The sequence below is a fragment of the Carcharhinus amblyrhynchos genome, chromosome 6 (genome assembly GCF_965287045.1).
Source record: "Carcharhinus amblyrhynchos chromosome 6, sCarAmb.v2.hapA, whole genome shotgun sequence".
Taxonomy (NCBI): domain Eukaryota; kingdom Metazoa; phylum Chordata; class Chondrichthyes; order Carcharhiniformes; family Carcharhinidae; genus Carcharhinus; species Carcharhinus amblyrhynchos.
The window spans coordinates 15,944,912-16,521,627 of record NC_137329.1 but is presented as its reverse complement, the minus strand read 5'-3'; the positions used below and the strand labels follow the sequence as shown (position 1 = coordinate 16,521,627).

The following is a 576,716-nucleotide window of genomic DNA, read 5'->3' as shown; positions in this document are numbered from 1 at the left end:
GAAGCCTTTAGCTTTGATCTTTGGGTCCTCACTGTCCACAGGGATGGTGCCAGAGGACTGGAGAGTGGCAAATGCTGTTCCTCACTTCAAGAAAGGAAATAGGAATGACCCTGGTAATTATAGGCCAGTTAGTCTTACTTCCGTGGGCAGTAAGTTAATGGAAAGGGTCCCGAGGGATAGGATTATGACCATTTGGAAAGATGCAGCTTAATCTGGAATAGTCAGCATGGTTTCGTGAGGGCTAAGTCTTGCCTCACAAATTTGATTGAATTCTTTGGGGTGGCAACTAAGTGTATTGACGAAGGTAGAGCAGTTGATCTCGTATACATGGATTTTAGTAAGGTGTTTGATAAGGTTACCCAGTAGGCTCATGAAAAAAGGAGATGTGGGATAGAAGGAAATTTAACCGATTGGATAAGTGACTGGCTGTATCATAGAAGGCAGAGGGTGGTGGTGGAGGGAAAATTTTCAGATTGGAGGCCGGTTACCAGCAGTGTGCCACAGGGATCAGTGCTGGGTCCTCTGCTATTTGTGACTTTTATCAATGACTTGGAAGAAGGGGCTTGGGTAGGTGGGTTTTTAGTAAATTTGCTAACGACACCAAGATTGCTGGAGTAGTGGATGAGGTGGAGGGCTCTTGTAGACTGCAAAGAAACGTTGATAGGATGCAGAGCTGGGCCGAAAAGTGGCAGATGGAGTTTAACCCTAATAAATACGAGGTGATTCATTTTGGTAGGACAAACTTGAATGCGGATTACAGGGTCAACGGCAGGGTTCTGAAAAATGTGGAGGAGCAGAGAGATTTTGTGGTTCATATCCACAGATATCTGAAGGTTGCCACTCAAATGGATAGAGCCGTGAAGGCGGCTTATAGTGTGTTAGCATTTATTAACAGGGGTTTGAGTTTAAGAGATGTGGGGTTATGCTGCAACTATATAGGACCTTGGTGGGACCATATTTGGAATACTGCACGCAGTTCTGGTCACCTCACTATAAGAAGGATATGAAAGCATTGGAGAGAGTGCAGAGGAGATTTACCAGGATGCTGCCTGGTTTGGAGGGTAGGTCTTATGAGGAAAGGTTGAGGGAGCTGGGTCTTTTCTCTTTAGAGCGGAGGAGGATGAGAGCTGAATTAATAGAAGTTTATAAGATGATAAGAGGGACAGATAGAGTGGACAGAGACTATTTCCTCGGGTGGATGTAGCTGTTACTAGGGGGCATAACTGTAAGGTTCATGGTGGGAAATATAGGAGGGATGTCCAAGGTAGATTCTTCACTCAGAGGTTGGGGGGTGGAATGCACTGCCTGCTGTGATAGTGGAGTCAGACACTTCAGGAACTTTCAAGCGGTTATTGGATAGGCACATGGAACACACCAGAATGAAAGGGAATGGGATAGCTTGCTCTTGGGTTTGGACGTAGCTCGGCACAACATGGAGGGCCGAAGGGCCACATTTTAAATGTAAACCTTATCCCCGTATTCCAAGGAAGCAAATCTAGGATTGCATTCAAATGGATTGTTCGGTATCTTAATCTGAAAATTACCGATTCAGAAATTGTAAAATTACATCGTAACGCCATTACTGCTGATCTGCTTGCCAAACAAAAACATTTAAAGTATAATTTTTCAAGTTTGATGCATGTAATAAGTAGAAAATTAACTGAAGGGGTGTTTTATTGTTCCTGGACAAAGAGAAAACGAGAAATGAATGAAAATGCATGTTCAAAGCATTGACAGCATAGTGGCAGAGCATTTAGCAATGCTGCCTCACAGCGCCAGGGACCCTGGTTCAATACCAACCTTGGGTGACTGTGTGGAGTTTGCACATTCTCCCCGTGTCTGCATGGGTTTCCTCCAGGTGCTCCGGTTTTTCTCCCACATTTCAAAGATGTTCAGGTAAGGTGGATTGGCCATGCTAAGTTTTCATTTAGTGTCCCGAGATGTATAGGTTAGGAGGATTAGCAGAGCAAATGTGTGGGAATACAGGGATCAGGCCTAGGTAGGATGCTCTGTCAGAGAGTCAGTGCAGACTTGATGGGCCAAATGGCTTTCTTCTGCACTGAAGGTTTTCTTCAACATCACAAAAATAATGGTGGATGAAGAATTAGGGGTGGTGGTAACTGGTGTAAGACTTTATAGAGTGAAAGAGATAGCAAGACAAATAAGTCAAAGGAGAGCATTCCAGGGCGAGGAAGAGAGATTGCGGAAAGATCTGTCACTAAAGATTACCAAGGGCAGGTCGGCAGAGGTGGGCCCAATTTATAGGAGCAGAGCATATACCTGCTGGCAGAGAGAACTGAAGATGGTTGAATGGGTAGACTGGAGTGAAGCCTGAAAGAACTTGTGCACGAGGGCAAGAATTCTGAAGTCAGTGCATTGAAGAATGACAAGCCAAGGATATAGATCAAAAACATTAAGAACATTATGGCCTGAATCTTCCAAAGAGTGGCAATCACCATCCAAGTGCCACTCTGCTACCACTTTTCGGTGCCACACCAGTTATGCATTTCTGGCTGGAATTTACGATCCTGGTTTCTCCGAAGTGGGGAGCGTGCCAGAAATGGAATTGCTTCTTGGTAGTGCTGGATCGTCCAGGCAAGACAAGACACGTCCCTCTTTTTATGACACGAGCTAATATATTCTAGTGGAGTTTAGATGTCCCAAGCCTTCTTTGAAAAGCTATGGAGTGAAGGCAAGGGTGACAGGTGGCAGGCTGGGTAAGGTGGCAGGCTGGGTGCAGTCAGTCAGTGGCTATCAGGCCACCAGAGAGGGTGGTGTAGTTGAATGGTGGGGGCTAGTCAAGTCAGGCGGTCAGTGAGTCTGTATGGGGTGGGGGGTAATTGTATAGTGACCCAGAAGTCAGACTATGATTTTTCAGTCTAATATTCCCCAACTAATCAGATAAGTGAGACGGAACCATCCAAATTTTCTGACTAACTTCGAGTTGGACTCTTTTTCTGAAGGCACCAGGGTTACTCATATTGCACATTGCACGTTTTGTCTAAGAAATAATTCATGGAATGTGGGCTTTGCAGGCTAGGCTAGCATTTATCGCCCATCTCCAATTTCTGAGGGTGGTGCTGAGCTGCCTTCCTGAACCGTGCATGTGGTATAGATAGTGATCCAATAACACTGAAGGAATGGCAATATATTTCCAAGTCATGATGGTGTGTGGCTTGGAGGGGACCTCCAGATTGTGGTGTTCCTACCTGTCTGCTATTCTTGCCCTTCTAGGTGGTAGTGGTTGTGGCTTTGGCATTATCTAAGGAGCCTTGGTGAGTTCCTGCAGTGCAACGTGTAAATGGTACACGCTGCTGCCACTGTATGAGAATTAAATGGGTGGGAGTTTGCAGATGGGCTGCCAATGAAGCTGGCTGCTTTGTTTGGATATTGTTGGAACTGCACTCATCCAGACAAGTGGTCAGGACTCAAATCACAATCCTGACTTGTTTCTGTAGATGGTGGACAGAAGAGTCAGGATAAGTGTGATCTGGTGCAGGATTCCTATCCTTACTGGACTAGCTCAGAATCCGAGTAACTCCAGGATGTTGATAGTGAGACTTCATCGATGGCAATGCAGCTGAATGTCAAGAGACAATGGTAATTGCCTAGCACTTGCGTGGAGCAAATGCTACACCATTTGTCAGCTCAAGCCTGGATCGTATCCAGGTCTTGCTGCATTTGGAAGTGGACTGCTCCACATCTGAGGAGTCATGAATGGTGCTAAACATTGAGCAAACATCAGCAAACATCCCCACTTCTGACCTTATGATGAAAGGAAGGTCTTCGATGAAGGAGCCAAAGATATTTGGGCCTAGGAAGCTACCCTGAGGACTCCTGCAAAGATGCCCAAGGACTGTGGTGATTGACTTACAACAAACACAACCATCTTCCTTTGTCCCAGGCATGACGGCAATCAATGGAGTGTTGTCCCAATTCCCTCTGACTTCAGTTTTGCCAAGGATCCTAGACACCACTCACAGTTCAGTGTTGCTTTGATGTCAAGGACAGTCACTTTCACCTCACCTTGGGAGTTCAGCTCATTTGTTCATGTTTGAACCAAGGTTGTAATGAGGTCAGGGGCTGAGTGATCCTGGCAGAACCCAAATTAAGCAGTTAGCAGATTACTGCTAACAAGTGCTGCTTGATAGCACTGTTGAGGACCACTGCCATCACTTTACCAACGGTCAAGAATAGACTGACGGGCAGTAATTGACCAGTTTTGATTTGTCACGCTTGTGTACATTACATACCTGGGCAAATTTCCAGGTACATGCCAGCACTGTACCTGATTTGGAACCGCTTGACTAGAGGCACAAATCTTCAGTACTATTGTTGGAATGTTGTCAGGGCTCATTTTGGGGAATAAGGTAAGTATTATTGCCGCAGTTCAAACTTCCCAGGCAATTTCCCTGGAGGCAGTGTATTAGTTCAGGTGAATTCCACGGCATACATCCAGTTCCATGGCACACATAGGGGTATGGAACGCGCTACCAAGTAAGGTGGTGGAGGCAGGCACGTTGGACTTGTTTAAGGTTTACTTAGATAGACACATGAGCGAAACAGGGATGGAGGGTTATAGAAGACGGTATTAAAAACGGTCAGAGCCTCGGGACAACACTGGAAATGTCGTATTACATGTTAATGTTTTGTCTCTTTTAATCCACAGGTGTCGGTCCACCTTGTTGTCAAACGAGGGGCATGCACACGGTGGGTCGTGCGTGGGCTGCTCCTGGAGGTTTCGAGAGTGGCCTAGTACTTCGTGTCGTTGTGTGTGCTTAATCCTGGATCAGCAGACGGGCACCACAACAACTCAGTGACTATCACTGCTAGCTGTGCAGATACATGGATTTGGGCCTGTGTCTGAGGGAGTTTGCGCATTCTCCCTGTGGTTGCGTGGGTTTCCTCCGGGTGCTCTGGTTTCCTCCCAAAGATGTGCTCTTAGGCTGACTGGTGTACCAAATTGACCCTACACTATTCTCCCCTGAATCTGGCTACATTAGGGGTACCATTCACATACACACAGGGCAGGGTAGGTGTAGGAAAATGCTTTGTTGAAATGGCGGCGCGGGCTCATTGGGCCGAAGGGCCTGTTTCCCATGCTGGGTTGTTCTTTGTATTCAGTCCCATGGGACTTTAGGGATCTGAGGAAAGTCCAGCTGGGAGGTAGTGGAATGGAGAAACAATTTGGGTTTGTACAGTAGTTATCTGGAAGATAGGAGTGCTTTTCATTCTTCTCACATTTTCTGATTAACAATGCAAACCATCCAAAGATCACAACTGAAACCACAGTTTTCGGATGATTCCCAGTTCAGAACAATTGTCCATGGAAAGTTTGTACTTCTGTGTAAGCCTTAGCTGGGAACTTCTGGCAGCAGCAGGAGGGTCCAAGCAAACCTCTGGGATACCTCCGCCTTTCTAGATGCAACCTTCTTGGATCTCAGAAGTTAAGGCCCATTATTTCTGCACTGCTCAGATCAAAAGAACGAGCTGAGGTATAAAATGAAAAAAAAAGTACAAACTATGGAACAAAGATACCACTAACCATTTTTGTGCAAACTGATGAATAGAATAGCATTTTTTGTATAATACCTATGATGCAGAGGGTCTCCAAAAGTAGCAGCTTTCACTCTCCACTGATCATTCTCAGCTCGCGAGTTTTCAATCTCAACCAATAATTTATCCTAAAATATTCAAACATGATTTTAAAAATGCAGTATTGACAACATTTAGAAAAAAAATGTAACCATAGTGGAATTTCTAGAGCAATCAATTGACAGTCCCAACACAATCAAAAATTGACTATTTAACGTTATATACCTGAAATACAATCTTAAAAACATACTGTAGTTCAGCTTTTTGTATAATTGAAGTCTAAATGGGCTATTAAGTATCATATTTACAAATCAACTACTGCATAAGTGCAGTGATATTCCATGAAATCATTAGCTTTCTGACCTATTTGCAGAAATTTGGGGAAAGCTGCACCAGGTACAGTAAGAAGACGACCCAATCTTGAAATACATTTTGAACATGCTAACGGCATGTTAAAGAAATGGGTAAAAAGTCTGACAACACCAGGTTTAAGTCCAACCGATTTATTTGATAGTACACTCACTAGCTTTCGGGTTAGTCCCTTCGTCAGGTGAATGGAGACTTCTGGCCTCAGACACAGCATATAAAGCACAGACAGTTTACAGATTACTGGTTAGAACGCAAATCTTTACACCTAACCTGCTGTTCAAGTCTTAAAGTGGCCAACGTGTGTGGAAGGAGCACTGATCGCAGGTTAAAGAGATGTGTATTGTCTCCAGACAGTACAGTAAGTGAGGATTTGCAAACCCAGACAAACCCATGATCTTGGGTTCATGTCGCACTATCTGTAACCCCCGCGACTTGCCTGGGTTTGCAAAACCTCACTTACTGTACTGTCTGGAGACAATACACATCTCTTTAACCTGTGATCAGTGCTCCTTCCACACATTGTTGGCCACTTTAAGACTTGAACAGCAGGTTAGGTGTAAAGATTTGCATTCTAATCAATAATCTGTAAACTGTCTGCACTTTATATGCTCTGAGGCCAGAACTCTCCATTCACCTGACGAAGGGACTAACCCGAAAGCTAGTGAGAGTGTACTATCAAATAAAATCGGTTGGACTTAAACCTGTTGTCAGACTTTTTACTGTGTTTACCCCAGTCCAACGCCGACATATCCACATCATGTTAAAGAACTGGACAGAAGGTGTAAAGTACAGGAACTGGTTTTGAAATAAAAGCTCCCCTATTGTTAAAATGCTGAATCATGGACAACATTGAACTTTTAATTAACAGTGCGGCTTATTTACATTTCAAAATGCGCTTCAAGACAATGAGTAGGCAAAGAGCTGAAACAAATCAAATGCTATGAATACAACAAATCATGAGAAATACTTTTACATCGAAACCTACCTTTTCATGATGTGTTTCTTCAATTAGCTGCTTTGTGTTTTCAAGTTCTCGAATAAGGGAATTCTGAAATAATATTTTGCAGGACAGGTTATAGAAGATAGTTCTGCATTACTGCACAAAATTCAAAATTGGTAAGTCAATTTGAAAGTAAAATTAACTTTTTACATAATGCCAAATAGGTGACATTGCTAGAAGAGGAGGATTTTTTCCTAGTTCTCTGCCTCCCTCTCCAAATCAATCATTTTACCTGATAAATTGTCCACGTTTTTCTGCTTGTTCATCAGTCAAAAGACAAAATAAGTTTGAGTAACAGGTTTCATCACAGCTGTTAGTGGATGCAGTAAGATAGTCCTTTATGCCAATTTTCCTCTCTTGGTCATTAAGAATATCTCTAATGAAGGATTTGATGATGTGTACTCATCCCGAAGGCTGGCTCATTGCAGTGTACGCCTGTCTTTATATCCTCTGTTAGTGTTTTCATTTACCAATAACTCCCTTCAATTTTCAAGCCATCTAGCATTGATACTCCATTCTTTTCTTCATTTTCTTTCATTTTAATCTTCCCTCTTTAGCATCTCTTTAAAAAGTTCACTTCAAGATGTGCCCTACTCACACAGTGTTCCTAATTATATTCAGCAAGTATCTTTGTTCTTTTATGCTCCGCAGCATTTCATTATTTGTTATTTTTTTCTATCCAACTGATCCTTTCCTATTCTCCTCCAAACACACATTTCAAAGCTATTTTCCTCTTTCCGTAGGGCGTGATCCAACTGGTTGTTCACGCCATGCTCCTGTTGTGGTGAGATCGGAGAATTCGGCGCCCAGCCAAATGTTAGTTCACTGCCGCAAGATGGGAAAATCCCATTGGCGTGAACAGCCATAACATTCTGACCATAAGATTCAAATTTCATTCATATAAAGCAACACACCAAATCAGAGTCTTTAAAAGTTGCTTCTTGCATTGTTTATGCAGCCACCCATTCAGCGACTGTCGCTCCTTACCAAATATGGCCTTTCCCACTGCTATCCTTCTTTCTTTGTTACACCTGCCATCTGCAAATATTTTAAATACTTGAATTCTTGCACCTGTTCTAGTTCTCTTCCTTCTATGAATATATGAATACTTCTTGATGAGTTTCAGAAATGCAACACTGTGGTTTTGTCAATGTCATAATAGAATCATACTACAGAATCCTCAAAACATGTAATCAAGAGGAGCCGATGTATTTCAAGGCTAGTTGGTATCTGAACAACAGCCCCTTAACTGAAGTCAAACTTTGCTAAAATCAAGCAAGGCATACCATCTAAGAGGATGTAATAATTTGGATCTTTTATAAAATGGACTACCTTTTCTTCTAATGCAGCCATCCTTTCCTTTAGATGAAGCTGAAGTCTTTCATTGGACTCTGAAAGGAGTTTATCTACTGTGTCTGACAAACGCTTATTGTGTTCTTCATTCATCTTTTCCCTCTGTCGAGCCTTTTAAATAAATAGATGGGCCGATTAAAAAAGGCATACCAAAACTAAAATAACGACTGCCCAAATGGCTCTTAGATACTACTAAGAAGATACAAAAATATTTTTAAATAAAACGCACACTTACTTATATTTTAAAATATATACTCATCCATTGAATACAAATTTCACACTACCTGGTAACATTAAGCACACTTGTAGTGTGCCACACCCAAAGGTTTTATAACAAATAGATAACCGGCACATATATAGAAAAGAATCAAGTTTAGTGAAAAGCTAATAAAATATTACAAGTCTAGGATGTTTACAAGTATATAGTCCAATGAAAAGGTTCCCAGCGGGGCCATTTTTATGAAAAACCCAAAGTTTGTGAAACTTGTCAAGTTTGATTAAAAGTTGAAATTACTGTTATTAAAGAGATATTAATTCTTAAGATTTAATGGCTCCTAGCATGGAAATGAGTACTAGGAAAGTATCTGATGAGGGACAAATAGTGGTTTCATTAAAAACGTCCTTGGTTTTGGTGGTTGAACAACAAATATTGGCATTCGACCAATAATTTGAAAATAAAGCCACAAACGTTTCATCGGACAGAAACAAAGTAATGATTAAAAAGAAAAACTGAGCAGGTCAAAACAGAGCATTCCTGGCACCCTATAGCCAGAGCCACCTCCGCAAAAGGCATTCTGTTTGCGAGATTCAAGAGGCTTATTACCACTTTCAGTCATGACAAATGACTGGCAGACAGGCATGGGTTGTTTGGAGAGTGGGGGCAAAAACAGACAGAGAAAGATAGAGTTTATAAACATTATTCTTTAAATTTTACCATGGGTAGCATGAGAATGAGGGGCACATTAAATTTGTGTTTGAAAAATTAGAAGTATGCAAGTTCATTTCAAATTTGGAGGGGTTTTGGGAACACAGCCAACACAATATAATAAAGTCACAAGGTCAGCACTGTGACATGGCCACACCTTGTTTGGAGGATTAATTTGCAGTCATTTCAAAAGATGAAGTAGCAGATTTTACATTTCCTTTAAAATTGAAAGTTTACAATGTATTTCTTGATTTATATCCAAGATGATGCAACGGAATCCATACACTATATTACAAACTGCACAAGATTCAGTATTTGGAGTTTCAGTAATTTATAATTTTAGTTTCTATAAATCATAACGTGGAAACCCCAATCAACATACTCGTTGCAATTCTTGATTCTTTTCTTCAAGCTGTGCCTCCAACTGCCGTAACCTTTCTTCAATGTTTCCATGCCTTTCTTCAGCCTGACAAATAAATAAAAACTGTTAAAAATTGCGAAGATTGAGCTCTGAAGTTGTAAATTATGAAAAAAAATTGCAAGTTTTTCGAAAAGCTCAGATCCATTTAGTGTTACGCTTCAGCCAGTGGTCTCACAAAAGCCTGGTGTAAGCGGCACTTTATGAAAGATATGACGGATGCTGAATGGTGCTTTAAATTGCTGTGTGCACATTTGAAGCTTTGATGCTCAGCAAGCTCAGCCTATGGAATCAAGGCTTCAATTGCCACTGTTTGCAAAAGGCAATAAGTAGCAAGCATAGCACAGTACTGGAACATTGCATATTCTACCTTCCTAAGCATGGAGCTCAGTTCCACCAGTTTAGCTTCCATAAGAGTAGAATCTTCAGAAGAAAGGGAAGGATCAGACTAAGAAAGGCAAAAAGGTACAGGAAACAGCAGAAAGGTTACTATTGTTAAGACTATGACATGAGTAGGGAGAAATAGATGCAGATGAAACCTGACATAAAAAGTCACAATTAGTTTATCCAAAAATGCCTTGCTGTACGGAATGGAGTAGTAATTGGACGCAAGTATATACATATCAAGAAGAAGAATATATGGAAATAATCTTGGAAAGGAAAGATACATGAGCATTAACAGGCTGACTCAAATTTTTAAAAAATTAATGTTCTGATTTGACAAATTTTATATACACATATCAGGGCAATTTCCCACTTAAAGATTTTGTTGCACAGTATATGATTACATAAGAATAATTAAACATAAATCATTGTGAACTCCAACCAAAAGATATTCAAAACAGAATTTTATATTCTGTAATGATAGCAAACCTTTAAATTGCAGACAAAAACTTTGGACTTCAATACAAAAGGAAATCTTGCTCATGTCTATCTGTCACATTTTAGATTGTCCACCCTCCTCCAAATCAGGTCAGCCTTCAAGCACCAAATGAACGCTCCCCCAAAAGTCACATGACCATGCCAAAATTTGGTCCTTGGGCCTCATCTAAGTGCTTGCAGCAAACTGCAGGCACCTGTTGGCTTCACTGGCAGTTTACTTGACTTAAGAATAGAAGTTCAGGTCCCACATTGGAGGGCTATGGAAAGAGGTGACAACAACATGGAAGCAGATTGCGGCCAGCAATGGTCATCATGAGTGCTATAGAGCCTGCAGTATGCTTGCTGATTCAAACCAATTTGCAGTTTTTCAATATTATAAAGTTACCTACCTAGGCACTTCAAAACTAGCAAAACTGACCATAGCAATCCCAAAACTGTTTTATTTGTTTCATTGAGGGATCCTTGGATATGTCATTAAGGAACCTAATGCCTATTTTTCGCATCTATCCTAACTTCCAAAAGCTGCCTGATCCAATTTCATGAATTTTACCAACACGAGGCCAACAAAGAATGCTGTTCTCCGAGCCTCGCCTACTCCAGAATTGGGTCAGGCATGCCAATAAAATTCTGGCCAAAGTCTCTTTGCATTAATTTTGTGCGCAGAGACCAAATTCTATTGCTGTTATGCTTCTGTGCCCTCTTTTATTCTACACAAAAAAAATCATCTCCCTGTTTTCTGTAAACAAAGTTTGGCCAACTGAAATAAAAACAAATGCAGGAAAAACTCAATAGGTCTGGCAGTCTCTTGTAGAGAAAGAAACAGTGAACATCTCAAGTATGGATGACTTCAGAGCATCTACAGTATTTTGCTCCTGCTCAGTTTTTCCAGCACTTTGATTTTACTTCAGATTTTCAGCATCTGCAGCAGCTTTCTTTTAGTTTAGTCAACTGAATTGCCTATTAAGAACATAAGAAATAGGAGGAGTAGGCCATCTAGCCCCCCGAGCCTGCCCCGCCATTCAATAAGATCATGGCTGATCTGTCGCTGCTCAGTTCCACTTTCCCGCCCTCTCCCCATAACCCTTAATCCCCTCTCTTATCAAAAACCCATCAACCCGCGTCTTAAAAATATTTAGCGAGGCAGCCTCTACCACTTCAACGGGCAGAGAATTCCAGAGATTCACCACCCTTTGAGTGAAGAAGTTCCTCCTCCCGTTCTAAACCGCCCCCCTTTTATCTTGAGGCTGTGCCCCCTAGTCCTACTGTCTTTTTTGAGCGGGAAGAGTCTTTCCACCTCTATCCTATCCATCCCATTCATCATCTTATACGTCTCAATGAGATCTCCCCTCATTCTTCTAAACTCTAACGAGTACAAGCCCAGTTTATTCAGCCTCTCCTCATAGCTCAACTCCCTCAACTCCGGTATCAGCCTGGTAAACCTCTTCTGCACTCCCTCCAAGGCCAAAATATCTTTGCGCAGGTGCGGCGCCCAAAACTGCACACAGTACTCCAGCTGCGGCCTCACCAATACCCTATACAGCTGCAGCAAGGACCTCCCTACTTTTATATTCAATCCCCCTCGCTATGAAGGCCAGCATCCCATTCGCCTTCCTGACCACCTGCTGCACCTGCAAGCTGGGTTTTTGCGACTCATGCACAAGGACCCTGAGGTCCCTCTGCACCGTCGCCTGCTGCAGTTTTTCGCCCCGTAAGTAAGAACATAAGAAATAGGAGCAGGAGTAGGCCATCTAGCCCTTCGAGCCTGCACCGCCATTCAATAAGATCATGGCTGATCTGTTGTGGCTCAGTTCCACTTTCCCGCCCTCTCCCCATAACCCTTAATCCCCTCTCTTATCGAGAACCCATCAACCCGCTTCTTAAAAATATTTAGCGAGGCAGCCTCCACCACTTCAACGGGCAGAGAATTCCAGAGATTCACCACCCTTTGAGTGAAGAAGTTCGTCCTCAACTCCGTTCTAAACCGCCTCCCCTTTATCTTGAGGCTGTGCCCCCTAGTCCTACTGTATTTTTTGAGCGGGAAGAGTCTCTCCACCTCTATCCTATCCATCCCATTCATCATCTTATACGTCTCAATGAGATCTCCCCTCATTCTTCTAAACTCTAACGAGTACAAGCCTAGTTTATTCAGCCTCTCCTCATAGCTCAATCCCCTCAACTCCGGTATCAGCCTAGTAAACCTCCTCTGCACTCCCTCCAGGGCCAAAATATCCTTGCGCAGGTGCGGCGCCCAAAAATGCACACAGTACTCCAGCTGCGGCCTCACCAATGCCCTATACAGCTGCAGCAAGACCTCCCTACTTTTATATTCAATCCCCCTCGCTATGAAGGCCAGCATCCCATTCGCCTTCCTGACCACCTGCTGCACCTGCAAGCTGGGTTTTTGCGACTCATGCACAAGGACCCCGAGGTCCCTCTGCACCGTCGCCTGCTGCAGTTTTTCGCCACGTAAGTAATAGTCCTTCCTACCATTCTTCCTACCAAAGTGGACCACCTCACACTTGCCAACATTAAATTCCATTTGCCATTTCCTGGCCCATTCGCCCAGCCTATCTAGATCCTTCTGCAGACTCTCCACACCCTCCGCACAATTTGCCTTTCCCCCAATCTTGGTGTCATCAGCAAATTTCGACACCCTGCACTCGGTTCCCTCCTCCAGATCATCTATATAAATGGTAAATAGCTGAGGCCCCAGCACCGACCCCTGGGGCACTCCACTAGTCACCAACCGCCAATCCGAATAGCACCCATTGACCCCCACTCTCTGCCTCCTATTTGACAACCAATCCTCTATCCACGCTAACACCCTACCCCCAACTCCACGTCCCCTGACCTTCTGCAATAACCTCTTGTGAGGTACCTTGTCAAATGCCTTCTGAAAATCCAGAAAGACCACATCCACCGGCTCTCCTCTATCCACCGCCCTAGACACATCCTCATAGAACTCCAGTAAATTTGTCAGACACGATTTCCCTTTAATGAATCCGTGCTGCGTCCGCTCTATCAAGCAATTCCCTTCAAGATGCCTCGCAATTTCCTCCTTAATGACGGATTCTAACATTTTACCTACCACAGACGTTAAACTAACCGGCCTATAATTCCCCGCCTTTTGCCTGGCACCCTTCTTAAACAACGGCGTAACATTAGCCGTTTTCCAATCATCCGGCACTTCCCCGGAATCCAGCGGCGTCTGGAAAATAACCACCAAGGCATCCACTATCACCTCCGCCATTTCTTTCAGAACCCTCGGATGCATTCCATCCAGTCCTGGGGACTTGTCCACAATCAGCCCCTCCAGTCTGTCGAGTACCGCCTCTCTAGTAACAGTAATGTCATTAAGACCCTCCAGTCCTACCACCTTTCCATCGCTAACACCCGGCAAATTATTCACGACCTCCTCCGTGAAGACAGAAACAAAAAAGTTATTCAATACCTTAGCCATATCCCCATCCCCTACCACTAGGTCCCCTTTCTCATCCTCTAAAGGACCAACGTTCACCCTACCCAGCCTCTTCCTTTTTATATATTTATAAAAACTCTTGCTATCCTTTTTTATATTAAGCACTAGCCCAGCTTCATAGTTTCTCCTACCCTTCTTTATCAACTTCTTTGTCAATCTTTGTTGACATTTAAACCTCTCCCAATCCTCTTCTCGCCCACTACTCTTAGCTACTCTAAATTCCTCCGCTTTTAGTTTAACACTTTCCTTCACCTCCTTCGTTATCCACGGCTTATTACCTCTCCTCCTACTATCCTTTTTGACCATCGGAATAAATTTCTGCTGAGCACCAAGAAAGATCTTATTAAACCAGCTATATTCATTAGCCTCCCGGCAACTAACCTTACTTTTTGCAAAATTAATTTGTCTATCCTAACCATGATTGCAAACATTTAGACAAGACCATGTAAGTGTTGTCTTAAGTTCAAATACCTCCCCCACCCTTTCTGGATGTACATTTGATCTGAACTCTGACCTGCATTCCCTTAAATTAGCTTCTGATTTAAGCTAATTGGTTTTCCAAGAAGCTTCTTGGAAAACCAATTTATCGTAATGTTTTTATGCAGGACATCAAAACACTTCATAGCCCAAGAGTTGGAAATGCTGAAATGTGTCAATTTATGGAAGTTCATAATTTAGTTCCCATTGGACTGTGGCATCAGTTCACTGGATTTGAAAGATTTAGATTTTCCAATATATAGTAGCTCAGTCCCACGTACATTAAAATAAAGAATCTTCTTTCTTGAAAATACATGATTGATTTATCTTGTTTAATGTTATCATTTCAACAAATTGTTGCTCACCACTATCACCTTCTAAAGGGCAATTTAGGATGAACAATGTTAGCCTAAGCAGCGATGTTCACATCCCATGAAATCAAAACCATATTTGGCAGAAACATAGAACGAAGGTTTGTTTTGCTGTCCCAATGTAGTAGCAAGATAAGTCATTAACCTACCCTTAGGCCAAGAGCACAAGTACAATCAGTTCCAGGTCAATAATTTTAAGAGAGATCATTATCGGTTAGGGATGGATAATTGGGGAAGATAATGGAAAAGACTATATTCATGTTCAGCCATGTCATTCCCTAAATCCATCTGTTCTTTCGCTACATCACTCAGCACCTTGAAAAGACAGCTCCCTTAAACTTATTTGTGATCAAGTCCTTTGTTAAAGATATATAAATGAATGATGTTGATGTTGGGATTGCTTTTCCCATCTTCATTCTAGGGCGGACAGATAGTGATGCTTGTGGTGACTAGCCCTCAGAACCACTTGCAAAAGAGTCTAAGTAAATCTTTCTGCACTGACTTGTATCAAATTTGTACACTTTCAGCTTTGAAGTTCAATAACCAAGTTCAACACTTTAGACAGAGCATTTTACAAATCTCAAAAATGAGAATATCCTTTGGTATCTGCATGTAAAGCAGTTAACATCTTTTATTTACCATATTATAATTGATGCTCCCATCAGCAGTGAATTAGAAGTCACACACCTTAGAACAAGTTAGGTTGGTTGTAATTTTAGAAATGTCACCATTTCCATCACAGTTATTTTTATTGAAACACGGTTCCTAGATTTTGCATTTTCAAATTTCATTACTCATCATTAATTGTATATAACAGGTTGAAAACAGTATTTAAAAAATGATCATCCTGTTCTTATAACATGACATTTCCTTTTAGAAACTATTGTGCTTTTATGATTCACACCAATTCTATGAGCTAACTACGGTCTATTAGCATAAAGACCACTGGAAATTTAATGTCCTACCTTTGTAAGAGCTGCCACCCTCTGTGCCAGCTCTGCTTCTACTTCTGGTAGTGTTTCTGCCTTTCTCAGAGTTTGCTGTAACTTTTGTTCAGCTAATTCCAGCCGTTCTTGCAACTGACGATTCTTCTCTTCACTCTACATTTTTAAAGTATTAACATTTAACCATCTCAACTCCAGAATAACTTCATTTTTTGTCGTTTAGCAATTTGTTAGGTCACTTCAATAACGATCGGAAAAAGTCTAAATGCTGATAAAAACAGAGCTTGGGGTCTGCAGTTGACCAGGTAATAGCATTTCAACATATCTTAGAATCCCTACAGTGCGGAAAAAGGCCATTTGGCCCACCAAGTCTGCACTGACCACAGTCCCACCCAGCTCCTATCCCCCCACATATTTACTCTGCCAGTCCTTGACAGTGAGACACAATTTAGCATGGCCAATCAATCTAACCCGCACATCTTCGAGAGGAAACCAGAGCACCCGAAGAAAACCCACGCAGACGCAAGGAGAAAACTCCACACAGCGACCCAAGCCAGTAATCGAACTCGGGTCCTTGGCACTGTGAGGCAGCAGTGCTAACTACTGTGTCACCACGTCTCAGCTTTGTTCAGTGGTAGCATTCTCATCTGAGTTAGGAGATTGGGGTTTCAAGTTCCATGTCAGGATTTAGGCACATAATCAAGGCTGGAATTTCAGCAGTACAGAAAGGTTGCCACATCAAGGTATTAAACCAAAGCCCCATTACCTACTCTGGCGGACGTAAAAACATTCCCTGTCACTATTCAAAGAACCTCCTGAACCCACGCCAACTCACTGTGTTAGCATGCATCTGCTGTTTCCCCCTACCTTTATATCCCCTTGCTGAGATGCAGAATTATCTGCTCCCAAATTATAAAATGGGCCTTATCAGATTGAGTACAGTTAACTCCTCTACTGTACCATCAATCTTTATTCAAAGCACGAAGAAAGCGTATGATAAATGAGTTAAGCATTTGTTGCTGTATCTTCGGCTCAACTAAGAAACATTGAATTAGATTGCAACCATAAATATACAGCATTATGAATTGTTTCATTTCAGAAATGTTCAGATCTTTCAAGAGTTAAACCTCTACTGGAATATTAACAGGAAGTGACTTTATGGCTAATTCCGCATGTCAAGCAGTAAAACTGCAAACGTGCCAGAGATCAGAGTTGCAGTTTGCTATTTCTGGGCACAACTACAATTTCTAAACATAGAAACTGCTGAACAGCTTCTGAAAAGGAAGAAAATATTAGCATTTCAGGTATGCATCCTTTTAGAACCCCATAAAGGAAATAAACCTGAAACACTGAAGACCTTTTTTATTTTTATTGATGCTGACAGGTTAGCTGTGAATGTCCATTTGTGTTTTTTAATATTGATCCTATGCTTAAAGGAAAGGAAATTTGTACAGCCAGTCGTGCTTCAATTTGATACTGCAGTATCACTTTTGCCTATAATTTGATTCAGTTTTAAATGACTATTAAATTTGTATGCATTCAAGTAATCCTATAATAAAGTAAAATTCTCCAAGATAATCACAAAAGCACAAGACAGTGAAAGAAGCATTTAGTAGGGGACAAATATATTTGAACTTCAAAAACTCAAACTCATCAACTTCAGCCTTCAATTATTATTTTTAACATATAAAGCCATATTTTTAAAAGAAACATGTGGCATCCCCATTACTGACACCATTCCTTATAATTTTGTCTTCCCTCAATGTTTTATTCTGAATAGGTAGATACAAGCACAGCAGTACAATCTGACAGCATTTCATTTCTGACTTATACAAATACCTGTATGTACAACGCATCTTTATTGGCCAGTTCATTTTCAAGTTTATCATTGAGATCATGTACAGATGTGGATTCACGTTGTGCGTTGAGGTAGCGTTTTTCAAGAGTTGTTATTCTTTCCTCCATATCATCTTTCTGGGCCATGGCCTATTAGGAACGGAACATGAGGAACGGTCAATGCTTGTTCAATACCCTTATTATTCCCCATCTCAGGCAAAAACAATCTGTGTCTAAATTAAATGTCATGTTCCTAAAAAGAAACCTTAAAAAAAAAACTTTGATTTTGTTTAAAGTTCAGATCTACTAAACCTGCCATGGATATGTCAATGATAGCGCTCACTGGTTTTGCTCAGTTCGTGAGAGCCCAATGCGCTCACCTCTCACCTTTTCCCCCTCTAGCCAAATATGGGCCCCATAAACTGTGGAGTGAACTGTCAGTGAATCGTGGAGTATTCCATGGATGGTCAAAACAATTTGATTATCCACTTTGGCTTTTTAACTTGCATTCATCTTTACTACACACTATAACATGCTGTTCATCCAGTAGATTAAAAAATTAACTACTATTCCTTCCAATGGCAAGAGGCCAAAACCAACAATGGCTGGATGAGCAAGTGTGTTGGATTTTCAGTTTGTTAAATAGATACAAAAGATGGAATTTATAACAACTAGTTATTTGCTATAATTTTAGTTTGTAAATATAGCAGTGCTTTTTTTTTTAAATCATGTTCAACTTTTGCAAACATATTACCAGAAATCCATACAAACGTATCATGTTTGAGCTGACTTTACCTTAGAATTCTTACCTCACGCAAATCCCGCTGAAGTTTAGTGTTCATTTCCTCAGACTTAATTAAGTCTTTGCGGGCTGTATCCAGATCCTCTTCAAGTTCTGACACCCTACCAGAGAGAGCAGCCAGTCGATCCTTTAACTGTCCTTGCTCCTTGTTTTGTTTTTCTATCGTCTCCTGAAGCTCTATTACTTTAATCGAATCTTCATCATGGCTTATGGAACAATTAGAAAATCTCTGCTAAAACAACGGCACAGAAATGTAACCTTTTAAACAAGAAAACTGATGTGAATTCCCCACCTATGAAAATGCAAACATGTAGAAATAATACAAAATTAACTGCTGAGTGAGACTGTGGAATGTCTATGTTCTTGGTCATGTAAAGCATCTCAAGGACGTTTGATTCAAATCTTAAATTGTCTTGCAGGTGGTGTCATAAATATGACTGCTGTCAAGAGGATCCAAATGAAAAACTGTCTGAATATATCTCTCTATCTGCATGGAGAGTTTTTCAAGCTGCATAGTCTTGACACAAACTTAGTGACAGTTAATATGTATGCAAGAAATACAAATATTTGAAGAACACACCACATACCAGCTTTTTACTCTCACCCCCATTCTGCCCTATCAATCTGCTTACATTTTATTTGATTTTATCTGGTAGACACATGAACATATTTTTGCACATCACCAACCACAAGCCCCTTTGCACACCAGAAGCATTACTCACATGTACATCATTATTCCACGATGCTGGGCAAACCTATAATATAACCTCAGACTGTGAGCCGTAGTTATAAACTATCCACTTCACTCCTGCAGTACAAGAGGTAATTCCTTTGTACCCAATAAATCACAACTTTCACGTCAATTCCATGTATCTATTATTTCATGATATGATTAACAAAAGGACGTAAATACAAAGTGCAGCATAAAAATTGATGTTTAAAGACTTGTACCATGCCATTTGTGCTTGGTATATTTTCACCGTCACGATTTCCATCCTCTAGTGGATCTGTTGCTTTCTTCAGAGGTGTGTTTTGCTCTTTAAATAGGGATATCTGAAACAAATTATAAAGTAAAATTAGTTATGCAAAACAGGCAGCTTTCCAAAAGTTAATAATGTCAAAATAAAGCTGTTATGAATACATTAGTTGTCATGGCAGTGGTTGAAAAGCTCAGCAACTGTGTATCTTGCTTGGAGGGTGATATAGCCGAAGATTTTATTCTCAAGTGCCAGGTTCAAGATCTTACAGCATTTCCGGCAGTTCCAAGTACTGAATTTGAAAACAGAAATGAGCTAATTGCAATGATCACCCCAATACATGGACGAGCCAGTGCTGAAATTAGAATTGAATGCACCCAATAGAGAGAAACTGAAACCTCAGTAACCACTCACAAATACCTTCCCACTGCATAACACATTTTTCATATTGATTCTTGGGGTGTGGGTATAGCTGGCAAGGCTAGCATTTATTGCCCATCCCTGGCAGCTATTGCCTTGGTGGTGCTTAACCACTTAAACCGCTGCAATCCGGGTGGTGTTGGATATACACACACCATACCATTAGTAGGGTGCTCCAGGATTTTGACCCTCAGGTTAGGATTGAGAGAGACTTGGAGAGGAACTTGCAGGTAGTAGTGTTCTCACGTGTCAGCTATTCTCATCCTTCCAGATGACTATTGCTGTACGTTTCCACAAATTTGTACACTTTACAGTTATATTTTAAACTGCAATGCAAAGAAATTATCGCCAATATATTATGAATTTGGCATTGTTATAGTTCATTAGATAACTTCAAGAAAACACAACATAAATACCTACCTCTTTCTCTCTAACTACTATTTCTTCTTCTAAAGCACTAACTCTTTCTAGTGCTACTCGTAACCGCTCTCGTACCTAGAAAACAGCAACAAAATTACATTGGACAAGTCAGCACTCAACATACGCCAATATGGTTTAAAACATTAATTGGATTACTCATACATCAATAATGTTGGTTTCCTGACTTAGGTTGGGCAAGAGGTGTGGGAGTAATTAAACCACTACTATGTAACATAGACATTTACCAAGTTCACAGAGAAATTCAATTATATGATAGACCATTTACTATAATGGTTTTGCCATGTTAATCTGATTTATAACCTTCAAGTTAGACCTGCCTAAAACTCTTGCACTACCAATGTTTATATTATAAATCTCCACCTTGTCATCAAATCCCTTCAGATAGAATACTCCATTCCTCTATTTCTGGGCTTTGATTGATTTTCTGCATTTGTTCACTCTATAGCCAGCAACAGAAACTTTCGATGAAACAGTTGCATTGCATATTTATGGTTGCACCAATGTGCAATATCGTAATTGAAATAATAATGCACTGCCCATTTCTGCTTCTTTAAATCTTAAAAATCTTTTAAAACTCATCTCTCTTTGGCTAATCTTTTGGTGGCTTGTTAACCTCCCACTTGTTCGGTATCCGTTTTGCTGCAGAGTACGTAAGGATGTTCTTTCTATTAAAGACCATTTGTTTGTAAATGCAAGTTGCTATTGAATACCCTACACAACTTTTAGAAGTTAATAATAACTGCTTCAACTACTAACCAAATATTTTGATAAACACATACAAAAATGAAGTCAAAACATGCCAGCAGTCTTGCAATTTTGTAACAAGTTTTGTTGCTGGATGATAAAATTACTTATTAAAGGCGCATAACGAACTTCTAATGCATTTGAAATCCTTTGGGTTGAAGGCATTTTCTAACAGACATGCACAAGTTTACACAATTCATCCATCATCTTTCCTAAATTCTCCCAAATTTATAAAACTGGGGAAGGTGAGGGGGAAAAAGAGAAAAAGTCGGAAAATACATGCAATTCCCAATTACCTCTTTCCTCTCTAGACAGACCGTAAATGCTATTTATCAAATTTGTATTTATACAAGAAAAGGAGTAGGCTACACAGCACTCAAGCACACTTTGCCCATCAGCAAGTTCACGGTTGATCAATTGCATCTTCATTCTCCTGTCCAATGCGTGGGCCAATTCCCTTCCATGTCCAAGGGTCAATCTTAGGTGATGAAAATACTGAATGACTGAGTAGTTCCAGCTCTTTAGGGTAAAGAATTCCAAAGATTCACAACTTCATGTGAAGAAATATGGCATCTCAATCCCGTTATTATTCTTTCATGGAATGTGGACACTGCTGGCAACGCCAGCATCTTCTGACTATCCTTAATGACAGTGAGAAGTCTCACACCACCAGTTTAAAGTCCAATAGGTTTATTTGGTAGCACAAGCTTTCTGAGCGTTGCTCTTTCTTCAGGCGAGTGAAGACTTCTGTTCACAAACAGGGCATACATAGACCCAGACTCAATTTACAAAATAATGGTTGGAATGTGAGTCTTTACAGGTAAAGACAATGCGAGTGGGGAGAGGGTTAAGCACAGGTTAAAGAGCTGTGAGTTGTCTCAAGCGACGACAGTTAACAAGATTTTGCAAGTCCAGGCAAGTCGTGGGAGTTGCAGATCGTGTGGCACGAACCCAAGATCCCAGTTGAGGTCATCCCTGACAGGAAGGGGACACAGGAAGTGTCCCCTTCCTGTCAGGGATCACTTCAGCAGTCAAGGGCATTGAGCCTCTGATCTTCGGGTAAGCGTTCTCCAAGGCATCCTTCACGACACAGAATCACCAAGCAAAAACTGATAGCCAAGTTCCGCACACGAGGACGGTCTCAACCAGGATCTTGAGTTCGTGCCACACTATCTGCAATCCCCATGACTTGCCTGGGCTTGCAAAATCTCTAACTGTCCTGGCTTGAGACAATTTACAGCTCTTTAACCTATGCTTAACCTCACTCCACTCGCATTGTCTGCGCCTGTAAAGATCTGATTACCTGTAAAGACTCACACTTCAACCATTATCTTGTAAACTGAATCTAAATCTATGTATGCCCTGTTTGTGAACACAACTCTTGACTCACCTGAAGGAGCAATGCTTTGAAAGCTTGTGCTACCAAATGAAGCTCCTGGACTTTAACCTGGTGTTGAGACTTCTTACTGTGCTTACCACAATCCAATGCCGGCATCTCCATATCATGGCTATCCTTAATGACTCTTAAGGTGGGGGTAAGCTGCCTTTTCATACCACTGCAGTCCATCTCGTGTAGGTACACTGCTGTTAGGAAAGGTGTTGCAGGGTTTTGATCCAGCAACATTGAACTGCAATATAGTTACAAGTCAGAATGATGTTGGGCTTGGAGGGAAACCTACAAGCGATGTTAGTTTTATCCTTTGCAGTGGGAGAGGACAAGGGTTTGGAAGATACTGCTGAAGGAGGTTTGGTGAATTGCATCTTGTAGATGGTACACACTTCTGATACTTTGCTTCAATGGTGTTGGAAGTGGAAGTTTAAAGTCATGCATAATGGAATGCTTCAGTATCCGGGGAGTTAAGAGTGGTATGGACATCAGCATTTATGCACATCTCTTCTTATAATGGAGGGAGGATCTTTGGTGAAGATGAAGTCGACTGGACTAGGAATCTGCCTGGAGGATCTTCTGCAGTGATATCTGGGTGCCAAGATGATTGGTATCCAACAAGGACGCCATCTTCCGTTGTGCTAGGTAATGACTCCAAGTCAGTGGCTAGCTTTTAACTAAGCATCATCGAACAGCCTTACTGCTGTGTGGGTGCCGCATGAGAGAGCTCTTGATGACATCTTCCATCACTTTGCTGATGATCAAGAGTACGCTTATGGAATGGTAATTGTTTGAATTGGATTTGAACATTCCGGGTCATTTTTTCATTATGCAGAGATACTTTACACACAGAAAAAAACATTGATATGCTCCCATGGATCCGTCAGTTGCTCACTGAAAAAAGGAAATTTTATATGGGGCAGCCCTCCCTAACAGCACTGTGGGCGTTCCTACGTCACGTTGACTGCAGCGGTTCAAGGCGGCAACTCACTGCCACCTCTGATGATAAATCGGTATGGGCAATAAATGCTGGCCTAGTCAGCTCTGCACATTGAAACCCTTCTCAAAAGGGGAGATCATGGAGAAGTAGAAATATTTAGAAAAGGAATGCCAAAACAAGAACCAGAGGCCAATTTCGGATGAAGTGCATCTGGGAATAGAGAAGGGGTTGCAGGTAGTCTGTGGGGCTAGAAGAAGTTATATTTGGAGAGACAAGGCCATGTAAGGATTTGAACACAAGGATTAGGAACAATGGGCAAATTTACCTTCACTTTGTAATCTTTAAAAAAGTAACCAAATTACCATCCATTTCAGGACCACAAATTGTTATGATGATCAAACTCACTTATGACCAGAGGCTAAATCTCAGGTGCATGCAATCCATCCATTATAAAACTAGTGTTCTTCAACTCCTGCTCTCAATGGCAAAACTAAAGAACAAAAGCCTGTACACAGATTGAATGAAAGTAAATTTGACTTACTTCCCCGCACCCCCTGAAAGCTTTATAAGCCCAAGTGCAAATGACAATACTGCAGTGCTGTTAATATCTAATAACAACTTGCATTTAAACAGCACCTAAACAGCAGTACTAAAGCATCCCAAGGCTTTTCACAGGAATAGACAGACAAAAAATGGAACTGAATCAAATAAATTTTAAGGTTAGTTGTCTAAAAGCTGGTCAAAGGGATTGGTTTTGAGCCACATTTTAAAGAAGCAGAGAAAAGACAGATGCAAAAGAGATTAGGGAGAGAAATCCAATGTTTGAAACTTAGACTGCCAAAGGTACAGCCAACAAAAGTAGGCAAAGGAAGCAGGAGATGCACAAGAGGACAGAATTGGAGGAAGACATAACCCATGAGGAGATGTAGGGCTGGAGGTTACAGAAATAGAGAGCAAGGCCACGGGTGGATTAGAGCACATGGATAAGAATTTTAAAAAATCTCTGGTGGACCAGGAGCAAATATAAGTATGGGGTAATTGGTGAATTTGACCTGGTGAGAGTTAGGATATGGGCAGTAAAGTGAGCTTAAGCTAATGGAGAATGTAAGTTGTAAAGTCAGTCACAAGATGAATCTTTCAACTTTTTCAGGTAGTGAGAAGAGGTGGTAGACGGAAATTCTAATTCTTAGCTCTCGCCCCTCTTACATCCCTCAGTACCTGACTGAACAACATTTGGCTAATTGATAAAAGAACAGGTTCCTGAGGTTAAATTGCTGTCCTTTTCCCATCTCCCTACACTCTTCCAGGTTTGTAAATTGCACCCCCATAGACTAAAATATTTGACTGAAGATTTAGAGTCGCACTTTCAGGTCCGTTGTAGTAAAGATGACATTGTCTGATCATTTTCTTTACATATCACAATATGAGATACTGGAGAAGCCAAACTCCTCATGGTGAAATTTACTGTCTGGAACAATTTGATGTGCAGAAATACAATACCTTTTCATCTAATGCTTTGTGGTGTTCAAATAATGATTTGAGTGCTTTGAGAACTTCTACTTCACTGGATACGCCTGCTGGTGACTGAGCTTGCCTCTTTACTACTGTCATTCTGAGTGACCGCTCATGTCTGGAAACAAGGCATTCGAGATGTTCTAAAAGCAGCTACAAAAGAAATAACAAAAATTGGAATGATACAATACTTCAACACTTTCAAAATATGCTACTCGTGTTACAGTATAACTACTGAAACCACAGAATCCATTTGTCACAATGAATCATTCCCCTATTATAATTATCTAATTTTGTAGACTCCCCCTAGCAGCAATTAAATGAAGAAAGTGCATTCGCATGGTAGATTTTGTACTCAAGCAGTCAGGGTTCTTCACTACTGGCTAATCGATTGACAGCAATTAGGAAAAAGAACTGATAGCAGCAGGAACATACTCGTGACAGTTTTCCCTCCAGCCTGAAAGCAGTTCCACGGATCCAAAAAGTCTTTTAACACCTTGTATAAATAGCTATTAGTGTTCACCATGGTGATGAATAGAGGGAAAAATTCAACAATATACAATTTACAGCAAGACTCAAGGGATCAGGGAAGTCACCAGCTCCTTCCAGCTCCCAGAAAAGTCACTCACCTCCACTGATCTCTGTTTCATTATGCAGCAGCCAAAAATAGTCCTCACTGCAGTATCTGCTTAGATCAGTTCAATCAGCACAAAACAGACATAGGGTTTTTCTGATCGGTGTGACTGAATATCACTTAAACACTAAGTTATGGTTATCAATGGTCATTAGCAGCTAGATAGAAAGTTTGAAAGTAATACAGTTAAATTCCTCATCAATTACTCTATTTGACACACTAAAATTGCATAACTAGTTCAATTAGTCAACAAACTTGAAACAAATCTAGCAGAATCCTCAGCTAATAAATATTTGTGCAGTTTGAGCCTTGAAAATCCATAACAATACATCTCTATAAATGAAAGTATTTTAAAACTTGCAACATGTTTGGTTTGGCCTCTTCCCAAGGAGTAGCACCACTATGTCAGTTAACAAGACCAAATACAAACATCCTGTATCATTTAATCTTACTTTTAGAATCAGAGACAGTTTGCCAAGTAAAATGTTGGTAGCTATGGTTATCCAACAACTAATGTTCCATTTTTAGTCTTGGAATACAAAAATAAGGAATCTACCATCTTTTGACAAATTAGAACAAAAGAATGCCTTCTTTTAAAATAATTGCCTAGTATGCTAGTGTACTGTAAGATCTACAAATAGCAGCTGCATTAACATCCTCAAGGCTAATTGTAAATTAAACAAACTAATGATATATTCAGAGTTACCCGTGTGTTATTTCTTTCCGCTTTCAGTTCAGAAATTTCTTCTTCTCGTTCCAGTAGATGCTCTCTGCATACGTTCAATTCTTTTGTAAGTGCTGCAAACTCCTGGAAAATATATAACCAGATTGGTTTAAATTTAGACATTTGTTGCTTAAACTACTATATAAAACAGAAAAATCTAGCTCTCTTTCTGTTCTGCACCAAGTATCAGAAGGTAAAGTGTGTCTAGTTACTAGAGATTGGTGACAAACCCTAGCAAATGCAAACTTCAGATCAAATAGATGGAGTCAACTGTAAGCAATAACTACTGTAAATGGCACCAAATTGATGGCTGTACTCAGAATTTAATCATTAGTTTGAAGGTAGGTCCATTTTGTTTCTCCTTCCTTGAATTTTCTATTCTCCTGCCCTAAAAATGTTCATGCCTTTCTTGCAGGTAATTCGAGCTGTCAGCAGCACTTCAGTATATCAACCCAAGTGGTCACCTTTCAGTGAGGTGCATAAATAGTAAAACATCAACACGCTATCACTGCAAGCTAAACATTCGCTCACCTGACGTGGACAATATGAACATCCCAGCAAAGCATCAGAAACTAACCAGGGGCCATAACTTCAATCCAGGGAATTGCATTTTCTTCTTCCCACCCCCCCCACTTGAGATCAGCTTCTAGCACCAGCAAAAAAAACAAAATGCAACGGCCTTTAAATTATTTTAGAAAATAAGTGCTTTTAATGGAGTGATCTTAAATTCCAGTCTCCACTATTTATCTCATACTGTAATTTCAGCAGCAATGCATTTTAGGCAGTGATGTTTTATGAACTACAGCTAAAGTTTCAAAACTACAAATGGAAAAAGGCTTGAACATCAAGTAATACATAGCAAAATCCATCAGATGATTGGTCTTGCATGGCAGAAATTCAGAAAGGAGAGAGCCCTACGTCGTAGAAGCTGACCCATTTCATTCATGTGATAACAGTGCACATCCTGCTGGATAGTAAGACAAAAACGCACCATTGACTTTTGCCCGTTCAGCATGAGTTGTCGAACTATGAGTTGAGCACAGTACTGCAAGATGCTTGTATATTTTCAGAAGCTAAACTGAAAAAGTCAAAGAACAAAGAACATCACAGCACAGGAACAGGCCCTTCGACCCTCCAAGCCTGCACCGACAATGCTGCCTGACTTAACTAAAACCCCTTACCCTTCTGGGGACCATATCCCTCTATTCCCATCCTTTTCATGTATTGTCAAGATGCCCCTTAAAAGTCACTACCATATTCGCTTCCACTACCTCCCCCAGCAACGAGTTCTAGGCACCCACTACTTCAAAAATCTACTTCATACATTTTCTTTAAACCTTGCCCCTCACACTTTAACCTGTGCCCCCTTCTAACTGACTCTTCCACCTTGGGAAAAAGCTTCTGACTAACCACCCTGTCCAATGCCTCTCAATCTTGTAGACTTCTATAGGTCGCCCCTCAACCTCCGCCATTCTAGTGAGAACAAAAAGTTTCTCCAACCTCTCCTCATAACGAATGCCCTCCATAATCAGACAACATTCTGGTAAATCTTTTCTATACCTTCTCCAAAGTCTCCACATCCTTCTGATAGTGTGGCAGCCAGAATTGAACACTATATTCCAAGTGCTGCCTAACTATGATTCTATAAAACTGCAGAATGACTTGCCAATTTTTAAACTCAATGCCCCAGCCAATGAAGGCAAGCATGCCATATTCCTTCTTGTCTGTCTTCTCCATCTGCATTGCCACTTTCAGTGATCTGTGTACCTGCATACCCAGATCCCTTTGCCTATCAATACCCTTAAGGGTTCTACCATTTACTATATATTTCCTATCTGTATTAGACCTTCCAAAATGCATTACCTCAAGTCCCTCAATATTCCCTGGCATATGAGCATGTATTCTGGGTTAACTCTCAGAGCTGTCTGAAAGTGTGCTGATTTTTGGAAATGACTTCGAAGCATAAATACCCTATATTTGTATAGCACTTTTATGTAGTAAAACATCTCATGTGCTTAGGAACGTTACACAAAAGCTTGGACAAAAAGGGATTGTTTTAAAGGAAGATAGGTAGAGATACGGAAAGATTCAGAGATTAAATTCCAGAGTTAAGGACGTGGGCTGCAAGGCTGGAGGAGGTGAGAGATAGGTGACGTATCAACCATGACTCAAGTGGCTGCATTCTCACTCAAGTTAGACCAAACCCGAATCCAGAATTTTAACACAACAATCAAGGTTGACACTCCGGTGTAGTACTGAGGAGATATTATGCCAAGGCCCTGTCTGCCCAAGCAAAAATGATCGCATGGCATTTTTCAAACAACAAGGAAGTTATCCCCAATGTCCTAACAATATTTTTCCTTCAATCAACATTATAAAACCAGATCATCACCACACTGCAGTTTGTGGGAATTTGCTGGGTGCAAACTAGCTGCCATGTTGCCCATGGTATCACAATGACAATACAATGAAGTGCTCTGGACATTATGGTTATGAAATAATTCAAGTCTTTCTAGTTTGAGATATGGAAGTTAGTTAAATCGAACTAATGAAATGAGTCATTGTGGTTTCCTAAATTGACTTCAATTGCCTTTCAGGATCTGGGAGGAAATAGCTACAGTTGGAATTTCCCCCTTGTAGTTGGCAGTAATTTTCAGGGGGAAAAAAGTGACACCTTACGCACAAGTTCTACAACAGAGCTGATCATCGATTTCAAGTCACAACTTAATACTGCCCAAAGCTGGAAGCCCTCTAATTTGACAATGGAAATTGGAGGAAGTAAATAGCAGATTGTAGTTCACTAAGATCAGAGGGCTTCATTTGTGTGCGGCTCTTCTGGGCATAACGTGATATGGTATAAGAGCATATATGGTAATACTAAAACTACAGTTATCCCAAAGATTGAACTTGTCCAGGTGTATTGGCTTATTACTCACTTCTTTTAATAGAAAACACACTCACTGCAAACTTCTCAATGGAAGAAAATTATTCCTTATGCAATGATATCATAGATCAGTTTCCATGCTGAATATTTAATACAGTACAAGTAAATTATTCACTTCTCAAAGCACAGGTGAATCACAACATATCCATATAAACAGCATCCTCTGCATCTAGGTGAAGGACAGCAAAGGTGAAGGAAAACTAGATGGAAAGGAAAATGGAAGCAACCTAGTTATGTCTTCATCTACCAGTAGGAGGCTCAGCATAGACACAAAGTTTATTAGCAAGTACTTAATTACACCACAAAATAAGATTGTGCAGTTCATTCAGGAAACCATAAGAAAACAACACAGGACTTGAAAGTGAAAGATCTTGTTATATCTTTCACTTACAAAGTGCTATACCCCATTTTGTTTCTGAATTGTGGGTTTGAAGCCACTGCTGTAAACAAATTTATTCCACTTTTGGTGCAAGAAATTACAAGTACATTTCAAAATGAGACTCTGGAAAATCATAGTTCATAAGTGATTACTAATGCAGACTTGAGGTTGATTAAAAAATGATGAGAATTTGTAGTTAGTCTATATTACAGTTTTGAAAAAGGAGATGAAGCCATCCTATAGCCATATCTTGAAGAAATTTTTAATTAAAAACTGAAATTGCTATTATGATTCACTGGAATATGAAACCAGCCAACAGTTATATAGCATAAGTAAACTGACTCAGGCATTTCATAACATTTGTAAACGTATAGTGAACTGTAATCATTGCAATAGAGGCTACTACACATGACTTTCACTCAGCAAATCTGTCCTTCTGTTACCTAAAGCAATACAAAGTCACGTGACAAAGTGACACTCTGGGTAATTTCTATTTTTGTATTAAAACCACAAAACTACAGGCCATGTACAGCTGCTGAGTTATAAGCAGCCAGAGATTTGACCCTTAAGCCAATTAAATGCATGTTTAACGTCAGATTAAAGTTCAAGCTACATTTCCATCATTAAAAAAAAAGACCAGTTATCTGCTATTTGCACATTAACCTGATCCATTTCAACCGACTGTCAACTCTTAGGGAGTCGGGCATTTTCAATGTAAATGAATGCCGTCATACAATTGTTAAATTTCTATAGATTCTTTCCCATTGGATTTTCTCAATATGAAATTCAGCACATAAATTGCACCATTACTTCGACAGTACATTAAAAATAAAAGCTATTTACAAATCCCAGGTCCTTTGGCAGCTGAAATATGACCATGAAAGGAAAAGGAAGTCAACCATGAGTGGGAAATTAGTCTCCCCCTCTTCCTACAATTAGTATCATGCAAATAAAGATTTCATTAGCTACAGAATCTACTATTCCTTGTACATCAGCGATGAAATGACAATTTGGCTAAAATGTCAAATGACAACAGGAACTTTATTTGGGTAATCAAACTACTCAGGCCTTGAAGAAAAACACTCCTACGCTTGTTTATTACAAGAGAAGGTGGGATGTAATAATTGTGCAATATTCGCAACCCAGTGAAGTAACTATGTAAATCTTCCCATCTTCATAAGGTGAGAATTGGGGATGTTTGTTGGTGATTATATAGTACTCAGTACTATTTGTATTTCAACAGATACTGAAGTAGTCCCTGCCTGGAAGCAGCAAGATCTGGACAGCATAAACATTAGGGCTACAGTCAGGAGTAAGATAAAATACTCCCCCGCTTGCCCAGCTGACTCCAGTTCCACCAAAACTTAAGAAGCTCAACATCATTTGGCACAAAGCAGCCCATTACATTGGCATTCTGTCCACTACTTTAGTCATTCACTCCATCAGCCACATGTAATGGCAGCAGTGTATGCAATCTACAAGATGCATTGCAGAAACTCACCAAAGCTCTTCAGACCTCCCAAACCCACAACCTCTACCATCTGAAAGAACAAGGACAGCAAGTGCATGGAAACACCACCAACCCCATGGTTCACTCAAAGCCACTTGGAACTATGTCACTATTTATTCATTGTCACCGGGTTAAAAATCTTGCACTCTTCAAAAAGGGTCACTTCATTACACGGCTAGGAATGATTCAAGATGGCAGCTCACACCATCTTTGAAAGAGCAATTAGGGATGGGCAATAAATGCTGCCCTGCCAGCAGTACTACTGTACTATTGAACAAGCTTTTTTTAAAACAACAGAATCAAAGTGCAAAGTCAGTCACACCACACATTAGCAGAAATAATGTTGCAAGAGAAATACTGCAATATTACAAAATAATATACCCATTCAAGAGGTAAAAATCCAAATAATAAAAAGGATACTTGAAACAGAGTGCATTATCGCAAGATATGTGGCTACATTGTATACAACTGTGAGATTCAAAATAACCTCTAATTACAAGGATATAAAAATCAAGAGGAGAGTGGGTCACAAATGACAGAACAAACACAGGAAACATCTTAAAAATTCTGAGATCAATGTGATTCTAAACCTGACCAAATTTGCACCTCACTTAAGAATACACTGAAAACCAATAGTAAAACCTACCTCTGATCAAACTTTTGACCATCCATTCTACATAATAGAGGTAGATCATACATCCCCTTGAGCCGACTCTATCAAGGCACATCAGCTGCTTCAATGCCACTTTCTCATATGCTCCTTGTATCCCTCGATTCCAAGGCACCAAATATCCAACCTTCTGTCTTAAATATAATCAACGACAGAGCATCCGCAACCCAAAGTTCAAGATTTACAACCCTTTAAGTGAAGAAATGTCTCATTTCAATCCTAAATGACAATCTCTTCCCAACCAGGGAAAACACTCATGCTGTCAAACCCCTTCAAGATCTTGTACGCTTGAATGAGATCACTTAGTATTCTTCTAAATAGGCCTCTAATCATAGATCAACCTATTCATCCTAGGAACCAATCTTCGCTGAATTCCCTTCAAGGCAAATGTACACTTCCTGAAAGAGACCAAAATTGCTCACAGTACTCCAGCTATCGTTTCAGCAAAGTCCAATACAATTGTACTAAGAATTCTTCATTTTTGTACTCCAATCCTCTTGCAATAAAAGCCAACTTGCTTTCTTAACTGTTTGCTGTACTCCAGTACTAATTTTGCATTCCATATACAAACACACCGAGCCACTTTCAACATGAGAAAGTTTCATGTCTTTAAAAAATATTCTGCTATTCTGTTCTTATTACTAATATGAATAACTTCATAATTCCCACATTATAATGCCACCATGTTACCCACTAACCTCACTTGACCATAGCTACTTGCTGATTGAGTTTTCTATCACATTACGTTCCACATCCTTATTATCCCCTTGGCTACTCTATTCGCAGTTTACAATTTGTGCCTTTTACTTGAAAACAGAAATATTTGTTCTGTATCTATCATTTCTTTGTTCCCCACGATTTTTTCTCTGTCTCTGCTTTTTAAGGGACCAGCAGTTACTTTAGCTATATCCTTTTTAAACATGTAAAAGTTCTTACAATCTCGATACCCCGGTTCAATGTCAAATTGTTTGATAACGCTCCTGTGAAGTACGTTGAGGTGTTTTAGTATGTTAAACGTGCTATATAAATGAAAATTGTAAATCTCAGCTGATCACTTTTTATACAGCATTACCAAACAAAACAAAACACTGATATGATAAAGATCAGGTCTACTTCATTCTCAGTCTAAGTTCAAGTTGTTTTCTGCAACCCACTATCAGTAGATGCCCTTCAGCTGTACTTAGAAGGATTTCTTACCTAACCCTCTGCATCCTGTTACATTTAGGTCAAAGGAAGCACTGTCAACTCAAGAATCAGGAGATTATGGGTTCAAGATCTGCTCCAGGGCTCAGACTAAATTAGAGAGCTACTTTTTAGAAAAGATATTAAAATGAAGTCCTGTCTGCCTGCTCCGGAGGATATGAAAGAACCTGGCACTTTAGCATGTCTGCAGAATATAAAGGCACTATACACGTATCTAATGTGTACATGTATGCATGTAAATGTGCAAGTTTCTTCTTGCCTGTCTCCCTAACTTTAATGTTTCCGTCTGCACTTTCTCCTACTATGGCTTAGTTATCATAGCAAATCATGGTAAGCTTACTTCCAAATTGCAAGTGGTTGCGAGGAAACAATGGTAAAAAATCTCTAGTATAAAAATAGCTCACATACACAATACTGAGGAACACTGCAGTTCAAGGCCTAGGTACAGACTGTTAACTATTCTTTCAATTCTTAGCAGTACAAGACCCAAGAGAAAATAGCAAAAAAAGGAAAGCAGGAAAATGAAATAATGTATTTTTGTTGGTCAAAAACAAAGCTCTAAAAGTACCATAGAAACTTTCTAGCAGCAGAATTTACATTTAGCATAAGTTTCTTTCCCCCAAATGTAGTTCAATATTTAAACAAAATTAATTGGAATAATCTTGATTGTCTTCCTGTCCTGCCTAAAACCCAACTCAAGAACAGTACACCACACTTTGGCAACAAGTTTCCTTCACTCAACTGTTGCATGAGAGATAGAGTCATAGTGGTATATGACATCAAAAAGGCCCTTCATCCCATCACATTTGTGCCAGTGAAAGAGAAACTACCTAACTAATGTAATCCCATTTTCCAGCATGTGGCCCATAGCCTTGTATGCCTTGGCATTGCAAGTGCATATCTAAATGCATCTTAAATGTCACGAGAGTCTCTCTGCCTCCACAACCCTTTCAGGCAGTGGGTTCCAGACCCCCACAACTTTTTCAGCCCAATGACATGTGCAGCATGCCTGTGAAAAGGAAAATGGCACCAAAACCTGAACATATAACCAAGAGGGGCACTCCATTGCAGACAAGTGTCTCAGAGAACAGACAGAAAGTGGGAGCAGTCCCAAAAGAGGAATCCCAAACTGGTGACAAAGGGCCCTGGTCAAAGAAAGACATGATGTGGGTATGCCGGCGTTGGACTGGCGTAAACACAGTAAAAAGTCTGACAACACCAGGTTTTAGTCCAACCTATTTATTTGATAATATACTCACAAGCTTTCGGGGTTAGTCCCTTCGTCAGGTGAATGGAGAGTTCTGGCCTCAGACAGAGCATATAAAGCACAGACAGTTTAGAGATTACTGATTAGAATACGCATTCTAATCAGTAATCTCTAAACTGTCTGTGCTTTATATGCTCTGTCTGAGGCCAGAACTCTCCATTCACCTGACGAAGGGACTAACCCCGAAAGCTTGTGAGTATATTATCAAATAAATAGGTTGGACTAAAACCTGGTGTTGTCAGACTTTTTACAAAGAAAGACAAGCAGAGCAAGAGGCTCCAAACAGAAACAGGACTGCTGTTGCTAGACTCAGCGGTGAGTGCTCAGAAGAAACCTTGGTGATTAAAGAGTGCTTGGGAAAAGGCTTAGTGATCAAAAGGAGGTGGTAGAAGTTGGTAAATCAATGCTGCGGGCCATTTAGGTAAAGATGCTCCTTTGGAGCAGTATTATTCTGCTCAGCATGACCGAAGAGATGTCACTGTGCTTGTGAGATAGCACTCAAGAATCCAAGCAAACATAAGAACATAAAGAACATAAGAAATAGGAGCAGGAGTAGGCCATCTAGCCCTTCGAGCCTGCCCCGCCATTCAATAAGATCATGGCTGATCTGTCGCTGCTCAGTACCACTTTCCCGCTTTCTCCCCATAACCCTTAATCCCCTCTCTTATCAAAAACCCATCAACCCGCATCTTAAAAATATTTAGCGAGGCAGCCTCCACCACTTCAACGGGCAGAGAATTCCAGAGATTCACCACCCTTTGAGTGAAGAAGTTCCTCCTCAACTCCGTTCTAAACCGCCCCCCTTTTATCTTGAGGCTGTGCCCCCTAGTCCTACTGTCCTTTCTGAGCGGGAAGAGTCTCTCCACCTCTATCCTATCCATCCCATTCATCATCTTATACGTCTCAATGAGATCTCCCCTCATTCTTCTAAACTCTAACGAGTACAAGCCCAGTTTATTCAGCCTCTCCTCATAGCTCAACCCCCTCAACTCCGGTATCAGCCTAGTAAACCTCCTCTGCACTCCCTCCACAGAATCTGAAGAGATGAAATTCCTGCAAAGATTATCAATAGGTGGGTCACTAAAGCAACTCTGGAGATCTAGCCTTGAAATTCTATCAAAGGTGAAGACTGGAAACCCTCGTGAGAGATACAGAGTTTCAATGAGATTGGTGGATTCAGTTTACAGGGATCTAGGTGGGGTATTTCAGTAATCGGTAGAATCTGCCTTGGTTACATCTGCCATTTATTGTGCAGTGTGGTATATTCAATCACAGTTTGCCTGTTAATTCACATGTAGCGCATATTAACTTGAATAAGCATACAAAATACTGTAAAATAGTTTATTTTTTCACCTTGCAAAGTTTATTTTAATTTGTTCAAAATCTGCAGAATCTTGAGGCTTCATTCTCTTCGTAAGTCTCTTAAATCTCAAAGTTTGTCTATTTTAAACGAAAGATCCCCAGTCAGATAGTATCAAAAACTAGGAAGTCTGGTCTGGAATCATAACATGTACTCACTGAAGATTAGAAGAATAAGAGGTGATCTTATTGAAACAAGATACTAAGGGACCTGACTGGGTAGATGCTGACAGAAGTAGTCTTGGATGAGGGGAGGGTTCAGTTTCACAATAAGGGCACTTCCCATTTAAGGCAGAAGTTTGGAGAAATTTTTTGTGTGTGTGTCATTTATGCCTGGAACTCTCTTCCCCAGAGAGCAGTGGAAACTGCATCATTGAATATATTCAAGACTGAGTTAGACATATTATGGCAAGCAGGAAAATGGAGTGACGGTTACAATCCTATCAGCCAAGGTTTTATTGAATGGTGAAGCAGGCTTGAGGGGCTGAAAGGCCTACTCCTAGGGAGGTTATAACAGCAATGGAATTAGATGAGGTGACTCAATTGGTGAAAAATACTGAGTTAGACTTGATACACCAACTGGCCTAATTCAGCGTTAAATTAGTTTAGGATTCAAAGCATTCAATTGCGGCACGTATTTTAAGCATGTAGAATTTGGTTTAGAACATTTTTTGTTGTAAGGTTCGAAACCAGAACAAAAAATAATTATTATGCTTGAATTGTTCCCAAGTTTCCAAATATCAATTACAGGAATCACCGATTAAACACAAAGCCAGTTTTCTCTCTTTTATTTGTTTATGGAACATGGGCAGCCCCAACAATTCCAGCATTTATTACCCATTTTGAACAGCCCTTGAGAAGCTGGTGTTGAGCCACCCTCTTTGACCGCCATGTAGTGTAGATACACCCACAGTGCCATTAGGGATTTTGACCCAATGACAGCAAAAGAGTGATCTGTTTCCAAAGCAAAATGGGTTTTGATTTGGAGAGGCAGTTGGTGGTGTTCCCATGTCTCTGCTGCTGTTGTTCTAGAAGTTGCAATTTTGGAAGGTGCTAAGAATCTTTGAAAATTTATTGCAGTTGACTGGTAGATAGTGTACATAGCTGTCACGTACATCAGAGATGGAGGGGGTGGTAATCAAGTAGGCTACTTTTGGATGATGTTGAGCTTTGAGTGTTGTGTATTTGAGTTTTGCTCATCCAGACAAATGGGCACTCTTCTATTACACTCCTGACTTGCGCTTGTGGACGATGGACAGGCTTTGAAGAGCCAGATAAGTTAGGGTCACTGCAAAATTCACAGCCTCTGGCCTGTTCTTGTAGCCATAGCAGAGATGTAGCTGGTCCAATTAAGTCAACTTGGGCAAACCAAGTACACTGATAAAGAAATTCTGGTGTGAGAGTATGGTCAGTGGTAAATCATGCTGCATACGGGACACGGGCAGCTTCTTTACCTGTGAGTTACACATGAATACTATGCAATCAGCAGCAAGTGATACTTCTGACATGCATCAGTTGAAAGTGGGTGGACCGAGGACGCTGCCCTGAGAAACTCCTGCATCAATGCTATTGGGTTGAAACGTTTAGCCTCCAACCATCACAACGATTTTCTTTTGTGAGAGATATGACTCCACATTAGAGTTAAACCACATCCCCACCCCCTCAAGTCCCATTGACTGCAATTTTACTAAGGTTCCCTAATATGGCACTTGATCAAATAGTGCCTTGATGTCAAAGCAATCATTCTCACTCTGGAATTCAACTCTTTTGTCCATATTTTGATCAAGGCTGTCATGAGATTTGGAGTCATGTGGTCCTAATGAAACCCAAACTAAGCATCTGTGAGCAGGTTATTAATGAGTGATGTTTAATGGCACAATTGATAACACTGCCTCTCATTTGGCTGATGACAGTAGATTTATGGGATGGTGACTGGCTGGACCAGATTAATCCTCCTTATCTGGGCAATTTTCCACACTGTCAATTAGATGCCAATGCTACATGGTACAGGAACAGCTTGGCAAGGGATGCAGCTAGTTTGAGAGCATAATATTGTAGCACTAGAGCTGAGTAGTCACCAAGGCCCTTGTACTGTATCCAGTGTTCTCAGCCAAATATTGATATCACGAGGAATCAATTGACTTGAAGACCCATGCCTGTGATGCTGGGGATCTCAGCAGGAGGTCAAGACGAATCGCCCACTAGGCAGTTAAATGCTGAATACTAACCAGCAAAGAACATAAGAAATAGGAGCATGAGTAGGCCATCTAGCCCTTCGAGCCTGCCCCGCCATTCAATAAGATCATGGCTGATCTGAAGTGGCTCAGTTCCACTTTCCCGCTTTCTCCCCATAACCCTTAATTCCCTTGCCTACCAAAAACCTATCTACCCGCGTCTTAAATATATTTAGCGAAGTAGCTTCCACCACTTCAATGGGCAGAGAATTCCAGAGATTCACCACCCTTTGAGTGAAGAAGTTCCTCCTCAACTCCGTTCTAAACTGCTCCCCCCTTATCTTGAGGCTGTGCCCTCTAGTCCTGCTGTCCTTTCTGAGCGGGAAGAACCTCTCCACCTCTACCCTATCCATCCCTTTCATCATCTTATATGTCTCAATGAGATCTCCCCTCATCCTTCTAAACTCTAACGAGTACAAGCCCAGTCTATTCAGCCTCTCTTCATAGCTCAACCCCCTCAACTCTGGTATCAGCCTAGTCAACTTCCTCTGCACTCCCTCCAAGGCCAAAATATCCTTGCGCAAGTGCGGCGACCAAAACTGCACACAGTACTCCAGCTGCGGCCTCACCAGTGCCCTGTACAGTTGCAGCAAGACCTCCCTACTTTTATATTCAATCCCCCTCGCTATGAAGGCCAGCATCCCATTCGCCTTCCTGACCACCTGCTGCACCTGCAGGCTGGGTTTTTGCGACTCATGCACAAGGACCCCCCCAGGTCCCTCTGCACTGTAGCATGCTGCAGCTTTTCGCCCTGTAAGTAGTAGTCCTTCCTACTATTATTCCTACCAAAGTGGACAACCTCACACTTGCCAACATTGTATTCCATCTGCCAGGTCCTCGCCCACTCGCTCAGCCTATCTAGATCCCTCTGCAGACTTTCTACACCCTCCGCACAATTTGCTGTTCCACTTATCTTTGTGTCATCAGCAAATTTTGACACCTTACACTCGGCTCCCTCCTCCAGATCATCTATATAAATGGTAAATAGCAAATAGCTGAGGCCCCAGCACCGATCCCTGGGGCACTCCACTAGTCACCAACCGCCAATCTGAATAGCACCCATTGACACCCACTCTCTGCCTCCTATTTGACAGCCTATCCACGCTAACACCTTACCCACAACTCCATGCCCCCTAACCTTCTGAAGCAACCTTTCGCACGGCACCTTATCAAACGCCTTCTGAAAATCGAGAAACACCACATCCACCGGTTCCCCTCTATCCACCGCACTAGACACATCCTCATAGAATTCCAATAAATTCGTCAGACACGACTTCCCCTTAACGAATCCGTGCTGCGTCTGCTCTATCAAACAATTCTTCTCAAGATGCCTCATTATTTCCTCTTTGATGACGGATTCAAGCATTTTTCCTACAACAGACGTTAAACCAACTGGCCTATAATTCCCTGCTTTTTGCCCGCTACCCTTTTTAAACAGCGGTGTAACATTAGCCGTTTTCCAATCTTCTGGCACTTCCCCGGAATCCAGCGAGGTTTGGAAAATAATCACTAAGGCATCCACTATCACCTCCGCCATTTCCTTCAGAACCCTGGGATGCATTCCATCCGGTCCTGGGGACTTGTCCACCATCAGTCCCACTAGTCTGTCGAGCACTACCTCTCTAGTAACAATGATCTCATTCAGGCCCTCCACTCCTACCACCTTTCCATTGTTAACACCCGGCAAACTATTTGCGTCCTCCTCCGTGAAGACCAAAGCAAAAAACTTATTCAAGGCCTCAGCCATTTCCTCATCCCCCACCACTAAATCCCCCCTCTCATCCTCTAAGGGCTCAACATTCACCCTAGCCAGCCTCCTCCTCTTTATATATTTATAAAAACTCTTACTATCCTTTTTTATATTTAGCGCCAGCCTAGATTCATAGTCTAAAGGCAACACAACTGTGAAATAATCTTGCCTTTTGTTCAGCCAAGTCAAAATTTCAATTGCATGCACTTCAACATGCTTCCAGTTCCCACTACCTTCAGTATGTTTTCAGAAAGAGACAACCTGCAATTTGATTTAATTTGTCACATGTATTGGGATACAGTGAAAAGTATTGTTTCTTGCATGCAACATAGACAAAACACTGTTCATAGAGTACATAGGGAGAAGTAAAGGAGAGAGTGCAGAATATAGTATAACAGTCATAGCTAGGGTGTAGAGATAGATCAGCATAATATATGGTAGGTTGATTCAAAAGTCTGGTGGCAGCGGGTAAGGTGCTGTTCTTGAGTCGGCTGGTACGTGATCTCAGACTTTCGTATCATTTTCCCCCGATGGAAGAAACGCCCGTGATGTGTGGAGTCCTTGATTATGCTGGCTGCTTTTCCAAGGCAGCAGGAAGTGTACACAGTAAATGTAGATGCCAAGTGTATACTGACTTTCGAGCTTAGGTCTTCATGGAGTGCATCAAGTACAAAAAGGAATGCATTATTTCTGCCCCCACCGCCACCCCCCGCCAAAATACCAACATAAACAGTTCATCATCATCCAGGACAAAGCAGCCTGCTTGAACAATACTCAAGCATCAATCTAAATTTTTACTCTTGCCACCATCGATGCATAGTAGGAACAATGTGTACTAGATACAAGGTGCATTGCAGCAACTCACTATTCAGGGCCTCTGCCATCTTAAAAACTAAAAGGCAGCAGATGCATGGCAACGCCACCATCTGCCAAATATCCCTCCAAGCCCCACACACAGACTTGGAACTGTATCACTGTTCCGTCACTGTCACTACACCTTTTTTAACACCATTAAGAGTTTATCCAAACCCCCTGAACTGCAGCATACAAAAAGGCTGGAAATCATGATCTTTTCAAGGTCAATTAGAGATGGGCAACAAATCCTTACACCCTCAACTTTATTTATTCATGTCTCAAGTAGGCTTTCATTAACAATAAAGTTACTGTGAAAATCCCCTAGTTGCCACACTCCAGGGTCTATTTAGGTATAAAAGGGGGGAATTTAACAAGGCCAATGCATCAAACCAGCATGGCTGTCGGACTGTGGGAGGAATCTGGAGTGCTCAGGGGAAACCCACACAGGGAGAGCGTGCAGGATTGTGACCCTCCAGTAAAGGAATACATTTAAAACAAATTCCATTGTTACATTGGAAATATTCAATTTCATCTGATTTTTCACTGTACAATCATACTGATGTATATTCACTCTGATCACTTCAAGTATATTGTATGGAGGAAAAATAAATAAAATTTAAACTTTTGAAGCATACATGTTGCTTATACAAAAGGTGAACCAACAACCATGTATACTTCTTCTGATTGTTAAACAATACAAAATACTCTCCAGAAAGCCTAATTTTGAAAGAATTAAGTCCATGCCAATATCACTGGTTGGCATCACATTGTGCCCTGTTTAGGTAAAATTTTTAACAGGCAGTTTTTCGAAAATTGACTTGGAAGATCCTGAAGCTTTCAGTATTTGGCAACAACTAAACATTTTATATCAGAATTCAGAGTCACAGCAGTTTTATAATAAATTTTAGCTCATGTTTAAGTAACTTCTTCTTATGATGGGTGTCCTAATTTAGTGTCATGAATTAGTAAATACTTAATAGTTAACTCTACTTCATTACAAATTCCAGTAAGACAGTCCATTCTCTATTAGAACCATCAGCCAAGACTTTGCTGGCTTCCCCAAATATATAATTCATGCACTTAAATTGCAATGCGCTGGCTGTTTAGAAATTCATGCTTCTTTTTTCAGCTATTTGTAAATTGCAAATCACGTGCCTTTCCAAAACTGTACGTCAAATCACGGGAAACTTTAAATGATCCTTATTGAAGGTTAATTTACTCAAGAAGATGCATCCTGCAAATTCACTTGGTTTCAAGGGGGAAAAATAGGATTCACATTTATTTCACCTCTTCAGGATTTCCCAATGCATTTCACAGAAAATAATTAATTTACAAGTATAATCACCATTATCTAAACAAATGTAAGCAGCCGATTTCCAGAGCAAAGTCTCACACACACAGAGATAAACTGCCAACTACTTGCTTTTGGAGTTATTGGAGGAGTTGTAAATTGGTCTGAAAAACCATCACTTTACTTTGATTTATGCATGGGTTCTTTACATATTTTACATAAACATCAACAGTCAAATGGAGCTCTGACACCAGACATGAGAATCTTTGAAAATGTTCTGCTGAGATATCAGTATAGATTATGTGCTGAAGTTATGGATCACAGCTGAAATGCATAATATTTTGACTCGAGGTTAAAAACAGCCTTACAGTCAACTTGTTTCTACAACAATAATTTTATCCAGCAAGTAATTGAGTTATGCAGATTAAGAAGATCTCCATTCTTGGTCAAATTTATATGGTCTTGTTGGAGCATCAGTGGAAACACTATGGTTACCTTTACAAACTTCATCTCGGAAAAAACTCCCAGCCTACGCTTCCTTTCCTCTTCAGGATCCCATGGTAATAAAAGTACTCACAAGTACACCACCTAAGGGCCAGGTTAGGCTAAACAGATGCCTTCATAGTAGAATAATTTGCCAATATTCACTATTAAGCCTTGTGTATGAATGATGACCAAATTCTAATTGACTGTCCATTGGAGTATGGATACATAGGGCCCCTTCTCTGTGGTACAAAGGGAGGATGGAAATGGAAAACAAGCTGTAGGGATAATTGACCAGAATAGAAAAAAAATTATCAATTTATATTTTAATCAAAAAGCACAGGAACACCATGACATATCCTGCCATATTTCCTGAGCAGCTATTTGAAGTTTGTTAATCAGTGTGAAATGTGTTACCAAATGTGAAAAATGTTATTTTTCCCCCAGACTGAAATTAAAGGCCAAACAGGTGAATTCAGAACAAGACAGATTGTATTTTTAATGTTGCTGTGGATCAGGACGTTTTATTTCTCAAGATTAGATTGATGGATAGCTCACAGTCCAGCTAATTTTCAAATCACCTCATGAAGCAACAGGCTTAATGGCTGAAAATAGTGCATGCTGCTTACACTATAGCCATAATGGAATGGAAAAGGAAATGGCAGGGGTCTGTGCCAAACAATCTGGATAGGGTACAGGGAGGCTGGTCAGGTTTCCTACTCTTAGTTCCTACCCATGATTCCACATTGAAGATATATATCCATTCACAAATCAGGTAAGCAAAGTACCCTATAGTCAAGCTGTCTGTCATGCACCATTTTGGCTCATAATTAAGGATCAATATATGGGCAATGCTGCTGTGAAACAACCTTTACAAAAAACCCCTGCATTTAGGATGGAGGGACTATACAATTGCGGCGACAATGTTATTGGATGAGTTATCTAGAGGCTGGACCAATGATCCAGGTCGCATCAGAGCAACTGTGGGAATTTAACTTCAATTAACTAAATCTGGAATTAAAAATTTACTCTCTGTAATAATTATGAAACTACGAGCTTGTTATAAAACCTCATCTGGTCTGCTGTTCTTATTAGTGGCATTGACTGACGCACCAGGCACAATCAACACATCCTCTCCGGTCAAGTCTGCAAAGTCCTCCTCACCAACATCTAAGAACTTATGTCAAAACTGGAAAAGCTGTCCCATAGACTAGTCAGACACAAATTTGATAGTGATACTAACCGAGTCATATCATATTGCCAACATGCCAGACTTCATTATCGTATCAGGCTGTCTCTTGCCCCATTGGCACAGACTGTCAGCACAAGGGTATACAATGAGGCAGGAGTGTCCTTGGCAGTCCTCATCATCAACTCCAGGCCCAATGAAATTCCATGGCAGGTCAAACATGGACAAGGAAATCACCTAATTACCACCTTCCCTCAGTCAACCAGTGCTCTTCCATGATGCATAACCTGAAGCAGCAATGAGTTACTAGAGCACAGGATGTATTTTGGGAGGGGGTACTTCAATTTGCATCACCGAGAATGGTTTGGTAGCATCGCTACTGATCAAGTTGGTCAAATCCTGAAAGACACTTGCCAGACTGGAGACGTGGGAGGTGATAAGAATACCAAGAGGGAGAAACACGCTTGACCTCACTCACCAATCATCCAACGGCAGATGCATGTCCACAATAGCTTGGATAGTGTTCAGACAAACACCCTTATATAGATGAAGTCTCGTCTTCACATTGAGGATACCCTCCACTGTTTTGTGCGGTGCTAAGTGGAATGGATTCACAACAGATTTTGCATTTCATAATTGAGCATTTATGATTGTGGGCCATTAGCATCCACAAAATTGCAGTTTAATACAATCTTAGTTTAAGATCTAACTGGGCAAAGAAGTGGAATTACAGAGGTGAGGTGGAAGTAACTGCCCTCAACAACAAGGGAGCATTTGATCAAATCTGGCACCACAGTGCCCTAGCAAAATTTCATTCGGGTTTTGAATCAGGGTAAACTGTCCTATGGTCACAATCGTACCAAACAAAAGATGGCTGTGATTGTTGGAGGTCAATCATCTCAGTCCCACGTCATCACTGCAGGAATTCCTAGACAGTCTCCTTGACCCAACCATCTCCAGCTGCTTCACCAATTTCCTTCCCACCAATACAGAGCCAGAATTAAGGACATTCGCTGCTGATTGCACAGTGTTCAGCACTATTCCCAAATACTCAGTGAAGCAGTCTGTGCCCACATGCAGCAAGGTCTGGGCAACATTCAGGTTGGGCTGATAAGTGGGAAGTAACATTCATGCCACACAAGTGCCAAACAATGACTATCACAAGCAAGAGAGAATCTAATCATCATCCCTCAACATTCAATGGCTCCACCTTCATTGAATCAGACGCATTAACATCCTTAGCTTTCCGATGGCCAGAAACTGAACTAGACCAGTCATACAAATATGTGGATACAATAGCACATTGTAGGCTGAGAATTTTGTGGTAATTCACCTTCCAACTCTTCAAAGCCTATCCACCACCTACAAAGGTACAAGAGTGAGATGGAATAATCTCCACTTGTACAAATGAATGCAGCTCAAAAATCACAAGGATGTTGACACCAAAGATAAAGCAGCCCACTTGATCGGTATGTCATTCGCCACCTTAAACATTCATTCTCTGCACCACTGATGTTATGGCTGCAGTACGTGCAACTTGTGAAGTGCACTGCAGAAACTCGTCATGATTCCTTTGACAATATTTTCCAATCCTACATCTTCTACCACCTGGACAAGCATGGGAAACCAACAGATGGGAACACATCACCTGCAAGTTCCCTTCCAAGACACACAATCCTGGCTTCAAAATACTTTGCCATTCCTTCACTGTCATTGGGACAAAATCCCAGAACACACTTTCTAGCAGCACTGTGGATGTATCTATATCCACATGGACTGCAGCAGTTCAAGGCAATGATTCACCACCATCTTCTCATGGGCAATTGCGATCACCAGTAAATGCTGACCTTACCAGTGATACTCACCCTATGAACAGATTTAAAAAGGGAGGAAAACAAAGGGTAAAAATCTGGCAGAGTTCAGGAACAGTGTGTACTTCTGAAGTCTCTGGTCTTCCAGAAACAAGATAAACTGCTAATTTATGAACCACAGCAAAATTAGGGCAAGTACAACAAGTTACCATGGTAAAGGGCTCATTCAAAAGCAATTTCTATACTACTTGCATTTGAGGTGGTAAAAGAAATATATAGGCATCATGCTCTTAGTATTCACTGTACAGCAAAGAACAGTCAATTATTTTTGAATGTTTGCATTTGACAGAAATCCTGACTGGAAGCAGTAAATGATCCAGACAGTTCATTGGCACACTGTCAAAATTACAGAGCTGCTCAAACAGCGAAGGTTAACGATGTTGATTTATCATACAACGTTACAGTTTTTGACTGACGAGGAATTACGAGAGAGACAGACAGAGGCTGGAAAATGGAGTTAAGGCCACATTCAGATCAGCTATATTCAGATATACTGAGTGGCAGTGGAGGCTTCAGGGACCAAATCGCTTATTCCTACACCCATTTTCTATGTTTTTCTGCTAACTCTGATAATATAATCCGGTTCCTACAAGTTAAAAGTGAGAAATAAAATTACAGCCACTTCAGCCATTAAGTAATGTGCTAACTGCCACAAGAGGATAAAGCACTTGAACTTCAGTCTGAAATGAGAGAATGATCTTTGCTACTACACCAACTGCCTATATACACTACACAAAAGGACAATCATGCACAGCAGCACTTTACAATTATTTCTGCCATACATTCAGAAAATGAAACACCAGAAATTAAATAAAGTAGTTTCAAATAAATGCTATCAGATTAATGTTGCATCCAAGGAGCGCTTTACAGTTGCAGTCATTTTTCCCTCTTAAATGTCATGTTGTAAAATTTTAGATGAAAACCCATCTAGGACAAGTAGAACATGTCTTGAGGTTAATTTGATGCATTATAGGCTTCCAGCCAGTAGTCACTCTCTTGAAATTCTCCTTCGTACAGACGAACGAATTGATTTATTCCATCATCCCGAGCTAAAAGGCCACAGTAGTCACTGTTCAAAGAGCAAAAGTCTAATTTGGTTCCGAGTTCAACTACTGATCTTTAAGCAATAAATACACATGGAACTGAAGTAACAATTGGGAGTGTTTTCCCTAAATTTTGTTACAATGTAACAGAATCAAAACTTTGATACTGACTCAGATGTAGGAGTGGATGGCAACCAATTTCAGACAGAGGGTGCCATGAATTTATCCTTCAGGGAATTTTCAAATAAAAGCAACAAAATACTTGTCTTTTAATTATACCCTATTCTCTGCAACATAAAAATGGATTACCTAAAAAGAGTTTCTCAAACTTTTTCAGCCACAGAATCCTTCTGACCTCCCAAGAAACATTCTGATTGTGTTGAAGAGCCAAACCACAAAAAAAATGATTGTTCTTGCATTATGAGCACAAAACACACAAAAATCTAATTCATAGAAGTCTTTTCCATTTCTTAAATGTGTATATAATTAAAAAGTTCTCATTCAAAAACATACTTGGGTCTTACCTTCCTCACTTAATTAGGGCGGGGGGGGGGAGGCAGGGGGAAGTTTCTGCTGCTCCTATGATTCAAATGGGAAGAGTGCTGCTGAAATGCTGGATTTTCATATTGGACATACACACAGTACAGCTGACACTGGCATCTACCCAGCAGTGTGGATAATTGCCCAGGTACATCCAGTACACAAGAAACAGGACAAATTTATAACCCAGCAATTACCATCCCATCAGTAAAGTGGTGGAAGGGGTCATCAATAGTGCTATCAAGGAGCACTTACTTAGCAATAATCTGCTCACAGGCATTCAATTTGGCTTCTACCAGGGTCATCAGCTCCTGACCTCATTACAGCCTAGGTTCAAACATGGACAAAACAGCTCAGTGCCAGAGGTGAGGTGAGTGTAACTGCCCTCGACATCAAGGCAGCATTTAACTGAATATGGTATTAAGGAGTCCTAGCAAAACTGGAATCAGTGGGTATCAGGAGTAAAAACCCTCCACTGGCTGGAGTCATGCCTGGGACAAAGGAAGATGGGTGTGGTGGTTGAAGGTCAATCAATCATTCAGCCCCAGGACATTACTGCAGGAGTTCCTCAGAGCAGTGTCCTTGGCCCAACCATCTTCAGCTGTTTCATTAATGACCTTTTTTCCATTATCAGGTCAGCTTACTACACAACGTTCAGCATCATTCACGACTCTTCAGATACAGAAGCAGTCAATGTCCAAATGCAGCAAAACCTGTCCAATATCCAGGCTTGGGTTGACAAGTGGAAAGTAACATTCTAGGCAATGACCATCACCAACAAGAAAGGATCTAACCACCAGCCCTTGACATTTGATAGCATTATCATTGCCAAATTCCCTCACTGTCAACATCCTGGGGGTTATCACTGACCAGAAATTGAACTGGACTAGCCATATCAATACGATAAATAAACAGCAGGTTAAAGGCTAGAAATCACGTGGTATTAAGGAAAATGTAGTTATACGGCAAGTTGGTTAACAGATGAAGCCAAGGTTGATTTTTTGGACAATAAGTGATGTCCTCCAAGGTTAGATTCCTAGCCCTAGTCAGAAAATAGGTATAAAATCTTTAAACATGGAAGGACAATTTAATCATGGTGCAATTAAGAAAGTTTAGGATTAACAACTTATTTATGTAGTGTCTTTAAAGTAGCAACAAGTCCCAAGGTGCTCTGGGTGCTATTAATACAAGCCATTTTTTTTGAGTCCGAGGCAAAGGAAATTTCAGGGCAGATGACTAAAAACCAGGCAAAAGGTTGGGTTTTAAGAACCATCTTTGAAGGGGATAAAAACTTGCATTTATACACAATCACCAAACATTACAAAATGCTTTATAGCCAATGAAATACTTGCTAAAGTGCAGTCATTGTCAAACAATAAAGAAGTTTCACAACACCAGGTTAAAGTCAAACTTCTTACTGTGCCCACGCCAGTCCAACGCTAGCATCTCCACCTCAAACACTAAAGTGTGAGTGACCTCAATTGTTTTTCCTGATGTTAATTGAGGAATAAATATTACCCAGGCAACTAGGGATAACCCCCGTGCTTTCTGAAATCAGTGCCATGGAATATTTTACACCCACCCGCACAGGTGGATGGGACCTCGATTTAACATTTCGTCCAAAACACAACACCTCCAATAGTGTTGTACTCTCTTGGTAGTACACTGGACAGTGAGCCTTGATTTGTGCGCTCAAGTCTTGGAGTGAGACTTGAACCTGGAACCTTGGGACTTAGAAGTTAGGGTGCTGACAACTGAATGCAACAGACAAAGTGAGGTGGAGAAATGGGGGGGGGGGGGGAAGGAGGAGGAGGAGGAGGAATGAGGATGAGGATGAGGAAAGAAGAAAGAGAGAGAGAGAGAGAGAGAGAGAGAGAGAGAGAGAGAGAGAATTACATTAGGGGCCCTGAGAATAAAAGCACAGTTGCCAGTAGTGGAGAAATTAAAATCAGGGATCTTAGTCTGAATTGTGTAGAATCTCAAAGGCTGGTAGGTCTGGAACAGATGAGGTCATGCAAAGATTTTCAAACAAGGACAGGAATTTTAAAAATTGAGGCATTGCTCAACTAGAAATCAGCACAGGTCAGCAAGCATGGGGTGATGGGTAAATGAGCTTTGTATCAATAAACAGTAGATTTTTGGATGAATACAAGTTTATGCAGGGTTATGGTTGGGAGGCAGCCTTGGACAATATTGGCACAGTTGAGTCTAGAGGTAACAACGGCATTGTGAAGGGTTTCAGCAACAGACAAAATGAGGCAGTGTCCTAGTCAGGCACTTTCCAGACATAATGGATAATTTTACAATTTGCTCCATAGAATATAAAAACAAGCAACCGGAGGCATGGTTAGAGGTGGGGCAGGACTGGGAGTTTAACATTCCAGGATATCGATGTTTTAGAGAGAACAGAGGAGGAAACAAAAAAAGAGGTGGGGGAGTTTCATTGCTGATTAGGGAGCAAATCATAGCTACGTTGAGGAAGAACATACTGGAGGGATCTTGTAGCGAGGCATTACACGTGTAGCTCAGGAATAAAAAGGATGAAACCTCAATGTTGGGACTGTACTATAGACCTCCAAACAACCCGCAGAAGACAGAGAAGCAGTTGTGTAGTCAGATACAGAAAAGATGTGAAAAAAGCAGGGTAATTGTGATGGGTGATTTTAACTTCCCCAATATTGGTCTGGTGATCCCTTACAGCCAGGGAATCGGATGGAGAGAAATTTGTTAGATGTGTCCAGGTGGGTTTTTTTGATACAGTATGTTGACAGTCCAACCAGGGAGGGAGCCATATGAGATTTGGTATTGGGAACGTGCCCAGCCAGATGATCAGTGTTTCAGTGGACTGGAAGCAGCTATGAGGGCAAACCACGCAAGAGGTTTTTAAAAGCCAGTTAATTGAGGTGCCAGACAAACACATGCCTGCAAAAACGAAGGGTAGAAATGGCAGGATTCCGGAACCATGGATGATAAGGGAAATTGTAAGCTTAGTCAAAAGGGAAAAGTAAGCATATGATAGGTCTAGGCATGTAAAAATCAATGAAGTGCTACAGGAGTACAACGAAAGTAGGAACGAACTTAAACGTGGAATTAGGAGGGCTAAAAGGAGCCATGAAAAGTCTTTAGCAAACAGGGTCAGAAAATATATTAGGAGCAAGAGGGTAGCAAGAGAAAGTGTAGGCTCACTCAAAGACAATGGAGGGAAGTTATGCATGGATGAAGTGAGTGGAACTCAATGAGTGCTTTGTATCTGTATTCACTAGTGAAGACATGACAGATGTTGGAAGTCAGGGATAGGTGTGTACACTCTTGAGAACAAAGGAGGAAGTGTTGAGTATCCTAAATTGCATTAATGTAGACATGTCCCCAGGGCCAGGTGCCAGGTGGGATCCATCCCAAGAGCCTGCTGGTGGCAAGGGGAGTAGTAGTGTGGCCTTAACAGATATCGTCACATCCTTTTTGACGAGAGGCGAGTTTTCAGACTGAAGAATAGCCAATGTTGTTCCCTTGTTTAAGGAAGGAAGGAAGGAAGCAGGGATAATCCAGCAAAGTATAGGCCGGTGAGCCTAACATCAGTGGTGGGGAAACTTTTGGAGAAAATACTCAGACAGGAAAAATGCACATTTGGAGGAAAATGGGCTAGTTAGTGACGGGTCGTACGGTTTTGTATGGGTAAAATCATGTCTCACCAATTTGACTGAGGTATTTGAAGACGTGACAAATAAAATTAATGAAGGATGGGCTGTGGATATAGTTTATATAGACTTTAAGGCATTTGACAAGGCCCCACATGGCAGACTGGTATAAAAACTAAAATCATATGGGATTCAGGGTGGGCTGGCTGGATGGATACAGAACTGGTTTTGTTATAGAAGATAAGGTAGCAGTGGAAGGGTGTTTTTCAGAACGGAGATTTATAGCTAGTGGAGTTCCACAGGAATCAGTGCTGTGAATCTGGTGTTTGCAGCGTACATAAATAATGTGGAGGAAAATGTGGGTGATTTGTTAGCAAGTTTGCAGATGCCATGAAGATTGCTGATTGATTATCAGAGGATACAACAGGACAGATAGATAGATACAGATTGGAGTCTTGGGCTCAGAAATGGCAGGTGGAGTTTAATCGGGACAAATGTGAAGTGATGCATTTTGAAGGATCAAGTTTAGGTATGAATTATACTGTAAATAGCAGAACCCTTTAGGAACAGTAGCAAACAGAGGGATCTGGGCGTGCAGATCCATAGTTCCCTAAAAGTGGCAACATAGGTGGCCAAGGTGACTAAGAAGGTACATGGCATGCTTGCCTTCATCAGCCAGGGTACTGAGTACAGGAGTTGGGAAATCATGCTGCAGCTATATAAAACCTTGGTTAGGTCGCATTTGAATATTGAGTGCAGTTCCGGTGACCACATTATCAGAAGGACGTGGAAGCTTTGCAACACGCAATCAGTGATTAGCACTGCTGCCTCACAGCACCAGGGGCCTGGGTTCGATTCTTGGCTTGGGCCACTGTCTGTGTGGAGTTTGTAATTCTCCATGTCGGTGTGGGTTTCCTCTAGATGATTTGGCTTCCTCCCACACTCCAAAAGATGTGTGGGTTAGGTGCACTGGCTATGCTAAATTGCCCTTTAGTGTGCCTGAACAGGTGCCAGAATGTGGCAACTAGGGAATTTTCACAGTAACTTCATTGCAGTGTGAATGTAAGCTTACTTGTGACTAATAAATAAACTTTACTTTACTGTACAAAGAAGAATGACCAGGATGTTGCAGGGAAGTTTTTCACGCAGAGAGGGTGAGTGCCTGGAACGCACTGCCAGAGGATATGGTGGAAGCAGGCACATTAGCAACATTTGAGAAATCTAGATGTGTACATGAATAGAGAGGGAATAAAAGGATATGGACTCAATAAAGGCAGAAGGATTTTTTAGTTTAGTTAGAACATAATGATTGGCACAGATCTGGGGGGCCCTAAGGGCCTGTTCTTATACTGTACTTTTCTTTGTTCAAGGAGGGCAACTCGATACCCATAGAAATTATTGATTGGGCAACAAGAAGAATCTGTATAAAAGGCCGTTGTGCTGGAGATTTGAAATGAAAATAAAGTGCCGGGAAAACTCAGCAGGTGGAATCTCATCTGTGGAAAGACAGAAATGGAACGTAAAAAGAGAAAAACAGAGAAATGTAAACGGTGTTCCTCTCTCCTCAGATGCTGCTAAGCATGCTTGGTTGTTCCAGCTCTGTTTTGATAAACAGAACTTTGTGCCTAGTTTTTGGCACCTTACTTTATGCATGATGTTAAAATCAGATGGAGGATTTGTAATAAGGAACTTCACATGGCATATGCTGATAGGATGTTTCCCCTGACGGGAGAAATCAAGAACGAGGGATCAGTTTAAAAATATGGTGTCTTCCGTTTATTTTCTCTGAAGGTTGTTAGTCTTTGGAATCCCCTTCCATAGAGTGCGCAGCGGAGACCGGATCATTGAATATAATCACGGACGAGTGAGGCAGATTTTGATCTACAAGGATTACAAGAGTCAGGCTGGAAAGTGGCATCAAAGGCCACAAACAGAACAACCATGATCTTATTGAAACTCAGAGGAGGAATCCTGCTCTGATTTGAACAAGGCTTATGAGGCCTTAGCTAGGAGGGCAAATCAGAGGAACTGGAATTTTTTTCATTAGAATGAACAAGACTCCATGAAGGGTTCTGATAAGAGGTGTTCAAAATTATGATGAACTTTGCTAAGAGTGAAAAACTAATTCCACGGTTAGATGAGCCTGTAACTAGAGGTCAGAAATTGATCACCCTCAAAGAAACAAAGGCTGAGACTAAGAGAACGTTGAACTGATGACATGGTGGAACGATAATTCATAATTTCTTTAAAAAGAATTAGATGAATGTTTTTAACATTGATACTGCGCTGTTGCTAAATCCTGGGCAGAGAACCGACATTTTTATGCTACAAGAATTGGCTGAGCATGCTGAAAATTTTGACCTCTATGTTTATCCTTAATTCTCGGCACCTTGGCCTGGCGTTTCTGCTCAATTATGCTATTTTTCAGTGCAATTAACTTGTTATATGTAAACAGTACCTAAGTTCCCCAAAATTTAAGCACAAATTGCTTTCAGCTTTGAACTTGAGTTTCTGCTACCTTTTGTACTTGTTTTAAAAAAACATTGCGTGAGAATCAAACCCCAGCCACATAACCGGTCATTCCGAAAATGAATCAATCACCACTGGCAGTTTCCACTAATGCAGACCTTTGATAAGGCTCCAAATATTAAGTTGGATCTTTTGAAATCAAGGACACTAACAGGTATGTTTTGAAAGGTTTAGAATTTTTAAACAATTATCAAAAGGAACTGATTACTGCAACCAGCATAAAAAGTAGGGCAAAAAATTGAAGTAATTTTTAGTTCATCAGTTAGAATGGCACTAATTTGATGATAAATTAATGAAGTTATCAGCTGTATTAATCATGCATGTCAAAGATTTTTCTCCTGAAGTAATTTTTTTTAAGTTATGTTTTAAAAACGGTGCCCGAGTGCACTGGTTCATGGCAGATTTTGCATTTAGCAAAATGTATATGATTTGAGCAGGAGCTGGGGCTGGGATGCAGAAAGACACTTTACATGTGCAATTCTGGCCACTTGACTCAGAATTACCTACTTGGCCCAAAAGGAAAAAAACTTACTTCATTCGAGGCTCCTAGAATTTGGCAAAATGTGGACTCTGACTGAATAATTTATCAGACTGCGCTAGTGAGCATGAATGTTTGGAATTCAAAGTCATTTCATTCCATATCATACACATGTGCACAAAAATAGACATTTGAGGATATACTAGAAGCAAGAAACCAGCTTTCAATTGAAGCCAAAGTTAAAGGAAACTGGGTTACCAACAGGTTATTGTTCATTTTGTACCACCACTGAAGATCCATTTCACCTTTGTTACATTAATCCTGGCAGTACTTGATTTTGATAGTTTTAAAGTCTAGCATAGTATTATATTCAAATGATACAATAACCTCCCTATCTACCACTAGCAATCTAAACTATCAGAGAATATTACATACACTTGTTTAGTTCACGCATTCACAGCTTTCATTTTGTACATTTCTCCACTTGCGAAAGGCCATTTAGAATGTGATCAACATAACATTTCAAGGCCATACTTCACTTTCAAATTATAGCTAGTAACACATGCATACCTATATATTTATCATAATGGAGGTTTTCCCAGTCTCATTCATTCATGCGAGGCAGCATCACTTTAATCTCCTTCATCACTTCACGTTCCATCTCGGCAGAGAAAATACACACAATACTATGTTTTAATGCACAAAATTACAAACAACCAAAATATGTTGAAAGGTAACCATGTAAACTGGTACATGCAGAGACCATTTTACCAACATAAACATAACGTTCTTACTTAAATCTAATCTTACATAACAAAAACTGCACTTCAAAAACAATTCATTGTACTGAAGCAACTGAAGTTGCCTGAGGGTGTGGTGAAGTCTTATATAAATGCAAGTTCACTCTTCCACATTATGCCTACAAATTTCATGGACAGTTTAACACAGTCAGTAGTAGTGGATACTAGCCACTTACTCCTTTTTGTACCTGAACTATATTTTCCAAATTTTCCTTGTCCCTACATCCAGCCTGGCACATGTACATTCCTTCAGAGTGAAAGTTTTCTTGCACCCATTATCCCAACTTTATGTTGCAAAGTATCATCCACTTCCAATAATAAGGCATCTTTCCAAATTACGCAGCAAAATCTTGCATTTATATAGCACTGGTGGCAAAAGAGGGCAGCACAGTGAGCAGGAAAAGGACACACCAAGACCAGGGAAAAGGAATAGAAATTTCTCATTTTATGTGAAGAGTGGAAGATGCTACAGTAGGGATTCAGAGGGCAGGAGAACATTGGTTGAATGGCTTATAAACATCAGGTACAGTTCCAAAACTAACAGCTTGTGATTTAATGATTACAAAAGGTTATTTGGCCCCAAAATTCATCCTTTTAGCAGATTGGCCTGACAATCCATTCTGTATACATGGGTGAGAAGAGTGCCATCATTCTGCTCAGTAGATGGATATTTGATGAGGTCAGAGCATACACACTAACATTGAAGTCAGGTTTCACTCTACTTTGCACTACAGCAACAACTTGCATTTATTTCGCTTCTTTACACAGAAACTAGAACTTACGAGCAGGAGTAAGCCCTTTGAGCTTGCTCTGCCATTCAATAGGCAGATAGTGCAACATGATCTTGGGTTCATGTTGCACTATCTGTAACCCCCGTGACTTGCCTGGGTTTGCAAAACCTCACTTACTGTACTGTCTGGAGACAATACACATCTCTTTAAACTGTGATCAGTGCTCCTTCCACTCACATTATCAGCCACTTCAGGTCTTGAACAGCAGGTTAGGTGTAAAGATTCGCATTCTAATCAGTAATCTCTAAACTGTCTGTGCTTTATATGCTCTGTCTGAGGCCAGAACTCTCCATTCACCTGACGAAGAGGGTGTCCCTCGAAAGCTTGAGTATATTATCAAATAAATAGGTTGGACTAAAACCTGGTGTTGTCAGACTTTTTACTCTTCTAACTCCAACAGGTATATGCCCAACCTGTTCAACCTTTCTTTATAAGATAAGCACTTCATCCCAAAAGTGAGTCCAGTGAACCTTCTCTGCACTGCTTCAGATGCAATCATATCCTTTTTCAAATAAAAGTACCAGCTCACAATATTCCATATGTGATCTCACCAAGCATAGGTAAAGTAAAACCCCGCTGCTTTTTTTTATTCAATTGCCCTTGCAACAAACACCAATACTGCATTCCATAAACACCTCAAGGCGCTTCATAGGTCACTCAGTGGGCGATATGATCATCTTTCACGTTATAAATTTTCTGTTTTGCTGTGTAAAATTTATCAAGAGCTACCTATGGATGGACATAAGTCAAGTGATCAAAAATTCCCTCACTAAATTGGTTTTAAGCAACTCTTCAACTGAGAAAAATAGATACACAGAACAATAAGGCAGACAATTCCAAAAAGTTTAAGACCAAGGCAGCTGAAGGCACAGCAGGCAACGGTAGAGTCAATTAAAAATCAAGGATGTGCAAGAGGTCAGAATTGAAGGAACATACCGATCTCCAAGGATTGCAAGACTTGACGTGGTGGCAAGAGAACCAGAGGAGCAAGGCCATGAAGGGCTCCACAAAAAAAGATGAGAATTTTAAAATCAAAGCATTGCTAGACAAGCAGCCAAGTAGACTAGCAGAGGATTGACTGGTAAATGGACTTGATGCAAATTAGCATGTGGTCAGAGTTTCAGATGAATTTAAGTATATTTTAAACAGTGCAGGGGGATAATTTCAGTACCAGAAGGTTCCATCTCCACTTGCTCCAAATGAAAAGATCAGCTACATCTTGAATTAAGAGTGTGGAGATGTGAAAAATCAGAATATTGCTTTATAACAGGTCAGAACTAAATCTGACAATTGAGGGGGAATAAACTAATTGGGAAGATGGGTGCAGAATTTCAGACAATAAACTAGGAAAATAAATACCTGACGGATTTCATGCAGAGCGATGTAGTAATGTAAACTGAGAAGAATGTAGGGGACAACAATTGTAAAACTTTAGAAAGGAGAAAATAGGATGATCAAGTGGTAAAGCTGAAAAAAGCGATCCCAAGTTTCATAACTATAAGAACAGTCTGCAAAAGCAAATTAAATGTTAAATGCAAATCATTGTTTAGGCAATAATTGCGGGTAGGCTATCAAAGTCAAGGAGAAGATACCAAAAGGATTTGAATGGGATGAGAGGCTTCACTTGGAGAGGCCAGAGAACATAAGGACATAAGAAACAGGAGCAAAAGTAGGCCATCCAGCCCTTCGAGCCTGCCCCGCCATTTAACAAGATCATGGCTGATCTGAAGTGTATCAGTTCCACTTTCCCGCTTTCTCCCCATAACCCTTAATTCCCTTGTCTATCAGAAACATATCTACCTGTGACTTAAATATATTCAGCGAGGTAGCCTCCACCACTTCAACGGGCAGAGAATTCCAGAGACTCACCACTCTGAGTGAAGAACTTACTCCTCAACGATCTAAACTGAACCCCCCCACCTTATTTTGAGGCTGTGCCCTCTAGTTCTGCTATCCTTTCTAAGCAGGAAGAATCTCTCTACCTCTACCCTATCTAGCCCCTTCATTATCTTATATGTCTCTATAAGATCCCCCCTCAGCCTTCTAAACTCCAACGAGTACAGATCCAGTCTATTCAATCTCTCCTCATAGGCTAGCCCCCTCATCTCCAGTATCAGCCTGGTGAACCTTCTCTGCACTCCCTCTAAGGCCAATATATCCTTGCGCAAATGCGGGGACCAAAACTGCACACAGTACTCCAGTTGTGGCCTCACCAGTGCCCTGTACAGTTGCAGCAAGACCTCCTTGCTTTTATATTCTATCCTCCTCACCGTGAAGGCCAACATTCTATTCACCTTCTTGATCACCTACAGACTGGGTTTTTGCGACTCGTACCCAAGAGCCCCCAAGGTCCCTCTGCACTGTACCATGCTGCAGCTTTTCGCCCTTTAAATAATAATCCCTCCTACTATTATTTCTACCAAAGTGGATAACCTCACATTTGCTAACATTATACTCCATCTGCCAGGTCCTCGCCCACTCAGCCTATCCAGATCTCTCTGCAGACTTTCTGCACCTTCCACTCAATTTGCTTTTCCACTCATCTTCGTGCCATCAGCAAATTTTGTTACCTACACTCAGCCCCCTCCTCCAGATCGTCTATGTAAATGGTAAACAGTTGAGGCCCCAGCACCGATCCCTGCAGCAGTCCACTAGTCACCAACTGCCAACCAGAATAGCACCCACTGATTCCAACTCTCTGCTTCCTATTAGGCAACCAATCCTCTAAACCACTCCTTTTATTTTGGATTAATTAAGATAAGAGCAGATCAAAATTGTGATGTGAAAAAGAAATGAGAAATATTTTATTGGATTGTTAGAACATGAAATTTTCTTGTAAAACATTCATGGAAATAGAATGCACACAGTTTAAGGGGAAATAGATAATATTTGGGGAAAACAGGTGAAACAAATTTACAGTGAAACAATGTCAATCATGATTAGGTGGATAGGTCTTCTAAAGAGTTGGCATGGATGCAAAGGTCCAAATGGCTGCCCTGTGTGCTGTCAATTGCTATGGTTAGCTATTTTCAACAAAAATTTACAACATTCATTCAGGAAAATCTTCCACATCATAGCTGACAAATTGAACTTCACTTTCTCCTCTTTCAATCTTAATTTCCCAAATCTTTTTTCTAACTGATAGGGCAACGTAAATTAAGCCAGCTTAGTCCATGACTCTTGCACTTCATGAATCTACTGCAGCCACATGCGACTTATTACTGTCACTGGTGCCTGATGCTCAGCCACTTTTCCAGTTAAGCTAAATGTGGATTAGACCTTAGTCAACTGACAAAGTGGTTTTATTGGAACAGGAATAACTGACAGCTGAAACATATAACAACACACACTTAAATTAAGTTACCTAATATTCACCTTTTAAAATGCTAAATTACCATTTGTGTGTTATGTTCTTAATCCATTTTAATACCGTTAACAACATTGAATTCTCAGAATTATACTGTACTGCTGATAGATACAAACGTCTACTAACAATTCTTTCTAGTATACAAGAGTGTAGGTGCAGTATGATATCAGCATTCAAACACAGAACTGCAGAGTAAACAAGTAAAGGCACAGTACATTTGTGAAAAGCAGTAATATGCAAATTGAGTCAAGACAAGTCCATCTGTGCAAAAAAATTCAGATGGACTCCCCCAACTCAATTTTATTTCCCAGTTAAGTCAATATTGCAGCAATATTTTAGCATATGACTGTACTGAACCACAACAGAACATAAAATGTTTAGTAAACCAGAAAACTTTGTTTTGATAAATTATCTACTATTCACACAAAAATCAGATTTTTAGAAATTAATTTGAGGTCCTGAAGATAAAATAATGAGGCATTATATAAAGAACACTTTTTCCAGTTATATAGAATCCAAGAATGCAGATCCTATTCTGCACAGTAAACATTTTTGCCTAAATTGATTTAAAATATTTATATAACCGCATTTATGGCTAGAATGTGTGGGGGGTGCAGGAAGACAAACTTAATTGAAAGCACATTTTAAGTACTAAACATTCTTTCAACTGATTTTTGTTTCTAAAATTATATCCATATACTACCTCCCACACACATGCAAATTTCTCTTAATTAAAAAAAAATCAAGGGACTATATCATCTCTTCCTGCATACTATTCACAAGTATCCACTCATGATCCCTGCATTCAGGTCTTCTTGTACATAAGAACATAAGAAATAGGAGGAGTCGGCCATCTAGCCCTTCGAGCACACAGCCTCATAGTAGGTTCACATAGAAGATGATGGATCAGGAAAAGGCTAAGGGTATCAATGTCCAGAGCAAACACAGCCTAATTTAACCATTATATATCAATAGTCTTATTTAGTTGTGTCATGCATTTTTATTTTGTTATTTCATTTATTTTGGATGTTTATACACCATTCATAACACGGGCATAAAGAGGTTCTCCTTCACACTTACGTGCGCGCGCATGCATGCATGGCATTCTACTTATCATTCAAGTCAATTTAAGTCCTTTCTTCAGATTTCGACAATTTTTTTGACATTACTAAAAAACACTGCCCTCACAGAAACACTGCAGTTGTAGATTCAATGCACTCCTGATCACTCTCCCAGTACATAAGCTATTGCACAGCAGTCTCAAAATATCCCATTTCCACTTCTCTCAAACACTAGCTTCATACACTTGTGACCGCTCTCTCCTTCAGAGATTTCCATGGACAACCAAATAAAATTCCACAACAATATATCCCTTCTCCCGGCATACAAGTTCATCCATTACTTCCATCACTGTCACGACCTTCATTCTTTTATTCACTATGATATAGATCTATGGAAGCTTCCGTCTGCACCATCTCCTTAGCTAATATGCTGGTACCAAGATCAATGGCAATATCAATGTTTATATTGCAGGTATTTTAAGCTCTGAAACACTAACACATTCGCCTTCTATTTCTATTCCCACTGACTGTTTTACATAAACATAAGAACATAAGAAATAGGAGCAGGAGTAGGCCATCTGGCCCCTCGAGCCTGTCCCGCCATTCAATAAGATCATGGCTGAGCTGCCGTGGCTCAGTTCCACATTCCTGCCCTCTCCCCATAACCCTTAATCCCCTATCAAAAACCCATCAACCCGCGTCTTAAAAATATTTAGCGAGGTAGCCTCCACCACTTCAACGGGCAGAGAATTCCAGGGATTCACCATCCTTTGAGTGAAGAAGTTCCTCCTCAACTCCGTTCTAAACCGCGCCTTTACCTTGAGGCTGTGCCCCCTAGTCCTACTGTCCTTTCTGAGCGGGAGGAGTCTCTCCACCTCTATCCTATCCATCCCATTCATCATCTTATACGTCTCAATGAGATCTCCCCTCATTCTTCTAAACTCTAACGAGTACAAGCCTAGTTTATTCAGCCTCTCCTCATAGATCAACCCCCTCAACTCCAGCATCAGCCTAGTAAACCTCCTCTGCACTCCCTCCAAGGCCAAAATATCCTTGCGTAAGTACGGCGAGAGTGTCTCTTACAATACAGAATATGGTGGGTGACAATACACAGATCTTAATACCTTCACAAATATTTGATTTTTTTTTGTTTCAATCCTCAACATCTTTCTACATCTCGTATAGCAATCTGGTAACTTTTCCAGATGTTTTATTGGCCTGCAAAAACTTCTGTGCATAATTTCTCCACAGATGAGTCACATATCAGCTTCAATCTATGAAACATTCAAAAACATTTTCATACGCCCAACACTTCTGAATTACTTATTTCAGCAGAAAGAGCCATCTGTTTTTTTCTCTCAGTCTTTCATTTAATTGTCTGCACCCTATTCCGTATAGTAGAAAAATGTGTTCTGTAAAACGTTAAAACAGATAAATGCCTTCATGATTCTTATATTTCTTCCCATCTCCTACATGTTACAGAATTATTGCTGCCAGCTTCCAAACCTTCTCCAGACATTCCCAATCCAAAGATGTGCAGGTTATTGGCCATGCTTAATTGCCCCTTAGTGGTCATGGTAAATGTGCAGGGTTACAGGGACAGGGCAGAGGAGTAGGTGGAGGTAGAATGCTCTTTTGGTTAGTCAGTGCAGACTCTTGGGCTGAATGGCTGCCTCCTACACTGTAGGGCTTCTATGATTTGAATGAAAAATTAACTATTGGAAGGGTGAATCAGTGGAAGAGTTTATCAGCATTTTAAGAATTCCTCTCCATGACAATGCCTGTTCTAAATTTTACACTATAATTTCTTCTGCTAACTCATGTTGCTCTCCTGTTCTTGTCTGCACTCTTCCATCATCTGTTTCAAGACGATGTTTCCATAAGAAAATAGGTACCCAGCTCAAACAATGTCTGCGTGTTCTACTTGGTGATGGGCCTATCCTTCCCTGCAGCAAATACGCAAAACATCGGTGTTATTGGCAACCTGCCGGTCATTGACTTGTGTCCTACAGCAGACTTGATGCTTGTGTGTGTGTGTGTGTGTGTGTGTGTGTGTGTGTGTGTGTGTGTGTGTGGGGGGGGGGGGGGGGGGGGGGGGGGGCAGGTAAAGAAAAAGATCAAGCCAGGTTTCAATGTTCGTTTTGACTCAATTTCTCGCTCTCCACAAGAGGCGGTAAGGGAATAATTTCATTCAGCAGGAGAGTAATTAAAAGAATTGAGGCATACATTTCTCCCCTCTCTCTCTTCCTGCAAGAAAGCATTGACTTTACTTAATGTTAGATCACACCATTTGTTGGCACACAACTGCAGACAGTACTCCTGGCATGCATTTAACACCAAACCTTTAAATGTCTGAAGTATCTTCATAGAGATCCCAAAGTCAGTCTACATTGTCAAGCCAGTACTATGCATGAATTATGCTGCTCACACCCTCCCCGTTCCCTATGCAAACTGAAGATCACATTCCTATATCTTAATGTTTCTCTTTGCACTCTTTCCAAATTCCACCCACATTCCAACAAGATAATAGGCACATTTAGCTGCTGCTATTCTGTACATATCCAACCTAAACACAAAAAATCTACATGTCTACTTCTAATTAATCAGCAATCACAATAAAATTGCATCAAAAATTTTAAATCAAAATTGTTAAAGTTTGCATCAATATCTACCATTCTGGCCAATAAAGTATAAAAACTTCCATGACCAAGAAAAACTTTCCAACGCACAAATATAGGTAAACAATTAACACCATACAAGTAATTTGTTCAAGGAAAGAAATGCAGTATGAACGCCTCACTGTTATCACAGTTGCCAAGGTTGAACACTCAAGTGGACAGTTATTGCCCAACATTACTGAAAACTTTATTAGCTAGAACAAGTAAATTTATTTTCGTACAATTGTTGGCTACACAGCAGAAATTATAGTCAGAATGACACAGCACAGAAGGAGACCACTTGGCCCATTGTGTCAGTGCTCTGAAAGAGTTGTCCAATTAGTCCCATTCCCAATTCTTTTCCCCATAGACATGCATTAAGTATACATCAATTAATCTGTGAAAGGTACAGCTGAATCTGCTTTCATCACACTTGCAGACAATCCATTGCAGGTTGTCAAAACTCAGTAAAAAAAAAACATTCTTCTCACTACTAGCTCTTTTGCTAATTACTGAACTCTGTCCTTTGGTTACAAACCCTCTGCCAACAGAAACAGTTTCTCCTCATCTATTCCATCAAGAGTAAGGAATTGTCTCATTACGGTCAAAATAACACAAGTCCAGCAAGTTAAGAACCACTACATATGGATTAAATTGGGCCTGCAATTCAGATGCTTGTCATTTATGATGCAATACTACAAAAAGGAAACCTCAAAAGTTCTCCTACAATGCAGTTATGATTCCAGTGAACATTGGGCGTGTTTTGTTCACAATTCTTTTTATTGTCATGAGACCAGATTCTACCTGGTTAACAGGAATCACTTTATAATTGGTATAATTAACTGCCCAACACACATTTAGAACCAACGGTAACAATGGGGGGCACAAGTAATACCACAACCTGGAGTTGAAGGTTTTAGCTGCACTTAACAGGCTCAAAATAAGGAAAGAAGATTCAGAAATAAATTAGAAATTAAGTCATCAAATTGGAATTTTTATTCTTTAATTACTTAAATTTAGACAGTCCAATGGAAAATGCAAATGCCAAAAATAAAAGTTAATTTGCTCTTTCTCCTCCACAACCAATCAAATCATCCAATCATCTAATTTTGCAGACTAAAACGAGGTGCTAGATTTCATTGCCTAGTCTGTTTACAGGTAGGGGTTGAAAAAGCCCCTTTAATTTGCTTCAGACTCAGAGAGACCTATTTGGCAGGTTTTCCACTTCAGCTTGAAGTGCATACGTATGGGACGTATTATGCCCCATATGTATTAGATGGGGCCTGGCTATACCTTCTGAATACACCCTTCATTAATATATTCTCACTGCAGAACACTTCAGTACCTATAGGATTTAGAGCAAGGATGGGGAATCCATAGGGATGTAGAGCAAAAGATTGGCACCTCATGTACAGGTTAACTATCAATGGCAGGATAAGCTCAAGGTATGAAAGGGCTAGTCTGTTGCTAAAATTCACAAACTTCAAAGAAAATTGAAGTTAGGAGAATGGCACCAGGTGAATTGTTCAGAGACTTGTCTTAGAAACAAGACTATGATTATTTTTCACCACAGCAGTTATGCAAAATAAATAGAAAGCTTACAATGAATCAGTCCATAAATAAGTCAATAGAAAAATGCTGGAAAAACTCAAGTCTGGCAGCATCTGTGGAGAAAAGAGGGGTAACATTGAGTCCATCTGACTCTTAGAATCATACGTACTCAAACATTATTTTCTCTCACTGTAGATACTGCCAGATCTGCTAAATTTTCCCAGCATCTTTATTTTTGTTCCAAAATCCACAGTATTTTGCTTTTCTTATATAAATGTGTCAAGACATCCCAAGATGCTTTAGCTTTAATCAGGTACTGCTGCATACACAAACATGGCAGCCACAATGACTGAGCAAGCAGACATTGTCTCATCCAAAAAATGGTTCCTCAGATAATTCAGTACTCCCTGGGTACTCAATTAGTCTCGATGTATTCAGATTAGTGCATGACATGGTGCAAACTGTACATGGTCTATTGAACAAATAGGAATTATTTCAAGTTATGTTAAGACAGGAAAAGAAGCACGTATTTCACTCAACTGTGATTCATCAGCTGATCGCACATTTAGCCAAGAACTTTATCAATACAATAATCAAACGAACCCACCCTGAAAGCACAAAAGATTACCAGAATAAAACAAAGGCCTGGGTTTGCAATAGAATTAATAGCAAGGCCAACAGCACTCATCATTACGGAGAAAATCAAAGAGCAACTTTTGGATCCACATAAGGAAACCCAGAGGTTGCTGTTCAGTTTTGCTTTACTCCTCTGCTTACTGATAAATTCAGCACTGAAATCCGTGCAAGATCATGAAGTTGTTGGACTTCTAGTTAACCACTCAGCACACCAGAAAAAACCACCTCGCTGCGCCAGTTAATTGAAAAAGAACACCTATTAGCTAACTCACCTCATTCTTTCAGTTAGATGATCATACTGAATCACCAAGTTTGCAGTTGGAAAATTATTTTCTCCAGCATATGAAGGAAGAACAGAGTGATGGGAAAGTTCTGATTGACATCAATTGACAAATCTGCCTATTTACTACATATGTATTTCAGTAGATAACAAAGCTGTATCGTCATAGAATCATACAATCCCTACAGTGCAGGAGGCCACCATTCAGCTCATCGAGCCTGCATCAACTCTCCAGCAGAGCATCTTACCCAGGGCCTATCTGCTTAACCCAACAATAGTTACTCCGTTAATCCTGCTACCTATACATCTTGGGATGCTGAGAGGCAACTTGGCACGGCCAATCAAACCAACATGGGCTTTGGGAGCAAAGCATCCAGAGGAAACCCATGTAGAAATGACTGTGGGCACAAACTCCACAGTCATCCAAGGCTGGAATTGAACCCAGGTCCCTGGCACTGTGAGGCAGCAGTGCTAAGGGGTTGAAGATCCATCATCATGATAGTCAAATTAAATTCTGTTCAGTTGTAAGTTTAGCAATGTAGATGGCTTTCCGGAGGCAATTCACTCAAGCTTCTGGATTTAGATCAATGTCTCTCTCTTAAGCTCCATTTGCAATGCAGTTGAAGACAGGCAGCTGCAGTTCAGAAGAAAGCCAAGTCTGGCTGAAACTTCAGCAACAGTCCCATTTAAAAGAAAATTCTGTGAAGGCCTAGAATCATGCAGAGTGTTCTTCCAACAGTTTGAAATTTAAGTGCTTTGAGAGACAGGAAAAGAGAATTTCTGCTTGCTAAACATTTAATATTGGGTAGGTTTACAAAGTGCTATGGCTGGATTTACAGGTCATATGTCATCAAATTGAAGTCATGAGAGACTACTTCCTCAAGGGAATTCCACTACATTTGCACCAAGTTCATTTCAGGTTCAGTCTACGAGTCTAAGGCTCAAACCATTTCACAGCATGTTAATCTCAGTATTCCCTTCTACTAAGTCTCTTACGTACCTCTCCGTTGTCTTCCTTTAATATTTCTTAAAAGTTACCTCTTGGACTAAACTTTTACAAACAAAAATTAAGATCAGCAGTAAGCCATTCAGCTCTGCCATGCAATAAGATCATGGCTGAGCTGATCTGATTGTCGTCTCAACTCCACATTCCGCCTACCCCGGTAATCTTGTTAGTCAAGAATCTATCTCAGTCTTAAAAAATATTAATGGACCTTGTCTCTGGGGAAGAGACTTCTGAAGTTTCACAACAAATAAACTCCCCCCCCACCTCATCTCAGTCTTAAATGAGAGACCCTTTATATTTAAAACTGTGCCCCATTGTTCTAATCTCTTCCACAACAGCAACATCCTTTCAGCATCCAAACTCCCCTCAGGATCTTGTGCTTCAATAAGATCAACTCTCAAATTTTCTTAACTAAAATGGATAAAGGCACCTGGTCCATTTTTCCTTATAAGATAACCCCCACATCCAAGATCTCCTTTGAACTACTTCTAACACATTCAAATCCTTCCTTAAATAGGGGGATCAAACCTGTTCACTGTATTCTAGATATGATCTCCAAAAACTGTTGGTCACCTGTTATATTGGCTTATGTCAACCTTGCATGATAATGTTCCTATGAAATGTCTTAAGAAGTTTTACTATTTTATAGAAGCCACACAAATTGAAATTGCAGTTATATAAATGTAGACGGGCTTACTTGATACCTAGTTCACCTAATTCATTAGCAGACATTATTTTCCCCATGTAATTAATTTCAGTTTATTTTGTTCTCCTTTAATCAATCATCTAAAGCTCAAATGGACTAATTTTAATGATTGATTTCCTATCAATTACTCAATATTGGACATTTAGTCATATTCCACTTGCATATATGCATGTACTCGTAAGGTGGGTTTGTGTATCTACCAACTTAATTATATTTAAATTGTCTGGAAATCTGAATGCCCAAGAATTGCTTCAGCAATGAAATGCGCCTGATTAACGTATTTCATGTGGTATTTTAATACATATCAAATTATCAAAAGTGGGAGAAGAGGAGTGCTTAGTTTGTTTTACAAATAGTCAGGATGTCCCTTCTCCAAAGCTAAATTACAATTTCAGACCTTCAAAACCAGTCCTCAATGAGTAACAAAATTTTTATCTTTGGCCCGATATAGTTGTTGCATTGTTGAAGGTAACATCCAAGTGGTGAGATATTAAACCACATGTCTGTCCATTCAGACAGAAGATTAAAAATTCCCAACATTACTTGAGAAGCAGCCTGGTACCCTGGCTAAAATTCATCCCTCTATTAATACTATTCACCTCATTGATATAAGTGGTACAATTGGTGTAGAATGACAACATAATATTCACCCCATTCCAAAAAGTAATTCATTATATGAAACACTCAAATGATACATGGAGAAATGTAAGAATTTTATATTGTGTGATTAACACTTTACCAAATGCCTTGGCTGTACATCTATTCTTGACCATGAATATATGATGGCTATATTCTGTGAAAACTGTGATGTGTATATAATATCCTCCATTCCAAAATGAGTATTAGAGTAGCACGAGATGCTTAATCCAATAATCAGATTACTAGGAGTAAAGGCAATTATTAACTCTTGAGGCACACAACTCTGGTTACATAAAAATTCCTGTTTTTGGATTTCGAGGGATAAATTCTACTCATGAGAATTTTGCCAGATCTTGGGCAGGGTGGTGGTGTAATAAGTTCCAAAAATCAAAATATTTCTTTTTAACCAATTATTATTTTGCAAAAAAAAAAATTTTGGCTGGACTCAAAGAAAGATCTCAGAGGTACATTTCTCCCCCTCCCCTCAAAAAGATCCAATAGAGACTTAGTAAAATCTCATAATCTTTTCTTAATTAGGATGGTGCATGTAGCTATGGCACCAGAGTGCAAAGCGATTAAGTAGTGGAAACAAGCTTTCAAAAAGCAATTAGCATTCATAATTCCATTTTTAATCAAAATACTATTGTTCAATTTAAAATATTGGAAAGATAAAACATATATCCTTGTGCATATTCTGCTGTGTGCAACATTGTTAAGGGGACATCATCATTCCTGCATACTGAAATGGATAGAACCAATAAAATACTGTTTGTAATTATACCAACAAAGAAATACTTTAAGATGCACTGAACATTTAGAACTCTTTGAAAGGAATTAAAGATTAAATCAAGTGCTGCTAACCTTCTAATTGCCCATTGCAAAATACTACTGAGAGGTTAAGTGGTTGCGGATAATAAAAATATGATGATTATTTTACAAACGCTCTCACTAGAAATTAAAATTTACAAATTACCCACTGTACTGATATGAATAGTCACATTTCAACATTCCGCATAGGTTTACTTAATTTTAACACAAAGTGTGGAGTCTTTTAATACATATGTACATACCTACACCACTGTAAACACTTGTTTTTGCACCAGTAGACTACCATCTTCATGGATTGGTGTATGAAATGCACTTGCTGGCTTAAAAAGATTACTATAATCCATCAAACGTATACTTGACTAGTTAAAAATCCAAATTCACCAATCAATCTCCACATTCGCAATTACAAAACACAGAATCCAGATTTTCTACAACAAACATGACATTTATTTAATTGCGCTTTAAAGAGATTGTCTTCATTGCAAATTTAAAGTCTCAACTTGGTAAGACACTAGTACCAAATATAACACTTTAAAGCTCAATAGATCAAATTGGTTTTAACCATTTTTAAACAAATGCTCAAGGCAAAAGACTACCCAGTGAGGCAAGGGGCATTTAGCTCATTAGAATTCATGAACTTAACAGTTCTTCAACCAGTAAAAAGACTGCACAGCCTCCTATATATTCATACAAAACTGATTATTTTCTAGTCAGCAGCTATACAAATGCCCAAAAAGCTGTGTAGCAACTAAGTCACATGGAATAAAGCACTTACCAATAACTTCCTTCACATGTGGAAATTTAAACAGAAATTTACAGAGGATGATGGGTGCCTGGAACTCTTTGCCAGGGAGGTACTAGAAGCCAATACGGTAGCGACTTTGAAGGGACATCTTGACCAGTACGTGAATAGGATGGGAATAGAGGGATATGGTCCCCAGAAGGGTCGGGAGTTTTAGATAAAATCAGGCAGCATGATCAGTGCAGGCTCAGAGGGCCAAAGGGCTTGTTCCTGTACTGTAATTTTCTTTGTTCTTTGAATTTCTTTGAATTTCCCACCACTAGTACCTGGAATTTAACCTTGCTGCTATTCAAATTAAAGTAGACTCACCTAACAAAGGAGCAGTGCTCCGAAAGCTAGTAGCATTTACCGCCAAATAAACCTGTTGGACTTTAACCTGGTGACGTGAGACGTCTTATTGTTTACACCCCGGTCCAACGCCAGCAACTCCACATCATTCAAATGAAATGCAAAGGTGTTTAATAGGGCACTAAGCAACGACAACTGTGACAATACTCAAAAAATACATAACAATAAGGTATCAACCGTGGCAATATTTATGCCTCAATTAACATCACAAAACAATGTACTCCATTGGTTGTGAAGTGCTTGAGACATCCAATGATTATGAAAGATGTTACATGAATGGAAGACCTTTTTTTTATTTAGTAGTGCTGATGAGGAAAGTATTTAATGCCCATCTCCAACTGTCCTCCAGAAGATGGCAAGGAACTACATTTCTGAACTCTTGTGGTGTAAGTGCTCCCAGTGCTGTCAGGGAGGTAGGTCCAGAATTTTATCCCACCCACAGTGAAGAAATGACAATATAGTTACAAATCAGGATAGTTTGTGGATTGAAGAGGAATTTGCAGGTAAGGGTGCCACTGCGCAGCACAGATGGTGGTGGGAGTGAATGTTTAAGGTGGTGGATGGGGTGCCAATTAAGCAGGCTTCATTGTTCCAGATGGGTCATGGTTCACCTTGCGCACTATTTTTAATTTCAGAGTTCCAAGCAGGCACACAACTGAGAAACAAAGCTACAAATAACCATCTTGCTCATCAACATCACAAGACTAACTGACAAAAGGAACTTTGTATTGCTATAAGCAGTGAGCTTCTGAGGCTACTATCGAGCAGAAAACAATATTTTCTGAGCAATAATACATCTAACCTGTGCTTCACGCAGAATGCCAAGTGGAATTTTTTTCATTATCCAGCACTAACACTTCTCCAATTTAAAATCCCTGCTTTAAGGCTATCCAAATATACATTTTCCAGCCTACATGCAGGTGTGCCAAACACACACCAATTGGAACACCCAAATTCTTCTATATTTTGCTTGTTCCATTATTTCATGGAACTGGACAGGCTACTTATCTCATTTCAAGCCAGCAATTAATGAAAAGAAAATTAAACTAAGGTTCAAAAAGGTGATTTATTTTGCTTAATCGTTCATTCTTCTTTCATTAGACAGTTAGAATTCTCATCAGATAAGACTACTTAACATTATTCAGAATCTTTAATTTGACTTTTCCACAAAAACATCACAACAGACTTGTTTCATCAGTCAGGCATACTGGTGGGCATAAATCTGCAGTTCCTCCCGCCAAGGCCCAGAGTAAATTAATACTTGTATATATTTGCAGAGTTCCCTTTGTTCAAGTACGTTTTGTAGTCAGTTAAAACTTGCAGTGCTTTGATATGAAATGTTAAAATAACTTCGGTTTAAGAACAAGAACTATATTTAAATATATTTTTCTATGTTCAGATACTGGGTCATCCTGCAAGTGCAAATCTGCAATTCAGCCTTTGTGTACAGAACACAAAACCAAATGGGAACAAGGCCAAATTTAAATTGGAAAAAAAATACAGCAGTGCAAGGATCAGTTCCATTTGAATTGGGCTATTGTGCTATTTAGAGGAGGTTTGCATACTTTTGCTAGATATACATACTGGGCTAATTTTCCCAAATCCCCAACAGGACAGCAGCTACAGTGTCCACTTTACTGTAAATACTTCCAACTGTAAAATGGACCCATGTCTAAGTTATTGATTTTTCAAAACAAGCTTTCAAAAATTGCTTAAAAGCATGAATGGAACAGTCAACTAAACAAAGGTCAGTTTTTTAAAAAAAATATGCTTCATCTTTTTATTAAATGCTCCAAAACACCCACGGTCTGCACTGAACAAGCCACAGACGTTTTACTCAATCAACTCCTGGATTCACTCCCTCTCCAAACTTGGACATCTCTAGCCGTAAACCACTCCCTCACATCCACTTTATACCAAATGAAACCTTTACTCCCTTCCAGTCTCATTATTTCCACTGGTATCGTTCAAACTCCCTCATCACTCCTTCAAGCCCAAGGAGCTTGGACTACGTGTTACACAACTGGTTTAGCCATCCATCAGCAGATCCAGGCAGAACACATTCTCTTCTACTAGAACAGACCATTCACTACATGATTATCCAAGATAGCAAGGATAACCATTGACTCCTTCCTCCCCCACCCTCACAATTATCGACCATCTCTTTCAGCCCTCTCTGCTAACCCCTCCAACAGTGTGAGAACTTACTTGGACATGTCACTGAGCTCAGCACACTAAGTCCCTGATTTTTAAGCTGCCAGGTTAAATTATTCTGCTTTAACGTGTCAGTTAATTGGGTACACATTCACAGATGTCCAGAGTTTGGTTTTGAAGTTGTTTCACACCGGGTCTGGCGAAGGACCCTGTAGCCTGATCGATGCTTGTACCACTCCCCATTTCTCCCCTCCCACTTCACACTGGCCTCTGGTTTACAGCCTCTGCCACTCCCTGTGGTCCTTCTGGCTTACTAGTTACCTTCTGCAACTTGAAGCTGCTCTTCCTGCTTCTTGCCACTCAGCTCCAATGCTCTCACTCAAGGTTTCAAAAGAGGAAATTGGCTAGCAGGAGTGAGAGGTTCAGCAAGACAAACGTTTCACAGTAACTGAGGAAGTCAGGAGTGGCAGAAGCCATAAACTGGAAAGTCAGCAGCAAGAGGAGGGTCAGACAACAGAACAGGATTCAAGCCAGAGGTTCGGTTAGGGGAGGTAACAAGCAGAAGGCTTGGTGAGCAGAAGCAAGACAGGCAAGTAGAAATTCAGTATATTTCTTTTATATTTTTTATTTTTAAATATTTCATTTCTCAATATAGGAATTCAGCAGTGTATTCCACTTACAGGGCTTAAAGTTGTAATATTTGTCTTTTGCTGAGAAAAAGATGGGAGGCAAGTGCAGCATGAACACCAGTGCGGACTGGTTGACTGAATGACCTGTTTTTTTTTAAATCATATTTGAAATCCGATATCAATTTCAGAAATACCAAAATATACCTCCCCATCACCATGCTATTGGAGTTTTTGTGTGATATCCTCTCTGGATGAGCTATAATTTCCTCCAGTTACACATAAGGAACACAAAGCAATCATTTTCAGTGCCAAAAGCTCTCTGCCCTCCTCCCAATTTCATCATTTTATTCAGCTACTGTCTTGGGTTGAACTGCATTGCTAGATGCAAGAATCCTAAGCAATCTTGAGATAAATTTCCAACTCCATACCCTGTGTTACAAACAGCATCTATTTCAACACTGCCTTACCTCTATCTTCTTCTGAAAATGTAATCCATGTTTCTATCAACTCTAGACTAGATCGGAAAGCCTCCCATTCTCTATGCTCTATTAAATTTAAAACTGTCTATTCTACTGACCTATCACCCATCTTTGCTAACCTACACTGGCTTCACATCCTTCAAAGTCTCAAATATAAAATCATCTCAACGGTTGAATTTCTTTATTGTTTTGGCCCTATTTAGCTATGTCCACTAGCCCATAACACCACCCCAACACCATAAGAATATTTGTTCTCTGACTCTTGACTTTGTACATCCAACCTTCCCTCTGCTCTACGCCAGTCATGCCTTCAATCCAAGGCCCATGTTCCAGAAATCAAAGGACTTGAGGATAAGAGAAAGGTCTGTATGTGATAAGGTGGAAGGCAGAAGAGGGAACAGCATACATGCTTTAGGCACATCTTTTGTTTCTTTGTTCTTTTACTTGCCCCCCCATCACTATTCGCTTTGGCCCTGGAAGACTAATTTATAGGTCATTCAATCTATCCTGTCTTCCACCCTATTACAGATCTTCCTTTACCCAGTTATGATTAAAGATCACAGACTTGAAACATTATCTCTGTTTTTCTCCACAAACACTGCGTAACACCCTGCGCATTTCCAGAATTTTCTATTTTTGTTTCAGGTTTCCAGCATTCACAATATTCTCAAGCAGCTTTAGCTCACTTCATTAATAAAATATAAACAGTTAACTTACAGATCTTAACATTTCAATTTTTAAAAAGGCACCAAATTCAGCTTTTGATGCATTTTATTAAAACTATGGAAAGGGAATGTAAACGCTTTTATACTGCTTTCATCAGCTCTGATTGGCAGAGATCCAGAACACCACAAAAAGAGTGCAAGTCAGTTTCACTTTTGAAACCACAGCACACCTACTAAATTAAATTTGCAATCACGCATGTTACATGACACCATGCTTCACCATTCAAATCCCAAATACAGTACATCTGATAGCACCAAAAGTAACAGAAAACAAGGGAACCCTTCAAGCCTAACTCCATTTAATTTTAAACAGATGACAAAACTCAAACTATCAATGTTCTGATGCTTCCATCTAAACAAATGCGCAGATAACAGCATTGAACTATGCTTCATAAAAAATGCACGAGGATCAAAAAGAGGAGGAAACAGTTCTGGGATATTCACTGCCTGATGCAGTGGCATAATATATATATCAATATTGCAAGCATTTCTTGTGCATATCTGAACAAGCTTTAGCAACAGCAACAAATTATGCCATTAACTGATCACATAGCAAGTCAGCTTTTCTTTGACAATTATATTTGAGATATGAATGCTGGAAGCAAATGCCAGGTAATGAAACTGGAAGAATGAAACAGGAAGGTGGACTGATCTGCTGCTTCCAATAGTTGGGAGGATGAAAATTGTGCTTCCATCTCCAATTTGGGTTCAAGTCCAGCCAAACTGAAGGAATGAAAGCTTTCTTTTTCCTCCTGAAGCTAAAGGAAGCCAACTGAAATAGGGTTGAGCAATTAAATTCCAGTTTCTAATGGGTATATGCCCAGAGCACAAAACGATATTCTATGTAGCACCTGAGGCCAAAACCACGAACAAAATCATTGTGAGGACAAGCCACGGCTGGCACCAGTGACCATTTCTAAAGCTTAGTAGAGTGAAATTATTGAAATAGAATGACAAAATCTTTAGTTTCTTCCGACATTTACACAAATGCTGCAACATTAGAGATTAGCGGATGATAAAATTATATTCAGAAAAATCTGAACAACTAATGTTACCTTTCATAGAGAAGACCTTCAATCAAAGCACTTCCCAAAAATTCAAACATACTTTTCAAAAGAGACTCTGGAACCTTGAGGTAAATAAATGAACGCAACAGTCACATACTGCTTTTGGTGACACTACATTGCAAATGCAGTAATGTATTGTCAAAACTGTCTTACAAAATGAAATTTCCTCTGGGTACTTGGTAAACCCACCTAACTTTAATTTTAAATGTTTAGAGAGAAGAGGTTCTCTCCTCCATTCTAAATGTTTAAATATACTAATTGTTGAGAGCACTTTTTCCAAAACCTATGTCTAAGCATACACGTGGCTCTTCGCTTTGGTAGGTTCACCAGGCTGATACCAGAGATGAGGGGGTTAGCTTGTGAGGAGAGATTAAATAGACTGGGCCTGGGCTCGGAGTTTAGAAGGCTGAGGGGGGATCTTATAGAGACTTACAAGATAACGAAGGGGCTAGAGAGAGTAGAAGTAGAGAGATGCTTTCTGCTTAGAAAGGAAACCAGTACTAGAGGATACAGCCTAGAAAGGGGGGGGGGGAAATTGGAGGAACTTCTTCACTCAAAGGGTGGTGAATCTCTGGAATTCTCTGCCCATTGAAGTGGAGGAGGCTACCTCGTTGAATATATTTAAGTCACGGGTAGATAGATTTCTGATAGACAAGGGAATTAAGGATTATGGGGGGAAGGTGGGAAAGTGGAACTGATCCACTTCAGATCAGCCATGATCTTATTGAATGGCAGGGCAGGCTCAAAGGGCTAGATGGCCTACTCCTGCTCCTACTTACTATGTTCTTGGGCAAGGCAGTTAAAATTCCAACCAGGCAGGAGCCAGACAACACACGTGTAGCTCTGCTCAACTAAAACTGAAAATAAAACTACTGGCATTGAGCAAGCAGCTGCACTTTAAACAAATATTTCATAGTTCTTCCAGCCAAGGAATATAAGCAAGCAGAGGTGGTTAAAAACAGAAGTAACGCTCATGTCTTTTTCTTTATGGAAATTTCTCTCCTGTTTGATTCAGAGATGTCTTCATCAACACTGAACATCTACTTTAGACGGTCCAATAAATACCAGTAACCCCAGAAATAGAATGACCAGAGTCTTCATACAGAAGGAGACCGTTCTTGCCACAATTAATACTAAGCCAACATGACGACTCATTTCATGCAGTCCATTTTCCTCACTTCCACAAACTCATTTATCCTCCAAGTAATTATCTAGTATCTATTTTAAAGTTGTAATCGACTTAGTATTAATCATTTGTGATAAAGCCATTCCACTAATTTTGTGAAATAAATTTTTCCAATTTCCTCCTTTAAGCTGCTTGCTTAATGCCAGTATTGTTTACTTTAATGGCTTATTGTCTTTAACTTATCAATGGAAATGTCTATGCATACTTTTTCTACTTCTTGTCTTAAATATCTCTATTTCCCTCTCAGAACAAATGCAATTTAATTGTATATTTCTTTTGTAATTTGCAAGTCTCACCGCAGTTCGGTAGGTATTGCATTAATTCAAGATATTTGTGACAGCTCAAAACTGCACAATATTCTGATGTGATTTAATCACCTTTTTTTGCAGTCATTCTAAGTTCAAGGAAGTTGATAGTCAGTTATTACAATCTGGAGCGCACAGCCTGAAAAGGTGGTTGAGGTACATTCCTACAGCATGAAACAATAATTAAGCACATTCATTACTAACTTCCAAAAGGAATTGGATAAATAATTAAAGGGCACAGATTGCAGGGCCACGAGGAAGGAGCAAGGGAATGGAACAACTGAATAGGTCTTCCAAAGGACTGAATGGACTACTGTGCTATATGATTCTAGATTTGTTTTAAGCTGGTCAACCCAATTATAAGGAATTATACGTCTGCATAACCAGATCCCTTTGCCTCTTCACTGAAGAGAAAATTATTGCACAGTTCAGTTTTTATTTGGGGGGGGGGGGGGGGGGGTGTTGTTGTTGTTGAAACCGGGATATTAAATATGATCAGCCATGATCAAAATGAATGGCAGAGCAGGCTTGAAGGGCCAAATGGCCTAACTTCTGCTTCTATTTTCTATGTTTCTCAAAATATACTATCATGGGTTCTTCTGTATTAAAATTTCGTTTGTCACTTAACTGCTCATACCATATTTATGCCCCCCTTGCATTCTAATATCTCTACCCGTTTGGTATCAACAGATACATTCAAGTTCAGACAACTCTAAAAGAGGAAAGGGGTCCCAGTATAGATTTCTTGATCATCCCTTTAACATCACCTACCATTTTGGAAACATTCACAACAGCACAGAAACAGGTCCTTGGCCCACCATGACCTTTCACTGTTTACCTTTCAGCCATTTCTTAAGTCTGTTAACATGGATTTATGCAAGGGATATCATGTTTTAGGGCATGCAGAATCGAAACATTAGCTCCATTCTCACCACAGATGCTGTCAGAGATGCTGAAATTTTCAAGAATTTGCGATTTTTGTGTCGGAATAAATGGATCTTTTTCAAAGTGACAGGTAATGACTGGGGGGGGTCCCAAAGGAATCAATGCTTGGGCTCCAACTAATCACATTATTGATTATTTGGATGAGGGAACCAAAAGTAATATTTCCAAGTTTGCTCATGACACAAAACTTGGTGGAAATGCAAGTGATGAGGAGGATGCCAAGAGGCTGCAAGGTGATTTAGACAAGTTGAGCGAGTGGACAAATACTGACAGATGCAGTATAATGTGAATAAATGTGAAGTTATCCACATCGGATGGAGAAACAGAATGGCCAAGTATTATTTAAATGGTGATAGATTGGGAAACATTGGCATATAAAGCGGCCTGGGTGTCCAAGTATGTCAGTCACTGAAAGCAAGCATGTAGATACAGTAATCAGCTAGGAAGTAAATGGTATGTTAGTCTTCAATACAAGGGAACTTGACTTCGCGAACAAGGATGTCTTACTACAGCTGAACAGGGCTTTGGTAAAACTACACCTGTAGTGTGCGTAGTTTGGTCTCCTTATCTTAGAAAGGATATACTTGCCATAGAAGTGCAGCAAAGAATCGCCAGACTCATTCTGACAGGTTATTCCTTCCGGTATCAAAAGTTATGGGAAGAGTGTAGGAGTATGATGTTGAGATAGAGGATCATCCATGATCATTCTGAATGGCGGAGCAGGCTCAAAGAGCCGAATGGCCTACTCCTGCTTCTATTTCACATGAGATCGGAAGATTGTAGGTTAAAGCCCTACTCCATAAACTGGAGTACAAAATGAATTGAACACTCCTGATAAAACCAATGACATTTAAAACAAATTTGTGAAGTTAGAGTAGCTATCTGCTGATGCACAGATGCGAATTGGACTACATTTAGTGATTTAGTACAACAAAATTACTGTGGTACAATGATTCTTCACAACATTATCTTAGCTGCACGTGATGGCAAACATTGCACCGTCACACCAATGCAGCAAATTTACAATCTCCAGAAATATAACCACTACATTAGCAGAGATATGCTGATTCAGACTTACTTGACAAACCTACCACCAGGGCATTGCAAATCCTGGTGATCATTTTGGGCCACTGCCGAAGTCCTTCAGCAATCTGCCTGAAGCAAATGGTGTAATGCTTGGAAGAACTGCAACATTTCAAATGAATTCCTTACATTGAGGACTCCACCTAAAGGGCTAAACTTGCCTCACAATGGATAAACATAAAGCACCTCAAAACTGGTCATGGTAGATGCTGCCACATTCTCTACTGTTGGAAGACTGAAGCACTCGTGACACAACTGTAGAGCTCTTAATCAGATTGCGAAGCATGTCAAACACTGCCCTCAGAGGAAATTCACAGGCAGCCTACAAAACATCCACACTGCTACACCGGAAGTTTTGGTCTGGATATCAGACTTAGATATTTCAAAACCAAGTTCATTACAACCAAAACATTAATTTGGTCATGCTGTTTTCAAAGTTTAGGAATCTCAAATTACTGTAGTTTTAGATATTACATACACGTTTAGGAGCCTCAAATTACTGTAGTTTTAGATATTACATACACGTTTAGGAGCCTCAAATTACTGTAGTTTTAGATATTGCATACACGTTTAGAAGCCTCAAATTACTGTAGTTTTAGATATTACATATACGCACACACAAGTTATTAGAAAGCACAAATGTAAAATGTGGTGTACTACCCTAAAATCTTTAGCCATCTTTCTACTTCAAAAGTTCTTTCATCATTTAAGTTAGTCTGACCCACACAGCACCAATTTAAGGAACTAAGGGTCTAATTATCAAAATCTAAAATGATGAAAAACACGTGATCATGGAAAAACAAGGTAATTAATTATTTACGCAAAATGAAAAACACATTGGCTGTAAGGAGATTTCTGTGGAAGCAGTTTCTTGTATATCCAAAATGTTGCAATGTAAAATTGATATTTAAAATTATATTGTCTGCCATTGTAGGACTAAACTTCAAACTCAATGCAAACCATATTGGTTTTTGAACACTACTATAATATGAGTGTGTTTAGAACAAATAAAACCTGCACAGAGAATGTAAAGAAAGCCTTTCACATTGTTTATCATAGTTATGTTTCACTAAATATCAAAATTTATTTTAAAAGACGCACTAGTAAAACTTTCTTGACATCTGACAAACACTTCAAATGCAGTAGCCAAAAGATGAGCACTTGAGATATTATTCCAAATAAAAATTGCAATGTAGTTACAGGTCTCATCTTTTTGATAGACATTCCATACATAATTTGCACAGTAAAAAAGTTGAAATTCCTTTTTTAATAACTGTAATTAACCTTGAACTATTTCAAAGTCACAACTATCTGTGATTTTGTTAATGGGTAAATTGCTCAGAAATAAAAGACACGTTCATTTTTCATTGCAAGAAAATTCAAATCCAGAATATGCTGTTGCACTGTTTTACTTGAACTCTTAATTTTGTTCTTAAAATCTAATCTAGTCTGTCTACAGCAGTGACTGGAAAGCACTGCCCAAGTAGACTATTTTGCTTTCCTGGGGCAGCATGGTGGTACACTGGTTAGCACTGCTGCCTCAGCACCAGGGATCTGGGATCAATTCCTGGCTTAGGCGACTATGTGGAATTTACACATTCGCCCCATATCTGTGTGGGTTTCCACCAGGTGTTCTGGTTTCCTCCCAGAGTCCAAAAGACATGCTGGATAAGTGTATTAGCCACACTAAATTCTCCCTCAGTGTACGTGAACAGGCGCTGGAGTGTGGCGACTAGGGGTTTTTCACAGCAACTTCACTGTAATGTTAGTGTCACAAGTAGGGTTATATTAGTAAATAAATTTTAAACTTTACTGCAGTTTAAACAAGGTATACATTCTCTTGCTGTGAGAGCTGAGTAGCTAATTAGATAACTGGTTAAATCTGGTTTCTATAGTCCCAGTTCGGTTGGCTACAAATTCAGGGTTCTTTAGTGCAGTCTTGGCAAATCGAATTTAGAAGAGTGAGGGGTGACTTGACTGAAGAGTATCAGATCCTGAGTGGGCTTGACCAGGTGGATGTAGAAAGGATGTTTCCCTCTTGTAGGCAAATTCAAGACTAAAAGGGCACTTTTTAAAATTAGGGATCACTCTTATAGGACAGAGATGAGAATTTTGGAAAACTCTGCCTTAGAAGGTGTTGGAAGTGGGTATATGAATATTTTTAAGGGTGAGGTAAATAGATTGTTAGGCACAATAATCAAAGGGCTTAAGGGGTAAATGGGAATGTGGAACTCGAAACACAAACAGATCACCCATGACCTTATTGAATGGCGGAGCAGGCTCGAACAGTCAAATGACCTACTTTTGCTTCATTTTTGTATGTTCGTACTTGAAAGGATTCTTAAATCTGATCAGAAAGTCATTTGTCTCAGGGCAATAGCAATATCATATTGGCACAATTCCCTTCAACAGAGCTAAAATACTGACAACCAGAGCAAAGGAAGTTTGATAAACTATAATAGCAGCTCCATAGTGACATTCTCAATTGGCTATTTTAAGTGCTTACCATGAATACTTGCATTGCTTTTGAATCACAAGTTAAAGATGACCAAATTTAGCCAGAGTTAAAAACCATAACTATTTTGGTTTTAAGGAAGGTGCTGTGCTTCAAGCACTGTTAAACCCTATTCTAATTAAAATAGTCACATTTTTGTCAATCAGCAATAAATATGTTCAAAGGGCTTGAACTATTAAATACAATACTTGAACTGTATCATACTTGTGCTCTCCTTCCTTCTTAAAATCACAAAATGAAGATGCTTGCAGAAGCATCCATAATGTCATCCAAGAGGACAGAGTACATCAAGAAAAGGGAGTCATATCACGGATAAACTTGGACAAATTTTCAAAGTTCTGAAGAGACGTATGACTGTGAAAACATTAGGGGAGAAGTTGTGAAAGCTGCTAGGTTATTCATGAAACTCAACTGGCTAATGGCCTTCAACTGAAGGACCTTTTGCACCTGTCCAAGCTGGCCTACACATGATTCTCATCCTATACAACCTGATAGCCTTAGATAACAGTTCACTCTCAGAATACTACAGTGTAGAAGAGGCCCTTTGGCCCTCTGCACTGATGGATGAAATGCCCTGACCTGCCCGTCTAATCCCACTTGCCAGCACTTGGCTCATAGCTTTGAATGTTACGACGTGCCAAGTACTCATCCAGGTACTTTTTAAAAGGATTCAGGCAACCTGCCTCAACCACCCTCCCAGGCAGTGCATTCTAGACTGTCATCACCCTTGAGTCAAAAATTTTTCCTCAAATCCCCCCTAAAGCTCTCCTCACTTTTAACTTGAATCCCCTCATAGCTGACCCTTCAACTAAGGGGAACAGCTGCTCCCTATCCACACCCCTCATAATCTTGAGCACCTCAATAAGGTCACCCCTCAGTCTTCTCTGCTCCAATGAAAACAACCCAAGCCTCTCTTTATAACTTAAATGTTCCATCCCAAGTAGCAACCTGATGAATTTCCTCTGCACCTTCTCCTTCACATCCTTCCCACAATGTGACCAGAACCGCACACAGTACTCCAGCTGTGGTCTCACCAAAGTTCTATACAACTGCATCATGACCTCTCTGCTTTTGTAATCTATATCCTGATTGTTCAAAGTGAGTATGCCATATGCCTTTTTCACTCGTACCGCCAGAACAAATTTTTAAAAGCATATTTTTTGGGGAGGTGGGAGTTGGAAAGGTACAGGGTGCCCACTCTATTTAAAAGTGCAGGCATTGAAGGGTGCAATCAAACCAATTACACAGTCCAACGCTTTGTACTGTCCAGAATTACATCCAAAATCAGCAAAGGCACCATAAATCAGTGGCGAAGTCAGAGCAGAATACTTAGGTACCATTTCTTTTGGATCAATACTGCAAAATTTGGACTATCCAAAATAATTCCTTTCTTTTTGCTCATTATGGTTACACATTCTTGAGCAATTACTTTGTTTCGAAATAAAGCAGACATTTTCCCCAACTTCTCAAACACAAATAAGGGGTCAGAAAGAAGGGAGTCAGAAAGGAAAAAAGTGAGCAGCAGTTTACTTCCCCTTAAGGAACTTTTCCATGTTTGTATCTGATTCTCTATTCCATTGCTACATTCACTTGCAGTTTTGAGAGATACTATTGAATGGCATCAATAGTATTTGATACTACAATTTGGGTGGGCCATTTAATTGGCTTTCAAGTACAAAGCACATCAGCATTCAATTAACTCTGCATCTGTGATGGTGTTACTACCCAGGGTCAAGTGTAATGTTTCCATCACCCTGAATATTCCTTTTTCTCAACATAGATTAGGAGATTCAAGAATTATGCAGGCCACAGTGCATTCTTTCGGCTCTAAGTTTATGCAGAAAGTATCTTTTGAGGTCATTCATTTTGATCCTTGACAAGGACTCGAGACTTTTTTTGACCCATTTCTGCTGCAATGAACTGCATTAGGGCGATCTTAACAACAGGATGAGATGATCACAAATCTTTTTGCTGAATAGTGGACAAGCTTGTAATGCAGGAAACTGTGCCACAACAAATTGTAGCAGTAACAGACATTTTGGCTGTCATTAGCTGGAAAAGAGCTACAATGTTCAATAAAAATGTTGAAACTATTTCAACACTGATTGATGTTAACTCGATCAAGATGATAACTCAAGGTCAAGTTTTGTTCACCTGTAGTATAAGAGCATAATGTAAATATATACCATATGTCAACATTGTTAATGAGCAAACTGATTTAAATATTTCAACTTTCTAACCAGTGTGAGCCTCCTGTTACTATATGTCAAAGAATACCTGCTGATTGAAGACAGAGGTGCACTGAGGGTTGCTGACAAAAGGAAAGTGGCTAAGGATGAAATTCAAAGTGAACGAAGGAAGATAGTGAGGATTACCTGATAAAACCATGGCAAAAGTTATTAAACTACTAATATCCTGATATTTCCTTCCATCTCGTGGTTCCGCATTGGTATATCAAATGGCCCATTGCACTATTCTTTCAAAAAGGGAAAAAAAAGACTGCGAAAAGGGTATTTTCTAATGAGGTATTCCACTATATGTATTTACTTTCAAGTCTGAGCCTGGGACTTGTGACCAGCTATCTTGAGATTTTTGTCACATATCTTCATTTATGGAGAGATGCCACTTCAGGCATGCTCATACACCTGCATGTGTTCAAATTAGAGGGTTTACCACAGAACCCAATCTGAGTTACAGAAAGTTACAGACATTAATTTACACAGAAGCCTCCATTTTGAATAGACTGAATACCCTATTACTGCCTATCCTTCTGCATCCAGGTAGTTCTCAACACAAATATTTATCTATAAATTCCTAATGTGCTATTATGCATTTGGCATTGTAAGAGTAATTTTTTGAAACTGCAAAATTATTCTGATCCTATTGTTTCGTGACCCACCCTATACCCAAGGCAAATTCTCTGGGCAAAATTCCTCTCCTGCAGGGTAAAACTGCACAAAGCATGTTCTTACTATTTCGTTTGTGCGGACAAATTGAATTCACAGCTCAGCAATTTAAAGAAATATTTCAGCACCAAGTTAAAATGCCACTTGATTTTTGTTCCTCTAGAATCCTTAGAGCAACTTTGGAGAACCATCACATAGATTAAATCAAAGAATCAAAGCATCATAGAATCCTGCAATGCAGGAGGCGGCCATCTGGCCCATCAAGTCTGCACCGACCACAATTCCACCAGGCCCATCATTCTGGAGCATTCATTTATTTAAATCTGAAATATCGGGTTACATACTTAAGTTTCAAGCTATTGCATTGAATTTAAAGAGCTGATGTATCAAATTATGGGGATACACAAATGGGACAAGACAATGTAAAAAATCTATAATCCTAATGAAAATGAAATTCATGTAATAGTTATGTTACAGTACAGTAATCCAAGAGCCTAGTCTAATAATCCAGGAGAATTTAATGGACAGCTTGGGTGTCCACACTGGAGCTTTGTGAGCCATCTACAAGTGATACAATGCAGAGTAACAGGAGTTTTCAAATAAAACATGATGTTTCTATTTTCAGTAACGAGACAATAGGAGCAGCTCACTCCTAATCGCTAGATCCAAAACATTCAAATCAGTTGGGAAATGAATCCAACTACAAATGTGCTTAGCTGATTTCCAAGGTCACAGACTACATGGGGGTAAACTTGTGATCTATAAGGCTTCACATGTGCACCTAAATTGCTCAAAAGGACAACTGTACATTGTCCTAAGTTTTACTTGTGTTACAAGTAGGCTTACATTAGCACAGCAATTAAGTTAGTGTGAAAATCCCCTAGTCACCACACTCTGGCACCTGCTTGGGTACACAAATAGAATTTAGCATGGCCAATGCATCTAACACCATGTCTTTCAGACTAAGAGAGGAAACCAGAGTGCCTGGAAGAAATCCATGAAGATTCAGGGGTAACGTGCAGACTCAGCAAAGAATGGCTCAAGCCAGAAATCGAACCTGACTCCCTGGCGCTGTGAGGAAACAGTGTTAACCACTGTGCCACCATGCTACTCACTAATTTGACTGAACCCCACACTTCTGGGCAGTGCCTTCTGAACCACTGTGAAAAGGTTTTTCCACCACATTTGTTTCTTTGCAAATCACTTTAACTAAAGCCCAAGATATTTACTGTATGGTTTACTAACTGCTCTCTCCACCTGTCCTACATTCAGTGATATATATATATATATATATGGTCCCTCTGTTCCTGCTCCACCTTATGAATTGTATTTCACATACACAATTTTAAAATATGGGCAAAGTCATCTGCAGACAAAATTGTTTATTCAAGAGGGTTATGAAATTTTGGAATTCTCCACTTGAGGGCTGTGGAAGCAGAGTCATTGAGTACGTTTGACAGAGAACAACCAATTTCTAAATACCAGTGACAATGGGCTATGGAGATTGAGGGGAGGGCATTGAAGTGGATAATCAGCCATGGTATCTTTATTGGCAGAATAGGTTTGATTGGCTGAATGGCCAACCCCTGTTCCTATGAAAAACATTATTTTGAAATGGATCTGTTTCAGCTAAAAATAAATTTGGCACATTTCAGCAGCATTCCCCCCCCCATGCATACAAATTACCTGTTTTTCCAGTTACTGCCATCCATGTCAAATATGACCGATTTTTACTGAATCCAGCTTTCTCTCATTGTTGAATAAACATGATTGGTTACTGTCACTAAAGCTGTCCACATGCACAGCTCAATCAGTGGGATTTCCCATTTGAGAATTCCACTGACTCTTAGTTCAGACACAAAATATTGTTAACCATATCCCAACATGAAATAATTGATAGCATCGTTTCAGTTGCTGCCATGGAAAAAAGAGTTGTTCTTGGGATGTATGTGGAATCGAGAATTTCAGCATGTCATTTACCAATTAAATTGCACTTACATATCCTGTTCTGGAAAAGTGAAAAATGTTAATTAAACATAGCAAACTTGCCATACTTGCCAGGCAGGTGCAGGAAGTTTCCCTTGGTTGGGACAGAGCGCTTAGGGAGTTAATGTCTCAGAAGTTAATATTGCAGAATAAGAGTTAGGCCATTTAGGACTAAGGTGAGAGGAATTCCTTCACTCAGAGGGTTCTATGTAATTCTCTACCCACTGAACATATACAAGACAGGTCAATAGATTTCTAGTGAATCAAGATAACAAGGGATGTGGGGACAGTGCAGGAAAATGGTGTTGAAGTAGATCAGCAGCATGATCTATAGTGGAACAGGCTCAAAAGATCAAATGGGCCACTCCTGCTCCTACTTTGTATGTGCTGCACCTACAACAAGGCACTGATGGCACAGTAACTAAAGTCACCACCAGGCATGAAGATTTGCAGTCCTGAATTGTTCCTGCTCAACTGTACCTGTATACCAAATCAACTGGGAAGGGAGAGAGAACACAGGGATGTGTAAGGAGAGAACGTGTGCGCGGGTATGTGAGAGAGAGAGAGAGAGAGAGAGAGAGAGAGAGAGAGAGAGAGAGAGAGAGAGATGAGCTTGTAATACCAATGCAGCATATTTCTGATTATCACATCACATGTGAAATTTCACAATTTCTATGAATTTAGAGGACTGAGGGGAAAAGGGTATTTAGAAAGGGAAAATTTCACTTGGTGCTGGCAATTGAATTGCTACTAATGATACGATTCTGACTGGCATACAATCAATTAAAATCCAATCTTAAGTGCAATGCAGCTTGCAATTTGTGCTAGGTAATCTGGGTAACATTTTAAAAGTTAGCTCAGATAACCTGTTACAACCCTACAATTAAACCCAATGTTAACCAACGAATGTGGTTCACACTCATCACTGGAGACAAAGGATTGCCCAGATCAAGAATTAACTCAGTCTAAAGACTCACAACATGCAACTCAAAACTAGGGACCCATGGGGCACTACAGACCATCAGACTGTGGTTGAATACAATTCTGTAATCTCATGGCCCTGCGTAACCCACCCTACTACTAGCAAACTGTGGATCAACCCTTGTTCAAATGAAAAACTTAGGAGGGAACACCAGGAACAACACCCGGCATACCTAAAAAATGAGGTGTCAACCTGGTGAAGCTACAACACCAGACTAGCTGCATGACAAACAGCAAAAACATCAAGTGATTGTCGGAGCACAACAATCCCACAACCAACAGATCAGGTTCAAGCTCTGCAGTTCTGCCACATCCAGTCACATATGATACTGGACAATTAAATAATAGAAAGAGGAGACTTCACAAATTTCCAATTTTTAATGAAGATGTGGAGTCCAGCATATCAGCACAAAAGACAATGCTGAAGCATTTGCAGCCATCTTCAGCCAAAAGTGCTGAGTGGATGACCAAACTTGGCCTCCGAAATCCCCAGCATTACAGATGCCAGTTTTCAGCTAATTTGATTCACTCCACATGGGCTCAAGAAATGGCTGAAGACACTGGATATTACAAAGCTATGGGCCCTGAAAATACTTCAGAATTGGTACTGAAAATTTGTGCTCCAGAATTAGCCGTGTCCCTGGTCATGCTGCTCCAGTACAGATACAACACTGGCATCTACCCAGCAACGTTGAAAATTGTCCAGTTATGTTTTGCCCACAAAAGCAGGACAAATTACCACCCCATCACTCTATTCTTGATTACCAAAGTGATGAATGTGTTGTTGACAGTACTTTCAAGTGGCACTTACTCAGCAATGACTTGCTGACTGGCACTCAGTTCGGGCTCTGCTAGGGCCACACCAAACCTCATTACAGTCCAAGTCCAAACATGGATAAAGAAGCTCAACTCCAAGGTGAGATGATATTGACTGCCCTTGACATCGAGGCAGCATTTGACAGAATAAGACATCAAGGAACCCTAGCAAAACTGGAATCTATTGGAACAGGGGCTCCTGCACCATCACTGGGTCAAAATCCTGGAACTCCCTTCCAAACAGCACTGTGGATGTAGCTGTACCACATGGACTCCAATGGTTCAAGGAGGTAGCTCAAAACCACCTCCTAAAGACAATTTGAGATGAATAATAATTGCTCACCAAGACGGCAAGGTCCACATCCGTAAAAAAAATAAATTTTTAAAATTAAAACACGGTTCATGAATCAAATTAGATGTGATAATCTGCCTTCTCAATTTTTTTTTACTGCTGGACACCTCCCAACTTTCATCAGTACTGTATCAAAAAGAACCTGCACAAGGAAAAAAAACTGTTAAACATCACACAGCCAAATTTATTCCTATCAATAGGAATAAATCTAGGAATAGCATCTGTTGACTTGAATATAACAGAAGGTTTTTAGAAAGTCATTCACATTCTCTTTCTAACCTCGTGAGAGAAATAAGATTGAGAATCAATGTTTCCCAGCATCTTATAATAGTACTGGTGAGAAACATGTAACACAAAAGGGAGGTAACCTCAAAACTCAACTGATGCAAAACGACTACTTCAGCCAGATTACATTATCAGGCAAATATGTTTTGTCAAGCTAAAGACAAGGATTTCTAATGGTTTAGTCTGCTAGGAGATTGCCAAAGAAGAAAGAGAAAATCATAACCAAAAAAACTATACTTGCACTAACAATCTAACTATCCAATGAATTTGTCGAATGAAAGATGGTTGAAAGAAAAAAGTCCGACCTTATAGAACATATACGGAACGAAATTTGAGTTGCAAGTTATAATCCAGACAGGAGACAGATGTGGCTTCATGTATACAGCACGCTACAAATTAGATCGCTCTAGATTTGAAATGTTTCCTATTTCAAACTAACAACTGGTGTTAATTTATACCATTATGCACCTTCAAGTTAAGAAAGCCAAGTTTATAAACTTTGTATAAAATAGTTTTAAGCAGATTTAAACAAATATGATGTAAACACCTTTCCTATCAAGGCTACATATTCAGTGGGAAAGTAAGCATGCTTTTGGATAAGTGTTGCATTACTGCTGTCAGTTCAACTGTTTTTAACTGGGTTTTCTTAGTTACAGGGAGTCTGGTAGGTTTGCTCTATTATCAGTGGCACTAAGTTAGCAGCATGGCATAAGGCAAGTTGCATTGAAACTGACTGAACTGAAAAATATTTAGCCAATGATTTAGCCTGAAATCAGCATTACCCAGGTTGTATCTAATCCACAGAGTAAACAGATGATTTGGCTTTCTAACACAGAAAGACTTTTACTATCAACAATCAATTCTGTACTCAACCTCACTTCCCAGTAACTTGGGAGTTTTTCAGATACAATGCAAGCTTTCTGCTCAGCACTGAACACCTTTTGCAAAAAAAAACAAAATAAAAAAATTTTGAATAAATACTTTATGCACAGATGGGGTTGTCTTTCAATTTCAGCAGAACAGAATACAGGGGGTTCTGAATAGACTGCTACATACCTTTGTCTGCCCTTTCTTCCTGCAGAATTCAGATTCATCCCCCAGCCCCCAACCATAACTAATATCACACAGGAAGTCCTACCTTCCAACTAATCCATAATTTAAAACTATTATATGTTCCTGCAAGTCACAGTTAAAATACAAAGCTTCTTGCATCCTACCATTCCCACACTTTTTCACTGCTGCATTAGCTAACAACTCTTTAAAAATGACCATGGCTTTCATAATAATCCTGAAAGCACAGTCTAAATTCAAAATACTTTTCTTAATACGCAATGTTCAAAAGCCTTTTTAACAGGATGATACAAAACTAATAATATAAAATCCCATATATGCTGGAAAACTGAAATAAAAATAAATTGTTGAAAATATATAGCAGGTTTTCCAGAACTGAAACTCACTCTCTCCACAGATGCTGCCTGAACTTGGAATAACATTTCCAACTTTTTTTTAAAGAAACAGGTTTATTGTAGTAAGTGCTGCCGAAGCATGCAGAAAACAACACATTGAAAAATTAAGTCAGTTTAGGAAGGAATGTACATGGAGGAATTATTTGGTTCAGAGATTTTGACAATCATAAAGCAGTACATAAAAGTTAATCTTTGATATCTTCAAGTAACCTTCCAAAAATTTGCCAACCCAGTTAAGTAGGATCTGAACATTCCCCACAGTAGTAAGCCACATTCTTTGTATAGGCCACTGGGGCAGCTATTTCACAAATTATCTATCTGCAACATCACTCTCCCCTCATGCATCCAGCTGTTGCCATGGGCATGCACAAAATGAAATTTGGCATAGTTTTACACTGGAAAATTACCATAAGCTTTAATTTCATTGTCAGTCATGCCTGTTCATACCATCTCATCTTCTCACGTGAGATGATTTACGTTAGAACTATTCTTGAACCTTCCCACTCCACAGTTCAGCTACTGGACATATTGAAATTCATTGGCATTTCTTCTGTTGCCGATGTGACATAACGGGTATTCATGTTTTTGCCTGCACATGATAAATCATCAGAAACTGGCAATCTCAACAACAAGGTTTCTTGGTACTCAGTGATTATTAGTCTCCTGCTGCAACATTAGACATTTTTGTTCTATGAAGCAATTAAGCCAACTCACCATTTCTCCAAAATCTTTGTTGGATTCAATGTTTGATTCAGGCTGTTTAAGACTGCATACACGCACTGCATTTCTAGTGACAATGTAACAATTCTGATGATTTTCCAGCACCCATTCTAAAACATTCTTTTAAGGTCACGCCAGTGTTTGGTCCTTTTTCTCATGGCCTTGGACATCTTCTTCACGGCTCCTCCTTCCATTCTCACACTATTTAATCTCACAACCACTGAATTGCCTCACCGAAGCAGTTACCTCTTCAGTTAGCAAATATTACGACTTTTAGCTTGAAATCAGCTTCAATCTTCACAGTCCAAAAGACACGCTGGATAGGTGCAGACCATGCTAAGTTCTCCCCCAGTGTATCCAAACAGGTGCTGGAGCGTTGCTACTAGGAGATTTTCACACTAATTTCATTGCAGTGTTAACGTAAGCCTACTAGTGACACTATTAAATAAAACTCAAACTTGCTGGAAGACTCATTTCTCTGTTGTCTGTTCTTCATGGTCTTAAACTCACACTCATCTTCACAACAGTCTGCATCACCTGCTTGATCCCAGTTATACGGTAATGGTATTTGTGGGGTGAAAAACTAAGGCTGACAGCTAATGAATAAAACACGTCATGGTTGAAGAAGTCAACTTGTATGCTGAATACATAAATAACATGACTTTTTTAGACCGATAAAAGAGAGTTGTTTCATCCACCAGGTCAACCTTACACCACAATTTACTATTCTTTTATATTAAAAATAACTGTCTTTTTCAGGTAACAGAACTGCAGATCCAGATTTTCTACATTTTATGATTCTACTGCTGCAAAACGAGCTGGAATGTACTGGTATAAACCAAGTTTTCTTTCATTCCAAAACTGCTGTTAAAGCACTAATGTACTCTGAATCTTGGCAGAATCTGACATCAGAACAAAGCAGGGCAAGATTCTGTAAAGGAATGTGACTCTCATAAGCAAAATACACACAAAAAATCTAGAATCAATCCAAAACTGATACTGCTTTGCGCCAGTAGAAAATTTGTATGAATGCATTGCTAATGGGCAGTGATTAACACTGCTGTCTCAACGCCAGAGACCCAGGGTCAATTCCTGCCTTGGGTCACTGTATATGCAGAGTTTGCACCTTCTCCCTGTGCCTGCGCGAGTTAAGCACGCATTCCAAAACATTCTAAAATCAGGCCAGCATTTGGTCTTTTTTCTCATGGCACAGTGGTTAGCACTGCTGTCTCAGTACCAGGGATCTGGGTTTGATTGCCAGCTTGGGTTGGTGTTTATGTGGCGTTTGCATGTTCTCCGTGTCTGGGTGAGTTTCCTTCAGGTGCTCCGATTTCCTCCCACAGTCTGAAAGATCTGCTGGTTAGATACATTGACCGAACAGGTGCCAGACTGTGGTGACTAGGGGAATTTCACAGTAATTTAATTGCAGTATTACTGTAAGCCTTACTTGTGACTAATAAATAAACTTTAAACATTTGAGCTTGGGGACATTCTTCAGGGCAGATTCCTCCTTCCATTCTCACACCAGGTAATTTCACAAACACTGAATTCCCTCACCAAAGCAGTTATCTCTCAAGTTAGCAAATATTATGACTTGAAATCAGCTTCATACGTCACCTCTCCCACATCAACAAGGATGAAGTAGAAAGGGTCGAGAGCTTCATGTTTTTAGGTGTCCAGATCACCAAGAACCTGTCCTGATCCCCCCATGCCAATACTATAGTTAAAAAAGCCCACTAACACCTCTACTTTCTCAGAAGACCAAGGAAATTTGGCATGTCAGTTATGACTCTTACAGATGCAGAACAGAAAACATTCTCTCTGGTTATATCACAGCTTTGTATGGCTCCTGCTCTGCCCAAGTCCTCAAGAAACTACAAAAGGTTGTGAATGTAGCCCAAACCATCACAGAAACTAGTCTCCCATCCATTATCTCTGTCTACACTTCCCACTGCCTTGGAAAAGCAGCCAGCATAATTGAGGACCCATTCTCTCTTCCACCTTCTTCTGTTGGGAAAAAGATACAAAAGTCTGAGGTCATGTATCAATTGACTCAAGAACAGCTGATGTTAGACTTTTGAATGGACTTACCTTGCACCCTAGCCATGACTGTAACACTACATTCTGCACTCTCTTCTTTCCTTCTTTATGAACAGTACGCTTTGTCTGTATGGTGTGCAAGAAGCAATACTTTTCACTGTATGTTAATACATGTGACAATAATAAATCAAATCAGTCTGAAAGACACGCTGGTTTAGATGCATTGGTCATGCTAAATACTCCTTCAGTGCATCCAAACAGGCACAACTAGGGGATTTTCACAGTAACTTCATTGCCACATGAACACAAACCTGCCTGAGGCAATAATAACTAAACATAATAACTTCCTTCCACACAGCACATAGGGCATGGGAACACCACCAGTTGCTTTAATGAATCAAACAGTTGCCTTAGATATACGAATTTGCCAGTTGCACAGATTTTCATGTTACCATTCAAAAACAAAAGGACATCAATTCTGTAATGCAACTGCAACAGGACATTACATCAACACTCAAATGTAGAATGCACACTGCATAATATTCTCATAGAAGAGTACAAGGAAGTTCATCAAATTTGTTTTTTGCAGTTAAACAAGATAGCTAAAAGAAAATTTGCTCATTGCAACCTTACATTTTATCATTCAAAAAGATGCCATCCTACTTGGCATATCTGTGCTCTATAAAGTTCACCTGTCGCACTGATAAACAGAGGTCAAACTGCAGACAATTATGCAAAAGTGAACTTTAATTTTAATCAGCAGAGAATGCCTCGAGCCATTTATCTAACAAGATGAATGCAAGAGTATGCATCTTCAAAGATTTGCAACTCTCCAATCATCTCATTATTGGTGTATAACAGTTAACAGAACCTCAACTACATCACACCTAAATAACAATGCCGAGCACTGGCACTGAATGCAGAATAGGCTTCATGCATCACGACAATTGTGACTCATATGTGCTGTCCGTAAACAACATATTACTATTCTGCCAGCTTTGGCGTAAACTGGCAGTTCCAAACTTGTGTCTCTATGCAAACAATTAACTACCATTAACAAACGCTTCCATACACGGACAATCTTGTTTTCCTTGCCCTCTTGTCCTTTCACTGGCTTAAAAACCTAAACATTTCTATCTTTCTTCAGTTCACTAACCAAAAACTTTAACTCTATTTCCCTCCATTGATGCTGCTCGACTTGCTGAGTTTCTCCAACTTACTTTGTTGTTATTACAGTGACTGATAACCTCAGGCAGAACATCACACTTTAAAGGCTGTCACAATTGAAAAAGAGATGCAATTACAAAGGACGTGCAATTCCATGGACACTAATCATGTGTGATTCAGTCAGAATGATCTTTGGAAATTGTGTCTTAATTTTCACTTCATCCATCATTTTTTTCCTGCAGTTTACAGAAAATATCTGCCATGTTTTCTCTTAGAGTGATAGAGGTTTACAGCACTGAAACAGACCCTCCGACCCAACTTGTCCACGCCGCCCAGCTTTTACCATTAAGCTATTCCCAATTACCAGCGTTTGGCCAATATCCCTCCAGACCAATCTTACCCATGTAACTGTCGAAATGCATTTTAAGACAAAACTGTACCCATCTCTACTACTACCTCTGGCAACTTGTTCCAGAAACTCACCACCTTGTGTGTGAAATAAGTGTCCCTCTGAACTCTTTTGTACCTCTCCCCTCTCACCTTAAACCTATGCCTTTAGTTTTAGGCTCGCCAACCACTTGGAAAAGATGTTGACCATCTACCTCATCTATGCCCCTCATTAATTTATAGATCTCAGGAACATCACCCTTCAGCCCTCTACGCTCCAGGCTAGGCTGCTGAATGTCTGGTGAAAAGCTGAATTGCTTGCCTTTTGATATATTGAGGAAGAGGAATGTAGAGAAGGATAAATGAATATCAGCAAATTGGAATGATCTCAAACAGCAGCTTTTGACAAGAAAATGACAGTACCAACTGATACAGAAACCAGCAACATATCCCTAAGCGCACAGGAGATGAGAACAAAAGCCACTAACATCTTGGTTATGTAATGACAGATAGGAACAGCTTAATGCAAGGAAACGCAGAGATTTTTTAATTTGATTTAAAACTGAGATGAGGAGGAACTATTTCTTGCAGAGTGGTAAATTTGTGGAACTCGCTACCCCATAGTGTGGAGTCTGAATCATTAAATGGTTTAAAGAAGGAAACAGACATATTCCTGCTTTAAAGAAGGGTTAAACGGATATGGAGAACAGGTAGGTGGATTTGAGACAAGGGAGAGATCGGCCATGATTTGATTGAGTGGCTCGAAGAGTTAAATTGTCTACTTCTGCTCCTTATTCCCCAGGTTCCGTGTGTATTATTACCCAAAACCTTGGAAAGTCTAAAGGTGAAATGGTCACAGATCCATTGTGATAGTTATATTATGATAGAGTGTTAATACACTTTAATTGTAACTCAGTGTTAATCATACTACGTTTAACGTAACAAATAAAAAGAGGCAAAACTGGACACGTAACAGCAATAAAGCAGAAAATGTCACTGCAGGAACTGTGATCAAAGACAGAGGAAAGATACAATAAAGAGTAAAACTCAAAACAAGAATGCACCCTGGTATGTAGGTTGCAGGGGGAGGCATAGACAGAGCCATAACTACTTGTGCAGTACATGAAGACAAAGATTCAAATTTGATACATCAAGATGTTATAATCACAAGGACAGCAGTAGTATGAGAACCCTGTACTTTACATAGGTAATGACAAAGATTTCATTTTGGATAAACTATATGCCAAATAAAATAACGAAGGTATCAAGAGATATCAATTATGGTTCAGAGACAGTCAGCACACAATAGTGCAGGCAATGATATTCAACTGAAAGTAGGTGAACTGTTGTAAACAATATGGTGCAGCCTGAGCAAACAGCTGGTGAGAAAGATGAAATCAGGGACTAGGCTGAACATCTGTTGAAAAGCTGAATTGTTTGTCTTTTGATACATTGAGGACATGTAGAAAAGGTACAAATGAATATCAGCAAATAAATGGGAATGATCTCCAACAGCAGCTTTTGACAAGGAAACAGCAACACCAACTGATAAAAACCAGTAACATCGCACTAAGCACACAGGAGATGAGAGCAAAAGTCACCAACACCCTGCTTGTGTAGTGACAGGTAGGAACAGCTTAATGCAAGAACTTTGCAGAGATGAACTACAAAGAGATGAGAAAGATGATAAGTTGGAGGAATCCAATGCAAACTGGTCAAGGGAGACCAGGACAGCTAGCAGCAATTTCAAATCAGTCCAGCTTTTCATTTGACATACAGCATGGTAAACAACTGTTGCAGTATTACTGTGGACAACTTTTAACTGTGGTTGAAGTCTTTAGTGTTACTTGCCTCTGGATGCCCCACACAAGGTCCACAACTTAGAGGAAATGAAACTATATCCCAATGTGCAAAAAAAGTTGAATCCATGTACACAAATGTTTGCCCTTTTTAAAAATGAAATGCATCACATCAAAGGCCATGCTGTCATTTTATCATCGCCTGCATAAATCATGGCACCAAAAACAACACTTCCTAATAACATGTTGCTTTAGCAGAACTGTGCAGTCCATCCATGTAAGCAGTTAAATCTGGTACTAATACCAGCTGTCTGTAAAATACTTCTCACAATATTAAAGTGCAATCTTTCAGGTTATAAACTTACAAAATAATGAACTTTTCAGAGATTTTAAAACATGCCTTTCACACAAGTAAAAACCATTTAGGCCTGAAGAATCTGTAGATTCCATAACCTGAACCCTGTACACAAAACAAATAGAAAAAGGCAGCACTTTTAAGCCAATAATCCTCAAAATACAATTCATGGTTACAACCAGTATTAAGGGCAGAATCGCAGTGTTGCAATTCTTCAGATTACTTCATATTTTCATATCTCTTTATTCCCAAGATATGATGTTACATACAAGTGACGGATAATTTTTTTTATTTTTATTGACTCAGCATCAGCAGTTTGTAAATAAACTTGTTCAAAGCATTGAAATGGTCTAGACGAATTGTAAAACACAATAAAAGTAGAAGCTCTGTCCTTATGCAAATATGTGCAGCGTTATCTGTTTAGGACCAAATAATTAATCAAAGATCTACAAAACAATCAGTTGTTTCGAAAAAGTAAAGTTTGTGCAACACTTCCTATGCTGATCTATTTAAAACCAAAACTGCTTTTGTTCAAAGTCTAACAATACAAGTTATAACTGTAACAGACATTATGCTAATTTAGTTCTACTAATCATAACACAAATGCCTACAATAATCAAATGCAGACAATCACATATTACAATTAGAACTCAAACACTTGCATAAACTAAAGAACAATGTACTATTTTAGGCTTTGGGAAGGGTTTGCGTAGTGTACTAGTTTTATCCAGCATTTAAATTTAACATCTTCCATTAGAAACCACGGCAACAACTTTTCCAATCAGATTACAGAGACCATAGATGACAGTCTGGATATAACCCATGCAGTCCAACTCTCCGAAGGATAACCACCTTCACACAATGCAAGAATAACAGCCACATTCAAACAAGAACTGGGAACACAGTGCACAAATTAGGGAAGTGCATGAACAACAGCACAGACGACTTGATGTAAATGTCAAATCACTTTGCAACAGGTAGCAAAATCATCAATGCATCTTTAATAGTAAACAACTAGCTTGTCCAAAGTTTAGATCATTTTATGTTTATACCCTCTGTATCAGAGGTGAGCATGCCTTATCGCTAACAATAACTGCGAGACTGGCGTCTGCCATTTGAAATCACCTCGTCACCCAAAAATGTGTGCTTAAACGAACACATTTCTGTCCCTAAAGGCGATTGTGTTCAGAAGCAGACCATGTCCTAAAAAAAGCAGCATTGGGGGGCGGGGGTGGGGAGACGCAACGGGTGGGGTTTTATAATGAAATAATTACATTCCTCTCCATCCCAAGTAAATTGCTTCCTCCTTTACAACAACAGCATGGGTTGAATCGAGCTGAATGTGTCACATTCTTGCACAAAGCATGGTTGTGCGTGGGGGACCTTAACTCTTGGATGAGAGAGAGACAACAAAAAGATCTGCCACTAGAAGAACCCTCCTTTAAAACAGAAGTTTGTCTTTTTTAAAAAAGAGGATCTGGTTTTATTAAAGTCCCTGCAGCTTGTTGCTAATGGGGGGGGGGGGGGGGGAGAGAAGAAGAGGTAAGGGTCTGGACACTGAGTTTGGGGGGCTGTTGAGAGGGGCTTCCTCCCACCCCCGCGGCCCTAACTCTTACCTGAGGTAAGGCGGTGTTGAGCTGCCGCTGCAGAGAGTCCCTCTCGTGGAAAGCCTCCTGCATCTTGGCCTGACACAGGGCCAGCGACTCCTGGCTCTCCCGCAGGCTTTCCAGCAGCTTGTCGCGCTCGTCCAGCATGTTCACCATCAGCTGCTCGAAGTTGGCCTCGGTCTCGGCACCGTACTGCGAGCCCCGCGGGCTCAGCGTGTCCTCGCTGATGGTCGGCATCACCTCGCACATCATCTTCGGCAGGAGGCCGGGAGGAGGAGAAGAGGGGGTGGAGGCCGAGGGGGGAGAGAGACAGAGAGGGGTCGGTGTGCGGCCTAGACTCAAACCCCCCTCCCCGGGGGAGGGGTCGGTGAGTCTAGTAAATGTTTATAATGATTATAAAACAACACCCGGGGCTCAGAGCGGCGACAGGCCGAGCCCCCGGCTCATCCCGGCCGGCAAAACACCGAGAGAGAAATTTAAATAATAAATAAATACACCCTCCCTTTTTCTCCTCCTCCTCCCCCGCTGTTTCCTCTTCCTCCTCCTCCTCCTCCTCCGGCCTGCTGAATGCCCCCGGACCCGCTCACACCGAGCTTTCTTTCCCTCACATCCCTTTCTCTGCCTCTCCCGCTTTCTCCCTGGAGGGCGTCCGCGATCCCGACAAAATGTCCGCGCCTGCCCCCTGCGCGCCCGCGTACCCACAATCCCTCCCGCCGCCGAGGGGGCGCGCGCCCACGCCGGCTACCCTCCCAGCGCGCGCACACTACACAGACCGCCGGAGGGCTGGGCCGGCGAGCGCATACACGCATGCGTAGGCAACTCTCCCTCACCTCCCCCGCGCAGGCGTCCCTCCCTTCCAGCCCCACCTCCCCTCCAGCCCCCATTTCGCGTTGACCGTCGGCCCCGCCCCCTCCCACCACTGCACGCGCTCACACCGTTAAGACCAGAAAGGCAAAACAAAAACAAACGGTTAACCCTGGGTCAGCTATGAGCAAGGATCAGCTATGAGCAAGGGTCATCCAGACTCCACACGTTGTAAAGCTTATTTATTAGTGTCACAAGCAGGTTTACATCAACAATGCAATGAAGCTACTGCGAAAATCCCCACGTCTGTCACACTCCGGTGCCTGTTTGGGTACATGATGTGGCGATGCTGGTGTTGGACTGGGGTAAACACAGTAAGAAGTCTCACAACACCAGGTTAAAGTCCAACAGGTTTATTTGGTAGCAAACACCACTAGCTTTCAGGGCTCTGCCCCTTCGTCAGAACTCCCCACTCACCTGATGAAGGAGCAGAGCCCCGAAAGCTAGTGGTGTTTGCTACCAAATAAAGGAAACCGGAGCATCTGGAGGAAACCCACGCCAACATGGGAAGATCATGCAGATTCCACGCAGACAGTGAACCAAGCCAGGAATTGAACGCAGATCTCTGGCGCTGTGAGGCAGCAGTGCTAACCACTGTGCCACTCTACCTCTGGCTCTATTCTCCCTACAGATGTTGTCAGACCGGCTGAAATTTTCTGGTAATTTCTGTTTCTGTCTTTAAAAGTTTAATTTATTAGAGTCACAAGTTTTAAAGTTTATTTATTAGTGTCACAAGAAGGCTTACATTTGCACTGCAGGGAAGTTACTGTGAAAATCCCTTAGTTGCCGCCACAATCTGGCGCCTGTTTGGGTACACTGAGAGGGGCATGGCCAATGCATCTAACCAGCATGTCTTTTGGACTGTGGGATCAAACCAGAGCACCCAGAGGAAACCAACACAGACACGGGCAGAATGTGCAAACTCTGCACAGTGACCCAAGCTGGGAATCAAACCCAGGTCCCTAGCGTGTGAGGCAGCAGTGCTAACCACTATGCCACTGTGCTACCTGCACTGCAATGAAGTTACTGTGAAAATCCCCTAATTGCCACAGACCGGCGCCTGTTCAGGTGCATTGAGGGAGAATTTAGCATGGCCAATGCACCTAACCAGCATGTTTTTTGAACTGTGGGAGGAAACTGGAGCATCCAAAGGAAACCCTTGTAGACACGGGCTGAATATGCAGACTCCGCATTGACAGTGACCCAAGCCGGGGATCAAATCCATGTCCCTGGCATTGTCAGGCAGCAGCGCTAACCACTGTGCCATGGTGCAACTCAAACTTTTCTCAAGTTTGGAATGTCTTACTGTCTGTGAAACAAATTTTAAAGTTAAAGTTTATTTATTAGTGTCACAAGTAGGCTGGCATTAACGCTGCAATGAATTTACTGTGAAAATCCCCTCGTCGTCACACTTCGCCTGTTCGGATAGATTGAGGGAGAATTTAGCATGGCCAATGTGCTGAATCAGCACGTCTTTCGGACTGTGGGAGGAAATCGGACCCACCCAAGGAATCCCATGCAGACACAGCGAGAACGTGCAGACTCTGAACAGACAGTGACTCAAGCCGGGAATCAGATTCCAGCATCCACGTATTGTGCCTTAAACTTGGGTGGGTTTTGGGTATTGGTCATAAAATGGTCTCATACATCAAGTTGCCAGTCATTTCCCAAGTTTCATTGTTTTTCCCCCCTCACTCCTGTTTCACTGAGGATGTGGGATAGAAACACAAGTGTGAGTAGAAATAGTAAAGGCACTAGCCATTGTTTTCCAGCCTTGCTTAGACTTACGAGTGGCATCAGAGAACTAGAGAATTATTTAAGATTCTTCTGTGTAATGTGGCCGTCACTCGCAAGGAATTTGTTCCTCATAGGATAGGGGTAAGGCAGTAGATGTGGTATATATGGATTTTAGTAAGGCGTTTGATAAGGTTCACCATGGTATGCTTCTGCAGAAAATGCAGATGTATGGGATTGGTGGTAATTTAGGTACTTGGATCAGGAATTGGTTAGCAGATAGGAGACAGAGGGTGGTGGTTGATGGTAATTATTCATCATGGAGTTCGGTTACGAGTGGTGTGCCTCAGGGATCTGTTTTGGGGCCACTGCTGTTCGTAATCTTTATTAATGATCTGGATGAGGGTATAGTTGGGTGGATTAGTAAGTTTGCTGATGACACCAAAGTCGGAGGTGTGGTAGATTGTGAGGAAGGGTGTCGAAGTTTGCAGGGTGACTTGGACAGGTTGCAGAGCTGGGCTGCGAGGTGGCGGATGGAGTTTAATGCGGAGAAGTGTGAGGTAATCCATTTCGGTAGGAATAACAGATGTGTTGAGTATAGGGCTAACGGGAGGACTTTGAATAGAGTGGAGGAGCAGAGGGATCTAGGTGTATGTGTACATAGATCCCTGAAAGTTGGGAATCAAGTAGATAAGGTTGTTAAGAAGGCGTACGGTGTCTTGGCGTTTATTGGTAGGGGGATTGAATTTAGGAGTCGCAGCGTCATGTTGCAACTGTACACAACTCTGGTGCGGCCGCACTTGGAGTACTGTGTGCAGTTCTGGTCCCCACATTACAGGAAGGATGTGGAGGCTTTGGAGAGGGTGCAGAGGAGGTTTACCAGGATGTTGCCTGGTATGCAGGGGAGGTCCTATGAGGAGAGACTGAGGAATTTGGGGTTGTTTTCACTGGAAAGAAGGCGGCTAAGAGGGGATCTTATAGAGACATATAAGATGATTAGAGGTTTAGATAGGGTGGATGGTGATAGCCTGTTTCCTCGGATGGAGAAATCTAGCACGAGGGGGCATGGCTTTAAATTAAGGGGGGGGTAGTTATAGGACGGATGTCAGGGGCAGGTTCTTTACCCAGAGGGTGGTGAGGGACTGGAATGCCCTGCCTGCTGCAGTTGTAAATGCGCCTAGTTTGGGGGCGTTTAAGAGATTGGTGGATAGGTTTATGGACGAAAAGGGATTGGTTTAGATTAGTGGGTCAATGTTTTTTTTTAAAAATAAGACTGGTCGGCGCAACATTGTGGGCCGAAGGGCCTGTTCCGCGCTGTAATGTTCTATGTTCTATGTTCATCTCTATCTGTCCTTGAACTGAGTGGCTTGCTTGACCATTTCAGAGGGCAATTAAGAGTAGAATTTTTCAAAAGGTGAGCAATCAGCTCTCGCCATCCTGAGAATCAACGCCCAATGTGTAATTGCTGGCTTCTGAACTCCCACAGTCATTTAATGCTCACATGAGCATTGCTTAGCAGTGGATGGGATTTCCATCCACCTTTGGAAGGAAGTTGGCCAATCTGACAACCTTTCAACCCAGTGCAGGCATACCTCTGCAGTGGCTGGAAGTCCTGGGACCTTCAAAAACTTAAGTCATTAGGTCACGGATGCAATAAGATAGGGAACGCTGGGGTTGTGGGGGGGGGGGGGGGGTTGTCAATTATATTGTCAATGTTGCAGGGGGGTCGAGAGGCGGCAATTGTGTCATCAGTGTTAGGCCGGTGGGAGGGGTCCCAGAGCTCCAATATCCCAGTGAGGTGAGTTTCCCAACTCTGGGCGAGGGGGGGAGAGTCTTCAAAGTGAACATAAGAACATGTGAAGTGCCACCGATCTCCCCTTCCCACCCAGGATGGGAAACAGTGCAAATGTCAGTTTCCCACCATATCCACATCCACTTCAACCAGCCTAAAAATTGAGGCCGGTCAGGATAAGGCCTTTAAGCGTCCACTAAGTGACCATTTGGGGTGGGTTTCCTGTCAAAGGTCCTGTCCACCCAAGTATGAAATTGTGTTTGGATTTTGGGTGGAAAGGTTCCCAGGGAGAGTCTTGTCCATTCAATTTTATGCTCCACCTCACTATGCCTTAGATCTGTATTTCATGCAAGGAATATACTTTCCACGGTATCCCAATACATGTGACAATAATAAATGAAATCAAAGTAGATTTCCATTGTCACAGGCAGTTTGGATTTCCTGTTTTCAGTTGATCCAATGTTTATTTGCACAGTATCTTCCTTTTTAGCTGTTAAGTTTATGTTCTCCATCAGGTTTTGTTTTTGCATCAATGACTGATTTCATATTAGCTGAATATATCTCAAACCAGGCCTTGTTGCAAATTCCACTTTTATCAAATAATAGTGCTTAATAAATGATTGACCTTAGTAACTTCCAAACTTCACTGATACCAGCATTGGCATTTCCTGGTAAACATTTGTGGGTAGCAATCATTCTAGCAAAAGTGCACCTTTGGTATTTGACATAATTTCTTGTGCAAGGGATGTTGATGTGTGGCAAGCTATCATGTTTGGAACTGTGAAACTATCAGGGGTGCACCTTCACTCTGCTGCTAACAAGGCAGTGGTACGTGTTGCAGTCTGTACTGTGCTGGATGTAGAACATTGGGCAGATAACACCTTAAGACAATAATCTCTCCCTCAGTAAAATGAAGGAGATAGTCATCGACTTCAGAAAACATAGTGGAGAAGATGTCCCTGTCTACATCAGTAAGAAGTCTCACAACGCCAGGTTAAAGTCCAACAGGTTTATTTGGTAGCACAAGCTACAAGCTTTCAGAGTGCTGCTCCTTCATCAGGTGAGTGGGAGTTCTGTTCACAAACAGGGCATATAAAGACACAAACTCAATTTACAAAATAATAGGTGGAATGCGAATCTTTACAGGTAATCTTGCTCCAGCATCTCCACATCCTGTCTACATCAACAGGGATGAAGTGGAAATGGTCAAAAGCTCCAAGTTTGTAGGTGTCCAGATCACCAACAACCTGTTCTGTTCCCTCAATTCTAATGCTATAGTTAAGAAAACCCACCAATGCCTCTATTTTCTCAGGAGGCTAAGTAGATTCAGCATATCCATTACGACTCTCATCAATTTTTACAGATACACCACAGAAAGCATCTTTTCCAGATGTATCACAACTTGGTATAGTTCCTGCTCCAATCAAGACTGCAACAAACTACAAAGGGTTGTGAACAAAGCCCAGTCCATCACTGGGCTAGTTTCACCTGACGAAGGTGGCTTGTGATTTCAAGCAAACCTGTTGAACTATAATCTGGTGTCGTGTGACTTCTCATCATGACTGTGTGGCTAAATTCCTCTCCAATTCGATTTTCAAGTTCACTGATGACATCACTGTAATGGGTTGGATCTCATAAAATGACGAGACAGAGTACAGGAATGAGATAGAGAATCTGGTAAACTGGTGCAGCAACAATAATTTCTCCTTCAATGTCAACAAAACAAAAGAGATTGTCATTGACTTCAGGAAGCGTAAAGGAGAACATGCCCCTGTCTACATCAATGGGGACGAAGTAGAAAGGGTCAAGAGCTTCAAGTGTTTAGGTGTCCAGATCACCAACAACCTGTCCTGGTCCCCCCATGCCAACACTATAGTTAAGAAAGCCCACCAACACCTCTACTTTCTCAGAAGACTAAGGAAATTTGGCATGTCAGCTACCACTCTCACCAACTTTCACAGATGCACCATAGAAAGCATTCCTTCTGGTTGTATCACAGCAAGACCACAAAGAACTACAAAAAGTCATGAATGCAGCCCAATCCATCATGCAAACCAGCCTCCCATCCATTGACTCTGTCTACACTTCCCACTGCCTCGGCAAAACAGGCAGCATAATTAAGGAACCTCCCTGGACATTCTCTCTTCCACCTTCTTCTTTCAGGAAAAAGATACAAAAGCCTGAAGTCATGTACCAACCAACTCAAGAACAGCTTCTTCCCTGCTGCTGTCAGACTTTTGAACGGACGTACCTTGCATGAAGTTGGTCTTTCTCTATACCCTCGCTATGACTGTAACAATACATTCTGCACTCTCTCGTTTCCTTCTCTATGAACGGTATGTTTTGTTTGTATAGCATGCAAGAAACAATATTTTTCACTGTATATTAATACATGTGACAGTAATAAATCAAATCAAATCATCTTGTTTGCTGTTAGCTACTAGGTAAAACCTGCCTAGCAAATGCATGCCATGTTTAGACATTTTCAAGTGATGTTTCTTCTCATCGTTATTATAGCATTATATATTTAAATTTAAAGACAGAAGCCAAAATACATGTTTGCCCAGGGTGCCATATCCTTAAGGTTGCTTATGGGTATATTGATGGATTATCCAAAATACACAAGCACGTCCATGGAGCAACGATGCAGAAATGCAACATTAAACTGCCAAAAATAGAACAATGGCTAATAGTGTACATTTTCCCACAACTGGTGACCTTCACTTACCATAGTGCATACTTGATATATTGTTTTCAATTGATTGGGTTACTTCTTGTAATAAAAAAAGTTTTATGTGAATACATCATCCTATCTCTGTACACTGTAGATGTATACACTGGGGAATATTCAGGGTCATTAACAGTGCTATGAAGCAGCATTTCATAGACTCCCCACAGTGCAGAAAGAGGCTGTTTGGCCCACTGAGTCTATACCAACTCTCTCTGACAGAGTACATCACCTAGGCTCTTTTCCCCACCATATCCTCATAACTCTACACATTTACCATGGCTAATCCATCTAACCTACACATCTTGGCAAACTAAGGGGCATTTTAGCATGGCCAAGCCACCTAACCTGCGTATCTTTGCTTAGCAATAACTAGCTCAGTGACTCTCAGTTTGGTATGACCAGGGCCATTCATTATAGTTTTGGTTTAAATATGGATGAAAGAGCTAAACTATAGAGGTGAGGTGAGAGTTACTGTTCTTGACATCTAGGCACCTTTCGATCAAGTGGGCATCAAGGAGGCCTAGCAAAACTGGAGTCAATGGGAATTAGGGAAGAACTCTCCACTAGTTGGAGTCACATCTAGCACAAAGGCAGATCAGTATGAATGTTGGAGGTCAATCAGCTCAGCTGTAGGACATCACTGCCTTAGGGTACTACCCTAGATCCAACCATTTTTAACTGCTTCATCAATGAACTTCCTTCCACTGTAATGTCAGAAGTGCGGATGTTTGCAGGTGGTTGCACAAAGTTCAGAACTATTTGCCCACCTCAGATACTGAACGAGCTATGTCCAAATGCAGCAAGACCTGGACAATATTTAGGCTTGGGCAAGTAACATTCATGCCACACCAGTGCCATGCAATGACCATCTCCAATAAGAGTGAATCAAACCATCACCCCATGGCATTCAATGGCATTACCTTTGCTGAATCTCCTACTATTAACATTGTAGGGGTTACCATTCACCAGAAACAGAACTGGACAAACCATATAAATACATTTCAAAAATGATTTTTTCTAAAATAAAACAATTGTTAAAAAGTTTCCTCTTTGAGAAAGGCTCAGTAAAAATCTGTGCACTAAATGCAGAGGCATAAACCAATATACGTCTCCATATTGTTTTTTGAGACAATATTGTCCAAAACAAGCCTGTGGTGAATTGATGCTATTCATTTTTAGAGCCACACAATACTGACCTATGTTAAAGTTGTTGCAGTGGGAATAAATACGAGTGTCATTTATGGGAATGAATATGAGTGTCATTTACTACACCTTATTTGTCATCCATCCTTAATTGAGCAAGGAAGAATCAACACGTTCCTGTTAGATAGGAGTCACACATTGATCAGATTGCAACTATTGGAATATAGTTCAGTCATCAGGTTTCTAGTGAATCGGAAGCAGAAGAGCCACTTGCTCAATGAAACAAAAAAGATGGTCCACCATTTGATATCTCCTTTGTTCCTGTTCTCTATCAATGCCTCCAAAAGCCAACATATTTAGATCTGCAGGACTCTTCTGTGAAGTGCTAAAAAAGCAGAGCCAGTTTGCTGAAAGACAGTGGTCTGATTGCTCTTAAAATTTTGTGGGAAATTGAATGACACACTGGACATGGTAACTGAAGAACGTGGTTTTGTTTAGCTGGTGGTTTTCGCAAAACTGCTGGTTGCATGAGTGACAGGCAGGACTGCACGTCTTCCAATGAGGGTTGAAATGTGCAATTTTGGCAAGCTGAAGCAATGCAGCAGTGTCCAAAGTGTTATGCCTTGATCTTAATACAACTGCTGTAATGAGAAATTGAAAGAAATGTGGCACTATTGGTATAGAAAGACTCACCTGCTAATGCTCTTGCCTCTGAGTCATAAGGTTCCAGATTCAAATCCCACTCTAGGGCTTGAGCATAAAACTCAAACATTGACACTCCCATGAAGTACCAACGGAGTGCTGCACCATTGGAGGTGCCATTTTTCAGATGAGATGTTAAACTGAGATCCTGTCTGCCTGCTCAGGTAGATGTAAAAGATGGAAATTGATGTGAGAAAAAAACTTTTCACACAGCGAATGGTTTCAATCTGGAATGCTCTGCCTGGAAGTGGGATGGTGGCAGGCTCAATCAAAGCATTCAAGAGGGCATTGAATGATTATTTGAATATAAACGATTTGCAAAAGTACATGGAAAAGGCTGGAGAATGGCAATAAGTTATAAAGTTAATTTGGAGAACCTATGTAGACTGAATGGGCTGAATGGTTTCCATCTGAATTGTAACAATTCTGTGATGACACTATTTCAAAGATGAGCAGGGGAGTTATCCCTGATGTCCTGACTAATACTTATTCCTCAATCAACCTCATTATGACAGATCATATAGTCATTACTAGTTTGATGTTTATGAAAGCTTGTGTGAATATTGGCTATTGTGTTTCCTATATTACAGAAGTCACTACACTTAAAAAAGTACTATATTGACTGTAAAGTGCTTTGAGACATCCAGTGGTCAGGCAAAACACTTTGGGCTTTAACGTCCAAACTTCCCAGCATGAATTAGGGGGGTAACCCAAAAATCACCGGGGAACCCTTCTTGGAGCTTCACAGGTAATGATTGCATGGCAATTGCCCCAAAGTGCAAACTTCGCCAACCAATTGTCCTTCACTAGGAACCACCCAAAAATACGATTTGAGTTGCAAACTTCAGATAGTTTAAACAGGATTAGAGCAATATTTACCCAGAAAAGGGAAGAAGAATTAACACCTTTTCTAATATCAGTAACCATTGTCCAGACCCAGACCAAACCCACAGAGGACTCCCTCACCTTCCTGCTAATATTAAATGTTAGTATATGATGGAGGAATAATACAGCAACTTGTCTTTAGTTTATTATGAATCCAACTTGGCAGAGATGTAAACTCGATATAAAATCTCCAGTATAACTATTCCAGCTGTGACCATTTATACTCTTTCAGAGGTTGAACCAAGAACTAACACTGGTCCCCAACAAAGTAAGTAGCTTAAAAATGCAGTTTGCTAAATCATGCACTTGCAGATACTTTGACACCCCTACCAACTCCTTGTCCCCCGCCACAGAATTCCTCCACCCTCAAGAGACTCCCCTCCACCGCCTCCCAGACCTGACCAGATTAACCCAAGATTAACACATTCAACCCGTTCCCTGACCTGACCCCACCCATTCCCTGATATGACCCCTCACCCAGACCCGAACCCCTCCATGCATATGCCTGACCAAACCTGACCCCCTTGCATACCCACCCCGCAATCCCTGCCCACCCCATTGCAAGCCCAGGCCAACACCCACTCCCTGAAGGCCTAATCCAACATCCCTTCTGTAGGCCTGACCTAACACATCTCTATGCTCCCCTCGCACCGAGGGCCTGGCCTGCCAACATCAATTTACATACAAACAAGAAGCAGGAGTAAGCCATTCAGCCCCTCAAGTCTGCTCTATCATTTAATAAGATTGTGGCTCATCTGATTATAACCTCAAATCTGTATTCTCCCTATCCCTGAAAGCCTACCACCCTCTTGTTTACCAAGAAGCTAATCTATTTACCAAGATTATAATTTTCCTGAAGTCCTCCTTCTCTTCCATTTCCTGATTTGAAGATGCTTCTGGATTGTTATCTGTGTCCTCTCTAGTGAAAACTTATGCAAAATACCTTTCAATTCATCTGCCATCTCCTTGTTTTCCATTATTAATTCTCCAAACTCACTTTCTATAGGACAAATGCTCACTTTGTTAACTCATTTCTTTTAAAAATATTTATGGAAACTCTTACTGTCTGTTGTATTATTTTTCTAGCTAGCTTTCCTTCATACTTTAATTTTTCCCTCCTTAATAATATTTTAGTCACCCTTTGTTATTTCTTATATTCTGTCCAATTTTTGAACCTGTTTGCCACTGCATTTCTATTGACCTATCTCTGAACCTATTTTCCCAATTCACTTTAATCAGTTCAACTTTCATGCCCTCATAATTGTCTATGTTTAAGTTTAAAAATATAGTCTCAGACCCACTTCTCTCTCTCTTAAACTGAATGTAAAATTCAATCATACTATGCTTGCTATTGCCTAGCTGTGTCTTCACTTTGAGGTCATTAATTAATCCCACCTTGTTGTCCAATACCAGGTCTAGTGTCACCTGCTGTTCTGAGAAACTATCCTGAAAACATTTTATGAGCTCCTCATCTAAGCTACATTTGCCATCTGACTTTTCCAGTCTATATATAGATTAAAATCTTCTATGGCCATCACAATGCCTTTCTGACAAGCTTCCATTATTTCTTTCTTTTGCTCCATCCTACCATATGGTTACTGTTAAGGTGGTCTGTACATAACTCCCATCAGTGACTTTTTGCCTTTGCCATTGCTCATCACTACCCAAATCACTTCTACATCCTGGTTTCCTGAACTTAGGTCATCCATCTCTCAGACCATTCAATATCAATGGAACCTTTAACCTATCTACTTTACAGCAGCTGGTATCATAAAAAAGGGATCATGATCTCCATCATTTCAATAGAGCTGAACTTTGATACTGAGCCTCAAGGATGAGCTACACTGCCTAGATCAGAATGTTGTGCAGGATAGGACTAGAAGAAAAAGATCGAGTAGATAATTGGGCACATAATGACAACCTGACACTAATTGCCACTCCAAGGGAGTTATAAATGCAAGTCTTTTTTTTCCTTTTTATTACAGGAGATTGTCCATGAGTCAAAGAATTATTAAATGCCCAGACACTGGTGCTATAATCGCTTCAACCAACAAATATAAATAAATGAATCTGTCATTCACTTCCTTATATTTCTCAGATGCTGCTGGGAGAGAAACGCCTACTGTGTTTGTCTCTGTATCAGCTTCTGTTTCAAGAGTTATTCATTGTGTGCAGCTCTTTGAGAAACAAATCATTTGTCAAAATAATAAGGCACTAATTAAGTACACATATTTCTTCTTCTTTCTATTAATTCTTAGCTGGCTATCTGAAACTATTACCATGATCTGGCATCACCATGAGGATACAAGAGTTCCTCTTTTACGAGGAAGATCTGCAATGCTTTTATTGATGCAATTGATCCACAGTAAATCAAAAGTAGAAAGGGTGCAATTTTTTGTGATGACGAGGAATGCATGCATGGGACACAGCAGCTGCAGAGCTAAGTCAAAAAACTAATGTGATTGCTTCCTCATGTCAAGTAACAGCATCCTGTTTTCTTTAAGATTCATCTAACTTATACGGGTGGACGGGTTGGGGGGGTCAAATTTAAGGTAGAAATTGCTGTTAACCCACAAGTCCTGTTTTGAATGACTTCCAAGATGTGATGTAGATTACATGGTCAATGCTTTTTAGATCTTTGTTAGATTAGGAGACTGCAGGTAAAATCAGATCACCTGCATGACAGTATCATAACAATGTTTGATTTGAGATTACCTTTGATTCCTTTTGTTCAGCACGAGTCAGATTCTTTGACTCTTTCTATTGTCCATGACCCGTACAGCACTGTAACATTGTATTTATTAAATAAGCAGCAAGACGAGAATCTTTCAGACAATGACTCAATTTGTTTAATCGTCAAATACTGCTGGCCCTTGTGTTTTGTCAAAAAGGCAAACCCTGTTGCCTCTGCATCAGTTCCTCTGCAGAGAGGCTTGTGCTGGTGTAACTCATGAGGAAGCAATTGTTCTGGAGCTGAGGAAGCATAAATCTCATGTCTGCATATAATACTGCTAGTCAGACTGCATTACTCAGTCTCCACATCCAATGTGCAGAATGTTTATATGGTTCTTATTTCACAGTTCCCACTTGGAATAACAAAGTCTGCCTTTGTGATACTCTTTCCTCCTTTGTGACTTTTCAGATTTTAGTAGAAATAAATGTGTATTTTCATTTTTTTTACATTTACAAATGCCTTTGAGGAGGAAGGAACAGAGGGAAATGGGAAATGATAGAATAAGAAGTCAAAGAAGGGAAAAAAAAGAAAAAACAAGCATTTTAACTTAAGATGTGTTCATCTTGGATAACTTATGCAGACAGCTCTTTTCACTCAATGAATTTTGAAAAGAGCTTTTTTATACATTGGATGTGGACACCATTGGCTGAGACAGTACTTATTGCCCATCCCTAATTGCCCTTGTTGGATCATTTCAGGGGCATGTAAGAGTCAACCACATTGCTGTGGATTTGGGGCCACATATAGGCCACACCAAGTAAAAATGGCAGATTTTCTTCCATAAATGATCCAGATTGGTTTTTACAACAGTGGTTTTATAGTCATTATTAGACTTTTAATTATGGAATTCAAATTTCACATCTGCTGTGGTGGGATTCAAACCTGGGTCCCCAAAGCATTACCCTCAGTGTCTGGATTACAAGTCCAGTGACAATATCACTACGCACTACCTCACTTCAATAAATTTAGGAAGCAAATTTACCATTTCAGGGTGCCCTCCACCCCATCACAGACCTCCCCTTCTGTTGTGTATTTCCTGTACTCTTTTCCTGTCTGTACTTATAAACTGTTTCAACTGCAACTTTTCCATTTCCGATGAAAGGTCATCAAACTGAAACATTCAACTCTGTTTTCACTCTCCACAAATACTGCCTGACCTGCTGAGTATTTGTTGCATTTTGTGTTCATATTTCAAATTTCCAGCATCTGCAGTATTTTGTTTGGTGAATCATGTAATACATTTAGTGTTCAAGCAGTAGAACCATTTGTGCTATGAAGACCAATTATTGCTTCCATCTGATTCTCATTATCCCTCTTATTCAGGCAATAGTTTCTAATAATAAAGGCAGGGCTGGATTTTATGAGACTCTGCAGTCCCCAAGCACCTGGCTAAAAGGTAGGGTGGGGGGAGCCCAACTATAATTCCACCAACTGCCCAGCATCAATTTAACACTGGCAGAACAAAACCAGGAATTTCAGACTCCCTGAAAATATGTTCCTTCTTCAGGGCAAAAATATTCAACCTCGTTTTGTGGTTGAAAGAGAGAGCGTTGTAACTCCAAAAGTTGCTTTTTTAGTTTGTTTTTATGCCCCGCACCTTTTATTAATTTAATATTTGACCTCCTTTTGGAACCCCTAGACCAGACACTCATTTGGCATGAAGAAGGTTTTCTGCAGTCAGCTTATGGTGGCCCATGCAGGCAACCCAGAGTGATCAGTTGATCATTTTTCTTCATCACACTAACAAACGGGGATAGGTGAAGGATAGGTTAGGGAAGCCGGCTGTGAGCTCTAGTGCAGCATTGTGCAGACACTCTGATCACCCAGGGTACTGGGAGATCTGTTGTTCCCCCGCCCCCCATAACTCACCACCATCCATAGACATTGAGACATTGTCCCCATGCGCATCAGGACTCCCCCACAGCCATCAGGACCCCCACTCATTCCAACCGATCGCCCCCCCCCGGCAGAGTTTCCTATCTCGATTGCCACCCCTTCCATACAGTTCTCTCTCTCCCATCCCCACCAATCATTCCCCCCACCCTCACCCCCTCCCTGGCAGAGTTTCCACTTTCCTTTTATAGTTAAATTAGCTTCCTGTGCATGAAACTGATCCCACTGGCAAAACAGGGCCAGTACGATCAGGGGAGGCAAGAAACTGGGCATGTTTCTTGTTTTTCACCTCTTGCCCAATGTGACCCTCACAGCTAAAGGGATCAGGGGATAAAATGGGAGTGGTATACTGAAGTGCATGATCAGCCATGATAGAATTTAATGATGCTGCAGGCTCGAAGGGCCAAATGGCCTACTCCTGCATCTATTTTCTACGTTTTTCACCTCACCTCACTGAAACTCAGTGGGTCGAGGTCATAAGATCACACTCTGAGACCTAGGCTCTGGAATTCCCTCCCTAAATCTCTTTGCCTTTCTACTTCTCTTTACTCCTTAAGATGCTCCTTATAACCTGGTTCTTTGGCCAAGCTTTTGGTCACCTGTTATAATATCTCCTTATGGGCTTTGTGTCAAATGTTTCTGATAATATTCCTGTGTAGCACCTTGGAATGGTTTACAACATTAATAGGTATATAAATGTAACAGTGATGTTTTAACTAATGAGATATATATATTTTTAAACTACATATATAAATGCAAATTGTTGGAAACAACATTATTGAAAGGAATAAATTTTCTACAGTGTATCTTCTGTTTATATATTCAGTTTTGAGCAAGTTAAAATAAGATTTTTTTAAAACAAATTTTAAACTAATCAGTGCGAGTGACTGAGCAGATGAATCTGTTGATTTATTTTTAACATGTCACTCTCAAATTCCCATTAATAACTGTAAGAAAGCACATTTTCATAAATAAGAACTTGCCAAAAACGGGCTGGTTGCTTAATATACTGTAGGTTCCACATGAGTGCAATTCCTCACATACTTTGCATTCCTTTGCAGTACTTGCAAAAGTATATCCGGCAGTATTCTCTGATTACCTGTACAATCTAGCCAAGTAAGAAGTCTCACAACACCAGGTTAAAGTCCAACAGGTTTATTTGGTAGCAAACGCCACTAGCTTTCGGAGTGCTGCTCCTTCATCGGGTAAACCTGTTGGACTTTAACCTGGTGTTGTGAGACTTCTTACTGTGTTTACCCCAGCCCAACGCCGGCATCTCAACATCAATCTAGCCAACACAGACTCTTTCCAGCTCCACCTTGCAACATAGAACAAGAGTACTGCTGCCTGCTTTATGAAGTGGAAAGCTGTATCCCTCAGTGTGTGTGTCTCTTGTCCTAACCCATTGTCACTCACCATGAAGCGTTTCCATCAGTATAATTCACTGTCGACTTAAATCACTGTGCATGGTTCTCAGAGCTAAGGGAGAATTGCCCTGCAGAATCTCACAAATCAAGAGGATGCTCTTGACAAAAAAAAATCTATGGTGCAATGTTTAATGTGGAAATAATAAATTCTAAACACTTGAATGTTCCTGTCTTTGTTTTGTTGCAGTACTAGTTTAGCCCTTTCAAACAAAAGTACCAAGGTACAGTAGTTATGCAACTTGATTAGTAATCTAAAGATCTGAAGATCAAACATGCAAAATATAAATTCAAATCCGATCACTGCAGATTCAGAATTTAAATTCAGTCTTGCATAAATCTAGAAATAACAAACTATTATAAATACAAACAACCATAAAGTTGTTAGATGAAGACAAAATGCAGATGCTGGAATCCGAAACAAAAATAGAAATTGCTGGGAATTCAGCTGAGATTTTTCAGCATTTTCTGTTTTTCCATTTCCCTCCTGATGTTTGACAAAATATTTAGCAAAACTTGCTTTCACAGCCATATTTTCTTCCTCAGCCACTGCCTCCATCTCTGACATATCCTAAATGGACAGAGCCCTGACAAAGGGTCATCCAGACTCAAACAATGACTCCAATCCCTTTCCACAGATGCTGTCAGATCTGCTGAGATTTTTCAGCATTTTCTGTTTTTGACAGAAGTTGTTATATTTTGGTAAAAACCCAACATATGATTTGTGACCCACGAGGTTGACTCTTGGTTGCCATTGAAATCATTCAGTTGCATTCAACCTTCACCCATGATTTTAGAAGGCCCATCACTATTTTCTTTGGGTAGTTAAGGTTGAGCATTAAATGCCAATTTTGCCAGCAATGTCCACATTCCATGGATGGACAAATAAGAGTTATTGGAACCAGCCATTTTTCTGGGCTTCATTTGAAATTAAAGCAAAGTTTGAAGGCCACCAGTGATTGAGGTAAGCAATGAGATTTGCTGGTATTTCTTTAATTGCTATTGATGTTCAGATACAACAGTGCAGTAAAATAAATATTTAATCATGATTTTTCTGCAGTTCTAAAATCTAATTCTGCATTAACTCCTTCTCCTCATGGTTGAGTGTCTTAACCAATCACAAAATTAATTATACCTTTTACTGGGATTCTTAACCCAATGGGGAAAACACTCATCCCTCTCAACATAACAGAGACTAGAATAGAACATAGATTGGAAATAGGAAAACCAATTGAATGTCCATCTTTACAGCAAGGTGAATGGAATGTAGAAGCGAAGCAGCCTTGCTGCAACTGTACAGGGCATTGGTGATACCACAGCCAGAGTCCAGCATCCAGTTTTGGTCTCTTTATGAGGAATAGTTGAGCAATTTAGCCTGTCTTAGTTTTAGGTGAGAAGAATGAGAGATGACCTTTAGGAACATGTAAGATTCTCAGGGGGTGAGTGGGGGGGTGTTTGGGGCCCGAGCGGGAGGTAACAGGGGCTTAACAGGGTAAAGGCCAAGAGAACATTTTCCTTCCTCTAGAACAAGGGAGTTTAAAATAGATATTAAATATTTTAACTGTTTTAGAATATGGTTATTTAAGACGGAGATGAGGAGTTTATTTTTACAAAACTTAATTTTTACAGAAAGGAGGCATTGCTGAACTAGGCTAGAATTTATTGCCCATCTCCAATTGCCCTTGAGACAGCGTTTAAGAGCCAATAACATTGCTGTGGGTCTGGAGTAAGCCAAACAAGGACTGGCAGATTTTCTTCCCTAAAGGACACTCATGAAATGAATGAATTTTTAAACAATCAGTAGTAGTTTCTGATCCTTAATAGTTTGTAATTCCATATTCCTTTTGTTGTTGAACTCAACTGCCACTAGCTGCCATGGTAGGATTCGAAATCCAGTGCCCAGAGCATTTGCCTGAGTCTCTGGGTTACTAATCCAGCAATAATACACTACACCATTACTTCCCTGTTTCTTCTCTCAGAGGGTTATTAATCTTTGGAATTCCTTACCCCAGAGAATCTGGGTCATTGAATCTATTCCAGGCTGATATCGACAGATTGATAGATAAAGAAGTCAAAGGTTATGGGAGGAGCAGATGGGAACATTGAAATTGAGACCACAATTAGACCAACCATGATCTTACTGAATGGCAGAGTAGGCTTGCAGGGCCAAACTATCTACTCCTTTTTCTTACATTCTTTAGTTACAAAATTTGGAAATAAACTGTGGCAATAGTTTAAATTCTGTAAGTTACAGGAAGCATTTCAGCCTAAAATGGGCACAAAGTCAGGACACTGGCCTGAACCAATTTCACGTTCAAACATTATTGAATTTCACCAGCAGGCTCCTGTGAGAGAAGGGTGAGATTTTTGAGTTGCTGGGGGTTTGAGCATGTGACACTTGGACATGCAACAATCTTATCATGTGACACTTGAGATGAATGGGCATTTCAGAGGATCAAGCTGCCTCATCTCCATTGTGAACAAAAGGTGGTGGAAACATATGGTAGATTGTTGGAGACAGCATTTCTCAGGAACCACTGAATGATATTAATGGAAAGATATGAAGTGAAGAAGGGATCAACTTCAGGACGTCCCAAAAAACACATCATCAATTATACACTTTTGGAAGTATATTCACTGCACCACTCAAATTGCATACAGCAAGGTCCCACAAATAGGTAGAAAATGCATTGAATTCCAACCAGCCTGGATTTTATCGTTGACCTCAGGCAGGAGCTAATTCAATTTTCTACAAGAATTGAGGCAAGAAAAATTAAGATTCCAAATAATAATAAAATTCCTGGAAAATATTTCTGATATGAATAGAAATTCCACATTTTCATTGAATACAGTGGTACAACTGTCCACTTGCTGGTTTTCTTGGCTTTGTTCCTTATCTCCAGAATACAGTAGCTGAAAACATTTAGAGCAACAGCCTCCTGCTAAACATTTATCAACAGTTCCCTTTGTAAATGAATCTTTATATTGTTATCAATTAAACTCTTAAGGATCATCCCTGTAAATACAAATGCTGTTTCCTACAAAAAAAGTCTCATTGGAGCAAACCTTCGGAAATACCAAGGATCCAAAAATATCAGAATCATTGCGTCTCATTAATATTCTCTTCAAATTCTGCCAAGTAATATGTACAGCTGCATATGAAAGAAGAGGTTTGTCTATTATGTTCTGCTGAATTCCCAAGCCACAAGATTTAACGTTATGCTTCTGTCATGAATTACTCCAAAATAATTTGGCATAATTTGTTTTCTTAATGTGGCTTGTAATTATATCCTTTAGGAGATGGATGGAGCACAATATTTACCTGCCAAATTTGACCCAAGCTATTTTCTCCATTTTATGGGTGCTTCAGTTTGATTTGCTCTGTTAACTACAGTCTTTTGTTTAATAGCGTATAGTGGGTGGTGTGGGGGGAAGAAGGGGCTGGAGATGGAGGATACCTTGAAATAATTACATAGAAGCCTTGTTTTTGGACTCTAACAGTAAATTGAAAGGCGACAATGTGCCCTGTGTTTGACTGCTGTGGGTTTGCAGAAAAATCTACAGTTGCGCATTTTCTCTTGAAAACGTTAAAGACATAAATTTCACAGTAACTAAAGAAATGTAGACTCCTTTGGGCATGACAGAAGAACTCGCATATTTGTTTACATAAGGATCTGTTCTTGTTGCCATTTTAATTTCCCAAAGCATCTTGCAACATGCCCATTTGTTAGATAGCTCCTCCCACCCGCTCCCCCCCCCCCACCCCCGCACTCGCCCTCCCCTCAACCCTTCAGTTTGAATCACTTTAAGCAATAAATCACTTAAAGTATGAATTGTTATGGGGGGAAGTGGGGGGCGGGGGGGGGCGGGGGGAGGTGGTGGAAAGTGGAACAGACAGGAAAGTGGAGTTGAAGCCACAATCAATGACCCTATTCAATGGCAGAGCAGATTTGGGGTGGCCAAATGGCATAAGTCTGCTCATTGTTCTTGCGTTCATCTTTATATGTTCACTGTGTAGTGATGGCCAATGAGACACCTGGGAAATTGGTGAACGACAGGACTAACCAACAATTCCTTAACCACTTAAACTTGAGGGTTGAGAAATGATGAAAGGGGAAACAGTAAATGTGGGAATGGGTAAATGTGTAGCAGGATTTTGAATTGCATCTAGTTTACAGAGTGTGGAATATGAAAGGCCAGACAGGAATACATTGGAATAGTCAAGTCCATAAATAGCAAGGCAATGCATGAGACTTTCAGCAATAATTGAGCTGAAGCAGGAGCGAAGATGGGTGCAATTAGGTAGTCTTTATTTATGACACAGATGTACCTAATCCTGTTCCTAATTTGTATGTTTGTATGTAAGGTCAGAAATTTATACTGGATTCAAATATGACAGCCTCAGACATTTGCCAGGAAGAACAATGGTGTGAGTAGCTACCAAATGGAATTCGTAGTGTATTTGTAGCAGCACCTCCAAGTTCCCCTTCATTTTCCATACTGTCTTGGAAATATGTCACCATTCTTTTACTGTGGCTGGGTCAAATTCCTGGAACTCCCTTTCAAACGACACCTTAGCTGTACCTACAACAAATGGACTGCAGCAAATCAAGGTGGTGGCTCACCCACTCAGAGGCAATAAAAAGGGCAACAAATGCTGAATTTGCTATCATGAGACGCTCCTCAAACAAAGAAAATATCTGGAATAAATTGCTCAGAATTCTATCTGTGATTCGATGAAACAAGTACTTACTCTTAATTATGTTCCAAGGAACAATATTTATTATTTCAACAGAATGAAACATAATTTCCATTCTACTGTCGAAGATAAACGTTTTCTGGGAACTAACAATACAGCATTCAAGAGAAAGAATATACAAAATGAATCAATGTGTCTTCATTAAAACATTCTAAATAAACTGGAAGTAAATGTGACATATGTCTATTTGGAGTTAAGATTAGTTTGTTCTCAAAGAATTGCCACTCTTTAGTAAGGTTTATAAGCTCAGAAATGACGAACAGCAATGTTCTTGTATCAGATTCCCCTTGCTACTATTTCACTAGAGGTGTCAATTCATTAGTATGAGCAGGTCAACCTCTTCATTAAATACCAGTGAGAGAAAAAAAGACCTGCATTTATAACCAAAAGAGAAAATGCTGGAAAATCTCAGCTGGTCTGGCAGCATCTGTAAGGAGAAAAAAGAGCTGACATTTCGAGTCCAGATGACCCTTTATCAAAACCTTTTACCTTCATTTATAAAGTGTTTTTCATGGACTCAAGATGTCCCAGGACACTATACTTTATGTAAATGTAGTAATTTTTATAATGTGAAATCATTGTGCACACTGCAAGCTCTCACAAACAGCAATGCGATAATAATCAGTTAATTAATTTTGCTGATGTTGATTGAAGAACAAATATTGACCAAAGACTGACACTGGGATAACTCCCCTGATCTTCAAAATCATGCCATGGGTATCTTCACCTCCGCCTATAAAGGAAAACAGGACCTCCATTTAATGTCTTACCTGAAAGAAGGCTCTTGGATAGTGCAGCTCATCATCAGTACTGTACTGGAGTGTCAGCCTACATTTCTATACTTTTAATTTCTGGATTGGGATTTGAACCCACAATCTTTTACTCAGAAGCAAGAATGTTACCAACTGAGTGGTAACTAAATACAGGACTATCTGTGGGAATTAGCTGTATGGGCTTCCAGAAGCAATACACGGTGCACACAAGCAACTTAGAAAAAAAAATAAAGAGTATGGAATTGGCGGCAAGTTACTGACATGGATAAAGAATTGGTTAACAAACAGGAGACTGCCAAATAGTTCATTAGTATGTACTTAAATTGACAAAATGTATCCACTGGTGTCCACCAAGGATGTGTACTGAGGCTATAACTTTTCACTTTATTTCTAAAGGACTGAGAAGAATAAATGAGTATATCCAAATTTATTGACAATGCTAAATCTGGTGGTGCAGTGGGTGGAAACTTGCTGAGACATCAGGGACCTTGTCTGCTGGCTTGAGAGCCAGCAAGAGGCTATGCTGTCTTTTTTCAGGAACCACATGTCAACCAGGTAGTGGTGAGGCCAGTGGTGGATCTGGAATCAAGACCTTGGGGACTGAAGTCTTGCCTGCCAAAATCTCCCAGCCAATCAGCTCCTGGCAGCTCTTCTTGTCTGGGGGAGGCAGTGCCTGCTGCGAGAATGACAGGCACTGATTCCCCAGCATTGCAGAGTGACAAAGGCCATAGGTAAATGGTGTGGGGATTTGTGGGAAAGGGCTAGTAAGGAGAGGTGTGCAGGGGGATAGGCAGCAAGGGCAAGCTGGTGACTCTCAGCAGATCCCACACTAAAAGATGTGAAGATACCCATGGCTCTAATCTTAACTCCAAATAGACATATGTCACATTTACTTCCAGTTTATTTAGAATGTTTTAATGAAGATACATTGATTTATTTTGTATATTCTTTCTCTTGAATGCTGTATTGTTAGTTCCCAGAGATTTTCCGAATTTCCGACCCTCTAATCTGGCTCTGAATGCCTTTGATCAAAGCATCCCCTCCCCTAAACTACCAGAAAGTGACAAGTTGGCCGCACACCATTATGCTGCATGGCAACAGATGTGTCTGGGTTAATACCAGTTGAGGCAGGCTGAGGACCTTAATTAGTCATTAATTGGACATGTGAGGGTCTTCATTGGCGGAGGAGTGATAAGGTCGGCCATTAGAGTTCCCTCCATACAGCTTAATTCTGATGGAGGCCGGAAAGCAACGATAGCCTGGTAAACCACCAATCTGCCTTCCCGCATCCAAGTTCACTACCAGAGAAAGCACCAAATTCCAGCCAGTAAGTAATGTAGATGTAAGTGAAAAGTTGCAAAGGGGTATTTATTAATTGAGTAGGTAAAACCATGGCAGATGAAGTTCAGGGGGGAGAAATGGAAGCTCGCTGAGTAGAATTTTTTGGTCCCACCAGCAGTGGGACTGGGTGGCAGGGGCACTTTGTTTGCCAACAGGCAAAAAAATGTTTACCAGCAGCAAGATATACTCAAATTTTTGTCTCCTGACTGTGAAGGCAGGAGAAAGGTGGGGTAAGATTTCCAGCAATGTTGGGAACTCAATTTGCATTTATTAGCATCTCACACATGTTGATTAAGAGAGCACCTCACTAGAATTAAATTCACCCTCCAAGTTATGTTCCCTGCCAGCAAGAATTTAGAACATTCAGTTTTGCAGGGTGCACCTGCTGAACTTCATTCCTTCCATGACTCTGAGGTCTGTAAAACTCTGAGGTCTGTAAATCTTGCTTTGTCTTTCTTGAGGATCTCGCATAATTTCACTAAGTGCTGTTAGCAAATGCTGCACCAAGGCTCGACGAGAGAGACAAGTGAAGGCGGGAATTTGGTAAGGGTAGGGAGGGAGCGTGGAGTGAAGGCAGAACAGGAGAGGCTGCCTCATGGGGAAGGGTGGAGTGACAGTGACTGGTGACAATTTTCTGGGGGACTGTGTTTGGGGTAATGGGGAAGGGAATGTCCAAGGAATTGGGATAGGATTGGAGGTGGCGGTGGTGGGACCCTGGAGGAAGAATCCAGGGTAATAAGAGGTAACAATCAGAATCAGAATGGGGTGTGGGATGTGGCAGCTCCAAGGTAAGAGTCTGGTAGGTGAAAATTTCATCCGGTGGGCCACAGAGGGGGACTGGACAGGTGGTTTGAATAACAGGAGAGGCAGGATCAGGGTGGGCATGGGGATAATAACGGGTGTCAGTTTTGAGGGGAGGAAAGACATATGGATGTGATAGGGTCCAGGGTAATGAGGGGAGATTCTAGAGTGACAATGGGGAAAAGAATGGTGATATTGGATGGTCAAGGGTGATGACTCATGGGTCTTATAACACTGAGATCCTAGCAAGGTTACAGTTACTGTTCATTCTACATCATTTGCCATTGGCTATAGTCAGAGGCAAAGTTAAAGAGAAGTGAATGCCTCCAAGGGGAAAGCTGATGGTGGGCAGCCAACTTGTAACTCCAAACCTTAATCCTCCCTGGTTATGCCTGACAAGGCTCATGTGATTAGTCTTTCTATGTTTCTAAGGAAATGGTCTCTCTATCGAGTTTTGAGGGTAGCGGAGACAAGCAGAAAGGTGTCTTTGTGAGGCTTCTTGCACGTGGCTCTCTTCACATTGGTCAAAGTGCAATGTCTCCATGGCACTTATATATATGAGTGGGAGGGACAACCATCTCTGATCCTCCACGAAGTCTTTTATCTGGAAGGGATGGGGTGAGGATGCCATGTCTAGACACAGGCCAGGTGAAGGGTTTAGCACTGGCTTGCTGGCTTTGAGATGACCTGTAAACGACATGCCATGTTAATTTATCACTTCAATTCATTGATACATTAACTGAGGCATCAATGGCATAGGCTGCATGTAATTCTGCCTTAGTAAAATAAAATGGGTAACATATTAGTATGAATAGAAAATTGGCTTGCTAAAAGGCATAAATAGTCTTTTTCAAGTTGGAAAAATGTAATGAGTGATGTGCCACAGATCAGTGCCGGGACTTCAACTGCTTACAGTTTATATAAGTTAATTGGCTGAAAGGATGGTTGTCAAATTTGCTGATGACCCAGAGATAGGTAGGAAAGTAACTTGTGAAAAGGATATAAGGAGGCTACAAAACAATATTGATAAGTGAGTGAAGTAGTTATAGTTAGTGAATAGGCAAATATCTGATAAATTAAGTATACTGTGGGCAAATGTGAAATTTGCATTTTGGGAGAAAGGATAAAAAAGCATATAATCAAAATAGTGAGAGATTGCAGAGCTCTAAAATGCAGAGATCTGGGTGCATGAATCAAAAATGGCTAGTATGTAGGTACAATGAGTAATTAGGAAAGATAACAGGATGTTATCATTTATTGTGAGGAAAATTGAATAGAAAACTAGGGAAGTTATGCTTCAGTTGTACAGGGCACTAGTGAGACCACATTTGGAATTCTTGCCACTTCGTGTCAGGAAAGAATAGTGTCTTTGGAGTTCACCACAATGCTACTGGGGTTAAAAGGGTATGAGGAGAGTTTGCATAGTCTTTGTCTATTATATTCCCTTGAGTATGCAATAGTAGATTAAAGGGTGATCTAATTGAAGTATTTAAGATGATTGAAGGATTTAATAGGTCTTGTGGCGCAGTGGGTAGCATCCCTATCTATGAGCCTGAAGCTTCAGGTTCAAGTCCCACTCCAGGACTTGAAAGCCAAGGAAGGTGCATTCATAACCCAGCCAACAGGTTGAGTGTCAGCCTACAAGTCCTTACAAACACACTAATAGCTGGCGGTAAGAGCGAGAGAGACTTATGGTCAGCCATGCTTGATGTGGCGTGGCGCCCCTCAAGCATTAAGCCCCTGATAACAGATTAATGATCTGTTCTGGGAATTAACAGTGATGGAAACAGACAAACGTCTGCCTTGGTGCACCACTAGGTACAGGAAGAGAATTGGAACGGAATGGAAAAGATTCTAAAGAGTAGATGGAGAGAAGTTATTTTCTTTGGTAGGATAGTCCAGAACAAAAGAGCCTAACCTATCTTTAAATTAAGCTAAGCTGTTCGGGAGTAATGTTAGGAAAGTCTCCTTCACATAAAGGATAGTGTTAATCTGGAACATTCTGGCCTATCTCATCCCACAAAGAAAGTCTCTTGGGATTGAGGATCAGGTGAAAATTTCCAAACTGAGATTGATAGATCTTTACTATTAAGCGATAGAAAACTGAGGTGGATAGATGGATCTAAGGTCAGTCATGATCACGGAAGAGGCTTGATGGCCCCCTCTTGTTCCTATGCTTTAAAGGGATTCAGATAGTTTCTTTAAAGAAGGGAATGGTAAAGGGTGTGAGGAATGAACATGGGAAATAGAACAAGTAGAGGTGGCTCATTTAGAGAAATGCACCAGCTGGATGGGTCAGATGGCCTTTTATTTTACAAGAACATTCCATAATTCTGCATTAATAATCAAATCACTTTCATCTCCCCACATATTGAACATTTTCACTATTGCTTCCAAGCAATGGGAAAATCTCACTTAACCTTTCAATTAATTCTGTGCTTCTGTGATTCTGATCTAATGTAAGGCAAAAAAAATCAGGCATGATAAATGGTGAAATCTGGATTTTCTTTCATTAAAATAATAACCATAACTCACTGTCTTCATTTAAGAAGTCAGGCATGGATTGAATCACATTGGTGATTTTCTTGTACAGATTTGACAGGGAAATATATTACATATATATGTACAAAACTCTGGTGCGGCCGCACTTGGAGTATTGCGTACTGTTCTGGTCGCCGCATTATAAGAAGGATGTGGAGGCATTGGAAAGGGTGTAGAGGCGGTTTACCAGGATGTTGCCTGGTATGGTGGGAAGGTCTTATGCAGAAAGGCTGAGGGACTTGAGGTTGTTTTTGTCAGAAAGAAGAAGGTTGAGAGGTGACCTAATTGAGGCATACAAGATGATCAGAGGGTTAGATAGGGGGGATAGTGAGAGCGTTTTTCCTCGGTGACGGCTAACACGAGGGGACATAGCTTTAAATTAAGGGATGGTAATTATAGGACGGATGTCAGAGGTAGGTTCTCTACTCAGAGGGTAGTAAGGGCGTGGAATGCCCTGCCTGCAGCAGTTGTGGACTCGCCAGCTTGAAGGGCGTTCAAATGGTCAGTGGATAGGCATATGGATAACGTTGAAATAGTTTAGGTTAGAGGGTCATTAGATTGGTTCCACTGGTCGGTGCAACATCGAGGGCCGAAGGGCCTGTACTGCGCTGTAATGTTCTATGTTCTATAAATGCTTGATTTTGGGGCACAGAAGCATCTCAGAAACTCTTACAAATGGGTATTCAAGAGACTTTTGTACTGTAAAAATAGCAATGTACCACACTTGCCTCACAAAGCAGTGATAACTCATTCATTTGTGTTCTGTAACACCAGAAGTAATAAGACACACACATCACAATCAGTCTCAGGCACAGTTAAATAAAGAAGCAATGTCAGCTTGAAGCACTTATTCACTTTTCATTGCCCTTGCTTGAATGTCAAAGTTGCTGGTATCTGACAAAAAAAGAGGTCATTGATTCACCTCTTATCATAATCATGGGCAAATTGATAAAAGCCTTAACTGTATTCATTGAGCAGGAGAGCCTTCATTTGACTTTAGAACAAGATGATTCATTTAGTTTTTACACCCTGACGGTACCAGGAAATTGTGCAACTTGAAATCTGTGAAGATGTTTGGGAGTCAGATTTTCTGACATGAATATTTTAACATGTTAACACTTCCTTTTCATCATTTTTTTGTGCGAAAAGTAGGGAATGATATCATGCTTTACTGAGGCTGTTGTCAGAAGCTGGCAGTTTGGTTGTCTCAGGAGGTTCTTTGAATTTGCCTGTGTTGAGGTTCAATACAAAGTCTGGCATGATGGATCACAGGATCAGGTTGCATAGGAAATTGATTAGTTTAAAGGAACTTAGTCCTTTAGCGGTAAATTAGGACTTGTCTTTCATTTTTTATGTAACTACCTCTAACCCTATGATCCTCTGAGATTTCTGCACTCCTCTTTTGCAACACTGATTTTAAGGTGACCTTATTGAAACGTTAAGTTCCTGAGGGGTCTTGACAGGGTGGATATGGTAGGATGTTTCCTCTTGTGGAAGAATCTAGAACTAGGGGTCACTGTTTAAAAGTAAGCGAGTGCCCAATCTAGACAGAGATGACAAGAATTTTTTTCTCTCAGAAGGCTGCGTGACTTTGGAACTCCCTTTCTCAAAACACAATGGAAACAGAGGCCGAAATTCTCCGGCCATACACACCAGTGGGATTTTCTGGTCTAGGCAGCATACACCTTCCTGCGGAATTCCCTTTGGCCTATGGTATCAATGGAATTTCCATGGACAGTGGTGGGACCAGCTAACCCCGTCACTAGCAAACAGTGCACCACCTCCTGCCAGTGGGAAACACACAGCTAGTAGGCTGGGGAACCTCATAAGAACATAAGAAATAGGAGCAGGAGTAGGCCATCCAGCCCTTCGAGCCTGCCCCGCCATTCAATAAGATCATGGCTGATCTGTCGTGTCTCAGTTCCACATTCCCGCCCTCTCCCCATAACCCTTAATCCCCTTGCTTATCAAAAACCCATCAACCCGCGTCTTAAAAATATTTAGCGAGGTAGCCTCCACCACCTCAATGGGCAGAGAATTCCAGAGATTCACCACCCTTTGAGTGAAGAAGTTCCTCCTCAACTCCGTTCTAAACCACCCCCCCTTTATCTTGAGGCTGTGCCCCCTTGTCCTACTGTCCTTTCTGAGTGGGAAGAGCCTCTCCACCTCTATCCTATCCATCCCATTCATCATCTTATACGTCTCAATGAGATCTCCCCTCATTCTTCTAAACTCTAACGAGTACAAGCCTAGTTTATTCAGCCTCTCCTCATAGCTCAACCCCCTCAACTCTGGTATCAGCCTAGTAAACCTCCTCTGCACTCCCTCCAAGGCCAAAATATCCTTGCGTAAGTACGGCGCCCAAAACTGCACACAGTACTCCAGCTGCGGCCTCACCAATGCCCTATACAGCTGCAGCAAGACCTCCCTACTTTCATATTCAATCCCCCTTGCTATGAAGGCCAGCATCCCATTAGCCTTCCTGACCACCTGCTGCACCTGCAGGCTGGGTTTTTGCGACTCATGAACAAGGACCCCGAGGTCCCTCTGCACCGTCGCCTGCTGCAGTTTTTCACCCTGTAAGTAATAATCCTTCCTACCATTATTCCTACCAAAGTGGACCACCTCGCACTTGCCAACATTAAATTCCATTTGCCATTTCCTGGCCCATTCGCCCAACCTATCTAGATCCTTCTCGCCCACAGTCTTTGAATATTGTTCAGTCCAAGGTAGATTGATAAACAAGAGAGTGAAAGATTATCGTGGATAAGTGGGAGATTACTATTCGATCAGCAATGATCTTATTAAATGGTGGAGTAGGGTCGAGGGGCCAAGTGGCCTACTCCTGCTCTAATTCATATATTTGTATGTTCATTCTATAGGCAGCTGTGCCTTCAGCTACCTATGCCCTAAAGTCTGGAATTGTATTCCCAAATACTTCTTTATCTGACGCTCCTTAACATGTACTCTTTTGATGAAGCTTTTGGTCACCTGCCTCACTATCTCCTTATGTTGTTCAGTATTAAATCCCATTTGATAATAGCTCCTGTGAAGTGCCTTGAGGTGTTTTGTTATGTTAAAGGTGCTATATAAATGCTGTTGTTTATTGTTGAAGGTGAAGATGTTGTACGATATAGAGTTGCAATTTGTTTTGTGAATTTTACTTCGAGACTTCATCAGCATATTATTCAAAATCATGATAATATTTGTCTTTTCATTTTGTGCGCTGCTCATACATTTTCTCAGGAGGTGACTTGACACAAATCACATTCAAAAATACTAATCTAAAAATACATGCAGGAAATGCGTGAAGGCATTAGAGATAGTGTAGAAAAGATTCACGAAAATGGTTCTAGGGATGAGGAACTTCAGTTTCACAGATTGGAGATGTTGGGACTGTTTTCCCTTGAAGAGAGGAGGTTGAAAGGTGATTTGATAGCAAGAGAGCACAGATTTAAAGTAATTGGCAAAAGAAGAAATGAAGACGTGAGGAGAAGCGTTATTACACAGCAAGTGATTGGATTCTGCAATGCACTAACTCACAGTGTGGTGGAGGCAGGTTTATTCGAGATTTTTAACAGGGAATTGGATCATTGCCGAGAGGAAAGAACATGCAGGACTACATGGAGAAGGCTGGGGACTGGCACAAGGTACATGGCTCGCTTAGGCAGCCTGAGCAGATATGATGGGCCAATATCTTATTGAACATATCTGTGATATGTACAATAAGTAAATATGTACTTATAATAAGTAATATGTACATATCTGTGATATGTAGAATAAGTTTTTTTTTCATCTATATGTTCAGTAGCATGAAGAGATGCCTGGTCAGGTCCAATGATGTTGTGGGAGGGATGGAGATATCGGCACCTGTAATTTGGTTCTGGCTCTGGTGGGCATCATGCAGAACTCATTGGTGCCCTTAATGCTATGCCCTGAATTAACTGGCACATAAATCCTTTGTCTAATGTTTATAGCAGAGGCAAGTCCATCCAATGATATTGTCAATGTGGCATAGACTTCCCTCCATTTTAAGCTTATTTAGGTAGAAGACAGCCACATCTAAAGTAATGGTTGGCCAATACAGCTTGCAGTCATTATAAATATTGGAATGTCAATGCACAGATAATTGGAGCACACATGTATGATAAAGAGTTCACAGCAAATCCCAAAATGCTGCCATAATCCAGGTAAAGCTCATACAATATTCACTGACACCCATTTTTATTTGTTTTGATCACTGGGCAATAGTCATTTTCTCACTCTGTTTTATTTGTAATAACATTAACTAAGTTCACCTTTTTTTCTTAACTAAAGCTGCCAGAATCATTGCATTATTTAACAAAATGAAAAGAAAGTAATATTAAAATTTAAAAAATTATAGTTTTATAATCTACAATGTCAAGTTGTGGCTCAATGGATAGACTTCTCGCCTGTGGTAGAGGAAGTTGTGGGCAATTAGTCTCACTCCAGATAACTGAGAACAAAAAAAAATCCAGGCTGATGCTTCAATGCAGTATTGAGGGAGTGTTAAACTGTTAAAGATACTGCTTTTCAGATGAGATGTTAAGCCTTAGCCCTCTTTGCCATCTCAGGACATTAATGATCCCTTGACATTATTCAAAGAAGAACAATGGAGCTATCTCTGATGTCCTGGCCAATAATTATCCCTCAATCAACCTCACAAAACCAGATTATTTGATCATATGACTTTGCTGGTTGTGGAAGCTTGACGTACACAACTTGATTGCTGTGTTTTCTGCATTGCAATAGCAACTTCACTTCCTAGCTGTTTCATTAGCTGTAAAGCATTTTGGGACAGGATGTGGTTGTAGTAAGCACTTTATAAATGTAAGTCTTTTTTTCTTTATGAATGGATTTTTGCCTCACCAGAGCTCTTATCAAAGTAATTTTCTGATTGTATTTTACAGAATGTAAGATCGCCCTTATTTAGCACATCCATTTACCTTCAGTTCAGCACTTCTCTTCATTCCCTGTGGTTTGTTCACATGGAAATAAATGATAAAATTTTAATTTCTCCCTTGGTCACTAGCCAAGTTATCCATTCCATACTCATATAATGTACATCATCTACAAATTGCCTTCCTGTCTCTTTTATCTGTTTTTTATCTTTTCAATGCCTTCCTATGTTGCCTTCTCACCTTATCTTTTGGATATGCTGTGTGCCATTTTGTGTGAGTGTCCAACATTAGAACCACTGTTGAGTGACTGGGTGAGTCATGTTTCTTCTTATTACAGGAAAAGTGGCATTTTATGTTTGGAATCATCCCTGGTGATCCCACATATTTTTTTCTCTGCTAAGTACAATTTCTGGCCTTCATTGTTTCTGCTCTTGTGTCCTTTTCTTTCTTTCCCCCTTAAGGTGGGATCAATGTGACCAGGACATCTTCCACCCTTAATCAATTTGTAGCCCATTTACCCCATATATAGACATCCTTCCATTTAGCTTCTTTCTGGTTTTTTACAGCAACTTTACAGCAGACACAATTTGAAATTCAGTCAAGACTATTAAGGATTACACATATGGTGGCCTGAGCCTAATGAAATGAGGGGATTTGTAAATAGACAACGATGATGGGGGAAAAACCTGTGTTTATGTTGCACCTTTCATAACCGTACGATGTCCCATTGTGATTTACAGGTAACAAAGTATCTTTCCAAATGTTGTAATATAGGAAACAAAGCAGTTAGGGGGAAGCGGTAGTAATATCACTGAACTAATAATTCAGAGGCCCAAGCTAATGTGCTGGATACTTGAGTTCAAATCCCACCACAGCAGTTGGTGGAATTGAAATTCAATTAATAAAACTGTACATATACAACCAAACTGTATGTATAAAGCCAAATGTAATATTTCCAAGTTTGCTGATGACATAAAACTGAGCTGAATTGTGAGTTGTGAGGAGAATGCAAGAAGCAATTCCAAATGACTTAAACAAGTTGAGTGAGTGGGAAATACATGGCAGATTCAGTACAACGATGCTAAATGTGAAATTATACGCTTTGGTGTGAAAAACACAAAGGAAAAATATTATTAAATAGTGATATATTGGGGAGTGTGAATGTACAAAGGAACCTGAAAGTCTTCACGCTAGTCAATGAAAGTGGAGAGGTAGGTGCAGCAAGCAATTAGGAAAACAAATGCTATGGTGGCCTTCATTCCAAGAGGATTTGAACACATAAGAACATAAGAACATAAGAAATAGGAGCAGGAGTAGGCCATCTAGCCCTTCAAGCCTGCCCCGCCATTCAATAAGATCATGGCTGATCTGTCGCTGCTCAGTTCCACTTTCCCGCTTTCTCCCCATAACCCTTAATCCCCTCTCTTATCAAAAACCCATCAACCCGCGTCTTAAAAATATTTAGCGAGGCAGCCTCCACCACTTCAACGGGCAGAGAATTCCAGAGATTCACCACCCTTTGAGTGAAGAAGTTCCTCCTCAACTCCGTTCTAAACCTTTTATCTTGAGGCTGTGCCCCCTAGTCCTACTGTCTTTTTTGAGCGGGAAGAGTCTCTCCACCTCTATCCTATTCATCCCATTCATCATCTTATAAGTCTCAATGAGATCTCCCCTCATTCTTCTAAACTCTAACGAGTACAAGCCCAGTTTATTCAGCCTCTCCTCATAGCTCAACCCCCTCAACTCTGGTATCAGCCTAGTAAACCTCCTCTGCACTCCCTCCAAGGCCAAAATATCTTTGCGCAGGTGCGGTGCCCAAAACTGCACACAGTACTCCAGCTGCGGCCTCACCAATGCCCTATACAGCCGCAGCAAGACCTCCCTACTTTTATATTCAATCCCCCTCGCTATGAAGGCCAGCATCCCATTCGCCTTCCTGACCACCTGCTGCACCTGCAAGCTGGGTTTTTGCGACTCATGCACAAGGACCCCGAGGTCCCTCTGCACCGTCGCCTGCTGCAGTTTTTCGCCCCGTAAGTAATAGTCCTTCCTACCATTCTTCCTACCAAAGTGGACCACCTCACACTTGCCAACATTAAATTCCATTTGCCATTTCCTGGCCCATTCGCCCACAGATGTAGAAATGTCATTCAGCAGCTATATAGGGCCTTGGTGAGACTACAACTGGAGCATTGTGTGCAGTTTTGGTCTCCCTACCTAAGAAAGGATATACTTCTCACAAAGGCAGTGAAGCAGAGGATCACTAAGCTGATATTGGGGTTGATAGAATTGCTATGTGAGGAGAAATTAGTTTGACTGGTCACGTATTCACTAGCATTTAGAAGGATGAGACGCGATCTGATTGAAACCTATAAAATTCTAACATGACTGGACAGACTTGATGCAGGGAGGATGGTCGGGGAATCTAGAACTAGGGGACACAGTCTCAGATATGGGGTAGATAGACCATTTAGGACTGAGGTGAGGAAACATTTCTTCACGCAAAAGTAATGAACCTATGGAATTCTTCATCACTGAAGCTGTGGAGGCCAAATCATTAAATGTATTCAAGAAAGATCATTTTTAGATTTTAGGGGGGATAAAGTGGGAATGTGGCATTGAGATTGAGGATCAGCCGTGGTCATATTGAATGGTGGAGTTGGCTCAAAGGACTGAATGGCCTACTTCTGCTCCTAGTTTCTATGTTTCTGTGTAATTAAAAAGCTAGTCTCAGTAATTCTGACCATAAAACCATTATCATAAATATTCATCTGATTCACTACTGTCCAGCCATTCTCGGCCCCCACAGCCTCTCAGCAACATAGCCCCACATTCCCCCCCACTAGCCCCAGCAGCACAGCACTGCCACTGCAAAGAGTTTTCAGCACATCCCCCACCTGCAACAGTGCTTCCTGCTTCCTGTACTAGGACTCAGAAGCATCCCTACGACCTGAGGTCAGCGCTCAGACCCGGGTCTGAGCTGAGAGTCCGAGATTGGACTTTGTGATGTCCAAGGTTGGACTAGAATGTCAAGCCATCGATGTGGGGAGGTGCAGGGTGGGGGTGAGGGGTGGGAAACAGGAAAGACTGCAGCCCCCCAATCCTCTACACACTCACAGGCCCCCCGACCCGAAACACAACATGTCTGCCATGAAACAACCCCCTCTGAGCAACATGGAGAAGTTTGAACACAGCGACTTACCTCCTTGCTCATCTTCACTGATTAAGTGCCAGAATCTGGTTTTAGAGTGGAGATGTTTTCCAGACCAATGCGCTACAGCGAGCGAGGTCATAAAGGCAAGTGAGCTGGAACAGTTGGGTGTGAAGGTTGCTAAAACATGTAAATTGATGTTTACATGTTTTAAACCCACCCATTTTGGGTGGGTTCCCAATTGTGCCAATTTCTTTTCCATGATAAGATGGGAACAGGTGCGAAAACAGACACCATTCCCACTAGTCGCTTTACACCTAATTTTACAGCATTTTCCAGTGGCAAAACAGGTGCAATGAGGTTGTAAAATTCCACCCACTCTCTTCCATCTTCTTCTGTCAGGAAAAAGATACAAAAGTCTGAGGACACTTACCAACTGACTCAAGAACAGTTTCTTCCCTGCTGCCATCAGACTTTTGAATGGAACTACCTCACATTAAGTTGATCTTTCTCTACATTCTAGCTATGACTAACACTACATTCTGCACTCTCTCCTTTCTTCCTCTATGTATGGTATGCTTTGTCTATATAGCCCACAAGAAGCAATACTTTTCACTGTATATTAATAATGTGAGAATAATAACTAAAAATCAAACATTATTACAGCCTTGATCCAAACATGGACAGAAATACTGAACTCAAGTGGTGCAGTGAGAGTGACTTGAAATCTAGGCAGCATTAGATTAAGTGTGACATCAAAGAACCCTGGTAAAACTAAAATCAATTCAAATCAGGAGGAGAACTCTCCAATGGTTGGAACCTTACCTGGCGCAAAGGAAGATAGTTGTGGTTGTTGGAGGTTTATCATTTCAGCCCCAGGCATCAGTGCAGGAATTCCTCAGAGTAGTGTCATAGGCCCAATCATCTTCAGCTGCTTTTTCAATTACCTTTCTTCCATTGTAAGCTTAGAAGTGGGAATGTTCGCTGGTGATTGCTCAATGTTCAGCAGCAATCACAACTCTTAATATATTGAAGCAGTACGTATCCATTTGTGGCAAGCTCTAGACAATATTCAGGCTTTTGCTTATAAGTGACAAGTAACATTCACGTCACACAAGTGTCAGGCAATGACCATTGCCAACAAGAAAGAATATAACCATTGCCCTTTGACATTCATTGCGATTACCATTGCTGAATCCCCCACTATCAATATCTGGGAGTTACCATTTCTGGGAGAAACTGAACTAGACAAGCCATATAAATACTATGGTTGAAAGAGCAGTACAGAGGCTCAGCATTTTGCAGTGAGTGACTCACCTCCTGACTCCCCAAAGCTTGTCCATAATCTATAAGACACAAATTAGGAGTGTGATGGAATATTCTCCACTTGCCTGAATGAGCGCAATTCTAACAACACTCAAGAAGTTCAAAATCATCCAGGACAAAACAGTTTGCTTGATTGATACCCCGTCCACCACCTTGATGTTCATTACCTCCACCACTGACTCAAAGTGGCAGTATTGTAAACCATCAGCAAGATGCAGTGCAGCAACTCACCCAGGCTTCTTTGACTGTACCTTCCGAACCTATGACCTGTACTACATTGAAAGGCAAGGGCAATAGATGCATGGGAACACCCCCAAGTGCAAGTTTCCCTGCAGTCCACACATGATCCTGACATGGAAATATATCATCGTTCCTTTACTGTCGTTGGGTCAAAATCCTGTAACTCCCTTCCTAACAGCACTATGGGTGTACCTACACCATTTGGACAGCAGCAGTTCAAGAAGGCAGCTCACCACCACTTTCTCAAGGGTGATTAAGGATGGGAAATAAATATTGGCTTTGCCAGCGATGCCCAAGTCAATTGAATGAATAAAAAAAGTCAGTGTGTAGACAGCAATCTCCTAATTATTTGATTTATCATTGCTAATTGATTGCGAAATGCTGGCAGTATATAGGAAGATCTTCTTCGAATTCTGCTGGGGGATATGTTACGTCTGCCTCATGTGCAGTTGGCGTTGCAGTTTAAAATCTAATCTGAAAGGTACACTGACAGTGTAGTCATCTCTCAGTAATACACTGGGAATGTGAACCTAGATTTTATGTTTTTGTCTTGAAGTAGGTTTGAAACTTTTTGACTCAAGGACAGATGTCCTACCCAGATGAGCTAGGTACAGCTGAAACTGAGCATGACAAAATCTGGTTGTTTAAAAACATTTTAAAGTGATACCATAAAATCTTTATTATCTGGCATGTGCAGGGATTGAGTGTGACGGTTAATCTAAATGCCGGTTAACAGAGATTCCAATTACCATTGGAATGCAGAGCAATATTTTAGCTAATATGCAAGTGTTCAGGAAGTAAAGAACAGAATTATTTTCACTCCTAATCTTCAATAGTACGTAAAAACAAAATAAAAATATTATACAGTACAGGTTCCAGATGACTTCATAATTGCTTCCGGTTGATACAGTGATGGTTCATATTAGGGGAACATCAGAAATTCCAATTAGCAGAGAATTCTGGTTCAGAGAGTGCCAAATGAAATAAAGCTTTCCTTATTTGGGGCTGAATTTTCATTCAGTAAAGGTGATAGGTTTTGAGGTAGACATGCTAACAATTTTGCAGAACAGTACTGCTGGCATGTTTCTGTTTTTGGCTTATTTTCATTAAGGCTGTTCCTAGGGAGCATTGGCTACCTGTCTGACAGTGGTGGGTAGCCATCAAAGCTAGTGTGGGCACACTTCACAGATTGCCCTTGTTGAGGCAGAAGCCTGGTAGATGGATGAAGGTGGCCTCCTTGTGGCAGGCTGGTTGGTGGTGGTGGAGGGCCTGCAATTAATTCCAACCCATTTGCACCATGGCTGCCAGAAGGTTATACAGTTATACTTGTGATTGCAGTCTTTCCTGTCCACCCCCGCTAACCCCGCACCTCCCCACATCGATGGCCTGACATCTCTAGTCACTTTTTATTTTTAATTTTGTAAGTCTTCAGAGGGAGCTTCCATCTTGAGGTGCCCTCTTTTTCTCCAACCTATGATAGTAGCAGTCATCACTCCTGGTGGGGGGAGAGGGGGTTGCCAGCCGCCCAGAGCCTCAGGTACTTTATCTCTCTCAGATGCAGAGCCTGCCACCATTTCTCATTGGACGTGGCTCCTGGAGGCAGCCCAGGATTATGAAGCTGTCATGTTCAGGTTCCTGACTTGCATTTCAACTCAACAACGGGATCAGGAGCCAGGAACAAAAACCCAGCCCTTGATTTCTGTACTGGGTGTTTGTGTTAATGTGATGTATGCAAATGGTGTCTTCACCTGGTTTGGCCTACATGTCACTCCAGAGCCACAGCAATATGTTTGACTATCAAATGACATGGATAGTTTGGTATAGGCAATAAATGCTGGCTCAGCCAGTGATGCCCGCAACTCATAAAAATTAATAATAAAAAAAAGACAGGAGCAATCGTTCAAAGTACAAGAATACCAAATTAGTTCAAAATTAGGTTGGAAGTCTATTTGTCCAGTTTAGTTTCGCTGACAGAACAGGAACATAACAATTACTACATGAAGCATAGCCCAAGGTCCATCTGATTCACCTTCTAACATCAGGCTAGTCACATGATGCAGTAAAAATTGAGCTGTTGGCTGACCGTAACAATCAAACTCTATCGATTAATCTACAGCAGACGCAGGCACGATACATGGAAAGCCCCAGGTGGGGAGCTTTGAGAACCGTCAGTGCAAAGTCACCTTTTTTCCTCTCAAATATATTATACTCACCCTCTTTTCTCAAATAACTGGAACATGAGCTGTAAAGGAATAAAATACAGCATTAAGTAGTGGTGGGAGTGAGGGGCGTGGGAGGTGGAAGGGTGAGGATAGTAGCGAATGAATAATTCTGACCTAATATCCGCAATCTTGTGCTTTGGTGGCACAGTAGACAGGCTTGACTAAATGGAACTGAGAGATTCAGTAACAGGTAGGACAGACTGCAAGCTGTGTTCTTTTAAAGTGAGTTCCAGTTAGGTTACATTTTTGAACAGTGATTTCTCAGAATCTGATATCTGAACAAACTCTTTCAATCATAAGCATGTTGGCTTGAACTCAAATACTTCATTGCCCTCCCTCCACCCCGGTGTAACGTGATTTGAGAGGTAGAATAATACTGGCAAGAAAACATTTCTGTAAATAAAATGGAAACAGCGAGCAGGCCAAGGAGCCTCCATTGGACAGAATGGATGAAATGTTGCTTCAGATATGGACTCTCCACCCATCCACCCCACCACCCCCCCTGCCAAACTACCTTTGTCAGATGTACAGTTTGTGTTTCAGACTTCCATGTTTTTCACAGTAACTTCATTGCAGTATTAATGTTAGCCTACTTGTGATACTAAGAAATAAACATTAAAAGCAGTCTCTACAGTTTTCTGTTTTCCAATACATTTTTGGAGCCTGAATTTTATGTAAAGTGACTTCAATTTTATGATGCTGTTAACCAGATAAAAGTCTCTGCGTGCTTATAGCAGCAGCAGGGCAACTTTAGTCTCATTATCTGCAGCTAAATTCTGTGATCTGCCTATGACCAGGCAGGAACTGTCCTTTGTTTTTGATACCTGTGTGCCAATAATTAATTTTCTCTCTGGCATTCTGAAACTATTCTTGTGTGGCAGTGGAAGCATATACTGGGAACACATTCAGATTGTGAGGAAGGAGGACTGGTGCAGAGCTTAGCTCCATCAGTGGGAAGCAATTAGATGTTTCTGATTAAAGCATTCAAATTGTGCTGAGGGCCAACTATAAGAAAACAACAGATAGAGAAATGTAAATAAGGAAAAATGACATAGTAATGAAATTACTTAATTTTTTATACACATGCATATCATAATTTAAATTGAAAAAGCAACGAAACATGCTATGGCATTTGTAATGGTGCCTTTCTTAATCTAATGATCTAATGTGGTACCACACTCATTAGCCTTGCTGATTGCTGCTTAGTAATGACCAAACATATGAAGGTGATCACTTCCAGATTGCTTTTGACCTTTTCAACTCCTTCAACCTTGTCTAAGTAACTGTGTCTCGCACTTTTTCCAATGTACATAACCTCACACTTATATCTGTATTGAGTTTATTTGCCACAGGCCTTCCTACATGTGCAGGTTTCAACTATTTGCTATGCCATCACCTGACCACAGCCATAATTAAAGTGAAGATTGCTAAAAGTCAAGCAAACTTAATGACAGAAGGTCGAGAGCTCATTCCAAGAGTTACTTTCCACGAGTGATTCACGGTTGGTACAGACATTTCAGTGAAAACCTTGCGCCCTGAAAATTGAGGCTGGGATATTGCAATAATAAATTACTAATAAATGAGGTGAGATATGCAACAGCATAAAGCAGGCTGAATGGTCAAAATCATTATTGGAATTTTTTGCTGAGTGTCCCAATATAGAACTTCTGTAAGAGATTGATAAGTTCCTCTTTTGAGAGTGATGATGTTACTTCAATGGAATCAAATACGTAAGACCTGTTAAAAGTAAGGTGAAATGGAATGTGTACATTGCCCCCGAAACCACCAGAACAGGATGGACTATTTAAGATGCAATCTGATTAGATCAATACAAAATTCAATCACCTATCTCCCCTTTCTTGTATTTTGCAAATTTGTTTTTTTTTCTGTTTTAGCTATGTAACAAGGAAGATAAAATTAAGATTTGCATTTATAAAGCACCTTTCATGACTTCAGAATGTCCAAAAACATTTTACAGCAAATGAAGTAGTTTTGAATTCTTTCTGTTTCACTCTTTCCAGCAGATCTTCAGCAGACACAACTCAAAACCATCTGCAGACCCAACAGCCATTTGTGGCAGGTGAAAACCTGAGCCAAATGTGCAAGTAGGCAGTGGCAATAAAGGAATGAAAGGCCTGCATTTCTAAATAATCTTTATGACCTCTGCACATTTACAGTCAATGGAATACTTTTAAAGTGTAGTCTTGATTGTAATGTGACAACCAATTTGTGCACAGGCAAGTCCCATCAACAGCGATGTGATAATCACCTGATAATCTATTTCTGTGATGTTGGTTCAAAGTGCTTTTGTGGTAATGACTTCAAAGAGGACTCTTGGAGTATGAGCTCCCTGGTTGAGGTAACTGCCTGTTCAATCAGGGAGTCTTGCCTGTGTATATATAGGGGAATATCAGGGCTACTGTGACTTTGGATTCTGACTTGGTACCTGAAGCACTCTTTGGAGTGGAATTGAGTTTGTAAATAAAGGGAAGAGACACTGACCTCTAAAGAACTATTTCAGTTGGGTTGGTTGACTTTGCATTGATTAGACATGGTGAGCCTCAAGTCTACTAAGACCCCTAGATTTCTTTCACGTTCATCCATAACTGTTTCAACAATATTCATGAAATAATATGTTTTTCCTTATGTGTAGCATTTTATATTCACCTGCATGAACTTCCACCTAATTGCATTTAGAATAGCTTTGTATGAGCAGGGCATGTTGTTCTGGTCTTCCCATGTGAGTACATGGAGGAAATATTCAGAATATTCACTATATTATACTCATCCTGACTTTTGAACATTATGCATCTTTTATGGTTCAACTCTGCTGATAATGCGAGGAATGAAGAATATCAGTCATATGGTAGGACATAAGGAAAGTCATACCAAGCCATTATAAGTTACTGGTTAGTCTCAGCTGGAGTATTATATCCATCTTTACGTCCAATGAAGTCCAACATTTTAGGAAGGATATCAAGATGTTGTGTAACAGCGTGGAGAGGATTTATGAGATTGGTATCAGGAATGAAGGACTTCAGTTACATGGGATTTTTCTCCTTAGAGCAGAGAAGTTTAAGGAAAGATTTAATAGAGTTGTTTGAAACTGTGGGCAGGATTTTCCGGTTGCGTTCGCCTCAAAACTGGAAAATTCCACCCGACGTCAACAGATCTTTGTATGGTCCATGTTCTGCCTACTATGATTGCCGTGGTGGTGGGACAGGAAAATTCCACCCTATGTGTGGTTTTGATAGAATAAATAAGGGAATAATTTATCCCAATAGTGAGAAACAGGGAGGTACTGATATAAGAAAATTGATATAGGAACCAGATGAGTGATTAAAAGATATTGACTGGAAGCTTATCACTGTTCATTATTTTCTCATCCCGCTGCAGTGAACAGAAATTTGGCTGCCTGCCAAATTATCCAACTTCACTGCAGCAGGAGCATGGTGTAAATGACAGGTAAGATCATGACCCATTTGTTTTTTTTACAAATCAAGTTGTCATATTCTGGAATGCAATTCCTGGTAGAAGCAGCTAGGGACTTCACTGGTGCATTCTGGGAAGTTGGCCCAGCAACATCTACTAAAAAATGGGAAGTGGAAGATCTGGTGTCAAGGAGCGGTAAGCCCGAAACACTACATTAGTGTTTCCGTCTCTCCCTCCTCCTCCTCGAACCAAAAAAAAGGCCACTGTGAAAGTGAAGGTAAGAGTTTTATAAATTTTCTTAAATAATTTAATTGGTGCTATAAATGTCAGTCAGTGGGGTTAAATGCCTTGCTTATGACATGTGGGAGATCGGTGATGCTTCCAGCATCTTGGACAACTACATCTGCAGGAAGTGCACCCAATTACAGCTCCTTATAGACCACATGAATAGGTTGGAGCAGCATTTGGATGCATTTTGGAGCATGAAGATGGCAGAAAGCATCATAGATAGAAGCTTTAGAGATGCGGTCATACCCAAGGTGTAGGTAGATAGATGAGTGAATGCTAGAAGGGGCAGGCAATCAGTGCAGGAATCCCCTGTGGTCATCCCCCTCTCTAACAAGTATGTCATTTTGGTTACTGCTGGGGGATGGCCTATCAGGGGATAACAGCAGCAGCAGCCAGAGCAGTGGCACCATGGCTGGCTCTGTTGTTAAGCAGGGAGGGACAAAGACCACTAGATCAATCATTATTGGGGACTCTATAGTTAAGGGTGCAGAAAGGTGCTTCTGTGGATATGAAAGAGACTCCAGGATGGTATGTTGCCTCCCTGGTACCACGGTCCAGAATATTTCTGAATGGGCAGAAAGCATTCTGAAGGGAGAGGGTGAACAGACAGAGGTACATATTGATAGTAAAGGGTGAACAGTCAGTGGTACATATTGGTACTAAAGACATAGGTAGGAAGAGTGACATGATCCTGCAGCAGCAGTTTAGGGAGTTAGGTAGAAAGTTAAAAAGCAGGACTTCTAGGGTTGCAATCTCAGGATTACTCCCTGTGCTACATGCCACTGAGGCTAGAAGTAGGAAGACAGTGTAGCTAACACTTGGCTTAACAGCTGGTGTAGGAGAGACGGAACTAACTTGGCGGAAAGATTGGCTAAGGCTACTGGGGGGACTTTAAACTAGAAAGCTTGGGGGGAGGGAATCGAGATGAGGTGACTATAAGTGAGGAGGTTAGCTTGCAAATAGAAAAGGATTGTAGACTGTGTAAGAGGGAGGATAGATGGGTAATGGAGAAGGGGAGTGCTCAGACCAAAGGTCTGAGATGTATCTATTTTAACGCCAGGAGTGTAGTGAATAAAGTGGATGAGCTTAGAGCGTGGATTGCTGCTTGGAATGTGATGTGGTGGCCATTACAGAGACTTGGGTGTCTCAGGGACAGGACTGGGTACTTCAGGTGCCGGGATTCAGATGTTTCAGGAAGCACAGGGAGTGAGGCGAAAGAGTGGGGAGTGGCACTGTTGATCAGGCATAGTGTCACAGCTGTAGAGAAGGTGGACACCATGGACGGATTGTCTACGGAGTCTTTGTGGGTGGAAATTAGGAACAGCAAGGGGTCAGTAACTTTGCTGGGTGTTTTCTATCGGCTGCCCAATAGTAACAGGGATGTTGAAGTGCAGAAAGGGAAACAGATCCTGGAGAGATGTAGTAATAATGTAGAGTTGTAGATGTAGAGTTGTCGTGATGGGAGACTTTAATTTCCCAAACATCGATTGGAATATCCCTAGGGTAAGGGGTTTGGATGAGGAGGAGTTTGTTAGGTGTGTTCAGGAGGGTTTCCTGACACAGTATGTGGATAAGCCTATGAGAGGAGAGGCTGTAATTGATCTGGTACTGGCTAATGAACCTGGACAGGTGTTGGATCTCTTGGTGGGAGAGCATCTTGGGGGTAGCGGTCATAATTCTATCTCCTTCACGACAGCATTGGGAAGAGATAGGATCAGGCAGGCTAGGAAAGTGTTTATCTGGAGTAAGGGGAAATATGAAGCCATCAGGCACGAAATTAGAAGAGTAAATTGGAAAGAGGTATTCTTGGGGAGAAGTACCGAAGGAAGGTGGTGGATTTTCAAGGAATGTTTGTCTGGAGCTCTGCATGACAATGTTCCGATGAGACAGGGAGGTTTTGGTAGGTTATGGGAACCATGGTGCACAAAGGTTGTAATGAACTTAGTCAAAAAGAAACGAAAGGCGTACAGAAGATTCAGAGAGCTATGCGGTGTTAAGTATCTAGAGGAGTATTTGGGTTGTAGGAAGGAGCTTAAAAAGGAAATTAGGAGTGCCAGAAGGGGTCATGAGAAGGCCTTGGCGGGTAAGATTAAGGAGAACCCCAAGACGTTCTACAAATATGTGAAGAGTAAAAGGATGAGATGGGAAGGAATAGGACCGATAAAAAGTGAAGGGGGAAAAGTTTGTGTGGAACTGGTAGAAATGGCAGAGGTACTTAATGAATACTTTACCTCGGTATTCATGGTGGAAAATGGTGAAGGGGGAAAAGTTTGTGCGGACCCGGTAGAAATGGCAGAGGTGCTTAATGAATACTTTACCTCAGTATTCATGGTGGAAAATGATCTGGTTGGTTGTACTACATGTTTGCGGCGGACTGAAAAGATTGAGTATGTGGACATTAAGAAAGAGGATGTGTTGGAAATTTTGAATAGCATCAAGATAGATAAGTCACCAGGGACCGGATGGGATATACCCCAGGTTACTGTGGGAGGCGAGGGAAGAGATTGCAGAGCCTCTGGTGATGATCTTTGCGTTGTCAATGGAGACGGGAGAGGGTCCGGAAGATTGGAGGATTGCGGATGTGGTTCCTATATTCAAGAAAGGGAACAGGGATAGCCCAGGAAATTACCGACAGGTGAGTCTAACCTCAGAGGTTGGTAAGTTGAAGGAGAGGATCCTGAGGGACAGGATTTATGAACATTTAGAGGAGTTTAGTATGATCAAAAGTAGTCAGCACGGCTTTGTCAAGGGCAGGTCGTGCCTTATAAGCCCGGTTGAGTTCTTTGAAAATGTGACTAAACATATTGATGAAGGAAGAGCGGTGGATGTGGTTTATATGGACTTCAGCAAGGCGTTCGATAAGGTCCCCCATGCAAGACTTCTTGAGAAAGTGAGAGGGCATGGGATCCAAGGGGCTTTGGCCTTGTGGATCCAGAACTGGCTTGCCTGCAGAAGGCAGGTGGTTGTCGATGGGTCTTTTTCTATATGGAGGTCGGTCACCAGTGGAGTGCCCCAGGGATCTGTTCTGGGACCCTTGCTGTTTGTAATTTTCATAAGTGACCTGGATGAGGAAGTGGAGGGATGGGTTGGTAAGTTTGCCGACAACACGAAGGTTGGTGGTGTTGTGGATAGTCTGGAGGGATGTCAGAAGTTGCAGCGTGACATAGATAGGATGCAAGACTGGGTGAAGTGGCAGATGGACTTCAACCTGGATAAATGTGTAGTGGTCCATTTTGGCAGATCCAATGGGATGAAGGAGTATAATATCAAGGGTAAGACTCTTAGCAGTGTAGAGGATCAGAAGGACCTTGAGGTCCGGGTCCATAGGACTCTTAAATTGGCATTGCAGGTGGAGGATGGCAAGAAAGCATATGGTGTACTAGCCTTCGTTAATCGAGTGATTGAGTTTAGGAGTCGGGAGATAATGCTGCAACTTTATAAGACCCTTGTCAGACCCCACATGGAGTACTGTGCGCAGTTCTGGTCGCCTCAATACAAGAAGGATGTGGAAGCTATTAAGAGGGTGAAGAGGAGATTTACAAAGATGGATTGGGTGGCATGCCTTATGAGGATAGGTTGAGGGAGCTAGTTCTTTTCTCCCTGGAGAGACGAAGGATGAGAGGTGATTGGTAGAGGTTTATAAGATGTTAAGTGTAGATCGGGTGGATTCTCAGAGGCTATTTCCCAGGGCTGAAATGGTCGCTACGAGAGGACACAGGTTTAAGGTGTTGGGGAGTAGATACAGAGGAGATGTCAGGGGTAAGTTTTTCACTCAGAGGGTGGTGGGTGAGTGGAATTGGCTTCCGTCGGTGGTGGTGGAGGCGAACTCGTTGGGGCCTTTCAAGAGACTTCTGGATGAGTATATGGGATTTAATGGGATTGAGTGTTATAGATAGGCCTAGCAGGTAGGGATATGATCAGTGCAACTTGTGGGCCGAAGGGCCTGTTTGTGCTGTAGTTTTCTATGTTATATGTTCTAAGTCATGTAGCAGCTTGATAGAACCTTAGTTAGGCCACACTTGGAATATAGTGTTCAAAACTGGTCATCACACTATCAGAAAGATGTGGAGGCTTTGGAGAGGATATAGAAAAGATTTACTAGGATATTGCCTGGTATGGACAGCATTAGCTATGAGGTGAGGTTGGTTTGTTTTCACTGGAATGATGGAGATTGAGGGGTGACTTGATAGAAGTCTACAAGATTATGAGGGGCATGGACAGGGACAAGGAGATGTACAAGGCAAGTTTTTTTACACAGAGGGTGATGGGTGCCTGGAACTCGTTGCCGGGGAGCTAGTGGAAGTAAAAACGATAGTGATTTTTAAGGGGCGTCGGGACAAATACGTGAATAGGATTGGGAATGGAAGTATATGATCCCCGGAAGAGTAGGAGGTTTTAGTTCAGTCGCGCAGCATGGTCAGTGCAGGCTTAGAGGGCCAAAGAGCCTGTTCCTGTGCTGTAATTTTCTTTGTTCTTTGTAAAACATGGTGAAAGAAGGTTCAACATGTAGGGATCTTGACTCTATTAACTCAACAAGAAGAAAATTCTTCTTGAGAAATAACTTTAGAGGCATAATCTAGAATTCGACCTAAGAAGGTCTATTGGAAAAACAAAAATTAACACTTATTCTTGCGCTATTCAAGGCATGGCATCATTCACAAGACCAATGCCTATCAGTCTGTTGTTTTTTCGATCCTGGGACTTCTGGGATCTTCTCTCCTTTGTTATTTGCACCTAGTCTCTTGATTCATGATGCCTTTCAAGATTTTAACTTAGTTAACTTTACTCCAACAGGCAGATGCATCCCTTCACTTAAAATGTACACTCTAATGGATCCCTTTCTCTCTGTCTGGTGGAGACAGATTTCTATCAAAGACTCTTCACTTTCCCCTAAGACCACATACCTTTAGCCCATATACTGGATTTTAACACTGATCTGGGTTCTTACAACAACCTCCAAAATAAGGCAGTTATTTTACCCTGCAATGTTCCATGCAAATGTTAACTTCCTAATGAGAGGGACTAAGATTTTGTTTGTATATCTTTTTATTAAAAATATCTTATTGTTATTTCTAAATATTTTGAACTGGACTAAAACTTAAAATGGCTGAATCTTTGTTGGTCCATGAGCCTAAACTAACAAAGCAACTGGCAGTATCTGAGAAACTTACGCATTTTTATCCCTGAAGAGATATAAATGACCCTTCGTGGGTGGCACAGACCAATTTCAAAGAGAACTACAAAAAGGCCATCTGCATTTCATATCTCAGGGTAACCAACAGCTCATCCGCGAAGACAAAGGGCCTGTGACTTTCCTTTCAATTCTTAATGGTTGAGACATTCAACAATCTTGCGGACCCAAATGAAGGATACATATCTTTTGTCAAACACTGTATGGAGAGGTGGGAGCCATGTGACATGAGACTCAAGTTTGTGGAACCAGCAATATTGCCTTGCTGAACTGCAAAATTGCAGTCTGTGGTTTACCATCTCACTAGCAGTCACACAATCGAGGGGTTCTAACCTAGGTTAAATTTCTGGTCCCATCTACTCTGCTTCCACAAGAAAGTCTGTACCATTGCCTTCAAGACTGGTTTATCACCACATGTCTTCCTCAACACCACTGGAAAAGTGAATTATCCGGCACTGCTATGCAGCCCATCCACCTCCATGATGAAATACCTCATTGGAGAATGATCCTGGACTCTGGGATCCATGTGAAATGAATGACAGAATCTTCTGCTCTTACTAAATACAACCTTCCACAGTGGCTTCCCTGATGGTGAGGCGGGTGAGCCATACAAAATGCCATAGTCTTTGTGGAACTGGCAGATCTCACACTAGTGGCCAGTTGGCAAGCCACTTCTGCAGGGTGTGTGTGTGTTAAATCTTGACCAACGTTTCTTTTCTCTGTAGTCTAACCACTTTTTAATTGTATTAATATCAGAGGTGGGGGGGGGGAACGTAGGAGGGGCAACATAATGGGCTTCCTCCTGTATTTTGAGTGTGGACAAATAAACTAACCCTTTGGCCAGAATTTTACTGGCATGCCCACCCTGATTTCAAGTGGGCGAGGATCGGAGAACGGCATTCTCCATTGGTCTCAGGTGGGATCGTATGAAATTCAGAAGGTTGTGCCTAAAATTCTGCCCTTTGAGGTTATCCTGTCTCAAGTTTGCTGTGGGATCACACGAAAACACAGCGGTTGGTGTGAGAAACGCAGCTCACAGTTTAGTCAAGTCAAGTTCTGAAGGAGCAAGATATTTTATTTAACGTTCTTGCAAGACCGGGTGTCCAATAAAATAGGCACACCTTACATCGATTTGCAGCACATTTTTATACTTTTTTACAAGCATTGTAATAGCTTTGCAATGTGTTGTTCTCCCCTAATTGGTGGTCCCTGTCCCATCTATGTGTTGTCATTCCCCTATTGGCTCGAGGTGCCCCAAGTTTCCATCCCCTCTACTCCCCATCTAACAATGTCTTCTGTTATCACAAGAGTGCATTAGTAAACTCATCCATCTTATCCAACACTGTTACATGTCCAGTTCAGATTGGCGGTAATCAATCCTTTGCCAACTCAATCACTGCTGTCCCGACTATCTCAGTGACCTTTTTCCTCCTTTTATGCTTAGTTGTAGAAACAACACATCTTGTATACCATTTGCTTTTTATAACTTGGACCCACACATCTGGTGTTATTCCTACACCACAGGCAGTCTTTTTATTGTCCCTGACTATTGGTTAGCAGCAGCGAATTTTATGCCCTATGTTTGTGACTAAAATCACAGTTGTTTCCATAATGTGGGTTATCAATGTGCCTGACTATATCCAGTCTACCTAACTTTATGCTATTTTTCTATGGTGTACAGATATATGTGTTAACAGCATCTTTACCTGTTCCTCACAGTTGGGAAACATGCTGATGCTAAAAAAGAGGAAAACAAAACACTTTTCTGTTTATCTGGAATTAAGAATCAACTGGTGACCATGAAACCATTGTCACTTGTCAGAAAAACTAATCTGATTCACTAATGTCCTTTAGGGAAGGAAATCTGCCATCCTTACCTGGTCAGGTCTACATGTGATCCCAGAGCCACAGCAATGTGGTTGATTCTCAACTGGCCATGAGAAAGCGACACCCATGTCTCATGAATGAATAAAAAAAATTACGGACAGGTTGTGGGAGAAAAAATTGGTGGTTGGTAAGTTAAATTAACCCCCTCTTGTCTGCAACACTCACAAGTACTCTACTACTAGCCCTTAACTTTGTCTTCTGACAAATGTGCTTACTAAATGTCCTGAGATGAATGCAATCCCTTGGCAAGTGTAAAAACCTCTGCAATGCCTCCTTATCTTCATACACTTTTTGTATGCAGTTTTGGCAAAATCCATCCCAAGTTTGTGCACCTGTGTCAATGCAACTAACAACTTCTAACCAAATATTTGCAATTTTTGACTAATGGGAAGAATGCTCCTGGCTTTTTGACAACTTGTTTCTTTTGACTGGAGGTCATCTCAGGTCATTGTTTTAGCCAATCGGCATTAGAGCCTTAGCTTCTGTTTACTGATAATTCTAGACTCACTGGAGTCCCAATATGTAAATGTGCCCCAACTACTGCCTCAGTTCATTCCTTTTTTCCATTAAAGTTACAAAGTGCAGTGGAGAAAGAACAGGGTAGGGGATCAATTAAATAGGTCATTCAAAGAGCCAGTGTTGGCATGATGGGCAGAAAAGCCTTTAGTGTTGTAAGATTCTTTAATCCTCGTAGAATGTGGAATGCTAGAATTTTTCTGTTTTGTACATCCCATAAAAAGAACAAATGAGACACTGTTACTTAACTGACAGAGGTGGAATTAGGTGGATACTTAGCAATCAATCAGTTTAAAACATATTATTGTAAAAGAATAAGCCTTTTTTTGGAGAATGGAATTTGCTCCTTTAATCAGCAAGAATATTCATGTTGGTGTGAACTGTGCAATTAAGCAGACTTAAGGATTCCTGCAAAGCTCCTTATGCAACTCTGTGTTAACCAACCAATCTCTTTGCAATGACTGGCCAGTTCGTGTCAGAGAGCCCTGCCTCACAATACAAACTAATTCTAGAATCTAATCATCAATATTTCAACATTTTAAAATAAGCACAAACATCCTCCGCAAACATTTGAAATATTCAGATTTGTGGTCTTCAGAAGCATGCAGTGATAAGCTTCATCCCTTGCACATTTAGGTGGACATCCATGAAAAGTTTGAAAGTCAGTCATTGGGCCACTCAAAGACCTTTGAGAAATTCAGCATTACATTTGATTTTACATCATGCCTGGAACTATAAAATATATGCAAACAACTGAATATTATCTTCTGGAGTTTATCAAGAGCACTATCAAAGGGAAAAGAATGAAATCTGACTTCTGAGTTCAAGTGTTGGAGCACCCTTCTGTTAATGATCTGAACCGGATATTAAAATTACAGCAGCCCAAAGACATCTGCATGCATTTTTCATGCTCTGCATTTTCAGGAAAAATGTCGTGCCTGTCCTCTTGTTTAGTCTCTGTGAAATGAACTTAATATATCCTTGGGTATATAACCCTTACAGTTTCCATCTAATTGTTGTAATTCTATATTTCACACCATGCTTTAAAGCGTGGTTGGCAGGCATAAAAGCTTGAGCACATCATCACAAGACAACTGAAGAAATGAATAATACAATATTTTGTTAGTGTATAGTTTTGTGAAAGCTTGAGGTAGTCCTAACTGTTAATTGTTGTGATAGAGAAAAAGATATATACAATGTTTTATTAAATCTTAGATGCCTTGCAGAAAGTATTAACCATTAAGTGGAGAGTGCCAATGACAATGAGTTGATAAATCCCCACATAAACAAAACTGATTGCAGCTAAATACTCAATGCGTCCCTTTCAATATAGTGTATTATGAAGGATATAAGGCACAGGAAATGGCCATTTGGCCCAACCAGCCATGCCACCCACTTGCGCCTTCTCTTTTCTTTTCCCATTTAAATCTACCACCGTAACCATTTATTTTCTTTCCTCTCAAATGCTTTTCTATCTTATTCACTTCAATCATTTGCAGTGAAAGTAAGTGGGTGGCATTATGGCATAGTGTTAGCACTGCTGCCTCACAGTGCCAGGGACCTGGGTTCGATTCCTGGCTTAGGTCACTGTCTGTGTGGAGTTAGCATGTTCTCCCTGTGTCTGCATGCACTTAGAACATAAGAAATAGGAGCAGGAATAGACCATCTAGCCCCTGGCACCTGCCCTGCCATTCAATAAGATCATGGCTGATCTGATAGTGGTTCAGTTCCACTTACCATTTGGTCCCCATAACCCTTTATTCCCTTATTGGTCAGAAATCTATCTACCTGTGACTTAAACAAATCCTTTGGGTGGTTTGATATCTTAGATATATTTGTTAATGGTTATACATTATTGTGGTTGTGTAATGCTATTTTTCTTTCTATACATGTTAACTATATTCTTAAATAAACTTAGCTTGACAAAAGCTCTCTAGTGGATAATTTGAATCAGGTCTGAGGTGAACCATATGATGCTTATCCTAGCCAAATACAAGGTGCAAAACTTATAATCCAGGCAAGCTTCATAAAAAATTATAGAGCTGTTGACCTGAACCATAACAGTGGAAAACCATGAACAGAAAGATCACAGTGGGAGCAAGGTGGAGAATTAAAATGTCAGGTGACTGGAATCTCAGAAAAACGTTTACAGACTGAATGGAGGTATTCTGAAAAGCTGTAACCTAGTCTGTTTGGGGAGGAGACCATATCGCGAGCAGCAAATACAATATGATAAATTGAAAGAACTATGCAATTATTATTGTTATATTATTATTATAGGGGCAGCACGGTACCACAGTAGTTAGCACGGCTGCTTCACAGCTCCAGGGACCTGGGTTCGATTCCCGGCTTGGGTCACTGTCTGTGTGGAGTTTGCACATTGTTCCTGTGTCTGCATGGGTTTCCTCCATGTGCTCAAGTTTCCTCCCACAGTCCAAATATGTGTGGGTTAGGTTAATTGGCCATGCTAAATTGCCCCTTAGTCTCCCAGAATGCGTAGGTTAGAGGGATTAGTGGTAAAAATATGTGGGGACATGGGGATAGGGCCTGGGTGGGATTGTGGTTGGTGCAGACTTGATGGGCCGAATGGCGTCTTTCTGCACTATAAGGTTTCTATGATTTCTATGATTATGGTTTCACCTGGACACTTTGGGCTCGTGAGAAGGGAGGAGATGAAAGGACAGGTTTTGCATCTCCTGCACTTGTATGACAAGGTGCTGTGGGAAAGGTAAGGGGTGTTGACCACAGGATCATGGAGGGAATGGTCTGGCTGGGATGCTGAAAGAGGAGGGGAAGTAGTGTCAAAAATAGTGGAGGAAGATCCGTTGAATATGGAAGCTGTTGGGGGTGGAAGGTATACAGAAACCCAATCATGATTCTAGGGGAGAGGAAAAGGTGTTAAAGCAGAAGTCCGTGAAGTAGAATGAACATGAATGAGGGCCCCATCAAGTACAGATCAAAATAAAGCCATCACTTCCATTGACATTGATCTGGTATGACCATCTATTTTCTCTTATTTAAACAATGTGAGTCTCAAATCAAACTTTCCTGGCAGTAGTAAGTTTGTTATAAATACATTGTAAAGACATTCAAAAGTGCATAAATGATGCATAAATAATGAGATTCACAAAATTATTATCTGTGATAGCTGATTTAAAAAATGACATTAATTTTGAGTGAATATGTACAGAACACAACATGATTTTTCTCACTCATAATTTTAATCAATGTCCTGGTGCTACTTATTATCCAACGCATGCAAACATAATCCTAGTTCAAATTCTGTAGAATGGGAACAGCTGCTGAAATCATTCACTTTGATTTGAAACAGAACACAGATCATTGCTTTTGAGGGCTGCATAATTGCTGCTTAGACAGGAACCTGGGTTCATTGGGCACCTCATATAGCCACACTAGATCTAGGAACATTTTCCATACATTCCTTTCTCCCTTGTGACTGCTGCGTTCACAAAGGATTTCTCTTTTACAAATTTGAAGTGAAATGAAACTTTCTTTGTCTTTATTCCCCACGGCTGTTTTTGCAAACCTTCTCAACATTTGGGCTGATAAAACTCCTGTGCTCAGTTTAGAAATGTCAAGTTCTTTTAAAACTGCTGTTGTTACCGGGCTATGGAAAGAATGAGCTAAAATTGGTTAAGCGTTGCTCGGAAACAGCAAGTGGCAGAAAGACATTTGTGAATTTAAGCAAGCTGTGCAGTATTTATTTAGCTGCAGTATATTTCCCAGCATAACCCCCAGGCAATCTAGAAATACCATTCCCCCCTCCATTTCCCCTGTCTCTGACTTCCTCAGTTGTCGCCTGTCTCGTTACATAAGTTGAACCATGTTTTGCAGCTTAGAGGGGGGTCAAATTTTCCCTAAAGGGCAATGGTGCACATATCATATACCCTGGGGAAAAGGGAAAGTATGTTCTTGCACGAACATCTCTTCACCCCATATGCCTCTTACTAGTCTCTCATTCATTCTTTTACTCAATATAATCTAAAGTCAATAAATTGAACCCCATTCAATCCTGATTATTTTCTTCCTATACTTTTTTTATTGTTGAAAGTTTTAAAATGTATTTTAAAATGAAGGTTGGTGGTTTTGTGGATAGTCTAGAGGGATGTCAGAAGTTGCAGTGTGATATAGATAGGATGCAAGGCTGGGTGGAGGAGTGGCAGATGGACTTCAACGCGGATAAACGTGTAGTGGTCCATTTTGGCAGGACCAATGGGATGAAGGAGTACAATATCAAGGGTAGGAGTCTTAGCAGTATTGAGGAGCAGAAGGATCTTGGAGTCTGGGTCCATAGAACTCTTAAATCGGCCTCGCAAGTGGAGGATGTGGTCAAGAAGGCATATGGTGTACTGGCCTTCATTAATCGAGGGATTGAGTTTAGGAGTCGGGAGGTAATGCTGCAGCTTTATAAGACCCTTGTCAGACCCGACTTGGAGTACTGCGCGCAGTTCTGGTCACCTCACTACAGGAAGGATGTGGAAGCTATTGAGAGGGTGCAGAGGAGATTTACAAGGATGTTGCCTGGATTGGGAGGCATGCCTCACAAAGATAGGTTGAGGGAGCTAGGCCTCTTCTCCCTGGAGAGACGAAGGTTGAGAGGCGACCTGATAGAGGTTTATAAAATGTTGAGAGGAATAGATAGGGTGGATTCTCGGAGGCTATTTCCCAGGGCTGAAATGGTCGCTATGAGGACACAGGTTTAAGGTGCTGGGAAGCAAGTACAGAGGAGATGTTAGGAGTAAGATTTCACTCAGAGGGTGGTGAGTGAGTGGAATCGGCTGCCATCGGTGGTGATAGAGGCGAACTCACTGGGGTCTTTTAAAAGACTTCTGGATGAGTATATGGGATTTAATGGGATTGGGAGTTACAGATAGTTCTATGGCCTGGTAGGTATGGATGTGATCGGCGCAACTTGTGGGCCGAAGGGCCTGTTTGTGCTGTAGTGTTCTATGTATTTATTAGTGTCACACGCAGGCTTACATTAACAATGCATTGAAGTTACAGGGAAAATCCTCTAGCCGCCACACTCCAGTGCCTGTTCAGGTACAATGAGGGAGAATTTAGTATGGCCAATGCACCTAAACAGCACATCTTTCAGACTACGGGAGGAAAGCAGACCACCCAGAGGAATCCAATGCAGACACAGGGAGAATGTGTAGACTCCGCACAGACAGTGACCCAATCTAGGAGTCAAATCTGGGTCCCTGGCATTGTGAGGCAGCAGTGCTAACCACTATGCCACCATGCCACCCATGTTCGTTAACGTGAAGAAGATAAATAAACTTTCCATTCTGGTCAACATCAGGCACGGTATGGTTAGATGTAGAGCAAAAGTTATGTTTACAGCTTTCAGGATATGCATTGGAGACTGCAAAAACACACAAGCTGATAGATCCTAACCTCAAGGCATTCAGCCTATCTGTTTCTGAAAGTAAGCTCAATTGCTATTGGGCCTCAGGCCTCAGCACAATTACACTAACAAGCTGTGGATATTCCTCAACTCAAGTTTGTTTCAGGCATGGTTCCTGAATGCCTGTGATTTTGCCATTACACTAACATGGAGGGTGCATACTTCAGGCTCACAGTGAGTGTGTACTTCCTGTCTGCAATTCTGGAGGCTGAGGAGGCTGCTTAGTGCTTTAAAAAGAGGGGTGCCCTACAGCCAAATATTTAGCGCCTTATCAGCCTTGTTGTTAAAAGAATCCTGTGCCAACTGAACTTGGGTAGTTTCAATCTATTTGCTCCTAATTTATCTCAATACCTTGCCTCAGAGCCCCAACCTCAGAAGTACAGAGCTCTGCTTTCCTTTCCACACCAGTTATACGGTCATCCTGAGGGAAATTGGCAATTTTCCACCAATTAGTAACACATTTGGACAGTTTTATGCCAGACACCTGATTGACTTGCAAATAGGTAAATAGTAGACAATATGCGCCTTTACAAATATTTGCATCCAATTTGAATAATATTATAGTATTAATATTATACTCTTTATTCTCTTCTTTTCAGACCTCCACTAGCTTTGCGTGTCACACAATTATGCCAAAGGGGAAGAAATTGATCCTTGTGGTGCTGATTTTCTGGGTAGAAAACGAAGGATAAATGATCAATTATTGGACGCAATGTCCAATGTGTGATCCATACCAGCTTCAGGTGCTCCTCCCAATAGGAACAGGAGTATTCCGCAGCACTACCACAGATTTGGGCACCTCACCCTCTAGCAATCTGTTTTCCTCGCTCCCGTTTCCAAGACTAAATTAAGGATTGCTACCAGTGGAACAACAGGCTCAAAACAGGTTGGCTAGTGAGCAGCCTCTGGGATCATCAGTTCACCACAATTGGCCTCCTCACATGTTGAGTGTTCTTCATCCAGAAGCTGGTAGGCACCCAGTTTTTACTCAAGTATTTTGTACAGTCCTGTGTTCATTTCAACAGGTTCCTGTGTTCATTTCAACAGGAGGGAAATCTACTGGTATCTTTAAACAAAATATGTAGGACTTGTACACTTGGGGTGTGATCCATAACTGGCAGCATGCACCTGCAAATGGCTCTTTTGGGATGCTGTAAGGCAGAAGATGCATTTAAAGGGAAGCTGGATAAAGACTTGAGGGAGAAAGAAATATAAGGAATATGCAGGTTGGCTAAGAACTCATGTGGAGTATAAATGGCAGCATGCACTGATTGGGTCAAATGGCCTATTCCTGGTCTGTAAATGAAATGGATCTCAAATAGCACTTCTTACATCTCCAGGATATCCCAAAATGCTTCCCCATCAATATGGAATTCATTTGGAAGTGTAGTCATTGTGGTTTGTCCAGGTAAAGGAGAATGTGGCAAGAACAAGTGGAATTTGAAACTGGGCATTTATTTTAATACAGCCCAGGAAGTTGTTTGTTGTATTATAAAGTTCAGCTGTAAATGCTCCCAAACTTTAATTACTCAACAACAGCTTTTCCTCATGCATATCTGATAATATCCGGTCACAAGCCAACTTAAAATGGACAATCTAAGTTCATGAAAACATTTTGATCTTCGAATAGAGAATGAGGATTGTGTTTTGTCACAGGCTTTATTTTTTATGAATTTCACCATTCTGAATGATGTCAGCATTGTAAGTTTAGATTGCTAAAGGCCATGAAGAGAAGTGACACCTCCTGAAAGCTGCCCATGATAAATTAATTTAGAAACAGCGGATATAGTACTCTGCTGGACCCCCAATAAAAGCTTTCAATCAAAATTTGATCTGGAAGACTTACAGTGTAAAAGAAATTAGGGTTTAATTCAAACTGTCTGTCAGACCACTACCATGGAATACACTTTGCAGGCTACAGCCATGTCGGTAGACTGCTTGATGCACAGTGTTTGAGCCTTAACTTCCTCCAGCTAACCACTGCAAAGACCAAAGTGGCCACAAGCCCCACATGTCTGTGACCAACTTCAACTTCCTACGCATCCACTTACTCAGATTGTTCACAATCTTATCCTTCTGTTTGACTTTGAGCTGAGTTTTTCCCCCATAATAACAAAGGTGGCCTGCCACCATCTCTTTATTCTCAAATGCCCCCTAGTTACTGAATTCTTCACCCATGCCTGTGCACTTCCCCACTTGATTGCTCCAATGTTCCTGTAACTGGTTTCCCATTCTGCATAAACGTCAGCTCTATGGGCAGAATTCAGATGTCTGATGCATTCTGGTGGGAAGAATGAGAGCCAATCCAACCTAAAGAATACAATTTTAAAAGGATGCAGTATTGCCATGGCAGCAATAACACAAATACATCTGCCACTGCATGTTATTTGAATATATTTGCTTGCAGTCAATAGCCACCTGGGAACTCCAGTTGGGAGGAAACCAATCAAAAGTGCTCCCAGCACCACTTTCTACTCTTGCCCAATAGAATTTAAGCAGAAAAGGAAATTTATCATTTTGTTTCTGCAGTCTGCTCCAGCCACATATTACATCCGGAATTCTTCCTATTGCTGAATCTGGCCCCTTATGTACAACTGTCTGCCTTTGTCTTTCCCAGTATTGATGACAGTATCTTTTTCCACCTCATTCCCATTCAACATCTTGCTTTCATCATAGAAACCCAACAGTGCAGAAGGAGGCCATTTGGCCCATCGAGTCTGCACCGACCACAATCCCATCCAGGCCCTACACCATTTCCCTACATATTTACTCACTAATCCCTCTAACCTACACATCTCAGGACACTAAGGGGCAATTTTAGCATAGCCAATCAACCTAACCTGCACATCTTTGGACTGTGGGAGGAAATTGGAGCACCAGTGGAAGCCTACGCAGACACGAGGAGAATGTGCAAACTTAACACAGACAGTGACCCAAGTCAAGAATCAAACCCAGGTCGCAGGAGCTGTGAAGCAGCAGTGCTGACCACTGTGCTACCGTGTCGCCCACTTGTGCCCTAGTTTGAGATCACCTCTATGGTACATATTGACATAGCAATAAAATATAATTCTCTTCAATTATTGCCTTCTGAGAGTTGACACCTGAATCTAGAGCCTCCAGTATGGCCTACACATGGAGAACAGATTTCTACACTGCATGTGCAGCTATTACACTTGATCATATTAATAATTAGTAGCATCATTTAACAACATGTAGTGAAATAAATAATTTCTTGCATTGGGTACGTAACTATAAGTAAGCAATTATGATTTACTCATATACGCTTAGAAATATAATAGTGAATATTATAATTTCATGACAGATATGTGTAAGCAAATATTATTATTCTACATTGAAAGTATTTATAAACAAAATAGTAATAGAAATGTACACCATGTAGACAATATTTAAAATGCCTGACAGTATTAAATACAAACTTTATGCTTAGTCTGCACTGCATGCTGTTAAATTAACAGCCCAGCCAAATTAACAGTGACAAGTTAATCCTCAATGAACAATTTGTGCTAACATTTGAACATGTTATTATACTTCACAGATAATCAAAGGGTGTTACTGTACTGCAAGGCTTAATTATTAATTTGCTCAGGTCTATGTAAACACTGCAAATTGATTAGTTGATAAGGCTGATTCAAACTTTGAAATGACCTTGTTTTTCATACTCCAGAAAGCTGATTATTTCTTAAATTGCATTTGCAGCTGTTGAAGGTGGGTTGAATAAGAATGTTCTTCAGCATGTTGAATTTGCTTCATATATCCAAATTTAAATCTGATGGTGTCCAATGTGTTTTCTCACACTGGCTTTGGTGATCAATTATGTATATGTTTCTTGGTGGGTGGTTGCATGAGAAGTAAACCATGAGTTGTATCGGAACTAAGAGTTTGAAATTGAAGCATGCACGCATGGATTATAGGCTCAAATCACAAAGTACGTTTATTACTTCAGAAACCGCTGAGTCATCTGTGTTATTTTAAGCACGTTCACAGTTTTTTAAACTATATTTACTCCACTTCTCAGGTGAAGAACTGGAGACAAATTGGCAATGTGGCCGGGATAAGTCGTTTGATCTGTAAGTTAGCCAGAATGTGGAGACTTAGATACAAACTACTGGAGATGTTGGGAAATCTGAATTATTAACTGAAAATGTTGGTAATACTCAACAGTTCGGGCAGCACCTGTAGAGAAAGTAACAGAGTTAGTAGGGATGGAACATTCTCATATTCTGCCCATAGACCCGTGTCGGAGGTCTCAGCTCCTTCGCCCTGGTGACCTTTCCACCTGCCCTGTGGTGAGGCCATGTGTCTGCAGAGAAGGCATCGGGAGCCTCTGCTGGTCTCGTTTTTGCCACTGCTGGAACTGATGCTAGTGGTATGGACTTCGCTCTTGTCCCAAGAAGGGTGGAAAGTGGAGCTGCATAAACTTCTCCCATGCCACGGTGAATGAAGGCAGTCAGCAGGGAAATGTAGCTGAGGGCGAGTGAAACAGGTGAAGTGTCTTTGAAGAAGTTGGTAATCATCACCTGTCAAGCAGTGGAAGTACTCTCTAAGAAAAATACTTTAAATAGCAGGCTCCATGACTGGCTGGCTGGAACTCTTCAGTTCCAGTCCCAGGCTGGGAATTCTCAGCCACCTGACAAAAGGACAGCCTGTTTCAAAAACTTGTAGCTTTTGCTACAAATAAACTTGTTGGACTCTAAGCTAGTGTGGGATTTCTTTCTGAATCTGGGAGAAACAGCAGTGTTTTACCTCCCCTCTGGAGTTGCAGTTTTTTGTTGTTTAAGTGTTGCTGTGTTGGAAGCTGCCAGAGACTGTGTTTATCTCTCTGAGGTTTTGCTGTTTTGAGGGTATATCCTTCACTTAAAACTGCTGGCTTGGGCTTCTGTCCATAGATGTTAGAAAGCTGAAAATCCAGCATCATATCAGCATACTTATTTTTGTGCTAATTCTGAAGAAGAGTGTATCTCTGTGGGATGTTGCTTTATCTTGGAACAACAGAGATAGCTAACTGTTAAAAGTTATACAAGTCTTCTAATTGATTAAAGTAACGCTAATTCTTTTTGTTTCATTCTAGCTGTGTTACTAAATAAACACTGTTTGATGAAAGTTTCCTAGTGGCTCACTTAAATTATACCTAGAGTGAAACATGCTCACCAATGCCAAAAACAAATGTAAAACTTAGGGTCTAGGCTTTCGGCCTGGGTCATAACACAGCATTTTCTGTTATTATTGCAGAATCTTTGTTGGAGATGATAATCTAATTATAGAAGTCTAAAGATTAGTAGACAAGCAAGACTCCGACAAAGAGTGACTTATTATGTGATTCACTGCACAGGATAACTTACTCAATTTGAATGGGTTCTTTACTCTGGTACCTTTGGAATGGAATATATACTGAGGAATCACCAAGTTACAAGTGGAGTGGAAGCAATAAAAAAAGTTAGTATTTACATGGTGCTTTCAATAGAAGTTAACATCACCAAATACTTTCCAAATGCAAACAGGCAAGCAGTCATTGAGCATGCAAGAGAATTGATCAAAAACCTTGACAAAAATATAGCTTCTGAGAATGTTTTTACTTGGAGACAGGAGTTCCTGATTTTGGAATGAGATCCAGAAATTGTGCTCTTGAAAACATTGAGGATGCAGAAAGGATTGGAGGACTGAAGAGTATGGGTGGGGAAATATAAGGCTGGAGGATGTTGCAGAAATATAGAGGGACAAGCTTACAGAATCATAGAATAACACAGTGCTAAAGTACACCATTTGACACAGCAAATCTGTGTCAGAGATTCTTTTGAGGAGCAAATCAAGTTAGTCCCATTCACTTGTCATTTTCCCATTTCCCTGCAATTTTTTTCCAAGTATTTATCAATCTTCCTTTTGAAGGTTACTACTGAATTTGCATCCAGCAGGCAGCACACTCCAAATGCTAACCTCTCATTGCATAAAAAGATTTCTCCTCACATTGGCAAAACAACATGAGACAACCACCTTACATTGTGCCCTCTGATCCTCCAGTCATGGAAAGTTTTGCTGTTTGGTCTTTCTAAAATTCCTTTATCAAATCTTTTACCCTATCTTTCCTGCATGGAGAACCTGTTTCTCTGGCCAATCCATGTAACAGTAATTCCTCCTCCCTGGAGCTATTCTGGTAAATCCCTTTCATACCCTCTTCAAAAACTTCATCTCGTTCCTAAAGTGTAGTGCCAAGAATTGGACACAATATTACAGCTACAACTGAACCAATGTTCTATAGAAATTTAGCATATAAAGTGTGAAAGAATTTGAATGCTTTAATGTGTAGATGGTTGGGGAGTGATGGGCATGAAGGGCAGGATGCAAACAGTCACATATTACATATTGGTTTCAACTGTCAAGGCACTGGTCAAATCTTGTGTAATAAAAATGAAGCATGTGTTTATCTTAGGCTGTAATTTAGTCAGAAGGACCTCAGTTTTGCAACTGTAATGCCAAAGGTAACACTCACTCTTGGTTCTTACATTTCATGAAAAGTACTTATTTGGCTGTAAAGCCCTCTGAAACATCCAGAGACTGTGAAAAGCACAATATAAATTCTAGCCTTAGTTACGGTTTCTGTTATGATCAGAAAAATCTAGGCCAGAGTTTATTTGGAATGCAAATGTATTTATTGTCTCCCTCCAAAGCTTGCAGAGGACCCCGGCCACATTCTAACAAACACATGATGTGTGATTTGCCTGTGTATGTGACTGGCTGCTGAAGTCCACAGAGACCAGGCAACTGTTTTCACAGATATTTAATTAATCTAACCAATTTAGTTGCATCAAATCAGTAGAAAAGTGCAGGAAACTCAGTGTGATCACTTTAGCTTGGGAGGATACCAAGTAACGAATACTGTATTTATAAAATATTATGCTCAGTAAAGGCATATCATATTCATAACTGTAAACAGGGACTGCATTTAATACAGCATTTTCTAAAACTGCTTCTTCTTTTAAGAAATTAACATTAGCATAAGAACATAAGAAATAGGAGCAGGAGTAGGCCATCTAGCCCTTTGAGCCTGCCCTGCCATTCAATAAGATCATGGCTGATCCGAAGTGGATCAGTTCCACTTTCCCGCTTTCTTCCCATAACCCTTAATTTCCTTGTCTATTAGAAACCTATCTACCCGTGACTTAAATATATTCAGCGAGGCAGCCTCCACCACTTCAATCGGCAGAGAACTCCAGAGATTCACCACCTTTGAGTGAAGAAGTTCCTCCTCAACTCTGTTCTAAAGTGTGCCCCCCCCGCCTTTATTTTGAGGCTGTGCCCTCTAGTTCTGCTATCCTTTCTAAGTGGGAAGAATCTCTCTACCTCTACCCTATCTAGCCCCTTCATTATCTTGTAAGTCCCTGTAAGATCCCCCCTCAGCCTTCTAAACTCTTAACGAGTACAGACCCAGTCTATTCAATCTCCCTTCATAAGCTAACCCCCTCATCTCTGGTATCAGCCTGGTGAACCTTCTCTGTACTCCCTCCAAGGCCAATATATCCTTTCGCAAATGTGGGGATCAAAACTGCACACAGTACTCCAGTTGCGGCCTCCCCAGTGCCCTGTACAGTTGCAGCAAGACCTCCCTGCTTTTATATTCTATCCCCCTCGCTATAAAGGCCAACATTCCATTCACCTTCTCGATCACCTGCTGCACCTGCAGACTGGGTTTTTGCCATTCGTGCACAAGGACTCCCACGTCCCTCTGCATTAAAAAGCAGTTAAGATGGCTGCTGATGATCAGGTGACTCTTGCAATTTCTGCCTGGGCTAGTTCAAGTCATTGAAAAGTTCCTAATTGAATGTCTATGCATGTAGAGCCTCTGCCTTTACTGCACATACCAAAACAAAAAAAAACTTGTGGAATTTAAACTTGCTATTGTTTGTGGACTTACCCAAAACTCGAAAATCCAACTGAGCTTGATATTTAACAAAAGAAAGCTGTACAAACCAGTCCATTATAGGTAGGTACGAACAGATCCCCATCTACATCCCATTGTTTAGCAATGATCCAAGCTTTAAATCATTCTAGGTGGAAAAAACAAATATTGATCATGTGACTGAGATCCAGACCCCACCCAGGATCCAGATAGTCAGTTCTCCACAAAGAACATCAACTGCAGAAACAGCAGCAGCAGAAAAAGGCAGGAATGGCAACACCTTTAAAGAAATCTGAAGTACAATATCTTGTAGTCTCGCAGGCTGTTTCATGTTCAAGTCTACCAATTCAGAAACTTGGCTTCCTGGTAAGAATACTTTAACTAACTCTGAGACCAGCTAACAATTAATCTCTTTGAGGCAATCTTGCAATAATCCTGATACACAACTCCAGATATCTGAATCCATCTAAACTACCCTTTTAGAGCAAAACCACTTCAACTGACCTGCAATGTATACTTCCTTCCTAAGAAGAATCAAACCCGTGAAATGCGAATTGCCCTATGTTTACAACTGGTAAAATTGAACTATCCTCTTTAAGTATATTTTCCTTGTGTCTATGTGTGTGTGTGAATGACATCCTATTAGACTCTCAGGATGAAGGTGTGAATAATCTTCTTCATACAGACCCTCAGAAAGTTAGTTACTCATATTGGCCATTTGGCCAGGGGTTAACAAAGATACTGATTACGGACAGCCAGGGGAGAAATCAAGGGTTCCAGCGATGTTCTCTCATTCAAGCCCAAAAGACTAATTTAACGAGATGTGATTTAACTAAGAAGAATTTAGGTTACAATGGAAGCTCAAGGAAGTTGAACTTGGTATCCTTGGAAAAGATTTCAAGGTAACTTACGTAAACTGAAGTTTTCAAAATCATGAACAGTAATAAGAACATAAGAACATAATAAGAAATAGGAGCAGGAGTAGGCCATCCAGCCCTTTGAGCCTGCCCCGCCATTCAATAAGATCATGGCTGATCTGTCGCTGCTCAGTTCCACTTTCCCGCCCTCTCCCCATAACCCTTAATCCCCTCTCTTATCAAAAACCCATCAACCCGCGTCTTAAAAATATTTAGCGAGGCAGCCTCCACCACTTCAACGGGCAGAGAATTCCAGAGATTCACCACCCTTTGAGTGAAGAAGTTCCTCCTCAACTCTGTTCTAAACCGCCCCCCTTTTATCTTGAGGCTGTGCCCCCTAGTCCTACTGTCTTTTTTGAGCGGGAAGAGTCTTTCCACCTCTATCTTATCCATCCCATTCATCATCTTATACGTCTCAATGAGATCTCCCCTCATTCTTCTAAACTCTAATGAGTACAAGCCCAGTTTATTCAGCCTCTCCTCATAGCTCAACCCCCTCAACTCCGGTATCAGCCTAGTAAACCTCCTCTGCACTCCCTCCAAGGCCAAAATATCTTTGCGCAGGTGCGGCGCCCAAAACTGCACACAGTACTCCAGCTGCGGCCTCACCAATGCCCTATATAGCCGCAGCAAGACCTCCCTACTTTTATATTCAATCCCCCTCGCTATGAAGGCCAGCATCCCATTCGCCTTCCTGATCACCTGCTGCACCTGCAAGCTGGGTTTTTGCGACTCATGCACAAGGACCCCGAGGTCCCTCTGCACCGTCGCCTGCTGCAGTTTTTCGCCCCGTAAGTAATAGTCCTTCCTACCAAAGTGGACCACCTCACACTTGCCAACATTAAATTCCATTTGCCATTTCCTGGCCCATTCGCCCAGCCTATCTAGATCCTTCTGCAGACTCTCCACACCCTCCGCACAATTTGCCGTTCCCCCAATCTTGGTGTCATCAACAAATTTCGACACTCTACACTCGGTTCCCTCCTCCAGATCATCTATATAAATGGTAAAAAGCTGAGGCCCCAGCACCGACCCCTGGGGCACTCCACTAGTCACCATCCGCCAATCCAAATAGCACCCGTTGACCCCCACTCTCTGCCTCCTATTTGACAACCAATCCTCTATCCACGCTAACACCCTACCCCCAACTCCATGTCCCTCGACCTTCTGCAATAACCTCTTGTGAGGCACTTTGTCAAACGCCTTCTGAAAATCTAGAAAGACCACATCCACCGGCTCTCCTCTATCCACCGCCCTAGACACATCCTCATAGAACTCCAGTAAATTTGTCAGACACGACTTTAATGAAACCGTGCTGCGTCTGCTCTATCAAGCAATTCCCTTCAAGATGCCTCGCAATTTCCTCCTTAATGACAGATTCTAACATTTTACCTACCACAGACGTTAAACTAACCGGCCTATAATTCCCCGCCTTTTGCCTGGCACCCTTCTTAAACAACGGCGTAACATTAGCCGTTTTCCAATCATCCGGCACTTCCCCGGAATCCAGCGATGTCTGGAAAATAACCACCAAGGCATCCACTATCACCTCCGCCATTTCTTTCACACCCTCGGATGCATTCCATCCGGTCCTGGGGACTTGTCCACAATCAGCCCCTCCAGTCTGTCGAGCACCGCCTCTCTAGTAACAGTAATGTCATTAAGACCCTCCAGTCCTACCACCTTTCCATCGCTAACACCCGGCAAATTATTCACGTCCTCCTCCGTGAAGACAGAAACAAAAAAGTTATTCAATGCCTTAGCCATATCCCCATCCCCTACCACTAGGTCCCCTTTCTCATCCTCTAAAGGACCAACATTCACCCTAGCCAGCCTCTTCCTTTTTATATATTTATAAAAACTCTTGCTATCCTTTTTTATATTAAGCGCTAGCCCAGCTTCATAGTTTCTCCTACCCTTCTTTATCAACTTCTTTGTCAATCTTTGTTGACATTTAAACCTCTCCCAATCCTCTTCTCGCCCACTACTCTTAGCTACTCTAAACGCCTCCGCTTTTAATTTAACACTTTCCTTCACCTCCTTCGTTATCTACGGCTTATTACCTCTCCTCCTACAGTCCTTTTTGACCATCGGAATAAATTTCCGCTGAGCACCAAGAAAGATCTCCTTAAAGATCCTCCACTGCTCCTCAACAGACCCTCCCTCCAACGCGCTCCCCCAGTCCACATTCGCCAATTCTTCTCTCATCCTACTGTACTCCCCTCTATTCAAACAAAGGACGCGTGTCCGGGAACCCACTTTCTCCTCCTCCATCTGCACCAGAAACTCCACCATACAATGATCACTCTCCCCAAGAGGATCCTTCACCACAAGGTCCCTAATTCTACCCGCTTCATTACATAGCACCAGATCCAAGATAGCTCGCTCCCTCGTCGGCTCCAACACACACTGTTCGAGGAAACTATCCCGGCAGCATTCCAAGAACTCTTCCTCGAGCCCCCCACGTCCAACATGGGTCGACCAATCAATATGCAGATTGAAATCCCCCATAACTACGGCCGTCCCATTCCTGCACGCCGCACTTATTTGCGCGTTAACAGCCCGCCCCACCTCCAGATCATTATTTGGGGGCCTATAGACAGTAGTTAACAAAAACAAATTATTTGTTGTGGAGGATCTGAATACCAGAGGGACATTTAAAAAAAATCAAACAATTACATGCCTGGAGAGAAACTAGGCAGCAACTTTTCACCCATTTCACTAATAGATTTCAGGAATAGCCTACTGGGGAAGTCCTCTGCAGCAGCTAACGTAAGTTCAAGAGAAATTCAAGAAGCAACCAAGTAGATTGTCAATGACTTCAGGAAGCTTAAAGAAGAACATGCCCTTGTCTTCATCAATGGAGATGAAATAGAAAGCATCGAGGCTTCAAGTTTTTAGGTGTCCAGATCACCAACAGCCTGTCCTGGTCCCTCCATGCCGACGCTATAGTTAAGAAAGCTCATCAACACCTCTACTTTCTCAGACTATGAAAATTTGGCATGTCAGCTACAACTCTCACAACTTTTACAGATGCACCATAGAAAGCATTATTTCTGGTTGTATCACAGCTTGGTATGATTCCTGCTCTACCCAAGACTGCAAGGATCTACAAAAGGTCACGAACGTAACCCAATCCATCATGCGAACCAGCCTCCCATCCATTAACACCGTCTACATTTCCCGCTGCTTTGCTGAAGCAGCCAGCATAATTAAGGACCTCATGCAACCCGGACGTTCTCTCTTCTGCCTTCTTCCGTCGGGAAAAAGATGCAAAGAAGTTACATGCCAACCAATTCAAGAACAGCTTCTTCCCTGCTGCTGTCAGACTTTTGAATGGACTTACCTTGCATTAAGTTGGTCTTTCTCTACACTCTATGACTGTAACACTGCACTCCCTCATTTCCTTCTCTATGAACGGTACGTTTTGTCTGTATAGCATGCAAGAAACTATACTCCATTCATTGTATGGTAATACATGTGACAATAATAAATCAAGTCATTTAAAATGAATTGAAGAGTATATGAGAGTGTAAATAGATAAGTCAAGCGTTCAATAATGGTCAGGTTAGGTCTGGGGGATCTTTTCCTGAGAGTTATGCTCTGGAATTAAAGACAAAATGACTATTCAAAATTAGAAAATCATGCAGAGCTCACCATTCCAGGATCATCACATCACGTATTATATATTTGAACTTGGCCAAAAAATCAGAGTCTCTTTTGTTCATGCATGGCAAACTATATCACACTTCAGAACACATCCATCAGAAGGTCCTTAAACTCAGTCATCCTGTGTAGCAAGCAGACAGAAAATAAACACTGAAGGGAAGGGCCCCATGATCAGTTCCTTAACAATGAAGAAACAGGTGCCTTGCACATACACATGCAATGCAGAAAGTCACTTGCTTTAAAATAGCTAAGCAGCAGAAATGCATTCAATGTTTGCTCTCAGCCAGGTGGTCATGCAGCAGCCCGAAACTTCATATGCAGTCTGTGCACCAGTCAGCCATTTACTGTAAATGCATGGCATCCCAAAAGTATAATGGATCTGTGTGCTACAAAACGAAAATGAGAATACAGAGGTGGATTAGCCTCGACTTAGTGGTTATGTTCTCATCTGAGTTAAAAGATCAGTTCACCTTGCTGCAAAACCTGAGCATATTCTATCATAACCACTACCACCATTTGTTTCCAGATAGCAGGTGTTGATGACAGTTGTGCTGTTGCCATTTACATCTCCTCTGCATTTCAGTTTTGTTTCTTTACCTGTCCTTTTCCATCAGATGAATACTACGTATATTAAATGTTATGCTCAATAAAGCCACACTATATTCAAAATTTTAAACAGGGACTGTATCAGTAAAGAGTTTCCTGGATTGCTTCCTCTTTCTTTAAGATATTAACATTAATAGGTGACCTCAGTCTCTGCCAAAGGTCAATTTCTGCCCAGGCTACCTTAAGTCTTTGAAAAAGTTCCTAATGGAACATGTGTGTGGGGTGCCAATGGACATACCAAGACAAAAGCTAGCGGTGGAATTTATACCTGCTATTGATTATAGACTCCATCTCTGAATTTGATATTTACCAAAAGAAAGCCAGTCCATTATAAATTGGTGTGACTTGTCTGATTATCCCTTTTGACATTTCATTGCACTTGCCTTCTACCTGATGACAGATCTTCTCTTTTATTCTTCCCTTTTCCTTGCTTCTGTACTTACCTAAAAACCAGTAACACCTACAACATTTTCCAGATCTGATTGAAGGTCATCAATCTGAAATTTTTCTCTCCACAGATGGTGCTCTGACCTACTGAGTATTTCTAGTTTAAATAATCTAGACTGTATTATCTGAAATACGTCTTTTGGATGACGTAAATGTTCTTCTGACTTTTGTGCTCTCACAGAAATTTGAAAACACCTGCGCCACTTTTTGAAAAAATGGTGAGTTCTCCAAATGTCTTGGCCAATATTTATTTCTTAATTACCGCTCCGAATCAGATTAGTTGGATGTCTTACCTCAGTGGTTTGCAAAAACTTGCCATATACAAATCAGCTGTTGCATTTGCCTATATAAAAGTAGGGACTATGTTTCAAAAGTAACTCAAACGCTGTAAAGCAGTTATGACGCCTTGAAATCATGAGAACTGTTACGTACACAAATTTCCTCCTGTCTGCAAAAACAACACGTTTTTTGGAATTCACTGTACACTCCCCTCCACGTTACTTGGGGATCAGCAGAGAAAGGATGAATGCAAAGCTTTTCAATAGAAACAGCCATGCTCAGACCCACATCTGCAGGTCAATCCTGACTGGAAAGGAACGCAGGCAGATCAGGTGAAATGGAGAGAAAAGAAAGCAGTTGAGTACTTGTGCGTCTGATATTGGAGAGCCATAGTCCTGGAAGAGAAGTGGTGTGTGGGGGACGGACAATCAATATCATTTTTGGAGTCATCTGAAAGTGGCAAGGCACAGGCAACACAGAATTCACCTTGAATTCGCTGGCAATTTGTACCAGACTCTGTTTAAGAGATCTTGCAGTCAACAACTGCTAAAACCACGATGCCTCATGATTCAACCCTTTCAATTCATTCTGTAAGTAATCTGCTACAAATAATTTGTTGTATCAGTTTATCTTCATGGAGTCATATGGCTCTAGTCAGCAGGGATAAGAACAAATTTAAATAGTTCATGTTTTATAGTTGGTGATTTATCAAGGACATAAAATCTTCTGTGATTTATTTAAAAATGTGATTAATAATTTGGTTTGAAAAAGATAAATTGTGAAGGATGTTAAGACAATCTCGAAGTTTTTCAATGCTATTTTTGTCCACAATATTCCAAAACAGCTTAAGAAACATTGGTCCAAGTATAGTTTAAAACCCAACAGAGTTGAAGTGGCTTTGTCTTTCACCAATCTCGCTGTTACAGTGGTGCTCAAGCCTGAATATGCAGGTGAGAGCATGGCCTGGAGAAGGCAGGCACTTCGATTTGCACCAGAGTCACTTTGGGTCCTATTCGTATTCCACTGTGTTAACACTGGTGTCAAGTCCAAACCACTGCAACATGGCTAGAGTGAATGCACCTCTCTTCAGATGAATACACAGCAATCTGAATGCCATTGGCAATGCAAAATATTCAATCATTTTCAATGAAATGCTGACACTCTGAAGCCTGATGGCTGACAAAAGCTCAACACTGATTACAGAATTCAGAAAAGGTCGCCAAAAAGAAACAGCAACTTTACATTTCAAAAAGGGACCAAAATATTTGCTGTGGAATTTTGTGACATACAATGAGATAATAGTCTGTGTTCTCAGATTGAAAGTCAACCAATTTTCTACATCCTATCTTCCACAGAATCTGCTACCAAGTTAAGTTTGCAGTTTCTCAGGGCTGTTATCAATGTGTCCACATTAGCTTCTTTTCCTTTCATTTTCTGCCAATCTATCAAAGCCTGCATGATCTGCTCCCGCATGTTGCGTGGATGTTTATATTCAATCTGCTGAAGCAGTGCATCGTTGTGCCCGAGCTTCCTTGCAAGCATCCGCCAATCTCTTCCAATCCCATTACAAATGATGTCGAAAGCAATGCCCAAACGCCCTAGAAAAAAAAGCGAAAATGAAGTTAAAATAAAGCTCAGCTTTGAATGAAAATTCATGAATTCAAACTCAGCACCAGGTGACAGCTTCTTATTCATCTGCAAGATTAAACTGGTGCAAAACAATAGAAATTGACAGCAAGACCCAACCAAATGCGATCAGAATCCTTCCTCATAGAATGACAACATGTATAGAAGGAGGCCATTTGGCCCATCTGGTCTATACCAACAATCCCAACCAGGCCCTATTCCTGGAATCTCACATTGCCCGCAATGCTCCTGACACGAGGGTCAATTTAGCATGGCCGATCAACCTAACCCGCACATCTTTGGGCTGGGATAGGAAATCAGAGCACCCCAAGGAAACCCACGCAGACACAGGGAGAATGTGCAAACTCCACACAGTGACCCGAGGCCAGTATTAAACCCGGATCCCTGGTGCTATGAGGCAGCACTACTAACTACTGAATCACCGTGCTGCCCTCTTAAAAGGCTCATCCTGTTCACCACTACAACTTGCAGTTATACATTAGTAAAATGCCCAAAGTTGCTTCACAGGATGTCAATGAACAAAATAATGACGACAAATGATAAAGAAAAAGAAATTTGCATTTATGTAGTGCTTTCCATAACCACTGGGTGTCTCGAGCATTTTACAGTCAATGAAGTGCAGTCACTGCTATAACGTAGGAAATGCAACAGTCAATTTACTCACAGCAAACTTCCACAAATAGCAATTCGATAATGATCAGATAATCTCTGTTTGAGATGTTGATTGAAGGATAATTATTAGCCAGGACACCGGGGGGGGGTAACTTTCCTGACCCTTCTTCAAAACAGCACCATAGCTTTTTTTTTTACATGGACGCAAGCAAGCAACACCATGAGATGTTGGTTTAATATCTCATCCAGAAGATGGCACCTCCTAAGTGCAGCACTCCCTCTGCACTGTACTGGAGAATGTCAGCCTCGATTTTTGTGCTTAAACCCCGGAATGAGACTTGAACTCCGAATGTTATGATTGAGAGCTGACATATGCTCCAAATGAGTGACTTACTCATCTCGTTTCCTTTGGAAAGCATTTAAACTACAGCCAAATCCTGCAGTGGTATGCTCCATATTCTAACCACTCCCTGAATAAGGGCATATATCGTTATTTCCCTGTTGGATTTATTAATAACTCTTATTAGTAACTGAATTTTTGATTCTCCCATAAATGGAAACTTTCTCTCCCAAATCATCCTGTCCAACCCATTCATATTCTGACACCTCTACTGAAATTTCTGTAGAATAAAAGCTCCAATCTGCTCAATCTTTCTGTACTTGGAAAAACATGGTAAGACTGGAGGAGGTTACAAGGACGGTCAAGGCCTTGGAGGGTTTTGCAATGAAGGTTGAGAATTTTAAGAGACATTCTACACCAAGAGCTAATGTATGTCACTAAGCACGTAGCGTGATGATGTGGCTATTCTGGATTCACATTGTAAAGAAACTCCAGCAAAGCTGTTTGTAACAAAGCTACAGTTAGTTAAATTGTAAATACACCCAGAATTACTCCCCACCCCCTCGAATCTGCACCAACCAGGCCCTATTACCCGTAACCGCACATATTTACCTTGTTAATCTCCCTGACTCGAGGGTCTATTTAGCATGGCCAATCAGCCTAACCCACCCATCTTTGGACTGTGGGAGGAAATCGGAGCACCCAGAAGAAATCCATGCAGACATAGGGAGAATGTGCAAACTCAACACATCACCCGGGTCCCTGGCGATGTGAGGCAGCAGCGCTAACCACTGTGCCACCATGTCGCCCGTCAAACCTTTGTCCCATCGATTGATTCCACCTTGCTCATCTAACCTTCAGAGACCTGGCCATTTACTACCTTGTTTCAAAAGACAAATCAAACTACCATTCTGTAGCCTGATAGGTATCTGTGAAGATATCAGCAAAGCCTATTAGTTGAAAGACAAATTCAGTATCAGTGAAACTGTTGTGATCTGCAGCAAAAAACAGGATGTGTAGGGTTGGAGCGAGTGCAGTAGCTGATTGCACAGTCACCTGTTCCAAGACATGGCTGTTGGTATGCCTTGGCTGGACAGTGACTGAACACAGACCACTCTGAGTGAAGTGCTCAGAAACATGACCTCCTGAGATAAACACAACTTCCTGAGCAGTCATGACCTAGAGACAGTGACCGATCAGTACCTGTCCTGTGAATATTTAGCGGGGAGCATGATCAGTATCAGATGAAAAGCAGAGACCAAAGAACATCAGGAGTGACAACCTGCAAGAACAACCATCATAAAGGAGCAGCATTCTAGGTCTGGGACACAGAGAGGACATCGGCACCCACGAAAAGAGACACTGATCACCTCGCCTCTTAAAGGGTGGCGCTTAGGTCCAAGCTGTGAGTTTTAATACTTTTTATAGAACAGAGTTTTAATATTTTCTGTAATAGAGCTTTTGATTATCTTTATAGTGGAATTTTGATGCTTTTGTGGAGACTTGCTAAGGTACAATAAGAAAGATTGTTGTATGATAACTTAAGAGTTTGCTTGTTTTTGTCTGGAATGTCAATTGATCCTCTATCTGTGGTGCAATAAACCTAACATCTGTGTATTGGATAGGTACCATCCATGGATGACATTTTGAATCCAACTAACATGGAGAAATACTCTCTGCCTGTATCATATCCTATAATGGTCAAATTTTTGCCACATCGGATTTCTATCCAATCCTTTTACTTTTGAAAGTATTAAAAAAAGCACTGCAGTTATCACTTCTGCAGGTAATCTGATCCACAACTCTGAGAGACAAACTGGCTGGAATTAATTCATTTATTATTGTCATTTCTTATTTGTGCACCAAATTATGTACTTTACTTACATAAACATTATCAATGCTTCTCTGAATTGACAAGGTTTGAATTGTTTATACTTTTCCCTGACACCCAATCACCAATCTTGTATTCAGCTTTTGGCTCAAGAAACTGTATCTTTTAGAACAACGCAAAGTGGTTTATGGCCAATAAAATATTCCTAGAATTTAGGAAATTGCAATAGCTCATTTGCAGACAACAAGGTATTATAAATAACAATGAAAAAATACTCAGATAATGTGTCTTAGTGGTCAGTTGTGGGATAAATATTGAAACATTTCCTGGGAGAACTCCCCTGCTCTCCTTTGACAGAATCATGGAAATCTCACACTGAAGGCAGGCAAGCTTAATGTCCTGTCCAAAAATGAAAGTGCCAGTGTAATGTGTCTCTGGGTGAGATCTGAACTCACAACATTCTGACCTTGGCATGTACGAGTTCCAAATCCCAAAACTATACAATCTGGCCTGTCCAAAGCCTCTCTACTTGCAATTAGCAGAATCATTCAATGTTACATTCTTTGGAGGAGAGTTGGTTTAGCTTAGTTAATCAGGTAGCTGATGAGTGATGCAGAATGACACCAACAGCACAGGTTCAATTCCTATACCAGCTGAGATTATTCATGAACACCTTGCCTTCTCAACCTTGTCCCTCACCTGATTTACTCTCAGGTTAAATCACCACCACTCCGCTCTCTCCCTCAATAGCAACTTTAACCTAAATGTTACAGCGCAGAAGGAGACCGTTCAGTCCATTGCGTCTTTGTCAGTTCTCTAAAAAGTCTTTAATAAAACACTTAGGAAAACATTCCAAGGTACTTCACAGGGACAATTCCATGATGGTCTTTTGAATGTAGGATGCCCCAAACACAGTCATTGAAAATGAGGCCTTAGCATGATTCAACTAGCTTGACCTGGCCAATAGATGCATATCTTTGCTTGATCAACCTTGTCAATAAGTTGTCTCGTAGCATCTTTTTCGCAATTCTGTGAAACAGGGTTTGGCAGTGTTTTATTATGGTGATGTTCCACACCCCCCCCCCCCCCGGTTGCCCCCACCCCTTCCAAAGTTAGGTCAAACCCCCTTTACCTGTGTCAGCTCCCACTTCAGACACAGGTAGCTGAGGGTTTCCATTCTCCTCCTCCTGGAAAACAGAGAGTTTATTCCGGAGGTCAGGCCGTTGGATCTTCTCCAAGAGCACGGCCAGGGTGCTGGTGTCTTCAGGGGAGAGCAGATTCAGCTCCTCCAGCTGCTGGAACAGCTTGATCCCGCTGTCAATGTTTTCCAGCTTCCTCTTCCCAATCTGGTCCTTACAGAAAAACTTCAGGGACTCCAGGTTGTCCCTGGACAGATTCCGAGCGATGTCGTTGAGCAGAAAGTTGAATTTCATCCTCACATCAGCCATCATATCATGTCTCCCCGAGCCGGAGGAACCTTCCGGATCACAGCTCCCAGATGCCGTGGAAACAGCGAATGCTCAGCACTTTCCTCGGCCAAACCCTCAAAGGGCCCGATTCCCAAATCTGTAAAGAAATGGCTGCCAGTCACCTCTTCCAGCTCCTCCACATTCACTTCCGGTGGCCGTCGCTCCCGAGGGCGCCCCACCTAGCGACCGGGAAGTCACATTGCAATCAACCAGACTTATTGCCCCCTACCAGTTGGGAGGTCACATTGCCCCCTACCGGCCAAGAGATCACGTTGCTCCCCACAGACTGGGAGTAACATTTCCACCTAGCGGCCGGGAGGTCCCATTGTCCGAGCCGCCAGCCAGTCTCCTTGCCCGCATCGTACTGACTGGCAGGTCACATTGCCCCCTACTGGCCGGCAGGTCACATTTCTTCCTGCTGACCGGAAATTTCCACCTCGTGCCCGGGAGGTCACATTGTCCCCAGCAATCTACCGGCCGGGAGGTTACATTGCTCATCACACGTGTCTGCGTGGGTTTCTTCCTAATGTGGATGTGCCGGCGTTGGACTGGGGTAAACACAGTAAAAAGTCTGACAACGCCAGGTTTCAGTCCAACCGACAGGCCAACTGTGGGTTTCCTCCCACAGTCTGAAAGGAATGTGGGTTAAGTGAATTGTAAAAAGTCTGACAACACCAGATTTTAGTCCAACCGATTTATTTGATAGTAAACGCACAAGCTTTCGGGTTAGTCCCTTCGTCAGGTGAATGGAGAGTGGGAGGGTTTCCTCCCACATTCCTTTCAGACTGTGGGAGGAAACCCACAGTTGGACTGTCGGTTGGACTGAAACCTGGTGTTGTCAGACTTTTTACTGTGTTTACCCCAGTCCAACGCCGGCACAGCCACATCATAAGTGAATTGGCCATGCCAAATTGACCCTTAGTGTCAGGGAATTAGCAGTGTAAGTATTGGGGTTACAGGAGTAGGGCCTGGATGGGATTGTGGTTGGTGCAGACTCAATGGGCCAAATGGACACCTTCTGTACTGTAGGGATTCAGTGATCTACGGTTATATTCCTGCTTCCTTCCTAAACCCCTTGATGCAATTAAAATCTAAAGAATTATCTGTCTCTTTCTTAAATACATTAAATGAATTGGCCTTTAAAGCCTTCTGTGGTAGTGAATTCCACAGGTTGACCACCTTTTGAGTGAAGAAAATTTTCCTCATCTCATTTTTTTATGCTGAGACTGTGTCCCCTGGTTCTAGATTTCCCAATCATCCTTCCTGCATCTAGTTTGTCCAGCCTTGTTAGAATTTTATACATAAGAACATAAGAAATAGGAGCAGGAGTAGGCCATCTAGCCCCTCGAGCCTGCCCCGCCATTCAATAAGATCATGGCTGATCTGTCGCTGCTCGGTTCCACTTTCCCGCTTTCTCCCCATAATCCTTAATCCCCTCTCTTATCAAAAACCCATCAACCCGCGTCTTAAAAATATTTAGCGAGGCAGCCTCCACCACTTCAACGGGCAGAGAATTCCAGAGATTCACCACCCTTTGAGTGAAGAAGTTCCTCCTCAACTCCGTTCTAAACCGCCCCCCTTTTATCTTGAGGCTGTGCCCCCTAGTCCTACTGTCTTTTTTGAGCGGGAAGAGTCTCTCCACCTCTATCCTATCCATCCCATTCATCATCTTATACATCTCAATGAGATCTCCCCTCATTCTTCTAAACTCTAACGAGTACAAGCCCAGTTCACTCAGCCTCTCCTCATAGCTCAACCCCCTCAACTCCGGTATCAGCCTAGTAAACCTCGTCTGCACTCCCTCCAAGGCCAAAATATCTTTGCGCAGGTGCGGCGCCCAAAACTGCACACACTACTCCAGCTGCGGCCTCACCAATGCCCTATACAGCTGCAGCAAGACCTCCCTACTTTTATATTCAATCCCCCTCGCTATGAAGGCCAGCATCCCATTTGCCTTCCTGACCACCTGCTGCACCTGCAAGCTGGGTTTTTGCGACTCATGCACAAGGACCCCGAGGTCCCTCTGCACCGCCGCCTGCTGCAGTTTTTCGCCCCGTAAGTAATAGTCCTTCCTACCATTCTTCCTACCAAAGTGGACCACCTCACACTTGCCAACATTAAATTCCATTTGTCATTTCCTGGCCCATTTGCCCAGCCTATCTAGATCCTTCTGCAGACTCTCCACACCCTCCGCACAATTTGCCGTTCCCCCAATCTTGGTGTCATCAGCAAATTTCGACACCCTACACTCGGTTCCCTCCTCCAGATCATCTATATAAATGGTAAAAAGCTGAGGCCCCAGCACCGACCCCTGGGGCACTCCACTAGTCACCATCCGCCAATCCGAATAGCACCCGTTGACCCCCACTCTCTGCCCCTATTTGCTTAGCCTTCTAAATTCTCGTGAATATAGGTGTAGTCGAATCAATCTCTACTCATAGGACTCTTCTGCCAATTCAGGTATCAGCCTAGTGAACCTCTGCTGCACCCCCCTCTATGGCAAATTTCTTGATAGGGAGACCAAAACTGTACACAATACTACAGTTGTGTTCTCACCAAAGTCCTATATAACTGCTGTAAGACATCCCTACTTCTGAATTCAAATCCTATTTGTAATGAGGACCAGCACACCATTTGCCTTCCTAATTGTTTGCTGCACCTGCCTCTCCAGCTTTATTGACTGGTGTACAGGACACCCTTGGTATATCCATATCTCCCAACGTATCACCATTTAAATAACACTCTTCCTGTCTGTTTTTCACACTAAAGTGTGTAACTTCACATCCATGTACTTTGTAATGCATCTGACATGTGTTTGCCCACTCACTCAATTTGTCTAAATCACCTTGATGACTCCTTGCCTCAGCTCATAATTTCACCCAGTTTTGTGTTGTTAGCAAACTTAGAAATGTTACATTTGGTTCCCTCATCCAGGTTATTTATATATGTATTGTGAACAGCTGAGGCCCAAGTACTGATCCCTGCAGTACCCCACTGCCATTTAAAAAAATGGTTGTTCCCACACTCTGTTTCCTGTCTGTTAACTAATTCTCGATCTATGCTAATACATTAGCTCTATCCCATATACTTTAATTTTGCTCACTAAACTCTTATGAAATACCTTATCAAAAGCCTTCTGAAAGTTAAATACATCACACCCACTGGTTCTCCCTTATTTATTTCTACTAGTTACATCCTTGTAAAACTCCAATGGATTTGTTAAGTTTGATTTACCCTTCATAAACCCATGGTGACTTTGTCTAATCCTGTTAATGTTTTCCATCTGTCAATCTTTGAAAGTTATCACTTATTTCCCCTCAATGTTATGCACGTGAAAAAATACATCACACTTCAGGCTTCATTCTCTCTGTATTTAGCTTTTCACCCTGGTCAGCAGCAAATTTAATCTCTCACTTTGTCAAAGTGCGTAACAGAAGAGTCCTCCCTAGTTCCCTGGTTTTCTCTAATCCACATCACAAAAACAGATTATTTGATCATTATCATGTTCCAGTTTGGGGGAGCTTGCTGTATACATATTGGCTGATGTGTTTCCTCACACTACATTCGTATAGGTGGGACATCCTGTGGTCATGTAAGGTGCTACATGAATGCAAGTTTTTTAAATATTTTGTTAATAAGAACATCCCTTTGAATTTGGTTCATCATTCAGATTGATTGTGGCCAATGTGTATTATAATTCCATTTACGCACTTAAACTCCCAACAAGCCTTACCTGACAAAAATCTATTGATCTCAATGCTGAAATTTTCAGTTGATCTTGCTGCAACAGTTTTTCGGGGGCAGAAAGTTTCATTGCTCTTTAAGTGAAGAAATGCTTCCTGGGTATCATGTGATCCCTTATGGCATCACACTCCCAATTCCTGTAACATTCTTCAGCCCAAATCCCTGTGAGATATCAGCTCTTCTCCAAATCTGGTCTCTTGTACATCCTTGAATTTGATCGCTATGTATTCTGTTGGCCATGCCAATGAGGACTTTGTGGCTACAAACAGCCAAAGACAGGCCAGTGTTAAAGTGCATAAGGAACGTGGATCCTTTTATTAAAATAGCTTCTTCAGATTCCTGCTTCAGTTAACAGACTTCCTCTGCTGGTACAATTCTAAAAAAAACTATATAGCTAAAGAACAAAAAAACTAAATTGCACTTTTCAAAGCACTAATACATTACATCCCTCCCTTTCTTAATAAATGTGACACAGCATTTTTCAATAATTCTCTTTCAAAGTCTATACAATAAACATGAATGTAACTTGAACATTCGGTCTAATACATATTCTAACTTTTGTATTAATTTAACTATGCACTCAATTATGTACACTTAGAGGAAAAGATTTGTTCACCAACCGTAAATAGTTTGCATCTTGGTATAATCACTTAAGTATAGTGGATTCTTCTCTCACCAATAGGATATTGTCTAATCTCAGGTGACATGTTCTTCATCTAAGCTACTGATGTTGGAATTGGATTCAGTGCCTACAATTGTTACCTTGAGTGCTTTGCAGGACAATATATTCCATATGATGATTTGTGAACTATGCTTAGCAGTGACCATTTAAGCTTTTGCGTTAGTCACAACAAATATTTCAACATGACCATCATTTTCAAAAGAACTCTAACTCCTGCTTCGGTGGTTTAGCTCACTTATGTCCTTTAGGGAAGGAAATCTGCCATTCTTATCTGGTCTGGCTTATAGCAATGTGGTTGTCTCTCAACTGTCCTCTGAAATGGCTTAGCAAGTCACTCAATTCAAGAGCGACTAAGGATGGGCAATAAATGCTTGCCAGCCAGCAGCGCCCATATCCTACGAATGAATTAAAAAAGAATTACATGTTTTGCTCTGTATTAACTTTCATGTAATTGTTCTGTTCTCAATTGCACTTGTATACATGTTGATCATTAGTTCCGCAAGGGTGCTCAGGAGGATATGTAAGCAAAGAATGGGCAAAGGTGAGTGTGGTTGGAGCATTTCCAGTATCAAGTGAGGAGTCATTCTGTAATTGCAAAGAAAGCCACACTGTTCCTGTTTCCTGTTTGTTCTCAGCTGGAGCTGTACGTATCACTTTTTAAAAGAAAAATACGAATTCTACATTAGCTCATGGAGAATTGGGTATAGTTTTTCAAAAGTGAAGTCTAGATAATCTGCAAATTCACTGACTTCAGTCCATTGAAAGGAGTCCATTGTCACTTCTCAACATTTGTGAGGTTCCAAACAAAGCAGAACTCTGGTTATGTTCTCAGCTGACTCCTTTCACTGAAGTCAATGTGACTTTAAGGTCAGGAATGAGGTGAAGACAGTATGTGAAAAGTCCTAGCAATCTCTGGACTTCCTGCACATTTGTAAGAGCCACAGAGTTTGCAATGGATTCAACTTTCCATGGAACACCACTGAACATATGACCAAAGAATCTGATTCTGTTATAACAAGTTCTTGTCTTTGTTCAAGATGAGGTTACATTGTCTAAGATATTGTTTACATGTCTCAAGTTTACTTTCAGTGTGGCTATCACTGACAATCAGTGTGTGACTGAAGCCTAGAAGCACAGACTGGATTATGTGCTGAAATATCTCAGCTATTGAATTGACTCCAAAGTTAAGCCACTGAATGGGGCGGGCGGGGGGGTGGCAGTGTGGAGAAAACCTTAATTCTTCTGCAAGTTCGATTTGGTGGTAGCCTGCATTGAGGTCAAGTTTAGCAGAGTGTTTAGCACCATTCACTTTCTCTTTGGTATTATCAATTGTTGGTCTCGAGTGTCTTTCCTATTGTATGGCTTATCTTGGTGATTGCAGATCAGCGCAGATTCTAATCTGGTTCTTGCCCTTGGGGTTTTTTGACAACTTGTAAAGGTGGGATTCAAGAGGTAGGTTCACGCCTAACTTTCTCAATAACGTTGGTCAAGCAGACACTAATGTTTCTTCTCAGTTTGATTTCTGAAGTGAAACAGCAATTGCCACCATTGATGTGTGACTGGGGGCACGTTAGGGTCTAAGTGCAACTTTCAGTTCGCTGATACCAGTGAAGCAGTCAGCACATGATTCAAGAATGTTGTTGGGATATGTAGCAATCACATATATGACAGCAATCAAGATCTGTTGCTGCGAGCGTTCTGATAAGCATGTCACATCATCCATACGTGACTTGAAATACAGCCTTTATTCTGTGAATGTGATCGGTGTTTCCAAAGTCCAGGGAATTTTCAATGATTCATCACTGTTGTAAGGGAAACTTTTCTTATTCCCTGGTTTGCAGAGAGAGGGGCAATCCTGGAATTTCTTAAACATTTTGGATGGGATTATCCATCCGCCCCAAAACCGAAAAAAACCTGCCCGAGGTCAATGGACCTTTGCATGTTTCCCACCCCCGGTCTTCTCTGCCCACCTGCTATGATTTCTGTGGCAGGCTGGACGGAAAGACTCCCCCCTCCTTTGTCTCCCATGACATTGACCAATGTCTGAGAACATTTCTGTCAGAGCAGCCAATGGTCAAGTTTTCAAGTAGTAGGTAGCTCTGTCTGAAAGAAGGCACAAAATTATGTTCAGAGTCACCTGCCTCTACTTTTTTGGCTACATTCAGTTGCTCTTTTTTGTTGTGGTATGCATATGCTTCTGCTGGTAATGGTTTGAGTACTTGACTTTGCTGATGTATCACAAACACAAGCAAAGTGCTTAGGTTTTCCACAAGCTGTACACAGTGGAAACCCATAGCTGGCCATTCTGTCCACTGTGGGTAAGTATCAACACAGTGGAGGAATTGTTTGGGTGCATTCGGACTCTGAGAGACCACAGTGTCCGGATATGAGAACAGTCTTTGCAGGAGTTGAACTTAGAGTATGATTTCTGGCATTTTTCTATAACTCTGGACTCAGAAAGCAATAGTAACCTCATTAGCTCCAACTGTCCTGACAGCTTTCTGCCACTCTTGGTCTAGTTGACTGAAAGGACAACATAAGAACATAAGAAATAGGAGCAGGAGTAGGCCATCTAGCTCTTCAAGCCTGCCCCGCCATTCAATAAGATCATGGCTGATCTGAAGTGGCTCAGTTCCACTTTCCCGCTTTTTCCCCATAACCCTTAATTCCCTTGTCTGTCAAAAACCTATCTACCCGTGTCTTAAATATATTTAGTGAGGTAGTCTCCAACACTTCAACGGGCAGAGAGTTCCAGAGATTCACCACCCTTTGAGTGAAGAAGTTCCTCCTCAACTCTGTTCTAAACTGCCCCCTTATGAGGCTGTGCCCTCTAGTCCTGCTGTCCTTTCTGAGCAGGAAGAATCTCTCTACCTCTACCCTATCCATCCCTTTCATTATCTTATACGTCTCTATAAGATCCCCCCTCATCCTTCTAAACTCCAACGAGTACAGACCCAGTCTATTTAGTCTCTCTTCATAGTCTAACCCCCTCATCTCCGGTATCAGCCTAGTGAACCTCCTCTGCACTCCCTCCAAGGCCAAAATATCCTTGTGCAAGTGCGGTGACCAAAACTGCAAACAGTACTCCAGCTGTGGCCTCACCAGTGCCCTGTACACTTGCAGCAAGACCTCCCTGCTTTTATATTCTATCCCCCTCGCTCTAAAGGCCAGCATCCCATTCGCCTTCTTGATCACCTGCTGCACCTGCAGACTGGGTTTTTGCAACTCATGCACAAGGACCCCCAGGCCCCTCTGCACTGTAGCATGCTGCAGCTTTTTGCCCTTTAAATAGTAGTCCCTTCTACTATTATTCCTGCCAAAGTGGATAACCGCACACTTGCTAACATTGTACTCCATCTGCCAGGTCCTCGCCCACTCGCTCAGCCTATCCAGATTCCTCTGCAGACTTTCCACACCCTCTGCACAATTTGCTTTTCCGCTCATCTTCGTGTCATCAGCAAATTTCGTCACCCTACACTCAGCCCCGTCCTCCAGATCATCTATATAAATGGTAAACAGTTGAGGCCCCAGCACCGATCCCTGCGGCACTCCACTAGTCACCAACTGCCAATCAGAATAGCACCCATTGATACCAACTCTCTGCCTCCTATTAGACAACCAATCCTCTATCCACGCTAACCCCCAACACCATGCCCCCTAACCTTCTGAAGCAACCTTTTGTGCGGCACCTTATCAAACGCCTTTTGAAAATCGAGAAACACCACATCTACCGGTTCCCCTCTGTCTACTGCACTCGTCACATCCTCATAGAAATCCAATAAATTCGTCAAACACGACTTCCCCTTAACGAATCCGTGCTGCGTCTGCTCTATCAACCCATTCCTTTCCAAGTGCCTCGCTATTTCTTCTTTGATGACGAATTCAAGCATTTTTCCAACAACAGACATTTAAACTAACCGGCCTATAATTCCCTGCCTTTTGCCTACTACCTTTTTTAAACAGCGGCGTAGCATTAGCCGTTTTCCAAGCTTCCGGCACTTCCCCGGAATCCAGCGAAGTTTGGTAAATAATCAGTAAGGCATCTACTATCACCTCTGCCATTTCCTTCAGAAACCTGGGGTGCATTCCATCCAGTCCTGGGGACTTGTCCACCATCAGTCCTGCTAGTCGATCAAGCACTACCTCTCTAGTGACAGTAATCGCATTCAGGCCCTCAACTCGTACCATCCTTCTATCTTTAATATCCGGCAAACTATTCGCGTCCTCCTCCGTGAAGACCGAGGCAAAAAACTTACTTAAGGCCTCAGCCATTTCCTCATCTCCTACTACTAAATCCTCCCTCTCATCCTCTAAGGGTCCAACATTCACTTTAGCCAGCCTCCTCCTCTTTATATATTTGTAAAAACTCTTACTGCCCTTTTTTATATTTAGTGCTAGTTTAGCTTCATAGTCTATCCCTCCTTTGTTTATCAACTTCTGAGTCATTCTTTGTTGATTTTTGAACCTCTCCCAATCTTCTACTCGCCCACTACTTTTAGCCACTCTAAATGCATCAGCTTTTAATTTAATACTCTCCTTTATTTCCTTCGATAACCATGGCTGATTATCCCTTCTCCTACATTCCTTCTTTGCCATTGGAATATATTTCTGCTGAGCACCGAAGAAGATCTCCTTAAAGATCCTCCACTGTTCCTCAGTCGTCCTACCAACCAATCTGCATCCCCAGTCGACATTCGCCAATTCCTTTCTCATCCTATCGTACTCCCCTTTGTTCAAACAGAGGACACAGGTTCGGGACCCTACTTTCTCATCCTCCATCTGCATCAAAAACTCAACCATACCATGATTGCTCGTCCCAAGAGGATCCCTCACAACAAGATCCCTAATTCTTCCTGCCTCGTTACACAACAGTTACAGGGATCTTGGGTTCATGTCGCACTATCTGTAACCCTCGTGACTTGCCTGGGTTTGCAAAACCTCACTTACTGTACTGTCTGGAGACAATACACATCTCTTTAACCTGTGATCAGTGCTCCTTCCACTCACATTGTCAACCACTTCAGGTCTTGAACAGCAGGTTAGGTGTAAGGATTCGCATTCTAATCAGTAATCTCTAAACAGTCTGTGCTTTATATGCTCTGTCTGAGGCCAGAACTCTCCATTCACCTGACAAAGGGACTAACCCCGAAAGCTTGTGCGTTTACTATCAAATAAATCGGTTGGATTAAAACCTGGTGTTGTCAGACTTTTTATTGTCGTTACACAACACCAGATCTAAGATAGCTCGCTCCCTCGTTGGTTCTGTCACACACTGTTCAAGGAAACTATCTCTACTGCATTCCAAGAACTCTTCCTCAAGCCCACCGCGTCCAACTTGAGTCAACCAATCAATATGCAGATTGAAATCCCCCATAATTATCACTGTTCCATTTCTGCATGCATCATTTATTTGCTTGTTTATAGCCCGCCCCACCTTTAAGTTATTATTTGGGTGCCTATAGACCACACCCACCAGCGTCTTCTTCCCCTTACTGTTCCTTACTTCCACCCACAACGATTCCACGTTCTGCTGTTTGGAGCCTATATCTTCCCTTACTACCGCCCTGATATTATCCTTAATCAGCAGAGCTACCCCCCGCCCTCCCCTTTTCCTCTCTTCTATCCTTCCTAAACACTTGATACCCCTGGACGTTCAGCTCCCAGTCCCTGTCACCCTGCAACCACGTTTCCATAATGGCCACCAGATCATATCCATTTGTGCTGATCTGCGCCACCAGCTCATTCACTTTGTTCCGAATACTACGTGCATTCAGGTAAAGTGTCTTTATCCCAGCCTTTGTCTGTACCCTATTTGAAGGAACGCTACCAACCTTTCTCATGCCCCCACTCCCTTTATTATTGGGTCATCCTCAACATTTTCCCACGCCTGTACCCTCTCTTTTACTTTAGATATTGTAATTTTCCCCACCCCTCCACTCTCCCCCCCCCAATTAGTTTAAAGCCCTATCTACAGTCCTAGATATACAATTCGTCAGGACTCTGGTCCCAGCATGGTTCAGACAAAGACCATCTCATCTGAACAGGTCCCACCTGCCCCAATACTGGTGCCAATGCCCCATAAATTCAAACCCATTCCTCCCACACCAATCCCTGAGCCATCCATTCATCTCTTTAATCCTATTTACCCTACGCCCATCTACACGCAGTTCAGGTAGTAATCCAGAGATAACCACCTTGTCGGTCCTGCTTTTTAATTTGATTCCCAGCTTTTTGTACTCCCTCTGCAGATCCTTAGTTCCCATTTTGCCTATGTCATTGGCACCCACATGTACCACAACAACCGGCTTCTCACCCTCGCACTCCAGGTTCCTCTGCAGCCCAGATGAGACATCCTGGACCCGAGCACCAGGCAGACAACACACTCTTCTGTATTCTTTATCATTGTGACAAACGACAGTGTCAATACCCTAACCACTCTATCCCCAATAACCACTACATTCCTCTTTACTTCTTCCTCTTTGTCCTGTGTCTGCACCATTGTACAATGGGCAGTTTGCTCATCAACCTTACAGCCCTCATTCTTGTCCACACTGGGAGCAAGAACCTCAAACCTGTTGTGCAGATTGAGAGGCTGAGGCCTTTGGGTCACCCCCTCATTCCTCCCCACTCCCCCCTCCTTTCTTTCACCCTTCCTCCCCACCTCCTCCTTCCTCTCACCCTTCATCCCCACTCTCCCCTCCTTCCTCTCACCCTTCCTCCCCACTCCCCCCTCCTTCCTCCCCTCAACAGCACCCTCTTGTTCCTGACCCTCAGAGTTAGCCAGACTAGGGGGTGTGAATATCCCTTGTACCCCATTATCCAGGTTACACTCCCTCTCCCTGATGAGCCTCAGTGTCTGAAGCTCAGAGTTCAGCGCATCTACTTTGAGCTGGAGCTCTTCAAGCAACCAGCACTTACTGCAGACATGGTCACTTGGAAGGACCTTGAAGTCCACCAGCTCCCACATCATACAGAAACAGCACATCACATACCCCTCCATCACAGTTTCTTACTGATTACTAAATACAGTTAAGAATTTAAACTTACCTTGCCCTTTTCTGCCAAGCCCTGTGATCCAAAGCCCTTACTGCTCACTCTGCTTCCCTCTCACTCCGCTGTCCGCTCCCGACACTGCCCGCTGTCTACAGCAATCCTCCTTTTAAATTTTACGTGGTAAAAAAAATCCCTTTCCACAAAGCCCCGCGGCCCGCTTCCTGTCTGATTTTTAAAGTGGAAAAACTGTTACAAAGCCCGCGAAAATCTTTAAAAAGGTAATCGCTTACCTTTACTCCGTGCAACCTTCACTCCGCTCGCTCCAGCGAACAATTTGTCTTTTAATTTCCATTCCTGCCGGTTCAGTATCACAAATGTCACATTTGGTCACCAGTTGCCTCATGCATGTGCAATTGTCTTGTTTGCTTTTTGATTTGTGTACTCAAAGATGATTCCATACGTTGTAGTCTTCTTGGGTGCAAAATAGGATGCAGGTGAATTGCAGCAATTTTGCTCAGGTGTAAGTATTTCGAAAAGATGTTCTAATTCTTCAGCACTGTAATGGTTTTTACTTTTGTCCTTTGGCAAAACCTGCCATTGTCCCTATGAAATGTCACAGTTCATTTTACAAAAACAGAGATTCAGAAATGACTCCAAATGGACTGCAAAAGGTGGTATGTTGGGTGTGAACCATGATATTTTCATATGAAATAGAGATGAAACCTGCCTATTAAAGCTTTCCTGCTTGGTTGATCCAAGCTTGTCTGCTTTTGAAACAGTCTAAGTCTTTCTCTGCAACTTTCTACAACATAAAATACTGTTTTCTCTGCAGAGAGTTGGCAGAGTCCTCTAAAAAGATTCATTACATCTTATTTTGCATCATCCTTGCTGTCAGTATGAGGTTCTTGACATTAGAGATAGCCAGAGGAGGACTAGAATTAAAAATGCATGAGCAGCATGACTCCTTTCATTAAACAGCTTCTTCAGACACTGGCTTCTGCTTGAAGACTCACTCTGCTGGTACAATTCTGTATAGAATCATAGAATTTCTACAGTGCAGATATGCATTGTACTTTCAAAGCGCTATTACTCTACAATGCCTTTAATTGTCTGGGGTCCTATGTTCTGAAACACTCTCCTAAACTCTTTTACCTTTCTAATATGCTTTCTTCCTTTTTTCTTTTCTTCCAACCTCTTTGACAAAATTTTGGCCATCTGACCTAATAACACCTCATGTGAGTCAGAGTCATATTTTGTCTTGTGATGCTCCAACGAAGTGCCTTGGAACACTATTATGTTAAGGGCTCCATATAAATATAAGTTGTTGCTGTTAAACAATGAAATTTCACTGAACACGGCAAAGTATCATATAATATGGTCTGAATGATCTTCTGAATTGTGTATCTGAGGACGGGAGTAAAGGAAATTTCAGCTTTGAATATGGTGGTGCACAGCTTGTCACTCAGGATTATTCCTGTGCATGCACCAGTGGTCAGTGATAGAAAGGAATTGATGCCTAAGGGCAGGCTGTCTCCACAAGTGGGATATATGCTGCACAACAAAGGAAAGAACAAAAGAAGGAAAGAATATAAACTCTGTCTCATACAGGAGATCACACAGCAACTACCAGCCAGATTCACGCAAATATAAGAGTGGGACTTAACATGATAGCAATTTCCCAGAGAACAAAAGAAAGGAGGTTATGGTTAATATTCACATTCCACCAACATTTAACTGGGTAGCTCCAGCTAAACCAGGACCGCTGAAATGGTGGGTCATGAAAATGAGAACTTTTAAGTGGAAGATTTTGAGTGTTGGGGCTGTGACTGTGTGACCACAGCCCCATTCAACACAGCATCCACAGAACTTTGGCAAGATTCTCTGGAATCCCAGCCGTGCACTTCCCGCCAGCAGGATTCTCTGGTCCCGCCACTGTCAGTGGGAATTCCCATTGACGCCACCCCATGCCAGCAGAAAACCCACAGGCGGGGTTGCACTGGCAGTGGGACTGGAGAATCTCACTGGTGTGAATGGCAGGAGAATTCTGACCCTTGTCTTTGTTGGTTCAGGATAAGGGCAGTAGTTTTCACAAGGGCCACGATCAGGCTATGGTGGGGGGAAGGGGGGTGGTTGGAGGGGCAGCACTGTAGGAGACTGGCCAGTGATTGAGCTAGCTAGGAAACGGGGAGAGTGACAGATTGGGGCCACTGCACATGCACAGAGTCCCAGAACTGTCAGACTCCGACGCGAATAGGCCCCACTCCCCTGGTTTTTAATGAGAATGGTTTCCAGGTGAAGTATTAATATTTTTAATAATATATTGTTATTTCTCAATATGCGGAGGAAAATTTCATTACCCTCACTACCCAGCTGTTCTTTTCCATCAATCGTGACAAGTACCACAGCACAAGTGCCACAGCAACAACAATTTGTTGTACAGTTGTAACTTCCCTGGAGTGCCAATCACAGTTGGATTGCCACTTTGTTTCTCGTTATTTACCCTGAAATGCAGTCGCACCTTTCTCTCGCAACCTTCCGACTCAGGCCAGGTGAGAAAGGTGCAGTGCAACTGATCCCCAAAGCCTCTGTCAAAATGCTGAATCATAGGTCAGGCAGACAGCTTTTTACAACGCTGGCTGCCATAAAGCAGATCCAGCCACTTTGAGAAATCTGGGAGAAGGTAAGTGTATAAGATAACTGAGCATCAAGGCTCCTTTGACAGCACCTTCCAGACTTATTGGTTGGGCGGGGGGAGGGGCGATGTGCTGAATTGGTGGAAAAACTGGTCTAGCTCACGACTGTTTTTCTCAGTGCCACTTCAGATCTGAATCTCCGCACTCTATGCAGTGCAGAGATCCCAGTGCTGAATCTCATTAAAAACTAGGGGAGTGGGGCCTATTCGCGCCAGAGTCTGACAGTTCTGGGACTCTGCGTATGTGCAGTGGCCCCAATCTGTCACTCTCCCCGTTTGCTAGCTAGCTCAATCACTGGCCAGCCCCCCACAGTGCTACCTCTCCAACCACCCCCCTTCCCTCCACCACGGCTTGATCGTGGCCCCCACAACAATTCCTGGGCCAGTCCTGACCCCTCCCTCCCGGATTGCCCCAATGTCCAGCACCCCCCCCCCCCCCCCCCCCCCCCACCCCGGGCAGCAGTGGCGATCTCCACGTCCCCAATCCCGGCAGGCCCCCTCCCCCTGCGGACCCCAACTGGACTCAAACCTGCCTCCGGGAGGCACACCCTCCTGACAGACCACCAACCCCCAGCCCTCCACCCCCAACCAATCACCCCTAGGTCCTGCCCACAATAGGCCCTGCCCATTTGGCACTGCCCAATGCTCGGTGGGCCAAGGTTCCCCCTTGGACACCGGGGCACAGGCTGGCACTGCCAGGGTGCCCATGCCTGGGGCCCCACCCTCCCACTGCCCAACCCCTTGAGGGGCCCCGATTGCCCCCCCCTCCACTCCAGCAGGGTCCCTGAATGTTGGGAACTACTCTAAACCCCACTGGAATGAAGCACTCCTGGCGGTGTGGGAGATGCTACCGGGCCTGGCAAGTTCTGTGCCAGGCCCAATAATTACATGTAAACTACATTTAAAATACATTAAAAACAGATTAAAATCACTTACCTCTCTTCCTGCCGGTTTCCAGCGTGGTCCAGATTGTGATTGTTCCCTGATTCTGGGAGACGTGCATGCATGAAATGGGCGACACGCGATTCTCCTGATTGGACCCGCAATAGAAACGCCACTCCACCCCGCCCCCCCCTCCCCCAAGATCTCTACCACCTAAAGGACAAAAACATCAGATACAACAGAACACTGCCACCTGCAAGTTCCCCTCCCAGCCACATGCCACCCTGACTTGGGACTATCTCACTATTCCTTCTTAAGGACAATTAGAAATGGGTAATAAGTGCTGGTCTAGCCAGCGAAGTCCGTATGCTGCGAACCAATGAATAAAAAAAACTAGTGGTGAGAGATAGGTCACTGTAGATCTAACTATATGATGAAACAGGTTTGAGGTGCACATTTCTCTGTTTCTCTCCTATCCACTGTCCTTCCCTCTACCCTCTGATTTGGTCCACTCTGTAGATGTAGTTCTCATGTCCCTGGTCAACCCTGAAGGCAAAAGTTTCAACCATGAGATACTAAGGTTTATTTATCCTACTTTATTAGCTGCTGCGGGTTTATTGATGCAAACTTGTAAAAGTTTTAAAACTCTCCAGCAGATGGTGGAGATGGCCCAGAAATGCAGAAGGAGATTTGCAAATTTATAATTCACTACTGATGCACTTGGCAAGTCTAGTGCTTCCTTGTTGGATGCTCCCTGTGTCATCCCAAGAATTAGAGCTAATTTTCAGATCATCCTGGATCTGTGCTTTGGAAAATGAATTCTGCAGACACCAGAAATTGTGAAGCAGAGTTTTATTTCCCCTGAGCCAAACATGCTTCCAATTCCAGCTGTCTATGACAGCTGACAAGAGTGTGTTAGGTCAAATTTGGTAAAGGCTGTTTAAAGCCACTATATTCTACATTACACACAGTTCTGCTCACACTCTATTTCATTAATATAATTTATGGTATAAACATGACAAGCTAAATCACCTCCTTCTGTGTTGTATACATTCTACTACTCTGTGACATCAATGATTTATATTTATTTGAACAGAATGGACAACAACATTTAGCAACATATTGTTGCATTAAAATGTACATTTGCTGATTGTGTGATTTACATCTTTAACAGCTGTGTATATATTTTTATTCCTTCCAGATTTTCCTCTTCACCTTGGAAATTGTTAATTCCTAGCTGGAGCGCAGATACCAGTTACTCCTTTTGTACGTTATTCGAATGGCTATCATTCACACCTGAGTCAGATAATGTCCATAGGTGAGTATGATAATGAAAAGTTGTGCATTTGTAATTTTGCAATGCTTGTTTATTTTCCAAATATTCAGTGATTGGAGGTGATATAGAACTGGATTTTCAACTACCCATGGGGTTGAAGTTGTACTCTGAAAACAGAAATGTCAGCCTTTTAATGTCTCTGTTACATGCTTTTTGAAGATGCGATTTCTAATTTTTATTTTTCTGGCAGGAGTTTAAATCACTGAGGCTGTATCCACACAATGACAAAACTGCCCAGACTACTGCAATGGACACAATTTGACATTCCATCAAGTGATGTGAAGACAGGCATTCAACCCCTTGGAAGCGTGAAAGACTCCCATCCCATCCTGAGACTTTTCAAATGTTTCTGAGATGAGACATCAAAATATGTCATGAAACTGCAGCAGGTATGAACAAATAGACTTATAGTATTTTGCTGGAATGTACAACCAGTGAGGTACATCAAGGGCCTTACCAAGCAGGAGAGGAGAGTGAAACAGGGATTACTAAACTGAACACAGCCTGACTAAAGCTGTGCACTCTCACTCTCTCTCTCTATTTAATGTGCCGTGCCCAGTTTGCAAAGTAATCAACCTGAGAAGAAGAATTGTCAGTCAACCACAATTGTTTATAGAAAACATATAAATCCGCTCCCAGGAGGACAGTTGAATAAAACTGCTGCAAAATGGAATCTCCACGGTAATACTATATTCGTGTGTGTGTGCGTGCGTGCTACTAGGAAAGTTCAAGATGTCAGGAGGAGGCCCACATACATTATCCGCTTGGTACTTCTGGCTGAAGGTGTTTGCAAATGCAGCAGTCTTTTGTACTGACATGCTGAGTTCCACTCTCATGGAGAATTTGGAAGTTTTGTGAAGCTTTCATCTCTGAACAATTGTTTAATTATCCACCACATTTCACGAATGGATTTGGCAGCACTGTAGAGCTTTGATCTGATCAGTTGGCTCTGGGATTGCTTAACTCTCTCTATTGCATATTGCTTCCACTGTTTTATATATTTGTAGCCTTATGCTGTAGTTCACCACATTGGCACCTCATTGTTAGGTATACCTGGTGCTGCACCTATCACACTTTCTTGCATTGGGATTGTTCCCCTGCCTTGTTGAAAATGATGGCGAGAGGGATATCAGGTTACAGACTGTGGTTGAATACAATTCTGCTCTCTCAGTCCCTCATGGATGTTGAGTTTTGATGTTAGATCTGTTCTGAATCTATCCTAACAACAGCTCATAAGGACTGTGTGGGGTTCCTACCAACATGATTATGGCATATGCAATAGTTTAGCCAATGAGAATAAGGTCAGGTAGGTTTGCCCCTATTGTTGATTCTCCCATAGGCCCAGCCTGTCAGATATGTCCTTTAGGGATTGGCTAACTTGGTCATTGGTGGTACCACCAAGCCACTCCTGGTGATGGATATGGAGTACCCCACCAAGAGTATTGTGGTAGCGTGGTCCCTTTAAGGGGTGGTTGTTTATGGGTCATATGACCTTCCTAGGGCCAAGTAGGAAGCAGCATATGAACTGTTACCTATTGGGTGTTAGGGTGCACATATCCCCATTGTGGGCCTGGGAGTCGATGGGATTAGAGGTGTACGTGTTTGAATAGCTTTTCAATTATCCTTCCATAAATCACTACTATGAGCCTTGCGCTGTAATAAATAAACCTTGTACTCGTGCTACCCTCAATGCTTCTTCCAAGTAATGTTCAACATGGAGGAGCAGGGACTCATCAGCTGAGGAGGGTGGTAATCGGCAGAAGGTTTCCTTGCCTGTGATGACCCTGTTGCCTTGAAATTTCATTGCGTCTGCCAGAGTCAATGTGTACTCCCAGGACCATTGCTTCCAGAGTACATCTCTGGTGGTTATGTCCAGGCATGGTCAAGGAGGAATCTGGAGTATTGGTTGTAAGGTATGATTCAGTGAGTCTGAATCTATCAGACTGTTGCTTAGCTCATATGTGGGACATGGACTAGGAAGTTTGTTCCTCTGGAATAGAGCAGGAGTTTTGGACCTTGGGAACAGAATGGGGGCTTCAGGCCTCAGAAATGGAGGGTGTGGTGGAGGGGTGTTCATTTTCGGAGCGTGTGTGCGTACGTGTGCGAGAATGTGCGTGTATAAGAGAGAGAGACATGACGTGTCCAATATTAGAATCAGCTTTCCAGCATCATTGCTTTGGATAAAAATGACAAAACCTATAGATTTTTTAATTAGGTAACTTACTAATTGTTGCCAAATTAATATATATGTAGATATGGCTAAAAAAAAACTTGTTTATGTTTATTTTCTGTGTTTGCACATTTCACAACAGAAAATATGGTGTCGTTATCAGGAGAATATTTAGGGTTTCTGATGCCCTTGGAAGGTCACAAGGGGTTCCATAGTTCAGAAAGTTTAGAGAACGCTGATATCCAAGATGCTTTGCAGGAACTCACCAAGGCTCCTTAAGCAACACGATCAAACACATGATTGCTATCATCTAGAAGGACAAGGGAATGCAGACACATGTGACGCCATCACTTGAAGTTTCCCTCCCAAGTCACTCACCGTCCTGACTTGGAAATATAATTATTGCTCTTTCACTGTCGTTGGGTTAAAATCCTGGAAGTTCCTTCCTAATAGCACTTCAGGAACCGCAATGGTTCAAGAAAACAGCTCAGTACTATCTTCAAGGGCAACCAAGAATGGGCAATAAATGCTGGCCTTGCCAGCGATGCCCACATCCCATAAACAAATTTAATAAAATATTCATGAGGAGGACTTTACACGATCATCTGGGCAAGGTGTGTCTCCATCATTTCTGGCCGTAGGTCAATAGTCCATTCAGCTTATTCTAACTGAGGTAATCAATCACACTCAAATTCAACCAGCATCATAAGTATTTGGACAAAGTGACATCCAAATGTACACTTTATTATTTGCCTTAGATATTGGCTGTTATTCATGAAATATCTTTAATGAACAGGATACTGGGTACTATTGAACAATAATCATTACAACAGATGTAGAATTTCTTTGACTCTGGTATTATCCATGCAGAAAGTGAAAGAAAGTGTTACAAAACATAAATTTAGTCCCTTCTCTTTATATTGTTTTAAAGAAACTTCATCAGGCGCCAGAGTTGACAATGAATAAGGAGTCTGAAACACATTAGGTACAAGTATTATTGTTCGATCAAGACAGATCTTTGATGGAATTCAAATTATCAGCGACTCTGTGAGACTTCAGAGGGCTCTGCGTAATGTTACTCGTCAACTTGCTATTGTACTGTAAATTTTAGCTCAACTTGTTCTAAATATGTAATGACAAAGAGCACACATATTGTGGGAGGAGATAGGCAAACGCCAGGATCTGCCAGAAGTAACTGTAATGTTATTAAAAAGTCTTGTTTCTTAGACTATGGCAGCTTCAAAGCACTGACTTCAAAAGCGGAAGCTGATTCAAAACTACTATACAAAAGATGAATTATTATAAACAAGAAGGAAATCTGAGACAGCAAAAGAAATTGCCCTGCAGAATTTTGTTCTGTTACAGTGCTGGTTTATTTCATAAACCCTTAGGTATGTTTTAATTTGGGTTGGCCTGGTGGCTCGTTGTTAGATACACCACCCTGTGTAGACCAATTGTTCTGACCAAATTTTACAGCACAAGTTTTACAGAAGCAGGCCATTTGGCCCGGCTGGCTTATGCCAGTATTTGTATCCTGTACTGGGTTAGGTGAAAAAGAGTGGAAGAAGTCTATCAGCATTTCCTTTGATTCTTTCCACTCATGTTCTTGTTTAGGTTCCTTTTAAATGTATTTAATGCCATATATCTCAATTACTACTTCATAAAAATGATATAAAGCCTCCAGTGCAGAAAGAGGTCATTCAGCCCAATCAAGTCTACATCAACTGTCCCAAAGAGCATCTTACCCATGCTGTGTCAGTAACCCCACACATTTACCTTGCTAATCCCCCTAACCTATACATCTTGGGACATTAAGAGGTAATTTAGCATGACCAATTCACCTAACCTGCACATCTTTGGACTGTGGGAGATAACTGGGGCACCTGGAGGAAACCTGCAGACACGGAGAATGTGCAAACTCAATTACAGACTGTCACCCCAGATGGAATCAAAGCTTGGTCCCTGGCACTGTAAGGCAGCAGTGCTAACCACTGTGCTACCATGCTGTCTGTAGTTCTGGGACCAAGTTTCACATTTTAATCTTCCTTTTGGTATAGACAGTTGTCCTGAATTCCTATTTGACTTATCAGTGCAATCTTATTTTTATGACCCCTAGTTTTGGATTTCCCAACAATTGGAAATATTTTTGTGTTGGCCCTCTCAAATTCCTTCATTATTTAAAAGTATTCCAGCAGATTATCTGCTGAATTGTATTTCTCCAAAGAAAAGAGTTACAAGCGGTTTAATCTTTCCTGAGAGTTATAACCTCTCAAAACTGGAATGATCCTTCCAAATAGTTTTTATATCTTCTCTGATCTTTTATATCCTTCTTGTGAAATGGAGACCAGGACAGTGCATAATTCTCCAGGTTTGAATCCTAGCCTGTGTTGAGCTGTCTGCATGTCAACTGGGAACATTGTCAGAGGTACTGCATTCAGGCTTAGAGGCTTTTAGCCAGAAAGAAAAGAAACTCAGAAATAATGGATTTAGAATTACATTGAATATAGTGCAGATAGGTAGGCCATTTGGTCCACTGTGCCTGTGTTGAGGTTTATACTTAACATAAGTCTCCTCCTTTTCTACCTCATTGTAGTCTTTCAATTCGGTTTTCACACGTGATCACAGAATCTCTACAGTGCAGAAGGAGGCTATTCAGCCCATCAAGCCTGCATTGACAACAATCCCAACCAGGCCCTGTCCCCATAATCTTGTTACTCTCCCTGACAGATTAATTAGCTATTTAAATTGCCCCTTACTAAGTTCACATCTTTGGACTGAAAGGGGAAATTGGAGCACCCGAGGAAACCCACACAGACACAGGGAGAACGTGCAAACTCTATATTGACAGTGACCTGAGGCCGGAATTGAACCTGGATGTCTGGAGCTGAGGTAGCAGCACTAACCACTGTGCCACCGTGCTGCCTGCTTTTGAAGGCATCTGAGCTTTTTACTTCAACCTTATGCTGTGGAAGCGAGCTCCACATTCTAACCACACCTCCTTATTTCCCTATTGGATTTATTAGTGACTACCCTGTATGTATGGTCCTGAGTTTTGGATTCTCCCACAAACGGACATCACATCCACCCTGTCCAGAACCTGAGACCTCAAAAAGGTCACCTTTAAGTCTGTCCTCCAAGCAAAAAGTTCTAATCTGTCCTATAGTTTCCCCATAGATATAATCTGTCAGTTGCCAGCTCCTGTTTCTTTTTAATTCTCGATAAAATAAATAAGCTCCTGTCTGAACTGAGCAAAAGCTGTGCAGGGAGTTCCATGTATGAATTTGTGTCCTAGGATTGGTAGGACAGGCTTGGGGGGGTTGGTAACCACAGTGCATTATTGTTTGAAACTCGAATTCTCTGAATGCCCAATGTCAAAGCTGGTTTGCCTCCATATACATTATCATAAAACACATGTGTATTATTTTCAGAATCAAAATAAAACAGGAGAAACAGAAAAGAAAAATGAAGTAGTTGACTATAGCTTCAGGGAATTATACTGGCTCCGAATAAATGTTGTTAGGGGCTGTTGCAATGGTTTTCCTGTTGCATTTAAAACTTTGGCTCTCCTTAAAGTAGTCAAAGTAATGGAATGGTTTCAAGGTGTACTTTACTAAAGCTATAGGATCCTGAGTGACCATTCAGAGCAAAAAATTCAGAAATGCAAAGGCAATTAAGGTCTTAGCTTCAATTACAAGTTATTAGCATATCCCAATAAAAAGAATAGGAGCTATTTCCAGTCATAAATGGTTACATCACATAAAAGCACAGTGTTTAAAACACAATCACAATCACCTTACACTTGCTTAATTATAATATCCAATTGACATAAGGTTTTGTTTCATCTGAGTGTTGTTTTCCCTTTAGGCTTTCGAATTGTCCCGGTTATTAGAACATGGATCACTTCCTTGTCCAATGCAGAGATCTGATTAGTGATCTATGCCCAGACCAATGACCTTGTTGCCTGTCTGTGAAGGCTGTTATAAGATTTTTGTTTTCATTGTGTGATTCTTAAACTTGTGTGACTATTAACCCCATCAAATGTGCTCCAAGTTTTCTGCTTGCCTGATCCAAGTCTCTTAATGTTTATAAATATATTGTGGTAATGGATGCACTTTCAGAGACTCTGGGTGGGATTCTCCCCAAAGGGTAGAATTTGCATTAAATCCTGCTGGTTTTTAAGTAGGATTTTCAAAAGGAATCCCTCACTTGCATCACTGCGCCTCCGAACCCCTCCTCCCCCCTCCCCAAATCGCTGGCCTCCCAGGTGTGTCTAGGCCAGCCTCGACCCCACCCCGCCTCAATTTCCTGCCCCCTCCACCCGCCAGCACTCTGGACCTTCTGCCCCCCCGACAGATCCACCTCTCCCCTCCCCCCACTCATCATCCCAATCGCTGGCCTCCCCCCATCATCGCCAACTGCAGAGTGGTAGCAGGACCCCCTATGCCCACCGATTACTCCCAGAAGCCTGACTCCCTTTGGCCTTGCCCACTTGGCATTGCCTGTTGCACAGTGGGCAATGCTGATGCCCCCTGGATATCGTCACTTTGTCCCTTGGGCAGTGCCAGAAGTCCAGGCTGGCACTAAGCTTACAATGCCTAGGGACACCACAATTACCCTAATCTCCTAGGGGGCCTTGATGACCCCCCTTCACTCCAGCAGGGTCAGGCCATCAGCTCCCCACTAGTAGGGAGCCACTGTAATCCACGCTGGAGTGAAATACTCATCTGCATACTTTTTTCAGCTCCGTGCCAATTTATGGCAGGGAGGAGATGATGGTGCTGGAAATCCAGTGGCCAGAGACTGTGGAGGCCGTGGCGCCCAATGAGGAGCCCGTAAAATGGCCTCCATTTGAGTCTCCTGGCCTAGGCGGGAGAATAACCTCCTTCATTAGTAAACAATAAAAGATTTATTAATAAGAATCTATAGGAGCAGCAGCATGTTGGTAGTTCGTTTGAGAATGACTCCTGCCGAAGAGAAGTTCTCCCCTGGGGTGATACCCTGTTCTGAGTCCCGATTGGAAACCCAGGTCATATGACCTATACTCTGCTGTGTTGTCCTTAAAAGAGACAATCACTATAGCTATATTCTGAGGCAATTCACTGCCATCTTGACAGAATGGCTGCCCACCATATTGGAAGGGCAAAAATAGAAATGAAATGAATACTTGATCTCAAGGCACTGATGTCTCAGTAGTCAACTAAAGAACAGTGAGATGCATGTGGACTACCTTCCTGCAGTTTGAGGCAAAGTAACACTGGATGCAAGAATCCTGCTGAATGTCCAACCAGGATGTGGAGCTGGAAATCTGGTCTCTGGTCACTAGAACTGCCCGAAGGTTTCGAATCCTACAGCTTTTGAATCAGATGTGGCAATATACACCTCCCAACCAAAGGAAAGGTGCACTCCTTTGCTTATTTTAAATCAGTTATGGCTGCAATGATATACTATTACTCTACAGTTCACCTGAACTTCATGGAATATGTTACAATTTAAGGAGATCTGAATACTCTAAACAGATAACATCCTAAAATTACAGTAATTTTCCTCTGTATGTTGGTAGATGGGTTTAGCCAACTTTGAAAGAAATCAGCATCATCTTCTCAAAGGACAATTATGGATAGCCTCACCAGCGACCTGTACGTCCCATAAATGAATTTAAAAAAAACCTCTCTCATTACAGTTTCCCCCCTTGATTTAACTCGAATTGAAATAAATAATTTGCTAATTATGAAGTAGAATAGATACAGGATTTTCAGCATTAGATAAAAGATGTGCAAGTATTTTCACAACAGAATATTGAAATAAGTACCATTGCTTAGTAAAAATTACAGAATATATGCATTTTTGAGGCATGGTGGCACAATGGTTAGCACTGCTGCCTCACAGAGCCAGGTTCAATTCCAGCCTTTGGTGACTACATGGAATTTGCTCATTCTCCCCATGGCTACATGGGTTTCCTCCAGTACTCGTGGAGGACGTGGAGACCCTGGAGAGTGCAGAGGAGGTTTACCAGGATGCTGCCTGGTATGGAAGGACTGATTTATAAGGAAAGATTGGAAAACCTGGGGCTCTTCTCCTTAGAAAGACAGAGATTGGGGGGGGGGGGGGGGGGGGGGCGGGGGGGGGGGATCTGATAGAGGTGTATAAAATAATGAAGGGAATAGATGGAGTCAACAGTTTTCCCTAGATTGGGGACAACTGTTACAAGAGGTCATGATCTAAGGGTGATGGGGGAGAAATATAATTTGGATACTAGAGGAAGGTTTTTCCACGCAGAGGGTCATGGGGGTATGGAATGTGCTACCAAGTAAGGTGGTCGAGGCAGGCACGCTGGACTTGTTTAAGGTATACTTAGATAGGCACATGAGTGAAACAGGGATGGAGGGTTATAGAAGACGATATTAAAAAGGGTCAGAGCCTCAGGACGACACTGGAAACGTGATATTACATGTTAATGTTTTGTCTCTTTTAATCCACAGGTGTCAGTCCACCTTGTTGTCAAACAAGGGGCATGTACACAATGGGTCGTGCGTGGGCTGCTCTTGGAGGTTGAGAGTGGCCTAGTACTACGTGTCGTTGTGTGCTTAATCCTGGACCAGCAGACGGGCACCACAACAGCTCAGTGACTATCACTGCTAGCTGTGCAGATACATGGATTTGGGCCTGTGTCTGTGGGAGTTTGCGCATTCTCCCTGTGGTTGTGTGGGTTTCCTCCAGGTGCTCTGGTTTCCTCCCACACCCCAAAGATGTGCTCTTAGGCTGATTGGTGTACCAAATTGACCCTACGCTATTCTCCCCTGAATCTGGCTACATTAGGGGTACCATTCACATACACACGGGGCAGGGTAGGTGTAGGAAAATGCTTTGTTGAAATGGCGGCGCGGGCTCATTGGGCTGAAGGGCCTATTTCCCGTGCTGGGTTGTTCTTTGTTGTACTCCAGTTTCCTCCCACAAAGATGTGCGGGTTAGGTGGATGGGCCATGCTAAATTGTCCCTCAGCGTCCCAAGGTGTGTAGGTCAAGGTGATTAGTGGGGTAAATACATATGTTAGGGGGAATAAGGCGAGATGGTTTCAGAGACAGTGTAGACTCGATGAGCTGAAAAAATCCCAACAGTGCAGAAGGGAGCCAGTGATCCCAAGTAACATGTTGGGCTGTTCCCAGGTCAGATTAAAAAAGCAGGAACTGATTGACTATTCAAAATATCCCTCTAGATTGTTTTGATCCCGAGTAATCTGTAGGAAAATGCATTAACATAAAGCTTTAGCACACCTGCTCTGTTCTATAATATTACATATTACAGAAGGTAAAATGGCTAACATTATAAATGCAATTCCCCAGTGTACGTACAAGCACTGGCAACATAAAAAAGAACAGATCAAGTTTAATTTATAGCACAGGAAATAGAAAAGTAAAATAAAAATGTGACTGCACAGCCAAGGAGAGATTGTGAGAAAGAAAGTCAGACAAATGTCATGTGAGCAGTCTTAACAAAATAAATTCAGGCAAAGTGTTTAGGTAATGTAAACCTTCTAACCACGGTATCGCATCTCCCACACAGTCTATTAATCAGGGCACAGATCTAACCCACTCTTGTTCAGTGAAGCACATTTATTAGATGTTCTGTGAAATTTAAATAAACAGCTAACTCTAGAAGGAATCAGAAATCATCCAATTCTCCTCATTTGATTCAACTATAATTTAAATTACTTGCTAATTGGAACACATTATTAATTTTGAAAAGATGTTTAATTAATTACATTGAGGGACAATTCAAGACAGATAATTGTCACAGGAAATACTGCTTAGGAAATTTTAAAATGCATGTGCACAGTTGTATGTGTTCTGGGGAGATAACCATGAAGTCAAAGTGATCAAGACAGATTTCAGAATTAACTTCCAATAGACATTCTTCTCTCAGGCACCTTTGTAGCAATGCCAGGAGAGCAAAGTGGGGTTGATGTTGCTAGAATACAAGTGCCAGACATCTAAATGTAGCCATTACTTTTGCTCCATAAACTCAGATGCGTGGCTTTGATGTTAATTCAAACTATCTGAGATCTAACATCCCTGTCCTGGAGGCAAGGGAGAATCCACCCAGGCTGCAACTTTAGATCAACACTTCCCAAGAATTTTCATATTGGTTGCATTTCTCTACTTTTCCTTTTCTTCCTCCTCTCCTCAGAATACTGACTTCTTGCTGGGCTTTGATTCGGTGCCTTTTTGTTACTTCTTCATAGATCAATGCTTGGATCTGCGGGCAATAAGTACCAGTGTCAATCGTCTGTGCACATGTGCACACATCACATATGTCCAGCAGGGGTCATTGGAGATCAATCAGCTGTGGGAATCCTGCTGGCTTTTACTGGTGAAAGAAGGTAATGCAGTGTCCCAAGCCCAGAGAACTGACAAAATCATCAGCATGCTTTAGTTGGTAACTCTTATGAGTACTGAGAAAACAGGCAAATTTCCCAGTAGATTGTGTTGCAAAGGTTTGTTTTGCCTCTATGAAGTTGAGACTTGTACGTTTAAAAAATAAACCATTGATTGTTAAGCCATAATTACGTACATATCCCAGGTTCTGCCATGCATGGTGCTGCTTCCTTCTAGACTCTGCTCCCCAAGTCAACCATCATGTGACTCTATACATAACCATTGGTGATACTATGCGCCAGTCCCACATTAACCCTTATTTGCCAATAACCTTTATATTACATGGCACGTGGCTACCATATGCAACATATTGCAGGTGTGCATGTCTCGATATTTGTGACTGATGATCTTCTTACCTTAACTTTGAATGTAGTCTCAATCACCTTGAGGTCAATCACTGGCTCCAGATCTCCCCCAAAGTCCAGATTTGCTGTAAAATGTGCCTTTTGCCCAACATAGCTGGTGGTGGGTAGAATTCCATTTTAACTGTAACATTTGCATGCTGCAAGTTCTCCACATGGAGTATTATCTGATTGAAATTTCATAATGAACAATCAGAAAGAAAACCTTTTTTCTGTTGAGCATGGCCTTCACTTGGTCACTAACAGGTAGAAATCTGTTCTCAAAATCATTGCTTCATTGGTTTTAATATATGACAAGCACAAATTTTTAAAGAACTGCTCTATACAAAATACTCCTGTGGCTTGCGAAAGGTTAACACTTAACCTTTGTAAAGGAAAGAGTCCGAGGCTGTGGCCATAGCTGGTTGCCAAATGTGTCTAAATTGGTAAACCAGAAGATGGAAACAAAGATTATTTGTGAAGAAACATTTCTTCTTCTTTTCTGAAGGTGAAGCAGTCATATCAGACTCAAAACGTTAACTCTGTTTCTCTCTCCATAGCCACTGCCAGAACTGCTGTGTTTTCCAGCACTTTGTTGTTATTCCAGATAACAACATTGATGGTTACTTAGCCATCATCTCTACCTGTGCAGGAAGAAACCATTTTATGGGTTGCCCTCATTATTTGATTGGAAGCAATTTAGTACATTGGGGAAAAGTCATGTGTGATTACAAATGCGATTTCAAACAGATCTCTTTTTCCTATTACTCTTTGTGACAATTACGATGAGGATTTTTCAAATCAAGTGGAGGAACGAATGCTGGTCTATAAACTATTGAATCCTGTAGCTGGACAGGGAACAAAATATGCATCTTGGAATACAGTGAGAAAGCCATTTTGATTAGGATTAAGCTTGGCTCAGCCGTAGCATGCTACTGGGTCCTGTGTTCAAACTCCAGGATTGGAGGTCATAATCTAGGCTGAAGCTTGAGTGCAATACTGGGAGGGTGCTATATAGTCAGACGAGGCTTATTTACCCTCTCGTAGATGAAATAATGTGATACCACTAGTGGAATAGCAACACAGGAGATGCCCTGATCAACATTCATCCCATAACCAGCACTGCTGGAACAACCACAAATTATTGATCATTTATCTCATTCCTGTTTGATGGACCTTACTTGCCTGGATTACAACAGAATCCACACTTAAGTGCTTCAATACCTTTTAAATGGTAGCATGCAGAGCAAGTGAAAAGACCTCTCAGAATTAAATATATGACCGACTTGGAAGATCAGATGCACCTTAGAATTCAATTTCTTTTGTGTTGAGACTATTGAAACATCAACTGTAAAAAGCAGCCTGATTGTGTTGAATAACAGATCAAAAGGTTAAGTCATACTGTTCAGATCAAGCAAGACAATGAAGAACTTACTTACCGAGCTTAAGTAAATGAAATAAATGATAAGTATCTGTGCGATGTAATAAAACATCAAAAGATGCTCCACAGCAATGATCTAAAACAGAAGTTCACACCAAGCAACTGAAAGTCCTTGAGACAGCAGTGATTAGCCCTGTTACCTCACACCACCAGGGACTTGGGTTTGATTCCTAGCTTGGGTCATAGCCTGTGTGGGTTTCCTCCCACAGTCTGAAAGATGTGCTAGTTCAATGCACTGGCTATGCTAAATTCCCTCTCAGTGTACTCGAGCAGGCGACTAGGAGATATTCACAGCAACTTCATTGCAGTGTTAATGTAAACCTACTTGTGACACTAATAAATAAACTTGAACAGGGTAGATGACAAATGTCTTAAAAATGAAATGTCTTAAATGGAGGAAAGGTGGAGAGGTTGAGGGAGGGAATTCCAGAGCTTAAGGCCGAAGACCATGAATTTCCACTCCTCCCTCAGCTCATCTGCTGCTGGAGTCCTTATCCATTCTTTGTTACTTTGAGGTCTGACTACTCCAATACTATTTTGACCCTTTGTAAATTAATATCTTTGGATGTCATCAATGGTGGATGATTTAAAGTTGGGGATGCTCAGAGGCTAGAATTAGATGAACACGGATCTCTCAGATACTTATGAGGCTGCAGGAGATTACAGACTAGGGAGGAATGAGGCTAAGGAGGGATTTGAAAACAAAGGTTAGAATCAGGGCATAGCTTTACTGGAAGCCAATGAGTAGAGGTGATGAGCATACAGGTGTGAGGTAGTACAAGGGCAGCAGTATTTGGATGACATCCAAACATATTAGTTTACAAAGGACAGAATATGGGAGGGCTGTTCAAACTAGCATTGAAATAGTCTCAAAGTGACAAAAGAATGGATAAGGATTTCAGCAGATGAGCTGAGGGGTGGAAATACATGGTCTTAATAATGGCACAAACATGGTCAGAAATGTATCTGTCATTAAAATGTGATCCCAAAGTTGTGATCAGTTTAGTTCAGCTTTGGTCAGTGGACAAGATGAAAGATAGAATTGAGTCAGTAATTAGGGAGCAGAGTGTGACAGAGACTAAAAAAAAAAATGGTTCCAGTCTTCCCAATATTTAGTGAGGGGGATGTTTCTGCTCATCTAGTACTGGATGCTGACAAAGCAAAGCAATCTGATGACTTTAAAACACTGAAGAGGTTGAGAGAAGTGGTGATGAGGTAAAGCTGGTTGCCTGTCCTCAGTATTCGTGCTGTAGTGAATGTTGTGTTTTTCGATGATATCATCGAGGGCAGATGAGAACTAAAAGACGGCAAAGGAAAGTCTTTGGGGATACTGGAGATAATTGCAGAAATGGAAGGGAGTCTATGGATGGTGATTCTATAGCTACAGTTAGGTAGATAAGAATGGAACTGAGCAACCTGTAGTTCCATCTGACTGGATGATGCTGGAGAAGTGTTGGGGAAGGATTGTGTAGTCAACTGACGAAGATTATAGCCAGGTCAAGTACAATGAGGAGGGATAGTTTCACAATTGTGATTAAAAGCCTGTTGTTAGAATATTTGTTGTTAGGTTAATAACTTCATGATGGTTTTTTGTTATAGTGGTGTGACCTCACATGACACTCCATTTATAACTAGTTATTAGTAATACTGTGAAAGTTGTATTATCTTGTTTTCTTTTTCCATTTAATTATTGGAATGTAGATATCACTGGCAATGCCAGCTTTTACTATCCATCACTGCCTTTGGGAAAGTGGTGATAGTCCTTCTTCATAAACTAAAGCAATTTAATTCCATTTCAGGGAGCAATAGAAAACCAGCCACATTTGTATTGGGCTAAAGTCACAGAGACCAGACCAGGTAAGGATAATTTTTCCCCCCCTAAAGGGCAATTAGCGAACTAATCACATTCCAACGGTTTCATGGTCATTTTTATTTGTTGCCGATATCCAGTTTAAAGACAAGGAATTCAAATTCTCAAATTGAAGATGTTTGAATGTGCATTCTCTGGCTTGTTAGAGTAGGCCTCAATTTTTGCCAATTTATCACCACTATTCTATCATATGATGTAATGTTGCATGTTCATCGTTTTTATAAAAACGATTTGCACTTGCTGAATGTTGATGCTGTATGAAATAAAGCAGCTTAATTATCTTTCAAACTTGTTGCACTATGGGTGGAATTTGTCAGTCCTGCGAACCATGAAAATCATAGTGGGCAGGACAGGAAATTCAGTAACCATGGAAAAGGTCCATTGACCTCAGGTGGGATTTTCCAGCCTGGGGTGAGTGCGGCAGGAAAATCCCACCCCATTGTGTTGGCCAGCTCCATTCGGAGGAAATGTTTCCATTTTGAAGTGATTGGGTGGGATTTTCCAGCCGCACTCACCCTGAAACTAGAAAATCCTGCCAAGGTCATCTCACACCTTTCCATGGTCAGCCCTTGCCCACTCCGATTCCCATGGCAGGATGAACATCTATTTCACAACACAACCAAGAGCCCCTGGGTAATGGTACTATGCAGTTTTCTATTAGGCAGCACAGAGTATTTCTGACATGTCCAATGCTGATGGGAGTGTCTGATACAGTTGTATGAAAACCTCAGCAAAATAGAAGCTTATTATATGTAATGCAGGTAATCCACTATCCTTAACCACTCTGTGCCTCTTTCAATTGTTATTGTCCATTCAAGTCAAAATCAATGTCAAATAAGACAATTTACAACTTGAGATGAAGCTCCACTTCAATGTTTACCTTTTTAGTCACACACCACCCTGAGCAACTTGGAACAATAACTTCCATTTCTTCATTGTCATTGGATCAAAATTCTGGAAACTCCTTCCATTATTGAATGGTGTTGTAGCTATAGCAGCAGCCACCACCATCTTCAAGGAAAAGTGCTGTGGAATAGCATATTGCTTAGACACTGGCACCAAAGGGACTGCAAGTCTGTCAAGTCCTATATTATCAATATTGACCAAAAGAAAAATTTGCCCTGGCGGAGGTAGCACCACTATCAGCACTATTCAAAGAGTTGAGCACATCAGTAGGTACATCAAGTGTTGTCATCCAATTTTGTAGTGGTGATAGAAGGATGCAACCCAGAGGATTCTCGCACAAATGAGAAGACAAAAGGAGAATCTAAAGAGCTTCTACAAATATATAAAAAGGACAAAAAAAGTAACTGGAGTAGGGCCTTTTAAAGATCAACAAGGTCACTTACGTGCAGATGCACAAGAGATGGGTCAGATCCTGAATGAATATTTTGCATCAGCATTTACTGTTAAGAAAAGCATGGATGTTAGGCAACTTGGAGAAATAAATAGCGATGACTTGAGGAGTGTATATATTACAGAGAAGGTGGTGCTAGAAATCTTAAAGCGCATCAAGGTACATAAATCCTGAGGACCTGTGGTCATCCTGGGCCATTGTGGGAGGCTGAGGAGGAAATTGCAGGTCCCCTAGCAGAGATATTTGAATCATTGACAGCCACAAGTGAGGTGCCTGAAGATTGGAGTGTGGCAAGTGTTGTGTCCTTGTTTGAAAAGGGCTGCCGGGAAAAGCCTGGTGAACCTCACGTCTGTAGTGGGTAAGTTGTTAGAAGGTATTCTTTGAGACAGGATCCACAGGCATTTAGAGATGCAAGGAAGATTAGAGATGGTCAGCATAGCTTTGAGAGTGGAAAATTGTCTCAAGTTTGATTGAGTTTTTTGAAGGGGAAACCAAGAAGATAGATGAGGGCAGTGGATCTGATGTTGTCTACATGGGCTTTAGCAAGGCCTTTGACAAGGTGCCACATGGTAGGTTGTTGCATAAAAGGTTAAATCTCATGGGATCCAGGGTAAGATAGCCAAATAGATACAAAATTGGCTTGATGGTGGAAGACAATGGTTAGAGAGGGTTGTTTTTCCAAACTGGAGGCCTGTGACCAGCAGTGTGCCTTAGGGATCGATGCTGGACCCACTATTACTTTTCTTAAATGAATGATTTGGATCAGAACTTGGGAGTATGGTTAGTAAGTTTGCCAATGACAACAGGATCTTGATCAATTGGGCCAGTGGGCTGATGACAGATGGAGTTTAATTTAGGTAAATGCGATGTGATGCATTTTGGTAGATCGAACCAGAGCAAGACATACTCAGTTAATGGTCGAGCAAAAGGAAAAGTTATAGAACAGAGATCTAGGGCTACAGGTTCATAGCTCCTTGAAAGTAGAGTCACAGGTAGACAGAATGGTGACAAAGGCATTTGGCATGCTTGGTTTTGTTGGTCAAAACATTGACTACGAGTAGGGACGTCTTGAAGTTGTACAAGACATGGATAAGGCCACACTTGGAATACTGTGTATAGTTCTAGTCATCCCATTATCGAAAATGGGATTATTAAACTAGAAAAAGAGTGCACAGAAGATTTACTAGGCTGCTACTGGAACTTGATGGTTTGAGTTAAGGAGATGCTGGATAGACTGGGACCTTTTTTTTCCTGGAGCCTGGGAGGCTGAGGGGTGATCTTAGAGGTCTACAAAATAAATGAGGGGCAGAGATCAGATAGTCAATATCTTTTCCTAAATTAGGGGAGTCTAAAACTAGAGAGCATAGGTTTAAGATGAGAGGGGCGAGATACAAAAGAATCCAGAGGGTGGAGAGTTTCTGGAACAAGTTGCCAGAGGTAGTAGAAGAGGCAGGTACAATTTTGTCTTTTAAAAAGTGTTTAGATAGTTACATGGGTAAGATGGGTGTAGAGGGATATAGGTCAAACATGGGCAATTGGGACTAGCTTAGTGGTTAAACAAAAAGGGGCAGCATGAACAAGTTGGGCCAAAGAGCCTGTTTCCATGCTGTAAACCTCTATGACTAAGTTGCAGTCAGTCAGTACTCCTAATGCAATGGAAAACACTCAACCTTTTAAATGTGGAATGTCAGATTGGTCAGTGGGGGGACAGACCCATGCAGACTTCAGTTGAAGCAACATTGCTCTTCCTGGAAAGCTTTGTAGTAAAAATCATCTTTTCAGAAAATCTATTCATCACATCACACATTTATTTTGCTGTAAACTTCACACCAAGGGTGAAAAAAGAGACATCCATTCCTTGATCATTCATTGGTTATGATATTGATCAATCTTTGAAAGGGAGAGCCAGCATTAAGTGAGGGAAAGAACTAGCTAATTGAAGCAGATCAGCATTTCTCAAGACTCCATAAACATTGCCCACAGCAAAGAGAAAGGTTTTGTGAAGCTTTCATTACTGGCCCCTCCCAAATATTGAGGAGAAAGTAAGACTACCTGGACACCACAAGAATATTACCAAATAAAGTTCAATCTTAAATCAGGACTGTGCTGAAAAGGAGAGAACTGCAAGAATGTGACCAGAAAAACCTTCTGATTGACAATGAAATGGAGAAGGGCCATTCACAAAAATTAAATCCTTGAAGGTACAATGATTTTCTTTTGCTGTAACAAGGTTGATTCTATTTGTAGGTGAAGATTGACAGGCAGAGACAGATAGACATTTAATGATTAATGAATTATAACTGGAGAATAAGTCAAGACATCTTTGGTGGAATTTAACATGTGGGATACTGGTGTCATGTCTGTGGGCCAAGATCCACTTAACTGAGGTTTCTACCTCTGAAAGTTGCTGGCAGCTCACCCCATTGTCCTCCACTCGTGGGAATGGTGGCTGTTGCTGGCAGTACACCAAGGATCGCTGCTGGTTCCCTACACTTAGACATGCAAGGGTGGGATGGTTGTTTGGGGAAGGGGGGTTTGCTAAGAGAAAATAATGTTACAGAAAAGGGTTTGCAGCAGAGGTGTGCAGCTAGGTCAGAGGCAAGTTGACAAGGGTGACTTTCAGTGGTCACCTCCACTGCCCCCACCCTTGATCAGACACCAATATCTTTGAAAGAGGAATCCTACCTAGAAGGCCACAGGTAAGCCTTCCAAAACAGGCACAGAAAAGCCAGAGTATTCTCATTTAATTCCTAAACTAACAAAATTACAGCAGGTGCTGTGATAACTAGTGTTAATTGGCTGAATAATAAGCCTGGACATTCAGAGGGCAAGTTCCCATAATGGCCTGTTCCAACCTTTAACTTAATCCTGGGAGATCGTCCCACCACTGGGATTCTGACATGCGGTCTTTTCCATGATTAAATAGGCCTAGCTGCCATATTTCCAGCTGTGATGGCTGGAATACATTGTCACGTTGTTAAGCACATGTCCTATTGAAGGGACAAAGTTTTTTTTAATTCATTCATGGGATATGGGAAATGGACATTGCTAGCTGGTCAGCATTTATTGCTCATCCTTCGTCTCCCTTGGAGGCAGTTGAGATTCAGCCGCATTGGTGTGGCTCTGGAGTTGCATGTAGGCCAGACCAGGTAAGGACGGCAAATTTCCTTCCCTAGAAAGGGCATTAGAGAACCAGATGGGTTTTTTCCGACAATTAATAATTGTTTCATGGTCACCAGTAGATTCTTAATTCCAGATATTTTTAATTGAATTCAAATTCCACCATCTGCCGTGGCGGGATTCAAACTCTGGTCCCCAGAATATCAGCTGATTTTCTAGATTAATAGTCTAGTAATAACCCCACTAGGCAATGACCTAATGGTACTATCACTGGACTATTAACCTAGAATACAGAATGTTTGTATAAGATGTACACAATACAGAATAGGATCAAGGACATCTTGGATTAAAAACCCTAAAACTGAACTTTATTTGTTCTAGCATATTTTCATTATTCATATTATTGTTTTTATAGCTGTATAAAGATAAAATTATATGTCAACATCATTAGAGTACCACTACAGTGGAATCCTGCCAAATAGTACGGACCAGGATCAGAGAATATTTGCTCATAAGCAGACTGCCTTACAATAGAATTAGTTACATCATGAGTACATTGATTATGTAAGGAACAATTTTGGGACATGGTGACAAGATGAACACAATATTGCCAAGTATCAGTGTATATTGGATGAACTGATGTATATTTGTGCTTTTGCAACAGGATATTATTTCAATCCATCAGATTTAGGATTACTATTAAGCTGCAAAAGAAAGTGCTAAATAAGCTTTTCAGGACCACAAATGTTTTACACAAAAATATTTGAACAGAATGAGAGACGTTCAGAACTCTGATGTTAGCTGGTCCCCTCCATTTCTACAAATTTGCTATGTGCATTTGTACAGGCTGTACAGCTGACATGTGCAAACTGGATACAAAATTTCAATACACAAATTGTTTAGATTTTTGTTTAAAGAATGACAAGATTTATTTCTTTTCCCTCAAGTCTGTTGTGGGTATGGAGGAAAGAATTCAAATTGTATGCAAAAGAGTAACTTTGTATGAGCAAAATATGAAAGGCCATGTCCCAACTATAGTCCTTAATAAACAAATGTGTTAGAACAAAACATGACTGATAACAACTTCACTTTCAGAAGGATGGTCTAGAAATTAACAAGGAAGGACTCTCTGGTCTCAGTCCTGTGTTTTATGAACTATAGAAGAGTTTACAAGGGAATATGTTCCAGCAGAACGTAAATCAGAATCTACAGCCTGTATCAGAACAGTGAACTGGCATCCAAACTTCTTGTTCCAAGTTATAAACTTAATGCGCGGTTACTGTGCTCAGTACATTCATCCTCCCCTTTTACAGTTCTCAGCAGAACCTTTGAAGTCCCCCCCTTTTTTAACAATGTGCGTCAGAATATTGCTTAAAAAAAGAACTTAAATCTATTTTAAAAACAATAAATTGTTAACCATTTACTTGCAAACAGTCCTTCAAACTGTGAACCAAAATGCAGAAGAGAAATGCTGCTTGTAATATCACTTACACAGTACACGTTCGAACAGATCTCAACCTCCAGTTGACTTGTCACATTGAACTTCTTGGATTGTAGTTTGGCAATTTCAATCAAAAAAACAAAATTAAAGGGAATTTCTTTTTCTAGAATAGAAATTATGCCAATTGCTAGATTTCACTGTTTTGAACACTGTTCATCATTCACTTTGGACTTAGTGGTGTGAGGGGGAGGAGAGAAAAAAAGCAAATTGTCAAAGTTGTGTAATTAGACAAAATAATACACTGATGAACAGATCAAATAGAGAGGAACAGTAAATGAAAAGTTAAAAGACGGCTCAATTTTCTGACGTAGCGACATTCAAGGCACGTTTGTAGTTTTGTTCAAAATGTCTGCAACAATACAAAATAAATGGATCTTCTGTCATTGTTAGATGTCATTGTTAAAGTGGGCAGCAGGCAGGTTGCATCTACATTGTACCCAACAGTATGCAATAAAAGCTGATGCCATGGCAAACATTCAGATGGGCAAAGCCAAAGTAGATGGTCTTGGACAGCAAAGGCTATCTGGCAAGAAACAAACTGCTAATAACAGTTGCACGATGCATAAGTTGTCTCAGTCTATTTTGCATGGCTGCCAGCTAAACTCAAAACCAAAGCTGTTGTTCCTCAGCTTCCACTTTTATTTCAATTTTCAGCCTGCCCGCGATAGGTCATGTCTTGTGCTTGAATCTCCATTGATTTCCAATCACTTTACTGGGACAACTGAAATGAATGCATTGCAAACAGATCAATGACAGATGGAGATGTGATTTATAACTTGCAGGTTTGAAGTACGTGCTCTGGGACATACAAAAAGGAAGCCACAGTTTCCAACCATTTCCTCTCTTGTCTAGTTCTGTGTAAAATCTGTTAACCCTAATCCTTAAGGCTGGTTTGATCCAAGAGAATATATTCCAATAATCCAGAGAGCACTCCTGTGAAGTCTTCCATGACCCATTCCCTTTTGTGGTGGGAAAATTGAATTCTATACCAGAAGTTCTTCCCAAAAGATGAGCTGAGAAGCTACAAGAGTTATGGAAGCAGTCAATCTATTTGGTGCAAATCTGATTTTTATGCTGAATTCCATCTCACCTTTTTTGACTATATGTATATATCATTTTACCTATTACTTTTAAAATCTGGATCTAGTAGAGAATTATTTGTACATCCATTATGGAAAGATGCAATGAGCTATTTACCACATTTCTAGATCTGGGCTAGCCTGATACATTAATAATTATGATTCATAAGGGACTCTCTGCTTGTGAAAATCTCAGAATCTGAGCAGGAGAAAGGCATTGGAAAAGACCAAATTGAGCATTCATTTAGAATGATTCTTATTAATTTCAACCTGGTGTTTATCTGGAAGGAAAAGCAGGGGTGTTAAATGTTGCAATGTACCTCTAGTGGTTGGCATTGTGAGGAACTCAATATGGTGGCTACATCACCAGGATTTACATTGGTAAAATGTAATTGGTTATGTTAATAACCAATTAGAAATTACCTCTATAGAAGTGGATAATAGAGACACCAAATCAGCAAACCTCTGCATTAGACTCCAGATGAAAAAGACATACAAACATGGAAAATAAGAGTTGGCGTAAAACATCTGTAGACTATACAGGACACCATTCTGGGTGATTACTCAGCTGGAATTAAATGAACATACAGCTCGGGTACACTGTTACAACTGGCAATCCTCTACATAGTGAAAGTCACTCTAAGATGAATAATGTTCTGCTTTGAAGCCATATTTTTACTTTCTATCCAATTACGAGACGAGAGTTAAAACAAAGTGTTTGATACTTCGAAGTTGTTAACTTTCTAAATTAAAACATGAAACGTGTGTTGAATTCAAACAGACAATAAAGCAGCTTTTATGGGATTCAAAATTACTGAACTAATTTGGTGCCTACAGCATTACCTTACAATGATGGGAGGCAGGGAAGCAACAGCACTGTCAATGGTACCATCCTAAACATAATAACTAAGAGAAAGAATTGCAACTATAATGCGTTCTATATTAGTAATCTGCAGAAGCGAGAAAGGCAGGCTGAAGCAAAGAAAGACAAAATTGAGGGAAAAGGGAAAGATAGACCTTCCATCATTTTGTCTGTTAAAGGAAGCATTTTGCTTTAAACAGTTAAGTTTCCTGCATCAGAACAGCAACATCCAGGAAATCTACTGGATGAAGTTCTGTCTCAGTTTGAAATGGGATCCTAAAACGTGTCCCCACTATTTTTTTTTGAAGAAACAATTCCTAGAATTTGAGGCTCCACCAGGAATTAATCCCCTTTATTCAGCCAATCACATCATTAAATGCTAGTAACCTATCTACTCGTACATCAATCAGGCATTTATAAAAGTTAAGGTGCATCATTTGAAGCTAACTACGTAACTGAATTATCCCAACCCTACGCAAAAATCAGATGGAAAGTTTCATTACACAAAGTAAACTTTCTAAAATATCCTGACATTGGTGAGCACAACCACCAAACTGGCTCCTCTGTACAACTCGCTAGAGTGGGGCTGCTTCCATATGCCCTGTTTAAGGTGCTCAAGTAGGTGAAGCCTAAAGGACAAGTGTTGTTGTGGAAAGTATTCCAGGATTTTCCATTAATTACAGAAATGCTCAAACTACCAGTAGAATAATGTGTACATATTAGCAAAGCTGATATTGCAAGTGTATGGCTGCTGTTTTGGATCAATGCAATCCGCTGCTACATTGAAAGTTTACAAATTCCTGATTGCTATTGCTTTGCCCACATTTGCTTCCCTTGAAACCACATTATCCTAAACAGATATCCCTTTCATAATGCAAGCGGTGTGTTCTTAACTGATGGCAACCTTGGGTCTGAATTCAATTTGTTTTCCTTGTTCAAATTTTAAGTAGAACATAACAGACTAAAACATTTTAAATTGCATTGGTAGCGGAGGGTGGTTGGGCGGGGTGGGGGGGGGGGGGCAGAGTGGGGTTAAAGGGTAAAATCTGCCTTTACCCAAATAGCTAAGAAAATAAAAAAGGGAGACCCAGATATTTACTACACTATGAATATTTATAATTTAAAAAAAGTTCATTCAAATTGTGGCAAAAAAGCTCAAAAAAAGGAAACAGTTGCCATCATCACAATGAATTATTCCCCAAGCTAACAACTAAGTTTGCTTGTACTATCACTTCAGAAATGGAAGTGATCTGAAAAAAGCATTCCTGTGGAATACAAAACAGTGACACTCCCTGCATTACGCTGTGTAAAAATATAACTATCAAATCATGGTCCACCTCATCTGTAAAGGAAGTAGTTCTTGCATCAACATTTTCAAAATGGCAACATGAACAGCAGCAAAACTGGAGCTGTCCACCAAAGGTGCTACTAGTACAGATCAGATATTTGCTGCTCCTTCTATGTGACACCTTGCCATATTGTGGAATGCCCCAACTAAAGAAACTTAAGCATCAGTTCCTAAATAACTTCTGGCCCTGAATTTATAAGCTGGGAGCGGGAAGAATCTGCGCCGTCCGTGCAGTTTGCCACTGGCTCCTCATCATTCTCCTTGGGGTTTTCATCAATGTTTTCCTCTGTCCTCTCTTTCTCTTGGGAGGAAAGTACCTCCACTATGTGCAGTTTGGTCTGCTCTTCTTTCAGGAAGTGATCCACCAACAATGACTTTTCTTTAGACATGCGCTCACTGATTTCCTTTGGAATGTCTGGGATCATCCAGTCCACAAAGTCACTCATAAACATAACTAGATTCTGTAAAGACATGAGAGGCTTGGTTAGTGAATCTGTGCAAGAGAGAGTTAACACCAAGTTGAGGAATGTTAAGCAGCTTGAGGAGACCAAAGAGATTGGAAAATAGGCTCATATATCTCCCTTAATTTCAGCTGAAAAATGGAGAGCTTGCAGCAAAGACCATGGCACCAATATTCGAAAATGATGATAAAGGGCTATAGGTAGAGAGTAGGGTTAGTTTTGGATTACTCTGGCAGTGTCAGCAGAAGGGCAAACACATCTTTTGCTTCATTCTAAAATTTCAAAAACTCTTTCCCTCTGTGGCTCATCTCCAGCTGGAATCTTCATACTAGCCCTATCCATCACCACATTACTCAAGATCACAGAACTGTTACAGTGAGAACAAAGCAAGTTTCTCCAACTTCTCCTCATAGCCAATGCCCTCCATACCGTGCAACATCCTAGTAAATCTTTTTGTACCCCCTACAAAGCCTTCTGGTAGTGTGGTGACCCAGAATTGAACACTATATTCCAAGTGCAGCCTAACTAAGGTTCTATAATTTGAATAAAACAAATGTTCTATTATTTGAATAGAAACCATGTGCAGGGGTATGGGAAAAAGGCAAGGGAATGGCATTAAGTGATGATACTTGTTTGGAGATGTGATGGGCCAAATGGCCACCTTCTGCACTGTAACAGTTCTGTGATTTTGAGTAATGTGGTGATGGATAGGCTAGTCAAGGGGCAACCTGATTGAAGTCTATGAGAGGCATGGACAGAGTGGATAGTCAGAAGCTTTTCCCTCCCAAGGTGGAAGATTCAATTACTAGGGGGCATAGGTTTAAGGTTGAGGGGCAAGGTTTAAAGCAGATGTACAAGACTGTTTTAAAACAGAGTGTTTTCCAATCTATTCAACAATTCCTCTTTGTCAATGATGAACCCAAGGACAGAATTGCCTAGTCTGTCACCATCTCCTGGGGGCATCTCCTTGGTAAAAGTGGATGCAAAGTATTCATTTAATACCTCACTTATGCCCCAGCCTCCATTTGTAAATCCCATTTTAGTTCCTTAATCAGCCCTAGTCCTCACTTTACAATTCATTCTGTTAAACACAGATTCCTCAGCTTGAATGTGGGTATTGCCAGCCTTAGAACCATAGAACAAGGTCTTTTGGCCCTTCTTGGTTGTGCCGTACCATTTTTCTGCCAAATCCCACTGACCTGCACCTGAACCATATCCCTCCACACCACTCTCATCTACGCACCTGTCCAAGTTTCTTAAAATGTTAAGTGAGCCTGCTTTCACCACTTCATCTGGCAGCTCATTCCACACTCCCACCACTGTGTGTAAAAGCCCCCCCAATATTCCCTTAAAAACTTTTCCCCTTCACCCTTAACCCCATGTCCCCTAGTTTTTTTTTCCTCCCCTAGCTTCAGTGGAAAAAGCCTGCTTGCATTCACTCTCTATACCCATCATAATTTTATACACCTATCAAATCTCCCCTTATTCTTTTACGCTCCAGGGAATGAAGTCCTAACCTATTCAACCTTTCTCTGTAACTCAGCTTCAAGTCCTGGCAACATCCGTGTAAACTTTCTCTGCACTCTTTCAACCTTATTAATGTCCTTCCTGTAATTAGGTGACCAAAACTGCACACAATACTCTAAATTTGGCCTCACCAATGTCTTATACAACCTCACCATAACATTCCAACTCTTGTACTCAATACTTTGATTTATAAAGGCCAACGTACCAAAAGCACTCTTTGCAACCCTATCTACTTGTGACGCCACTTTTAGGGAATTATGTATCTGTATTCCCAGATCCCTCTGTTCTACTGAGCACCAGTGTCCTACCATTTACCTTGTATGTTTTACCTTCATTTGTCCTTCCAAAGTGCAATACTTAAATGGACAAAATGCACAATGAAATTTTAGACACATGATATCTCTCCACTCCTTCGTAAATGAAAGGCATAACTCATTTCAATGGCTTGTTACCGAAAATGCAAACTGGACCTAGCTTCTTTCTTTTCGTTACGGAAGGAAAAGTACAGGCCCTTCTTTTAGGAATTGAGCACTGATAGCCATCAGCCAATAGGGACCATGTTTCAAAAGCACTTACCTGGAAAATGATGACAAAAGCCAGTCTAGCTGCCAAGACAGACCAGAATGCCTTTGACAGATCATATGGTTGAGAAGACCATGGAGGTTCTCTGTAGTCTTTGTACCTATGAAGATGTGATTTTAGATGTTAATTACTGAACAGCAAGGTGATATGTTGAGAACATTCCTTAACTACACTCTTGATAGCAGTACAAGTCTAAGTTAACTGTTTAAAGAACAGATTGGCATCTTATTAATAAAGGAACTCATTTACATGCAAGTCTTCCAGTATGTATTCTCTTAGAATACATTGCAAAATTGAGGTTGGAGAGGAAGGATAAAAAGTGATTTAGGAAAAATCAATTTGTCATTCACTTTCTTTGAACTTCACACCCAAGCCTTAAACTAGGACGAGTTGGAACATGCATTTTTTCAAATTAGACAGAATGCATTAGCTCACCAATATCAAACAGACAATTGGATTGGTCTCTTTTGATTCAGTGCTTTGGATTAAAAGGTCAAATGGGACTAAACAACTGGAAATCTGTATAACAGTGACAAAACTGTCCATCCCAGTTGCTTGAGATGGCAGTGAGCAATTGCCTGGCTTGATAGATCACATTAACAAAATCAAGAGACATTCACTTAAAATATATGACACTGTATAGATAGGAGTCACAAGTAGGCTAGATGTGCCAGATGCCCTTAAAGACCATTGGTGAACCAGTTTTCAAACTGGGCTGCAGCAGATTTATCATCAATTTCACAGATTGAGAATTACTAGTGAAGTATCATAAATCAGTATTCTCAATTGTTTCATAACATGTTGTACATTCCATGGAAATAGCCAAAGCTGTGAACCAAGTTACAATAAAATAAAATTTCAGCTGTTTTAATTGCATATACCCAGGAAGAAATCCCACAACCCCAGGTTAAAGTCCAACAGGTTTATTTGGAATCACAAGGATGAAGGTGCAGCACTTTAACCTGGCATTGAGACTTTGTGCCCACCCCAGTCCAACACCAGCATCCTACAACATATATACCCAGCACACAGCTAATAGTCAAAAACAAGTGCCCTTGACCATAAAACCAAAAGGATGGTTCAGATGGACTCAACTTAATGCATATTGCTTTAAGTTTGCTTTATTATATTTAGTATTAAGATCTGTTTCAAGATGCAAATTGCAAAAAGAAAATTTTGCTCTGAAGCAGTTCAAGTAACGAGAAATTCTACCTGCAGATCTCAACCTTGTATCCAAGTGCCATTGGTTCAAGTGGTTCTGATCCTGGCTCGAAGTGGCTGACATTGAAGTAGGACAATGTGTTATTGGTGAACCCGTGCAATGTGTTGTCTGGGCTGTACAAGTACATGAAGACGAGACGTGGAATGAAGCCAGAGGTGAAAGAGATCACAAATGCCTGCACAATGAAAATGAACAGTTGACTGCTTTGTTTTGTGATGATCAAATAAAAAATGCAAATGAAAACTGAAGGAAATGAAGATAGACTGAAGAAAAACTTTCAAATTAATGAACTAGGTATATATGGAAATAACAAAATGACAATACTTAAACATAAGTTGTCAATCCAGACTCCAGATACTACAGGTAAACTACATGTGAAATTTAGAACATGATGGCATACTCTCATGAGAAGAGGTGGTTAATCATTTAGGACTGAGATGGAGAATCTTCTACACTCAGTTGTGAATCCTCTCCACCTCTGTTGTGAATGCACCTTTTGTGAGCACATTCAAGGTTGAAGTACATTGATGGTTGGCCCCTCAGGGAGGCCAGGGATATAATGGAATGGGTGGGAGAAGTGGAATCAAGGCAAAATATCAGCCACAATAATATTAAATTGCAGAGCAAGTTTAATAAAACCACATGCTCCACTTCTGTTCCTATTCCTTATAGTTTGCTCGCGTGTGGCTAGAAATTGCGCAAACAACTTGGCACAGAGGCTATCAAATCAAAAAGGAAGAATAAACTAATAGCACTGTGGATGTACCTACACTATATGGAATGCAATGGTTCAAGGCAGCTCACCACCACCTTCTCAAGGTTGCTATCCTGGTCAAAGTCAAACACCCTTGACTGAATAAAAGTGAATTTAAACTGAACATTCAGCCAGATTTAGATATCTTTGCGTGACCAAAAACCAGCATATTCAGGTAATCAAAAGGTTTAACTTTACCAGAAATATCAGAGCATTTATAGAACAGTCCCATCAGAAGAAAATACACAGAGCCCATACCCAAAAGATACCACTGGTGAATAATCAAAGACTTTGGTTGGGATTTAAAAAAACCTAAGAGCACAACAAGCAGGAAAAACAGGAGAATTTCCTGCCCATTTTTAGGGTGTGCTTAGTGGAATGAATCTCTGGCACTCTGTGCTCCAGAGTGCCTCAGGAGATTCACGTCAGAAAGTGGGGGATGGGGCTTTATCCCACTGGAAAGGCTGTCAAAATAGTGCTCAGCAGTTACCGCACATGTGGTGATCTGTCAGTGGGGAGAGCAACATGTGCATTGGCCAACCTGCCCCAATGGCTTCCCAACACCCCTCCCCACACTGACTGTTGGTCCCCCATGCAGTCCTGATTCCCCCGCCCATCCATCACATGCAGTCCTGATCACCACCGATCCTGAAGAGTGCACAACACATTACCCCCTCCCCCCGCTCTACAAAAAGGATAAAATATTTTACAGTATGTCTTGTACTCCAACTTTCAAAGTAGGAGGCACATGTGAAATAACTGTGGTCAAAACACATCACACTGCACAATAAATGGCAGATTGTACCATGACAGTCTACAAGATTCTCAACAATTCTGTACACAGTCAGCCAATCTCACAAACTATTGCTAGAGATTCCAGTCTTGACCTTCAAAAATCTGACTTTGGAATTCTCCCCAAAAGTCACTCCAGCTTGCACGACATCAACAATAGCCCACCCATGTTGTCTCTTGAGATTCTGTCTCTTGGACTCCCAAGTATACACAAACACCAACTCAATCACAACTTTAACACATTGACTTTGCTGAGTAAAACCCTTTTGCCCCAGAAGGGTAGTTTTGCCCAAACAGCACTCAGCATGGAGTCACCAACTTTTGGATGCTGCGAGTCTTCAGGCCTTCTTCTGGGCTTGCTTCATTTAAAATCTACTACCCACAGCCCTTTTATTGTTTAGAACTCATTTCTTGGCTCCTCTCCTGACTGAATTGGGATCTTTTGGAACCTCTCCCTTACCTACCTGGGTCATTTGAAGTGCTATAGCACTCTGCATGATCCAGTTTTTTTTACATTTTCTCTTCCTGCACAGGGGTGCTATAAAAATTGTAGAACTGCACACGTGCAGTGCATTCCTAGTCTGGACATACAAAAGCTCCAGAGGTCCATCAGGATTTCCTCCAATCTCAATAAAGCAATTATGGTTTTCATTACAACGCATCACTGGCCGTCTCTCAGCAATGTCTACTCTGCCATGGGTCTTCATGTGGGGTGAGGATGAGCTCCAATTAACAATTGAGAGGAGGGAGCAGAGCTCTGAAGGTTTCTTTTCATTAGTCAAAAGCTGTCATTTCATGGACCACAGCTGCTTTCCTCTGTGCCAGTGCTTCTGTTCCTGAGGAGCTGTCTGCTCTACTGAGTGAGGTGATGGCAGGCATGGTGGCACAGTGGTTAACACTGCTGCCTCACAGCACAAGGGACCCAGTTTCAATTCTGCTCGCTGTTTGTGTAGAGTTTGCACATTCTCCCCATATTTGCATGGGTTTCCTCCCACACTTCAAAGATGTGCAGGTTAGATTGATTGGCTATGCTCAATTGTTCCTTCGTATCATGAGGGACTAGCAGTGTAACTATGTGGGGTGACAGGGATAGAGCCTGGGTGGGATTGTTGTCAGCGCAGACCCGAAGGGCCGAATGGCCACCTTCTGCTCTGTAGGGATTCTATGTTCATGGCTGCTGCCTGCCTTTGCTGGTGGCACCAAGCAGGCAGCTCCTTCTTCCTGGAGAAATAACATAGAACCCTACAGTGCAGAAAGTGCCAAGTTTGCTTCCTGCCCCAATTAGGACATTCACATTTCAAAACGTGAACGAGTGACAGTGGAATTGAGTTGGGACTCCAGAATTCAGATTTCTTTTTCCCCCCAACCTTGCTCTGAAAACCCTGCCCAACATCTCATCCTGAACTTGGCAAAGAACACCACAGCACAGGAAACAGGCCCTTCAGCCCAATGAGCCCGTGCCACCATCTTAATGTGTTTTTCCTTCTCCACCCTTGACCCATGTCTATGCTTATGGTACCCCCATTGGAAACCAGATTAAGGGGAGGATAATTTAGGAACAATTTGTTACACCAATCAGCCTAAGAGCACATCTTTGGTGTGCGGGAGGAAACCGGAGCACCCAGAGGAAACCCACGCAACCACAGGGAGAATGCACAAACTCCCACAGACACTGGCCCAAATCCATATATCTGCACAGCTAACACTGATAGTCACTGAGCTGTTGTGGTGCCCATCTGCTAGTCCAGTTTTAAGCATACACAAACGATGCGAAGTACTCAGCTACTCTTGAAACATCCAAGAGCAGCCCACGCATGACCCACCGTGCGCATGCCCCTCGTTAGACAACAAGGTGGACTGACACATCTGTGGAATAAAAGAGAAAAACATCAACACATGTAACAGTTGATTTCCAGGAACGTCCCGAGGCTCTGGTCCTTATTTAAAGCAGTCTCTAACTCTCCATCCCTGTTTTCGCTCATGTCTAAGTAAACGTTAAACAAGTCCAGCATGCCTGCCTCCACCACCTTACTTGGCAGTGCATTCCATACCCCTACGACCCTCTGAAAAACCTCCCTCCAGCATCCAAATTATACCTCTCCCCCCTCACCTTAAGCCTGTGGCCCCTTGTGATATTTGTCTCCAATCTAGGAAAAAGCCTGCCACTGTTTACTCTATCTATACCCTTCATTATTTTATACACCTCCATCAGATCCCCCCTTACTCTCCGTCTTTAAGGAAAAGAGCCCCAGTTTACCCAATCTTTCCTCATAATCCAGTCCTTCCATACCAGGCAGCATCCTGGTAAACCTCCTCAGCACTCTCCAGGGTCGCCACGTCCTTCCAGTAGTAAGGTGACCAGAACTGGACACTACTCCAAATGCGGTCTAACCAACGTTCTGTACAACTGTAGCATTAGACGCCAGCTCTTGTACTCTATACCCCTTCCTATAAAGGCTAGCATACCATAAGCTTTCTTTGCAACCTTCTCCACCTGTGTTGCCACCTTCAGAGACTTGTGCACTTGCACTCCCAGGTCCCTCTGCATTTCTATACTCTTAATAAGTCTACCCTTTATCATGTAACTTCCCTCTACATTATTCCTTCCAAAATGCATCACCTCGCATTTACTAGGATTAAATTCCATCTGCCATTTATCTGCCCAATACACCAGCCTATATCCTGCTGCGTCACCTGACATTCCTCCTCACTACTCACCAATCCTGCCATCTTTGTGTCATCTGCAAACTTGATCACACCACGTATGCCCTCTTCCAAGTCATTTATATATTACGAATAGAAGAGGTCCCAGTACTAAGCCCTGCGTCACACCACTGGTGACAGACCTCCAGCTAGAAAGGACCCTTCCACTGTCTCCTGTTACCTAGCCAGTTTTCAATCCATCTAGATACCTGTTCCTGTATCCCATGAGCCTTAACCTTTTCAACCAACCTACCATGAGGGACTTTGTCAAACGCCTTACTGAAATCCATATAGATGACATCAATGGCTCGTCCTTTGTCGACCATTTGTCACCTCCTCAAAAAATTCTACCAGATTCGTAAGGCAAGACCTCCCCTTAAAGCCATGCTGCGTATCCCTAATCAGACTGCAACAATCCAAATGAGTATACATCTTATCCCTAGGAATTTTTTCCAACAACTTTCCTACCACTGACGTCAAACTCACCTGCCTATAATTACCAGGGTTATCTCTACTGCCCTTTTTAAACAGCAGTACCACATTAGCTATCCTCCAGCCCTCTGGGACCTCACCTGTGTCCAAAGAAGAGACAAAGATTTGCGTCAGAGGCCCAGCAATTTCATCTCTCACCTCCCTAAGCAGCCTGGGATAAATGCCATCAGGCCCCAGAGCTTTATCAGTTTTTATGCTGCCTAAAAAGCCTAACTTCCTACCTCGTAATGGATATTTCCTTCAACTGGTCTACAGCTCCCTCCAAGACATTACAAGACACCAAGCCCCTCTCCTTCGTGAATACCAACACAAAGTATTCATTCAGGATCTCCCCCATTCCCTCAGGGACAAAGGGGGGAAACTGTGCATAGAGTTTAAGAGGACCGATTTTCCCTCTAACCATCCTTTTGTTCCTAATATGCCTTTGGATTTTCCTTAATCCTATCTGCCAAAGCCATTTCATGCCCCCTTTTCATCCTAACTCCCCTGTTGAGCTCCCTCCTTCTCTATATTCCTCCAGTGCTCTCTCCGTTCCCAGTTCCTTAGACCTAACATATGCCTCTCTCTTCTTCCTGAAGTAGTCCTCAACATCCCCTGTAATCCATGGCTCTCTAATCCTGCCTTTCCCAGCATGTCTTTCCTGCAACTTTTTCAGTTTTCCAAAGTGTCAGAGCAGTGCATTCTCAGTAACAGATGAACGCACCCGACTAGATTGTGCTTTAAGGCTCTGGAGTGGGATTTGAACCAACCTTTCAACTCAAGAGTTGAGAACTGAAGAGGCTGGCACCTTTTCTTGTAGCCACGAAGCAAAGGTACATTGAGTAGCCTAGTTTCCAGCTTAATTAACAGATATTATTCAGAAACATACACTTATGTCTTTATAATTAGGCTGCTGAGGCTTGCTGTGCCAGTATGGGCTGTCAAATAGGAGGCAGAGAGTGGGGGTCAATGGGTGCTATTCGGATTGGCGGTTGGTGACTAGTGGAGTGCCCCAGGGGTCGGTGCTGGGGCCTCAGCTATTTACCATTTATGTAGATGATCTGGAGGAGGGAACCGAGTGTATGGTGTTGAAATTTGCTGATGACACCAAGATTGGTGGAACAGCAAATTGCGCGGAGGGTGTGGAGAGTCTGCAGAAGGATCTAGATAGGCTGGGCGAATGGGCCAGGAAATGGCAAATGGAATTTAATGTTGGCAAGTGCGAGGTGGTCCACTTTGGTAGGAATAATGGTAGGAAGGACTATACTTACGTGGCAAAAAACTGCAGCAGGTGACGGTGCAGAGGGACCTCGGGGTCCTTGTGCATGAGTTGCAAAAACCCAGCCTGCAGGTGGTCAGGAAGGCTAATGGGATGCTGGCCTTCATAGCGAGGGGGATTGAATGTAAAAGTAGGGAGCTCTTGCTGCAGCTGTATAGGGCATTGGTGAGGCCGCAGCTGGAGTACTGTGTGCAGTTTTGGTTGCTGCACTTACGCAAGGATATTTTGGCCTTGGAGGGAGTGCAGAGGAGGTTTACTAGGCTGATGCCGGAGTTGAGGGGGTTGAGCTATGAGGAGAGGCTGAATAAACTAGGCTTGTACTTGTTAGAGTTTAGAAGAATGAGGGGAGATCTCATTGAGACATAAGATGATGAATGGGATGGATAGGATAGAGGTGGAGAGACTCTTCCTGCTCAGAAAGGACAGTAGGACTAGGGGGCACAGCCTCAAGATAAAGGGGGGGGCGGTTTAGAACAGAGTTGAGGATGAACTTCTTCACTCAAAGAGTGGTGAATCTCTGGAATTCTCTGCCCGTTGAAGTGGTGGAGGCTGCCTCGCTAAATATTTTTAAGACGCGGGTTGATGGGTTTTTGATAAGCGAGGGGATTAAGGGTTATGGGGAGAGGGCGGGAATGTGGAACTGAGACACGACAGATCAGCCATGATCTTATTGAATGGCAAGGCAGGCTCAAAGGGCTAGATGGCCTACTCCTGCTCCTATTTCTTATGTTCTTATGTATGATGTTGTGACTAGATGCACATTCTTTCACAGCCCGAATTAAAAGCACTCCTATTTAACATCTGAGGCGTGCACGTCAGGCTGTTGAGAATCAAAGAATCACATGATATTTGAGCAAAGGGGTAGATCATTTTTCATGCTCGTTTGAATGACAGGAGGGGCCGTATCTTCAGGAGAGCTTCTGACAGCTGAATGGAACATTAGCAAGAAATTCAATCACATGCCCAAGGCATCGGAACTACAGGGCAAGGAACAGGCCCAGCAAGGACACTCGTTTATCTTCTACTATCCTGGCAGTCGCGCAAAACAGCAATACTGGAGTCGCTGACTAAAAAGCAATGAATGTCTGCTGATTAGTTTGCAACAGATCTAGAAATGGAAAAGAAAACTCCCAGTTGTGAAGAGCTTTGACAACCACAGATCCAAAGTCACTTGCTCCTCCCAAATGTGCTGCACTCACCACATACCAGTTTCAAATTACTCATACACAGCACCCCAAAATATTCTATCCCAAAATAAATCTACCTAATTTAGTTCTAACCTGATTAGCTCAAATGTACTAGTGAAGGCCTCAATTTTAGATGAGGCTCAAGCCCAGCAATGCATCCAGCACATTTCAACATAGGTGACAAAAGCAGAGAATTGGAAGCTGGTGCCCACTAACGGTTGTGCATTAAACTGTCACTGGCTTGCCTGTAATTTGGGAAGGCAGCCAGTAGTGCAACTGAATTAACCAAGCAGTCTCCAGCTACATAGAGTCCATTTTGAACTAGGCAATGAAGGGGATGCTACCAGTTTTTTCTGGATTAGAAAACTCCCTGGCACATAACCAGCAGGCACAGTCTAATACAGACTTACGTGCAATACCCACCAACTAATGGACATTGTTCCAAGTGCATCATGCACTCAACTCGTGGTACCTGATGTGGATTTGTTTGTGCTCCAGCATGCTGTTAGAGTAGGGCATATTACCTCCCCCTATCAGAAACTGGCTGTTTCACTTGTAACATTGGAAGAATTTTCCAGATATTCTCAGTTTTGTTTTCCTACTTCTTCCAGATAAAAGGTTTTTAAGTGAGATTAGGTCATATTAATTATGAGGATGTACTGAGTTACCAGTACCATTTTGTAGATTGGCCAGAGCTCCTTTTCCAGTCTGCTATTTATACTCATCTTCCAATAGCTTCCCATTCAAACTATTCAACTGAGCCGTTTGTCCAAGGGATATGCATGTTGCTGGCAAGATCAGCATTTGTTGCCCATTCTCAAATTTTCTTTTTGTAGTGTTAATGAGCTACCTGCTTCAGCCCACATGGAGTAAGTACACCCACAAAGCAGTGTGGGACTGAGTTGTAAGATTTTAACTTAGAGACAGTGAAGGAAGAACAATATAGATACGTAGAAAATAGTTCAGTCAGGATGGTGTGGGATTTGGGCGAGAGCGCTATTGAAAACTTATAGGCAGTGGTGTTCCTATGAATGTGTCATCCTTGTTCTGCTTGGTGGCAGAGGTCATGGTCTTGGATTGCTTGCACCTATCAACTGCCACATCCAAGCTTATAGTTCAGTGTGGATTGACAACTGCATATTGTAAAGGGTGGCATTCCCTTACTCACTGTCACTATTTCATGTGCTCTCTGTCCTGTCACATGGTCCCACTGAGGTCAGTTGGGTTGACGGTCTGGAGATAGGCACTCTTGAGGTTTAATGTCTTATGAATGCATTGTTAAATACAATTGTGTAACAACTTTTTTTCAGTCTTGGAAGTGCAACAGGTCAAATCATTTCTGCTTAAAAATGGGGTCTAAATTTAAGGGTGATCAAAATAACCTTGACATGTGCTGTCTTTATTCAATTCTCTGAAACCTAGGCACAGGACAAACTTACTCAGCTTCTTCCTGTAAAGGCTAGGAGTGAACTGATAAGGGGAGTTTTGTAGGATCGGTCAAAGATTGGTCTGATTAACATAACTCTTCCACCTTTTGTCGTGAAAAATACAAAAGTTTGAGATCATGTACCAACTGACTCAAGACAACTTCTTCCCTGCTGCCATCAGACCTTTGAATGGATCTACCTCCTATTAAGTTGATTTTTTTCTCCACCCTAGCTGTTACACTACATTCTGCACCCTATCCTTTCCTTCTCCCCTATGTTTTGTCTGCATAGCACAGAAAGAAACAATACTTTTCACTGTATCCCAATACATGTGACAATAATAAAATCAAAAACTGTGTGGCCATGGACTGCCAGTTGGAGAGCGACAACCTTTCATTAAAGCTGCTAAAAAATGGATATTTAATACAACCCAGAATTCTAGACTTCCCATATTGAATGCAAATAAAGACTGACTCTGCATTGAAAGTTATTTTGAATAAGTCCATGACAAAAAGCCAATATGTTTGCAGCACTGTTTCCTTTCATCTTTTATCTCTTATTCTTGGATTCTTAAATGTAATTGAATACTACATTGTTTTGCCAATTTTTTTTTCCATTTAATGAAAATAAATGCAGCGTAACATTGTACAACAGATACATGGCCCACAACAGGCCATTTGATCCATGCCAGTGTTTATATTCCATTTGGGCCTCCTTCTGTATTTCATCATCTAACACTATTTCCTCTGTTCTCAGATGCTGATCTAGCCTCCATTTAAATGCCTCTACACTATTTGCCTTAATCTCTCACAATGGTCTTGAGTTTCATGTTCTTATCACTCTAGGTAAAGATGTTTCTCCCAGTTGAAATTTTGCGTGACCATCTTACATTGATAGCTTCTTCTTTCTTTCAAGTGGAAGCAGACTCCATCTCCTCTGTCAAAACCTTTCATAATTTTGATAGCCTCTATTAGGTCATACTCAGCCTTCCCTTTCCAAGAGACCCAGGCTTACCCTCTCCTGATTAGAGAGAGATCCTTTAGGTAGGAGTGATTATAATATGATGTAACAGATTCATTTGGAAGGTAATAAATGTAGATAATTACAAAGATATGAATAATGAGTTGGCTAAAGTTGACTGGGAAAAGAGGCAAGATGATAGAAAAGCAGTGAAGGCAGTTAAGGAGATATTTCACAACAAGTGAAAGACTCTAAGAAAAGGATGTACCATCTGTGGTTAACTATGGAAGGTAAGGGTGCGCAAGAAGAGTTGTTTAATGTTGCAAAAGGTGAGTGATAGCCCAGACGAAAAAGTGAACATTTTAGAAATCAGCAAAGAAGAAGGGAGAAATTGGAGTTGAGAAAATAAGCATGGAATAGAAAAACAGTGCACTAGTAAAAATATCACCCATATCACTACCCCCCAGTGCAAGCAATGGAATATTAGGAAAGTGGCTGCAACTCTAATAAGGTCCTATCTTCGCTGCATTTTTAGTGTAATTACTTGCCTCCACATGCAGGTCCTATTTTGGAGTCTTCAGCTTTATTTTGTGTATGTGTATGCGTGAGCGAGTGCATGTGTGGTATGCATGGGGGCAGTGACTGGGTTGGGGGGGGTGGGTAGGAGGGGAGGAAGGGAGGGGGACGCGCTGTGCCAGGTTTTGTAGGTTGCATTCACTTGGTATGCAGGGACTGATTAAGCAGATCGCAAATTGCTACCAGGATGACTTGAAAAGTTATTAAAACAACTGCTTGCACTTGATCGTGATCCCTTCAAGTGATTTTGTACAATTTAACTGTTTAGCTGACTCAAACTCAAAAATCAACCAACAATGTTTTGCTCACAATATAAGCAAGATAAACAGTTATCCATTTCTTAGTCACCTAATCAAATGCACAAGTGTTTCCCATGATAACTATTGCTCAGGGTTCAATTAGTAACCAGACCTACCAGGGAATGTTGGGGACAGCGTTTTTAAAAATTTGTTTATGGGATGTGGACATTGCTGGCTGGACCAGCATTTGTGCATCCCTAACTGCCCTCCATTTCAGGAGGCATTTGAGAGTCAACCACAGTGCTGTGTTTCTGAACATAAGAACATAAGAAATAGGAGCAGGAGTAGGCCATCTGGCCCTTCGAGCCTGCCCCGCCATTCAATAAGATCATGGCTGATCTGTCGTGTCTCAGTTCCATATTCCCGCCCTCTCCCCATAACCCTTAATCCCCTCGCTTATCAAAAACCCATCAACCCGTGTCTTAAAAATATTTAGCGAGGCAGCCTCCACCACTTCAACGGGCAGAGAATTCCAGAGATTCACCACCCTTTGAGTGAAGAAGTTCCTCCTCAACTCCGTTCTAAACCGCACCCCCTTTATCTTGAGGCTGTGCCCCCTAGTCCTACTGTCCTTTGGGCGGGAAGAGTCTCTCCACCTCTATCCTATCCATCCCATTCATCATCTTATATGTCTCAATCAGATCTCCCCTCATTCTTCTAAACTCTAACGAGTACAAGCCTAGTTTATTCAGCCTCATAGCTCAACTCCGGTATCAGCCTAGTAAACCTCCTCTGCACTCCCTCCAAGGCCAAAATATCCTTGCGTAAGTGTGGTGACCAAAACTGCACACAGTACTCCAGCTGCGGCCTCACCAATGCCCTATACAGCTGCAGCAAGACCTCCTTACTTTTATATTCAATCCCCCTCGCTATGAAGGCCAGCATCCCATTAGCCTTCCTGACCACCTGCTGCACCTGCAGGCTGGGTTTTTGCAACTCATGCACAAGGACCCCGAGGTCCCTCTGCACCGTCGCCTGCTGCAGTTTTTCGCCACGTAAGTAATAGTCCTTCCTGCCATTATTCCTACCAAAGTGGACCACCTCGCACTTGCCAACATTAAATTCCATTTGCCAGTTCCTGGCTCATTCGCCCAGCCTATCTAGATCCTTCTGCAGACTCTCCACACCCTCCGCGCAATTTGCCGTTCCACCAATCTTGGTGTCATCAGCAAATTTCGACACCATACACTCGGTTCCCTCCTCCAGATCATCTATATAAATGGTAAATAGCTGAGGCCCCAGCACCGACCCCTGGGGCACTCCACTAGTCACCAACCGCCAATCCGAATAGCACCCATTGACCCCCACTCTCTGCCTCCTATCTGACAACCAATCCTCTACCCACGCTAACACCCTACCCCCAACTCCATGCCCCCTTACCTTCTGCAATAACCTCTTGAGGTACCTTGTCAAACGCCTTCTGAAAATCAAGACAGACCACATCCACCGGCTCTCCTCTATCCACTGCCCTAGACATCCTCATAGAACTCCAATAAATTTGTCAGACACGACTTCCCTTTAACGAAACCGTGCTGCGTCTGCTCTATCAAGCAATTCCCCTCAAGATGCCTCGCTATTTCCTCCTTGATGACGGATTCTAACATTTTACCTGCAACAGAGGTTAAACTAACCAGCCTATAATTCCCTGCCTTTTGCCTGCCACCCTTCTTAAACAACGGCATAACATTAGCTGTTTTCCAGTCTTCTGGCACTTCCCCGGAATCCAGCAACGTTTGGAAAATAACCAAGGCATCCACTATCAGCTCCGCCATTTCTTTCAGAACCCTCGGATGCATTCCATCCGGTCCTAGGGACTTGTCCACAATCAGTCCCTCCAGTCTGTCAAGCACTGCCTCTCTAGTAACAGTAATGTCATTGAGACCCTCCAGTCCTACCACCTTTCCATCGCTAACACACGGAATTTCTGGAATTACATGTAGGCCACACCAGGTAAGGATGATAGATGTCCTTTTACAAAAAGGACATTAGTGAATCAGATGGGTCTTTATGACAAACAATGGTTTCATTATTATAATTAGACTTTTAATTCTAATTTTTTTTGTTGAATTCACATTTCACCATCTGCTGTGGTGGGATTTGAATGCAGGTCCCAGGTCTTGCCTTGGGTCTCTGGATTACTAATTATTATAACTATCTAAATCCCCTAAAATCTCCCTCAAAAATCAAGCAATCAGTATCTTTGGTACTGTGTGGAAAAAGGTGAATCAAAATTGAGGAAAGGAACAGAGAGGAGATGACGACAAAGAAATGTTAACAGGAAGATTTTAATTTTCCATACTTGAGCTACTCCTGCCCTTAAAGAAGCTTCTTTCCTGGGCCCCTGATCATTGCTGTTTTTGATCTGTGGCTGCCCTGGCTTGGCTCTGATCTAATGATTGAGACAGCAAGCAGAGACAGATACAAAACAAGAAAGGAACTAACAATATTCCAAAAGTTTTGGCACTTTTCCCAAAGGAAGGGAAAAAGATCAGAAAGCCACCTTTGTTCTGTTCCCAGTAGAAAGCTTGATTCAGGAGAAAAATGATACAACTGTACAAAGCTAATTTCCTTGGAAACATTTCCCTTGTCCATGAGTATTTTGCGGCTAAGAATTATACAGTGAATCATTACAGTTCCAGGACAACAAACATCGAATGATCATCCAAGCACTGAAGCTTTAAAGGAAAGAATCAGGTACAAGCGTTGTACACATGCTGTCCTCTATCCCTGTTCCAAATTCTCCATAATGAGCTTTCATTACAATTTTAACCATTGCCATTCCTCACAGAAATGACTCAGTTCTTGTTTCTAAACTTGTTTTTCCTCACCTGTCTTAAATGGGATATTTTGCCAGAATGAGGTGACTTCTCGAAATGTGCCACTTGCAAGCTGGCTAATAACAAAAATATCTTGCCTGCAATGCAGTTAGGTTGAGGTGGGCTGCTGGTGCCCAAGATATTGAACTGTTCAAGATTGTAAACTGGCTGCAACTCCAAATCAACAATAACACCAGCTCAAAGTGTCTCATTATGAGACAGCTCTCCACCATCCTTAGCTCATCACATGTCCAGTTTCACATTCTCCTATAATACACAACCCCAGAAAATTCAGAAGAATTGCTTCAGTGAGCTTTACTATGTTGAACATTTAAATATAAAAACAAAGCCAACAGCAATGCTTTCAGGTGCTAACTTTTACGTACAAGATACAAATTTAGTCTGACACACAACTTACAAGCAGGTTCATACTGGATGTGGTTTCAAAACCTACCACCAGCAACTGATGCCCCTTGTGTCTGCCATGCCTACAGGCCGTGAAGACCCAACTGACATGAAGCTAGCAGTTATGTGCAATAATATTTTACTTATGAACACTAATATAAGGCAGACTCTCAATTTTACCGAACCATCCAGTCAGGTAACTGTCCGTTGAATGACCAGATGACCACATAGAACATTACAGTGCAGAACAGGCCCTTCGGCCCACGATGTTGCGCCAACCAGTTTTTTTTTAAAAAACACTGACCCACTAATCTAAACCAATCCCTTTTCGTCCATAAACCTATCCACAGATCTCTTAAACGCCCCCAAACTAGGCGCATTTACAACTGCAGCAGGCAGGGCATTCCAGTCCCTCACCACCCTCTGGGTAAAGAACCAACCCCTAACATCTGTCCTATAACTACGCCCCCTTAATTTAAAGCCATGCCCCCTCGTGCTAGCTTTCTCCATCCGAGGAAAAAGGCTATCACTATCCACCCTGTCTAAACCTGTAATCATCTTATACGTTTCAATAAATCCCCTCTTAGCCTCCTTCTTTCCAGCGAAAACAACCCCAAATCCCTCAGTCTCTCCTCATAGGACCTCCCCTGCATACCAGGCAACATCCTGGTAAACCTCCTCTGCACCCTCTCCAAAGCCTCCACGTCCTTCCTGTAACGTGGGGACCAGAACTGCACACAGTACTCCAAGTGCGGCCGCACCAGAGTTGTGTACAGTTGCAACATGATGCTGTGACTCCTAAATTCAATCCCCCTACCAATAAACGCCAAGACACCGTATGCCTTCTTAACAACCTTATCTACTTGATTCCCAACTTTCAGGGATCTACGAACACATACACCTAGATCCCTCTGCTCCTCCACACTATTCAAAGTCCTCCCGTTAGCCCTATACTCACACATCTGTTACTCCTACCGAAATGAATTACCTCACACTTCTCCGCATTAAACTCCATCCGCCACCTCGCGGCCCAGCTCTGCAACCTAAGTCACCCTTCCTCACAATCTACCACACCTCCGACTTTGGTGTCATCAGCAAACTTACTAATCCACCCAACTATACCCTCATCCAGATCATTAATAAAAATTACAAACAGCAGTGGCCCCAAAACAGATCCCTGAGGCACACCACTCGTAACCGAACTCCATGACGAATATTTACCAACCACCACCCTCTGTCTCCTATCTGCTAGCCAATTCCTGATCCAAGTACCTAGATTACCCCCAATCCCATACATCTGCATTTTCTGCAGAAGCCTACCATGGTGAACCTTATCAAACGCCTTACTAAAATCCATATATACCACATCAACTGCCTTACCCCCATCCACCTCTTTGGTCACTTTCTCAAAGAACTCAATAAGGTTAGTAAGGCACGACCTACCTGCTACAAAACCATGCTGACTGTCTCTAATCAATTCATTACTCTCCAAATAACTATAAATCCTATCCCTAATAATTCTTTCTAAAACCTTGCCCACCACAGAAGTAAGACTCACCGGTCTATAATTCCCGGGGAAGTCTCTGTTCCCCTTCTTAAACAATGGGACAACATTTGCTGTCCTCCAATCTTCCGGTACTATACCAGAGACCAACATGGCCTGCTCTACATATTTATACAATCTTTGTATCCATTCATTCACATAACACAAGTTGTGCTGTTGGACCCATTATTTTTCAATCACACCAGATCGTGGTCTACTTCCAATGTAAACATTGCTCCCATCTTCAAACTACATTCAAGAACTGCCTAGGAGAGTAAAATTGACTTGACTTTGACCAGCTATAAAAAGGTACTCGCTGTACATATAGGTGATAACAAGAACTACAGGGTGGAATTGGAAACTGACCATAGGTCAGAATATCATTCAACTGGGGAAAGGGGAAAGGAATATCCTGATAGGGAACTGTGTTCAGTGGATAGATATGTCTCTGCATTCTTAACCAGGCATTCTGAACGTTGCATTGCTTGTCCAGTGCCAGGGTTAAGGACACCCCCTTGCAGCTGGAGATGAATTTGGACAGGGAAGGGAAGGATCCAGTTGTCCAATGGACCATGCAGAAACCAATGACAAGGGGTAGAACTAGGAATCATATTTCCCTGAGAGAGATTGAGGGGTTAAAGCACAGAATCTCAAAAATCATCTTTGGATTGTTAACTAGACCAGTTGACAAGAGTCATAGATGAGAGAATTAAACATGTGACTCGAGTGGTGGTGGGAGAAAGTGTTTTGATTCATGGGGCATTGGCATCAGAACCAGGGAAAGAGGAAACTGTTTGTTGGGATATGTTCCACCTCAATAGGCCTGGGATCAACATCTTAAACTGTAAAACAAGAGGATGTCAGTTAGGCTTTAAACTAACAGTGGGAAGGGTGGGACAGGAGAGGGTTCAGTTGAAGATAGATTTATAAATTTAAAGAGTATTGAGTAGTGTAATGGCTCTCTGGATGTGTAAAGTATTCACGAGTTGGACAATTTAGTGGCACAAATAAAATTTAATGGTTTAGATCTGATTATCATTGCAGAGGCATGGTTACAAGGTGACCAAGATTGCAAAATGATTCCACGACATACAGCATTTCAAAAAGGCATACAGAATGGAAAAGAGATGGAGTAGCACTGATAAGATGACAAAGATATTACTGAGAAATGATCTTAACTCAAGATCTTAGACGATCAAGTAGAATCAGTAAAAGGTGCAAATAGAGATAGATGAGGGTTGCAGTGATGGTTTAGAGGTCAACAGCAGCTACTATTGGATAAAATATTAAGAAATAATTGGAGCTTGTAACAAAGGTATTATAAGAATGATTGAAATTTCTTCATGCAATGCAGAGGGATCTAGGTGCACAATTCACAAAAAGCTAATAGGTCCAACAATTAGTTAAGGCAGCAAATAGCACTTTGGCCTTAATTGCAAAGGGGTTAGTGTTTAAAAATAGGGAGGTTTTGTTGCAATTGTACAGGGTGATGTTGAGGCCTCAACCAGAATAGTATGTACAGTTCTGGTCCTCTTACCCTAAAAGAGGATAAAAACATTGGAGGCAGTCCAAAAGAAGATTCACCAGACTAATTCCTGGGGTGAGAGGGTTGTCCTGTCAAGAGGGACTAAATAGTCTGGGTCTGTATTCCTTGGAGTTTAAAAAGAGTGAGGGGTGACCTTATTCAAACATAAAAAGGTCCTGAGGGGGCTTGACAGGGTAGATGAGAAGTTTTCACGAGTGGGAGAGTCTCAAACAAGGGGATATAGCTACAAGATAAAAGGCCAGTCATTTAAAACTGAGGCATGTAGAAATTTCTGAGGGTGGTGAATCTCTGGAATTCTTTACCCCAAAGCATAATGGAGGCTGCATCATTAGAAGCATTTAAAGTGGAGTTGAATAAATAAGTGATAGATCATGGAATACAGGGCTATGGGGAAATGGCACAGAAAAAAAAGAGTGGAGACCAGCATAGATCAGCCATGACCTTAGGATTATTTTCACTGGAAAGACAGAAGTTGAGGGGTGACTTGATAGAGGTCTACAGAATTATCAGGGGCATAGACAGGGTGGATAGTCTGAAGCATTATCCAAGGGTGGAACTGTCAATTACATGAGGCACAGGTTCAATTGAAAAGGGGAAAGTTTAAGGGGGATGCACAACCTATGTTTTTCAAGCAGCAAGTCGTAGGTACCTGGAAGGTGGTGCAAGAAAGCACATTAGCAACATTTAAGAGGCAGCAGGATGGGTACGTCAGTAGGAAGGGAATGGAGAGATGCATACAGGAGTAAGGGCAGAAGTTTTTTTTTAAAAGTTTATGTTTAGTTAGGGCATCATGATCAACACAGGCTTGGAGGGCCAAAGGGCCTGTTCCTGTACTGTACTTTTCTTTGTATTGAATGGCAGGGCAGGATAAGGGCCTGATGGCCTACTCCTCCTTCTATTTCTCATGTTTGTGTGCTCATATTGATAAGACCAAATTGGTAAAGGTGTCTATAATGTTCTAAAATGCATGAAAACAATACATTGGAAAACCAACTAGGAATTAAATCAATTTAAATCTACAGTCAGGCAGTGATATTGAAACCTGGAATAAGTGGGTTGTCTTGAGGATGGAATGGACAGGCTGGGTTTGTTTCCACTGGAGTTTAATAGAGAGAAGGGTGACTTGTTTGAAGTATAGAAAATCCTGAATGGTCTTAGCAAGGTGCATGTGGAAAGGAAGTTTCCTCTTGTGGAATGATTCATCTAGTTCAAAATGCTGTTTTAAAGTGGGGGTCACTTATTTTTAAGGACAGAGATGAGGAAACACTTTAATCCAAGAGTTGAGACACTTTGGAACTGTCTCAGCAGGCAGTGAGGCTGGGATCATTGAATTTTTAAAGGTGGAGGTGGATTTTTGCTCTGCTCCTATTATCTTAGGTTATGAAAACATACTCAAATCACAGAACTGTTAAGGTGCAGAAGGCCAGTCAGTCATGTTGGCACCAGCTCTTGAAATGAGCATCATGACTTGGCGCCTTTCTCCTGCCTTTTCCCCATAACCCCTGCACATCGTTTATTTAATCCCTTCCTGAATGCCTCAATTAAACTTGCCTCCAGCACACTCCCAGGCAGTAAATTCTAGATCTAAACCACTCGCTGTGGAAAAAAAAAGTCCTCATCAGGTTTGCATCTTGTGCAAATCACTTTAAATCTGTGCCGACTCATTGATTGTTTTAAGCGAGAACAGTTTCTCCCCAACTACTTTGTCCAGGCCCCTCACAATTTTGAGCATCTCTATCAAATCTCCTCTCAGCATTCTTCACTCCAAGGAAATCTGTTCCAACCTCTCCTTTCTATTTCTATAACTGAAGTCTCTCATCCATGGAACCACTTGTAATTCTCTTCTGCACTCTTCCCAATACATTCACAAGTTTGACTGTGTGGGGTAACAGAAGCAGCAAGGGCATGAGCAATCTTGAATGGATGAACATGGCAGGACAGATGATAATATAATTAACTGTAAGATATAAGATGGCATTTATTTTGAATTAAACATTTAAATAAAAAAGGGTGATAAAGTGGTACAGTGGTGAGCACTGCTGCCTAACAGCTCCAGGGACCTAAGTTCAATTCCAGCCTTGGGTGACTGTGTGGACTCCACACAAATCTCCCAGTATCTGCATGTGTTTCCTCCAGGTGGTCTAGTTTCCTCCCATAATCCAAAGATGTACAGCCTTGCTAAATTGTCCCTTAGTGTCCCATGATGTGTAGATTAGGGGGAAGAGTTTGAGCAAGATACTGTTGAGAGTTGGTGCTAACTTGATGGGCTGAATGGCCTGCTTCTGTACTGTAGGGATTCCATGATATTAGTTCTATCCCAAATAAATTGTTTCTAGAAGCTTCCTCTCCCACTGAAATTAACCTGTCCGTAATTACTGGGCTCATCCTTATAACCTTTTTTGAACAAGAGGTGCAATGGTTGCAATTTTGCAGTCTTCCAGCACCTCTCCTGGGAGATGGAAAAACTGCAAGATTATGGCTTCTGCCCCTGCAATTTCCACTCACTCCCATCAATATTCTTGGATGCATCACAGCAGATTCCAGTACTTTGTCAGCTTTCAATACCAACAGTTTATCCAGTACCACATCTTCCTTTTTTTTTTGCACTCATCTAGTCAGATTTTTCCTCTTACTATTTATGTCATCATCCTTTTATTTATGTACCTGTGGAAGACATTGGGATTGCCCTTTATGTTGGGAGCCAGTCTTTTCTTATAGTCCCTCTTTGCTTCTTGTATTTGCTTTATCACCTCCCTTCTGTATTCAGCCTAGTCCTCAATTATATTTGCATCGGATACCTGTCAAAAGCACACTTTTCAGCTTCATTCTTAAAAGTTTCATGGGATGTGGGTGTCGTTGGCTGGCCCAGCATTTATTCCCCATTCCCAATTGTCCTTGTGGCATTTAACCACATTGCTGTGGCTCTGAAGTCACATGGGGGTCAGACCAGTTAAGTTCAGCAGGTTTCCTTCCTTAGAGCATATTAGTGAACGAGATGTGTTTTTATGATAAATCGGTAATGATTTCATAATCATTAGACTTAATTCCAGATTTTTATTGAATTCAAATGTCACCATCTGCCATGGTGAGATTCAAACCTGTATCCCCACACCATTACCCTGAGTATTTGGAATACTAGTCCAGCGATAATAGCACTACACCATTGCCTCATTTTTGCATCCAGGAAACTCTGAATGGGGCCCATGGATTGAATGGGGAGACAACAGGAACGTAGGACAAATTAAATTCAAATGATCCTTCGACAACTTCAAATGAAAACACAAGCAAAGTCATAAACTTGCTACACAAGAGGCATGAGCATGGATCCCACCAACATGCTGGGGCATCAATGGCCTGTGCCAATGATGTTTTTCGTAATACAACTACAGTGAACTAACTTCCCCTAGACCCAACAGCCAAAGATGCATTTTTTAATTAGACTCATGTATTGTTTCCAAGGTAAAACTATCACTTTCAAACCAGTCAAACCCAAGCTAAAGTTGGATCATAAAGATACATGAACTGACTGGCTCCAGTTCATAAATCTAATTTAACAAAAGCACCATCAGTCTTGGTTGTGTATACAAAGTGCCATTATTTATACAAAAAAGGTATTTTTTCTTCTGCATAAATCAAGTTGAAAACTTTAAAATAAAAGTCTAAAAAGGCAATAAGACATGTGGTGACCATCCCTTTACCTTTGGAACAATAGAATGAACCATGCACAAACTTGGGTCAATAAGCTGGTTTCAAATCTCACACAGATCTGCTTTGCACAAGTGGAACCGATGTGGAGTTAGAGCTGATATATTTTAGCTCATTTTCTCTTGAATGTTTTATCGGGTGTTATTTGAACAGGCTGCTGATTGCAGTTGAACGATTCTTCATAGTTTAGCAAGCATTGGACTGCCCATGAGCTCTGAGGAGTAAGGAAGAGAGTTTGGACATCCACTCTATTGAGCACTCAATCTCAGCCATATTTTTCCCCTCGGAAAGCATCGCACTTGGAACATTGCGTGCAATTCTGGTTGCCGTGCTACCAGAAGAATGTGGAAGATTTGGAGAACGTGCAAAGATTCCCCAGAATGTTGCCTGGTCTCAGGGTATTGAATACAAGGAGAGGTTGAATAAACTATGATTGTTTTCATTGCAAAGACAGAGGTTGATGGGAGACCTGATTAAGGTCTACCAAATTATGAGGGGCAAAGATAGGGTGGATACTCAGAGGCTTTTTCTCAGGGCAGAAGTGTCAATTACAAAAGGGCACAGGTTCAAGGTGAGAGGGGCAAGTTTAAGGGAGATGTGTAGGCAAGTTTTTCCACATAGAATGTGAAGGGTACCTGAAATACACTACTAGATGATGTGGTGGAAGCAGGCACATTAGCAACAGTTAAGAATCATCTGAATGGGTACATACATAGGGAGGGAATAGAGGGATGAGTAAGGAAAGAAGTTTTTTTTTAAGTTAACACATCATGATCGACAGGTGTTTGGAGGGCCAAAGGACCCGTTCCTGTGCTGTAAGTCTTTGTTCTTGAGCCCAGATTGCTCTTCACTGGAGATGAATTTGGAAATGCACTTGAATGCTTTTTAGAAGCCAGTACAGGATGGCCACAAATGGAGGCCAGTGCCAGCTACTATGCCATTATTAATGTTGCACTATGACCTCATGTCATCAGTCATTGGTAGTATTTGATTTTGCACAAACAGAATTGCTGGAGGCAATTTTCATGTAGTAATAGTCATTGCAGTTCTTGACTCTGTGGCAGGGTTATAAAAACACAGCTTGCCAAAAGCTGAACAGCTTTCAGTTTTACTGGGAAAGTTCACTGTGCTAGTTTCTGTCCATCCACAAAATCCTCTTGGGAAAAGTTACTCCAGAAAGTTGAGAAAAGTTAACTGAGTGATAGACACATTGCGCTCTCATTGTCAGTTTTATAGGTCATCAGCAATTAATTTTCACTCAAAACTTCATCTGCTCATTTCTCTCATTTTTGGGCATTATCTTGCTCCAGTTTTGTCATCAATTCTGCAAATAGTATTCTCAGGAATGCTTTGAAGTTTTTTTGTGTAAAAAAGGTAACCAAATGTGTTAAGGCATTTAGATCAAATGCACACATTCATAATTAGTTGTTTCCATATTATGTACTGAATATGGTGGGATGAAAATTCTTGAAGGGACACTTCCTTTAAATAAAGGAGATATACTTACATTAATAATGACTGCCAACTTCCCAATCCCTCGCAGGATGTCATACCAGATTCCTAAATGCAACAGGAAAACCATTACTCTCTTTTGTACCATTTTGGGTATTGTCAAACTAGCTCCATGTTACTCACCTATATAGCTGCTATATCTTCAAATTATTTACAAGGACAAATCCAACCCACACTGAATTTCTCTCAAGTTTTTCATTCAGACGTAGTTACAAACACTGAAAATTGACTCAGTGGGATCAGGGGAGGCGATGGCCTAGTTGTATTATTGCTAGACTATTAATTCAGAAACTCAGCTAATGTTCTGGGGTCCTGGGTTCAAACCACACTATGGCAAATGGTGGAATTTGAATTAAATAAAAAAAGTATCTGAATGAAAAATCCACTGATGACCATGAAACCATTGCCGATTGTCAGAATAACCCAACCGGTTCACTAATGTCCTTTAGGGAAGGAAATCAGTCGTTCTACGTGGTCTAGCCTACATGTGACTCCAAAGACACAGCAATGTCAGTGACAATCAATTGCCCTCTGAAATGGCCTAGCAAGCCATGCATTTTCTAGGGTGGCTAGGGATGGGCGAAAAATGCTGGCCAGCCAGTGACACCCATGTCCCATGAATGAATAAAAAAAACGAAGAGACAAAACTATAACTACCAATAGAACTGCAACAGAAAGACAACTGAAACATCACTGCTGCATCATCTATTTGGAAGGATTCCAATTCAATGGAATAGGTACATAGAGTTGTACAATGATGCATAGGTGTTGTCATGTGAATACTTTACATAAAAAGCTAAAGACCAGTCTTAGGGCTTCCTCCATTTCGGTGACACAATGAAGGTCAGATGTCACAGCATTGGACACCGATAGGGTTGAAAAACTATTCTGACTTCCGCACAGTAGAAAGTTTGTTTGTTGCCCAAAGTATTCCTCAGCAGCACCCACGTTGCGAGTAATGGTGGACTCTGCTTAAACATTTGAGTCAGCACAGAGGGGATATCACTGACATTGTTAGCAGCTGCATTTGATGCAGAAACATGTGAATTGATATGGAATGTGGGAGGTCTCACAACAGCTAGTATATCCCAAAAAAGCGATACAAAAAAGGTGGAAGTCCAGCTGAAGAGCAAGTACTTACATAGAGTCGTTTCAGTCCCACTGCTGCGCAGGATTAATAGACTGCCGCAGTCCAATAGTGAAAAAGATTGACCATTATAAACGAGGGGGTGTGGATGAGAACGCACGGTGAGAAAAAGGGCGTGGGGATGCGGGTGAGCGGAGACAGAGTGGGAGAGAGAGTGGAAGGAAGTATGAAAAAGTGTGCGTAAATTTAAATTTGGAGCGGTGTCAAGCAGGGTTACTGGGAAGTGCTTTCTCCAAAGCGATTGTGTAAATCTGATATCCACGTCATCAAAAAACTTAATTTGATCATTTTAAAACTGACTGATAGATTCAGTACCCTGAAAGTATCAAAATCTAAAGTGGCGAGATGGGAGTTAAGATGGAGATCAGCTGTGGTTTAACAGTAGAACGGTCTTTGGGCATGCGGGGTCGGGGTGCAAAATTGCATTGTCCTTTTAATGTGTTCTTTGGCCTAACTCAAGACATGATTTTCTATTTTATGAACTGAACCAGCATTGCTAATACTGGTAACTAATCTATGGACCCCTTAAATTAAAAGGATTTATTTCCCCCCCCATGAAGATTTTTCATCTAACAATTCACAGATTTTGTCAACACTATAGTTGGTTTAAGTAAGAACACTATAATGATTCTAGCCAAGTTAGATAAGAGTTAATGTTTTGTTGACCAACCTTGGAATATTGGCTATTTCTGGAACTTCCCAACATATGGTGTGTATATAAATGAAGCCAGAAAACCTGATGGTTACTATCTCCCACAAAATAAAATCTGGGAATTAGCTTAATGACTAGTTTCCATGATTTTACAGATGCTACTGAAAATTTAAAAAGCTACTTCCTATTTTTAAATATGTTAACTCATTGTTTACCATGGAGTGCATCCCAGCTTCAAAACTTGAGGATTTCAGTGGTGCAAACTCAAATAAAACCTAGAACAAATGCTGCCAATGCCTCTCATTCAAGTATTGATTTTGTAGGAATATTTCTTGAACATCATTGTTCTCCTTTCCCCCTCCCCTGTTCCCTTGTGTGTTATTTATATTTTTTTTTACTAACTTTCTTTACCATATAACTAACAAATTTGAAGAATGGGGTGGTCAGATCAACTCTCTTCCTGACACAATCTTAAATGAGCCGTGCATGAATGTCCACTCCATAATGATACATTTTAATTGCAGAGAATCCTGGTAAAATTGTCCCTTCATGCTTATGGTTCCCTTTCACCTGACAGGGGGTACGCAAAGATATTTTGTGTATTATTCCAGTCAGATTAACATTAAAAAATTTGTTCACAGGATGTAAGCATTGCTGGCCAGGCCAGCATTAAAATGCCCTCAGGAATGGACCATAAAAAAAAGTCAACCACATTGTTGTGGTTCTGAAGTCACATGAAGCCCAGACTAAGGACAGCAGATTTCCTTCTCTAAAGAGACATTAAAGTTAATTTATTAGTCACAAGTAAGGCTTACATTAACATTGCTGTGAAATTCCCCTAGTTGCACACTGTGGCGTCAGTTCAGGTCAATGCACCTAAGAACATAAGAAATAGGAGCAGGAGTAGGCCATCTAGCCCTTCGAGCCTGCCCCGCCATTCAATAAGATCATGGCTGATCTGTCATGGCTCAGTTCCACATTCCCGCCCTCTCCCCATAACCCTTAATCCCCTCTCTTATCAAAAACCCATCAACCCGCGTCTTAAAAATATTTAGCGAGGCAGCCTCCACCACTTCAACGGGCAGAGAATTCCAGAGATTCACCACCCTTTGAGTGAAGAAGTTTCTCCTCAACTCCATTCTAAACCGCCCCCCCCTTTATCTTGAGGCTGTGCCCCTTAGTCCTACTGTCTTTTTTGAGTGGGAAGAGTCTCTCCACCTCTATCCTATCCATCCCATTCATCATCTTATACGTCTCAATGAGATCTCCCCTCATTCTTCTAACTAGCATGTCTTTGAGAACATGGGAGGAAACTGAGCACCCAGAGGAAACCCACACAGACACAGGGAGAACATACAAACTCCACACAGTCAGTGATTCAAGCTGGGAATCGAACCCAGATCCCTTGCACTGTGAAGCAGCAGTGCTAACCACTGTGCCATCCCCAGTAAACCAGATGGGTTTTTTTTTAAATGACAAAAAATGGTTTTGTGTCCATTAGACTTTTAATTCCACTTATTTTTTAAAGCCTCAATTCAAATTTCACCATCTGCCATAATGGGATTTGAACCTCAGTCCCCAGAGAATTATCCTGGGGATCTAGATTACCAGTTTAGCGACAATACCACTGCACCACCACCTCCCTTCACATCAAAGGCTCAAATATTTAAGCAAAAGAAAGAAAGTCACCTTTATTCAAGTTACATAATTCACTATGCCACAGTCCGGATTAGTTTAGTTAGCAGCGACTTGGCCACAAATATCTCTTAACTGAACAGCAACTACAACAAACAGTGAAATTCTAAAAGTGAAGTAGTGCTGGAAATAAAAGTAAAATCGCACTTTTCAGAACTTCATTATTAAGACTGATCATTTGCACTTTTTGAAGGGACTTCCTCCCCCAAACTTTGAACTGTGCACAAGGAGTTAGATTTTTATTTAGCCTCCAGAATGAATTTTCCTCAGGAAAAAAAACGTGGGCCGGAAGTCTGGTGACCTTGCCCATGGCTGGGATTCTCCAGTCCCGTTACTATGAATAGAAACTGGGCTGAGCACCAAATTCTCCACTCTCTGGCAATGCAAGCAGAGCAGGTGAGATCAGAGAACCCCAGCCCTAATTCCTAGACAGTTCTGAACAAAAAGGAATGTCTTCAAAGCACTGTCCATGTAACATTCCAGGTTGCATGGTGATAGGATTCATAAGTACAACATGACCAATACATGGGCAAGAACAGTATGATTATGAGTTCATAAGAACATGTTGGTAAACATAAGTGGAAGAAAAAGTGTTCTTGCAGAGTGAATGCTGATGAGTTGAAAGTAAAGTGGAGGTTTTGCTGAGCATTTGACAGTCAGTGTGCTGAAGGGGCACCAGACATGAATCAAACTTGATTGCGAATATAAATGATTGCAATTACATCTGTTCATCTCACATGGGAGGCATGGCACTATAATTCCAGTTTGTAAAACCAAATATCCTGTTAGCAGACTACTTGCATTGAAATTGAGTGAACATGAACAATGGCTTAACAGGATAAAATGTCCAGTATAACTGGAATTCTTTGACTGATTAAAGAAGGGATGTTAAACACAAATATTTTAGTTGGAGTGTATAGTAGGGACTGGTTTGTTTGTGAACTTGGGACAGCATGGTGGCAGTGGTTTAGCACTGCTGCCTCACAGCACAAAGGAATCAGGTTTGATTCCCAGCTTAGGTCACTGGAGTTTGCATGTTCTCCCCTTGTCTGTATGCATTTCTCTGGGTGCTCTGGTTTCCTCCTGCAGTCTGCAAGACATGTTGGTTAGGTGGTTTGACCATGCTAAATTCTCCCTCTGTGTACCCAAACAGGCACCGGAATGTGGTGACTAGGGGATTATCACAGTAACTTCATTGACACTGCAATGTAGGCTTACTTGTGTCACTAATAAATAAATGTTAAAAGTAACTGATGTATAAAGTCCTTGTCATTTCACAGCTCATGAAGAATTTAACAGGTTAAAATTTACAGGGCAGATGGATGCAATTTAACCATCATGAGACACATGCACACTAACTGTTGTGCCAAAACATCTCCTTGTAATAAATACAAAGCGCCAAACTGTCCATTAATAGAGATCTCCTGAAGTGCATCATTTTAGAAGCCAAAGTCTCTGATTTGCTTACTCAAAATTAATAATTTTAAATTTAAAAAAAAAGAACGATAAGTGAGATTTACTGACCGATATCCTTTGCTTTTGTTGCATCAGGTCTTCGGAGCTCACTGGTAAACTTCTTAGCATCCAGACGGATCTCAATGACATTGTTCAGTAGTGCAAATAGTGGAGCGAGCGGGAAGGAGGCCACAAATAGGGTTACAAATCCAAACTGGATTACTGCAGAAACAAATCATTTACTTGCAGTCAATAACAGAGTCACACCAGAGGCTGTAACACACAAAAATGGCTGTCATTAGTTCTGCACATTGCTATGTAAATTTTGGCCTGTATTTCATGGCCGTAGCAAAGCAATGGTACTTGTTGCCAAGCTCAAATAAATCTGCTGACAATTATCTAGTGGGGCAGATTCACCTTTTCCACATCACTTTGGTGCTGGTGCCAAGTCAAGGTCACTACTTGTTTGGGAACAATGACATCAAAGTAGGATAAGCAGCCAGAGTGAAGAATCTAGAGTGTTGTACTAGCTAGATCAATTTGAAATAGTCCATTGAGTCTAATGTGGCTCAATTACACTTGTTCAGAAGCAACAGTCATTTGCTGGGATCCATTCTCTGCAAAAAGGAAAAGGTTCAAGCCTAGCATCCTTCTGAATTACCCACGAGCTTGGGAAGACAACAATTCCCAGTTGTTTACTCAATGGTTGATAAATCAGCTCTGATTTGCCAAGATGTTGCCAATCAGCTCCCTTTGCTTCTGTACTATAAATTATTGAGACTGTTTGAAATTTGGCATTTGTCCTAATGAGTGCAAGATAAGAAGCTTTGGCAAGATGTGTCTCTTTTCAGCAATATTAAAGCTACTGCCAGCTTCAGAGGGGTAATGATGGGGAACACCAATTTTACCATCAAAGCGACTGCAAAAAATGGACCTTTAAAAACAAATGGCACTACATGGTAGTAAACAAAAACAAAACCTCCTTTGTATTTTATAATGCACAGTTAAACCCTTGATTCCCATGTGATTCAGTGCAAATAACCTATATAAATTCCCAGATCAATCCAAGGCACCTTTCTAAAATTTTTGATATATGATTTACTCATTGAATATTCAGGCATGTTGATAATTACTAGTATCTTTATGCCTGAAGTGGAGGTTGATTAATATCCTGCTAGAGCCACTCAGGAGGTTTTAAAATAAGTTTGGTAGGCAGGTGGAACCCAAAGAAGAGAAAGTTGAGAACACATTAAACAGTGTCAGTAATCTGAGTACTAGACAACTCAGGCAACAGCAGGGCAGAGAGCAAGGGAAGTCTAAATTAAACTGCATTTATTTCAACGCAAGAGGCCTGATGGGCAAGGCAGATGAACTCAGTATGGATAGGTAGATGGGACTGGGATATTGTAGCTACTAAAACATGGCTGATGGTGGACTGGCAGTTCAATGTTCCGGGGTACAGATGCTATAGGAAAGCTAGAATAGGGAGGTGAGGGGGGTGGGGGAGTTGTGTTTTTGATTAGGGAGATCATGGAGGTACTGGGGGGGGGGGGGGGGGGTGACATTTGAGGGTTTGCCCACTGAGGCTACATGGATCGAATGCAGAAAAAGGGGGCGATCACTTTGATAGGATCATACTACAGGTCCTAAAATAGTCAGTAGCAAATTGAGGAGCAAATACGCAAGCACATTACACATAGCACCAAGAAAATAATAACAATTATTAGGGATTTTAACTTTCCCAACATTGACTGGGCCAGCCATAGCATTAGGAGCCTGGATGGAGAGCAATTTGAGTGTAGTCAGGAGGAATTTCTCATTTCAGTATGTGGATGGCCCAAAGGGGCAAAACTTGACCTTCTCTTGGGAAGTAAGGAAGGGCAAGTGACAAAGGTGTTAGTGATGGACCACTTTGGGACCAGTGACCATAATGCTATTAGTTTTAAAGATAGCTATGGAGAATGATAGAGCAGGCCAAAAAGTTAAAATTCTAAACTGGGGCAAGGCAAATTTTGGTGGTATTTGACAGGAACTTTCAACAGTTGCTTGAAGAAGTCTGTTGGCAGGCAAAAGGGATTTCTGGTAAGCGGTGGGCTTTCAAAAGTGTGTTAACCAGGATTCAGGGTAAGCACTTATTTTTAAAAACAAAAAGAGTGAAGGGCAAGGCTGGTAGAAGTAGAGAACCCGAGATGACTTGGGATATTGAGACCCTCGTCAAAAAGGAGAAGGAGCACAAGACACACAGAGCCAGCTGGGATCAAGTGGATCCCTTGGCACGTAGGGCGTGTTGGAGTAGAGTTGAGAGAAATCAGGAGGGCAAAAAGGGCGCACAAGATTGCTTTGGCAGATGAGGCAAAAGAGAATCCAAATAAATAAAAAGGTACAAAAAAAGAGTAGGGAGAAAATAGGGCCTCTTAAGGATCAACAAGATCATCTACATGCAGATCCATAAGAGATGGGCGACATCCTAAATTAGTACTTCTCATCAGTATTTACTATTGAGAAGGCCGTGGATGTTAGTGAACTTGGGGAAATAAATGATGATCCTTGAAGAGTGTACATATTACAGAGACAGTGGTGCTGGAAGGCTTAAAGTGCATCAAGGTAGCTAAATCCCCAGGACATGAGGGGCACAGCGGTTAGCACTGCTGCCTCAGATCCAGGGTACTGGGTTTGACTCCCAACTTGGTTGACTGTCTGTGTTGAGTTCTCTCATTCTCCTCGTATCTGTGGGTTTCCTCTGGGTGCTCTGGTTTTCTCCCACAGTCCAAAAGATATGTGGAGTAGGTGTACGGGCCATGTTAAATCAGGGGGATGGGCTAGGATAAATGTGTGGGGTTATGGGAATAGGGCCTGGGGAGGGTGGTGGAGGGGAAGATTGTGGGTCGGTGCAGAGTCGATGGGCCAAATGGCCTCCTTCTGGACTGTAGGATTCTATGAAGTGTATCCCAGAAAATTGAGGGGTAGGGAAGGAAATTGCAGGTCTCTACCAGAGATATTTGAATTGACAGCCACAGGTGAGATGCCTGAAGATGGGAAGGTGGCAAATATTGCGTCTTTATTTCAAAAGGGCTGCAGGGAAAAGCCTAGGAATTGCAGGCCAGTGAGCCTGACATCTGCAGTGGCAAGTTGTTAGAAGATAGTCTGAGACACAAGCTGGAATTTTTTCATCTTGCCTGCCATGGGAATAGTTGTGGAAAGGTGTGGGGGAGGAGAAGAGGAAGGGTAGGGCCATGGAAGATCAGAATTCTCCAGTTAGGAGATGAGTGTGGCTGGAGAATCCTGCCCAGAATTTGCAAGCATTTGCAGAGGCGAGGGTTGATTAGGGACAGTCAGCATTGCTGAGTGTGGAAAATCATGCCTCATGAATCTGAGTTTTCATGAAAGGGTAACCAAGAAGGTAGATGAGGGCAGTGCAGTTGATGTTATCTACATGGGCTTGAGCAAGACCTTTGACAAGGTACCACATTAGTAGGTTGTTGCACAATGTTAAATCTCAAGATCCAGGGTGAGTTGCCAATTGGATACAAAATTGATGACAGAAGATACAGGGTGGTTGTAGAGGTTGTTTTTCAAACTGGAGGCATGTGACCAGCTGTGTGCCTCAGGGGTCGGTGCTGGGCCCACTGTTTTGTCATTTATTAATGATTTGGATGAGAATTTAGGAGGCATGGTTAGTAAGTTTGCAGATGATAAAGGTTTTTAGCATAGTGGAGAGTGAAGGTGGTTATCCAGGGTTGCAATGGGATCTTGATCAATTGAGCCAGTGGGCTGAAGTTTGATCTAGATAAATGCAAGATGATACATTTTGGTAGATCAAACCAAGGCAGAGCTTAATTTATGGTAGGGCATTGGGGAGAGTTTTAGAACAAAGATCTCAGGTACAACTTCATAACCCCTTGAAAGTAGAGTCACAGGTGGACAGAGTGGTGAAGGTGGCATTCTGCATACTTGGTTTCATTGGTCAGAACATTGAATACAGGAGTTGGGATGCCTTGTTGAAGTTGTATAGACATTGGTAAGGCCACATTTGGAATACTGTGTACAGTTCTGGTCACCCTATTATGGAAAGTATATTATTAAACTAGAAAGAGTGCAGAAAAGATTTACTAGGATGCTACCGGGACTTGATGGTTTGAGTTATAAGGAGAGGCTGGATAGACAGACTTCTTTTTTCTCTTGAACCATTGGAGACTTGGGGTGATCTTTCAGACATCTATAAAATAATGAGGGGCATAGATGAGGTAGATAGTCAACAACTTTTCTCAAAGATAGGGGAGTCTAAAACTAGAGGGCATAGGTGTAAGATGAGAGGGGAGAGATACAAAAGGGTCCAAAGGGGTAATTCTTTCACAGAGGGTGCAGTATGTCTGGAACAAGTTGCCAGAAATAGTAGTAGAGGTGTGTGCCATTTTGTCTTTTAAAAAGCATTTAGACAGTTAACATGAGTAAGATTGGTATAGAGGGATATGGGCCAAAATGCAGGCAATTGGGACTAGCTTAATAGTCAAAACTGTGCAGCATGGACAAATTGGGCCAAATGGCCTGTATCCATGCTGTAAATCCCTATGACAGTGACACTGTACAATATAGGTCACACCATCATATGACATGTCTGAAGCAGGCAAAGTAATGACTTGCACAACTTACAAAAAAGTTGAAACTTGAGAGAAGCGGGATGAACTAGGATTCTAAATTAGTCTGATAATTTGTACTGAGTTTGACAAAAAAGTGCACAATTTAATGCTTTGGAGGATTGAAAATCTTGGTTTTACATTTAAAAAAATCTCATGTAGAAGGAACATTTAAATTATTTTACAAGACAGCAACAAGTGGAAAGACTCACCTCAACAATAGCTGAGCCAAAATAGAAAACACTCTGAAGGAAACCAATGATTAGTTTGGGATTTTAACTTCTGTTGCTCTTAATTCTCCCTCATTTTCAAAACAACATCTGGACAAAGCCCACAGGATTAGTATCCCTGCTGCACTTTTCAAAAGTGAGCATCACTCAGGTTGGATGGACATTGAATAAATATTTGGTTGGAAACTCTGGAGAATGTATTCTTGTCAGCAACTTGGATGAGACAAGGAAGTTTCACAGTTTCTGTTAGTGGGAAAGGCTTTTGTGAATGGGCCATCATTAAAATCAGCAACAACCTGTGAAACATCGCAGTTTACGATTACTGCGAGCCAGTCAGCAGAACGCAGCTCACGGCAGACTTTATAACTGTCCGTGGGCAAGGAACTTTCGATACACAAAAGAATGTTGCACTTATATACATAGTGCCTTTCATGTAGCCCGTGAAGTCCCAAAGCACTGCTAATTAATTAATTTTAGAAGTGCTGTCACTTCTGTTTGTTTGAAATAAAGTGGCCAATTTGCAACCAGTAAAGTCCCACAAACAATGTGGCAAAGCAGCAATCAAAATCCTGCTCTTCTTTTATGACTACTAAAACTTGGTTCAACATCCCACCAGAAACACAGCCCCAACCAAAATTCTAGAGTTCCTCAGCTCCACACTCACGGATCAACCTAGATAACATGCCCAGGTGTGGGACAAGATGGGCTGAAGCATCTCTGTGCTGTAAACTTCCATGATAATGGCTCTAAATTACAACTGAGATAAAAAATACGACCAATCTGAAAGGCTTGGTAAAATGCATTTGGATATTTGATTTACATTGCTCCAGATTAGTGTTGGCATAAAGATGAACTTGCAATGGGAATACACATTTATGTAATGGGTAATTTTGCTCTGAAATCATGCCAGTGCAGAGGAACTTCAGCCTTCAGGAGAACAGTGACCACAATACCACACAACCCTGCCACAGCAACCTCTGCAAGACATGCCGGATCATCGACATGGATACCATCATCACACGTGAGAATACCATCCACCAGGTACATGGTAAATACTCTTGCAACTCGGCCAACATTGTCTACCTGATACATTGCAAGAAAGGATGTCCCGAAGCATGGTACATTGGGGAGACCATGCAGACGCTACAACGGATGAATGAACATCGCTCGACAGTCACCAGGCAAGACTGTTCCCTTCCTGTTGGCGAACACTTCAGTGGTCACGGGCATTCAGCCTCTGACCTTCGGGTAAGCGTTCTCCAAGGCGGCCTTCACGACACACGACAGCGCAGAGTCGCTGAACAGAGACTGATAGCCAAGTTCCGCACACATGAGGACGGTCTCAACAGGGATCTTGGGTTCATGTCGCACTATCTGTAAGCCCCGTGACTTGCCTGGGTTTGCAAAACCTCACTTACTGTACTGTCTGGAGACAATACACATCTCTTTAAACTGTGATCAGTGCTCCTTCCACTCACATTATCAGCCACTTCAGGTCTTGAACAGCAGGTTAGGTGTAAGGATTCGCATTCTAATCAGTAATCTCTAAACTGTCTGTGCTTTATATGCTCTGTCTGAGGCCAGAACTCTCCATTCACCTGACGAAGGGGCTAACCCGAAAGCTTGCGAGTATATTATCAAATAAATAGGTTGGACTAAAACCTGGTGTTGTCAGACTTTTTACAGTGCAGAGGAACAACAGACAACTTTCCACACGCAACTGAAAACAAGATGTGTAAAACTGTGTTAAACTATTGAAAAGCAGCTAGCTGTTGATATTGGAAGTATTAACTTTTCAGCATGATCCTCTAGACTGCAGAGCTCATCATCTATCAGAAATTTCAGAAGCATTTGAAAAGATATCACTTGGGAAGAATTTTTAAAGGCGTGGTATTAATAAACTGCCAGCATGAGATTCTACATGTATGCATCAAGCTTCACCCCTCAGTTATTTTCCAACGCTGGAACAGTGTGGATGTTGATGTCCATGTCTCAATACTGTCTGAGAAATAGGCTGTCACACTAATTGACTGGAATGTATGAGAGATTCAGGCACAAGGCACAATTCAAAAACATATGTCATTGCGTTTGTGTTTAGATAGATCAGAAAATGTGGCTTTGGAAGAGGATCTACAGAGCAGTGAACAGCTATTCCATCTACAGTAAAAGTCATAGCCTTTTAATATGGGCAAAAGAACAAATTTCAGGAAAGATTTAATATCACTGGAAAGCAAGTCAAACTCATATGGTGAATGTACAAATTTGAGACACTTTCAAGGGGCGTCTTGACAAATACATGAATAGGTTGGCAATGGAGGGATATGGTCCCCAGAAGAATAGGGTTTTTCGTTCAGTTCAGCAGCATGGTCAGTGCAGGGTTGGACGGCCTAAGGACCTGTTCCTGTGCTGTAATTTTCTTTATTCTTTGTACAGGATGCAAATGATTTCAAAAATTCGACAAATGCTTGCTATTTTTCATTCAGGTCCTTTCTTTCTCATTATTTAATCAAATAGGCAATAGGAGGATCAACTAATTGGATGTTTTTCCCTTAGTCAAGTGAATTAGATCATAGACATGCAAGGTCAAAAACTTCTTTCCCCACATGTGGTGGCTCTGGATTAACATCTGGATATTCCAAGCAAGATTCCAGCAAGCTGAAAACTGCACCAAAAATAGTCCATATTGTGGTTAAAATTTACATGCTCAATTTCAGCCCAAATTAAAAAATGTTGTGGATGTAGATATATTATGCAGGGAAGCTGATGTGCTTTTAAGGGCATAGAGTAATTAAGGTGAAACTGCCCCCCCCCCACCCCCACCGTGGCCACAACACAAATGTTGACAGCCAGAGGATATGGATTGAAGATAATTGACACAGAGCCAGAAGCAAAGTTAGGGATTTTTTTCTCAGACAGTGAGTAATGATGATCTGGGGTGCACTGAAGTGAAGGAAAAGCAGGTCCAATATTTAACTTGAGGGGATTGAATAAATACTTGGAAGTAGGAAAAATAGGAAGCATTTTGTCAAATCATTTGCAGCCTATAAAGTTCACCATATGCTAGTTTGATTCACTTTCCAGTGATATTAGATTTTTCCTCAGAGACTCGTCAGTGAAATTCACTCTTGCCCAAGTTAAAAGGCCACAGCTCGTGTGGATGGAATAGCTGAGCACAGCCGCATAAATCCTCCTCCAATGCACCAGTTTAAACCCAAATACAGTGAAATGAGAGAGTGGATGTCCAATCAATTCCAAGAGCTGGCACAGGCATGACAGGCCAAGAGATCCCCTGAGCTGATTCGCATTCTATTATAACCACATGACTAATACTATGTGGTCATAACTACTCAAGTTCATTATAAATATAATTATGAAATGGATATAGTGAATCTGATGTGAAATTTGCTCGATAAGTGGGCAGGACAGAAGCACTTGTTAAATTAACCAACACTTACTGAAAAAGGAATGAAATGCAGACATTATATCAGTGTAATGTTATTTAGCAATACCTCTGGGAAAATGAATCTATTCATAAACTAAGCAGCCTTTTCAATCAAGGCATCCTAACAGGAGTTCTATTTAAAGAGTGAAACCCATCTGAAATGGCTGCAATATTGGCAAGACATTGTCATCACATAGTAACATCAGCTCATCATACTCTTCACAGCAGGTTTTCTTAAAAAGAACGAACGGGAATATATTTCTGGGGCCATTCCACACACTATCTACTCTGCAGTTTAGGGAGTGTGGGAAATTAGGTCAAAGAAATCAGAGACCCACATGCAGAAATTTGGCAAAGCCCTTTTCCATCCACAAATGATGGTGCTAGCTTTCAAGGGGCCAAGCTGCTGCACTGAGCAGTTTTATGCCGGCAAAAGGCAGTGGGCATCAAAGTCTTAGGCATAGCTCAGAAGTACACAAGTTTGACATTCTTTAGTCTTGAGGCAACTATATACCCTTAAGACAAGCAATTTAAAAACAATGAGGAGGTCCCTGTTGCAGTCTCAAATAGAAAGAAATATGGCTGAATTTTCCAGGCCTTCCCACCAGTGGGATTTTCCAGTCTCACCAATGGTGACACCCCCCCACAGCGAATTTACTGGTGGCAGGGCTAGCAGCAATGTAAAGCACTGTCATCAACAGAAATATAAGATCCCATCGCCAGCCAATGGTGAGCCGCTTCTGCCACTGGAGAAAACTATTTCCCCGTTGTGTGCATAAATTAAGATCAAGGACATAAGAACATAAATAGGAGCAGGAATAGGCCTGCCCCCACCATTCAACAAGATTATGGCTGATCTGAAGTGGATCAGTTCCACTTTCCCGCTTTCTCCCCATAACCCTTAATTCCCCTGTCTATCAGAAACCTATCTACCCGTGACTTAAATATATTCAGCAAGGTAGCCTCCACCACTTTAATGGGCAGAGAATTCCAGAGACTCACCACCTTTTGAGTGAAGAAGTTCCTCCTCAACTCTGATCTAAACTGGCCCCCCCTCTCCCTTACTTTGAGGCTGCGTCCTCTAATTCTGCTAGCCTTTCTAAGCAGGTAGAATCTCTCTACCTCTACCCTATCTATCCCCTTCATTATCTTATACATCTCTATAAGATCCCCCCTCATCCTTCTAAACTCCAAGTACAGACCCAGTCTATTCAATCTCTCCTCATAGGCTAGCCCCCTCATCTCCAGTATCAGCCTAATGAACCTTCTCTGCACTCCAAGGCCAGTATATCCTTCCACAAATGCAGCAACCAAAACTGCACATGGCAGATCTGACATCTGCCAAATCTGACAGATTATTGCCCAAGTTGGATGGGCCAGTGATGTTCTTCAGCTGTGGTTCTGCCTCTCAGCCATTTCTATTCAAGTATCAAGTAGCCAATTAGGCCAACTAAGGGTCTATTAAGGCCATTCTCCACAGTTCCACTAGAATTTTCTCACTGTCAAGTGGGCCAGTTGACAGAGTGATGGGGATAACCTTCCAGTGGCAGACTGACACTGAGGAAGCACTCTGTTCTGCTCAAAACCAACATCTCCTCCTACTTTGCCCAATCTCTCTATAGGGCTGCTGTCGATAGTCCCTCCATGACAACAATCATGCAGTTGTGAAATTGTGTGTTTCAAAATTTAGAAAAGCACTTCAGACAGTTTCTCCATCATTACTTAGATGGTGAGCATGCATCCTGGTCATCAATTGACCTGCTCACCAAAAATCACATCAGATGTCAAGCAGCAACACTGGGTTGCAACTTAGAAATGCATGAGATGTTCTCATGGTGCAGTCACCAGAATTAAAATCCTGCCCATACTCTGTAGGTTAGAACTAGGCAATTCAAAACAACGTCAAGGAACAATTTTTCACAAAAAGGCTAGCAGAAATCTGAAATTTGCTCCTCAAAAAAACATGGATGCTAGGCAATTGGAGATTTCAGAATTGTGGATGATGTGTCTGCTTAGGTAATGGTCAAGGGATATGGAGCAAAAGATACAAAATAGCATTGATGCAGATCAATGAACTGAGAATATTGGAATAGGCTCAAGGTGTTGAGTGTTCTTGTACAAATTTCTAATCTGAGAGATTGGTCAGATCCTGAAAAAAGCGGACAGATGCACAGCACAAAAAAGTGCAATCAGGTTAGAACAACTTGCTGAGATAACCCCAAAACAGGATCAGATCAATAAAGCAGGACACCTTTAAACTGAAGACAGATCTAAGAGTCCTGTTTAAATGTAAAAACTAAATGTTTATAGATTATAAAAGGGAGGTAGAAAAGAGATTGTGCAAGTCAAAGAGATTAGTTGCTCCACAGTTATGAAGGCACAAGTTAGACATTCTCTTACCCAAAGAGCCTCCTGACCTCTGTTGAATTTAGCATTGTTTGAGAGTCAAGTCTAAGATCATTATTCTACTCACCCAGAATGACAAATTCTCATCATACCCACTATTTTAGTGACATTAACATAACGACTCATGCAAATGAAAGTAAGGGGAGAGTGGATCCCAAGCAGGATACTAAGGAAAGTGAAGGACAGAATGGAGGAACTTATTTTAAAAAAGGCAAAAAAAGAGTGCAAGTTGAAGGAGTTTTGAAAGGAATTCCCAAGGACGTGGGCACAAAACATTACAGCAGAGCAAGCACTGAATGGTATCATTACCGAAGAAAGTAACACATTCATGGAAAATTTTTCAAACTTACAAGATAGAAAATGGTGACATTGACTATGTCGAGCAAACACCTGATCATCTTTTTGTGGCTCACCCAGAAAAAAGTACATAGATACATTACAGTGCAATTTGAAGAAACATACTCACTCATTTCCATGTATTCTGGAGTTAGACCTGCAAATGGCTCCAAATTGTAATCAATTTCGTATTGCCGAGGTATCTTGGAGTTCTTATCAGTTTCCAATTTGGCCTCTCTTTTTGCCTTTATATATCGTATAAGCTTCTTCAGCTTCCTGAAATAACAGGAAATACAGATCTAATATTAAAACTGGCACATATCCACTGAAAACAGCTCCAAGTCTCAACAGCATGGCACACTGGCGTATCAAGGACATAACTTCTTGCCCATCACTTCCTATTGTTGGAGACATTTGTACACATAAAATACCATCAGGATGCAGGTTAAGATTGCATTCATCCCTAGTTGCTTGCTGAGCCACTTGAGGGATAGAGTGTGAACCCAGAAGTTATTTGGAGTTCAGAGATGGTAGGTGTGACCATTTCTTTTCCCTGGCTCATTAGTGAGCCAGGTAAACCTTTATGACAAAAGATTTTGCATTTTTTTCCTCCCACACCAAATAATGCCAACATACGTTTATGAGTGGCACAGCAGTTAGCACTGCTGCCTCATTGCCAGGGACTCAGATTCAATACCAGCTTGGGTGACCATCTGTGTGGAGTTTGCACATTTTCCCTGTGTCTGCATGGTTTCCACTGGGTGCTCCGGTTTTCTTCCGCAGTCCAGAGATGTGCAGGTTGGGTGGATTAGTCACAGGAAATGTTCAGGATTACGGGAATAGGGTGATGCGGTGGGCCTGGGTAAGCTACTTTTTTGGGATTCTGTGTAGACTTGATGGGCCCTTCTGCACTGTGGGGATTTTATGATTGTTATATGTGTCTGTGTGTAAGGTTTGGGGGTGGGGGGGTGGTGGTGGGAAATGAAGAAACAGCAAGTTCAACTTACACCTCATGAGAGTTGACTAAAAGTTGTATTAAAAAAAGAGCTTGACCATTGATTTGGTAGAGGAAGTGGGAAGATCACCAAATTGATCATATTGTTTGTATTCAATAAACAAAATGCATAACACAAATGCAATGAAATTATACTTTATAAACGGATATCTGTAAAATGCTCCTCAGCAGAAGCCAACCAGAAATCCCATTGGGAAATGTTAGACTAAAAGATCAATTCAGGATATGACTGGTGTCACAGAACAAAACTTGCTTTATCTTAGAAGTCTTAATTGATGTCTAATCAGTCTTTTATGACAGAGTGACTGAGTTGAGGAAGAGTATTCCTGCCTGAAATGATTATCTAAAATGCAGCAGGATATCGACCTACTCAGCATCCTCTGGATAGGGGGTGGTAACTGTAAGCTGATGAGGGGGACAAAAAAATTGTTTGAGCCTTTAAAATGTATATTCTTGACATTTCATTTTGTACAAAAATTAATAGAAGGTAAATCAATGAATTTATCAAGGCAACAGAAAACTATGTACATCTGAATCTAGCCTTTAGAAGCAGCTGAATGGATTGCAGCCAAACTAAACAATTTGGGAACTGCAATCTCAAATTACTGAACACTCACATGAACACTATAACAAAGGATCTTCTTAACCTGCATGTGTTTGTCAAACTCTCTGCTCATTGCTCCTGGGAGCTGCATTGAATGTAAATTTAGCTTCTTGATTTACGATGTTGTAACTCTTTTCTTGGTCAGAGAATCTGGTTCATTTTCCTCCATTAACAATCCATATTCAAATATGTAAATAATATTGATGATTTATAGATGCTCAAATACTTCAAGTTACTTTTGTCTCAAGTGCTGGAGGCAATGCTGGAAAGTTCATTCAGGTATCTACACTTGAATAATAATATTATCTGCTCTCATTCTCTTGGTGGGGTGGCAGGGGAGCACAGCGGGAAGAAAAGACAACGAACTTGGAGTAACAAGCGAACATTCAGCCATATTTTAGTGAGCGACGTGTAGTTACAAAGGAAACTGCACTAGGCAATCAGCCTGGTTTAAAATGATGATTGAGATTACCAGATAAAGGTACACGCCTGATTTTAACCCTTGCTACTAAGATTGTTAGATCAAATCTGCTTCTTTAATTTAGGGTAAGATGAAGTGGGTTGTGAAACCTGTTTTGTAGTCTGCCCAATGACAGGCAAGGGTGAGGAGGCTGAAGATTAAGGGACAGCCAGGTTGTTTTGCTGCTGCCGTGTTTAGGACAGGACAGTCATAAGCTTTCAGTCAATTCTGCTAAAAAAGGACACAAGTGCCATGTCAATATAACTGTCACAATTTATGTCACTTTATGCATTTTGGGTACAGACAGTTATCAAGTTTCTGGCTAATACTCAAGTAAACACAGACATAGGTGAGGGACCTCACAGCTGTTTGTGGGACTCACATTTCATTTAAGAATGGACCAATACCTAAAGAAGTTCAAGGAGTTTCCAGACAGCCTGTTTTTGTTTCTTACTGGAGAAAAAGGGAAGATCAAAACTCAAATGGCTGCTATCAACTTCCGTTGAATCAGAATGGCCTCCACCATACAAACTACACTGTGTGCATATCAGAACTGTCAACACAGCAATCACATGATTGAAACTGGTGTCAGGCACTGCACCCTCATTATCCCAGCACTCAGGAGACCCACCAGAACCATGAGTTGTCAGCCAGCCTGAGAACCAGATTCTCAAACTAGTTTCAAGGCGTCAAACTGCCAAAAGAATGTAAAATTATTCTAGTTTTGAAGTTCACCCAAGAACCAGCCAATAGTTACACAAAACCTCAGAAGCTGCTGCAAATACTTCACTTTAAAAGATCCTCACCAACATTAAACCATCAAATCCATTCAAGAAACCAAACATTTGCCATGAGACCAGAAATTGAGGATGAATTAACAGTGATTTGTAAAAAGCTTAGTATCCTCATTTGCTGTCAGTACATGACATGAGTTAATTTGGAGTATATGTAAGAATAATCTTTGCTTTAAACTCAATGTTTGCTGCTGAATTATTAATTGGAATATACACTCCAACAGTAAGGAGACAACGCTATTTAAATCAATGATTTTGGGCAGCTAGAGAAAATACATTTTGCCTGTGACACTGGAGAACATTCAAGGTTTTCACTTCACACAGACAATAGCAGGGGCATCTGTGATTAGTGGTTAGACTGAGGGGGCAACTTTGAACCTGTGTTCGCCATGAGCTTAAATGGTGTAGCCAAACAGGCCATCTAAATGGCGTTTTGTAAAGCACTCTGGGACTACTGGGCAAGAAACTAAACTGACAGGCTGCAGTTTAAAGACAGACAAACAGGCTACAACCCTGATGAGTGAATACATAGGATATGGGCCATCTCCAGGATGAAAAAGACTTTCTGGTCACACTGGGTTGTGTGCCAGACGTAAAGGCATCATGAATCCTTTAGGAGGAAGGTATGTGACCCATGTGCCTACAACACCTACAGGCATGGCCGCCAGGGACACACCCAGAGATCGATGTGGTAGCACCTGATTGGACTCTTATCGATCAGGATGATCAAGTCCTGATCGATTGATTGGCAATGGCCAAAAAAAAAGGGCGTGAAACCAAACAGGGTATAAAGGATGCTGCACAACCCGGAATCTCTCTCTCTGACCCCACAAACAAGCTACAACAATGGTGAACATCACCAGCAAGAGGAGAGCCACTACACCCGAGGAAGGAAGGAAGAAAGACTACAGCCAGAATGCCAGACCAGACCAAACCAAAGGACCAAACTACACAGACAACTACCAAGACCAGCACACAGATAAAGGCCAGTATCTGTTTGGGTATTTGTCAGTCACACAAAGTCAAGGTCTTGTACTGTACCTGAATTCTAGTATTTTCTGTAAGATAACTTATTGTTGGTCGGGTGGGTGATTATTGATTGTGTGGGTTTAAATAAATATTGTTTGTACTAATAAGACGTCTACTCAGTTATTTGTTCATCGTATAAGGGTTAAAACAGACTGATTTTTACAACAATGGTGATGCAGGCCCAAAGTCTCAAGAGTTGGAAAATGAGATTCTCACTGGTGAGATCTTGTTTTCCAATTTGTCCTGTCCCTTGGTGCTGATGTAACAAGGTTCCTGCCCTCAGTTAACTAAATTAAAACTTAGTTGAAAGCCTTTCCCACCACACATTCACAGCAGTTGAAGAGTTACCCCCTCTAATTGGTAAGGTTTAAAACAGCTTTTGAAAAATGGGAAGCAATTGAGGGGAACACTTTGGGGTGCAAAGGTGAGTATAGTTTCTGGGGAAGCAGCATATGTCCTGGCAATGACATAGCACCAGCCCCTAACAGTGCCAACGCAATGTTAGGGTTGGCTCTCCTCAGAGGCCTTTTCCACCTCAACTTGATTTTGCCCAGATATACAGTAATACGATTGGTTTGCTGTTCCCCAAACATTCATTACCTTCAGCTGCCAAACCAAATGGACAAAGATTTGTTCAAATGGACATATTACACCACACAGCCCATATTTGGATATAACTTTCAGTATTTTAGCACAAAACCAGTCATCTAGAAAGACTGGAGAAGCTGGGGTGCTTTTTCTCTGAGACAGTCAGTAGCTAAAGGACAGATTTCAGATAATTGGTGAAACAGAGTGGAAGTGAAGGATTTTCAGATATTCTGCAGTTGTGACTTGAATGTACTGTCCGAAAAAGGTGGAAACAGTGGATTCACTTTTAATCTTCAAGAGGGAATGGGATACATACTTGGAAAAGGAAATACATACATAGTTGTGAGGAAAAGAGTTGGGGAGGGGTCTAATTGGATATTGGCACAAGCATAATAAACCAAGGGTCTCTTTCTATGCTGCAAAATACTCTTCTCATGCCATAAGCATATCAGAGAAAGTTATAGCTTTGTCTGATGGCTTCCAACAAGTTCAAGAACAATGCAATGAAGCACAATGAACCTCCTTGGAACCTACTTGGCTCTTGGAATGCTGCCGGGATAGTTTCCTGGAACAGTGTGTGTTGGAGCCGACGAGGGAGCGAGCTATCTTGGATCTGGTGCTATGTAATGAGGCGGGTAGAATTAGGGAACTTGCGGTGAAGGATCCTCTTGGGGAGAGTGATCATTGTATGGAGGAGTTTCTGGTGCAGATGGAGGAGGACAAAGTGGGTTCCCGGACACGCGTCCTTTGTTTGAACAGAGGGGAGTACGGTAGGATGAGAGAAGAATTGGCGAATGTGGACTGGGGGAGCACGTTGGAAGGTAGGTCTGCTGAGGAGCAGTGGAGGATCTTTAAGGAGATCTTGGTGCTCAGCAAAAATTTATTCCGATGGTCAAAAAGGACTGTAGGAGGAGAGGTAATAAGCCATGGATAACGAAGGAGGTGAAGGAAAGTGTTAAATTAAAAGCGGAGGCGTTTAGAGTAGCTAAGAGTAGTGGGCGAGAAGAGGATTGGGAGAGGTTTAAATGTCAACAAAGATTGACAAAGAAGTTGATAAAGAAGGGTAGGAGAAACTATGAAGCTGGGCTAGTGCTTAATATAAAAAAGATAGCAAGAGTTTTAATAAATATATAAAAAGGAAGAGGCTGGCTAGGGTGAACGTTGGTCCCTTAGAGGATGAGAAAGGGGACCTAGTGGTAGGGGATGGGGAAATGGCTGAGGTCTTGAATAACTTTTTTGTTTCGGTCTTCACGGAGGAGGACGTGAATAATTTGCCGGATGTTAGAGATGGAAAGGTGGTAGGACTGGAGGGTCTCGATGACATTACTGTTACTAGTGAGGTGGTGCTCGACAGACTGGAGGGGCTGATTGTGGACAAGTCCCCAGGACTGGATGGAATGCATCCGAGGGTCCTGAAAGAAATGGCAGAGGTGATAGTGGATGCCTTGGTGGTTATTTTCCAGATGTTGCTGGATTCCGGGGAAGTGCCGGAAGGTTGGAAAATGGCTAATGTTACGCCGTTGTTTAAGAAGGGTGCCAGGCAAAAGGCGGGGAATTATAGGCCTGTTAGTTTAACGTCTGTTGTAGGTAAAATGTTAGAATCCGTCATCAAGGAGGAAATAGCGAGGCATCTTGAGGGGAACTGCTTGATAGAGCAGACACAGCACGGTTTCGTTAAAGGGAAGTCATGTCTGACAAATTTACTGGAGTTCTATGAGGATGTGTCTAGGGCGGTGGATAGAGGAGAGCCGGTGGATGTGGTCTTTCTTGATTTTCAGAAGGCATTTGACAAGGTACCTCACAAGAGGTTATTGCAGAAGGTCAGGGGGCATGGGGTTGGGGGTAGGGTGTTAGCTTGGATAGAGGACTGGTTGTCAAATAGGAGGCAGAGAGTGGGGGTCAATGGGTGCTATTTGGATTGGCGGATGGTGACTAGTGGAGTACCCCAGGGGTCGGTGCTGGGGCCTCAGCTATTTACCATTTATATAGATGATCTGGAGGAGGGAACCGAGTGTAGGGTGTCGAAATTTGCTGATGACACCAAAATTGGTGGAAAGGCAAATTGTGCGGAGGGTGGTGAGAGTCTACAGAAGGGTCTAGATAGGCTGGGCGAATGGGCCAGGAAATGGCAAATGGAATTTAATGTTGGCAAGTGCGAGGTGGTCCACTTTGGTAGGAATAATGGTAGGAAGGATTATTACTTACGTGGAGAAAAACTGCAGCAGGCGACGGTGCAGAGGGACCTCGGGGTCCTTGTGTATGAGTTGCAAAAACTCAGCTTGCAAGTGGTCAGGAAGGCGAATGGGATGCTGGCCTTCATCGTGAGGGGGATTGAATATAAAAGTAGGGAGGTCTTGCTGCGGCTGTATAGGGCATTGGTGAGGCCGCAGCTGGAGTACTGTGTGCAGTTTTGGGCGCCATACTTACGCAAGGATATTTTGGCCTTGGAGGGAGTGCAGAGGAGGTTTACTAGGCTGATGCCAGAGTTGAGGGGGTTGAGCTATGAGGAGAGGCTGAATAAATTAGGCTTGTACTCGTTAGAGTTTAGAAGAATGAGGGGAGATCTCATTGAGAGGTATAAGATGATGAATGGGATGGATAGGATAGAGGTGGAGAGACTCTTCCTGCTCAGAAAGGATAGTAGGACTAGGGGGCACAGCCTCAAGATAAAGGGGGGGGCAGTTTAGAACGGAGTTGAGGAGGAACTTCTTCACTCAAAGGGTGGTGAATCTCTGGAATTCTCTGCCCGTTGAAGTGGTGGAGGCTACCTCGCTAAATATTTTTAAGACGCAGGTTGATGGGTTTTTGATAGGAGAGGGGATTAAGGGTTATGGGGAGAGGGCGGGAATGTGGAACTGAGCCACAACAGATCAGCCACGATCTTATTGAATGGCGGGGCGGGCTCGTGGGGCTGGTTGGCCTACTCCTGCTCCTATTTATGTTCTTACGTTATCTTGTGGTTTTTCCTGTCTGGACAGTGACCCACTCATTTGGTATGTGAAGAATGAAGAAATGAGAAATAATGCTTTTTAGGTTAAGTATTTTTCTTGTTCAAAATGTACTGATTTAATTGTAAGTGCTGATGATATCACAGGAACTGGCTGGGCCAGGTCACTGTTTGGCAACCAAAGCTGAAATAACATGCACAAGGAGACAAGATTCCTGAGATGAGATGAATGGATGTTAAATCAACTGCTTTTTACAATGATGCGCTATGACTCTTCATAACCAGTTTCTCAACAATACGTCCATTCTAAACAAAACTATCTAGCAATTCAGTAAAATGCAAAAAAAGCTGATAAATGGCCTTTCATAAATTTACAGAATACTGCAGTGCAGAAGGCACCCTTCAGCCCACTGAATCTACAGTGCATGAAATACCCTGACCTGCCCACCTAATCCCACTTGGTCCATAGCCTTGAATGTTATGGTGTGCCAAGTACTCATCCAGGTAACTTTTAAAAGATGAGGCTTCCACCACCCCCCCGCCCCCAAGCAGTGCATTCCAGAACATCACCACCCTCTGAGTAAGATTTTTCCTCAAATCCCCCCTAAACCTCTCACTTTTAACTTGTGTGCCTTTATAACTGACTTTTCCACTAAGAGGAACAGCTGCTCCCTATCCACTCTGCCCATGTCCCTCAATCTTGAACACCTCAAATTAGGTCACCTCTCAGCCTTCATTTAATAGAAGTCTTTCTATATAGTTTGAGTTGGGAGGTTCAGCAAGGTAGAGCATCTGTTACTGACCTCACCCCCATACCATCACAAATCCTAGATACTTACATAAATCAGGACAAGAGTTGTGTAGCTTCAGCAGTGCAGTAAGGACACCCAAGTCATGGAAGGTGGCATCTTGCTACTTCAAGACCAAAAACCAGATGGGGCCAAAGAAAAGAGAGGCAATATTCTCCATTTTTCAGATGAGATAATGGGCTACTTAGAAACTGCAGTCACTCAGTCAAATTGCTATACACTTGTGGATGAAAAGGCCCCAATGGGACCAAAGCTCGTAGGCCCCACTGGACAGAATTCCCAAGTTTGTCTTCCAAATAGTCTCTTTACATTGATGGATCTAACAGCATCCAGGTTGCACTGAATTTGTAGCACCAACCCAAATACCATGGTTACCTGCTCTGGAGAGTTCCTTCCCTTCCTTGAAAAGCACTAATACAAAGTAGATGATATTTGACACAGGACAGTGGAATTTAAACTCACAAATACACTTTCAATAATTCATGGTGGTAAATGAACTATGGTGAGCTCTGCAAATGAATTATGGATCATACAACAAGGCCCTTCAATGTATGCCCTATTTTGACTACTTCAACCAAGTATTAAAATGATAAATTATGATGGACAATTAGCTTGATGTAGCCATCAAACCTCTATTCCATGCCACACAAATCTGTCAAGTCTCATGGTCAACTTTATAAAAAGATATGCATTTAACTGACTATAAAGCATACTGATTAACATTATGCTTTTGGTGGCACACTGGAATATAGAGATAAAACTTGGGTCATCATGCAAAATGGATAGGGTCACATCTTTCACCGTTATATACCCGGGCATACAACACTAAGTCCTGTTGACTTCAGTGGAATATGAGGCAGGGTGTATAACAGAAGGCTGATATGATACATCCGTTGGGTGTTGTTGCCCAAGAGCAATTTCTATCCCATTAACACTTGGGCATCATAGTTGTTATCACCACTGCCTCACCAGCACCAGGGAACCTGGTTCGATTCCAGCTTTGGGTGACTGTCTGTATGGAGTTTGCATGTTCTCGTAGTGTCTGCATGGATTTCCTCCAGGTGCTCTGGTTTCCTCCCATAGATATGCAGGTTAGGTGGACTGGCCATTGTAAAATTGTCCCTGAGTATCTACAGATATGTTAGGTGGATTAGCCATGGCAAATGCACAGGGCTAAGGGGATAGGATGGAGGGCTGAACCTGAGTAAGATGCTCTTTTGGAGATCTGATGCAGACTTGATTAGGTCAAATGGCCTCCTTTTTCACTGTAGTGATTCTATGATATCTGGCAAAGGCCAGATAACAGGTTGACTGCCTAAGCTCAACATGTACATGAAGCATATGATGTGGACTCCAAAAGTTTGGAAGGGAAATAACAGCTATCAAAAAATATACAAACAAAAAACATCCTTTCAAGCAACTTATCCACAATCTTACGTCCTTTGCTAGTACGTTCAGTATATAAAATTTCACCACTTACGGAATGCCTATTTCAAACAGGTTGTTCTGAATCAGTTGTTTGCCCAACATGATGATGCTGAGTTGAATGCAGAGTTCCATCAAGCAGCCTCCAGGAGCACACTGGACAAGAAACAAGACAAAATTCAATTATGTCTTGGACCAGCTTTAAGCTGTACTTATATTGGGGGGGGGGGGGGGGGGGGGGGTGCGAAATCAATCACTTGCCTCTTCCATTCTCATATGGCGAAAGATGTAAGTATATTTTCCAGGTCGACCTGCGAACCTAGAAGAAAATAATACTTACAATGAAAAGATACAATGTCAAATAATAATTAGATCAAAAAGAATCTTAAACTCAAAAGGTGAACATTGATTTAAGAGCATTAAATGCTCATTATAAATTGATTTTCATCTCCACCAGCAACCCCATCCATCCCAACCTCAGTATTGTTCCTTCAAAAATTATTCATCCATGGGATGTGGGCGTCACCAACAAGGCCTGAATTATTGCCCTTAAGGTGATAGCCACCTTTAACCAAGCAGTCTGTGCTCTTGGGGAGCTCCAGGATTTGAACTTATCAAAAAGCAATACGTACATTTCCAAGTCAGGCTGGTACAAGGGGAACTTGCAGGTGGTAGCACACACCTTCCACCTACTGCCCTTCCAGATGGTAGATGTTGAGTGTTTGGAAGGTGCTGCCACCAATGCCTTGAGTTGCTGCAGGGCATCCCATAGACAAAGAACACTGATGCCATGGTGGATTAGAAAGTTAATGATTCGCTTGATTAAGCGGACTGCTTTGCATCCTGGCACTTGAATTTCAAATGTTACTGATCACTCATCAGTCAAAACCTGAATGTTGTCCAGATCTTGCTGCACATGGGCACCGAATACTGTATTACCCGAGCAATTGCAAATTGAGCTGAACACTTTAATCATCAGTGAACATTCCCACTTTCAGGCATAAGACAGCAGGAAGTAGTTGAAAATGATAGATCCCAAGATACTGCCTTGAGGGCACAATTTTAAGATTTCACATTATTTTTGACTACAACACCAACCACTGACTATACTGGGCTTTTATTGCGTCACCAAGTTCCAACTAGGTTCCATCACACAGTGTAATGCTCATGTGAAAACTACCCAAATCACTCACCTGCCTTTGAAAAATGCAACATAAAAGATTGGGGTGTAGGCATTCACAAACTTCAGCAGAAAAGCCTTAAAAATTAATTTTTCTTCAAAATTTTTATCTGTTTTGGGAATCTCTGTAGTGGGGATAGAACAGAAATGGAGTCAATATTTGGCAAACAAACAGCAATTGATGATATTTTACTAATACATTGCTGCAACATCTCACAGGAACTATTCCAATGCTCTCCTTGCCCAGTCCCCCACACGGTCTGCCCTCCATAAAACTTCAGCACGAGCACGATTTCTGCAATGTGCAAATGGTTCAAATTCAACTAATCTCAGAGTCCTTTAAGTTAATTCCCCATTAGGGAACACTAAAGCCTTAAAAAAAAAGGAAAATGCTTTGGGTGGAATTTTCCCATTCCTCACCCACCCACCTCCCCACCATGGGCATCACAGCAGTGGGATAGGACCACGCAAAAGGTCCACTGACTTGAGGCATGATTTTCCGGTCTTAGGGTAAGCACAATTGTAAAATCCCAACCTATGATGCAGTAACTAAAAATTGGAACTCTTCTCAGGTACTAGAGGGAAGACAGTGGTGTTGTAGTAACGTCACTGGACAAGTCATTCAGAGGCCCAGGCTAATGCTCGAGGAACATGAGTTCAAATCTCACCATAGCATCTGGTGAAATTTCAATTCAATTAAATCTGGAATCATAATGCTAGTCTCAGTAATAGTGACCTTGGCCATCAATCTTGTGAAAACCTGTTACACTCAGGAAGGAAATCTGCCATCCTCACCTGGTCCGGCCTACACAACTCCAGGCCCACAATGATTTGACTCTTAACCCTTTGCCCCTCTGAAATGGCCCAACAAGCCACTCAGTCCAAGCGCAATTAAGGATGGCAACAAATGCTGACATTGCCAGTGAGCAGCATGGTGGCAAAGTGGTTAGCACTGCTGCTTCTGTGCCAGGGACTCAGGTTCAATTTCTGGCTTGGGTCAGTGTGTAGTTTGCACATTCTCCCTGCGTCTGTGTGGGTTTCCTCCAGATGCTCTGGTTTCCTCCCACAGTCTGAAGGACGTGCTGGTTAGGTGCATTGACACGAACAGGCGCTGGAGTGTGGTGACTGGGAGAATTTCACAGTAACTTCATTGCAGTGTTAATGTAAGCCTTATTTGGGACTAATAAATTAAAACATTACCAGGATGCCTACATCTCATGAAAGAATAAAAAGGAAAAAAATACAAAGCAAAGAGCAACTAATGTGGGGAAATAAGAAAGGGAGAACATTCATTGTGGGTCCATTAATCTCAGCACATTGTCACTACCGAGAACCAACATAACTGGGGTGTGTGGGAGGCTGAAAAATAGCGTGCAAGATATGTCAAGCCAATGATAATCAGGTTTTGTATCTGACTTTGTATATACTTTAATAACAAAATCATAAGCAGCCAAAAAGCAGAACAATTTATAAGTATCAAATGACTGCGCATTTAATTAGAGACTGTCACAAGATGACAATGCTTTACATCTGGTGTAAACCTCAAACTGATGATTGAATGCATTAAAATAACTTTTTCAATAACAAATCATCTGTCTGTATCAGGACTGTTTGAAAATGAGGTAGTGGAAAGCAAATTAGATGAACTCCATACTTTTACTGAGCAGAAAATGACAACGTAATGGGCCAGTCAACTGCAACGAGATCGCACTGATATTCAAACTTTGACACACAAGTAACTGATCCGACACTTTTGTATCTATGTTCCTTGGAGATAAGGCTTGCAACAACTGAGTAGGGCAGGAGAGAAAACAAACGATTGCAACATGATCCGTGGAGATCACTAATGTGCCAGTGAAGGAGAGATGACAAACTAAAGGCAACATTTTTGACGAGCAATTAATTTAAATCAGGTGATACTATGCTTTGCGGAACAAGAAATTGTTCTAGTAGTGGTGGCACAGTGGCAAGAACTGCTGCCTCAAAGCACCAGGGACTCGGGTTCAATTCCAGCCTTGGTGTTTGCACTTTCTCCCATTGCCTGAGTGGGTTTCCTCCAGGTGCAACAGTTTTCTCCCACAGTCCAAAGATGTGCCCATTTGATTGATTGGCTGTGTTAAATTGCTTTTAGTGCCAGGGAGGATTAGCAGGGTAAATATGTGGGGTTACAGGATAGGGCTTGGTTGGGATTGTCAATGCAGGCTTGATGGGCCAAGTGGACTCCTCCTGCACTGTAGGGATTCTATGATTCCAAGCACAAATGCATCAAGCTGAAAGGTCTATCCTATTCTTTAAACTTCTGTGCTTTCAGACAGTCTTAAGAAACCTCAAACCTCCATTTTTAAATGTATCTGAAACATCAAGTTAGTGCATGTCCTCCAAGCTTACTGTGGGTAATCAAGGGTTGCATCTTTAGTTCCATTCTTACCAATCACTGTCAGCCATCTGGCAATGGAGCCATAGACTTCATCCAGAATGAGAATGACCACCAGATTGATGATAACTGCAGTAGCTGTGACGATGACTCTGACATTGGCTTTGGCATAGGGATCAGGGCTCACAGCCATGACTGCAGCAATGGAGATTCTGTACATAATCACTCCAAAGACTATTGCAAACGTCAGACCAATCTAGAGAAAGACATTTCTGGTTAAGTCGTAGTGCCTCAAAAATAAAAAAGACAATAAAAATCAACAAGTGATACAGCCATGTGGTAACAAATACTAGAGATGAGGTCTAGGTTGCTCTGCATGAGTATTCTGAATATACTTATATTCATTAACAATCACAGGAAGTGCTGCACTGATTCAGGATGAGATTTTGTACAGTAACAAAAAAACTTTTCACTTCTTGAGAACACAAACCAAATAACACCTTATTTTGAAGTTGTATCAAGTATACAAGCACTTTGCATCTAATTTTTGAAGTAGGCAAAATTAGCAGCTAATACTTGAGAACATTTCACTAGGTATTCTACAGCAGATAGAAACCTTGTGTCGGAACAGATGACAAAGTGGATGGGAAGAGGTTGCCTGGTAATCAAGGTAAAAATGAAAATCTGAAGGTTGATTTGCAGATTTTTGAAAACCGGCAGGGATAATGGGGATGTGGCTAGGTGAGGATGCCAAATTATTGTATTCACTAAAAACTTGCTTATGAATTAGGAGAAAACAGGGAAGCATCAGACAAGTCCAGCCAGGGGATTGCAGAACAAAACATGTAGATGTGTTTTCTGTAAATCAAATAAAAGGCAGCGGGTGTGGATGTGAAAGAAAATGCTCTCCATGATGGATCATGCTCAGGTAAGTATGTACCTGGAAATAACATTCAAGTCATATAGTGTGCAACTTTAGTGGATTCAACAGGGGATTGCAGCGAATTGATTGATGTTCTCGTTACTGGGGAGAGTGCTTTTTAGCAGCTGCAGTAACAGATTACTGACCAGTGTCCTCAGTTGTTGCAAGTGCTATTAGCTTTGCCCCTTTACATGTTTTATTTTATATATTAACATTTTACTCCATTCTTAAAAGCTACAAAGTCAAAGTGGACCAGGCAAACCCAATTTGGTTTTTGCTCCAAAACCAAATTCCAATTGAATCCAATTCATGGTCCCCAAGAGAGACAAACAAGATTCAAGCTGAAAGGATAGGCATTGCACCCCATCTTGGGCTTGATCTGTACATTTGTTTGAATTGTATCTTACAATTTGTATTAACAAACAGAGCAAAGACCAGAAAAGACCATTTAGTGAATACAATCTCAAATATTGTTTTTACATTGTTCAATTGTATAATTTTCTGGCTCAGCTATCCTGCTTAGCGAATTATTGCAAACATTACTCAAATTTATTGTAATATTGGTTTTTTAATTTTGTTCTTACTAATTTTCTATGTTTCTATACTAGTCTTTGTAGTAAGGATCATAAATACTATCTATATGCACAATATTATGTCCATTGCAATGAGGTCTGTCCAATTGTTTCCAAATGGTCAAGGTTCTCTAACCCTTCCTCATTGCTTGTCCCGATTGTACTTGGGGATCAGTTTTGTTCTTCTCCTCTGCACCAATGCTCAAATAGGATTTTTTATGGAATGGTGGACAGGGCCAAATATCATGGTAAAAGGAAGCAGCTCTAAATATCATGGTGGGCAGAACCACACATCAGTTCAAATATTTTAATGCTTCAGCCAGACACTATGATTAGATTAAAAGTTTTGTACTCTTCTGCTGTAGTTATATATTGGAGCATTCTAAAGCATACGCTTCCAATGAGGAAGTTTTAATGGTGGAGATAGAAATAAAAGGCATTTCCAGTAAAGGGTCAGTAACTGCCAGACAGATTTCAGATAACTGGCAAAATGCATAATGAAGATTAGGAACACTGTTTATTGTGCAGTGAGTGGAAGAGTGGCAGGGGCAGATGCAACAGTAGCTTTCAAAAAGGGGATTGGCTAACAAGTGAAAAACGAAATAAAAATTTAAAGAAAAAAATTGCAGGAATATATAGATAGAACGGAGTGGGATTAATCAGATATTTCTGTCAACAAGCCAGCACTAGCACAGTAGCCAAACAACCTCTATCATATAATTTTAATAACTTTAAAAGGGAGGCAATGGCCTAGTGGTATTATTGCTAGACTATTCATTCAGAAATCCATCTAATGTTTTGGGGACCCAGACTCGAATCACCTCGGCAGATGGTGGAATTTGAATTCAATAAAAAAAAAATCTGGAATTAAGAATCTACTGATGATCATGAAAACATTGTGAACCAGATGGGTTTTTCTGACAATCAACGTCCTTTAGGGAAGGAAATCTGCCATCCTTACCGGGTCTGGCCTACATGAGATTCCCAAGATATAGCAATGTGGGGGACTCAACTGACCTAGCAACTCACTCAGTTCAAGGGTGACTAGGGATGGGCAATAAATACTGGACGGCCAGCAAAACACATGTCCCACCTGATGAATTTAAAAACGTGACTCTCATGTGCAATGGCACTTTGAATACATATGTTACATGGTTGCATAACAAACCATAACTACTTCCGTAATACAGAATACCAAGACTTGAGAAATATTTGCTCATATTCATACCATAAATAGAACTGCAACAATATTGGTTATGTAGGCTGGGGTACGATCCCTCCAAGTCAGCTTCTCCTTTTCAGTCTAAATACAAGCAGAACCAGCAAACAGTTAATCCTTCAAGACTATTTTTCAACTTGAAGATGTGCTAGATGCTTCTGCTCAAAATAAGTCCTTATCTGAATTATGAAGTCTGTCAGATTTCACCTGGACATTAGTTATAGACTATTAGATGCAAATGACATGCCCCTTGGGAACTGCATCAGAACTAAAAAATCAATGCTCAATCCATTTAAATGTCTGATCTACTCTTCCATTCATAGAACTTACGTGACAACCACACATTCCCATGTCTCTATAAAACAGCCTCTTGACTGTAATATTGCAAACAGACTTTAAGAGTCAAGAGTGCAAGAGTGGAAAAGTGGAAGAGTGAAAGAGTCAAGGTTAAAAACAGATCATCGAGCTTTCAGCATTGAAGCCATTCACTAGGCCAACTGGTATTTGTTCTCCAGAGGAGTCTTCTCCTATCCTGTTTCCTTTAATCTCCACCCCACATACCCTTCTATTCAGTAACTTCGTTTCACCATGATCTATGCTTTAGCTTGTTTGCGCCGCCTTACAAAATGACCATGTCACACTTCATGGTGAAGCAAACTGGTTTTGGGTGAACATCAAACCAAGAATCAGATTGGTGATCTGATGCTAGAAACACACTGAAGTACAAGTTGATACGCCAGTCATCATGAAGGTGAGCTTAAAAACTGAAGAAAAAAATATATTGGGCCATTTGTAATGTTGGAAAGAGAATGTCATTACTGAAGGCTCTCAGTATATGCAGAGTATTCAGTCAGGCGTCCTCCATTGCTGGAGGGAGTAACCCACAAACTGCAGTATAATTTGCAGCTTATCCACTGTGCAACACCTTTGGTAGAACAGTTATAGAAAGTTACTTTTGAGTTTTTGTGTGGGACAAGTATTCTTGCCTAATGGACAAGAAAGTAAGTATCTGGAGATCTCTATCTCCAGTCACTAATACAGGATACATCCTTACTATCTAATAATAGGCAGAGAATCTCCAGCAATGGCTTCCCTACCTGCTCCTACATTTTCTTCCTGAGTCTCCATGAGAAATTTGTCCCTTTCCACCAGTAATTACTTGGGGAAAAAAAATCATTCCACCAATGTGGAACTTCTGTCTGAACACTGATAATACCTAGTGTGCTCTCTGTACGCCTCCACACCCACCGCCCCCCCACCCCACCACTGCTTTTGCACAAAGGTTGGATCCTTACATGGACTGCATTTACTTTTGGGTGAATATCATCTTCCTCAGTTGTGGACCACCTCTGGACTGTGCCAAACATGTCATTCCATCTCTTTTTCCAACCACTGTTTCCAGTTGAATCAGACTGCTGGCAAACACTTGTACCTTCATGTTGCTACCTCAGTCCAGAGGATTTGTCCCAACTTGGGACAAACTCATCAGCTCTTTACAGTTCATTTTTAGTGTTAGAGGAATACTCAAAATAAAATGGACAATTAAACTGAACATTTTACACTTCTCTCAAGGCCGGTCATAGAATCATAGCATTTCACAGCACAGAAGGAGGCCCTTTAGCCCATTGAGCCTGTGCAAACATCAAGTACCTATCTATTCTAAAAATGCAAGAATCAAAAATTTAGAAGGTGGAGTCCCACTAACCCATAACTTAGATTCTGAAGTTGTGCTGCAAAGCTTTATTCTGGAATGTTCCTTTTAAATTTACACATGAAATTAATTTTAAAAAGATGGGAAGTTGAAAGTTTTTGCTCATAACTGGAAAATATGGAAACACATGGTCAAGCATTTACAGTTCAACTGGGGAGGTTGGAGGAAGAGGGAAGACAGAGAAATAGATACTGTAAACAGCTTTATGCCATCGATACGGAATAAAAATTTTGTCAGGATCAGCTGTGTTTTGATGCATCCCATAGCTAAGCTACTCCTGACCTTTTCTTGTCAATTCAGAGATAGCATTCAAATTCACAGTTATTACTTAAAGACAAGTCAGTGAAATGCAACTTGGATAAAGAAACTGGGGAACAAATACCTCTTAAATCCACTAGATTGGTTGCTCATCATTGCTTTTTTTTGGGAATGATAAAGCCTTGTACCCCACAGTTGGAAGCTTTATTGCTTTGAAATAGGTGACCAAGAATGTTTCTTTCATAAAGCCATTTTCATTTAGAGCTGAATGCCCTCTGAATGCAATGGGTGGAATCTGAGGGAACGGGAGTCTCAATCATCAGCTAGAGGAAGTCTCACTGCACCTTCTGCCAGCCAGGCACTTAACAGGCCTTTCATCAGGAAAAAGGACCCAGGGGCAAAAGTTCCACCACCCCCCCCCCACAAGAGCTTCCAGCCACTCAGAGGCTGACCATTCTTTTGTACTCAGTGCCACTGGGATGCCAGTGCTACTCCCACCTGAGGCTTTGGAACAAGGGGATGGGGGTGTGGCTTTCAGCTGACCAATGCTGGGTTCCTCGGATCATGTACTGAGCACCTTTAAACAAAAAAATCAATTGCCCACTTGGGGCAGGAAGGCCTTCCATAGGCTTTGTTTGGCTTGAATTCAAATCAGGGTGGAGGTGGGAAAGTGGCAGTGTCCACACTCACCATCTGATTAACTCCTCACCCCATGCAGGAGGCACAAGATTCTATCCAAAGTTTTCCATCCTCAAATCGCCCTGATGCCAGCTGCTGTGCCACTTTCCTTCAGCGAGGGATGAAGGAATCTAGACCATAACTACATTTCATGCTATTCAGCAGGGAGGGCATAGACCTGATCTCAACAGCCAGAGATGGAATAAGTAGTGGCCCATTGGCCAATGTTTCCTCCTCTCTCCCATTCCCAACTCAAATGCTTTCACTCTTGTGCATTTGAATTACCCACGAGTTCTGCATCTCATTCAACCAACTTGAGAAAGTACTGTAGGAGAGGTCACATCCAATCTACAGGAGGGGGACAGGGCAACTGATGTATGATAGTGTCATGCTCCACAAAACCCTTCTTTTACTGCATTGAGTTTTATATTCCCCCACGACTGTGGTTACAGACAGCTTGCCATGTACTTTTTTTGATAGCCTTCTCACCAGGCTCCTGAAATTGTATGGAGAGATAGGTGAACCCCAGGCCTGACTGCTCATTCTAGTGCCAGTTGATGCCCTCAATGATCAATTAGTGACCACTTAAGGGCCATTTCCCACCCAGCCTCAATTTTGAGGCTGACGGGAGAAGTTCAGAGGAAGCCCAAAGTGACCCTGCTCAGACGAGGAGTGCCTCCATCAACTGTCTTTCACCATTGGGCTTCCGCTGCATTCAAGGCTGCCCCCTGCAGGTGCTCCCTCCCCAATACCTTCACCCTCTCCTGGGACTCACCCCTTCCCTTTCCCTCCCCATGCCCCCATACCTATACCGTCCTGAACAATGGGGCTTGGAGACTGCTTGAGGTTAGATTTCTTCGAGGGGTGACAGTCCCATCTCCAGACAGCGAATGCTTGTTGGAGCTTTAAATTGCAGGCAATATTGATGGGATGCATTTGTCACCAACTTCTCGGATGGCCATGAAGGACATCCCACCATCCTAATAATCCTGTCATTTAATCCCATCAGAATAACATTCCTTTCCCCCTCAACTGCTTACCCAGCTTCCCTTTAAATGCATTTTGCTGTTCACCTCATACTAATTCTTAAAACACACCACAAGAATCTCACCACTTTTTGGATAAAGACACGTCTCCTGAATTCCCTGTTGGATTTATTAGTGACCATCTTGTATTTGTAGTGTCTAGCTTTGGTCTTCCCAATAAGCGGGAACATAAATGGGTGAGATTCTCTGGCCTCCCTGTGGTGTGTTTCTTGGTGACAGGATCGGCTGGTCCCTCCGCTATTAATGGGATTTCTCATTAATTCTATATCATGCCATCTGTGCTGGAGGGGGTGCCCTGTTGGTGGAACCAGAAGATCCTGCTGGTATGAAGAGCTGAAGATTTTACCCAATATTTTCCCACCCTACCGCACTTCAACTTCATCTTAGACTTCTATTTGATAACTCCTCAGGTTCATCTTTTCTGCATAAAATAGCACAGTCTGTTCAACCTTTCCTGATACTTTGTGGGCAGGATTTTCCAACCATGTTCACCAAGGCCAGAAAATCCTGTCTGAGGTCAATGGACTTTTGCATGGCCCATGTCCCATCTGCTATGATTCCTGTGGTGGGTGGGATGGGAAAGTTCCATCTATTATCTCAGTTCTGGAATCATCCTTAAAATTTTCTGCCCCTTGACCAGTCCAGTGCCTCAATCTCTTTTTATAAAATGGAGACTAGAGGTTTTAACAGTTCTCCAAGGATTGTCTAGCCAAAATTCCATACAAGTTTAACATGACTTTTCTGAAGGCATAGAATTGAAAAGCAAGAATGAATTCCAATGTTACACTTGTCTTTATTTTTTAATGGCCTCATTAATCTGTACCACTACTTTGTGATTTGTATATCTGTACCCTTGCATCTTCTCCCTCACTTAAATTCCTATTATTCAAGCTGCCTGATTTTCCCTACCAAAATGCATCACCTCACATTTAATTATATTTTATTCATTAACTTAGTCAATTTATTAATTATTGCAGAAAAAGAGATAAAGACACTTCTGCTTTTCTTCCCCAAGCACAGGCTAGTTAACAGAGGGTTAAACCTGAAGTCTAAATGTCAAGCACAGTAGTGAATTAGATGAATAGGGGTACCCATTTAGCAAGTCTCGCACTCCACTTTTGCTAATAAATTGCTGACGCCACCTCCTATTTAAATCTTTACATTACGTTTTCCATTCAAACTTGGCAATCACGTAATTGGTTTGAGTGTCCTTACCAGGTATGTGCAAATTCAAACTGTTGATATGACCAACATGTGACATTAAGGACAAACTTCAAAACTAGAAGCTTAGCACATTGAAGTCCCTGAGCGATTACTGCTACAACATGTTAGGCTACGACTAGTCAAGCATCACAAATCATGTCACATTGTGCACAGAGATCACGAATTACATGCGCAGTGGCAACCAAATGAAGGTGACCAGGAACATAACTGAATTAAGAAAGGTGGTCTACTCAGTTATTTGCATGCACAGCCATTCTGAATGCACTGTATTACCAACTATCAGATACATTTAATGAAGTGAAACCGTTCAGATAAAACAAAAACAAGTAGCTTGTTAAGAAAGACTGGCACTTTTTGAATGCAATGACACTCCTTCAAATTTTAAATAAATTTTGGGTACAAATTATTCACTCATTTATGGAGCAAAAATTTAATTTAACAAAGCATTGGTGACAAATGAAGCTTTCAAGGTGGTGAGCCAACAGTTGGGAGTCAAACCAAAATCCTTTTGAAGTTGTAATCCTAATAGGGAGCATAACCAATAATCCTAACGGAGGCAAACTTTTCATTTCTTCACTCTATTGACAATAAGAGTTGTTCAATGGAATTATATAGTGGATTGTGATTGGAAGAGCAGCTGACATTAACCAATATATTTCACTGCAATGAATGGCACTTTCATTCTTCTTTTCAAATAATTGACCTTGGCCCTATGTCTTTCTGAACAAACTTGGGAAAACAAAAATAAGAAGCTTTATTTTCAACTAGTACCAATTTCACCCCGGCCATAGCAGACCAAACTCTGTTTTTCCATTTGTTTGGTTGTTCCTCCACTCCTTCCGATAACCTCTGAGGTCAGGGCAAAGAAAAGGACCACATAGACAGTGTTAAATTCAGTAACATATTACCATAGGCTAACAAAAGGGATCCAATGCCAAGCTACTTAAATTATTGAATATAAATGGAGGTAGAGAAACTTTTCCCTTGGACTCAAGATGGGGGAAATGCTAAAATCCATTCTTAAAACCTAGCATCCCCATCAAACCCATTTCGGATCTTATGGAGAATATGCCAGATGAACAGAGGTACCATCCACCTTCTTCTGACAATGTGGCATTCTCCCCACACCAAGAAAAGTGCAAGAATAGATTTTCCCCTTTATTCAAGTAGCCATCAGTGAGGCACTTGTCCAAAAGATCTGCAGTAATGGCAGTCTCATGTTGGGTTGAACCTGCCACATTGTACATGGATACACCCAAGGAGATGGTGTTTAATTCAACAGGCTGGATTCAAATCCTGATCTCAGAGGTGGCAAGACAATTTTACAATGGACTAATCTGACCAGTGTCCAATTATTAATGTGTTTAATGAAAAAAAAAACACATTTAAATCAATACACAACTACAGTAGCATTAATTTGATGTAATTATTTTCCAAAGACAATGAAAATAGTGAACACAAAAATGCTGGCATTTTTCAAACAGACTTTTATAAAAACATTTTTACCAAGTCTAAGGATAAAATGCAAGGTGTGTTTGGATTGCAAGTTTGTTCATACCTCTTCCTTCTTTTGGAGTTCTTTCTTCAGAACTTTACTCAGAACCTTGGCTTCATATTCAGGCCGTGGATGATCCTGCGCATTTTCAAAGAGAAAGGGGAACAAAACGCTTAACGTACAAATTGAATTGAAAGCTTGTATAACAACATTACTAGAAGTATGGCTCTTTCCCTTTCTCTCCAACCTCCCCCTGCCATTAAATCATTACTCAAACAAAACCTGACCAGTTTTTCTGGACCTGGTGCAAGAGCCATCTCAAATCACCAGACAAGCTCAAAACTATACTGTGGTGAACCAGCAAAATAATGATTTTTGTTGAACCTCACCAACTTAGAATTGCCTTTGGCAGTACTCATATGGTCTAGAAGCAAGGGACGATTCAGAGTGTACAAAAATATTGGATAGAAAGTCATAATCTATACAGCATCCATTGTTCTAAACATTTTCACTATTGCCTTTGGTTTGTTGACATTTGAAACAATAACTTCCATTTTACTGCCTGTAAACATTACTTACAGAACACAAGAACAAAGAACAAAAGATAGGAGGCAGCTAACAAGCCCGTCAAGCCTTTCCCACCATTCAATATGATCATGACTGAGGGGGCAGGAGCTTTTATGGCCTTTAAAAACTTTTGTAAGCTGAAAAAGCAACCAAAGGTATGACACTGATTTCCCCAACATTGACAATCCAAAAAGGCACAAAAAGATAACGTACAGAGACAAAGCAAGAAAGGTCACAAACTGGACAGAAAAGCAGTAAGAGGGACCCAATCCTCAATCTTGCTGTGACTATATGTGAAAGTTTGCACTAGCAGGTCTATTCAAATATTTTAATTTCTGATGCTAAGAGTGCCCAAATCACCACTGGACAGAAAAGAACAGATCGTCAAGGCAACATGGACATAAAAATATAGAAATTAGAAGCAGGAGTGGGTCTGTTCTGCCATTCGTTTTGATCATAGCTGATCAAATTCAATCCTGATCCCACCTGCTGCCCCACCCACCCAATCCCTTGATCTCTTTAGCCCCAAGAGCTTCATCTAGTTTCTTCTTGAAATCACACATTTTGGCAAGGAGGATACAAAATAAATGGTTAAATGAAAGCCCCCTGTCGTCACCTAAACCAGTTACTGCCTCACTAAGGACATTTCCAGCCATTTCAGCACAACACTTGCTATTGGATAGCTGATTCTCTTTGGGCTAATACTTTAGCCCTTGTTACAAAATCATGAAAAATGGAAACCATAACTGAGCAGCGATTAACACAACCAGACTCCCAGTTACAATTATTATAATCGCTGCACTGGGGTTTAGTCATGATTGTAGTCCAGAGGTCCAAATGGCAGACAGGTTCCCCAACTTAAATAATCAAGTAGCCCACAGGAAAAGTTCCCTCATCCTTGTTGGATTCTTCACCTTCATTAAAGAGAGCATCGTATCTTCCTACAATGGAAAACATAGGAAGAGCAGCAAAAAGCACTAAAGCTTTAAAAAAGCATTGGATTAAAATACTCCCACCACCACCCCCCCCCAAGCAACAAGTATAAAGCAGCATAATTAGGCAAGCTTGTAAAAGGTATGCAGTATTTAGTTTTTAAAATTCCAACCTTTAATCGTTCCTTCAGGCAGTCAGCAACAGAAGAAGAAACAAGTATTATTAAACTGCAAAAAATAGTGACAAAAGATAGTTTGTTTAATACAAATTGAAGGACTTTTAAGAAATCATTTTTTGAAGGCTAACCTCATCCTCTTCAAATCCGGTAAGATCCCATTTGTATATGAGCCTCATTTGGCATCTTTTCCAGTGTTCCATGAACATGGCAGCTGGAAGCAGAATTGTCTTCTATTAAAATACTGCTCTCTCAAATAAAATTTAAAAAAAAACAATTGTCGAATAAACTGAAGTGATTCTTGTAAAGAAACATTTAATATCATCCACGCATGTTCCTCTCGGTGCATGAGTTTGTGATAAGAATATCACACTTAAAATGGAGCAATAGGGGAGGGTTTCTGGGGCCAGTATCTTGGCACTTGGCTGTATTTTCAGATATGGAAATGGAAACCTGTCAGATAGCTAACTGAGATATCACTAATGTGAATACTAGATGTAAAACAGGAGTGACTCATCACAAACTCTGCTCGCTAGCCAATCAATCCAACACCTGGAGGCTGAACCAGATCTTTTGCCACCAGTGCAGATTTTTGACCACAAGACAGGCCTCTGACTAAATCTGCTTCATTAGCATGATTGTCTGCTTCCATCTCCATAACACTGGCCATCTCAGCTCTTTAAAATTTGTACCATCCCAACGTACATACGATTGTAAATATCTCAGGACTGATTTTGAAAAAAACCGAGGGAATTCCTGTTCAATCCAATTCCTGTAAGCAAAATTGCTTTTTGATAGAAATTTTTCCATCTAGCCCGATGTCACCCCACAAGAATCTAACACCACAAATTTGGCAAACAAAATCAGGTCACCACATTTGTCACAATACAAAATACATGCAGTGTTAAAAAAGATGTATACATTTTGAAAAGGGACTTGAAATTTTAAACCAGCCCTCAAAGAGGATATACTCAATACCAGAGCCAGGGGAAGAACTTCAATAGGGTTTGGCAATCCAACTGTTTTGCAAATCAAGCCTGATATTAACAATCTTAAAATGGTGGTGACAATCTGTTCACTGAACTGTTGTGTTTGTGAACGTGCACTCCAGTTTGTTAAACCTTTTTCCTCAAGGATAAACACTCCTATTTCACCAGAAATTATGTATGAGGACACTCACGGAGGGAAAGGAATACACAAGTCTCCATGTATTGACTTCTGCACACACTTCCTGCCAAGCATCCTAATACCATTCAAATGCTCATTTCAACACATTTTTAGGTTGAAGATTAAACATTTAGATGTGGCTGCACCATCCCAGTTTGCTGCACATTTCAATGCTCACTGATAACGACGCATTGTTTTTCATCATATATGTACCTCAACTGTTTTACTAAAAATGCCAACCACCAGCTAAACAACAGCAAGTTCTTCAGTTAGCATTCCGTGTCACAAAAATTCAGAGCAATGAGCCCACTGTTTGACAGACTTGCTCTGCTTTTCACAGTGCTGTAGAGTATAGTCTGGCAGATGTAAACGTATCGTTCCATTTTAGCACCCAAAGAACAGGAACAAGGGAGATAATAAGCGGCAGACTACTTTCCTTAAATAAAAGCAAAATACTGTGGATGTTATAATCTCAAACAAAAAGCAGAAAATGCTGGAAAAACTCAGCAGGTCCAGCAGCATCTGGGGAGAAGGAAAAGAGTTAACGTTTCAAATCCATACGACTTCTTCAGAAGTGACTTTTCTTGTTTCATTAATTTGCCCTTCAGCATCCAGGTCACAAGAAATGCAACAGAACTATAATCTGATAGAGTCATGGACTGACTGACACTTGGCTCCCGTTGAACAGCAACGTGGTTGACTCTACCTTGCTTAATTAGGGATGGACGATAAATAGTAGTCCAATGAATAATGCTCATACCACAGCTGCAATTTTAACACTGACTTTAAAAACAAACAGCGTCAATCCAACATGGTTGTCACTATTTTCCCTCATGTTGCAAGTACGTCAGACAATACTGTTCCAACTAATGTGTTAAATATCATATAGTTTTACTAAGAATGGATTCCTAATCACTGACTTCTCTCTGGTATTGAGATCTCAAATTCATCCAACAACGAGCAGGTCTTATGGAACCAACAATTGGATGAATCTAATATAAAAATGCTTTTGACAGAAAATGAAAGTTAACAATGAACTAGTAAACTTCTCATTTCATTGTGGGCACATTCATTTTCCATCTGCATAATTTCACAATTACTTATATCTACAGGCTTCACGTTTATTCAACTCAACCAGATCCTTTGCAAAGCAACCACCCTGACACTGGGTGATGCGTCCTCACAGAACCAGTAGAATTTAGATATACATGACAAACACCACAGCACTGAGCAAAACCCTGTGGTGTTCCTTTAATTATTAATCCAAGAAGCAACTTCTCATTTTTCATTACAATTTCTAGAAGCATTGATAACATTGGCAGCAAGATGCTGCCCTGTGAATACCATGATCCAACCTTGATTCCTTTGAGTTCCAAAGAATCCCTACAATGCAGGAGGTCGTTATTTGGCCCATTCAAGTCTGCACCAACTCTTTGGAAGAGCATCTTCCCCAGGCCACCAACCTTCCCAATTAAGGCCATTACAAGTGGCCTAATTTCACAATTATCTTGTGATTAGCATTCCCTTCAAAAATGTGCCAATTTGCCAAGATAGGGGCCAAGTCTTGACAATTGAGTACTTCCAGGTGATTGGCTTACCCAATCAATTCTAGATCAATAAATCAGGATTTCTAGTTTTAATTCTGTTTGTGATGTTTCTGTGCACAAATTAGCTGTTGCATTTGTCTAAAACACAATGCAGGAAGTCACTAGCTGCCAGTGAAGCTTTTAGGGAGTCACTGAGCACACTAAATGCAATCTCCTTTCCTCAGTTAGGAAAATAGAACAATGCAATAGTATCTGTGATGGCTGGCATTGCACTTTCCAAAGGCTTTTGTTTCCTTAAGTTTAATTATTAGTATCACAGGTAGGCTTACAGTAACACTAATGAAGTTACTGTGAAAATCCGAGTCGCCACACTCTGGGACCTGTTCAGGTACACTGAGGGAGACATCAACGCACCTAACCAGCACATCTAATCGGACCGTGGGAGGAAACCGGAGCACCCAAAGGGAAACCATGCAGACACAGACACAATGTGCAGACTCTACAGACAGTGACCCAAGCCAGGAATTTAAACTTGGGTCTCTGGCACTGCAAGGCAGCAGTGCGACCATGTGCCAGACAGTTCTAACAGGAAGTAATGTTTTGGGATGCAGATGAGTAACTTTAAAAGGTAACATGATAAACATCTATTAGAGGGGGATAAACAACACTAGTTTATGGTTCCCAAGGCCCTCCACCATGGATGAATTTTGCTTAGCTCTTCTCTGGATAAGCTACAGAGAAATTAAAGATCGATTGCCATTATTAGTCAACAAACCAGTCACTGTTGTATCATGTGATAGAAAGAAGTCTCAACATCAGCTTAATACCAGGACAGTCACATATGAACCATAAGAACTTAAGTCTTTATTTTTGTTTCATAATTGTGAGGTTCCCACACCTCAAATGGTCCATACTGCACCTATAGATTAATGGATTGAATAGTGTAGGCTATAAACAACCAACTAGTCAAGAGTCTTTGTATAAAAAAGGTGCATCCTCATTGTTTAAATTTAAAAAATAGCAGAAGTCTTATTTTGTCATAATATTTAGCAATCATTGCACAATGTCCAAACTTTCTACAACCATCCAATAAATCATTTGTTTTGTTAACAGTCTATTATCTTATGTAAGCTGGCATCAAATCAACTTTGCATTGCTGAATCTCTCAGGAAAAGCTATAGGAATACCTGTTGTGACATTCTATTTCTGACTATGTGATTGCCAATTACTGCATCAAGAGCTATTTTTAAACTTCTGGGCAGGGCAAAACTTAGGTGTTGCTTTCCCAGAACTGAAGGGGAAGTAAAATTTTTCAAACTTGTAACAAAACGAGTCACAGAATCATACAGAAGAGGCCCTTTGGCCCATCGAGTCTGCACTGACACATAACTACCTAACCCATCTACTTATAATCCCATTTATCAGCACTTGGCCCACAGCCTTGAAAGTTATGACATGCCAAGAACCATCCAGATAGGCAACCCAGCTCCATCATCCTGCCAGGTAGCACATTCCAGACTGTCTTCACTGTCTGGATTAAAAAATTCTCAAATGCCTTTAAACTTCCTGCCCCTCACCTTGAATTTGTGCCCTCTTGTGACTGACTCAAGGAAACAGCTGCTCCTTGTCTTGTACACCTCGATCAGGTCACCCCCCTCTCCTCGTCTTCCTTGCTCTAAGGAAAACAACCCAAGCTTATGTAATCTCTCTTCATAACTTAAATGCTCCATCCCAGGCAGTATTCTGCACCCACTCCAGTCAGTTGATCAAAAAATGCAATTATGATTTCAAACACTAATTAGTCAAATTAAATCTGATTAGGCAAGCACTTTCGTCCTCAGCCATGACCAAGTTCCCCATCACTTGCTGACCCACTCTGACCTGTCTGTAGCCTCCTACACGGTTCCAATGTAAACGCAATGAACAGCACCCATCTTTCCATTGGGCATTTCACAGCTCAGGCATTACATATTTACTTTAACTTCAGACATCAGCAACACCTCATTTTCTCTCTGGCAGTAGATGATCACATATGGGACGAATGCTTCGACATTTCTAAATGGGTGCCAGGAGGGTGGTGATGATATGTAGAGGGATAAAGGTGGTCTTTCACTGGAACTTTACTAGTGGGATAACCTGCACACTGGTGGAAATCTCCTGTTTTTCTTCCACTAGACTCGATCTCTGGAACCTACTCTACCTTGTCAGTTTGTTATGCATTCCTTCCTCTGATAGAGGAAACATGCATCTACCTGCACAAACTAACTCACTTCCTGTTTCCCCAAAGCCTGTCCAACATCTACAAAGGCACGAGTGTGATGGAATACTCTCCACTTGCTCCAACCACACCCAACAGCCGGACACCATCCAGGTTGGAGCAACCGACTTGATCCACACCACATCCACCACCGATGAACAGTGGTATTATAATGTGCCTTCTACAAGATGCACAGCAGCAAGGATCCTTCGGCAGCACCTTCCAAACCCATTACAACCTAGAAAGACAAGGACAGCAAACAGCTGGGAGCACCAACATGCTTTGGCTTGGTTTTGGATTTTGCAACTGCGCACACAGTCTTGACTGACAGCATTCAGTCTGTATTCAACAAGACACATTTAATTGAACACCAAAAAACAGTTGAACAGCTGGGTGTAAATGTTCCAATCCTACAACCACCACCATGTGGAAGAACAGGGGTACCAGACACTTGGGGAATACCATTGCTTGTAAGTTACCGCCATGCAAGTCTCAACTTCCTAACCTGGAACTGTAATCATTTATTTTGTTGCTGGGTCACATTCCTAGAAATTTCTTGCAAAAAGCACTGTGGGTATACTTATGAACTGTAGCAGTCCAAAGGTGATGACTCAACAGCACCACCATCACAACAGCTATTAGAGGAAGGCAATAAACGTTGGCCTTGCCAGCAACACATCCCAGCAAATAAAATGTTCCTACCGAGGACCTTAGACCTGGAACATCAGTTTCTTTATTCTACAGCCTAAACCAAATAGTACCAGCCTTCACTGTTATAGCTTTCAGGAAATTCCCTTGCATATTGTCAGTACTTAATACCACTCAGTACTGAAATACCGATAACTTTGAAAACATGGGAGACATATTGGCCAGAATTTTACCACCCCACCCGTCATGAGAATTGGAATGGGTGAGGGACAGACAACAGAAAGGTCCATTGGTCTTTGGGTGGGACGACGGATTTTGATTTGGGATGAATGAAGCCGTAAAATCCTGCCCATATAGTGTGTTTAGGTTCGACACAGCTGCATTAAATGCATTTACATTTTTACAACAGTGCTGAGATCAACATCATTTAGATTGAATGTAACAGGTATAGCTGCTTTATCAAATTAGATTTTACTCCGGAAAACCAAAGGATAGGAATACTTTAAAGAAATGCAAGATAATATTACAGTAAACTCACTTCCCATTATCCTTAAATGTTTAAATCTTACTACATTTACACAAGGTACAGATTTTAAATTGATGTTATGGAGAATCAGTTTGGTTCTCAAGAATAAAATGGCAGTGCATGCATGTGGAGCTTCAAGCTCAAGGGAAAACTCTAAATATTTTTCAACTATCAACATACACAATCCAACTTTAACCTTCCTACTCTTGCAACTGACTAGCCACATAACCCTCGAGACCAGAAACACTTTAGCCTGCACGTATCTCTTATTTGGGGGTTGGTAGAATATTGATCACTTTACTATTCTACTAGTCCAAAGGCCAGAGCTACTAAATCAAAGATCAAAATCCCACCATGGTAGTCTGAGGATTTGACTTCATGCTAAAACCAATAAAGATGTAAAGAAGTGTCCAAAAAGCTGTTGGATTACTGTAGAAATCTAACTACTTAAATCAAATGCCCTTCAGGAAGGAAACCCTATTATCTTTATCTGGTCGGACCATGTGACAGCCACAACAACATGGTATGACTTCCATCTAGTCTCTGAAGTGGCCCAGCAAGCTACTCAGTAAAAACAAGATGCAAGGTTCAAGAAAAAAGGTCCTTCAATACATTCTCATGGCAACTAGGGGAGGAGAAATACTAGGTTCACCAGAGACTCGTACCTCCAAACAAAAAGTAGAGACAAAAACTTGTATGAAAACGACCCTTCAAATATCAACCAATTCCCTTAATGCTGTATCTATTCCACTTGCATACGGTGGAAGGAACGACAGTAGATGATTTCACCTGTGTAGTTGCTGTAAAATCAGTTTTGTTGCTATGCTGGTTTCCCTTGATGTCACAGGAAGTTGTATACATGGCAGCAATGCAAACAATAACATGCCTGTCTCCAGATGGAGCCAACTTCAAAATCATTACCAGCCGCTTATAACTTGCACAAAAGAGTAATGAGGTTCTTAGTAATGGAGTCTTGGAGCTTTTGTGGCACTGACTCCTGTACATTTAGTATATAGGTCAGAGGCAGTCTAGTAAAAAGTAGTGAGGAATGTGAAGATTGTAGCGGGTAAATATGCACACAGCAGTTTGGAATCTCCAGAATGCAAGTATCTAAATCTCTAGTTGAAAAAAATATTTAGAAAATCACAGGGCGAGAGAGTTGGGTCAAATATCTTATTGCTGAGGAAAAATGAATTATATTTTGTAGTCTGTAGAGGAGAGAAAGAACCACTCCTCACAAGTAGCATCTGATCCCAGTGGAGAGCATTGAGCTCACTAATCCACATGGGAAACACTTGAGGGGGAACAATTGAACAGGAAGCATCAAGGTGAAAAAAAAAGACGGGAAAAGAAAAAGGTGATCATTTTTGACAAGTGTAGTAGTTCATTTTGACATAGAAAACAATTAATTGTTTTCTAGAAACGTCTCAAGTTGGCAGCTCCTGAACATGATCATGAAATCGCTCTACATAAGCAGATACTTTTGCGTGATAAGTAACACTCAGGATGTGCACAAACACAATGGTTTCCCCCAATTAGCAAAGCTCCGAGGTACAATATCTAAAGGGAAAAGATTTTTTTTTCAAAATGGGAATCCTGCAGCAAATGACAGCTCAACCAGGTTATCAGACACACTCCACTGAGAGAAGGAGCAAGATAGCTCTACATCTTTCAAACGTTTGGACACAGATGTTCTGCAAACATATGCCAAATAGTTGGACAAGTGCACAAGGGAGCAGGGAAGGAGTCCACTGAGTAATAAAAAGGCTAGCCTAGACAAGCAAAACAAGCATAACAAGAATGTCTGCACAAAATATTTTTCTGCTGGAGCATCTGGTTGCATATACAACAGCCCATTTTTTTCATTGTTGTTCACTGGTGGTTCATTTCTGACCATTTCCACAGATGCTTGGAGATCTCACCTGTCCAGAAACAATAATACTCTTTCAGATTTCTTGTACATCTCAAAAAAAAAGATGCACTTTTATTCCCTTCAGTATGTTGGCTGTGAATGATAATTGGTACAATCATACATTGTTAGATCAATGGAATGTGCCCTCCCCCCCCCCCCCAAAAAGGAAGTCAATTAAGTTAAATGCTTTGGAAATTACTTTTCACATTCTACACAAAATTAAATGTTTATTTCTTGCCATATTAAAAGTGAACCTACTTAACTGAGAGACAAAGAGCTTGTGGAATGTGGGATATCAAAAGGAAGTTGTGCCATAAATGGAAAGTGCAATGAATTGAACTAGCACTGGATGGATAAATTCTACCTGCAATAAAGAGAAGTGTTATTCCCCCTCCTGGCATGACAGCAACCAGCACCAAAAGGGAAATTCTGCACTGTCTGGATCAGCCTGATTTAAATATCAAAGAATCTCAATTGTTACAGAATAGGATGCCATTTGGCCCATTGTGTCTGCACCAGTTCTCAGGATGAGCAACTCACTCCATGCCATTCTCCTGCAGACTGCTTCTTTTCAAATGATTATCTAATGCCCTTGAGTGCCTTGATTGAACCCACACTCACCACACGCTCAGACAGTGCATTCCAGACCCTAATGCCTCAAAGTTTTGTTTTTGCTTCTTTTGCCAATTACTTCAAATTTGTGCCTATGCTTTCTTGATCCTTTCATGAATGGAAACAGTTTCTCCTAATCTACTCCATCCAGACCCCTCATGATTTGAATGCCTCCACCAAATCTCCTCTTGGCCTTAATTTCTAAGGAGATTGGTCCCAACCTCGTCAATCCATCCTAACAACTAAAGTCTCTCACCCTGGAACCACTCAAATCTCTTCTGCACTCTTTCCAATGCCTTCACATCCTTCCTAAAAGGTGGCACCTAGAACTGTATACAATACTCCAGCTGAGGTCTAACTAGTGCCTTATACAAGTTCAATATAGCCTCCTTGCTCTGATAATCTATGTCCCTTTAATAAGTGAGAATACTGGATACTTTATTAATCACTCTCTCAATGGTCCTGCCACTCAATGATTTATGCACCAATATATCCCAGTCCATTTACTCCTGCACCCACTTTAGGTAATACCCTTTAATTTTATACTGTCTTTCCATGTTTTTCCTATCAAATATATGCATTTTTCCATATGGATCCTCATCTGCCACCTATCTGCCCACTTCAACTTGTCCACATCCTTTTGAAATTTTACACTGGCCTCCTCATAGCTTTCAATGCTTCCATGTTTTGTATCAACTGCATATATTTTGGTGCTCTGGTTTCCTCCCACAGTCTAAAGATGTACAGGTTAGGTTGATTGGCCATTAGTGGTTAGGGGGATTAGTGAGATAAATACATGGGGTTGTGTGGCAAGCTTGGGTAAGAGTCAATGCAGACTTGACAGATTGAATGGCCTCCTTCAGCATTGTAGGGATTCTCTATTTCTGAGAGGTCAGCATCATGCAAGACCATACCAAAAATTCCCCAATCTTACTATAACACAAGATCAGGATTAGCAATTGGAATACTATTGGGAACTACTGGGAAAAGATTGACATTCAAAAACATCCTGCAACTTTTCACTATTCCATACTCCTTATTCTCTCCTAGCTTGGTACGAGATCGATTGTTCTGACAAGTCTAACCATTCAAACAGTTCAAAAAGAGTAAATAAGGAGAAATTATTCCGATCAGAAAAAGAGTCAGGAGGACGAGGAAATTTGAAAACAAACTTTTTACGAGCTAGAACATATGGGGTGGAATTTTCTCATCCCACCTGCCACAGGAATCACAGCAGGCAGGACATAAACCATGCAAAGATCTGTTGGCCTTGGGTGGGATTTTCTGGCACCAGGGTGCGCACAGCTGGAAAAATCACTCCCACGGTCTTTCAGTGCAGTGGCAGTAGATCCATTTGTAACCTTCAGAAGGAAATTAGACCAAACACTTCTAGGTATAACAGTCAAGGCTGTAAGGAGAGAGCAGGGGAGTGGGGTGAATTGTCTGCATGCCCTCCTAGCATACTCTATGTATATGGGCATTCACTGTCCATTTTAGTGCTGCTGGGACCAACATTTTAACTTGAATAGTTGCAAAACTGTGACAGAAAACATTATGGTTTGGTGCAATCATGTTGAATGTATGACCAGGCTTGGTGGGCTGAAGGGCCTATTCCTGTGCTGTATTGTTCTTTGTTTTTTTTTTGGAGCATGAACTCAAGTGCTCTTTTACTTGGAACCATTTCAACCTTGCAGATTGGACATTAAAATAAGAATAATTCCAATAGAAATAATGGAACAAGAGCAGTGGCTGTAGTGATATTAATGAAAAAACCACACGTTTATTTAACATTGACTATCTATTCACGAAGGCCCTGCATTCTCAACCTTGCCCCTTGCTGGAGGTGTAGTGATCCTCAGGTTAAAATCATCACCAGTCAGCTGTCCCCCCTCAAAAGGGGAGAGCAGCCTCTGGTCTTCTGGGACTGTGCGACTTTTTAACCATCTATTCAGTAACCAAGGAAATAAAGACATTCTGCTTTTTGTCTTCTTATACCAACATACTCTTTAGAAGTATACATGCACACATGTACACTTGTAAGAGTATGTTTGTTAGTAAATGAGTATGAGACTTACATTGTGCCCAAATGATTGACTTATTTTAGTTTTTAAATGTAATTAGCCATATTTGTTCTCCTAATTAGCTCATGTATTAGCCAACACTTGCTTAAAATGGAAGGTTTTCGTCCAAGCTGATTCTGGGGCCTAACAGCAACTGTTCAATGGGCTTCTGAATGGGCAGGGGAAAATTGAGTCTAGTGTGCAGTAGTCATTATATCATTGGTTATTATGCAGTGATTGCCCATTCAATGACCAGTCTAATAGTGATGCAAATATACTTCATTGTTTCAGCAAGTGGTATCTGGATAAAATCTCAATAAAATCTCGATTCAGCCTCGAACCGTACAGAACTAAACCAAAAAATTTCAAATCTCACCCCTCGTATTTGCACCAAGTGTTCCATTGAGGCACGACTGTTGCAAAAAGATATTACATTGTGGCTTAGCATGCAAACATGTATAAGCCATGTTTGTTTTGATTACAACACTTAACTACACTTCAAATAAAAAACGCTTCACTGGTTTGGGGTTCTCCCAAGATGTATGAAAGACAATGTACAAAATTTAAATTTATGTCCTACAAATTAACTTTCCAAATACATGATCCAATTTGATTATACATACACAGCATCTTTTGAGATGGGAAGATAGACTAAATACAATTGCTTCCTCAGTTTAGACATGGATTTTGCTGTGGTTGGGCTGAGTTAGGAGAGATGGGGGTTGCTGGTGGCAGGAATAAGAGGTGAAGGGTCATTAGTCAGGACTAAATACTGGCAACATGGAGATGGCTAAATATCCTGGAAAAGTTTTTGGTTACCTTTGGGAATCAGGGAATATTTACATGAAAATAGTTTCCCTCAGGAGAATTAGTAGGCTGTTTTTGAGTCCTGGATAGGATTGATTGTGCTGGCCCTTAGAAGCAATGAGTTTTATTTTATTTTCTTTGCCATGAAGTAAATGTATATCTAAAAGATATTGCCATCCAATTCAATTGGTATTCTGAAAAGTAACATGGGGTCTTGGTACTGCTGAGGGGGGTGACTGCAGGTCAAAAACAGTGAAAAATTATTGGTTGCATGACTTATGGCACACAGAATTACTTGGGCATAATGGCATAGAAAATACCATTTTGTTTTTGGAACATAAAAATCAGAGTTACATATTCTACATCAAAGTTGTCTACCAAGTGCTTTGCAATTCAAATCTTAACAACAATCACTGGAATGGCCAGTGCCCAGTTGGACATTTTCTTGCATGCTCCTCTGCATCGAATAACTCAGCTCCCAACTTCCCCAAGCCTATCTACAAGGTACATGCCAGCAATTTGATGGAATACTACTCTTTACTTGCTTGGATGAGCCCTTAGAAATTCCTGGAAATGAGGGAATTATCCTTCGAGGAAAGGCTTGACAGGTTGGGCCTATATCCGTTGGGAGTTTAAAAGATTGTGTCTCAATCTTACTGAGATGTACAAGATCATGAGGAGACTTGACAGGTGTGCTCACTGAAAGGATGTTTCCCCTTGTGGGAGAGAGACTAGAACTAGGGAACAAATTTCAAAATAAAAGATCTCCCTTTTAAGGCAGCGATGAGAAATGTTTTCCCTGAGGGTTGAGAGTCTGTGGAACTCTTTCCATGAGAATTGTGGAGGCAGGGTCATTGAATGCTTAAGGCTTTTTTAGTCAGATTGTTGATTGACAAGGGAATGGGGGCAGGGGGGAAGGGAGGAGTTTAGGCCACTTCAGGTCCACCATGAATTTATTGAACAGCAGAGTGCTCAAGAGATTGAATGGCCCACACCTGCTCTCGAGTTGAATGTTCGTAGAGTGCGGCTCCAACAAAAATTGACACCATGCAGAATAAAAACAAGCTGCTTGATTGGCACCATAACCCCCTCCACTACTGGCATTTGTGCATACCATAAACAAGGTTCTTTCAATCAAGAAACCCTCCAAACCTGCAACCTTGACCCCTCAAAAACAAGGCCAGCAAAAATATTGGAACACCATCAGCTGCAGTTTCCCCTCAAAGCCACACACTATCCTGACTTGGGAACTTCTAACTATATCACTGTTCCTTCACATCATTGGATCAACATCCTGGAACTCCCTTGCTAACAATATCACGGAGTGTACCAGCTCCAGATGTGCTGCAATGGTTCAAGGCAGCTCATTGTTACTTCAAGGGCAATTAGGGTTGGGCAACAAACATTGGAATATGGGCATTGCTGCCAAGGCTATGAAAAACTGACAAATCAAGTTCTAGAGATTAACAACTCCAATATGTTAAATGTCTGAACTTTTTAGCAGATTTGTATATTAATAATGGCAAGTGTCACTGTCGTCATTTTTCCAGTAAACAATTTCCAAGTACATCTGTGGATGTATTCAAATCACCACAGATTACCTCTTAAAATACAGTATTAAAATCAGACCCAAAGCAGATCACCTTTGGATGACCAAGATGGTAAGAAAATTCAAGTTGCCCTGTGTGCTTGCATATTTAAGAAAAAATAGCTTGGCACTTCTAATAACCAGGATAAGTCAACTATTCATATTTTAATTTTTTGAGCATGCACATTTCAAAGATCAACAAATTCAGATTAAACAGACATGACTCACATGGATCAGCAAACAAATTAAAATGAAATAAAGCAACATTAATTGCATGTACACAATAGCAGGACCTGCAGAAACATCTTGAGGGAAAAAGATAGACCTGGAGAAAGTTCAGTTGCTCAGGCTAAAAACATTCATCTTGTTTCTACAAGATGAGCAGACCATTCACACCAACTTATCTATGCCAGTGTTACTCTTCACATAGGATTCCAGCTGTAAGTCAGGAGGTGGGAGGGGAAGAGAGGAAATGTAAGGTCAAGTTACAATCACTAGGGAAGTGGTACTGAGCAAACTGGTAGAGCTGCGGGCTGACAAGTCTCCAGGACCAGATAGACTTCATCCCAGGATCTTAAAAAAAAGGGGTGGCTAATGAGCTAGCAGATACATTGTTAATTTTCCAAAATTTCCTCAATTCTGGAAAGATTCCATCAGACTGGAAATAGCAAATATAATCCTTCTATTTGAAAAGGAAGGAGGCAGAAAACAGGAGATATGCTAGTTAGCCTGATGGCCGCTGTGGGGAAGGGGTTAGTATTGATCATAAGAGATTACAGCTGGGCACTTGAAAGTAATCAGGAAGATTCAGCATGGTTTTGAGAAAGGGAAATTATTTTTGACCAATTTAAAATTCATTGAAGGAATAACATGCTGTGTATGAAAGAGATCATGTAGACGTGCTGTACTCAAATTTTCAGAAGGCATTTGATAAGCTGTCACTTCAAAAAGGTTATGATGGAAAATAAAAACTTATGATGTAGGGGTAACATATTAGCACGGATAGAAGATTGACTGGCTGACAAAATAGTACACATAAATGGGTATTTTTGACAAGATGTGATGAGTAGAGTCCTGCAGGGACCTAAGCTTTTTACAATTTACACCAGTAACAGATGAGGGAAAATGAAGATATGGTCGCTAAATCTGAGGATGGCACAAAGACATGTAGGAAAGTATGTTGAGAAGCCATGACTTTAAAAAGGTAAGTTGATAGATGGAGTGAACAAAAATCTGGAGTATAATGTGGGAAAATATGAAGTTGCATGCTTTGTCAAGAATAAAGGCAGATTATTACTTAAATGGAGAAGGACTACAGAATTCTGAGGGATCTAGGTGTTTCAGTGCACCAATCACAAAAGGTTGGCATGCACGGACAGCACAAAATCATGGTGGCTAATGGAATGCTTTCCTTTATTATGAAAGGAACTGAACATAGAAGCAAGGATGTTGGGCTTCAGTTCCACAGGGCATTGGTGAGACTACATCTCAAATACTGTGTGCAGTTATGGTCTCCTTGTTTAAGTAAGGATATAAATGCATGGGAGGTGGTTCAGAGGAGATTTTCTAGATTAGTAGCTGAAATGAATGAGTTGTCTTTGGGAGGATAGGCTGGACTTATTTTGTTAAGAGTAAAGGTGGACTTGATTGAAGGATACAAAATCCTCGATAATCTTGACGGTGGAAGTGAAATGGATATTTCTGCAAGGATGTGTCCAAAGCTAAGGGTACACTTTTAATATTAGGGATCACCCTCAGAGTAGATTTATATACTTCCTGAGGGCTGCATGACTTTAGAACACTGCCTTAGAAGGCAGTGGAAGTAGGCAATAGATAGTTTCCTGTTGTCAAACAATGTCTGCTCCCATTCCACACGTTGGACTGCCAATTATGCTTTGACTTATTCCTGGAGGAATTGTCAAAGGGGTATGGAGAACTGAAGTCAGGAAGTTATGCTGAACCTTTATAAAGCTCTGGTTACAACTAAATACTGCATTTAGTTCTGCTCACTGCACTTCAGGAAGGATATGAGTGCCCTTGAGCGGGAGATTTAAGTAAAACAAAAGACTTAGGAATACAGCCATGAAGGGTTAGTCAGGAAAAAATATAGGCAACGAGAGAAACAGTTGAAACATTTATTATTTTGTTCTTGCATTTAGCAGCAAGTGGGCATGACAACATGGAAATGTTGATATAATCACATTTAAAATAATAATGGGCAGAATTTTACATAATCCAATCAGACACCAAAGATTAAATCTGTTGCATAGAGTGTATCCACACATTTGAAAAGAATCCAGTGAAGTGATAGAGGCCTTGTTGCATATGCCTGCATGGGTTTCTTCTCAGTCCAAAGATGTGTAGGTTAGGTGGATTAGCCATTGTAAATGTGCAGGGTTATGGGGAGAAGGCAGAGGGGCAAGTGTGGATAGGGTGCTCTGAAAGTCAGTGTAGACTCAATGGGCTGGGTGGCTTCCTCCTACACTAAGGGATTCTACAAGCTTAATAATTTGTTAGAAAAAGGGTGTAATGCCAGATAAAAGGGTGGATAGCTAATAATATACAAAAAGGCAGATAGAACGTGTTCAGGGAATGATGTACCAATCATCTCATCAGTAGCAGGAAAAATAAAGGAATCCCCATTGAAGGGGAACAGGAAATCATCCATTAAACCAAAACAATAATCAATAGTCAAATGTTATTTCAATAACGTACTGCTTGACCTGCCTCAGAATTATTTGAAGAGGGAACAAAGACTAGATAAGGGGAACGTAAATGGAATACATCTAGGAAATCAAATGACCTTGCTAAAGGTACCACATAGATTAAAGAAAAAGCATGCAGGAGTTAGGGGACAGAATGGGAGTTGGCTTGCTGAAAGATAGAAAGCAAAGAGTAGGGCTGAGGGGTAGATAATCAGAATGTCAGAGATAGAAAGCACAGTCCCACAAGAGCCACTGTGGCTTAATGTATAGTAACAGCTTAAAGCCTGGAATCAAAAATACAATTTCTTTGGGTGGAATCTTCCAGCCGTTCACTGGCCAGATTTTCTGGTCCCACTTCAGTGGGAAATTCTCCACCCACACTTGCAGCAGTAGCAGGGCATGAACAGCCATTAAGATTGGGCAGCACAGTGGCACAATGGTTAGCACTGCTTTTTTTACCATGCCAGGAACCTGGGATCAATTCCTGCCTCGGGTCACTGTGTGGAGTCTGCATGTTCTCCATGTCAGTGTGGGTTTCCTCAAGTTTCCTCCCACAGTCCAAAAGATGTGTGGGTCGTGTTGATAGTGTCAGGGGAGTAGCAGGGTGAATGTGTTGGGTTATGGGAATAGGGCCTGGGTGGGATGTGGTTGGTACAGACTCAAGTGGACTGAATGACCTCCTCCTGCTCTGTAGGATTCTATATGATTGCACCTTTAAACTTTGCCTGACTGAGGGCTAACTGATACTCAGGATTTCAATTACAAGATGGTATGCTGAATTGCAAAATCAATTTAAAACAGATCAGTATGAGATACTGCATTTTTGGTATGATAAAGACAAATCACATCACTTGGAAAATAGGGATCTATATTAGGTATTGTAGCAAAAGGGATACAGAGACATTGGGGAGGGGAGGCAAAAGAGATTTTCATGGAAAAGTACTAGAATGACAAAGTTACACCTGGCAGAATAGGATTTCGAGACCCATGACTGTTTTCACTGGGAGAGACAGAAGGTCAAGGGGTGCCGTAAAATTACAAATGGTTTTGATAGCACAGGAAAAAACAATGTTTCCATTTGTGGGAAGAGTAAACTTAGGAGCCATTATAGTCATCAAGAAATCAAATCACTAATTTCGGAAGAAGTGGTGAGTGTGTGGAATTCCAGATAAGGAAAGCTGGATAAGAGTTCAAGGGGGAAAACAATAGAGGGTTATGGCAATGGAGATAGATGACAAAAGATGGGAGGCCACTCAAATGGAGTTTAAATGGACTGGTTAGTCCAAATGGCCTGTTGAGTGTAAGCCTTTGATGAATCTATATCCTACGCATTCCCTAGATAGAGTACAGTTATCCATTTTCTATAGACCAAAGTATTTTATTTTTCCACAGTTTTGCTCTCCAAAAATGATCAGAAACTTCATTCAAATGCATTTCCAATTTGGCAAACCACTTTTATAGTATATGGAATTCCAGATCCAATCTACTACAACCTTTTCATTGTCCTGCAGACTAATGATATTTTAGTGCCAATCTTCTGCAGAAGAAAACAACATCTAAATTCAAAAATGAAAAAACACAGTTTAAAAGGGAATAGCCTGGAAGTGGGTCGAGGTTTGTTTTAACAGCTACAATAACGATAAAGGAGACATCATGTAATTTGCAAAATCCAACAGCTAATCAAAATTATTTCCCGGCAATCTGTATTACCCTCATTTTAATACTTAAAAAGGGATAAGAAAACACAGAGTTCCTTACCCCATAATGCCATAAAGATTGAATAGAAAACTGTCGCTGGATTGTCAAACAGGTGGCTTGCTCGGGCTGTGGCACAGGTTGTGCTGAGTTTCCAGTAACTGCATGTTTTGTCACATAGTGGGCACATTGTGATATTATTCCGCTCGTCACACATCTCCATGCTGTTAGAGAGAAGGAAAAAAAAAATCTTGTTTAAGTTCATTCAGAAAATAGATCGCTTAGCTCTAAAGTGCAGTCATCATGAAAAGGCCTAAAGGACATGGCAGCATCGGATTGCCACTCTGTATCCTGTGCGAATGCCTGTCTTATCTGACCTTCTTGACATAGCCTGGGTGAGATTTAGGCAGTACAGCAGATCCCTGGCTTCAACGTCAAAGTCCTAGAGGAGGAGAGGGGAGGACAAGCCCCCATTTTTAGGGGAGTTTAAAGGTCCCACTTAAAATGTCAGGGAGAAAGGTAAGTATCTAGGTGGAAGGTGCTGGGTTCAGGTCGGACCGAGTCAGCTCCAGCTAGATCAGTGTGGGGGATAAAGTTCAAGCCAGGTCAAAGGAGGGATTGGGGAATACAGTGGGGGAGGAAGGGGTGTGTGACTCCACACAGGGATGGGTGTTTAAAATAAATATAGTTATGCTGAAGTCAGAAGAGCTTTTATTTGTACTAACACTTTCAGAGTAACTATCAATCTTTCACTGGCAGAACCAAAAAAAACTGGCAATTTAAAATAACTTTGTTGGATGGTTCCCAGCACAGCTGTCCAGGGGAAGTTGCTGCTTCCTTAGGGATGTCCCTCAAATCCAAACGCTGGGCAGCCAGGAAGTTACAGGCCAAGGGAGATAAACATTGTTGGATCCTTTCTTAGCAATACGCCAATTTGATTTGGTTCCCCAGAGCCTAATGCTGATAATTAGCTGGTGGAATGTGCCAGAGGATCCAATTCATTTTTCAGACTGAACCCCAGTTGCATTACAGCTCCCCAATGCTACTTTAAATCTAGATTACCCATTTATCCTAAGGAACAACACAACATGGGTTTCTGGAAAGTTTTTGGGCAGCATGGCTTACGATCTGCTGAGTGGTAACTGGGATTGGTCCCAGCGGAATTTGTAGAGGCAGAGAAATCTGGCCCTTCCAAGCCAATGAAAACAAAGAGGGTCTTCGTCAGCCTCAGTGGAGGGAACCCTGTGAAGTACATCCCAAGCAGTTCAGTCTCAAAACAGCCATCAAGATGCTATTATCTGACTCTAAATTCCATTTCAAATTGGCCTCTTGGGTAGCATGGTGGCACACTGGTTACATTACTGCCTCAGGGCCAGGGAGCCAGGTTCGATTTCAGCCTTTGTCACTGTGTGTGGGTTTTCTTTGGTGCTCCAGTTTCCTCCCACAATCCAAAACATGTGCAGGTTAGGTTGATTGGCTATGCTAAAGGTGACCCTAAAAAGGGTTGGGGGATTAGTAGGATAAAAAAGGTGTAGGATTCCAGGAATATGGCCTGGGTGGGATTGTGGTTGGTACAGGCTCAAATGGGCTGAATGGCATCCTTCTGTACTATTCTATACAGATGACACTAATCTAGCCCACATGTCCTCCCTAGTGATGTTGCTATTATCCACAATATTTGGGGAAACTACCTCAGCCTCATTATTAGTAATAAATAAGCTTCTTACCTGAAATACTATCAGTTAGACTTTACATTAACACTGCAATGAAGTTTGTGAAAAATCCCCTAGTCACCACATTCAGGACAGTGGTTAGCATTGTTGCCTCACAGCACCAAGGACCTGTGTTCAATTTCTAGCTGGGTCACTGTCTACATGAGTTTGCACATTCTCCCTGTGACTGCATGGGTTTTCTCCAGGTGCTCCAGTTTCCTACCACAGTCCAAAAGATGAGTCAGGTGGATTGGCCATGATTGTCCATTAGGTGTCAGGTGGATTAGCAGGGTAAATGTGGGGTTATGGGAATAGGGCCTGGTTGGCATCATCAGTGCAGAATTGATGGGCCAAATGGCCTCCTGCATATAGGATTCTATCATTCTATGACCTCTTCAGGTACACTGAGGGAGAATTTAACATAGCCAATGCATTTAACCAGCATGTCTCCCAGACTGTGGGAGGAAACTAGAACGCCTGGAGGAAACCCACGCAGATGTGGGGAGAACGTGCAGACTCCACATGCAGAGTCACCCAAGGCCAGAATCGAACCTGGGTCCTTGGCACTGTGAAGCTGCAGTATTAACCACAGCCACCTTGCTGCCCCTCAACCTGTCCTTTCAAGATTTTCCCCATCTGAGGTAGTTCGGTAACTTATTGCCACTTTTTCAAAGCAATGGGCTGGTTTCTGTCATAAATCCATGTGAATGAACTGGGCTAAAATGACCCAGGGTTGTTGTAAATACAATTATGGAAATTGGTAGCTAAGAGGAAATCTGAGCATAAGCCTGGGGTAGGATCAAATACACTTTCATGTATTAACTCACTGTCACACCCCAATTCCACAAGGATTTACAAAAAAAAAAATGCACGTAAAAGAACTTGCTTCTCAAAGTCTGGTTAGCACTGCTGCTCCATAGCGCCACAATTCCCAGCTTGGGTCACTCTGGAGTTTGCACATTCTCCCCATGTCTGCGTGGGTTTCCTCCCACATTCTGAAAGACGTGCTGGTTAGGTGCATTGACCCGAACAGACGCCGGACAGTGGTAACTAGGGGAATTTCACAGTAAACTTCACTGCTGGTGTTAATGTAAGCCTTACTTGTGACTAATAAACAAACTTTACTTACGTTACTAAGCTGGAAGCAATGAGGAAAACCAGCTACAGACTTTATATTGGACTGGATTCACTGCTTTCTAAACCCTATTTTAAAAAAAATCTGTCACAAAACATAGGAGTTGCTGGCTAGGCCAACATTTTTATTGCCCAACTATAATTGTCCTCGAGAAGATGGGAAATTGCTTTCTTGAACCACTGCAGTCCTGGTGGTGTAGATGCATTTTCAGTACAGTTTGGGACAGAGTACTCGGATTTTGACCCAGCAACAGTAAAGGAATGACTGATATATTTCCAAGTCAGGGTGGCAAGTGGTTTGGAGGGGAACTTCCAGGTGGTGGCATTCCATGCATCTGTTGTCCTTAACTAGTAGAGGTCCATGTTTGGGAGATGATGTCCAAGGAGCCTTGGCGGGTTACTGTGATGCATCTTATCGATGTCACACACTTGTCAGTGATGGAGGTGGTGGATGGAGTGCCAATCATGAGGCAGCTTTTACCTGGATGGTGTCAAGCTTGTGTTGTTGGAGCTGTATCCATTCAGGCAAGTGGTGAATATTTCATCACACTCCTGATGGGAAGTCTTTTTCCAGGGGTCCCCTGGGTTTAAAATCCATTTCATCATCTAAGATGAGCATCATATAGAATCACAAAAAGATACAGAATAATCTAACAGAGTAAATACATGGGATTCAGGCCTGGGTGGGATTGTTGTTGGTGCAGGCGTGATGGGCCAAATGGCCACTTTCTGCATTGTAGGGATTCTATTCCAACTTACTTTAGTATATCACAAGCTAAAAACAGGTCACAATTAGCTGTTTTAATAGCACAGTCCTCTTCAGGAAGATTTCCAAACAAAATCATTTAAATTTGTAAAGTTGCAAGCTCCCAGCCAGATACAAATGAAAAAGGACATGTAGCATAATAAACAATTCATAAATAAATAGTTCTAACTTTACCTGGGAATATTCTGATCGACAGTTGCACAGCCATACAGGAACACTATGATCCCAACCATGGATGCTGGAATCAGTAATTGTGTGTAGACTCCAAGCCAGGCAAAATAGAAGGCAATCTTCTCACCAAAGTACTTCCTGAAAAACAGTGTTTCAACATTTTAGGTATTTCCAAATGAAATCAAAATAAGATTTCATCCTCAAAATAAGAAACTCACATTGAACTTGCATTCAAATCTGTTGAACCACATTTTCTCCTCTCTCCAATTTTCACTCAATTTTTCACAATTGCTTTCATATAGCTCATTGGGAAAGGGTGAATCATGGATGTTGACACCTCATTTTCATTAAGAGTTTCACTGCCACTTGCTAGAATTCATCTGACCAGTGATCAAAAGCTTTATCAAGCTATGCCTCATCAATTGATTCTTGAGCAGTTCCCTCTTCTTCCTGGATTGTTCAAATGCCCAACTTTGAGTGTCTCTCACGCTATGGTTGTATGTTTTGTTGGGACAAGTCTCTTGCATGAATGAGGGAAGCAGCACTCTACATCCTCTTATCTAACCACTCAATGTCACATGTGAATTCCAAAATGGTGATTACTTGACAAAATTGTGTCCTATTCATTTGAGAAATATTGACAGCCCAGACTCCCAACACTATGGTATCTGATGGTCTCAATGCCGTCTCCTCCAGAATACAAAAACCCTGCAATACAAGAGGCCATTCAACCTATCCAGTCTGCACCAACAATTCCATCCAGGCCCTATCCCCTAAACTCCATTATTTACACCCCAATCCCTCTAATCTAGACATTCTGGGACACTAAGGGCCAATTTAGCATGGCCAATGCACCCAACCTGCACTGAATGGTAGGAGGAAACCAGAACACGCAGAGGGAACACACACAGAGAACATGCAAATTCCATACAAAGTGACCCAAGCTAGGAATCAAACCCAGGTCCCTGGAGCTGTGGGGCAGCAGTACTAACCACTGTGCCACCTTGCCACCCCCTAATGGAGACTCAAAGCAGACTGGGTGACCACATTGCAGAACACTTTGTTCTGTCTGCGAGCATGGCCCTGAACTTCTGTCGTTTGCTATTTCAACTCACCAATTTGCTCTCATGACCATATATCTGACCTTGGCTTGTTCTAGTGAAACCCAACGCAAATTGGAGGAACAGTATCTCATCTTCCAATTCAGCACTTTATATTTTACATACTTCTGGACTTAACATCGAGTTGAACAATTTTAAGATATGACCTTTTTCACCGCCCCCTCCCCCACACACTTTGGAACAAAAAAGTGTGTAGGATGTAAGGCAATCTCTCCTAGTTTCCACCTATAAGGCCTTCTTTGGTCTGCCTAATCTAACCCTTCTTATATAAAATCCATCATATTGCTCCCTCTCTAGCTCATATATAGATGCAAACATTTCAGAATTTGGATTCTTAATATTGTGGAGTACTGAAGAGAGTGGGCTTTCAAATAAAGATTATTCAAGGAAAAATAAAAATCAAATTTCTCACTTCAAATATTACTGCCCCTCCAAATGGCACCATGAATTTGTTAAGAACCTCCTGGGTTACCACATCAAACATGCAGGTAGAGCATGCAATGTAAAATGATACATTAATCTTTGTTGAGTGTAAGGGAGTCTTGCTGCAATTACAACCAGGTTTTAGCAAGATAGTACTTAGGATTGTTGGAAACAATATACTTACTCAGAGGGGATACAACAAATGTTCACGCGATTGATCCTGGTTTGATGAGAGATTGAGTGGATTGGGTCTAAAACCTCCAGAATTAAGAAAAATGGAAGATGATTTTGTTGAAAGATGACAAACCCTCAGATTTGTCAGGATAAATACCAGAAGATTGTTTCTCTTGGCTGGAGAGACTTGAACTAGTGTCATGATCTTGGGTGACTGGCCCTTTAGGACTGAGAAGGAACAATTCCTTCATGCTGAGTGCTGTGAAATTGGGGAATTCTTTACCCTAGCATGCTCAGTACATTCAAGACAGATAGAGATTTTGGTCATTAAAAAGGGGAGAGGGGGAATAATGGGGGGGGAAATGACATTGAAATAGATAATTAGCCAAAATCTTATTGAGCAGGCTCAGACATACTCCTGCTTCTATCTTATGTTCTGGTGTAGGTGACATAGTAACATGTAGATGGATGCAGAAAGTTTCAAAAGGAACAACAATAGATTAAATAAATGTGTAGAACTGTGATGGATGTAGCCAAGCTCGGAAAGTGTTAGATCGACTTTGGACCCAAGGGAGATAGGTCAGCTTATCTAAGTGGAGAGAAGCTATAGGAACTGTGGATGAGGGGGAGAGATTTAGTAATCCAAGAACAGAAATTAGTAAAAGATGGTGGCCAGGTGCAGCAATTTAAAGAGTCTACTGGAATACTGGATTTTCTCTCTAGGGGCTGGAAGTTATGTTGCAGCTGTACAGATCTCTGGTTGAACTCCATCTGGAGTACTACAGTCAGTTCTGGATACCAAACTCAAGGAAGAATTTAAAATCGGTCTAGGACACAGCAGCGTAGATTCAGCATGAATACAACAAGTTAAAATATCAGGACATGTTTAATAGTCTCAGCTCAAAATTAGCAGATTAAAAAAGGTATAGGGAGGCAGTGGTCTAGTGATACTGTCACTAGATTATTAATTCAGAAATTCAACTAATATTCTGAGGGCCCAGGTTCAAATCCCACCACAGCAAATGGTGAAATCTGAGTTCAATAAAATATACCTGGAATTAAGAGTCTATTAATGACCATGAAACCATTGTCGATTGTTGGAAAAAACCATCTGGTTCACTACTACTACTACAAGGAAATCTGCCGTCCTTACCTGGTCTGACCTACGTATAATTCCAGAGTCATAGCAATGTGATTGACTCTCAACTGTCTTCTGAAATGGCCTAGCAAGCCACTCATTTCAAGGACAATCAAGGATGGGCAATAAATGCTAGCCCAGCCGGCAACATCCATGTCCCATGAATTTAATTAAAAAGTGTTTAAGATGATCGAAGCAATTGATGTGAGGAACAGTGATTTCTCTGGCGGAAGAACCCAGAACAAGGGAGCATTGCTTAAAATTAGAGCCAAGATATTCACCAGTAACATCAGCCATTACTTTTACACAAAATGCTGGAGGAAATCTTGAACACGTTCCCAAGAAAAGCTGCTTGAGGGTAGGTCAAATCAAAATTTTGAAAAGGCAACCAACCAACTTCATTTGATGAGGAAATTAAGGTTCATGGAACCAAGGTAACAGGATGGAATTAAGATACAGATTACTCATTGTCTAATTCAATGGCAAAACAGACTGATAACTTGCTGTCTTATGTTGAAATTTACAGAGTTTCATTGAGTGGTTGTGTGACTAGATTATTTTTAATTGTTAAATTTTAAATCCATCTAAGCTGTTGCAGTCGCTTAAAAACAAGTTGCTCTGGTGGTCTAGGAAGACTCACCCTGGTGACTCCTTGCATGTTATTTTCTCTTTCCCATGCTTTGGATTCAAACACTAAAGCTGAACTCTCAACTTTCAGTGCACAAGCCTACTAAATTGATTCCAGCTCTCTGTAAAAGCAGAGGAAACTGCAGTGCATGATTTACTTTCACAGTGGATAACAAAAGGCCAAGGGCAACACAGGGTCTCAGATTGAGGCTCACTGTACATCCCTTCAAGTCTTGTTGGGGGAAATGACGGGTAGCAGAAGTGTGGGGAAGGGGTGGTAGGCTAATCTAGGTGCTGGCAACTTTAGTGAATGACAAAGAAGCTACTTTTACAAAAGTACTGACAATTATGAAGTGGAGATCAGCATTTCCATTTCACCGTGAACATGGAGTCAACAAAAGCACTCAAAAAGGAGATGGACAGATATTTAAAAGTTGGGGCAGAGTGGGTAGGATGTAAAGTTTATTTATTGCTGCAATGAAGTTACTGTGAAAATCCCTTAGTCACATTTCGGTCCCGTTTGGGTACACAGAGGGAGAATTTAGCAGGGCTAATACACCTAGCCAGCACGTCCTCCAGATTCTGGGAGGACATCAGAGCACCTGGAAGAAACCAGCAGACGTGGGAAGAATGTGCAGACTCTGTACAGGCAGTGACCCAAGCAGGGAATTGAACCTGGGTCCCTGGCACTGAGGCAACTGTGCTAACCACTGTCAGTAGATTAGCTGAATGGCCTTTTAACATGCTTGGATCTGAATATTTATGCAGACATTCATTACTTGCTTTCATGAGCAGTAATTATGAACTTAAGACTATAGCAAGTTTCTTTCCCTCCACTTTTGAGCACTCTACAGGTCACATCTTGATTGCTGAATAATTTGGAAAAGGTGAAACAGAAAAAGTACTTTGAACATGGTGGACTGATTTTACAAATGTACATCATAAAGTTACTCAAAATGGAGATAGCATTCAGAATACTTGTCCAATTTTTAACTACATACAAAACTGATTGAAAAGTATTCATTCAGGAGTTGCAATGCACAAAGATAACTCAACAAAATTGGACAAATAAACTATCTTGTTTTGAAACCAAAAGAAAAAATGCTGGAAAGTCTCAGCAGGTCTGGCAGCATCTGTAAGGAGAGAAGAGAGCTGATGTTGAGAACAGATGACCCTTTTCCAGCATCCACAGTAATTTGCTTTCATCTTATTTGGAAGGCTCACTCTCCTTCACGTAGCAGATTATAAAATCCATTCTTTATACACCTACGTTCATGGTTTTGTGAGCAGTGAGAAGATCTTCCTTAATATTGCACATTTTCAAAAAAAGTCACACTTTTGTAGTTTTGACACATCACATTTTCCTTACCTAACGAGATCAAGTGGCTGGAATTTGTAAAACATGCCGTAACGAGCCCATTCTTTATAGAGAAGCTGAGGGAGAAAATATATAATTAGTTTGTAACTCAGTAAAATTGCCTGAAATCTAATGGCCTGTACAAGGCAACAAAATCAACATTTTTGAAATCAACCATTCAAGATGCACTCGTTTTTCTGCAAGACGAAGGGCACGCACCTATTAATCCCTGATGGAGCACGTTCTGACTGCAAGAGGAGATATCCTACTAAGGTGACTTACGGCAGCATGGTGGCACAGTGGTTAGCACTGCTGCCTCAGCACCAGGGACCTGAGTTCAATTCCTGGCTTGGATCATTGTCTGTGTGGGGTTTGCATGTTCTCCCTGTGTCTGTGTGGGTTTCCTCCAGATGCTCTGGTTTCCTCCCATATCCTAAAGGTGCATTGACCCAAACAGACGCTGGACTGTGGCGACTAGGAATTTCATGATGAGTTCATTGCAGTGTTAATGCAAGCCTTACTTGGAACTAAAACTTGAAAAAAATTTAGAAGCGTGATTCAACACAATAAAGACTTGGAGAACCGTGTTCTAGCTGGACTTAGCTATTGGCAAAAACTTTAGATTCTGGGGATTGGGGGCAGGGAACAGTTGAATGTAGGCATAAGAATCAGATTGGAGTTCCATAACTGTAGAATCCCAACAACGCAAGTCTGTCCCAACTCTCTAAAACAGCATCTTACTCAGGCCCACATCCCTCACCCTATCCATGTAACGTTATGTATTTACCATGGCCAATTCACCTAACCTGCACATCCCTGGACACGAAGAGACAATTCACCATAGCCAATCCACCCAACTTGCACATCTTTGGACTGTGGGAGGAAATCAGAACACCCGGAGGCAACCCATGCAGACATAGGGAGAATGTGCAAACTTCACACAATCACCCAAAACAAAAAAACCTATTTATACTTTATAAAATTGTAAATTCTTTCAATATCAATTTCTTTTGTGCACAGAATGCATCAGATATTCCACCGGTAAAATGTATTATCGTGAACGTTATGATAACAAGGTCCAGGACATGACCAAACCTATTACCTGAACATCTGTCCAATGAGCCCATTTCCAAATGCATTACCTACATTAGCTCAGCAAGGATTGAGAGAACAGCCAAGTAATATTTATATATAACCATAGTCCTGAAGAACATCAAGGAACTTTACAAATAGAACTCATGAAAACCAGCACCAAGGCAAAGGAACAAAAATTAGGAATAACTGCATGTTTGGGCCAAGGATATGTGTTTGAGACAGAGAGATCAACAGACAGACCAGAGAGAGACAGAATGGCCAAATTGGCAGAGGATTCTGCCACCAATGGCAAAGCAATGAATAGAATATTTGAGTAACCTTGCACACATTCTCCAAAAAGTTCTTAAGTGTCGATTTCATGTGAAAATTAGGAGTAATTCAAGTTGGTTTTTTGCCAGTGGGGGTTCAGAGTAGAACCTCCCACAGAGTGCACTGCAGAGGCCAGTGTGAATATTATCTGTGGGCGAAGCTATTCCTGTAGTGTCAGCCTCCCGATTGCTAGCTAGCTTGGAAATCTGGTGCTGGGAGGCACACATCGCCCCCATATGATTCTCTTGGCTCGCTGCACTAAAAAAAAGTAGTGTAGCAGGATGGCAGAATCACAGCCATAGTCTGGGTTTGAAGCGTACTTAGGAACTGTGTAATATTCCAAAAATTTGAGGTCAATATTTAAATACTTTCAGTCAGTGAGTTTCCAATTACTGGTGAACGAACCTTAGTGTGCAGATGGAAAACAAACCCCTAAAAACTACCCATGAAAATACTGAGGCATTTAATTTAGGTAGTAATAAACTCTCAAAACTAAATTTTTTATTTTATGAAATATGGGCATCGCTGGCCCCATCCCCAATTGCCCACCAATTCAGAGGGCTGTTGAGAGTCAACTGAGTCACATGTAGACCAGACAGGGTAAGGACAGCAAACTTCCTTCCCTGAAGGACGAGTGAACCAGATGGGCTTTTGTGACATTTAACAATGGTTTCACAGTCAACATTCTTAGATTCTTAATTCCACATTTTCACTGATTTCAAATTTGCTGTGATGGGATTCTAACCCAGGTCCCCAGAGCATTACACCCTAGGTCTCCGGATTCAAGTCTCGTGACAATACCATTATAACACTGCCTCCCCTAATTTGCTAATGTTAAGATGCCAGCAGAGTGTTCAGATGTTTGTTAGGTAAATCCCCTCGAGTAGCCTGGTCTGTAAAACTGCATTTGCTCAAGGGCATGTTAGTGCCTCAACAAAAATTCTCTGATGGATCTTGAATCCAGGATCACGTGCATGAGCATGACATGGCTGTGCACAGATTGTAAAATGTTGTTTGCACAACATCACTAACAGGAAACACCTCCTTTAACTAGGCAAGGTGACCCTTACTACTGACTCAAATCACCAAGAAAAGCTTTTTTTGGAGCAGGGTTCAGCAAAGGTTCCGAGGACGTCAACCAGTCAGGCGTCATTAGTCTTTTTCACTTGAAGATCAGAAGATTTACATGACCTTTGGCCTTCATTTATTTTTGTGGGAAGATTATTTTGAACTGAGAACAGGATGAACTTCTGACTGTTCTATACAAAGATGCATCTCCAGAAAAAAATCTTAATGAACCCTTGCCTGAGAACATTTACATATACATGACCTAGAGCGGCTGTGGTCATCTTGGTCACTACAATTGAGCTCAGAACGGTTCACAAAATAATAAAGCTTCAACTCAAGTATCAGATTGGTTCTTGATGACTTAAACAAGGGCCCCAACAATTCCCATAGGAAACCACAGGACACTAAACAACAAATGCGTTACAAATATGTCTAAATGAGACACACAGATTGCCACAAAAACTTGGATGTCATTATAATAAAGCAGCACTAACTTCCTGCATGATATTTTAGTCACTTGAGAAAACCAGCTGCAGCGGAGTGGTTACGATACAAAGTACATTTTCTAAAATCTTTTGTCAGTTAAATTCCACAAAGGGTGGTTGGGGGAGGTGGGGAGAAGACAGGCAGTTAGAGGAGCAAATAAGACAACCTCCACATAATAAGCAGGACAAACTCTTGCTAAATGGATTTGTTGTTAGAATATATTGTTAAAGTAAGTCATCGACTCCTGACCTATTCAATACTGGCAGTTCTGCCCCAGCACCAACTAGATCTTCCATAGCAATTCAGAACAGGAGAAAAAAAACACTAGATACAAATTATAAAAGTTGAAAAATGTCAAACTGAAAAAAAGCATAATTTTTCATTATTGGAAATTGTGATATTTTCCATTAATAACAGCATATCTCAGCCAAACACAAAAAGGTGAGCTGATTACCAAATCACCCTCAAAACAGAAAGGGCCATCTCCCAGCATGCATCACAGTGAGCTGCGAGAAGGAAGATGAGGAGAAAATATACTATAATGGTGAGCCCAGGTAGGTTCACCTTGTAAACAGCAGGATGATCCAACTGGCATCCATCACTACAGATGGGATTCTCCAATCTTGCTCATTCCAGCCCTACTGCCAGTAAGAACAGAGAATATGGTGCTCAGCCAAAACACCATTCACTGCAGCAGGTATGGGGAATCCCAGCCACAGGTGAGGTTGAACATTTTCAGCATACAGTTGGGGGGAAAAAAAAAATCAAAGAATGTTTCAATGCCAAAGAACAGGAAAAAATGAAAGCATACACAAAACAATGTTCAGTTCAACAAAATTTATAGAATTGTAGAATTCCTCCAGTGCAGGAGGCTGCCATTTGGCCCATCAAGCCTGCACCAACAATCCCATCCAGGCCTTATCCTGGTAGCCTCAGTATTGACCCTGCTAGTCCCCACTAGGGGGCAATTTAGTATGGCCAATTAACTTAACCCACACATCTTTCAGTCTGTGGGGGAAACTGGACCTCTTGGAAGAAACCCATGCAGACATGGGGAGAATAAGCAAACTCCATTCAGTGACCCAAGGCTGGAATTGAACCAGAGTCTCTGGCACTGAGGCAGCACTTCTACCATTTTGCCCTTACATGCAGCAAGAGCCTACTGGTCCTCTGACAGCAGTGAGAACAAGATATGGAAGGGTGATAAGACCCCCAGACTGCCTGAACCCATGAATGGCTTTTTGGGGTTGGGAATGCAATAGTAGCAAACATGGAGTAAACTGGGACAACCTGTAAACATGTCAGATAAAGACTTGGAGTCGAGGGAGGTGTAATAAGGATTGGCATGTATAGGGTTAACCTGGGACTAAGTACAGTACTGTTCACACTGGGATATGAGAGAACAAATAGCCTGCTGTTCAGAACCCCACTGATGCTAAGTGAGAGTATCCCAAAACCCAGACAGGAAATCTGAAACACTTTTAGGTAGTGTGTATTTTCAACTTGGTTGAATGAGAGGAGAGATATGCAAACCAGGGATGAGAGGTCAAGCTGTTGTGCAATCAACTAAGAAAGAAAAACACATTGGGGGGTGGGGGGGGGGGGGGTGCAGGGGAGGAGACAAAAAAAACTACAATACAGAACTACATGATGGCTATATACACACAGTGTTCCATCTGCCATGTAATCGTGGCAAGAGTTGGACCATGGATAGAATTTCAGTTTCAGGGCGAGCAGGAGTAGAAAATCCTGCTCATTAGGATCACATGAAGATACCCTTTATTCCCCAAGCTCAAATGCTCCTTATTCCCAAACAGCATCCATTATACAATGGAGCTAAATCCAGCAGATAGTTACCACACAGGTTATTTGTCCATGTTTGGAAAAGCAGTCTTTGGTTTCAGTGAAAGTGTAATCATGTCTATTCATGTTTTGGATTTTAACCAGTCGCTTTTTTAAACAATAACTTGCTTAGGGGAGAGGTGGTGGGGGGTACTTGTTTTTGTAGCTGGGTATGGCTATGATGATAGCTTCATTCAAAAGGATTGTGAATCTGTGGAATTTCCTGCTCAGGTGAAGCAGTTGAGGCTACTTCATTGAACGTTTTTAAAAGCAAGGATAGATAAATTTTTGAACAATAAAAAGGAAGATTTAGGTGAGCAGGCAAGTAAGAGGAGCCGAGTCCATGAAAAGCTCAGCCGTGATCTTATTGAATGGTGGAGTAGGCTTGAGAGGCTCCTAGTTACATTGCACTACCTTTTTCCAGATACTGTGCTCTATCATTCTTTTTGATGCTATCCAACCCGTGGAACTGGCTTTTTGAATACAGGTGCTGGTTCTTGCATCTCCATTTTGAAGTCACCTCTTCTACATCCCACTATTTCCGTAGTCACGTAGATAAACACTTGCTTTTCTTGCTGGTATAAAGAACTTGTATCAAAACATCCCTTCAGGCAGCTGTACTCACCAATCCCTCCTTTTGTTTTACACCAATTTCATTTTTTAACCTTACATTTTCCCCAATTCTTAACATCTGCACCAAGCAGTGTACTTGCTGGCAGAGTCATGTAGAAGCAAGCACGGAAACAGCTCCTCATTCGGAATCTTATTATACCCATGTATATTCGTTTCTAGCAGCTAATATATATTTACTGTTGAACTGTGCAAGACTACAAATACTTTAGACCTAACCAAGCTACTTGCAGCACCTTCCTACTTTGTAAGATATACACTTATCAACACCACAAAAAAGAATTAGCTGATCATTCATCCCATTGCTATTTGTGGGACTATGTACAAGCTGGCTGCTGTCACATTTGTTTACATAGCAGTCGCTGTACTATAAAAAGTGGTGTGTGAGAAATGCTTTTAAGATATTTCTCAGGCAATTTGTAGACAAGTCTTTGCGTTAAATCTAGTCCCTGGCTACAAATGTGAAATATTCTTCCAAATTGGCTAATAAAAGCTCAAAAGGATCAGAATTGGAACTATATTCACACTAGCTTTAATTCTGGTTCCAGAGCCCCAAGGGACAACCAGTTGTCAGTATGACCAAGCAGAAAGCATGGGTCACTGCACCCTAACATTGGTCTGGTTCACTTTCTCCCCCCCCCCCCCCCCAACCTCCCCGGTACTATAATTTTACAATCCAAAGCCATGGAAAGTATGATCAAAATCTGATATTATTGCTTCAGATTAAAATTGCCCCTTTGTATTGGAGACAGTTTCAACCTGGCCACTTCAAGTCACTCAGTTCTATTACGCTATTCAACTACCACAGCGTGAAACTCAATTTGCTGGAATCTAGCTCACCCACGTGACATTAAAGTAGTAAGTGTGCTTGCAGACAGGCTGAAGTAAACCAGGAAACCTCTGTACTAGAGAGTACAAACATTCCTCTCCAAATTTACAAGTGCCATGTCTGATTGGTACAGTGGTTAAAATGAATTGTAATCAGTGAAAAGGCTAAAAGTTAAGATGTGTGGAATTAGAGGCATAGTTTAACATTGTAAATGCCAAATGGTATTGAAACAAATAAGAAATATGGTGGGTGGAATTCTCACCCAAAAATTCTAAGTGTCATAACGGTGTGAAAACAGGGGTCCTGAGGGTCAAATTGGCACTAATTTTCTGGCACTGTCCATTTTGTTTTTGGCCAGCAAGGAGCTGTGTGGGGGTTGGGGTGGGTGGGCAGGCTGGCAGAGCCTGGGTATGTTGGTGAACCATGTTCATAGCACTTGGGCACCGTTGCATCCCAATCTAAGCGATTGGTGTGGAGGGGTAGCAATGTGGGTTGCCATCATGACTTTTCCAACAAGTCCCCCGACATGACATACCCCTCCCCTCCAGTCACAACCTCCTCTGCGGACCATGCCCACATTGCACAAGCTCCTTCTTTGCTGAGCTCCACCTTCTACACATCCACCATTGTGCACTAATGGGTATTGCCCAGCCATACCCCCTCACCACCTGGAACAGCTTCAATCCCTCAGTGTGGCCATGGCACCTCAGTTACTGCAGAGTAGTAGTGATTCTCACCAGCATGATGTCTTGCTGACAAGAGGAGAAACATCCAGGAGGATGGAGGCAGCTGTGCCACACAATTGACATTTAAATGTAGTCAATTCTTTGTTAATAGGCTTCAAGCCCTTTTTGGGCATGGAGTTCACACCAGGGAGTGAATTGGATTTTTGGCCTTGTATGCCATCTTCCCAGCTCATTTCACTGATGGACTGGCACAGTGAACTGACAGGATTGTGTGTCTGGCATCTTCAATTATCCTTCAGCACAAAGCATATAGAATTCAAATAGTGCTGACAGTAGACAAGATTATGTCGAGGACAGCTATTAGTCCACACCAATGTAAAATAGTTCCATTGTAAATTGCCAGTTAATTTTCCACTGCACTTGACCTTTCAACTGAAGTTCACGGAACAAAAAGTCTAAAGCTTTTCTGAAACTCATTTCTTAATCTTACTGTCACTTTTACTTTGTAATTAAATCTTTCACAATATTTTCCAACTCGAGAAAAACCAAAAGTGGCATAATGGATAACTGGCTGATTTGCTACAAACATGTTGCAGAGAGACCAATTTCATTTCCTTCATTTGATCCATTTGGAAGAAAAACCTCCAATTACTAAGACTACGCACATGAGAACAGATATACACAAGTACCAAGCTTGAAGACAACTGTGCTGAAAAATAAGCATAAAACTGAATTGCATGACATGCTTCCATTTGAGTGATGCCATGCTCCTATACCTTAATGATATTATTGCTGAGGATGGGAGAAGGGTGAGCATTCAAACTTTATATTTACTCAGGATTAATTGGGTTGTTATTAGGATCCAAGTTGAGCAAAAGTCCTCTGTATAATTTTATACTTCTTTTGAACAGGTCCACCATGTCAGAAGCATTATCCATAACCCTTGAGGAAATCACGGTTAGTCATCAGTTTCAAATCCGATGTCAGAAAAATGTTACTTATCTGGCAACAGAGAAAAAGCATGTGCTGGTTTGCAGAGATAGCACTCTAATTCATAATTTTTAAAAAAATCCTGAAGATCCTCTTCTGGAACTTGCAGCCTGTAAACGTCCCTCCTGCAGCTTTCCTGATTTCCCCATGACACTTATTGTCTCTTCCATCTCCAGTGTCAAATGGAGGATGGGGGGCATGGAGGTAGTGTTTGGCTCATACGCAGTGGCCCATCTCAATGCTGAGATTGGCGTAGGCACAGTGACCCTTTCAGTGTATGCTGCTGCCTCTCCAGTGGGAATTGACCCTGCCCACTATTCTTTTTAAATCATGTACACGCTAGGTAACCTCTGCAGTGCGGAGAATGTGGGAGATTCTTCTCTGAACTCCAACTGAAAAAAAACGTTAATTATGCCAGTTTTCACACAAATTTGACAAGCTTTTGGGGAGAATTCTGGCCAATATATTGTAAATAGTCAAACCAGAATCCATCAATGCCCTTAGGCAATTGTCTGAAGGAAGATTTGCATTTATACAAACATTTTCACAATTGGAGAATCACAAATGACTTTACAGTCAATAAAGTACTTTTGAAGGGTCATCATTGTAATGCAAGGAACATGATAGCCAATTCTCCACAAACGGCTATGAAAAATAATCTTTTTCAGCTGAGGATTTTGTTGATTGTGGGGAATTGGCCAGGATACCAGAAACATACCCAATAATCTTCTAGGAAACCATGTCTTAAACATCCACCCAAGTGCAGATTCAGGGCCCTGCTTTAATGTGTAATCCAAAAGATGGCATCTCACCCAAGTAGCACTCCAAGTATCACATGGAAGAATCAACCTTGATTTTTGTGCTCAGGTGTAGAGATTGTAGCCACCACCTTCTGACTCAGGGGGTTGTGCTGCCAACCAAACCATGGCTGGTACTAGAGACCAGTTGGACAACTAAATAATTGGTATCCAATTGGTTTCAAGCATATGTGCTCAAGTCAATGTGCGTTCGCACTCCCCAAAAGAACGTTTACAAATCTGACTATTTTGCTTGGATATGCTCTCCAGCTAACTGTGAATGCACTCGACATATTTTAACTGGCATTGCCCCTCAAATTCTTCTCGATTACTATTCATGGAAAGAAGAATTTTGTGTCTAAACAAAGAAAGACAGATTACTAAAAAAAGGAATGGAAGGGACAGAAATAACTCAAATACCAATGTCATTCAAGTGGTATATGCACTTGCTCTCTGTCCAGCTCCTGTGTTTACAGGATTAAGATCTTTATCCAAAAAAAAAACCACGATGTCTAGAAGCTGGAACTTGGATGGCTATTTTTTGTAGCAATAAAATTTGCAGGAGCTCCAAGTTCAAATGGATTATGGAGGGGACTTCTCTTAAAGCTAGCACAGCACTGGTTCACCATTTTGTTATAAAAGTCTTGAAAAATATTCATATTCTACCTAGAGCCATTTCAACCAAAGGGTATCTGTTTGCTTCTATAACATTTCGTTCCTGCAGAACAAGTGGTTATAATTTATTTAGTCTGAATAGCAACCCAATGAAAAGTAAAACACAATTAGTAGCAAAGAGACCATTTGGCCCAACTGGCCTGTGTTGTTGAGCTTTGAATGAGTCTCTTCCCATGCTACTTTATCACTCCCTTCAGCTTTCTGTAACCCTGTCTGCATTTCCTCCTACTCCTTTTCACCCCTCATGCATTTAACTAGTTTTGACAAAAAGCATCTAAGCTGTCCATCTCCTCCAACTCTGCTTCTACGTTCTAACCACTTTCTGGAAAAAGTGGTTTCACCTGAAATCTTTATTGGATTTATTGGAGACAAAGTTCAACTTGTGGCCCTTAGTTCTTGGGCTCCCCAACCACAAGAGGATTATTGATGCACCTATCCAATCAGATTTCGTAATGTTAACAGCCTTCATTGGGGTACCCCTCTTCTCTAAGGGGAAGCATATTTAATCTTTCCGATAGATATAACCGCTCACTGTTAGACATAAACGTTAGTTTTAGCATTCATGGTAAACTTGCAAAGGGTCACTTTTTTTTTTAAAAAGACAGATTAGGAGAAATTGAGTGTCTTTGGAATGCTTTTCCTCAAAAGGCAGCAGAGTCTTTGAATATTTCTAAGGCAGATAGATTCTTCATTAAGAAGGGGTGAAAGGTTATCAGGATGGACAGGAATGTGGGGTTGAGTTTACAAGCTGATCAGCCATTATCTTATTGAATGGAGGAGCAGGCTTGAGGGGCCGACCTCTGCTTCAAATTTGTATGTTTGTATGTATTATGGACAACATATTCATATTTTCGTGAGTAATCAACATTGCATGCTTCTCATTAAAAGCCATTCCAGGAATGGCTTGCAAAGTTAGAATGCAATCCTTTAAAAGTTCACATCCCATTGTAGCTGCTTGGAATTCAGCTGGTATGTATTTTTAGTTAACATGTTAAAATAAATGGTTAGCCAGGATCATATTTTAAGAACAGAATCAAGGCAAGTTATAAAATGCAAAGTTTTTGCAATAAACTGTACTGGTAATGGGCTGGTGAATTGTGAATACTTTGCAGCCACTTTATTAACACTGCCTGTTCTTGTCAACTGTTGTTCATCTGGACCAGTAGAGATCAAGCAGATCTTTTGGAATTTGCAACGCTTCAGAAACAGATCACTTAAATGATATACTGATGTTTCCTTAGGATACATGCACTTTAAATGCCTTATCCCATTGAGATAATTATGTCTGCTCCAAGACACTGACCCCAGAGGTACTTGGGGAGAATGGAAGGGAGGAGGTGGCACCAAGACTTACTGGAGCCCAGACAAAACAACGTATTTTTTAAAAAACTTACATTAAGTATGAGAAAAACATGATTTTGCTTGGCACGTTACCAAAAAAGTCTGTTTTTAACTGCATTACTTCCAAATGCAGCTACTGTAGGGCATTGAAATTTTATTACAAACATCACCCTCAGCATTCAGTTCGTTCCCATCATTTGAGTAGACAAAAGGCTGTTGGAGGAGTGCCAAAGTTTCACAGCCAGCATCTGCTCTGTGAAGATCAGATCTATGAGCACCACAAGCTGTGACAATGACCTAGTAATTAGAACTTCTCTGCAGTGTCCCACGTCACAGGAACAGTTTGGTATTCCAGATTGCTGGAATCTTGGTGTCACTTTGGTCAGTCTTGGCCACTGGAGCCTGCTCCACTTACCATCACCTCATTTCATTTCCTTGTGGATTTTCCATCCACTTGTCTCTCCTGTCACAGGCTTGTATTATTTCCACCATTTCAAATCATCTCAACTTTTACAGACCAAGAATTTCTTTGTGCTTGTTTTACTGTTCTTCCTTACAGAACCATAGAATCCATATGTTGCAGAAGGAGGCCATTCAGCCCATTGAATCTACACTGACTCAGAGCATCTTCCTAGGCCCAACACCACCCCCAACAGCCCCCCCAACTCCCACTGTTGCTGGCATCAGGACCTTCCCGACAAATCCCGAGACCCTCTAGGCTTCCCCCTCTGACCAGCTCCCTGGATAGCACACCCCCACTTAAGAACATAAGAAATAGGAGGAGGAGTAGGCCAACTAGCCCTTCGAGCCTGCCCCGCCATTCAATAAGATCATGGCTGATCTGTCGTGGCTCAGTTCCAAATTCCCGCCCTCTCCCCAGAACCCTTAATCCCCTCTCTTATCAAAAACCCATCAACCCGCGTCTTAAAAATATTTAGCGAAGTAGCCTCCACCACTTCAACGGGCAGAGAATTCCAGAGATTCACCACCCTTTGAGTGAAGAAGTTCCTCCTCAACTCCGTTCTAAACCGCCCCCCCTTTATCATGAGGCTGTGCCCCCTAGTCCTACTGTCCTTTGAGCAGGAAGAGTCTCTCCACCTCTATCCTATCCATCCCATTCATCATCTTATACGTCTCAATGAGATCTCCCCCCATTCTTCTAAACTCTAACGAGTACAAGCCTAGTTTATTCAGCCTCTCCTCCTAGCTCAACCCCCTCAACTCCGGCATCAGCCTAGCAAATCTCCTCTGCACTCCCTCCAAGGCCAAAATATCCTTGCATAAGTACGGCGCCCAAAACTGCACACAGTACTCCAGCTGCGGCCTCACCAATGCCCTATACAGCCGCAGCAAGACCTCCCTACTTTTATATTCAATCCCCCTCGCTATGAAGGCCAGCATCCCATTCGCCTTCCTGACCACCTGCTGCACCTGCAAGCTGGGTTTTTGCAACTCATGCACAAGGACCCCAAAGGTCCCTCTGCACCGTCGCCTGCTGCAGTTTTTCGCCACTTAAGTGATAATCCTTCCTACCATTATTCCTACCAAAGTGGACCACCTCTCACTTGCCAACATTAAATTCCATTTGCCATTTCCTGGCCCATTTGCCCAGCCTATCTAGATCCTTCTGTAGACTCTCACCACCCTCCGCACAATTTGCCTTTCCACCAATTTTGGTGTCATCAGCAAATCGACACCCTACACTCGGTTCCCTCCAGATCATCTATATAAATGGTAAATAGCTGAGGCCCCAGCACCAACCCCTGGGGCACTCCACTAGTCACCATCCGCCAATCCGAATAGCACCCATTGACCCCCACTCTCTGCCTCCTATTTGACAACCAGTCCTCTATCCAAGCTAACACCCTACCCCCAACCCCATGCCCCCTGACCTTCTGCAATAACCTGAGGTACCTTATCAAACGCCTTCTGAAAATCAAGACAGACCACATCCACCAGCTCTCCTCTATCCACCGCCCTAGACACATCCTCAGAGCTCCAGTAAGTTTGTCAGACACGACTTCCCTTTAACGAAACCGTGCTGCGTCTGCTCTATCAAGCAGTTCCCCTTAAGATGCCTCACTATTTCCTCCTTGATGACGGATTCTAACATTTTACCTACAACAGACGTTAAACTAACAGGCCTATAATTCCCCGCCTTTTGCCTGGCACCCTTCTTAAACAATGGCGTAACATTAGCCGTTTTCCAATCTTCCGGCACTTCCCCGGAATCCAGCGATGTCTGGAAAATAACCACCAAGGCATCCACTATCACCTCCGCCATTTCTTTCAGGACCCTCGGATGCATTCCATCCAGTCCTGGGGACTTGTCCACAATCAGCCCCTTCAGTCTGTCGAGCACCACCTCTCTAGTAACAGTAATGTCATCAGACATTCAGCTCCCAGTCCCTGTCACCTTGCAGCCACGTCTCTGTAATGGCCACCAGATCATATCCATTTGTGTCGATCTGCGCCACCAACTCATCCACTTTATTCCTAATGCTTCGCGCATTCAGATAAAGCGCCTTCATCCCAGCCTTCACCTGGACCTTATTTGCTGGAATGCCACCAACTATACTCACGCCCCTTACTCCCTCTATTATTGGGACATCCTCGGCCTCTATCCTTACCTGTACCGTCTCCTTAACTTTAGACCCCACTTGCCCGACCTTCCCCCAACATCGCCCACCCGTTGGCTCTGCCTCTGGCAAGTTATGGTGCCAAACAGGCACTGCTAGGGTGCCCAACTGGAAACTGCCCAGCCATGTCCACAACCACATAGGGGCTTCAATGCCCTCCAATCTTCCCAGCATGGCCATGACACCTAGTTTTCACAGGTGGAGACCTGTAGTGATTTGTGCTGGTGTGATATTAAGTGGGTGGGGAGATTCCAGGAGATGTCATACCAAACCTGCTAACCACATGCAAATTCTATGTAAATAGGCTTTGCATCTCATCCTCACCAGTGATCTTCCCAGCTTGCCATGCTGATTGACCCACACTGAGCCAGTAGGATGGCACCCCAAGCTGGAGCTGTTGGCACAAGCATTGTGTGCCAGCTCAGTTTGAGAAGAGAGTGGTGGGCTACAGGGGAAGAAAATTGATTTGTAGGAGATCCTGAGGTTAATTTATAGGTGGTCGTGGGAACCTTGGAAGAGTTTATTGAATAGCTCCCATTAGTAAATCACCAGTCAACTCCTGCCATTGGTTGTCCAATGCAAACAGTCTTACTTCAATGCTTTTCAGTGTCCTGTTTTGACATTAAATCTAGCCATCCTGGCAGTGATCCCATTGAAGCCCTTTTGTGGTTAGTTAAGGGTCACCTACAAGCACCTCTTGGATTCTGAGGTTGGGGGATGCCCCCTTTTCTGGTCCCCTGCACTTAGATGACCAGTCTCTCTCTCTCTGCTCTTTGCCCATCTCCCCCTCCCTATCCGGTCTGTCCCCTATCCCTAAAATGGGAACTGTCAGCCTGGCCCCAGCAAGATCCAGGATTTGGTTCCATTGGTGTCTCCCTCAGGTCACTGTATGCAGCCTTAGCATGGCCACTGCATCTAATGGCAAGGCTGAGATGAGAGCTCCCAGTTGCTTCAGTGGCCGACAGCTGAGTCCAGACCTTCTCCCAGATTGGTTGCAGGGGGATAGAGGGTGCAAAATGTTCACTTCAAGCCAATTAGCTTTGTAGTTATTAGCTACAGGGCAAAGCAGGCTCACTCACATTTTATACTGGGAGTGACAACGATGTTCCCATTGTAAAATCTAGCCTTACAAAAAGGCAAAACATTATTCAACTTTCTAAAGCCCTAGTCAGATCCTATTTTGAACTCAGTTCAATTGTAGGATTGTTTATATTGTTGGAAGATGAGGATTTATAGGGTTAAATTTGAGAGGCAGGTTGCTTGTTTTTGAAGAAAAAAATTACAGCACAGACTCAGGTCTTTTTGGCCCCCTAAGCCTGCACTGACCATGCTGTCCATCTGAATGAAAACCCACTATTCTTCTGGGGATCATATCCCTCTATCCCCATTCTATTCAGGTATTTGTCAAGACATCCCCTATCGTATTTGCTTTCACTACCTCCCCCAACAGTGAGTTCCAGGCACCTACCATCCTGTGTATAAAAAAAACTTGCCTTGTACATCTCCTTTAAACTTTGCCCCTCACATCTTAAACCTGTGCCCCCTAGTAATTGACTTTTCCATCTTGGGGGGAAAAAAAACTTCTGACTGTCCACTCTGTACATGCCCCTCAATCTGTCATTCCAGTGAGAACAAAGTTTCTGCAGCCTCAGAATGCCCTCCACACCAGGCAACATCCTGATAAATCTTTTCTGTACCCTCTCCAAAGCCTTCACATCCCTCTGGTAGAATGGCAACCAGAATTGAACACTATATTCCAAGTGCAGTCTAAGGTTTGCTTGATTTTAGGAGCCTAATTGTTTAAAAATGATTTAAAAAGTTAATGCCATACACTCAGAAGACCATTTCTTCTGCTGAGCACAATTATCCAACTGTAGCAACCATGGCACATTTTTTGCCTCAATAAAATACACCTGTGGTACCCATTTGGAAATGGATTTCTTGTCCAACCTGGCTGGCTCACATTTCATTCTCAAGTCAATATCAAGCCCCAACTCCAGGTTTATACTGCAACTTCCTAGTGCAAAAGCAGAACAAAACAACTTGGCTGCTGCTGTTATGCGAGATCCACATCCCTGAATTGGTGCAATGGGAAAATTGTAACTAATTTGACATTAATGAAATAGCAATAATACCATAAAAGTACCTTACACTAGTTGGTACTGTTTCCCCAGACTCTGAAGCTCAGGAAAACTAGCATCTTGGCTATGCAACACATCACATCAGGATTATTTTGCTGTCATCATAAACCAACTCAAAAAAGATACGGCTCAATTTCAAAAACAGATATGAGCACATTTAGGAGTTTTGTAAGGCAGAAGTTGATTTTAAAAAGACCATTGTTCATGCATACACAGCCTGGGAATGACCTCCTTATTCAACTGAAAGAACAGTGATGCTCAAACTTGCTGCATTCCTGCCATTATAAATCAGTGACTAACCTTCAAAAAGACCTCATTAACCTACAGTGGTTGGGACATCAAAGTCCCACTAGGTATTGAATAAAAGTCAGTCTTTTCTTTCTTTTACAGAACAATGCACTGGATTTCTGTTGGTTGCAGTAACATTCACAGCAACCAACCGGGCCATCTAAGTACTGGGCAGTTGAGCAGTCATTATTCTATTCCTCGTGCATGAGTTGCAAAGCATTTGCCCCTTTGGGCCAATGCACTCAGCAAAAGCATTAACAAATTTAAACTGGAGAAAAACACCTGGGCAGGAATTCTCTGACCGTTCACGCCAGTGGGATTCCACAGTGAACGGAGATTTGGCTGCGCAACAAATTCTGCGTCCTTGCTTGTAGTAGCAGCAAGGTGTAAACAGCCAGAAAATTCCAGCCCTGAAATCTAAAATGCTGAGGTGCAGACGTTGCATGCATTACAAAGTAAACAGAACTGGAGACACGTGATTGGGGGGGGAAAAAGGAGAGAAAGGGAGGAAGGGAGGGGGAGGAACTCCCCTTCCGTCTCCCCCCACACTCTTGGGCTGGGCAATCCCAGACCCTAACCACTTGCTGAGAGAAACCGGTCTCCCACCCCACATTCTCTCAGGCTGGGCAATCCCAGATCCTAACCACTCGCTGAGTGAGAAACTCTCCATGTGCCTCCTCACGTGGTTTCACATTTGGAGTATTAGAGACTAAAAGATGCTCCCCATTTTCCCTTAGCTTCTACATGCAAACTTCTCAGATGGAAGCAATCTGCCAATCAGCTTCACTGAAAATGAACCATTCAAGTCTCTGACCAGGGTGTTTTCCATGTGGTCAGAGATGATCAAGAGCTTGATCTGTCTATAATGCGTTCTATGTTGATGTACCAGATAAGGCAAGTAAAGGAGACATGGGAATGATAAATAAAATCTTCTGGAACTTTCCTTGATTACCTTTGGGGATTGGAGAGTGTTTATGCAGAACTTTCCCTCAGGAGATTGAACAGGTGATGTAGTGGTGGACCTACCAAATATTAAGCTGATCTTTCTTGACATTCAAGCTATGCCTAACACTATATTCTGCACCCTCTTCTTTCCTTCTCCCTAACATACTCTGAAATGATATGCTTTGTCTTGATAGAGTAAAAAGTATTGTTTCTTGTGCACTCTCTCAATAAATCAAATCAAACAGTCCATTTTAGGTGGGTATAAATCTCAGAAAGCTGTACCTTGCTACACTGTGTCTCTAAACAGAAAGCACAAAGTTGAAAAGTCATCTTCGAGTAGTCTTGTACTGTGTACACATTTGATTATCCTACTACAATAGATAGGCTTAAGATAACAGTATTCTAAGTATAAAAGGGTGATAAGCCCAGAAAAAAATTTGAGAAGCTTCATTCCTACAATCTAAAGAGATGTTTAAGATATTACAAGATGTGCCAAAAGTTTTAAATCAGTTAGGTAAGATGATGAATATTTATTTGAGGTAAATCAGACTAAATACATCAACATGTATTTCAGCATGAGAAAAAAATGCGCACTGAAGGTAAATTTGTACTTGGATGCTAGGGTCTCAAGTTGGCACAGCAGCATTGAGGGGCCAAAACACCTGTAGTCCTACTAAATGCTCTTTTACATTCTTTGTTGGATATTTTGAAAGGTCTAGCTAAAAGAACTTAGAACAAAAAAATTGCAATGCACGTGATAGAGAAAACATTGCATAGAATAACATTGGTTTGGCTTGTTTCTGTACTGTCCACTCATTCATCCCAACCAATCTGTGCCACTGATTATGTTGCACTGAAGTCTCTTCCTCTTCCAATTGCATCAGCATAACCCTCCATTCCAACCTCCCTCACATCCTTATGTAGCTCCATGATCTGTGCATTGGTCTTAAACTCAATTGTGGTGTTGGATTACAAACCCAAACCACTGTTTGCATAAATAAATTGCTTTTCAGTGTCTGATTTATTAATGATTACACCATGTTGATGGCTTTGAGCTTTGCTCTTCCTCAAGTGGAAAAACTGCTTTGACCAAAACCTTTCAGAATTTTAAGGAACTTACTGGCTAATGCCTCAGCCTTCTTTCTTAGAGGGAAGGATGGAGGCTGTTCATTTGGAAGCACACAATCTCAGTTCAAGCATTTTATTCCCTCCCCACCCCCTGCCAAATCAATTACACTAGTACCTTCACTGTAAAATAGCAGTCAGAACTGTACAGTGTTCCAAAGTTTTCTACAAGTTTAGTGCAATTTGTCTGCTTTTTAATTCTCTGTGGAACTAAACCCTAGGTGATGGTTTACATATTTTAATACACCTTGCTACTTTTAATGCATCTCTACCCACAGATTCCTTTGCTCCTCTGCCCCATTTAAATCTTTTTTTGGCAAAAATTCAATATCTCACCAAGGTTGAAATTTAATTACCTATTATTTTCTGTTCTGCATGCATGTTCTTGAAACATCCTCAGTGTTGACTATACTACATCAATTTGGTGTTATCCACAAATTTAGAAAGTATATATTTTTGATTTCATTTAATCGTTCATCTAAATTCTGCACAGTGGTCCAACCTTCTGTCACTAAGTAGCCACCCTTTGCCCCAACTGTTTTGTCATTCAGCAAATTGGCCATCTATTCTGCTACTGTTCCAATTTCACTGACCTTTTCACCATTTATGCTAATACACAAAATGCATGGAAATGTGTGGAATACCACATCACATTTGATGACTGACCAACAACTAGCGCAGCTCATTTGCATGTTCAACTGTCGTGATGCCAGTTTTAAACTCAATACTCATGTATTGCTAGAAGAGCATCACAAGATGGAAAAAATGTTGGCACGAGAATATGCCCACATTAGTGTACTTGGGTGTCAAGCTCAACCTGGGCTTACTTGAAATTTAATCTTGCAGTGCCACAGTATTAAGTAAAAGTTGCACTATGATATTAACACTCATACAAGTTGGATACCTCATTGAGGAAGCTCCATAAACAAGTATGGTTACAGGAGAGTTTAACATGGTATACTCTTATACTTTGCTTCAGAAATTTCAGCAAAAAATTATTCTCCCACCCGAACAAGAGTTACATCTCTAGCTAGCTCAATATTAGCATCCAAATGTCAAGGATACTCTACACCTCAATTGAGAGTCAAGGTATATTTACTTTAAAATAGTGAACGATGGCACCATAGACTCAACAATGGCAAAATTCCTCGCAAGACAATACCAGCTCAGTGGCATGCAGTGGTTGGCACTACTGCCTCAGTGCAGGAGACCTGGGTTCAATTCCAGCCTCAGATGACTACGTAGAGGTCATACATTCTCTGTATCTGTGGGTTTTTTCCCCACAGTCCAATATAGTTAGGTGGATTTGCTATAGTAAATAGCCTCTTAATGTCCCAAAATGTGGGAATTAGTGGGATAAATGTGGGTATAGGCCCTGGGTTCTATGCTTTGTTCGAGTGTTGGTACAGACTTGATGGGCTGAATGGCCTTTTTCTGCACAGGAGGGATGCTGTGATTCTAAATGCAAATGACTCTAAGCAATTTAATGACAAACTACTAAACCAATTAAAGTTAGCAAATTCAATTGGAAGAGAATTGCTTCCTCAAAACATTTAAAAAATTAAAAATTTCAACACAAGCATTATAATAATAATATTTCAAGATCCCACTTACCTTCCTATCATTCTGCTCCGTGGGATCACCTGAATAATGACCCTATAGGAAAGCAAAGAAATTGCATTATTTTCCACCTCCATACATATGACAATAGGAGAACTGCTTTTTCAAATTTACACAAAATGCACTGAGTAGAGAACAGGTCCACTTGTATGAAGGGCACATAATGGACTTAGATATTCCACAGCCTCTTCACTGAGCAATTTGGTTAAGAGGAGAATTAGAAACCTTACTATAGGGATTTCAAAAATACACATGCAGAATCCTTCAAACATGCTTGGGAATAAATAGAAGCCTGGAAAAAAAAAGTGTTTACTAATCCAAAAGACTCAGCCCCCTAGAGAATATTCCCACTCAACATCCACCCACGATGAACAGGTGCAACCAAAGAACAGCCTGGTTACAATGTCAAAGTACAATTGCAATATAACTTTGGAAATGACATCATAGGGACAAGGGGCGATAAAAATCAGTAGATCAAACTATAGCAAGCCAAAAAGAATGGGTCCCCAAAATCCAAATGTCCAAAAGAAATACCTTCCTTACAAAATAGCACACAAACTTTACTAAACGTCCTGTCACTTTATCGACTGACAGCTTGAAGATTGTTCCAAAACTGGTAGCTGCCTTGGTTTCTTGTAAATCCCCACAGTTGTTCAGCCAGAAAAGCCACTAATTATCCTATGGTGTTTCATATACATTTGATTCAAACAGGACCTTCAGCGAGGATTTCATTAAGCTTTGATCTCCCACAGCTACCCACTTTCAACATTTTGTACAGGTCAGCTTGGGAACTAGTAACACGAGCCTCACTTCATTCCACACTTAGTCAAAGTTTGTGTCACAAAAGAATGTAACACATTTTATTGCCCATTATATCTATGGTAGCACAGTATTACTTACATCATGTAGAGGATAGGCTGCAGTGTAAACTCCGCTGGCAATAAGACTGGTGATCCCTATGGTAAAACAAACACTGGTGAACTGAAGTACAAGGTTAAGATTTTGCCATGTATGGAAAACTTCTGTATCTGAATTGAACTATTTCTGTGCATGGAAAGGAGAAGGAACACGGGTGTGTAGGAACCATTGTGAAGATATCTACCCTTTTGCAGTAGCTTGAGGACATGGAACACATTTTCCACAGCCTGGCAGGAAGGTCTTGCCAAATACTGCTAGCGCCCAGGTGGAAGAGCACAGTCAATTTCAGGAAAGCATAGATAGTTGTGGTGGCTCACTGGCACAATGGTTGCACTGCTGTCTCAGTTCCAGGGACCCAAGTTTGATTCCTGGCTTGGGTCACCATGTGTGGAGTTTACTCGTTTGCCTTGTGCCTGCATGAGTTTTCTCCTGCAGACCGAAAAACCTGCTGGTTAGGTTCATTGATCATGCTAAATTCTCTGTACTGAACAGGTGCTGCAGTGTGGCGACAATGGGATTTTCACAGGAAAATCATTGCAGTGTTAATATAAGCCTACTTGTGCCACTAATAAATAAACTTTAAATTTCAGGAATATGCTACCTTCATTTTAACTAGTATCTACTGGTAAAGTTACAGGACTTTATAATAGATGACATTTGAATAGACAATACATAGGCACTTAAAGAGCCAACAGGACCAATCTAGAGACAAGTTACATTGTTAGATCTTTCTTTTAAAGAAGGAGGGAAACTTTCTTTACCCATGCTATATTTTGCTCTGCTGCAAGTTGTTCTTTTCAAAATTTCATAAACCTAGGACAGAAAAGGAATAAGTATATTATTTCATTATAAAGTTATTTGCATTTTCTGTATGAAGTGTTACAGATTACTTAAAATACTATAACAGCATCAGTTGTTAAGTCTACAGTTTAAGTCACCTTTCCAAAATTTAATGCATTCATTCAGGCAACATTTATAAATGTTTCACTGGTTTTTATTCATATTTGGTCCTTGGGTGAGAGATTAAGTATTGCACTTTTCAATATTAACACAAGGAACTCTTAATTCCTGACTTTGGTTTCCTGTTAGTTTCTTCACTTGGTTTGATTGAGACTCCATCTTGTTGGTAGAGAACCATCATTCAAAATTCTAAGTGATAGCATTTTTCTTTCAAATAATGATAGCAATGTCAAAATTTTAATGATTATTTATACCAGCTACATCATACAATGTTAATGGCACGTGATTTGACTATTGGGCTTAATTTTGCAGTTAGTGGCAAAGCAACAATGCTTACTGCTGACCCTGGAGAAAAGCTTCCCCACAAATTTCTCCTTTTCCTGACAGCAGTTTGAACCTGGCACCAAATTAGAAAGATCTGAGCATCCAGCAGCTGTGAAGTCAGTAAGAAAGGTGTGCAGCCAAATCACAATGCAGCATGTAAACAAACAATCAAACCAGGAAGTTTCAGATGGTGAAATGAAAGATTTGATTAAGCTAAATTAGAAAACTAAAAGTAGACAAATTTGACATGAAGAAAATGAAAATGCCAGCAGAGCATTGAACAATAAAGATGAATTTAAACACTAAAAACTCAACTACATACATCACTCATCATGCAACTTTTTCATCTTTTTTGCAATGAGACCAGCCTCAATGAAATGATTGCTTTGGGATTGTAATCAGGGTTGGAGAATGCCAGGAGGAAATCGCAGCAGGACACTCGAGCATTGGTGAGCCACCTGTAGCCTTGGGACCCCAGGGACTGAGTTAGAACATAGAACACTACAGCGCAAATAGGCCCTTCGGCCCACGAGTTGTGCCGATCACATCAACACCTACCAATCTATAGACCTATCTATAACCCCCAATCCCATAAAACCCCATATACTCATCCAGAAGTCTTTTAAAAGACCCCAGCAAGTTCGCCTCCACCACCACTGACGGCAGCCGATTCCATTCACTCACCACCCTCTGAGTGAAAAACTTACCCCTAACATCACTTCTGTACTTTCCTCCCTGCACCTTAAATCTGTGTCCTCTCGTAGCGACCATTTCAACCCGGGGAAATAGCCTCTGAGAATCCACCCTATCTATTCCTCTCAACATTTTATAAACTTCTATCAGGTCGCGTCTCAACCTTCGTCTCTCCAGGGAAAAGAGACCCAGCTCCCTCAACCTAACTTCATAAGGCATGCCTCCCAGTCCAGGCAACATCCTTGTAAATCTCCTCTGTGCCCTTTCAATAGCTTCTACGTCTTTCCTATAGTGAGGCGACCAGAACTGCGCACAGTACTCCAAATGAGGCCTGACAAGGGTCTTATAAAGTTGCAGCATTACCTCCCAACTCCTGAACTCAATCCCTCGATTAATGAAGGCCAGTACGCCATATGCCTTCTTGACCACCTCGTCCACCTGCGAGGCCGATTTAAGAGTCCTGTGGACCCGGACCCCAAGATCCTTCTGCTCTTCAACACTACTAAGACTCCTGTTGTACTGAGATTGGACAGGCTAGGACTTTTTTCTTTGGAGTGTAGGAGACTGAGGGATGATCTTAGAGGCATATAAGATCATGAGAGCCATGGATAGGGTAAATGCACTCAGTCTTTTTCCCCAGGGTTGGGGAAAATCGAGAACAAGAGAGCATAGGTTTTAAGAGGGGAAGAATTAGTGGAAACCAGAGGAGCAACTTTTTTTTAAAAAATACACAAGTGTATGTATGTGGACTGAGCATGGACCACAAGACATTTTGTTGACTATTGCCCATGCACAAGGTTGCCATATTTCACTGATTTCTGTGCAGCTTTTTTTCCTACCAACATGACTGGTGATATGTAAAGCAAGAGCAAGTGAAGTGAGTTGCATGCTTATTGCACACAACATTGACAGAGCCGTGTGTTCCCTCTGCATCCAAAGTGTAAATATTTATTTTGTTTTTACCATTTGAAGTTGATGACAGTTCTAATATACAATTAAGCATTTTCATTATGAAATATTGTGTGTATTAAATGCATTTAATCTTATTCATAGAATCCAAGATGTAGTTAAGTACAAGATAGTATTCATAGATCAGATTTCAAAATAACCAAATTTTTCCAGAGTCTGTACAACAGAAAAAAAGTGATTGGACCACAGTAGTAGTTGTTAATTTCTAGAATTTATGATTATTTAGTATTTTAGTTGAGCTCAGTTTCAAGCCACAGAAAAGATCAGTAGATTATGAATATAGAATGCAGTGATTTCATGCAAGAGTCAAGATTATTAATAAAGGAGGAAGATGATGGCCTAGTGGTATTAATGCTAGACAATTAATTCAGAAACTCAGCTAATGTTCTGGGGATTCGGGTTCAAATCCCACCACAGCAGATGGTGGAATTTGAATTCAGTAAAAATCTGGAATTAAAGGATCTACTGATGACCATGAAACTATCAATTGTCAGAAAAAACCCATCTTTCACTAATACCCTTCAGGGAAGGAAATTTGCTGTCCTTACCTGGTCTGGTCTATATGCAACTCTAGAGCCACAGCATTGTGGTTGACTCTCAGCTGTCCTCAGGCAACTAGAGATGGGCAATAAATGCTTGCCCAGCCAGCAACACCCATGTCCCATGAATGAATAAAAAACAAACATGTTAAAATTGATCATGAAAAATGGATTCCCATGTTGGGGGGAAATCCAGGACAAGGGATAGAACCTTAAAACATAGGCTAGGCCATTCAGAATTCCTTCACAAAGAGGGAAAATCTGGAATTCTTTATCTCAAAAAGCTACAGAGGTTGAGTCAATTGAACATTTCAATTTACAATAGGAGTGCTTTTGTTAGGCAAGGCTATTAAAAAGGGACAAATTGGGTAAGTGAAATCAATGCACAGATTAGCCGTGACCTAACTGAATGAGAGATTAGGCTCGAGGGGCTGAATGGCCTCTTGTCACAATGTTCCCTCAAGAAAAGGCACAGCAACAAGAGTTCACAAAAGGCCTAAAGTTCTCAAACTCTGGAGATGTGGCTTTCAGTCTCGCAGAAGACCCGAAGCAAAGGCGAAGGCACATGGGATCAAAGGAGGATGTGACAAATTAGGGAGAACTGCTTTTCACAATAGGAGGTTAATCATAAAAAGGGACTATTTTAAACTTCTTTGGGATTAGTAAGGGAGGCCCATCTGGATCTAATCTGCAACCTTTGCCACAGGGTAATATTACTAATGCTCCTGAAGATGATACCGTAAACATATTTAATTTTCTTGAGGATCCAAAAGGTCCGTGGGAAAGCAAAAACATGTTGAGAAAAAGGAAGCAGTCAACGGAAATAAACAGTCAGGCTGATGAGTAACAAATGACGTCCAGCTTTGACTAATGTAAGGCAATGCAGTGTGGATAATAGATACAGCAAAAGAAAAGTCTCTTCAGCGAGGGTTTAAAAATTTTGAAACAAGGAAATTGATAACTAATCAAATGTTTAGTGTAAAACATTGTGGGAAAATTTTAGACATGTTCTGATATATTACACCACATGCAGGTACAAAGTATAGTCAATCCACGTGAGGGAGAGCTCACAATAGCAACATCAGAAATGAACAGGAGTAAATTACAACTTTCCTCAAGTGAAAGTTGTAAAATTACTTGAGGATAATAAATTTTAATCAAATTTCACCGAACAGGCACCGACCTGCCCATTACTCATTTGACTAGAGTAAAAATTCTTGTAAACAACACGAAGCTGGGAAACTACAAAAATAGCTTTCCCCCCCCCATTTTTCTTTAAAAACAAGATCGAATAAATACAATCCCATATGGTAGCAATCATCATCACACCCACAGAACGCCTACTGCCTGCCTTCCTTGTTCCAAAGTATTTAAATGGGGGCAGGAGCAGATAGAAAGCCATAGCTTTCACAGGTCAACTAATAATCGCCAACAGATGCTACTTAAAATCTTCTGCTGTCTGAAGGAAGAAATAAAGAAAAAGGTACTACAGAAGAACATTAGTCTGCTTTGCCAGACCACTGTTCAACATTAAGGGAGGTGATGGGCGAGAGGAGGAAAAATCAAAAAGGGGAAGAATAAAAGGTATTTCAGTCAGGAAAGAATTGTACCACCAGTATAACATAGTCCCATCATGTGGTCAACCATTTTAAGATATACCCAACTCATGGTATGATTTCAAGAATAAATTAGTAATAGTCCTTGGGGCTAAAAAAGGATCAAGATATTGAATATGATCCATGATCAAAATGAATGGCAGAGCAGGTTCGAAGGACTGAATGGCCTACTCCTGCTTCTAGTTGCTATGTCAAAATGAATCAGGCAAACGTTTAATCCAGCCATCTTCAGAGACTCATTAGTCGTGCTCATTTTGTAGGCATAAATCAAAGCATTGTCTGACCCTTCACAATCTCAAGGTACAAGGTATCCCACAGGAGTGTGTCAGAAAGTGAATGAGGCAAAATAAACAGCCATCATTAATCATATCAGTGGACTGACATGCCTTAATTTAGCAGTCGACAGACTCGAGCATGGCCTTCAGGGTTCTGCCATGTGGATGGAAAATTATGCCTCTTGGCACTTACCACATACTTAAGAACAACAATTATTCCCTTTAATTAATGCCCTTGTTTAGGCAATAGGCACAACAGTACTTTGAAATACAAGGGATTGCTTTTGTAGCATGTTTGAGCACTGGTTGAAACGACGATCAAAAGAAAACAAAAATAAAGTATTTGGGTGGGGCCTGGTAATGGAGAAGCCTAGCACAGGACATTAAAATGTTGACGGAAACTCAAACGGGATTTTTATTTCAGTGTCTGTCACGGGTTCAGTTGCTAGAATTCTTGCCAACATTAGAAGTCCTAGTCCAGAGGCTCTGAACATATTACATGTATATGGACACTAGACCAATATGGAGGGAGTGCCATGCTGTGGGAGGTGCCACTTTTTAAGGAGTGGCAGAATCAAGACCTTGTCTACCCTGTAGATATTAAAATATCCACAGCACTATTTCAGAGAGAAAACAGGGGAGTCCTGGCTAATATTTATGCTATATCACTGAAAAATTTGATGGTATTTGGTCATTTTCATCTTGTTATTTATGGGAGTTTGCTCCATCTTGTATTGGTTGCTGTGTTTCCTACAGCTGTGACTACATTACAACTTCACTGCTACCTAGTCTGTGAACTCAAAAACAGATTCACAACATATTGACCATTCCATCCTCCCTTCAATGCTACAAGTCTGCAAATTAGATATCCAAAAGATTATGTAGGTAATTTTTGAAGCCCAATAATGCATAATCTCACAGGTAGAACAGAGCAGTACAGGCCCTTCAGCCCTTGATGTTGTGTTGAGCGATGCCCAAACCCAAGATCAAGCCATCCCAGTCCCTAGGTAGGTTATTGCATGAACAGTGCTCTTTACATACCAAACACAACTGCCCTGATTTTCCAATCAAAATCATGGTGAAACTAAGGGCACTTGTAATTAGTTGCATGAACTTTTAGGTGAGGGGCAACTGCACAGTTAAACTCAAACTCAAATGACCACCATTCATTTCCAAACAAGCCGCCATTTCACTGGCTGGCTCACCATTGAGATGCATGGAGTGGTGCAAGGGTGTGTTTTTTGTAAATACAAAAACATACCACCAAAAAAAGCCAAATCTTGGTCACTTCAGTCTCTCTATTTAATGGGGAGGCCTCATGGTACAGTGGGGGTGACATCCCTACTTTTACCTCTGGACTTAACCAGGAAAGGTGTTCATAACATGGCCATGATGTGGATATGCCTGCATTGGACTGGGGTAAACAGTAAAAAGTCTGACAACACCAGGTTTAAGTCCAACCGATTTATTTGATAGTAAACTCAAGCTTTCGGGGTTGGTCCCTTTGTCAGGTGAATGGAGAGTTCTGGCCTCAGAACATATAAAACACAGTTTACAGATTACTCATTAGAATGTGAATCTTTACACCTGACCTGCTGTTCAAGTCGTAAAGTGGCTGACAATGTGAGTGGAAGGAGCACTGATCACCAGGTTAAAGAGATGTGTCTTGTCTCCAGACTATACGGTAAGTGAGGTTTTGCAAACCCAGGCAAGTCACAGGGGTTACAGATAGTGTGACATGAACCCAAGATCCCTGTTGAGACTGTCCTCATGCGTATGGAACGTGGCTATCAGTCTCTGCTCAGCAACTCTGCGCTGTTGTGTCGTGAAGGCCACCTTGGAGAATGCTTAACGAAGGTCAGAGGCTGAATGCCTGTTACTGCTGAAGTGTTTGCCAACAGGAAGGGGACATTCTTGCCTGGTGATTGTTGAACGATGTTCATTCATCTGTTGTAGCGTCTGCATGGTCTCCCCAATGTACCATGCTTTGGGACATCCTTTCTTGCAACATATCAGGTAGACAACGTTGGCCGAGTTGCAAGAGTATTTACTGTGTACCTGGTGGATGGTATTCTCACGTGTGATGATGGCATCCAAGTCGATGATCTGGCATGTCTTGCAGAGGTTGCTGTGGCAAGGTTGTGTGGTATTGTGGTCACTGTTCTCCTGAAGGCTCAAACAATGTTCTGTTTGAGGTTGCGTGGTTGTCTGAAGGCAAGAAGTGGGGGTGTGGGGATGGCCCTGGCGAGATGTTCATCTTCAATGATATGTTGAAGACTCCAGAGAAGATGTCGTAGCTTCTCCGCTCCGGGGAAGTACTGGATGACGAAGGGTACTCTGTCCATCGTGTGGACAGATATGGTGCTTGACTCATTAAATCGACAGTTCTGATGCGCCACAGCAAAAAACCTGCACCGATCTCCTCAGAAGACAAACATGGGACATGGTGGACAGAGTACCCTTTGTCATCCAGTACTTCCCCGGAGCGGAGAAGCTATGACATCTTCTCTGGAGTCTTCAACATATCATTGAAGATGAACACCTCGCCAGGGCCATCCCCACACCCCCGCTTCTTGCCTTCAGACAACCACGCAACCTCAAAACAGACCATTGTTCGCAGCAAACTACCCAGCTTTCAGGAGAACAGTGACCACAACACCACACAACCTTGCCACAGCAACCTCTGCAAGACATGCCGGATCATCAACATGGATACCATCACATGAAAATACCATCCACCAGGTACACGGTAAATACTCTTGCAACTTGGCTAATGTTGTCTACCTGATATGTTGCAAGAAAGGATGTCCCAAAGCATGGTACACTGGGGAGACCATGCAGACGCTACGACAACGGATGAACAAACATCACTCAACAATCACCAGGCAAGACTGTTCCCTTCCTGTTGGCGAACACTTCAGCCGTCACGGGCATTCAGCCTCTGACTTTCGTTAAGCATTCTCCAAGGTGGCCTTCACGACAGCGCAGAGTTGCTGAGCAGAGACTGATAGCCAAGTTCTGCACACATGAGGACGGTCTCAACAGGGATCTTGGGTTCATGTTGCACTATCTGTAAGCCCTGTGACTTGCCTGGGTTTGCAAAACCTCACTTACTGTACTGTCTGGAGACAATACACATCTCTAACCTGGTGATCAGTGCTCCTTCCACTCACATTGTCGGCCACTTTAGGACTTGAACAGCAGGTTAGGTGTAAAGATTTGCATTCTAAATCAGTAATCTGTAAATTGTGCTTTATATGCTCTGTCTGAGGCCAGAACTCTCCATTTACCTGACAAAGGGACCAACCCCAAAAGCTTGAGTTTACGATCAAATAAATCAGTTGGACTTAAACCTGGTGTTGTCAGACTTTTTACTGTGTATAACATGGCCAACAGGTTGAGTATCAACTTTTAAATCCTTCCAACAAATGCCAATGGTAGGTGGCAAGAATGGAGAGCTTTCTGATCAGTCATGTGGTGGAAAGAAAATTGGAGTCTCTACCAACAACATGCACGTAGAAGGACACATTACAGCAACTCAGATGCCAAGTGAACTGTCCTTTTAACAATGTAGTTAGTGTTAACAAACAAACAAGCTCGCCAGCACTGAAAATTAACAATTGCACAAGTGTGATGCTTCATTCCTTCGCCACTTAATTGTTGGAGATGAAAAGGTATAAACTTGTGTTTTCTGGGGTTTTTTCCCCTTTTTCTCTAAAGAAGAAATTACTGTGGATGCTTTGACAGGGTCATCTGGACTTGAAACATCAGTTCTTTTTCATTCTTACAGATGCTACTAGACTTGCTGAGATTTTCCAGCATCTTCTCTTTTGGTTTTCTTTCCCTCTGCCCGACATCAAATCAATGTGATTTTACTGCCTTTGCAGTCCTTGTACTAATTTCACACTCCTTCAATCAAATTGGTTAAGGTCATACGCAGAGAGAAATATAATTGAAGAACATCCCATGGGCTGTGCCTGTATCAGGTCCTGGCATTACCACCTACATACTGTCTCCACCATGTTGCCAGTAATGCTATACATATGAATTTCTTCCCCCATAGTTGCTCATCTTGCTCCCTGAAGTCCTAAATGCTTGGTTTGCCCTTGTTCACTTCTTCAGAAAATTGCCACTGTCCACAGCTATTGACAAGGGTCACCACTGACCCAGAAACTGAAGTGGACAAGCTTTGACTACAAAAGCAGGTTAGAGATTGGACTTCTGCAGTGTGTAACACCTCTCCTATCTCCCCAAAAGTCTGTTCAGTCTAAAAGACACGGGATTGTGATGAATAGAGGTGGACTCAATAAAACACACTGCCTGACGCGGTGCCTAAGCATAGGTCCCAACCATCTAGCCTACATATCTTGGGACACTAAGGGGGCAATTTAGCATCGGCAATCCACATAACCTGCACATCTTTGGACTGGGGGAAAACCATGCAGACAGAATGGCTGTGGAGTTTGCAGAGTCACCCAAGGTCAGAATTGAACCCAGATCCCTGATGCTGAGAGACAGTGATAACCACTGTGCCACTCATTTGATTTAGACGAGAAAGACATTACCATATGTTCATGCTGTTTCAATAGGGTTATTCATTGACATTTCCATACTGTTTATGTCATTATGAATGGCTGGCTGAGTTTCAAAAGCTATTGTAGGGGGTCAGAATTCACCATTTTATAACCAGTTTAACAAGGCTAATCATTTTATCATCTGGAATCCAAATAGAAGTTTGTTTACAAGATTCATCTGCGCGGCTTAGTGCATAAATCACAAAAGGCTAGTATGCAAGTAATTAGAAAAGTCAATAGAATATTATGCTTCATTACAAAGGGAATTAAATGTAAAAAATAGGGGGTTATGCTTCAATTACACAGGGCATTAGTGATATCACATTTGGATACTGTAAAATATTGGTCTCTAATTGAAAAAGGATGCAAATGCATTAGCACTTCAGATAAGGTTAACTTTGCTAATACCAGGAATGAATACAGATTGAGAAAAGTTTGGACAGGCTAGATTTGTAGCCACTGGAATTAAGAATAAGCAGCAACTTGATCAAGAGCTTTAGGATTAGAGGGGTCCAAATAGGGTGAATGCATAGAGGATGTTTCCTCTTCTGGGAGGATCTAGAACTAGGGATCTCATGCTTAAAAATAAAAGGTCACCCATCTGTGACAGATGAGAATTTTTCCCCCTCAGATGGAGGTGAGCCTTTAGAACTCAATTCCTCAAAAGGCAGTTGAAGCAGAGCCTTTGAATATTTAAGGTACAGCTAGATATAGATTCCTGATAAGGGGAGGGAGTGAGTGAAAGGTTATCAGGATTGACAGGAAAGTGGCGTTGGTTACTATCAGATCAGCCATGATCTTATTAAATGGCACAGCAGGTTTGAGGGCTGGAGTGGCCTACTCCAGCATGTTCATATATTCAACATTATCCAGTTGGAGATTTAAAAGTTTTGAATAGATTTCATGAATGGGAGATCTTCTCACCAATTTCCACACAGTTTTTGAGGTCTGCCTATATTGGATTATGGCTATCAAGGTGGGTGGAAGCATGGGGGAAGAGGATGCAAGATGAGGAGTGAGGCTCAAGGGGCCTGACAGTTACTAAGATAACTGGGCTGAACTTCTAGAGAAAGAAGTTGGACTTTCTAACTGGCCCATTGGTCATGCAAACTTTCAGGATCAGTGGGTCAGATTACTACCCTCCCCCAGAATGAACATTGAGTCTAATGGAGACCTTTAAACTTAGATGGATCTGCAGGGTTTGGAAATTTCTTGACCTGGGCTGCTGCCTCCATGATGAACATTTGTTCTTTAGTCCTAAAGTATCTAAACCTCACCTTGCCATGGCTTCACCCCTCCTAATCTATAGCCTGGTCTCTGTCACTGTCCTCTACTGTTACGTCTTCAGGAGCCCAACTATGGACTTGCTCTGAAAACCCCTGTCATTATACCACCTCCTCACCCCACTTCTGGCATACAGAAGATAGCTTGAACAGCCTCCTTCTGTGCTGTAACATTTCTATGGTTTTTGAAAGCTCTCCTTCAAAGCCACCTTATTGGCCAACCTGTTGTCCTAATATCTTTTTAACTCAGTGCCAATTTTCCTTATCCTGAAGCATCCAGCAACGTATCCCCCCTCAAATTAACAATTTTTTTTTGCTATCATTAGCATGTTATGTTTTTGTAAGGACATACTTCAGTCCCATATTCCAGAATAATTGCACACCTGGTTCAAAATTATGACAGCCATGTCCAAAACTAAAATGGAACAAAACCTGAGCAAGATGTACATATGATTCATTGAACACTATTTGTCAACACTACTAATCAGCATTATTTAACCTCTCAGATGGGAACTCTAATTGGAGATGGCTGCTCTCCAATCAATAATAAACTTAAAAATATTCTGGCACCAGCCTCGTTCTTGCAGCTCCACAGGCCGTGGTAGGGAATATCTTATGTCCATACATTTTAGGACTAATTGCTTATTCAAGTAGTAGCAAACAAATTAAAGAAAAACTCACTCCTGAGATTAGCCCTTTCCATCAGCTTCTGATTTGGTCATTTTTGTCCCAAGGATTGTAATCATAAGTGGACATTCCCCATATTCTGGAACAATAGCTGGTTCTCCTAACAGCCCATCCTCAGTGACTGGAATGGCTTCGATCACATTGGGAAAAATCTGCTAGGTTGAAACTAGTCATGGTTGGTACTGAAAATATCCAATTCAGGAGTTGAGGACAAAACCTTTAGGGAAAAATTCATTTGAAATTCACATTCCACTTTGGCCATTGTTCATTTGTTCTGGCTCTTCTGCACTGTTACGCTTGCCCAAAGCATTGTCATGGGATATCCATTGTTAAATGGTTTTGAGTCAATGTTACATTTCCCTCTTGACCTTCAGGAAATCATCTCTGCATTTTTTTTAAACCGATAAAGCCAAAGGACAAACTGTCAATGTAAACCACATCTCCCAATGTAGATAAAATTCAGTAAACATCTCCTAGCTGGCAGGAACCATTCTTTTTAAACCTACATATTAAAACTTTATTTTCAGATGCCCTTTCATCAAAAGGATACACATATGACATGTTGGTACCGAGACCAGACTTGATAGAAAATTATCTCCCATCAATAAATTTAGAAGAATCAAAGCCATCATCTTGTTCTGGGCAGTCAAGATCAGTTGACCTTCATACCTTACATGGTGCAGCATTACCTCCCTGTTGATTTTCCCCCCCATTTTGGGGATGACTAGACAGTCAAAAGTTGAGACAAAATTAGTTTACAGTAGCTTATCCTCCCCTGCTTGCAAAGCACAGGAAACATGCTGGTATTTTATTTTCAGAAGAGAAAGTGCTGGAAAATCCCAGATCTGACAGCATCTACAAGGAGAAAAGAGCTGACGTTTGGAATCCAGATAATCCTTTGTCAAAAGGTCATCTGGATTTAAACGTCGGCTCTTTTTTCTCCAAACAGATGCTGCCAGACCTGCTGAGATTTTCCAACACTTGGTTTCAGATTCCAGCATCCACAGTAACTTGCTTTTATCTGGTATTTTATTTAGAGTGCTGCAAATCATTTACATACAATATTGATTAATTAACACACCCTATCATGTTGCAACTGTACAAAACACTGGTGTGGCCGCACTTGGAGTATTGTGTACAGTTCTGGTCGCTGCATTATAAGAAAGATGGCAGCATTGGAAAGGGTGCAGAGGAGGTTTACCAGGATGTTGCCTGGTATGGTGGGAAGGTCTTATGAGGAAAGGCTGAGGGACTCAACTTTCTTCTCTCATGAAAATAAACTCACGAGGTGACCTAATTGAGGCATACAAGATGATCAGAGGGTTAGATAGGGCAGACAGTGACAGCCTTTTTCCCCCTCGGATGGCGATGGCTAACACGAGGGGACATAGCTTTAAATTAAGGGGTGGTAGTTATAGGACGGTTGTCAGAGATAGGTTCTTTATTCAGAGGGTAGTAAGGGCGTGGAATGCCCTGCCTGCAGCAGTTGTGGACTCGCCAATTTTAAGGGTGTTCAAATGGTCAGTGGATAGGCATATGGCTAACATTGGAATAGTTTAGGTTAGAAGGTCATTAGATTGTTGCGCCGACCAGTGGAACCATCGAGGGCCGAAGGGCCTGTACTGTGCTGTAATGTTCTATGTTCTATCTAGCATGTTCCTTATAGTTGTCATGTCTTGTATATTGTGGTAGAGATACAATGAAATTTTCTGGAAGAGGTGAAAACCCAAGCCAATTCAGCAAATCAAATCTGAAAATTCATCTAATTGAAAATAGGCCAAAAGTTCAGTGACCTCACTTATATTGAAGAGTCCATATGTCTTGGACGAGGTGATCTCTGTCCCAGTCAGAAACCAGTCTAGATCCCCTTTGAAGAATACAGTGAATCAGCACCCATTCTATAAGCCAATAACTTATTTCATTGGTCTGCTTCTTCCTTTGGAGAAAGCATGACCTTACAGCCAACCTTATTCTGCCTTTTGCTAAATTGCAAGTGTGATCATTACTATTAAAACTATACTTTCAAAATAATTAGCTCACACAAGATCCTTAATTTTCTAACTGCTTGAATCTACCCTTCTCCAAATATATCAGTCATGCTTTTTGCAATTGCATTCTATGAATAACTAAGGCATTTGCCCAAGAACCAATCTGGTGGCCCTTTTCTGCACTCTGCCTCAACATGCCTTCACCACTTGGAGATGAAAACAATACGCTAAGCTAATTGAGATCTCAGAGCGTACTCTCAATTTGGGTAGGGAATGTTTGTTTATCCTAATTTCATAACAGTCAGCAGATTGAAATGCTTATTCAGAAGACATATGACTCAGGGCTGTCTTAATACCGAATGCTTTCATTATAATAGTACTGCTATCATTCTACATGAGCAGGTAAATGTGTACAATGGAGTCATTTACGCTAATAAACTTTTACAATATCAATGTTTATCATACCAAACAGAACACCTAAAAGTGTATCAAGACAAGTCATGCAATGGATGTTTTAAAAGAATATTTTTGAAAGTTGATTAAACCTTACCAAGGGATATGCCTCACTGAACTAATCTCCATGCACTTGCATTTAGTTTTACTCTGATTGGGCTAGAATTTTAAATGTCAATCGGAATTAATTTTCTGACATCAGCACAGAAAATTAATGAATTATAACCCCAACTGCAAATTAAACAAGTCGAATAGTTTACTGATTTCATATATTCTTCATGATGAAAAACACTCGTCAATATGATCATTGTTGGACTATTAGTTAAAAAATGCGTATTTTGTAATTTATCTTTGTGTCTTGCTTCTAGAGTTTTTTTAAAAAAGGACCTAGAATTCTTCCATTCAATCCAGAAACAGGACATCAACAAGGCTTTTCCATAAAAAATCTACAGCATCCAAGGTTATCAAGTCTTGAAATCTTACTCATGCTGAAGCCAGAGAGTACATCAGCTGAGACTCCAATTCATACCCTCGTTTCCCCAAGGTAACTTTTAATTTTCAAAATTTTAATGTAGCCAGGTCATACACAGAAGTTACCTTGGGGAGCTGCACAAATTGGAGATCATGTAATGGTATCAAAAAAAAAGGATCGGCACAGTGGTCAACACTGCTGCCTTATAGCAGCAGGGACTCAGGTTTAATTCCAGCCTTGAGTGACTTTGAAGTTTACATGTTGCATCTCTACATGATTTCCTCTGGCGTCCCCCACAGTCCCAAGATGCGCAGGTTAGGGGCAGTTTAGCATGGCCAATCTTCCTCATGTCTCAAGTGTAGTGGGGTAAACGTTTAGGGTTTCAGGGATAGGGCAGGCTGTGGGCCCAGAAAAGATGCTCTGTTGAAGAGTCAGTGCAGACTTGATGGGCCAAAACAGCCTCCATCTGCACAATAAGAATTCTATAAAGCTGCTGAGATGAGGGGTTAGGTATGTGTGCTACCCGTTACTAAAAAAAGTTTGCAAGCTATTAGTGATCCAAATTAAGTGTCATGACAAAATTTCAATACTCACTATTGTGCTTCTTGTTGTACTGCTGAAAAAGTTATCCTTATCTGAAAGATCAAATCTAAAAAGGGGTTGTAAAGGAGTAGTGGGGGAGAGGGGTGAAGAGGGGAGAAGAAGAGCAAACATCATTAACATGGCAGCAACATTTATAAAACATTCAAGTTGTCCAAATTCTTGACAGTACTCAAATTATTATATCTTCATAATCTCTGGGAAGTAGAGGGTTATTGCCCCTTTAAAGTTCATACGCCTTTGTACATTACCAAAGTTGAGACATTACTACTAGTTGAGAATCATCTTCCTTTGGACATGTGATCAAGCAAGCAGAAAATTATCCACAAGTTCTGTGATGCCAAGAGTGGGGATACAAACAAAACAGCACAGTAACAGGCCCTTCAGCCCTCCAAGCCTGCACCGCTCATGAGCCCAACGGGACCATTCATTTGTATCCCTCTATTCCAGTCTGTTTGTGTGGCCATCTAGCAGGAAAAGGAGTAGCAGTATATGGGGGGGTTGAACTTTTAAAAGAACCAGGAAAACCATAAAATGAAATAATTGAATTTTTTCTTCAGCCTTTGCAAATATTGGTGATAAACTGCAAAATGATCTGCATAAAGATGCAGGCTAGGCTGTACCTCTACAGCAAAGAAATCTTTCATTTAAGTATTAATGTTTCAATTGACATGCCAGCTGGCAAGATGTTGAGTAAAATAAAAGCAAAAAATACTGTAGATGCTGGAATATGAAAAAACAGAAAAATGCTACGAAATCTCAGGTTTGACAGCATCTGTGGAGAGAGCTCTGACGAAGGGTCATCTAAACTCAAAACCTTGGCTCTATTCTCTCCACAGATGCTGTCAGACCTGTTGAGATCTTCAACATTTTCTGGAAGATTTCAGGAGTAACTATCATACAAATAATGTTGGGGGAAAATCAATGTGTTCACTCAGCTTTTTCACAAGACTTTAATTTTGTAAAAGTGTTCAAATTTAACTGATGGGAATTTTACAATTGAAATAAAAAATAGAACAAGCTACTTAAAAATGCAAGGCCATCTTTCAAGATGAAGGTGAAAAAACAAACAAACCACTGAGGAATGTGAAGAAATGACATTTCCTATAATTCAGAGACCCATCAAAACTGGTCATGGTTTCAGAGAGACATGAGTGCAAAAGACTGAATATTAAAAATAATGGCTGCTACGGACAGACCCACCCAAAACCTCTTGGAAATACACACTGGATGAAGTGGAACAGGCCAGGCTGCAGGCACTGCAGACAGATTGCAGTAAGACTTTAGCAGAACAGACAGAAGAACAAAGAACATTACAGCACAGGAATTAGCCCTTCGGTCCTCCAAGCCTGCACTGACCATGCTGCCTGACTGAACTAAAACCTCCTACCCTTCTGGGGACCATATTCCCATCCTACTCATGTATTTGTTCAGACACCCCTTAAAACTCGCTATTGTATCTGAATGAGGCTGAAAGCTGAGATGTGTCTCTCGTTTTTGGGAACAAGTTGTATTACTTAATTCAGAAGTCAACTTTACAAGCAATCTATCAGCAAAGTGAGACTTCCAAATAATTGGAACAACTTCTATATTTAACTGCATCCATGAAACCAGCTAATCCAAATCAGCCACAATGTTTAAAAAAATCTACCTCAAGGACAAAGATTATTTTATTGGACGCCAACTTCTCTTGTTTCTTATATCTGTGATATTCATTGCATTTTTCTATTTTCTCTCTGGTTTAGTGGTTAATGAATTTGAGAGTTAGAGAATCTCGTTTTGCTGGCTCCTTATTGCTCACAGCTTTGATAGTTAAATACATTAATTTGAAAAAGGAACATCCTTGTGAAAAAGTCACTTATACCTTTATGATGACCAACCAGGGAGACAGAATAGAGTGGAGCCAGTTTATTTCTTCTCACCTAGTCATAATAAGTTTAAAGTTCAAAGCACCAATTTGTCAATGTTTTTTATTTGCCCACAAAATGCTGGCTACTAACCAAGTTGTTAACTTTAGTGGTTCATGTGCCCAGTTTGATTCCTATTGAGATCAGAGTCTGGTTTTGCAAATTCTTTGAGAATTGCAGGCTGGAAGCTTAAGCTCACAATCCAAAGTTAGTCTTACTTGTGTTAAGCAATCAAGAATATACATCAATAACTAAGTGTTTAATTTGTACTTGTAAAGACAAGAAATTGAACCAATTGATTTGTGTCTCATGACAGCTCAGCACATTTGATGACCAATTAAGATCTGCAGAATCAAAAATCGTTCCACCTTTGCCATGGTGCTGGAATCCTGCCAATATTGGTTAGTGCGAGCATGCAAGAGATCCCCTTTATCATTCAAGACATTCTAAATGCTCCCTCTTCACAAAAAGGTGGATGATGGATAACCCTATGCAAGATAGATTTAGAGGAAATCCAACCATGACCAAATGAGGAGGTTGGATAAGTATTTGCAAAAGGAGAAAAAGATAGATATTGCTGCTATCAGCTGGCCTCAAATGAATCAGAATTCTACAGTGCAGGAGGCAGCCATTTGGCTCATCAAGTCTACACTACCCAGAATCCCATCCAGGTCTCATCTCCACACATTTATTCCAGCTAGCCCCCCAACACTAAGGCGCAACCCAACCTGCACATCTTTGGACTGTGGGAGGAAACCAGAGCACCCAGAGGAAACCCACACGTGGGGAGAGCATGCAAACTCCACATAGAAAGTGACCCAAGCTGGGAACTGAACCCAAGTCCCTGACGCTGTGAGGCAGTAGCACTATCCACTGCCACCATACTGTCTTAACCACTGTGCCACCCTCAATTCCATTCCACCTGTTCACAGCATAAAAATGTGCAAAACCATGTGTTGTGGCTACCCTGCTCACTGAGTCTGACTGATTTACATCAGATTCAATCTATTCCCAAGATGGGTCTGGTTAACAGAGTCATCAGCTTGCTATAGACAAATGTGAACAATTGGATCATACCGAAGTCAGAAAGCTTTGGATCAGAACACTGTTTATTATTAGTGACAAGTCACTGCAATGAAGTTACTGTGAAAATCCCAAAGTCGCCACACTCCGGCACCTGTTCGGGTACGTCAAGGGAGAATTTAGTTTGGCCAACGCATCTATTAAGCATGTCTTTTGGACTGTGGGAAGAAAGTAGAACACCCAGAGGGCACCCACACAGACATGGGGAATGTGCAGACTCCACACAGTGGCCCAAGCTGCAAAATCGATCCCTGGTGCTGTGAGGCAGCAGTGCTAACCACAGTGAGGCTCACTTTAAAAGTAATTAACTAAAATAAATAAAATAAATGGAGCAACAAATCAAAGAGGCAGCCTCGGAAAGGGTTACTGCTTACAAAGCAAATCAAAGTAAACTTCTAAAACATCAAAACATGATCTGGGGGGGCTGATGAGGCAACAAACAAGTTTAATTGTTCCACTAATAACGCAAGGTTATACAGCACCTGGGAGTTTGTATTGGTGGCAAGTTAAAAACCATGTATTGTATAACTGAAGCCTCCCAATATTACTTATTTACAGTTACCCAACTCAAACAGAATTTACTGCAAGTCTAATTGAGGCCAAGCCAGTGTTTTATAAGACAAAAAGTTGACTAGGATTACTTTTCTCTCAGAAGGTACACAGTCTTTGCACTGCCTTCTGAGAAAGGAAATGCCAGTCAAAAGCAGAGTAGATATACATCTTTGTTCAGCAAGAGTCTAGTTACTGGAGTGTGTGTGGGGGATGGATTTCGGCAGGTTACAAATCAGTTCAGGCATGACCTTGCTGAGTGGCAGAACAGGCTCCAAGGGCTGAGTGGCCTACTCCTGCTCTTAGTTTGTGTGTTCTTACATTATGTTCATATGACTTCAAAAACTCAGTTTGCCTTTAGCTAACTAGTGCTGAGTTTTATATGGGTGGGTTTCTGAAGCCCTGTAATGCAAAACTGAGATTCTCCATCAAGATCATACTTTCCACTACAAACTTTTAGATTTCAGTTCCCTAACATGGTGAATAAAAGGCTTAAGAAAAAGTCCACAGCAGAGCTACTGGAATGATTCTTACATTAAAAATCCTCATCTCCTCAGGTCAACTCAAAGACCTTGGTCTCTTCTTCACAGTAGTGCTAAACTAAGGTAACCTTAGAGGTCCACAAGATAATTGAAGAGCTGCATTGAGCCCAATTTAACAGATTGGAAAGGAACAGAGGACATGAACTACCATGCAACAGCAGAAACATACTGGATGGTTGGCAGCTCAAGAGAGTAATGAGTCTCCAGAATACACTGCCAGGTGGTACAGTGAAGATAGATTCTCTATAAATCTTCAAAATTATAGTGCAAACTCACCAAAGATGTGATTTCTAGTTAGCAACTATTCAATGTGTGTGGTGTGCATGTGTGTGAGAGAGAGAGTTAGTGGAGAAATTGAAGCAATTACATTCATAATTAAGTGGCACCCACTGGCTCAGCAGGAGCCAGTTAATATTGCAATAGGCCACATTAAGCTACAAAATCATTACAGCTGTAACAGTTAAAGTAACAGGAGTAGGCCATTCAGCCCATCAAACTGTTGCACATTCAATTCAGTCGTGTCTAACTTGTACCACCACTCATCTTTATTCCATTTCAGTTAACATCTAAAGTCAATTTTGAACATTTTTACTCAACCAGTTCCATATTTCCACTATGGTGCAAATAATGTTTGCATATTTTGTTATTCAATGGCCAATGCTAAATTTACAATTGTGTCCCTCTTGTTCTTGATTCCCCCCAACGAGAGAATTTTTCTGAATCCAACCCATTAAATCAATTAATCATTTGCTAATGGATCTTGTGTATGGCTCTCCCTTCACAATTCCTTAGATTGTAAAGTTTCTATAATCAAGTCCAGGCCCTCTGAACTGGCCTTGTGATGTTAGTTTGTACTGTGTTTGAGTTAGCCCATAGAAACTTTATTTGGGGTTAGACTTGCTAACTGAAGGCAAGTCACTACATCTCATTATTCTGGAGGATTACCACACACTTCGCCAGCTGACACAAGCTGAACTTTTTAAAAACAGATAATCAGACCAAACCCAAAATAGAAACTATACAACAGCACAAGAATTCAGATCAATCTATGGGGCAGCATAGTGGCAGTGATTAGCACTGCTGCTTCATAGCACCAGGGACCTGGGTTCAATTCCCTGCTTGGGTTTCCTCTGGGTGCCTGATTTCCTCCCACAGTCCAAAATGAGAGATTAGGTGCATAGGCCACGCTAAATTCTCCCCCAGTGTATCAGGATACGTGTTGGAGTGTGGTGACTAGGAGATTTTCACTAACTTCATAAATGTTAATATAAACCACGCACCCCCCCCTTCCATTTTACTTTGATTTCAGCCTCTCAGCTATTTGGCCATTCACACTCTATTCTCTCTATGGATTGCCATTGGCAGCCTTTCTCCTCGTTTTTGTGGAGATGGCTCATTTTTCATTCCCTCACCCTACAGTATAAATATCTCCTATGTCCTACGTCTCTTAGCTTTGACAAAGGGTCATCTGGTCAGCTCCTACAGATGCTGCCAGACCTGCTGAGATTTTCCAGCATTTTCCTCTTTTGGTATATATTAAACCTACTTGTGACACTAAATAAACAAACTATTATAACTTCTCTTGCAATTGTGTTTCAACTAAATCTTCCCTTTCCTTGGTATAAATACAAGGTCTTGAAATACATCTTTCAAAAGAAATTGTTAATGCACAAAGGAAGTGGGCTTTATGGACAAGGTTTGAAATGACCATGCCAAAATTGCTGACTACTAAAAAATTCACCAGGCTTGTATCAAAGCAACAAAAAGACTGTACGTCAATTAATCACGATCGAGGCCTTACTACTAAAAAATTAGAATGCTAGTGAAAAGTAAAAAGCCATTGTTAATTGCTACTGATAAGTGCTCAATGTAACTTATTTGAATGGAATTTAATTTCCATTCTAATCCAAGCATTCTATCCCAACTCATTTGATCAAAAATTCCCCTTTCTCCTCACCTTGGGTTTTAGTTTTAGACCAAAAGGAATAACTTCAACTTTAAAACTCAAAGTAGGATCCCATAGAATCCCTACAGTTAAGGAGACCATTCAGCCCATACTGACTCTGACAGTGTCTTACCAGGCCCCCTCCCTCACTTTATCCCTGTGTATTTGCCATTGTTAAGCCAACAAACCTATGGGGCAATTTAGCATGGTCAAGCCACCTAATCCATACATCTTTGAACTCTGGGAGGAATCTGGAGCACTTGGAGGAAATCCCTGAGACACAGGGAGAATGTGCAAACTCAGGCACCCGAGGCTGGAATTGAACCTGGGTCTGTGGTGCTGTGATACAGCAGTACTAACATTGTGCCACTGTGCTCTTCAATACCCTACGTTTGAGTCCATTTTTATCAATGATACAAAAATTTTAGACCAGATTTTTGGTTTACAATCTCTTGAAAAGCACATTGACAAAAAATGTCAATTTTATTATAGATTACACACCGCCTTGAATCCTTCAAATAGCTTTGGAGCACTGTCATTCTTCAGACCAAATGGACACCAGGGACTCAATATCATAAACTGCACTGAAGTACGAGTTACTGGGGCAAGTATCATTCCTGCCTGACCACAACAACAAGTTTGAACCTGACTTGGCAGAATTGCAGTGGCCAAGGATCTCAGATGATTCAGTTCCGTTAGAACTGGGAAACATCAGCTGCCCCATGAATATGCATGCCAGAGGAACAGAAATAATGTGTCACCCCTTTTTGAAGGTAGTATTTCAGTGCCTTAATGTAAACTTGCAAGGCTAGAAATTATTGTTGCATTCACAAGATATTCCTCTGCAAGTTTTTAAACACAGACATAGTTCAGTTGAGTCTCGCAATAGCAGAGGAATCTCAGATGAAGGAGGCTTTCTGCTTTCATCTGTTAATACCACCACCAGTAATTTTCAGTCTTCCATTAAATATGGGATAATTACTGATTGCTTGGTCTGATGGGTTTTCATGTCATTCTGGATTCAATACATGCCTGTGCATATGAACTGTTGTTTTGGATTTCCTGATCAGAAATCGTTAAGATATTGCTTAGTCAAGGAGCATTTTGGAGTTCTCTTCAACCATCAGCTTGTTTTTTTTGCTGCCTGGTTTCATCCAATCAAGTTTTCCTTCCTCTCCCAGTCAGATTTTTAAAATTTCTGTGCAAATCAACTCCTTTTAAAAAAAGGAGCTGGAAGAAGAATGCTAGTTAAGAATGTGACGAAAGGAGAGAAGCTGCGGAGACAGCTCACCTGGGTCAAATTACTTGACAAAATGTTGAACTGAAACTTCTGCTCCCTAACCAACACGCATCTTGTCAAATGTCTTACTGAATCCATGTAGACAACTGTTACCCTCAATCCTCTGTTACTTCCTCAAAAAAAGTTTGTAAGATATGACCTTCCCTTAACAAAACCATGCTGACTATCCCCAGTTAATCTGTTCCCTTCTAAAAAGGCTGTTTCTGTGGCTACATAATATATAAAAATGTTGCAAGTAGACTTACATTAACACTGAAATGCATCATCCCTCTGCCTCATGAAGAGGGAGACAAAGTACTCATTGAAAAACTCTCCTTGCTCCAGCAAGATTTCCTATAGAGCAAGTGAGAAGAATACCTTTAACAAAGGTTGTTTTTTTTTGGAGAATGGAATTACAGAACCAAATGGCATCATACTTTGGTAATAACTGAGATGGCATTGAATGCATGTACCAACTGGTTGGGTCAGTGACCCTTTGGGGGTCAAAATTCAAGATTCAAGATTCAGCTACCAAGTTAAAACGAGTGACTGACATACAAAATCGATGAGTATGTAAACACTTGCTAATGGCACCATCCATACTGAGTCTGGAGGAAAACTCGAAGCATACATCACCAGGGGACGTTTAGATGTCTGGTACCATGCCCTATCCCAAACACTAACTGATTTGTTGAGCAACAGCAGGTTCTCACTCAAGGTTACATTTTACCAATACGTAGCATTCATCTGATGATAGGCTGTGGTAAAATGAGAGATCTTTGCTGCATTGTGGATGTTTCTTCAACATTTTTTTTTAAAAGAAAACACAGGGACTCACTAGCTCAAGAAGGCAATTCAGCACCACCTTCAAGGGCAACTGAGGATGCACAAATTGGCACCCATGATCAGGAAATCCTTCTTGGCTTTTATTGCCTTATGTACTTAAAGTCAGCCAGGTTAGATTTTTGATCAATAAAGGGAATCAAGAGTTGAGGGAAAAAAAACAGGAGGAGTGGAGGTGAAGCCCATTTCAGATCAGCAAATGGCAGGGCAGGCTAGACTAGACGTGTTGAATGGCCTGGTCCTAGTTCTTGCACAAGACAAAAAAATACTTTGACAGGTCAAAATTTCTAACTTGTAACCATTTCTATATCCACCACAGCTTAGCTATTTTCCACTATTTCTAACTGTACATTAAGTGGCTCTTTCTCCACACCCTAATGCGAAACGATAATCTGCACCCTTCTCTTCTCCCCCATGTACTCTGAACGGTATGTTGTCTGTATAGTGCACAATACTTTTCACTGTATTTCACTACATGACAAAAATTTAAAAAGAGTATTTTTATTCATTTCTTTTTATGATCCAACTTTATAGAATGCAAGCAACTAAATCTTTACACAAACTGATGATTGAAATCCCCTCCTTTTATTTTTAAATACACACTTTTAGAACAAAAACCATGAAAAAAGTGTACTCGAATACGACACAAACTTTCCTCATTAAATGCTTGCATGGTGCATCGTTACTTACAAGTGTTTTCTCTCTCTGGAGAATGGGTAGGAAAGATTCTTAAAGGTAGCATCATCTTCTTCCACTTTTGGTCGCAATGGGGAAGTCATTTTATGGCCAATGTTCGAAAGCTTACTGAGAATCCCCGTTTTCTGCTTTACTTCATAGACCTGAAGAATTAATAGGAACAAATGAAACACAGCATTGCTCTATTATACTGGGTTAAGTGCCACTCATCCAGCATCTTCTAGTGCAGAGCCAAAATCTGCCCAAATGTTGAAATATTGTCCAGAATATTGGCCCAGATTTCACAGTAATGTTGGCACAACTATCAAAATCCAGGATTTGCTACTTGTGACTCTACAGTGGGTAGATTGAGGTTCTCCAGACTAATTGAAATGAGTGAACTGGAGAAAATGGTCACTAGTGCTCTCAGCTAAGAGTTACATCTAAGGTACAGTAGAAGTGGATTTGTTAACAATGCATCAGGTTCCTAATAATTGCTAAACTACAGCCCTAAAACAGTAATTTTATATTTGCTGATGTCAAAACATCTATGATACAATTCCACATTTATTAAATGTGATATTATAGCTTGAACTTTATGTGCATGGAGGGTTTATTTTGTGATCTATTAAACTGAAAAAAAACCAAAACATTATTTCTTTCATTCCAAAAAAAATGATAGTCTGTTTAATGACATTGCTGCTTTTAGATTCCTGGAGATCCTTTATGCTTAGTCTGGTATTGGGAAGGGGGAGGTCCAAACTACCGAGCTCATTAGATATTTGTGGGTAGCTTTCCAAGAGGTCAGCAGCAAATGTAGGGTTTAAAAAAATCATTTTATGGGATGCTGGTTAGGCCAATATTTATTATTGCTCACCTCAATTGCCCTGAGTAGGTGATGCTGAGCTGCCTTCTTGAACAACAAACATAAGAACATAAGAAATAGGAGCAGGAGTAGGCCATCTAGCCCTTCGAGCCTGCCCCGCCATTCAATAAGATCATGGCTGATCTGTCGTGGCTCAGTTCCACTTTCCCGCCCTCTCCCCATAACCCTTAATCCCCTCTCTATCAAAAACCCATCAACCCGCGTCTTAAAAATATTTAGTGAGGCAGCCTCCACCACTTCAACGGGCAGAGAATTCCAGAGATTCACCACCCTTTGAGTGAAGAAGTTCCTCCTCAACTCCGTTCTAAACCGCCCCCCCCTTTATCTTGAGGCTGTGCCCCCTAGTCCTATTATCCTTTGAGCGGGAAGAGTCTCTCCACCTCTATCCTATCCATCCCATTCATCATCTTATACGTCTCAATGAGATCTCCCCTCATTCTTCTAAACTCTAACGAGTACAAGCCTAGTTTATTCAGCCTCTCCTCATAGCTCAACCCCCTCAACTCCGGCATCAGCCTAGTAAACCTCCTCTGCACTCCCTCCAAGGCCAAAATATCCTTGCGTAAGTACGGCACCCAAAACTGCACACACTACTCCAGTTGCGGCCTCACCAATGCCCTATACAGCCACAGCAAGACCTCCCTACTTTTATATTCAATCCCCCTCGCTATGAAGGCCAGCATCCCATTCGCCTTCCTGACCACCTGCTGCACCTGCAAGCTGGGTTTTTGTGACTCATGCACAAGGACCCCGAGGCCCCTCTGCACTGTCGCCTGCTGCAGTTTTTCGCCACTTAAGTGATAATCCTTCATACCATTATTCCTACCAAAGTGGACCACCTCGCACTTGACAACATTAAATTCCATTTGCCATTTCCTGGCCCATTCGCCCAGCCTATCTAGATCCTTCTGTAGACTCTCCACACCCTCCGCACAATTTGCCTTTCCTCCAATCTTGGTGTCATCAGCAAATTTCGACACCCTACACTCAGCCCCCTCCTCCAGATGATCTATATAAATGGTAAATAGCTGAGGCCCCAGCACCGACCCCTGAGGCACTCCACTAGTCACCATCCGCCAATCCGAATAGCACCCATTGACCCCCACTCTCTGCCTCCTATTTGACAACCAATCCTCTATCCACGCTAACACCCTACCCCCAACTCCATGCCCCCTGACCTTCTGCAATAACCTCTTGTGAGGTACCTTGTCAAACACCTTCTGAAAATCCAGAAAGACCACATCCACCGGCTCTCCTCTATCCACCGCCCTAGACACATCCTCATAGAACTCCAGTAAATTTGTCAGACACGACTTCCCTTTAACGAAACCGTGCTGCGTCTGCTCTATCAAACAATTCCTCTCAAGATGCCTCGCTATTTCCTCCTTGATGACGGATTCTAACATTTTACCTACAACAGACGTTAAACTAACCGGCCTATAATTCCATGCCTTTTGCCTGGCACCCTTCTTAAACAACGGCGTAACATTAACCACTTTCCAATCTTCTGGCACTTCCCCGGAATCCAGCGACGTCTGGAAAATAACCACCAAGGCATCCACTATCACCTCCGCCATTTCTTTCAGAACCCTCGGATGCATTCCATCCGGTCCTGGCGACTTGTCCACAATCAGTCCCTCCAGTCTGTTGAGCACCTCCTCTCTAGTAACAGTAATGTCATTAAGACCCTCCAGTCCTACCACCTTTCTGTCTCTAACACCTGGCAAATTATTCACGTCCTCCTCCGTGAAGACAGAAACAAAAAAGTTATTCAGGACCTCAGCCATATCCCCATCCCCTACCACCAAGTCCCCCTTCTCATCCTTTAAGGGACCAACGTTCACCCTAGCCAGCCTCTTCCTTTTTAATATATTTATAAAAACTCTTGCTATCCTTTTTTATATTAAGCGCAAGCCCAGCTTCATAGTTTCTCCTACCCTTCTTTATCTTCTTTGTCAATCTTTGTTGACATTTAAACCTCTCCCAATCCTCTTCTCACCCACTACTCTTTGCTACTCTAAACGCCTCCGCTTTTAATTTAACACTTTCCTTCACCTCCTTCGTTATCCACGGCTTATTACCTCTCCTCCTACTGTCCTTTTTGGCCATCGGAATAAATTTCTGCTGAGCACCAAGAAAGATCTCCTTAAAGATCCTCCACTGCTTCTCAGCAGACCTACCTTCCAACGCGCTCCCCCAGTCCACATTCGCCAATTCTTCTCTCATCCTACCGTACTCCCCTCTGTTCAAACAAAGGACGCGTGTCCGGGAACCCACTTTGTCCTCCTCCATCTGCACCAGAAACTCCACCATACAATGATCACTCTCCCCAAGAGGATCCTTCACCGCAAGGTCCCTGATTCTACCCGCCTCATTACATAGCACCAGATCCAAGATAGCTCGCTCCCTCGTCAGCTCCAACACACACTGTTCCAGGAAACTATCCCAGCAGCATTCCAAGAACTCCTCCTCGAGCCCACCGCGTCCAACATGGGTTGACCAATCTATACATAGATTGAAATCCCCCATAACTACGGCTGTCCCATTCCTGCACGCTGCACTTATTTGCGCGTTAACAGCCCGCCCCACCTCCAGATCATTATTCGGGGGCCTATAGACGACACCCACCAGCGTCTTCCTCCCTTTGCTGTTCCTAATCTCTACCCACAACGATTCCGCTTTCTGCTCCTTGGCTCCAATATCATCCCTTGCTACCACCCTGATGCTATCCTTAATCAGCAGAGCTACACCACCCCCTTTTCCCTCCTGCCTATCCTTCCTAAACACTTGATATCCCTGGACATTCAGCTCCCAGTCCCTGTCACCTTGCAGCCACGTCTCTGTAATGGCCACCAGATCATATCCATTTGTGCTGATCTGCGCCACCAGCTCATCCACTTTATTCCGAATGCTTCGTGCATTCAGGTAAAGTGCCTTCATCCCAGCCTTCACCTGGACCTTATTTGCCGTAACGCCACCAACCATACTCACGCCCCCTACTCCCTCTGTTATTGGGACATCCTTGGCCTCTTCCCTTACCTGTACCTCTCCTCAACTTTAGCCCCTGTAACGTCACCTACCCTCGCACCCTCCCCCCCCCCCCCCCCCCCCCCAATTAGTTTAAAGCCCTGTCTACAGTCCTCTTTACTCTATTTGCCAGCACTCTGGTCCCAGCACGGTTCAGACCAACCCCATCCCGCCCAAACAGGTCCCACCTACCCCAATACTGATGCCAATGCCCCATAAATTCAAACCCATTCCTCCCACACCAATCCCTGAGCCACCCATTCACTTCCTTAATCCTATCTACCCCACGCCCGTCTGCACTCGGTTCAGGCAGTAGCCCACAGATAACTACCTTGTCGGTTCTATTCTTTAATTCCATTCCCAGCTTCTCATACTCCCTCCCCAGATCCTCAGTTCGCATTTTGCCTACGTCGTTGGCACCCACATGTACCACAACGACCGGATTCTCACCCTCCCACTCCAGGTTCCTCTGCAGCCCAGATGCAACATCCTGGACCCGAGCACCAGGCAGACAACACACCCTTCTGTGCACTTTGTCATTGTGACAAAGGACAGTGTCAATACCCTTCACCCCACTATCCCCAATCACTACTACGTTCCTTTTCACCTTCTCCTTGCCTATGCCCTGCTGCATCACTGTACCGTGTGCAGTTTGCTCACCAACCTCACCTCCCTCGTCCTCGTCCACACTGGAAGCAAGAGCCTCAAACCTGCAGATTGAGAGGCTGAGGCCTCCTTTCCCCACCCTCCTTCCTCCTCTCCCCACCCTCCTTCCTCCTCTCAGCAGCCCCCTCTTGTTCCTGACCCTTGGAGTTCTGTTGCTGAAACACCCACAATGCTGGTAGGGATGAAATTCCAGGATTTGGACTCAGCAATGGTGAAGGAGCAGCAATATACCTCCAAGACAAGATGCTATGTGGTTTGGAGCAAGATTCCCAAGTGGAGTCCCCAAGTGTCTGTTGCTCTTGTTCTACTAGATGGTCACAGTCATGAGTTGGGAAGGTGCTGCCAAAGGAACATGGAATTCCTGCAGTCCATTTTTAGTGGCAACCATTGAGCACCAACATAGATCGTACAAGGGAGTGAATGTTTGTGGATGGTGTCAAGCAAGTGGGCTACTTTGTCCTGGATGGTGTTGATCTTCAAGGTTTGGTGGAGCTGTTCACTCAGACAAGTGGCGAGTATTCCACAATACTACTGACTTGTGCCTTATAAACGAATTGCACCACAGGATGCCTACCCTCTGATCTGCTCTTGTAGCCACAGTATTTAAGGCTAAATGGTTAGTTTCTGGCCAATGGTAATGCTCAGCATATTGATATTTGGCAGGGGGGCATGTGGGGAAAGAGGTGGAGTGATGGTAATTCCATTGAATGTCAAAAGGTCACGGTTACATTCTTTGTTGAGATGAATTTAAAAAAAGGCACTTGTGGGACATGAGTGCTGCTGGCTGCCCAGCATTTATTGCCCATCCCTAATTGCCCTCAAGAAGGGCAGTGGTGAGTTGCCTTCACAGCAAGTTGACCCACAATGCTGTTAGGGAGGGAATTCCAGGATTTTAACCAGTGACTACAAAAGGAACAGTGATATATTTCCAGATCAGGATGGTGAGTGGCTTGAGGGAAACTTGCACGTGGTGGTATTCTCATATCTGCTACATGGAAGTGGTCATGGGTTTGAAAGTTACTGTCTAAGGAATTTGGTGAATCTTTGCAATAGTACAGACCCACTGCCCATTAATATCAAAGCTGCGGTGGGCTGCAAGCCCACAAGCAGGTGACCCACTCATCCTTGCCTGGTTGCCTGTAAAATAGTGCAGACTGGGAGTGAGTATGGCCCCAGTAGTGTAGTCCCTGAATTTATGGGGCTGCTCACTCTTTTTCTTTCCTCCAGGAGTCAATCATGACTCAGGTGTAGTTTTAGCACTTTTAGTGGCTTCAAGTCCCACTCCAGACACTAGATGCAGGGCAGCACAGTGGCCAACACTACTGCCTCACAGCACCAGGGCCCTGGATTCAATTTCTAGCTTGGGTCACTGTCTGCACTATGCAAAGTTTGCACTCCCTGTGGCTGCATGGGTTTCCTCCAGGCATTCTATTTTCCTCCCACAGTGCCAAAGGTATGCTGGTTAGGTGCATTGGCCATGTTAAATTCTCCCTCAGTGTACATGAACAGGCGCAAGAGTAATGGCAACGAGGGGATTTTCACAGTAACTTCATTGCAGTGTCAACATAAGCCTAGTTGTGACACTAAAACTTAACATGAAGATCTAGGCTGACACTGCAGCATAAAATTGGGGGAATCCTGCACTGTATTGTCAGATGAGACATTAAACAAACTATCTTCTCTTGATGGATTGAAAACATCCCATGGCACTTTGAAGAGCAGGTGCCGATTGATGTTTTTCACTCAATTAGCTCAGATTGTGAACAGATTGGCTGCTGGAGATAGAATTGTGTTGTAGGAACTAAGTAGTACTTCATTAGCTGCAAGGTGCTTTGAAATATATTGCTTTTTCACAAGTTTTTCCCCTATCATAACTGAAGATCGCCACAAAAAAATTACTTATTTGCCCCCCTCCTCAAAACAGTATTTTGAACAGTTTTAATAGGTTTTTGATGACTTTTCATTATTTCCTTCTAATTTTAGTTCATTGATGAATGCTCCTTCTTTTCCCCCTCAAACACACTGCTAACTTTTTTTTCCCTTTCTGGGTATTTTAACTTAGGCCTTTGTTGATTTATGTTTCAAAGCTAGTAAGGAATGTGTGGAACCTGTCCAAGGAGGAATGCTGGCAGTGGGAACTCCAAAGAACAAATGAGGCATCAAACAGCAAAGCAACTGGGGAAACCTACAGATCAAACCAGGAATGATCTCAAAATGCTGCCAAAAAGCCACAGACAGCTGGGTATTATGTTTCTACTCAGACGCTCCCAATGCAGAGTGCATGTGTGAGCAAATATCAGCATTTGGGAAAATTAGAATTGAAATCTGGAATCTAGTGTGTGGATTGGAATCCATATCAAGATATGAAACAGTCCATGTTTATTTAGTGCATATAGCTTAGGAATGGTTACTGGCAATAGTGGATAAATGCTTAAACTTGTATGATCTCCCTTTGTCTGCTATTTTAAAGTTAGTCAATTCACATTGTCCACAAATTTGCCAGAGATATTAAGATTTTTTGGGGAAAATGGTGGCAACAAAATCGTGCTAAATTCAGGCTAATGCCCTGGGGCGGACATGGTCAAATCCCAAAGCAGTAATGGAATTCAAATTCAGTTTAATAATTCTGGAAATGAAAGGCAGAATCAGTCTGTGATAAATGGAAAGAGTGAACATTAGTGAACTAATGTCCTTTAGGGAAGGGAATTTTGGTTTGGCCTGTATGTGACTTCAGATCCACAGCAATGTGGTTGACACTCAACTCCCCCGAAGTGGCCTAAACAAGCCAGTTTAAGGGCAATTAGGGATGGACAACAAATGCTAGCCTTGTCAGCAATGCCCACATCCAATGAAACAATAAATTTGTCCTCAAGTGGTCAATAAAAAGGGACAATATAGACTGATCATGAGAACCAGATTCTTTTACTTTGGAATTGTGGACCTACATCTAAAGACATAGCCATAGTCATGAGGTTAGACAGCCCTGCTATTCGCATCAAGTAGTTATGGGTCCAAGCTCATATTCTGTTAAAAAGTTAAGGACAAAATGGGGTCAGTAGCCAACTCTTCTTTAGCTGCTGAGGTATCACACAATTAATCACTTTTGCAGCCATCCAATAGAAATAGGCAAACATTGGTATGTGCACAGGTCACATTCCCTTAAAATTTGTTGGAAAAATGCCATGACTCTTAGAATCCCTACAGTACTGAAGGTAGGGATTTGGCCCAAACTTGCATCACCAACAATCCCACCATGCTCTAATTCCTTAATCCCATCTATTTACCTCACTAATCCCATTGAAACTAAGGGGCAATTTAACATTGCCAATCTACCTAACCTGCACATCTTTGGACTGTGGGAGGAAACTGGTGCACCTGGAGAAAACCCACGCAGACATGGGGAGAACGTGCAAACTTCACAGGCACCCAAGGCTGGAATTGGACCCAGGTCTCAGGCACCATGAAGCAGCCATGTTAACCACTGTGCATACTGAAGATTTAACAATTTATCTGTGACACAAATAGTAAACCACAGCTCTTCACCTCTGAAAAGAATCAACATTTGAACCACGAATGTAGGCCCCATGTGTAAAATACCTGCACTGAAAGATGACCAAAATCTACTAGTGATTGGATACCTGATCCATTAAAAAACAAAGTATGGCAGCATTCTTGTTTCATTAGTCAAGTGTAGGCAACAAAAATCAAAAGAATTTGCAGCATCAAGAATTCCTCATATCAATTCATTATTTTCAAAATCTAATGTTAATTGTGACAATTCATGCAGAGCAAGATCCCATCAACAATAGAGAGGGGGACACATACTTTGTGATTTTGGAGAAATGTGGGTCAGCATACCAGAACATATACACTGGAAAGATGAGGAGAATATTCGAATTTACAAGTACTTCTCTTCCATCAGTACCAAGTCAACAGGTGGGATTCTCCAGCCACACACCCCAAAACTGGAGAATCCTGCCCGAGATCAATGGACTTTTGTGTGGTCTGCTCCTTGCCCACTGATTCCCGTGGCAAGAGAGACAGGAGAATTCCCCCCAATGTTTTTTAAGTTTGGAAAAGCCTGGAAATATTAAATACATTAAAATGGATTCCCAAGTCTTCTGTCACAACTTGAAGATTAAACAAAAAGGACTGTAGTACTGAGACTTCAGACATCCAACTCACCAAGTGGGAGTGTCTCACTTCAATGATTGAGGTACCTAGATGTCCCAAACGCTAAACTCACCCTTTTAGTAGGCATCTTAATCTTGAGAAATTCTGCCTCTCTGCAAAGCACATGCCATGGTGCATGTATCTTCACAAATCCAAGGCCGTAGGCTTTTGTCTGGGAAAGGGAAGAGAGAGAAAAACAATTACTGCAAATCATGGAAAGTTAGTCCTTTCTCAATTACTTTTGTAATAAATGCTGAAACTTCTGTATTGCATTGCTGTCCACTTATTAACATACAACTATCCAGAAGCCAATTGATAACAGAACAGCAATTTGCCAATCATTCATGCCAAGTTATTTTCATGCATATATTCCGTTTCTCACTACAGGTCCACTGTACAAGAATGTTTACATGTATCCCTGGAGCTGTCCATTAATTAGTGGGCAAGCCATGCAAAATTGCCCCTAGTATCAGGGGGACTAGCTAGAGTAAATGCATGGAGTTATGGGGGATAGGGCTTGGATGGAATTGTGGTTGCTGCAGACTCAATGGGCTGAATGGCCTTCTTTGACACTGTAGGATTCTATGACATACTTCAGAAATGATTGAAAGTCATACAACTAGTATCTAATTTTGCATGTTCTCCCATTAGTCATCTCCATCCTCAACCATTTGTTTACTTCCTTGCCACCCCTTACCCACATCTCTTTTTTTAAGCCAGGCTGCCCAATGTTTTAATGTTTGGTGAATAGTTTGTGCGTTACCAACCCCTGTCTCTTTAGTGCTTAATATGGAGGTCAACTCCAGGCCAGATAGATAAAATGAAAAAAGGATATTTGGTTATGGCAGGGTAAAGCAAAGTTAAATCGTTTTGGTCAGCTGCCATGCATCCTGCAGTGAATGTGAGCCCATGGTACAAAAATGTACTGTACTGAAATCCTAGTTTGGCAATCTTAAAGAAGTCACAAGGAAATGGTGAAAAATCAAGGCATTACTTTTACCTGTGGGAAATCTTGGTGGATTAATGATTATTCTTGCTCCCGCCCTTTTCCAACTGGGCCACCAAGCAGTTACAAGGCTGCATAATAATCCTCACTTTTCTACTGTGAGGCTCTACTTACTTCCCCCCCCACCAAAAAAACCCCATCTCTCTCAGCTTAACTATTACAGCCAAGTCTTTATAAGAGTGACAATAAGAAAAAGCTACCTGTTCCACATCGATTATGCAAGTCAGGAAAGCCTGTATATGGCTAAGGAATGAACAGTGGTAATGCAAAGCCAGACTCCCTAATTTCATATGAACCATTCATTTTCCTTTCCTCGAAGGAAATGGGCAGAAGATCAAAAATGGAACAATTTCAGGTATAGTCCAAGTTATTAAGTTTGGAGTTCAATTTGGCACTTATCTTGCTGGTCTACGATATATCAGATACTGGAAAAGGAAATTCTAGTCAGGATTGGCATGACTCAGATCAGTGGAATAGAATAATGTACTTATTCAATACGTTACTTAGCCAGCGAGAGAGAATGACATTTGATATTGTCCTTATCAACATGTCATTTAAAAAAAATTAAATTGGGCAATTTGATTCTATTGAACCAAATTTATATTCAAGAATTAACAAGCAAGATTAAGAACTCACTGACAACTGCACACTACCTGAATCTAAAGCAAGGTGCACTTGTGCCAAAGATTGAAGGTTGATTCAGAATGACAACTCATTTATAAAAGATTGAGCTTCCAAAATGCAGTTATTGTACAAGCGTTAATATGTTCAGCAATGCATATTAACAGTGGAAAACTATTCAGCACTAGAATCTCAAACAAACAGTTTCACAAATAGCTACAAACCACCACCACCAACAAAGATGCCAACTATCAACCTACAGTCAGAGGAACTGCAGCAAATGGAAGCTTAGCATCTGATGGGATGAATAACAGCAATAACTAATATATTGGGTTCGAAACAGTGCTTTGGTGTTCAAAATTCAGGTCAATTTTATTTTGTCAGTGTGGGAAGGGACTGCTCAAATTGACAATTTAGGAGCTTAAAATTGAATTATACCAAAACTGTGTGGTTTTCTTTTTCCTGTTATTCACCCAAATGACTCTTAAAATGATGAACTGGGTACTCCTTATGAGGATTCGACATTTTCATTTATGACTCCCTTTCATCTCAAACTCTAACATTCCTGGCAGATGAAGAAACAGATCAAACAGGAACATGAAGTAAACAGTCAAAAAGGACCCTGCTACAACCAAACTTGGTCATTCCATTCAGAGGCAATCCACAACAAGTCAAAAGTTCAAGTATAAACATTTCGCAAAATAATTGACCTACCTTATCACAGCATCAAAGTTAGGCCATGCTTACAAAACGATTTGACTCACTAAATTGTGTGGAGCAAACTGCATTATCCAAAATGTAACATTTATTCAAATGCCTTTCATGATTGCAATTAAAAATCCTACAGCCAATAGATAATAATTTGCAATTAAATATTAATGTTCTTACCAATTTACATACTTTTGGCTCAGAAAAATCACTTACTTGTTACAACTGTATTATTTAATAGTACATTATTTTTGGAGTGACAGCTAATTAATCCAACTTGCACCCGAAGGCAACTCGTGTTAAATTATAAATCCGTAAATTCCACTTAAGAACAATTCATTAGTCAAGTACAGGCACAATCTGCAGCAGCTGAGGGCAGACCAAATTTGGAACCAAAGTTGGCAAGATGCCTTCAGCAACTAGCAGTTGTAATATTAAAAAAGGTCTTGCTGTGCATGCAAGTTAAGTGGTTATGATAGATGGATAAATTTCATCTGGGAGAAAGATGACAATGAGCATGACAAATATTGCAGAGCTACATGTTCACTTAATGCACATTTTGAACATTGGATAGAACCAAATGGCTGCTGTAACAGTTTCCTCTTCCAGAGGATTTCTTATTAAAAGAATTGGCAGTCAGAGGATTTCATTACATATACACATTAGATAAACCAACATCCTTGAATAAATTGGTCTAATAAATTATGAAACAGTGATATCAGTAATACATAGACAATGAAAGCTGAAAAAGAACCAGCACTCCAGCATCAATGCAAAATAACGCAGAGAGATAACTTGCCCCTTTTAAACAACTGACACACTTCAAAATGTTGAAGAGAAACCCTACGACAAATAATTGTAATGTGATCAAGGACAGACACACGAATCCCTGGGTCTGTGTGGCCAACTGTCTCTGTAAATTGACTCAGCATTGGTCAGTGAACTGGGGTAAAAGCCTGGCCTTGGGGAGATGCACACCATGCATGCTGGGTAATATAGGATCAGGCATGGCTGCCGCACCTACATTGGTTGATCAGTCTGTGGCACCTCAGTCTAGATCAAACTGAAGAATGCCCCTAGAGAGGGAGGAGCTGGAAGAGGGGAACATAGCCCCTGTGGAATAGAGCTGGAAACTGGGCATTGCTCCAACAATCTGTGAGCATTGTAACCATCAGTCCTGGAGCCACTTTTTAAACAAGGGGTTTCAAGCTTTAATGTTCCTTTCATGCTGTAGATCCTAAATGGATTTTGTGGATCTGATAGCAAGGGTTTAAACGTGAACATTTACTGTTGAAAAAAGGCAGATTTTGAAAATGACTGTTGTTGGAAAATTGTTATATCCTTAACAGATTCGAACAACAGGATATTTGGAAAGTCAACACGGAATCCAGAGTCAACATGATTTTTTTGAAGGGCAAATCACGTTTGACTAATTTGCTAGAGTTTGAAGATGCAACAAGCTAGTGGACAATGGGAATCCTGCTGATGTAGCATATCTGGACTTCAGGAAGATGTTTGATAAGATGCTGCACAGAAGGTTAGTACAAATGTACGGAAGAAATATGGCAAATTTTCAGGGAATATATTTGTCTGGAACATTGCTATGCAGAACTCCAAATGAGACCAGAAAGTTATGGTAGGTTACAGGAACCTTAGTGTACAAAGACAGTAATAAATCTAGTCAAGAACAAAAAAGCTTACAAAAAGGTTCAGTGAGCTAGGTAATGTTAAAGATCTAGAAGATTATACGGCTAATAGGAAGGATCTTAAGGAAATTAGGAGAGCCAGAAAGGGTCATGAGAAGGCCTTGGCAGGCAGGATTAAGGAAAACCCCAAGGCATTCTACAAGTATGTGAAGAGCAAGAGAATAAGACATGAAAGAATAGGACCCATCAAGTATGACAGTGGAAAAGTTTGTATGGAACTGGAAGAAATAGCAGAGGTACTTAATGAATACTTTACTTCAGTATTCACTATGGAAAAGGATCTTGGTGATGGTAGTGCAGACTTGCAGTGGACTGAAAAGCTTGAGCATGTAGATATTAAGATGATGTGTTGGAGTTTTTGAAAAGCATTAAGTTAGATAAGTCGCCAGGATTGGATGGGATGTACCCCAGGCTACTGTGGGAGGCGAGGGAAGAGATTGCAAAGCCTCTGGTGCTGATCTTTGTGTCAATTGAGATGGGAGAGGTTCCAGAGGATGAAAGGATTGCGGATGTTTCTTTATTCAAGAAAGGGAATAGAGAAGTTATAGACCAATGAGTCTAACCTCAATGGTTGGCAAGTTGATGGAGAAGATCCTGAGAGGCAGGATTTATGAACATTGAGGTATAATATGATTAACAATAGTCAGCATGGCTTTGTCAAAGGCAGATCACGCCTTATGAGCCTGATTGAATTTTGAGGATGTGACTAAACACATTTGATGAAGAACAATTATATTATAGTATTAGTATATGGACTTCAAGGCATTTGATAAGGTGCCCCATGCAAGGCTTAATGAGAAAGTGGGGGGCATGGGATCCAAGGGATATTGCTTTGTGGATCCAGAACTGGCTTGCCCACAGAAGGCAAAGAGTGGTCATAGATGGGTCATATTCTGTACAGTCACCAGTGGAGTGCCCCAGGGATCCGTTCTGGAACCCTTACTGATTTTTTACAAGTGACCTGGATGAGGAAGTGGAGGGATGGCTTGGTAAGTTTGCTGATGACGAAAGTTGGTGTTGTGGATATAGTGTGGAGTGATGTCAGAAGTTGCAGTGAGACATTGATAGGATGCAAGACTGGGCAGAGAAGTAGAAGATGAGTTCAACCCAGATAAGTGTGAAGTGGTTCATTTTGGCAGAATATAATATTAATGGTAGGACTCTTGGCAGTGTGGAAGTTCAGAAGGATCTTGGGATCTGAGTTCATAGTTTGCTCAAAGCAGCTGCACAGGTTGAAGCTGTGGTTAAGAAGGTGTATGGTGTATTGGCCTTCATCAATCAAGGAATTGAGTTTAGGAGTCAAGAGATAATGTTGCAACTATATAGGACCTTGGTCAGACCCCACTTGGAATACTGTGCTCAGTTCTGGTCGCCTCAATTCAGGAAGGATGTGGAAGCCACAGAAAGGGTGCAGAGGAAATTTACAAGGATGTTGCCTGGATTGGGGAGCATGCCTTGAGGATAGATTGAGTGAGCTCAGCCTTTTCTCCTTGGAGAGACAAAGGATGAGGGGTGACCTGATAGAGGTGTATAAGATGTTGAGGTATTGATCGAGTGGATAATCAGAGGCTCTCTCTCCAGGGCTGAAATGGTTGCCACAAGAGGGCACAGGTTTAAGGTGCTGGGGAGTAGGTACAGAAGAGATGTCAGGGGCAAGTTTTTCCACTGTGGTGGGTGTGTAGAATGGGCTGCCAGCAACAGTGGTGGAGGCAGATTCGTTAGGGTCTTGAGACTTTTAGATAAGTACATGGAACTTAGTAAGATAGAGGATTATAGGTAAGCCTAGAAATCTCCAAGGTAGAGATATGTTCAGCACAACTTTGTGGGCTGAAGGATCTATGTTGTGCTGTAGTTTTTGTATGTATCTTCTATGTAAAATAGAGATGATTCAATTTAATCATGTTCTTAAATGACATGATCTCAAGTTGGTTATTTTTATGAATATGCCTAGACTTATTGGAACTGAGGAATACCAGGCAAACAAATCCACCGAGGAGGATTTCCAGCTCTTTTGTTGGGAGACCCAAATATGGTGATGGGTTTTCGTGTGCGTCAGAAATCCTGCCAGCCAAATACTACAAATTTTGTAGTCTCTGGCATGAAGATAGATAAAAGTAAATTACATTCCAAAGATATGCACCCCACTCTTATTTATATTGAAAACCTTGCTTTCAGTTATGGTGGTGGGGTGATACCATCTTGCTTCCTCCCATCCAATAGAAGAAGTGGGAGCAGTATTGTGCAATTATATGTCCAGAATTTGTTACGGCTATCAGCCGAGAATGGAAAGGTGAGGCAAACTGAAAGCCAACAAGTTAGCATAAAGTACCCAGTTCGCAATTAAACAACCATTTCACTACTAATTTTACTTATTAAAAGAGGGAGAGTTGAGAAGCTATCTACACAAAGGCTAATCACTACAGATACTACAGCTATCTGCATTACATTAAATGCATGACTACGCAATTGCTCCTACCAGTTGCGGATCCCCATTCAAATCCTGCTGCATGGATTCAGAACTATTAGCTCTTTTCATTACTGGACTGGACTCACAGCTGAGATCATTCTGAGCATCAGGGAAGCAGCAGTTGGGGAATAGTATAAAAAAGACAAACAATATACAAGACACAATGCTTAACCAAGTGAAATATCAAAGTCAATCATATAGACACAATAAATAGGTACAAGAATATGGACTGTGATTTGATAACCTAAACTTGTTCATCCGAGTCACGCAAATGCTTTGACTCGCTGTCCTCCTTTAGCCGCAAGAATAACACACACCATCTCCCCAGTACAAGGATGATGTGAAGATGCTGGTGTGGGCACAATTAGACGTCTCAACACCAGGTTAAAAGGCTAACAGGTTTTTAGAATCATGAGCTTTTGGAGTGCTGCTCCTTCATCAGGAGAGTGAAATCCATCTGGTGAGGGAGCAGCGCTCTGAAAGCTCATGATTCCAAATAAACCTGTTGGATTTTAACCTGGTGTTGAGACTTCCAACATTACAAGGATGAGATGGTCTCATTAAGTGTTGAAAATTATACAATTTTTGTTAACAGCTAGTTTTTGACAGAAGATTGTCCTGCTTTCTAACAGGTAATAAGCTTGCATTGGCGAAATTGGAATGCTTCAGCACCTCCAAGGCTCAGGACTGATGTAATTCACTTGCAGTTAGATAGAAGTTACTTATTTGGATGCAAGAATAGCCATATTTAAAAGGAGTTAAAAGTACCCTTCAACTTATTTCAGCTCAAGGATAACATGCACACTGGAAATAAAAAAGGAGTGCTGTACACTTTTTATTTTAAATCCTAAATATTTCAGCCCCATTTTTCCAAATGGTACTCCAAGGTCTCAGGAGAATCAGCTCACATTTCATACCTGGTCAGTGTCTGCTGAATACACAATAAATTCACAACACATTCTGCATTTAACTGTTAAATATATACATCATGAGTGGTGAAGTAAATCATTTTGTACATGTGACATATTAATCAAGTTGTACAACAACCAAAGAGAGGTGAGAAGGCAATTGGAGAGAAAAAAAATCAAATAAAAAGCAGAAGGAAACTCTACAAATAACACATCCAACCAACAACTTAGAAGATTAAAAAACTATATTCTAGCTGCAATTATCCGTGCTCAATCATGAGGAAGCAGTGACAGTGATATTGTCACTAAACTAGTAATCCCCAATTCTCTGGGAGACCTGGGTTCGAATCCTACCATGACAGATGGTGAAATTCAGTAAAAACTATTGTTGATGGTTGTAAAACCCATCTGGGTTCACTCATGCCCTTGGTAAGGAAGGAAATCTGCTGTCCTCACCTGTTCTGACCTACATGTGACTCCAGACTCAAATGCTCTGAAGTGACCTAGCAAAACACTCATTTGAAGGGCAATGAGGGATGGGCAACTAATTCCATGAATGAATAAAAATAAAATGCTCTGACAGAATCTTTGCAGCTGCTGAATATGTGCGATGGTGATGATTAGTGAGCTCAGATGTGGCATGGTGCATTCCAAATCCATTAAAGATGCTGACGAATTTGCACGAGGCATCTTCATTTGATGATCAGCATTAATCTGAAGTCAGGTGCAACTGAGCACAACCAACTGCTATCATGGGATTTGGCCCCTTTGGGTCATTTGTGCACACAAGAGGGGATGCAGAAAGGGGGTGGGGGCACTATAGCTATCCACAAATAGAAAATAAAATCTCCACATTGAGGCAAAAAAAAAAGATTAAAAAAATTTAGATCACAAAAGTCCAACATATTAACTAATTGATCTCACTATATAGTTAAGAAAGCCCACCAGCACCTCTACTTTCTCAGAAGACTAAGGAAAATTTAGCATGTCAGCCATGATTCTCACCAACTTTTAGATACAGCACAGAAAGCATTTGTTCTGGTTGTAACAGCTTGGTATGGCTCCTGATTTGCCCAAGACCGCAAGAAACTACAATAGACCAAGAATGAAGCATAATCCATCAAGCAAACCAGCCTCCCATCCATTAACTGTCTACACTTCCTGCTGCCTTGGAGAAACAGCCAGCATATTTAAAGACTCAGTGCACCCTGAACATTCTCTCTTCCACCTTCTTCTGTCAGGAGAAAAGACAAAAATCTGAGAAAAAGTACCAACTGACTCAAGAACAGCTTATTCCCTGCTGCGGTCAGACTTTTGAATGGATCTGCTTTGCATCAAGTTGATCTTTCTCTACACTCTAGCTATGACTAACACTACATTCTGCACTTTCCTTCAGTTTTCTCTGTATAGCACGCAAGAAACACACTTTTCACTGTATGCTAATACATGTGACAATAATAAATCAAATCCTTTAATGAAAAGGATATCATCCCATAATTGGGTCTCTGCTCATGTTCCAAACCACAATAGTTCCAGTTATCTGGTTTTATCACTTTTCCAACATATCCCTCTAATTCTTGCTGTTTGGGACTCAGGCATTTACAGTTATCTATTTCTGCACTCAACCCAAATTATTCTCAGCACCCATCTCTTCTGAGTCTCATATTCTGTTGATTTTTTGTGTACTCCTTCTCTACATTTGCAAGCATCTCTTTCCTTCACTCTCAATTGCTTACAAATCTTAACCTCTTTTGGAGTCTGGAGCCAGCCAATATGAAGTGATCTTTTTGCTCTCTCTGGATATGATGGATGAGACAATATCTGAACAGAGCAGTGGACCTATTGTGTGCTAAGTGAGCTCAGGGAATTTGGACTGAGGGATTACAATAACCAGGGCTTAGGGCTACAAGTAAATGAGGCACTCAGCCCAAGGTGCAAGCTTATGAGCAAATCACTTAACTAATGGCAGACAGAGAAAAGCAATATTAATTGGCAATTAACCACCATAACATATGCAGTAACATGATTTGGATTTTGTAACATTGACACGAGGGTTCTGGATTTGATTCCAGTTTGGGCAATGTGTGGGGAGATTGCTCATTCTTTACCTTACCACCCCCCCCCGTGACAGTGTGGGTTTCCTTTGGGTGCTCTGGTTTCCTCCCACAGTCCAAAGTTGTTCCGGTTAGGTGGATTGGCCATGGTAAATGTGTGCTGCTATGGGGATGGAGGGAGAAAGAGACAGAGCCTGGGTAGGATGCTCTGATATGTCAGTGCAGACTGAATGGTCTCCTACTGCACTGTAAGTGTTGAGTGAGTGGTCATTTCCTAGAACACTAGATGTGCAGCATGTATCACCATCATATTTTGAATGCAGAAAAAAAAACTTTAATTAGGCTTAAAGTTTGTGCTGTGGCCTTAAAAATAAAATCAAAATCACTGAAAACCAAATTCCTTTCTCAAATCTAGAATGTTTTAGCCTGGAATGGAAGTAGGAAGGCAAGGGAAGTGCCAGGAACAAGTGGTAACAACAGATCATGGAGGGAAAAACCAAAATCATTTTTGGCCTCAGGAAGGTACTGAGTTGATGCTGGGGAAACCTTTAGTGGAGTGGGAGCACGCTGGTAAACTACATTGTTCCAAAAGAACATTACTGCAAGTGTCAGAGGTATTGCTCAGGTGAGTCCTACTAATGGAGGAAAACAGCTAGAAGGCTATGGATGGCAGCATGGATCTTGCTGACCAAAGCTAGAAAATTGGATGGTTCCATTGCCAAACATCAGATGATGCTGACTTAGCAATAAATATTGACCAGATCACGAAGGGAGTCAGTTCCTCTGAAATGTTATTCCACACCACTTTAGTGCAGCACTCAGTTGCTGGTTGTACAAGAGATCCAAAACATATATTCAGCAGCTTAAGTCATTTCAAAGTGAAAACGCTATTGTGAATGTTTGTGACGTAGATTAAGTACTATAATAGTGAATATAACTGCAGCCCTCTAAATTAATTTTGCCCATGCCGTTTGGAGAGCCAATCTGCACAAACACAATATGGACATCGTGAACAATATCAGTGGTTGCACATTTGAACACATTTCAAAATTCCTCTTACTTCCATGAAAGAGTGTTAGCCCATTGCATTAATTAGGAGTACCTCAAGTATTTGTGACAAGACTCTCAATTATACCTTTTTTTTGGGCCTTCTGCTGTGCTATCAATATCTGCCATTGTGCTTTGACATAAGCAAAGACACTTGGGCTCATTGAGAGAACTGTAGAACAATTTTGCTCCATTCTAATTTAAAGAATTAATGAAAATACAAATAGGTTACTCGGGTTAGGATCAGATGCAATGATTAAAAAAGGATTCGCCAAATAATTTGATTTCTAACGCACAAAGACCACCACAATAGAATACCACCATCTTGCTAATCAAGTGAACAAGACATATTCTCTATAATAAAAGATTTAATTGGAAGATAACTCAACACTTATTATTTCACATTGACATTAGTTGAAAAGTTAGACCTGAACTCCACACCCCCCATCCTCCAATTAACTTTCTCCAACCTAGACCCATTTTCTCCTTCAGGTAGAACCCTCCCCCACCAAAAAACAAAACCCAAAGTTAAATAAACAGCTCACAACAAGTCACTGCTTTTGGGATGGTAATAACCCACTCAAGAACTCTACATCTGAAGTAATGTGACGTTACCTCTTCATCGCTTTCCAGTTCCAATCCAGATTCTAAGAGGTTTAGTTCAAACTCGTCTCTGCGCACTCTCTTGTCATCCTCCGGAAAATCTGAAGGCTGGAGAGGTGGCTCAGGCTCAGGTTCCTGCTGATGGCTACCCATTGAACCCCGGTGACGTGTGCTTACCCCCTTGCGGTTTGCTTTCTTATACTGATAGACCAGCACATAATCCACACGACGTTGTCCATCTTGCATAAATAAACCATGTGGCTTTTTAGCATCCTGTTCTGTAGGAAAGGTATTCAAAATCTAAAAGAGGGAAATGAGGTAAAAGGGAAGAATTAGTTCACAAGAAGCTTACAGCTGTTCAAAAGTTACTTTGGTACTGGCTGAATAGAGAGATATACCATGGAACAGAGCGCTGTACAGAACAGGAGAATCATCTGGAGGGCTCATTCCATGGCAATACTCCTCCCCACCCCTCACCTTTTACTCAGCAATCCCCCATTCTGACCTCATGCACAACCACAATTTCTTTCACCTCACCATTGGCAGTTGTGCCTCCTGATGTGGAATTCCAACAACTTGTATTTATATAACATCTTAGAAATAATGAAACATCTCAAGACACTTTCTAGGAGCATTACAGAACTTAGTCACAAATAAGGAAATAAGAAATGATGAACCTGAAGCTTCATCAAGTGGTCTCTCTCCTCCTTTCAGATGTTCCTTAAAACCTGTCTCTGACCAATCTTTGGTTAGTTGCCAAGACAATGTGGCTCAATATCAACATTTGCCTGAACATGTTTTAGTGAAGTGCCCCGAAACATTTTACCATATTAAAGCTGCTATATAAATGCAAGCAGATACTGCTATTCACAAAGCCAGCATCAACTCAAAAACAGACAACTATGTTCCAATGTACAAATGCTTCCATTTCCTGCACTGTCAAGACTCTTGGTTCTTGGTGTGAGATTATCCATTCAACACCAACTGGAGTTAGGTTGCAAAGTACAAGTCATACAGAATCTTGACATCTGGAGAAGATTGTGAAGGTTTCTCAATCTCCCTAACCAATATAGTGTAGTCGCATTAACCTCTAGCTGAAAGGATAGTTAATGGATCCAGATTCAATTCTTTGGTCACGTCTGTATGGGTTTCCTCCCACAGTCCAAAGATGCATGGGTTAGATTGATTGGCCATGCTAAATTGCCCCTTAGTTTCAGGGAGATTAGCAAGGTAAATAAGTGGGGTTGCAGGCTCGATGGGCTGAATGGCCTCCTTCTGCACTGTAGGGATTCTATGAACAGATTGGCAAGAACAAAGTGGGGCTCTGTCAATTTCACATCAATTAATTTGAAGGAAGCTTTGCTGATCAAAGTGATGATTTCAATGCTCAGGAATAAAAAAAAGCTGTCACTCTTCACCCTGCACATCCTTGGTCACAGATACACTTCAGACATATAGAATTTTATTTTGCTATTCATTAATGGGATGTGGGTGTTGCTGCTTGAGCCAGTATGTGGCCCATCCACCTTACCCTTGAATTGAGTAGCTTGCTAGATCTGGAATTACGTGTAGGCCAAGCAAGGATGGCAGATTTCGCTCTCTAAAAAGGAGATGAATGAACCGGATGGGTTTTCACAGCAATGGCTCAATGATCATTAAATGGTTAATGCTGGTTTTTTATTTAATTCAAATTTCACCATCTACTGTGCTGGGACTTGAACCCATGTATCCCGAGCATTACCTTGAGTCTCTAGATTATAGTCCAATGACAATACTACTATGCCACTGCCTCAATAAAAATAGTCAGCATCTCTATTAATTGCCTTAAAGAAAAGGCATGATCTTTGCACTAGTATGGACTTTATCCATATGTTACAAAACTGGCCTTCGGTCCCATACTTGTCAGCCAAAGTATCTGGGAGAGCATCTCAGGGATGGAGATCAGAATTCTATCTCCTTCACGATAGCATTGGAAAGAGATAGGATCAGGCAGGCTAGGAAGGTGTTTGTCTGGAGTAAGGGGAAATATGATGACATCAGGCAGGCAATTGGACAAGTAAACTGGAAGGTGGTGTTCTTGGGGAGAAGTACCGAAGGAAGGTGGCGGATTTTCAAGGAATGTTTGACTGGAGCTCTGCACGACAACATTCCGATGAGACAAGGAGGTTTTGGTACGTCGCGGGAGCCTTGGTGAACCTGGTCAGGAAGAAAAGAAAGGCGTATAAAAGGTTCAGAGAGCTAAGAGATGTTAAGGATCTAGAGGAATATAAGGCCTGTAGAAAGGAGCTTAAAAAGGAAATTAGGAGAGCCAGAAGGGGACATGAGAAGGCCTTGGTGGGTAAAATTAAGGAGAATCCCAAGGCGTTCTACAAGTATGTGGAGAGTAAAAGGATGAGAAAAGGAGGGATAGCACCTATAAAAGATGAAGGGGGAAAATTCTGTGTGGAACCAGAAGAAATGGCAGAGGTGCTTAATGAGTACTTTGTCTCGGTATTCACGGTGGAAAGTGACCTGGGAGGTTGTACTACAGGTTTGCGGCAGACTGAAAAGATTGAGTACGTGGATATCAAAAAAGAGGATGTGTTGGAACTTTTAAATTCTATCAAGATAGATAAGTCACCAGGACCAGATGGGATGTACCCCAGGTTACTGTGGGAGGTGAGGGAAGTGATTGCAGAGCCCCTGGCGATGATCTTTGCATCATCGATGGAGATGGGAGAGGTTCCGGAGGATTGTAGATGTGGTTCCTATTTTCAAGAAAGGGAACAGGGATAGCCCGAGAAATTACTAACTAGTGAGTCTGACATCAGTGGTTGTTAAGTTGATGGAGAGGATTCTGAGGGACAAGATTTATGAGCATTTAGAGAAGTTTAGAATGGTCAGGTCATGCCTTATGAGCCCAGGTGAGTTCTTTGAAAAACGTGACTGAACATATTGACGAAGGAAGAGCACCGGACGTGGTTTACATGGACTTCAGCAAGGCTTTTGATAAGGTCCCCCATGCAAGACTTTGAGAAGGTGAGAGGGCATGGGATCCAAGGGGCTTTGGCCTTGTGGATCCAGAACTGGCTTGCCTGCAAGAAGGCAGAGTGTGGTTGTGGATGGGTCTTTTTCTGCATGGAGGTCGGTCACCAGTGGAGTGCCCCAGGGATCTGTTCTAGGACCCTTGCTGTTTGTCATTTTCATAAATGACCTGGATGAGGAAGTGGAGGGATGGGTTAGTAAGTTCACCGATGATACGAAGGTTTGTGGTGTTGTGGATAGTCTGGAGGGATGTCAGAAGTTGCAACGAGACATATAGGATGCAAGACTGGGTGGAGAAGTGGCAGCTGGACTTCAACACAGATAAATGTGTAGTGGTCCATTTTGGCAGGACCAACGGGATGAAGGAATACAATATCAGGGGTAGGGGTCTTAGCTGGGTTTAAGAGCAGAAGGATCTTGGGGTCCAGCTCCATGGGACTCTTAAATTGGCCTCGCAGATGGAGAACGTGGTCAAGAAGGCATATAGTGTCCTGGCCTTCATTAATCGAGGGATTGAGTTTGAGTCAGGAGGTAATGCTGCAACTTTATAAGACCCTTGTCAGACCCCACTTGGAGTACTGCGCACAGTTCTGGTCACCTCACTACAGGAAGGATGTGGAAGCTATTGAGAGGGTGCAGAGGAGATTTACAAGGATGTTGCCTGGATTGGGAGGCATGCCTTACGAGGCTAGGTTGAGGGAGCTAGGTCTGTTCTCCCTGGAGAGACGAAGGTGAGAGGTGACCTGATAGAGGTTTATAAAATGTTGAGGGGAATAGATAGGGTGGATTCTTGGCGGCTATTTCCCAGGGCTGAAATAGTCACTACAAGAGGACACAGGTTTAAGGTGCTGGGAAGCAAGTACAGAGATGTTAGGGGAAAGTTTTTCACTCAGAGGGTGGTGAGTGAGTGAGTGGAATCAGCTGCCAGTGGTGGTAGAGGTGAACTTGCTGGGGTCTTTTAAAAGACTTCTGGATGAGTATATGGGATCTAATGGCATTGGGAGTTAGATAGTTCTGTGGCTTGGTAGGTATAGATGTGATCGGTGCAACTTGTGGGCCGAAGGGCCTGTTTGTGCTGTAGTGTTCTATGTTCAAATAATTTAGAGGTTTACGCTGCAAGTGTGCGCTCACTAGTAACCAACTCGAGTCTGTAACCTCTATTCTTGAGGACTTTGTTAAATCGGCCGAGGCCCAAAGGGTACCGTGGAGTTGAAAACGAAAATGAAAGGAAATAGTTAAAATGAGAAATGGCTATTTCTAGAGTTTTTCTTTTCAAAATAAACAGGGAGGACGTTGCAGCAGCTCCAAGACTTTGAGTATCACAAGGCAGAGATTTCAGATAGGCTGGAGACCAATAAATTCTCCATATCAGATTGGCTAAATCTAGGAATGGAGAGGAAGGTGGACATTTCCAAGAGGCAATAAATACAAAAAGGAGATTCCCAGAAGCCGAGGAGGAGGGGAGGAATTAATAGCTTTGATGTTGAGTAAAGCGCACACAGCTTGGAGGAGTGGGGGAGGAGGAGGAGTGGTAGCTTTCATACTGAATAAAGCATACAATGTTGTTATACCTGATAACTTCAATTTTGGTTTTGATTATGCTTTTAATTTTGAGAAAGCAAATAAATCTGAAGTGCACACATCCAAAAAGTGCAGCCGCCAAACTTTAGAAGGCATAGCTCATGACTTTTTGTTCTCCTCTGCCAGATAATGATATCCCTAATAATTGGGAGAGAAGAAGGGGTGCTGGCTATCTGATATACCCTGAATCACAGAATACCTACAGTGCAGGAGGAGCCCATTTGGCCCATCGAATCTGCACCAACTCTCCAAAGAGTATCTACCCAGACTCTATCCCTGTAATGCCACACATACACCATGGCTAATCTTCCTAAACTACACATCTTTGGAGATTAAGGGGCAATTCAGAGTGGCCAATCAACCTAACCTGCACACCTTTGGACTATGGAAGGAAATCTGAGCAGAAATGGTGAGTAGTGTGTAAACTCCACACAATCGCCCAGGGTTGGAATTGAACAGATGGGCACAGCGGAGAGAAACCACTGTGCCCATCCTGTTGGAAGGCTTTGGATAAAGAATTACATGAATCATGCCATTGCAGCCCAAGGTCAGCAGGTATCAAGAGCAGGACCTGCACTTGAATTGCTAACAGGTGAAAGGAAGGGAAGCTGAAGCAAATTGTAAGAGGATTTTTGGTGGGAGGTATGATCAATTGATCAGTTTCTGGTTATATTCTTAACCAAGGCAATTAAATTGACAGGCAACAAGCTGGTGGAGGCAAAGAATTAAACTGGGGTGCAATTGTCAGATTTTACAAAGGGATTACACATGGGTTTATTAGTGGGAAAATTGAATGCAGATCAATGAATGATATTATATAATGGAATTAAGGGACATTAGGATTTCATGTGGACAGTGATTATCAAGGGAAGCAGAGAGAAATCTAGTGGTGTTAACTGATGCATTGCTCATGTCCAAGTCGTGAGATGGCAAACAAAACAACGATGCACGGATACACTATTGAGAGTTCAAATCTCCAGAGACTGCACTAACAAGTGTGCATTGCCATGCCACACCCAAGAGGACTGCATATAAAATGTGGCCACCTAGGCCCTGGAGATAATGCAGAAGATAGCAACAATGCTGATCCTGGTACCAGAGGGGAAGTGTGCCTTGATAAGCTAGGATGTTTTGACCTAAAAAGACACTGCTTGAATACTATAGGAGTTGACAACATATTTCAATAGTAAACACAGCATTAATGTCAAATGCTTGGACAACAGATCAACAGGGCCCAGGTTCAAGGTTGTAAATGGAAAAATTTATGGTTTTTGTTGCCATCATTACTTAACACAAAAGGTTGCCAGGAAGGATTGTTGAAGTCTATAGTTTGAAATTAGTGGAGAAAAAACTGTTAGCTTCTGCAATGAGAAAATGGCAATTTTCTGTTTTTGAAGGGGGAAGTCAAGCGTGCTGAAAAAGGTACTTGTGTCTCTTGGAGACTTTATTCCCATCTTGTTTGGATTCGAAATCAAACATCAACATTTAAAAGGATTCCATACTAGCACATTGAAGAAACAGATGCTTTTGGAGCACTGCTTCTTCATCAGGTGAGTGAAGTAGCAGCACTGAAAGCTCTGACTCAAATAAACATGGTGTTGAGGCTTCTTACTGTGCCCACCCCAGTCCAACGCTGACATCCCCACATCATGGAATCCATCCATGGCTTTCTCCCTCTCCATTTCTAACCTAAGTCCTCTACTCAGGAATCCTTGCGCTCTTCCAATTGTGGCTTCTTGAGCATCCCCACGGATAATTTCTCCAGCATTAATGGTCATAGCTAGGCCTCAAGCTGTAGAATTTTCTCCCTAAACCTTTTGCACCTCCTTTAAAAAGGCACTCATTGTAACCAAAAGCTTGATTAGAGATTGCTTACTTTTCCTAATTCAAGATTTCACGTGGCTGGGTTTCATGTTTAAAATTTTTGAAAAGTTTATTTATTGTGTCATAAGTAGGCTTACATTAACACTGCAATGAAATTACCGTGAAAAATCCCCGTTGCCACACTCTGGCACCTGTTCGGGTACAGAGGGAGAATTTAGCATGACTAATGCATCGAACCAGCACTTCTATCGGACTGAGGGGGAAACCGGAGTACCTAGAGGAAACCCACAGCAAAGCACATATTTAGCTAGATTTCATAAATGCAAGTTGTCCTAAATTATGCAACCATTAAAACACAGTGCCATGCGCAGGCCTCAAGGACTTCAGAATCACAGGCTACACAGCTAGAAAAAATGTCAAGAATACAGATGAATGAATTAGGAATAGTCTATTTAGTCTCTCAAGCCTGCTCTACGGCTGATCAGATTATGGCCTCAACTCCATTGTCCTGTCTACTCCCATATCCTCTCTCAACCTTGTTAATCAAAAATCTAAATCTGAAAAAGTCCTTGAACCTGCCTCCACTATTTCCTGGAGAAGAGAATTGCACAGACAAGCTACCCCAAGAGAAAAGAAATTCACCTCATCTGTCTTAAACGGGAGACAGATTTTTAAATCTGTCACCTGGTTCTAGCCTCTCAGGCAGAAATATTGTCTTAGCACCCAGTCTATCAAATCATCGAGATCCTATAGAGAGATCAACTACAATTCTTAACATCAAACATTCGAGTAATTGCATAGAATATTTTAGATTGTGTTTAAATTAAAAAAAAATCAGTAGATAGAGTGGGCAATTAATATAGAATCCCTAGTGCAGAAGGCTATCGGGCCTGTACCAACAATCCCACTCAGCCCCTGCCCCTGTAACCCCACATATTTACCCTAACACTCCTAACCTACACATTTTTGGACACTAAGGGGCAATTTAATCAACCTAACTCACATCTTTGGACTGTGGGAGGAAACCCACACAGACATGGGGGGTGCAGGAACAATGTGCAAACTCCACACAGACAGTGACCCAAAGCCAGAATTGAACTTCAGTCCTGGTGCTGAGAGACAGCAGCGCTAACCAGTGCCACTAATTGCTACATTTTTAAAAATGGACATTCAAGAAAACTATGAAGCAGACATTATTTAATGATGAATTGTCAGCCAAACTTTCCACTTGTATATTGCCTGAGTGCCACAATATTTCACACCATGCCTGTGCTAAATGCAATGGTTCTAGAACTTGCTGATCTCAAACCACTGCCATTGCACTGCAGTTGCAGTACAACCATGCCTCATAACAGCATCTCATGCACAATCCACTTAAACTGTATTTCCAGCTAGTTTCTAGTTACCAAGAGTCAAATATCCTGTACAGTTTCTGGTTCTTACAACTAGTACTGGCAGGTGACTAATGATCACTTGGTCTCTTTTGTTCTGACTTTCCTTGTTCAAAACTGAAAGCAGATACTGATGTGCAACACCAAAAAAAAAACTTACAAATTGGCTATGCTAGCTCATGCAGCAGAACTGCTTTAAAAGCTTAAAATCATCATGAGCCTGTGGAAAGGAATCACAAATATCTGCAGTAACAACACTGCATGAGTTTTTTCTTCAAATGTCTGAGGAGTTCAAACCTTTGGAGAGTTTAAAATTTAAACAGAAAAATGTAATTTTAACTTGCCAGCTTGATTTCTCGCAAGCAGTGCATGTTAAATTGTTTGAAACATTGAACTTCTATTTCATGTTTGTTTACAGATCATAGAATCCCTTAGAATGCAGAAAGAGGCTATTCAGCCCATCGAGTCAGGACCGGGGTGGGATTGTGATCGGTGCAATCCCGATAACCCCATCCATTTACCCTAGCTAGTCCCCCTGACACGAAAGGGCAATTTAGTGTGGCCAATTCCCCCCAACCCATGCATCTTTTGGACTGTGGGAGGAAACCCACACAGACACAAGGAGAACATGCAGACTCCACACAGACATTGACCCAATCCAGGAATCGAACCAGGTGCCTGGTGCTGTGAGGCAGCAGTGCTAGCCACTCCATAGTTGGAGGAAACCATGGAATGATACAATTTCACTGTCAGTCACACTCTGCTCATAGTCTGGAGCCTTAGTTATACCCGACATTTGAAACTGGAATATTACACTGAAATGCCAATACAGGTATTAACCTCACCTCACTGGCAAAAATTCAAACATTAAAAAGAGACCAACTGGAAAAGTAAAATCCACTGTAGAGATTGTCAGGGCAGAAATATTGCAAATTGGATTGAAATTTTTAAATTTTCATACATCATTGTCAATATTAATTTCTCCAAATTTTAGATTTTTTGGTAATGAGGAGACAAAAGCAACACATTTCTGGACAGTTGTTGATTCCTGGTGTGGGAATATACTCTGACGGAATTGAGTCACAAACAAATAATTAAAAAAATTGACTGCCGATCGAAATAGCCCCTCACCTACAATGGGAATAAACGTGTCTGACCGAAAGCCAACAAACCACATCACAGCCAGATCCAAACAGAACTCTCCCCAGCCAGTCCCAAATTCCAACACAGCCTAAATTCAATTGCAAAATGCATTGGATGATAGGGAATGGATCCAAAGAGTTGATAACAAGGTTGATTTTAAAGAGAGTAAGTACTGACATTATGAAAACCATGTTGTGTGCGTGCAGAGAAAGGGACAAGTCCAACTTACAATGACCTCCTCGGGTGGGTCCACTCCATTTAGCTGTTCCTTCCCAGGAACCTTGGTCCCTGGATCTTCGTTGGTGGGAATTTGGGTCCATGTATCCTGATCGGTCGGTGGCTGGGCTGCTGGATCCTGATCGGTCAGTAGCTGGGCTGCTGGATCGTTTGGGGACTCAGTGTCCGGGCTCTCTTGTTGAGTTGCTGGAACCGTCCCATTCGCGGTTTCTTCTGCGCTAGCGTTAAAATTCTCAGGTGGGTCAGTTGCCATTTTCCCCCCCCACAACCAAATTCGGATTGTTGTTGGGTTGGTTTCCGCCGCCACCACCCCTCTTATTAAATGACCATGCTCAAAACCTGCACAGGCAGACGTGAGCTTCTAGAGAACTTAGCTCCAAGCCAAAGCATATGAATGTATGAGTGATCAGCGTTTGTTCTTTGAAAACATTCTGGGCTCGTCCGAGATCCTTGTAGTGGCCAATTCTCCCAGCTCAGACCCTTAGCAACACTTGACACAAGGCGTGGATAGAATTCCAGTCACTGAAAACTGCTCTTCGCGTTTAATTGAACAATTAGCATCTGCTCATCATCCGCCCACTTTATTAACAGGACAGGTTGCATTTCTCTTGAGGGCTCCTCTGTAACGCGCTTTCCATTGCAAGGATCACAAACAGAATCACATTATACCCTGTGAAAATAAACTAGCAAACTAAACTCCACGTTTATGCCCTTCTCAACCAGTCCAAAGAGTTTTTGCATTCGAAATTCAGGGCACTAACTTATTTGAGTTTTTTGGGAGGGGAAGACCTCAAACAATGAAATTATTTCCCTGCTCACTCTATGCAGGACCTCAGTTGCTTTTGCAATATGTTATTACCCAGTTATCTCCTGATTAAAAACAAGGTTGGACCTCAGTGCCTATCACCTGATGCTGTTATTCCTCGCATCATGTCATCAACACCTGTTCTACTCCTTAATCCGAATCACACAACCTTCAGCTACCCCCTCTCCCCCTCCAACCCCAAACTTCCTATGGACAGAAACAAATTGTGTTCGTGTGGAGATATATTCAGAATGTCCCAAACTCTTCTCATGAGCACTGGAATATCACAGAAGTCACAAAATACCATAGAGTGGCGAGATTTAAAAAAAAACTTTACCCATGGTCAATTGATTCCTCTCACTTTGAGAGCCAGACCTTCTTCACTGTCAGGCTGCCACACTGATGTTTTTTTATAGAGAGCCCATGATGAGAGGGGCTGAGTAAACTAAGCCCGGAGAATGGAAGAATTAGATGTGATCTGGTTAAAAGGTAAACTATTCCGAAGAGGTTTCACCAGGGGGACATTGCACAGTTGTTTCCCTCTGGCTGGAGAATCTAGAACATGGAATCACAGTCTCAGGATAGCAGGACCGTTCACTTGGGATTGAGATGAGAGGAAATTTCTTCACTCACAGGGTTGTGACTCTTTGCAATTCTCTACCCCAGAGGGTTGCGGATGTTCCATCGTTGACCGTGTTTAAAGCTGAGAGTTTTGGTCTCTCGGGGAATTGTGGGATAGAGAGAACCAGGTGGGAGAGTGGAATTGAGGATCGTTTCGAATGATCTACATATTTCTTATGTTCTTATGTCTCAGCAGCAATCCTGGACAGTTAAAGGCAGCCAAAAGAGAAAATGCTGGAAAATCTCAGCAAGTCTGGCAGCATCTGTAAGACGCCGTTGTTCTTGACAAAGGATCAGCTCTTTTTTCCCCTTACAGATGCTGCCAGACCTGTGGAGATTTTCTAGGATTTTCTCTTTTGGTTTCTGGTTTCAGGTTCCAGCATCCGCAGTAATTTGTTTTTATCCACATGTAAAGACAGCTGTTCTAATGAGGGATTCAGTTGACCACAGTAGGAACTTCTTGGTCAGATCTTCCTCAGTCACTATGGGTTGCTGCTCTGCTTCAACTTTTCCATGCCTCTTTGCTCTGCATTTCTTGCTGTGTTTGTCGTGTCCAGCTACTCCAGAAATGGCGAGCACAGCGTCCTTCAGTGAATTCCATTGCAATGCTTTTTTTAATTCTTTCGTGGGACATAGGCATTGCTGACTGGCCAGCATGTATTGACCATCCCTAGTTGGTGGAGAACAGTTGAAGACTCAACCACATTGAACATACGAAATAGGAGCAGGAGTAGGCCATCTAGCCCTTTGAGCCTGCCCCGCCATTCAATAAGATCATGGCTGATCTGTCGTGGCTCAGTTCCACATTCCCGCCCTCTCCCCATAACCCTTAATCCCCTCTCTCATCAAAAACCCATCAACCCGCGTCTTAAAAATATTTAGCGAGGTAGCCTCCTTTGATTCACCATTCACCACCCTTTGAGTGAAGAATTTCCTGGCCCATTCACCCAGCCTATCTAGATCCTTCTGTAGACTCTCCACACCCTCCGCACAATTTGCCGTTGCTGTGGCTTTGGAGTCACATGTAGGCCAGACTGGGTAAGGACAGCAGATTTCCTTCCCTAAAGGACATTAGTGAACCAGTTGGGTTTTTCTAACAATCAACAGTGGTTTTCTGATCATCAGTAGATTCTTAATTCCAGATATTTTTAATTGAATTCAAATTCAATCGGTCATGGTGGGATTCGAACCCAGGTCCCCAGAATATTAGCTGAGTTTCTGGATTAATAGTCTCATGATAATACCACTAGGCAATTGCCTCTCCTGTGACAGCATTAGTTGGAAAACAAGACATGCCCCGTTTTTACAGAACTATCAGCCCTAAACTATCCATAACTATGCAGTGTGGATGTTAGTGAATGAATATGTGGATGAATGAGTGGATGGGTAGGTGGGTAGGTGGGTAGTTGGGTGGGATGGCAAGAGGGTAGCATTATAGGTAGCTGAAGTTACAGGTGGGTAAAGTGTTAGGTAGGGGGGCATGAGTGTGAGATGATAGGTTGGTAAGGTGTCAGGTGGATGAGGTGCTAAATATGTAGTCTGGCAGGTGGGACGGGGCAGGAAGTGGGTGAGGTGGTATGTGGGTCAGGAAGTAGTTGGAATCAGAAGGTAATCTGGTGGTCAGGGAGGTTAGTCAAGATGGCCTGGATTCGAAATACCTGGAATCAGGTCAAGTTGTGGGGAGTGGGTGGGGGGGTGGGGGAGTGGGTGGGGGGGTGGGGGAGTGGGTGGGGGGGTGGAGGGGGGGTGGGGGGGTGGAGGGGGGGTGGTGGGGGGAGGGGGGGTGTGGGGGAGGGGGTGTGTGGGCGGAGGGGTGGTTGGGGTGGTGGTGGGGGGGAGGGGGAGGGGTGGGAGGGGTGGTGGTGGGGGGAGGGGGAGGGAGGTGTGGGGGGGAGGGGTGGTTGGGGGGGAGGGGTGGTGGTGGGGGGGAGGGGGGGTGGTGGGGGGGTGTGGGGGGGAGGGGGGTGTGGGGGGGTAGGGGGAGGGGTGGGGGGGAGGGGGAGGGGTGGTGGGGGAAGGGGGTGTGGGGGGGAGGGGGAGGGGTGGTGGGGGAGGGGGAGGGGGGGTGGGGGGGGCGGGGGGTGTTGGGGGAGTAGGGGGGGGGGGAACGGGGGGTGTTGGGGGGGTGGGGGGAGGGGGGACTGGGGGTGTTGGGGGGTAGAGGGGAGGGGTGGTGAGGGGAGGGGAGGAGGGGAGGGGGGTGGTGAGGGGAGGGGGGTGGTGGGGGGAGGGGAGGGGTGGTGGGGGGAGGGGAGGGGGGTGGTGAGGGGAGGAGGGGAGGGGGGTGGTGAGGGGAGGGGGTGGTGGTGGGGGGAGGGGAGGGGTGGTGGGGGGAGGGGAGGGGTGGGGGGAGGGGTGGTGGGGGGAGGGGAGGGGTGGTGGGGAGGGGTGGTGGGGGGAGGGGTGGTGGGGGGAGGGGTGGTTGGGGGGAGGGGGGGTGGTGGTGGTGAGCAGGAGGGGGTGCTTAAGGGGGTCAGTCGAGTTGGTTAATCAAGATGTTTCAGATAGGAAGTAGTTGGGTTGGGTCAAGTTAGGGGAGTAGTTGAGGGATCGGGGGTTAGTCAGAATAGTTCAAGATGGGGGTAGTCAGAGTTGGGGGAGGGGAGTTGGTGAGCTGTGACTGTTGGGTAAGAGTGAATGGTTGGGAGGTCAATTTTGTAGGTAACGAGGAATTAGACTAGGTTTCAATCTGTCTAAAGTCTCTGACTCTAGATCTAGCTCCTGGAGAGCAGAGGGATTACCCATTGGAAGTTGAAGCTTCCCAGAGAATCCTCACTGGTCCTGGTGCGCATCATATATTGTAGGCCTGGTCTCTGACTATCTGGAGACCGGAAGATCTAGGCCACGGTATTGTCCCGTCTTGATTCGAGGCCTAAACTAAACTCTTTGATGGAGGACTTCATGATCTGGAATGCACTGTCTGTAAGGGCAGTGAAAGCAGATTTAACAGAAACTTTTAAAAGGGAAATGGATGTCCACATGAAAGGGAATCATTTTCAGCACTATGTGAAAAGAGGAAGATGTGGGACTAATTCAATAGCTCTCTCAAAGAGCTGGCTCTGGCATGGTGGGCTGAATGGCCTTCTTCTGTGCTGTAAGAATTAAACTTTTAAAGTTTGTTTATTAGTGTCACAAGTAGGCTTACATTAACACTGCAAATGAAGTTACTGTGAAAATCCCCTAATCGCCACACTTCGGCGCCTGTTCGGGTACACTGAGGGAGAATTTAGCATGGTCAATGCACCTAACCAGCACGTCTTTTGGACTGTGTGAGGAAACCCCCGCAGAAATGGGGAGAATGAGCAGACTGTTCCCAATGTGGGAAAATTCATTACCACAGAAAGTAGTTGAGGCCAAAACATTGTGTGATTTCAAGAAGAAATTAGATATTGCTTTTGAGACTAAAGGGATCAAGGGTTATGGAGGGAAGGTGGGATCAGGATATTGAATGTGATGATCAGCCATGATCAAAATGAATGGTGCAGCAGATTCAAAGGGCCGAATGGCCTCCTCCTGCTTCTATTTCCTATGTTTGTAAATGCCAGTTGGGCAGAATGGCCTCCTCCTGCTTTTACTTTTTATCCTTCTATGTTTCTAAATGCCAGTTGCTTCAAATGGCCTCCTCCTGCTTCTATTTTCTATGTTTCTATGTTTACAATGATCTACCTATGGGTAACAAAAGATGCTTAAAATGCTTCAACGTTTTCATGGTATATCATTGTTGTTTCAAAAGGCAATGAAATGATTCAAACAATGCCTGGCCTTTCAAAAGTTGTTGGATTTCATTGCAGTGATATTATTATCATTCTGCAGAGGGTTCAAAATCATCACTACTCAGTGCCTAAAGCCAAAGCTAACAAGAATGAGATATGTGCCTCGCAATACAATGAACCAGATGGACTACACCAGCAAGTTATACTGATCATGCTACTTTCCCCAGGCTTTATTAGCCAGATTCACAAAAAGTGAGTGCCCCACATTCCCCATAACACCACCAACTGTCTAAAGCCTGTGACCTTTGCCATAGGTGCCATCTGTTGACCCATTAACCTGGCAGAAAACTAGGGCACATGGAATGTTGCAGAAGTCCTATGTCATTTTGATGCCATTATTGATTTTAAGGGACAGGTACACTGACAATTGAAACTGCTTTCAATTTATTTGCTACTCCTGACTAAATGCAGCATTGTGTAACACCAACATGAGAACTACAAATGTCCACCCAGAAGGAGGAAGTGTCCTGTCCAAATTTAAACGTCCAGGTCTGTAAATTTGAGTTGACGGTGTGATCGATGTACTGCATTGCTATTGGTTGCAGAAACCTCCGAGTAAAGCAATGGGCACTCTGTGCACATGGGTACAAACTAAAAGTAGACAGTCGGATAGTCACTTTAACATGAAACAGTTTCCAAAAGTAAAGTCAAGTTTATTTATTAGTCATAAGTAAGGCTTACATTAACACTGCAATTAAGTTACTGTGAAATTCCCCTAGTCACTACCTTCCGGCGCCTGTTCGGGTCAATGCACCTAACCAGCACATCTTTCAGAGTGTGGGAAGAAACCGAACACCCGGAGGAAATCCACACACACTTGGAGAGAACATGCAAATTCCACACAGACAGTGATCAAACCCGGGTCCCTGGTGCTGTGAGGCAGCAGTGCTAACCACTGTGCCACCGTGCAGCCCCAGTTAAGCATCCAGATTAAGCATCTAGTTAAGCATCCAGGAAACAGAATGTGACAATTTGTTGGGACAAATCTACAATCAACTAAATTTAATTCAGTTCAAGTTAAAGCTCTAAACTGGAACACAGATTTACTCAGCTGAAGCCTAGGGACACCTACCGTGTATCCCTGTAATTATAATGTTCATACTTGTTTATTTATTATCACTGCTGTTGATTTACTTATTCTTTCCACTGATTATTTTGTTTTCTTCTGGCAAGATGGGCTGAATGGCCTTTTTATGTGTTGTAAGATATAAAGTAGGCTTACATTAACACTGCAACAAGGTTTCTGTAAAAATCCTCTAGTTGCCACACTCCGACGCCTGTTCAGGTACACTGAAGGAGAATTTAGCATGGCCAATGCACTTAAGCAGCACGTCTTTCAGACTGTGGAGGAAACCCACGCAGACACGGGAAGAACGTGCAGACTCCACACAGAAAGTAACCCAAACTGCGAATCGAACATGGGTATCTAGCACTGTGAGGCAGCAGTGCTAACCACAATGCTGCCATGCCACCCCCTGTGATTTGATAACTTATCTTGTTTCATAATGGAAAGCCGAAACTTCAAATCTCCTGGACCAAATCATCCCCAGTATATCAGGTCTTCATCTGAGCTACAGAAAATAATGTGTGTTTCAACAGTGGTAGCATTTGGGGCATTTAGTGTCATGAATAAGAAATATGCACAAATGCTTTGAACAGCTACAGGTTATTTGTTCAACAGCATTAAAAAAGTCAAGTGATTTCTTGATTAGGATCATCAAATACCGCATAAAGAACAAAACTGGTTAATGCCTATTCTATTCCTTGCAGTTCCTGGAACTATGCAGCACAAAAGGGATTGGGGTGTTCTATGTCTTTAATAGAGGGTATGTCAAAATGGATCCTGCTGCTCAAAGCCTTTTGTTTTTCTCGGTTCTAAGTATTGATCCATTTTTTTCTTTAAAAAAAAGCAATATTCTCTGCAAAGCCTAATGCCAGCAACAGAACAACCCATGCTCCAATAACTCATAACAAAAAAAACTCTCTTCGTATTTCTCTGAAACCAAAAAAGAAAATGCTGGAAAATCTCAGCAGGTCTGGCAGCATCTGTAAGGAGAGAAAAGAGCTGATGTTTCGAGTTCAGATGACCCTTTGTCAAAGCTTTAAAGTCAGCTTCTTTCTCTCCTGACAGATGCAGACAGACCTGTTGAGATTTTCCAGCGTTTTCTCTTTTTGTTTCAGATTCCAGCATCCTCAGTACTTTTCTTTAATCCAGTATTTCTATATGAAGCTTCCAAATTAACTGCTCCTCAATACTGAATCCTCAAGTAAAGAAGATTAGTTATTTTGAAACAGCTACTAAATTAACCTTCTCTCCTCCAGTGAAAATAGCTTCACTGTTTTAAATCTCGCCTCATCCCTGACACGCCCCAGTTTTCTGTAGATGACATTCCATCAGCATTATTTATTTTTATAATTGCTGTCACATCTAAAGATTAAAGAAAGTTTCCTGTGGGAACAGTTTCATGGTGATAATCCTTGTCTGTAAATAGGTTGCACTCAGTATTCCTATAATAAAACTTACGCAGAAATCACTTCCAAATGCCAGGCAACAGGTCAGATTTTAGTGTTAGTTTCCTAAATCCCCTTAAGCTTATGGTGTCATCACCTCAAGATGTCTTTCTTTCATTTATAAAGTTTATGAGAAGCTTAGGAGAAAACAAGGTACTTGTTAAGGACTTGTTCACCACTTCTTTGTGTTGACAATATTCCTGTGCTCCCTTTCTACAGCACCAGTGGGTTCTTTCTTTAACTTTGGGACAAATCAGAGAGGATTATAGCTTTATTTAGTCAGATTTGACATTAATTTGTGATGAAGCTGGTAGCACAGTGGTTGTAGCATTGCTGCCTCACAACTCCAAGGACCTGGGCTCAATTCCGACCTTGAGTTTATGTGGAGTTTGCATATTTTCTCCATGTCTGTGTGGGTTTCCTCCGGACGCTCCTGTTTCCTCCCACAGTCCGTAAGACATGCTGGTTAGGTTCACTGGACATGCTATATTGTCCGTTAGTGTACCTGAACAGGCATTTGAGTGTGGGAGGTAGTCAATTTTCTCTGTAACTTCATTGCAGTGTTAAGCCCACATGTGACACTAATAGATAAATTTTAAACGGTGCATCTTCCTCTATGTATAATTTTTAAAAATTTATTCATGGGACATGGGCATCAGTGGTTGGACAGCATTTATTGCTCATCCGGAGTGGCCTGAGCGCAGTTCAGAGTCAACCACATTGCTGTGGCTCTGGAGTCACAGGTAGGCCAGACCAGATAAGGACATCAGATTTCCTTCCCTAAAAGACATTAGTGAACCAGGTGGGTTTTTCTGACAATCCTCCCAAAAGTAGGGGAGTCCAAAACTAGAGGGCATAGGTTTAAGGTGACAGGGGAGAGATAGAAAAGGGTCGAGAAGAGCAATCTTTTTCACGCAGAGGATGGTGAGTGTCTGGAACAAGCTGCCAGATGTAGTAGTAGAGGCAGGTACAATTTTGTCTTTTAAGAAGCATTTAGGCAGTTACATGGGTAAGATGGGTATGGAGGTGTATGGGCCAAACATGGGCAATTGGGACTAGCTTAGGGGTTAAAAAAAGGGGTGGCATAGACAAGTTGGGCCAAAGGGCCTGTTTCCTTGCTGTAAATCTCTATAATTGACAATGGTTTTGTGATCATCAGTAGATTCTTAATTCCAAATATTTTTTATTGAATTCAAATTCCACCAACTACTGTGTTAGGATTTGAACTCAGGTCCCCAGAACATTAGTTGGGTCCTGGACTAATGATTTACTGATAATACCATTAGGCTATTGCTTCACCATGACTAAATAACTAACATGCTGCCTTTGCAATGTTGTGAATATTTAACCTGACTATGGTTTCTTTATCTGTGCAAATTAATATAGGGAACTGATTCATCATTCCAGGCTTTCTGAGTTTGAAGGCTTCTTTGACCACTGGGCATTCCTGGGTACTGACAACAATCTGATTTTTATTTCATGCATTAATGCATGACTGCCACAATGCAATATCAGTTAGTTGGGGGCCAGCTTTACTCCTGATGCCATGCCCCTAGGGAAGGCATGAGCAGATTGTAGCTATGGCTGGCTGTACTTGGTAAACCAAGGTATTACCCTTAAAAGTAGTCCCATGCACCATTTCCTATCAGCAGCCACTCTGTTGAAGCCTTATACACACTGAATAGGCCCATTTGCCTTTCAAGTTGACAAGGAGGGCAGCTGAAATTAAAAAAAACAGAAAATGCTGACAACACATAGAAGGACTGTCAACCTCTGTAAAGGGAAAAGATTGGTTAAAGTTCTGCTTATAGAACCACGTCCTCACTTCCATTCTCCAACCACCCCCCTCCCCAAGCTCATTAAGGTGTTTATAGCTGAAAGGATAACGAGCCTTTTCTATTTGTGGATGTTGACAGGTTTGCTGTGGAATTACAGTGTTTTATTTTTCAATTCTGGATTTCCAGCATTTAGCTTTCATCAGATCAGCTTGTCGAATTTGAACTCACGACCCACGCTATTCCTAGCCACTAGGTGGTGTGTGACAGCAGGCACAGTGTTTACCCTTCCCTGTTGTAACCTAGCCAGAGATTGAGGATTTATTATGGAAAGAAATGTGGCACAATCCCTTGCCCAACTGTTCATTGGTACACCGATTCTGGGCAGACTGATAAGCTTTCAATCTCATGGTTTGGAGAGCTGGATATAGCAAAACAAATATGACGTTTCAATCTGTCCTCCCAAAAAAATCTCCCTGCTTTCAGATGCTAATTACCAATGCTGCTAAAAATGTAGGACCAGTCTTGGCAATGAGGCATCAGCCCTTTCCAAAATTCCAGCTCACAGCAACAAACCAGCAAATAAGAAATAGGCACATGCAACAAATTGCATTTATATAGCACCTGTAAAATAGCAAAATATCCATAGGCGCTTCATACGGTAATAAATTAGACCAAACAACAGTGGCACAGCAGTTAGCACTACTGCTTTACAGCACCAGGAACCCTGGTTCAATTCCTGGCTTGGATCACTGTGTGCAATTTGCATGTTCTCCCCATGTCTGCATGGGTTTCCCCCGGGTGCTCTGGTTTCCTCCCACCGTCTGAAAGATGTGGTGGTTAGGTGCACTGACCTGAATAGGTGCTGGAGTGTGGCAACTAGGGGAATTTCACAGTAACTTCATTGCAGTGTTGCTGTAAGCCATACTTGTGACTAATGAATAAACTTTACTTTAAACTTTTTAATTGGCACTTAAGAAGGAGCTGTTAGGATAAATTTTAAGGATCGTCTTAAAATCGCTGAGAGAGTGGTGGAGAGACTTAGGGATGTAATTCTAGAGCTTAGGGCTGAGACTGCTGAAGTATGAATTTAAACAGATGTCTGTGATGTGAGAGATGAGCTGGTTGGATAGGCTGTCCTTAAATTCTGTGTCAGCCCACAGCTGAAAGCAACATCTAACAAATAAGTTAAATTTATTTATTAGTGTCAATGTAAGTCAGCTTACATTAACACTGCAGTGAAGTTACTGTGAAAATCCCCTAGCCACCACACTCTGGCACCTGTTCTGGTACACTGTGGGAGAATATAGCATGGCCAATGCACCTAACCAGCACGTCTTTTGGACTGTGGGAGGAAACTGGAACACCTGGAGGAAACCCATGCAGACACAGGGAGAACGTGCAAACTCCATACAGACAGTTACCCAAACCAGGAATCAAACCTGGGTCCCTGGCACTGTGAGGCAGCAGTGTTAACCACTGTGCCACCTGGAGACATAATATAGTTCCATTCTTTATAAATTGATGGTGAATCCATCAAAATGTAATTTTAAGTAAATTAATTTCTTAGCATCACTTAGATACTGTGCTGGTTGTACTGAATCAACCACACCTTATTCCCTGTCTCTGTTGAGGCAGACATGTTAGTGGCATTAAGAGTTATCTGGATGGACACACGAACACGTGGAGAATGGAGGGATACAGGTGGTTGGTCTAGATGTGATAACGTGACTGGTGCAGGGTTGGTGTGTCCAAGGGCCTGTTCCTGTGCTGTACTGTTCTTTGTTCATTGCTCTAGAAATAGGAATACATTTCAGGGAGTGGGAAGCAGTGGCACAATTAGAAGGATGAGAGATACACTTAGAAATTGTGTGTCAACCCCAGTATTCAGCTTACTTGGGAAGTAAAGCAGAATAATCTGGCTCCTGCCCACTAATACTGATTTATTTTTTCCTCATTTTTCAGTGCCCTGGAAGAGATTCTTAGGAGTTACTGTTGCACCCGGTGGGATTACTGGATGTTAATGTTTCATCTTATTAAAGGTCTGTTAATTGCCACCTTTAATAATAATTCCTGCACCTGTCACTTTTCAAATATGCTTTCTGAATGTTCATTCAATCAGCCATTGCTTCATAAGTAGCACTCTCGCCACTGAGTCAGAAGATTTTGAGTTTAATCCCCACTCCAGGACCTGAGCTCAAAATGCTACACTCAGTGAGGGAGTACTGTTAGACGTGCTGCCTGACTGATGAAACGTCTGTCCTCTCAAGTGGATCTAAAGATCCCCATGGCCCTATTTTGAAGAGGAGCAGGAGAGTTATCCCTGGTGAGCTGTCCAATGTTTACTTCTCAATCAACATCTTGAAAACACATATGATCTGGTCATTGCCATATTGGCATTTGTAGGCGCTTGCTGTGTGAAAATTAGCTGCTACATTTCCTAGTTTATACAGTGACTACACTTCTAAAGTGCCTTATTGGCTATAAAGTACTTTGAGATATCTGGTGGCACACTCGTTAGCACTGCTGCCTCACAGCACCAGGAACCAGGGTTCGATTCCCAGCATGGGTCACTGTCTGTATGGAGTCTGCATGTTCTCCCAGTGTCTGCGTGGGGGTCCTCTGGTTTCCTCTCACAGTCCAAAGATGTGCGGGTTAGGTGGATTGGCCATGCTAAATTGCCCCTTGGTGTTAGGGGGACTAGCCAGGGTAAATGTATGGGGATAGGGTGGGATTGTAGTTGGTGCAGACTTGATGGGCAGAATGACCTCCTTTTGCACTGTAGGGATTCTATGAGAAGTCCTGTGGTCATGAAAGGTTCTATATAAATGCAAATCTTTACCTTTTTATTGCTTGGATTGTAGAATTATATAGCACAGAAGGAAGTCATTTGGTCTGTGCTGTCTCTTTAAGGACTATTCAGTTAGTCCTACCCTCTACTTTTTTCCATAGCCCAGTAAATATTTCCCTTTCAAGTATTTATCCAATTCACTTTGAAAGTTATTACTAAGTCTATTTTCAGCATCCTCTGGCCAAGCGCTCCAGATCACTGTAACCTGCCATGTTAAGAAACAAAATCCACATGGCCCCTCTGTTTCTTTTGCCAGTTACCTGGAATCTGTGTCCTCCAGTTAATGACTCTTCTGGAGTTGATGAAAACACTTCAAGATTTTAAATGCCTCTATCAAATCTCCCCTTCACCTTCTTTGCTCCAAGGAGAACAATTCTAGTTTCTCCACATAACTATAGTCCTCCATTCCTGGCACTTCTCTGATGAATCTCTTGCGCTTGCTTTGCAACATTCTTGACATCCTTCCTAAAGTATGGTGCTCAGAACTGGTCACAACACTCCATGTGGGGCCTAACCTGTGTACGAAAATATATACCCTGAATTTATTAAAAAGGTGAAAAATTAGGAACGGTGGCATTCCAAAGAAAGGTAGGTGTCCATGTACCCTGATCACTACAGTGCAGAAGGAGGCCATTCAGCCCATTGAGCCTGCACTCACAGCAGTCCTGCCCAGGCCCTATCCCCAAAACCCATATTTACCCTACTAATTTCCCTGACACTAAGAAGGAATTTAGTATAGCCAATCCACCTAACCTGCGTATCTTTGGACAGTGGGAGGAAGCCGGAGTATTCAGAGGAAACCCACACAGACATGGGGAGAACATGCGGACTCCACACAGACCCAAGGCCAAAACTGCACCCGGATCCTTGGTGCTGTGAGGCAGCACTGTGCCGCCCCAAAATGCAATAGTCAGGTACATACAGTAATCAAGTAGACTGATGCAATGATTGCCTTTAGAAATGGTTGGCTAATGTATAAGGGGAACATAAAACTTCATGAAAGCTACGAGGTCCAGGTTAGGCCGCACCTGGTGAACTGTATACAGTTCTATGTACCGTACCTTGAAAAGCCTTAAAAGGAATAAAGTACAGATTCACCAGAATGTTGCCAGGCTCCAATAGTTAGATTACGTGCAGAGGTTATGCAAACTCTTCCTATTTACTGGAATTCTCAAAGATTAAAGGGGGATTTAATTGAGTTATTTTTAATTGAATTGAAGGATAGGTGAAGTAAACTTTTTAGCAGCCGTTGGGGAGTCTAGGACCGGATTTTACCCATCTCACCCACCACAGGAATCGTGGCGGGGCGGGGGGGCAGTGTGCATTGGAGGGGAGGGGGTGTGCAGACCATGCCATCCTCCTTAGCAGGTTTAATGGTGGAATGGACCAAAAGGTCAATTTTCTGCTGGCATAAAAGTGATGGTGGGATCTTCTGCTCCTGCCCACTGTGGTGGGTCACAATGCCCAGCCAAGGTCAGTGCATTGACCTTGAGCGGCATTTTCCAGTTTGGGGTGAGTGTGGCCGGAAAATCCCCCTCGGGCAAGTTTCAAAATCAAAGCCAGACCATTCAGGACAGAAGTTACAAAAGCATTCCCACATTCCCACAAGTATGTTAGAAATGAGGAACTCTCTCCTAGAAAAAAAACACAAGATGCTGAGCGGAGCTTTCCTGTACCCACCTTGGCGGATTTGATGGTGGAGCGGGGTGGGTGGGTATTAGTAGATGTAGTGGTACTGGCGGGGGGGGCTGGGGGAGCGGGTGGTGGACAAATTGTGGTGGGAGCCAAAAGGTCAATTTCCAGCTGGCATAAAAATGATGGTGGGATCTTGTGCTCCTGCCCACTATAATGGGTCACAATGCCCACTTGAGGTCAGCACCAACCCGACTGGCATTCCATTAATTGGATGCAAACAAAGGCCGACTGGAATTGTCCTTGTCATCAGTGAGAAATCTCACCAGTCCAGAATAACCTAGTGTGTTCATATCAGCACATACATGAAGAATGCCTGAGGCACTTCCGGAGTACAGGATGGAAACTACCAGCAACTGTGGACCATGAAACATGCAGTAGTGGTATGGGAGCATATATCAGGTGGATCTTCCAGCTTCAGTGTCTTTGAGCTCCACCTTCCAGCCCCAGAATGTTCTTGGAGGTCCATCTTCTTTCTTCAGAGTGTTCCTGGGGGTTCATGAGTTGTCCCTGGGGGCTTGTCTTCTATCTTCAATGGTGGGCCAGTTGGCTTTTAAAAATGGCACCTGGATATGATGGTAGAGCGTGAGCCATCCAGCCTGTCCTGCCTCGTGAAACGTCGCAAAGCCCCCTCAATGCATATTTAATGAGGTTGGGTCACACATTCTGCTGAGAATTCCCAGTGACCTCTGTGTGGGAAATAATCTGTGTTCCCGGCCCCCGCTACAAGACATAGTCCCGGAATGAAAATTCCTACCTCAGTTAATAATTTCAAATCTCAGACTGATAGATTATATACAGGGGCGAGGATATAGAGCCAAGGCAGATGAACAGAGTTAAGATGCAGATCAGCTTGTGGGTCAGGTCCAAGGGGTTGAAAGGTTCATCCCAAGTGCCATTGTTTAATGCAGTGGATCCCAAATGTTGTAGGTTCCAAAAGAGTCTATTTTGCAATTTCCCCCCCTGTAACTCTGCCTGTTTTTGATAAAAGGAAGTAATCACTTGTACCAACTGCCTGATCAAACTCATCATTTTCCATCCAATCTTAGCAGATGGGGATGTTGTAAACAGACAACCACACACACCCAACCTCATAGTCCTCTGCTGCATCCCATGCTATGTCTAATATGGACGGCATGGTGGCACAGTGGTCAGCACTGCTGCCTCACAGCGCCAGGGACTTGGATTCGATTCCCAGCTCAGGTCGCTGTCTGTACAGAGTCTGCGCGTTCTCCCCGTGTCTGCGTGCGTTTCCTGCGGGTGCTCTGGTTTCCTCCCACAATCCAGAGATGTACAGGTTAGGTGGACTGGCCATGCTAAATTCTCCCTCAATGTACCCAAACAGGTGCCGGAGTGTGGTGACTAGGAGATTTTTACAGTAATGTCATTGCAGTGTGAATGTAAGCCTACTTGTGACTAATAAATAAACTTTACTTTTTACTGTATGGCGCAACATTCCCCTGTGGCCTTGGCAATGTTTTTAAACCTGTTGAAACTCAGGAAAATCACGGTTGGAATATAGATTTTGCTGCACCAGCAACACAGGGCCAGAGAAGTTACTTAGCTGCAGCAAGTCAGAGGGATCGGGTACATAGCTTTCCCTATTGCTAAGTGGGAGGAGGAGTGGATAGGAACATCCATAAATCATGTTTCAGTATCTCGCTTTTTCCTAAGGCAGGGTGAAAACATGAAAAATAGCAGGAGCCCAACTGCAAATCAGTCATCTTAAATCTGTTTCTCACCATCTGAATACATCTTTTCATGCATTGTAACTAAGAAATGATAGCATTAAATCTTTATAGAATTGTCTCACAGCAGGATTGTCAGTTACCATTGGGAAACCCGTTATGAGTGATTATAAAGATGATTCATATGAGAAGAGACTGATGCAAGGAACAAAAGTGTCCTTTAAATTTCAGAGCAAAAATTTAGTTGGCTTTTCTAGGATTAAGTTAACCCTGAACTCCCTCTTTTTTTTCCTCTAATTTTATTGGTGTTATTTCTGTGGCGGAATGGCGGCACAGTGGTTAGCACTGCTGCCTCACAGGGACCTGGGTTCGATTCCGGCCTTGGCTCACTATCTGGATAGAGTTTGCACATTCTCCTCGTGCCTGCATGGATTTCCTCCGGTTTCCTCCCACAGTCCAAAGATGTGCGGTTTGGGTGGATTGGTCATGCTAAATTGACCCTAATGTCAGGAGATTTAGCAGGGTAAATATGTGGGGTAGTGAGAATGGGGCCTGGGTGGGATTGTGGTCGGTGCAGACTCAATGAGCCAAATGGCCTCCTTCTGCACTGTAGGAATTCTATGAAATGGTACTTACAATACAACGGTGACTATACTTCAAAAGTGCTTCATTTGCTTAAAACACACTGGGGCATCTCAGGATTGTGAAAGGTGCTATATAAATGCAAGTTTTTCTTTGGTATCACTCTCGCCTCTGGAGTCAGAAATCATGTTACTCAAGTCCCCCTCCCAATGTCGGAAGTGACTCTTTAGCACAGTATTTATCAAGAGATGTCATCTTTCAGATGAGTCCATGGCTCTACAAACCTGTCATGTTAGACAGAAAAGATCCCGTGACACCATTCAAAGAAGAGGGCATCCTCCTTCATTTTTCAGTCAATATTTACCCTTCAACTCAAAGGACTGAATCACATGATTTGGCGATTCTCATTGCTGTTTATATGTTACAGATTTACCACAGGCAGGATTTTCTGGCCATTCCTGCCAGTGGGATCTTCCAGTCCAGCTGAAAGTGAATGCCCATGGCGTGCTCCACGGTGGTGGGATGGATAAGCTATGCAAAACGCCATAGGCATCGGTGGGACTGGAAGATTTTGCCCGCAGCCAATGGTGAGCTGCCTCCATCGCTGGGGGGGCTGGAAAATCCTCACCCAATCTCTAAACTTGACAAAACTACTCAATTGACTGCAAATGCGCTGGACAATACAAAGGATGTGAAAGTGGCTGAATAAATGCAAGTTCTTTCTTTTTTTCAGAATGTGTAACATGGTTGTCAGTGAGAATCATAGAAACATACTATCGAGTCTGCACTGATCACAATCTCACCCAAGCCCTACTCCCGTAACCCCACATGTTTACTCTGCTAATCCCCTGACACTAAGAGGACAATTTAGCATGGCCAGTGCACCTAACCTGCACGCACATCTTTGGACATATTACGTATTATACAGCTCATTCAATTTACTGCAACAGGCAAACAAACCTACACACAACAGCTCTATTGTTTTCCCAATTTGATCTTGAAACCCCCTGGGAAATACTGGGAAATAATGACCTCTTGTACAACTGGATGCATCATATTGCTTCTCCAGAACTTGGGCACGAAAATCAAGCCCAACGCTCCAGTGCAGTGCTGAGGGAGGCTCTGGATGTGATGTTAAATGGAAGCCCCATCTGCCTGTTTGGGTAGATGGAAAAGATCCCATGATACTATTTCAAAAGAGAGCAGGGCCATTCTCCCCAGTGGCCCGGCCAATATTTATCCCTCAATCAACATCAGAAAAACAGGTTATCCAGTCATGATCGCATTGCTGTTTGGAGAAGCTTCCAGAGCACAAAATGGACAGCTGGCTTTCCTACATTGCAACAGTGACTATGGAGCAAAGGTACATCACTGACTGTGAAGCACTTTGAGATATCCAGTGGTCATGAAAAGCACCATACAAACACAATTCTTCCTTTATAATCAAACAGTCTGATTACATAAATCTTAGAATCATAGAATCCCTACTGTGTAAAGAGGAGCCATTCAGCCCATCGAACCTATACCGACAACAATTCCACCCTATCCCTGTAACCCCACGGATTTACCCTGTTAATCCCACTGACACTGAGGGCAATTTAGCAATCCATCTAACCTGCACATCTTTGGAGTGTGGGAGGAAACTGGAGCACTCAGATATAACCCACGCAGATATGGGGAGAATGTGCAAACTCCACACAGCCAGTCACCCAAGCTGGGAATTAAACCCAAGTCTCTGGTGCTGTGAGTCAGCAGTGCTAACCACTGTGCCACCCTTGTTTTGTTCTAGTTCTGGAATTAAGATTGAAGCAACCATGGAATGACCAATTGATTCATTTAGTGAGCGCTATACCATCCATTCAATTTTCTGAGGTAAAGTTTGATTAAAAAAAAGCATTGATTTTTAAAGGCAATCAAGGAAAGTGCCACCTGGTTTCATCCATCTATGTTACTTATGCTCACCCTGTTTCCCTCGCACTGGTCAGCAACCATACTAGACCATGTGGCCTATGATGCATCTAATCATCTCAATATATAGCAGCCTCTCTCATCAAGTCCCAGTGATGCATCCTCCGACACTCTGTACCAACTATCCCTTCCATTTCTCCTTCTGCTATATTTCTTGTTCCCATGTGTTCAGTTATTTGTGTTTCATGGAACTAAAGGTTTAGGAAGTTCTAATTTATGTAATATCTGAAAGTATTGGTGCTAAGTTTGCCCATGGCACCAAGATAGATAGGAAAGTAAGCTGTCACGAGGAGGTAGAGACTCTGCAAAGGAATATAGACAGGTTAAATGAATGGGCAAAGATTTGGCAGATGGAGTATAACTTGGGTAAACATGAACAGGAAGAATAGAAAAACAGTACAATTAAAATGGAGAATGCTTGCAGGATTCAGTGGTGCAGAAGAACCTGAATGTTCTGGTATAAATCATGTAAAGTTAATATGCAGGTATAGTAAGTGATTAGGAAGGCAAATGGAATGTAGGTGTGACTCTGTCTATACTTCCTGCTGCCTCAGAAAAGCAGCCAGCATAATCAAGGACCCCATGCGCCCCGGACATTTTCTCTTCCACCTTCTTCCATCAAGAAAAAGATACAAAAGTCTGAGGTCATGGACCAACTGACTCAAGAGCAGCTTCTTTCCTGCTGCCATCAGAATTTTGAATAGACCTACCTTAAGTTGATCTTTCTCTACATCCTAGCTATGATTGTAACACTGCATTCTGTAACCTCTCCTTTCCTTCTCCCCTATGTACTCTATGAACGGTATGTTCTTGTTCAGGTCAGAAACTCCAAGTGTTTTATGGAGCCCACCTGGATCATAAGTTTTGCATCTTGAATTTGGCTAGAATAAGCATGATAGGTTTCACTTCAGGTATGATTCGAATGACCCACTAGAGAGCTTTTATCAAACAAAGTTTATTTAAGAATATAGTTTACATGTATAGTAAGAATAATAACTTCTATCAATTACAAACAACACTTAAACAACCAGTAATGTACATCCCTTAATGAATATAGGAGCTGGCCCAATCAAACATAGGGAAGCTGCTCTGACTTCAAACTATTCTGAGTCTATCCAGAGAACTGCAGACTTCATCCCAAGGACTCAATTCCAGTATCACGTGAGCATTAATCTATGCTGTGTTAAACCTGTTTGAAGGGTCTTGTTTATAGCATTGGTTGTGATTTAAAAAAAATCTCTCAAAGATGCACTATCGTCACAGGTATACTTTGTATAGCCTGCAAGAAACAATAATTTTCACTGTAATCCAATATATGTGACAATAATAAATCAAATCAAATCAAATTAAATCAAAAGCGTAGAATATAAAAGTGGGGAAGTTTTACTGCAGCTGCACAAGGCCTTGGTGTGAGCACATCGAGAATACGTGTACATCTTGAACTCATTATTTGAAAAAAAAGATGTAATTGTGTCAGAAGCAGTTCAGAGAAGGTTTATTCGACTCATTCCTGGGATGAGGGGCTTATCTTATTAAGAGAGATTGAACATGTTGGGCCTATTCCTATTGGAGTTATGAAAAACAGAAGGTGATCTTATTGAACCATATGAAATCTTGAGTGCGTGCGTGTGCGTGTCCGTGCGTGTGCATGCTTGGGAGACAGTTTAAGAATAACTCAGAGATGAAGAGTATTTTTTTCTCTTAGAGTAATTCTCCTCCCCAGAAGGAAGTGGAGGTTGGGTCTTAAGATTCAATTCAAGGTTGAGTTAGACAGATTTTGGTAGACAAAAGGGTTGAGCTTTATAGAGGGGCTTGGGGTGGAGAGGGGGAGTGGGTGCAGGGGATGGTGTTCCAGACAGGAGAGGGGAGCTAAGACCACAACCAGATCAGACATGATGTTACTGAATGGTGGTGCAGGCCTGATAGGCCGAATGGCCAACTCGTGGTCCTAAGTCCTTCATTCCTATGATCTCTACATTTTCCCTCTTTACTCAGTAGGTCCTAGATCTGCTAATGACGAAGCGGCACGGACACAGATCTTTTCAAATTGCCAGAACAGTTACATTTAAACAAATTCAATCCTGCACTTGGAATGGAAATTCAGCTTCAAAGGCTCAGCCTGTAAATCTTTTCCTTTGATAATGGTGAAGGTCAAATAAGATACAATAGTAACATTAATCAAACAAGAGAAGGCCAGAGACTCTGAAGCAATGAAATCAGAAGCAAGATGCAAGCATATTCATAGTTTATTCAGAAGAGAGGGAGAGGAGGCTGTAAATAACAGAAAAGATTGGAGTATAATCCACAGTTCTTTTTGATATAGGACTTGTGCTAAGACTGACAGTTCCTATAAACTGAGGATCTCCCTTCGTTGGTTAAAAGCTGTGCATAACAATAACTTTAGTTATTAAGATTAAACTTCGGAACAAACAAATTCCAATGCAAAGTAGTGTGAAGCTACCTCGTCCAGTGCTCTGACCCTGTACATTAGGCTGCATTTACATCATGACTAAACGTCAGTGCATATCGAAGCAACTTCATTGGGGCTATAGTTATGCTGTGAATAATAGAAGTGCCTTAACCACTCCCAGAAGCATCCCCAACATTGGGTTTTCAGTATTTCTATTCGACTCTGGGAAAACAGAGTTAACGTTGAGAACCATGGGTGCTTCAAGAGTGTACTGTATACTTTGAAGCCAAAAGAAGCTTTGCAGTTAGCAGCTGGCTCTGATCAATGCTGAGAACCAAAGTTAAGTGAGGCTGAATAGGTTAGGCTTTGCTGACAAAGAGATTTCCAAGGCTAACTATTCCTTATCTTGTCCTGTCTTCCTATTGCTATTTAAGTCTAGACAATGTGAAATGGGTTTTCAAAACAAGGAGAGGCCTGGTTTTTCTCAATTAATTAAAAAAATGCACTCATCATAAGTATTTGACATGGCCGCCTCTAAGGTATTGTCACCAAATAAGGGAATCCTTGGATCAAAATACTTGTTGAAATAAAATCGAAAGAGTTTAAGAATCAGTGTAAAAGATGGAGGGATCAGGGAAACAAAGATGCTGAATAGGAAAGATAGATAACTACTGTCTTTTGATAGAGACAGGGTAAATCATTCTGAGGAATTAAAGGTTTGTCATATGAGGAGTGGTTGAGGAGTCTGGGTCTATTCTCGATGGAGTTTAGAAGGATGAGGGGAGATCTAATTGAAACTTACAGAATACCGACAGGCGTAGATAGAATGGACCTGGAGAGGATGTTTCCACTAGTGGAAGAATTTAGAACCCAAGTGAATTGATTGGAGATAGTCAGCATGGTTTTGTGGCGGGTAGGTCGTGCCTTACTAACCTTATTGGGTTTTTGAGAAAGTGACCAAAGAGGTGGATGGGGGTAAGGCAGTGGACGTGGTGTATATGGATTCTAGTAAGGCGTTTGATAAGGTTCACCATGGTAGGCTTCTGCAGAAAATGCAGATGTATGGGATTGGGGGTGATCTAGGGAATTGGATCAGGAATTGGCTAGCGGATAGGAGACAGAGGGTGGTGGTTGATGGTAAATATTCATCATGGAGTTCGGTTACGAGTGGTATGCCTCAGGGATCTGTTTTGGGGCCACTGCTGTTTGTAATTTTTATTAATTATCTGGATGAGGGTATAGTTGGGTGGATTAGTAAATTTGCTGATGACACCAAAGTCGGAGGAGTGGTAGACAGTGAGGAAGGGTGTCATAGTTTGCAGGAAGACTTAGACAGGTTGCAGAGCTGGGCCGAGAGGTGGCGGATGGAGTTTAATGCAGAGAAGTGTGAGGTAATTCACTTTGGTAGGAATAACAGATGTGTCGAGTATAGGGCTAACGTGAGGACTTTGAATAGTGTGGATGAGCAGAGGGATCTAGGTGTATGTGTACATAGATCCCTGAAAGTTGGGAATCAAGTAGATAAGGTTGTTAAGAAGGCATACGGTGTCTTGGCGTTTATTGGTAGGGGGATTGAATTTAGGAGTCGCAGCGTTATGTTGCAACTGTACGCAACTCTGGTGCGGCCGCACTTGGAGTACTGTGTGCAGTTCTGGTCCCCACATTACAGGAAGGATGTGGAGGCTTTGGAGAGGGTGCAGAGGAGGTTTACCAGGATGTTGCCTGGTATGGAGGGGAGGTCCTATGAGGAGAGGCTGAGGGATTTGGGGTTGTTTTCGCTGGAAAGAAGGCGGCTAAGAGGGGATCTTATTGAAACATATAAGATGATTAGAGGTTTAGATAGGGTGGATAGTGATAGCCTTTTTCCTCTGATGGAGAAATCTAGCACGAGGGGGCATGGCTTTAAATTAAGGGGGGGTAGTTATAGGACGGATGTCAGGGGTAGGTTCTTTACCCAGAGGGTGGTGAGGGATTGGAATGCCCTGCCTGCTGCAGTTGTAAATGCGCCTAGTTTGGGGGCGTTTAAGAGATCCGTGGATAGGTTTATGGACGAAAAGGGATTGGTTTAGGTTAGTGGGTCATTGTTTTGTAACTGGTCGGCGCAACATCGTGGGCCGAAGGGCCTGTTCTGCGCTGTAATGTTCTATGTTCTATGTTCTGTGTTCTAAGTGCACAACCTCAGAGTGAAGAGACACTCATTTAAAACCGAGATGAGGAGGAATTTCTTCATCTTGAGGGTGATGAATCTGTGGAATTCAGTGCCACAGAGGGCTGTGGAGAAGAGGTTACTGAGTGTATTTAAAACAGAGATAGATAGGTTTTTGATCAATAAGGGGATCAATGGTTACGGGAACAAGGCAGGAGAATGGGAATGAGAATCATATCAGCCATGACTGAATGGCAGAGCAGAATCAATGGGCTGAATGGCCTAAGTCTGCTCCTATATCTTATGGTTTTATGGAATGCAATACAAACTGGACAACATTCAGCATTTGTGCCACAGATGTGTTGGGCACTAACTATCTCCAACAAGGGAGAATCTAAACACTGTCCTTTGACATTCAAAAGCATTACCGTCAGCGAATTTTCCATCATCAATGTCCCTGTCATTGATCCGGATCCTAACTGCACCAGCCACATAAATACCATGGATCAAACAGCAGGCCAGAGGCTGGGAATTCTGCAGCGAATGACCAACTCTTGACTTCTCCATACCTTTCCACCATCGACAAGGCACAGGTCAGGCATGTGGTGGATTAAACTCCACATGACTGGACGACTGCAACAATGTTTAGGATGATTTGCAACATCCAGGACAAAGCAGCCTGCTTGGTTTTCAGTCCATCAACTGATTCACTCTCTCCACTATAGATTGCTGAATGTAAACTGTCACAATGATGTCCTTATATCAAATATTATTTATTAGTTCATTGACTGGAACCAGGAATTGGACTTTTAGAAAGACAAGCTTTTTGAAACATATTAAAGTGATCAAGCTGGCCAACACTAGTTTATATTTCTGAAAATTCTACATTCCAACACCATGGCGAGGAGACAGCTAGTCTGTGAAATTCATCATAGAAAATGGCACCCCCTGGTGTTTGTGAATGATCTTCCTTCCTGCCCTATCAACCTATGAAAGCCAACTGCAGTATTCAACAACTAATGACAAACTATTCAAAGGTTAATTGCTTGGACAAAAAGAACTTGATTTTTATGATAGCTCTTCAGACAGCTAATCAAGTTGTATCTGGAATAGACAATTATGTTCGAGTTACCGGCAACCATCCCAAGGCTTTTGTGCAGTTTAAGCATGTTATTTTCTCAGAAGAATTGGACTAGCAGCAGAGTTAAGTGGAACTCCTGCTCTTTCTCTCTACCTGATGACCAAGCTTAAACACTGTCTACTAATTTGACGTTGTCTCCATTGTGCAGTGGACAGAGAATTTCTAAAGAATTCCATTCTGGAGGCTGTTCCCCTCCAAAATAGTTTTTCTGTCCTGGAGGCTACAGTTGAGGAGGAATCAACTGGAGATAGCCAAAGGGAGCAGGTCTCTGGAGGTGATTCTGTTGTGAAGGCTCAGGTGGTTAGGGGATGTAAAAGATTGGGCCTAGTGATTGGGGACTCCACAGTTAGGGGGACGGATAGGAGAGTCAGAGGTAAGGGTAGGGACTCAGGGCTGGTGTGTTGCCTCCCAGGGGCTGGGGTCTGGGATGTTTCAGAGAGGGTGTTTAGGACTCTTAAGGGAGAGGGAGATCAATCCCAAGTCATAGTTCATGTGGGGACGCATGACATAGGGAGGTTAAGGGAAGGGGATATTAAGCAGAACTTTATGGAGTTGGGGTGGAAACTTAAGGCCAAGTCAGACAGAGTGGTTATCTCGAGACTCTTGCCTGTGCCATGGGATAGTTTAGAGCGGAACAGAGAGAGGGAAAGTTTGAACTCGTGGATGAGGGGATGGTGCAGGAGGGAGGGGTTCAGGTTCTTGAGCAATTGGGGCTCTTTCTGGGGAAGGTGGGACCTCTACAGGAGTGATGGTCTACACCTGAATCAGAGGGCAACCAATATCTTGGGGGGAAAATTTGCAAAGGCTATGCAGGGGGGTTTAAACTGATTCAGAGGGGGGGTGGGATCCTGCGTAGCGGGGGTGAAAGTGAGGGGGGCATAGATGGGGACTGCAATGCACGGCATTGTGGGGGTGAAGCAGAGCAGGGTTTGAAATGCATTTACTTTAATGCGAGGAGTATTCGCAATAAAGTGGATGAACTTGCTGCGTGGATCAGTACCTGGGACTTTGATGTTGTGGCCATTTCAGAGACATGGATAGAGCAGGGTCAGGAATGGTTGTTGCAGGTTCCGGGGTTCAAATGCTTCAGTCGGAGCAGAGAAGGAGGTAGAAGGGGGGGAGGGGTAGCGTTATTAGTCAAGGATTGTATCACGGTGTCAGAGAGGAAGTTTGATGAGGACTTGTCTGTTGATGTTGTATGGGCTGAGATTAGAAATAGGAGAGGGGAGGTCACCCTGTTGGGAGTCTTTTATAGACCTCCTAAAAGTTCTAGAGAGGTTGAGGAAAGGATTGCAGAGATGATCCTGGATAGGAGTGAAAGTAATAGGGTAATTGTTATGGGGGACTTTAACTTTACTAATATTGATTGGAATAGCTATAACTCCAGCTCATTAGAGGGGTCAGTTTTTGTGCAAAGCGTGCAGGAAGGTTTTTTGACTCAGTATGTTGATAGGCCAACTAGAGGTGAGGCTATATTGGATTTGGTGCTGGGAAATGAGCCAGACCAGGTGCTAGACTTGGAAGTTGGGGTGCATTTTGGTGATAGTGACCACAATTCGGTTACGTTCACCTTAGTGATGGAAAGGGATAGGCATGAACCTCGGGTCAGTAGTTTTAGCTGGGGGAAGGGTAATTATGAGGCTATTAGGAGAGAATTAGGAAGCATAGGTTGGACTAGGAGACTACAGGGTCTCGGAACGTCCGAAATGTGGAGTTTTTTCAAGGAGCAGCCACTGTGAGTCCTTGATATGTATGTCCCTGTCAGGCGAGGAGGAATTGGTCGAGCTAGGGAACCGTGGTGCACTAAGAAAGTTGGTTCGCTGGTTAAAAAGAGAAAGGAGGCTTATAAGAGCATAAGAAATAGGAGCAGGAGTAGGCCAACTAGCCCTTCGAGCCTGCCCCGCCATTCAGTAAGATCATGGCTGATCTGTTGTGGCTCAGTTCCACATTCCCGCCCTCTCCCCATAACCCTTAATCCCCTCTCTTATCAAAAACCCATGTCCGGATGAGACTTGAGGGCTCAGGTAGTGCACTAGAAAGCTTTAGATTGGCTAGGAGGGAGTTAAAGAGTGAGTTAAGAAGGGCTAAAAGAGGACATGAGAAGACTTTGGCTGATAGGATTAAGGAGAATCCTAAGGCGTTCTATAGATATGTTAAGAACAGAAGTTTGGTTAGGGCAAGATTGGGGCCGGTTAGAGACAGCAGTGGGAATTTGTGTGTGGAGCCGGAAGAGATTGGAGAGGCATTGAACCAATATTTCTCTTCGGTGTTCATGCAGGGGGACATAAATGTAGCTGTGGAGAACACTGGGTTACAGGGTTGTAAACTGGACAGTATTGCAGTTGATAAGGAGGATGTGCTAGATATTCTTGAGGGTTTGAAAATAGATAAGTCCCCTGGGCCGGACGGGATTTACCCTAGGATTCTCTGGGAGGCAAGAGAGGCGATTGCAGAGCCTCTGGCTCTGATCTTCAGGTCGTCGTTGGTCACAGGTATAGTGCCGGAGGATTGGAGGATGGCGAATGTTGTCCCATTGTTTAAGAAGGGGAACAGAGACTTCCCTGGAAATTATAGACTGGTGAGTCTTACTTCTGTTGTGGGTAAGGTTTTAGAAAAAATTATTAGGGATAGGATTTATAGTTATTTGGAGAGTAATGAATTGATTGGAGATAGTCAGCATGGTTTTGTGGAGGGTAGGTCGTGCCTTACTAACCTTATTGAGTTCTTTGAGAAAGTGACCAAAGAGATGGATGGGGGTAAGGCAGTTGACGTAGTATATATGGACTTTAGTAAGGCGTTTGATAAGGTTCACCATGGAAGGCTTCTGCAGAAAATGCAGATGTATGGGATTGAGGGTGATTTAGGTAATTGGATCAGGAATTGGCTGGCGGATAGGAGGCAGAGGGTGGTGGTTGATGGTAAGTATTCGTCATGGAGTTCAGTTATGAGTGGTGTGCCTCAGGGATCTGTTTTGGGGCCACTGCTGTTTGTAATTTTTATAAACGATCTGGATGAGGGTATAGTTGGGTGGATTAGTAAATTTGCTGATGACACCAAAGTCGGAGGTGTGGTAGATAGTGAGGAAGGGTGTCTTAGTGTACAGGGGGACTTGGACAAGTTGCAGAGCTGGGCCGAGAGGTGGCGGATGGAGTTTAATGTGGAAAAGTGTGAGGTAATTCACTTTGGCAGGAATAACAGATGTGTCGAGTATAGGGCTAACGGTAGGATTCTGAATAGTGTGGATGAACAGAGGGATCTAGGTGTATGTGTACATAGATCCCTGAAAGTTGGGAATCAAGTAGATAGGGTTGTTAGGAAGGCATACGGTGTCTTGGCGTTTATTGGTAGGGGGATTGAATTTAGGAGCCGCAGCGTCATGTTGCAACTGTACAAGACTCTGGTGCGGCTGCACTTGGAGTACTATGTGCAGTTCTGGTCCCCACATTATAGGAAGGATGTGGAGGCTTTGGAGAGGGTGCAGAGGAGGTTTACCAGGATGTTGCCTGGTATGGAGGGGAGGTCCTATGAGGAGAGACTGAGGGATTTGAGGTTGTTTTTGTTAGAAAGAAGGCGGCTAAGAGGGGACCTTATTGAGACATATAAGATGATTAGAGGTTTAGATAGGGTGGACAGTGATAGCCTTTTTCCTCGGATGGAGAAAGCTAGCACGAGGGGGCATAGCTTTAAATTAAGGGGTGGTAGTTATAGGACGGATGTCAGGGGTAGGTTCTTTACCCAGAGGGTGGTGGGGGATTGGAATGCCCTGCCTGCTGCAGTTGTAAATGCACCTAGTTTGGGGGCGTTTAAGAGATCCGTGGATAGGTTTATGCATGGAAAGGGATTGGTTTAGGTTAGAGGGTCATTGCTTTTTAACTGGTCGGCGCAACATCGTGGGCCGAAGGGCCTGTTCTGCGCTGTAATGTTCTATGTTCTATGTTCTATTCCACAGTAGCATCTCCCAGAGGGAGAGAAAACCCAGTGAAAGCTTTAAGCCATTTTGGAACTGGACTGAAAACAAAACCACTGGATTCTACCTGAAGCTGATTCAAGGCTACAAACTGTGAACTTCTTTCATTTTTAGTGGCTCTGATTTGGCCAATCTTCCTCCCCATACTCTATAATTTGTATTTGTGTATGTGGGGGTGTGTTTGTGTGCAGAAGTCAGACCATATCAATATTTTACTGATGTTGTTTTAAGCACAAAATACGTTGACATCCCTCATTAATATACTCAAGAAATTCTACCTGATTGGTTCGTTTATGATTGTAGTGTGTAGCAGTTCCTGAATTGCTAAACATGACCCTTAAAAATATCCTTGTTGCAGTCAAACAGGATAGGGAGAAAAGTGAAGCCATTTGCCCCATTTTAACTGCTAGTAATAGTACCATCTACAGGTTGCACTGTTTTATCAATGGCCGGAATTCTCGCTGGCAGGATTCTCTGTTCCCACCGGCAGTGCCTGTGGGTTTCCCGTCAGTGTGCGGTGATGTCAATGGGAATTCCCATTGACACTAGTAGGATGAGAGAATCCCACCACTGGAAAACAACATGCCACCTCCCACCCACAGGAAACATACGGCTGGGATGCCAGAGAATCCTGCCTATAATGTCTTATGATGCAGTGATAGCACCTCTACCGCTGGACTAGGAGTTACAGGTTCAGATCCAATGCCTGGTCTTGTTGGTCACGGAAGGAGAGTTCATAACATGTGCTGACAATCACCTTAGGAATCCTTCCATCACTTCCTCCACTATTCCACAAAGTGAAAAGCAGTGTGGAAGATACACTAAAAAAAACCCTGCCTTAACTATTTAAAACTTCTTCGATTACACTTCCTATGTCCACGACCTCGACCAGCTAGAAGGACAAAGGCAGCAGGTGCATGGGGACCAGCACTGCAAGTTCCCTTCCAACATCCTGACTTGGAAATATATCAACATTCTTTCATTTGTCACCGGGTCAAAATCTTGGAACTCCCTTCCTAGCAGTGCTGTAATTATACCCTCGCCACACAGACTACAGCCAATCAAGAAGATGGCTCCCTACCATCATCCTCTAAAAGGCAATTAAAGATGGACAATAAGTGGCTGAGCCTTGCCAACGACACCCATATCCCATGAGTTAATAAAAAAAGTATAATAGTTCAGAAAAGTCTAGAAGGTTGATGATGCAGAGATAGGCAAACAACTCACTGTATCACATAACTATATCAGTTAAGTCACTATGAATAGAAGCAATGTTCGTGTTACCAGGAAGGAACAGACAATGGATAAAGAGTTAGGAATTATTATGACACTAGCTGGGGGTTCATCATGTCCAGTCTGGATGGGTGGCATGGTGGCACGGTGGTTAGCCCTGCTGCCTCACAGTGCCAGGGACCAGGTTCAATTCAGGCCTTGGGTGACTATGTGGAGTTTGCACACCCTACCCATGTCTGAATGGGTTTCCTCTGGGTGCTCCAGTTTCCTTCCACACTCCAAAGATATGCAGATTAGGTTGCTTAGCCATGGAAAGTTGATCCTTAGTGTCGGGGGATTAGCTGGATATATATGTGAGGTTACAGGGGTAGGTGGGATTATTATTGGTGCAGACTCGATGGGCTGAATGGCTTCCTTCTTTGATTCTATTCTAAGGTGCACCTATGCACTTGAGAATAAGGTGATAATCAAATTTAAACCAATCTTCCTCATTTTTTGTCCAAAGTAATATGAAGGACAACATCAATTTTAGAGAGCACAACTATTGTTCTTGCAATATACTTGCGCTGCATCTGTAATCTTAGCTAATAATACCATCAAATAAAATGTCTAAATACTTTGGGTATACTTATTGCTTGATATTAAGATTGTAGTTGTATTATTTTAAGTGTGTTAAAAAAAAATCGGGTGGGAATTTCCTACCCCTCTGTGGCGTGCTTCGCGGCAGTGGAGGCAGCGGCGCAGCGCTCACCAGTTGCAGGGTCTTATGGTCCTACTGTTGTTGGTGGGACTTCCCGTTGAATGTACCCCTTGCTGCCGGGAAACCTGTGATGGCGGTGCACCATCGGCGGGACTTTAAGCTTCCTTTGGGGTAAATGGCAGAAAGATTTTGGTGATTGGCTGGGATTTTCCTCCCCCCTCCACAGTGTGATTCGTGGTGGCAGGAGACGGTACACCACTCACTGGTGGCGGGTTCTTCTGGTCCTGCCATTGTCAATAGGGTTTCCTATTAAACACACTCCTCACCGCTAGGGAACCTGTAAGATCCTGCTGGCGTAAATGGCAGTATGATTTCAGTGATCAGTTCATGATTTTATGGACTTATTTCCTGTTTGATGGTTAATATACATAAGTATTGTATCTGTCATATATATCTATATATACAGATATATATTGAATCGAGCATTGATAGTAAAAATATTCATAAAATTTAACTGGTTAAGCTAAGATATATTCTTAAAGAAGTATCATAAGACTGTGTGGATTCTTTTTTGATTGATATCATCATACAATATTTTCCTGCTAATTTTGATTTTTCCTCTCATATTATGTTATGGTTTTCCTTATTCTACTTGTAACTTCTTTTATTTTTTAATTTCCTCATATTTTCCTTTAGTTTCTTCAAGTAATGTATTCAATCCTCTCCTGCAAATTATTTCACTGTGGTAAACATGTGGAAAGATAAAAGACTTTTATCAATACTCATTTGTAACATTAGTATGATTGAGGGATAGTAACAAGAAGCAGTTCTGATTTGCCTCAGGATCCAAGTGCTGCAAAACCTAATGTATTCATGCAGAAAACTGAGCACTGAGCATCCATGCAGCACAATAGTTCAGAACAAAATCATCCCTTTGGAACTTCATCCTGGCATCCTCATGATCAAAGACGATCAACTTGCAACAGTTATCAAGAAACCATGGGGGCGATTCTCCAAAAACAAAACAATGGGTCCACCAGTTTCTTCCATCTGTTTTTTGGGTGCACTTTTTTGGATTAATCTCTGGGACTCTGTGCTTGACAGAGTCTGCCAGGGGTTCACTCTGGTTTAAGTTTAAGTTTATTTTATTAGTGTCACAAGTAGGCTTAACACTGCAATGAAGTTACTGTGAAAATCCCCTAGTTGCCAACTCCAGTGCCTGTTCGGGTACTGTGGGGGAGAATTTAGCATAGCCAATTTACATAACCAGCACATCCTTTCGACTGTAGGAGGAAACCCACGCAGACATGGGGAGATTGTGCAAACTCCACACAGACAGTGGTCCAAGTGGGGAATCGAACCAGGGTCTCTGGCGCTGTGAAGCAGCTGTATTAACCACTATGCCACTGTGCTGCCCACTTTGGCGGGGGGACGGAGAGGGGCAGGGGGCAGAGTCAAAACCTGTCCAAGAAGCGGGCGCTGAGCGGGCCACTGCACATGCAGCGTCTGTGAGGATACCGTCCCGGGTCTGCTAATGATGTGGAAATGTCAATTTCCAGATGGCCTGGGAGAGTTGCGATTGGTTGGGCGCCGGTCGCGACTCCTATTACACGTCCCCTACTGACATCTTCCAGCTCGCTGTGCTATTTGAGCAACTCAGCAGGCTAGGTGATTCACACCCCACATTGATCTTTATAGAACTGAAGACTGGATTTTCGTACCTTGGTCCATATCGGAATGGAGGTGGGAATGATTTTAAAATGGCGGGTGGGACCTTATTTCAGGATTCTCGTTGTATGGGACGTTTGTGTCCTGGGATAAGGATGCGGGTAGCAAGCCTGCATGCAGCAATCCACCCTTTCCCACCCCATTGTGGGAACAGAAATCACCGACCACAATTCCATCCAGGTCCTTTTCACGTAATCCCACATATTTACCCTGCTAGTCCCTCTAATAGTAAGGGGCAATTTAGCATGGCCAATCAACCTAACCTGCACACCTTCGGACTGTGGGAGGAAACCTGAGCACCTTGAGGAAACACATGCAGGTATGGGGAGAATGTGCAAACTCCACACAGACAGTGACCCAAGACAGGAATCGAATCCAGGTCCTTGGAGCATTGAGGCAGCAGTTAACCACTGTGCCAACATGCCATCCATTAGCCAGAATCAAATGGAATAGTAGAAAGTATTTCATGGGGTTGAATGACCTTCTCCTGTTCCTATTTTCTTAACTGATTTCAAGATTTCCATTCTTGCAAGTAGAAGTCCAGTAATTTGCTCGTGCAGGATGCGCATAAATGGAGATCTAATGGTTTACAAGGTCAGTGTGCATATGGGGGCCATGATTATAAGACGAGAACGATTTGAACCAAACTAATTGCTTTGAGTCTCACTTTTAACTCCCAGTGCAATGGGGAATCAGACATTCTTGCTGGCATTTTGGCCGGTGGGATGTTATGGTCCTGCCAATGGCGTACTCCTGCTGCCGGGATGTGTTCAACAGGGAAACTGGGGAGCTTTGAGAAATTCACCAAGGATCCTGAGCACCTTCCAGACCCATGACCACTTCCATCCAGAAGAACAAGAGCAGCAGACACATGGGAATACCACCACCTGTAATTTTCCCCTCAAGCCACTCACCATCCTGACTTGGAAATACATCGCAATTCCTTTGTAGTTGCTGGGTCAAAATCCTGGAATTCCCTCCCTGACAGCATTGTGGGTCAATCCACAGCATGTGGACTGCAGTGATTCAAGAAGGCAGCTCACCACCACCTTCTCAAGGGCCATTAGGGATGGGCAATAAATGCTGGCCAGCCAGTGATGCCCATGTCCCACAAATGAATAAAAAAAAACAGTGGGATCATAAGGTCCCACAGCCAGCGAGCAGCGCATTGCTTCCCCCCGCCACGGAACACACCACGAAACACACCGTGGACAGGAAGGAAATTTCCACTGCCACGTTCACACATTAATTTTGACATCTCCTGTGTTACATATTACACACAATGCACAGAAACAAGCTGCTCTGTCTCACTGGCCCACACAGTTTTTCAGGCTTCACACAGAGTCTCGTTCCATCTCTCTTCATCTAACCCTCAGAATAATCATCTTCCTTTCTCATGTTTTTATCTAGATTCCCTTATGTGCTACCTGCCTCGGCTAGTGAAATATACCATTTCTGCTTGCATACGACACTAAAACAGACATGTAACCATTAAACGTGGGACTGGAGCACAAATGAACTGTTCACTTACCGTAGATTCATGCTGTACATATCCAATATCTTCAATTCCTTTTATATTGATAATATCAACACCTTTTTTGTCTATTTGTATGGGGCAGTGCATCTCATTTTGTAACATTCTGGGCTGATTGAATGATCGCTGTTTCTTCTGGAACTCAGGCAGGACTGCAGTGTTCCTTTTATCCTCACCCCTGCTTGTATCTGAAAAGAGGCAAGGAACAGAAAAAAAAGAGAATGTTTATACATTCAGTGTTTGTAATGTTTTACGAATATAACGTGGTTCAATTTTTTGACAGAAACCTCAATCTGAAAAATGTATTTACAGGTAGCTCAAATTATCTTCCAGCCATTAGTTAAGTGCTGACTGTAAAACAATAACTGGGAGCAATTACTTTTAATTATTATGCTAAGGAGGCATGTGTTATAATTCATGTTGACTCCAAAATGTATTGAATACGCTGCAAAAAAAATGTGCATAAAATTGGAAGAATTTAACATTTATGGATGTTAATGAGTTTCTATATCCTAAAATTAGAGTCTGAAGATTGGAGATAAAATTGATTCTTATCAAGGCAATTTGGAAGCAGTGTGTACTATAAGATTACTGTGTAAGCTCTGCTATTTATTATCAGATACCACAGTGAGTTTCATTGAGACATATCCAGAAAAGCTTGTGTTTTAAGCAGAAGAATCCTTTTATTGATTTTTTTTAACTATTTCTTTTCTGTTTGGGAGCAGATTGACACTTCTTGCAGATTGTTAGAAGGAGGCAGGAAGGAGATTTTAAAAAATAAGTTTAAATTCATTTGTTAGTGTCACAAGTAGGCTTATATTAACACTATAATGAAGTTACTGTGAAAATCCCGTGGTCGCCACACTCCGGCACCTGTTCAGGTACACTGAGGGAGAATTTAGCATGGCCAATGCACCTAACCAGCACATCTTTTGGACTGTGGGAGGAAACCGGAGCATTCGGAGGAAACCCACACAGACACGAGGAGAAGGTGCAGACTCCGCACAGACAGTGATCCAAGCTGGGAGTTTAACCTGGGTCCCTGGCACTGTGAGGTGGCAGTGCTAACCACCGTGCCACCCCTTTTTTTAATTTGTTGCGACACAAAAACTCAAACTTGTCACTATATATTGTGAAAGGGTTTTGTCAAGGTACATCATGTCATGTCAAATCACTGATTGATAAAGTTGCGTTTATATGATGTTTCACTGTTAATTGTACCATAGTTGGGTGCTTAATTGTATTCAGGAGGTGAACATTAACTGAAGCTGTAGGAGAGATTCACTTGTGCTCATAGATAGGAGTAACACACAGCAGTGCCATGTAATCAGAGATTATAATCATTCATGGACTTCCAGGTTATCTGTGGTTTCTGTAGCCAAGGAGAGTTTGTGTTCCATGTGTATGTAGGTAACCCAAGGTTGCAGCACTCTTTCATTCCTCAATTTTTGGTTGTACTTCAGCCCCACACTCTTGACCTTTTGGCCACCTGGAGTGTGGTGGGGGAGATGGGCGGGGAGTGGGCAGAGAGGGAGAAGGACTCCCTCCTAAACTGGTTCTGGGCCTGGTGAAAGAGATTTTCAACAGGTCCAGACAGAGGGCAGTCGAGGGGGTTGTCCAATCCAATGTTTGCCCCTCTACCACAGTCTGTGTTTGCAGCTGGTTGGCCCAGGAGAGGAAGGACATGGTGTTTACCATTATGCTTCAGATCTTCCATAGCTGTAGGGGCTAGGTTGCATTCTCACTGCTGGAAATGATATTTTGGTTTGTTACAGTTCCCCAGCAGGGTATATTACTCCTGTTTTATTAAAAAGAGTTTTCATAGACTTCCTACAGTGCAGGAGGAGGTCATTCAGCCTATCGAGTCTGCACTGACAACAATCCCATCTAGACCCTATCCTTGTAACCCCATAATCCCCCTGACACTAAGAGGCAATCCCTCCCAGAGCTGTTCCCCATAACCCTAAGTTTTTTCACCCTGTTAACCCCCCTAACCTACACATCTTGGGATGTTAAAGGGCAATTTAGTGTGGCCAATCCGCCTAACTTGCACATCTTTGGAGTGTGGTAGGAAACTGGAGCAGCCAGAGGAAACCCATGGGGAGAATGTGCAAACTCCACACAGACAGTCACCCAAGACCAGAATGGTACCTGGGTGCCTGGCGCTGTAAGGCAGCAGTGCTAACCATTGTGCCACCATACTGCCCAGAACCGGACTGAAAACTGGAGTCATTGGAACTTGAAGTGCATGAAATGTAACATGGGTCTTTGCAAATAAAATTTTGTAAGTGTATCAAGGCTAGATTATCCTCCTGACTCTGAATGAGAACGTTCACAGGTTTTGTCATTCAAAATGTGAGACTGAACTGCAAAAAGATGTATCAGGACAGATGGCCAAATGTTTGGTCATAAGGTTTTAAGGAGGACACTAATCCATTGAAGCAGTTTTCCTGGATGTTTATCCCATTGCTGTTTGTGGGGTCTGTCGATGCTGGGTAGATATTTGCCTTGGCTGGAGAGATTACTGCTGAGATTCATTGTTTAAGGGTCAGAGGCCATTTGGAACTGAGATGAGGAGACATGAATTAAAGAAAGCCAGCATGGATTTCTAAAGGGAAAATTGTGTTCAACTAACCTGCTGGAGTTTTTTGGAGAGGTAACAGAAGGGCAGTGCTCTACATGGACTTCCATTAGGCCACACAACAGGCTTATAAACAAGGTTATAGCTCATAGAATAAAAGACACAGTAACAACATGAATATGAAATTGGCTGAAAGACAGGAAGCAGATTACTGGATGTTTTGCTGGTTGGAGCAAGGTTTGTAATGGTGTTCCTCAGGGGTCTGTGGCTTTTATGAAAATGATTTTGACCATGGTGTACAGGACACAATTTCAAAGTTTGTGGGTGATATGAAACTTGGAAGCATTATGAACTGAGAGGAGGGAAGTGTAGAATTTCACAATCTTAGACAATTTGGTGGAACGGGTGGACCGGTGGCAAATAAAGTTCAATGTGGAGAAGTTTGAAGTGATTCATTTTGGTGGGAAGAACACGGAGAGACAGTATAAATTAAAGGGCACATTTCTAAAGGGAATGCAGAAGCAAAGGGACCTGGGTGTATATGTGCATAAGTCATTAAAGGTAGGAGGACAAATTCAGGGAGAAGATTATAAAACATATGACAACCAGGACTTTATTAATTGGAGTATGGAATAGAAGAACAAAGATGTTATATTGAATTTGTAGAGGAGGCTAATTCAACCTAAGCTGGACTATTATGTTCAGTACTGTGTGCCGCACTTTTGGACATATAACAAGACATTGGAGAGAAGATTCATGAGAAGGTTCCTGAGATGAGCAACTTTAGTTCAAAAGATAGATTGGAGAAATTAGGATTGTTTTCCTTGGATAAAAGAAGGTTGGGAGGAGATATGATAGAGTTATTTAAAATACTGAGGGGTCTGAACAGAATAAATAAGGAAAAACTGTTCCCACTCATGAGAAGATCAGGAATAAGAGGGCATTGATTTAAAATAATTGGTAAAGGAAACAAAAGTGACATGAAGAAAAGCTTTTCACATGCTGAGTGCTTGTGAAGGTCTGGAACGCACTGCCTGAGATTTTGGTGTAGGCAGGTTCAGTCAAAGCATTCAAAAGGGAGGTAGACTGTTATCAGAAGAGGAAGAATGTGCAGGGTTACAGGGAGAATTTAGGGGAATAGCACTAAGGAAATGTTCATGTGGAGAGATGTTTGCTGACACGGTGGGCTGAATGGCCTCCTTCTGTGCTGCAGCAATTCTGTGATTCTGAAAGTTCTTCACTTAGGGATTTGGGAATCTGTGGAATTCTCTACAAGGGATCGCTGAAGATGATCAGCCATTGAGTATATTCAAGACTGAGACAGATAGATTTTTGGACACTAGGGTATTGAGGGGTATGAGAATAGAGCAAGTCAGCCATGATCTTATTGAATGGTAGGGCACACCTATTCCTGTTCCTATTTCTTACATTCTCCTGTACCATGGAGGGATGAGTTGGTTTTGACTGTCAATAGCCCAGGCATGTCATATTGAAGTCCATTCCAAAGCATGAGGCCTGAATGTTACGGTTGTTCACAATTGGTGGGATTTTCCCATCCCGCTAGTGATCGGTGACTTGACTGGGTGCCAAATTCTCTGACTTCACTGCAGTGGGAGCATGGTAAGATCATGCCCTGAATCTTTATGAGCTGTTGTCTTGTGGGAAAATGGCTTGAGTGGAGAATTTGAGCAGAAAACGGTCTCAGGATCACCAGGATTGATAGCTCCCACTAATTTGATTTGGTTTGATTTATTATTGTCACATGTGTGGGGATTGTTTCTTGCGCACTATACAGATTCAACATACTCTTCATAGAATACAGTGGGAAGAAGGAAAGGACAGGGTACTGAATGTAGTGTTACAGTCACAGCTAAGGTGTAGAGAAAGATCACCTTAATATATGGTAGATGCATTCAAAAATCTGATGGCAGCAGGGAAGAAACAGTTCTTGAGTCAGTTGGTACATGACACCAGACTTTTGTATCTTTTTCCCAACAGAAGAAGGTGGAAGAGAGAATGTCCAGGGTGCATGGGGTCCTTGATTATTCTGGCTGTTTTTCTAAACAATGGGAAGTGTAGATGGAGTCAATGGATGGGAGGCTGGTTTGCGTGATGGACTGGACTACATTCACAATGCTTTGTAATTTCCTGTGGCCTTGGGCAGAGCTGTGATTCATCCGGAAAGGATGTAGTTAATTCTGGGTGCATTGATGAGCTGCTTCTCGCCAGCAATGAAGCAGTCTGTGGTTCTGTCATAGTCAACCTGTGCCAGTGCTGTTGCAGTGAGAATGTGCTTGACTTGCACTTAGCTACTTAAGCAGCAGCAGCACGACTGATAAGAAGGTCACACGTATTCAAATTGATTGACAAGAGATTTTCCAATAACTAAACTCAAGGCTACATAAGGTCAGAGGCGTTTGATTTAACACAAGGGTAGCAGAACAAGGGGATGTGACAATATGCTGAAATTGATTATATTTAAGCAAGATGTAGGAACGTATTATGTCACTGAGAGTATCAGCATTTTATTAGCTTACTGAAGGAAATTGCAGGGGAAAATGGCTTAGGTCCATTCAAGGTCGGGTTGGACAATTATTTTGAAGGGAAACATAGCATCAGTTAAAGAAGGATGATGGATTCCATGGATCTATGTCGCTTTCTGGCCTTGAAATTTTCTATTTCTCTGTGTGACTAAATGAGGCATAAATGTGTCGCGTGACTGCTTAGAAGAGCATGTTGCGGTAAATTCCAGGAAGAGACTCATGTGCAAAAATATACTTTACAGGCTTTACATGCTTAATTCTGCCCCATATGTTTTAATTTTTCTTTGCTAGAAAATTGTTGTTGCTATTCAAAGTGTTAATACTGCAACTGTGATATTCAAGGGAGGTGATGGCCCGGTGGTATGGTTGATAGACTATTAGTCCAGAAACTTAGCTAATGTTCTGGGGATCTAGGTTCAAATCCCGCCATAGTGGATGGTGGATTTTGAATTCAATATTTTAAAAAATCTGGAATTAAGAATCTACTGATGACCATGAAACCATTGTTGATTGTCGGAAAAACCCATCTGGTTCACTAATGTCCTTTAGGGAAGGAAATCTGCCGTCCTTACCTGATCTGGCATACATGTGACTCCAGAGCAATGCGGTTGACTCTCAAATGCCCTCTGAAATGGCCTAGCAAGCTACTCAGTTTAAGGGCAACTAAGGATGGGAACAAATGCTGACCAGCCAGTGATACCATGCCCCGCGAATGAATAAAAAAATTAATTCTTAATGCTGCATGTAATTCTTTGGTATAGGTGGCATGATAGCACAGTGGTTAGCACTGCTGCTTCACAGCTCCAGGGACCTGGGTTCGATTCCTGGCTTGGGTCACTGCCCGTGTGGAGTTTGCACATTCTCCTTGTGTCTGCGAGAACTTCCTCCAGGTGCTCCGGTTTCCTCCCACAGTCCAAAGATGTGCGGGTTAGGTTGATTGGCCATGCTAAAAATTGCCCCTTGGAGTTCTGGGATACGTAGATTAGAGGGATTAGCGGGTAAACATGTAGTGATATGGGGGTAGGGCCTGGGTGGGATTGTGGTCAGTGCAGACTTGATGGGCCAAATGGCCTCTGTAGGGTTTCTATTAAATAGAGGTACATTTATTTAATGTTCTGGCCAATGGCCTAGGTTTCCAATGATTGTCCCACGGTGATTTATGCCTGAAGGGCAGTGAAGATTAGAGTACACACTGTGGACATGGAAATAAATATACACATTCACTGCAAAGTTCTGGAAAAATTGCAGTTGAGAGATAGATTTTTGAACAGGAAAGGAATTAAGGATTCTGGTGAGCGGGCAGGTGAATGGAGCTGAATTCATGAAAAGATCAGCCATGATTATATTGAATGGTGGAGCAGGTTTGAGGGGCCATATGGCCTACTCCTGCTCCTAGCTCTTATGTTCTTATATGAAACTGGCACAGAGCAATGTTGTGTGCCTGTCAAGCTGCAAATAACAATAAACAGCAATAGGAGACAATGACTGGATTTGTTGAAAAAATATGTTTTTGGCCTTTAAATAAACATATACTGGGATCAGTATCAAATAATTTGCATTTTTTAGGATTCTTAATGTAGCAAACTATCCCATGGCACTTCACAAAGGCATCATCAGCCAAAAAAATGAACACCAAGCCAAAGAAGGACGTCTTTTAAAAAATTATGCTTGGGATATGATCTTTGCCGGCAAGACAGTATTTACTGCCCATTCCTAATTGCTCTTGAGATGGTGATAGTTGCTCGTGTTCTTGAGCCCCTGCAGTCCATGTAGTGTAATGAAAGTACATCTAGAATGCTATCAGGAAGGCAATGGCAGGATTTTGACCCAGTGACAATGAAGGTACAATGTTGCAGTTCCAAGTCAGGATGGTGCATGGCTTGGAGGGAAACGCAGGTAGAGATGTTCCAATGCATCTACTGCTCTCATTTTTCTGGGTGGTAGTTTACGGATTTGGAAAGTGCTGTCGAAGGAGTCTTGGCAAATTACTGTGGTGCGTCTTGTGAAGAGTACACACTGGTACCACTATGCCCTGGTGGTGGAGGGAATGAATGCTTGAGGTGGTGGAACAGGACTAATCAAGGGGGTTGCTTTGCTCTGGGATGGTGGTGAGCTTCTTGAGTGTTGTTGAGGCTGAGGTCTCCCAGGAGGGTGGGGAATATTCCATCACACTTCCAACTCGTATCTGGTTGATGCTTCAGAATTCCACGCCTCTGACCGGTCTTGCAGCTACACTATTTATACAGTATTTATGTTAGAAAGGGGTGACCTAACATTTGGACAAAGAGATGGACCTTATTGAGGAAGAGAATGAAGTGGAGAGGAAGGGATGTTCAGTGTGAATTGAAAAGTATGAATCTCAATGGCTGAAGACATTGCCACGTCTGGTAGGTGAGAGAAGAGGTCAGAGTTGTTGACATGATGGGCTGAATTTTGAGAGGGGTGAGCTGCGTACTGTGTAGGGCAGGGTGGTGGCAGGGGTCGGGGGGGGGGGGTATGGTGGGGGAATGCAGCTTTCCACATGTGTTTAGTTTTGACTTACCAGGTCTCCTGCAGAATCCAGCCTGATTGACAACATTAACTTCCAGCAAGGGAGTGAACATTCAGAAAGAAGCTGCAAGTAAGATGTCTCCTGTACTTAGTGGGACTTTGGATTTGGGTCTAAAAATTGACCCTGCGATAGGAGTCTGATCCTTGCCATCCTTATTGAGGGGCACTCCCCAACTTGGGGGATTAGTCATTAGGTTTTTCCCTGAAGGGTGCATTGCGTGGTGGAGGGAACTTAGGGGAGCTGGAAAAAGAAAACACAAAATTTAAGATCTAGACAAGTCTTCAAAACAGCTTGGCAGCCACGTTCACATGACAAGACATATCATGGCCATTGCAGCCAATTGTCCTACAGTAGCTGAAATATATAATGAAAAAGTTGTTCAGGTCATGACTTGCAGCAGCTAGGGGATTTTCACAGTAACTCCATTGCACTGTAAATGTAGGCCTACTTGTGACTAATAAATTAACTTTAACTGTCACCAGCCATTCAAATAAATAATTTTATATGTACATTAGAAGTAATATACAATAGCTGTATATGCATCAATCTCAAATTCCTTAAAGTGGACAAACAGGGGCTGTGAGATGTATCATTATCTAATTTGTTTCTCTGCTAATTATATAGACGTGTAGGAGTCCTTACTTGCAGCTGCTAAGTGAGGCCAATATGGGTGGAAAGTCAAGCAGCTAATGGCTCTGATCCTCTGCCCCATATATCCATCATAGTATTTAATATTGCTTATCACATCCCCACTTGCATTATATACAGCAATGAACGGGTTCAGGGAGCCACTTTCTCCCCAAAATTGCTCCCCTCTCCCTTCAGCTCCTGTGTTTCCTGAGGCCTGGAAAATCCTGTCGGCCAAGGTTAAAATAACAAATCAGGTTTAATCAAAGGCTGCCAGAGTCAGCAGAATATTAAATTAACTAACGAGCATCCTCAGAGCTGCTTGGCTTCCTGCTATTTGCCCTGGTGCTAGTGAATCTGAAAGCTTGTGGTTTGGGATTGGGTTGGCTCCTCTGTTAAAGTTTTAGTATCTCATTCAACACCAAACCCACCTATTTCTTTGATTTAAGATTTAGGCCGATGATGGTGGAGAGTCTTACAATCATTGAGCATTTAATTCAGATTAACAGCCCTTGCTGTTCAGAATCTCAATTGCATTGTCATGTTAATAGCTTTTTCGTATTCTTTTGGCAGTTCAAGTAGAAGCCATATCTTTATTCAGTAGGATGGGGCAATGGTATTCACTCATTAGAACATGAGAACTAGGAGCAGGAGTAGACCATTTGGCTCCTTGAGTCTGCTCCACCATTCAATAAGATCATGGCTGACCTTTCTGTGGCACCTCAAAAATGATAGCACTGCAGTACTGGCAGGATAGAAAGCAATTTGCATTTATATAGGTCCTTTAACTTACAAAAACATCTCAAGGTGCTTGGCAGAGAAATGAAGAAAACAGATGATGAGGGGTGATCACAACTTTGGTCAGATAATTGGGTTTGAAACTATAATGTTCAAGAATGATGATATCACATATGGCTGAATGGATGGTGTTGATTTTTAAAAATTTATTTGTGGGACATGGGTGTTGCTGGCTGGCCAGCATTTATTGCCCATCCCTAGTTGCCCAAGGACAGTTGAGAGTCAACCACATTGCTGTGCTTCTGGAGTCACATGTAGGCCAGACCAGGTAAGGACGGCAAATTTCCTCCCCTCAAGGACATTAGTGAGGCAGATCAGTTTTTCTGACAATCGACAATGGTTTCACGGTCATCAATAGATTCTTAATTCCAATTTTTTTTTGATTGAATTCAAATCCCACCATCTGCAGGATTTGAACTTGGGTCCCCAGAACATTAGCTGTGTTTCTGGATTAATCATCTGGCGGTAATACCACTAGGCCATTGAGCATCATATCAAAGGAAGCAAGAGTGGAAACTGGTTGCATGGCTTTACTTATGGTTGAATTGTATGGTTGACCATCAGCTAATGGAGCAGGCTATAATGGAATACTTATGAGAGTTAAGCAAACTCTGGCTGTTTGTCCTAGATGTTTCTATACAATATAGACATCTCATTAGAAATTACTGCAAGAAAAAGCAAACCGAAATGAGCCTTCTTTACCTTTTGCTGTAGCCAGTTAACATTAACAAGAGCTGCTTTGGCAGTCACTTGCACAGGTTTCATGCTAGGTTCATAAAGGAAAAATGGATATTTGCTTTTTTTTATTCATTCTTGAGACATGGGCATTGCTGGCTGGCCAACATTCATTACCCATCCCTAGTCGCCCTTGGAGAGCAGTTAAGAGTCAACCACATTGCTGTGGCACTGGAGTCACATGTAGGCCAGATCAGGTAAAGATGGCAGATTTCCTTCCCTGAAGGACATAGTGAACCAGATAGGTTTTTCTATCAATCAACAATGGTTCCATGGTCATCAGAAGATTCTTAATTCCAGATCTTTTTTATTGAATGTGTATTTTTTAAATTGTTGCTAAAAGTCTCGGGAGCAAGGTTAGAAAAATGCATTTGCAGAGGGGTTACTTTAATATGGAATGCTTTGCCACAGGTAGTGATAGAGGCAGATTGCATTATATCTTGTAAGGGAAAATTGGATTAATATTTCAAGCAAAAAAAAGGTCCAGGAAGGAAAATGAGGCATTGGTTTTAATCTTTAAGAATGCACATATAAAAACGCAATTAGCTAAATGCCCTTTCCCCTGTTATAGTTTTCCAAGGATTGATAGGTTTTGAAGGATGTCGAATATATATAGTTGTATATTTTCAGTATATTTTGTTTCCCTCTTTTGATATGTGTATTGTTGTTTCAAAATTAGATATTTTTGGCCTCTACACATATTGGAAAGTGAAACAGAAACAAAGTGCACCTTTGTTCTTCTTTGCTCTCCTTTGAGAGCAAGGAGGATACAACATAACAAAAATGATACAAAAATTTGAGATCACGTACAATGTTTCTCAGAAGACTAAGGAAATTTGGCATGTCAGCTATGACTCTCAACAACTTTTACAGATGAAACATAAAAAGCATTCTTTGCGTTTGTATCACAGCTTGGTATGACTCCTGCTCTGCCCAAGACCACTAGAAACTACAAAAGGTTGTGAATGTAGCCCAATCCATCATGCAAACCAGTGTCTCATCCATCGACTCTGTCTATAGTCCCTGCTGCCTCAACAAAGGAGCCAGCCTGAATATGGACCCCTCACACTCCAGACTCTCTTTCATCTTCTTCCATTGGGAAAAAGATACAAAAGTCTGAGGTCATGTACTAACCGACTTAAGACCAGTTTCTTCCCTACCACTGAATGGACCTATCGTGCATTGAGTTGATCTTTCTCTACACCCTAGCTATGACGGTAACACTACGTTCTGCACTATGTCATTTCCTTCTCTATGAATGGTATGCTTTGTCTGTATAGCATGCAAGAAACAATACTTTTCACTATATATTAATACATGTGACAATAATAAATCAAATCAAAACATATTTAAAATGCAATAGTTTAGCAGAAAGGACAAAGTCAATGCTGGAGGTACGTGCATGTTTAAGACAATGAAGGAAAAGCTTTAGTTTGCGTTAAAAAAAATACATCATTTCCAGGAGATAATGTTTTATTCGATACAGATATGTCAAATACTACAGGGCATTGAAAGCTTTTGGAGAAATTATGAATTTACAGGACCATTTTAGGCCTTTATCACATCAATGGGCTTGTTTGATTACTCAGTGCTCCCATCACTGCTGATTACTTTGTTTGACAGCACCATTATTGGGAATACAGATGTAAATCATTCTTTGAAACAGCCAAGTTATAAAAATGAATGCAAGATTGATATGAGAAACTGTTTTATGTGAGAATCTCAGTAATTGCCAGGATTTTGAGGCAATGGAGACTTGAAAGGTGAAAATAAAAGGGAAAATAGGAAAAATGGATTTAAAAAAAAGAGTCAGAAGAACATATAAAAAAAGGAATGCGATAAAAAGGGAAGGCAAGAAATATAAGAACTGCATACATTAACTGCAAAAACCCACAGAATGAAACAGAGAAGGAACAGTGATAGTAAAATAACAATATTATGTAGTAAACTTGAATGCACACAAACAGTAAAGCAGCTTCATTGCTTTTGGCCGTATTCTCTGTATGTCCACACTGGCTCATGACAATATGTGGTTTGCAAGGAACAAAACAAATTTTGGGAACATGAAAAGGTCACTTGGCTCTTTGTGGTTAATCTCAGTCCTACTTTTCCATGATATCTCTTAACCTCATCTTTCACCAGAAACATAAAGGATTATGCGAGAATGTAGAATTAATTTTAATATTGATAAGCGTGGTGGTAGGAGGCATCATCATCCTTGGAAAATAATACTCTATATGGGAGAGGAGTCAAAGGTGTCTGGAGCCACTTTCCCAAACCTCTAAAAGTTGCAATGTGTGTTAACAGGGCCATAACATAGAAACAAAGTTTTGGGGTTAATTTCCAAAGGGAGAAAGTTGAAAAGCAGAGAATTATGTTGAAGTTGTACAGATGCTTGGTTAGACTACAATCAAAGTATTGTGATCAGCCCTGGAAAACATATGACAGAAAAAAATGATAATGAGGCATTTAGCATTGGAGAAAGGGTAAAAGGATTTACAAGGATAATATCAGGCAGGAGAGACTGAATAGGCTGGGGTTATGTTCTTTAGAAAAGAGAATGTTATCGGGATGGCCTAACACAAGTCCTTAAAATTTTGAAGGGCTTTTTGAAATGTTTCCACTCATGAGGGAGTCCAAAATTACGAGCCATAAATATAAAATAATTACTCATAACTCTATTTCAGAATTGAGGAGCAACTTCTTTACCCAGGGGGGTGGTGAGAATGTGGCACATGAGACCACGTGGAGCAGCTGACGAAAACAGCAAGAAAATTAAGGGGCAGTTGGATTAGTACACCAGGGGAAAGGATCTGCAGATTGGGCTTGATGAAGAAGGGCAGGAGGAATTGTGCAGAGCAGTGAAATTGACTCTTAACTAACCCCCTCAAGGACAATTTGGGATGGGTATAAATGCTGGCCCAGTCAATGATACCAATGTCCCATGAACAGATAAAAAGTAGAAACGTTAGGGTCGTAGTTTGAGTATAAGAGATAAACTTTTTAGAACTGTGGTGAGGGCAACACAGTGGCACAGTGGTTAGCATTACTGCCTCACAGCGCCAGGGACCTGGATTCAATTCTAGCCTTGAGTCATTTCTATGTGGAGTTTCACATTCTGCCAGTGTTTGTGTGGGTTTCCTTTGGGCGCTCCGGTTTCCTCCCACACTCCAAAGATGTGCAGATTAGGTGGATTGGCCATGTTAAATTGTCCCTTTTTGTTAAGGGGACTAGCAGGGTAAGTACATGGAGTTACAGGGATAAGACCTGAGTGGAATTGTGCTTGGCGTGGGCTCGATGGGTCAGAATGGTGAGTCCGTGGAATTCATTACCACAAAAAGTAGTTGAATCATAGAATCCCTACAGTGCAGAATAAGGCCATTTGGCCCATCAAGCCTGCACCAACAATAATCCCACCCAAGCACTATTCCCACGATCCCATATATTTACCCTGCTAATTCCTCTGACATTACGGGGCAATTTAGCATGGCCAATCCATCTAACCAGAGCACCTGGAGGAAACCCAAGCCAACACAGGGAGAGTGTGCAAACTTTGCACAGACAGCCACATGAGGCTGGATTTGAATCCAGGTCCCTGGCGCTGTAAGGTAGTAGTGCTAACCACTGTGCCGTCATGCTGCCCCATTGAGGTCAAAACCTTGTGTGATTTCAAGAAGAAATTAGATATAGCTCTTGAGGCTAAAGGAATAAAGGGATATGGGAGAAAGGCAGGATCAGGATGTTGAGTTTGATGATCAGCCATGATCAGAATGAATGGCACAGCTGGCTCGAAAGGCCAAATGGCCTATTCCTGCTTCTATTTTCTGCGTTTCTATGAGTCTAAACGTCAGTTGGACCAATGGCCTGTTCATACATGATATATTTTACATAATTTTACAAGTAAAATTATGCAGTTTGTTGCAATGACCTTTCCTGTCAGTCTAAAACTTGTAATAAAGAAATCATTTCAAACTAATTCATAAATGTGCCCAGTACAAACCATACAGTCAAGGCACCGGACAAACAATCCAATGTAATCCACACACAGGTATGGCTTTCATAAATCACAATGTCAAGAAATGAACAACCGGATCTTTTTACTGGCGTAGGAATAAAGTGAATCCCATTGTGTGCCCTATTTATACCACAGCTCGGGTCTCTAGATACACTGGCATCGGTAACATCCTGTATATGGGCCTGTGCCCATGCAATGAATGCCAACGATCTGGCGCTAATAGTCTTTATGAGACGTAATGCGTGACAGGAGCACTCTGGCATGCACACAGCAGTGCACAACTACATTGCTGGATCATTTCACAAGCTATTTTGTTTATAGTCATCAGAACACCACTGGCACGAATTTAAAAATAGATCTGTAAAATTATCTTTCAAAAGATCGGATGGTCTTATAAACATACACCAACTGGGATTCCCCTTGAGCTCATTTTTAATCCAATAGGCGGAAAGGAGTGTCAGTCAGTTCTTAGTAGTTTGATTCCCTTCACTCACTGATAAATCTGATATATCTGCAGATCAATATCATATCAGCTGAGGGGCTCAGTATGCTCAATGGGAGGTCTTAGATTTTTTCATCTCATTCCCAAAACATTTACAGATGAATGTTAGCCTCAGGATGTGTTTTTTAAAGAAAAGAGATTAAATGCAGGATTTTACGGCCTCGCTCTTCTCGAAACCATAAATTCTTGCTGAGACCAATGGACTTTTCTATGGTCTACTTCTTGCCTGCTCCAATTCCCGCAGCAGGCAGAATGGTAAAATTCTGGCCATAGAACCATACAGTACAACAAAGGCACTTTGGCCCATTGAGTCTTAACTGATAATAATTACCACTAAAGGCATGCTCGCTGATCCTATTTCCCTGCACTTCTCCCATGTTCTTGAATATTAAGAAATTCCAAGTGCTCATCCAATTATTTTTTAAAGGCTGTAAGGTTCCTGACCTCGACTACCTTCCCAGGCAGTGCATTTTAGAATCCCACCACTCTCTTCTGTTGGACAAAAGGTACAAAAATCTGAGATCACATACTCAAGAACAGCTTCTTCCCTGCTGCCATCAAGCTTTTGAATGGACCTACCTAAGTTGATCTTTCTATGGCTATAACACTACATTCTGCACCCTCTCCTTTCCTTCTGCCCAATGAAGTCTATGAACAGTATGCTTTGTCTGTACAGCACACAAGAAACAATACTTTTCACTGTATCCCAACACATGTGACAATAACATCTCAAATCAAAAATCTGAATGAAAAAGTTATTTCTCAAATCCCCTCTGAATTCCTGCCCTTTACCCTAAAACAATGCCCTTTTAGGATATTGAGCTAATGTTTGTCTGCTGCATGGGTAGTATCAGATAGTGGAATAAAGTGAACCAGATGAGATTTTAACCCAGAGTTATAGCATGGTAGTTATTATAAAGTGCAGATGTGATGTCATCTGCAAAACTCACTTGGATATATTCTAGGTAAGGCCACATGGGGGTGGGGGGTTGGGGGGGGGGCGGGGTGGAAGGTGGGGTGGGTGTCTGTTCTATAATCGGTCATTCCATTGTGTGGCAGAGCCTACTTTGGCGCCGGGATTGCAAACCTAACATATCAATGATTGATGACAAGTTCAAATATTCTTGCATTGATTGGCAGCACTCAACTTCCCCTCATTTCCTAACTCATGTCAGGCATCGCACATGGGTCTAAAGTAAAACAACACTGAGAATCTGAGTTGAAGAGGTAAAGGTCGGAATTTTTTTTCCCCAAAAATAAAACACACACTGGTTCCAAAAATATGACGTTTCAAAGTAAATCAGCAACAAGTCTTTCAGTGGCCCAAGACCGTTAACCAATAATAAAAAATTCCAGATATAAGAGACATAAGGAAAGATTTGTTTTCACACAATGTTCTGGAATGCATAACATAACACAATGGTGCTCCAGATTTAATGGTAACATTCAAAGAGAATTGTATAAGCTTGTAAGGAAGATCATGCAGGGCTTATTGGAGAAAAATCGAAAGGTGCAATCAATCCGTTGGCACTACCAAAGAGCTAGCAGAGGTGCAATGGGCCAAACAGCCTCCATTTTGCATTGCATCATTCTATGACTCAGTAAAGCAAGATCGCCTTCAATTCACATCAATGCTACTGGTGCGGTGATACTACACACACATTGGATTATAATCCTTCAGTCAGGGGCGGTTTAGTTAACTTTTGCAAATGGATGCCAACATGGCATGAGGGAAAGTCGAGGGGAGAGGGGCACAGGAGCAGGCCATTCAGCAGTTTGCTCCTCCCTTCAGCGAGAAGTTGATCCACCGCAACCTCATTTCCCTTTGATGTCTTTTCTTTAACAATTGGAAATCTATTCATCTCAGCTGTGAGCATATTCAATGAATAGGGTGGCATGGTAATACAGTGGTTAGCATTGCTGCCTCACAGTGGCAGGGACCTGGGTTTGATTGCCAGTTTGGGTCATTGTCTGTGCGGAGTCAGCATGTTCTTCCTGTGTCTGGGTGGGTTTCCTCCCACAGTCAGAATGATGTTCTGGTTAGGTGCATTAGCCATGCTAAATTAGAGTTTACTTATTAGTTACAAGTAAGGCTTACATTAAATGAAGTTACTGTGAAATTCCCCTAGTTGCCACATTCCGGTGCCTGTTTGAATAATGCTCCTCACCACCATGTCTTTCAGAATGTGGGAGGAAGCCGAACCACTGGAGGAAACCCACGCGGACACGGGAAGAACGTACAAACTCCACACTGTCAGTGACCCAAGCCGGAAATCAAACCCGGGTCCCTGGTGCTGTGAGGCAGCAGTGCTAACCACCATGCCACCCTCATTCTCCCTCAGTGTTCCCGAACAAGTGCCGGACTGTGATGACTGGGGGATTTTCACAATAACTTAATTGCTGAGTAAGCCTACTTGTGAAACTAATAAATAAACTCTAAACCTGGGGAAGCTCCGGGGTAGAGAGAATTCCAAAGATTCCACAATCTCCCAGTGAAGAAATCCATCCCCCCCCCTTCCAAGTCATCTCAGACCTAAATGTCCTGCTCCTTATTCTGAGATTTTGTTCCCTGGCTCTGGATTCCCTCCTCCTGGAAGCTCCCTACCCTGTCCAACCCTGGGATAATTCTGTCTGCTTGTTTGACGTCGCTGGTAACGGGAGTATCTGTTATTTATTGCATGATGTAACACATTCATGGGAACTAAGGTCAGGGCGACACGTATTCTACTGGATAAAGGCTTCCACCAAGTGCTGGGATGTAATATTTATTAGAAGGGAGTCGATGGAAGTTTGGCACTTTAAACTCAGGGGTGCTGGAGCCCGCTTTCCATGAACCAGAATACAAAATATGTATACAAGAGTTATCGTGGCAATTACAATTCGGAGAGACAGCCCGCCTCCCCACCGCTGGATGTTTAAGCCGGCATGAAGCAAAATCAGAAAATGCTGAACAATCTCAACGGGTCTGATAGCATCTGTGGAGAGAGAATAGAGCCAACGTTTCAAGCCTAAGTTAACATTTCTTCCAGGTCTGACAACATCTGTGGGAGAGAGAATAGAGTCACTAATGCTTGTCAGACCTGCTGAGATTTTCCAGCATTTTCTGTCTCAGATTCCAGCAGAGATTTTGCCTTTATCAAGGTATGCTTGTACCTGGGGTTAGCTGGATGAGAACCTCGATATTGCAACCCGAGACTCCATGGGTCTGCCTGCTCCATTAACCCAGCAGATGGCCAATAAATCTCACGTGTCCTTGTCAGTTACTTAATGGAAAGCGATACATGGCAGCCTTATTATAGCAGCGAAATATACATAGTGCTCGCTATCTCTCTCCCTCAGCGTTTAGGGTGCTCAAAATTTAAAAAGCACAACAGAAGCAAACTTATCTTGCTTTCCAGAAAGATCCCAGAATGGTTGGATAATGTGAGCGTACCTTCCCACCGAGCATGGTCAGTTTGCAGTCAGTCCCGTTCCCCTGTCAGTAAGAAGTCTCACGACAGCAGGTTAAAGTCCTACACGCAGGACAGGTAACACAACCCGCTGGGCGTGAGGGATCACTGATAGGGCAGCGGGTGGTACCGAATGGCACGGTTTCTGCTCATCCAGTGGCTGGGAGGATGCCTTTAAATAAAAAAAAGCCGATCGCCTACCCCTCCTCCTCGCCCTCCCCCCCCCCCAAAAAGGGTTGCTGCCATGTAAAATAGAGTTAAAGTGATCAAACTAGGGGGAAGGTAGAATTGGAGGTCTACAACAGTAGGGTGATTTTTCTGTTGTAGATTTGGGGAGTGAAATAGCCCCAACCTCTTAACTCTCACAAAGTGAAACAGAAAACAATGTTACAGGCAGGCAAAACAATTTGTGCAGAGTTACTAATGTCCCTTTAAAATATAAGGTTTTTGCGCATAGATTTAGCCGGTTAAAGTTACTCTGTGTGCGGAGCACGTTTACAGATATCAGAAAACTCACATTGAGGATCCCATTTGCTCAGCTCGGGAATAGTGCGAAGAGGCAGTGCTACTTTCCCCCCCTTGCTGCTGCTGCTTGCTGCTGCTGTTCTCTCTCCCTCTCTCCCCCTTGTGCCTTCTCCCCGGCTTTCTCCTGCTGACTCCCCGGGAGCCGTTCCACCGCCGACTGCACTTGCTAAAGTGTTCAGTGTTACTTTTAGAACCGGGCTCGGCTCCAAGCCATGTCTAGCAGATCCGACACGCAGAAATGGCGTGAAAGTTCCCTCCCAATCTTCGTGGGAGAATGTGGGAGAGAGAGGGTGGGGGGGGGGGGAAGGCCGAGGAGACACCGGCCGGTTCTCCATCCCAATTTCCAAGTGGGAAGTTACTCCCTGGCTACCGGTTCGCGCTGACAGTCGCCACCGCCTTTTCTAAAATAAAGTTGCAGACTGGGACGATGAACTAGTTTTAGTGCCAACTAAAATAGCGACAGGGCAGCGGGTTACAACTTAGAACCAGAAGAGAAAATGCTGGAAAATCTCAGCAGGTTTGGCAACATCTGTAAGGTGAGAAAACAGCTGACGTTTCGAGTCCAGGTGACCTTTTCTCAAAGCTCAGGGTTTCATCCAGGGTTACAAACAGTCTACCTTCCAGCTCCTCGAAAGAGCTTGCACAGTCAGGATGGGCCGAATTGCCTCCCTCAGCGGCTTTTTCATATCATACGATGACATTACTACAATATGAGAATTCTGTCCAGTTACCGTCATAGGTTTTCAGCACCCCTTGGAAGTTGAGGAACTACCATCATCGTCCAGGCAGGAAACCGCAATCAATTTCACATTTTATCAAATGTGAAGAGGAAGGGTTTTAACTGACAGAGGGCAATGTACAGATTGAATCCCCCACCTTGATTCAGTGACTGTGCGAGTAGTAATCGCAGTCACCTACAATAGCCACATGGCAAACACAAAAGCTGATTTGTGTTATGTGGACTGTAGTGGCCACGGAGAGATGGAACAAGCACACACACACACACGCCGAGTATTTGCACAGGCACTGAAGTTTGACTTGCTTTTCACCCATCTCGCTCCCAATCCAACTCCTTACCCCAGCGAGTTTGGAGGGGGGGCACTTGGCTGTGACTTGTAACTCACCTCCTGCCCTGGTACGGTGCCCACATAGCCTCTGCAGATTGTAACCATTCCTGTTCATAGCGACCCTCCTGCTGCAACTCTTCCCTCAGTCCAGTGGGCTGTAACTGTGGCCAGGAGCAGCCAGTTCCTCGATTAGGATTTGCTCTTCTGAATTATACCTCCCCACACACACACACAAAACAATCCCCCCTCCCCCTCATGTTCCCTGTCGCCACTCCTATTATTCCTAACTTCATCCAGGGAGGGAGCACTGAAAATCCAAATTGCCTCACACATGAGGGAGGGTCTGCACGGACCACAGAAATGTTTCCGCTCCCAACACAGTTTTCTCTCACTTATGGCACCCTCTTGTGCCACCCAGATCTGAGAGGGTCCCACCGTTGGGTTGCACTGTTGGCCGCTCTGCCCCTCTTCTCCCCTGGCAGCCCTTTCACCTTTTAGAAACCTCAAATAAGTTGATGCCGCGAGTAGCATGCGTTTCAGGGTCAGAGGGACCCTGTCCCATCTCGCCCTCGTCAAACGCGAGAATAAACATGTGCGTTCGACTTATATAAACACCAATGGTAGGTTTTACCAGCTCTGATTTTATACAGCAGAGTTCCAAATCAAATATTTTGGACGTGTCCCCGCTCCCATTAGCAGAGCTGGTGTCCGCCCACCACCCCTCACCCCCCCCCCACCTCGCAAGCAAACCATCTGAGTCAAACTCATACAAGTTAGTGATACTCAGAAGTTTTTGGCTGCTATTTATTCCAATCAAGTTTAGTGGCACAGTGGTTAGCGCTGCTGCCTCCCAGTGCTAGAGACCTGGGTTCAATTTCAGCCTCGGGTAACTGTCTATCTGGAGTTTGCACATTCTCTGCTGTGTCTGCGTGGGTTTCCTTTGGGTGCTCCGGTTTCCTGTCACATCCCAAAGTTGTGCAGGTTAGGTGGATTGGCCGTGCAAAATTGCTCCTTAGTGTCCCAAGACGTGTAGGTTAGAGGGATTAGCCATTGGGAAATATGTGGGTTTATGGAGGTATGGGGGGGGGTGGGGATGTGAGGACCTAGGTGGGATGCTCACTTGAAAGTCAGTGCAGACTTGATGGACTGAATGGCCTCCTATAGCACTGTATAGATTCTCTGAGTGACTGGACATTTTCTAGAACTCACAAGATAATGTGTGCCATGTATCACCATTGGATGCACAGGTTAGGTGGATTGGCCATGCTTAAATTGCCCCTGAGTGTCCCAGGATGTGTGGGTTGGGGAATTAGCAGGGTAAATACTTGGGGTTATGGGATAATGCTTGGGTAAGATGCTTTATCGGAGAGTTGGTGCAGATTCGATGGGCTGAATGGCCTATTCTGCACTGCAGGGATTGTATGGATTCTTTGATTGTAAAAAAAATGGATCAAGCCCCCAAAGTCAAATGCATTGATTTATCAGGGGTGCAAGTGTGAGTTGAAGGCACCCACACAGAGCGCGCCTCGCCTAGACTGGGCCGCCACCATGAATAAAATAAAATAAATGAAATTGGGTGCAGGATGTGCAGCAGCCCAGTGCTCCGGCTCTGGTACTGAGTGGGCAGCCTGGATGAGCTTCCTGTGGGACAACTGAGAGCAAGATCTGATAGTTCTCATCAGCCCAATCAGGATCATTCCTGGACTTCAGTGGAATCAGCCCACACTACAACTATGCCATTTATATAGCTCTTCTGAAGTAATAACATGTCCCCTAGGCACTCCACAAGCGATCTACTTATTTGATGCAACACCCACCCCCCCCCCCCCCCAAGAAACAGAGGTTAGGAAAGAGTGACCAAAACTTTGGTTAAAGAGATGGGATTTAAGGAGCACCTGGGGATCAAAGGATCTTACAGCGCAGAAGTAGGGCAAAAGCAAAATACTGGAATCTGAAACAAAAACAGAAAATGCTGGAAAATCTCAGCAGGTTTGACAGCATCTGTGGAGAGAGAATAGAGTTAATGGCCATGATTCTCCAATTAGGACCTGCAACTGTTCTGACAGGTTGGGGTGGGAGATGCGCGTTGCTGGTCTTGTTCTGGGATTTGCGCATGTGCAGGGAATGCATGCGCATCTCCCAAAGCCGGTGAAGAGTTGGAGACCAGACCATGCTGGAAACCGGCAGGAAGGCAGGTAAGTTATTTGAATCTTTTTTTAATATGTTTCAAATGTATTTTAAATGTAATTATCGGGAATCCACCAATCCTGATTGAATCTCCCATTCCTGCCAGGGGTACTTCATTATGATGGGGTTTAGAGTGGTTTCCCCGCTTTTGGGGAACTAGCGGGAGACTCCGGCGGAATGAAGGGGGGGGCAATTGGGGCCCCCCCGGGAGTAAGGTGCCCCCTGGGCATCAGCGCCCTGGCAGTGCCCAAGGGGCAAAATGCCCATGCACCGGGGGCACCTTGGCACTGTTCACCTGGCATCGGGCAGTGCCAAGGGGTGGGGCCAATTGTGGGCAGGGCCTACGGTGGGGGTGGGGGGTCCCACTGCCACTCTGTAGACAGGATCGATCTGAGATGGAGGGAGGTCAGCGATTGGGGCGGGCAGGGTGCGTGGTCTGCTGGGGGGGGGGGCCTGCTTCCTGGTGGGGTTTCTGACCCTGGGGTGTCAGTGGGGGGAGGGTGGGGTGTCTGCTGGGGTGAGGGGGTATGGGGGAAACGCCACTGCTAGGAGAGATGGGCTGGGCATTGGGGTGCTCCGGGCATGGTGGTCAGAGGTTGGCCGGGAATTGTTGTGGGGTCCGCGATTGGGCCGTGGGGTGGGGGCAGGCAGGGCGGGGGGGGGGGGGGGGGGGAGGGTGTGGGAGTTTGGAGGGGCAGCACTGCAGGGGTCCCAGGCTGGTCAGCAATCAAGCGTATGCACAGAGCTCCAGAGCTGTCAAACTATGGTGCAAATAGGTCCCGCCCCTTGGGTTTTTAATGATATTCACGATTGTAACATCTGCAGTTCACAGAGTGGGGAGATTCGAGCCTGAAGTTGAACCGACAAAACAGTTGTGGTCTAGAACAGTTTTCCTGCCAATTCAGCGGTTTTGAGAGAATTGCCCCCAATGTTTCCAATCTGGATGACACTTCGTCAGGGCTCGGGGGCTCTGACAATGGGTCATCTGGACTCGAAATGTTAGCTCTATTCTCCCTCCACAGATACAGTTGAACAGAAGGAAGACACGTGGCCTAACATTCCTCTGCTGGCAGTTTGAAAGGGGGTGATACAATTTAATCACATGTGCAAGCTTCTGCCACCCACCCCAGCCCAATAATGCCATGCCCTGTGTGCTTTGCCAGTATGCGGTTCCTTGCCTCATTAGCTACTGATGCTTTGTCCTGAGCCATTTCCTTGGCACTTTTTTTTGTTAGTGGTTTTTGTTGCCATCCACTAATCTCCCCACTCCCCCCCGCCGCCCTACCACCCCCATCCAATCTATAACACTGCAAATCAATCCTCATGTTCAGTTTACACCTGAAAGTTCCAATGGAATTGAATTCCATGACCCTTTCGGGTGATGCATTTCTTAACAGTACTGTGCAAAAAATGTAATCTTTCCAATTTCCTCCTCTGCGGTTTTGTCAATTATTTTTAACTGTTAATCTATGATTACTGATTCATTTGCCAGAGAAAAGTTTCTCCTTACTTGTATAAAAACCACTCCTCATTTTCAACACCTCCACTGGTATCTCTCCTTAACTTGCTCTGCTCTAAGAGCGATTCCAGCTTCTGCAATCGCTTCATGTAACTGAAGTCCCCCAACCCTGGCATCATTCTGGCAATGCATGTCTATACCCTCTCCAAGGCTGCAAAGACAGTGCCTAGAATTATGCACAGTTCACATGATTTATAAAGAGTTTAGGATGGCATCTTTGACTTTGAATACAATACCTATACATAAAAAACCCCAACATTAACCGCCTTATCAACTTACCTTACCAGCTTCAAAGAATTATCAATACCAACATATGAAATAGAAGCAGAAGTAGGCATTTTGGCCTTTCGAGCCTGCTCTGTGAGTCAATAAGATCTGTTTGCGTTTCGAATTCCACATTCCCATCTAGAATCATAGAATCATACATTGCAGAAGAGGTCCTTCAGCCCATCAAGTCTGCACTGATACATATGAAACACCTAACTTCCCATCTGATCTATCTCCAATAACCTTTGATTCCCTTGTTCAACAAAAATCTATCTACCATTATCTTGGAAATATTCATGTTAAAAATACCCCGTTTCCACCGCCTTCTGAGACAGTGAATTCCAAAGCCACGCGAACACCTGAGAATTTTCTTTTCCCTGTCTTAAAAATGTGATTCCTAACTTTTAAGCAATGCCACCTAGTTCTAGAATCACCAATATGAGAAAACATACTTTCCACATCCAACTTGTCAAGATGGTTCGAGATCTTATATACTTCAATACATACTTCTAGCTTCCTCGGTTTTTTCCACACCTCCCTCCCCCCATCAATTTATTCTGCCTGTCCATGTTATTCCCCCCAAACTGCATCACCACACACCCATCGGTATTTAAGTGCTTCCATCACATGTCTGCCCATTTTGGCAGCCAGAGTCCTATAGAAGTCCTCACATATTTTCTTCACATCTTCCTACATTCTAAAAATTATTTTGATACACATAAACTTTTGAAATCATGCTCACTGTACCCAAGTTTGGGTCATTTAAACATAACAAGAAAATCAGTGGCTCTAATCTCACTTCTCTGGGGGGAGTGCCGTTGTATACATCTCTCCGGTTAAAGCATCTAGTCATCACTACACCCTGATTTCCATTACTTAACCAATATGTACACAAGTTATTCCTTGTCCCTTTAATGGTTAAGTGGGGCTAATTTCTAAATACATTTGTTGTGTGCTACTTTATCGTAGAAAGGCAAGGAAGGCACTATCAATGCACTCTTTCCTTAGAACTCTAAACCAGCAGATCCTCCCAGATGGAGCAAGCAAGAGGGGACGTAGCTCTAAATTAAGGGGTGGTAATTATAGGACGGATGTCAGAGGTTCTTTACTCAGAGGGTGGTAAGGGCGTGGAATGCCCTGCCTGCAGCAGTTGTGGACTTGCCAACTTTAAGGGCGTTCAAATGGTCACTGGATAGGCATATGGATAACATTGGAATAGTTTAGGTTAGAGGGTCATTAGATTGGTTCCACTGGTCGGTGCAACATCGAGGGCCAAAAGGCCTGTACTGTGCTGTAATGTTCTATGTTCTAGATATTAATATCTCCAAGTTTGCCCTTAATTGCTGTATCTTGGAGGTGACAGAAGCCCTGTGAAGAATGAAAGGGATTTCATAGGCTTCTCACTAATTAGGGAGAAGCAAGAGGAAAGATCATGTGGTGTTGTCAGGCTGGTGGTTTTCTCAGTGGTATAGGGTGCAATTGACTGCACGTACATGGATCTGTGGGCTCCACATCTTAACAGGGAGATGCACAACAACCACAAGGGCTACCCACTCCATTAACGTACAGTTGGTGTGCGACCATGCCCAGAAGATCCTGTCAGCAAATGATCACTATCATAGCAACAGCCGCACCAGTCAACTGCACCCACCATCTTTGGTTCACCATGAAGAACCAGAGGGTGGCCGCTGGGTGACAAGGTGTAGCAGCTCCACACTTGGTTCATTAATTCTCTCCACCAATAGGCCACGTGAGAACAGTGTGCACAGTGACATAATGGCTATCACTGTTGCCTCACACAGCCAGGGACCCAAGTTCGAATCCTGACAGATTCAATGTCTGTGTGGAGTTTGCACATTCTCCCCATGTCTGCATGGGTTTCCTCTGGGTGCTCCGATTTCCTCCCACAGTCAAAAAAATGTGCGGGCTATGTTGATTGGCCATGCTGAATTGACCCTGGTGTCAGGAAATTAGCATGGTAAATATGTGGGGTTACAGGAACAGGGCCTGGGTGAGATTGTGTTGGTGCAGACTTGATGGGCTGAATGGCCTCTTTCTGCACTGTAGGGATTCTATACAATGTGAGCTTGATAGTAAACAGGAATGTCATGACCCTTTCCCATTAGATCCTAATTATCAACACCCAGTGACTTATTCAGTTTGCATTCCAAATTATATTTACCTTTTATGGTTCGGATTGACTGTTGATCAGAGATACCCCTGTGATATTCAGTATTCCTTAAACCTCTGCAATGTGATGTTCCTGAGACCCACATTTAATACCTACGGTCTATCATGGATCTTTTATAGTTCCTAGAAACCCCTTCCACCAACCAGAACCACCCCACCCCACCACCGCCCCCCTCCCCCCCCCCAACGTCCCCCACCCTCATCTCCTGTTCTCCGTCCTCACCCTGCTCCTGCCATCCCTTCTCTGGTTCTGCATACGTGAACAAACTGTGAAATTGAAATTTATTGATCTCAATCGCTAACTCAGTTTCACTTTTCACAGATGCTACCTGAATGGCTGACAGTTTCCAATTATTTCCTGGTTGAATTTCTGACACTTATTATTGATTGTACCTCAATGCATCCAAAATTGCATCCAAATCCTCAACGCACAAACTGTTGGAGGAAGTGATGGCCTAGTGGTATTATTGGTAGAGTATTAATTCAGAATCTCAGCTAAACTCATTAGAGTTTAGAAGAATGAGGGGAGATCTCATTGAGACGTATAAGATGATGAATGGGACGGATAGGATAGAGGTGGAGAGACTCTTCCCGCTCAGAAAGGACAGTAGGACTAGGGGGCACAGCCTCAAGATAAAGGGGGGGTGGTTTAAAACGGAGTTGAGGAAGAACTTCTTCACTCAAAGGGTGGTGAATCTCTGGAATTCTCTGCCCGTTGAAGTGGTGGAGGCTACCTCGCTAAATATTTTTAAGACGCGGGTTGATGGGTTTTTGATAAGAGAGGGGATTAAGGGTTATGGGGAGAGGGCGGGAATGTGGAACTGAGCCACGACAGATCAGCCATGATCTTATTGAATGGCGGGGCAGGCTCGAAGGGCTAGATGGCCTACTCCTGCTCCTATTTCTTATGTTCTTATGTTCTAATGTTCTGGGGACCAGGCTTCGAATCCTGCCATGGCAGATGGTGGAATTTGAATTTTAAAAAAAAATTGGCATTAAGAACCTACTGATGACTATAAAACCATTGTCGATTGTTGGAAAAAAACCATCTGTTCACTCATGTCCTTGAGGGAAGGAAATCTGCCGTCCTTACCTGGCCTGGCCTATATGTGACTCCAGATCCACAGCAGTATGGTTGATTTTCAACTCCAAGGGTGATTACTGATGGGTAATAAATGCTGGCCAGGCAGCGACACCCATGTCCCATGAATGAATAAAAAAAAGATGGTGGTAAGATGTCTGTGATTGTTTAGCAGTACAAAATACCAGCCATCTTAGAAATGGGAGCTATTCCTCACCCTGAATATGATACACAACCCTTCCTTCTCAACCTGGGCATATTTTTCCCCTGTTTTTGTCAAAGATCTTGATACAAAGGCCTTTTTTATTCATCTTCGGGCCATTTACATAATATCATCTATGGCATATGGACACTACTTTTATCAGCATTCTTCTATGACATACAGTTTGGACAATCTGAACAACATGGCAACACTGATGCTCTTTCAAGGTTGCCTCTCCCTGGAGGAATGGATGTTCCTGATTGACATTTGAAAATTATGTATATATATATGTTATGTATCTAGATGATAAAGCACCTATATCAGCAGCCCAGGTAAGAAACGCCACAAGAAATGACCCGATAGGGAATTTTCCCATCTAGCCCGCCACAGGATGAAGGAGATTGCCAGGAGCTATTTTTGGTGACCAAATGTTGACTCCCAGATAGCGAAGAAGGCAGGTGAATCCAGTGCTATAATGTGGAAAGCACTGTTATTGTCACCTCTCCACCCATGGGACTAGCCTGAAACTGCTTGGCAAAGGATCCATGTAGACTTCACAGGTCCGGTGGAAGGAAAACTGCCATTGCTGGTGGTTGATGCCCATTCAAAATGGCCAGAAGTAGTAATTATGAAGTTGGTGTCTGCAGAGGTGACTATAGATTGACTTGATGTGCTGTTGATTTTAGCTGTAAGCCCTGAACAACTACTGAGCGACAGTAGGCCACAGTTTGTGACGAAGGAGTTTGAGCACTACCTTGACCACCAAGGGATCTGACAGGTGGGCGGCACGGTGGCGCAGTGGTTAGCACTGCTGCCTCACAGCTCCAAGGACGCGTGTTCAATTCCAGCCTTGGGTCATGGTCTGTGCAGAGTTTGTATAGTCTCCCCGTGTCTATGTGTGTTTCCTCCGAGTGCTCTGTTTCCTCCCACAATCCAAAGATGTGTGAGTTAAGTTGATTGGACATGCTAAATTAACCCTTAGTGTCCCCAGATGTGATAGGTTAGAGGGTTAGCAGGGTAACTAAGCAGGGATAGAGCCTGTTGTCGTTGCAGACTTGATAGGCCAAATGGCCTCCTTCTGCACTGTAGGGATTCTATGATTCTATGATCTAGGTGAAGATGGCTCAAGATCACTCAGTGACTAATGGCCAGACCAAAAGGTTTGTCCAGACCTTAAAACAGCCACTGAAGGTTCGCCAAGGGGAAGGTTATCTTGGAAAATGAGCGAATCGATTCTTAAGTACACATTTCTACAACCCTCATGCAACAACCCAGTGCTCCCTGGAGTCATTAGTGTTTGGCTACAAATTGAGGACCTGATGGGTCAGAGGAAACACGAGAAGTTATGATAAAAAATGAAGAAGGTCAGACAGCCCAAAGAGAAGGGAAGTCAAGCAAGTTGAGGAAGGGAGAAACCATGTTGGTGATGAACAATGTGGCCGGGGAGAAATGGGCTCCTGCAATTGTGGTGGCCCAGATGGGCCCAATATCAAAGAATCATAGAATCCCTTCAGTGCAGAAGGAGGCCATCCAGCCCTGCATCGACAAAAATCCCACCCAGGCCCTATCCCCATAACCCCACGTATTTACCGCGCTAGTTCCCCTGACACTAAGGGGAAATTTAGCATGGCCAATCAAAGTAACCCACACATATCTCTGGATTGTGGGAGGAAACTGGAGCACCGGAGGAGACTCCACGCAGATAGAGAGCTGAGGCTGGAATTGAACACCGGTCTCTGATGCAGTGAGGCAGTGGTGCTAATCACTGTGCCACCTTGTTGCCCTGAAGCAGCATGACAGATTGAAGGCATTGGAGGTTCGCGAGATGGTGGTGCAGAGCACAAGGGATTTAATGGAAATCAAATAGCAACATATTCAAACCAAGACAGTGGGACATAGACAATCATCAGTCGTACAATGGCTAAGTATTTCAACAAGTGAAAGACTCAATGACAAGTAACAGCAATCAAACATAACTCAAGCAACGATAATTGATAGACATTGAACACCATCTACTGGCAGGGACAGGCAGTTCTGGGAGTTGTGAGTCATCCCTCTAATAGACGCAATATATTTTCCATTTGGCTGTTGACTGCCGATATCCCAGTGGTGAGATGAGAATTGAAAAGTAGAGAAGTTACGTTAAAGGTACACAGAATCTTGGTTAGAAAACACTTGGAGTGTTGGGAACAGTTCTTGTTTTCACATTTTGAAAAGGATACTTAGGGACACCGGAGAAGATGCAAAATAACTCACAAGGATGATACCAGAACTGTGAGGTTATAATCTCTGTGAAGGATAAGGTTGATGAATGATCAAATAGAAATCTTTAAAATTATGAAGGGGTTTGGTAGGATAGTTGTGGACAGGGGTTGTTCCTCTTTTGGGAATACCAAAACCAGAGGTCGCACATTTATAGATATGTATATAAATGCAATAGTCACAAATAAAATCAAAAACAGAATCCAGGAGAAATTTCTTTCCTCAGAGAGTGGAACTCATTACCACATGGAATAGCTGAGATGAAAAACAAAGATACTCTTAAGGGGCAGCGAGATAAACATAGAAACATAGAGGATAGAAGCAGGAGGAGGCCATTTGATTGTTCGAGTCTGCTCCGCCATTCATCACGATCATGTCTGATTGTCCAACTCAATAGCCTAATCCTGCTTTCTCCCCATAAACCTTGACCCCATTTGCCCCAAGTGCTACATAAGAACATAAGAAATAGGAGCAGGAGTAGGCCATCTAGCCCCTCGAGCCTGCCCCGCCACTCAATAAGATCATGGCTGATCTGTCGTATCTCAGTTCCACATTCCCGCCCTCTCCCCATAACCCTTAATCCCCTTGTCTATCAAAAACCTATCAACCCGCGTCTTAAAAATATTTAGCTGTCCAGCTGTCTCTTGAATGCATTCAATGATTTGGCATCAAATAATTCCTGTGGTAATGAATTCCACAGGCTCGGCACTCTTTGGGTGAAGAGACATCTCCTCACCTCTACCCTAAATGGTCTATCCTGAATCCTCAGACTGTGACCCCTGGTTCTGGACTCCCCCTGCATCTATCCTATCTAGACCTGTTAGAATTTTATAAGTCTCAATGAGATCCCCCCTCATTCATCTGAACTCCAGTGAAAACAATCCTAACCTAGTCAATCTCTCCTCAGTCCCACCATCCCCTGAATCAGCTTGGTAAACCTTCGCTGCACTCCCCTGAGAGCAAGAACATCCTTCCTCAGAAAAGGAGACCAAAACTGCACACAATACTCTAGGTGTGGCCTCACCAAGGTCCTGTATAGTTGCAACAACACGTCCCTTGTCCTGTACTGGAAACCTCTTGCAATGAAGCCAACATGCCATTTGCCTTCTGAACCTGCACAAGGGCACCCAGGTCCTGCTGCACACTGCGCTCTCTCAATTTACAGTCATTAGTTAATATTCTGCCTTCTTGTTTTTACTTCCAAAGTGAAAAATCTCACACTTATCCAAATTATACTACATCTACCATTGATTAGCCCACTCACCCAACCTGTCCAGACAATTCTGAAGGATCTCTGCATCCTCATCGCAGTTCACCCTCCCATCTAACTTAGTAGCATCTGCAAAATTTGCGATGTTATATTTTGTTCCGTCATCCAAATTATTAACATATATTGTAAATAGCTGGGGTCTCAGCACTGCTCCCTGTGGCACCGCAGTAGTTACTGCCTGCCAATTTGAAAAGCACCCATTAATTCCTACGTTTTGTTTCCTTTCTGCCAACCAGTTTTCTATCCATCTCAATACACTTTCTCCAATTCCATGTGCTTTAATCTTGCACAATAATCTCTTGTGCGATACTTTGTCAAACGCTTTCTTAAAGTCCAAATATACCACATTTACAGATTCCCCCTTGTCAACTCTAAGAGTTACATCTTCAAAAAATTCCAACAGATTTGTCAAGTATGATTTCCCCTTCATAAATCCATGCTGACTCTGTCTGATCCTGCCACTGCTTTCTAAGTTCTCTGCTATAAAGTCCTTGATAATGGATTCGAGAATTTTCCTCACTACCGATGTTAAGCTTACAGATCTTTAATTCCCCGTTTTCTCTCTACCTCCCTTTTCGAATACTGAAGTGACATTCACTACCCTCCAATCTGCAGGGACTGTTCAAGAGTCTATAGAATCCTGGAAGATGACCACCAATGCATCCAATATTTCTAGAGTCACTTCCTTAAGTAGCCTAGGATGTAGATTATCAGGCCTTGGGGATTTATCCACCTTCAATCCCATCAATTTTCCCAGCACCATTTGTCTATTGATCTCCCTCAGTTCTCCCCTCTCACTAAATCTTGCATTCTCCAACTTTTCTGGCATCTAATTTGTGTCCTGTTTTGTGAAGACAGAACCAAAGTATGTATTCAGTTGCTCGCCCGTTTCTTTGTCTCCTGTCATACATCCCTCTGTATCTGTCTGTAGGGGACCTACATTTGTCCTCACCAACCTCTTTCTCTCCATGTATCTATAGAAGCACTTAGTGTCAGTCTTTACGTTCCCTGCAAGCTACCTTCGTATTGTATTTTCCCCTTCTTAATCAATCCCTTGGTCCGTTTTGTTGAATTCTAAATGTTCCCAATCCTCAGACCTATTACTTTTCTTGGCTAATCTGTCAGCTTCTTCCTTAGATGGGATACTCTGTAATTTCTTTTGTAAGCCATGGATTGACCCTCTTACCCATTTTGCTTTTGTGCCAGACTGGAATAAACAGTTGCTGCAGTTCCCCCATGTGTTCCTTGAATGTTTGCCATTGTCTATCCACTGTCATCCCTTTAAGTAACTCTCCCCAATCTATCAAGGCCAGCTCACACCTCATATCCTCAAAGTTTCCTTTATTAAGATTCCACACCCTAGTCTCCAAATCAACAACTTCACTCTCCATCTTGGTAAAAAATTCTATCATGTTATGGTCGCTTATCCCCAAGGGGTCTCATACAGCTATACTGGCAATGATTCCCTTCTCATTACACAGTACCCAGTCTAAGATGGCCTGCTCTGTAGTTGGTTCCTCCACATATTAGTCAATAAAACTTCCCTTGTACACTCCAAGAATTCCTCCTGTCAGGCATTGTGGCTAAATTGATTTGCCCAATCTATGTGCAGATTAAAATCACCCATGATCACTGATATTCCCTTACGACATGCAACCCGAATTTCATCTTAAATGTCATTCCCAACATCACCACTGCAGTTTGGGGGTCAATATGGTATCCACTAATGTTTTTTTGCCCCTTGGTATTTCTCAATACAGACTCCACATTGTCAGAGCCAATATCCTTTTTCACTATTGTGTTAATTTCCCCTTTAACCAGCAGTGCCACTCCACCACCTTTTCCTTTATGCCTGTCCTTCCTAAATGTTGAATACCCTGGGACATTCAATTCCCACCCTGGTCACCCTTCAGCCATTTTCCGTAATCCCAATTATACTCACCCATTTATATCTAACTGCACGTTTATTTCATCCACTTTATTGCAAATGCTCCATGCATTAAGATACAGTCTTTAACTTGTCCTTTTTACATTGTTTCCCTTGCTCCCAGTATTTTTTTCTATAGCCCTGTTTGAATGTTGTCCTTGGTTTCTCTGCCTATCACTTTTCTTATTCCATTTTTTGTTTTGTCCTTGCTCCCTCCATCTCTGTTTCCTTACATTGGTTCCCATCCCCCAGTCATATTAGATTAAACCCTCCCCAATCACATAATCACATGATGAGGTAAGATAAACTCTTTTTCTCTCTCTTGTTCCATTTCTATCTCTCTTGCCTGTTCTCTCTCTCTCTTTCTTTTATCCCATTCTCTTTCTCTCTCCTCTCTCTGCCCCATATTTATTTCTCTTACTTATGATAGAATAATTAAGTTCACGAAATATTAAAATGAATCGAAGAGAAATTTAAAAATCTCTGTCTTTCTCTCTGAGTTTGTCTCACTCTGCTTCATCTCTCTCTGTTTTGCTGTCATCCCAATTCTTTCTCTTTTTAATTCATCCCTCTATGTGTCCAGTATCCACCTCTGCTTCTGTTTCTTTCTCTCTCTGTTTCTCTCTCTCTCTTTGCCCTTCTCTTCTCTCTCACTCATTTATCTGCCCTTGCTCTGTATCTCTCCACCTTTCTCTTTACATTTCCCTTTACCTCTATTTTTGTTGCTCTGTCTTGCAGCCTCTCATTCTTTCATTATTTCCCTTCTCTGCCTTTCAGCCTCTGTTTTTGCCTCAGTGTTCTAATCCTTGTACTATTGTGCTTCTCTGCCACATTTTCTCTCTTGCTCTCTTTCTTAGCATCTCTGCCACATACCCCTTTTTCCTCCCCTGATCTATCTCTGCTTATTCTATCTCTTCATTCTCTCTTTACTCTAGGGTTAGATTTTACAGGGTGCTGTGTTCCTGCCTCTGAATAAAAAATCAATTGGGAGACCACCTATCAAAAGGTTGTCTGCCACATGACAACATTATGTTTGATGGGGCATTAATTGGCTAAGGGACACCTTGGGAAAGAATCCCACCTTACAAAGCTGTTGGTTATTCCAATTGGCCATGTTACAGGGCTTTTTTCATGTTTTATTTCTTGTTGTAATTAAAACTATCATTCCCCTTAAGTAGCCAGACAAATGCAGGAGGTGGTTTAAGATGATTTATTAAAGACAATTTCTACAGGACTCTGACTTAAGTCATCAAGGCCAGTTGGAGCACAGAATTAAGAAATACACAAGCAGTTATTGTTTCAAGAAGTAATTAACATATACCAATCAAGGCATAGAAGTTATTTCTATCCATTCACGGTTATTGATTAAGGTTGCATCATGTATACACATAGGTATGGTGCTCAATTATAACTTATGCATGTTATGTCATCAAACAATGATAGCTATATCTCTGACCAATGGTATATTAACTTCCCTTTCCATTGTTCCTTGTCCTAATGGGCAAACATGACCTGCACATACACATCTTTCAATTAAATGGCCTTATCTGGGTCTGCTTTGATCAAGAGCAGTTGTTTGCACATAGTTTTCCCTGTGTGATTGAGATACAACTTGTAGCTTATGTGATTTTTAAATTTGTGTGATTATTAATCTTTTCAGGCTGGCAGCTCTGAAGTCCCAGCAGCACAGGTTTGAGCAGTGACAACTGCTGGAACTACAGCCAGAACCTGAAGAAATGGCTTTCTACCTGGGAAAAAGACTCCGACTATCCATTCTATCCACGCCTCTCATAATTTTGCGAACTTCTTTCAGGTCACCCCTCAGCTCCTGATGTTCAAATAAAAACAAAAATGTTTGTCCAATCTCTGCATAGCTAATACCCTCCAAACCAGGCAACATCCTGGTAAGCCTTTTCTGTACTCTCTCCAACATCTCCACATCCTTCTGGTAGTGTGGTGACCAGAACTGTACACAATATTCCAAATGTGGCCTAAACAAAGTTCTATACAGCTGTAACATGACATGCCAATTTAATACTCTATACCCCGATGAATGAAGGCAAGCATGCCGTTGTCTTCTTGACCACCTTATCCAACTGTGTTGCCACTTTCGGGAAACAGTGGACCTGTACAGCTAGATCCCTTCCCACAAGGCTGTGTCCTCAGCCCCTTACTATTCTCCTTATTAACTTATGACCGTGTGGCGAAATTCTGCTTCAACTCCATTTTTAGGTTTGCCGATGACACCACTGTAGTGGGTTGGATCTCCGACAACAAGGATTTGGAGTATAAGAAAGAGAAAGGGAATTTGGTAAAACGGAGCGATGTCAGTAAACCAAAGGGGCAGGTCATCGACTTCAGGACATGTAATGGAGGACATGCTCCTTTCTACATGGACATAGTTGGGAGCTTCAAGTTTCTTGGGGTGGGATTTTCTGGCCATGCTCATCCCAAAACTGGAAAGTCCTGCTGGAAATCACTAGACCTTTGAATTGCCCACCCGCTGCCCTATGATCCCTGTGGCAGTTGGGAAAATTTCCTCCCAGGTGTTCCTTGGATCCTCCACTCCGATGTTACAGTTAATAAAGCTCACCAATGCTTCTACTTTCTCAGGAGGCTAAGGAAGTTTGCATGTCCACTACAACTCTCACCAATTTTTACAGTTGCACCATAGGAAAGCATCCTTTCCAATTGTATCACAGCTTGGTATGACTCCTGCTCTGACTAAGACCGCAAGAACCTACCCAAGGATTGTGAACATAGCCCAATTCATCACACAAACTAACCTCCCATCCATTGGCTCAGTCTATGCTTCTTGCTGCCTTGGGAAAGCAGCGAGCATAAACAAGGATTTCACACACCCCTGGTATATTCTCTTCCACCTCCTTCCGTCGGGTAAAAGATCCGGTGTTTTCCAGGTTCTTAAGTCTATTGGTACGTGTTTTTAGACTTTTATATGATCCTATCATATATTAAGCTGATCTTTCTCTTCAACTTACCTGTAGCTGCAGCACTATATTCTGCACTCTATCTTTTCCTTTTCCCCTTTGTATTTCATGAATGGTATGTTTACTGCACAAGAAATGATATTTTTTACCGTATTCCAGTACATATGACAATAAATCAAATCCAATGTTAATACTTCCACAGGTTCTGTTGTTTACTGTATTCTTCCCTCTGCAATAGACCTTGCAAAATGCATCACCTTCCATTTGTCTGGATTAAACTCCATCTGCCATTTCTCCACCCAAGTCTCCAGCCTATCTATATATTCTGCTGTATCCTGTGGCAAACCTTCTCATTATCCGCAGCTCCCGCAATCTTTGTGTCATCCATAAACTTACTAATCAGACCACCTACATTCTTTTACAAATTATTTATATATATTACAAATAACAGGGGGCCCAGCACTGATCCCTGTGGAATACCACTGGTCACAGATCTCCAGTCAGAGATACACCCCTACTCTCTGTCTTTTATGACCAAGCCTATTCTATATCCATCTTACCAGCTCACCACAGACCCCATGTGACTTCATCTTCTGTATCAGTCTGCCATGAGGGACCTTGTCAAAGGCCTTGCTAAAATACATGTAGACAACATCCACCATCCTGCTCTCATCAATCATCTTTGTCACTTCCTCAAAAAACTCAATCAAGTTTGTGAGACACAATCTCCCTGCACAAGGCCATGCCACTTATCATTCATATTTTTCCAAATGGGAATAAATTCTGTCTCTAAGAATCCTCTCCAATAATTTCCTTACCACTGATGTAAGGGTCATCAGCCTGTAGTTTCCCAGATTACCCTTGTTGCCTTTCTTAAACAAAGGAACAACATTGGCTATTCTCCAGACCTCTGGGACCTCTCCTGTGAGTAATGATATAAAGAATTCATACAAGGTTCCAGCAATTTCCTCGCTTGCCTCCCTCAGTATTCTGGGATAGATCTCAGCAGGTCCTGGAGACTTCTCTATCTTAATGCTTTTCAAAACACCCAGCAACTTCTTTTTTATATCGACATGCCCTAGAATATCGACATACCCCTCTCCAGACTCACCATCCATGTCCTTCACCATTGATGGACCAACAGGACCAGTGCAACCACTGGGCAAACTAGGCAGTCGCCTAGAGCAACAAAAATCGGAATGAACTATTCATGAAACATGAATAAATTAACAGCCTCCAGCAGTGGAAATGAAAGGTCAAGATATACATGCAAAGACATTGACCTACATCTCAATTTCTATGTATTTATATTGTAGTCTTTCTTCATTCAATTTCTGCAACAGTTTTATAAATTTGTACATCTGTATGACTATGTCAACACTGTGAACCAGTAAATAATATAAAAGAATCAAATTTAATTTAGCTCATTCTATCACATTAATAATTTATTGTGCAAATTATGAAATCAAATCATCAAGGAACTTTGGAGGAATACTATGACAGAGCCGTATTTTCCTAGCTCCAGAGTGTCGGATTAGGGGGAATACCTCAAAGATGTGCTGGCAAATCCCATTTGGAAATTCGCAGGTCAGGCTTGCATGGTCATTGTCCAGAAGTGCAAAGGTCCAGGACAATTCCACTGGGAACCGTTCGATTTAAATCACAAATGGTGGATGGTTCTGACTCGATTACACCAACTGTTACCCAGAAAAAGTTAGGAGAATTAAAACCTCTTTTAACATCTGTATAACTGTAGTACACGGCCACACTGACCCACTTATAACTGCAGCACCACCCCCCCCACCACCACTCCTGAGGCCTGATGCCACCACACTACCACAGCCCCCACTTCCATGCTCGAACGCATCCTAAAGGCCGAAAACCTAACCCTTTCCCCAGGGACTCAAGACTATATCCCCTGAGGTCTGATGTGAAGGCCTGACCTTTTGATCCCTGAGGCCTGAGCTGACCTCGAGGCCCCCAAACCTCCAGGGACATCCCCCAGCCTCTGATTATTCCTCCCTCATTGGTCACCCCCACCACCTCCCCAGCACCCCAGACTCCATCCACCTCCCCCCCCAACCCATCCTCCAACTAACCACCCATAGGACCCTTGTCACCACCAAGGGACTGCACCCCCAGAATGGAACTTCCAAAGCCACAGGATTCTCCCCATTGGAGCCCTCTCCCACCAGGGTCCACTCCCCCCTCCATCACCCAAAACCCGCCATGATCCCTCTGAGGCCCAATATTAACTCTTGTCGAGGCCTGATTCAACCCTCCCACTGAGGCTGAAGCAATCCTCAACCCCGGCCTTACCCCATCCACCATGCCTAGCAATGTCCTGAAGTCCAATTCCACCTCCCCGAGGCCTGACACTGTATCCACTGAGGCCTGAGGTGACCCATCCGAGACCCGATCCAACCCAATCCCACTGAATCCCGAACATCCTGAGGTACAACCCTAACCCTCTCAGAGGCCTGAACCAATCATCCATTGAGCCCTGACCCCACATCCTCTCCTGAGGCCTGACCCCACCTTCACTCCTGAGGCCCAACCCCACCTCCACTCCTGAGGCCTGACCCCACCTCCACTCCTGAGGCCCAATCCCACCTCCACTCCTGAGGCCTGTCTCCACCTCCATCCTGAGGCCTGACCCCACTGCAGTACCACACACCCTCCCCCATGCCTAACTCCATTACATTTGACCGTCAGCACTAGGCCCCAGGTATACTCTGATCTCCCCTGGTATGAGTCAGGAGATGAGGGAAAGAGGCTGATTGCAACTCCAAAGAAGTTCAGGCCCATAGTGTTAACTCATGTGAGCCACAATATAGATCAGATTGAGTATTTCCTCTAGTACATGTCTTGTGAAAAGTGCAGAACAATGAGAAGGTATAATCAGTATCATAATATTCTCCTTTTCCATGTAAAACAAAACTGTAGTTATAAATATAGAACTTTTATTTCAACTAATGTACAACGTCTGTTTTTGAAAGTTAACTATGGAGGGTGGGACTGGGCAAGGTTGAAGGTTTGTCGAATATTATTGCAGCTGTCCTGATGGGCAATAAATGCTGGCTTCTTCATCGACATCCCCTATCCCGAAAGCAAATTTGAGAAAGTTGAGTTGCTGCTCAGATGAGATATTGGGAGAGCTTCCTATGCATCAAATGACAGACTTTCTTTCAATTATTGCTGTAGTGTAAGGATTTATCTTGTGAAGTAAAAGGTATTAATAACATTTCTATTGTATGACCATGGTACTGAGGGTGGCATGGTGGCACAGTGGTTAGCACTTCTGCCTCACAGCACCAGGGATCAGGGTTCAATTCTAGCCTTAGGTCACTGTCTGTGGAGTTTGCATTTTCTCCCCGTGCCTGCATGGGTTTCCTCTGGGTGTTCCGGTTTCCTCCCACAGACCAAAGAAGTGCGGGTTAGGTTGATTGGCCATGCTAAATTGTCACTTAGTGTCAGGGAGACTAGCAGGGTGAATATGTGGGGTTACGGGGATAGGGGCCGGGTGGGATTGTGATCAGTGCAGACTCAATGGGCCAAATGGCCTTCTCCTATAGAGATTCTATGGTAAATGGTGGGCATGGTAAGAGCCCAAAAAGATTTTTTGAGAATTTAGTCCTGACCTGAGTCAAACCAAATGTCTCATCAAGGCGGGCCACTTGACATTGTAATGGCAAAAATAAAGCTTGATTTGATTAAAATAACATAAGAACGTAAGAACTAGTAGAGGACTGGGCCATTTGGCCTCTCGAATCTAAGATCGTGGCTGATCTTTTTGTGGACTCAGCTCCACTTATCCGCCCACTCATCATAACTCGTAATTCCTTTATTTTTCAAAAATCTATCTATCTTTGCCTTAGAAAGATTCAGTGAGGTAACCTCAACTGCTTCACTGGGCAGGGAATTCCACAGATTCACAACTCTTTGGATGAAGAAGTTCCTCTCCAGCTCAGTTCTGAATCTGCTTATTTTGAGGCCATGCCCCCAGTTCTGATTTCACCTACCAGTGGAAACAATCTCCCTGCATCTATCTTGTCTACTGCCTTCATAAATTGATATGTTTCTATAAGATCCTCCCTCATTCAATGACTATAGTCCCAGTCTACTCAGCCTCTCCTCATAAGCCAACCCCCTCAACTCTGGAACTAACCTAGTGAATCTCTTTTGCACCCCTTCCAGTGCCAGTATATTGTTTCTCAAGTAAGGAGACCAAAACTGTACATATTACTTCAGGTGTGGCCTCATCAGCATCTTATACATAACCTCGCTGTTTATAAATCCCATCCCTCTAGCAATGAAAGACACAATTCCCTGAAACAAAGATAAGGTTAATACTGGAACATCATGCCCAGAGTGTCGCGCATGCTATGATATTCCCCTGTGTTCAGTTTCAGGGCACTCCATTAACAGGTGTCTGATGGCATTCACCTGAAAGACTTATGATGTAATTAATCAATCAACATTTTCTTCTGATGAAGTATAAATTTGTTATTCCCTGTACATTTATTATTCTTGTGAACTATCCTGCTGAGTGCAAGATGAAAAATTTCAACAACATGTATCTTTTTTTTCAGTAATACTCAAGCCCTGTATGGCAATGTGGCCACCTCGAAAATGTTTCATTAGCTGTATAGTGTTTTCAGAAGTTTAAGGGATCCAGAGGAAAGCCACACAGACAAGGAGAGAACGCGCAGACTCCATACAGACAGTGACCTGGGAATCGAACCCGGGTCCCTGGCACTGTGAAGCGGCAGTGTTAATCATTCTGCTAGTGTGCTGCCCATAAAGGAAACATGAATCAGCCAAGATTTTGTACTGAATTGCATCTTCAGAGTAAGGTTTGCTCCCACAACCTTCTGACCCAAATGCCAGAATATTACCTCACACCCACAGCTGGCACAGGGTGTGTAAGAGGATGTAATAATATTGTGAACTTGGAAAAATAGTATTGAAGGGGGATGCTGTCCTTTACAGTGTGAATATGCCCTTTAGCATGTCTTGTCCAGGTCCATTTTATGCAGTGTTAAGAGTGTTGGTGACAACTGCCAGTTTCGACGTGTAATCTACTGCTAATCAAATCTGTTTTCTGATCTTTTCATGCCATTTAAATGTCCACAGAGAAAATAAATACAACACTGCAATGGCAGATTTGTTTGACAATATTTACATTATCCTGCCAGCTTGCTAATGATCCTTTTGCTTCACATATAATTTACTGAATACAGATTTACTTTTAATATAATTCCCTTTAGAGTGCATGAGCTGGCCCAAAAAGACGGCCAGAGGTGTGATATGTGAATTTAGTGCCTGCATTAATGTTCTGCTGTCTTTCTTGGTCGGCTTAAATGTCTTTTCAATTTTGCTTGCGACACTGCAAATAAAAATAAAGTATATTTATTAGTCACAAGTAAGGCTCACATTAACACTGCAATGAAGTTACTGTGACATTCCCCTAGTGGCCACAATCCGGCGTCTGTTCGGGTCAATACACCTAACCAGCACGTCTTTCAGACTGTGGGACGAAACTGGAGCACCTGGAGGAAGCCCACGCAGACAATGAGGAGGACATGCAGACTCCACACAGGCAGTGACCCAAGCTGGAAATCAAACCTGGATCCTGGCACTGTGAAGCAGCAGTGCTAACCACTGTGCTAACTTGCCGCTTACATAAGAAATGTTAGGAAAACATGTATGGAATCTTACTGCAAAAAGTTGTCTAAGAGGATTGGCTAGCTGCTGCTGACTATATAAGGACAGAAATCATGAGGAGATAACAATTTGATCAGGATATTGCCAGGAATTCATTCATAACATGATTGTAAGTATGTGATGTAGCTGCAATGCAAATCAAAAAAGTAGGATTTATTGAATCATGGAATCCCTAAAGTGCAGAAGGAGACCATTCAGCCCATCAAACCTGTACCACCAACAATCCCACCCAGGCCCAACCCCTATCACTTTCCTGAAACTAAGGGGCAATTGAGCATAGACAATTAACCTTACCTGCACATCTTTGGACTGTGGGAAGAAACTGGAGCACCCGGAGGAAACTCCTGCAGACACAGGGAGAACGTGCAAACTCCACGCAGGCCAGAATTGAACCAAGGTCCCTGGCACTGTGAGGCAGCAGCACTAAGCGCTGTGCCACCGTGCCGTCTGATGTCATCTATATGGACTTCAGTAAGGCTTTTGACAAGGTCCCACACAGCAGACTGATCAAGAAGACAAGGGCCCATGGGATCCAGGGCAATTTCACCAATTGGATCCAAAATTGGCTTGGTAGTAGGAGGCTGAGGGTAATGGTCAAAGATTATTTCTGTGATGGGAACCTTGTGTCCAGTGGTGTTCTAGGCCTATTTTAGATTCCCAGGGTTATTTTTCAAAGATAGTGAACATTTTTCTGACACTGTAAGCAAAGGATGCAACGTATATACATGAGGCAACTGGAAATTAGATTTCATTTGGCACCATTACAAAATAAAAATGCTTTCTTCCTCTTTTAATTTTTCAGTCGCTTTTTTCACTTTTTTTTAATTCTGACCATTTTCATTTTCACTTCTTTTGTGATCTATTCCATTTGGAGCAGCTAAGTGAGTGGGCAAAAATTTGGCAGGTGGAATACAACGTGGAGAAATGTGAGGTTAGTCACTTTGGTCGGAAAGAACAGAAATTTCTTAAACGGTGAGGGTCTTGGAAATGTTGAATTTCAAAGCGACTTGGCTCATGGGTCACCGAAGTCTAACACACAGCTATAGCACGCGATTCAGGAGGCAAATTGTATGTTTGCCTTTATATCACAAAAAGATTTGAGTGCAGGAGTAAAGTTGTCTGACTGCATTTATATACAACAGTGGTGAGATCGCACCTAGAGTATTGTGTACAGTTTTGATAGAACATAGAACACTATAGCACAAACAGGCCCTTCGACTCACAAGTTGCACCGATCTTACCCATAGCTACCAGGCCTAAGTATAACTCTCAATCCCATTAAATCCCATGTACTCATCCAGAAGTCTCTTAAAAGACCCCCAGCAAGTTCACCTCTACCACCACCGATGGCAGCCGATTCCACTCACTCACCACCCTCTGAGTGATCTTCTTACTTAAGGAAAGATATAACTTGCTAACCACAAAAGTACAAGAGTCCATGGGATCCTGGACAACTTCACCGATTGGATCCAAAATTGGTTTAGTAGTTGGATGCAAATGGTAATGGTCAAGAGTGCAACAAGGTTTACTAAATAAATTCCTAGGATGGAGGGATTGTCCTACGGGGAACATCTATTCTCTGGAATGCGGAAGATTGAGACATGATCTGATTCAAACATACTACATTCTTATAGGGCAGATACAGGAAGGATGATTCCTCTGGCTGGGTGTCGAGACAGTAAGAAGTCTCACAACACCAGGTTAAAGTCCAACAAGTTTATTTGATAGTAAACTAAATTTGATAGTGGGTTTACTATCAAATAAACTTGTTGGACTTTAACCTGGTGTTGTGAGACTTCTTACTGTGTTTACCCCAGTCCAACACCAGCATCTCCACATCATGGTTGTCGAGAACCAAGGGACGCAGTCTCAGCGTAAGAGGTAGGCCATTTAGGACTGGGATGAGGAGGAATTTCTTCACTTGGAGGATAGTGAATCTTTAGAATGTTCTGCCCCAGAGGGCTATGGACACTCAGTCATTGAGTACATTCAAGACTGAGAGGAATGGATTTCTACATATTAAAAACATCAAGGGATGTGGGAATAGTGCTGGAAAATGGTGTAGAATCATAGAATCAATCATAGAACCATAGAGTCCCTATAGCGCAGAAAAAGCCATTTGGCCCATTGAGTTTGCACTGACTCTCTGACAGAATATTTTACCCAGCTCCTCTCCCCTTCTTTATCCCTGTAACCCCACACATTTCCCATGGCCAATCCACCTCACCTACACCTCCTGGACACTAAGGGGCAATTTATTGTTCTATGAAGTCTATGAAGGTTGAGGCACAAGTGGAGAAGGTTGTGAGGAAAGCTTATGGAATGCTAGCCTTTATAGGAAGGGGTATAGAGTATAGGAGCTGTCGTCTAATGCTTCAGTTGTACAGAACGTTGGTTAGACTGCATTTGGAATACTGCGTCCAGTTCTGGTCACCTTACTACCGGAAGGATGTGGAGACTCTGGAGAGGGTGCAGAGGAGGTTTACCAGGATGTTGCCTGGCATGGAACATAAGAACATAAGAAATAGGAGCAGGAGTAGGCCATCCAGCCCCTCGAGCCTGCCCCGCCATTCAATAAGATCATGGCTGATCTGTCGCTGCTCAGTTCCACTTTCCCGCTTTCTCCCCATAACCCTTAATCCCCTCTCTTATCAAAAACCCATCAACCCGCGTCTTAAAAATATTTAGCGAGGCAGCCTCCACCACTTCAACGGGCAGAGAATTCCAGAGATTTCTCTGGAATTGAGTTATGAGGAAAGGTTGGAGAAACTGGGACTTTTCTCCTTGGAAAGACGGAGATTAAGGGGAGACATGATAGAGGTATATGATACTGAAGGGAATAGATAGAGTCAATAGTGAGAGGCTGCTCCCTAGATTGGGTACAATTACGAGAGGTCATGATCTAAGGGTGAGGGGGGAGAAGTATAATTTGGATGTGAGAGGAAGGTTCTTCACGCAGAGGGTCGTGGGGGTATGGAACGCGCTACCGAGTAGGGTGGTGGAGGCAGGCACATTGGAATTGTTTAAGGTTCACTTAGATAGACATGAGCGAAACAAGGATGGAGGGTTATAGTAGGGGGTATTAAATAGGGTCAGAGCCTCGGGAGACACCGGAAATGCAGACTTATATGTTAACATTTTTGTCTTTTTATTCCGCAGGTGGCGGTCCACCTTGTTGTCAAACGAGGGGCATGCACACGGTGGGTCGTGCGAGGGCTGCTTTTGGAGGTTCCGGGAGTGGCCTAGTACTTCGTGTCGGTGTGTGTGCTTGATCCTGGACCGGTAGACGGGCGCCGCAACAGCTCAGTGACTAGCACTGCTAGCTGTGCAAATACATGGATTTGGGCCTGTGTCTGTGGGAGTTTGCGCATTCTCCCTGTGGTTGCGTGGGTTTCCTCTGGGTGCTCTGGTTTCCTCCCACACCCCAAAGATGTGCTCTTAGGCTGATTGGTTTTACCAAATTGACACTATTCTCCCCTGAATCTGGCTAAGTTAGGGGTTCCACTCGCATACACGCAGGGCAGGGTAGGTGTAGGAGGATGCGGCGGCACGGGCTCGTTGGGCCGAAGGGCCTGTTTCCCGTGCTGGGTTGTTCTTTGTTCTTTGTTCTTAGCATGGCCAATCCATCTAACCTGCACATTTCTGAACTGTGTTAGGAAACCAGAGCACATAAAGGAAACCAACACAGACATGGATTGAATGTGCAGACTCTGCACAGGCAGTGACCCAAGGCTGGAATTGAACACAGGTTCCTGGTGCTGTGGGACAGCAGTGCTAACCACTGTGTCATTGTGCCACTCTTGAAATAGAAGATCAGTCATGATCTCATTGAATGGTGGAACAAGCTTTAAGGGATGAATGGCCTATTCCTGCTTCTATTTCTTATATTCTTACTAAATTAGCTCAATTAAAAAAAAAGAAATTCTGTGAGCTGTCTTGCAATCCCTCAACTAGATTGTTGTAGCATAAAATGAAAAGTGCACACCAAGCATTAGGGTCCCAACCTTGTGGTGTGGATTGAAGTTAGAGTTGTACTTCAGGCTCTCATTCTCAAAGCTGAAAGAAAAGTATATCAGAATGTTGGGAAGGGGGGAAATCTGTAGGGGTGGTGAACAGAGACGGACGAACTCTGCAGAGGGAAGCGATTGGTGGGGGAAGGCTTGAAATGTCCATGGGATGGTGGGGGTGGGGTGTTGAAACCGGCACAGGAGCAATCACGCAGAGTGGGGGGGGTGGTCAGACTGGCACAGGGGATGATAGGTCGGAAGTGGGTAGAGTGGCACAGAGAGTCATTGGGTGGGTGGGTGGGAGGTAGGAGGCAGGGGCGTCCCACAGGGAAAGAGGGTCTCCAATGCACTGGGAGATTGGGGCATCTATGCACTGCTGCCCCCAAGAGCTCAGCAGCTGGCTTCACTGGCGAACTTGGGCTCCCCCTACTGGCGAGAATCATGTCCTGACACTTATGTTGCATTAAGTGCCTTAAGATTGCGACTCACTGTTCACTGAAAAAGCTGTTGCCATTCTCTCCCATTATTTCGCTTATTTGGCACTTGGAAATCTTTTTGTAAGATCAGACCCTAAATGTCATGACTATGAGAATACTGGAGCAATCCATGTTGGTCTCTCAGGCGTGCTCCACACCACAATTGTCTCACACTCAGTCACTTCTTTGGAGAGTGGTGAGTTGCGCACTGGTACTGGAGGGACTGGTGCCTAAACACACCAATGAACCTGGCAGCAGAGCAGCTGGATGCCATTTCACAGAAGCGCCTCTATCTCACAGTGCACTGAAACCCTCCCACACCACATGGACATCGGGGCCGCCCCTCATTTCCCCACCCTTCCCCAATATGGATTGCTGGCTTCAGGTTATCATGGCTCTCCCTATGGAGTCCCCTGCTAACCTCCAACATGCCTCCTGTCATGACTCCCATCATGATCCCTGACATGCCCCTCCCCCATCATAGAACATAGAACATAGAACACTACAGCACAAACAGGCCCTTCGGCCCACAAGTTGCGCCGACCACATCACCTACCAACCTACAGACCTATCTATAACCCTCAATCTCATTAAACCCCATATACTCATCCAGAAGTCTTTTAAAAGACCCCAGCGAGTTCGCCTCCACCACCACTGACGGCAGCCGATTCCATTCACTCACCACCCTCTGAGTGAAAAACTTACCCCTAACATCACTTCTGAACCTCCCTCCCCGCACCTTAAATCTGTGTCCTCTCGTAGCGACCATTTCAAACCGGGGAAATAGCCTCTGAGAGTCCACCCTATCTATTCCTCTCAACATTTTGTAAACTTCTATCAGGTCGCCTCTCAACCTTCGTCTCTCCAGGGAAAAGAGTCCCAGCTCCCTCAACCTAACTTCATAAGGCATGCCTCCCAGTCCAGGCAACATCCTTGTAAATCTCCTCTGCACCCTTTCAATAGCTTCTACATCTTTCCTATAGTGAGGCGACCAGAACTGCGCACAATACTCCAAATGAGGCCTGACAAGGGTCTTATAAAGTTGCAGCATTACCTCCCGACTCCTAAACTCAATCCCTCGATTAATGAAGGCCAGTACACCATACGCCTTCTTGACCACCTCCTCCACCTGCGAGGCCGATTTAAGAGTCCTGTGGACCCGGACCCCAAGATCCTTCTGCTTCTCAACACTACTCAGACTTCTGCCCTTAATAGTGTACTCGTTCATCCCGTTGGTTCTGCCAAAATGGACGACAACACATTTATCCGCGTTGAAGTCCATCTGCCACTTCTCCGCCCAGTCCTGCATCCTATCTATGTCCTGCTGCAACTTTTGCCATCCTTCCAGATCATCCACAACACCACCGACCTTCGTGTCATCATGATCCATTACATGCCCCACCCTCATGACCCCTGACATGCCCCTCCCCTTTTTGACCCCTGACATGCCCCTCCCACATTCTGGCCCCCATCATGACTAGGGAGACTAGAGAAGTTGAAATTGTCCTCCTTGACGCAGGGCAGGTTAAGGGGAAATTTAATAGGGTGTTCCAAATGACAGAGTAGATGGGGAGAAACTATTTCCATTGGTGGAAGGATCAGTCATCAAAGGGTTACTTTGGCACAAAATTGAGGGAAGAAACAAGAATCTTTTTATGCAACAAATTGTAATGATCTGGAATGCACTGCCTGAGAGAATGATGGAAGCATGTTCAATAACAGCTTTCAAAAGGATTGGATGATCACTTGAAGAAAGAAAACCTGCAGTGTTCTGGAGAAAGCGCAGGGGCGTGAGACTAATTAGATAGCTTATTAGATAGTGTTGCATCCAGTTCTGGCCGCCACACTACCAGAAGGATGTGGAGGCTTTGGAGAGAGCGCAGAAAAGGTTTACCAGGATGTTGCCTGGTATGGAGGTCTTAGAGATTGAGTAAACTAGTGTTGTTCTCCCTGGAAAGACGGAGGTTGAGGGGCGGCCTAATAGAATTTTATAAAATTATGAAGGGCATTGATAGGGTGTGAACAGTTGGAAGCTTTTTCCCAGGTCGGAACTGACAAACACAAGGGGTCACAAGTTCAAGGTAAGGGGGTGGGGGGCAAGGTTCAATACAGATATGCGAGGGACGTTTTTTACACAGAGGGTGGTGGGGGCCTGGAATGCACTGCCAAGCAAGGTGGTTGAGGCAGACACATTAGGAGCATTTAAGACTTATCTAGATAGCCACATGAACAGACTAGGAATAGAGGGATACAAGCGGATGGTCTAGTTAGGAACACATGATCGGTGCAGGCTTGGAGGGCCAAAGGGCCTGTTCCTTTGCTGTATTGTTCTTTGTTCTTTGTTGTTTTTTAACACAAAATGGGCTGAATGGCCTCCTTCTGTGTGCTTTATGATTCTACAATTCTGTGTGAGAAAACCTGATGATACCCTGACTAAATCCAAACAAAATGGGTATAAACAATTTCATTGTGAGAATGTAAACTAAGAGCAGACACCATTTTGGCTACAGATAACTAAAACATTTGTCTCGTCCCATGTATTGTTAATTCCTTCCTTCGGCATCGCTTGAACAGTGACGGGAAAGAACCCTTGAAACTGTTTGAATGAATGTTAAAATATTCATTGTGAAACAAACTGTGGCAAGTGCCTTTGAGCGTTAGTTTTACCACCTCACGGCAAAGCTGCTTTTTCAGTAATTCACCAAGGTTTTTTGCATGCATGTTAAAATGGGAGGATTGAGGGGGGTGCTGCAATGTGTATTTGTACAGGTATCAAATCAAAATAATGACAGGGCGCACAGCTGCAAACTGAATGCAAACAAACTGCAGATACGGCATTGAGCAATTAAAACTTCATGAAATTCAAGAGTAGCTGAAAGGGGGTATGTTTATAGGGTTAGATAAAGAGGGGAAGGAGAAGGAGTGTTTGGAGCATTCACATTGGCATAGATCAGTTGGGCTGAAGGACCTGTAATTCTATACATGTTGTCCATCCAAATATGGTACACAGTCCAAATTGGGAATGACATTTATGAGTCAGTGAGTATATAAAAAACTTGAGGTAATCAGAGATAGCCGTGTGCTTTTGAAACATAGAAACTAGAAGCAGGTGTAGGCCATTCATCCCTTTGAGCCTGCTCCGCCATTCGTTTTGATCATGGCTGATCCCTTGATCTAATTTCTTGTGTCTAATTTCTTCTTGAAATCACATAACGTTTTGGCCTCAACTACATTCTGTGGTAGTGAAGTCCACACATTCACCAGCCTCTGGGTGAAGAAATTTCTCCTCACCTCAGTTCTAAAAGGTTTACCCCTTATCCTCAAACTATGACTCCCTAGTATTGGACTCTCCCATCATCAGGAACATTCTTTCTGAATCTATCCTGGCTAACCTTGTTAGAATTTTATAAGTTTCTATGAGATCTCCTCTCACTCTTCTGAACTCCAGTGAATACAATCCCAACTGACTTAGTCTCTCCTCATATGACAGAGCTGCCATCCCAGGAATCAGCCTGATAAATCTTTGTTGCACCCCCTGTATAGCAAGAACATCCTTCCTCAGATAAGGACACCAAAACTGCAATAGTACTCCAGGTGTGGCCTCACCAACACCCTATACAATTGCAGCAAAACATCCCTATTCCTAAACTCCTCTCATTAAGGAGGCCAACGTTCCACTCACCTGATGAAGGAGCAGTGCTCTGAAAGCTCCTGATTCCAAATAAACTTGTTGGACTTTAACCTGTGCCCATCCCAGTCCAACACTGGCATCCACATCATAACATTCCATTTGCCTTCTTTACTGCCTGCCTTGAAGGTTGGTGAACTTTCATTAAGGTAAAGTCAGTTGTTGGAATGTATCCTACAGAATCTCTCAGCAAAGATAATGAAACAATCTGGTGAACTCCAAACTTCCTGTTAATATTTGGAAAGTGAGAGGTTATTGACAAAAACCATTGTCTCAGCAAGATGAGATTACACTTCGTGATAGTGAAGTGATCCAAAGGCTATCTCCTTTACAGATCTTCACAGTACAGCTGACATTTCATTGCTGGGTCATGAACCTAGAAATAGCTTATTGCAATACTCACAGGTCAGTCTCTACCGTGATAGTAATTGGCTCACTATGTTAAGGTAAGCAAATATGTCATTTATCTGAGTTAACACTTCTGCAGAAAATAGCAGTTGGAATATCATTCTGACTGCATTACTTGTCTAGATGACAAGTCTTTCTTTTAAAAGCAATGGTGGAAATCTGAAATAAAAGCAAAAAGTGCTGGAGAAACTCAGAAAATGCTGGAAAACCTCTGAGTCTGGCAGCGTCTGTGGCAAGGAACAGGGTTAATGGGCGCTATTTACCCATATTGGCTCTAAGTGCCCACGGCAATGAAAAACCGAAGTGTTTGCCTCTGCCATTAGCAGCGGCTGTCTCCCAAATTTGCTGATGGAGGAAGTTCATTACAGATTGAAACTCGGTATTACAGTGATCAGTCAAAATTTGGTGCTTAACAAGAAATAATATCAATAAAGTCATTTTTGTTACCAGAACAGTTGATCATAAGCTTGGATAGAGAGTAAGTTTTTAAGGAGCATTTGGAAGGATACAAGGTGGGTTGGTGGGGTGGCTTATAGAAAGAATCTCAGGGGATCGGGTCAGGGCAACTAAAGAAAAGTCAATGGTGGGGCAGTTAAACATGATGCGGAGATGCCGGCGTTGGACTGGGGTAAACACAGTAAGAAGTCTCACAACACCAGGTTAAAGTCCAACAGGTTTATTTAGTAGCAAAAGCCACTAGCTAGTGGCTAGCTTGTGATTAGTGGCTTTTGCTACCAAATAAACCTGTTGGACTTTAACCTGGCGTTGTGAGACTTCTTACGGGGCAATTAAAAGCAGGGATACACAAGGGACTAGAAATGGAGGAGGACAACGATCTTGAAGGCTTGTAAGGCTGGAGGAGGTAACAGATTCAGTGAGATGTGAGACCATGGAAGGATCTGGAAACAAGGATGTGGATTTTAAAACTTGTCAGAACAGGAACAGTTGTTGGCGGGCAAGCGCAATGGTGAAAGAATGTTATGGGTGAGCATAGGTTTGTGCAAAGTGGAAGATGGGAGGCCAGCCAAAACTTTGAAGGTCAAATGTACTGGTAGTTATCACATTGTTGCTTGTGGGACTTTGCTTTTGCAAATTGACAACTGCACTCCCAACAGTGACTTCAGTTCAAAAGTAATTAATTGAGTAGTGATGTCCTGAGTGCTAAGGTTGTTTCTCTAAGAATGCCAGTCATGGCCGCTATTACTGTAGACAGGTGACTTTTAAACTACTAATATATATGTATTCATCCCAGATAACAGTGCAGTAGCTTCCAGTTACAATATAAAAATAATCTGTTGTCTGGAGACTTACGGGGAATAACAAAGGCTAATGGGATAAGCACCAGGGCTGTACAATGGCACAGGGGTTAGTACTGGTGCCTCACAGCGCCAGGGATCTGGTTTCAATTCCCAGCTTGGGTCACTGTCTGTGTGGAGTCTGCACGTTCTCTCTGTGTCTGTGTGGGTTTCCTCCGGATGCTCTGGTTTCCTCCCACAGTCTGAAAGATGTGCTGGTTAGATGCATTGGCCATGCTCAATTCCCCCTCAGTGTACCCAAACAGGTGCTTTTTCACAATAACTTCATTGCAGTGTTAATATAAGCCAACTTGTGACACTAACAAATAAACGTCAAACTTTAAGCTCAGACATACACTGGAATGAAATCCGTTATGAGTGCACAATAAACACCTATGACAAATGTTACAGAATCTGTGGGAACATTCTGTGAAATGTGTAGGGTATTTTCTCTCTTACCAAGTAAATTTCTAAATATTGATATTGCTTTTTAAGTGCACTTGATGTGGATAAATTTGGGATCATTGTCCCTATTTGGACACTGCTTGGTGTAAGGCTATTACAGACTTGTTCATGGCAGTAACAGTTTACTGTTAAATGGTTCTCATCAGTTTTTTCTGCATGACTGGATTTTAGTTTTAGTGTTATATTCAGCCTACCTGCCTGGAAACAAACTGCTGACTAGAACAAAAGAATTAACAGTGCACTATTAGAAGTAAGGGAAGTAAGGCAGGGTGGGGGGTTGGGGGCGTGGAGGGGAATGGCATTTCAGACTTGACATAGAAGGTTTTGGGCACAATTCTCCCAAAAATTTTCTCAGTTTCATAATGGCAAGAATAATGGAGTGACCCACGCTGGACTCTCAGGCACACTCCGCACCGCAATCATCCCACACTCAGTCATTTTCTTTGAGATTTGGGATTTTGGCATCTGTATTGCAGAGAAGGGGAGGGGCTTAAACACATTGATGAGCCCGACTTCAGATTGCTCGAGTGCCATTGCGCAAGGGTGTCCCAATGAACTGGGAGACTGTCCCAAAGACATCAGGACCCCCAGCTCCATCGGATCGCCAGCATCGGGGCATCAGGACCCACCTGATGAGGCCCCCTATCTGAACCCCCAAACATGCACCCCCATCAGGAACCCTGACTTGCCCCCTCCCCATCAGGATCGCCTTCAAGACCTATCCCTGCACAACGCCTCCCCTGTCAGGTCCACCCCCTCCACCGCATAGCCCTTCCCCGCCGGCATGGTCCCCAGTCAGCCCCACCCCCTTGGTATTGCCCCTGGTACACTGGTGGTAACCAACTGACACCACTGGGCCATGCCCCCAGTTGGGCCCTGCCCCACTGTCCAGTGGGCACCACCTGGCCAGGTCCCCTACCACATGGTGGCTTCAGTAGCCTCAGAGATCCCCTGCATGACCGTGGTGCTAGGTCTCCACTAGTAGAGACTAATGGTGATTCTCACCATTATTGTGCCACACCTGAAGGCCAGTGAATTCTGTGCATTGGGATTTGAATGGGTTATGCATAATTAAATGCTACTTTAAATATGCTAATTGGACTTGCTCCCCCAGATCTGGTTCACGCCATTAGTAAGAGACTGGGAGAATTGCAAATTGTTGGTGCCCGGTGCAAAACGGATTTTTAAGCCCTCAAATTATTCTCCGGGACTGACACAATCTACTCAGCAAGTGACCAGGTCGGAGAAGCATCCCCTGTTGCTTTCAGAGGATTTCCATTGATGTAAGGGGGTGGACAAGCATCAAATCTGCTGGGGATGGGATAGTTTCGTATGTTGCACTTTTGCTGATGGCTAAAGAGATCAATCCTTGAGAGGCCAGTTCTCCCACAAGTACTGGATACAAGGTGGTTCTGGGAAACAGTACTTTGTACATAATTCCCCAATATCGGAATCCTTAATTACATGTGAACAATATTGTTAGTAAGAATGCCATGCACCAGCATTGTCAAAGGAGTTAACAAATTGCAGAAGAATTTAAAAAGAAATGCATGGTCTGAGGAAGATTGCAAGAGTTAAATGACAATGTGAGTAATAACCATGCCTGTATTTTTCTCTTGACATATCGATGGTTGCAGGGTTGGAGTTTCTGCTGGAAGTGGACATACTGTCAAGCTTTGCGCAGTAATATATACACAGCTCATGGTGGCCCAGTGCTAGTTGTGTAAACAGTGTGGAAATAATCTAGTAACTTATAGTTCTGTTTTCAGAAATGAAGCACTTGTTCTTTGACATCTACTTAAGATCAGGTCACGTTTAATTCATGTAAACCCTGAAACAAGATCGATGGACTGCAAGCAAATATGCAAGGCACCAGAAAATTACAAGTAGCGACATTTGCAGCAGCTAGGTCTCTTCCAAACCTTCGCTCAGTCTGCACTGCCAAGTTAACAGAAACTGTTGCCTTCGCAAATCAACTGAGTGTGTCTTGAAACTTTTGGGCCCTGACCTTACCTGCCGTTCACACCACACTCCTGCTGCAGCTCTCTGGAATTCCTCTCTGGAATTTAGCAGAATGAATGCAGATCAAATAGAGATATAACAAGATGATAAACGTATGGATAAAGCAGACGTGAAGCGGATGCTTCGTCTTGTGGGGCATCCTAGGGCGAGAGGTCATAGTCTTAGGATAAGGGATGGCAAATTTAAAACAGAGTTGAGGAGAAACTATCTCTCCCAAAGGGTTGTGAATCTGTGGAATTCGTTACCCAAAATGTGTTGGATGCTGGGACAGTGAGTAAATTTAAGGAGGGGTTAGACAGATTTTAAATTGGTAATGGGTTGAAGGGCTATGAGGAGAAGGCAGGAAAATGGGAATAAGGCGTAAATTAGCCATACAGCGGAGCTGACTTGTTGGGTCGAACAGCCTAATTCTGCTCCTATATCTTATGAACTTAAGTTGGAGAATTTGGCAGCCAGCCAAATCTCCGTTCACTGTGGTGGGATGGGAAAATCGCGCCGGCATAAATGGTGGTAACGTTCTGGCTTTACTTTTTTTGTGGCTGTTTCTAGGGAGTTTTCAAAAACTGCAAAAGGCTAAAGATTATTCTAAAAGGTGGAACATCAAATGCTGCTTGATTAAATTTGGCTCATTTCTGATCCGTTGGGAAAATTCTAAGCTTGACTCAAAATGTTCAATTTTTGTTCAGATTCTTGTGGTTGTTAAGGGAATTCTGCAGTTCACCTACATAGGAACAAAGGTCACTTTGTGCTTGCACACCATTATCTTCCATTTCTTGTTTACGTACGTTATGTCCATTGGAACCACAGTGCATTATTGCAGCTATTTTATGCATTCTACCACAGTCTCTCACTGTTGTGTTAGCTGATAGTCCATATTTATATACTGCCATTTATGTTCATTTGACAGGTCATTTGAATATAGCAAGGTTTTACGAACTGCAAATGAGATAAGTATCATGTTAATTTGATTTGTTTGTCTAAAGACAGCTTTTGAGGTAGAATTTAGGTGAACTCCCCAGTTTGTGCCACAGGAGCCTTTGCCCACACCTGAATAGACTCACGCAGGTCATGGTTTAATGTCTCATCTTGAAAGGCAACACTTCTGACAATGTAACATTCCTTCTGTCTTCATTGAAGTGCTAGCTCACACTATGTGCTGGAGCACAGCACTGTTTCCTAAACCCATGACGATATAATCAGACATTAGGGGTGGTCACACTGTGCCAAGCTGATGTCTAATGCATCTTTTTAAATCAGAAATTAGTGGTGGCTGGCGATTGTAGCTGATCCCTGTCAGTCTGGGGGCACACAGCTTGAAGTTATTTTCCCCAGGACAATAGCAGAAGAGGCAGCTAACCCCTTTCTCACCTCCTGTCAGAATATTGTTTTTATTGCAAATGTGACCTGGAACACAAATCTGTCATCAAGTACACAGTGTGCAGTTCTCATTTACAAATTTGCTTTAACACAATTCTTCTGATTTTACCAGCAAGGTAGTTCCCTTTTACAGAATGATGCCTTGCAGAGGTTGTCCTGCATACCACACTGAATAATATTTAAATTGGCCACATTTGTGAATAATGAGCTGTTAACCTTACTCGCTTAAGCAAACACATTTACATTGCAAAGCTGAGGCACATTAATCTACTCTGAAATGTGTATCCTCACTCCATCCAGGAGAACAAAAATAGATATCTGGGCTTTAAAAGCTGTTTGTGCTGGAAGTTATAAATCACAATGATCTTATTTAGTGAAATGCTCGATCTGGAATTGGCATTCACATATGAATCAGACAGGAAAAAAAAACAAATATTGTATCCCATATTAATGTATACTAATGGAAGCCTATTTATACAAGTCTCGTATACATTTTATACTTTCGGCCAGAAGAGTATAAAATATCAAGCAGTGAAAGAAATCATAGAATTGCTACAGTGCAGAATGAGGCCATTCGGTCCATCCTGCCTGCACTGACCACAATCCCACCTAGGTCCTATCCCTGTAACCCCATGTATTTACTTGGTGAAACCCCTTGACACTAAGGGGCAATTTATTATGGCCAATCAACCAAACCCATACATCTTTGGACTGAGGGAGGAACCCAGAGTACCCAGAGGAAACCCATGCAGACATGGGGGGAATGTGCAAGTTCCACACAGACAGTGACCTGAGGCTGGACTTGAACCCAGGTTCCTGGCGCTGTGAGGCAGCAGTGCTAACCACTGTGCTACCATGCCACCCCCAAAAAGAAGTTAGACATTCAAACTGTTTAAAGGGAGAAATGATATTGAATGGATTGCTTTTTAAGAGAACTGTGAAAGCTGGAAGGTATCTAAGATTCAAATGTCTAGCCAGTGGTTTGTTTCCAAAGTTCTTAGAATCCCTACAGTGCAAAAGGAGGCCATTCAGCCCATAGAGTCTTCTCCAACTCTCATCCTTGGTTCCTTCTATTTTTCCCCAAGCCCTCCTGAAAAATTCCAGGGTATCTACTGATAACCTCATACAATTCCCCCACGCATAGCCTGAAGATCTCCAACCAGCTGAGCTGAATCTGATGGAGCCAATCTGTCCCCATAACATGGTTCATGCCCCTGTACAACAATGAGTGAGAGATGAGCTGATTGCTGTCTATGAGTCACCAGGACCACTGTGATGTCTTTTATTTGTAAAGGTTCCCTCATGTAGGTGTCTAGCCTGATCTTCATATCTTCTAACCTAAGGAGTTAGATGCCCGTTTGGATATTCTTATGGGTTTGTTCTCCAATAGTGGAGACTGAGGCTCTTGTGTCCACCTCCATCTTCAAGGGATGACCATTTACAAGTGATTCCATCATTATCGGGGCAACTTGCGTTGTCACAATATGATTCAATTGTTCCTGCCTTTAGAAGAGGGGCAATCTGCATGGTACGCTTAGGTATCAGCCTTGGCTTCTTTCCTTGGCAGCAGACATTTTGCCGGTTCCTGGAACCTCACTGAGGCTGCATCCTTTGACAGTGTTTGCAGTAATCGATCCACTGACAACCACACCTTTCTAGAGTATGTTCTTTAATAGTCTTAATGTTGGCGCTGTCGTTCCTTGGCTATCTGGGGGTGCCATTAGGATTCCTATATTGAATGGGCATTTACTTCTGATTAACACAAGCACTTTCCATTGAGGACATGTTGCATGAGATCCCTCCCCCTAGTTTCTGCTGATGCCCCTTATAGATCATGATCCCCTTTTTCCACATTCTCAAGTGACAAAGCCAACTCAATGGCTTTCTTTAAGTCCAAATTGGGTTCTGCATAATAATTTACAATACGTGGAAAGAACATAAGCTTGATTCACATTACGTTTTAAACTGGTCCTATTTATCTTCTTTGCAGTGTTATTTCTATTTCATTTGTTCTCCTGGTGTATCATGTGCCTGTTTTGGATCAGTGGCAGTATTCTTACCTCTTATTCAGAAGGTTGTGGACATTATCTTAAATGGAACTTCAGTGCGGTGCTGAAGGAGTGCTGCACTGTTAGTAGGTATCATCCTTCAGATGAGACTTTGACCCAGACGTCTGTCGCCTTAAGTGAATGAGAAAGATCCCATGGCACCTTTCGAAGACGAGAAGGGGAGGATTCCTGGCCTACGTTTATCACAAAGCCAATACCTGCAAGAAACAGATAGCGCAATCACTTATTTTATTGCTGTTGTGGGAACTTGCTGGGTGCAAATTGTTGCATTTCCTACGACAGTAACTTTAGAACTCTATTGGCTGTAAAACACTTTGGCTTATCCTGAGGACCTGAAAGGTAATATATAGCTGTAAGTTCTTTCATTCCTCTTCCCAGATGCTGAGGACATTGAATTGAATGTGCACAGATGAGCCTGGAATAATTGTGAAATATGTTCTTGAGGAAAGGTCAAAGCACTCATTAAATTCTTCTCTTGAACATTTTAATGGCGTTGTTGACCAACTTAAATTAAATTGGATAAAGTCGCGAGAACAACCTTTTTTTAAGGGCACACAATGTGCAAAACTGATGCCCTCAGTGATTTTCAGACTGCATTCATAGAATCCCTGCAGTGCAGAAGGAGGCCATTCCACCCACCAGGTCCACACTGACCACAGTCCCAATCCCTGCAACCTCGTGCATTTACCCTAGCTAGTACCCTGACACTAGCATAACAATCCACCTCACCTGCTTTGGACTATGGGAGGAAACCGGGACATCCAGAGGAAATCTACACAGACCCGAGGAGAACGTGAAAACTCCACACAGACAGTGACCCAAGCCAGGAATCGAACCTGGGTCCCCAGAGCTGTGAGGCAGTACAGCTAACCACTGTGCCACCATATTGCTTTATAGTCAGTTATGAAGTACAAATTAATGACATGTAGCAACATGCTTATGACACAGTCTATCTAGTAAAAATACTTGCATAAAACACACATAAAATTGCATTCAGTGAGACTGACCAAAATATTTTTGATGTGTTGATAAACACTCTGACTGGCCAATGATTTGTGAGGCAACAAATAAATATGATGGACATATTTAACTAATGCTTACACATTTTCTATGTAGTAACAGAAAGGGAAATGGATTAGATTGGACACAGCAAAACCACTTGATCAAGAGCAGTGGATTCCTGCCAACTCTGGTTGGACATTTTCCAGGAGCGGTTCTTCACATGACCTCCATCTGCTAATCATTTTGCTCTCCTCCCCCCTTCCCCTTTGGTCATTGGATATGTCCACCTTTCAAGTCAATCGGATAGACTCTTTAACATGCTGGATGATTCTTCTCTATCAATCTTTTAATCCTCACCTGCAACACTTTTACAACAAAAATGTTCAATAGGAGAGAAAAAGGCACAATATTCTTCATGATTTCTTTGGAAGGTTAATGTTTAATTCCTGAGAGCTTCAGGAGAAACCAGGAAGTTGTGTAACCCTAATCCCATCACTGTTTGCTTTGTTCCAAAATGGCTGTCCGATGTTTTTGCAATCTGAAGGGGAGACCTTTAAGTTTGCATTGCTCATGAAATGGCAGACACTCGTTCAGAGCTTACTGTGATACACATTTGTTTATTTAACATTCAACAAAATACCAGTGTCTAAACTTTCTATGGGTGGTTTTCACTCATGGGTGAATTCCAGAAAACATGACAGAACAATGACCAAATATTTACATTACATGGGAATTGCTCTCTCAAGTTCTGGAGATTTGGTACAACAGACAGGGCTCTGGATATTTTTTGGCTTACCTAACATGGGATTGTTGATTGTGTCAGAATTTTGAGTATCCAATCAACAGGAATCTTGCAATAGCCTCAGTGATTTTCCATTCCTATATAGGAGTAGGCACAGCCGTCAATTCTGGCTTTTCCATCAAGTTCCAAACGAAGATTCGAAGACAATTTGTCTTTTCTTTTTATTCTTTAGGCAGAAAAGATTGCAAAATTATTACAGGATGCCAAAGGTGAGTGCACTGTAGTCCTGAGCCTCTGACTTCAATGGGTTTATGGAATTATCTTCCCAAGCTTAAATTGTGTTGCAACTGTGTATTTATGAAGGAAAGTACTTGCTTGTGCGATGTACTTCCAGCTTATATATTGTCTTATCACACACTCTGAAGAACTCAAATGTGACAAATTACCCTCTGGGATGCACTCGCTACGCAGAGAGATGCAACAACGAACGGAGACGGAACAAATTCCCACAAACATCAAAACAGACCTGATTAGCTGTTTTAGATTTTGGTTAGATCACTGCCCTTCTTCTTCATTAGAATAATAATTGAGATGCTAAGATCATGAAGAGCTTTGTTCGAGTAAATAGGGGGAAACTCTTTCCACTGGCAGGTGGATTGTTAACCAGAGGATACAGAAGAAAAAGAGGTAAGAAATGGAGAAGTGTTTTTCATCAGCGAGTGGTCATACTCTGGAATGCACTGCCTCAAAGGGCATTCTCTCCTGTCTCCATTTTAGGGGCCAGCAGGAAATCTTGGAAGAGGACAAGATCACATTCTTATCTTACAGCCATCTTACCTGAATGGCGCACTTGCACCCCCCCTGCAACCCAGAGACACACATCACTCTGGCTTAGAAATCTAATTCAAGCTCAGACTCACACACTGGTGGTCACTGGACAGGCTTGCGTCCACAGCAAGGGGAGGCAGAGAGAACCAAGGGTTCTGGCACTCAGACAAGTGCTGGAGAAGAAGCCTCGATTAAGCATGGGCAAATGACCAGCCTCTGGAAACAGTGATGGAGAGGACGCTGGGGTACTAGCCATTTGCAAAGGCCCTCAACTGTAGCATGCAAAGCAAAGGAGTCCATCCACATGCCTTGATATTGTGGTTTCAACATGCAAGCAAAATAAAATCTCCACAGAGAGATGGTGGACACCATGGGGAACCATGCAGAATGCTCACACTTGCACTCCATTGATCTTGTCCTCTTCCAAGATTTCCTGCTGGCACCTAAAATGGAGAGAGGAGAGAATGAGTGACTGACCAGGCTGACTCAAACAAAGCACTCATCAATCACCATGTTTTTCCAAGGTTTCCTAGGTTACGCATGCATTATTGCTGGATGCTTGGACACACTGACCTCACTGCTGACACAAACATGATCATTCTCTATCTGCCTGAAAGCCAGCAGTCAAACTGTGTGACGGGCCAATGCTCAGGCACCTCCCTCCTGTTTTCTCTCCCTGTCCTGTAGTGGGCTGCCTTTTCCAGCATGAAGACTCTTAGATGGGTTGTGAGCATGTAAGATGAAAGAGCAGGTTGCAGGCTACTATTTCTGCAGTTAATAACTGACCTCATGACTCATAGAATCATAGAGTCCCTACAGTGCAGAAGGAGGCCATTCGGCCTATTGAGACTGCACCGACTACAATCCCATCCAGGCCGTATCCATGTAAACCCCACATATTTACCCTGCTAATCTCCCTCACATTGAGGGTAAATTTAGCGTGGACAATCAACCTAACCTGCACATCTTTGGAGTGTGGAAGGAAACCGGAACACTTGGAGGAAACCCATGCAGACATGGGGACAATGTGCAAACTTCACACAGACAGTGGCCCGAGGCTGTAATTGAACTGGGTCCCTGGCACTGTGAGGCAGCAGTGCCAACCACTGTGCCCCTGAGCCATCCAGAATCCAGCCACCGTGTGCACAAGTGAGGAGTGGGATGGAACGCTCTCCAGTTGTCTGGATGAGTACAGCCCCAAGAACACTCAACAAGCTGGAGGTCATCCAGGAGAAAGCAAGCCACTTGATTGACACCTTATCATTCAGTCCTTCCACCAGCTGTACACAGTGTCTACCATCTGCAGGATGCACTGTAGCAAGTCACCAGGGCTTCTAGTTCAGTGTTCCCCAGCCCCATGAACTCTAACAGCTTGTAGGACGAGGGCAGCAGACGCAAGGAAATAGAACCTGCTAGCTGCCCTGCACTTCACCCACGGCTGTGCCTTCACTGTGACTGGGTCAAAATCCTGTAATTCCCTTGCTACCAGCACAGCACATGTTCAGTAAGGCAGCAGACCACCACCTTGCCAAGGATATTTAGGAATGGGCTAGAGAAATGCTGGCCTTGCCAGTGACACCCAGATCCCATGAGACAAACACAGATGTGGTGAGCTGGGTTGGAAGGGTAGAAGATTCACTTACCCTGGTGGTTTTGATTCAATCATTGACCATTCCCTGTGCTGCAGGGTGATTCTCCTTTGCATCCCATGGATGTTGACTGTTCTGGCTACCTTCTCCAGGGTGACAGCTGGGATGGCTTCCCGGGGAAGAGGGCATCCTACCTTTCTTGCACTGCCTCCAGAGGGTACTTGAGGGGTGTGTCTCTGATGGGAGATTGCGGCTTGCTGCCTTCTCCTGCTCATTTCTTTCCCTTTTCCCTATCAATGTGTGTGCCTTTTAAATATGGCACTCGCACCTACCCAGAGGGGTACTGGACTACCTGCCCCATCCTGCCATCAAACTCAACACGCGCATGCATAAATAATGAGGTGGGGAGCGCATGATTGGGCGTGAAAGCCCTCCCTGCTCTGTGGTGGGAATTATCCCACTTCCTCATCCTGCCAAGTAATTGATGCTAGGAGGGAAAGATCCTGCCCTCAAACTGCCCTTGGGGACTAGAGACAGGCAATAAATACTGGCCAGCCAGCCATGCCCGTGTCCCACAAATGAATAAAAATAAAATTTTAAAAATGATCTGCCTTCTTCCCACCCTGAGGCCACAGTGCCACCAATCCAGCCAAGTTGATACTCACCATGTGGATGTATAGTTACTACATACTATATACACGTATTTATATATATAGCAGCCTTTGAAAGAAACACTACTGTGCTCATTCACAACCAATCCCACCATACCTAGCCCATCCATTCTGGGGTTGCCACAAGATGGCAAACGTACCCGCAGTAGCTTTGTTTGACTTGTTGTCCAGATTCTCGACAGGTTTTGCTGGCAATTTTGCTTCAGGCTTGAACCTATCTCACCACCATCCAAACGACTGCTAATCTGTGTCAAATACCCTTTCACAGATTTTTGCTGACTTGCCCCATCGCTACACAAACAGCACTTTTGTTGGGCTCAGCACACATAGTGCAAAGCCACACAAGGCGCCCATTAGCAGCAGAAAATAAAGAGTGTGAAATCAAGCATGTGGCATCTTTGTACAGACGTTGCGAACTTGCTTTAAATTGAAAAGTAAGCTGATAGTATCGATGTGCGCAGTCACAGTTATTATTTTGTTGCTGTTTTGTTTTCTCTTCTTCTGTGGGCATTGTGGGAAATGGCTTCTGGAGACACTGATTACCCACTGGATAGTTAAGGAGACATTTTACTGGCCACCTTTCCCACAAGCAGCAGCAATTGGACATTTAAGGTGGTCTTGCCACAGTTTCTAAACAATAGGAAAATTGTAGATTGGAATCTTCAGAGTTTCCACTGCTCATCGCTATTGTATGGCACTATGGCCCATTGCTCTCAAACATAGCTACAGTTTGTTTCATAGTGCTCCTGTTCAGTTATTGTGCTAAAGGTGCTATGTACATTTTTGTTATTCATTCATGGGACATAGGCAACACTGGCTGGTCAACATTTATTACCCATCCCTAGTTGCCCTTGTTCAGAGGGCACTTGAAAGACAACTACATTGCTGTAGCTCTGGAATCACATGTAGGCCAGACCAGATAAGGACAACAGATTTCCTTCCCTAAAGGGCATTAGTGAACCAGATAGGTTTTTCTGACAATCAACAATGGTTTCACGGTCATCAGTTGATTCTTACTTCTAGATCTTTTTTGTTGAATTCAAATTCTACCATCTGCCATGGCAGGATTTGAGCCTAGGTCCCCAGAATATTAGCTGAGTTTCTGGATTAATAGTCTAACGATAATACCATTGGGCCATCACCTCCCCTTAAATGCAAATTTTGCTGTTGCAATACAGATGAATCTGACCTCCAATATCTTACTGAAACATTATTGATACATCCATTGCAAGAGGATTTGAGTATCGGGATAGGGATGTTTTACTGCAATAGTGAAGAGTGTTGGTGAGGCCACACCTGGAGTATTGTGTGCAGTTTTAGTGTCCTTATCTGAGGAAGGATGCCTTTGCTATAGAGGGGGTGCAGCAAAGGTTTACCAGGCTGATTCCTGGGATAGATGGTCTGTTATACGAGGAGAAACTAAATCAGTTAGGATTATATTCATTGGAGATTAGAATAGTAAGGGGTATCTCATAGAAACTATAACATTCTAACAGGATTACACAGGACAGATTCAGAAAGAATATTCTTGGTGGTGGGGGAGTCCAGAACTAGGGGTCATAGTTTGAGGATAAGGGGTAAACCTTTCAGAACTGAGGTGAGGAGAAATTTCTTCACTCAGAGGATGGTGACTATCTGGAAGTCACTATCACAGAATGTAGTTGAGGCCAAAACATTGTCTGATTTCAAGAAGAAATTAGATATAGCTCTTGGGGCTAAAGGGATTATGGTGTGGAGGTGGGTTTGGGATACTGAATTTGATATTGAATGGAGGAACAGGTTTGAAGAGCAGAATGGCCTAAGCTTGCTTACGTTTTCTATGTTTCTACCTTCCACCTTCCAGTCTTGTTTCACTCAAAGGTGTCACTTGGCCATCACTTACTTCCTGGGAGCGATGCCATGGGTGATCAACTGGTTCTTGTGTGGAAAAACAGTGTGCAGCACCCATTCTGTAATGCTGCTTGGTTGCAGCTTGTGTACGAAGATTACCATTTACCATTGGATAAAATCCTTTTCATTTAAACTTGTCCATTGTGCAGGATTTGGGACCAGTACTCCTGAGGCAGACAATGTAAGAAGTCTCACACACCAGGTTAAAGTCCAACAGGTAGAAAATCACATTTTTTTTGTGAAATCATCAGAGGTTTTCTAAGGTGGTCTGGATGTGAATTGTTAGATCCAGAAATATAATTTAACTACAGGCAAAATAAGATTTAAATTCAGAATGTAAGTAAAGGCATTTATTCTATTTAATGAAATGATTGGAATGCATGAATTTGAGCGTCAGCAGCTTGGTAAAATGAAGCAACAGCGACATACTGTGGTTATAGGAAGTATTTCATAAACGGGTGACAACCCTTTGTTTAATGAGTCGTATTAGTGAACTGGACATAAAATTAGGTGCTATTTTTCACAATTGTTAACCCAATCACGTAAATACAAGAATTATTGATGAAAGGTTTGCATTTACACAGACAATTAAGTCAATTTGAAACAAAAACAGAAAATGCTGGAGGAGCTCAGCAGGTCTGGCAGCATCTGTGGAGAGAGAATGGAGCCAACTTTTCAAGTCAGGACGAACCTTAGTCAGAGCTGTGTTATTTTGAAATATGGCCTGGACCTCTGGAGGAATAAGAACATAAGAAATAGGAGCAGGAATAAGGAGACGTGGCAACTTCTAGGAAACTGAGTGCAGACATGGAGAAAACTTTTTGTTTTGGTCATAGGCCATTTGGATGTTGAGGAAGTGGAAGCACTTTGTGTTGATGGATTTTGCTGGGGATTCAATGGGTGGTCAGGTGGCCACCCGGGGGCCCTGTGCTGAGGGAATCTGGTGAATGCGGTGAAACGCATTTCTTTCTGTTCATATGAGACCACTCCTGCAGTGAGAAAAATGTAACATCCAGCTCTGGCAAAGAGGGCATCAGTAGCCTCTGAGGTTCTGTGGTGTGCAGCTATCTGTGAGCCAGTAAGGTCCACAGCTGATCTGTGGGAGGTGCCAGGATTGAAGAATTTCAAATACAACATAACTTTAATGATCACTGGCTGGGCATGGCAATCAGAGCTGAGAAATGCAAGGTTGTTGAAGATAAAGGAATTGATGTCTGTGTCTATCTGTCTGGAGAGTAGGAGTTGTCACCTGCACTGGTTCTCAGTCATGCCTGGCTAACAGTGACTTGGGTGGTATATGATGTGTTGAGGGTAAGGCCTCCATGTCCTTCCTGCTCTTTTGTTCTTCTCCATTGTCCTCCTGATGCCCAGATTTCAGCCCTTCATGTAAAGGGCATTGTTCCCCATTGGATCTGATGTTGGCACCTCTGGTGCCAGCTGCAGCCTCCTGTTTGGACAGATCGCTGCCCAGTTGTCCTTAGCAGCCTTAGTTCCTGCTCCTCTGCCCCCCTGATGCCAATGGAAGGTGATGTCCCCATTCATTTCCCTTGTGCTCCTTGCCCATTCTCCTCACCACCTTTGCATTGCCAAGGGTACCACCACCTTCCCAAATTCTGTCTTCCTTTGCTCTTCTGCCTCTCTTAAGGGCTAAAGTGATGATTCAGGTGAGCATTGAATGAATCCTGTCTCTTAATCCACATTCCTGACAGATCCTGAAACCAGGGTGGCAGTTAAAACATTCCATCCCCAAAAATGCTCTTATGGGCTTTTTAACGAATTCAATTAGCCTCAGTAAGGAGGAGGTGGGATCTTACGCTTGCTCTTCATCTGCCTGGGTTAACATGGCCAACAGAGGGTACAGCATCTTAAAAATGACACACTAACTGGTTGTATAACATAGCCATGATGTGGGTATGCCGGCGTTGGACTGGCGTAAACACAGTAAAAAGTCTGACAACACCAGGTTTTAGTCCAACCTATTTATTTGATAATATACTCACAAGCTTTCGAGGGGACTGCCTCTCCATTCACCTGACGAAGAGGCAGTCCCCTCGAAAGCTTGTGAGTATATTATCAAATAAATAGGTTGGACTAAAACCTGGTGTTGTCAGACTTTTTACTGTATAACATAGAACATAGAACACTGCAGCACAAACAGGCCCTTAGGCCCACAAGTTGCACCAATCATATCCCTACCTACCAGGCCTAACTATAACTCTCAATCCCATTAAATCCCATGTACTCATCCAGAAGTCTCTCAAAAGACCCCAATGAGTTTGCCTCTACCACCACCGACGGCAGCCGATTCCACTCACCACCCTCTGAGTGAAAAACGTACCCCTCACATCTCTGGCTGACTTCCTTCTCTGTACGTGACTTGTGGGATGGATGGTGTGGGAGACAAACATTAGCCCCCTACCTCTGTAACCTCCTCTACTCCCACAACCCTCTAAGGACCTTATGTTCCTCCAACATGTGTCCGTTTTCTGCATCATTTGTAGCTGTGCCTTGAGGGACCTAGGCTCTGTTTTAAAGTTTTTTTTATTGGTGTCACAAGTATGCTTACACTGCAATGAAGTTACTGTGAAAATTCCCTAGTCGCTGCACTCCGGTGCCTGTTTGGGGAGAATTTAGCATGGCCAATGCATCTAACCAGCATGTCTTTTGGACTGTGGGTGGAAACCCAGAGCACCCTGTGGAAACCCACGCAGACAAGGGCAGAACATGCATACTCCACACAGTGACCCAAGCCAGGAATCGAACCTGGGTACCTGACGCTGTAAAGTGGCAGTGCTAACCACATGCCACCCTGTCACCCATGGGGTTCCCTCTCTAAGCACCTGTTTCTCTTGTTTTAACGCTCTCTTTAAAACCTACACCTTTGTTAATGTCATGCCTCCAATTATTTTCTTTTTTTGGCACCATGCCAGTTTTTTTTAGCCGACAACATTCCTGTAAAGGGCTTTGGCCAATTTCCAGATTTAAAGATTCAAGTTCAATGGAAGTTGTCCTCTGATACAACTCAGTTTGGTCTTAATCGAACTGTAGCAAATTCTCAATGAATCTCATTGCCAAGGCATTGGGGTGGGAGAGCTCTGTAAAGAAAACTAGTGATAAATTAGGGCAAACACAGAAAATGCTGAAAAATCTCAGCAGGTCTGACAACATCTGTGGAGAGAGAATAGAGCCAACGTTTCAAGTCAGGAATTTTACTGTCCCACCCGCCAGGGGAAATCGCAGCGGGCGAGGGGCAGGCTAAGGAAAGGACTGTTGACCTTAGGCAGGATTTTACAGTTTCAGGACGAGCGAGGCCGTAAAATCCTGCCCAATATGTCAGAGCTAAAGACTCAAAACATTGGCTCTATTCTAGAGAGATATGATCTCCGGAAGGGTAGGGGGTTTTAGTTCAGTCGGACAGCATGGTTGGTACAGGCTTGGAGGACTGGAGGGCCTGTTCCTGTGCTGTGATTTTCTTTGTTCTTTGTTCTCTCTCCATCGACGTTGTCAGACCCGCTGAGATTTTCCAGCATTTTCTGCAGATTCCAGCATCCGCAGTACTTTGATAAGTGAGGCCATGCATGCTGATTTTAAAGACACTCTTCCCGTCCTAGGTGCCTTAATCAGGCAAATGGAAAACAAAATGTTTAGACCTACTGTAAGATCCCCCCTTTATTTATTTTTCATCGGTTAACATGCCTCCTGTCACTTAACATTCCTTTGTCTGAAAAATGTGTCATTTGTCTCTGTGTGTGTGTGTGTGTCAGGAAGAGAGAAGGAAATCCCCCAAAGTCTGGATTCAGCCCTTCAGAAAGACAAGCTCAGGGGGACTTACCCCAATGATTTGTGCTCACGGGACTGCTCCCCCCCTCTGATTGACAGCACTGTTGACCAATAAGTGGACCGTGTTGGGAGTTGGGGCCCAATGGGAGGTTGGAGAGGGCGGGAACTTGCCAAAAAGGGAGAAAAGTTGGAGTGGAGTTTCGATTTGAGAGAGAAATTGCTTTTGATGTGGTGACGCGAGAAGGAAGGTTGTTAGAAGTGAGCTCACGGTGTGAGCAGACGGAAGTTAGTTTCTCCTTGGAAGGAGTTGTAGTTATTGTTTTACACATTCCCGGTCATGGCGAGTTTCAATGGCAGAGGCGAGGCGGAGGAAACTGACGGCAGGGCAGCGCTGCGCCCTGGTAAGAACTTCCTAAAAGTTTCCAAAAAGTTTTTTTTTCTCTCTCTCTTTCACTGGGCTTCTGACTTGGGGTTGCTTTTCTTTTCAACCGGCTTCAACCCTTCCCTCTCGCAGAATGATTTAGCACAAGAGGAGACCCTTCAGCCCATTGTGCTCCTGCCAGCTCCTTTGAAATAGCCCACCCGATTCTTAAACCACTCTTCCCATTTTCAAAATCCCTCGCACCCTCCTCCCTCCCGCCCCCCCACCGTCAAATATTAATCGCATTCCCCTTCGAAAGTCATTATTGAGTCTGCTTCCCCCACCCTGCCGGGCAGGACATTCTACAATTAGCCCCATAAACTGGTTTGAGTTGTGTAAGGTTGTCTACGATGATGAGGGAGATTGGGGGCTTGAAAGTATTTTAGGCAGCAGAGCTGGAACGGGCGAGCCCAGACTAGCCTCAGGACACGACTGTTCAGAAGGAGTCATGTTAGACTCAGAAGATTATTTCTGTGTCTCTCTCACTCTCCACAGATACTGCCAGACTTGTTGGATTTTTCCAACATTTTCTGCTTTTCTTTAAATTATAGACTATACTGTTCCAGAGAAGAAACCAGGAAGGAAGAGAACTTTTGAAGAGTAAAACTGGCTAAATAACTAGTATTGGCTTGTGGGCCAAAAGGCCTTCTGTGCTGCAGGGTGCTAAATGGCTGGTGAGGTGGGCAGAGGGGGAAGTGGTGGTTGGTGGGAGAGAGAGAGCGCAAAAGGATTTTAGCAAATGAAATAGTCTCAAATTGTGTCGAGAAAAGAATCAACACCCAGCCCCCAATGATTTTGCAAATCAGTCGCAGTGTGCTTTTCTTATCCATCATGTCTTTCCTGCCCTTTTTTGGCCAGCCCTCAGTAGTGTCACTTTCTTTTGTCTCTCTACTCCACTGCTGACCCAATGAGGAAAGATTTGTGAATGTTCTCAACCTCCCAGCTCTGCAGCCCCTTCTCATGCAACGCATCAAAAATCTCTGTGACTATCGGAAAGCCACAATGTGGAGATGCTGGCATTGAACTGGGGTGGGCACAGTAAGAAGTCTCACAACACCAGGTTAAAGTCCAACAGGTTTGTTTGGAATCACGAGCTTTTGGAGTGCTGCCCCTTCATCAGATGCGAATGGTGTGTCGTTTGTAAACTGGAATTTCTTCAGTGCTCCTTGTGTCCCCCAAAATGCCCATCATTTGTGTATTTATTCAACATATTGAGTGTGCAGTCCCTCTGATAACTGATTTCGGGACCTTCAGTTCTTGGTCTGAGTTCTTGTGGTCTTTCTGGATTTTCAGAAGGCGTTTGACAAGGTACCTCACAAGAGGTTATTACAGAAGGTCAGGGGGCATGGAGTTGGGGGTAGGGTGTTAGCGTGGATAGAGGACTGGTTGTCAAATAGGAGGCAGAGAGTGGGGGTCAATGGGTGCTATTTGGATTGGCGGATGGTGACTAGTGGAGTGCCCCAGGGGTCGGTGCTGGGGCCTCAGCTATTTACCATTTATATAGATGATCTGGAGGAGGGAACCGAGTGTAGGGTGTCGAAATTTGCTGATGACACCAAGATTGGTGGAACGGCAAATTGTGCGGAGGGTGTGGAGAGTCTACAGAAGGATCTAGATAGGCTGGACGAATGGGCCAGGAAATGGCAAATGGAATTTAATGTTGGCAAGTGCGAGTGGTCCACTTTGGTAGGAATAATGGTAGGAAGGACTATTACTTACGTGGAGAAAAACTGCAGCAGGCGACGGTGCAGAGGGACCTCGGGGTCCTTGTGCATGAGTCGCAAAAACCCAGCCTGCAGGTGCAGCAGGTGGTCAGGAAGGCAAATGGGATGCTGGCCTTCATGGCGAGGGGGATTGAATATAAAAGTAGGGAGGTCTTGCTGCGGCTGTATAGGGCATTGGTGAGGCTGCAGCTGGAGTACTGTGTGCAGTTTTGGGCGCCGTACTTACGCAAGGATATTTTAGTCTTGGAGGGAGTGCAGAGGAGGTTTACTAGGCTGATGCCGGAGTTGAGGGGGTTGAGCTATGAAGAGAGGCTGAATAGATTAGGCTTGTACTCATTAGAGTTTAGAAGAATGAGGGGAGATCTCATTGAGACATATAAGATGATGAATGGGATGGATAGGATAGAGGTGGAGAGACTCTTCCCGCTCAGAAAGGATAGTAGGACTAGGGGGCATAGCCTCAAGATAAAGGGGGGGCAGTTTAGAACAGAGTTGAGGAGGAACTTCTTCACTCAAAGGGTGGTGAATCTCTGGAATTCTCTGCCCGTTGAAGTAGTGGAGGCTGCCTCGCTAAATATTTTTAAGACGCGGGTTGATGGGTTTTTGATGAGAGAGGGGATTAAGGGTTATGGGGGGAGGGCGGGAATGTGGAACTGAGCCACGACAGATCAGCCATGATCTTATTGAATGGCGGGGCAGGCTCGAAGGGCTAGTTGGCCTACTCCTGCTCCTATTTCTTATGTTCTTACGTTCCTTGCCAGCGTCCCGAGCTGAACCAAACTTGTTGCAATCTAGTCATCCTATTCAATCCAGAATAATTGCAGAAAATGCTGGAAAATCTCAACAGGCCTGATAACATCTGTGGAGCAAGATTCGAACCAACGTTTCAAGTCTGAGTGACCCTTTGTCAGAGCTCAAAAGAAGCTCTGATGAAGGATCATCCAGACGAAAAATGTTGACTCTAATCTTTCTCCACAGATACTGATAGGCCTGCTGAGATTTTCCAGCATTTTCTGTTTTTGTTTCAGTTTCCAGCCAGCACAGCATTTTGCTTTTATCTATTCAACCCTGAGTTCAGGTCCCCTCGAACACAAATGTTGCCTGCTTCCACTTCAGTAATATGACTGTTTACAACCCTAACTCATTTCACCTGTAGCTGAAAATTATGTTCATTCTATTTTCTCCTCCAGGTTTGACCAATGTTCTCCCCACTCTATAAACTTAACTCATCCTGATGTCTGCTGTCAGTGTTGCATCATGTTTCCTTCAACCCTGTTCCACTCAACCCTTTACCCCTTTGCACAATTGGCTTCCAGTCCCCAAATGCTTCAAATTTTGCATTTCCGTTCTTATGACTGTTGTCTTCTCCAGACTTTTGAAAACTCAGCATTATTCTGAAGCTGCCTTTCAGCGGTATCCCTGCATGTCCTTTTGCACCAAAGTTAGGGGATGTGCTTTCTGCCGTCTAGCCACAAGAACACAAGTTCATGTTCTGTGGTCTCCCTAAGTATCTTTGCCTCTGCACCTCCTTCCTCCCTCTCTGTCTGTCTGTCTGTCTCTCTCCCTCTTCCTTTTCAGACCCTTTTTAAGATTTCAGCTCTTTGATCAAGCGTTTGGTCACTCTCTCGCTCTCTTCAGCAGCATTGCTCCCTGATTACATCAGCCTCTGTGAATTGCCTCGCCATGTATTCATATGGCAGCTTTTACAGAGCAAGCTGTTAAAGTAAATGGTTTATGACATTGCAGGTGTAGTTGCACTGAACACTGTTGAGATCTCAGCAGACATAGCACAGTCCAGGAAACCAGTCCATGGCTTTCAGGCTGCCATCTGTGCATTTCTTAATAGGGTGGTGCTGACTTAATGTTACCAATTCTGAAGGTATGATCATCTGACCAGATAACATGACTAAGCGGTATTTGATCACATGATGACTACAAATGTTGTTTTGTTCTTTGTAAAGGTAAAGCCCCTTGTAGTTGACTATCTGTGTTCTCTCTTGTAACCCCATTCCAAACTCTTCCCCTTCTCCCCGCCCCCCCCATCCAGAGAGATTCTTATGTGCAAAGAACAACCCAGCACGGGAAACAGGCCCTTCGGCCCAACGAGCCCGTGCCGCTGCATCTTCCTACACCTACCCTGCCCTGTGTGTGTGTGAGTGGAACCCCTAATGTAGCCAGATTCAGGGGAGAATAGTGTCAATTTGTTACACCAATCAGCCTAAGAGCACATCTTTGGGGTGTGGGAGGAAACCAGAGCACCCAGAGGAAACCCACGCAACCACAGGGAGAATGCGCAAACTCCCACAGACACAGGCCCAAATCCATGTATCTGCACAGCTAGCAGTGATGGTCACTGAGCTGTTGTGGTGCCCGTCTGCTGGTCCAGGATTAAGCACACACAGCGACACGAAGTACTAGGCCACTCCCGGAACCTCCAAGAGCAGCCCACGCACGACCCACTGTGTGCATGCCCCTCGTTTGACAACAAGGTGGACCGACACTTGTGGAATAAAAAGACAAAACATTAACATGTAATACTACATTTCCGGTGTCGTCCCGAGGCTCTGACCCTATTTAATACCCTCTACTATAACCCTCCATCCTTGTTTCGCTCATGTCTATCTAAGTGAACCTTAAACAAGTCCAACGTGCCTGCCTCCACCACCCTACTCGGTAGCGCGTTCCATACCCCCACGACCCTCTGCGTGAACAACCTTCTTCTCGTATCCAAATTATACTTCTCCCCCCTCACCCTTAGATTGTGACCTCTCGTAATTGTCCCCAATCTAGGGAAAAGCCTACCACTGTTGACTCTATCTATTCCCTTCAGTATTTTATACACCTCTATCATATCCCCCCTTAATCTCCGTCTTTCTAAGGAGAAGACCCCAGTTTCTCCAACCTTTCCTCGTAACTCAGTCCTTCCATGCCAGGCAACATCCTGGTAAACCTCCTCTGCACCTTCTCCAGGGTCTCCACATCCTTCCGGTAGTAAGGTGACCAGAACTGGACGCAGTACTTCAAATGTGGTCTAACCAACGTCCTGTACAACTGGAGCATTAGACGGCAGCTCTTACACTCTATACCCCTTCCTATAAAGGCTAGCATTCCATAAGCTTTCTTCACAACCTTCTCTACTTGTGTTGACACCTTCAGAGACTTGTGCACCTGCACTCCCAGGTCCCTCTGTATTTCTATACTCTTAATCGGTCTACCTTTTATCACGTAACTCCTCCCTGCATTATTCCTTCCAAAATGCATCACCTCGCATTTGTCAGGATTAAATTCCATCTGCCATCTATCTGCCCAATATACCAACCTATCTATACCCTGCTGTGTCACCTGACAGTCCTCCTCAGTATCTGCCAATCCTGCCATCTTGGTGTCATCCGCAAACTTGCTGATCACACCACATACGCCCTCTTCCAAGTCGTTTATATATACTACAAAGAGGAGAGGTCCCAGTACTGAGCCCTGCGGCACACCACTGGTGACTGACCTCCAACCAGAAAAGGACCCTTCGACTACTACTCTCTGTCTCCTATTGCCCAGCCAGTTTTTGATCCACCTAGCTACCTATCCTTGTATCCCATGTGCCTTAACCTTTTCTACCAGCCTACCGTGAGGGACTTTGTCAAACGCCTTACTGAAATCCATATAAATGACATCAACGGCTCGCCCATCGTCAACCGTTTTTGTCACCTCCTCGAAGAATTCTATCAGATTCGTAAGGCAAGACCTCCCCCGAACAAAGCCATGTTGCGTATCCCTAATCAGATCGCAATGCTCCAAATGCTCATACATCCTATCCCTAAGAATTTTTTCCAATAATTTTCCTACCACTGATGTCAAACTCACTGGTCTATAATTACCAGGGTTATCCCTACTACCCTTTTTAAATAGCGGTACCACATTAGCTACCCTCCAGTCCTGTGGGACCTCACCTGTGTCCAAAGAAGAGACAAAGATTTGCGTCAGAGGCCCAGCAATTTCATCTTTCACCTCCCTAAGCAGCCTGGGATAAATGCCATCAGGCCCCGGAGCTTTAACTGTTTTTATGCTACCTAAAAACCTTAGCACTTCCTCCCTCGTAATGGATATTTCCTTCCACTGATCTACAGCTCCCTCCAAGACATTACAAGACACCAAATCCCTCTCCTTCGTGAATACCAACGCAAAGTATTCATTCAGGATCTCCCCCATTCCCTCAGACTTGATACATAGCTCCCCTCCTTTGTATATTCCTCCTTTTCAAATATTTATCATATTTCCTTTAAAATAGCTTCTGGTCTCCATCTCAAATCCATATGCTAAGGCAGCCCATGACCTCCAGTAATTCTCAGTTCGAGAACCTTCTTTCTCTTCCTCTGTATCCTCCCCCAGCCAATTCTTCCAATAATAATCCTCAGAATCTATCCCTTCATATCCCCATTCACCCCCTGATAGATACAGTAGAATTTGGAAGCGCATGATAAAGTAGGACTCAGTCAGCATGGCTTTGTCAAGGGGAGGTCATGTCTGACAAATCTGCCGGAGTTCTTTGAGGAGGTAACAAGAAAGTTAGATAATGGAGAGTCAGTGGAGGTGATTCATTACCATTTCCAAAAGGTCTTTGACAAGGTGCCACATAGGAGACTGTTAAATAAATGCCTGTGGTGTTAAGGGTACGATCCTGCCATGGATAGAGGATTGGCTGACTGACAGAAGGTAGAGAGTGGGGATAAGGGTCTTTCTCAGGATGGCAGCCATTGACTAGTGGTGTGCCTCAGGGATCAGTGCTGGGATCACAACTTTTCACAATATACATTAGCAATTTGGAGGAAGGAACTGCAGGCACTGTTGCTAAGTTTGCAGATGATACAAAGATATGCAGAGGGACAGGTAGTATTGAGGAAGGAGGGGGGCCACCGAAGGACTTGGACAGGTTAGGAGAGTGGGCAAAGAAGTGGCAGATGGAATACAAAGTGGAAAAGTGTGAGGTTATGCACTTTGGAAGGAGGAATGGAGGCATAGACTATTTCCTAAATGGGAAAATGCTTAGGAAATCAGAAACACAAAGGGACTTGGGAGTCATTGTTCAAGATTTTCTTAAGGTTAACATGCAGGTTCAGTCAGCAGTTAGAAAAGTAAATGCAATGTTAGAATACAAGAGCTGGGATGTACTTCTGAGGCTGTATAAGGCTTTGGTCAGACCCTGTTTGGAGTACTGTGAGCAGTTTTGGACCCCATATCTAAGGAAGGATGTGCTGGCCTTGGAAAGAGTCCAGAGGAGGTTCACAAGAATGATCCCTGGAATGAAGAGCTTGTCGTATAAGGAACAGTTAGGGACTCTCGGTCTAAACTTGTTGGAGTTTGAAAGATGAGGGGAGGCCTTATTGAAACTTACAGGATACTGCAAGGCCTGGATAGAGTGGATGTGGAGAGGATGTAGAACCAGCGGGGACAACCTCAGGCTAAAGAGGCAATCCTTTAAAACACAGATGAGGAGAAATTTCCTCAGTCAGTGTGGTGAATCTATGGAACTCTTTGCCACAGAAGGCTGTGGAGGCCAGATCATTGAAGTGTCTTTAAGAAAGATGGAGATAGGTTCTTGATTGATAAGGGGATCAGGGGTTATGGGGAAAAGGCAGGAGAATGGGGGTGAGAAAAAAATCAGCCATTATGAATGGCGGAGCAGACTCAATGGGCCGAGTGGCCTAATTATGCTCCTATGTGTTATGATCTTATAGTCTAATCCTTTACTGTTTAACCAGAGCAAAGTTCCCAGCGCTCACTCACACCCTTTTACTGTTTGCCACTTCCTTGCTCCTACTCCCATTCACTATGCTTCTACTGCTCTTGGCTCTAAAGATAATGATAGCCCCCATAGCCAACTGATTAGCAGTGGTTAGCACTGCTGCCTCACAGCGCCAGGGACTGGATTCAATTCCTCGCTTAGGTCACTGTCTGTGCGAAGTCAGCATGTTCTCTCCTGTGCCTGTGTGGGTTTCCTCTGGGTGCTCCGGTTTTCTCCCACAGTGCAAAAGATGTGCAGGTTAGGTGCATTGGCCATGCTAAATTCTCCCTCAGTGCCGGAGTGTGGCGACAAGGGGATTTCACAGTAACTTCATTGCAGCGTTAATGTAAGCCTACTTGTGATACTACTAAATAAACTGTAAATTCATTCCTGCCCCTGTTGTCCAGGCTACCTCTCTCCCACAGACTCCCCTCCCCATCCCCAATCTCCCTTGTCCCCTTACCCTTATTTGCTTGACTCTTTCCGCCAGTCCCCAGGCTTAACGTGGACACTTGTGCGTGCGTTCTGTCTCTTTTTTCCCCCCTTGTCCCCATGATATCTTTCTCTTTCTCTTCATTCCATCCCCCTGCTGCAAGAATTGTTTTGTTTTTGGTCCAAGTTGACAATCAAAATATCTAGCTATTGAGTTTATAATTAATTTTGATGTGTGTATCTTTTCAGATTCACCAAACAGGAATCTAAATAGACAATCCGGAGCTCTCTTGCGTAGGTTGGTAACTACCTCAACTTTGATATGTATTTGTTACTTCAGTTGATAAAGCAATATTATAGTTAGAAATGTTGCACATAGAACACTACAGCACAAACAGGCCCTTCGGCCCACGAGTTGCGCCGATCACATCAACACCTATCTATAACCCCCAATCCCATAAAACCCCATATACTCATCCAGAAGTCTTTTAAAAGACCCCAGCGAGTTCGCCTCCACCACCACTGACGGCAGCCGATTCCACTCACTCACCACCCTCCTGAGTGAAAAACTTACCCCTAACATCACTTCTGTACTTTCCTCCCCGCACCTTAAATCTGTGTCCTCTCGTAGCGGCCATCTCAACCCGGGGAAATAGCCTCTGAGAATCCACCCTATCCATTCCTCTCAACATTTTATAAACCTCTATCAGGTCGCCTCTCAACCTTCGTCTCTCCAGGGAAAAGAGACCCAGCTCCCTCAACCTAACTTCATAAGGCATGCCTCCCAATCCTGGCAACATCCTTGTAAATCTCCTCTGTACCCTTTCAATAGCTTCTACGTCTTTCCTATAGTGAGGCGACCAGAACTGCGCACAGTACTCCAAATGAGGCCTGACCAGGGTCTTATAAAGTTGCAGCATTACCTCCCGACTCCTAAACTCAGTCCCTCGATTAATGAAGGCCAGTACACCATACGCCTTCTTGACCACCTCTTCCACCTCCGATTTAAGAGTCCTGTGGACCTGGACCCCAAGATCCTTCTGCTCTTCCACACTACTAAGACTCCTGCCCTTGATAGTGTACTCGTTCATCCCGTTGGTTCTGCCAAAATGGACGACTACGCATTTATCCACGTTGAAGTCCATCTGCCGCTTCTCCGCCCAGTCCTGCATCCTATTTATGTCCTGCTGCAACTTTTGACATTCTTCCAGACCATCCACAACACCACCGACCTTCGTGTCATCAGCAAACTTACTTACCCATCCCTCCACTTCCTCATCCAGGTCATTTATGAAAATGACAAACAGCAAGGGTCCTAGAACAGATCCCTGGGGCACTCCACTGGTGACTGACCTCCATTCAGAAAAACATCTCCATATCCTACTGGTAGCTTTGAAATGCATCCTACAATAGCAAAAGAAAATGCTGTTTAGCGGAACAGTCTGTATGATTGAGCTATAAATCTACTTTTAGCCAATTCCATCTATTGCAAAGTGCACTTTTCTTTCATTTAAAGTGACCATAACATGTTGGGCAACTTGCCCGCATCAAAGACTTGACCCTTTCTCATGACCTCAGGACATCCCAGAGTACTTCTTGGTCAATTAATTACTTTTGGGCCATTGTTACTGTAGTGTAGAACATAACATGGAGCATCTACTAATTCTTAAAACATGTATGTGCCATAACTTTGTCTTATTTAACAAAATACAACAGGTTTACGTGGGTGGTGGCATCTAAGTCGATGGATTTTTGAATGACGCCTGTCCAATTTTTTTCTTTGTAATTGTGGTGCAGATTTGTATTGGAGACAATACACGAAGAAGATCCACAAGCCCAACTCAGCCCTGAGGATCTTGGTGGTTCCAGTGCAGAGATCGATGACCCTACGATCAAGCAAATATGCAAGAGTTTGAAGAAAATTGGGGATGAGCTGAACAGAAATGCTGAATTACAGCAGTATGTAATGGGGCAGCATAGATGAGTTTTCTGTCTCTCTCTTTAGCAACTGATTTAGCAATTATTAAATTGCTAATGATTTAATATTAATAGCTCTGATCACAGTGAAATATATCTTTCTGCTTTATATCTCTGATTGACCTCCAAGATGATTGAATTCTGTTTATGAATTCTCAGAATAATGATGCGGATTGAGAGTTGGTCAGTGTCATTAATGCCATGTTAGCCATTTGATGATAATGGGCATGAAAGCAGTAAGAATTATACTGGTATTTAATCAGCGTCTCCTAGTAGCGTCAATGTTAGAACGTTGGAGTTTAGAGTTGAGAATCTACTTTCTAAATGATTGCCTTTAATTTATATTTGTGTTATGCTTTGCTACCTCCCAATGTATGAATTGATTTGGTTCTGAAAGAAACACTTTGTGGTGTGCCTTCTACTCTGAAGAAGAGTCATAGGGTCTCAACTTTAATCCGTTTTCTCTTCCCACAGGTTCTGCCAGACCTGCTGAGATTTTCCAATATTTTCTGCTTTTACTTCAGATCTTCAGCATCCAAAGTCCAAATTTTGCTTTTATCTTGTCTTGTTCCTCCCCTACCAGCATTCTGCCTTGCACTCTCAGTAAACTTCAGGATATCCACAGTATTGCTACCCCTATCCTATTCTGCAGCAAGGCTTGTTCACCCATCACCCCTCTCTTCGCTGATCTACGTTGGCATAAATTCTAATTTTTGTTTTAAATCTCTCTGTGGCTTCACCGCTCCTTATCTCTGTCGCTTTGTTCCGCCCTACAGCCCTCAAGATTTCTTGTATTCCCCCAGTTTTGGTTCTCATCCATCATGATTTTAATCACGGCACCATTGGTGCCAATGTCGACAATAGTCTACTGAATAGCAACATAAGAATGGCCATTCAGCCCATCCAGCTGCTTCACCATTCAGTACAATCGTGGCTGATTGGCACTTCAAAGCATTTTATGCCTACTGTCCCTGTAACCCTTTATGTTATTGTTCGTCAGAAATCTATTAATTTCTGCTCTAACTATACATGTTGACTGAGCTTTCATAACTTTCTGTGTACAGAAATATCTCCTCATCTCAGCCCTAAGTGGTACCCCCATTATTTTGAAATTGTCCCCTTGTTCTAGGTTACCCCAAGGAAAACATCTTAACCTGCATCTATCCTGTCTATTCATAAATCCCTGAGTGCAGAAGGAGGCCATTCAGAAATCAAGTCTGCACCCATTTTGTGACAGAGCATCTTACCCAGGCCCACCTCCCACCCTATCCCTGTATTTATCCTGCTAATCCCCCTAACCTACTCATCATGAGACATTAAGGGCCAATTTATCATGACCAAACCACCTAACCGACACACATTTGGACTATGGGGGGGAAACCGGAGCACCTGGAGGAAACCCATGCTGACGAGGGGAGAATGTGCAAACTCCACACTGTCAACCATGACCAGCATTGAATCCGGCTCCTTGGCACTGTGAGGCAGCAGTACTAGCCACTGTGCTGCCTACTTATTTCTTAAAGTATTTTGTAGTTTCCAAGGAGATCATCTCTCGTTCTTTGAAACTCTGGAGAATGCAGGCCTAGTTTGCTCCACCTCTCTCCATAAGACATTCCTGCCATCCTTGGAACAAGTCTGGTGAACCTTCAATGCACTCACTCTCTCTAAGGCAATAATATCATTTCCAAGGTAAGGGAATCAAAACCGCACACAGAACTCCAGGTGCAGTCTAACCTAGGTGATATACAATTGAAGCAAGCCCTCACTACTCCTGTACTCGAATACTCTTAAGATAAAGGCTAACTTTCCGTTAGCCTTTCTAACAGCTTGCTGCACTCCCATGTTACCCTTTAGTGACTTGTGGGCAAGGACACCCAGGTTTCGTTTTTAAATCTACACTTCCTAATTTCTTACCATTTCGGAAACATTCTGCACATTTGCTCCATAGTCAGTAGCCTAGGCCCTTTTTTTTGCAAGCAAGCTGTGACAGTCCAATCAGCTAGATGGGTGAATTACCAGATGGAATTTATGGAATTTTATTCCACCATCACTACATACTTTCAGGAAAGCAGACAAAGAAAATGGATTATTGTTAAGCTTAGTTCAATCCAGCAAGCGCAGATTGCCATCCCCTACAAACGTTAGCATTTTGGAGACTACAGAAAAAAATCTATTTTGCTTTTTTTTTAAAGAAAGAACATTTGAGCTGCAGATGAATAAAGTTGCCCTTTCTTGCTCTTGTCTGCTAACAGTGTAATCGAGACCGTACCCCTTGAAAATATCCGCGACATATTGTACAAAGTGGCTGAAGGGATATTAGTTGCTGATGGCTTGAACTGGGGACGAATTGTAACCTTCCTCTATTTTGCAGGCAAGCTTGTTTCTAAGGTAAGACGAAACGTCTACATTAACATGTAAAATGAACAAATAGTACGTGTAATGCATCTGTGTTTGTAGGTGACAATTGAATCATTAATTTTTGCACTGAACAATGTTCATATTGATTTGTAGTTATAAAGATTGTGTAATAAGGGTAGGTGATGGCCTAGTGGTATTGTTGTTAGACTATTAATCCGGAAACTCAACTAATGTTCTGGGGAGCCGGGTTCGAATCCTGCCACGGCAGGTGGTGGAATTTGAATTCAATAGAATCTGGAATTAATGTACCAAATGGAGTTTTTACGACAATTGACATGGTCATCAGTAGATACTTAATGTCCTTTAGCTTGTCCTTACCTGGTCTGGCCTACATGTGACTCCAGAGCCACAGCAATGTGGTTGACTCTCAACTACCCTTTGAAATGGCCTGGTAAGCAACTTGTTATATTAATCGCTCAAGAAGGCAACTCATCACCACCTTCTCAATAGCAACTAGGGATGGGCAATAAATGCTGGCCAGCCAGCGACACCCATGTCCCACAAATGAATTTAAAAATATAGCTTCTTGCTTTACCTCCCTCAGCCGGAAACCCACTTTGATCTAGAATTGCAGTGCGAAGTTCGTGTAGAAGAAGAATCAGACGTGGCAATGATGTCACCAATGATTAGACTGCCAGCAGTCTGTGGTTGTGTTGGTCATTAAGACAAAGGACTTGCGAGTTATTGAGTTGTATCCCAGCAAAATTCTGCATCTTCCGGCGAGGAAGGGAAGAGAGAAAATCTCAGAATGGCTTTCCTCTTATGTTGGTTTTCAGTAACTTTACCATCCTGTTACAGGCACTGAAAAAACTGAGATCAATGATACAGCCGATAGTCAACTGGTCTTTAGATTTGATTCAAACCCGTGTTATTCCATGGATTGAACAGCAAGGTGGATGGGTAAGTTCAAGTTTTTTTTCTGATAAGCGGCGTCCTTGAAACATAGAATATAGGAGCAGGAGGGGGCCATTTGGCCCTTCGAGCCTGCTGCACCATTCATTATGATCGTGGCTGATCGTCCAACTCAATAGCCTAATCCTGCTTTCTCCCCATAACCTTTGATCCTATTCGCCCCAAATGCTCCATCTAGCCGCTTCTTGAATACATTCAATGTTGTGGCATCAGCGACTTCCTGTGGTGATGAATTCCACAGGCTCACCTCTGTTCTAAATGACTATCCTGAATCCTTAGACTGTGACATCTGGTTCTGGACTCCCCCATCATCGGGTACATCCTCCTTGTATCTATCCTGTCTAGTCCTGTTAGAATTTTCTAAGTCTCTATGAGGTCCCTCATCATTCGTCTGAACTCCAGCGTAAGCAATCCTAAACTAGTCAATCTCTCCTCAAAGATCAGTCCTGCCGTCCTTGGAATTAGCCTGGTAAACCTTCACTGCACTCCTTTGAGAGCAAGAACATCCTTCTGTAGAAAACGGGACCAAAACGGCATACAATACTCTAGGTGTGGCCTCACCAAGGCCCTAAATAATTGCATCAACACATCCCTACTCCTGTACTCACAACCTTTCGCAATGAAGGCCAACATACATTTGCCTTCTTTACCGCCCGCTGCACCTGCATGCTAGTGTCAAGAGAGGTCAGATGAAATATTCAAAAAGCTTATTCAAATCTCCATTGAGCCAGCAATGGTCCTTCAGTTTTCCATCAAAGCAGAAGTTTTTCCAACTCTCGCAATGGCCTGGTAACTTTTATAGCGTAAGTTTTCTGTGAGAGCGAACTGCTTTTGGTTCTGGACAGTGCTGCTCTTGAAGAATATATTAGCCTTGGATAGGGCACGCCAGGATGATAATTGAGCTAAGTGGGTTAAACTATGGGGACAGGCTGCCTAGATAAAAAGATGGTTAAAGATGTTGATGGAATAGATATAGAGAAGCTATTTTCCCTGGTGGAGGAATTGTCTTAAAATTATTGTTAGTCCTTCAGGAAACCTGTCTGAAAACCCTTCTTCATTCGAAAGTTAGTGAAAGAGGTTGGCCTCTCTTACTTTGAGAAGTATCTGGGTGACCACTTCGCACATTCAAGGCTATGGGCCAAGTGCTGGTAGGTGGGATTAGGTGGGAGGTTAGATGTAAATTGCGTGCAGGTGCAAACTTGATGGGCCGACCCTGTCACAATGGAACTCTTCCAAAAAACCTATTGAAGCTGGCAGACAATTGAAAATATCAAATTGAACTTGATAGATGTTGTTGGGTGAAGGTAGATAGATGGCATTCAGATTCAAACTGGCCATGATCTAACTGGTCGAAACAGGCTTGCAATGCTGAATGAATTACTGTTCTTACATTCTATGGTTTTACTGACTTTGTTCTATGATGAGGCACCCAGGAATTACAAAGGTACTTTAAGTATAGCCTAACTAAATGATCTTTCTATAGATTTATTATTGCCCTTTTTTATTCTTACTCCATGCCCCTACTTATAAAACGCAAGTTTTCGTGGTAGCACAATTAGAAGAACGGTAGGCCAGGTTGCTAGCTTGGGAAGATGAAGATTTGGACTTACCATCATATATGGGATAGGGCAGGGAAATGGAAATGAGATATGAATGATCTCACTGTATAGTTGAGCAGGCTCGACAGGCCATATTGTCCACTCCTGTTTCTTATCATCATAGAGTCCCTACACTGCAGGAGGAGGCCATTCGGTCTATCTACCGACAATAACCCATCCAGGCCCTATCCCTGCAACCCCATGTGTTTACCCTGCTAGTTCCCCCTATGATCCTTGTCCTGAAAGTGCCAAATTTGGGTCTGTTTGTCAAATTGCCAGTTGTTCAGAACCAATTTGACACAAAGCCATATAACGAGATGCACAGATAAGTGATTGGAAGCTTGGCCAAAGAATGAGGTTTAATGGAGCATCTTGAAGGAAGGGAGGGAGTGGGGAGATGTTTAAGGAGGAATTCAGAATTTGGGACAGATGCAGCTGAAGACACAGTACTAAAGGTGAAACAGTGAAAATCAGGAGCACAAAGTGGTCAGAATTGGAAGGGGCAGACACTTTGGAGGGTTGCAGGTCTGGACAATGTTACTGGGATAGGGAGGAGTGACACCCATAGAGGGTTCTCTGAGATAAATTTAGCATCTTTGTAAAGGGACATCTAAACCATGAACCGACACAGGCTGCTTGTGTGTGTGTGTAATTTACAAGCAGAGACAAGAATGCTGGGAACTGTTTAGGTGTAAAGAGCATTATTGAAGAAATCTTTGAACAAAGAATTGTAATTTCTTTTGTCCTGATGTTGCCTCCATTTTAAAATGTACCATTTGGTACATTTTAAAATTTTACCTTTAACCAATCCCACTCATATTTATCTGATTGCTTTGGCATTAAGTTCTGGGTTGATAATTAATTAATTGGCTCTTTTACTTTTTTTTTCCTTGTAGGAGATGATCTTTTCATACTTTGGAACTCCCACCTGGCAGACCTTTGCAGTGTTTTCAGCAGGGCTAATTACTGGCATCTTAGCAATAATGAAATTGACCTAACAACACGGTTCCTTACATGCTGATTCTTCACTTCCGATACACAGACTGCAATCCAATTCTCCAAATCTTTGCACCTGAACCTGTGGAAATCCTCTGTATGGATCTGTCATACTTGAAATAGTGGGATTGCTAATAATGAACTTGTGAATTGTTGGACATTTTTTTTTACATTTATCCTCATTACTTGATTTTAAATTTTACATACTTTTTTTAGAATTAGATATTTTTGTTTGTTGTGGATGATTTTTTTTCAACTAGCTGACTTCCTATAAAACACTTAGAGCGGATGTGACTGATAAATGGCTAATACTATGGTCAGTGACAATGAAGTTTTTAATACTGTTCCCACAAAGCTCAAGATAAAACTGTTGGTTTAACATCTGAAGAAGAAAAATTATTTTAAAAACCAGATCGGTTTATTTTAGCTTTTTAAGGCCCTTGTCTTTATACTTTTGACAGTACAGCAGGCAATTTTTTAAAACTTCATTGATTTTTGTAAGTTGTTGATGGTCTTAAACTGAGCACAATGAGAATGAGGAATGTAGCAATTACAGGAACAGGCCATTCAGATCGCAAGCTTTTTTGTTCTATTAAATTCTGCTCCATAACCTTTAATATCCTTGCTTAACAAAAATCCATTGACCCAATTGTGAAATTTTTATCTGACCTGCAACCTCTCAGCTTTTTTGAAGACAGTTCTATTATTTTTATTTGTTTTGGAGTGTGGGCATCACTGGCTGGGCCAGTATTTATTGCCCATCTGGAGGGGTCATCAGCCACATTGATGTGGCTCTGGAGTCACATGTAGCCAGACCAGGTAAGGACGGCAGATTTCCCTCCCTAAAGGACATTAGCTTTTCCACAATTGACAAGAGTTTCTTGGTCATCATTAAACTTTTAATTCCAGATTTTTTTTATTGAATTCAGATATCACCATTTGCCTTGGTGGGATTCAAACACAGCACCCCTGCCCCCCACCCACCACCTCCTCTGACCATTACCCTGCATTATTAGTCCAGTGACAATACCACTAAAGCCATCGCCTCCCCCTTGTAAAAGGAATGCTTTTTGGTATCACTCCTGCATGGAATAGCTCTAATTTTCAACTTGGGCAGCTTGGCTTTGAACTTTCCTACCTAAGGTAGCTTGTTTGATCCTATCGAATCCTCTTAGCCATTTTCAGACCCTCAGTTGAATTACCCCTTGAGCTCCTGTTCTTACAGGGCTATAAACCAAATCTATGCAATTTGTCTTCATAATTTAACCCTTTTTAAATACTGTGCCATTCTGCTGAGTGTCCTCCAAACCTTTTAATGTCCTTCCTGAAATGTCCTGCCCAAAACACAATACAGTTCTCTGAATAGCAATAAGAACAATAAAATTACTTCTACCCCTTTGTGTTCCTTCCCCCTTGAGACAATGGCTTTTATTTAGATTACAGACCATACATTTGCTGAACCCCTGGCAAACATTTCACTCCATGCTGATGAGCTGTATAACTGGAGCCCTTTATGCATCATTGTTGAAAGGGCCATGTAGCAATAGATGTTTGTGGAAAATTTGACCTGTCGTTCTCAATACCTTTGCATTGTATGTATTCTCAGTTGGGGAGGTTGTGGGTTCGCTGCACGTTTACATGTTTGAATTTTAATACTGTGGAGAAGCTACAATTTGAAGAGTGCATTGATTTAAGTGATTGTTTTTTAAAAATATCCTTTTCTCTATTTGAGTTCAGTAGTGTGTACTGTCATAATGTAACATATGTCTACAAGTTTAGGTCACAGCGATAACTTTATTTATAACTTTAGTGCCTTTTAATGTAAAACATCTCGAGCCATTTCACAGGAGCATTATAAAAGAACATTTAACACTGAGCCACATAAGATGATATTAGGTCAGGTGAGAAAACATTTGTGTCGAAGAAGTAGCTTCAAGAAGTGTCTTTAAGGTTGGAAGCTGGATAACGAGGCAGAGGAGGTGTAGGGTGCATAGGAGCTCAGCAAATGAAGGCTTGCCATCAATGCAAGGTTCTTGATCAGTAAGGGGATCAAGGGTTATGGGGAGAAGGCAGGAGAATGGGGATGAGAATCATTATCAGCCATGGTTGAATAGTGGAGCAGGCTCGATGAGCCGAATAGGCTAATTCTGTTCCTATATGTTATGGTAATGCTGAAGATATTAAAATCGGGAATGCTCAAGAGGACTGAATTACTTGAGTGCAGATATGTCAGAGGGTTGTGTCATTGGAAGAGATTACAGAGGTAGGAACGGGGGAAGGCCATGGAGGGATTTGAAAACATGGCTGAGAGTTTTGAGACAAAGATATTATCTGAGTGGGAGCCAAAGTAGGTCAGAGAGCACAAGGGCGATGGGGGGAAAGGGGCCTGGTGCATGGTAGTGTTTTTTTTTGTTCGGCTAATCGTTAATCTATCATTGGTTGAATAAATGATGTAGGTGTGAGTTGTTGTAGCAAAACCTTTTATTTTGAGGAACTGACTGGAGTTGTTCGGTGTGAGGGGGGTAAAAACTGAGGATAGTGGTGGATGGAGATGGCTTCAAAGACTGCTGAGTTTGCCCCATGAGTTTTGGGATCTCAATGTGAGGGTACCAAAACCAGTAGAATGAAGGGATGGAGGGGAAGCATTTTGGGTGGAATTCTCTGGCTGCACTGGTCTAAAAGCTGGAACTTCCTGCCTGACTGTCAATCGAGTTTCACATTGTCGGTATCCTGCCTGCTAAAATTTCAGTGGTAGTCGGGATGGGAGAATTCCTGCCTTCGGCGGGTACATTCAGTAAAGGGGCTGCATTTTTTTTCACCCTTGTGGTTCCATTCTTGGGATGCAGAGCCTTTGACTGCAGTGGCACCCTGGACTGGGTGGCAGAGGGCACCTCTGATGTTAGTAAAATCCCAAGTTTATGGAATGTGCGGAAGACCAATGGAAGTGCGTTAGAATGGTCAGGTTTTAGGGTAACACATGCATGAGTGAGGGTTTCAGCAGCTGCTGAGCTGAGGCGGGTATGAAGTCAGGTAGTGTTATGGACAAGAGAAAAAAGCACACGTATCTCCTTTATCTTGTGAGGTCATGCCTCACAAATTTGGTTGAGTTTTTTGAGGAGGTGACAAAAATGATTGACATGGGAAAGGCCATGGATGTAATCTACATGGATTTTAGTAAAGCATTTGACAAGGTCCCTCATGGCAGGCTGGTGCAAATGGTTAAATCTCATGGGATCAAAGGTGAACTAGCTAGATGGGTACAGAAGTGGCTTGGCCATAGAAGACAGAGGGTAGCAGTGGAGGGGTCTTTTTCTGATTGGAGGCCTGTGACTAGTGGTGTGCTGCAGGGCTCTGTATTGGGACTTCTGCTGTTTGTGACATATATAAGTGATTTGGAAGATGATGTAGCTGATCTGATTAGTAAGTTTGTGGATGACACAAAGATGGCTGGAGTTGCGGATAGTGGTGAACATTGTCGGAGAATACAGCAGGATATAGGCTGGAAAATTGGGCGGAGAAATGACGGATGGAATTTAATCCAGATAAATGCGAATTGATGCATTTTAGTAGATCTAATGCAGGGGGGAGCTACATAATAAATGGCAGAACCATCAGGAGTGTAGACAGAGGGATCTGGGTGTGCAAGTCCAAAGATCCTTAAAGGTGGCAGCACAGGTGGAAAAGGTGGTGAAGAAGGCATATGGCATGCTTGTGTTTATTGGACAGGCATAGAGTAAAGAAGTTGGTATATGATGTTGCAGTTATGTAGAACGTTGGTTAGGCCACATTTGGAATACTGCATCCAGTTCTGGCTGCCACACTACCAGAAGGACGTGGAGGCTTTGGAGAGAGGTCAGAAAAGGTTTACCAGGATGTTGCCTGGTATGGAGGGTATTAGCTATGAGGTGAGATTGAGTAAACTAGAGTTGTTCTCCCTGGAAAGACAGAGGTTGGGGGGTGACCTAATAGAGGTTTATAAGATAATGAAGGGCATAGATAGGTTGAACAGTTGGAAGCTTTTTCCCAGGTCAGAAATGACAAACACAAGGGGTCACAAGTTCAAGGTAAGGATGGTATAGTTCAGTACAGATATGCGAGGGATGTATTTTACACAGAGGGTGGTGGGTGGGTGGGGTCATGGAATGCACTGCCAAGCAAGGTGGTTGAGGCAGACATGCTAGGATCATTAAGACTTACCTAGATAGCCACATGAACAGACTGGGAATAGAGGAATATAAACGGATGGTCTAGTTAGGAACACATGATCGGTGCAGGCTCGGAGGGCTGAAGGGCCTGTTCGTGTGTTGTATTGTTCTTTGTTCTCTTTGATCTTCCTTGTCATCTGTCTGTAAGCAGAGGTATTTTAGTTTTTGAAGTAGGCTGTGGCATGTTCCCCCAAACCCTCTGTTTATATAGTCAATTTTACAGTGACTGGTGGCAAACTCTCAAAAGAACCAAAGATGTGGATGTTAATTGGTGTGAAATTAATAGATTGGTGATGGTTTCCACATATAGGCATTTAGTTCAGCTTGCTGAAAGCAGAAGTTGCAGAATTCCTTAAAAGTTGGTGAGAACTCAGGAGTATCAGCTTGCTTTCACCCAACAGGCAGTGGCAGGAATCGTCCAGGGAACAGGCTTGAAGATGAATTGTCAGTCAGGAGTTCTGCTTTGGTGTTGACATGGATGGGGGGGCGGGAATGATTCTCTGCTTCCACTAGCTGCAGGTGGGTCTGGCACTGGCCTGTCATTTGTGGGTGATGGCCAAAATAGGAATCGCAGTAGTTGTCAACCCTGTGGCAATTCTCCCAGCCCATCCCACTGGCCTTGATGAGGTTCCCACAAATAGCAAGCAGGAACCCCATGAATACACTTAAAATCAGATTAGCAGATTATTCTACGTGTGAGGCCAGCTGCTTTGGACTCCCGGTAGGCTGCTGTTCCCAAAGCAGGAGATCCAGTGAATACCAAACAGATCGTAACAAGTGTTGACCGGGCATCCTGGGTGGGGGTAAAGGAGGTATTCCCCACTACCACTATCATACAGTGGTGAAGGGGAGGGGTCCTGGGGGTTGGGTGGGCTTGATGTAGGAATAAGGGGTTGAACTTGTGACTCTCCCCTGTCTTGGGGGACTTGTGACTGGACTGCCCCTTCTAGCCACGGGAGAAAGTAGAGATCACTTTTATCTGGTGATCTTCAGCAGCTTTCTATTGAAAATCTTCATTCCTGTCTGTGTACTGTGAAACCTTTGAAGTTACCTGGACATCTGGAAACCATCACGAGTACAGCAGCACTCAATTCTACAGAAGATATTGCCCTTGTGCTCTCACTGTATCGGAAGCCTCAGGTCTGAGTAGACCGCTTTGAAGTTCTCTGACTAGAGATGATCTGCAGGTGCAGCCTGGCCACTTTGAAGTGTTCTGATTGACAGCTCTAGAGCAGACTAAACAATTCATAGTTGATGTAATCTAGTTAACCTCAACACACAAAATAGAAGCAGCAGTAGGCCCCCTGTCCCCCAGTCTCCTGTCCATTTCGTACAATCATGGCTGATCTACACTGCCTGCAACTCCTTTTCTGTGCCATTTCCCCATAGCCCTCTATTCCTCACTTATCAAATATCTATCTGCGTCCACTTTGAATATTTCTAATGATCCAGCCTCCCACCACCCTTTCGGCCAGAGAATTCCCGGGATTCACCATTGTGAGAAGAAATTTCAACACACTACAGTTTTAAATAACCTTTATCTTGTAGCTATGTCGCATTGTTCGAGACTCTCCCACTAGTTAAAAAAAACATTCACCATCTATCCTGTCAAGCCCCCTCAGAATCTTTGATAATAACTCTTCTAAACTCCAAGGAATACAGACCCAGACTATTTCGTCTCTCTTGAGAGAACAACCCTCTCATTCCAGGAATTAGCTTAGTGAATTTCCTTTGGACTGCCTCGAAGATTACTATATCCCTTTTAGGTAAGGGAACCAAACCCGAATGCAGTATTCCAGGTGAGGCCTTGTCAACACCTTGTGCAATTTCAATAAAACCTCCCTATTTTTAAACTCCAAACCCTTTAAACTCACACCCCCTGGGGCGGCATGGTGGCACAGTGGTTAACACTGCTGCCTCACAGCACCAGGGATCAGGGTTCGATTCCTGGCATGGTTCACTGTCTGTGTGGAGTCTGCATGTTCTCCCTGTGTCTGCGTGGGTTTCCTCTGGGTGTTCTGATTTGAAAGACATGGTGGTTAGGTGTATCAGCCAGGCTAAATTTTCCCTATATGTACCTGAACAGGTGCCAGAGTGTGACGACTAGGGGATTTTCCCAGTAACTCCATTGCAATGTAATGTAAGCCTACTTGTGACTAATGAATTAATTTTTAACTTTGCAAAAAAAGGCCAAAACGCTGTTTGCCTTCCTAACTAGCTTATTGTGATTGATGCACTAGGACATTTAGATCCCTCTGTTTTTCACTCACCTGCAGCCTCCCTCTGTTTAGATTCCTCTTACTGAGATGCATGAATTCATGCTTTCCCACGTTAAACTCGATTTGCCAGATTTTTGCCCAGTTACCCCGATCTATCTATATCCCATTGCAGAATCACCATATCCGCATCACAACCTGCCCTTCCACTTACCTTAGTATCATCAGCAATTTGGAAACCTTACTTCTGTTCTTTCCTCCAGGTATTAATATAAATAGTGAACAAGGGCGGGCAAAGAGTTGATCCACTAGTTACATCTTTCCACTATGAAAAGAACCAATTTATTCCAATGATTTTTTTATTATGTGACAGCCATTTTCAAACTTCCTCTGGACTTCCATGGATTTTATGCAGCAGTCTCTGATGTGGATCTTGTCAAATGCCTTTTGAAAATCTAAATACACTATATCTACAGGTTCCCTGTTATCTATCTTCAAAGAATTTGAGTAAATTTGTCAAACATGATTTATCTTTCATAAAACCATGTTGACTAGGTTTGATTATATTCACCTTTCCTAAATGATTAGTTATTTCCTCTTTAATTATTGATTTCATAGAATCCTTGCAGCACAGAAGGAAGCCATTCAGCCCATTAAGTTTGCACCAATTACAATCCCACCCAGGCCCAACCCCTGCAACCCTACATTTCCACCCTACTAATCCCTGTGACACGGGTCAATTTAGTGTAGCAATCAACCTAACCTACACATCTTTAGACTGTGGGAGGAAACTGGAGCACCTGAAGAAAACCCACACAGACACAGGGAGAATGTGCAAACTCTACACAGATTGTGACCTGAGGCTGGAATTGAATCCGGGTCCCTGGTACTGTGAGGCAGCAATGCTAGCCACTGTGCCACCTGTAGACTTCTGGGTCTTGCCAATAATAGATGATAAACTAACTGGCTCAGTTCCCTGCCTTCTGCCTTTCTCCCTTTTTGAACAAGGGTGTCACATTGGCTGTTTTCCAATCTTCTGGTACCCTCCTTTAACAAATTATGAAAAATTTCCACCAATGATTCCATCATCTGTGGCTAGTTCTATTAAAACACTACAATGCAGTCCATCTGGACCTGGTGACTTTATTGGACTTTATCCTTTTGAGTTTCTGTAATATTCTATCCCTGTGATTGGGATTTATCTCAGTTTTGCCATGTTATTTGAACTCAGCTCGTCTGATACTGTAGGGATATTTGCAATGTCGTTCACGGTGTAAACAGATGCAAAAATATTATTTTGCATATCTGCCAGCTCTTTGCTGTTATCAATTCACTAGTCTCATTCAGTAGAGGGCTCACATTTCCCTTAGCTACCCACTTCTTATTTATCTATCCATAGAAACTCTTACTGTTTGTTTTTATGCTGCATGCAAGTATTCTCTCAAAATTCAATTTCTCCCTTATTATGAGCTCTGTAGTCTTTTGCTGCTGGATCTAAAAAGCTTCCTAGTCCTCTCGTCCACCACTATCCCTTGCCACTTTGGATATCCTGCTTTTCAAGTTAATGCTATCCTTAACATCCTGTGTTAACTATGGATTTTACCCCTTTCTTATGAAATCCCCCCTTTTGATTGGGCTAAGCTCCTGCAGAGCATTTTGGACCAGCTGTTTGGATATCTGCCACTGCTTATCTACTGACCTGTTTCTTAGCTTGTTTACCCAGTTCACCTTAAACAACTCCTCCCTCACACCTTTATAGCTGCCCTTATTTAAGATGAAGACACTGATTATAGATGTATGACATTCACCCTCTGGAATTCTATTATATTGTGGTTACTACCCTCTAGGGGATCCTCAACCACAAGATCCCTTATTAATCCTTCTTCATTACACGAAACCAAATCTAAAATAGCCCATTTCCTGGTAGATTCCGCAATGTACTGCTTTAAAAATCAATCCCTGACACCACAACTTCTTCTTCTATGATACCATTGCCAGTTTCGTTTGTCCAAACAATATGTAGATTAAAATCTCCCATGATAATTGCAGTTCCCTTCAATGATGCTCTTAATATTTCTCCATTTATCCTCTAACTTCTTAAGAGGTCACATTTTGGGGGACTTTAGACTACTCCCACCCTTGTCTTCCTTCCCCTGCTATTCATGATTTCAACCCGAACTGATTCAACATCACCATTCACTGCCTTTATACCACAACTCAGCACAGCTCCGAAAACTTCCTTGATCAACAATGCCACTCCATCTCATCTCCCCTTTGGCGGGTTCCTTTAGAACTTTGTATACCCTGGAATGTTGAGCACCCAGTCCTGATCACCTTGCAACCACGTTTCTATAATAGCTAATACATCATACACATTTGTTGCAACCTATGCTATTAATTCAGCTATCCTGTTGCAAATGCTTCAGATAGAGAACAGTGTTTTTTTACAGTTGTTTATAGCTCTGGATTTGCTCTATGCTGCATATTTTTGTTTACACTTCCTGCCCCGACCTGTCACACTATGACAGTCAAGTTCCCCCTCACCATCCCGTGCCACTGCTCCCTTCCTTGTTTCAGAGAAAGTACTTCCTCTTTGCTAATCATAAAGTTTAGAAACTTGTGAGGCTTAGAACAACAAAGAATAAAGAACAACCCAGCACAGGAAACAGGCCCTTCGGCCCAACAAGCCCGCGCCACCTCATCATTCTGCACCTATTCTACCCTGCGTGTCTACGAATGGAACCCCTAAATTAGCCAGATTCAGGGGAGAATAGTGTACCACATTTGCTACCCTCCAGTCCTCTGGGACCTCACCTGTGTCCAAAGAAGAGACAAAGATTTGCACCAGAGGCCCAGCAATTTCATCTTTCACCTCCCTAAGCAGCCTGGGATAAATACCATCAGGCCCCGGAGCTTTATCCGTCCTTACGCTACCTAAAAGCCCTAGCACTTCCTCCCTCGTAATAGATATTTCCTGCAACTGATCCTCAGCTCCCTCCAAGAGACCGCACGATTCCGAACCCCTCTCCTTCGTGAATACCGACGCAAAGTATTCATTCAGGAGCTCCCCCATTCCCTCCGACTCAATACATAACTCCCCACTTTTGTCCCTAAGAGGACCAATTTTCCCTCTAACTACTCTCTTGCTCCTAATATAGGAATAAAATGCCTTTGGATTTTCCTTAATCCTACCAGCCAAAGCCATTTCATGCCCTCTCTTCGCTCTTCTAATTCCCCTTTTTAGTTCCCTCCTACTCTCTCTATATTCCTCCAGCGCACTCTCCGTACCCAGTCATTTCGACCTAACATACGCCTCCCTCTTCTTCCTGACCAAGTCTTCAATAACCCCTGTAATCCACGGCTCTCTAATCCTACCTTTCCCATCCTTCCGCTTAACCGGAACATACCTCCCCTGCAACCATTTCATTTTGCCCTTAAAAGCCTCCCACTTGCCAACTGTGGACTTGCCAGCTAATAGTCCCTCCCAATCAGTGTCCTGCAGCTCCCTCCTAATCCTGCTATAGCTCGCCTTTCCCCAGTTCAGCACACTCCCGTTCGGCCGGCACTCGTCCCTTTCCATTTTTATCCTAAAGTAGACGGACTTGTGGTCACTGTTAGCCACATGTTCGCCTACCTCTACCTCACCCACCTGCCCCGGCTCATTACCCAACACTAAATCCAGTATAGCCCCTCCCCTAGTTGGGCTAGTTACATACTGCTCTAGAGACTCTTCCAAAACACATTTCACAAACTCCTCTCCCTCCGTACCCCCAGCTCTAGGCCCCCTCCAATTCCCTCCAGGAAGATTAAAGTCACCCACTACAACCACTCTATTCTTCCTGCACCTGTCCAAAATGCCCCTGAAAATGCCTTCCTCCACTGACCTCGGGCTGTTGGGTGGCCTATAGTACACCCCTAGCAATGTAATCTCTCCCTTTTTATTCCTCAACTCCACCCACAGTGACTCAATCCCTGTCTCTTCCATATCGTCCTCCCTCTGCACTACTGTGATGTTTTCCTTTACTAACAGTGCCACACCTAAAACACTTGTACCCAGGAACATTCAGCTGCCAGTCCTGCCCTTCCCGTAACCACGTCTCCGTTACAGCCACCACATCTAACTGCCTCACAAACATCAAGGCCCTAAGCTCATCCGTTTTCCCTGCCACACTCCTCGTATTGAAACAGACACAGTTCAACCCACGAGTGTCCCTCAGAACCTCCTTCTCCCTGATAATTTTCCTTTCACCCGACTCTCTCCCAGCCACCTCCCCACCCCCCCTCCTTATTAGTTTAGGCTTGTTGTGATTGATGAGCCCAGACTATTGAAGAGCACGCAAGGTTCTTTGCTTCCTCTTTGCTGAGTGCAATGTTTATGAACAGGCTTGTTCTTATATCTGAAGACCTTGGCTGACGTTTCTTTCATGGTGAGTCTTCAACCATTCATGCTGGAATTGAGTTCCTGCACTGGGGGTAGCTTCAGATTTGGGAAAGGCTGCTGCCACTCCCCCAGTACCCAACATCGTGATGCAATCTGAAGGTTTAAACTTAAGATAAGATGCCAGTGGTGAAAATGTTCTTTCCTGCTATGTGGGCAATGTTTAGGTGAAAGGGCTTACAGTGGAACAACCTGGTCTTGGTCGCTTTGAATTTTTCCAGAGATTTGAAGGTGTCGTGGTCTGTGTACACCCGGGACCCTCAGTGCCCATAGTGAAGAAAGACTACAAACTGCTGGAGAGTTGGAAAACCTTGTGTTTCTTTTTCAATCGGTTGAAGTCCTTTTTCTGTGGTTTGTTGAGCTTTTTGCAATTGAATGGTCAATCCCAGATTCATCTCTCTGGAGTTGGATGGCTCTTCCCTCTGGATGGTTGACATCAATGTACACCCTAAAGGTCTGGGGCAGCAATATGGACTCATTTATCAAGATGGCTTTCAATTTGTAAAAGCTCTTGGCATGCCTGTTTCCACACCATCTTTGAGTTTCCTTTTATTGCATCTGTTAACGCAGTGGCACAGGGTGCTAATGGTCCAGACAAGTGTCTAGTACATCCCTGCAAAATGCTTGATTTCCTTTCTGCTTTTGGGAGTAAGGAAATTGACTTTTAATTCATCCATGGGTCATGGGGATCACTGGATGGCCAGCATTTATTGCCCATCCCTAGTTGCTCGAAGGCAGTTGAGAGTCAACCACATTGCTGTGGCTCTGGAGTCACATGTGGGCCAGACCCGGTAAGAATGGCAGATTTCCTTCCCTGAAGGACATTAGTGAACCAGATGGGTGTTTCCGACAATCGACAATGGTTTCATGATCATCGGTAGATTCTTAATTCCAGATATTTTTAATTGAATTCAAGTCATCTACTGTGGCAGAGATTTGAACTTGGGTCCCAAAACCATAAACTGAGTTTCTGGATTAATAGTCTAGTGATAATACCACTAGGCCATCACCTCACCAAGGAGGGGGGACTGAGACATGCACTTGAGGCTTCGCAGGATCGCACATTTCTCTGTCCCAGTAAATGTCCCAAGTAAATCACCTTGGCCTTTGCGACTCGAGTTTTGGTAAGTTCACTTCCAGGTTCTCACTTTTCAAACTCTGGAACATTGCCTCCAGGGGTCGCTGTAAGCCATGAAATCATCCAAGTAATCTGCACACTTGCTGAGTCCAGCTACTACTTGGTTTAGGCAATCCTTGAAAGCTTGCTGGGCATTTTTGAGGGCAAAGGGCATGACCCTACACTGGCATAGGACATCCGGGGTGAGAATCCCAACTGAAACATTCCATGGACTACTTTTGGCTGGATTTTCCCAGCCCCATGGAGACTTGGAAGTGGAGGGCTGGGATAATTGGAATGTCTCTCCTATGCATTTCCATTTCTGCAGATCTTTTCCAAATGAGAATTGGGGGTTGGGTTGACTACCTGCATTACAGAGGCAAGAGCCAACTAACTCAATTAAGGCCCTATCTTAATTGGCCTACAGCTTGTCTTAGCTGTATACTGCAATTGGATAACTTTTTAAAAATTCATTCACGGGATGTGGGCACTGCAGTCTGGGCCAGCACATATTGCCCATCCCCAATTGCCCTTGAACTGATTGGCTTGCCTAGAGGGCATTTATGAGTCAACCACACTGCTGTGGATCTGGAGTCACATGTAGGCCAGACCAGGTAAGGATGGACATTAGTGAAGCAGATAGGTTCTTATGACAAATGACAATGGTTTCATGATCATCACTGGATGTTCCAGAGTTTTACTCAATTCAAATTTCGCCATCTGGCATGGTGTGATTCGAACCTGGACCCTGAGATTATTACCCTGGATTACACTATCATTATGCAGCAACCTCCCCCAAACAATCCTGAGTGTGTTAAAAATTATGCTGACAACTAAATTAAGATTGTCAGTTAGGCTCGCAGTGTGGTATACTTACATGATCTAGAAGCAGCATTGCTTTGATTTTTGCAGACAAAGAATAAGGTAACGGTCACATAAGTGACAGTCATTCTCTGCTTCGTTCCCTCGGGCAATACCTCGACCAGAGTCAACCTGCCTGGTTTGAATTTAAACAAAGCTTGGCAGTTAACTGTCAGTCATCAGTTAATTGGTGCATTCTCTATGTTAGAGTTTACTTTCCAGCCAATCAGTCTCCTCTCATGAAATAAACATTTTTGTTCCCTTTACATTTAATATTCATGTGAATTGTCCTGATGAATGCAAGATGAAAAGTTTTGATAAAATATGTCTTTTTGAAGAAATATATTTCAAAGTCAGGATGATGTAGGACTTGAAGTATGGAACTGTTGGCATTCTCATGGATTTGTTTCTTTTCTCCTCCTGGGTGGTAGAGGTCTTGGATTTGGATCAGTTAAAGAAGCCTTCATGAGTTAGTACTGTGCACTTTGTTTATGGTACATTCTGCTGCGCTGCGTGTTGTTGGTAGAAGTAGTGACTATTTAAGCCGGTGGCTGGGTGCCAATCAAGTTGGCAGCTTGGTGCTGGGATGGTAGAATTTGAATTCAATAAAAAATATTGGGAATTAAGAATCTACTGATGACCATTTGTTGATTGTCAGGTTCACTAATGTTCTTTAGGGAAGGAAATCTGCTGCCCATCCTGGTCTGGCCTACATGTGACTCCAGAGCTACAGCAATGTGGTTGACTCTCAACTGCCCTTGGGCAACTAGGGATGGGCAATAAATCTTGGCAATGCCAATGTCTCACAAATGAATAAAACATTTTTTAAAATTAGGAAGAGAATTCTGGAACATAAACGATGAGTGGCTAATTATATGACTATGAATTGTAGGGGAATGTACAAGATGTCAGTTAGCGAAAGGAGTTATGGAAAGGCAGAGTTGTAAGACTGGTTGTAAGATTGGAAAAAGCAAGGCCATGTAGTGTATAATAACTCCAGGACTCAGCTGCGAAGGAACAGTGCTTTTATTGCACAAATGAAAGTAAACAATAATCACAAGCCTGTGGTGAACACAACAGGACCCAACTGTGACAAAAGGGTTAATGGACCCTTTCAGGGTCCTGCTTATGTAGGGCTAGGTATACGAACTCCATCTAGTGGTTTAATTACCAGTCCTCAGAGAACTCATATTCAACAGGCCCAACTGGGAGGTCAATTAATGATTCCTCAGACAGATCATGGGGGTTATCACATAGAGATATCACAAGATAAGATTCTCACTGAGGTGCCAAGTTATGGGAGCCAATTTAATGAAGACAAGAGTGATTGGTCTCATCAAACTCTTGCACAATTGTAGCATGATTTCCTTGTTCTCCCATCCCCTTGTGATAAAGGCCAACGTTCGACTTGCCCTCTTAATTGTTTGCTGTGTCTGAAAGCTAACTTTGTGTTCCAATCAATTACTTCTGAAATGCAGCCACTGTACTGTAGGAAACACAGTCGCAAATATTCATCAGCAAGATCCCACAAACAGTTACGACTAGATAAGCTGTTGCTTAGTTACTTGGATTGAGGGTGAAATTCTGGCAGCGTAGTTAGAAAACCCTCCCGGAAGGATCTCTTACCTCCCTTTGAATTGCCCTGGAGAACTTGAGCCTCTGGAGTAGGATCTGAATCTTACATAGAGGTGCAAGTGCTGCCAACATGGACCACAGTTGGCACCAATGGATGAAATGGACTTCCAGGAGGACTAGTGGAAGTCACAATCTTGGGCATGTTGAAGAAACAGGTGGCTGTTTAAATCCGAGGCAAGTTAAAGATTTCCAGAATGGTTAAATTAAGCTGGGCTGATGGTTTTCTCATCCTGAAAGTGCATTTTGTTATTGTGAAGTACAAATTGCGCTTGTCATCGAAAGTAGAAAAAAGGTTAGAATTCAGCCACTGGAGGGCGCACCATCACAGCCTGTAAGAGTCATTGACTTGAAGAGCATTGATCGTAAACTCATGTGGTGTAAATCATGGGATTGATGTTCTGATTTGGGTGCAATCAGGAAATTAGAGGTAAATGGCACTTGAAATTGCAATTAGTAAATTGCCATTCAACTTTCCACTCAGATTTGTTTGTATCATTAAAAATTACATCAGTCAGCAAAATAAAACATAATTTTCTTTCCTTTGAGATTGGTCTTCCTAATCAACAAACTATCCTAAAGCCTGCTGTTGGTAATGACTCTTAATGCTGAAATTATTTTAGTAGTGGCATTGCTTAGACAAGTGTATTTTCTATTAATTATTTTGAATAACAAATTACCTAGAGGAGATGTTATATCTTAACCTGAACATGGCTGATGAGTTGATGCACACCTTCATCATTAATAAGTTACCTTGACCACTAGATGGCACTCTGTACACAAAGAATACAAGTGTCTTAGGCTGTCACTAAGAGAGGACGAAACTATCAGATCCCACCATCACCTTAAACATTCACATTTACCAACATGAATGCAGAGCGCCAACAGTGTGTACCATCTACAAGACGCACTGCAGCAACTTGCCAAGGCTTCTTTGACAACACTTTCCAAATATCACAACCTCTACCTCCTAATGGAATAAGGGTAGCAGATGCTTGGAACATGATACTACCATCTGCAAGCTTCCTTCCAAGCTACCCGCCAACCTGATATGGAACTGTAATGCAATTCCTTTGGTGTGCCTGGGTCAGAATCCTGGAACTCCCTCCCTAACAGCACTGTGGGTGTATCTACACTACACCAGCTTCAGCATTCAAGGAAGTGGCTCACTTCCATCTTCTCAAAGGCAATAACTGTTAACCTTGCCCACAATGGCTGCATCCTATGACTAAGCAGACAGCCACTTGTATGTCTGGATATGTGATTGATTATAAATCATCACAATATTCCTGTTAAGATGGTCTAGTTTATTCTTGATGAATGTCCAAGAGTGTAGAATGTCTACTCTCAACCAAAGAAAATTGTTAATTTGCTTTGCCACCTTGTTACCGCTCATTGGATCAATATACTTATGAATTTCAACGTTTGTTTTTGCCTGTGTGATTTTCTGTCTGTTCCCCTGGGGGCTGAAACTGCGGTTCTGGTTCGATTATTCCTGGAAGTTAGATTGGTGATATTTGGCTGTGTAACATTTTGAGATGAGAGTGGCATGGCAGCACAGTGGTTAGCACTGCTGCCTCACTATGCCAGGGACCCAGGTTCAATTCCAGCCTCGAGCTATTGTCTGTGTGGAGTTTGCACGTTCATAGAATCATAGAATTCTACAGTGCAGAAGGAGGCCATTCGGCCCATCGAGTCTGTACTGACCACAATCCCACTCAGGCCATATCGCCGTAACCCCATGCATTTACCCTGCTATTCCCCCTGACACTAAGGGGTAATTTAGCACGGCCAATCCACCTAACTGACACTTGTTTGGACTGTGGGAGGAAACTAGAGCATCTGAAGAAAACCCTCGCAAACATGGGGAGAATGTGCAAACTCCACACACACAGTGACCTAACCTGGAAATTGAACCCAGTCCCTGGAGCTGTGAGGCAGCAGTGCTAACCACTGTGCCATCATGTTGCCCCCTGTCTGAGCGGGTTTCCTCCAGGGACTCTATTTCTCCTACAGTCCAAAGATGTGCAGGTTAGGTGCAGTGGCCCGGCTAAATTTCCCCTTAGTGTCGCAATGTATATAGGTTAGGGGAATTAGCACGGTAAATACTTGGGGTTATGGGGTGAGCCTGGATAAGAATCGGTGCAGACTCAGTGGGCCAAATGGCTTCCTTGTGCATTGTTGGGTTTCTATTCTATTCTATTCTGTGAGAAGCTGGAGAGTGAGGGACCATACTTACAAGAACTGAAGTTTGGCAGAGAGAAACAACAACTGCTGTAGATGCTGAAAATCACTGCTGTTTCAAAAGATGCAGCAACAAAAATATTATTCATAACATAGTGCACTGCCTGCTGTCCCATCTCTAACAATAATTGCAGATATTCAGATTCTGAATTGACTATTGACAAGGGGATGTTTTGCCGCCAGGTAATATGTACTTCAATTGATAACACAGAAGGATTAAAGTCTTCAGACATTCTTAAAGGAAGATTGGAAGTGACAATCCGAGGCTTTGAAAAAAATGCTTATCTTGTGCGATATTAATGAAATGTGTGTTTTTACAGAATGTGATTTCATTAGTACCAAAAGCAAACAAAAATTCTGACTGTAGTAATGATCCCTTAACAGTTGTCAGGCAGCCCAGGAACCAGTTATTCTGTGCAAATGTCTTCAACTTGTGAATCCAACTGTGGAATATACAATTGTCATAGAAAAATAACTCAACCCCATGAGAGAAGATTACCAGGCACATGGCAAGTGCTTCTGAAGTCTAATGCAGTGTCAAGAAATTATTTTTGGCGAAGGGATGATAAACTTGCAAAGGAGGAGACAAGATCATATAACATTGATCATGTGATTGTTGACTGTAACATTTAAGATGAGAGTGGCACGGCAGCACAATGGTTAGCACTGCTGCCTCTCTGTGCCAGCGAACTCTGTACCACACCAGAAAGTTGACTCTACTATCTTTTATCAGTGTGGTTCTGCTTGATGCACCATCAAGGTCATATTGAGTACTACAAATATACTTGCATTTAACAGTCTGGGCAGTATGGAAAAGTGCCCCACAACAAGAATTTGCATTTATATAGAGCCTTTTAAGATATTAAAATGTCCCAAGCTGCTTTGCAGGAGGGTTATCAAATCCTCTGCTGCCTCACAGCACAAGTGACATGGGTTCAATACTGGCCTCGGGTCACTGTCTGTGTGGAGTTTGTACATTCTCCCCATGTCTGCATGAGTTTCCTTTGGGTGCTCTGGTTTCCTTCCACAATCCAAAGATATTTGGTTAGGTTGATTGGCCATGCTAAATTGCCCCTCAGTATCAGGGGGACTAGCAGGGTAAATAGGTGGAGTTATGCAGATAGGACCTGACTGGGATTCTTTTCGTTGCAGGCTTGATGGATTGAATAGTCTCCTTCTAGAATGTAGTGATTCTATGATTCTATGAAAATTATCTAAACAGAAGTCACATAAGGAGGTATTAGGACGGTTAACCAAAAGTTTGATTAATGAAGAAGATGTTAAGGAGTGTTTGAAAGGAGAATAGTAAAGTGGAGAGGTGGCAAGGTTCAGGGAGAAAGTTTCAAAGCTCAGTGCCTAGGCAGCTGAAGGCAATGCCATCAGTAGTGGAATGATCCAAATGTTCACATACAAGCATCCAGAATTGGAGGAGCACAGCTATGTGAGAGGGTTTAAGGGATGGAGGAAGTTACAAAATAGATATGTTGCCATTTCCCGTCTCTATAATGCCATAATCTCAGATGGCTCCAATCAAAAACTAAGAGCGGCCTGACCTGAGTCACTGATCTCCATTATGCTGATCATGCTGTGTCGGAAAGGATCTGCAGGGAATAGGCAATGTATTTACTGAAGCTTTGAGAAGCTGGAACTTGGGCTTAGTCAGAAGACCAAAGCCCTCAATCAGCAAGCTCCAAATGCACACTGTCGCAGCCGCATTAATCAAGATTCATGAGGCGTGCCTGACAGCAGGGTGGCACAGTGGATAGCACTGCTGTTTCAGAGTGTGAATAGGGCCTGAGGATTGGGAGAATAGGGCCTGGGTTGGATGATGGTCAGTGCAGACTTTATGGGCCGAATGTCCTCCTTCTATGCAGATCCTATTCTACTGATAATGTGGAACTCTTCCAAAACCTTGGAAGTTTCATCTTTTGTGGAAGGCTGACAGTCAGGATCTGAAGACTTTATGGTATTTGGGGCATTTGTTGCCACGTGGGAGGTCTAGTCATGTGTTACCCATTCAGGTTATGACACGTTCTTTTCACCCTGTTCACTTTTCCCCTAGAAGTAGAACTAGGGGGCCTAGCTTCAAGATAAGGGGGAGTAGATTTAGGACTGAGTTGAGGGGGGACTTCTTCACCCAAAGGGTTATGAATCTATGGAATTCCCTGCCCAATGAAGCAGTTGAGGCTACCTCATTGAATGTTTTTAAGGCAAGGATAGATAAATTTTTGAACAGTAAAGGAATTAAAGGTTATGGTGAGTGGGAATTGATTTTGGTTTGATTTGATTTATTATTGTCACATGTATTCTCATACGATGAAAAGTATTGTTTCTTGCACATTATGCAGACAAAGCACACTGTTCATAGAGAAGGAAAGGAGACAGTGTTGAATGTAGTGAAATTGAATGAAAGCATTGTTAGAGCATTTAAAAGAGTTGGAATGAAGTTTTAGAAGCATAGAACAAGAGTAAAAGATAGAATTAGAAAATATGCCAGGCACAGCTTGCAAGAAGTCACCTCGCTCTGGCGCCATCTTGGGACAAAAAAAATTGAGTCCACGAAAAGATCACCATGATCTTATTGAATGGCGGAGTAGGCCCGAGGGGCCAGATAGCCGACTCCTGCTTCTAGTTGTCATATTCTTACTAATAATTTGGTATAAAAGAACATGATTAATTCTGCGCTGTGTTTCATCTTGTTTCTACTTTCGCCCACATGGTATTTTTACAGATGAACTGCAGTGAAACAGTGTTCTGAGCACTGCATGTTTTGAGAAAGGTAAATGAACTTCAACTGGCAAGCCTGTTTAATACTGTTACCAAAGCTTTACGCAATCAAAGCCAAACTAGAGTTGGAAGAGCTAGGCTCGCAAATGTACCAAGTGTGAAATCGTCAGCTGAGTGGCATGGGAGCGCCTTTTCATTCTGTTCAAATAAGTGATGAGCTATCTCTGCTAAACTGACCAGGGTCAATGAACTACAATAGCATTACAAAATCTAGTGAATGTCTCACACCCTCTTTAGGTTCTCGTTATTAACATCACCGTTGCTGAGATAAGATGGGAGGGTTTTATTAATGTTATCAAATTCTAGAGTGAGTGATATGAAACATCACAGGATGTGATACACCACTGACTGGAATTGGCTTTTCGCTTCCCAATATTCATGTCTTGCCGGTTGCAGTGTTATATAGGGGAAAAAAAACCATCCAAAATATGATTTCTTCTTGGGCAATGCAAAGCTAAGATTCTATCAATTTACTTTGTAATATTGTGAGGGTCTAAATCAGCCAGCGTACCCATAAAGTTAGAATTAAACCATTCAGGGGTGATGCCAAGAAGCATTTTCTCATACAAAAGGTAATACAAATGTGGATCTCTCTCCCCAAAAAGCTGTCCAAATTTTTAAAGCACAACTGCTCCACGCACTGAACCCCCACTCCTCAACCCTCACCTCTTCCCTCAACACCTGCCCCTCACCATCGATTATAATCATATCCTTTTTTTTGTCTTTAGCTCTGACAAAAAGTCATCCTGATTTGAAATTTTGGCTTAACTCTCTCTCCACAGATGCTGTCAGACCTGCTGGGATTTTCCAGCATTTTCTGTGTGGAATTCTCTGGCCGCACTGGTCTAAAAACCAGAAACTCCCTCCCGACTGTCAATGGCAGTTCTTATTCTCAGCAACTTGCTACTAAAATTCCAGTGGCAGGCAGGATGGGAGAATTCTGGCCTGTGTTTTTGTTTCACATACCAGTATCTGCAGTATTTTGCTTTCATATTATTTTGATAGCTGTTTGTTAGGCAAAAGTATGAAAGATACGGGGTAGGATTCTCCGGCTCCTTCTGCCGATCGGATCTTCCGGTTCTGTTGAAGGCCACCTCCCACCAAGGGTTGGCAGGACTGAAAGCTCCCACCGCCAGCCAGTGGCAAGCTGCCTTTGCCACTGAAAAGTGCATTGTTTGGCGGGGGGGGGGAGGTGGTGGTGGTGGTGGGGGGAGGGGGGAGGGGGAAATCATGGATTCAAGGTGGGTAAATGATTCAGATGAATCCACGTGTAATAAATGGCCAAACAGACTCTAGGGATTGAAGAACCTACTCCAGTTCCTACATTCCTACCATGGAATTAGAAAGTGCATCCCCTCTCCCTCCTCCACCCCTCTTGTGTCAATGCCGTCCCAGACATGACAGAACAGATCATTTTTAATGCATAAATTAGCCAGTAACCTTTTTGAAACGATGCCATACCTTATAAATTTCAAATTATTTTGGATAAGAATTATAGGATCCCTACAGTACAGAAAGAGGCCATTTGGCTCACTGAGTCTATCCCAACCACAATCCCACTCAGGCCCTATTCCCATAACCCCACACATTTATCCTGCTAATCCCACTGACACCAGGGTGAATTGAACATGGGCAATCAATTTAACCTGTACATCGTTGGACTGTGGGAGGTTTGTTGGCCATTAGCTATGCAAAATAGCATTCTGCCTTTAATGTCCCTATTGTGTTCATGAGGTTGCTGCATCTGCGCAGTAATTGTACAATGCATTTGCCATAGAAATATAAGTCTAGCAATTAACAAAGTCAATATCCTTTTAATGATGTAATAATTGTTAATGACAAACTGTCAATGTATCTATCAAAAAGTGAACTGTTATTGTGGAGTCAAGTTACTTCAGGTATGAAATGTTTTAGATTTGATAAATGTCAAATTTTAGATTTGTTATTTTTCTTACTGCTCCTTTGTCTTTTTTTCACTTTCTCTTATGTCAATCGTTCTTTTCATCTCCCTGTCACCTTCTGTACTAGTTTGAAACTGAATTCACCCACTCTAATTCATCCTCCTCCTCAGTCCTTTCCCTTTTTACTTTCCCTTCCCTTAATCTCATTGTTTAAGGAAAGAAGCTGTTCTATTGTTTACCAAGATCCCAGATGCCCTGTTGCCCTTGTTATCAACTCTCACTCCCAGCAACTTTGAGGCCACGAAGTATTAAAACCTATTAACGCACACGATGTGGACCACTTGTCTGATGAAGGATCAGTGCTCTGAAAGCTTGTGATTCCAAATAAAACCTGTTGGATTTTAACCTGGTGTTGTGAGAGTTCTTATTAATCCACAAACTAGTCTACTCAACAGGAAATGTTCCACACCATTTAAAATCAGCAACCCAGCAATAATACTTTTGGGGGTTTAAGAATGCAATAGCCAACGAGCTTTCATTTATGTAGTTATATTTTTTCCAATATTTCACTTCATTTATACTTACTAAATAATCTGATGCTTTATTAGTGACGTGTAATCAAGTGCTATATTTTAAACATCCCACGACCTGTTAATGACAGAACATGCCGTTGAAAGTTGGGATAATTGCAATTGCTTTATCGCAGAACATCAAAGGGTGTTCAGAATTGTGTAAGTTTGAGATGGTGCTTTGGTTGACACCACCATTCTTGTGGTCTTACAGCAACATATTACAGATCAGGCTCCTGTTCCCAACCATGTGTTTTTTTTTCGTTTGACTGCAGGAAAGGGAGGCAACTTATGATATTCACAGAAAGTATTCCAACACTTAATCGGGCAGAAACAGTACTGGTTTCAGGGAAGTGTGCCAAGGAATTTAAGCCAGAAATTAAATGTTCAATCAACATGCCAAAACCCAATTGGAATGCTTAATATAATTTATAATGGTTTGCTATTTTTCTTAGCTCTAAGACAAATAGCAGCTGCAGGAACTGTGCTCTAAAGAAGTCATCGGATGTATGGAATCCAAATTTGAATATATGTGAGATAGAGGTTCAAACATTGCATGCCCCTGTCTACATCAATGAGGAAGAAATAGGAATAATTGAGAGCTTCAAGTTTTAATGTGTCCAGATCACCAACAAGCTGTCTTGGACACCAGGCCAACACTATAGTTAATAAAGCCCACCAATGCCTCTACATTTTCAGAAGATTAAAGAAACTTGGTATGTCCACTATGACTCTCACCAATTTTTACAGATGCAGCATAGAAAGCATTCTTTCTGGTTGTATCACATCTTGGGTATGGCTCCTGCTCTGTCAAAGACTGCAAGAAACTACAAAGGGTTGTGAATCTAGCCCAATCCATCTTGCAAACCAGCCTCCCATCCATTGACACTGTCTATACTTCCCGCTGCCTCAGCAAAGCAGCCTGCATAATCAAGGACCCCATGCACCTTGGACATATACTCTTCTACCTTTTTCCGTCAGGAAAAAGATACAAAAGCCTGAAGTCATGTACCAACCGACTCAAGAACAGCTTCTTCCCTGCTGCTGTCAGACTTCTGAATGGACCTACCTTCCATTATATTAATCCTTTTCTACATTCTAGCTATGACTGTAACACCACATTCTGCACTCTCTCCTTTCTTTCTCTATGAACGGTGTCTATAGTTCACAAAAAAAAATAGTTTTCATTATATACCAATACATGTGATAATAATAAATCAAACCAAATCAAAAGAATGAAGTCATAGAAGTTTACCACTGAATGATAATATGGCCCTTTAATCTAAATCAACTCGCAGAAAGATCTATCTATTTAGTGCAATTCCACTGGCCTGGCCTCACAGAATGTCATATTTTTCTGGTTTAAATATTTACCTGCTTTCTTCTTATATTCCAACATAGCTTTTGCTTCGGCTGCTGCTTCTGGTTGGACATTTCATATTCTGAAAACCCACTTGTGTAAAGTTGATATTGAGAAAGAAATCGACTGCAGGAAGACTGGGTAGGCATGCAATAAGGCGGCACGGGGGGATTTAGTCCAGGGATGTGCAACGTAATGCATTTGGGAAGAGTAAACAAGGAAAGATAATGGCCCAATCTTCCAGTCTCTGGGTATAACCCAAGGTGTGCACATGTCTCCTCAGAAGTCCCAATGCACTGACTCCATGGGAATTGTCTGGCAAGTTTGAACTTTCTGATTGACAATTCTCTGTTCGGTGGGCGGTTACATTGCTGATAAGAGATGTCCAGACCCATATAATATAATCTAGCTAAAGTGTGTTAAAAATGTTATCTGGAGGATGTTGATATACTCTGGTTGTTCATTTCCTTCAGGAAGAGTTGGATCAATTCTTCAGACCCATTCAAGTACCTGTGAGGCCTGTCTTTTTCAGCCTTGAGTGAGAGTCATTATCTGAGGAGTACACTTGATCTGGAATAGTCATCAAAAAGGGTTAGGATTATAATGCACTTCACATTGACTGAGCCAGGAAGCAGCCTGCTGGCCAATCTGGTATCTTTGTTTATCATTGTTGCTTCACTGCACCAGGGACCCAGGTTCAATTCTGACCTTGGGTGACTATCCGTATGGAGTTTGCATGTTTTCCCCGTGTCTGCATGGATTTCCTCCTGGTGCTCCAGTTTCCTTCCACAGTCCAAAGATGTGCAGGTTGGGTTGATTGGCCATGCTAAATTTCCCCCTGGTGTCAGGGGGATTAGTGGGATAAATACGTGGGGTTATGGGGATAGGGCTTGGCTGGGATTATTGTCAATGCAGACTTGATGAACCAAATGATGTCCTTCTGCACTATAGGGATTCTACGAGTGACCGGGTCATATGCAGCAGAAAAATCCACAAAGGCTGCACCTGTTATTCACCCTGTCTCGTAGTCACCTTATAAGAATTGGGTGAGATTAAAAGTTGCCTTGAGCCGGATTTCCCTTCTCTGAATCCTCTTTATTCAGGGATTGAGATATGTATCTATAAAGGGAGCCAAACGGTCTGAGATGAGCCTCTCAGACAGTTGCAGTATCACTGTCTGAAAAGGTGCCAGAGGCACTTCATTTAAAATACTTGATAACAACTTGAAGAGCCATAACCTGTTGGATAAAGGATCAGGAGTTGGAAAGTGAGATTAGGCTGGTAGCTCAATTTTGACTAGCCAGACATTGGTGTTGGGTCATAAATTTCTAGAATTCTCTGATACTAAGAAAATCCCTTCTACAAACTCTCTATGGCCTTGATGAACTTCCAAAACAAAACATTGTCACTGTGACCTCGGTAATAAGGGAAAGCTGCATAAATAAATGCCAGAGAAAGGAATAGAAGCTAAAGCTGACAGAGTTAGGTAAGGGTGGTGGTGGAGGCTCATGGGAACCATGAACACCGGCATTGACAAGTTGGACCATTTGGCCTATTTCTTTCTTGTATTTTCTATTTAATCCTATGAAATTTGTGTGATTCTAGGTTATCTTTTTGCTTTTGTACTCTAGGCCTTTGGGCTCCTTAAGCATTTTTACAACTCTAATACGTCTTTCCATTTTTAAACTCTGATTTGATTTATTATTGGCACATGTATTGGGATTCAGTGAAAAGTATTGTTTCTTGCATGCTATACAGATAAAACATACTGAACATAGGGCACATAGGGAAGAAGGAAAGGAGAGGGTGCAGAATATAGTGTTGCAGGTAGGGTGAAGAGGAAGATCAGTTTCTTACCTGATTGGAGGATCATTCAAAAGTCTGATGGCAGCAGGGAAGAAGCTGTTCTTGAGCCAGTTGGTGTGTGTTTTCACACTTTTGTATTTTTTCCCTGATGGAAGAAGATGGAAGAGAGTACGTCTGGGGTGCGTGGGTCCTTGGTTATGCTGGTTGCTTTTCCGAGGTAATGGGAAGTGTAGCTTGTGTAAGTCGTGTGTATATCTACCAGTATCACAACACATATTTTATATCAGTTTGTGCTGCTAACAGGATCTGGGGTAGTTCTGTCAACTCTGACCTAAACAACATGAGATGCTCATGCTGCTTTGTCCCCAGTTTATTATCAGGATAACACCACGTAAACTGAGAGTTTGTTTCAAGCAGAAAAACTTCAGTGTTGCACCTGCTGACAAGACGATTTTTGATGTAAACTTTGCCAAAGTGTATCAGTTTTATCTTGTTCTCTCTGTGGTAGTTTATGTAGGAACATCACAAAAGAACCAGGCGATTATGCCTCAACCAGGGGACAACAATTATCTAACTGCACACTTGCACTTGCTCAGTGGACATTAATAAGGTTCAGGAGTTGTGGTTGACCTTTACCCTCCTGAACCAAAGGACACCGAACTTGTTTGTTGTCTCCTCACACGCCAGATACCAGTGACCCAGCTGAGAGCAGCCAACATAACGATCAAACCCATAACCTTCATGGGCTAGGTTTCTAAGGTGTATCATTGAATAAATTTGCTTAGCCATTAAGTAATTGGCATGTGTTGAATTCTGTTCCAAATTCATAACTCAACAGTATCCAACCTGATAACCCATGAATGTGGTGCAAAAGACATTTTGGCACAATAAGCTGAGATTCATTACTGATCAGCAATAAACCTGCATTCATATTTTCAGAAGATCCCTTCATTCTCCGTCACAATATCCTGTTTTCTGTAGTTTGAAACATTCTGTCATTAAACAAGGAGAATTTCTGAAATGGTTAAATCATAAGGCAGGTCAGTGGCTTTACTGAAAGGCCATTGACCTTGCGAACACAGCCTTGGGCTCAGCCTTTGTAATAAATCAGGAAGCCTGACTGGAAAGGAACAGCATTGATTGTTAAATGCACAGCAACGCTATTACTCCGTGGCATACATACATAAATCCCAACTTTCTTTTCATTTAAACAATTCATCCATAGAAACCTTACAGTGCAGAAGGAGCCATTCGGCCCATCGAGTCTGCACCAACAACAATGCCACCTAGGCCTTATCCCCAAAACCCCACATATTTACCCTGCTAATCCCTCTAACTTACGCATCCCAGGACACTAAGGGGCAATTTAGTATGGCCAATGCACCTAACCCGCAAATCTTTGGACTGTGGGATGAAACCAGAACACCCGGAGAAAATCCACGCAGACATGGGGAGAACGTGCAAACTCCACACAGACAATGACCCGTGCCTGGAATTGAACCCAGGTCCCTGGAGCTGTGAGGCATCAGTGCTAACCACTGTGCCACTGTGCTGCTCAAAATATATTATAATCCAAACACAGTATAAATTACAATCCAAATACATTATAATTTCACAATGATAAATTATTAAAATAACAAGCTGATGCAATTACAATATCAACAGCAAAAATACCTTCCTTAATACAGCAGCAAACAAACTCCCTTCCACTGGAAATGGAGTCCATTGTGAGCTATGTAATTTATTATCTTTCAGGGTTTTGCCATCTGGGGTTTTTCCTTCTAAGATACGACCACCCATTGTGGAGCAAAGAAAATCAGGGTTGTGTGAGAGGTCAGCATTGGAGGAGCACAGGGTCTTAATGGAAACAATAGAGTTCACGTACGTCCCAAATGGGACAACAGTTCTGCAGACCCTTCCCAGTCTCCGCCTTATAACGAGCTCCGGTGATGAGTTCCAGCAGGACAGGCCATTGCCAGTTACCAGGGGTACTCATATTCAATGAGCCTCACAGGGAGATCAATTTGAGGTAGCCCATGAAACTCATGGGGATAATCACAGCCTTGAATGATATTTGGGGGTGAATTTTCTCATGGGAATTGTAATAGCTGGAAAGTCCCACCCTTAGTTTTGGAAATCCTCCTGGAGTGCGTTTTGGTCATTCCTAATCATGGAGCCAGGTGTACAGTTTAATGATAGCAGCAGAGGACCTAGAGATGAGAAAACAGAATTAATCAATTTCTACTTGTCTTTTTGCTACCTCCCACCTTTGTTTTGTGTGTTCTCTGTGCTTTTCCAATTCTGACCTCTCACACAACCCTAGTTTTCTTTGCTCCACAATGGGTCCACAATGCCTTCAGCTGCTGAGGCCCTAAACTATTGGAATATGTTTTTTATTGCAATCTCACCTAATGTAATTAGGCTGCAGCTGGAGTGCTTTACTTAATGTTAGGCACACAGTAGAGAAAGATACTAACTGGAGCCATCTAATATTTGAATTGGCCTGACATTGCAGCTCCGATATCAACCTGAGGAGAATTGGAAATGGCGGTGAGAGTCCGAATAACATGAGTGAAACTTGAAAATAATTTCAGTGCATCTATGTGTGGCACTGTTAATGCATTATCATTGGACTTCTAGTCTTGGCACTGGGTGCAGGCACATTGCAAACCCACATGGTGCAGACTCAATGGGGGTATTTTCACTGCTGGAATTTGGAGGCTGTGGATCTATAAGACAGGGAGCTGGATGGATGGGGAAAGTTCATTTTGGAGAGTGCAAATCAGAGATGTTGCACCTCAGAGGCTATCGATGAGATGGATAACCATTGAGACAACTGACAATCTGCAAGTCTGATAGGCCTTCCATGATTGCAGGGAAAATGGAGGAGCCCAGATCAAGCATGGGTGGCTTGATGCCACAGGGCAATGCAAGGATATCTTCTTCCATAGATAGGCTGACTATAGCGTAATAGAGGTTTGCAGCATGGAACCAAGCCCTTCGGCCCAACTTGTCCATGCCGTCCCTTTTTTAAACCCCTAAACTAATCCCAATTGCCTGCATTTGGCCCATATCTCTCTATACCCATCATACCCATGTAACTGTCCAAATGATTTTAAAAATACAAAATTGTACCTGCCTCTACTACTACCTCTGGCAGCTTGTTCCAGAAACTCACCGCCCTCTGTGTGGAAAAAATTGACCCTCTGGGCACTTTTGTGTCTGTCCTCTCTCACCTTAAACCTATGCCCTCTAGTTTTAGACTCCCCTACCTTTGGGAAAAGATATTGACGATCTAATATATTGACTATGAAACATCAATCTTGGCAATGTAATGAGTCCATATTGGCTTTCCTATGTTTGCCATTCTTGGTTGACGGGTGGTAACTCACCTCTTTAGTTGTGTGTTACTGTAGGAGAGCAAAGTGAATCATGCTGCTTCATTGGCATTGCCCAAACTTCAAAACTTCATCTTCAAGGTTAGCTCTCTGAGCCATCTGTTTTTGTTCCATTTGCCTCTATTGTTCAGATGAAATGTTGAACTGCCCTGTCTGCCTCTCAGGCAAGGGGAGTTACCCCCGGTGTCCCAGGCCTGTGACCTGTGCTCCAGACTGATGCCTGGTAAATTCTGCATTGTTTTCTAATAATTTATAGTTCTATTGTTTGACAAGAGCTGAATCTCTGAACTTGCTAATTGCTTGAGCCAAGTAGCATGCAGGCAATGAAGGGGAAGTTAGATTGGAATGTGGGGGAGAAAGAAATGGAAGGAAATGTGAGATGACTAATACCAGAGGAAGCTCGTGTGGAACATGAGCACCAACACAGACCTGGGCCAAATAACTTGTTTCCACGTAGCGAAATCTGATGCAATTTAATGTAATGTTTGATTGTGCGGAAACAATGGAGGCAATTTCCAATATTTAAACATATTTACATAACAAGTGAGAGGAAGCACATGTAAAGTTTATTTATTAGCCAGAAGAAAGGCTTACATTAACACAACAATGAAGTTCATATGAAATTCCCCCAGTCGCCACACTCTGGCACTTATTTGGGCCAATGCACCTAACCAGCATGTCTTTCAGAATGTGTGAGGAAACCAGAGCACTCGGAGGAAACCCACGCAGGCACGGGGAGACAGTGCAGAGTCTGCACAGACAGTGACCCGAGCCGGGAATCAAACCCAGGTCCCTGGTGCTGTGAGGCAGCAATGCTAACAACTGTGCCACTGTGTATCTGTAAATTCAAATAATGTTTATTGTAAGTAATAAAGCAGGCTGTAAAATATTGACAACTGATCATCTGGAAGTACATGATGAAGAAATATGTGGCCTCTATGTTCTTGCTTATTTACTCTGTTCTATCAAACCGATAGTTGTTTTCATTTAGAGGTTGACCAAACTATAGCAGCAAACCTTTCTTCCCCATCCCACACATGATTCGGTTGGCACCTAGAAGACAAGACACAAGCATATGGTGCAACAAGTCACAATAAATCACACAGGACTCGGTTTTCTAGTAAAACATAAAAGCAAAAACACTAAGTGTATGTTACATTATATATGGCGCTCGTGAGCCTGGGATCATTTATCACGATGACCTAAGAGCCAGGGGAAATAAAAGTACTTCTCATTTAAAGTAAAAATGCTGAGTAGCAGTGTAGAATGCAAATAGTTGAAATGCATGTGTCTTCTTAAGTGAAGTATGCAGCGATTGTAGCTGTCGAGTACATATGCGAGTGGTTTTCCACTTGTGAAGGGGGATTAAGTGGGCAAATTGATCCTGACATTCTGTCATCAGAAACCACCGCACGGTCTTCAGTGGAGCTGCCACACACGGGCCTTGCGGACAAATGCCATCTCCGGCTAAAGATAGCAGAAGCTCGATCAAGAGGTCCAGGCTGTGCTTCCAAGCACCTCAGATGAGTGATGACAGGCTACATAGTAGGGGGTCTCCCCGCCACCACCCAACCCGTGTAGCCTAGCAACGGGCTAAAGCACTGACCCCCTCCAACCACCCCCACTCCCTTTCCCGCCCCCAACATTCTGCCTCCCAACTGCTGCTGTCTACAACCACCACTGATACAGATGGCATGCCATCTCCGGCTGCACCGATATGCTCTTTGCAAACAACAGAAAGGCAAAAAAAAATCCCTCTTTGCATCTCTTGAGATTCACTCAATGAAGAAATGATCCATCCAGTGCCTCATTTCAAAGGCAGTCTGAGATATAGAAAATGACCTTTTGCGTTCTGCATACTATGACTTTTGTAACAGCAAAGTTTGTATGAAACACGCACGATCTGAATCAGAATGCTAGTTCTTGGAGTTTCAGGGAAGGTAACCAATCTGTGAAACCTCCCCCCCACTCCCTTCCCCACATAAGAATAAGTATTTTTACTGCAGCGAATTAGCTATGGCATGTAAAGGGTAAGAGTTGAGTTACAGCCTATGGGTTTGATTTACTGGAGTGCTGTCTTTGTATTGTCAGATATTTATAGTCAAAGTTACACTTCAGACACAGATGTATGCTCAGACATTTTATGTGTTAGAGCATAGAAACTCAATTGATATTTTTCCTAGCTCATTCTATAGTTATAATCTGAAAAGTAACGCAGGGCAAATTGTGATTTGAGAAGGAAAATGCAAATGAGAATTCAATGGGTGCAACAACCCTTCACTTTATTAAATTGAATATATTTGTCATTTTTAATGTTTATCTGTTTTCTCTGGACAGATCTCCCCCGCCCCACCTCCCCCAGGCCTTCTGAATTTAAAGCCATCATACACCCTTGAAAGTCGCCAGGACAAGTAAAGAAATTAAATTTAGAATGGATGGGGGGTGTGGTCGAGGGCTGGAAGCGTGACATCATGTCAGTGGTATTTTGTATCTGAATGTCACTGTGTGGCAAGAAGTGATCCACTCTGGGACAAAGAAGGTGGGTAAAATTGAATGTAAGCCCCTCAAGGGAGATGCCAGGAAGCACTTCCCTGAAAACCGGGAGCTCTCCCCCCAGTGAAGCTGTTGAGCAGTGTGAAATGAAAATGTCAAATAAGAGATTGAAAGCTTTATAAAAGCAAATTACTGTGGATGCTGGAACCTGAAACCAAAAGAGAAGATGCTGGAAAATCTCAGCAGGTCTGACAGCATCTGGACGGAGGGAAAAGAGCTGACGTTTGGAGTCCAAATGAGCCTTTGTCAAAGCTTTGACTCCGGGCCATCTGGACTTGAAAGCTCAGCTCTTTTCTCTCCTTTGAAAGCTTTTCGTTTGGCAAAGGGTATCAAGGGTTATGGAACAAAGAGAGGTAGATGGAATTAAGATATAGATCAGTCTTGGTCAAATTGAATAGCAAACAGGCTCAAGGGACTGAAAGGTCCACATAGGAACGTATGACATAGGAAGGCCTTTCGACCCTTCGAGCCTGCTTTGCCATTTGATATGATCATGGGTGGTCTGTTTGTGTTTCAAGTTCTACATTCCTATCTAGCCCCCCTCACTCCCTTCCCCTGATAACTTTTAATCCCTTGCCTAACAAGAATCTCATCGACCCCACCTTAAAAATACTCAGTAATTCCCTCTTCCACTGCCTTCTGAGATAGACAGTACCAAAGTGCACAACCCCTCTGAAAGAAAGGAACTCTCCTCATTTCTGTCCCAAAAGGGTGACCCCTAATTTTAAAATAATGCCTTTACATTCTGGAATCATGTCCAACTTGTCAAGATCCATTCAGGATCTTATATACTTAAATCAAGCCATCCCTTGCTCTTCTAAAACTCAGTGAAAACATGTTCAGTCTGTCCAAACTTTCCTGATTAGACAGTGCACCCATTCCCGGTATCAGCCTATAACCTTGGCTCTGGTGAAGGGTCATCCAGACTCAAAATGTTGGCTCCATTCGCCCTTCACACATGCCACCAGACCTGCTGAGATATTCCAGCTTTTTTTGTTATTGAGCCTATAAACCTCATCTGAACTACCTCCAACGCATCAATATCCTTTCTTAAATAAGGAGACCAAGCTGCACTTGATATTCAAAGGTTTAGGGGTGGTACGGTGGCACAGTGGTTAGCACTGCTGTTTCACAACATCAGGGACCTAGATTCAATTCCTGGCTTGGGTCACTGACTGTGTGGAGTTTGTATGTTCTCACCTGTGTCTGCGTGGGTTTCCTCTGTGTGCTCTGGTTTCCTCCCACAGTCTGAAAAATGTGCTGGTTAGGTACAATGACCCAAACGGACATCAACCTGTGGCAACTAGGGGAATTTCACAGTAACTTCATTGCAGTGTTAATGTAAGCCTTACTAGTGACTAATAAATTAACTTTTACTTTACTTTTAGTACAATATATTGAAATATTAGCAAATGAACCGAACAGGTTCTGACAGTGATTATGCGTCAATATTTATTCAGTGTATGTGGGCTAATATTATGGTGCATTTCTGGGCAGTGCTAGACATTGATTCAATGTAAATAATCTCAGTGGTAAACTGTATTTTGCTTGCCCAGCTCCTACCCTTGATATTTGCTTTATTATTAGACTTATCAGCAACCTTAGCTTCTAATGGCTAATGTGAATACAGCGTACAGAAGTGAACAAGAACAGTGACTCAAAACTGTGGAAGCAAATGAGAAAGGACTTAGCTGTCACCCTATATTTTCAGCAGCTGATGACTCTGTAGTTCCACACTGTGTTATGACATCAACCAGAAGTGATTAAGGGAGACTTCCACGACCGTATCACAACAACCAAAGTTTGTGGCAAAGTGTTTTGCTGGACGTGTATGTATTCTGACTGAATAATTCCAGCTTGGATTAGTTCAGATGTTCTTCCTCTTTTGCGGGTTGGCATTTTAACATTTACATATGTGTGAGGGGGGCTGAGGGCCATTCAGTTTCTGTGTTGATCCAGATTAGAGGACGTAAATATATGAGATTATGGGGATAGGGCACAGGGTGGACCTAGTTATGATGCTCTGTCAGAGGAGGTTCAGTACAGACTTGATGGGCCGAATGGCTTCCTTCTTCACTGAAGGGATTAGAGTCATAGAGTCATAGGAGTTTACAGCATAGAAACAGGCCCTTTGGCCCAACTTGTTCATGTCACTCTTTTTTTTAACTACTAAACTAATCCCAATTGCCTCGTTTGTCCCATATCCCTCTGTACACATCTTATCAATGTCTAAAAGCTTTTGCAAAGACAAATTTGTAGCTGCCTCTACTACTACCTCTGGCAGCTTGTTCCAGACACTCACCAGTCTCTGTGTGAACAAATTGCCCCAAGGACCTTTTATATCTCTCCCCTCTCACCTTAAACCTATGTCGTCTAGTTTTAGACTCCCTTACCTTTTGGAAAAAATGTTGACCTTATCTATGTCCCTCATTATTTTTTCAACCTCCATAAGATCACCCTGAGTCTCTACACTCCAGGGAAAAAATACCCAGTCTATCCAGCCTCTCCTTGTAACTCAAACCATCAAGTCCTGGTAGCATCCTAGTAAATCTTTTCTGCACTCTTTCTAGTTTAATAATATCCTTTCAATGTAGAGTGACCAGAACTGTATACAGTATTCCAAGTGTGGCCTTATTAATGTCTTGTACAACTTCAACAAGACATCCAGGAATTCAATGTTTTGACCGATGAAACCAAGCATGCCGAATGCCTTCTTCAACGCCCTATCCACTGTGACTCCACTTTCAAGGAGCTAGGAACCTGTACCCCAGATGCCTTTGTTCCATCTTGTTCCAATCCCCGAGGCACACCACTGGTCACAGGCCTCCAATTTGAAAAACAACCCCCTACAGCCACCCTCTGTCTTCTGTCATCAAGCCAATTTTATGATTCTACGATTCTAAAGCAATTTAAAACCAGTAAAGTATCTCTGGTCTGTAGTCACTGTTGTAGGAACTCTGGTAGCAAGTTTGCGTGCAAGGTCCCATAAACTACAGTGTGGTAATGACCTGACAATCTTCTTTTTTGCAATGTTGGCTGAGGGATCGATATTCGCCAGGGCACAGGAGATATCCTTCCCTGATCTTTCAATCCCTACAGTACAGAAGGGGGCCATTCGGCCCATCGAGCCTGCACCTACAACAATCCCACACTATCCCCGTGACCCCACGTATTTACCCTACTAATTCCCCTGGCACCAAGATGCAATTTAGCATAGCCAATCACCTTAACCCGCACATCTTTGGAGAATGGAAGGAAACCAGAGCCGCCGAAAGAAAGTCACGCAGGCACGAGCAGAACGTGCAAACTCCAAACAGTCACTCAAGGCCAGAATTGAACTTGGGTCCCTGGCGCTGTGAGGCAGCAATTCTAACCACTGTGCTACTGTGCCACCTTCAAAATAATGCCGTGAGATCTTTTACCTCCACATGAAAGGGTAGACAGGGCTAGAGTGTGACATCTCATCCAAAACTCAGCACTCTAAAGTGCAACACTCATTACAATCCTGGGTTGCCAGTCTAGAAATCAGGCTCTGAAGACTCTGAAGTGGTAATTGAAGCCACAACCTCTGACTGAGCAATAAGAGGCATTGAGCCAAGGCGTGGGAGAAACTGGCTTCTCGAGGCTGATAGTGTATTGAAGATTTGTGCTTGTAATGCTTGCAGTAACATTATTTCTCGTTTGCTCTGTAGCTAGCTTTTTTGCTGCTTATAATCTGTGTATAGTTTATATGCACATTCACTCTATATGTATATAGAGAGGATGGATGGTAATGGTATATCACCCTTCATAGGAAAGTCAATAATAAGGGACATTGATTTAAAGTGATTGGTAGCAAGTTTAGAAGGAATTGAGCAGAAATGTTTTCACCAGGTCTGGAACTCACTGCCTGAGAGTCAGATTCTCCAACCTCACCCATAGCTGGGATTTTCCAGTCCTGCTGCCATGAATGGAGATTTGGCTGAATGCCAAGCCCCCTGTTCTCGCCTGCAGTGCTGGTGGGCAAGAATGGATGGAGAATTCCAGCCGTTAAGAATGGGAGAAGCAGAAGCCTTTATTGCATTTAACGAATGTATGTGGATGAATATTTGAGTTCTGTAAATTACAGGGTAATGGACCAACAGCTGGAAAGTGGATTGCCTTTTTGAGGCTAGTAAGACAAGATGGGTCTAATGGACTCCCTCTGTGCTATGTAAATATTCTATGGGTTGAATTTTCCGCTTGCCCTCCCCTCCTCCCCGCAGCGCCCCCCCCCCCCCCCCCCCCCCCCCCAGCTGTTAGCATCGGCAGGACTGGAAGACCTGGCCAGTGGTGAACTGTCTCAACCCTTGGAAAACGCACCATGGGGGAATTGGAGGGTGTATGTGGGGCTCAGAGGAAAATCACGGCCTATGTTTTTATCTGGGGGAAAATTAATTAGTTGACGTAGTGATTAATATCAAATAAGTTAAGTAACTGGTTTAGAATGGAAGATATGCTACCTGTTTCATAACAGCAGTTCCCACAATAGGCTAGAATACACCTCAGGCACCCATCTCCTCTAAGTTCCCCTTAAGTTTTAAGTTTATTTATTAGTGTCACAAGTAGGCTTACATTTAACACAGCAATTTTTAAGTTACTGTGAAAATCGCTTCGTTGCGACCTGTTCAGGTACATTGATGGAGAATTTAGCATGGCCTCTGAGTTCCACATCATCTCGGCTTGGATGGATACCACTGTTCCTCCATCTTGGTTGGGTCAAATTCTGGGAACTCCCTAAGTAACAGTACTACAGATGTACCTTCACAAAATGGGCAGCAGCAAATTGAGGAGGTGGCTCACCATTACCTTCTCAAGGGAAAGTAATAAATGTTGGACTAGCCAGCAAAGTTTTAAAGTTTATTTATTAGTCACAAGTAAGGCTTATATTAACATTTCAATGAGGTTACTGTGAAATTCCCCAACTTGCCGCACTCCAGCACCTGTTCAGGTCAATGCACCTAACCAACATACCTTTCAGACTGTTGGAGGAAACCGGAGCACCTGGAGGAATCCCAGACAGACACGGGGAGAACATGCAGACTCCACACAGACCCAAGCCAGGAATACAAACCGGCTCCCTGGCGTTGAGAAGCAGCAGTGTTAACCACTGTACTACTGTGCCACTCATCAATGCCCAAACCCAATGCCCAAATGAGTTAAAATTAAAGTCATGGAAGATCATTATGTGGTTCAGGCAACAATATTTGGCCATCGCTGTTCTAAGGGGATGAATTTCAATGTGGCAAATTACACTTTCTTATCTCAAAATTCTCTTTGTTGAGTAATGGTTCAACATTCTTTACTTCCTTCTGAATATGAATCCTGGTCAAGGCGTGCTGTAAGTATTGCACTATACATTGTTGATGTTACTTTTTTCCATGAGTTCATTTTATATTTTCACCGTGTCACTTCCCAGTTTCTCGTCATCCTCAGATATTTTTATTAGGCCTTCCTTGATGAATGTGGAATTGGAATTGCATAGTTTTGTAATAAAAATGATATCACGTCAATTAAGTGTAGGAGCCTTTATTTGTTCATAGCTGTTGAAATAATTTCAACTTTACCACATGGTTACCCAATATATTACGTTTAAAGCTACGTCCATGTCAGATTAAAGTAAGGCATTTGTGTAAACATATTTGATACTACGACAGCTCATCCTTAAGGAATGTTGATTTAGATTAAACAATAAATGTAGTAATTTTTTATTCAAATGCAGGAACTTTGGATCAATGAAGTCATTGCAATAAATGAAGATAAGGAAGACACAGATTAACTTACCTTGTTTCATTATTGCAACCCAGGAATTATTTGTGACAGTTGTGTTATCAGTGCTTCCTGTTCTAGGGGATTAAGAACTCAAGGAACCTGAAAGGGACATGTTTCCCCATGTTTACATATAGGTAACAAACTTCTGGGTTTGGTAGAGCTGTCCAATTATATCTCTTTTGTATTGCTGAAAAAAGAGACATGTTACCGAATCTTTAAGTCTTGCACCCATCAGGGCAAATGCAAGAATGCCAAATTTCAAAAGATACAGCAATTTAAATTGAATGAGAAACAGGGTGCTGATTGGTTGGCAAGTGTACGCTGATTGTGGAATTCATTGTCATGGAGAACGCACTGGGGAATAGTTACCCCAAATATTTTGGTTTCAGTTTAAGAAGGTAAGTGGGCTCTGATTGGTTGACACAAGCTATAGGGATGCATCAAGAGACAGTCTGCTCCAATCTCTTATTTAGTAGAAAAGGCACAATGCCTGGAAAATATGATATCTGCCTACAGAGGACCAGGCCCTACGTGTGAATATATGTAGCTTCTAGCAAGTGTAAGAAACCTCATTGTGAGCAAGATGAATCATCTATAATTGGTTGTTAGCATATTCTTAGCACATTAGGGATTATTCAAGTGCTGACCAACTGCCCGATCACATTGAATGTTGGACACCATGTTCTGGTTTTGCAAACATGGGTTGGTTGATTACAGTCGGTACTCTGGCTGTTGCTAAGAGCTGTAGGGACATGTTGTTTGCTATGATTCATCAGGCATTGGGACGTCCCAATGTGCCAAGAATTACACTAACAACCCGTTTAAAATTATCAATCAGGCTCGCAATATGGCTCACATACACTTGCTGGAAACTATGTATATTTTTAGACAGGACCCAGTCCTCTGTAGGCAAAAGGAATTGGTCCAAGCATTGTGCCTTTTCAATTAAATATAAGTTTGGGGGACAATGTTCTCTGATGCACCCATATGGCATATGTTGGTTAGTCAGAAAGTACTTGTTTCGAATTTAATCAAATGCTTTTGGGGTAACTGTTCCCTGATGCATCCTCCATGACAATATCTTGACCAATCACAGTGCACTTGTAAATAAATCAGCACCCTTTTTTTCATGCAGTTTAAATTGTTTTTCTCTTTGAAATTTGGTATTCTTGGTATTGTTCCTGGTGAGTGCAAGACAAAAAGCTTCAACAGAATTTCTCTTTTTGCAGCAACACTCAAATCCTGTACTATCTATCAAATATTTAGAATAGAATAGAATCCCTGCTGTACAGAAGGCAGCCCTTCAGCCCATCAAGTCTGTACCCACTACAATCCCACCCAGGCCCTATTGCCATAACCCCACAAATTTACCCTACTAATTCCCCTGACATTAAGGTTGTTTGGGATGTGAATAGACATCGATCTTTAAACAGGGACGATGTTGGGTGAAGCTGGCTTTGATGATAGTGCCGAGCTGAACAATAGTGAACAAATAGAAAATGCTGGAGGCACTCAGCAGGTTAGATACCTTTGTGGAGGAACACAGAGATAATATTTTAAATTGCAGACAGCTTTCATCAGAACAGGTGAATCAGCAGCCTCTAACATCCCTCTAAATATTCTACTCCATTTTGATCAGCTAGGAGTTTGAAGCACATTGTCAGAACAATTAGAAATCGAGCAAGCTTGCCCAAAGAAAGTCACTGGGGTAGATATCCAACTTTTAAATTGGAATGGAGATCTGATAGGTTCTCTAAGAGGTGGGCAAGCCATTCTGCCAGACTCCTGTCAGACAGGGGGCAATGGCCTAGAGGTATCATTGCCGGATATTAATCCAGGAAGTAGATAACATTCTGGGGACTCAGGTTCGAATCCTACCGTGGCAGATGGTAGAATTTGAATGCAATAAAAAAAATCTGAAATTAAAAATCTACTGATGACTATGAAAATATTATCAATTGTTGGAAAACCCCATCTGGTTCACTAACGTCCTTTAGGGAAGGAAATCTGCTGTCCTTGCCTGGTCTGGCCTACAGACCCACAGCAATGTGGTTGACTCTGAGCTGCCCTCTGGCCACTAGGGGTGGACAATAGATGCTGGGCAGCCAGTGACACCCATGTCTGACGAATAAATAAAAAAAAGACAGTGAAGGCTGTATACTCTGCTGCATCTGACTCTGCAGTACACTGGCAGGATGGCACTGAGCAATGAAACACCACAAAACTAAATAGATTATCTGATTCTCAACTCACTGTTGTTAGTGGGACATTACTCTGCACAGTACAATGGTGACCACACTACTAAAGTACTTCTTTGGCCGTTAAGTGGAATGGGACATCCTGGGATCATGAAAGTTGCTATATAAGTGCAATTTCTCACTTGCTGCAGAGATTTCCTTTTGTTGAATTCACATTAAGAATGTTAACTTGCCTCTGTTCCCCAAGGACTAACCTGGATGAAGAAATAATTCCTATGGCTTATGTTTTATCCCATTTATAAGGATTGTACTGTTCTATTTTCCAAGCAAGAATTATTAGCCCACAACTTACCCATAATGGTAGAATGAACAAATGCTTAATGCATTTATATGATGTTCTTGCCACAGAAACATTAAAGGAAGTTATTAATCCATTTCAAATAAAACAAAAGCAATGACTTGAAGCAGAGGAATATCATATTATGCATGGCCTATCAATTGCAACATTGGTCATTTTAGGATCAAGTGTACAGTGGGTGGCCCGGTGTCACTGTGGTGAGCACTGATGCCTCACAGTGCCAGGGACCTGGTTCGATGCCTGGCTTGGGTCTCTGTCTGTGCGAAGTCTGCATGTTCTCCCTGTGTCTGTGTGGGTTTCCTCCGGGTATTCCAGCCTTCTCCCACAGTCCAAAAGACATGCTGGTTAGGTGCATTGGCTATGCTGAATTCTCTCTCAGCGTATCCGAACAGATGCTGGAGTGTGGTGATGAGAGGATTTTCATAGTCATTTCATTGATTATTTTCATTTCAGTGATTATTTTCCAAACCTCGCTGGATTCCGGGGAAGTGCCAGAAGATTGGAAAATGGCTAATGTTACGTTGCTGTTTAAAAAGGGTAGCAGGCAAAAGGCAGGGAATTAGTTTAACGTCTGTTGTAGGAAAAATGCTTGAATCCGTCATCAAAGAAGAAATAGCTAGGCACCTTGAGAAGAATTGTTTGATAGAGCAGAGGCAGCATGGATTCGTTAAGGGGAAGTCGTGTCTGATGAATTTATTGGAATTCTATGAGGATGTGTCTAGTGCGGTGGGTGGAGGGTAACCGGTGGATGTGGTGTTTCTCGATTTTCAGAAGGCGTTTGATAAAGTGCCGCACAAAAGGTTGTTACAGAAGGTTAGGGGGCATGGAGTTGGGGGTAAGGTGTTAGCGTGGATAGAGGATTCGCTGTCAAATAGGAGGCAGAGAGTAGGTGTCAATGGGTGCTATTCGGATTGGCGGTTGGTGACTAGTGGAGTGCCGCAGGGATTGGTGCTGGGGCCTCAGCTATTTACCATTTATATAGATGATCTGGAGGAGGGAGCAGAGTGTAGGGTGTCGAAACTTGCTGATGACACAAAGAAAAGTGGAAAAGCAAATTTTGTGGAGGGTGTAGAAAGTCTGCAGAGGGATCTAGATAGGCTGAGCGAGTGGGCGAGGACCTGGCAGATGGAATACAATGTTGGCAAGTGTGAGGTTATCCACTTTGGCAGGAATAATAGTAGGAGGGATTACTATTTAAAGGGTGAAAAGCTGCAGCATGCTATGGTGCAGAGGGACCTGGGGGTCCTTGTGCATGAGTCGCAAAAACCCAGCCTGCAGGTGCAGCAGGTGGTCAGGAAGGCAAATGGGATGCTGGCCTTCATAGCGAGGGGGATTGAATATAAAAGTAGGGAGGTCTTGCTGCAACTGTATAGGGCACTGGTGAGGCCGCAGCTGGAGTACTGTGTGCAGTTTTGGTCACTGCACTTACGCAAGGATATTTTGGCCTTGGAGGGAGTGCAGAGGAGGTTTACTAGGCTGATACCAGAGTTGAGGGGGTTGAACTATGAAGAGAGGCTGAATAGACTGGGCTTGTACTCGTTGGAGTTTAGAAGGATGAAGGGGGATCTTATTGAGATGTGTAAGATGACAAAGGGGATGGATAGGGTAGAGGTTGTGAGGTTCTTCCCGTTCAGAAAGGACAGCAGGGCTAGAGGGCACAGCCTCAAGATAAGGAGGGGGGGGGGCGCAGTTTAGAACAGAGTTGAGGAGGAACTTCTTCACTCAAAGGGTGGTGAATCTCTGGAATTCTCTGCCCGTTAAAGTGGTGGAGGCTAACTCACTAAATATATTTAAGACGCGGGTAGATAGGCTTTTGGTAGGCAAGGGGATTGAGGGTTATGGGGAGAAAGCGGGAAAGTGGAACTGAGCCACTTCAGATCAGCCATGATGTTATTGAATGGCAGGGCAGGCTCGAAGGGCTAGATGGCCTACTCCTGCTCCTATTTCTTACGTTCTTATGTTCTTATTGCAGTGTTAATGTAAGCCGACTTGTAATAGTAATAATTAAACTTAAAAAAAACTACTAGTCAATGATTAATCTTCATGTTTTGCAAACTCTATAATTTAAAAAAAATCTGTTGAGTTTCATTATATTTAGGCTTACTAACCCAGGTTTTCAAAATAAATTAGGCAAAAGTATTAGGTAATAATATTAACAAGATAAATCTTCTTTAAAGCAAAGTTTGAACCCTGCATACTGGACCAATGTGCGGTATTTGTTTGTTTGTTTCATCTGTCCCACCACTGAACTCTCGTAATACGAATAAAGTCTCCATAAAAGTTCACCCAGTTTAAAGTTAACTCCTGTGATAAGATTAAAATGAAGTATTTGGTGCTGAAAACAGATATTACGAACGATGAACTAAATCATTAAACTTCAAAAACTTGCGCCGGTGCCAAATATTTCCTTAAGAAGGGTACATTTTATCCTCCAAGTCAGAGGTCTTTTAAGAGAATTAGACTTGCATTTTCTTATCAGAAGTGCAACAGAAAACAAATCTAAAAATAATACATGGCAATTCTCCCAGCTGCTTTTTTAGCAGCATGGCGGGCCAGGAGACCCAAGCAGAGGTCGTTTAGCAGGCTCCCCGCTGGGCACCAACAGCCTCTGCGAGTCACTGGGCACCAGATTTCTGGTGCCATCAGCTCCATACCAAAAATCGGCACGGAGCTGTGCAATTTATTTAAATTAGAATTTGCATCTAGTTAGCGGGCCTGGGACTGACATCTTTGCTCAAGTCTCCCCCTCCCCCACTGCCAGGAGTCTTTCGTTCCAAGGGGGCTTACAATGACTTTCCACTAATGGGATATATGGTGGCCCAACCCCGCTGGAGTGAGGGGGGGTGGTGGCATTCGGGTCCCCTGAGCATTGCCAGTATGGCAGTGCCAACCTGGCCCCTTGGCACTGCCCAGTGGGAAGTGGGCATCGGGCAGTGCCAATGGGGGCAGGGCCTCTGGGGGTGCAAAATCAGTCAGGGTGGGAGTCCTGCTGCCACACAGCAATTGGGCTTTGTGACGGAGAGTGGAAAGCCAGTGTTCGGGGCTGGCTATTAAGGTGGATGGGGGAAGGGTCGGCCTGCTGGGGTGGGGGCGGGGGGTGGGGTCGGGGCTGCTGTCATAGGGAGAGAGGGGGAGATCAGGACTGCAGTGGGGGGGGAATCGAGGAGATCAAGGCTGGTAGGGTGGAGTGTCAAGGCTGACCTAGATACGTCTGGGATGCCAGCGATTGGGCCTTGGGGGGGTCAGTAAGCCAGGGATCCGGGGTTGACTAGCGATCGAGCTGGCCAACAATCTGGAGGCCAGCAGTGCGAGGCCACTGAACGTGCACCAATTTCAGCGTTGACAATCGATGCGTGCACAGTGGCCTGCTCAGTGCTATGCCACCGGCCTTTCCAGCGGGAATAGGCCCCGCCCACTGATTTTTTGTGAGATTCATGCTAGGGCACTTTGCAGTGGGAGACTCATTTTGAAAATCCAGCTGAAAAAAACAATATGATTTATCCCCGTTTTTACGATAATTCAACACTTAGAATTTTTTTCGGAGGATCCCACCCTCCATCTTGACATTTATCAGTTCAACCAATAGAAAAATCATAGAAACCCTACAGTGCTGAAGGAGACCTGTTGGCCCATCAAGCCTAGACTGGCAACAATCCCATCCCGGTCCTATCCCTGGAACCCCACATATTTACCCTTCTAATCGCCCTGACACCAAGGGGCAATATAGTATGGCCAATCAACCTAACCTGCACATCTTAGAGTGTGGGAGGAAGCCAGAGCACCCAGAGGAAACCCATATAGACAAAATGCAAACTCCAAACATCCGAGGCTAGAATTGAACTCGGGTCCCTGGCATTGTGAGGCAGCGCTGTGCTAATGTGCTGCCCTTCGAACGTCCACAGATTTCTAAATCTTGAGCCATATAACCTAGTGATAAATGAAAAACTGGGGACACCGTGGTCTTGCCAGAGTCCAGAATATCCCCAAATTAATTTGAAGAATGGTAAGTGGCAGGTGGTACCTCTTGCCTGTATGATTTCAGCTCCAATAGTTGTCAAGAATCTTGACACCATCCAGGACAAAGCAGTCCACTTAATTGGCACCACATTCAATCCCTCCACCTTAAACAGCACCTTCCAAACCCCATGGCCATTTCCATCTAGAAGGAGAAGGGCTGCAGATACCTAGGACTTCTGACCTGGAAATATATCAGCATTCCCTCGGAGTCACTGGGTCAACAACTTGGAATTCCCGTCCTAACTGCAATGTGGGTCAACCCTCAGAATATGCAGGGATTCAAGAAGACAGCTCACCACCACCTTCTCAAGGGCAACAAGGGATGGGCAATAAATGCTGGCCAGCCAGCGACGCCCATGTCCCAGGAATTAATTAAAAAAAAGATGATGCCTGTTCTATAGCACAGATCTCTTAAAAACTTGAACACAACAGCTTTATTTATATCACATCTTCAATGCAGCAAAATATCTCAAGGTTCTTCACAGGAGCATTATGAAACATAATATGATACAACCACAAAAGGAGAGATTGGATTGGCTAATCAAAGGTTTGGTCAAAGAGATGCTTTTTACGTGGGTGTCTTAAAGGAGGAAGATGAAATAGAGAGGTGGAAAGCTTTAGGGAGGGAGTTTAGAGTTTAGTCCATTAAATGCCAAGAGAGGTTGAGAAATTAGGGGCGAGAATTAGAGAAGTGCTGATGTGTCAGTGGGTGACAGACCTTGAGGATATGAAGGGACATGGCCATGATAGGATTTAAAAATAAGAAAGAGAATTTTAAAATTAGATGTGGCTTGACTATGAACCAGTGTAGGTCACTGTGCACAGAGGTGATAGGTGAACATGACATGAACAAGTTTATTTTATTTATTGATTAGTGTCACAAGTAGGCTTACATTAACATTGGAATGAAGTTACTATGAAAAACCTCTTGTCACCACACTCTGGCACCTGTTCAGGTACACTGAGGGAGAATTTAGCATGTTCAATGCACCTAAACAATACGTTTTTCAGATTGCGGGAGGAGACCAGAACACCCAGAGGAAACCCACTCAGACATGTTGATTACATGCAGACTCCGCACAGACACAAGTTGGGAATTGAACCCAGATCCCTGGCCTTGTAAGGCAACACTGTGCTAACCACTGTGCTAATCTAAGTTAAGACATAGGCAGCAGAGCCTTGGATGACTTCAAGTCTATGGTGAACAGGATGTGGGTGAGCAGCGATTGGAATGGTCAAACCTAGAGATAAGGAAGGCATGAATGAGATTTTCAGTAGCCAATGAGGTGAGGCGGGGTGGAGTCAGGTGCTGTCATGGAAATGGAAACAGGTGGTCAAAGTGCTGGCACAAAACAGGGTCAGAAACTCATCTCGGGATCAAATGCGACAACAAGGTTGGAAACAGAATGGTTTAACCTCAAAATATAGCAAGGTCGATAGACTGACATAGGAGTTAGGGAATGGAATCTGGAATGGGGATGAAAAATGAAGACTTCAGTCTTTCCTGTGCATCATTGAGGTCAATTTCTGCTAATCCAGGACTGGGTGTCAATTAAACAATCTGATCATTTAGCAACAGTGGAGGAGTTGAAAGAGGACATGCAAAGAAATCTCAGAACTGAGGTTCAAACCTTAGATTCAATCCATTATTAGGACCACTTACTAACATCTGTGCAATGATGCGCGTTGCTGCTCCTACCAATCATTGAACCTTTTGGTCACCTCTAGAGATTTTTCCAATGTCTCGCTCACTGTTTTTCTTTTAAACATAAACTCCAATGTTACCAAATATTAGCTCCAGTAACCTGTCTTGCCCTGAGTTGCAATCATTCTTGCTCTCGACAAACAACATTGGTTCTTTGTCTTCCAATGCACTGAAATAAAAATCCTCTTTGCCATCACCGCCACGTCCATTCCCCCAATCTGTCTATCTATCTCTGCCGACTTTAATTTTCTCCTGTGTTGTTCAGTCCCTGATTCTGCCTTTATTGAATCACGTCTATTCATCCCATGAACACTGTGGCCATACCCTCGGAAACCCCCTCCTTAAACTGCTCCACCTTTCTGCTTCTTTTTCCATCTTTAGGTCACCACTGCGATCTTTGCCAACACTTGGCCTCATTTCGTTTTTCCCTCTGTAAGGTACCTTGTGAAAAATTTCTAATGTAGAGTCATAGAATCCCGACAATGCAGAAGGAGGCCATTTGGCCCATTGAGCCAGCACTGACAACAATCCAATCCTATGTCTATAACTCCACATATTTTAGCTTGTTAGTCCCCCTGATACTGAGGGGCAATTTAGTACGGTCAATTAACCTAATCTTGCATTCCCCAAACCTGCCCTCCACACCCCAACCCTCCCCTCCATAACTCTTCCCTCCACAACATACTCCCAAAGTCCCCCAGCCATAGCATTCCGCCAAACTCTCCCTACCATTCTCCCAAAGCTCTCCCCACTGTTCCCCCAAGCCAATCCATATAATTCTCCCAATATTCTCCGCTCCACACCATTCCCCGCATCCACACAAACATGAAAATCAATATCCAAGTGCAAGTTACTGTTGCTAATATGAACTACTAACAAACCTGAATGGTTTTAAAAATTCATTTACGGGATGTGGGCATTGCTGGCTGAACCTGCATTTGTTGCCCATCCCTAGTTGCCCTTGATTAGGTGGTAGTGATCTGCCTTCTTGAACTGCTGCAGCCACTGAAGGTCAGTTTACTAAATGGATGCAAGATTGATATACTCAGATAGTCCTTTTAATTAAAAAAAAGCAATTGGAAATGCATTTCCAAGAAAATGATTAGCTTGGTGCAGCTGCCACTGAAGTGGGAAGGATGAAATAAAGGTATATCATTAAATCCCTACAGTGCTGAAGGAGGCCATTTGGCCCATCGAATCTGCACCGACCACAATCCCACCCAGGCTCTATCCCCATAACCCCACATATTTACCCTAGCTAATCCCCCTGACACTGGAGTTAATTTAGCATGGCCAATGAACTTAACCTGCACATCTTTGGACTGTGGGGGAAACTGGAGCACCCGGAAGAAACCAACGCAGACACAGGGAGAATGTGCATGGGGAGAATGGGGTGGCATAGTGGCACAGTGGTTAGCACCGCTGCCTTACCGCGCCAGGGACCTGGGTTGAATTCGTGGCTTGGCTCACTGCCTGTGTGGAATTTGCACATTCTCCCCGTCTCTGCACGGATTTCCTCCGGGTGCTCCAGTTCCCTCCCACAATCTGAAAGATGTGCATTGGCCTGGAATGTGGCGATTAGGGGAATTTCACAGCAAGTTCATTGTAGTGCTAATGTAAGCCTTACTTGTGACAAATAAATAAACTTAACTTAATAAACTCCACAAAGGCAATGGCCCAAGGCTGGAATTGAACCTGGATCCCTGACGCTAACCATTGTGCCACTCCTGACTATACTTCATCTAGTCTGCTCCATATTCACATCTTGATTGTGATCCAATTAATATTAAACAATGAGAGTTTACTTTTTGTAATAAAGATAAGGTAACTTGGAATTGCTTTGTTTTGGTGTTCTTTATCAGGAGAAATGCGCCAGTTGTTAATATGAGTATGCAAACAACATTTTGAACCTGTAAGCTTAATATATTGTTCTTCTGTGGTATCAAGGGTACACTGTGAAGGTTTGAATTATACTGTTTTGGAAAACAATTGCAATCAAGCTATGTTAGAAGTCAATACAGAAATATTTGCCGAATATGTGGTCAACAAAAGCTAATGATAATATGGGACAGCAGCAACCAGGAAGGAGGGTATATGCAGCAGTATGGGTAACACCAAACTGGTATTGGGCCTAAACATGTTTACTGATTTCGGTAGCACAGGACAAAAAGGCTGGGCAGCATTTTCTGGCCGATTCGCCCTGAAACCGGGAAATCCCACCCAAAGTCAATGGAACTTTCCATGGTCCGCCCCACTCCCGCTATGATTCCTGTGGCAGGTGAAATGGAAAAATACACCCCACTGTGTCATTGATAGAATCATAGAGTCAGAAGGGTGCAGAAAGGCCCTTTGGCCCATCGAATCTGCACCAACAATAACTACCGCTAAAGGCACGCTAATCCCATTCTCCTGCAGGAGAGACCCTTTGGCACATTGAGTCTGCACTAGTTTTGGGCGCCGCACCTGCGCAAGGATATTTTGGCCCTGGAGGGAGTGCAGAGGAGGTTTACTAGGCTGATACCGGAGTTGAGGGGATTGAGCTATGAGGAGAGGCTGAATAAACTAGGCTTGTACTCGTTAGAGTTTAGAAGAATGAGGGGAGATCTCATTGAGACGTATAAGATGATGAATGGGATGGATAGGATAGAGGTGGAGAGACTCTTCCCGCTCAAAAAAGACAGTAGGACTAGGGGGCACAGCCTCAAGATAAAGGGGAGGCGGTTTAGAACGGAGTTGAGGAGGAACTTCTTCACTCAAAGGGTGGTGAATTTCTGGAATTCTCTGCTCGTTGAAGTGGTGGAGGCTGCCTCGCTAAATATTTTTAAGAAGCGGGTTGATGGGTTTTTGATAAGAGAGGGGATTAAGGGTTATGGGGAGAGGGCGGGAAAGTGGAACTGAGCCACAACAGATCAGCCATGATCTTATTGAATGGTGGGGCAGGCTCGAAGGGCTAGATGGCCTACTCCTGCTCCTATTTCTTATGTTCTTATGTTCTATGTTCTTATGATGCATGAAAGGCCCTGACCTGCCCACCTAATCCCACTTGCCAGCAATTGGCCCATTGCCTTGAATGTTATGATGTGCCACGTACTCATCCAGGTACTTCTTGAAGGATGTGAGGCATCCCGCCTCCATCACCCTCCCAGGCAGTGCATTCCACACCATTACCATCCTCTCAGTGAAAAAGATTCTTCTCAAATCCCCCCTAACCCTCCCACCCCTCACTTCTACCTTGTGCCCCCTTGTTACTGATGCTTCAACTAAGGGGAACAGCTGCTCCCTATCCACTCTGTCCATGCCCTTCATAACCTTGAACACCTCAATCAGGTCACCCCTCAATCTTTCCTGCTCGAGAAAAAGACAACGCAAGCCTCTCCAACCTCTCTTTATAACTTAAATGTTCCATCCCAGGCGGCATCCTGGTGAATCTCTTCTGCACCCCTTCTAATGTGTTCATGCCCTTCCTACAATGTGGCAAGCAAAACTGCACACAATACTCCAGCTGTGACCTCATCAAAGTTCTATGCAATTCCAACATGATTACTCTGCTTTTGTAATCTATACTTCGATTAATAAAGGCGAGTGTGCCATATGCCTTTCTCAACACCCTGTTAACTGCCTTTTCTCCTTCAGAGATCTATGGACAAACATACCTTGAATGTTATGACACTTCAAATGCTCATCCAAATATTTTTTAAAGGCTGAAAGGCCTCCTCTATTTCCCAAGCAGTGCATTCCAGATTCCCACCACACTCTTGACTTAAAAAGATTTTTTTCTCAAGTCCCCTCTGAATCTCCTACCCCCTTATCCTCAAACTGTGCCCCCGCGTGATTGTCACCTCAGCTGATGGAACAGCTTCTCCCTACACACCCTGTCCATATGCACTCCTTACCATAACAAAATAGGAAAATAGCATCCCACAGCAGTGGTTTTTGTCATGATGTGACAGCCAGTACTAGCTCTGAACTTGTTTTCGGGAAGTAGCACTACACTGAAATATATTGTGTTTGGATGTGAGAAATATGTGGCTGATATTAGTACTGAATAAACATTAGTTGTAACGCACCCTTGTCAAAGTACTATCACAATCATTCAATCAGCTGCAATAAACAAGTAAATGCATAAACTCATAAAACTGTACTTGGTGGTGAAAGGTGAGAAGGAGCTAAAATCAGTTAACTAGCTGATAAGATGAGGTCAATTAGACTCAAGTAACCTCTTAAGTTTTGCTTCTGTGATTAGTTTGATCTTGTAATCAATAGTCAAGCTGATGTTTTTGTAGAAAAACAACTGAGTGACTCCTTTCACTATCTGCAATCTTGCAATTTTGTAATATTCCCATAACCATCTGACACGTAAAGATGAATTTGATTGTCTTCCATTCAATTAAATATTCTGTTGGATTTATCAGGTTTATTCTGTTAAATGCCATTAATAATTTAAATTGTGCATTAAAGTTTATACTGTGTACACTTCCTGAACCAACCTTATCATTCTATCTCCACATTCAGAAATGGAAGTACATAATCTGGACACACTCTCCCACTGTAGATCAACTGAGTTTAGTATCTCCCTGTTCCTCAACCTGCCATGCAAAATAAATCTCATGTTTCAAACAACTCTAATCTGCTTCCCAAATTGTGAAATAACTTGATAAATTAAAGTAAGTAAAGAATTTATGGTCCTGATTTTAAGTGTGGGGAAGGTATGGTTAATGAGTCAAAAACTGGTCATCAGTGTAGATGCTCTACTGACTTGAATATTTGAAATTAGTGCCCTGCTACATTCCAGTTAGGACCGATGTCTTGGTTGCGAATCGGTCACAATGATGAGTTGGCCAAGATTTAGCATTGCAAGTACCAAACCGATTCACATCATCCCAGAATTCATGTTTACACAATGCCAAGGCCTTTGTTTTATTGATTTGTGGGGCATGGGCATTGCTGGCTGGCCAGCATTTAATGCCCATCACGAGTTCCTGAGGGCAACTGGGAGTCAACCACATTGCTGTGGCTCTGGAGTCACATGTAGGCCAGACCAGTTAAGGACAGCAGATTTCCTTCCCTAAAGGACATTAGTGAACCAGATGGGATATTCCGACAATTGGCAATGGCATCATGGTCATCCATACGTTCTTAATTCCAGGTATTTGATTTTATTAAAGTCAAATTCCACTATCTGCCGTGATGTGATTCAAACCCAGGTCCCCAAAATATTTGCTGAGTTTCTGGATTAATAGTCAAGAGATAACACCACTAGGCAGTTGCCCCCCCTTAAATGATAAAAATGTTTCAATGTTAGAAAACTGGGCAGCACGGTAGCACAGTGGTTAGCACAGCTGCTTCACAGCTTCGGGGACCTGGGTTCAATTCCCGGTTTAGGTCACTATCCCAAGCACGGGTGCTCCGGTTTCCTCCCACAGTCCAAAGATGTGTGGGTTAGGTTGATTGGCATGTTAAAAATTACCCCTTAGTTTCCTGAGATGTGAAGGTTAGGGGGATTAGCAGGTAAATATGTAGGGATGTGGGGTGGGACCTGGGTGGGATTGTGGTCAGTGCAGACGCGATGGGCCAAATGGCCTCTTTCTGCACTGTAGTGTCTGTATGTTGTATGTAACTGGTTTTATTAGACTAAGCACAGTACCAGTACACCATTTCTGTTCTTCATGTTCCTAGCCTTGAATTTATCATAGGAGTAGACCATCTAGCTGCTTGAGACCTTTCTGTCATTCAGTAAAGCCGTAACTGATCTGCAATCCAGCCATATGGCTCCATCCCTTACAACTTTTGGTTGACAAAAATTTATTATTCGCAGATTGAAAATTAAGAGTAGATCTTGCATCATCAGCATCATTGCTACATGATGTGGGGTCCGTTAACTACCATCTAATCCTTTTCGGGGGAAGCAGTGAAGATCTGCCATGCTGTAACAACTGTTTCTGGTCATGTGGCAAATGCTTTTCACCCTATTTCCTGCAAAGAAACCGAGGGCTTTAATGACCTGTATGTTGAAGTCCCCATTGTAATGGGCTTTGAGAACATTTCGTAAATAAATGGACAGTTATTGCACAACAGAACCCAAAGCTGTGCTTGTCTTCGAAAAGATGATCCATTTCATTCTGGTAATGATGGCGAGTGAGCAGCAGTCATCCCATCTCTTTGACCAGTGGCTTTCTCCACTATTAGATTTCCCCTCTCAGAAACAGAGGGCCTGATTTTACCATCGCGTTGCGCCCGTTTTCAGGAGCGAAAACTTGGTAAAGTCGGGCGTGAGGCGAGTAGCACAATCTGCCTCCATGTTGGTTATCCCTGTACCAAGGCCCGAAAATGGCCGCAATTGGGCCTGTGCCCGAAGTGGGCGCAACGGCCATTTAAAATGCATTTTCATGTATTTAAATTGACTTAATCGTCTGCACGCCCAACTTTACCGGCACCTCCCCCTTTACCACCGCAATCACCCACCCAGAAACGGCGCGAAACAGACATGCTCCTTAAGAGTCCTATTCGGGTGCTCCGGTTAGTGAGGGGGTAGGTGCCGAGTGTCTGACAGCTGTCTGCTTGAAATCAGTGGGAGGGGTGATGGGGGTCCGCTGCCACTGTGCCTGAGATTGATAGCGGGGGAAGGGGAGAGGGGTCCGCAATTGGTCTGCCGGTGTGGGGCTGTGGGGATAAGTGGGTCAGTATTGTTGGGGTGTGGGGCATTGTCTGTGGGGGCCGGGGGGGGCGGCATTATCCGGCCTGGGAGCGGTGTGGCAGGGGAGCAGCATTCTGTTGCTTTCTGTCTGTGCCAATTGGAGCTGCAGGATTTCGGGCACATTTGGGCTTGTGCAGTGCGATTCAGACCCGCTGATATTTTTGCAGGGAGAATACTTATGGGGTCACCTGAAAATGGGTCTAAAAGTTGAATCTGAAATACTCCCAGTTTCAAATCTGTGCAACACTTCGAGTCAAAATGTTAAACTAGGGCCCATAGGGTGGGATATTGCGGCCGTGTTCATCCCGAAACCATAGAATCCTACCCAAGGTCAACGGACCTTGTCCGTCCCTCACCCTCTCTGACTCCTGTGGCGGGAGGGGACAGTAAAAATCCAGCCATATTATCCCCACAGAGCAGAAGAAGTCCATTCAGTCCATTTTGTCTACGCCAACTCTCTAACAGAGATATTTTACCCAGGCCGTCTCCCTACCCTATCCCTGTAACCCCACACATTTGACATGGCTAATCCATCTATCTTACACATCTTTGAACGCTAAGGGGCAATCCACCTAACCTGCACATATTTGGACCCCATGCTGACACGGGGAGAACGCGCAAACTCCACGGAGAAAGTCAACCAAGGCCGGAATCGAACCTGAGTCCCTAGCGTTGTGAGGCAGCAGTGCTAACCACTGTGCCAAGCGTGCTGCCTTCAAAGATTTTTAATTTCGGACTTTTTGTTCAAATTTCCCAATTTACCATGGTAGGATTCAAACCCAGGTGGCTTGACTATTAATCCAGTGACAATAACACTACACCACTGGCTGCCCATTTACACTGGCAATTCAGTCACTTTTGTCCAGTTAGTTACATTCAGGGAGGGATTTTCCAGACCTTCTCCCCTGCAGCGTATTTTTGCAGCGTTGGAGGTGGTTTGCCATTAGCTGCTAGCAGGATCTTCCGGTCCTGCTGATATCTATGTCATTTTGCATGGCTTGCCCATCCCGCCGCTGGGGAAACTGCTGGAAGATCTTGCTGGCAGGAAGGGCTGGAAATTCCCGCCCTCTGTTCTTTGCAAGAAGTCATTGGCCAATAAATGAATCAGAACTAAAAATCAAAGGTGTAACTAATTCACCCTTTTCGCTTCAGCTGCCATTCAGTCTTGAAATAAATGGGTAATGTCTCACCTGAAATAGCTGACAAAGGAACTTAATTATTTTAGCATTTATATATTACTATCATAGAATCCATACGGTGAAGAAGGAGGCCATTTGGCCCATTGAGCCTGCACTGACAACACACAGGGCAGTGTGTTTCTGGTTAATGTTATAACGCAGTGCAGTGTGTTACTGGTGAATGTTGTACACACGTGGCATTGAGTTACTGGTTAATGTTATACACATAGTGGAGTGTGTTACTGAACACCAGACACACAGTGCAGTGTGTTATTGGTTAATGTTGTACATGCCCTATCCCCATAAACCTCTGTATTTACCCTGGTGATCCCCCTGACATGAAGGGGCAATTTGGCATGGCCAATCCGCCTAACCCACACATCTTTGGACTGTGGGAGGAAACCGGAGCATCCAGAGGAAACCCACGCAGACAAGGGGAGAATGTGTAACCTCCACACTGACAGTGACCTGAGGTCGGAATCGAACCCAGGTCCCTGATGCTGTGAAGCAGCAGTGGTAACCGCTCTGCCATCGAGCCACCTGTATGTCACAGTGTAAAATCGAAGCTCTTTAAATTTTCACTGTGATTATTTCACTGCTGTTACAGCGAATGGGGAATAATGCTCCCACTTTGCAAACACATTACTCCTGAAATTGTTGCTGTTGATCTGAAGGAAAGTTAAGGTTCAGGTTTCTGTCCAAACAACTTTGCATAATTACAAATGAAACTTGTCCATGAAGAGACACAATCAGGCAGCATAATTGAATGTGATTGTTCATCTTATTTTCCTTGTATTGAAAGTGTATTGAATAGAACTGAAAATGTGTTTATCACAAAAAATAAGCAAGTTTGTTTTGAATGTCTGGGCCATCACTTTGTGAGTATTTCAGATTTCAAACCACCGAGAAGAAAGAACTGTACTGGAGGGGTTCTTTAATCAAATGATCAATGTACCGATTCCAGATAAGAATCAATAATTATGGGCAGATGGTGGCACAATGGTAATGTCATTAGACTATGAGCTAATGCTGTGAGCATCAGATCTCACCATTGCAGCTGGTGGTATTTAAATTCAATTAACAAATCTCTGGGATTAAAATTAGTCTCAGTAATGTTGACCATGAAACTATTGTCAGAATATCTGGTTCACCAACATTCTTCAGGGGAGGAAATCTGCTGTCTGACATGTGGTCGACTGCCCTCTGATATGGCACCCAGCTTAAAGGCAACCAGGGAGAGGCAACAAATATTGACAAATACCCACATACATAGATTCGTTGGGCGGAATTACAGCGTTCCGCCCACCACGGGAATCGTAGCGGGTGGAACACGGACCATGCAAAGATGCGTTGACCTTGGGTAGGGCTTTCTAGTCTTGGGGTGAGCGCAGTTGGAAAATCCTGCCCATAGAATCCTTACAGTGCAGAAGAGGTCTTCGGCCCATCAAGTCTGCACTAACTCAGTATCTTACCCAGACTCTCACCCCCACCCTATCCCCGTAACCTCACCTATTTTCCATGGCTAATCCACCTAACCTACACACTGAGGCGCAATTTACCATGGCCAATCCATCTAACTGCACATCTTTGGACTGTGGGAGGAAACCGGAGCTCCCAGAGGAAACCCATGCAGAGAGCGTGCCAACTCCATCCATCCAGTCACCTAGGCCAGAATTGAACCCGGGTCTTTGGAGATGTGAGGCAGTCATGCTAACCACTGTGCTACTGTGCTGCCCCTTGAAATAATAAACTCAAAACAAAATTACACAGAATTTACAGCTCAGAAACAAGCCATTTGATGCATTGGCCCAGACTAAGATATTTGATCCAAGTGTTTGATAAGAGAGGGGATTAAGGGTTATGGGGAGAGGGCGGGAAAGTGGAACTGAGCCACGACAGACCAGCCATGATCTTATTGAATGGCGGGGCAGGCTCGAAGGGCTAGATGGCCTACTCCTGCTCCTATTTCTTATGTTTCTTATGAGCCTACTCCAACTCTACTCTTAATGCTGTTCATGCAGTTCTTACTCCCCGATATATTTACCTGGCTTTTCCTTACAAGTCTCTGTGTTATTCGACTCAACTACTCCATGTGATGGCATGTTTCCTATTCACTGAGTTTCTCCTGAATTTATTCAGGGCTGTCTTGTTACTTCCGGCCTCCAATTTTGGATTTCCCCCATAAATGTGGGCCCCATTAAACTCCTTCTTAATTTTAAAGACCTTTAATCAGGGTAGGGACTTATTTCTTCAGTTAAGGTTGACTTCAGGACTGATGAATTGCCATTGATATTAGTGACTCATTTACTCCTACACCATGTTTGTCATGGCTTACAGCTTGGCCGTTTGGTGCACTGACCTGCACAGAAGTCCAGCTTAGCCATTCTATTTAGAATCTAAAGCAAAAAGCTAAAGGCCATTGGCATTAGTACCTCATGCTGAAATCAGTCACTTCTTACGTCAGTAAATAACACTGTGTAAAGGTTTGTGCGTCTATTGTATGCTTTTCGGCTCCAGTTGTGATCATATGCATTACTCATCCCCTTCCCCTTCAGCTCCAAGTATATGGAATTTGGTCGGATTAATTGTTTTTGGCACTTCATTAAATATCATTGGTTACAACGTGTTATTCTGGCTAACTGCCTCTCTAAATGCCTGATGCTGAATGGCACCACAGTCACTCACCGCTTAGGATTATATATGAAAGGAGGCCATTTAGTCAGAGGGCAGGCCCTCTGAGAGGAACTAACTGGCACTTTCAAAGTATCATAGAATGGATATGGCACAGGGCGAGACCATTCAGCCCGTCATGCCAGCAATTCACCTAGTCCCATTCATTCTCCTACCCGCCTCTGGAGGCACACAAAAGATGAGAGGTGGCAAGCCCATCACCTTCCTGCCTCCTCCCAAACTGTCTCCCATTATATGACAGGTGGCAGGTATTATTTTTGTAGTCTAATATTGAGACTAGGAATAAACCATGAGGTCGGTGGTAGTAAACTAGCAGGAACATTTTATTAACGTATCTTTATCCTAGCACAGTCAGCACAAGACTAGCTCGGCAAGCCCCACCCTGGTCGCCTGACCCGTTCTCTTAAAGGGAAATGTGCCCAACATGCATTACAGGAGGGTGCTGACAAAGCCCATCTGCCATTAATGGGGAGGCAATAGCCTAGTGGTATTATCGCTACATTATTAATCCAGAAACTCAGCAATTGTGCTGGGAAACCAGGTTTGAATCCCGCCACAGCAGATGGTAGAATTTGAGTTCAATAAAAAAAAATCTGGAATTAAGAATCTGCTGATGACCATGAAACCATTGTCGATTGTTGGAAAAACCCATCTGGTTCACTAATGTCCTTTGGGGAAGGAAATCTGCCGTCCTTATCAAGTCTGGCCTACATGAGACTCCAGAGCCACAGCAATGTGGTTGACTCTCAACTGCCCTCTGAAATTGCCTAGCAAGCCACTCAGTTCAAAAGCGACTAGGGATGGGCAATAAATGCTGGTCAGCCAGCAACGCCCATGTCCCATGAGTGAATAAAAAATATTTAAATCAATAAGTTATCAAGTCACTTGGCTCAAATATGATGCTGCTTGTTCCATAATACAGTTGGTGTGGGCAGAAATGGGCTAGCTTTTTTTTAACACAAGTTGTTAAAAGGCAGGAAGGAAGAGGGATGTTCTATGATGGGTAGCCCTGTGTGCACTGGAGGCACCCACTCCCACGACATTACTCCATCTGTTTGCCGCTCCCTAACTTACCTCCAAACAATTTTACACCCGTACACTTCACCTCCCTCTCTATAAGCAAGGGTCTTGATGGTTCTAGGTTCCATCAAAGTTGTGCATGGACCTGTTGTGCACCACCAGCAGTGCTCACTGAGCGGCAACACTTTAGCCTGAGACTTCTCCTTCCTAACGGACGGAGGTCTCACTCTCAGCCTTTTTAACCCACCGGCAGTATATAATGGCTGCAGGGTGGTGTCAAGCCATGGCTTCCAGTTGACTCTTGCAATTAGGGTGGTAGAGGTGGCATAAGCAATGCTCCCCGATGCGAAATCTAGCCCTTGCTCTCTTCAGATAATTATCCAATTCTCTTCTGAAAGCCATGGCTGAATCTGCTGTTACCATACTGCAAAGCTGCACATTCCAGGTCCTAATAAATCACTGCTTGCAAAGGGTTTTCTTCATTTCACCATTGCTTTTTTTGTGAATCATTTTATTGGTGTCGTCTGGTTCTAGACCCTAATGTACCTCAATTCAGATCTTTCCTGATTTTGAACACATCTACAAAGTTTCATCTTCATCTTCTCTTCTCCAAGGAAATCAGGCCAGCTTCTCCAGTCTACCCACAGAATTCAAGTTCATTATCCCTGGAACCACTCTCTTCACCCACTCCAATGTCTTCACATCCTTCCTGAACTGTAGCACTCTGACCTGGGCAAAATGCACCATTTAAGACCTGATCATTGTTTTAAGCAGCTTTATCATAACTTTGTTGATTTTATACTCTATGTCTCTATTGATCCATAGAATTCCTACAGTATAGAGGCCATTCAGCCCATCGAGCATGTACTGACACAATCCCACCTAGGCTCTATTCCCACAACCCCATGCATTTATCCTGCTAATCCCTCTCACAGTAGGCTCAATTTAGCATGGCCAGTCAACCTAACCTGCACATCTTTGGACTGTGGGAGGAAACTGGAGCATTTGGAGGAAAGACACGCAGACATGGGGAGAAGTTCATACACCACACAGACAGTGACCTGAGGCCGGAATTGAACCGGGGACCCTGGTGCTGTGAGGCAGCAGTGCTAACCACTATGCCACGGTAATAAAGCCCAGGATTCAGTATGCTTTACTAACCACTCTCTCAACCTGCCCAGCCACCTTCAATGGTTTGTACACAAATATAAACTTTTGCTTCAGCACCCCCTTTAGGACTGTGTCCTTTATTTTATACTGTCTGTCCATATTCTTCCTACCAAAGACAATCACTTTGCACTGCTCTGTACTTAATTTTATCTGATCCTTGTCCACTCAACCTACCAACTTCTCAATGTCCTTTTGAGGCTTAACTATCCCCCTTATCGTTCACAATACTTTCAAATTTTGTATCTTCTGCAGTTTTTGAAATTGTGCCTTGTACATCCAAGTTTGTCATTGATACGTTATTAAGGAAAGCAGGGATTCTAACAATGACTCCTAAAGGACCTGCCTGGAGAACAACCATTCACCATGTGTCTGTTTCACGTCACTCAGACATGTTGCTGCTGGCTCTGTTATTCCACGAGTTCTGAACTTTTGGACAAGCCCTGTGACGTGGCACATTATCAAATGATTTTTTATCATGTGCACTACAGAATCACATTCTCCTCAACAACTCCTTGTTACTTTATTGGAGAAATCAAGTTAGTTTAACATAATTTGTCCTTAACAGGCCTGCCCTGAATGGCTTTTCTTAATTCAAATGCCTTTGTCCAAGTGGCTGTTAATTTTCTTCCATACTGTCATTCTGAGAAGCATCCGGGCAAAGTACTCACTGTTTGATTTGACTTTACTCTTTCTGCACAAGTTCTTCATCAGTAAATTTAAGAGATTAAAAAATAGGCAACTTAACTTGTTACTGAAACCTGTGCATCTATTTTGGAGAAATAACGTAATTTTTCAGCATGACTTCATAGGTAAATGCTTTCAAGCTCACCTCCTACCACCTCTTACATCAGATTAAAATTTAGGAGATGGGAATTTCAGCCTGCAAAGCTCCATCTCAGCAAAATCGATAGCAATATTAAAAACAATGACCTTAAGGAACCTTGGTGAACACAGAGGGCGGTAGATGCCTGGAACGCACAGCCCACGGAGGTGGTGGGAGCAGGTACGATAGCAGCATTTAAGAGGCAACGAGATGAATAAATAAATAGTATGAGGATAGAAGGGTGCGGACTCCGTAGGTGCATACAGTTTTAGCATAGACAGCTGGTGGTGAAGGTAGTGGATGTTTGTGGTTGTGGTGCCAACCAAGCGGGCTGCATTATCCTGGATGGTGCCAAGCTTCTTGAGTGTTGTTGGAGCTGCACCCATCCAGGTAAGTAGGGTGTCTTGTGCTTTGCAGATGATGGATAGGCTTTAGGGAATCAGGAGGTGAGTTACTAGCCTCTGACCTGCTCTTGTAGCCATTGTGTTGATGTGGTGAGTCTAGTTGAGTTTCTGGTCAATGGTAACCCCAAGGATGTTGACAATGGGGGATTCAGTGATGGTAACACCATTGAATGTTGAGTGGCGGTGGTTAGAGTGTGTCTTATTGGTAATGGTGAGGAACCTGCAGGTGGTGACATTCCCTTGCATCTGCTGCCCTTGTCCTTCTAGGTGGTAATTGTTGGGGGTGTGGAAGGTGCTGTCAAAGGAACATTAGTGACTTGCTGCCATGCATCTTGTAGATGGTGCACACTGTTGCCAACAAACACTTGCGGATAATGAGGGCTGTGTTTGGAATGGAATGCTAAAGTATTTACTCAGTAAATGAATTGAACAATTTATTAGAACAGCATCATGCAGCTGATGCTTAATTCTGTCACAGAATCATCTTGTATTTGAGCAAAAGAAATTATATTTACTGTTTCTTTAATTGTAATATAAACATGATGTTTTGCTCTCAGCAAATACTTTCAGGTCAGTATTATCTGTCAATTATTGATGGAATTTATGCAAACTTGTCCCTGATAATTTACCAAATTGTAGATTGGTGCCGACAGATAAAAGATCTATTATTACTGTGCATGAATTCAGTGACTCATGGTGCACGGGATTGAAACTTTTCATTACTGGAGGTGATGACACATCCGCGATAAGATTAGTTTAATTCTTGAAGCTATTGTTTATGGTCCTTCTTCCAAAATGATTGCACTCAATGATTTCCCCCCTTGAAAACGATCACCTCAACCTCACAGGACGGAATTTTCCATTCCGGATACTAAGAGTGGTGGCATGCGGGAACTGAGTGTGACTCCCCCAGGACCAAAGCGTGAGGTCTGGTTCCAAACTGCCCTCTTTGCAGCTCATTAATTATGCATGAGTAAGGAGCTTGTCGAATCTCATGGTGAGGCGGGTGGTGATTTGTCTACCGCGCACACGGGTTTGAGTTTAAACACTTAAGTAACAACTAATGAATGTGTAATTTGGTGTAAGAACCTAAATGTAGATAGGATCTAGTGACTGTTCGTTGGCAATCTGTCATCTAACTTCTGGTGATAGAATGTCAACAATAGCAACCGGGTCTAATTGCTCTTTTAATTCTTCCAAAGGGAGACTGAGTTTCATGAGTAAACTGCATGAGGGCAGTGTACTGAGATGGTAAAAAAAACTGGTTGGCAGAGAGGAAACAAACAGTAGGAATTTATGGGTTGTTTTCAAATTGGTAGGCAATAACTAGTGGAGTGCCACAGGGATCAGTGCTGGGGCCCCACCTATTCACAATATATATTAATGATTTGGATGAGGGAACAAAATTTCAAAGTTTGCAGATAATACCAAGTTGGGTGGAGGGTGAACTGTGATGAGGATGCAGAAATCGTTCAGCATGATCTGGACAGGTTGGGTGAGTGGGCAAATCAATGGCAGATGCAGCATAATTTGGATAAGTGTGAGGTTATTCATTTTGAAAGCAAAAATAAAAAGGCAGATTACTATTGTAAATTGGAAGAGGGAAATGTGCAGTAGGATATAGGTGTCCTTGTGCACCAGTCATTGAAGGTAAGCATGTAGGTGCAGCAGGCGATAAAGAAAGCAAATGGTATGTTGGCGTTCACTGTGAGAGGTTTCGAGTTCAGGAGTAGGGATGTGCTGTTGCAATTATACATGTCTTGGTGAGGCCAAACCTAGAATACTGTGTGCAGTTTTGGTCTCCTTTTCTGAGAAGGATGTTCTTGCTCTTGAGGGAGTGCAGCGAAAATTTACCAGACTGACTCGGGGGATGGCGGGACAGATGTACGAGGAGAGATTGACTAGGTTAGGACTGTTTTTGCTGGAGTTCAGACGAATGAGGGAGGGAGATCTCACAGAGACTTATAAAATTCTAACAGGATTAGACATGGTAGCTGCAGGGAGGATATTCCCAATGTCGGGGAGTCCAGAACCCAGGGTCACAGAATTCAGGGTAGACCATTTAGGATGGAGGTGAGGAGACATTTCTTCACCCAAAGAGTGGTGAGCCTGTGGAATTCATTACCACAGGAAGCAATTGATAGCAAAACATTGAATATATTCAAGAGGTGGCTAGATATAGCATTTGAAATGAATGGGATCAAAGTTATGGGGAAAAAGTAGGATTAGGTTGTTGAGTTGGACAATTAGTCCTGATCATAATGAATGGTGGAGCAGGCTTGAAGAGCCAAATGGCCTCCTTCTGCTCCTATCATCTATGTTTCTATGATTACTTTGGGGTGGCACAATGGCATAGTGGTTAGGCCAGCTGCTTCACAGTGAGAGGGACCCGGGTTTGATTCCTGGCTTGGGGCACTTTGTAGTGTGAACTTTTCACATTCTCTTTGTGTCTGCGTGAGTTTCCTCTGCGTGCTCCAGTTTCCTCCCACAGTCCAAAGATGCGTGAGTCAGGTTGATTGGCCATGCTAAATTGTCCTGGTTAGGGGGATTAGCAGAGTAAATATAAGAGGTTGAGGGATAGGGCCTGCGCGGGGTTGTTGTCAGTGCAGGCTCGATGGGCCAAGTGGCCTCCTTCAAGCACTGTAGGGATTCTATTCTATGACCATCAACTTCATGCAGTAGTTAATACAGAAGGTTTTGTTTGAGGCCACTTCTGGCATTTGCTGCAAAATGGGTGCTTAGTGTTTGGTCTTGTGGAATTGTCTAATAGGAGGCAGAGAGTTGGTATCAATGGGTGCTATTCTGATTGGCGGATGGTGACTAGTGGAGTGCCTCAGGGGTCGGTGCTGGGGCCTCAGCTATTTACCATTTATATAGATGATCTGGAGGAGGGAACCGAGTGTAGGGTGTCGAAATTTCCTGATGACACCAAGATTGGAGGAAAGGCAAATTGTGCGGAGGGTGTGGAGAGTCTACAGAAGGATCTAGATAGGCTGGGCGAATGGGCCAGGAAATGGCAAATGGAATTTAATGTTGGCAAGTGCGAGGTGGTCCACTTTGGTAGGAATAACGGTAGGAAGGATTATCACTTACGTGGCGAAAAACTGCAGCAGGCGACGGTGCAGAGGGACCTCGGGGTCCTTGTGCATGAGTCGCAAAAACCCAGCTTGCAGGTGCAGCAGGTGGTCAGGAAGGCAAATGGGATGCTGGCCTTCATAGCGAGGGGGATTGAATATAAAAGTAGGGAGGTCTTGCTGCGGCTGTATAGGGCATTGGTGAGGCCACAGCTGGAGTACTGTGTGCAGTTCTGGGCGCCGTACTTACGCAAGGATATTTTGGCCTTGGAGGGAGTGCAGAGGAGGTTTACTAGGCTGATGCCGGAGTTGAGGGGGTTGAGCTATGAGGAGAGGCTGAATAAACTAGGCTTGTACTCGTTAGAGTTTAGAAGAATGAGGGGAGATCTCATTGAGACGTATAAGATGATGAATGGAATGGATAGGATAGAGGTGGAGAGACTCTTCCCGCTCAGAAAGGATAATAGGACTAGGGGGCACAGCCTCAAGATAAAGGGGGGGCGGTTTAGAACGGAGTTGAGGAGGAACTTCTTCACTCAAAGGGTGGTGAATCTCTGGAATTCTCTGCCCGTTGAAGTGGTGGAGGCTACCTCGCTAAATATTTTTAAGAAGCGGGTTGATGGGTTTTTGATAAGAGAGGGGATTAAGGGTTATGGGGAGAGGGCGGGATTGTGGAACTGAGCCACGACAGATCAGCCATGATCTTATTGAATGGTGGGGCAGGCTCGAAGGGCTAGATGGCCTACTCCTGCTCCTATTTCTTATGTTCTTATGGAACTCGTTGCCGGGGGAGGTAGTGGAAACGGATACTGTAGTGACTTTTAAGGGGTATCTGAACAGATACATGAATAGGATGGGAATGGAGGGATATGGTGCCCAGAAGCTAGGGGCTTTTAGTTCAGTTGGGCAGCATGGTCAGTGCAGGCTTGGAGGGCTGAAGGGCCTATTCCTGTGCTGTAATTTTCTCTGTTCTTTGTTCTCTGAAGATTTTGAAGATTTTAAAGTGTCAGACACAAACTTTTCCCTGATCTTGGATGTTGACAGTTGACCTGGTGGTGGCAGTTCAAGTAATGCATTGGAAGATGCATCTGCCAGTGTAGTTTGGGGTTGTTTTGTTAGTTGGTCAGCTAGTTAGACTGATAGTGTGAGAGAGAGAGAGATAAGTCGAGAAATACAAATATAACAGAAGCAATATTTTGTCAGAGAGGAAGTCAGACATAAGACCAAGCCTATTTTGGCACGGTGGCACAATGGTTAGCATTGCTGCCTCACAGTGCCAGGGGCCAGTGTTCAATTCCTGGCTTGGGTCACTGTCTGTGTGGAGTTTGCACATTCTTCCAGTGTCTGCACGAGTTTCCTCCGATTGCCCTGGTTTCCTCCTACAGTCCTGATACGTGCAAGTTAGGTGCATTGGCCATGCTAAGTTCTCCCTCAGTGCACCCGAACAGGTGCTGGAGTGTGGCAACTAGGGAATTTTCACAGTAACTTCATTGAATTGTTAATGCAAGCCTCTTTGTGACACTAATAAATAAACTTTAATATTTGCATTTGTATAGCACCTGATCAGACTATACACCTCACCAAATGAAGTGCCCTATTTTTGGAAGGCTGTACGACTGTTAGAATGTCAGAGTCATCACCTCAAGTTTCAGTGAGTAGGTTACTCACAAACACTGTGGCTGGGAACCGCGTTGTTTTTTGGGACACTGTGCAGTAACTTGTGTACTGCTCTAAATCTGCCTTTCTCTATGCTCTGCATTGAGTCCACTACTTCAACTAGCAATGCTAAAAATCCTGATGATCTGGTCATTGTCACATTGTTATGTGTGGGAGTTTGATGTGCATAAATTGGCTGTCGTATTTTCTACGTTACACTGGTGACCACACGTCTTTGGCTGCAAGGCACTTTGGGTCATCTTGAGATCACAAAGGTTCGATGTAAGGATTCCTTCCTTACATAAACCACTATTTTAACCACAGTATTTTCACTTGATAACCTATCTGAATCTTTCATCCCATCATTCCCTCCACTGTTGAGCAGTTCACAACACACATTGATTGTCCGTATGAAGCAAAGTCTTGAACTAAGTAAAAGTAAAGTAAAATTCATTTATTAATAACAAGTAGGCTTACATTCACACTGCAATGAAGTTGCTATGAAAATGTCCGAATTGCCACTCTCCAGCACCTGTTCGGGTACACTGAGGGAGAATTTAGCACAGCCAATGCACCTAACCAGCACACCTTTGGGTCTGTACTAGTTGGAGTTTAGAAGGATGAGGGGGGATCTTATAGAGATGCATAAGATAATGAAAGGGATGGATAGGGTAGAGGTAGAGAGATTCTTTCCACTCAGAAAGGACAGCAGGACTAGAGGGCACAGCCTCAAGATAAGGGGGGGGGACAGTTTAGAACGGAGTTGAGGAGGAACTTCTTCACTCAAAGGGTGGTGAATCTCTGGAATTCTCTGCCCGTTGAAGTGGTGGTGGCTACATCGATAAATATATTTAAGACACGGGTAGATAGGTCTTTGGCGGACAAGGGAGTTAAGGGTTACGGGGAAAAAGCGGGAAAGTGGAACTGAGCCACTTCAGATCAGCCATGATCTTATTGAACGGCGGGGCAGGCTCGAAGGGCTAGATGGCCTACTCCGGCTCCTACTTCTTATGTTAATTATGTTATGTTCTTTCGGACTGTGGAGGGAACCAGAGCACCCGGAGGATACCCATGCAGACGCATGGAGAACTTGCAGACTCCGCACAAACAGTGAACCAAGCCGGGAATTCAACCCAGATCCCTGGTGCTGTGAGGCAGCAGTGTTAACCACTGGACCATCGCCCTGTCCAATACTATTTTGTTATTTGGTGCAGTGTTATTCCTATCATTAATTTAAGCTAATTGAGCATTGCGCCAAAATGGGAAGGAAGGCAAAATAGCAAAACATTACTACAATATTCTCTACTTCTCCAAATTAAAAATCATGATTGTTTTTGCGCTGCATTCCAAGCATGGCTTGACTGGAGGGAGTTAAAGCAGTGTTACCATTGCAGAGTATGCAAACTACTTCATCAAATGCTGTACCTTCATTAGATGCATGACCTTGTTTCTGTCACTTAATGTCCAACACTTCAATTGAAAATAATTTATGAAAAGTAACAAACATTAGCAAATTGTTCTTTAAATGGATTAATCAGGAATTTGTCACATTTTTATAAAGCTCCAGAGATGCTAATTGCCGCACATTTTCTTAATGAGTTTTCCAACGATAGCATTTTGTTTCATATTTTGTCTGTAAATAAATTAACGTAAAATGGGTAGCAAAACTTTCAGATCTCAATGAAACAACTGGAGGACAAAAAGTAATTCAATCCACTAGATGGCAGTACATCTCACTCCATTTTGTTTGAAAAAGGCACTGTATTCTTGTTGGATATCACATTGGTTCATGAATTATTTCTGAATTGTTTAATGATGGTCATAATTTTCATTTGAATTAGATTATGTCGCAAGAAAGAACTTGCACTGACATAGCACCTCTCATGCCCTTAGGTTATCCCAAAGCTCTTGACAAGTTTTGCATGCGCCCAATTTCCACAATTTCAGTGTGAATGTAATCTACCACACTAACAGAAAAAGAGTTCAGCAGACAGCATGTTCATTTTTCACCAAGGCTGGCCGAGAACAAGACCATAATGTCCCCCTGCGTGGGCCTTAGTTTTATATCTTATTTGGAAGATGCCACCTCTGACCTTGAACTTCTGGGACCAAGCTTACGGAAGTCATAGAATCCCTATAGTACAGAAGGAGGCCATTCAGCCCATCAAACCACAATCCCACTCTGGCCCTATTCCCATAACCCCACATATTTACCCTGTTAATCCCTTGACATTAGGGTCAATTTAGCATGGTCAATCAACCTAATCCACACATCTTTCGTCTGTGGAAGAAAACCAGAGCACCCAGTGGAAACCCATGCAGACACGTGGGGAATGTGCAGATTCTGCACATACCGTGACCCAAGGGTGGAACTGGACCAGGTTCCTGGTGCTGTGCCATCGTGCTGCCCCATCCTCCTGACTCAGAGATACAGGCTTTTATTCGTGGGACACAGCGTCGCTGGCTGGCCACCATTTATTGCCCATCCTTAGTTGCCTGAGAGCAGTTGAGAGTCAACTGCATTGCTGTGGTTATCGAGTCACATGTAAGTCAGACCAGGTAAGGCTGACAAATTTCCTCCCCCAAAGGACATTCGTGAACCAAATGGGCTATTCCTGACAATGGACAGTGGTTTCATGGACATAGGAATATTCTTAATTCCAGATCTTTTTTTATTGAATTCAAATTCCACCATCTACTGTGGTGGGATTCGAATCCAGGTCCTCAGAACATTAGCTGAGTTTCTGGATTAATAGTCTAGCAATAATACCATTAGGCCATCGTCTCCCCAAGCTGCTGCAAATGAGCAAAGGTGGCATTTACTAAGCCAGGTTGTCACTTTGTTTTAATTGGTCTATTGTAGGGATTGTTTGTCAGCCCACTAACAGAAATAAAATAATCAGAAATTTGCATAATAGTTTCCCCAGTTGTTGCTTGGGGTAATCTTATCTCTATAATAGCTCAAGCTGCATTTGCTTGCACTAGACATTTTTTCAGAGGGATTGTTATTGACAGTTATTGCTCTATTCAGGTTGTCCAACTTGTTTACAAAATATAAGGTTATTAACACAAAGTCTTATGCTTGTTGATCAGTGTGTTGGTCCCAGGTCCTGCACTACACTGATTTTAATCTCACCCCTTGAGTTCAAATTCTCCCATGATCTCACCCCTCACTCGCATACAAGGCTACGGACAAGTGCTGGAGAATGGGATCAGAATAAATAGGAGCGGCATTGTGGTTAGCGCTGCTGCTTCATAGGACCAGGGATCCGTGTTCAATTCCCGGCTTGGGTGACTGTCTGTGTGGAGTTTGCACATTCTCCCTGTGTCTGGAAGGGCTTTGTTTGGGTGCTCCAGTTTCCTCCTGCAGTCCAAAAGATGTGCTGGTTAGGTGCATTGGCCATGCTAAATTCTCCCTCAGTGTATCCAAAAAGGCCCCAAAGTGTAGTGACTAGTGGATTTTTACAGTAACTTCATTGCAGTGTTAATGTAAGCCTATTTGTGACACTAATAAATAAACATTATGTGTGATGGTCAGTGCAGACATGATGAACCAAAGGATCTCTCTCTGTGCTGCAAAGCTCCATGACTCTCTCTAAAAGCTTTCCCAGCCCATCAACCTTCTGAGGTTTCTGCATCCCTAGTCTGTTTTGTTCCCTGCTTCCCTTTCTCCCAGTACGAAGTTTGACAACACCAGGTTTAAGTCCAACCAGTTTATTTGATAGTAATCCCACAAGCTTTTGGAAACGGTGTTCCCTTCATCAGGTGTGTGCACCGTTTCCAAAAGCTTGTGGCATTACTATCAAATAAACTGGTTGGACTTAAACCTGGTGTTGTCAGACTTCTTACTGTGTTTATCCCAGTCCAACGCCAGCATCTCTACATCATCCCTTTCTCCCACCATCGCCATCTGTGCCTGCAGCTAGTTTATCCCTAAGCTCTACAATTCGCTGCTTAGCCCTCTTGTCTTTCACTTTTCAATTGCTTTTTAAGAACTACCTTTTTGGTAAAGGTTTTCATCACCAGCTGAATTATTTGGTTCAGTGTCAAGTTTAGAAACATAGAATCCCTACAGTGCAGAAGGAGCCATTTGGCCCATCAAGTCTGCACCAACATTAGTCCCACCCTGGCCCTATACCCGTAACCCCACATATTAACCCTGCTAATCCCTCTAACCTACACATCCCAGGAAACTAAGAGGCAATTTAGCACCTAACCCACACATCTTTGGATTATGGGAGGAAACTGGAGCACCCGGAGGAAACACACACAGACACGAGGAGAACATGCAAACTTTGCGAAGATAGTGACCCAAATGGGGAAATTGAACCCAGATCCCTGGAAGTGTGAGGCAGCAGTGCTTAGAATTGTGCCACTGTGTTGTCCCTGTCGCACAAGCTGGGAATTGATCCTGGGTCCTTGGTGTTGATATCCTGTCATGCTGTTTGGGATATTTTACTATGTTCAAGAGCACTATATAACTATGCATTATTGTGGCTGTTGCATATTTTAAACCTATCTGATTGCATAACATAACTATTCCAATGACAGATCTTGGACTTCTGCCTTAGCCTTGGGGTTCTCTTTCAAAAGGGATATCTGCTGGAAAAGGGAGACATTGCCATCCATATAGCAGCCCAGTCAAATTCAGCGAGAAATCCCTTTGATCATACTGTCTTGAATAAGCATGGTTGGACATAATGATTTAATGGAGTTAAGGAGAGAAATACAAGGAAAGCTAATCAAAGTGAAATTATTAGACAGAGTGTGTCCACTATTATGCTCCGTGTTAGTGCCATGAAGCCCAAGCTATTTTTGTGGACTGGTTCCTATGTTGGTGGCATGGTGGCACAGCAGTAGCACTGCTGCCTCACAGTGCCAGGGACCTGGGTTCGATTCCAGTCTTGGAGTGAAGTTTGGATTTTATACTTTCAACCCGTGAATGCATGGGTTTCCTCTGGGTGTTCCAGTTTCTTCCCGCAGTCCAAAGGTGTGCAATTTAGGTTGATTGGCCATGTTAAGTCACCTCTCAGCGTCCCAAGATGTTTGGGGTTATGGGGAGTGAGCCTGGGTAAGATATTCTTTCAGAGGGTCAGTGCAGATTAAACATGTCAAATGGCCTCCTTCTGCATTGTAGGGTTTCTATGATATTTGACCAGTCTGTAGTACATATTCAATACAGATAGAGGACACATCCCAATCAGAAAGCATAGATGCAGTTTGGCAAAGCCGGGGCACAGGGTCTCCAAGTATTTTCTTTATTCTTTCACTGGACGTGACTGTCATAGGCTGGGTCAGCATTTATTACCCATCAGTAATTGCCTTTGAGAAGGTGGTGGTAAGCTGCCTTCTTGAACTACTACCATCAATGTGGTGTAGGGACACCCTGTTAGGGAGGTAGCTCCAGGATTGTGACCCAGTGACAGTGAAGGGACAGCGATATATTTCCACAACAGGATGGTGAGTAACTAGGAGGGAAACCTTTAGGTGGTGATGTTCCCCTACATCCGATGCCCTTATCCTTCTAGATGGTAGTGGTTGTTGGTTTGGAAGGTGCTGTCTAAGAAGCCTTGGTGAGTGCTGAAGTGCATCTTGTAGATGGCACACAGTAATGCCACTGTGCATTGTTGAATGTTGGAGGTTGGAAGGCATGCCAATCAAGCAGGCTACTTTGTCCTGGATGGTGTCAAGCTTCTTGAGTGTTGAGTAAGTACCTCTTGATTGCACTGTTGATGACCCCTTCCATCACTTTAGTGATGATTGATAGTAGATTAATGGGACGGTAATTGGTTGGGTTGGATTTTTCCTGTTTCTTGTGTACAGAACATACCTGGGCAATTTTCCACATTGCTGGGTAGATGCCAATCTTGTAGCTGTACTGGAACAGTTTGGCTAAGGGTATGGCTAGTTCTGGAGCCATGACTTCGCTGCTATTGATGGAATATTGTCAGGGCCTGTAGTCTTTGCAGTATCCATTGCCTTCCACCATTTCTTAATGTTAAGTGGAGTGAATTAAATTGGCTGAAGACTGACATCTATGATATGGGGTCCTCAGGAATAGGGTGAGATGGATCATCCACTTGATACTCCTGGCTGAAGATGATTGCAAATGCTTCAATTTGAGGATGAGGATATTTGTGGAGCCACCTCCACCAGTGAATTGTTTAAATGCCTACCACCATTCACATCTGGATGTGTCAGGATTGCAGAGTTTAGACCTGATCCATTGATTGTATATCTCTTAGCTCTGTCTATCAGGCTAGTAGTCCAGTGTTGTAGCTTCACCAGGTTAACACCTCATTTTTAGGTATGCTTCATGTTGCTCCTGGCATGCCCTCCAACACTGTTCATTGAACCAGGATTGATCCACTGGCTTGCTGGTGATGGTAGCGTGGGGGATATGCTGGGCTATGAGGTTACAGATTGTGGTTTTATATAATCTGCTGTTGCTGATGGCTCACAATGCCTCATGGATGCCTGGTTTTGAGTTGCTAGTCTTGTTCAAAATCTATCCCATTTAACAGGATGATAGCGCTTCACCAGGTCCTGGGAGAAAGGGGTGTACACGGTGCAACAGAGGCCTGTGTCTTTGTGGGAGAGGGTAGGAGCCGGGCTCAGGCAGTATGTCTTTCCCTCAAAAGCACATTGAGGTGACAACAGGTGACAACACCTCAATGTGCTGGCAAACACATGCATTATGGGCACTCTACTTTGGGATAAATTCCCAGCACTCAAGATCTGATGAAAAATGTCTTCACTCAGGGGTTTATGAACATTTAGAATTCTCTAGCCCAAACAACTGTGGATGGTCATCTATGCTGAGGGGCATAGATAGGATGCACATAGGCTGGAGGTTGATAGGGTTTGGTCACGAAGAAATGGGGGGATATGGGGATTTGGCAGAGATGTGGAGTCGAGGTAGAAGATTGAGCCATTGTCTAATGGAATGACAGAGCAACTGAGGAGCTGTGTGTCTTATTCCTGCTCTGATTTCTTTTCCTCTTTGGTTTTGAACATCCATTGCCCAGTTGTGTCATCTTGATGCCAAGCATGAGTGGTGATTTAAATTGAGGATGGCCACATCTCAGGCAAGTGGCAAAGTTAAAGTTTATTTATTAGTGTCACAAGTAGGCTTACTTTAACACTGCAATGAAGTTACTGTGAAGAGTTGCCTGTACACAGAGGGAAAATTTAGCATGGCCAATACACCTAACCGGCACGTCTTCTGGACTGTGAGAGGAAACCAGAGCACCCGGAGGAAACCCTGGCAGACACGAGGAGAATATGCAGACTCCACACAGACGGAGACTCTAGCTGGGAATTGAACCTGGGTCCCTGGTGCTGTGAGGCAGCAATGCTAACTATTGTACCACCATGCCACAAGGTTGAGTTGGCATGACTTTCATGAATAACTTCAGGTATGAGTGAAAGATTGGAATCAGAAAATTATCACATCGATAGGATCTCATGATGCAGCAGATTCTTGTGCCTCAGTCTCCGTGTACTCATAAGCAGCTTACCTCCAACCGTGCAGCAGACTATGATCCCCTCATAGACATAAAGTGTGAGTGTCTTTGCAACAGGTGCACGCTCATCCCAATAATATTCACACTTCCAGATATCAGAACTGCTGAGGACTATAATTTTCTTTTTAAAAAGCTGTTCATGTAAGTAGAAGGGCAAACTAGCTGCGGGGAAGGGAGGAGGTGAGAGCAATAATGCACTTCATCCATTGTTAAATTTCTACTGCCTGCACAGAGTTAAATCTCAGCCAAACACCTTTTGCTAATGTATAGTTATTTGACTCAGAAAAGCCAGGTGAAACAGAGATCAATAAGATGGCTGCACCCAGAGTCTTGTTACATTAGGCTATATTTTTTTGTACAAAAGATTAGAAGCTTATGTGGGGATGGATGAAGGAAATCTTTTGAGGTTAACAAAGCTCTTAAACTGAATTGACAATTGATAAGAGATCAGGACACAATGTGAAGGGGCTGTCTGAGCTGTGTCTGTGGGACCCGTGTGTGTAGTCACTGCTGATGCTTTCTTTCCCATGGATTTTGGTTGAAGTATATATGAGATGTTGTGCAGCCATTATTAAGTACGTTTAACTGACAGGCCTGTAACCAAGCCGGTTGTCAAAAGTCACATTTGGAAGAAAGACGTTTTCCTTCATTGGCGATCTACACATAATTGTGTATTTTCACCATCACACCAGGAGGGAGGAAGACGCTGAAGATTGCCTTGGGACTGGATCACTTCACCTTGCTAACTCTGCTCTCATTTGTACGGCATTGTGTCCGATCGGAACAGGCTCGATTACCCATCTCTGCTGCAGCAACCCTTCTTTCACAGGTAACATAAGCCTCCTCACCTCCATCAGGACAAAATAATCCATCATAAAGATCATTGTGATCGCACGCAGCATTCCCAGGCTGAAATTGGAGCTTTCACATTGTTTACCTATTTTAGAAAACTAAAAAAAGGGGCCGAAAACAAAAATGAGAAAGGAGGTTTTCCTTTTTGCTCTTTTAATGCTCACACTATGAGCATCATCATTGGTCACCGTGATTTCTGCATCAGACTTTGTTCCTTTACCTTCAATCTTTTTGCTACAGAAACAATTCTTCAGAACCGGTTATTGAGAAAATGTACAATTAGTTAATAGAATCCCTACAGTGTAGAAGGAAACCATTTGGCCCATCAAGCCTGCACCAAAACGTTCTACCTAGACCCTATTCACACAACTCCACACATTTACCCTGCTAATATCCCTGACATTAAGGGGCAATTTAGCATGGTTGATCCACCTAACCTACGCATCTTTGGACTATGGGAGGGAACTGGAGCACCAGGAGGAAACACACGTAGACATGGGGAGAACATATAAACGTCACACAGACAGTGACCCAAACCAAGAATAGAACCCGGGTCCCTGGCACTGTGAGGCAGCAGTGCTAACTACTGTGCCACCATGCCGCCCACTGAGTTCTCCTCACATTGAAGGCACTTGACCCATGTAACACTTTTCATGGTTTCAGAATATCTGAAAGTACTTTAAAAAGGAAGACTTGCATATTATGTCACCTTTCCCGATTACCAGACATCTCAAAGTGCTTTATGGCCAATTAAGTACTTCTGAAACATAGTCATGGTTGTAAAGTCGGAAAAGTGAAGCTAATTTGCCCACAACACACTCCCACAGGCAGCAATGTCATAATGAGCAGTTAACCTGCTTCTTGTGACCAAAAAAGAAAATGCTTTAAAATCTTTTGATTTGATTTGATTCGATTTGATTTATTACTGTTGCATGTGTTAGCATGCAGTGGAGAGTATTATTTCTTGTGTACTATGCGGGCAAAGCATACCATTCATAGAAAAAGAAAGGAGTGGGTGTAGAATGTAGCGTTACAGTCATAGCTGGCGGCATGATGGCACAGTGGTTAGCACTGCAGCCTCACAGTGCCAGGGAACTGGGTTCGGATTCCTGGCTTGGGTCACTGTCTGTCACGCTCTCCCCATGTCTGCGTGGGTTTCCTCCCACAGTCTGAAAGACGTGCATTGACCTCAACAGGTGCAGAATATGGCGCCTAGGAGAATTTCACAGTAACTTCATTGCAGCATTAATGTAAGCCTTCCTTATAACTAATAAATAAACTTTAATCTTCAGGTATAGACAGAGATCAACTTAATATCTGGTAGATCCATTCAAAAGTCTGGTGGCAGTAGGGAAGAAGCTGTTCTTGGGTAAGTTTGTACCTGACCTCAGACTTTTGCATCTTTTTCTCGATGGAAGAAGCGTATGTCCATAATGCATGGGGTCCTTGATTATGCTGCTTTTCCGAGGCAGCAAGAAGTGTGGAGTCAATAGATGAGAAGCCAGTTTGCGTGATGGGCTGGCCTTAGTTCATGACCCTTTGTCGTTTCTTGTGATCTTGGATAGAACAGGAGCCATCCAGAAAGGATGCTTTCTATGGTGCTGTGTAAAAGTCCTGTAAAAAGCTTGAATACTTTCCAGCATTTTCTGTTTTTGTTTCGTATGTGTTGTCAGACTTCTTACTTCGTTTCATATGCCAGCATCCGCAACATTTTGCTTTTATCTGTTGTTGTGATATTGTTTGAGAGACACTGGGGGATAACTCCCCCTGTTGTTCTTTGAAACAGTGCCAGGGGAACTTCTGCATCCACCCATGCAGGCTAGTGGGGCTTGGGTTTAAAGTCTCATCTGAAAGAGAGCATCATCAATGATGCAGCCTTCCTGGGTACTGCACTAGAGCCTCAGCCTCAATTCTTTTGTTCACACCCTGGTGTGAGATTTGAACTTTACAGCCCTGAAGTTTTTTTAGAAATACGATGTAATACCGCAATGAAGGGCATTGCAGCACTCAATTTGCACATAGCAAGCTCCCACTAGGCATTCGTATCACCAACAGGAACTTCACAGCTTGAGCATACTTTTGCCTGTTTCACAATTGGTATGACAAATGGTAAAATGGTGGTAATGGGACTGGAGTACAGAGGTCCAAGTAAAGTTCTGGTACCATGGCTTCACATCCCACCAGGGCAGCTGGTGGAATTTAAATTCAATTAATTAAAGCTGATATTAAAAGCTACTCTTTTAACAGTGGCAGAATCGTTTGATCTTGCCTGACACGTGTTTGGGAATGGGTGGGGGCGGAGAATCCAGCAGCAGCCAAAAAAGTTGGAAAGCCTCCGGCAAAAACACAACTTGGAGCTCTCCTGATGGCGCGTCAGTTATCCTTGTTAAGCTTAGTGACTTGCACTCATTAACATTTCGTGAATGCCCATCCAAACAGCTGCTCGCCAGAATCATATCACACTTCCCAATCTTGCATCACAGCAGCAGGGGTGGTTATTGTGGCACGTGTGGGATGAGCTGTATCAAGACTCAGAAGGTGGGGAGGATGGTCTGGGAGGGGACACTGTAGCCCTTAGTCTTCATGACAATGGAGAACTTAAATTTCAAGTCTTTTGTCAGGGGCTTGCAGTCAGGAGTCAGGCCTCCTTGGTAAGAAAGCTAATGAAACCCAATGCCTTTGTTAGCACTGTTAAAGGGACACTCAGAACTCAGTGGCTTCATGTCAGGAGTCACTCAATCTCAAGCGTAACACATGGGAATGTAGACATTGCGAATTAAGGCAATAGTGAAGGAGGCACAGCTGCACCATGGATAGCGTTCCATCATGAAAGCCAGATGTGTGTTCACCAGAATTAGCATTCAAAGGGCATACACTCATTGTCCATGAGCAACTGATTGATCATTTATATGACCACTTAGAGATTGGAGCCCAGAACTCATCTAATTTTCACCTTATCATCCCCACAGGGCTTCATTTGTAGGATGCCACCCTGATCACCTCAATGCGTGTGCTAGAGTTTCAGGGGCAAGATTGCATCAGCCACCAAGCAAGTATGGCAGGAAAAGCATAAAGGTTTACCCTACATTTCCCATAGGTTTCTCAGCGAGCGCTTTACTCTCTTAAATTTAAGTCATTCTTGTCTTCAATGTTTCATTTCAGACAAGAAGGACAAAAAAAGGACAAATGGATCCAGGCCGCCCTTGCCAGAGTCCGAATGCTAGAGGAGGTGAAGGAGGGAGAGGTGACACTGAACACAGTTCGAGCAAGAGGTCCCACCTGATGAACATGGTCAAGGGAAGGGCGGGGGGGGCGCGGTGGTGCAGAAAATGACCAGAAAGTTCAGGAGGAGAGACCCAAAGAGTGAAGGTGACACACCAGACCTAGGGTTTATCATAGAAGAGTCTCCTATTTGTAAAATAGTGAGAGTCAATGCCGGGTACGTCCGTGCTTGTTTCAAGATCTGGTACATCAACAAAGCCACAATCTTCGTGAAGACCTGACATCACATGGGGTTGGTAGCTTACCTGCACGTGGCTTTGAAGTGTTGGCAGCATTCAATTTCCTTGCCTCTGATCAAATGAACAAAAAGGTGACCAGTGCAGCCTCCCTCAGTCTGCACCACATCGATGTATAAAGGAGGTCAGATGCCCTGTTACATGAACACACATATTTTTGACTCGAAAATTTAAAATTTAATTGTGGTTGAGAAAAGAACATAAGAACATAAGAACATAAGAAATAGGAGCAGGAGTAGGCCATCTAGCCCTTCGAGCCTGCCCTGCCATTCAATAAGATCATGGCTGATCTGTCGCTGCTCAGTTCCACTTTCCCGCTTTCTCCCCATAACCCTTAATCCCCTCTCTCATCAAAAACCCATCAACCCGCGTCTTAAAAATATTTAGCGAGGCAGCCTCCACCACTTCAACGGGCAGAGAATTCCAGAGATTCACCACCCTTTGAGTGAAGAAGTTCCTCCTCAACTCCGTTCTAAACCGCCCCCCTTTTATCTTGAGGCTGTGCCCCCTAGTCCTACTGTCTTTTTTGAGCGGGAAGAGTCTCTCCACCTCTATCCTATCCATCCCATTCATCATCTTATACGTCTCAATGAGATCTCCCCTCATTCTTCTAAACTCTAACGAGTACAAGCCCAGTTTATTCAGCCTCTCCTCATAGCTCAACCCCCTCAACTCCGGTATCAGCCTAGTAAACCTCCTCTGCACTCCCTCCAAGGCCAAAATATCTTTGCGCAAAAAAACTGCAAAAAATAAGCAAATGCTTCCTTCACTGGCAATTAAACATGCACAAATATTCCTAACCATTTAGTTTTGTAACAAACAACTTTGTTTGGGAACAAGATCAAAGTGAAACCATTGACTAATTCCAGTGGCAAAGAGACCACTGATCCATCACAGATTCTAACGCAGGACATGTGCCTCTAGGAGAAAGTGAGGCTACAAGTAAGTGATATCTGTATCAACGTGTCTTTTACACAAGTTCACTATTGATGAGGGAGGTTGTGCAATTCACCTGAATTCATGTACTCTGAGAGATTCGAACCACCACAACCCCTAGCCTCAACAGTGCTCTTTATTCTGTTCCATATTTTGGTTATTGTCTGTCTGAAGAAGGATTTCCTACTTTTAGTTATGAATTTGCTTCTCCCGTTCATATATAGGAATATATGAGATTAACAAAAAAGTAAAGTTAAAAGTTTATTTATTAGTCACAAGTAAAGCTTACATTAACACTGCAATGCAGTTACTATGAAATTCCTCTAGTCGCTGCACACTTCGGTACCTGTTCGGGTCAATGCATCTAACCAACACATCTTTCAGACAGTGGGAGGAAACAAAAGGAAACCCACGCAGAGAATGTGGAGACTACGCACAGACAGTGACTGGGAATTGAATCTGGGTCCCTGGTGCTGAGAGGCAGTAGTGCTAACCACTGTGCCACTGTTCCGCCCAAGAACAACCATGGAAAGACCAGCTGATACATCAAGTCAGTCCTGATGTCTACGCCTATAATATAATTCAAAATAATATTCTAGATTTACATGTTTCACACCTTTAACAGTATTATAATCACTGTATCCCATCATTGGGATATTTTCCTGTACCCACTATACCTCATCATTGGGATATCCTCCTGTACCTGTTCCAAACTTTGATATTAGTTTTGGCTGGGGTGCAAAGGAGTTAATACAAATAAAGTCAAAGTCAATGGGCTTTGGATGACTGTTAGATTTGATTTGATTTGATTTATTATTGTCACATGTATGAGTATGCAGTGAAAAATATTGTTTCTTGTCTGTTATACCATTCATTGAGAAGGAAAGGAGAGGGTGCAAAATGTAATGTTACAGCATAGCTAGGATGTAGCGAAAGATGAACCTATTAAGAGGTAGGTCCATTCTGATGGCAGCAGGGAAGAAGCTGCTCTTGAATAAGTTGGTACTTATCCTCAGATTTTTGTGTCTTTTTCCGGATGGAAGGTGGATGACCGTCTGTGTGGAGTTTGCACATTCTCCCTGTGTCTGCGTGAGTTTTCTCCAGGGGCTCCAGTTTCCTCCCACGTCCAAAGATATGCAGGTTAGGTTGATTGGCAATGATAAATTGGCTCTAAGTGTCCTAGGATGTGTGGGTTAGGGGAATTAGTGGGTAAATACCTGGGGTTATGGGAATAGGACCTGGGTGGGTTGCTCTATTAGAGTTTTGGTACAGACTTGATGGCCCAAAAGGCATCCTTTGGCACTGCAGGGATTCTATAATTCTCTGAAATGATGCGGTGATTAGGAGCTGTATTTCATTATCTATTCATTGCTATTGAACTCCTGTATACTTGGTAGTGTAGGCACAAACTGGGAGAGGTTCTGAAAATATGCAGCAAACTTAGCAACTCGGGTCAGCTCTGTATCATGGAGCTCATTGGCCATCCGGAAATATTTAGTTAAAGTGTCTCACAGACCTTGGTGGTTAGTTTTAGGAATGTAAGAGTTTTACAGTGAAAACAGATGCACAGAATGTCATTAGTATTGTCTCACTGCACTTATACATCTTTTTTCCGTGCATTTATAAGGTGTCAGATAATTGTTTGTAAGACAAATCCAGAGAAACAAAGGGTGTTTTTATTTAACCTTATCTATTAGTATCGCAGGTAGGTTACATTAACACTGCAATGAAATTATTGTGAAAATCCCCGAGTCACCACACTCTGGCACCTGCTCGGGACACTCAGGGAGAACTTAGCATGGCCAATGCACCTAACCAGCATTTCTGTCAGAGGGAACTTAAGCACCCGGAGGAAACCCAAGCAAACACGGGGAAAACATGCGGATTCCGCACAGTGACCCAAGCCGGGACTCGAATCTGGGTCCCTGGTGGTATACCTTTATTATTCTGATATTATTTTGTTACATTTTTGAAGCATTTCCTCTGTCCACGTTAGTTAAAATTACCATTAAAAATTTTAATTCTCCCCTGTCATCACTGAAGATGGCATCTGCAACAATGCAGCACTCCAACTGCACTGCACTATGAATGTGTGCTCAAGCTATCATGAGTGATGGCAACTGTATCCAGGCTGTGGTCATTGTTGTAGTGTAGGAAACACAACAGCCAAGTTGTAAGATCCCCAAAACAGCAATGAGATAGTCATACAGAGCAGAAAAGACCCAATGAGTCTGCACCGACAACAACTACCTCTAAAGCACTTGAATCCCATTTTCCTACACTTGTCCCATAACATTAAATGTTACAATATTTCAATCGTTCGTCAAAGTACTTTTTAAAAGTTGTGAGGTTTCTGGCCTCCACTACTTTCCTAGGCAGTGCATTCCAGATTCCCACCACCCTCTGAGATTATAACCAGATTATCTGTTTTTGATGGTGTTGGATGATAGATGAATATTGGCCAGCACACTAAGGAGAATTCCCTTTGAATTGCACCACGGAACATTCCACATCCATCTGGAAGGACCGCAGTTTAACATTTCATATGGAAAAGTGTGGCCAGAACTTTCTGGCCGTTCACAACCTTCTGGACGGAGGACTTGGAGCTCAGCAAAATCTCCGTTCACTGCAGCGGGACCAGAGAATCCCACTGGCGTCATTGGTCAGAAAGTTCAGCCCTGCATCTCCAACAATGCAGCACTCCTTCAGCACGGTGTTGGAAGTGTCAGCCTAGTGTTTGTGGGAGTGGGACATGAATCTACAACATTCCGACTCAGAGATAACTGCAAGAGGATAGACAAGGAAGGCTGTTCCTCATGTTGGGATTGAGCCCTCAAGGCAACATTTGGCTGTATCGGCAGAAGAGTTGTCACTGGTCCTAGTTTGATCGCAAAAGCCATAGAATTGATAGCCCCAACAAGTGTTAAGTGTAAGTTTTCAACCTGCCATATTCATGATGTAGAGATGCCGGTGTTGGACACCCCGCGCATTCTCCCCATGCTTGTGTGGGTTTTCTCTGGGTGCTCCGGTTTCCTCCCACACCCCAAAGATGTGCTCTTAGGCTGATTGGTGTAACAAATTGTCCCTAAATTAGTCTTCCCTCAATGTGGAATGCCATAAGCATAGACAAGGGTCATGGGTGGAGAGGGGGCTCATAATGTTAAAATGGCGGCGCGGGCTCGTTGTGCCGAAGGGCCTGTTTCCCGTGCTGTGTTGTTCTTTGTTCTTTGGACTGGGGTAGGCACAGTAAGTATTCTCACAACACCAGGGTAAAGTCCAACAGGTTTATTTGGTAGCAGAAGCTTTTGGAGCGCTGCCCCTTCATCAAGTAAGTGGAGGATTGGATTCACAAACAGGTTGTATATAGGCACAGACTCAATTTACAAGATAATGGTTGAAATGCAAGCCTTAACAGGTAATCAAGTCTTTACTGGTGCAGACAATGCAAGAAGAGAGATTCAGGTTCGAGGTGTGAATTGTCTCAAGCCAGGACAGTTAGTGAGATTTTGCAAGCCCAAGCAAGACATGGGGGTTGCAGATAGTGTGACACGGACCCAAGATTCCAGTTGAGGCTGTCCTCATGTATGCGGAACTTGGCTATCAGTTTCTGCTTGGCGATTCTGCATTGTCATGTGTCTTGAAGGCCGCCTTGGAGAACGCTTACCTGAAGATCAAAGGCTGAATGCCCGTGACTGCTGAAGTCACTCCTGTCTGGTGATTGTCAAGCAGTGCCCATTCATCTGTTGTCATAGCGCCTGCATGCTCTCCCCAATATACCATGTCTCGGGGCATCCTTTCCCTGCAGCGTATCACATAGTCAACTTTGGCCGAGTTGCAAGAGAACGTACCGCGTACCTGGCTCTCACGTGAGATGATGGCATCTGTGTCGATAATCCGGTACGTCTTGCAGAGGTTGCTGTGGCAGGGTTGTGTGATGTCGTGATCACTGTTGTCCTGAAGGTTGGGTAGTTTGCTGCAGAAAATGGTCTGTTTGAAGTTGTGCGGTTGTTTGAAGGCAACTAATGGGGGTGTAGTGAAGACCTTGATAAGATGTTTGTCTTCATCGATGACATGTTGAAGGCTCCAGAGAAGATGTTATAGCTTCTCTGCTGCAGAGAAGTACTGGACGACAAAGGGTACTCTGTCCGCCGTGTCCCAGGTTGGTCTTCTGAGGAGGTCGGTGCGGTTTTTCGCTGTGGCGCGTCGGAACTGTCGATCGATGAGTCGAGCGCCATATCCTGTTCTCATGAGAACATCTTTCAGCACCTGTAGTTGTCTGTTGCAATCCTCCTTATCTGAGCAGATTCTATGTATACGGAGGGTTTGTACGGAGGGGATCGCTACTTTAACATGTTTCGTGTGGAAGCTGGAGAAGTGGAGCGTTGTGAAGTTATCCATGGGCTTGTGATACAGTGAAGTGCTGAGGTGACCGTCCTTGATGGAGATGCATGTGTCGAAGAATGCAACCGATTCCAGAGAGTAGTCCATGGTGAGTCTGATGGCGGCCACATTCAGCACTAGTAGAGAAATGGTTTGGAGGAAATTGATGGGATTGGAGGTGTTTAAGTCTCCAGGTCCCGATAGTCTTCATCCCAATGTATTTAATGAAGCGCTCCTGGAAATATCCATTGGTGTTTATTTTCCAAAGTTCTTTCGACTCTGGAATAGTTCCTACAGATTGGAGAGTAGTTAATGTAAGCCCACTGTTCAAAAAGGGAGATAGAGAGAAAACAGGGAACTGAAGACCAGTGAGCCTAATGTTGGTACTGGGGAAGTTGCTAGGGTCCATTATCAAGGATTTCATAACTCAGCATTTGGGAGGCAGTGGTATAATTGGGCAAAGTCAGCATAGATTTACAAAAGGGAACTAATGGGGGTGCTTGATGAATCTATTGGAATTCTTTGTAACTTGTAGAGTTGACCGAGGAGAACTAGTAGATGTGGTTTATTTAGAGTTTCAGATGGCCTTTGACAAGGTCTCGCATAACAGACTACTATGTAAAGTCAAAGTGCATGGGATTGCAGGTGATGTCTTGAGACGGATAAAAAACTGGTTAGCAGATGGGAAGGAAAGAGTTGGTATTAGTCGGTCTTTTTCTGATTGGCAGTCAGTGACTAGTGGGATCTGTGCTAGTACACCAACTGTTCACATTAGAATCATAGAACCCTACAGTGCAGAAACAGGCCCTTTGAGTCTGCACTGAACACAATCCCACCCAGGCCTTACCCCCATATCCCTACATATTATACCCACTAATCTCTCTAACCTATGCATCCCTACACACTAAGGGGCAATTTCTTAGCATGGCCAATCAACCTCACCCACACATCTTTGGACTGTGGGAAGAAACCCATGCAGACACGAGGAGAACGTGCAAACTCCACACAGAAAGTGACCTGAGCCGGAAATTGAACCCAGGACCCTGGAGCTGTGAAGCAGCAGTGCTAACCACTGTGCTACCGTGCCATATATTAATGATTTGGAAGAGGGAACTGCATGTATAATCTCCAAATTTACAAATGAGACTAAGTTGTTGAGTGGGAGGGTGAGCTGTGAGGAAGGTACAGAGATGCTTCAGCATGATTTGGACAGGTTTAATGTGTAGGTATGTGCATGGCAGATGCAGTATTAAGTGGATAAATGTGAGGTTATTTACTTTTGCAGCAATAACAGGAAGACACGTTATTACTTCAATAGGTGTAAATTGAGAGAGATGGATACTCAACGAGAACTTAGACTCCTTGTGCAACAGTCGCTGAAAGTAAGCGAGCAGGTACAGCAGGCAGTAAAGATGGCAAATGGTATGTTGGCCTCCATAGCAAGAGGATTTGAGTATAGGAATAGGGATGTTTTGCTGCCATTGTATAGGACATTGGTGAGGCCACACCTGGAATATTGTGTGGAATTTTGGTGTCCTTATCTGAGGAAGGATGTCCTTGCTGTAGAGGGAGTACAGCAAAGGTTTACCAGGCTGTTTCCTGGGATGGCAGGTCTGTCATATGAGGAGAGACTAAGTCAGTTAGGATTATATTCACTGGAGATCAGAAGAGTGAGAGGGGATCTCTTAGAAACTAATCAAATTCGAGTAGGGTTAGACAGGGTAGAACAAGAAAGAATGTTCCCAATGGTGTGGGAGTCCAGAACTAGGGGTCATAGTTTGAGCATAAGGGGTAAGCCTTTAGAACTGAGTTGAGGAGAAATTTTATTACCCAGAGAGTGATAAATGTATGGAATTTGTACCACAGAAAGTAGTTGTTTGATTTCAAGAAGAAATTAGATATAGCTCTTGGGGCTAAAGGGATCAAGGGGTATGGAGAGGCAGGGGGGATCAGCATATTGAATGTGATGATCAGCCATTGGGTTGAAGAGCCGAAAGGCCAAGTCCTGCTTCTAGTTTCCATGTTTCACTGAGTTGTCTGAGCAAAAACTGAGCCACCTTCAGTCATCAAGAGAAACAAAGGAAAGAGAGGCTCTGGCTTAG

The 576,716-nt window shown here is 42.3% G+C and overlaps 4 protein-coding genes across 22 annotated transcripts in view; 1 reads left to right on the top strand and 3 right to left on the bottom strand.

Annotated features, from left to right (window-relative positions):
* Positions 1-97,580, bottom strand: part of ppfia1 (PTPRF interacting protein alpha 1) — a 155,271-nt gene extending 57,691 nt beyond the window's left edge. For 3 of the 16 annotated variants that reach the window (XR_013886781.1, XR_013886782.1, XR_013886783.1), the window contains exons 1-13: positions 96,896-97,580; positions 26,212-26,313; positions 24,860-25,024; positions 20,268-20,342; positions 19,402-19,503; positions 18,458-18,682; positions 17,652-17,798; positions 15,834-15,968; positions 10,031-10,108; positions 9,625-9,708; positions 8,297-8,428; positions 6,950-7,012; positions 5,593-5,684 (exon numbers count right to left, since the gene is read on the bottom strand). Coding sequence is in view for 10 of the 16 variants with exons in the window: in XM_080189934.1 (XP_080046060.1) it covers positions 5,593-5,684; positions 6,950-7,012; positions 8,297-8,428; positions 9,625-9,708; positions 10,031-10,108; positions 15,834-15,968; positions 17,652-17,798; positions 18,458-18,682; positions 19,402-19,503; positions 20,268-20,342; positions 24,860-25,024; positions 26,212-26,313; positions 96,896-97,138 (1,643 nt within the window). In the remaining 6 variants the exon portion in view is untranslated. The remainder of the gene's footprint in view (positions 1-5,592; positions 5,685-6,949; positions 7,013-8,296; positions 8,429-9,624; positions 9,709-10,030; positions 10,109-15,833; positions 15,969-17,651; positions 17,799-18,457; positions 18,683-19,401; positions 19,504-20,267; positions 20,343-24,859; positions 25,025-26,211; positions 26,314-96,895) is intronic. The other 13 variants (XR_013886784.1, XM_080189935.1, XM_080189936.1 and 10 more) reach the window with 10 other exon arrangements.
* Positions 97,581-166,156: 68,576 nt separating this feature from the next.
* Positions 166,157-171,483, bottom strand: fadd (Fas (tnfrsf6)-associated via death domain). Its single transcript, XM_080189933.1, has 2 exons — positions 171,002-171,483; positions 166,157-167,037 (listed from the first exon to the last, which is right to left on the bottom strand). Exons 1-2 carry the CDS (start codon positions 171,318-171,320, stop codon positions 166,775-166,777), a joined length of 582 nt encoding a protein of 193 aa, XP_080046059.1. The 5' UTR covers positions 171,321-171,483; the 3' UTR covers positions 166,157-166,774.
* Positions 171,484-210,899: 39,416 nt separating this feature from the next.
* On the bottom strand, positions 210,900-429,530 carry ano1a (anoctamin 1, calcium activated chloride channel a). 4 transcript variants are annotated; one of them, XM_080191552.1, is made up of 27 exons: positions 429,452-429,530; positions 409,999-410,189; positions 367,689-367,976; positions 356,630-356,728; positions 347,820-347,968; positions 338,976-339,030; positions 324,310-324,361; positions 323,531-323,586; positions 322,625-322,666; positions 303,137-303,201; positions 298,288-298,422; positions 294,565-294,725; positions 277,109-277,191; positions 276,975-276,986; positions 275,366-275,440; positions 274,579-274,656; positions 268,900-268,974; positions 266,232-266,433; positions 263,817-263,928; positions 262,885-262,942; positions 262,679-262,779; positions 253,083-253,228; positions 241,974-242,126; positions 236,951-237,003; positions 214,971-215,155; positions 213,753-213,858; positions 210,900-211,649 (listed from the first exon to the last, which is right to left on the bottom strand). In XM_080191552.1, exons 1-27 carry the CDS (start codon positions 429,507-429,509, stop codon positions 211,359-211,361), a joined length of 3,081 nt encoding a protein of 1,026 aa, XP_080047678.1. In that variant the 5' UTR covers positions 429,510-429,530; the 3' UTR covers positions 210,900-211,358. The 4 variants fall into 4 exon arrangements, with proteins under 4 accessions (XP_080047678.1, XP_080047680.1, XP_080047679.1 ...); XM_080191554.1 differs by lacking the exon at positions 274,579-274,656; XM_080191553.1 differs by lacking the exon at positions 276,975-276,986.
* Positions 429,531-477,475: 47,945 nt separating this feature from the next.
* Positions 477,476-495,263, top strand: LOC145344420 (apoptosis regulator BAX). Its single transcript, XM_080191551.1, has 6 exons — positions 477,476-477,684; positions 485,886-485,934; positions 487,434-487,595; positions 489,866-490,001; positions 490,830-490,931; positions 493,438-495,263. Exons 1-6 carry the CDS (start codon positions 477,621-477,623, stop codon positions 493,537-493,539), a joined length of 615 nt encoding a protein of 204 aa, XP_080047677.1. The 5' UTR covers positions 477,476-477,620; the 3' UTR covers positions 493,540-495,263.
* Positions 495,264-576,716: the final 81,453 nt, after the last annotated feature.

Coding starts and splice junctions, on each gene's coding strand:
- ano1a (XM_080191552.1), bottom strand. CDS start 429,509: ATGAACAGGAATGGTTACAATCTGCAGAGGCTATGTGGGCACCGTACC. Junction 274,657..275,365: donor AACTCCAAAAGAAGGAAGAG/GTATGAACAAAC, acceptor CCCTGACCTCAG/AGGTTATCGGAAGGAGTGGA. Junction 262,943..263,816: donor GTTGCATTTTTCAAAGGCAG/GTGAGTGATTTG, acceptor ATTTTCTTCTAG/GTTCGCAGGTCGACCTGGAA.
- fadd (XM_080189933.1), bottom strand. CDS start 171,320: ATGATGGCTGATGTGAGGATGAAATTCAACTTTCTGCTCAACGACATC. Junction 167,038..171,001: donor TGAAGTGGGAGCTGACACAG/GTAAAGGGGGTT, acceptor TTTTTTTTCTAG/GGCGTTTGGGCATTGCTTTC.
- LOC145344420 (XM_080191551.1), top strand. CDS start 477,621: ATGGCGAGTTTCAATGGCAGAGGCGAGGCGGAGGAAACTGACGGCAGG. Junction 490,002..490,829: donor CAGGCAAGCTTGTTTCTAAG/GTAAGACGAAAC, acceptor ATCCTGTTACAG/GCACTGAAAAAACTGAGATC. Junction 490,932..493,437: donor TTGAACAGCAAGGTGGATGG/GTAAGTTCAAGT, acceptor TTTTCCTTGTAG/GAGATGATCTTTTCATACTT.